At 42.9% G+C, this 576,716-nt stretch overlaps 2 protein-coding genes and 1 non-coding gene across 3 annotated transcripts; all 3 read right to left on the bottom strand.

Annotated features, from left to right (window-relative positions):
- Window positions 1-131,847: 131,847 nt before the first annotated feature.
- LOC126232606 (trithorax group protein osa-like) lies at window positions 131,848-445,805 on the bottom strand (the record flags this gene model as incomplete). The annotated part of the gene is made up of 19 exons (XM_049942808.1): window positions 131,848-132,500; window positions 162,359-162,525; window positions 241,586-241,877; window positions 241,953-242,067; window positions 255,953-256,015; window positions 267,196-267,390; window positions 303,912-304,131; window positions 307,169-307,182; window positions 325,502-325,741; window positions 326,623-326,630; window positions 335,257-335,403; window positions 344,960-345,181; window positions 350,632-351,335; window positions 384,851-385,030; window positions 385,567-385,607; window positions 385,869-385,941; window positions 436,051-436,396; window positions 440,774-441,238; window positions 445,596-445,805. Coding segments are annotated over 19 exons (3,999 nt in total), but the record flags the coding sequence as incomplete, so codon positions are not given.
- Trnaa-cgc (transfer RNA alanine (anticodon CGC)) lies at window positions 400,855-400,927 on the bottom strand. Its single transcript has one exon. It is a non-coding gene; the product is annotated as a tRNA-Ala (tRNA).
- A 49,777-nt stretch (window positions 445,806-495,582) lies between the features above and the next one.
- On the bottom strand, window positions 495,583-557,915 carry LOC126232590 (uncharacterized). Its single transcript, XM_049942807.1, has 4 exons — window positions 557,714-557,915; window positions 544,324-544,520; window positions 528,379-528,663; window positions 495,583-495,681 (listed from the first exon to the last, which is right to left on the bottom strand). Exons 1-4 carry the CDS (start codon window positions 557,913-557,915, stop codon window positions 495,583-495,585), a joined length of 783 nt encoding a protein of 260 aa, XP_049798764.1.
- Between the last annotated feature and the right edge of the window lie 18,801 nt (window positions 557,916-576,716).

The raw sequence follows: 576,716 nt of genomic DNA, 5'->3' as shown, positions 1-576,716 counted from the left end.
ATATCAAATGATAAAACAAACTCTCACGAATAAAACGTAAAACTAAAGCTGCTGTTGAGGCATTGTCGCCCAACACCGAAGGTAGGGTGCTGGGAAAGTTAGAAGTCCGCTGCAGAGAGGCTGAAAGTGGGCAGTCCAGCAAGAGGTAGACGACTGTCATTTGTGAGCAACCAGTGACACCGAGGTCGGTCGTCACGACGGAGGAGGTAACCATGCGTTAGCCGCGTATGGCCAATGTGGATCCGGCAGAGGACAACTGATCCCTGCGAGAGGACCGCATGGAAGACTTCCACACATTTGTAGTCTCCTTAATGACACGCAGTTTGTTATTTGTACTGTTATGCCATTCCGTCTCCCAAAGCCGAAAAACCCTGCCACGTAAGATAGAACGCAGGTCAGTTTCGGAGATACCCATCTCCAGAAGCGGTTTCCGCATAGCCTGTTTGGCCAGCCTGTCGGCAAGTTTGTTGCCTAGGATTCCAACATGTCCTGGGGTCCACACAAACACCACCCAATGACGGGACCGTTCTAGGGCAAAGATGGACTCCTGAATGGACACTACCAAAGGATGGCGAGGGTAGCACTGGTCGATAACTTGTAGGCTGCTCAAGGAGTCGGTACACAGGAGCGGATGTGCTCATGAGCACAAGATATGGCCGCCAGCTCTGCAGTGAAAACACTGCAGCCATATGGCAAGGAGTGCCGTTCAATATGTCCTCAATGAACATACGCAAAGCTTACGTGACAATCAGCCGTCAAGCCGTCGGTGTAAACCACTTCATGGCCCCAGTACATGTCGAGAATCGAGAGGAAGTGATAGCCGAACCGCCGCAGGGTTAACGGAGACCTTAGGGCCATGCGAAAGGTCCAGAAGAATCTGCGGCCTAGGTGTACACCATGGAGGTTTTTTTTGTTTTGGTTTTAGGGCGCAAAACTGCTATGGTCATTAGCGCCCGGTCCGTGACTTAGGAAACAGTAAAAAAAATTGAAAACCAGCAGCAATGGGAACGAAAGTCATAAAATTGGAGAAACTAAAAGCAGAAGGAAGGCTTAAAAATCTACTACAGAAAGGGGTTGGTTGTCCCCAGAAAAAGCTTCAAATCACTGACGTCATTTCACTGGCACTAATAAACTTGAGAACGCGGTCGGCTGAGCGCGTGTCATCTGCTAAAATCGACGATAGATCAGGCGATAGCTGGAGACGGGAGCGTAACGGATTAAAATAGGGGCACTCAATTAAAAGGTGTCTTACCGTCCACAGCTGAGAGCAGTGGGGACAGAGTGGGGGAGGATCGTCGCTTAAAAGATGTCGATGGCTAAAAAGACAGTGCCCTATCCGGAGTCTAGTTAAAATTACCTCCTCCCGACGACGCGTTCGGGAGGAAGAGGTCCAAGCACAAGGAAGAGCTGTCACGTCCCGCAATTTATTATGGGGAAGTGTCGACCAATGCGTGTCCCATAAATAAACAACACGACGACATAAAACGCTCCGTAGATCGGCGAAGGGAATCGATTGAATAGCTGGCCGAAGAAGAGAGACTGCAGCCTTGGCTGCAATATCGGCCGCCTCATTTCCACAGATACCAACGTGTCCCGGGAGCCAGAGAAACGCCACCGAGACGCCCCCCAGGTGTAGCAAGCGCAGACAGTCCTGAATCCGGTGGACCAGAGGGTGCACAGGATAAAGAGCTTGGATACTGAGGAGAGAGCTGAGAGAATCTGAGCAGATAACGTACTGTATCCGCTGATGGCGGCGGATGTAGTGGACAGCCTGGAGAACAGCGTAAAGCTCCGCAGTATAAACCGAACACTGGTCGGGAAGCCGAAAGTGATTTGGGGTGTCGCCAACAATATAGGCACTCCCTACACCTAACGATGTTTTCGAGCCGTCGGTGTAAATAAATGTGGCGTCCGTCATTTGTGCACATAGAGCAGCAAATGCCAGACGATAAACAAGTGAAGGGGTACAACCCTTGGGAAATCGACAAAGGTCACGGAGCAGGCAGATCCTGGGACGGAGCCAAGGCGGTGCTGTACCCCAAGTTGTCAAGAAGGTTTTAGGAAAGCGGAAGGAAAGAGAATGGAGCAGTTGACGGAAGCGGACTCCCGGTGGTAGTAGGGAGGAGGGGCGGCCTGCATACCCTACATCAAAGGAGGCGTCGAAAAAAAGGTCATGGGCTGGATTAGCAGGCATGGAAGACAAATGGCTAGCATAACGACTCAGAAGGACTGCTCGCCGATTGGACAGCGGAGGTTCAGCAGTCTCAGCATAAAGGCTTTCCACAGGGCTGGTGTAAAAAGCTCCAGACACTAAACGTAATCCACGGTGGTGGATATAGTCGAGGCGCCGAAGAACAGACGGCCGAGCAGAGGAGTAGACTATGCTTCCATAGTCCAATTTCGAGCGCACTAAGGCGCGATAGAGGCGGAGAAGGACCACTCGGTCCGCTCCCCAGGAGGTACCATTCAGGACACGTATGGTGTTTAGGGATCGCAGACAGCGAGCCGAAAGATAGGAAACGTGGGAGGACCAGCACAGTTTTCTGTCAAACGTAAGACCCAAGAATTTAGCGACGTCTGAAAACGGAAGGTTGACAGGACCTAGATGTAAGGAGAGCGGAAGAAACTCCTTATGTCGCCAAAAATTAACACAAACGGTCTTACTGGGAGAAAAACGGAAGCCGGTTTCGATGCTCCAAGAGTGGAGGCGATCGAGACATCCTTGAAGACGGCGTTCGAGAAGGCTGGTCCGTTGAGAGCTGTAGTAGATCGCAAAATCGTCCACAAAGAGGGAGCCCGAGACGTCAGGAAGGAGACAATCCATAATTGGATTTATAGCGATGGCAAACAGTACAACACTCAGCACGGAGCCCTGGGGTATCCCGTTTTCTTGAGAGAAAGTACGGGAGAGAGTAGTGTTCACCCGCACCCTAAATGTTCGCTCTGCCATAAATTCGCGAAGAAAAAGGGGCAGCCGGCCTCGAAAGCCCCAAGAGAACAGTGTGCGGAGGATGCCTGTCCTCCAACAGGTATCGTATGCTCTCTCCAGATCAAAAAATATTGCTACCGTTTGGCGTTTCCGGAGAAAATTGTTCATGATATAAGTGGAGAGAGCAACAAGATGGTCAACTGCAGAGCGATGCTTTCGGAATCCGCATTGGGCAGGTGTTAAAAGACTGCGTGATTCCAGCCACCAAGCTAAACGGTAATTCACCATACGCTCCAAAATCTTAGACACTACTCGTGAGAGAAATGGGGCGATAGCTAGAGGGGAGATGTTTGTCCTTTCCAGGTTTCGGAATGGGAACGACGATAGCTTCCCGCCATCGTCTGGGAAAGGTACTGTCGGTCCAAATTAGATTATAAAGGCGAAGGAGGTAACGCAGACTATGGGTTGATAAATGCAGCAACATTTGGACATGGATACCATCCGATCCAGGGGCGGAGGAGCGAGAAGAAGAGAGGGCATGTTGGAGTTCCCGCATGGAGAAAACAGTATTGTAGCTTTCGCGATTTTGAGAGGAGAAAGCAAGAGGTCGCACTTCCGCTGCACGTTTCTTCGGGAGAAACGCTGGCGGGTAATGTGAAGAGCTCGAAATCTCAGCAAAGTGCTGACCCAATGAGTTAGAAATTGCGACGGGGTCCACTAAGGTACCATGCGCGACAGTGAGCCCAGAGACCGGGGAGAAACTAGGCGCGCCTGAGAACCGTCGAAGCCGACTCCAAACTTCCGAGGAGGGAGTGAAGGTGTTAAAGGAGCTAATAAAGAATTGCCAGCTTGCCTTCTTGCTATCGCGGATGACGCGACGGCATCGCGCACGGAGTTGCTTATAGCGGATACAGTTTGCCAAAGTAGGATGGTGACGGAAAATGCGAAGAGCACGTCGCCGCTCACGGATTGCGTCACGGCATGCCTCGGTCCACCAAGGAACTGGGGGGCGCCGGGGCAATTCGTAGGTGCGTGGTATTGAACGTTCCGCAGCTGTAAGAATAACGTCGGTAAAATGTGTGACCTCATCGTCGACGCTGGGAAAGCGACGGTCATCGAATGTCGCTAGAGACGAAAAAAGTGTCCAATCGGCTTGGGCAAACTTCCAGCGTCGCGGGCGCATATATGGCAGTTGAGGCTGCAGCCTAAGGACACATGGAAAGTGGTCACTCGAGTGTGTATCATCAAGGGCGAACCATTCGAAGCGCCGAGCAAGAGGAACAGTACCGATCGCAAGGTCCAAATGAGATAAATTTGTCGTGGAGGCAGACAAAAACGTGGGGACCCCAGTGTTGAGGCAAACTAGATCCGCTTGGTGGAAGACGTCTAGCAATAGGGAGCCACGTGGACAAGGATGTGGAGATCCCCAAAGCGGGTGGTGGGCATTGAAGTCCCCAACCAGCAAATAGGGGGGTGGAAGCTGACCAAGAAGATGAAGGAGATCAGCTCGTGCCATCGGTGTGGATAATGGAATGTATACAGTACAAAGAGAGAACGTGTATCCAGAAAGGGAAAGACGGACGGCGACAGCTTGGAAGGAACTGTCTAAGGGGATTGGATGATAATGGAGAGTATCATGGAGAAGAATCATGAGTCCTCCATGGGCTGGAGTGCCTTCCACAGAGGGGAGGTCATATCGGACGGACTGAAAATGAGGGAGAACAAAGCGGTCATTAGGACGCAGCTTTGTTTCCTGAAGACAGAAGATGACCGGCGAGTAGGATCGTAAGAGGATCGACAATTCATCCCGATTGGCTCGAATGCCGCGGATATTCCAGTGGATAATGGACAGAGGGTGAACAGAAAATGGAGGAATGCGACCAATGGTCGCTGTCAACTCAACGACTGCTCTGAGCTTGCGACCGACAGCATGGAATGGCATTCAGCCGAAGGCAGAAGATCCTGATCCATAGGTTGTTCTGGAGCAGCTCCTGCCACCAGCGATCGGCCGGTTGATCGGCCGCCAGCAGTGCGCCTCGGCGACACAGAAGACGGCCGAGGGCGATTTCCGCCAGGTGGTGCTGTAGATGGGACACGCTTTGGCGGAGAAGGAGAGGAACTGGGTTTCTTTGTAGCCTTCTTGGAAGTATGTTTAGATGAAGAAGGAACCGATGGTTGGGAAGTTGCGGTACGTGAAAACTCTTCACGAGTATGCTCTTGTTTCGAAGTCTTGGTGTCTGACTTTTGGGCTCGAGATTTAGCAGAACCCGACGAAGGGTGAGCCAGAGAGTGGGCAGGCGAAAGTGGTGAGGTTGAACGGACGATCTTTGCGCTGGCCGATCTGACGACCGTGGCACTAAAGGTGAGGTCGCAAGTCTGCGTGGCCGCCTCCTTGGTTGGCCGAGGAGAAGCAAGGACAGTGCTGTAGTTTCCTTTCTGAGGCACGGTGGGCTGTCGACTGGCGAATAATTTTCGAGCAGCAAAGGTCGACACCTTTTCCTTCACCCTAATTTCCTGGATGAGTTTTTCGTCCTTAAAAACGGGACAATCTCGAGAGGAAGCGGCGTGGTCACCCATACAGTTGATGCAGCGAGGGGATGGAGGTGGACAAGCACCCTCATGGGCATCCCTGCCACATGTAACACATTTGGCCGGATTGGAACAGGACTGGCTGGTGTGATTGAACCGCTGGCACCAATAGCAACGCGTAGGGTTTGGGACGTAAGGGCGAACGGAAATTCTCATAGCCGGCTTTGATTTTCGATGGTAGTTGAACTTTGTCAAATGTCAAGAAGACAGTGTGGGTTGGAATGATGTTCGTGTCAACCCTTTTCATAACCCTATGAACAGCCGTTACGCCCTGGTCAGACAGGTAGTGCTGAATTTCTTCGTCAGACAGTCCATCGAGGGAGCGCGTATAAACGACTCCACGCGAGGAATTTAAGGTACGGTGCGGTTCCACCCGGACAGGGAAGGTGTGTAGTAGCGACGTACGCAGCAATTTTTGTGCCTGGAGGGCACTGACCGTTTCTAACAACAGGGTGCCATTCCGTAATCTGGAACAAGACTTTACAGGACCTGCAATTGCGTCGACACCTTTCTGAATAATGAAAGGGTTGACCGTGGAGAAGTCGTGACCTTCGTCAGACCGAGAAACAACAAGGAACTGTGGCAACGATGGAAGAACTGTCTGTGGCTGAGACTCAGTGAACTTACGCTTGTGAGCAGACATAGTGGAAGGTGAGGAAACCATTGCGGAAGAATCCCCCATGATTACCGGCGTCTCCGATGGCGCGCTCCTCCCTTGTGGGGGCCCTTTCTGAGGGCACTCCCGCCTTAGGTGTTCACACCTCAGGTCACACCTCCCGACAAACTGACGGAGGGACCAATCGGCAATTTCGGAAGGTATCAGCTCGGGTAATCACCCCTCCCTGGGCCTGGCCGTTACCAGGGGGTACCTACGTGTCCTACCTGTCTACCCGGGGCGGGGAATTACGCGTTACCCCGTCACCGGCTACGCATGGAAGTGCGTGGGTCGGCCTTCAGACACGCACAGGGAGGAAAATAGAGAAAGGGAAAGGAAAGAAGAGGGGTCTCAAACGCCGCAGCGGAGAAAAGGGCAAAGAGAAGAGGGAAGGAAAAGAGAAGGACAGAGGAAGGACGAAGACTTGCAAGTGTAGAAAGCAAGGAATTGTAAGTTTCGAGCGTCCTTCTCCGGACGTAGGCACAAACCATACTCCCAGAGGGGGAGAAAGGGATGGAAAGAGCCAGAGGTGAGGGGGGGAGGGGCGAAGATGGGGGAGAGGGAAGGATGCGGAAAAGGAAGGTATGCAGCCCGGAAAGGAAGGAGGGCCACATTAGCTCGGGGTCCTGTGCTCGCTACGCACGTATCCACAAAAGAGTTGTGGACCCCTTGGGGTGCACTATGGAGGTGTACGTGAATGGACGTCTAGGAGAGGTGGTAATGGGAAAGATTCCAGTCCAGACAGAAGGGACCGAACGCGAACTGCAATCGCAAGCCCTGACCTGGGCCGCCGATGCGGGAGATGAACCGCCGTGGTTGGGAAAAGGAGATTGTAATTCGCGTGCGCAGAAGAACTACTAACGTGTGCAACGTAACTGGCGAGCAGTTTTGCACGCCGACACCAGAATACTGGTCACTGGACTCGTTCTAAAAGCTCCTGTCGCTAGGCGAATGCCACAGTGTTCACTGGGTACACTAAGTCAATTGGGCGTCGGAAACCAGTCCTAACAATCGATATGTCTCTATTATGGGGAGTAGATCGTCATTAAGGTAAACTTCTGGTTCTGGATCAACGGTACAACGCCGACAGATGTGCATAGCACACGACTTTGCGTGTGAAAACTGGAAGCTGTGGGCTAGAGCCCATTACTGCGCCTTGTGGATGGCTCCCTGTAGGCACCACTCAGAACACCAGTACTGGAGGAGAAATACGAAATGAAGTATTCTGCCGACAGAGAATGGAGACGGACGGCCCGACAGCTGCTGCTGGACCATTAATGGCCACTAAAAATAGGGAGACACTCAATACAGAGTCCTGTGGGACCCCATTCTCCTGGATATTGGGGGGAGAGGGAACTATGGGAAGCACCAACTTGGACACAAAAAGTACGGAGCAATAAGAAATTTTGGATAAAAATCGGGAGTGGGCCACAGAGACCCCACTCATATAATGTGTCAAGGATTTATGTCGCCATGTCGTGCTGTAAGCTTTTTGTAAATAAAAAGACGGCACTCAGGTATTGGCGTCTGGAAAAGGCTGTTTGGATGGCAGACTCGAGGGAAACTAGATTATCAGTGGTAGAGCGACCCTGGCGAAAACCGCCTTGAAATGGATCCAGTAGGCCACGTGACTCCAGGACCCAACACAACCGTCGAATTATGTTCTAACAGCTTACAAAGAACACTGGTGAGGCTGGTTGGCCTTTAGCTATCCACATCAAGCGGGTATTTTCCGGGTTTGAGCACTGAAATGATGGTGCTGTTTCGCCATTGCGATGAAAAGTCGCCATCCCTCCAGATCTGGTTGTAGATGACGAGGTGATGTCGCTTGTAGTCGGACGATAGATGTTTGATCATCTGACTGTGGATCTGATCTGGCCCAGGAACTGTTTCAGGGCAATGTGTAAGGACGCTGTGGAGCTCCCACTCAATAAACGGAGAATTATCGGGTTCACTGTGACGTTCAGTGAACAAGAGAGCTTTCCTTTCCATCTGTCGTTTGAGGGTGCGTAATGCTGGGGGATGATTCTCTGACACAGAAGCTCGAGCACAGTTCTCAGCAAAGTCCTTGGCAAATGAGTTTGCGTCGGTAGCTAACACGCCATTCATGTTAGTGCCAGTGACAACTGTTGGGGGTCTGGTACCCAAAAAGATTTCTGATCTTCGTCCAGACTTGCGAAGGTGACGTATGGCACCCAATGGTCGAGACGTACCTCTGCCAACATTCCTGTTTCCGTCTTTTTGTAAGCTGGCGAACGCTGGCACGGAGCCTTTTAAAAGCTATTAGGTGCTCCAGGGAAGGGTGCCGCTTATATCACTGTATAGCTCGCCTAAGATTTTTAATGCCCTCAGCGATTTCCGGCGACCACCAAGGTATTCACTATCGCCGGGGCACCCTAAAGAAGGAGGGATGGTTTTTTTCCGCCGCAGAAACGATCGTTCTAGTGACCTGCTCAACTACCACATCACGGTACCATGTGAGGAAGATTCAACGGAGAGGTGAAAGCTTTCCAGTCTGCCTTGTTTAGAGCCCATCTTATTAGACGTCTGGGGGAATGGCGCTTGGAGAGTGAGAAGAAGATTGAAATGTGATCTCTCCCACCCAAGTCGTCGTGGGCACTCCAGCAGACAGATGGAAGAAATCATGAGCTGCAGAGGGATAAACCAATGGCTGAGTAAGTGCCATGACCCACACTGAAATGTGTGGGGGCCCCAGTATTTAAGAGGCAGAGGTGGAGGTGAGACAGGAAAGTTTTGACAACTCTACCTCAGCCAGTAAGCATGGTGCCACCCCACAAGTAGTTATGGATGTTAAAACCTCCCAAAAGGAGGAAAGGTTAGGGAGTTGTTGAATCACTGAAGCCAATACGTTCAGGGGTACTGCACCATCTGTAGGAAGATATATGTTGCAGACCATCCTTATCCTGACAGCCACAGCTTCAAGAGGGGTGTGAAGAGGCACAGATTCACTACATACTGAGTTCAGGACAGATGCATACTCCACCTGACACTATTATAGTCGCTACAGTTCTTGTAATATTCCTTATAGACATGGAGGGCAGGGGTCCGCATTGCTGGGAATCCGGTTTCCTGGAGGACAATGCAGAAAACAGGTGTAAAGCTTAACAGTTACCATAACTCAGGCAGGAAGTGGAAAAAAACTGCAGCAGTTACACTGGAAGATGACGTTATCGTGAGGGTGGGAAGGCATGAAGCACGTGAGGAGGCAGGTTATGCCTAAGGTCATCTGCTGCCACTGGTTGAGTATTTGTATCCATTCTTATAGTGGGTGAGGCATCAGTGAGATTCAGGTCCTCAGAGGATACTAAGATCTCTGATTCATTCTCTGGTGCAGAATTGGTAGGGAGTGGTGCTGTTCGGGCATCAGGGAGTCCATTTTCTTAGCAGACATCTTTGTTTGCTTGCCCTCTCGCTTCTCTTTAGGGGTTTGCTGGGAGGACTTCTCCGAAGTAGCCTCAGGCACGGAGGAAGACCGTGAAGATCTTCATCCAGCATATTTGGGCTTCTTTAGCCACTGGCGAGTGTCTGCTGTGGCGTTAGTGGAGATCTTGGGAGAGTATTTCCCAAGGGACCCCTTCCGCATGAGAGGAGCTGGAGGAGGCCATTGCTTCTCCAGCTGGGGGGAGGGGATCAATGTCCCCTGCATTTGGGGAGGCCTTGCTCTCGAAGTAGGTACTCTGGGAGCGATGGAAAGTGGTTTTCCCCTACCATCAAGGGGGCAGATGTATTCTGGAGGCTCAGAGGGCCCACTGTTCGTAGCACAGAATGTGGTATGACTGGTACTTGTGACAGCAATTGTAATGTAGCTGCAGCATATGTGGAAGTCAACCAATTGGGGTTTAATCGTTCAGATTTACGTTTAGCTTCTTGGTAAGTCAACTGGTCTAGTGTCTTGTACTCCACGATTTTCCGCTCCTTTTGGAGTGCTGTGGAGTCTGGCAAGCAGAGAGTGGTGCTCTCCACCGTTGATACAATTGAGAGGAGGCGCACATGGAGTATCTGGATGCCGTCGGCAGTCTCGACCTCTGCTGGAAGTGTAGCAGGAAGACATGAGCCCAAATTTCCAGCACTTAAATCAGCACGTAGGGGAAGGGACGTATGGTTTAATGTTACAGCAGTGAACCATCACCTTAACCTTTTAAGGCAATGGATCACCCTCAAAGGCTAAGATGAAGCCACTGGTAGCAATCCTGTTGTCCTTGGGCCCCTGTAAAAGCACCAGATGAAATGAACAGCCGGCCATTCTAGATTGGCGCGAAGCTCGTCGTCACATGGCAAGAAGAGGTCGCGATGGAAAATAATCCCCTGGACCAAACTGCTAAGATTAGATTAGTTTTTCGTTCCATAGATCCGTGCTGAGGAGACCCTCGTGAATGTGGAACATGTCAATTTATTCATTTTTTTAAGCTGAAATAACAATACTAATAGTATGAATATATACAATACATCATTTGTTTCTATTAAAAAATTCGTCAATGGAGTAGAAGGAGTTGGCCACTAGTAAGTCTTTCAGGCTCCTTTTAAACTGATCTTTATTTGTAACTAAATTTTTTATGTTTACTGGCAAATTATTGAAGATGTGTGTTCCTGAGTAGTGGACACCTTTTTGAACTAAAGTAAGTGCTTTTAAGTGCTTTTAAGTCTTTGTGAAGATCATTTTTGTTCCTGGTATTGTATGTATGAACTGAGCTGTTTGTTGGAAAAAGATTATTTAGGACAAATTTCATTAATGAGTAAATATACTGAGAGGCAGTAGTTAGTATACCCAGTTCTTTGAAGAAGTTTATACAGGACGTCCGTGAATTTACTCCACAAATAATACGTATTACACGCTTTTGGACTCTGAAAACTTTTGTTTGACTTGAAGAGTTACCCGAACATATTATACCATATGACATTATGGAATGAAAGTAGGCAAATTATGCAAGCTTTTTCATTTTTATGTCGCCTATGTCTGCTAACACTCGAATTGCAAATACAGATTTGTTAAGGCGTTTCTGCAGTTCTGTGGTGTGCTCTTCCCAACTGAATTTATTACCAAGTTGTAATCCCAGGAATTTAAGACTGTCAACCTCTTCTATCTGCTCTTCTTCGTATTTTATGCATATGCTGGGTGGAAACCTCTTACAGGTTCTGAATTGCGTATAGTGAGTCTTTTCGAAGTTTAATGCCAGTGAGTTGGCTTTAAACCATTTATTAATATCCATGAAAATATCATTAGCAGATCTTTCTAGAACTATACTTGACATACTATTTATTGCAATACTTGTGTCATCTGCAAACAAAACGAACTCTGCTTCTGGCAGTGTAACTAATGAGAGATCATTAATGTACACAAGAAAAAGCAATGGCCCTAAGATGGATCCTTGTGGGACACCACATGTAATTTCTTCCCATTCTGATGACTGATGACTTAATTCATTAGTCCCTTGCACTGACACCCTTTGTTTCCTGTTAGTGAGGTATGACTTGAACCATTTTGCAGCACTGGCCATGACACCATAGAATTCTAATTTACTTAAAAGGGTGTTGTGGTTCACACAGCCAAATGCCTTTGACAAATCACAGAAAATACCTGCTGCTTGTAATTTGTTATTTAATGAATTAAGTACATTTTCACTGTAGGTGTAAATAGCCTTCTCGGTATCAGAACCCTTCAGAAATCCAAACTGTGTTCTTGATAATATGTTATTTGTGGTCAGATGGTTGAGCAACTGCCTGTACATTACTTTTTCTAAAATTTTTTGAGAATGCTGGCAAAAGTGAAATCGGTCTGTAGTTTGATGGTATCTCATTATCCCCTTTCTTGAATAGAGGCTTAACATCTGCATATTTTAGCCAGTCAGGAAATGTCCCAGTTATAATTGACTGGTTACACAAGTAACTTAGAATTGTACTAAACTCACAAGAACATGCCTTAATTAACTTTGTTCATATTTCATCGTACCCACTAGAATGCTTTGTTTTAAGGATTTTATTATGGAAGTTATTTCTTTTGGTGAAGTGAGTGATGTATTCATGTACTTGAAGCTATCTGTGAAGGCTAGTTTCAGATATTCAAGGGCATTATTTACTAATCCTGAAAGTCCCATTCTATCAGTAACGGATATAAGGTACTTGTTAAATAGATTTGCCACACTATGCCCATCAGTTACTAATGTGTCATCTACCCTTAGTGCTATTTGCTCCTGTTCCTTTCTGGTTCTACCAGTCTGCTCTTTCACTATATCCCATATTGTTTTTATTTTGTTCCCTGACATTGCTATTTTCTTCTCGTAGTGCATTTGTTTAGACATCTGAATTACTTTTTTTATTGTTTTACAGTATTCCTTGTATTTAGCTAAATCATCAGCATTGGAGCTATTCTTGGTAGACAGATACATTTTCCTTTTTGTCTTACAGGAAATCTTTATTCCTTGTGTAATCCATGGTTTTATTATAGACTTCTGTTTAATTTGAGTAACTTTTAGAGGAAAACAGTTTTCAAACATGGTACTGACATTGTTCATGAATGTGTTATATTTTTCATTCATGTCATGAGCACTATAAACATCTTTCCAGTTCATATCTTTGAGCAGTTTTCTAAAAAACTCAATTTTTGGTTGATTGACTACTCTCCTGTACTCAGATTTAGCAGTCTTGATAATATGCTTAGAATTTACATCTAAAGCAAGGAGCTGCATGTCATGATCTGATAGTCCATTTATAACAGGTTTTATGATATGGTTTTGTTCCTTTGATTTGTCTATAAAAATGTTATCAATGGCTGTCCTTGAGGATTTAGTGATCCTAGTTGGAAAGTTTACAGTGTGAGTTAGATTGAAAGACAACATTACTAGCTGCAGTGAATGTTTACTGGAAGATTGCATTAGAAAATCCGTATTAAAGTCACCAGCAATCAAAATTTCTTTGTTTCTTCCTGTTAAATAACCCGAAAGAGCTTCTAGATGATCTAAGAATAGATTATAATTTCCTGCAGGTGCTCGGTAAATAGTTATTATATATGATCTGTTATGGAACTCTTCTTCTGTTGCACATGCTTCTAGATGCTGCTCTAAACAGAATTTATTAATATCAATGTTCTTGAATTTATGGCAGTTTGATAAATGTGGCAACTCCTCCATCCATATCTACTCTGCAGAAGTCGGAAGCTAGCTTAAATCCTGAAATGTCTAACATATCAGTGGTCACTTGATGTTCAGAGAGGCAGATTATGTCAATTTGGTTAGATGAACACATTTCATCGATACAAATGAGTAGTTCAACTTTATTTCTAGGTCATGGAATGTTCTGGTGTAATAAAGATAACTGATACTGCATACTAATGGGATTTTAACTGCTTTGGCGAAGATGAACTGGCAGTTTCTGATTACTTTCTGTTAAACACTGTTGAAATGGAGGCTGTATGATAAAATCTGACTCCTGTTCATCTGTTTTCTCAAACTGAGTGTGTCTGCCAATCTCTCTTAAAACTTTCTTTCCCCCTTCCCTATCCTAAAAAAGGCATCCCTCTGACACCTGTGACCACTGGTATTTTACCACTTGTGCCAGTGTCCCCCCTTAAGTTTTCTGCAATCAACCCAGACAGTTTTCCCTTCCCTTTCCCATTAAGGTGAAGGCCATGCCTAGTGTAGTCCCACCTATCGATAGCATTCACAGGAATCAAACTAATATGGGACCCTCTATCTGTCCTAAGCAGCCACTCCAACTCCAAGCTCACCCTCCCTACGGAAGAGTTCAAATGAGGCCCATCATGGCGTCTCAACACAGACACAAATCCCACACTCGTATGTTTCGTTGCTGATGCTATCTTCACCAGGTCACTCTCTATGGAATATTCAGAGTCTCTGTCAATGCTATTTCCCGGACCACCCACTATAACCATGGCATCCTCCTCTGTGAAATCCTTGCATAAAGCACCTACATCCTCTGTTACCTGACCCAGATCTGCACTAGGCTTGAAAAAGTTTGTGACCTGGTATTCTGGACCTGGATTTTCCTGCAGTAGTTGGCCAACACCTCTACCATGGGAACTACCTAACAACAGAACTTTCTTTCTCTTTACAAATTTCCCTACCTTTCTCAAGTACTTGAAAGCTTGTTGTGCCCTTTCTACAGCTTCAGCTACATGAGGCTCATCCGATTCTGACCGAGGCAACAGGTCAAATCTATTTTCAAGATTTATGACAAAGCTGTCTGATATTCTCCTTTGCCTGTTCCCTCTATTACCTGTTGCCACTTCCCACCTCTGCTCACCCTTCTCCCTCTTTAACCTGTCCAGATCCTCCCTTGCCTTGTCTAGGTCAGCTTGAAGAGCTGCAATTTTCCCTTCCTGTTCCAGTATTTTCCTATCTCTACTGCAGATCCTACAATACCACTGGTGAGCCTCATTTATGTCCCCATTTCCCACGCCACTACATTCGCCCCAATGAAAGAAACTACAGCACCCATCACACCATACCCCGGAACTAACGATCCTACGGCATGCCACACACTTCTCACTCATGGTAAAAACAGAAATCGTATTAGCTGATTTAAGTAGTGACTAAAACGTAAACAAAGGATCCTAGAAACTATTCAGGCAAATATGAATAAATTGAAAGAGTACTGAATGAAAAAACTGGTGATTACATATAACTCACTGTTTACTTACGATTCGCGCGCGTGAAATTAGGCCTAGGATTCGTGCTACAGGTGCGAGAAGAAAAATACGCTTCTTACCCCGTGTAATATTATTTTATACTTCACTAACACTTCCACTAATTCAACAACACATATTTATAACACCTGTACACGTTTAAAAATAGCTTAATAACAACGCTTTTTATAATTATTTAGTGCAGCAAATACTCTAAGAGTCCGCGTCGGCGCAGTGTTCTTCATCGGTCCCTAAACTTACACTCTACTTAATCTTACACGAAGGATAACATACACACCTATGCCCTAGGGGGGACTCTAACCCCTGTCGGGGGAAGGTGCGCAAACCGTGAGAAGATGCCTCAGCTACCCCGTGCGGCTGAGGCTTTTAATGGGAGTGACGGAAACAGGAATATCACCGAGCCTGTCACAAGCGAGTAACGCCCGGGAATGGGCTGGGGATGCTGTCTGAATCAAGACTGCACCGCTTATGTTGGACAGCGCTGTCGCTTCCCCAAACTTATCCTCATGATGTTAAAAAAATTGAGGCTTCATAGGTAGGTAAAAAGGAGTCCCCATCCATTCAGCTACAGAATAAATATCGAGGTGAATATGGCTCTTCTTTCTACGTCCCTCCCATGGTGTAGCGAGGTAGGGAAAGGATTTAGGGTCATATCTGTCAGCATTGTTTTTTTTTTTTTTTTTGTGGTTTTCGGGCGCACAACTTCAATGGTCATTAGCGCCCTGACTACTCTAAGAATGCACCGCGAGGCACAAGTTGACAACAACAACTAAAAGGGAAAACACAATAAAAGACAGACTGACAGGCATAGGATTAAAAAACATCAAATGTCCTTAGCGAGGTTTGTCAAATTGATAAAACAAAGAACACGAGCAGCTGCTCGTGGGTCATCCGCTAAAATGGCATCTAAAGTAGTAGGCAGGTTAAGATCGAGGCGCAGTGTTTTAAGATCGGGACAGGACATTAAAATGTGACGAACCGTCAGCAAGTGCCCACATGGGCAGAACGGCGCCGGCGCAGCCGTCAGCAGATGGCGATGGCTGAACCGGCAGTGTCCAATTCTTAACCTTGCTAAAACGACCTCCTCCCGCCGAGAAGGGCGTGAGGAGGACGTCCAATCCACGGGAAGAGGTTTTAAGGCCCGAAGCTTGTTGTCGGTAAGTGCAGCCCAATCGGCATGCCACAGCGAGACAACGCGCCGACAAATGACCCTGCTAAAATCGGACGAAGGGACACAACAAGAAGCTGTCCGAGGCTGGAGGACCGCAGCCTTGGCCGCGGCATCTGCAGCTTCGTTCCCAGGGATACCGACATGGCCAGGAACCCACATAAAGCTAACCGGCGTACCGACGTCCACCAGCTGCTGAAGAGAGCGTTGGATCCGGTGTACGAAAGGGTGAACCGGGTACGGATCACTGAGGCTCTGGATGGCGCTCAGGGAATCTGAGCAGATGACATAAGCAGAATGTCGGTGGCGGCAGATGTACAGAACAGCCTGGTAGAGGGCAAAGAGCTCAGCTGTGAAGACCGAACAATGGCCATGGAGCCGGTATTGGAAACTTTGTGCCCCGACAATAAAGGAACACCCGACCCCGTCATTGGTCTTAGAGCCATCTGTATAAATGAAAGTCATGTTGTTGAACTTCGAATGAAGTTCCAAAAAACGGGAGTGGTAGACCGAACCGGGGGTGACCTCTTTTGGGAGCGAGCTGAGGTCGAGGTGAACGCGGACCTGAGCCTGGAGCCAAGGTGGCGTGCGGCTCTCGCCCACTCGAAAGGTTGCAGGGAGTGAAAAATGAAGGTGTTGAAGGAGGCGACGAAAGCGAACTCCAGGGGGTAGCAAGGCAGAGACATACAACCCGTATTGAAGGTCAAGAGAGGCGTCAAAAAAGGAACGATAAGAAGGATGGTCGGGCATTGACAGTAGCCGACAGGCATACCGACAAAGCAGTATATCGCGCCGGTAGGTGAGTGGCAATTCGCCAGCGTCAGCATGAAGACTCTCTACGGGACTGGTATAAAATGCTCCGATCGCAAGTCGTAAACCCCGATGGTGTATGGAGTTGAGGCGGCGTAAGATGGATGGCCGTGCAGAGGAGTATACGAAGCTCCCATAATCCAGCTTGGAGCGGACGATCGACCGATATAGACGAAGTAGGACGGTTCGATCCGCTCCCCACGACATACCACTGAGAACACGGAGGACATTTAAAGAACGGGTACAACGGGCGGCCAAATATGACACATGTGGAGACCAGCTAAGTTTCCTGTCAAAGGTAAGGCCTAAAAATTTGATTGTCTCCACGAGTGGGAGAGCAACGGGACCGAGTCGTAAAGACGGTGGGAGAAACTCTTTGTAGCGCCAGAAGTTAATACAGACCGTCTTCTCGGCAGAAAAACGGAAGCCATTGGCGACACTCCAGGAGTAAAGACGGTCAAGAGAACGCTGAAGACAGCGCTCCAAGACACGTGGACACTGCGCGCTGCAATAGATGGTAAAATCGTCCACGAAAAGGGAGCCTGATACATCAGCTGGGAGGCAATCCATTATTGGATTGATCGCGATGGCGAAGAGAGCGACGCTCAAAACTGAGCCCTGTGGCACCCCATTCTCCTGGCGAAAGGTGTCGGACAGGACAGAACCCACACGTACCCGAAACTGTCGATCCATTAAAAAGGAACGAATAAAAAGAGGGAGGCGACCGCGAAAGCCCCACGTATGCATGGTGCGGAGAATGCCCGCCCTCCAACAGGTGTCGTAAGCCTTCTCCAAATCAAAGAACACAGCCGCGGTCGGGCGCTTCCGCAAGAAGTTATTCATAATGAAGGTCGACAAGGTAACCAGATGGTCGACAGCAGAGCGGCGCCTTCGAAATCCACATTGTACATTGGTAAGTAGGCGTCGAGACTCGAGCAGCCAAACCAATCGAGAGTTAACCATTCGCTCCATCACTTTACAGACACAGCTGGTAAGCGAGATAGGTCGATAACTGGAAGGCAAGTGCTTGTCCTTCCCCGGCTTAGGAATCGGGACAACAATAGACTCGCGCCAGCATGCGGGAACATGTCCCTCAATCCAGATGCGATTGTATGTACGAAGAAGAAAACCTTTACCCGCAGGAGAAAGGTTCTTCAGCATCTGAATATGAATAGAATCAGGCCCTGGAGCGGAGGACCGTGATCGGCCAAGTGCGGTTTCGAGTTCCCGCATGGTGAATGGGGCATTATAACTTTCACAATTCGAGGAGCGGAAGTCACGTGGCCTAGCCTCCTCGGCCTGTTTGCGGGGGAGGAAGGCAGGGTGGTAATGAGCGGAGCTCGAAACCTCGGCGAAAAAGCGGCCGAAGGCATTGGAGACAGCCTCAGGGGCCACAAGGACGTCATTCGCGACCTTCAAGCCAGAAATTGGGGAGTGGACCCTAGTGCCAGATAGCCGGCGCAGGCTACCCCAGACAACAGAAGAAGGAGTAGAACTGTTGAAGGTGCTGGTGAAAGCAGCCCAGCTGGCTTTCTTGCTTTCTTTAATAATACGACGACACTGAGCACGTAATCGTTTATAATTAATACAATTCGCCACTGTAGGGTGGCGTTGAAAGGTGCGTAAAGCACGTCGACGAGCACGTATAGCGTCCCTACATGCTGCGGTCCACCAGGGGACCGGTACGCGACGTGGAGAAGAAGTAGGGTGAGGGATGGAATATTCAGCAGCAGTGAGAATGACTTCCGTGAGGTGTGCGACCTGACTATCGCAGCTTGGGAATGTTTGATCCTGAAAGGTCGCCCTGGAAGAGAAGAGCCCCCAGTCTGCCTTGGAGATGGTCCAACGAGAGGAGCACGGAGAGGGAGTATGCTGCAGGAGATGGATAATAGACGGGAAGTGGTCGCTCGAATATGTATCAGCAAGGGCATACCACTCAAACCGGCGTGCAAGTTGGGGAGTACATATAGAGAGGTCTAAATGGGAATAGGTATGAGATGTGTCCGAAAGAAAAGTAGGGGCGCCAGTATTGAGGCAGACAAGATTGAGCTGGTTGAAAAGGTCTGCTAACAAGGAGCCCCTTGGGCAGGATGCTGGAGAGCCCCAAAGAAGATGGTGGGCATTGAAGTCTCCAGTTAACAAAAATGGTGCAGGTAGCTGAGCAACAAGTTGCGTCATGTCTGCCCTGGTAACGGCAGATGACGATGGAGCGTAAACGGTACAAAAGGAAAACGTAAAAGTGGGGAGAGTAATGCGGATGGCAACTGCCTGCAGGCCGGTGTGCAACGTGATGGGATCGTAGTAAATATCATCCCGGACCAGCAACATAACCCCTCCATGAGCTGGGATACCTACCACAGGGGGTAGGTCAAAACGCACAGAGGTGTAGTGTGCCAAGGCAATTTGATCGCATGGGCGTAGCTTCGTTTCCTGGAGGGCTACGACGAGCGGACGATGCGAGCGGAGCAGCAACTTCAAGTCCTCTCGGTTGGAGCGAACGCTGCGAATATTCCAGTTAATAAGTGCCATCGGAAGAAAAGGAAGATGAGAGAAGGGGTCACCTCGAAGGCCGCTGAGGGCCTGGCTTCGAGCGAGCACTGCCGCCGCTATCAGTAGGCGGACAGTCATCGTCCATTGGTTCTATAGGTTCATCGGCCATCTTGGGAAGATGGCCGGGAGGGGGAGCTTCCTCCGCCGGTGAACGGCCAGATGTTCGGCTACCAGCGGTGCGGCCAGGCGAAAGGGATGACGGCCTGGGGCGGCAACCGCTGGGTGGCGCAGGAGAAGAAATGCGCCGTGGCGGAGAAGGAGAACTGTGCTTCCTATTAGCCTTCTTGGATGGTCGTTTGGTGGAAGTACCAGACGAAGGCTGGGAGGTCGAGGTACGTAGGAAGTCTGCACGGGACGGTTCCTTCTTGAAGGCCCGTGCATCTGACTTCTGGGTCTTCGTCTTAGCAGAAGCTGATGAAGGGGCTGGTGTCTGTGGGGTGATGGGACGAAGAGGAGACGTCGACCGCGCGATCTTAGCACTGGCCGAACGGACGACCGTGGTGCTGAAGGTCAGATCGCATGTCTGGGTTGCTACCTCCCGGGTAGTCCGAGGAGAGGCGAGGACAGTGCTGTATTTCCCCGCTGGGAGCAGCGTGGGCTTCCTACTAGCCAATAGCTTGCGAGCAGCCGAGGTGGACACTTTCTCTTTGACTCGAATTTCCTGGATACAGCGTTCTTCCTTATAGACAGGACAGTCGCGGGAGGATGCGGCATGGTCACCCTGACAGTTCACACAACGAGGAGACGGAGGTGGACAGTCACCCTCATGGGCATCCCTGCCACAAGTGACACATTTAGCCGCATTGGAACAAGACTGTCGAGTGTGATTGAAACGCTGACACTGGTAGCAGCGCGTAGGTGTCGGGACATAGGGGCGAACAGAAATAACCTCGTAGCCCGCCTTGATGCGCGATGGCAGCTTAACACTATCGAAGGTTAAGAAAAGTGTCCGGGTCGGTACAAGGTCATTGTTGACCTTTTTCATGACCCGATGGACAGCCGTCACGCCCTGCTCAGCGAGGAAAGATTGAAGCTCCTCGTCAGTCAATCCGTCGAGAGAGCTACTATAGACTACACCACGAGACGAATTCAAAGTGCGGTGGGCCTCCACCCGGACAGGGAACGTGTACAAGAGTGTGGCCCGAAGCAGTTTTTGTGCCTGAAAGGCACTCTCAGTTTCTAGTAATAAGGTACCGTTACGCAACCTGGTACAAGATTTGACAGATCCGGCTATGGCATCTACGCCCTTCTGGATAACGAAAGGGTTGACAGAGGAAAAATCCTTTCCGTCCTCAGATCGAGAAACTACGAGGAACTGTGGGGCAGGCGGTAGTATTTTTGTCACTGTTGGCTGGTCACGTTTCCGTTTGTGGGTCGAAGTCGAAAGCGATGGAGTAGAATCCATTGCGGAGGAATCCCCCATGATTGCCAGCGTCTCCGATGGCGCGCTCCTTCCTTGTGGGGACCCTCTCAGAGGGCACTCCCGCCTTAGGTGAATGTTTACACCTCAGGTCACACCTCCCGAGAAACAGACGGAGGGACCAATCGGCATGGTCAGAAGGTATCAGCTCAGGCAATCACCCCTCCCCGGGCCTGGCCTTTACCAGGGGGTACGCGCGTGCCTTACATGTCTACCCAGGGCGGGGACTTACGCGTTACCCCGTCACCGGCTACGCGTGCGAACGCGTGGGTCGGCCTTCAGACACGCACAGGGAGGAAGGAAGAAGAGGAAAAAGAAGAGAGAGGGAGAAAGAGGACAGACTGTCTCAAACGCCGAGGCGGAGACCAGAGAAGGCAAGGAGAAGAAGGCAATGAGAAAGCAAGGAGAAGGAGGCAAGGAGAAGGCAAGGAGAAGAAGGCAATGAGAAGGCAAGGAGAAAAAGGCAATGAGAAGGCAAGGAGAAAAAGGCAATGAGAAGGCAAGGAGAAAAAGGCAATGAGAAGGCAAGGAGGAGTCAAGGGAAAGAGTAAGGAAGACAGTGAAGTGGAGAAGAGCAAAGAAGGGAACCAACAAAAGGAAGGAAGAAACGAGAAGTGAAAAACCAAAAAGACCACGATTATAGGTCGTGAAACCGTCCGTCTCCGGACGCAGGCGCTAACTACCCCCGTGAGGGGGATGGACTCCTTTTAGTCGCCTCTTACGACAGGCAGGAATACCTCGGGCCAATTCTAATCCCCGGACCCGCAGGGGGGCTGTCAGCATTGTGCTCGATCTCGCCGTTCTTAGAGACGCTGGCGCCGTACGGTCACCAGCAAGAGATGATTTAGTCCGCTTCATTGCGTGTCATCCACCCTGATGCCACCCATTCCGATCAGGGGCTCTCCCTATGGGCGCCACCTGCCATGATGGTCGTTGCCGGGAGTCCTGATGCCCCAGGAAGACAGGCATCCACTCCTTGGCGTATGTGGGGAGTTTACAGCTCAGGCATCAGCAGTGCGATCCCTGTATTGTCAGGGGACTACCACCAAATATGTACATGACAGCCCCACCACAACGAACTGGCTACCATGCTGGATATTGGGCGCAGAGAAATCCAATAATGTCAGGGGGGCGAAAGAGGACAGGGGACAACGCAAGATGATGACATACCCCAGAAAGTGTCCTCACCCAAATAGTTGAATTGCAGGTGGAGATGCAAAGCCATGACAAGAGGTTCAGGAGATCTGACCTAAGGGCACTACGGGTAACTCGTGCACCACGTAAGACGTCCTTCCCCATATGGCCCGCACTTCTGTAGAATTTGGAAAGTGACAGGTCAAACCATAAAATGGGACTTGAACTTAAAGGGCCGAAAAGTGAGACTTTTTAGTTGGCTCTTACGACAGGCAGGGGGGGTAAGAAACTGGTATAAGCACGCGTATTCAAACACAGAGGTATGTAAACAGAATACGGCGCAGTGGTCGGCAATGTTTATATAAGGCAAACGTTGTTTGCGCAGCTGTCAGAACGGTTGCTGCTGCTGCTACAATGACAGGTCATCAAGACTCAAGATTTAAGTGAATTTCAACGTGGTGTTATAGTCGGTGCACGAGCGATGGGATACAGCATTTCCGAGATAGCGTGAAGTGGGAATTTCCCGTACGACCACCTCACGAGTGTGTATCAGGAATCCGGTAAAATATCAGCTCTCCAACATTGCTGTGGCCGGAAAGACATCCTGCAACAACGTGGCCAACGACCACGGAAGATAATCTTCAAGGTGACAGAAGTGCGCCCATTCCGCAAATTGCTGCAGATTTCAGTGCTGGGCCATCAACAAGTGTCCACGTGTGAACCACTTAACGAAAAAACATGGATATGGGCTTTCGGAGCCGATGGCCCTCTCGTGTACACTTGATTGCACGACACAAGGTTTTATGCCTCACCTGGGCCTTTCAACACCGACATTGTACTGTTTATGACGAAAACATGTTTCCTGGTCGGACGTGTCTCTCTCCAAATTGTATCATGCGGGTGAACATGTTCGGATATGGAGACAACTTCATGACCCCTTGAACCCTCCATGCCAGCAAAGGACTGTTCAGGCTGGTGGACGCTCTGTAATGGTGTAGGGTGTGTGCAGTTTAAGTAATGTGTCTAGATATGACTGACGGGCGACACATACGGAAGCATCCATTCTTGTCCATTTTGCATTCCGACGGACTTTGAAGATTCCATCAGGACTATGCGACACCCCAGAATTTCTACAGAGTGGCTCCAGGAACACACTTTCTGAGTTTAAACACTTCCGATGGCCACCAACTCCCCAGACATGAACATTATTGAGCATATCTGGTGTGTCTTGCAACGTGCTGTTCGGAAGATATTTCCACCACCTCGTACTCTTACGGAGTAATGGAGAGCCCTGCAGGATTCATGGTGCCAGTTCCCTCCAGCACTAATTCAGACATTAGTCGAGTCCATGCCAAGTCGTGTTACGGCACTTCTGCGTGCTCGCGGGGGCTCTACACGATATTAGGCAGGTGTATCAGCTGCTTTAGCATTTCAGTGTATTTAGTTCGGTTAGTGTGCGTGAGAGAGAGACAGAGAGAGATTGTAGCAATTAGTTTTGCCAAGAATATCTTCTTGTATTGAAACTGCTTTAACAATAACTTCGTTATATTAAATGTTGTCAATTCTCTGTAACATAAGACATCTGTGTAATCCAAGTTACGTGTTTACGGTGCGACCGTCAGTTGTCACACGATAGCTGCCTATGGAGCTGAAAACCATTAATCATAAAAATTATGGCAGATATTCAAGGAAGATTATTATTATTATTATTATTGTTGTTATTATTGTTATTATTATTATTTTTTCTTTACTTTCTCAGACGTTAAGTCTGGTTGAGAATGGAAAGTGACGCGGACCTTGATCAAGCGTCACTTCCTATTAACTGTACGGTATGTGTTATATTGCATTTAGGAACTTTCGGGTAATTGAACATGTATCAATAATTACGGATTTCTGTAGTTGTATGTATATGTTTGGATGTAGCTGCATTGCATTGATGTACTGGTGGATATTGTGTGGTATGACTCCTGTAGTTGATAGTATAATTGGTATGATGTCAACTTTATCCTGATGCCACATGTCTTTGACTTCCTCAGCCAGTTGGATGTATTTTTCAATTTTTTCTCCTGTTTTCTTTTGTATATTTGTTGTATTGGGTATGGATATTTCGATTAGTTGTGTTAATTTCTTCTTTTTATTGGTGAGTATGATGTCAGGTTTGTTATGTGGCGTTGTTTTATCTGTTATAATGGTTCTGTTCCAGTATAATTTGTATTCATCATTCTCCAGTACATTTTGTGGTGCATACTTGTATGTAGGAACTTGTTGTTTTAAAAGTTTATGTTGTAAGGCAAGCTGTTGATGTATTATTTTTGCGACATTGTCATGTCTTCTGGGGTATTCTGTATTTGCTAGTATTGTACATCCGCTTGTGATGTGATCTACTGTTTCTATTTGTTGTTTACAAAGTCTGCATTTATCTGTTGTGGTATTGGGATCTTTAATAATATGCTTGCTGTAATACCTGGTGTTTATTGTTTGATCCTGTATTGCAATCATGAATCCTTCTGTCTCACTGTATATATTGCCTTTTCTTAGCCATGTGTTGGATGCGTCTTGATCGATGTGTGGCTGTGTTAGATGATACGGGTGCTTGCCATGAAGTGTTTTCTTTTTCCAATTTACTTTCTTCGTATCTGTTGATGTTATGTGGTCTAAAGGGTTGTAGAGGTGGTTATGAAATTGTAGTGGTGTAGCCGATGTATTTATATGAGTGATTGCTTTGTGTATTTTGCTAGTTTCTGCTCGTTCTATAAAGAATTTTCTTAAATTGTCTACCTGTCCATAATGTAGGTTTTTTATATCGATAAATCCCCTTCCTCCTTCCTTTCTGCTTAATGTGAATCTTTCTGTTGCTGAATGTATGTGATGTATTCTATATTTATGGCATTGTGATCGTGTAAGTGTATTGAGTGCTTCTAGGTCTGTGTTACTCCATTTCACTACTCCAAATGAGTAGGTCAATATTGGTATGGCATAAGTATTTATAGCTTTGGTCTTGTTTCTTGCTGTCAATTCTGTTTTCAGTATTTTTGTTAGTCTTTGTCTATATTTTTCTTTTAGTTCTTCTTTAATATTTGTATTATTTATTCCTATTTTTTGTCTGTATCCTAGATATTTATAGGCATCCGTTTTTTCCATCGCTTCTATGCAGTCGCTGTGGTTATCCAATATGTAATCTTCTTGTTTAGTGTGTTTTCCCTTGACTATGCTATTTTTCTTACATTTGTCTGTTCCAAAAGCCATACTTATATCATTGCTGAATACTTCTGTTATCTTTAGTAATTGGTTGAGTTGTTGATTTGTTGCTGCCAGTAGTTTTAGATCATCCATGTATAGCAAATGTGTGATTTTGTGTGGGTATGTTCCAGTAATATTGTATCCATAATTTGTATTATTTAGCATGTTGGATAGTGGGTTCAGAGCAAGGCAGAACCAGAAAGTACTTAATGAGTCTCCTTGGTATATTCCACGCTTAATCTGTATTGGCTGTGATGTGATATTGTTATTATTATATTTTATAAGCGTGAGCTAGGAAGACGTTTATTTAAGTAAAGATTTTGATTGTCTGCAGAAAGAAACAGAACATTGTTTTCCAGTGATTAAAGTTTTATGCTGATGTTCCATTTCAGTATGGAATTAGTTATATTTTCTTTATTCTATGATCAGTATTTATTATTACAATAATCTCATCATAAAGGAAGTCAAACAGCAGGTATTTTACACAAAAAGCAAAGTTCTACTTGAGAACAATGTAAGTCAACTCTGTGATAAAATTTCGAGAAAACTGGCGAAAATCCATACTTTACTGCTACTTATATTTCGATGCAGAGTCTCTTGAGCATTTTCAAACGTAAACTGGCTAATGTACACAGAGCTGCTCTAAGCCGGCGTCGTCGTACGTGCGGCTTGCTCGTACGGGCGTTACTTGAGCACAGGTGAGGTCTGTGGACTGTTCCAGGCGCCCTGATTGCTGTAGGCTCGCCACTTCATTATCTTATCGTGGAAAGTATGATGTATCATTCGCTCTCTGCGTCTCAAAAGACTGTTACCAAAGAGCGTCGTCAGTTTAATCCTTAAAAAAAAAAAAAAAAAAAAAAAAAAAAAAAACAGTACGTAACTGTACATTTGCTACCAAAGTTGGATGGCCGTCATAAATGTGTAAATTTTTGTTAGGGGTCAGTCCCATCCACAGTAGCTACTGGTATGTCAACAATGCCTGAACGGTAGGATCTGAATACCGTCGCCGGCGTATGTCCAGCATTAACTGGATAGGAATAATGAGTCCGTCTCGCCTCCCGTATGCCAAACAGGCATGCTTTTCTCAGGATCCGTACTGTAGAGGAACGTCATAACAAGTGGGCGGCACTAAGATTCTAATTTCGATGTATCATCTTCACGACTTTGCTTCATCTAGGCATTGGAGCAACAGCTTCAAATAGTGAGCAGTTGTGAGGCATTACTTAGGATGTGCGATTTCCAGTTCTCAGAAATAACTTTGCAGCAGTAACCACACGACATGGTGCAACAGTAAGTTGTCCGCAAGCACTGAGTGCCCCTATGTTACGAATCAAGAGGGACTTCGTACGAAGGCGCAATGGAAATGTGACACGCGCCAGGCAGGTTATCACCCGGACTCGCCTTCAGACGATTCGGCCGCGTCACACATTCGTAGTTGAAGGAATTGCCTTCAGGTACTCGTCGTTTCTCGTGTCGCTGGTGCCTGTAAAATACATCGCATTCATGTAGTCTTAGACACTGTACACAGGACGTCAGACAAGGAGTCAAATTCCTAAACACTATACCGTAACTGGATATTTTTGGTGCCGAAAGTTTGGCTTTCTAGTGGCAGGAACAGACATGCAGCAACTTCTGATGCAGTAACCGCACCTTAAATATTACCTGCGAGATACAAGTAGTGCTACAGAGGAAAGGAAGCTTTTATAATATCTATATCAATAAGCATGATTAAGGCGATACAAATGAACGAAGGAAGCTTGAGAGAAACGTAATTACATTGTTTCCAAGGTGTGGGTGTTTTTTGGCACGACTCAGATCTGTAATAATCACTTTTGACTTAAGGTATCAAGCAACAGCTTTTTTTGGTAGTTCTGCTCTATTAATTGTAGGCTCTTCCGATCTGTAATCACAAGCCATTAATAATAACTGCTGCAGCATATTCGGATCCACTGTCAAGCGATCTTGTCAATCAAATTTACAGTTCAGGAAGCCTTAGTATGACAAACAAGTTGGCTAATAACCTATCTGTTTTACAGGGAAGATGGCTTAAGGCTGAGTAACACGTGATTAAGCATTATGTCTTTGAAAGGTAAAGATATAAATATAGATTTTAAGAGATATAGAAACAGAGTTCAGTCTTAGACGTTCTACCGATGTTGAGGTCATTGGAAACAGCTTGTGCTTTAAAGAATGGGAAGGGAACCTGCCATGTACTTTGCGTGGTGGCACTACTGGCTTTCATCACACTTCCACGAAAAGAGACTCCTATCCATTCGCTAATAAACAAACCATCTTGCTTGCTACTGAGAACGTTGATATTTTTCCAGTCGTGACAAGCGATGATATTTAAGGAGCGCACGGAACATCAGACCAGCTTTATGACTCACTTGAAGAGTATCTGTCGAACAGTATACAGAGCGTCATTCGTAAGAGAAAGATATCTTCAGACGTAAAAGTAACTTCTAGCGTACTCCAAAGGAATGCTATAGGGCCATTACTTTTCGCGACATATAAGAGCGATATAGTGAATAACGAAGTTCCATGTGACTTTTCGGTAAAGATGGCGTTGTATAAAGAAGTAGCAACGCTAGAAAATTTTAGGAATCTGTAGGAAGATCTACAGCGGGACGGCGCTTGGTGCAGGGGTCCACCAATTTAAACAAATACATGCGGCACATAAGCAGACAAAGGCGCGTTATTGTAGTATCACACGACTGCAGAACAATCACTGGGGCCAGTTGCACCTCTAAATTATGTATTGTGTGTATACGAAGCGATTTTAAGTGGAAAGATCACAAAATTCATCGCAGGTAAGGCATACGCCAGACAGATCCGTTGAGTACGTCTCCATGCACGAAGGACGTAATATACAAAATTCTTGTTGGAGAAATACTAGAATATTGCTCGCCAGTGTGGGATTCATACCAGTTAGGATTGACAGAAGAAACAGGTAAGACCCAAATAAACATAGCGCTTTTCTTCATAGGCTCATTTAGTAAGAGTGAAAGCATCATGGAAATGCTCATCCAACTCAAGTTGCAGGCACTACAAGAGAGGCGTTGTGGTTGCTGATAAAACCCAGAGAGTGGACGTTCCTGCAAGAGTTAAATGAATTATTGCTTCTTCCTAAGTGTACCTCGTGGAAAGACCATAAAGGCCAAATGATAGAGATTAGAGTTTACACGGATGATTAATAACACGCTTTACTCCTGGGGAACATTCGAGATTGGAATTGGAATAGGGGGTGGTGGGAATGACAATGGTACACAGCGTACCCTCCGACACACAATAACGTGGATTGCGGAGTATATTTGTAAATGCACGAAACTTCGTAAAATATAACACAGGAAGCATATGTGACGAGTTAGTGACGCAAGGTAAGTTGAACTCGGGTGACACTGCAACCTGCTGCTGGTTATAACTCACGAGTCTTGGAGTGTCGGCAACATGCTACTGCTGCTCTGTACTGGACAATGTGCCTACGTAGAGGTAAGACCATGATCTGTCTGCAGCAACAGCTCCAGTTCATATACAACTTTTGTGGTCCTGTCCTCAGTTGCGCGTAATACTACGGTATATTGATAATTTTCACTTATGTACCGTCTGACAGCAACTGAATAAAACAATTTTAGTGCCATACGCGTTTCGCCTTTATTTTCTGCAAGGAAAAAATAGCAAATTATCGCTCATAGGAAGAAGAACAACACCAAAAATGCAACAGGAGCGTAATATGTAAGAAACTGTCTACGCAACCTGCCACTGATGATGCCTTGCAGAAAATAAAGGCGAAACGCGTATGGCACTAAAATTGTGTTTTATTCAGTTGCTGTCAGACGGTACATAAGTGAAAATTATCAATATACCAGTTCATATAGTTCTCTGCAAACACTCTAGATTTATTTAAAAAAAATGGCGATCTAATATTACCAATTTCCCCATTTTCACAGTACGACAAAGATAACTCATCTCTGCCCAACAAAATTTTAGTTATGTCACGGGCTGGTTGTGTCCGCCGTACGGTAATTCTGCGACTGTCTTCATTAGTCACCTACGGATCCAAGAAGCAATGAACTGTGGACTTTGAGTCGAGAAGCCTCGTGAGCAGTGACTCGTACATCCTGAAATTCGATGTCATGACGCAAAGCTCTTATTACAGTTATATCACGAAATGGGCGATGTGCACCGGAATGATGTGTGGTCCCAGGAGGTGGAATGCTTGCAGCTAAGAATAAGATCGGTTCTAGTAACGTACTATTCCTGAGGAGAATTTCCGAAAAATGGTTCAAATGGCTCTAAGCACTATGGGACTTAACACCCAAGGTCATCAGTCCACTAGAACTTAGAACTAGTTAAACCTAACTAACCTAAGGACATCACACACATCCATGCCCGAGGCAGGATTCGAGCCTGTGACCGTAGCAGGAGCGCGGTTCCAGACTGAAGCGGCCGGCGAGAATTTCCGACCACGATGCTATTGTAACGAATAATGTTAAGTAAAGGTGTAGGGAACAGTTCGTAGAGAGAACTACCACACTACCATTAGAATGACGGGGATAGGAAACGCAAAAGCATATAACGAATGCGAAAGGTCGTTTTTGGCAGATCAGATAGTAGTACCACCCTACGAAAGAAACCTATATTTAGCACTAATTATAGATAATGTGCAATGCGATGCATCCATCGTGCAGCCGCGATCTTAGGAAATAAAAATATGCTTACTTCCCGAAGAAGTGGCAGGGGTGAGCTTCAGGAAATCTGGACCAGGTATCTCAGAACGGTACTGACAAGAAGTGAGGCTCAAATTGACGTCCACTAAATTGATATCTAGAACAGTAGGCGAACTTTCAGAAAACTTAGGATACTGTGCAGCGCGACGTGCTCCTACCTGGAGGCGGCGAGAGTCGCCTCCGTCAGGTGCAGCAGGCACCGCTCGTACCGCCGCCGGCGCTGCAGCCGCAGCTGAAGCACGCGGTGGCCCTGGATGACGGTCGCCCACGTGGGACACGCTCTGTTCGCTGCCAACAGGGACGTGCTGTCCAGTTTCCTTAACAGAGTAAACACATGTTCCTGGAATAAATTACAGTCGCATGGAAAGCTTAGCTGACACGAACAGGAAGAAACAGATCACCTTGTACACCAGGCTATTTTACCTAAAGGACATATTTAGATGAAATTTGGAATGGAGATAGCTTATACACTGAATTAACACTTTCGTTACCTTATACGCACCTACCTATCAGACGAAAGAGGTGATAAAGGGTAGCACACCACGCGCGAATACCTATACATTATGCATTCATTGTTTTAGAATAAAAGCTCTCAGTGAATTGCAACCAACTTTGCACATAATATCAAACCTTTATGTAACATTCTCTCGCTGTCAACCTCCGCAAATGATGAAAGGAAAAAAGTTTAACGCTTCTTACATTATCTCTGTTCATTCAGTAAAACCGCTTCATAAAGCATTACATTTTAATGTATTACTGCTTTACTATTAACTGTATTAGTGACACATTTTACAGACAGTGTTCACATATACTGAACGTACCGGCAAAATTTCATCACTGTACGGCTCATGGTTCAAGAGGTATGACGTCAAATATCTGGGAGAGTGAAAACTGCCGCATCATGCATTACACTGTACTATACTACTTCTTTATTACGTGTGTTCACAGTACAATTCACAGGTAGCAGCCACATTGCCCATTGGACGTACCTGCAAAATAGTATCATTGTACAATACATAGTTCAGGGGATACGACTTCATAAACATGAAGTGGCGTGGAAATGAAACTGCAAGGTGATATTCGCTAAAGATACAGGAGAAATGTGTGTACAAATACGTGTGGACATGTGAAATATATGTGACACACGTATACACAGGAATCCATGGCTAAAAAGCTCATCCTAAGTCCAAGGATAGGTTTCACCATAATTTGACACATTAGTTATAATCTGGAAAGAAATACTATGGGGCTAAGAACAAGCAAACTCCTATTGGACTGGGAAACATAACATGGAGAGAGAAGACGAGTGTAGAAAGTAGAAAGTGGAAACAAAGTAGAGATGAGCAGGGCGCGCCACGAGGGCCAGGGGGGAGGGGGGGGGGGCAGCCGGACGGAGAGCGCGGCACGAAGGCGAGGCGCAGCCGGAAGTGATGACCAAGTATCCCACTACAAATACGCAAGCCTCCTACAAACAACCCCACTAATGTCTGATGACGGGAACAATGGGAAGCTGGCCGAGGCAGGAGGACTGCAGCCTTGGCTGCAGCATCAGCAGCCTCATTCCCAGGCACTCCTACATGGCCGGGAACAAACAGAAAGCTGACACGAGAGCCATCAGCAGCAGAAGAAGAATGGAGGTTGTTTTTTTTTTTTTTTTTTTGGTGGGGTTTAAGGGCGGTCAACTACTGAGGTCATTAGCGTCCAGTCACAGTTGTTAGAGTACATGGAATTTAGTAAAACTCAAGGGGTGGCGGGGACACCAGAAAGTCCTGACAAAGATGCAGATAAAAGATGTAAAAAAGCTAGATGTCTTTGGACAAGCCAGTCAAAGTTATAAAACGCAGAACACGAGCAGCTGCTCGAGCGTCATCAGCTAAAATATCCGGTAAAGTAGATGGCAGGGACAGGACAACACGAGATTGACTAAAACGGGGACACGACAATAAAACATGGCGCACTGTTAATGCTTGACCACAAGGGCACTGCGGGGCTGGGTCACCGGAGAGCAGGTAGCGGTGGCTAGACCGGCATTGCCCAATCCGCCACCTGGTCAGAAGGACCTCTTCTCGCCGAGATGGTCGGGAGGAGGTTGTTCAAGCAGTTGGGAACGGTTTTACTGCCCGGTTTTACTGCCCGGAGCTTGTTTCCTTGGAGGGATGACCAAGCATCCCACCACAATGACACAAGCCTCTTACAAACAACCCCACGAACGTCAGATGATGTGACACAATGGGAGGCTGGCCGAGGCAGGAGGACTGCAGCCTTGGTTGCAGCATCTGCAGCCTCATTCCCAGGCTCTCCTACATGTCCGGGAACCCACAGAAAGCTGACAGGATAACCGTTATCAGCGAAAGAATGGAGGGACTGCTGGATCTGTTGCACCAAGGGATGGACTGGATAGGGAGCTCCAAGGCTCTGAAGCGCACTGAGTGAATCAGAGCAGAGTACATACGATGAATAGCGGTGGCGGCGGGCATACTGAACGGCCTGATGGAGAGCAAAAAGCTCGGCCGTAAAGCTGGAACACTGGTCGAGGAGCCGGTATTTAAAGATGCCGGCCCCGACGACAAATGCACAGCCGACACCATCGTCAGTTTCGGAGCCATCAGTGTAAATAAAGGTGTGACTGGCAAGTCGCGCACGAAGTTCGACAAACCGTGAGCAATACACTGCAGCCGGAGTACCCTCCTTCGGGAGCGAGCTGACGTCGAGATAAATATGAACCGGAGCCTGGAGCCACGGTGGTGTCGGGCTCTCACCCTCTCTGAAGGTGGTAGGTAGGGCAAAATCCAATTGTCGAAGCAGACGACGAAAGCGGACTCCAGGGGGCAGCAGGGCAGACACATACAACCCATACTGACGGTCGAGAGAATCGGCGAAGAAGCACTGATAAGAGGGGTGGTCTGGCATTGACAACAGCCGGCAGGCATACCGACAAAGCAGTACGTCGCGCCGGTAGGTCAATGGTAATTCGGCGGCTTCAGCATAAAGACTCTCGACGAGACTAGTGTAGAATGCTCCGGTCGCAAGACGTAACCCCCAATAGTGGATGGAGTTGAGACGGCGTAAGAGGGATGGCCGAGCAGACGAGTAGACGAGGCTCCCATAATCCTGCTTGATCGGACTATGGACCGATACAAGCGAAGCAGGACAGTGCGATCCGCTCCCCAAGATGAACCACTAAGAACTCTGAGGACATTAAGGGAACGTGTACAACGGGCAGCCAAATAAGAGACGTGCGGAGACCAATGTTTCCTGTCCAGTGTGAGCCCTAGAAACTTAGTTGTTTCCACGAATGGGAGAACAACGGGACCGAGATGTAAGGATGGCCGAAGGAACGCTTTATATCGCCAAACGTTGATGCAAACCGTCTTCTCTTCAGAGAACCGGAAGCCATTTGGCACACTCCATGAGTATAAGCTGTCTAGACAACGCTGAAGACAGCGCTCCAGGAGGCATATTCTCTGGGCACTGCAGTAGATCGCGAAGTCATCGACAAAAAGAGAGCCTGAGACATTAGGTGGAATGCAATCCATAATTGGATTGATCGCTATGGCAAAAAGGGCTACGCTCAAGACGGAGCCCTGAGGCACTCCGTTCTCCTGGAGGAAGACGTCGGACAATACGGAACCCACACGTACCCTAAACTTTCGATCTGTTAAAAAGGAATCAATAAAAAGGGGCAGGCGACCGCGTAGACTCCACCTGTGCATAGTGCGGAGGATACCTCCTCTCCAACAGGTATCATAAGCCTTCTCCAAATCGAAGAACACGGCTACTGTTTGGCGCTTTCGCAAAAAGTTGTTCAGGATGAATGTCGACAAGGTCACAAGGTGGTCAACAGCGGAGCGGCGGCGACGAAAGCCGCATTGAACATTGGTAAGTAGCCGTCGAGATTCAAGAATCCAAACTAACCGAGCGTTAGCCATGCGCTCCATCACCTTACAGACACAGCTTGTAAGAGAAATGGGGCGGTAACTAGAAGGAAGGTGTCTATCCTTCCCGGGTTTGGGTACAGGAACAACGTCGGCGTCACGCCAACGCATGGGGACTTGACCTTCGGTCAAGACGCGATTGAAGGTACGAAGAAGGAAGCTTTTGCCCGCCGGAGAAAGGTGGGCCAGCATATGAACGTGAATGGCATCTGGCCCCAGAGCAGAGGACCAGGACAGTGCAAGTGCACATTCGAGTTCCCGCATAGTAAAGGGGGCATTATAATTTTCCAGATTCAGCGAGTGGAAGGAAGGTCGCCGAGCCTCTTCTGCCTCTTTCCTGGGAAGGAAGGCAGGGTGGTAATGGACGGAGCTTGAAACCTCCGCGAAAAAGCGGCCGAAGGCGTTGGAGACATCCACAGGATCAACAAGGACCTCATTACCTGAAGTCAGGCCAGGTACCGAGGAGTGGCCCTTAATGCCCGACAGCCGGCGCAGGCCACCCCAGACGACAGAAGAGAGAGTAAAACTGTTAAAGGAGCTGGTGTAAGAGGCCCAACAAGCTTTTTTGCTGTCTTTGATGACTCTACGGCATTGCGCTCGGAGTCGTTTGTATCCAATACAATTCGCCAACGTAGGATGGCGGCGAAAGGTGCGTAAAGCACGTCGTCGAGCACGGATAGCGTCTCTACAAGCCTCATTCCACCAGGGGACGGAAACGCAACGTGAAGAAGAGGTAGTACGAGAAATGGAACGTTCGGCAGCATTGATGATAACAGCCGTGAGGTATTCGACCTGACTGTCACAACTGCGAAAATCGTGGTCCGGAAAGGTCGCCAGGGAGGAGTAAAGTCCCCAGTCAGCTTTCGGTATGTTCCAGCTCGAAGGACGTGGGGATGGGGTGTGGTGCAGGAGACGAACGACACAGGGGAAGTGGTCGCTCGAATAGGTGTCAGAAAGGACATACCACTCGAACCGACGGGCAAGAGTGGTAGAACAGATCGAGAGGTCCAAGTGGGAGTAGGTATGAGTAGAGTCCGAGAGGAAAGTCGGGGCGCCAGTATTGAGGCAGACAAGATTGAGATGGTTGAAGACATCCGCCAAGAGGGAGCCTCTCTGACAGGATGCAGGAGAGCCCCAAAGGGGATGATGGGCATTGAAGTCGCCAAACAATAAAAACGGCGAAGGAAGCAGAACAATCAAGTGCATCATGTCAGCCCGACTAACTGCGGATGACGATGGAGTGTAGACGGTACAAACGGAAAAAGTAAAGGCAGAAAGATTAATACGGACAGCTATTGCTTGGAGTGGGGTGGTCAATGGGATGGGATGGTAATAGACATCGTCCCGAAGGAGCAACATGACCCCACCATTGGCTGGAATACCGTCCACAGAGGGGGAGGGAGGTCAGACTGCTCTGAGGTATAGTGGGGAAAAGCAATACGGTCCGTTGGGCGCAACTTGATTTCCTGGAGACCAAGGACGAGCGGACAGTGCAGGCGGAGGAGCAGTTTTAATTCCTCCTGTTTAGATCGAATACCTCTTATGTTCCAATGTAACAAAGCCATCGCTAGTCAGAAAAAAGGGGGAATGAAACGGGTGAAGAGCTGCTCACCTCGACGGGCCAGGTTTCGAGGGAACAACGCTACAACCGGCGGGAGGCGGATCCTGTTCCATCGAGTCGTCACCAGCTGCGGCCGCTTTCCCGGGGTGCGTAGGAGCGGCAGCATCATTCGCCGACGAGAGGCCAGCTGAGCGCCTGGCAGCAGAGCGTCCCGGCCAAACTGAGGACGGCCGGGAGCAGCGACTCACGGATGGAGCATCAGACGAAACGCGCCGGGGTGGAGAGGGGGATAAAGACGCCTTCTGGGAAGTCCGATGAGGCACGGGGATGGTGGGCTGGACCCGAAGAAGGTCCTCACGCGTGGGGTCCGTTTTGGAACGCCAGACCTCAGAAGCCGGGGTCTGGAACGTTTCCCCAATGGACGCCTGAGAAGAGGATCGCTTCTCAGGCGGCGGAGGGGGAGGAGGAGGAATGGTGGCCCCTGGGGCAGAGGGGGCAGGGGCCGCGAGGGAGGAGGATTGGGAAGGGAGGGATTTGGGAGGCGGAGGCATAGATCCCAGATGGGGTGAGGAGGTGGAGGGAGACAGGATAGGGGTGAGGATACTGTGGAAGGAGTGGACACTACTGAGGGAAACGAAGTTGTCAACGTCGGGATGGAGGCGGTCATACTTCTTCCTGGCCTCAGAATAAGAGAGGCGATCCAAAGTTTTTAATTCTTGAATCTTCTTCTCCATCTGATACGCGGGGCAGTCTAAAGATCTAGGCGAGTGGATGCCAGGACAATTGACGCACTGAGGTGGTGAGGTGCATGTATGTTCCTCACGAAGAGGAAGTCCACAATCGCCACAAAGGGGCTCAGCCTCACACCGTGACGACATGTGCCCAAAGCGCAAACACCGAAAGCAGCGCATAGGAGGCGGGACGTAAGGTCGCACGTCGCACCGGTAGCACATCACCTTTACCTTCTCTGGGAGAACGTCCCCCTCGAAGGCGAGGATAAAGGCCCCGGTGTCGATGCGACGGTCTTTGGGGCCGCGCTGGACGAAATGCACGCCTCGGCGCTCCAGGTTCGCCCTGAGCTCCTCATCAGATTGCAGCAGGAGGTCCCGATGAAAAATAACCCCCTGCGTCCTATTCAGTGCCAGATGCAGGACAATGGACACTGGGATGTCCCCTAGTCGGTCGCACGCCTGGAGCGCCGCCGACTAAGTGGCGGAGGTGGTCTTCATAAGAACGGACCCCGAACGCATTTTACTGAGAGCCTCGATTTCCCTGAAGATGTCCTTGATGTGCTGGACAAAGAACATGGGCTTGGAGGTGGCGAATGTGCCGCCATCGGTCGGAGAACAGACTAAATAGCGGGGGAAGTACTTCGCCCCAAGCCGGTGGGCCTGTCGTTCCTCCCAGGGAGTGGCCAAGGGGGAAAGGGCAGGAGAACCTGAACCAGAGACAGTACCTTTCTTTTCAAAAGACTCGGCCGCAGAGTGACCCGATACATGCTGACGTTTCATCTGCGAAACGTCCGCCCCGATACCACCCACTCCGACCAAGGGGCTCTCCCCACAGGCGCCACCCAGCCTCAGCAAGGGCCACCTGGCAGGATGACCGTTGCTGGGAGTCCTGATGCCCCAAGGAGATGGGCATCTACTCCTTGGCCGACGTGGGGAGGGTACAGCTCAGGTATCGGCAGTCTGATCACTGTGTTGTCAGGGGGCTACAACCTAGAGGGTACATGACGACCCCACCACAACGGGCTGGCTACCGTGCTGGATTTCGGTGCCATGGAAAGTCGATCATGATCGTAGGTGCAGATGGGGACGCACTATGGGCGTAACTTGTGCAACCCATCAGGTGTTTAGGCCCAATTTGAGGAATAGTGGGTGTGGTTACAACGCCGTTACAATGCTGAGTGCCAAGGTCTTCGTGCACTAAGGACCAGTGAGACACCACGTAAGGCATCCTTCCCCAAAAGGCTCGTACTTCTGTAGAATTTTGAAAAATGGAGGTCAAACCCGAAGGGGGACCATCACATGGAAGGCCGAAACGGTTGAAACTCCTTTTAGTCGCCTCTTACAACAGGCAGGAATACCTTGGCCCTATTCTTACCCCGGAACCTCAGGGGGAGGGAGGGGGCGGGAAGCCGGGCAGGGTGCAGGGGAGGGGCCGGGGAGCCGGGCAGGGTGCAGGGGAGGGGCCGGGGAGCCGGGCAGGGTGCAGGGGAGGGGCCGGGGAGCCGGGCAGGGTGCAGGGGATGGAGGAGGAGCTGGATGTGTGTGCGGGTAAAGAAGTTGGGCAGAGATATTGGGTTGGTTGTTTGGTTTGTGGGATTAAAGGGACCAGACTGCAACGGTCATCAGTCCCTTGTTCCAAAACTTAAAACTCTCACACAGAGTAAAAAACGGATAATAGAGACAACAGACAACACAGGACAAGAAAAACTCTGACAAAGAACAGACATAACAAATTAAAATCACACGGAGTGCGGCGGTGGTTGGCTGACCATAGAATGAAAAAGGAAAAGCCGACCACCGAGAACACATTAATAACTCAGTAGGCCAAAGGCCAGAATCAACACAAAACAATAAAATAAAACATTAACACTCATTAAATGATAAAATCCCTCTGCCCGAATAAAACTTAGAACTAAGCCAACCGTAGCAGGGTCATCAGTTAAAAGGGCCTGAGCACAGCTAAAAGTGGACAAGTGAATAAAATGTGCACCACCATCAAAACCGCCCCGCAGCGACAGAGGCGGGTCCTCACGACGCAATAAATAACTGTGTGTCAGTCGGGTGTGGCCAATGCGGAGCCGACAAAGAACTGAATCTCTGCGAGTGGCTCGGATGGATGACTGCCACACACGCGTCGTCACCTTGAGAGAACGGTGTTTGTGTGGCATGGGCAGATTGTGCCATTCAGTGTCCCAAAGCAAAAGAACTTCGCGGCATAAGACTGCCCGCAAATCAGGCTCAGGGAGGCCAATGTCCAGGATGGGTTCACTGGTGGCCTGTTTGGCCAGGCAGTCAACATGTTCATTGCCCGGTATACTGACATGACCGGGGGTCCACACAAAGACCACAGAGCGGCCGCTACGTGCAAGAGTATGCAGGGACTCATGGATAGCCATCACCAGACGAGAACGGGGGAAACACTGGTCGAGAGCTCGTAAACCGCTCAGGGAATCGCTACAGATGACGAAGGACTTATGTGAGTAGGAGCGGATATACTCTAGGGCACGAAAGATTGCGACCAGCTCAGCAGTAAAAACGCCGTAGCCAGCTGGCAATGAATGTTGTTCATAGTGGTCCCCTAGAGTCAGAGCATAACCGACATGACCAGCAACCATTGAGCCGTCAGCGTAAACAACGCCAGGGCCCTGATACGTGGCCAGGATGAAATAAACGCGGCGTCGGAAGGCCTCCGGAGGGACTGAGTCCTTTGGGCCCTGTGCCAATGCGAGCCGTAGGCAAGGGCGAGGCACACACCACGGGGGTGTACGCAGAGGTGCCCAGAAAGGAGGTGGAACAGGGAAAAACCCAAGCCCGGAGAGAAGCTCTTTGACGTGTATGGCGATCAGACAACCTGACCGGGGCCGACGTTCTGGCAGATGGACGACTGACTGCGGGAACAGGACACGATAATTTGGATGCCCGGGCAAGCTAAAAACATGGGCAGCATAAGCAGCCAGAAATTGTTGGCGTCGTAACCACAGTGGAGGGACACCTGCCTCCAAATGTATGCTGTCCACAGGGCTGGTCCGGAAGGTACCAGTGGCAAGGCGTATCCCACTGTGGAGGATTGGGTCCAGCATCCGCAACGCAGATGGGGATGCTGAGCCATAAGCCAGGCTCCCATAATCCAGACGCGACTATATTAACGCTTGGTAGAGCCGTAACAGGGTAGATCGGTCGGCGCCCCAGCAGGTGTGGCTCAAGCATCGCAGAGCATTTAGATGCCGCCAACACGCCTGTTTAAGCTGCCGAATATGAGGCAGCCAAGTCAACCGGGCATCAAAACTACACCCAAAAACCTGTGGGTCTCCACCACAGCAAGAAGTTCGTTGTCAAGAGAAAGCCGCGGCTCAGGATGGACCGTTCGGCACCGGCAGAAATGCATAACGCGGGTCTTGGCAGCCGAAAACTGAAAACCATGCACTACAGCCCAAGACTGCACCTTGCGGATTGCGCCCTGCAGCTGACGTTCAGCAGCTGCAATGCCAATAGAGCTGTAGTAAAGGCAGAAGTCGTCAGCATACAGGGAAGCTCAGACAGAATTTCCCACCGCTGCAGCGAGCCTGTTTATTGCGATTAAAAACAGGCAGACACCGAGGACAGATCCCTGTGGCACACCGTTCTCCTGAACGCGGGAGGAACTATGGGAGGTCGCGACTTGCACGCGGAAGGTACGATACGACAGAAAATTTCGGATAAAGATCGGCAGAGGGCCCCGATGACCCCATCCATGAAGTGTAGAAAGGATGTGATGACGGCATGTCTTATCGTACGCCTTCTGCATGTCGAAAAAGACAGCGACCAGGTGCTGACGGCGGGCAAAGGCAGTACAGATGGCCGACTCCAGACTCACCAGATTGTCGGTGGCGGAGCGGCCTCTACGGAACCCACCGTGAGACTGAGCCAGAAGGCCCCGAGACTCCAGTACCCAATTCAAGCGCTGGCTCACCATCCGTTCGAGAAGTTTGCAAAGAACGTTGATGAGGCTAATGGGGCGGTAGCTGTCCATCTCCAAAGGGCTCTTGCCCGGTTTCAAAACGGGGATGACAATGCTTTCCCGCCATTGCGACGGAAACTCACCCCCGACCCAGAGACGGTTGTAAAGGTCGAGGAGGCGTCGCTTGCAGTCCACTGAAAGGTGTTTCAGCATCTGACAATGAATGCTGATCTGGCCCAGGAGTGGTATCAGGGCAAGCGGCAAGGGCGCTGTGAAATTCCCACTCACTGAATGGAACATTGTAGGATTCCGGATGGTGGGTTCGAAAAGAAAGGCTCCGACGTTCCATCCGCTCTTTAATGGAGCGGAAGGCCAGTGGGTAATTGGAAGAAGCGGAACTAAGAGCAAAATGCTCTGCCAAGCTGTTGGCAATTTCGTTGGAGTCTGTACAAACTGCTCCATTCAATGAGAGCGCAGGGACGCTGACAGGGGTCCGATAGCAATAGAGGCGTCGGATCTTGGCCCAGACCTGCGATGAAGAGACATGGAGGCCAATGGTGGACACATACCGCTCCCAGCACCCCTGCTTGCTTTGGCGGATAAGGCGGCGGGCCCGCGCACGCAGCCGTTTGAAGGTGATGAGGTGTTCAATGCAGGGATGTCGCTTGTGACGCTGTAGCGCCCGCCAGCGATCTTTAATCGCTGCAGCGATCTCAGGCGACCACCAAGGCACAGTCCGCCGCCGAGGGGACCCAGAGGAACGGGGAATGGCAGATTCGGCGGCAGTAACGATGCCGGTGGTGACCGATTGAACCACCGCATCAATGTCATCATTAGAGAGAGGCTCAATAGCGGCAGTGGAGTAGAACAAGTCCCAGTCAGCCTTATTCATAGCCCATCTGCTAGGGCGCCCAGAAGAGTGCCGCTGTGGTAGTGACAGAAAGATCGGAAAGTGGTCACTACCACACAGGTCGTCATGCACACTCCATTGGACAGACGGTAAGAGGCTAGGGCTACAGATTGAAAGGTCAATGGCGGAGTATGTGCCATGCGCCACACTGAAGTGTGTGAAGGCACCATCATTTAAAATCGAGAGATCGAGCTGCGACAATAAATGCTCAACGGTGGCGCCTCGACCTGTCGCCACTGACCCACCCCACAGAGGGTTATGGGCGTTGAAGTCGCCCAGTAACAAGAAAGGTGGCGGCAACTGGGCTATCAGAGCAGCCAGGACATGCTACGCGACAGCACCATCCAGTCGAAGGTAAAGACTGCAGACGGTAACAGCCTGTGGCGTCCACACCCGAACAGCGACAGCCTCTAAAGCTGTTTGTAGAGGTACAGACTCGCTTTGAAGAGAGTTAAGGACATATATGCAGACGCCACCAGACACCCTTTCATAAGCTGCCCGGTTCTTATAATAACCCCGATAGCCACGGAGGGCGGGGGTTCGCATTGCTGGAAACGAAGTTTCCTGAATAGCAATGCATAAGAAAGGGTGAAGGCTGATAAGTTGTTGGAGCTCGGCTAGATGGTGGAAGAAACCGCTGCAGTTCCACTGGAGGATGGTATTGTCCATGTCGGAGAGAGGCGTGACGGGACTTTGAAGGCAGATTACGCCGCTGGGTCACCTGCTGCCTCCAATTGAGCACCGGTGCTAGCGCTATTCATGGCGTCTGAGGGACCGGCGAGATCGAGGTCCTCAGCGGACGTCAGAATCTCCACCACGTCCTCAGATGCAGAGCTGGAACGTTGTGGAGGGGTGGCTGCCACCTTGAGTTCCTTGGGCTTAGAGCTCTTTTTCTTGGATTTCTCACGCTGCTCCTTGGGTTTAACTGGCTGGGAGGGCTTCACCGACTCAGTCTCTAGGACTGAGGATGATCGTGAAGCCCTACGACTAGCGGGTGATTGTGGGCACTTACGCAACTGTCGGTAGTCACCCTTCCCGCTGGTGGAAACCTGGGAAGGGAGGGACCCAAGGGACCCCTTGCGAGCGTGAGAAGCCGAAGAAGTTGGACACTTCTCTGGCTTAGAAGCAGGGACGGACGTCCCCGATGGGTGGGATGGTGTTTCTCCTGAGGTAGGTGGCGCAGGAGCAACCCGGTGGGTAGAGCCCCCTACTGGCAAGGGGGCAGGAGGAGTTGTACTACTCGTCGATCCGGCCAGAAGTGGTGAAACTGATGGGGCTAGCACAGGTGTTGTAGCAGCAGCGTAGGAAGATGTCATTCTCGCAGGATGTAATCGGTCATATTTCCTTTTGGCCTCAGTATAGGTCAGTCGGCCCAGGGTCTTATATTCCATGATTTTGCGTTCTTTCTGGAAGATTCTGCAGTCTGGCGAGCAGGGTAATGGTGCTCTCCGCAGTTGACACAGATGGGAGGCGGGGCACATGGAGTATCGGGATGAGATGGGCGTCCGCAATCTCGACAGGTGAGGCTGGAAGTGCAGTGGGAAGACATATGGCCGAACTTCGAGCACTTTAAGCACCGCATCGGGGGAGGGATATAGGGCTTGACGTCACATCGGTAGACGATCACCTTGACCTTTTCCGGTAACGTATCACCCTTGAAGGCCAAGATGAAGGCACCAGTAGCAATCTGATTTTCCTTTGGACCCCGATGAACGCGCCGGACGAAATGTACACCTCAGCGCTCTAAGTTGGCGCGCAGCTCGTCATCAGACTGCAAAAGAAGGTACTTATGGTAAATAACTCCCTGGACCATATTCAAACTCTTATGGTGTGTGATCGTAACAGCAACATCCCCCAACTTGTCACAAGCAAGTAACCGTCGTGACTGGGCAGAGGATGCCGTTTGTATCAGGACCAATCCAGAGCGCATTTTGGACAAGCCCTCCACCTCCCCAAACTTGTCCTCTAAATGCTCGACGAAGAACTGAGGCTTCGTGGAGAGAAAAGACTCCCCATCAGCTCTCGTACAAACTAAGAATCGGGGCGAATAACTGCTACTGCCATCCTGAGACTTACGTTCCTCCCACGATGTGGCCAGGGAGGGGAACGTTTTCGGATCGTACTTCTGAGCGTTAAATTAAGCCCGAGAACGCTTAGCGACTGCTGGTGGCTGGCCACCAGCGAGAGACGATGTACCACGCTTCATTGCGGGTCATCCGCCCTGATACCACCTACTCCGACCAAGGGCCCTCCCCATGGGCGCCACCCAGCCACAGCAAAGGCCACCTGGCAGGATGGCCATTGCCGGGAGTCCCAATGCCCCAGGGAGATGGGCATCTACTCCTTGGCATACGTGGGGAGTTAACGGCGCAGACATCAGTAGAGCGATCCCTGTGTTGTAGGGGGCTACAACCAACAGGGTACATGGCAGCCCCACCACAATGGACTGGCTACCGTGCTGGATGTTAGGTAACATGTGGTCCATGGTCGCCGTCAGTGCAGAAAGAGGCACTGCACAGTGCAAGGTGTAATCTGCACACAGGAACGTAGTCATGCCCAAGAGATGGAGGGCGGGCAGGACTGCAATTCAACGGCGAATAAGCTGGCGAAAGGTCTGATCGCAAGAGGGACACAATGCACCAAGTAAGGCGCCCTTCCCCAATCGGCTCGCTCTTCGGAAAATTTTGAGAGATGGAGGTCAAACCCAACAGGGGACCATCACATAACGCCGAAACGTGTGAGACTCCTTGTAGTCGCCTCATACGACAGGCAGGAATACCGTGGGCCTATTCTAACCCCTGAACCCGCAGGGGGTAGAGATATTGGGTGATGGATGTGCTCAGTGTGGAGGGCGTTGTGCAAAGGGGGATGGGGGAGCTGAATTTGACTGACAGAAGTGTGGAACAAATACTTATCTGGGCCATTCGTTTAGAAATCAGTCTTTAACTACAGGTCACTTCACAGGGCAGTCCTAGTTGCTACATGATGAGCTCACAGTCAAAATATTAGCCACTTGCTTGAGAGAGCACAGTGGTTGTTATAGAGCAGTGTAGGCAGCCGTGTGAACCTCTAATGGCGTTGTAAGTCATACATTAAATGTGTGCATGTGCCAGTCGGTTGTATTGCATTGTTCCCGTGGAGATGGGTATCTTAGATGTAGATAGAAGGTTAAGTTGTGTATTTCCTAATATTTATGGGAAATTCTGTGAAATGACTATGTATTACAGTGTTAAGTATGTTATCAACTAAAATAATAACTGTAAGAGTTTCTGTTAAGGTACTCTCCAGAGGAGTAAGACTTGCCCAACAAAGTTCTTGTCTTGAACTCCACCAAACCATCTATATGGCATTCATTCTGCTCTGGTAGATAGTTCAATGCCTCTGTGTTCATATACAGGGCAGGCAAAATGAAATTGGTCATCAAAATATTTATTACACTGATAAATTCCATCAACATGGATCAACAACACACACCCCTTGACAACCATGGCACAAGTGCATGAGGTGTTCACTAGGGAGAGGAGAAGAGAGAACAGTCAGCAGAGGCAATGCAACTCCTGGCCACCTTGATCACGTGAGGTCCCCCTTCCCACCTCCCACCCTCAGCCACATTCCCCCTCCAAATCCTCCACCTGCTCCTGTCTCACCCTCCCCCCTCAGTCCCTTCCCCCACTCTCCCCCTACCCCTTCCTCTTACCCTCTGTCCCTGCCCTCCCCCCTCCCCCTCTCCACTGCTCCCCTTTCCCCACCTAACCTCCCACCACCCCTGAAAGGGGTGAGGGTGCTGACCAATAACCTGGTTTAAGTCTGCACTGTTGACAGCAAGTAACAGAGGGATGTAGATGTTGAGAGAGAACAAAATCTTCTCTCACTTATTTTCTAGTCCACATCTACTCTACACTGTATACACCATTTTCGATGAGATGACAGGAAGTTATAAGCATCAGCAGACATTGACAGAATCAAGTACGTTGTTCATGTATGCTGGATCTTTTTGGTAGATCTCCTTCGAATAATATTTTCTGGCGTTCTGAACAACAGGTACTTTGGTTATTTAATAGTAAATCTTGCAGTGGACATTTGGGGCTTTGACGCAACATGCAGCTATTAGGGAGGGGAACATCATGAAGCACTTACTGGGGACAGAACGCTTATCCCATCTCTCACATGCTTTTAAGCGAACACGCAAAAAACTGCCTACCTGGATCTACCTGTTAGGAGTTTCTGGCAATGGCATGGACAGGGACACAGGAGAGAATTAGGTCACACAGCCAAGGCATTTCGACAGTGTTGTTAACGCAAATTGTGTAAAGAGATGGCGTCCATAAAACTCCTCAAGCTTCCATGTTCACTTTGTACCGAGTGCTATCGAGAGATCCAGCTGGTGGTATCGTCTATTTGCCTACAGAGCTGTTTTTGGGAAGTCTCAGGGCTTTGGAACACTTAGGATGGAAAGCCAAATTTATAGTGGCTCTAAACAGGTCAATTTTGGGACACAGAAGCACTTCTCTTGGTTTGGCCGGCGCCCCCAGTCGGACATGCTATAACGTTCGGCCCACCCAGATAACGACCTCATTGATGTGTTGTTCACTTTAGGCCTAAACTGAAGCCCCAATTATGCTGCCTGAAGTGACATGGAAAAAAATAGTTTCGGAGTCAGGTATTGGCTGCTGCTCCAGCAGAGAAAAGGATGTTATTAACTTTGATTAAGATTGGCTGGAGGGCAGAGCAGACGAGCGAGATGCCACGCATGGCACTCCTGGAGTCTTGTGATTCGTGCTTGTATGGGCGGTTGTGTGGGTGCACTTTTCGAATTTACCAAGATTTGAAGGAAAGGGAGGAGCAGAGAAACATTGCTTCTGATTCAGACTCTGGTATGGAGAGAAGATTCTTGTCTTTACTCTTGTTATGAGTGGGCTGCACTTTGAACATTTGTCCTGAGCGTGACTTCACACTGGCACTTGTCTTTACTGGAGAGCCTGTGGTGAAGTCTTAGCTGTACCAATAGTCATCTCTGACAACTCGCTGTGCTGAGGACAATCTTACTTGTATCAGGTCTCCCACCTCATCGTTTGATCTTCTTGTGGCACTGCCATATAAGTGAGTCAAATTGGTCCATGATATGACCAGTGAACGGGAGTGTCACATATTGGAATCTGGCGAGATTTCAGGGCTCCATTGGAGAGTAATTGCGATGCATCTAACCGATTACCAGCCTGCGACTTTGAATATTTCGTGTTCACAATAACGAATTACAGGTGCCGCACATCACTATTCTGCAGGCCCTTGCATCATGACAGTCACCTGAGACAGCGCTACGCATCGAGAATGGAATATAGTGCTGCTGCTCCAGCTTGTTAGGACAAATAGAACAGTCTCACCACTTATTCTCACCTCCACCAACGTAATATAACGTCTGTTTAGAATAAATCCACCAAAGACTATTCAGTGCTAGATAATTTCAGATTGCGTTATACATGTACCGAGTCAGTAAATATATTAAACAGATAATCTTAGTCTTTGCCAACCAAACGCCATTCAGTGGAGTGCTAATTATTTGTTGCTTCTATTTGTGTTATCAACATATGATTTGTCATCTCTCTTAGATTGAGTTATTCGTCCTATTTATGATTTTGCCATTTTTCCAATAAAAAGACTAATCCTGTGTTGATATATTAATCACCCACCAATAATTGACTTTAATAGTGACATGACCACCATTTATTTAAATTATTTCAGCATTCAAGCACTATTTAAGATTCTAATAAGAGTGATAGCCTCCAATGCAGGCTAGCAACAACAACCAATGTCGAAGGGCAGAATCAATTTAGCAGACAGTCAGGCAGACAAATGTAATGCTTACAAGTTAAAGTGACTGCTGTCCAGATGTAAACTTACAGTCGCCTGTAGCCTTTCAAATCAAACTGCAAGACCAGTGTAGGCTTGCAACGTTACAAAGAGAAAAGGTGAAAAAAGGGGGGGAAATGCAGACGGCAACAGCTTGCAGCCAGATGTTCAGTGAGATGATTTGGCTATGGACGTAATCCTGGATGAGCACAAGACTCCCCCATGAGATGGAATACCATCCTCAGAGGGAATGGGGTGGGCCAAGGTCAAAGTGGACCGACGATATCAACGTGGTTGTGCGGGCGCAATTTTGTTTCCTGGAGGCAGGAAACAAGTGAGTGCTGTGATTCCAAGAGCGGCTTTAATTCCTCGTCGTTGGATGCAATGCAACGAACGTTCCATTGGAGAAGAGTCTTAACAGGGAATGGGAAGGGGGGAACAAATGAGGGGTACTTACCATGGTAGATGCCGAGTGCCAGCCTTTGCTGTCTCACTGCTACAGAGCACAGACGCTGGAGGATTCTGTTCATGAAATCTATAGACACATCGCCACTCTTCCTGGGACGGCTTGTGGATTTCAGGGCAGATAAATGGTAGGTGTTGCGCACCAAGGAAATAGAGGTCAGTGGGATGAGTATCATGCAGCGACACAGTTAAAGAGGATCTACAAGTCTAGGAAAGAGAAGATCACTTGCCTTTATTTGGTTTATTAGAGCCTTTACAGACGAAGAGTCATAGGTTTGTTGGCTGGTGGCATGTAAAAAGTTTTTGTGGGATTATTCCCTGTGTCCTACTTGGCCTGTCAGCTGCGACGCTGGTGATTGATTCTGCTACCAGAGGGGGCGGAGCGAAGATTTGGTGGTATGTTGTACCGCTGCAGGAGGAGGAGGAGACGAGAATCCCACCGCGATACTGGGCACTTTCGCAACTACAGTATTGAAATGGAGGACGCAAGTCTGTGTGGCCTCCCCTTCATTGAGCGAGGCATAGCAAGAACTGTACTATATGTACCTGACGGTAGATTACAGGGCTTTCGTGAGTGTGGTTATAATGTTGACATTGGTAGCAACACATCGGATTTGGAATGTACACTCAAACCGTCATGATTTTACGGTCTGCCTCAATCTTTGATGTAAGCACTACTCGATCAAATGTGAGAAAAGGAGTGAATGTAGGCACAAAGTTTGCATCAACCTTTTTCATTACCTGATGGACTGCAATGGTATCCTGACCAGAGAGAAGTTTGGATTTCTCCCGCAGTCAGTCCATCAAGCAGCCGAGTATAAATAACACCATGTGAAGAATTCAGCTTACGACAGGCGTAAGCATTAGCAGGATAGCCATTAAGGAACAAAGCAGTAAGCAGTTGTAGAGCTTGAATATCACAGTTGGTCTCCAGTAGTGATGGGCTAAACTGCGATTTTCCGACATCAGTGATTTCTGTGAATGCTACTTTTCAGTATCTGTTATCCCTCCGCTTCTGCTACTTCTGCGACTTACTACTGTATGAAAAAGTTACATCTGTCAACACGGAAAATTGCATCGCAACAAACCTGTCATTGGCAAGTATGTTTTACGTTTTTTCTTCCGTTGGCTTTAATTTTGTATTAAAGAAACAACTGTGAAAATATTAATAGTGTAATTAATATGTAAGTAGCCGTACAGTACCGTAATAGTTCGTCTTTAGAAAATGAATTCTAACATATTGTTATGTTCACAGGTACCTGAACTACATTTCAGTCACTCAGTAAAGTGATAACTCAAAATATCATTGTCAACAGATCTGAAGAAATTGCCACTGCGTCTTTAGACCGTTTTCGTCAGACGAGAGGTTAGTTTCTAAGCGTTTCGATGGACTTAATTACTTCAGTGAGATCGTTCTTGCAAATGTGATATTCATTATAGCAAATATTAGCAATCTACTCTGTCAATTATATTTCTAGTAATTAATGACAGCAAAAATTGTTTAATAATCCTTGTGTTTTTGCAGACACAGTTCTGACTCTGATTACTGGTTGCTGTACGTATCTATCCACATCAAGGCTGTTGGGAGAGACTCGTGAAGATTCAAGACAGCTCTTAGAGGATTTGCAGTTTAAAAGTGAAACAATTGTGAAATAAGTGTGTGAATGATTAAGCTGTGTTTTATTGAAGTTGTGCGATTTTAAAGGAATAATAAATGTCAAATACAGTGAGTGAATAATAAAAATCTCATTTTCCACATGTTAAGCCGTCCTATACCCATAATTTTCCGCCACTTATTGGTAAACACTTGTTGGAGAGCGACATGCCGCCCCCCCCCCCCCGCCCCCTTTCTCCCCAATCTTGGTGTGACACTGACCTGTAACATATCCCGAAGTCTACAATATGCATTTTGAGGCTGTTGACATGAAAGCGAGAAGTACAGATCTTCCAGTTAAATCAGGAATAGCTTAAGTGCATTACTTGAAAGTAACACAGGAAAAGCTTACTTATGTAGGTGTCGGCAAAAAGTTCTTGTGTGTGAAGTTGCCATGTAGAACACCAGGTGTAAAACTTTTCTCCCGAGTCTTGAACTGTGTCGGAACAAAAGTGAGGCATTCATATGACTGTTTTCATTTCTCTACACTTATACAGATGTCCGAGTTCTGCTGTGTTAACATTGCAAAGTCCTGTAGGCATGTGGAGTATTAACCAAAACTGTCATATTGGAAGCAGAATCAAACACATTTGTTACGTTACTTGATATTTTCAGGAGAAAATGGCAATGTTGCTTCTTATTAATATAATACATTCAGAGTCACAGCAGTATTTGACCAACCATAACTGATGCTGAATGTGCATGTCGTCATATAATATGAAAGGCTTATTTCAATAGTGGTACAAGTCCATTACCTCCACTTTTCTGTCTATAATGCTTCTAAAATTAGTGATCCAAACAAACATAAATAAAGGTTCATCTCTAGCAAGAAGCCATATGCTTGAATATTTCTGGTATCTCAACTGCAGATTTTTCAGCGCTCATTTAACTTTACGACTCTATATCTCAAAATTAACAAAAATGGACTTGTACCACTATTGAAATAAGCCCTTCATATGCACACACAGCACATCGATCTCGTGAGGCACAAGGCTCTCATAACGAAGTACGTACGTCGGTCAACAGATGACACTAGGAAAAGTATGTTAACTGCGCTTTTTAGTTGCTACTTGCGACTCTTAGTTGCGACTTGTCACGGAAATCGCAGAAAGCAGTGCTAAATTCGACCAATAGATGGCTCACGTCTTTGAATGTGAAATACTACTTGCGACTGCTAACTGTGACTGAAATCGCAGTTAGATTCTGTAAAGTTGCTACTGTGATATCTGTGACTTCTCAGTCACTGCGATTTCTAACAGATACGCGATTTCCTGCCCACCACTAGTCTCCAGAAGCGAAGTCCCATTACACAAGCATGATCAGCATTTCATTGGGCCTGCAATTACATCAACACATTTCTGAATAATAAACAGATTAGCAAGGACTCACCTCCTTTGGCACATGAGACTGAAGAGAACCGAGGAGCAACTGGAAGACTAAATCTTTAGTCTCATTTTTTGCGTTTACTATACACACAGATGGTGATTGGCTCATTGTGAAAAAAAAGCATGATCGACAGCATCTCAGATGGCGTGCTCCTTCCAACTTGGAACCCCTTCATAAGGGGCTCACCTGCCTTAGGTGATTGTTCACACCTCCCAAACTCCTGACAGAGGGACCAGTTGGCAATTGGGATGGTAACAGCGCAGGCAATCACCCCTCCCTGGGCCAGCCTGTACCAGGGGGTACGTGCAAACCCTACTTGTCGACCCAGGGCTGGGAATTACGCGTTAGCCAGTCACCTGTTACTTGTCAAACACGTGGGCCGGTCTTCAGGAGTGTACAGGGAGGAACAGAAACCTCAACACTGAAGGGGATAAGATGGAGAATGAAGAAAGAAAGAAAAAACAGATTGACTGTTCTGACGTCAGGCTATCTAAACTTCAGAACGGATTCCCAAAACTTTCCAAGGACAAAAGCAGGAAGATAGACATGCAGCACAGAAAGGGAAGAGATGCTGCAAAGGCTGGGGCCCAATGGATAGCCAAATATGAACTCACCAGAGCTGTCAGCCTACTGGGAGGGGGGGGGGGGGGGGGGGTCTTGGAGCATGGAGCAAGACGGAATAAATAGAATGGCAGAGGGAAGTATTATCGCCACCTCCCCTTATTTTCACAAAGTGGGAATGCATTGAGTTTATTCAGTATTTCATCTGGAAATTGTAATAGTAAATCGTTGCTACAAAGAAAACCAAAAGGCATGATAAGGATTTAATTACAAGAGAGCGGAATGCTAATCAAAAAAATGGTTCAAATGGCTCTGAGCACTATGGGACTTAACATCTGTGGTCATCAGTCACCTAGAACTTAGAACTACTTAAACCTAACTAACCTAAGGATATCACACACATCCATGCCCGAGGCAGGATTCGAACCTGCGACCGTAGCAGTCACGCGGTTCCGGACTGAAGCGCCTAGAGCCGCTCGGTCACAGTGGCCGGCGAATGCTAATCAGTTATACAAACTGTGTCATAGCAGGCTCGACATTCTGTCTTCCTGCTACGTTACACAATGGACTGATACAATTTGACACAACCTAAGTTCTATTGGTCAGAAAAGCTGCTAGATTTTTTGCCAAACCCAAAAACCTGAACTTCGTAAGTAAGAATCTGAAAGCAAACTACCTACATTACTTATACGGACTCATAGCACCACAAACAGGACGGACCGCAGCAGAGCAAATACTTCAGCACATACAGCAATATTATGAGAAACAACTGTCTCAACTTGTAATCGTGTATTAAAAATACGATGAGAACCAGTCTACATCTACCGTAAATAAAGACCTGTACACCCTCTCAAAATTGCTGATCATCAGATTCCAATTTACTAGTTTACCAATAGAAGTAAGAACTACTTATAAGGAGCATTTCTGAAGCATGTACAGTGTGGAATCGGTATGTCAGTCATTTTAAATCGCCAGGAGCACTGAGGCAATAATCCAGCTGACAACAGGTTTAAGATACCTATTTGGTAAAACACCATGTCGTTCTGGGTAAAGAAGTCCGCAACTGCCTGCTGCACATCCTTATCAGACAGGAATCGTTGACTGTTCAAGACTTGTTTTGCGTGATCGAAGGCGTAATAATTACAAGGGCGAATGCTCGAGGGTCTTATACGTGAGTTGGTGTCACTTCTGCGTTTCGACATTTGCGATATGGCGACGTGTGTAATCATGTAGCATAGGCACCCGTTGTCGGAACTTTGAGCACCATTCCACAATGGTATTTTTGACAGCCATGCTACCCCATGCACATTAGTCATTCATGTCTACCGGTGTTCGTTCTTCGGTAACCAAGAAAATAGAAGCAGTTTGGTTCCGTCAGGACGTACAAGTATATGGTAATAACGTAGACACAGTTAACGTTCCCTCATTTACTGCACACACGTCGGAAAGACGGGAATGTCACACGGATCTCTTGTCTACATGTCGGTGCTTGAGGCGCGCTACACTTTTTAATCGCCCCTTATAGCAGAGTTGGAATAATGCATGACTTTTGAACGACACAGTGTCTAGTCTACATCGTGGTCATGCGCAGCTTCTTCACCAAGTTCGGAAGCTGCTAACTGCTTTGGCAGCACGAATGACAATGTGCTTTGGGTACACGAGTCCGGTGGCCTCATGGCGTCGCTAGGAACAGACACTGTAGCCTCTGCTACACGTTGTGCCAAGGTCAGCGCACAGTGGTCGGACATCAGCTGCTGGAGCACCAGCCCACGCCAGTTACCCAGGATATCAATACATGGGCTGTGATACTTTAAGAGCAATAAATGTTTGGCGTTTCAGTGTAGTTTCACAAATGCCCATGGGCGTCAGATGGGTATCTACTCTCAGATACTAGTCACCCACGCCTGAGATTGGCAGTCTAAGCAGTAGGACGGTCTCCTGACCTCGTCCTTTCCTCAGCTACTAGGCTACGTAACGTTCGGCCCAAGGGAGATACAGAATGGACGTGGGTCAGCCGGCCGAGACCAGCTCCCACTCTGGTATTAACGACGCACTGAACCTTATAATTTTACCCTCCTATACATCACTACTAAAGTTATTACTCTCTTCATTATTTTCAAAAGGTTCAAGAAGAGTAATATATACAAAAGAAAAACTTTTTACTTATCTTCATTTTATTTTTGTTGTTGTTGCTCCAATTATTGTGTCTAGGGGAACATTCTCGCGGCTGTAATTTTTGTAACGTTGTGGATTCCTGAAGTCTAAATAACCGATTAAGAATTATCTGTTGCTTTGATTTTCTTTTATTTTGTCCCATTTTCCTAAATCGCATCGACATTACAATTTTCACTTCTGTCACATCACAAATTACATTATTGGTAACAGTCAAATGCACGTCTGATTCCATCAGAGGCATCTCCACTACTTCTAACATTCTGCGGTATTCACGATATTCGAAAGAGTTTACAAAGCAAAAGAGTTTACAAACTTTGACAAAAAAAATAATGTTCACCAAGATATATCATTATTTTATAAATGAATCCAGAAATAAATTTAATAATTCGCGTTAGATTTTGCACTTAATAATATGAATTTTAAGCAACAAAATTCGTAATTTCAAATATTTCTAAAAGAAGTGTGATTTTAACCGTTAGCACATATCAGATTGTAACAAATTAATTTCTTGTTATACATTTGAGTCTGAAATATAATACATTGTATACAAAATTATGTGACATTCTTTTAGTTAAATAACTGAGATAATGTTCACCTATACAAGAATCTAGAGTAATCCTGGTATCGGCTACTTCTATTTAAAAAAAGGTAATGTTAGGGGAGGGTATCCTGTTACAACCTTGAATCCTATCTACGACATGTTGCTGCACTTCCTTTGACAAGTATAAAATTACTTATTGTTGTTATACCAATTTCTGTGCAAAATATCGTCGACATATCGAGTGAATACCATTCATTAAAGACAACAGTGTGAATATCGTTCATGAAACGTAAAATGTGAGGAAGACAGTCAAACATCAACGTAGTTAAAATTTACTAGATAAAAAATTAGATTGCTGCTTAGGTTCGTGAAGCTTTTGTTTCAGCGCTAATTGTTAAGAACATTTTTCATTTGAGGTTGTAGCATTGTTCAAGTTTCTATTGAATTTGGTATATTTCAAGTTTGTGAGTGGTGTTTAAGCGTCGGAAAAACTAGTACCAAGTGGGAAGTCTAACAGTTGCTACAGAGTGTTCTATTTAATAAAGGGTTGAATACAACACAGGCAACTCTAAAGATTTATGGTGCTTAAGGGATGAGATTAGGTAGTGGATATGAACTCCTTCACAATCCCAGTGAAGGATACTCCTATTTCAGGGATTTAGCGACGCTGTCTATGCGAGCTCTTTGTTTGCCCTACCTCGTTATCCAGGATGAACCATGACCTTACCCTGATCCTAACCGCTTCTACACAGTCCTTTATATTTCAATTGATATTTCCAACCGACAGGGTAAGGTAACGAGAAACCACCCGAGTATTTTGTCCCAAGAAAACCCATCATGGATTTGTCTGCTGTTAAGTTGTCTTGAGATTTAAACAGTAACCCGGTCGGATCTCCAGAGGTTGGTTCGTTTGTTTGTTTGTTTAAAAAAGGGTGAGGGACCAAACTGCTAGGTCACCGCTCCCTGCTTCCGAAGAAAACAGGTATACAAGTGTGAGAACAAAACAAGCGAGGTATACAACACAAAATGGCGAACAAAGAAAAATCACAAGAACGACAAAAGGAGAACAAACACTAAGACAAGAAAACCACAAAGAGACGCAAGAAACAGGTAGAAGGAATTAAACAAGAGAGCAGACGTCCATGGCTGGTTGATCATGGGAATAAATAGGATAAGCCAGCCACTTGCGACACATTAATACCTCCAGTCTAAAAGCACTGGTGTGGAGGCCACAGAGACAAAGGACAAGCGCTAATACTTATATGGAATTATAAAACCCACTCTCACAGAGAAAACGCAAAACCAAATCAGCTGATGTGGCGTTGTCTACTAAAATGGATGGCAACAACTCCGATAACTGAGGATTGTCTCGCAGGACAGACAAAGCAGGACAACACAATAGAATGTGGGCCACTGTTAATAGGGCGCCACGCTGACACTGAAAGAGGGGGGGGGGGGGTCTTCACGGAGCAGAAGATAGCCGTGAGTCACCCAAGTATGGCCAGCAGAGAACCACAGACTCTCAGCGAGAGGCCCACATAGAGGACTTCCACACATTCATAGTCTCCTTAATGGCACAAAGTTTGTTGTGCATACAGAGACTATGTCATTCCGTCTCCAAAAGCCGAAAAACCTTGTGGCAGAAGACAGAACGCAGGTCACTTTCAAAGACTCCCATATCCAGAAACTGTTTCTGCACAGGCAGTTTGGCCAGCCTGTCAGCAAGTTCGTTGCCTGGGATTCCAACATGTCCTAGGGTCCACATAAACACCACGGAACGACTGGACCGTTCCAGGGCATAAATGGACTCCTGAAGGTCACTACCAAAGGATAGCGAGGGTAGTAGCACTGGTCGACAGCTTACAAGCTGCTCAGGGAGTCAGTACAGAGAAGAAACGACTCGCCAGATCATGAACGGATGTACTGAACAGCAGAAGATATGGCCACCAGCTCTGCAGTGTACACTGCAGCCATAAGGCAAGGAATGCTGTTGATTATGGCCTCTGTGAACGTAGGCGAAACCAACATGACCATCAGCCTTCGAGCCGTCCATGTAAACCATTTCAGAGCCTCAGAACATGTCAAGAATCGAGACAAAGTGACACCGGAGAGCAGCGGGATTAACGGAGTCCTTAGGTCCAAACGAAGCTTCAGCCTAGATTTACACCATGGAGGTGTACGTGAGTGGGCATCAAGTAGAGGTGGTAAAGGGAAGGACTCAAGTTTAGACAGAAGGGATCGGATGCAAACTGAAATCGTAAACCCTCACCTGGGCTGCCGATGCGGGAGATGAACTGCTGTGGTTGGAAAAACGAAATGTAATTCGGATGCTCAGGAGAACTACGAATATGTGCAGCGTAACAGGCGAGCAGTTGTGCATGCCTAACCTTCAATGGAGGGACTCTGGCCTCCATCAGAACGCTGGACACTGAACTCTTCCTAAAGGTTCCTATTGCCAGTCTAACTCCACAGTGTTGCAAAAAATGGTTCAAATGGCTCTGAGCACTATGGGACTCAACATCTTAGGTCATAAGTCCCCTAGAACTTAGAACTACTTTAACCTAACTAACCTAAGGACATCACACACACCCATGCCCGAGGCAGGATTCGAACCTGCGACCGTAGCATTCCCGCGGTTCCGGACTGCAGCGCCAGAACCGCACGGCCACCGCGGCCGGCCCACAGTGTTGCATTGTGTCTAGTAAACACATTACTGCCGGCGTCGCTGAACCATAAATCAGACTCCCATAGTCAAGGTGGGATTGAACAAGGGCTCTGTAGAGCTGCAGCAGTTTAGAACGATCTGCAGCTCAGGTAGTGTTGCTCAGGCAGCGTAGGGCATTGACGTGCTCCCAGCAATTGCACTTAAGCTGATGAAGGTGAGGAAGCCAAGTCAATCAGGAGGCGAAAACTAGTCCTAAGAATCTGTATGTCTCCACCACATTGAGTGGATCGTCATTAAGGTAAAGTTCTGGTTCCAGAAGAATGGTACGACACTGACAGATTAGCATGACAAACAATTTTGCGGGTGGAAACTGGAAGTCATGTGCTAGAGCCCATGATTGCAACTTGTAGATGGCTCCCTGTAAGTGCCACTCAGCAACACCAGTACTGGAGGAGCAGTATGAAATGCAGAAGTCGTCTGCATACAGAGGTGATACGGACAGCCCGACAGCTGCTACTAGACCGGTAATGGCTATTCAAAATAGAGACACTTAATAAAGAGCCTTTCCAGCCCCATTCTCCTGGATGTGGAGGCAACTATGGGAGGCACCAACTTGGACATGGAAAGAACGGAGCGAGAGGAAGGTTTGGATAAAAAATGGGAGCGGGCCTCGTAGACCCTACCTGTATAATATGGCAAGGATATGATGTCGCCAGGTGGTGTCATATGCTTTGCGTGGATCAAAAAAAGACGACAAAATGTGCTGGCGTCTGGAAAGGCTGTTCGGATGGCAGACTTGAGGGACACAAGATTATCAGTGGCAGAGCGCCCCTGGAGGAAGCTGCCCTGACATGGAGCTGGTAGGCCACATGACTCCAGGACCCAACCCAACCGCAGATACCATACATTCCATCAGCTTACAAAGAATGTTGGTGAGGCTGATGGGCCGATAGTTAGCCACATCAAGCTGGTTTTTACTGGGTTTGAGCACCGGTACGATGGTGCTCTCCCCCCATTGCGATGCAAAGACGCCATCGCACCAGATCCGGTTGAAGATGACGAGGAGATGGCGCTTATAATCAGATGAGATATGTTTAATCATCTGACTGTGGGTCCGATCCGGCCAAGGAGCTGTGTTGGGGCAATGTGCAATTGAGCAGAGGAGCTCCCACTCCATAAATGGGGCGTTATAGGGTTCACTGTGGCTTGTAGTGAATGAGAGGGCTTTCCTTTCCATGCGCAGTTTGAGGGTGCAAAAGGCTGGGGGATATTTCTTCGATGCAGAGGTTCGAGCATGGTGCTCAGCAAAGTTCTCGGCAATCGCGTTTGCGTCGGTACATAGCACGCCATTGATGGTAACCATTGATGGTAACGCCAGGGATACCTGTTGGGGGTCTGGTAACCAAAAACACGTCTGATTTCGTCCAGACTTGGGAAGGTGACGTATAGCACCCAATGGTCAACACGTATCTCTCCCAACACTTCTGTTTCCGTCGTTTCATAAGCTGGTGCACAAGAGCACAGAGAAACTTAAAGGCTATCAGATGCTTTATAGAAGACTGGAGAGCACGCCAACGCTCTGTAATTGCCTCAGCTACTTTCGGTGACCACCAAGGGACTGTCTTTCGTCGGGGGCGCCCTAAAGAGCGAGGGATCGTATTTTCTGCCACAGAAACGATTGTAGTAGTCACCTGCTCAACCATTACATCGATGTTACCATGTGGCAGAGAGTCAACAGTGACTTCAGAGGTGACAGTTTCCCAGTCCACCTTCTTTAAAGCCCATCTGGGCCGGTGTCCATGGGCATGACAGAAGATGGGGAAGTGGTCACTACCCCACAGGTCATGTGCTCTCCAGTGGATATATGGGAGAAGTCCTCAGCTGCAAATTGATGAATCAATGGCCGAGTATCTATCTCGAGCCACACAGAATTGCGTGGGGGTCGCAGTATTTAAGATGCAGAGGTCGAACTGAGTAAAATTTCGACATCTCTGCCTTGGCCAGTAAGCATTGTGCCACCCCACAAAGGGTTATGGGCGTTAAAATCCCCCAAAAGTAGGAAAGGTTTAGGGAGTTAATTAATCAGAGCAGCTAAGACATTCAGGGGTACTGCACCATCTGGAGGAAGATATAAATTGCGGACAGTTATTTCCTGCATCGTCCCTATCCTGACAGCCACAGTTTCAAGAGGGGTGTGAAGAGTCACAGATTCACTACATACTGAGTCCAGGACATATGCGTAAACTCCACCTGGCACGCAATTATAGTCTCTACGGTTCTTGTAATGTCCACTATAACTATGGAGGCCAGGGGTCCGCATTGCTGGGAACCATGTTTCCTGGCGGGCAATGCAGTAAGCAGGTGTAAAGCTTAACAGTTGCTGTAGCTCAGCCAGGCAATTTCACAGGAGGATGACGTGATCGTGTGGCTGGGAAGGTATGAACGATCAAGGAGGCAGTTTATGCCTCAAGCTCACCTGCTGCCACCGACTTAGTTCCTGAGCAGTCTATAGGCATTGTGTCAGTGGGTCCAGCGAGATCTAGGTCCTCAGCAGATGTCTGAGTCTCCCCCTCATTCTCAGATGCAGAGCTTGTAGGTAGTGGTGGTGAGGGTGCCACTGCAAGTTCCTTGTTCTTGGGGGTATTCTTTTTAGATTTCTCACATTGTTCCTTGGGTTTCCCTGGCTGGGAGGACTTCACTGAATCAGTCTCCAGGACTGAGAATGAGCATGAAGTCCTACGACCAGCTGCTTTAGGGCACTTTAACCACTGGTGGTTGTCATCTTTCCCATTAGTAGAAACGTGGGAGGGGAAGGACCCAACAGACCCCTTCCTAATGAGAGTGGCCTAAGAAGACTTATGCTTCTCTGGCTGAGAAGTGAGGACTTACGTCCCTGATGGTTGGGGTGGCAGTGCTCCTGAGGTAGGGGGTTCGGGAGCAACAGGGAGGGAAGTGCCCTCCACCATCAAGGCAGCTGGTGTAGTATTATGGCTCTGAGAACCGACTAGAATTGGCAGAATGGATGGGGCTAAACTGTTCTCGTAGAGGCGGCGTAAGAAGTTGCCATAGGTACAGGATGTAGGTGTTCAAATTTCCTCTTAGTCTTAGTGTAAGTCAGTCAATCCAGGGTATTTTATTCCACTATTTTCCGTTCCTTCTGGAGAACACTGCAGTCCACTGTTGACATGGATGGAAGGTGGCGCATATGAAGTATTGGGATGTGATAGACGTCCACAGTCGTGACACATGACACTGGTAGTACAGAGGGACGACATATGCCTGAACTTCCAGCACTTTAATCACCACATCAGGGGAGGGAAGTATGGCTTAACTTCACACCGGTATACCATCACCTTGATCTTCTTGGGTAATGTATCAGCATCGATAGTCAAGATGAAGGCACTGGCGGCTACCTGATTATCCTTTGGACCCCTGTGGACGTGCTGGACAAAATGAACACCTCGTCTCTCTAAGTTGGCGAGCATTTCGTAATCAGACTGCAAAAGAAGATCCCTGTGAAATATAATACCCTGGACTATATTTAAGCTCTTATGGGGTGTGATGTAAACACAAACGTCCCCCAGCTGGTCACAGGTGACTAGTGCCCGTTACTGGGCAGAGGATGCTGTTTTTATCAAGACTGACACAGAGCGCATTTTGGACAATCGCTCTACCTCTCCAAACTTGTCCTGGAAATGCTCCACTAAAAACTTTTTTTTTGTTTGTTTTGGTTTTAGGGCGCAAAACTTCTATGGTCATTAGCGCCCCGTCCGTGACTTAGGAAACAGTATAAAACCGAAATTGAAAACCAGCAGCAATGGGAACGAAAGTCATAAAACTGGAGAAACTAAAAGCAGAAGGAAGGCTTAAAAATCCACTACAGAAAGGGGTTGGTTGTCCCCAAAAAACGCTTCAAATGACTGACGTCATTTCACTGGCACTAATAAACTTGAGAACGCGGTCGGCTGAGAGCGTGTCATCTGCTAAAATCGACGATGGATCAGGCGTCAGCTGTAGACGGGAGCGTAACGGATTAAAATAGGGGCACTCAATTAAAAGGTGTCTTACCGTCCACAGCTGAGAGCAGTGGGGACAGAGTGGGGGAGGATCGCCGCTTAAAAGATGTCTATGGCTAAAAAGACAGTGCCCTATCCGGAGTCTAGTTAAAATTACCTCCTCCCGACGACGCGTTAGGGAGGAAGAGGTCCAAGCACAAGGAAGAGCTTTTATGTCCCGCAATTTATTATGGGTAAGTGTCGACCAATGCGTGTGCCATAAATGAACAACACGTCGACATAGAACGCTCCGTAGATCGGCGAAGGGAATCGATTGAATAGCTGGCCGAGGAAGAGAGACTGCAGCCTTAGCTGCAATATCGGCCGCCTCATTTCCACAGATACCAACGTGTCCCGGGAGCCAGAGGAACGCCACCGAGACGCCCCCCAGGTGGAGCAAGCGCAGACAGTCCTGAATCCGGTGGACCAGAGGGTGCACAGGATAAAGAGCTTGGAGACTGAGGAGAGAGCTGAGAGAATCTGAGCAGATAACGTACTGTATCCGCTGATGGCGGCGGATGTAGTGGACAGCCTGGAGAACAGCGTAAAGCTCCGCAGTATAAACCGAACACTGGTCGGGAAGCCGAAAGTGATTTGGGGTGTCGCCAACAATATAGGCACTCCCTACACCTAACGATGTTTTCGAGCCGTCGGTGTAAATAAATGTGGCGTCCGTCATTTGTGCACATAGAGCAGCAAATGCCAGACGATAAACAAGTGAAGGGGTACCATCCTAGGGAAATCGACAAAAGTCACGGAGCAGGCAGATCCTGGGACGGAGCCAAGGCGGTGCTGTACCCCAAGTTATCAAAGGTTTTAGGAAAGCGGAAGGAAAGAGAATGGAGCAGTTGACGGAAGCGGACTCCCGGTGGTAGTAGGGAGGAGGGGGCGGCCTGCATATCCTACATCAAAGGAGGCGTCGAAAAAAAGGTCATGGGCTGGATTAGCAGGCATGGAAGACAGATGGCTAGCATAACGACTGAGAAGGACTGCTCGCCGATTGGACAGCGGAGGTTCAGCAGTCTCAGCATAAAGGCTTTCCACAGGGCTGGTGTAAAAAGCTCCAGACACTAAACGTAATCCACGGTGGTGGATAGAGTCAAGACGCCGAAGAATAGACGGCCGAGCAGAGGAGTAGACTATGCTTCCATAGTCCAATTTCAAGCGCACTAAGGCGCGATAGAGGCGGAGAAGGACCACTCTGTCCGCTCCCCAGGAGGTACCATTCAGGACACGGAGGGTGTTAAGGGATCGCAGACAGCGAGCCGAAAGATAGGAAACGTGGGAGGACCAGCACAGTTTTCTGTCAAACATAAGACCCAAGAATTTAGCGACGTCTGAAAATGGAAGGTTGACAGGTCCTAGATGTAAGGAGGGTGGAAGAAACACCTTGCGTCGCCAAAAATTAACACAAACGGTCTTACTGGGAGAAAAACGGAAGCCGGTTTCGATGCTCCAAGAGTGGAGGCGATCGAGACATCCTTGAAGACGTCGTTCAAGAAGGCTTGTCCGTTGAGAGCTGTAGTAGATCGCAAAATCGTCCACAAAGAGGGAGCCCGAGACATCAGGAAGGAGACAATCCATAATTGGATTTATGGCGATGGCAAACAGTACAACACTCAGCACGGAGCCCTGGGGTACCCCGTTTTCTTGGGAGAAAGTACGGGAGAGAGTAGTGTTCACCCGCACCCTAAATGTGCGCTCTGCCATAAATTCGCGAAGAAAAAGGGGCAGCCGACCTCGAAAGCCCCAAGAGAACAGTGTGCGGAGGATGCCTGTCCTCCAACAGGTATCGTATGCTCTCTCCAGATCAAAAAATATGGCTACCGTTTGGCGCTTCCGGAGAAAATTGTTCATGATATAAGTGGAGAGAGCAACAAGATGGTCAACTGCAGAACGTTGCTTTCGGAATCCGCATTGGGCACGTGTTAAAAGACTGCTGGATTCCAGCCACCAAGCTAAACGGTAATTCACCATACGCTCCAAAACCTTACAGACACTACTCGTGAGAGAAATGGGGCGATAGCTAGATGGGAGATGTTTGTCCTTTCCAGTTTTCGGAACGGGAACGACGATAGCTTCCCGCCACCATCTGGGAAAAGTACTGTCGGTCCAAATTCGATTATAAAGGCGAAGGAGGTAACGCAGATTATGGGTTGATAAGTGCAGCAACATTTGGACATGGATACCATCCGGTCCTGGGGCAGAGGAGCGAGAAGAAGAGAGGGCATGTTGGAGTTCCCGCATGAAGAAAACAGTATTGTAGCTTTCGTGATTTTGAGAGGAGAAAGCAAGATGTCGCACTTCCGCTGCACGTTTCTTCGGGAGAAACGCTGGCGGGTAATTTGAAGAGCTCGAAATCTCAGCAAAGTGCTGACCAAATGAGTTAGAAATCGCGACGGGGTCCACTAAGGTATCATGCGCGACAGTGAGCCCAGAGACAGGGGAGAAACTAGGCGCGCCTGAGAACCGTCGAAGCCGACTCCAAACTTCCGAGGAGGGAGTGGAGGTGTTAAATGAGCTAATAAAGAATTTCCAGCTTGCCTTCTTGCTATCGCGGATGACGCGACGGCATCGCGCACGGAGCTGCTTATAGCGGATACAGTTGGCCAAAGTAGGATGGTGACGGAAAATGCGAAGAGCACGTCGCCGCTCACGTATTGCGTCACGGCATGCCTCGTTCCACCAAGGAACTGGGGGGCGCCGGGGCAATTCGGAGGTGCGTGGTATTGAACGTTCCGCAGCTGTAAGAATAACGTCGGTAATATGTGTGACCTCATCGTCGACGCCGGGAAAGCGACGGTCATCGAATGTCGCTAGAGAAGAAAAAAGTGTCCAATCGGCTTGGGCAAACTTCCAGCGTCGCGGTCGCATATATGGCAGTTGAGGCTGCAGTCTAAGGACACATGGAAAGTGGTCACTCGAGTGTGTATCATCAAGGGCGAACCATTCGAAGCGCCGAGCTAGCGGAACAGTACCAACCGCAAGGTCCAAATGAGATAAATTTGTCGTGGAGGCAGACAAAAATGTGGGGACCCCAGTGTTGAGGCAAACTAGATCCGCTTGGTGGAAGACTTCTAGCAATAGGGAGCCACGTGGACAAGGATGTGGAGATCCCCAAAGCGGGTGGTGGGCATTGAAGTCCCCAACCAGCAAATAGGGGGGTGGAAGCTGACCAAGAAGATGAAAGAGATCAGCTCGTGCCATTGGTGTGGACGATGGAATGTATACAGTACAAAGAGAGAACGTGTATCCAGAAAGGGAAAGACGGACGGCGACAACTTGGAAGGAACTGTTTAAGGGGATTGGGTGATAATGGAGAGTATCATGGAGAAGAATCATGTCCTGCATGGGCTGGAGTGCCTTCAACAGAGGGGAGGTCATATCGGACGGACTGAAAATGAGGGAGAACAAAGCGGTCATGGGGACGCAGCTTTGTTTCCTGAAGACAGAAGATGACCGGCGAGTAGGATCGTAAGAGGATCGACAATTCATCCCGATTGGCTCGAATGCAGCGGATATTCCAGTGGATAATGGACATAGGGTGAACATAAATTGGAGGAATGTGACCAAGGGTGCTGTCAACTCAACGACTGCTCAGAGCTTGCGACCGACAGCATGGAATGGCATTCAGCCAAAGGCAGAAGATCCTGATCCATAGGTTGGTCAGGAGCAGCTCCTGCCACCAGCGATCGGCCGGTTGATCGGCCACCAGCAGTGCGCCTCGGCGACACAGAAGACGGCCGAGGGTGATTACCGCCAGGTGGTGCTGTAGATGGGACACGCCTTGGCGGAGAAGGAGAGGAACTGGGTTTCTTTGTAGCCTTCTTGGAAGTATGATGTTTAGATGAAGGAGGAACCGATGGTTGTGAAGTTGCCGTACGTAAAAACTCTTCACGAGTATGCTCTTTTTTCGAAGACTTGGTGTCTGACTTTTGTGCTCGAGATTTAGCAGAACCCGACGAAGGGTGAGCCAGAGAGTGGGCAGGCGAAAGTGGTGAGGTTGAACGGGCGATCTTTGCGCTGGCCGATCTGACGACCGTGGCACTAAAGGTGAGGTCGCAAGTCTGCGTGGCCACCTCCTTTGTTGGCCGAGGAGAAGCAAGGACAGTGCTGTATTTTCCTGTCTGAGGCACGGTGGGCTGTCGACTGGCGAATAATTTTCGAGCAGCAAATGTCGACACCTTTTCCTTCACTCTTATTTCCTGGATGAGCTTTTCGTCCTTAAAAACGGGGCAATCTCGAGAGGAAGCAGCGCGGGCACCCATACAGTTGATGCAGCGAGGGGATGGAGGTGGACAAGCACCCTCATGGGCATCCTTGCCACACGTAACACATTTGGCCGGATTGGAACAGGACTGGCTGGTGTGATTGAACCGCTGACATCGATAGCAACGCGTAGGGTTTGGGACGTAAGGGCGAACGGAAATTATCTCATAGCCTGCTTTGATTTTCGATGGGATTTGAACTTTGTCAAATGTCAAGAAGACAGTGCGGGTTGGAATGATGTTCGTGTCAACCCTTTTCATAACCCTATGAACACCTGTTACGCCCTGGTCAGACAGGTAGTGCTGAATTTCTTCGTCAGACAATCCATCGAGGGAGCGTGTATAAACGACTCCACGCGAGGAATTTAAGGTACGGTGCGGTTCCACCCGGACAGGGAAGGTGTGGAGCAGAGAAGTACGCAGCAATTTTTGTGCCTGGAGGGCACTGTTTGTTTCTATCAACGGGGTGCCATTCCGTAATCTGGAACAAGACTTTACAGGACCTGCAATTGCGTCGACACCTTTCTGAATAATGAAAGGGTTGACCGTGGAGAAGTCGTGACCTTCGTCAGACCGAGAAACAACAAGGAACTGTGGCAACGATGGAAGAACTGTCTGTGGCCGAGACTCAGTGAACTTACGTTTGTGAGCAGACATAGTGGAAGGTGAGGAAACCATTGCGGAAGAATCCCCCATGATTACCATCGTCTCCGATGGCGCGCTCCTCCCTTGTGGGGGCCCTCACTGAGGGCACTCCCACTTTAGGTGATTGTTCACACCTCAGGTCACACCTCCCGACAAACGGACGGAGGGACCAATCGGCACTTTCGGAAGGTATCAGCTCGGGTAATCACCCCTCCCTGGGCCTGGCCGTTACCAGGGGGTACGTACGTGTCCTACCTGTCTACCCGGGGCGGGGAATTACGCGTTACACCGTCACCGGCTACGCATGGAAGTGCGTGGGTCGGCCTTCAGACACGCACAGGGAGGAAAAAAGAGAAAGGGAAAGGAAAGAAGAGGGGTCTCAAACGCCGCAGCGGAGAAAAGGGCAAAGAGAAGAGGGAAGGAAAAGAAGGACAGAGGAAGGACGAAGACTTGCAAGTGTAGAAAGCAAGGAATTTGGAGCAGTTTCGAGCGTCCATCTCCGGACGTAGGCACAAACCATACTCCCAGAGGGGGAGAAAGGGAAGTAAAGAGCCAGAGGTGAGGGGGGGGGGGGCGAAGATGTGGGACGGGGGAGGATGCGGAAAGGGAAGGTATGCAGCCCAGAAGGGAAGGAGGGCCACATTAGCTCGGGGTCCCGTGCTCGCTACGCACGTGTCCACAAAAGAGTTGTGGACCCCCTGGGGGGCACAAAAAAACTGATGCTTCGTCGACATGAAGAATGCCCATCAGGTCTTGTCCATACAAGGTACTGGGGTGAATAAGATTTGCTGTCTTTAGCCAGGCGTTCCTCCCATGGTGTGGCCAGAGAAGGGAACGATTTAGGCTCATACTTATTTGCATTGTAGTTAGACCTCGACCACTTAGAGAGTGCTGACATTGGGCGAGAAGCAAGAGATGATGTAGCACACTTCAGCGAGTGTCATCCTCCCTGATGCCACCCACTCCAACCAGGGGCTCTCCCCATTGGCGCCACCCAGCCTCAGCGAAGGCCACTTAGCAGGATGGCCATTGCTGGGTGTCCGTATGCCCCAGGGTGACTGGCATCTACTCCTTGGCAAACGTGGGGAGTTAACAGGGCAGGCGTCAGCAGAGCAATCTCTGTGTAGTCATGGGGGCTACAACCAACAGGGTGCATGGCAGCCCACCACAATGGACTGGCTACCACGATGGCTATCAGGTGCAACAACGTCCATGGTCATCGTCGGCGCAGAAAACGACACTCATAGTGGATGGAGGAAAACGCTCCTAGGAAGGTGTCTTCACCCAAGAGATGGAGATAGAGCCGAACTGCAAAGCAACGATTATTAAGAATGCAGAAGGTCTTAGTGTGCACGATGGTCATGATGCACCATGTATGCCACCCTTCCCTAGTTGGCTTGCTCTTCGGAAAGATTTGGTAAAATGGAGGTCAAACCTCACAGGGGACCATCACAAAGGCCGAAACGTGTGAGATTCCTTTTAGTCGCCTCTTACAGGCGTGAGTACCTCGGACCTATTCTGACTCCCAGACCCAGATTTACAGAGGGAGGGGGGGGGGGGAGAAGGAAAGGGAAGGTACGGGACAATGACAAAGATGCAAGCAAAGCTATGAACATCCAAAGGACTACACACAAGAGTGTGACAGTGTAGGAGGATTATGCCGAATTGGAAAATTACAGATTTTTTTGGCGGGGGGGGGGGGGGTGCTACCAGAGAACTAAAATCAGGATATTGGGATTACTGGGCACTTCAAAACATCTTACGGCAATACAGTATATATTTCCAATAGAACAGGTAACTTCGTCAATGAGGTTGCCTTGATAGTACACAAGAGACAGAATGATTGAATATAAGTGTGTCAGCGACTGCATAATACTAGTGAAATTCAATACTAGACCTTGCAAGTTTAATGTGATACAGACATATGTACCAACTTCAACAGCTGATGGTGAAGAGTTAAGAAACTTATGAGTCTCTTTCCAGCTGCCCATAGCAATACCTGAAAATGAAGTTACTGTAGAGCAAGAAGATTTTAATGCTAAGCTAGGGAAGTGGGACTCTTGATTGGATGTCTTTGTTTAGACAAAAGAAATGATAGGTCAGTAAAATAAGTTTGTTATTACCATCACCTGCTTTCACCGCCATCCACAAAGACATTACACCTGGACCTCAGCAGTTGGAAAATTCCATATGCAGGCAGATTATTCTTTGATTGAGTTGGTGCCAACTATGCTTCTTACCATCAGCTTTTAGAGCTTGAACTAAGAATGAAACTGTAACTGAAGCGACTTTAGGGACCGAGTGTAAGAAACAATTTCGATCGATCAGTCACATAATATGACCTCTGCAGAGAAATTGAATTTTCTGAAGGAGATATTAGTTAAAACAGCCAAGAAAGTAATCAAAGATAGCCAAGAAAGCAATCAAAGATAGCCAAGAAAGTAATCAAAGATAGCCAAGAAAGTAATCAAAGATAGCCAAGAAAGTAATCAAAGATAGCCAAGAAAGTAATCAAAGATAGCCAAGAAAGTAATCAAAGATAGCCAAGAAAGTAATCAAAGATAGCCAAGAAAGTAATCAAAGATAGCCAAGAAAGTAATCAAAGATAGCCAAGAAAGTAATCAAAGATAGCCAAGAAAGTAATCAAAGATAGCCAAGAAAGTAATCAAAGATAGCCAAGAAAGTAAAGAATGAGAGTTTTACACATCGCAATGAGAAGATGAATATGACACCTAACAATTTGGTGGTTATGAGCAAATTTGCCTGTCAGTATGTAATGCAAAAAGGGATGACAATCAATGGTAGTTAACACACCGTTCCTATATAATGCATGTCTGAGTGGAAGGTGGTACAAGCAGTGCGAGTCGTTTTAGTTTGAAATCCAGAGGGACCAGGGCTGAAGCGAAGGCACGCAGTGCAGGTTACCATGGAAACCACTTTAAGGGATGGCAGGAGGAAAGTCAGCGACCCAAACCAGGTGATTCAGGTGGGAGAAACGCGTGTAGTGGCACATCTGCAGAGGCACAGAGAAAAAGCTTTAAAAAACTGCGTTTCGAAATTCCAAAGGGAAACGAACAAAACCAGTGATGTATTCCAATCACGTGTCCACCAAACACAACACACATGAAGGTCTATGTACTTTAGACGTCTAGAATGGGAACAAAACGTCTGATTGGCGGAAACGCGCTAGGAAGGAGAAAAATACTAAAGTTTCAATGCAGTTTAATGGAAGTGACATTGCAATCGGTAGAGTGTGTTTCCACAAAATAAGAGGAATACTTCTATTGGCTGTAAAAGGCCGTGATGTGAAGAATGAATGAACCCAATGATGGGGAGGCAGTTCGACCATGAGCAAGACAAGACAGAAATTTTCGTGGACTCTTCTCTGAACTGGCGTAAAGTGCAGAACGGAGCGCTTAACACTCTGTATGACGCAGAGAAGAAATTTATTTGAACACTGCGTTCACAGCGGCTGAAATCCAGCTAGAAATTGGCCGTAGCAAAGTCTAGCTCGAACTGTGGAGAAACGAACGAGCCAATAAGTTAACTGTTCTTGCGAGAACTGAGAGGGCGCTATAATATGCATGCTGCTCCACCCACGCGTGTGTGTATCGCCACCTACAAAGACGGGCCAAGTACATGTTTTCTCGCATAACGAAAAACATACGGAAAGTTTCCGCTGGAAAGTTCAGCAAAAGATTTAATAGTTTTATGGGAATTTCAGCGGAAGAGAATGGCCTAGCAGACGGCAGCTCATCGCAGCTTAAGGTAAATACCACGTCCAGAGGCGTAAACTTTGTTGGTTCACCAGCTTGCGTCCACTGTAAACTCGAGCGGCCTTCGGTAATATTTCGCTCAATTTGTCACATTACTAACCATCCATCATAGACTTGACTGTCATCCTAAATAGTACCAAACTTTGATCCGGAATCTGACGATTTTCGTAGAACTGACCAACATCATAATGTATGTGTAGGAACACTTTTGTAAAGAAACTTTTAATTAAACTCTAATATTGTTGTGTTTAGGATTAATATTATTTCTGAGTGTTAATATTTAATACTGTTGTGTATAGGATTGTTTCACTTTTTGATTTTGGCGAGATGCGTTATCATGACAACTGTCATGTTGTCAAATTGAAAACTGTGTAAAAGCGTGTATTTTTCTGCTAAAAATTTCAACATTAAACATCTCATTCACCTTACACAGTTGTTCTCAATCCTTGAGTAAGTAACCACGTTACACATGTTCAATGAAATAAAGAAACTACGAATATCCTTCATACCGAGAACATTGGTTATAAAAGACGAAGATGGGAAACCTCTAACCAACATAGGACTAGCTGCTGAGCGGTGGAGACTATACTGTAACAAGTTGATTAAAATGGAAATCTTGGTCGTTTAAACATTCCAGCAGAGAAGGAACCTAAGATCGTAAAACAAGAAGTCCGAAAACTATAGTTAAATTGAAAAATATGAAAGTACATGGATCTGATCTTATTACTGCTGAAATGATCAAATCTCTGGTGACTTCGGTTTCAATATAATTCACGAAATATGTAACAGTATATGGAATAACAGAACATGGATAGGGGACTGGAACATGGCGGCAATGATTGCGTTTCACAAGAAAGGAAGCTACAGAACCATTTCATTAATTTCAAATTCCAGCAAAATTCTTCTAAACGTCATCAATAAACTGCTGAGAACCTACCACCAGAGCAAGCTGGCTTTGTGCCTAATAAAGGAACACGAGAGCAGATGCTTAGTGTCAGACAGCTAACTGAAAAATATAGGGAATTCAGTAACCCATTAGCTCTTTGCTGCTTGGATTATGGTAAGTATTTCGATCATGTTCGATGAAAAGAACTGTGGAATGTACGAGCGGATATGAGCAGGAGCTCATCTTATCGCCCTTATCAGAAATCTCTACTCTGATAGTAAGGAATAGACTAGATAAAACTGTTTCAAGTCCTTTTTAACCATGTAAAGGAATTATATTTTGCGCATTTCTATCGCCGGCTGTATTTAAAATGTGTGGAGAATATATTATGACAAAAAGTCTTCATGACTCGACTGGTGAAATCCGAATTGGAGGACGAAGAATCAGTAATTAAGATTTGTTGATGACCTCCCACTGTGCGCAGAATCCCTAGTGGAAATGAAGAAACTACTGGATACAGCTAGAGAGAAAGCTAGAAACTTGCATTGTAAACAAGAGAAAGACCAAGATCATGATCATGATCATGATAACTGACTGAGGTCAGTCACTGCCAGCTATTGATGTACTATCAAAATATGAAGAAAATCTTAAATGGAAAACTGGGAAGTCCCTCAACAGACTAAGAAGTATGGTGGGTAGAAAAATGTATACGTTATCACGACTAAACCATACATATATACATACATACATACATATATATAATTTGAAGAATGATACGCAACTTAAGGAAAAATATGTACTCTTTGAAAAAGCTTTCACTTTTTAACTATATTTTATTTGTGTAAATGCTTTTTTGGTTGATATATTCTACATAACCGCAATTGATTAACCGCAATCATCACAATGCTAATTCAATTCTCTGCGTGTTTAATCCATACTTCCATACTAATATCAGTATTATCAATTGCGAAAAGTTATTCCGTTACGTTTTCACGACTACCTCTGAACCGATTCCAATGATATGTGGTATGGAGATAGTTTGAACCCTGATGTAGGAATCTGTATATCTTTGAGTATTATTAACATTTTGAAACATGGTATACATGAGGGGCATGCAGACGACACTGGCGCGATGGATGGGGACTCAGTGTGTCCATAGATTATTCCGTGACAGTACAAATTCAATGTTATTGTATGCGTGATTTATGATACTAATTTCCTATACTATCTGGCATAGATGGAGAGTTTTGCTGGAGATGCAACAGATTCAATAGTAAAATCGGATGGTAAGCCCGGGAACAGTATTGGAAACTATGGGAAAGAACCAGAGCTCCAACCCCTAATAGAAAGCACTGAAGCTGAAATGGTTATAGGTATAGAAAGCTGGCTATAGCCGGAAATAAGTTCAGCCGAAATTCTTTCAAACGATCCAACAGTTTTCAGGAAGGATAGATTAAATACAGTTGGTGGTGGAGTATTTATTGCTGTCAGAAGTGTTTGCCTTGTAGTGAAATTGAAGTAGATAGTTCCTGCGAAATATGGGTAGCGGTTATACTCGACAATCGGACTAAACTAGTAATTGGATCGTTTTACCGACCGCCCATCTCAGAAGATATAGTTGCTGAACAGTCCAAAACAAAACTTGAGTCATTTAAAATAAGTACCCCACTCACACGTTTGTAGTCGGTGGTGACTTCAATCTACCCTCGATATGCTGGAAAAATTGTACGTTCAAAGCCGGCGGCAGGCATAAAACGTCATCCGATATTGTACAGAATGCTTCCTCAGAAAATTATTTTGAACAATTAGTTCATGAGCCGACTCGAAGCGCCAATGGTTGCGAAAGCAACAAACAATCCTGGAAAAATAGTGAGTGTTGTGACGAATACAGGGATTAGCAATCACAAGGCAGTTGCTGCTAGGCTGAATATCATAACACTTATAACCATCAAACACAAACGCAAAGTGTATCCATTTAAAAAAGCCGATAAAAATGCTCTTAATGCCTTTCGAAGAGAGAGTCTTCACTCCTTCCGATCTGACCAACTGAGCGTAGAAAAGATGTGGAATGATTTCAAAGAGAGAGTATCGATGGTAATTGAGATGTATACCACATAAATTAAGTGATGGTACTGATTCCCCAAGGTACAAAGAACGGTGTTGCAGAATCGGCGAAGAAAAAAAACATGCCAAATTTAAAAGAACGCAAAATCCCCAAGATTGGCAGAGTTTTGCAGAAGTTCGAAATATAGCGCGTACTTCAATGCGAGATGCTTTTAATAATTTCCACAACGAAATTCTGTCTCTACATCTGGCAAAAAACAGAGATTCTGGTCATACATAAAGCACACCAGTAGCAAGACAATACCTTCAATGCACGATAACAACGGTGAAGTTACTGATGACAGTGCCACTAAAGCAGAGTTATTAAACACGATTTTCCGAAACTCTTTCACCAAAGAAGGCAAAGTAAATATTCCTGAATTCCAATCAAGGACAACTATCAAGATGAGAAACATAGAAGTAGATATCTTCGGTGCAGCACAGCAGCTTAAATAACTTAATAAAGGCAAGGTCTCCAGTCCAGATTGTATACCAGTCAGGTTCATTTCAGGGTATGCTGATACAATAGCTCCATATTTAGCAATTATACACAATATCTCGCTCACAGAACGATCCTTACCTAAAGACTGGAAAATTACTCAAGTCACACTAATACCCGAAAAGGGAAGTAGGAGTAATCCGCTGAATTACAGGCCTGTATCACTAACGCCGATTTTCAGTAGGGTTTTGGAACATGTACTGTATTCGAACATTATAAAGTACCTCGAAGAAAACTATTTATTGACACACAGTCAGCACGGATTCAGAAAATATCGTTCTTGAGAAACACAACTAGCTCTTTATACTCATGAAGTAATGACTTCTATCGACTGGGGACGTCAAATTGATTCCATATTTTTAGATTTCCAGAAGGCTTTCGACACCGTTCCTGACAAGAGTCTTCTAACAAAACTGCGTGCGTATGAAATATCGTCTCAGTTGTGCGACTGGATTGGTGATTTCCTGCCAGAAAGGTTACAGTTCGTAGTAATGGACGGAAAGTCATCGAGTAAAACAGTAGTAATATCCGGCGTTCCTCAAGGAAGTGTTATAGGCCCTCTACTGTTCCTGATCTCTTTAAGCGACATAGGAGACAATCTGAGTAGCCGCCTTAGATTGTTTGCAGATGACGCTGTCATTTACCGTCTTGTAAAGTCATAAAATGACCAAAACGAATTGCAAAATGATTTAGATAAGATATCTGTACTGTGCGAAAGTGGTAATTGATTCGGAATGAAGAAAAGTGTGAAGTTATTGACATGAGTACTAAAAGAAATAGGCTAAATTTCGATTACGCGGTAAGTCACACAAATCTGAAAGCAGCAAATTCAACTAAATAATAGGGATTACAATCACAAATAACCTAAATTGGAACGATCATATAGATAATGTTGTGGGTAGAGCAAACCAAAGACTGCGATTCATTGGCAGAACACTTAGAAGATACAACAGCTCTACTAAAGAGACTGCCTACACCACGCTTGTCCGTCCTATTCTGGAATATCGCTGTGCGGTGTGGGGCTGACGGATGACATCGAAAAAGTACAAAGAAGGCCAGCTCGTTTTGTATTATCGCGAAATAGGAGAGAGTGCCACAGACATGATACTTCAATTGGAGTGGCAATCATTAAAACAAAGGCGTTTTTCGTTGCGACGGGCTCCTCTCATGAAATTTCTATCACCAGTTTTCTCCTCCGATTGCGGAAACATTCCGTTGGCATTCATCTACATCACGATAAAATAAGAAAAACCAGAAATTAGAGCTCGCACAGAAAAATTTAAGTGCTCGTTTTTCCTTCGCGCCGTTCGAGAAGAGAACGGTAGAGAGACAGCTTGAATGTGGTTCATTGAACCCTCTGCCAGGAACTTTATTATGAATAGCGTCGCGTAGATGTAGATGTACTATAAGCCTCGCAAACTTAAGTATGATTTAGCTGTGAAATTTAATCAAGCAAACCTCAGAGCAATCTCATGTCTGCCAGAACTTTGATGCAGAACGTCAAGCGGTCTTTAGAGCTACGGAGACATTAGAACAGTCACAAACACATCGCATTTTGGGCGCTGAGCGTCACACGTCTCTTACAGCTTCCAAGACGCTTGAAGACTCACAACGAAATCATTTAAAGGCTGTACCATAGACAGAGTATTGTATCTTTACATGTGGAACGAAGGACGCTTTTAGGAAGAGTATTTGATTACCATTCATTAACTATGTTAATCACAAATTAGTCATTATCACTGGGGGAAGGATCAGAAATGTAGGCACCGTAATGCATTGATATGGAAGGGAGAAATGGTTGGTATGCGTTGATCTGGTAGCAAATTCTTGCACCCAGTGCTATGTGAACCAGAGTAACCCCTAAAATATGTACTTCAACATGAATGTAACGCATCGAGGCATTTTTTAAAAATATAATTACAAAATATAATGCTTACTTTCAGATTCAAGGTACAGCAAAATAATGGAAGCACATTCACTATGTTTCTACAAACCGGCACTGCATACTCTTACATTTTTTATGCATTCGCTTCTACACCAACATATATCGACGTCTCGCGAGATTACTTCTAGTTTACTCGCTCACGGTTACTCATCATAGCAAAACTACTGGAATGCGAGCGAAGCAGCGTGTAACAGCTAGTCTGTTTCTATAGTGTAACTACTGTCATATGGTTCTAATTGCCTCACAGTGTATGTCGTTTGTATGAATTTTTTATATTTAGTATGTTTTTCTTTTTGTCTATTTTGTAAGCAACACTTTTGACACGAATAAATAAATGGAGATCAGTTCATCTACCTGGACTCAGTTGTTCAGAGAAAGGGTGGTTCGTGGTAGGGATGCAGTTGACAGTGATTTGGAAAGACCGAGCCTTAACCAGGCACTCTAAACAGAGTGCTGAAATCTCTAGTGTTTCCAGTTTTCCTTTATGGCGCTGAAACCTGGACAATAACTGAGGGCGATCGCAAAAGAATGGTTTTTGAAATGTGGACATAAGGAAAGTTGCTGAGAATACCACGGATGTACGAACGGATGAACAAATCAATTCTTCAAGAACTCTGGATGGAGAAGAGGTTATCCAGTATTTGTTTCCAGTGAATCCTGCAGTTCCTTGGTTGTGTAATTCGAAGACAGCTCGACGATAAGTTGGAAAAATGATCATCTAAGGCACAGGTGAATGGAAAATATTGTAGGGAAGACCACCGAGGCGAAGGATGGAGCAGATGAGAGAAAAAACACCAAACGTGGGACCAGCTACTCAGATGCAGAAGACCGGGAAACATTGAGAGAGGTACTATTAGTAAGATCGTGTGATGGGTCACTAATTTTCAACTACGAATGAGGGACTGTTGATGAAGGGATGGATACCATCGTACTAATCACGTCAGAAAAAGAGTTATTGTGTCAAGGAGTTTTGACGTAAATGATTCGTTGCATTGAGAAAGACCAATCGGCTATGATGAAGAAAGTTTAAATGAATTAATCCACGACGGTCCAAGTCAGTGTACGGATAGTTGCCAACTTCGGTGAACTGTGACTATTTAACCTTTTTACGAAATGTCATGTTCTAAGATAGAAAACCAAAACGTGTGGCTAATTCACCAGTTTCGATCGAAAGTAATCAGCTACTTAATTTAGCATTCGCAGCCAATATAGTTACTGATGAAATGTAGCACCATTTTGCGTTATCTTCAGAAAAAGAAATTACTGAGTGAGGTGTAGCAAAAAGTTTCTTCGATCACAGACCATTGGGCTGCAAAGATTAATTTACCAATCCAGCGGCACAAAGAGTGGTATGTACTGGGAGCTGATTTTCAGATGGTGTGCCCGCCGCATGTTTTGCCGGTAACTGCAGTCTAAGAAAAATGGATGGCTAGTTGGTTGGTTGATTCGGGGGAGGGGACCAAACAGCGAGGTCATCGGTCCCATCGGATTAGACAAGGACTGGGAAGTAAGTCGGCCGTGCCCTTTCAAAGGAACCTTCTCGGCATTTGCCTGAAGCGATTTAGGAAAATCACGGAAAACCTAAATCAGGACGGCCGGACGCGGGTTTGAAACGTCGTCGTCCTGAGTACGAGTCCAGTGTCCTAACCACTGCGCCACCTCGCTCGGTAAAGAAAAATGACCAAGAAGATTGTGTGAATAGCACCCAAGCGTTGGACGTAATGCCTCGGGGAAAATGTAATTATAAGATCTTTAAGATCATCTGTCGTACAAGACTTCCCCATGACGTCCAACGCTGCGGTGCTATTCCTATTTCCGAGAGCCCTGGCAATGGTGATAATTTAGGGGAAAATAAGCTGAAGTGCCGGCCGCGGTGGTCTCGCGGTTCTAGGCGCGCTGTCCGGAACCGTGCGACTGCTACGGTCGCAGGTTCGAATCCTGCCTCGGGCATGGATGTTTGTGATGTCCTTAGGTTAGTTAGGTTTAAGTAGTTCTAAGTTCTAGGGGACTAATGACCACAGCAGTTGAGTCCCATAGTGCTCAGAGCCATTTGGAATAGTTTCTCTTATCTAACGCTGTTGTCAGCGCAGCGTCCCTGTTTAAACTGCCATGACCGTAACAAATTAGTCAAACAAATATATTACAGAAGCTCTCCGAGGAGAAGTTGTTAAACGTGTGCCACTGCAACAGCTCATGAATTTCAACATATGCTTCCGTGGTATAGTTAACTTCTAGCTCGATACTAGGATTGTGGTTGACTCGTGTTGGACATATCCTAAAAGTTTACTTTTGCCACGCGGCCAGAAGACCCCAGAACTTGCATCGTGTCTCAGTTACTTATGCGGCCGCAGTTCTAAATCTAATCGGGCAGTACTTCCAATTTATACCAGAGCAATACCTCCAAAAACCTTGATCGACAGTCTCTTAAGACCTAAAGAGCTGTTTTCGATGCGCTAGATTGTAAGCTGATTTCCACTATCGAAGTCCATGGAAATAGACGTTAATATGTTTCATTGTCAGAAATATCAGGATAACGTTTAATAGAAAAGTCAATGTGCCATGTTTTCAATGCAGTAAGACGTCACTGAATGTAAGTCTAGAAAGTGTCTTTCTAAAACGTTGCCGGGCCGTCCCAAGCTGCCTTTCGTCTGTCATTCAACGTGCCCATTCCTCACACATGAAATCGACTGAATAATCCCGCTGTTTTTACAAATATTCGATGCATGTTTTTCGTTCATTTCCACATGATCGCGGTGTTGACATCCTAGTTAAGGCCCCTACACTTGCACTGATTTGTCGACCGACCGATCAATTTCGAAGCAGCCCACACACGTTCCGACCGACTGCACTCAGCGGTTACAGCGCCGTCGGTTTTGCTTATCTTAAGTTCACTGTGTTCCTGTTGCGCTATATCCCGCATTGTTTTATATGGAAGCAAAAACAAGGAGGAGGAGGAGGAGGAGATTAGTGTTTAACGTCCCGTCGACAACGAGGTCATTAGAGACGGAGCGCAAGCTCGGGTGAGGGAAGGATGGGGAAAGAAATCGGCCGTGCCCTTTCAAAGGAACCATCCCGGCATTTGCCTGAAGCGATTTAGGGAAATCACGGAAAACCTAAATCAGGATGGCCGGAGACGGGATTGAACCATCATCCTCCCGAATGCGAGTCCAGTGTGCTAATCACTGCGCCACCTCGCTCGGTCAAAAACAAGGGTTTATCTTGGCTGCTCTCGAGATGCGAAAGTCAAACAAAGGCGAGAGGAAGCTGTTGATAAGGAAGTGGTTAATGCAAGAAAAGAAATTGACCCACGTTCATGTACTTTAGCAGCTGCGAGCCGACAATGTTCGTCGTTATGTAAGAATGAATGAATCATGCATGCGTTTCGGAGTTGCTGCACATTATCAAACCATTCTTAACAAAAAAATACTGCATTCATGAGAGACTGTAAGCTGCGAGGTGAGAGACTGTTGCATTACGATTTTCAGTCACTGACAAGTTAAGAGGGTCTCCGATTCAGTGTTTTTGTATCCCCAGAGTTATTAACTAAAATGATTCCTGAAACCTGCAACGTGATTTATAACTGACTGAGGAAATACGTCATGAAAAGCAAAATAAACATAAAAGGCGTTCATGTCAGCAACAGATACATAAGAAATGAAGCATTTGGCATCTGTTAAGAACTGTCGCACACTTTTCTCATTATGGCAGAGGACTTACACAGCAATGAAGTAAGTATAGTACATGAATTAACGTCCATTGAGTGTCGATAATTCGGTTTTTACATTACATTCTCGACAAGTATCGGAAATAAAACAAATATAGAAATACGAAACGTCGACGGACTTTTAATCTCTCTCTGTGCCACACGAAACCATTACAGATTCATTAAAAAATAAAAAATTCCTCGTTTCTTGCATCTACTCCTCGAACGGCGTGTCCCATAAACAGCTGCAGTGTTTAAAATTTCTGAAGAGTCAGTGAGTACAGACAAACTTTTGTCGGATGGTTTGCACCTCAGCGCTAGAGACAACACAATTTGTTTGGTGGAGTGGGGTGGAGAGCGTGTCGGCTGTCGGGTGGTACGAACCGAGCGACATCCCGACAAAGCAGGTTCAACGGTGGTGCGTATGTAGGGGCGTTAACAGGGAAGTCGTTACCTCTTGAGCTGAACGACATCTAGAAGAGACAGTCTTAGCAACATTCAGCACAAGACACCGAGCACCTCAGAAGACTATGTTTAGAACATCTGACATGTATCACCACTTGACATGACGGCAGCTCAAGTCTACTATAGCGTACACAGAAACTGGTTCCTAATCTCTTCGACAAGAGCTGTGAGAATGATGCGCTTATACCCCATAGCATTCCGGGAGCCTCAAAGTACTGAAGCAGTACGATGTGTATTTCAGGAGAGCAAAGCGCTCACCGGTTTGTCTGCACTATTGTATAACAGTTTCAGATTATCATAAACTTCTTTCCGTTAATTCTAATATCTAATCTCGGTATAATTTCGGAGTGAGCTGTATCGCTTTCGAAATAACTTCATCACCTGAGTAATTCTATAGAGCTTCTCCGCATAACTGAATGAAGAACTTCCGGTAAAGAGATATTTTAACTAATAGCTTGGGGGCCAGTATGAAACTGGGAAAAAAATTTCACACACAAGGGAAGAACTCTACATGAATTAAATTCATTAAAAGACGTCTAAATCAAGAGACAGGCGCGTTAGTTTCTTTGGCCATTTAGTGAGAATGGATAGTAGAATCAGACAAATTTTCAGTTTGTTTAGCGAGTAAAAATTCGGTTCTAGATATGAAAACCGGCATGGTACAACTAGGTACACTAGAAGACAAACAACGGAACTACTTTAAGAAATCTGTAAAGTTTACGTGGTAAGAAATCTGTGTCGCAGAATTGGAGAGAAGTAGGGAAGAGTTATAAGTTATTGGAAATCAAAACAACAAAGTGGAGAAAAGATAGAAATGAACTCATTTGGTTATTTTACATGGCCGCTAGAAGGCCAAAACTCAAAACAACCGATTTACAGTGTCAGTATCTCTTCCTGTTATTTGAGATGCCTTATCTTTTAATAAACGTATAATTTGTCCTCGCCCTACTGTTGTTCAGTCTGTATTTTGAAGACACCCCTGCTCCTAATTTTTACAGGGAAACGGTGACTAATGTACGTACATGAGTGCTTTTAAGAACGAGTTTGTCTCGTGAAGACGTGCACCAAGATATACAAATGAACACGTTGATACAGAACAAAATTTTCAGCTAATAATGTTTATTAGAGCTGCGTGCAGTACTATCTTACCAACCTAAGTATCATAACGGCAACCTCAACGGGCAACCTGTCGAGCATTTGGCCAGGGCGGACGACGCTCAACTGCTGGTACCTTGCCGTTCCACACAACAACACCAACTGGCTCGCAGCTTCAACTTTGTGTATGCAAAGAGCTCAGAACGGGTTGCATTAACTCGCGAGTCTGCATAGTATCATAAACAGAGTAACGGCAGTTATTATCTGTGGATCTTCTTCCCCATTTATAGCTTCACGTATATGTCATATGCTTCGATCCTCAACCAGGCGTTGCACTTCCGACGTGGAGCTTCAACTTAATGAGGTTGTTAGTCCCAGTTACGATCTGGTTCCTAAAGTGTGACTATAACACCGCGACAGTTCTATCTTGCTGTTGGCTGCACTGAAACGGAGGACGGCCTCACTCATATTTTATACGTCATCCATCATAAGAATGAACATGATGTAAACAAACACAAACGCGATGAGCGGTCAGCAGCCGTAACTCCGCACGCTGGTGTTAAGCCTACGCTCTTAGAAGCAGATCCAACTTGCGTATTAAATATCTTATTACTATGTTACTAAATGAAAGTTAAAACGTTCTGATGTATTAACAGTCATCAACGTTTTTCTTAATCATACTATAACTACGTAATTTTTATTTCAAAAATCGAGTACAGTCACAGTCTTCGTAAACGCTGCTTGTGCTCTGATTGTCTCGCTGTTCATACGTGCCGCAAGAATGGATGACACTTCTTCCTGTTTCAAAAGGAAACACGAGCGCGGAACACCGCTAATAGCAACAAAAAAATGTTGTTAATATTTTTCACAAGATTACAGAAAGAAACCAGCTTTGACGTTTTCCAAGGAGTGCTATATAATAGAAATAACGCATGGAGCGCAAATAAAATTCGTGGCGTAAACGGTAGCGTCATAGATTGTTTATTGCAGGCGGCGGTTCGAGACTCTTTTTATTTTATACCTTTTTGTTCGGTTTGAATACCTAAATCATTTAAATACGAAATTCACCAAATACAAGGTGAGTGGGGGAAAAGGTACTCGATTTGATGTGATTCTGAACAAAAAGCTTCATATGACGTATGCCCTATACCGAATGGTTTCCGAGATAGAACACATTTAATATCGCTTTTGTACGTTTTTCTTAAATAATTCTAAAACAGCGCCCTCCAGCGAAAACGTTTCGCAGTACAAAATTAAAGTACATTAAATTTCATACAAAGAAGGCCCTGTTCATTTTTTTTCTCTAGAACTAATGGTTTATGCGAAGAGAGGGAGAGAATGTTGAAAAACTCGCTCGACGCGCATGCGCTGTAGCTTACGTAGTTTTTGTAAGCCAATCTGAGAGTTCCGCTGGCGTGGGTGGCCGAGCGGTTCTAGGCGCTACAGACTGCAACCGCGCTACCGCTACAGTCGCAGGTTCGAATCCAGCCTCGGGCATGGATGTGTGTGATGTCCTTAGGTTAGTTAGGTTTAAGTAGTTCTAAGTTCTAGGGGACTTATAACCTCAGAAGTTGAGTCCCATAGTGCTCAGAGCCATTTGAACCATTTTTAGATAGTTTCCCGACTTGATAGACCACAAGCGTCCCGCATCAAACTGTTCGTCTCAATTTGCTACCTCAATATGCTACTGCATACTGTTTTCGTTTATGTATACATACATCGAAAAAAGTTTTGCATCACCTCGATTCTGAGAGTTCTGGAACCTGTACAGAAAACTGGAATACAGGTCAACATAAACATCATTTCCGTCCATTTTATTGCTAATGAAAATCACACATTGCATGTTGTACCGCCATACAACGAGACCTTCAGAGGTGGTGGTCCAGATTGCTGTACACACCAGTACCTCTAATACCCAGTAGCACGTCCTCTTGCATTGATGGATGCCTGTACTAGTCGTGGCATACTATCCACAACTTCATGAAGGCACCGTTGGTCTACATTGTCCCACTCCTCAACGGAGACTCAGCGTAGATTCCTCAGAATGGCTGGTGGGTCACATAATCCATGAACAGCCGTTTTCAGTCTATCCCAGGAATGTTCGATAGGGTTCATGTCTGGAGAACATGGTGGCCACTCTAGTCGAGCGATGTTATCCTGAAAGTAGTCATCCACAAGAGGTGCACAATTGGGGTGCGAAATGTCGTACATGAAGACGAATGCCTCGCCAATATGCTGCCGATATGGTTGCACTATCGGACGGAGGATGGCATTCACATATCGTACAGCCGTTACGGCGCCTTCCATGGCCACCAGCAGCGTACGTCGGCCCCACATAATGCCACTCCAAAACAGCAGGGAACTTCCACCTTGCTGCACTCGCTGGACAGTGTCTCTAAGGCGTTCAGCCTGACAGAGTTGCCTTCAAACACGTCTCCGACGATTGTCTGGTTGTAGGCATATGTGACACTCATCGGTGAAGAGAGCGTGATACAAATCCTGGGCGGTTCTTTCGGCATGTCGTTGGGCCCATCTTTACCACGCTGCATGGTGTCGTGGTTGCAAAGATGGACCTCGCCATGGACGTCGGGAGTGAAGTTGCGCATCATGCAGCCTATTGCGCACAGTTCGAGTCGTAACACGACGTCCAGTGGCTGCACGAAAGGCATTAATCAACATGGTGGCGTTGCTGTCAGGTTTCCTCGGAGCCATAATCTGTAGGTAGCGGTCATCCACTGAAGTAGTAGCCCTTGTGTAGCGTGTCAACCATCAACTTGGGCACCCATATGTATGATAAATATTTCATACTACTATTGTACCTACACTCCCACTCTCATACACTATTTGCAAATAAATACTGATCCATTCTCAAGCACTCAAATGAATAGTGTGAGAACTGAAAGGCCTCGATCCTGTCTTCACAGATGAACTGTTCGTCCTCACGGCGTTACAGGCCGACTTTCAGCTCCAATGCTGGATGTACCACATGGTCTCCTGATCAGAAGACTACTTGGTGCATTATATCTGGAGGTCGGGTTGCAGCACCACCAGTGTCATCGAACAGACACTCCTTATAATCTTTGATCATAAGATCCATTGATGTGACACGATGCACACCCTTATCCTGCCCTTAGGAGCATGCATCCTAGATGTCGTCCTAACAAATTTAATAATGAATGACCATTTCGCCTCATATTTCATAATGCAAATAACTTGTTGTTTGAGATATTGTACCATAAGGATTACCAGCCACATTTTCTGTCATATTGAATGTTTTGGGATACTACCTAATTGCTTCATATAATTTGCAGTCTTTTACACTGTAGATGAAACTATCTGCATCCGTATAAAGTAACTTTGGATCAGCAAGGTTTGGCTTCACAAACTCATAGTGACAAAAGTACTTGTCGAATTTGGAGATGCACACCATACACGTACCAACATAGACATGCTTTCTGAACTAGAGCAAAATCGAACATTCGCTGCATGCTCATATTCCACATCTGTTATGGCACTGCCTTTGATATGACTGGTAAATGCAGCTATGCTGGGCACTGTGGTTCCAATGCGTCTCTTCTTCAGATCTGGGTATTCATAAAGAAAGGCTCTCATCTTCATCACAAGCTGAACTATAATATGAATTTCTGGTGATATGCATATTCCTTCACATTGTCTCATCAAGTTTCTGAAGAGATGCATGCATCAAACAAACAGCTGTGGATCTAGGAAGTGGAGCATTATACTTAGTGTGATACATTTGGAAAATGAGATGTAATTTTCAACAGCGTCATGTGTGACTCTGACCTTATCCCTTTCCAAATCGAAATCACCCAAGCATTCAACAAGAAAATGAGCATTATACCCGCTCAAATTATGGAAGAAGGTGGGTCACGTGTCATGGCACTTCATATTTCAATTTGCATACCATGTTTGCTGTGCCATGTAACGTCCCCATTAGATGACAGTGGTTTCTATGTTGAGCTTCCACTTTTCTATCCAATAGCAGAACACAAATATGACAGTCAGCTTCCTGCCTGTATAGGCACCATTCTGCAATGATTTGTTCATGGTATCTTTTAGCTATGAAACAGATCCATATGCCACTTGGCTTCATAGAGCTCAGAGATCAACCATCGCACAGGATTATCCCTGATGTATAAATAAAAATGATAGAGGTTAGAATGAGATGAGCATACAACTTGATATGCCACAGCATATGGTATCTGCCATTCAATGAAGTTACTGTGAGAGATATGCCACAGTAGCTAGGAGGCACTAGAAATCCGCATATGTGACCAAGGAACAGTGATCCCGGTGGAGAGGAAGATCTGAACTCTAAGAACTTGTTTGCTTCTATAGCCATTCCTACATGTACTACTTCCTGGCAAGAGTAATAAATTATATGTCTAGCTGAATGCTCCCTCTTAGGATAATAGTTGAGGTATCTAAGACAAAAATACGCCTTATGTTCTTTTTTTTTTCCTCGATTGGGTGGAAAGTAGACAGGACATGTCTTTTATCTGGAGGTAATATTGTTTTCCGCATTGGGGTGCTGCCCAGCTGCTTTGGAGAAATTGAGAAGTCCGCCTATTTTATGGTTTACATCTTTCTTTTTGTTCTGCACAATGTGTTCTTTATCCTCTTCTGGCCTGCTATCATCTACTACCAGATCATAAACGTGAACTGAATACCAGAATGAGAACTGAATAATCCAGATTCTGACTTTCACTTTGGTATGTCCTGGAAATGAAATGAGCGTATGGCAAAGTTGGCCTTGAGGCCCCATCCGGGGAAGTTCGGCCGCTAAGCGCGTCTTATTTCAGTCGACGCCGCATTGGGTGACTTGCGCGCCGGTGATGAGAATGAAATGAAGACGAGAACAGCACAACACCCAGTCCCCGGTCGGAGAACATCTCCAACCCGGCCGGGAATCGAACCCAAGCCCACTTGCATGGGAGGCGAGCACGTTACCTCCTAACTAAGCAGGCGGACTGTCCTGGAGTTTAATGGGAAATGAGTTGCCGTTGAACAACTGTAAGTTATGCACATTTGGGGTAATTTGAATCCCAAACCACAGCGACCATCGAAAGCAAAATTCATCCCCCTCAACATTAATTTATGCCTCTTTATCGCCAAAATCTTTTGGAACAGGAATGAAACTGCCTCCTCATAGATGTTTAGGTACACACTGAGGAAGCGCACAAAGCTGAGTACTTTACGAGACACCCTCTCCTCTATTTCGAAAAAATGGCCCAGCATGACACCCAACATAAAAGTTCTGAACCAATCTACGATTGATTCACCCCATGTTATCACAACATTATCCCCCCAAAGCAGACAATGGTCTCTTCTTCACCACCATTACTGCCATTCTGGAGAAGGAGGAGGGGGGGGGTTCATATGCACATCAATAACTCTTCTGCACTTAATTGCAGGATACTGCGGATTGTTGATGATTCTGGGAAGTACAGATGGAAAAATTATCTTAGATTCGTAACTGGAGTAGCACTAGAATCAGATTTATTAATCCCTGCTGCACCACCACAGCCTCTCACTTTATGAAGTTTCATATGAGCTGTTATCAAAGCTGACTGTTCTGTTGCTGTCAGGCCTGAGAAACAGTGCACTTTCACACCAAAACGCCACTTATTTATGGCCAAAAACCAGTACATCTAGATTCTGTGCTGTATTTGACTAATAGGAAGCATGTTTAGTTCTTATCCATCACGTGGTTATTGGCAGGTCAAAGAATACTATACAAATTTTAGTAAAGCGCTGTAGCAGGGGGCTAGCAGCGTGGATGCCATCCAGGTCATATATAGATGGTAGACATTAATCAGACTCCGGTAGCCATCACAGGACGAAGAGCGTCCGCAAAAACAATAATAATGTGCGCTGCTCAGTATTGGGAGAGACAGCACATGTCTATATCAATCAAACAACATACACTCCTGGAAATGGAAAAAAGAACACATTGACACCGGTGTGTCAGACCCACTATACTTGCTCCGGACACTGCGAGAGGGCTGTACAAGCAATGATCACACGCATGGCACAGCGGACACACCAGGAACCGCGGTGTTGGCCGTCGAATGGCGCTAGCTGCGCAGCATTTGTGCACCGCCGCCGTCAGTGTCAGCCAGTTTGCCGTGGCATACGGAGCTCCATCGCAGTCTTTAACACTGGTAGCATGCCGCGACAGCGTGGACGTGAACCGTATGTGCAGTTGACGGACTTTGAGCGAGGGCGTATAGTGGGCATGCGGGAGGCCGGGTGGACGTACCGCCGAATTGCTCAACACGTGGGGCGTGAGGTCTCCACAGTACATCGATGTTGTCGCCAGTGGTCGGCGGAAGGTGCACGTGCCCGTCGACCTGGGACCGGACCGCAGCGCCGCACGGATGCACGCCAAGACCGTAGGATCCTACGCAGTGCCGTAGGGGACCGCACCGCCACTTCCCAGCAAATTAGGGACACTGTTGCTCCTGGGGTATCGGCGAGGACCATTCGCAACCGTCTCCATGAAGCTGGGCTACGGTCCCGCACACCGTTAGGCCGTCTTCCGCTCACGCCCAACATCGTGCAGCCCGCCTCCAGTGGTGTCGCGACAGGCGTGAATGGAAGGACGAATGGAGACGTGTCGTCTTCAGCGATGAGAGTCGCTTCTGCCTTGGTGCCAATGATGGTCGTATGCGTGTTTGGCGCCGTGCAGGTGAGCGCCACAATCAGGAATGCATACGACCGAGGCACACAGGGCCAACACCCGGCATCATGGTGTGGGGAGCGATCTCCTACACTGGCCGTACACCACTGGTGATCGTCGAGGGGACACTGAATAGTGCACGGTACATCCAAACCGTCATCGAACCCATCGTTCTACCATTCCTAGACCGGCAAGGGAACTTGCTGTTCCAACAGGACAATGCACGTCCGCATGTATCCCGTGCCACCCAACGTGCTCTAGAAGGTGTAAGTCAACTACCCTGGCCAGCAAGATCTCCGGATCTGTCCCCCATTGAGCATGTTTGGGACTGGATGAAGCGTCGTCTCACGCGGTCTGCACGTCCAGCACGAACGCTGGTCCAACTGAGGCGCCAGGTGGAAATGGCATGGCAAGCCGTTCCACAGGACTACATCCAGCATCTCTACGATCGTCTCCATGGGAGAATAGCAGCCTGCATTGCTGCGAAAGGTGGATATACACTGTACTAGTGCCGACATTGTGCATGCTCTGTTGCCTGTGTCTATGTGCCTGTGGTTCTGTCAGTGTGATCATGTGATGTATCTGACCCCAGGAATGTGTCAATAAAGTTTCCCCTTCCTGGGACAATGAATTCACGGTGTTCTTATTTCAATTTCCAGGAGTGTATAAAGGTTTGGGTATGACTGTGAGTCATGTTTGGGTAGCTAAATGGAAGGTGACCACTTGCGATAAGCAGGAAATCTGGGTTTGAGTTCTGGTCCGGCACAAATTTTCGTTGTTGTCATTCCATTATACAGCTGATGGTAGTCCATTCCACAACTGCGAATGCATTTAATGTGTTTTAGTATGAAAATCATAACTCCTTAATGTTGGCCAGTTTTTTCCCAAGGTTGTGTTATGATCACTATGTACTCATATTAAGAATAGACCTATTTAGATATTATCTGTCTCCATATACAACATCAGTGTCTCTGTTGTCTTATCTTAACAAAAAAAATCTACATCTTATGGACTTCTATGTAATTATACAGTATTATTTGCTAACTCCACAATAAAATTTCTAGTACAACATAAATTATCCTGTATTCTCATTTCACATCAGGATTGCTGTAAAACAGTATCACAGCATAATATTGCTTTACATACACAGCTATGAGGTGATAATCATCTCCAAGCACTTGATTCATTAGAACATGCATTTATTGCTGGCCTATGATTTAGTCATACTTTTTTTATATATTTCCTGTAAATGGTTTCCAGCGCTTCCAAACAAATGTTTTTTTTTCTATTATGACTACTGCTGTTGCAGTATGGCCTATATGTAGAGGAAATGACAGATTTGCCTGTAGAACATTCCATCTTTCATTGTCAGAGCACATATATAAGGTATCTTTCTTCTCCTGTACCTATCAAGTGGTTACATTAAAAGTCCTACCACAAATCTTGATTACTCCTTTGTATAATACTTATTTTTTCTAAGTGTTTATGTGGTATCATCCTTCTGTATATCTAGTGCTTGTACCACAGATTTCGATTACTGCCTCTATCCGTTTTCCTACTACATATCCATTTTCCCATATATTTACAATGTTTACCATTTTTTCCAATTTTATGTCCATATTCTGTGTGCAAATGTACAGGAATATTTATGCTCTTATTGCGTATCCTACAAAGTTTCTTTAGCCTTACACAGTGATTTGGATCCCTCTACCAAGCCAGAGAGGATGTCTGCAAGATCGCATTTTCCTCTTCTTCGAAATGACAACCCAGAAAAAAATACATCTGTCAACATTTCTTGCTCTCTTAAATACAGCTTTATGCCTACAAATTCTTGCAAAATATCCCTCTATGACTACCTAACACTGAAGATGTCTCTCTCATATATTAATAACACAGTATATAGTCTGACCATTGCTGTCAAAGCTACATATAAATAAAGCTACAAGATGTGGGTAACAGGCAGCAGTAATGTTCAGAATTCTGAACAGCTGCAAGCTAATATACACTGATCAGCCAGCACATTATGACCACCGACCTACTATCGATACAAACTCATCCAGCTGGCAAGGAATGATTGCTAGTCAGCTAGTCAGATACACACTTGGTGCATGTGGTTTCAGTGAGAATGCTGTCCATGTGTAGAATGGGGAAGGCACGCAATCTATCTACATTTGATATAGGGCAGATTGTGATGGGCAAGAGGCTTGGCATGAGCATTTCAGAAACTTTCGGACTTGTCAGGTGTTCAGGGAATGCTGTGGTGAGTGTCTTCAACACGTGGTGGAACCAAGGTTAAACCACATCCAGATGTCATTGAGTTGGGTAGCCACCATTCATCAGAGATGTCAGACATCGTAGGCTGGACAGACTGGTAAAACAGGACAGGCAGCAAACTCTGGCTGAACTAAAATCAAACTTTAATGCTGGGCAGAGAATGGGTGAGTCTGAACACACAGTGAAACCAAACATTTCTCAAGGCTCGCCTCTGCAGCGAACAACCCATGTATGTGCCAATGCTAACCACAACATCGGCAACTGCAACTGAAATGGGCACATGGCCATCAGCAGTGGATGTTGGCACAGTGGCAGAGTGTTGCATGGTCTTCTTTATCATGCCGATGGGAGGGCATGAATCCATCATCTTTCAGGAGAGCAGCTCATTGACACCTGTACTGCAGGTTGGAGACAAGTTGGCGAAGGCTCCATTACACTCTGGGGAACATTCACATGGGCATCGATAGGTCCAACGGAGCTCGTGCCAGCTACCATGATGGCCGAGACATATTGTACACTGGTTTCAGACCACATTCACTCCTTCATGACGATCACGTTTCCCAATGATAGTGGCATTTTAAATAAGATAATGCACCACATCACAAGGCCAGGAGTGTATTGGAGTGGTTTGAGGAATACAGTCGCGAGTTCCAAATGATCTGCTGGCCCCCCAACTCGCCATATCTGAACCCTATTGAACACATCTGGGATGTGACAGAACATGCTGCCAGAACTCATCGTTCCCCTTTTGTAAATTAGGTGAAATGCGTGCAGATGAGGTGCCAACCCTTCCAGTGACCTACAAAGTCCTCATTGTATGAGGTGATGCGTCGTCACTGTTATCTGGGCCAGAGGTGGACATACCAGCTATTAGGTAGGTGGTCAAAATGTTCAGGCCAATCAGTGTATACACTAAAGCTGCTGGATGTATGTGTGACACACATGGAAATAATGATAATGCTCAGGGCACTGACTTTACACTATTATAAATGCACATATCCCACTAATACTACTTTTGTGTGTGCATATTGTCCATTTCTCACAGGAATCCCCACACCATACAATCCTCTCCCCCACCTCCTCCCCCCCCCCCCACCCTCCACGCCAACATATTGCTGGTGGACCCACATCCAGTTGCTACCCCTGAAATAACAATACACTACGTCGAATGTAACAGATGTGGATCCACCTCTGGACGTTAGCCCAGACCTAACACGGGTAAATTACTTCCATATACCTGGGGTATGTGTGTTTACAAAAGAATGAAGTCAGTTCCTTGAACATTATTATTATTATTGTTATTATTATTATTTCCATGCATTATTCATGTGTTACATACATGCATCTGGATCTTTAGCGTATATATCAGCTTTGGACCCTACAGTTGATCAGTATTCTGAACATTAATTACGTGTGTTACTCACATCTTGTAGCCATGATAGCCGTAGGTGTGCTGTATCCTGTGTCATTAACATATGAGAAAGTATGAATGGCTGTCATCATTCTTACTTGGTCAAAGAGCGATATTTTCTAAGACTCTTTAGACATAACGCTGCATTTACGATAATTAAAATCAGCACACCACCATCACAGCATTCAGCAGTTAGTTTTCCAACGCGTGTGCGGCAAGGTTGAAGGACATCGATTGATAACGGTTTTATAGACAGCGCTCGCAAGGGTTACATTCCCCAGTGTCAGTTAACGATGTTGATGAAACATGGTGGGTGTGTAGAGGGAGCCCGCATCTCGTGGCCCGCAGCTCGTGGTCGTGCGGTAGCGTTCTCGCTTCCCACGCCCGGGTTCCCGGGTTCGATTCCCGGCGGGGTCAGGGATTTTCTCTGCCTCGTGATGGCTGGGTGTTGTGTGCTGTCCTTAGGTTAGTTAGGTTTAAGTAGTTCTAAGTTCTAGGGGACTTATGACCACAGCAGTTGAGTCCCATAGTGCTCAGAGCCATTTGAACCATTTTTTTGTGTAGAGGGATCAAAATAAAAAAATACCAATATATATGTTTTTTGTGCCCAGTTTCACTTTTAACGGGTAAAACACACCCTGAAACGTAATTTGGCATGCTAGGTTTAGAGTGAAAAGCTTCGAAGCGATGTAATACAAAAAAATGTGTTTCATATAAAAGTTGAAATGTATGTAACCGTTTGAAAGCTGTGTAATCAACTTCTGAAAAAAACTGAAACTTTGCAACTTACCCCACCGCATTAATGGATTTTGCAAAATGGGAACTTTTGTAATGACATACAATAAAGAACCTTTCACGCCACATACATTCATGTATGACGTGGACTGGGCTGTTTCTTATGTCAGAGGACCTCGGGAAAACAAACAGGGCTTCAGACTCAAAGAGCGCAGATAGACCACAGGAAGAAATAAAATCTAGAAACCATCGATAAAACAGTCTTAAATTGTCGTAACTGTGTTGGGAAAGTGACAGAGCTCGAAGCCCTCATAGAAAGCACTAATGCCCAAATGGTTATAGGAACTGGAAAAGCTGGCTAAAGCCGGAAATAAGTTCAACCGAAATTTTTTCAAAGGAGCTAACGCTGTTCATAAAGGATAGGCTAAATATAGTCCTCGGTAGCATGTTTGTTGCTATTTGAAGTAGTTTATCTTGTAGCGAAGCCGAAGTAGATAGTTACCGCGAGTTAGTATGGGTAGAGGTCATTCTTGGCAGCCAGAATAAAATAATAATTGGATCCTTTTACAAACCTCCCAACTCAGATGATACAGTGGCTGAAAAGTTCAAAGCAAACTTGTGTCTCATTTCAAACACTTACGCGACTCATACAATTATAATTGGTGGTGTCTTCGATATTTTGGCTACAATACATGTTAATTACGGAGGTACGCATAAAACATCATTCGAAATTGTGTTAAACGCATCCTCTGAAAATTATTTCGAGAAATTAGCTCACGAGCCCACTCGAATAGTAAACGGCTGTGAAAACACACTTGACCTCTTATCAACAATTAATCCTGATTTAGTAAAGAGCATCTAAACGGATACAGGAATTAGTGAACACAGGGTTGTTGTAGAGAGACTGAATACCGTAATTTCCAAATCCATCATTCAAAAAAGGAGATAAAAATTGGTTTAACGCTTTCCTGAGAGAGAATTTCCACTCTTTCCAAATTAACAGTGTAAGTATAGACAAGATGTGTCTTGAATTCAGAGAAATAGTATCGGCAGCAAGTGAGATATTTATACCAAATAAATTAACAACTGACGGAGCTGATCCCTCCATGGTACACAAAACAGGCTAGAACACTGTTGCAGAAACAACGAAAAAAGCGAACGCAAAACCCCCAAGGCTGATATTTTACAGAAACTCGAATTTTAGCGCGGATTTCGATGCGACGTGCTTATAATAGCTTCCTTAACGAGACTTTGTCTCAAAACCTGGCAGAAAACCCAAAGAGATTCTGGTCGTATGTAAAGTATGCTAGCGGCAAGACAGTCATTGCCTTCTCTGCGCGATAGCAATGGAAATACTATCGATGACAGTGCTGTTAAAGCAGAGATACTAAACACAGCCTCCCGAAATTCTTTTCTGAAAGAGGACGAAGTAAATATTCCAGAACTCGAATCGAGAATAGCTGCCAACATAAGTAACTCCAAAGTAGATACCCTCGGAGCAGTGAAGCAACTTAAATCACTTAATAAAAGCAAGTCTTCTGGTCCAGACTGTATACCAAGTAGGTTCCTTTCAGAGTATGTTGATGCAACAGCTCCATACTTAACATCGTATGCAACAGCTCGCACGACGAAAGATCTATACCCAGAGACTAGAAAGTTGCACAGCTCACAGCAACATTCAAGAAAGGCAATAGGAGTAACCCACTAAAATACAGGACCATACCATTAACGTCGATACGCAGCAGGATTTTGGAACATACATTGTGTTTTAACATAATGAGTCACCTCGAAGAGAACGGTCTATTGACATAGTCAACACATATTTAGAAAACATCGTTTGTGAAACACCAGTAGCTCTTTATTCATACGAAGTGATGAGTACTATCGACAAAGTATTTCAAATTGATTCAGTTGATTCCGTGTTTCTCTATTTCCAGAAGGCTTTTGACAACGTACCTCACAAGCGGCTTATGATCAAATTGTATGCTTATGGAATATCGTAATAGTTATGCTACGGGATTCGTGGTTTCCTGTCAGAGATCACAGTTCGTAGTAACTGACGAAAAGTCATCGAATAAAACAGAAGTGGTTTCTAGCGTTCCCCAAGGTAATATTATAGGCCCTCTGTTGTTCGTTATCTATATAAACGATTTAGGAGACAATCTAAGCAGCAGTCTTGGGTTGTTTGCAGATCACGCTGTCGTTAATGTCTAGTAAAGTCATCAGAAGACCAAAACCAATTACAAAATTGGAGCTATCTGTATGGAGTGAAACTTGGCAATTGATCCTAAATAACGAAGCGTGAGGTCACACACGTGAATGCTAAAAGGAATCCGTAAAACTTTAGTTACATCGTAAGTAAATCAAATCCAGAGGCCATAAATTCATGCAAATACCTAGGAATTACAGTCACAAACAGTTTAAAATGGAAAGAACACATAGAAAATGTTGCGCGGAAGGTGAACCAAAGACCGCGTTTTATTGGAAGAATACTTAGAAGATGCAACAGGTCTACTAAAGAGACTGCTTATACTGCGCTTGTACGTCCTCTTTTGCAGTACTGCTGGCGCTGTGGGATCCTTACCAGGTAGGATTAAAGGAGTACATCGAGAAAGTGCAAAGAAGGGCACCACGTTTTCTAATATTGAGAAATAGGGGAGAGAGTGTCATAAACATGATACAGCATTTGGGGTGGACATCATTAAAACAAAGGCGTTTCTCGTTGCGACGGTATTTTCTCACGAAATGTCCATCACCAGCTTTCTCCTCCAAACGCGAAAATATTTTATTGACACCGACCTACATAGGCAGAAACGATCGTCATGATAAAATAAGGGAAATCAGAGCTCACACAGGAAGATATAGGTGTTTGATTTTTTTTTCGCACGCTCTTCGAGAGTGGGATAACACAGAATTATTGTAAATGTGGCTCGATGAACCTCCTGCCAGGAACTAAAGTGTTATTTGCAAGAGTAGCCATGTAGATGTAGGTCTGTAATAAAGCTGATTTCTGCTATTTTACTTATGGAAATAAATTGTACGCAATGTGCTGTCAGAGTACGTGCCACGTAGCATATTAAAATATCCTGACGTTCGTTGTTATTCTAATTATTCGTTATACTTATTTGGTTTATGTTTTAAACTGTTGTATTATGGTATAAATTAATTTTTATCGTTTTTTTATTTACCATTTCACATACCTGTATTTTGTTAGTTGAAAATAATAAGTAACCCATTATTACGATACAAATTCGTTCCAGAATGATAATAAGTAACGGAATGATTGCGACCTAATGTTTTTTTTCTTTTTTTATACACCAAGAACACAAAATGAACGAATTTTCTTTCTCCCACAAAGGAAAGACGTCTCTCAAATATCGTTTGACTTTTTCAGACGTCGGATTACCAGATTTCAAAGCCGTCACAAGAACATATGGGGCTTCTTAAAGAGATTCTCGAATTATCGGTCCAAAGTCTCCATTAGTTTCATTTAAGATTATGAAAAAATTTGGAAATTTGTGGTAAGGTCTCATGGGAGCAAACTGCTGATTTCATCGGTGCCTGAGCTTACACACTACTTAATCTAACTTAAACTAACTTTCGCTAAGGACGACACACACACACACACACACACACCCATACCCGAAGGAGGACTCGAACCTCCGACGGGGAGAGCTGCGCGGACCGTGTCAAGACGCCTTGGATCGCGCGGGTAAGAGTATGAAAAGGGGAGTAAGGAATTTGCCAGCTGCAGAGACTGATAGCTGAATTCTGTAAGTGAAGTTCTCTTCGGGGTGCATCTCCGTAGGCTCTCAAAGAGAAGATCTCACAAACAAAGAGTATACGTACCGTCAGCAAAATGCTGGTCTCCTGGGACGGTGCGATGGAGAACGTGCTGCTCAGCGTGTTATCCGCCAAGAACAGTTGTTGCGACAAGTTCATGACACAATAACGGCGATTTCAGAACTTATTTCGGACATTCATTGCTTTTTCTGAAGACTATTATTTGAAGATTATAGAAGGACTGCAACACACGGTAACACTCTCCGTTACTATCTCCAGGACCGACCCTGTCTGGCACCGCTTCTCACTATCTGCAGCCCAGAGATGCTGCGGTTTGTGGCGTACAGTCTACCGAGGTTCGCCAGCTAGCAGCTCATTGGGTACAAGGATGCACCGCTAATTGACATATTCGCAGTCGAGCAGCCGACACGAGCGGACCGCTGCTCTCCACGTATGGAGTAACTGCCACTCAGCGGAGTGGTCGCAAATAAGGTAAGGGGTAACTGCTGTTCGTGAACATCTACTGACGCTCTCAAGCGCTCAGTGGATAAGAGTTGACGACTCGTAACTTCCGCAACTGTTGTTGCAAACTTCTCTGGCACGTATTTCCCACCCTTTGTTATGGACTTCAAAGGCAGTTCCAGGGACCCGTTCACGTCGGTCATTCCCGAGTGATACAGCCCTTCTTTCGTCCTCTCGCGCTTCCTTCAAGCGCCGCGCGTTGCAGATCTGCGCTGACAGGTCATAGGGACTTCCCGCTTATGTAGGGCACATATTAAACCTTCATTCGTCTCTGAAAATAGGAAAAGATGTCGGATCCCTCCCTACCTAATAAAATTCCTTGCGCTGGGGAGATGTTGGATGTCCCCAGACGATTCCACCCAATTACCCGCAGCATGGCTGCAGCACGAGCAGCAGAAATGCCAGCTGATCCCGCCAGCCTCTCCGTCCCACTTGCCCGCCTTGCAGTTGCCTTGAGGGATCGACAGATCGACGACCAACAGGAGCTGATTGAGCTGTGTGTAGAGAGTGACGTTTCACAACACGCACCATGCACACAAGCACCGGCTGCAGATACCCTAGAAGTGCCCTTTCTATCACCTCTGGCGGCTCAGACACCAAAAGAGCCGGTGCCAGAGCCGACAGAGAACACACACGAAATGGAAGGTGGACCATGGCAACAGGCTGGTCCATGCCATGACCACCGCAAAGAAGACACACAGACAAATGGGCCCACAAGCTCACGAGGCAATTGCCGAGTGCTGTTGCGAACTATATCAACCTCTAGTAGGAACACCAACAATACAGCAAACAACCCTGCTACTACATGGCAACCAAATACACACGCAGCTACGCAGAACCCAAATATGTCCTTTGCTGGCTTCCTACCATCACTGTACACAACTACAGAGACCTTAGTCTCCAAAACAAAGAATTTACCAAAACATACAACCGCCACAACTCACTGGGAACCACCCTGCACTGAACGTGGATAACAAGACAGGAAAAGACACAACAAGACATGATCAAGGGGGTAGTTGCTCGAACCCCAACCGAAACAGTAGACAACGAACTCACTGTATGAGGCTGGGAATGCATTTGTGTAAATTCACACGTGAGGTCAGCACCGTTAGACATTCACACAGTTACATGGTAGAGCTGGACGACATGGTCAAACCACAGGAGCTGCTGAAGATGAAGTTGTTTCTTCATATTGTCGTAAATGTAGAGATCTAAAACACGCTGCACACGCCTGCCTCCCCCCCCCCCCCCCAACAATGCAACAACTGCCAGTGTTTTTCGCATGCGGGTATTCGATGCAATCTCACTCCCCGTTGCCACAAATGTGCTGGTGGTCGCACAACACAACAGTGCAAACAAGCCCACGCAGCACCACGCAAGTGAGCCAACTGTGGTGCGGCCCATCCAACCACCTAAAGGGAGTGCATTACCTACAAGGAAGCTCTGAGGTGCAAAATAGCAAAAACCACCAAACCTATCGCCGTCACAGCTCCGAAACTCCCCTTCCCTGCGCCCAGTAAGGAATAAAATATCCTTTGCTGGAGTGGTAGCTGGTATCCCTAGCAAAGTGGGCCTGCAGAGGAACCTCAAATCTGTGTTTCCACACAGCGAACTCACCAAGCAACAGACACACAAACAAGTTAAACAAGACCCAATACCACACCCACATCAGTTACACCACAGGACACAAACAAGAACATGAACATACTCCTGGACACCATGGATGCAGCCCACCGCAAGACACAAAAAATGCATATTCACAGGGACAATCACAGCCACAGAGAAGGTAGAGGAGAAGAAACAACCGGAACAAAGGGAACACGCCTACACCACAACAAGAACACAGACAACAGGACACCAATTACAAATACGGTACTCAGACACCAATCCAATGACCCACGGTACACACCCATTCATCACAGAGACCTCACAGGTGCCTAAAACAACTATACAAGCAGCTGACTCACAAGCCAGAGCAAATCCGACACCAAAACAAGCACCAACGGCCGCCAACACCACCGATAACCGGCAGGATAACTCTCCCAACATCAACACAATATTCTGAAGAATAATGGAGACATTATTCCCTGGACTCATGATCACCAAAATAGTTTTGAAGATTATGTGATCTGTTTCACAACTCTTCACACAGTTCATGTAGGGCTCACGCAACTAGACTAACGTACAAACTATTATTGCACCACTGTACACACCAGTTCATGGATAACTCACCAAACCAACCCCTTAATGCAAACGTCAACACAAACTCACAGATCCTGTTTTGGAATACCAATGGAATCTTATCCAAAGTTTGCATCCATGGAGCGTAAGAGCATCCGAATCGTTCTTGTGAATGAAACATTGCTTACGCCTCGCAAACAGCTAAAAATCCCAGGCTACTGCATCTACCATTCCAACCTAACTGACGGCAGGAAAGGGGCGGCACAACTATCATCATGCAGAAAAACATAGAACACACGAACATCGAGCTCCCTGCACCTTAGGGACTTGAGGCTAAGGCCATCGGGGTCAAGTTCAAGGGAGCTAACATCTCACAACACAACGGCTACTCCTTGTAGTTGAACATCTAACATGGTAGAAACATAAACAAAGCCACAGGGGCTGTGTTCCTGGGCATAGAAAGAGCTTTTGACTGTCTCTGGCAGAATGGCCTCGTTCGCAAACTAAGCAATGCTACTTTCCCCGACGGGCTCGTACGCCTCATACACTCATATCTCATGAACATATGTTTCAACATTGACATGCAGGGCAAATAATCGACACAAGATGGTATTCAAGCTGGCGTAGCCCACGAGAGCATACTGGGGTACATCTTGTTCAATCTCTACATTAATGATCTCCCGCCAACACAAAACACGATGTTAGCCATCAATGCGGATGATACAGCCATCCTTGCACAAGACTGGAAACTGTCAAACATAAATCCACGATTACAGACAGCACGTAAAAGTGCTGAGCCTTGGCTGAAATGATGGTACATAAAAGTAAAAGTCGACAAGAGTGAAGCAGGTCTGTCTACACACAGACTGAAGCTACTGCACAAACAACAACGCTGTAGACATGCCCAATTCATTTCTGAAAGAAACTCGGTTACCTCGGTGTCTGGCTGGACTAGAAACGTACATGGGGGGACCACATAGAATACGTTTGCCAACAGAGCGCAAGCGAGGCTCAAACAACTATACCCAATGCTCAAGAGGAAAAGCTCATTAAATAATATGGTATTGAGGTCCGTATACATGGCACTGATCATACCTCTGATGACATACGCAGCTCCCGTATGGGGATATGCAGCTCCTACACACCTGCAGGTCATACAGAACACATTAGCAACGTTCCATCCTACACTCCCATTGTGGATCTTCACAATGAATACCGCCAACACTACCCTACATCGTTGGACGCTAATAGACGATGAACCCAACTGTTACAGGTATGCTGATGCTGGCAGAGAAGTCAGTGCCAGTACCCAGCTGCAGCCACCGACTAGCCACGTCTCACAACATCAAAACTATCCGCCTGCGTGATACCCACCATTGGCTTACCTAACCTTCGGATGATCTGTCGCAAACAGCAAGCAATCCGCCACTGCTCTTACTACCTGACATGACTATGACAGAGGTTCTTTTCCCTTGGATCTTGCCTTGGCACGTTTTTTCCTCTGTCCTTCAAACCGTGACCCTTCGTTCAACTTTCACTGTCTCTAGGTGAGATCATAACCAGATGTACGCAAACATCGTAGTAGCCACACGCTGCGAAGACCTCACTTAGTCAAAACTAACCACTATGCCAAGATGGAAGTGGACCTATTTTGTTGGCCATCATGCCAGTGTGGGCGTGGAGTGGCTCCATCCTTAAAAAAAAAAATGCTAATGACCCATGCCCTCTTCGATCAGTGCCTTCTCCAGCCCCATGTTAAAGCACACCTAACAGCCACATTAAGATGAGTCCGACACTAGGCTTCACAATGCTGGTGATCTGCTACTCACTGCCCAACACTTCCTACAACTGCTGGCCCACTACCTAGCAGCAGAGCCTCCTTTCTGTTAGACTTTGCAACTGACTTAGGCCTCCTAACTGCTGAGGACTGCTGCATGTTTCCTACACCTACAGCTACAAGAGGCCCCTCTCCACTCAACTCTGATAGTTGCTCAAATCTATTGCATATACGCAAAGTATAACGATCTGAATACCTCCTCCTCCTAGCTGCCTTCTTGCCAACTGCCAGTTCCCATTTCCCACGACGCTTCAGCCTTCTCAACCTATCTAGTTCCTCCTTTGCGTATTGAAACTGCACCTGAATGGCACAGATCTTACGCTCCTGCTCCTCTATCAACTTATTTCTACTACAGATTCCACATTCCCAGGAGAGGATCTCGCTAGAATGCCCACTAGCTTCCCCACTGCATTCCCTCCAATGAAAATACTTTGAACAAATCGCACACCGGAGCCCACTACTCACATACCTACGACAGAGCCCCCACTTCTCACTCATGGCAAAATTTTACAGTTACTGAAAAAAACCTAAATGTCTATGTTACTTATGTTCAATTACGCCAGTAGACCTATTTATAGAACTAACAATAGCGGTCTCGAAATTCTCTCTCTACTAAGAAAGCAACTACTTTCATTAATACTACTAAACCACAACAGATACCAATACCAACAAAACTTTACAAAATTTATTAGCTACAACCATAAATTCAAGCAGCCACGGGAACACTCAACGAAGTTAAAACAGTGAATGAAAATTTTACTGAAATCAGTAGATTGGGTTTCACTAGGCATGGCCTGCACCTTAATGGGTATAGGAAGGCTAGCTGGCAAAGCTTATAGGTGACAGTGTAGTGGGTGGTGGTGGGATCACTCATGGAAAATTTCCTATAGTAGCTGGAGTTAGAGCTGCACCTTATTTAGACTGAAGTCAGGTGATAGGTATACCTGCTTAAAGGAAATCCCTTTGACTAAGGAATCCCCTTCAGAGGGCGTCATGTTTCCAAGTAGAGAAGGAATTAGCATATTTCACCAAAATATAAGAGGTATTAGATATAAAGTTCGTGAACTGCTTATAGATGTTGTCTCTGAAATGATTGGTATATTGGAGCACCACTTAAATAATTTGACAATTCCGAGACTGCCTTTACCAAGATATAGATTAGCTGGCTGTTTTTCAAGGAGTTCCTTGCGGAGTGGGGGAGTGGCCATGTAAGTAAAAAGCAGTATTCCATTTGCGTCCATAGTTGCATGATGGCACTGCACTGAGCAGATATTTGAATGCTGTGCAGGGGCAGCTGAATTTGGTGAAACTAAACTTCTAATTTATGTTGTTTATAGGTCCCCTAACTCTGACTTCAGAGCATTTCTGATCAAGCTAGAGAGGATTTTTGATTCACTTTATAGGAAGTGCCAGAAATTAGTTATATGTAGTGACTTCAATACTAATTTTGTGTACGATTGTGCAAGAGAAAGGATGTTGGTACATCTCCTAAATTCATATGAACTGTGTTTTCTTTCCAACTACGGTGCAGGGGCACAGTAATACAGCCACAGATAATATTTTTATTCATTCTTCGTTACTAGATGGGCATTCTGTCAGTAGAAGGGTGAATGGCCTTTCAGACCATTATGCACAAATTTTAGCACTAAAATATTTTAGTACTCAAACAAATGTCACATATAACTACAAACAATGTAGTAAAGTTAATCCAATGGCAATAGAGAGTTTTTTAAATCCTGTCAAGGAACAAGAGTAGAAGGATGTTTATTGTGCTGATAACATAGATGACAAATATAATGCTTTCCTTAACACACTTATCATCGTCTTTGAAAGTTGTTTTCCTTTAGAATGTTCTAAACAGGGTACTAGCAGTACAAGGCAGCCTGGGTGGCTGACTAGTGAAATAAGGATGTCATGTAGAACAAAACGGGAATTATATCAAAATGTTAGAAGTAGTCACAATCAAGCTACAGTAGCCCATTGCAAACAGTACTGTAAGGTGCTTAAAATGTTGTTAGGTGGTACTCAAATGGAATAGCTAATTCACAGGATAAAATTAAAACCATATGGTCAGTTGTGAAGGAAGAGTCTGGTCAGCAGCACAAGGTAGAAGATATGAAGTCAGTTCATATTAAAAATATTTCTGTTACTAATAAATCAGATATATGTACAGTATTTAACAGCCAATTCCGAGCATTTCTGATGAATTAAATAAAAATTTAGTTTCTACAGGCAATCATATAACTGTTTCAAATACCTTTCTGAGATTGATGTCTGAAATACTTCTCTGTGATACAGACAATGGGAGGACGAGTCAATAATTAAATCACTGAAGACTAAGGATTCTCATGGTTATGATGGAGTGCCTAGCAGGATATTAAAGTACTGTGCTGCACATGTTAGCCCTGTATTTAGCCATATTTGTAATTTTTCCTTTAGGAATGGTCAGTTTCCTGAACGATTTAAGTAATCAGTAGTAAAGCCGCATTATAAAGAGGGAGAAAGGGATCATTTAGACAATTTAGACCTATTTCTATGCCATCATTGTTTGCTAAAGTTATTGAAAAGGCTGTGTATGTAAGGATAACTGATCTTTTTATATCACACAGTTTGCAATCAAATGTACAGTTCGGCTTTAGAAGTCGTTTAACAACTAAAAATGCTATATTCTATTCTCTGTGAGGTACTGGAAGGATTAGACAAAAGGTTTCGAAAGCTAGGCATATTTTTTGATTTACTAAGGCATTTGATTGTGTTGATCACAAAATATTGCTCCAGAAGTAGGACCATTATGGAATATGGGGAGTAGGTCACAATTTGTTCACCTCTTACTTTAGCAGCTGACAATGTTGAGAATGGCTGTGATGTGGTGTCTGAGTTGGGTATGGTTAAATGCTGGGTGCCCCAGGGATCTGTGTGTTGGCGCCACTCCTGTTCCTTATTTATTTAATTGATGTGCCCTCTAGTTTTACGGGTAACTCTAAAATATTTCTGTTTGCTGATGACACTAGCTTGGTAGTAAAGGATGTTATGTGCTACATTGGCTCGGTTTCAAATAGTGCAGCTCATGACAAAAGTTCATGGCTTGTAGAAAATAAACTAGCGCTAAATCACAGTAAAAAACAGTTTTTACAGCTTCTAACACACAATTCAACAAAACTCGACGTTTTAATTTCACAGAATGGGCATATGATTAGTGAAATTGAACATTTCAAATTTCTAGGTGTTCAGATAGATAGCAAACTGTTGTGGAAAGCCCACATTCAGGATCACGTTCAAAGACTTAAAGGTGTAACAATTCTGATACTAAATGTAACTGGGTTTTCTCTTTTGATGCTAGTCAGTTGTCAGGATGAGCATTACTGCAATGGTCATTTAATGCTAAAGCATTATGTCAGGGTGAAAATACTAAATTAATTAATTTTTCTCTCTTAACAACATGTGGGCAGGGTGGGTTCTTCCTTGGCTCGGGTATGAGGTAGAATGAAACAGCATTTTTACATAAGGTAACTTTTATTGAAGATTTGTACAACTGTTTCGTTACTCGATGTCCTGGCTCTGAGAGCGGCAGCTGTGTCGTTTGCGAAGCCTTCTGCTGCGGCAGCGGCGGCGTCTGATTACGCGTGGCAGTGTGTATCTCATGTCGCCATCTCGCCCAGCTGACAGCTGACTGGAGACGCGCAGCGCGAGGTGGCCCGTTTAATTATTGCGAGCGAAGTCGTGCATCGGATGGTGATACCTTGGATGTGGCGTCCCAGTGTTTCTCTTCTCTAAGCGGCCGCGTGTGTTGTGCGTCGGCCAGTGGGGCGGCGCGGCGGGGGAAGGCCAGTGTGGCGGACTCGAACAACGGACTCCCGCTTGCCAGTCTTCGGCTGTCAAGTCTTCATCCCAGCTCACAGGTGACTGCTGATGTGAGGCTGTCTCCTTCCCGTCCTCACGAGTCACCCGGGTACGTAAAAATCAGACTTCAAATACCTTTTAACTTCTGTCTTCTGGCGCCGAGGCTGCTGCTTGCTATTCCATTACAGCGGCGGACTTGGTGCGTCTGTGCATGATGTAGTCTCTTCTTCAATGACGGTCTTCAGCACTGAAACTGTCTGAAAACTACTGCTACTCTTCTCTTCTTCCTTCGTCTCTCTCCATCGGGCCCACTGCGTCTCGCGTATTTATTCACTTCAGTCCACTGGAGGTGAACGACTTCACGGTCATTGCCTCGTCTGTCACGTTGAAAAGCTTCTCGAAGAATCTTCTTAACGTCGGTCATTGGCTCTTGGAATGTAGGCGAGGGCCTTGGATCACATGTGACAACTGAGAAACACGTGAGCTGGTCATTGCCTCTTCTGTCACGTTGAAAAGCTTCTCGAAGAACCTTCTTAGCGTCGGTCATTGGCTCTTGAAATGTGGCGAGGGCCTTTGCTCACATGTGACAACTGAGAAACACGTGAGCCGGTCGGGCGATGCTCTGACGGCTGAATCGACAGCGTCCGCTTATGTGGAACTTGCTGACTTCATGGTCATTGTCTCTTCTGCTCTGCTGTTCTGCCTGCTGTTTGCCAGTGTGTAATTCTTCTAAACTAAACTAAGTTTTTCATTTATATTCTAATTTCTACTTCACTTTGATTTCACTAATTTATTTACTTAAGTACCACTCAACAAAGGATGCAATTTTTACCATTCGAACGATATCTGAAGTAAGTGAAGGCTCGACACGAAAATTAGTCTACTTTGCTTATTTTCATTCGCTTATGTCGTATGGTATTATATTTTGGGATAACTCTTCCCATTCTAAAAAGATATTTTTGGCTCAGAAATGGGCGGTTTGTGCAATAAGCGGTGTAAGTTCGCGAAACTCTTGTCGACCACTGTTCACTAGTCTGGATATTTTGACATTGGCCTCTCAATATACATACTTTTTATGTAATTTCTTATTAACAGTATCAGCTTATTTCCAAGAATAAGCAGCTTTCACTAAGTTAATACTTGCCAGAAATCAAACCTGCATTTGTATCGGACTTCTTTAACCCTTATGCAGAAAGGTGTGCAGTATACTCTTGCATTCGTTTTTAATAACCTACCACAAGAATTAAAAAATCTTAGCAGTAATCCACGCACTTTCAAATCGAAACTGAAGCGTTTCCTTATGAGTCACTCCTTCTATTCTTTCGAGGAGTTCCTTGAAAAATTAAGCTGATTTTTATGTTGTATTGTTGATTGTGTTTACTTAATCTTATGGCTTGATTTTTTTGGGGGGTTCATAAACATTTTATTTTTATCTGTTACTACTTTTACGTTGCAATTTGATGTACTGACACCTTCCACGACCTTGGAGATTTGCTCCTCAATTTGGTCCTACGGAACTTGACGTGTAAATAAAATAAATAAATATAGACCACGTCACCAGTCTGCTGTAAACTGCGCATGCTGGTGTCTTCTCATGTCACCTCCTGTTACATAAGCCAGTGCCGACAGCTCTGCAGCAGTCTCCTCTGTTGCTTGCTACTACTACAGAACAGCACATCATCTAGTATTGTTCCCAGCTGGGCACACGTGACAAAGGCCATACCGTTTTATGTCACTTTTAACTTGATCATAGCTGCTCCAGATTCTGACTACTGCTTTTCAGCTATGTAATTTTACGAGTTGGCAACATTTCATTCTGATGAAGACATCCCTAGTAGGTGTTGAACCTAGGTCATTGTACCTACTGTTTATGTGCAACCAGTTAGCTGTTTAATCTTATGGTGAGACATACTGTATTATTTTGCCCGCTCTACATGCACACCAAGTTTCATCAAGATCGTTCATTCACACTTGGGTACGTTCCCTTGTCAGTCTGAAACAAGTAATGTGTGCTCAGCTGCTAATGGACTCTCTGTCATGACGCATAATTAATGGAAATAACAATACAGCACCATAGACCCCTGAGGAAGGTGCATACATAGCACTGGCGCGTATTAATGGGAACAGGATACAATGTTTTAAGAGGAAGTTAAAAGGGGTGGTATGGAATGATGTATACATAGAACGAGATGCTATAGTCAAATTCAGTTTATCCAATTGTAAATTTGAGTCGATATTTGAAAGTTGCTTATCTAAAAAAACATCCAGAAGTTCCATTAGAAAACAAATAAGCCATGGATAACTAGGGTAATGGAAATCACATCTAAGAAGACTATATAAAGGCGGAATGTGTCAAGAGCAAACATCGCTTGCATAGTACAAAAAATACTGTATTATTTTAAGGAGACTCATTAAAATGTACAGAAGTATGCATGTCTGATAGAAATAAATATTGTGGATATCAAGATTAAAACTATGTGTAATTTTTTCAAGTGGGAGATAGGGCAGCCATCAGTGTACAAGGTATCATAATAATTACACTAAATGATAGTGTTGTGACTGATAATTACAAGTTGTAAGTACTTCTAACAATCACTTTCTAAATGTAGTAAAAAAATAGAATTAAGTGGCTCAGTTGAACAAGCAACAGAATACATTAAAAATATGATCGCATAAAACTTTAAGCATCTAGAAGTACCACCAGTATCATCACTGAAATTAATAGAATTCTAAAAATTCTAAAATAAAAAAGTTCATTTGGTGTTAAAGGGATTTCAAAGGGAAGTCGGAAGAGTTGTTCCAACTTAATAAGCAATATATGTAAGGCATCACTGGCACAGGGCATTTTTCCAGACAGGTTAAAATATACAATTGTTAGAACTCTTCATAAGAAATGTGACAAGCTTAAATGGTTCAGAGGAAGAAGCAACAGAATATATTACAAAAGATAATTCTACAAAACTCTAAGCAAGTAGAAGTAGCACCAACATCATCACTGAAATTAACAGAATTCTAAAAATTCTAAAATATGAAAGGTCATGTGGTGTTCATGGAATTTCAAAGAGAAATCTTAAAAGTTGTTCCAATTTAATAATTAATGTTATCCTTAGTGATAAATGCAAAGGCTTCACTGGCACACAAAATTTTTGCAGACAGATTAAAATATGCAGTTGTTAAACCTCTTCGTAAGAAATGTGACAAGACTCATAAGACATAAGAAATGTACTCAAGAGGAGTCTCACACTTAAGTTCAACAAATTTACTTAGTGTATCTCAGTTTGGACTCAAGAACGTTGCCTGACTGAAAATGACATTTATAAATGCACTCCTCAATTAGTAAAACCCAGAAATAATAAAATATCGCCAGTTGGTATTTTTTGTGATCTTTCGGATGCGTTTTATTGTGTAGATCATGTTACTCTCTTAAAAAAACTCAAATCTTATGCAACTGAAGGCTTTATGCATAGCTAGTGAACCAACTTAACAAACAGAATCCAAAAGGTGTGCTGAATAATTAAAACAATTTCGGAAGACTAGGAAATTTTAGTGATTGGGAAGCAATCCTACAGGGTTGAATTTTGGGTTCACTTCTATTGCTTATATATCTTACCTATTTTCTCTCAGTAATATCATATAGAATAATTTTCTGGGGTAACTCATCACTTAGAAAGCATGTTGTTATTGTTGTGGTCTTCAGTCCTGAGACTGGTTTGATGCAGCTCTCCATGCTACTCTATCCTGTGCAAGCTTCTTCATCTCCCAGTACCTACTGCAATCTACATCCTTCTGAATCTGCTTAGTGTATTCATCTCTTGGTCTCCCTCTACGATTTTTACCCTCCACGCTGCCCTACAATACTAAATTGGTGATCCCTTGATGCCTCAGAACATGTCCTACCAATCGATCCCTTCTTCTGGTCAAGTTGTGCCACAAACTTCCCTTCTCCCCAATCCTATTCAATACTTCCTCATTAGTTATGTAATCTACCCATCTAATCTTCAGTATTCTTCTGTAGCACCACATTTCGAAAGCTTCTATTCTGTTCTTGTCTAAACTATTTATCGTTCATGTTTCACTTTCATACATGGCTACACTCCATACAAATACTTTCAGAAATGACTTCCTGACACTTAAATCTATACTCGATGTTAACAAATTTCTCTTCTTCAGAAACGCTTTCCTTGCCATTGCCAGTCTCCATTTTATATCCTCTCTACTTCGACCATTATTAGTTATTTTGCTCCCCAAATAGCAAAACTCCTTTACTACTTTAAGTGTCTCATTTCCTAATCTAATTCCCTCAGCATCACTCGACTTAATTCGACCACATTCCATTATCCTCGTTTTGCTTTTGTTGATGTCTCCTGATAACGACATCCTCTTGAGTAGTCCCCGTCCGGAGATCCGAATGGGGGACTATTTTACCTCCGGAATATTTTACCCAAGAGGACGCCATCATCATTTAATCATACAGTAAAGCTGCATGCCCTCGGAAAAAATTACGGCCGTAGTTTCCCCTTGCTTTCAGCCGTTCGCAGTACCAGCACAGCAAGGCCGTTTTGGTTATTGTTACAAGGCCAGATCAGTCAATCATCCAGACTGTTGCCTTTGCAACTACTGAAATGGCTGCTGCCCCTCTTCAGGAACCACACGTTTGTCTGGTCTCTCAACAGATACCCCTCCGTTGTGGTTGCACCTACGGTACGGCTATCTGTATCGCTGAGGCACGCAAGCCTTCCCACCAACGGCAAGGTCCATGGTTCATGGGGGGAGGGAGAAAGCATGTGTTGACAGCATAAAAGTGAGCAGGAAGGATAATTTGTAGTATTCATCTGCAAACATCATAAAGCTATCTCTCTGAGGAGCTATGCGTTTTAACTGCACTGTCACAATACGTAGATTCACTAATGAAATTTGTCATAAAGAATCCATCACAATTTCAGGAGAATAGGAGTTACATATGCAGCAACAAAATCTTTGATAATTTTTCCAACGCCACAAAATGTCTCACAGATAGCAAAGCAAATCTTAAATCTAATTCAAAAACATTTCTCGTCGGCGACTCTTTCTATTCCATTGACGTATTTCTGCCTAAAAACTAGTATGAAGTAAAAAAAATAATGCAGCTGCATGAGCAGGACTGTTCATTAACGTTAACATTAATCATGTATACTTACCTTGCAGACTGACTCGTTCTACATAATTTTGATAAATGAATCATTCAGATGATCTGTGGAACATGTAACAAGCAATAATTTTTACACAATTACATGCACTGCTTATGTGATTTTTTTTCTTTCACGGTCACTCAATAATAAAGCAATTTGTGAAATGGATTAGATCTCCACACAAAATTGGATAAAATATTAGATAATAGTATGACAAATGATAATGAAGTGATGAGACCCCTGTGACGGTCTTCACACGCCAATGATTTTATACATAAGAACTATAATTTATTACCTTGTGTATATGCTCTGGGACAACTGGGAGATCCGGGAAAAAACAGGAATTTTTTCATCCGGGAAAAAACCAGGAATTTTTTCATCCGGGAAAAGTCCGAGAAAACCCGAGAATTTTTTAGAATTCCGGGCATTTTTCATTGTTTCAGTTTTCAGTTAAATTTTTGTAAGTTTGACTTGTAATAACTGATACTCTAACAAAGAATTTTGCTTTAGCCCATTACTGCTGAATAATACTGCAACAATGAAACATAAACGAGAGAATAACACCAAAATAAAACTTTAGCTGCAAGGAAAATGGGCCTTTACAACAATAAAACACAGTGCACACTGAAGTCTGTCGACACCAAAATCTGTCAAACGCGTTAGGATGAAGAATGTGCAGTACTTCGAAACAACAAACCAGCATTCGATTAGCGTGACGTCACAGTTGTTTACATTTCTAACAGGTTCCAGGGAAATATTGCGAATGGTAGTTTGAGAAGCGTTACTTTCTTACGTTTGATAATGTGGGATGAATTTCTTAAATCAAGGAGCGTTTGACTCTCATTCAAAACTTAACACTTTGAGAACCAGCCATTTAAAATAATTTCTTGCCTAAAGACTAGCCATTTATACCATTATTTAAAATTTTGCTCTCACGTTTAGGTTTGATAAGTCTTAAAGGGTAACAAACGGAAAAAAATGACCAAGCTTCAAGCTTAGTTTTCAAATTTATTTCTGTTATTTCATAGATTAAAAGTACAATGATGATGGCAAAAAGTATAATTATCTCCAAAAAATGTGTGTAATGAATTATTGAGCAATGTCACACATAATTGGCTTTTCTGTGTAAAAGTTGAAGTGTTTTGGCACACAGAAAGGTATGTTGTAATAAGAGCAATACCAGTTTGCTTCTTTTCTACTTGTTCTGCCAGTGAACTGTCTCGTCTTCTCCAAACAACTCTAATGTCTCTACTGCTTCTTTCTAAATAATCCTGTAAACGGACAACATAAGGCAGGGCAGTCAAGTGACCGGTAGCGGAACGTCCGTACCTCGCTCTTGTATGAAATTAGTCCAGTTTTAGAACGATAGGTGGCTCGCATAAGACGAAAACATGTGTCAAGTGCAACTACCATGTTCACCACTCTAAAATTTGCATTCAGTCAGGAAAAGTATGTCTTTTGGCTCTTTCATTCCTCAATTCTTCTGGTTTTATTATTATTATTCTTATTTAAATACAAAAACTTGCAGTTTAATCTTTCTTAAAAGATATTCAATTACCTTCTTTCATTTTAGAATAATGAAAAGATTTTTTCCATAAAACATTTTGTCCATTTCTATAATCTTTCCTTTTGGATATTTGTGTTTCTAAATTTTGGTTCTGGTCTTTCTTTATTCTAATACATGATTAATTTCTTAAATTTGGTTTATTTTCCACTCACTTTTGAATCAATAAAGTTACTGTTCGAAATGTATATTTAAACGCCTTTGGGAGTTAGCAGGTTAATATAACTCTTTCATATTAATTTGTTTTAAAACATTTTAATTATTACTGGACAATAAAAAAAATAATTTGGGAGATAGTACTATAGTTTGAGAACAGATACTATAATTTAGGAATGGACTTTGAGCTTTCTATAAGAGCATTGATTCTTTCTGTAATATATTCTCGCTCTGTCGGGGTGTTTTGAATGGTCCCATCCAGTTTCGCCTTCTTCTCTTTAAGCTGTCTGATTTCTGAGTCAAAATCTGCCTTTTAGTCAGATCATCCTTCTTCCTGAACTCCTCATGTTTTCGCGTTTTGACATCTTCAGCATACCGATCTCGTGAGTTTCTTGCGGAGTGTATGAGGGACCTTTGTTATAGACACTCCTTGAACTCTGCCATGTGTCCTGGTTCTGTCTTACACCGTTCTTCTGCTCATTACAGTTTCTTCCCTCATATTCTTGAAGAGGCAATCTTTGTTGACCGAGAATTCTCGCAAATGCTAGCCCGTGCGACAAAGCAAGCGGTATTTCTATTGTCTTCTGCAGCTCGTGGCACGTTGCATTCTGGTTCTTGAGACATTTCATCCAGAACTCATCCAATCGTTCCTCCTTTTCGTTTAATGTCTCGAATTTTGTCTTGCTGACCCTCTTTACAACAGAAGCATATTGCGCTTCTGCTTTATCAGTACATCCACCGTCCATCCAAATGCTCTTTACCAAAATCTGTAGAAAGGAGTGAAAACATTTGGGACCAGCCTCCCTGAACGCAATGGAAGGATCAAAGCAGCTAACAGTTTTTGTTAACCTGAAGTGTGGGAAAGATTTCTCCATTGACTTTGACATGAACTTGGTCATTCCTCTTCTGCATTCATTCTGGAACTTAGCGATTTCAAGAGTTATAAGAGACTTGTACTTCCTAAACTCATTCTTGACGGTGAACCGAATCTTAACGTGGTTCACACCCAAAAGATTGGATAATTTATCCAAATTAACTGACGGCGAGATCGTCGTTCGCTGGACAAATCGTGTCATCGTTGTCTCCATTGTCTCTATCAAAGAAGAATGAAGGGACGGTGCTAGCGGCCAATCGGATTGGAAATCCTTTACAAAAGGCGTCAAGTCTCCAGAACGAGTCTTGAAAAAGGCGATTTTCGGACCGAGTAGCTTGTCATTTAGGTGACCTTCTACTACCTTGTAGCTAACTAGCACGTTTTGGTTTGTTTTTGTCTTCCAGTTTTGCAACAAATATTCGCTGAAACGGAAGCATTACTAGAGCTCGGTCAGCAGCTTCCACATTCTCCAGCCATCGGATAGCGCAAAACTTTAGGGGTAAGTGAGGAAAATCGTGGAGAGAGGAAGGGGGAGGGAGGAGTGAGTGAATGGCAGCGACCACATCCAGCATACAAGGGCTAGTTGATGAAAGTACTCACATATCCTTATAGTGTTAAATGTGATAGAGAGAGAGAGAGAGAGAGAGAGAGAGAGAGAGGAGGAGAAGAAGAAGCCTCATGGCGACGAGTGAGCTAGGGTGGAATGGTGGCGAAGGGATATGCAGCTTGGTACAGATCAGGCCAACAACATGCTGAATGGACCACTCACGATTGGCATCGCGTTCTCTTCACCAATGAGTGTCGCATATGCCTTCAACCAGACAATTGTCGGAGACATGTTTGGAGGCAACCCAGTCAGGCTGAACGCCTTAGACACTGTCCAGCGAGTGCAGCAAGGTGGAGATTCCCTGCTGTTTTGGGGTGGCATTTTGTGGGGCCGACGTATGCTGCCGGTGGCCATGGAGGGCCTCCAACCAATAGTGCAACCACAATGGCAGCATATTGACAAGGCATTCATCTTCATGGATGACAAATTCGTGCCCCATCATGCTTGTCTTGTGAATGACTTCCTTCAGGTTAATGACATGCTACTGAGTATTAGAGGTACCAGTGTGTACAGAAATCTGGACCACCACCTCTGAAGGTCTCGCTGTATGGTGGTACAACATGCAATGTGTGGTTTTCATGAGCAATAAAAATGGTGGAAACAATGTTTATTGTGGTCATTATTCCAATTTTCTGTACAGGTACCAAAACTCTCGGAACCGAGGTGATGCAAAACTTTTTTGATGTGGGTATATATAGCATGACATATTATTTGTCTCTGAGATAATGATGTGCTGAGAATTATGTAAAAAATGAAAGATAAAAGAGTGAACACTAGATGAAATGTTATAAAACAAAAAGTAATGAAGATACCAAATGATATTTGTAGTGATAGGAAGGAGGTGGGTGTCACAGGCCAAGGCAGGAGGACTCTTTTCCTGAACTAAAATGGTTAAAAAGTAAGATGAGTCCAAAAAAGAGTTCCTTGGCTGTGTATCTGTAGTGTAAATGCAACTTGTCCTTTTGATAGGCATTGCTTTTTATTGAGTCAGGAGAAAAAATTGGACAGTGGGTGGAGACAGTGCACTTAGTGCCACAAATGTTGCTCTTAAAAGTTATATAAAATTAAATGTAATTGTTGAACATTACTTATACAATGTTGTTGTTGTTGTTGTTGTCTTCAGTCCTGAGACTGGTTTGATGCAGCTCTCCATGCTACTCTATCCTGTGCAAGCTTCTACATCTCCCAGTACCTACTGCAGCCTACATCCTTCTGAATCTGCTTAGTGTATTCATCTCTTGGTCTCCCTCTACGATTTTTACCCTCCACGCTGCCATCCAATACTAAATTGGTGATCCCTTGATGCCTCAGAATATGCCCTACCAACCGATCCCTTCTTCTAGTCAAGTTGTGTCACAAACTCCTCTTCTCCCCAATTCTATTCAATACCTCCTCATTAGTTATGTGATCTACCCACCTAATCTTTAGCATTCTTCTGTAGCACCACATTTTGTAACCTTCTATTCTCTTCTTGTCTAAACTATTTATTGTCCATGTTTCACTTCCATACATGGCTACACTCCATACAAATACTTTCAGAAACGACTTCCTGACACTTAAATCAATACGCGATGTTAACAAATATCTCTTCTTCAGAAACGCTTTCGTTGACATTGCCAGTCTACATTTTATATCCTCTCCACTTCAACCATCATCAGTTATTTTTCTCCCCAATTAGCAAAACTCCTTTACTACTTTAAGTGTCTCATTTCCTAATCTAATTCCCTCAGCATCACCCGACTTAATTCGACTACATTCCATTATCCTCGTTTTGCTTTTGTTAATGTTCATCTTATACCCTCCTTTCAAGACACTGTCCATTCCGTTCAACTGCTCTTCCAAGTCCTTTGCTGTCTCTGACAGAATTACAATGTCATCGGCGAACCTCAAAGTTTTTATTTCTTCTCCATGGATTTTAATACCTACTCCAAACTTTTCTTTTGTTTCCTTTACTGCTTGCTCAATATACAGATTGAATAGCATCGGGGAGAGGCTACAACTCTGTCTCACTCCCTTCCCAACCACTGCTTCCCTTTCATGTCCCTCGACCCTTATATCTACCATCTGCTTTCTGTACAAATTGTAAATAGCCTTTCGCTCCCTGTATTTTACGCCTGCCACCTTCAGAACTTGTAATAGAGTATTCCAGTCAACATTGTCAAAAGCTTTCTCTAAGTCTACAAATGCTAGAAACGTAGGTTTGCCTTTCCTTAATCTAGCTTCTAAGATAAGTCGTAGGGTCAGTATTGCCTCACGTGTTCCAACATTTCTACGGAATCCAAACTGATCTTCACCGAGGTCAGCTTCTACCAGTTTTTCCATTTGTCTGTAAAGAATTCGCGTTAGTATTTTGCAGCTGTGACTTTTAAACTGATAGTTCGGTAATTTTCACATCTGTCAACACCTGCTTTCTTTGGGATTGGAATTATTATATTCTTCTTGAAGTCTGAGGGAATTTCGGCTGTCTCATACATCTTGCTCACCAGATGATAGAGTTTTGTCAGGACTGGCTCTCCTAAGGCTGTCAGTAGTTCTAATGGAATGTTGTCTACTCCCGGGGCCTTGTTTCGACTTATATAATGTTGTCTACTCCCGGGGCCTTGTTTAGACTTATACAATATAATAAGAATATGTGGTCCTGCTTTGAGCAAACATATTTATACATATATTTATATATACTAGATAATTTTAGCAAAAAGAGATAAACTGCAGGAAAAAGGGTAAGGAGCAATGAAAGCCATATAGACATATGGTCAGAAATATGTGTCAAAGGAGGTACAATCACTTGAAGGTGAAACTGATATCTTTGACAGCATAGGTTTAAATGACTGAAATCACACACTAGCTAGGCCAAATGATCTGTCTGTGCTAGTGTTTTAGTGGTATGTTGCCAGCAAACCATAAGCATCTTTTCAGGCTGAATGTGTGAGTGAGGATTATTGGCATCTGACTTGTGGGACCTGTCATTCTACCACAGTGCACACAAGTGAGGCATATCTGCACTTCCTGCAGGTGACCTTACTTCCCCTGATGGAGACATACCTTTGGTGGTACAAAGAGTAAATGTGGCTACTACTTAAAGGTGCTCCGTCTGTCATCTGCAATCTTGACAATATCTACCCCAAGCTCAAATTAAGCCTGAACAGCTGCTAGTGGCAGTTTGGCACATGCCTTTCTACTAACACATTAATACAGAAAGAACATTCCACCTTACCTGGTGTATTCTCATGTGTGTTTTAAATCATCACAATCTACACTGTCAAGTGGGTGTACCTCCATTGGAATGCATTTCTTACCATATGTCCATATGATGTTTTTCACTCATTGACCTCTCAGGGACCATTTCGTGCAGTTTGTCTCACCTTGTAAAAGAAGCTTCAAAAGCTAATGATCTCATTTGTGTGGCTTGGTACTATCTATCATTCATCTGCAGGTGAATGGTTGTCTGTTCTTATAGTTTTGTCAGTCTGTTTTAGGATATGCAACTTTCGTTCTGCTTCAGTCCTTCTCGCTTTCTCCGCTCCACCCCCCCCCCCCCCCCTCCACCCACTCTCTCTCTGTCAGTTGCTTGCTCTCTTCACCCATCCACGATTTCTAAGTTATGAAGTCAGCCGGTTACAAACGGCTTTGCCTCCCAGTTACTTTACAGCTGAGGTAATGGAAATGAGCGTTTGGCGTAAATGGCCGAGAGGCCCCTTCCGAGGCAGGTCCAGCCGCCTTGATGCAGGTCTTATTACATTCGACGCCACATTGGGCGACGTGCGCGCCGGATGGGGATGAAATGATGATGGAGACTACACAACACTCAGTCCCTGAGCGGAGCGGAGAAAATCACCGACCCAGCCGGGAATCAAATCCGGGCCGAGCGGTTCTAGGCGCTACAGTCTGGAATCGCGCGACCGCTACGGTCGTAGGTTTGAATCCTGCCTCGGGCATGGATGTGTGTGATGTCCTTGGGTTAGTTAGGTTTAATTAGTTCTAGGTTCTAGGGGACTGATGACCTTAGAAGTTAAGTCCCATAGTGCTCAGAGCCAAACCCGGGCCCGCAGGACGGTAATCCGTCACGCTGACCACTTTTTTTTTTCGTTGTTGATCGTTGTGTTTGGTCGTTGCGGACTCACATGATATCCGTTAAAGTTTTTTGTTGATCCTTTCACTCAGTTTTTTTATTACAGAGGCCAACCGGCTCTCTGACCGAACACGCTGAGTACCGTGCCGGCAAGCCACTTAGCTATCGGGGCGGACACAGCTGAGGTGCCGTACTGCATGTAAAATTTAAGAAGTGCTTTAGGACCTGTTAGGCCTCTTGTTGCACATAATCACGAAATAAAAGTTAAATGAATTGTGTTATTGCAAAGATAGACCATAAAAACAAACCGAAATGTGCTAGCTACATAGTAGGCAAAGATGATCCCAAAACAAGCTACTCGGTCCGAAAATCGAGTTTTTCAAGACTCTTGCTAGAGACTTTTCGTCTTTCATTGTTGACCAATTTACATATTGTTATTGTTTTCTACTTCCCCATGCCAGCTAGTATTTTTCTCTAAATGCTATCTCGAAGATTTTTTTTTTGTTACTTTACATATACCAAGTTATATCTTTTGGTAATGGCTGAATAAACGGAAATTGTTTCATTGGTATTTAAATCGAGTTAACAGCGGATGTATAATTATGGCGTTTCACGGTATTGGGATTTTGAGCGGACATGTAACGATGTTGGTTGCTGAAAGCGATGACTCGTCTTTCGTGTGACCGATTGCTGGCTCGCTCGCCTCGCCTCACCACCACAGCTCGCCGCTGTCACTGTTCCCCCTTCATCCAGTCACTGGATCGCTTAGTAGTGAACAGCCGAAGCCGTGGTGACTGCTCCTATTCTGTCGCATCCTTCATTGCCACTCCTGTCCCAGAGAGGCAGAATGCTGAATGCTCATCCCCAGATTTTGCGGTGAGAGCTCGCAGCCTTACGTCAGTTGGTGTTCAAATATTGTACAGTATATTCGGAGTTTTGAATAAAAACAATGCAAAAGTTGTAGAATCGCTATTCGATTCGAGAAAACATGACACAAAGTATATCTAAGAATAAACTTTACTTCGTAATTTTTTCTCCTAAATCGTTGCAGCCATAATCACGAATTAAAATTAAATAAATGGTATTATTGGAAAACGGCTTATTGAAATGTTATATGTTTCATACTTCCGGGCACTTTAGAAACCGAACTCCAGCAAAAAGCAACGTGTTTTGGAAAGATCTTTGATGCGCATCAGCATTTGAACTGTATGTTTGCGTAATACGACAGTAGAAATGTGAATCACACCGAATACAGTAGTTTAGATTCCCAAGAACGCTTAGGTTCCTGACGAACCACACCGTTGGAGAAGACGCTCAATATTATATCTAAAGGTTTAGCTTTTCGTGTAGCTATACAGTACTTATATTAATTTAAACTGTCAATTTTTCCCCTTTGGTGTGTTTGCATTACGTAACATTGATATTGCTGTTGGCTGACTGCATAGCGTCTTGTAATTTGAATATCTGCCGTCATTGGCTTGCAATATCACGTGACATGAGCTATGACTGGCTAACAAAAGCGCATCGCAATCTCCGTTTCCGTTGGTTTGAGCTCGAGAAGTTGCCGTGCTCTAATTGGACGAATTTGTCTGTAAACTTTCGCAATACGAAAATCAGTAGTGTTCAAAGATCTTTCCAATAAGCGTTCTTTTTTGCTGGATTTCGTTTCCTAAAGTGCTGGGAAGTCCTACGCTGTTTAATTGACTGATAGGTTTTACAGCTCCAAGGGAAAGTATACTGTCGCTTAACACGGAATAAAATGTATTTTCAGCCAGTTTGTAGTGTAATTTCACCCGGGGTAAAGTGTGTTTTTAACAGGGAAATCCGGGCAAAATCCAGGAATTTTTTTTTCTCGTCCGTCTATACACCCTCTATTATTATTATTATTATTATTATTATTATAGTCATGGATGTGTGCAGATCAGACTTGCACCAACAACACAAAGACTGGATATGTCGACTATGCATGCAACACACAAGGTACCGTTGATGCTGCCTTCACCCCTGCAGCATCTGTCCGCATTGCATTCACCACACACGGGGACTTTCTGACACTGGCCTGGGCTGTATCAAAACTGGCCATCACCACAACATCACTGTGAACCTAACACCCGTCCCCCAGCCTGTCCTGTTAAAGAGCACCAGATAAATTGCATGTTGCAGTGGATTACTCTCTGGTTGCTGGCCTTTTGGGATATGGACCTCACAAACCAACTCAGATGACTCTAATAAGGACTACCAAGACACTGCCACTTTCACTAACATGTGCCTACTCATTTTGGAAATTATCAGTGGCAGTTCTATATTGTGATCTCATTGTTTACCCATAAAGGGCAGTGGCTGCTTCCTCAGTTTGAAAAAGTCGAACATTGCCCTGTCCACTGGGCCCTCTTAACACTAAATCTGAGGGTGCAATGGGGAGTTTCCCTTGTAAGGAACACATATTTGTGAATGAATTGAAGTTATTTGATATGTTTATCAACTTCCGTTGTCTTGAAAATGAAACTTTGTGTTAGTTGCTAGTAGCTTCTATTTAAAAATGTTTTTACCTTGCAACTGTTTTTTAATCATACTTCTTCTTAATTTGATTTCATGTTCTGGTACTGATTATTGGTATGCAGTACAGCAGAGTAATAATGTAAAACATAAGCTATTAAGTACAGTATTGTCAAGATTTTCTCAAGTGCAACTCTTTTTAAATTTGAACAGATATTTGTTTCTGGGTATTTGACCATGTTCTAGCTTGGAACAGTTTCCCACATTTGGAAAAAACTTACTTTTCCAGAGAAATGTTTGTAATTTCGGATGAAGACTGCACCACACATAAAGTGAATGCCATCATTTCAAACTGAAATGAAAAGGTATATTAGACTTCTATTACAAGGCTGGTTAGATGTGAAAGTCAGAAAAGTGTTCCAAGATACAACATTCTCCTCCATCAAATTGTCAACAACAAGAAACAAAGTCCATGAATTTTCTATCCTGTCTATTCATACCAATTATCAATTCTTCATACTGCATTATTCTTTGCTTGTATTTATTTTCTCTAGCATGCTTGGAGTGTTGCTACACCTCTGGCATTGGTTTATATGGTTTACCTTTCAGTTTCAACACAGACTATGTCTTTTGGCTATTTTTGTATCCATCACATTTCATCATCAAACAGAGTAGCCACATCCAATTATGATGTGTATCATTTTTGCATTCATGCTTCTGTATTTGATTTTGTTTATTTATTTATCTGGTTAAAAATAGAGCCATATTACCATATCTTAAATCTCCCCACCATTCTTCATATTTTGTCATTAAATTTATCTTGACATTTAACAAGATGTCTTGCTTTAGTATGAATTCTAACAATTAAAAAAAGTTATTACAGAAATAGCAAAGACTAAAGCTAAAAATCACAGTATATATTTGTTTGTGAGGAGTTGAATAATAAAGTTAATTTACAGGTAGGCAGATTTAGGATGCGAGCCATGGCAGTAACGCATGTTAAAAAGGATAGATAGGGAGACAAAGAGAAACATGTTTGGTAGAACACAAGTAATGAAGAAAGGAGAAAAAATTTATGTGACTAAGCAAAGAACAAAAAGGGAAAAACTGGAAGAAGTGAGTACTTGCTTCATTATTTGACAGAGAGAATTAGCTTTATGTTAATTTTCAAGGGAAAAATTATCAGCATGACCAAATGAACTGCTCCCGCTTTCTCTTGAATGCAAGAAGGTGTTGAATTATACGTAGGGTGTAGGGTAGCTTGTTGCAGGGGAGAAAACAGTGATGATGGGGGGAGGAGGAGGATGAGGAGCAGGAGCAGCAGCAGCATTCATAGTTAATTGTAATCATCTAAAGATTTTACTGTTCATGTCTTGTTGAAATATACTGAATTAGTAGCAGTTCAGTGAAATGAGTGGCTGTACAAGTTTCCATCTCATATTGAGTGACAATATGTTTGAGAATTTATGGAGGACACAGAGACAAGCAAAAACCTTCTTGAAGAAGGCAATAGTATTTTCTTTTGATGCAAGATGCTCATCTAAATTACACACGGGATTCAGAACTAAGTAACATTTGATGAGACACTAAACTTACTTGGGATTTGTTATAATAGGTTAACTGTCTTGGGATTTCTTTATGTTTATATCCTGTGTACTACAATGAGATGGAGTTGATGCCTGAGCTGGTGGAGCACCTCATCAAAAGACAGACTGTTCATAGAGATATGTGCCAAGTGTGGACGAGCACTGTCCTGTTGAAAAATGGCACTGCAATAGGGCTGCATAAGAGGTGACACTTGAGGATACAGAGTGTCTTTGGGCCATTAGAGGTCCCTGAATCATACTATCCATCACCAGAAACCATATCTGATGGCTCTCCACACAATGAGACCAGGAGTAACATCACTGTACATCTCCAAAACATTGGAAAAATGGAATCTCTCCCTGGTTGTCACCATAGTCACCAATGGTGGTCATCCGGCAGAGCGCAGAACTGTGACTCATCACTGATCACAATGAAATGCCATTCATCAACAGTCACGACCACCAAGTCACCACTCCAAACACAGCCATCTGTGTTGCAGTATTAATGACAGCCTACTTATGGAACGGTAATTCTGTAGTTCAGCTGCTGGTAGTCTCTGACTAATGGTGCAGGATGACAAAATGGTTCAAATGGCTCTGAGCACTATGGGACTCAACTGCTGAGGTCATTAGTCCCCTAGAACTTAGAACTAGTTAAACCTAACTAACCTAAGGACATCACAAACATCCATGCCCGAGGCAGGATTCGAACCTGCGACCGTAGCGGTCTTGCGGTTCCAGGCTGCAGCGCCTTTAACCGCACGGCCACTTCGGCCGGCTGCAGGATGACACAAAATGTTTTAAGGAGTCCATTATGCAGATGGCAGGTGCAGATGTGAAGTGGTTACAATATGCTTGGTGCACAATACAGCGATCCTTCCTTGTGTGGTCGGATGTGCTTGATCAGAACTTGAGAACAATCACCCCACGTGTTACCATGAAGTCCAACATCAGGCCACTGGCACGTCCCAATCTCCACAAATTTGGATAAAGCAAGATCTAACCAGCAATCCAGATGAAAATCCACAATGAGGCCCTCTTTGAAGCATGTCAGGTGCTGATAATACACAGTACTTCACAGTGACACACACACACACACACACATCAAAAAATGTTTTGCATCATCCCAGTTGCCAGAACTCCTGAAGACAGATGTTGACTGTGGATATCAAAGACACAGTCCATTTGACTGTTCAGACATGTCACGAAACCCACCCAAAGATGTAACCAACCATGCATGAGCAGCTCCTATTAGGCGGAGGGGGTCTGACAGCCAGTCAGTTCCAGTCATTCCCCCAGGAAGGAGGTACACAGCTCGTGTTGTCTGTAGTTCAACCATGCCTAGATGGTCAATACCGGGGTTCGATTGCATCTGCATTATTACTTTGTGCCAGGAAGGGCTCTCTACAAGGGAAGTGTCCAGGCGTCTCAGAGTGAACCAAAGCAATGTTGTTCGGACATGGTGGAGATATAGATAGACAGGAACTGTTGATGACATGCCTTGCTCAGGCTGCCCAAGGGCTACTACTGCAGTGGATGAACTGCTAGCTATGGATTATGGCTCAGAGGAGCTCATGTTGAATAATGTTTTTCATGCAGCCACAGGACATTGTGTTATGGCTCAGACTGTGCACAATAGGCTGCATGATGAGCAACTTCACTGCCAACATCCATGGCGAGGTCCATCTTTGCAACCATGACACCGTGCAGCATGGTACAGATCGGGCCAACAACATGCTGAATGGACCACTCACGATTGGCATCGCGTTCTCTTCACCAATGAGTGTCGCATATGCCTTCAACCAGACAATTGTCGGAGACATGTTTGGAGGCAACCCAGTCAGGCTGAACGCCTTAGACACTGTCCAGCGAGTGCAGCAAGGTGGAGATTCCCTGCTGTTTTGGGGTGGCATTTTGTGGGGCCGACGTACGCTGCCGGTGGCCATGGAAGGCCTCCAACCAATAGTGCAACCACAATGGCAGCATATTGACAAGGCATTCATCTTCATGGATGACAAATTCGTGCCCCATCATGCTTGTCTTGTGAATGACTTCCTTCAGGATAATGACATGCTACTGAGTATTAGAGGTACTAGTGTGTACAGAAATCTGGACCACCACCTCTGAAGGTCTCACTGTATGGTGGTACAACATGCAATGTGTGGTTTTCATGAGCAATAAAAATGGTGGAAACAATGTTTATTGTGGTCATTATTCCAATTTTCTGTACAGGTACCAAAACTCTCGGAACCGAGGTGATGCAAAACTTTTTTGATGTGGGTATATATAGCATGACATATTATTTGTCTCTGAGATAATGATGTGCTGAGAATTATGTAAAAAATGAAAGATAAAAGAGTGAACACTAGATGAAATGTTATAAAACAAAAAGTAATGAAGATACCAAATGATATTTGTAGTGATAGGAAGGAGGTGGGTGTCACAGGCCAAGGCAGGAGGACTCTTTTCCTGAACTAAAATGGTTAAAAAGTAAGATGAGTCCAAAAAAGAGTTCCTTGGCTGTGTATCTGTAGTGTAAATGCAACTTGTCCTTTTGATAGGCATTGCTTTTTATTGAGTCAGGAGAAAAAATTGGACAGTGGGTGGAGACAGTGCACTTAGTGCCACAAATGTTGCTCTTAAAAGTTATATAAAATTAAATGTAATTGTTGAACATTACTTATACAATGTTGTTGTTGTTGTTGTTGTCTTCAGTCCTGAGACTGGTTTGATGCAGCTCTCCATGCTACTCTATCCTGTGCAAGCTTCTACATCTCCCAGTACCTACTGCAGCCTACATCCTTCTGAATCTGCTTAGTGTATTCATCTCTTGGTCTCCCTCTACGATTTTTACCCTCCACGCTGCCATCCAATACTAAATTGGTGATCCCTTGATGCCTCAGAATATGCCCTACCAACCGATCCCTTCTTCTAGTCAAGTTGTGTCACAAACTCCTCTTCTCCCCAATTCTATTCAATACCTCCTCATTAGTTATGTGATCTACCCACCTAATCTTTAGCATTCTTCTGTAGCACCACATTTTGTAACCTTCTATTCTCTTCTTGTCTAAACTATTTATTGTCCATGTTTCACTTCCATACATGGCTACACTCCATACAAATACTTTCAGAAATGACTTCCTGACACTTAAATCAATACGCGATGTTAACAAATTTCTCTTCTTCAGAAACGCTTTCCTTGCCATTGCCAGTCTACATTTTATATCCTCTCTAGTTCAACCATAATCAGTTATTTTGCTCCCCAATTAGCAAAACTCCTTTACTACTTTAAGTGTCTCATTTCCTAATCTAATTCCCTCAGCATCACCTGACTTAATTCGACTACATTCCATTATACTCGTTTTGCTTTTGTTAATGTTCATCTTATACCCTCCTTTCAAGACACTGTCCATTCCGTTCAACTGCTCTTCCAAGTCCTTTGCTGTCTCTGACAGAATTACAATGTCATCGGCGAACCTCAAAGTTTTTATTTCTTCTCTATGGATTTTAATGCCTACTCCAAACTTTTCTTTTGTTTCCTTTACTGCTTGCTCAATATACAGATTGAATAGCATCAGGGAGAGGCTACAACTCTGTCTCACTCCCTTCCCAACCACTGCTTCCCTTTCATGTCCCTCGACTCTTATATCTACCATCTGCTTTCTGTACAAATTGTAAATAGCCTTTCGCTCCCTGTATTTTACGCCTGCCACCTTCAGAATTTGTAATAGAGTATTCCAGTCAACATTGTCAAAAGCTTTCTCTAAGTCTACAAATGCTAGAAATGTAGGTTTGCCTTTCCTTAATCTTTCTTCTAAGATAAGTCGTAGGGTCAGTATTGCCTCACGTGTTCCAACATTTCTATGGAATCCAAACTGATCTTCCCCGAGGTCAGCTTCTACCAGTTTTTCCATTCATCTGTAAAGAATTCGCGTTAGTATTTTGCAGCTGTGACTTATTAAACTGATAGTTCGGTAATTTTCACGTCTTTCAACACGTGCTTTCTTTGGGATTGGAATTATTATATTCTTCTTGAAGTCTGAGGGAATTTCGGCTGTCTCATACATCTTGCTCACCAGATGGTAGAGTTTTGTCAGGACTGGCTCTCCTCAGGCTGTCAGTAGTTCTAATGGAATGTTGTCTACTCCCGGGGCCTTGTTTCGACTTATACAATGTTGTCTACTCCCGGGGCCTTGTTTCGACTTATACGATGTAATAAGAATATGTGGTCCTGCTTTGATCAAACATATTTATACATATATTTATATATACTAGATAATTTTAGTAAAAAGAGATAAACTGCAGGAAACCATCACCGAAAGGGTAAGGAGCAACGAAAGCCATATAGACATATGGTCAGAAATATGTGTCAAAGGAGGTACAATCACTTGAAGGTGAAACTGATATCTTTGACAGCATAGGTTTAAATGACTGAAATCACACACTTGCTAGGCCAAATGATCTGTCTGTGCTAGTGTTTTAGTGGTATGTTGCCAGCAAACCATAAGCATCTTTTCAGGCTGAATGTGTGAGTGAGGATTATTGGCATCTGACTTGTGGGACCAGTCATTCTACCACAGTGCACACAAGTGAGGCGTATCTGCACTTCCTGCGGGTGACCTTACTTCCCCTGATGGAGACATACCTTTGAAGAGTAAATGTGGCTACTACTTAAAGGTGCTCCGTCTGTCATCTGCAATCTTGACAATATCTACCCCAAGCTCACATTAAGCCTGAACGGCTGCTAGTGGCAGTTTGGCACATGCCTTTCTACTAAAACATTAATATTGAAAGAACATTCCACCTTACCTGGTGTATTCTCATGTGTGTTTTAAATCATCAAAATCTACACTGTCAAGTGGGTGTACCTCCCTTGGAATGTATTTCTTGCCATATGTCCATATGATCTTTTTCACTCATTGACCTCTCAGGGACCATTTCGTGCAGTTTGTCTCACCTTGTAAAAGAAGCTTCAAAAGCTAATGATCTCATTTGTGTGGCTTGGTACTATCTATCATTCATCTGCAGGTGAATGGTTGTCTGTTCTTATAGTTTTGTCAGTCTGTTTTAGGATATGCAATAGGTAATATTACAAATATAATGTCTTCATTACTATCTTGACAGTCACAGGAAAAAAAGGAAGGCAGCAATTAACTCTTTTGGAGACCATACTAGTGAAATATATTGGTCAAAACAGTTAAAAGATTAAATGAAGCATCGCAAATTATATAAAATTAAGCTTTTAATTCATTCATGGTATCATACATGGGAGGGTATACTTCCAGATACAGTGTAATGCATTGTCCCTTGATACAGTTTCATGTTCGCAATGAATGTTTAGAACTACTTGACACCTGCATGGTATGGATTCAGTGAGATTATGAATTTTCACACTGGGACTCGAACCCAGGACCTTTTCCATTCACAACCAAGTTCTCTACGAACTGCGCTACCCAAGCATGACTCACGACCTGTCCTCACAGTTTAATTCCAGCTGTTCAACATCATCTGCTTTACAAACTTCACAGGACTTCTCCTGCATAACTTGCTGGACTAGCACTTCTGGAAGAAAGGGTACTGTGGAGACTTGGCTTAGTCACAGCTGGAGGATTGTTTCCAGAATGAAGTTTGACTCTGCAATAGAGTGGGCACTGATATGAAATTTACTGGCAGATTAAAATTGTGTGCCAGATCAGGACCCGAAACCAAGACTTTGGCCTTTTCTGAGCAAGTGCTTTACCAACTCAGCTACCCAAGTATGACTCAAAAGCCACCTTCACAACTTTACCTCACCACCTACCTTCACAAATGGCAATGGTGCTGGGTGAGTGCTGGTTTGGCACACAGTTTTAATCTATCAGTTAGTATCACTGTGAACAGTCCACTGTAGAGTGAAAATTCACTCTGGAAACAATCCCCACAGCTGTGCCTCTGCAGTCTCCTCTGTAGGTTTTGCAAAACAATGATTGTTTGAAACCCAGCTTGCTCTGTTCATCCACAAGACCCAGAAAGCAGTAGTTGCAAGTAAGGTCTTCAATACCGTTCCACATTGGGTCTGAATGAACAAATTATGACTATATCGAATATCAGATTAACTGAGAGATTGGACTGAAGAATTTATAGCAAAAAGAACACAGCATGTTATTTGGAATGGAGAGACGTATTCTGACATAAAAGTAACTTAAGGCATGCCATAACAGTATGTCATTTTCTGAGGCTTTTTGTGGATCATGCTGTCATATACGGGGAAGTTGTGACTTTAGAAAGCTGTAGTGAAATGTATGAAACCTGCACAGCATTTACACTTCATGCGAGGATTAGCAATAGACTCTCAAATAAACAAATGTAACTCATTGTGAATACATAGACAGAAAGGTCCTTTATTGTATGATTACACAATAGCAGAACAATCACTGGAAGCAGTTACTCCCCTAAAATATCCAGGCACATGTGTACAGAGCAATTTGAAATGCAGTGAACATATAAAATTAAGGCAGATTCACAAGGAAGAATTCTCAGAACATGTAGCCTATGAACAAAGGAAGTAGCTCAAAAACACTTGTTTGACCAGTACTTCAATACTGCTCATCAGTATCAGACCCTAACCAAATAAAACTGACAGAAGAAATAGAAAAGATTCAAAGAAGAGCAGTGCATTTTGTTACAGGTTCATTTACAAACCAAGAAAGTTTCACAGACATGGTCAATCTATTCCAGTGGCAGAAGCTGCAAAAGACGCATGCTCTGAGGGCATGCGTTCCTACAAGAGTCAACAAAGATGATGTGACTACACTCGCACACACACACATATCCATCCACACATATACAGACGCAAGCAGACATTTTTTTTTTCCTTCTTCATCCTAGATACATTTCACAAAAGGACCGTGAAGATAAAATAAGAGAGATTCAAGCCCACCTGGAGGCGTACTGACAATTGTTTTCCTGTGAACTATTCATGAAAGGAATAGAAAGGGGAAGGACTGATTGTGGTACACAAAGTACTGCAGATGTAGATTATCCTTTCTTCCAAGAGTGCTAGCTCCATAAGCTATGCAGGAAAGTTCTGTGAAGTTTGGAATGTATGAGACGAGATACTGGCAGAAGTAAAGTTGTGATTATGGATCATAAGCTACACTCAGGTGGTAGATTACTTGCTCACAAAAAGATCCTAGTTTTGAGTCCTGGTCTGTCACACAGTTTTAATCTGCCAGGAAGTTTCACATCAGTGCATGCTCTGCTGCAGAGTGAAAATTCATTCTGGAAGCAGTCCCCCAGACTGTGGCTCCAAGTCTCTGCAATATCCTTTCTTCCAGGAGTGCTAGTCTGGCATGATATGCAGGAGCACTTCTGTAAACTTTTAAAAGAAGGGGATGAGATACTGATGGAAGTAAAGCTGTGAGGACAGGTTATGAGTTCTGCTTGGGTAGCTCAGTTTGTAGAGCGTTTGTTTGTGAATGACAAAGGTCCTGGGTCTGAGTCTCTTTGTGGCACACATTTTTAATCTGCCAGGAAGTTTAAGGTATAAGAGATTCTTGCTTACTTGCATAATATTTTGCAAATGAATTCCAAACTTACTGGGTAAGATTATACCCACCACGGCATTCAAACGATACCTCCTTATCTTGGTAACAAGTCAACCATCAGATGTAGCCATTGTCATGCTTACAGAAAGAAAATACTCTGAAACTAGAGTGGCATATGGCAGAATAAAAGGGCAGCAGACTTCATCCTTGTAGAATTCTTGGATGTCTGCTTGGGTTACATCAAAAGTTCTCCACAATATTTCAGAAACAAGTTTACTTGTTCATAAGCTCAAAGAAACAAGGATGAGATTTGTTATCTGATATTTTACCAGCTTATTTCGAACATGTAGAATTCTTGCCTGCTGGCTGGGTCATGCCACAAGTTCTTCACAATACTTCAGCATACAAACTTGTTGCTGAATATTGTGGAGAACTTATGACATGACCCAGGCAACACCCAAGAATTCAATAAATTATAAATACGTGGGGAAACGTCAGATAGCAGATCTCATCCTTGTTTCTTTGAGCTCATGAAGGATCATTTGATGTAATGTAGAGGAATTGTTTGTCCACCAATGCTGATCTCTGAACACCATGTGTCTTCCATCACTTGGCGTTTTTGCACAAAAATGCAGTAGTGTTTTATGTTTCACACTTTCTTCAGATGCAAGAGTATCACTTGTCAAGCTTCGCATTAATTTACCACTTAACAATGAACAAAATGTGTTACTGTTCAGTATGTCCACATTTAACCTTTGGCCACGAACTTTATGCAATGTGGAGCTGGGATACACATGTAGACCTACACTATGTGATCAAAAGTATCTGGACACCCCCAAAAACATACATTTTTAGTATCAGGTGCATTGTGCTGCCACCTACTACAAGGTACTCCATATCAGTGACCTCAGCAGTCATTAGACACCGTGAGAGAGCAGAATGGGGTGCTCCGTGGAACTCAGGAACTTTGAACATGGTCAGGTGATTGGGTGTCACCTGTCATACATCTGTATACAAGATTTCCATACTCCTAAACATCCTTAGGTGCACTGTTTCCAATTTGATAGTGAAGTGGAAACATGAAGGGACATGTACAGCACAAAAGCGTACAGGCTGACTTCGTGTAATAGGCAGACATCTATCCAGACCATCACACAGGAATTCCAAACTGCATCAGGACCCACTGCAAGTACTATGACAATTAGGTGAGAGGTGAGAAAACTTGAATTTCATGGTCGAGTGGCTGCTCAGAAGCCACACATCATGCTTGTAAATGCCAACGGATGCCTTGCTTGGTGAAGGGAGTGTAAACATTGGATGATTGAACATTGGAAAAACATTGAGTGCTGTTGAATCACGGTACATAATGTGGTGATCCGATGGCAGGGTGTGGGTATGGCGAATATCCGGTGAACATCATCTGCCAGTGTGTGTAGTGCCAACAGTAAAATTCGGAGGTGGTGGTATTATGGTGTGGTCATGTTTTTCGTGGAGGGGGCTTGCACCCCTTGTTTTGTGTGGCACTATCACAGCACAGGCCTACATTGATGTTTCAAGTACCTTCTTGCTTCCTCCTGTTGAAGAGCAATTTGGGGATGGTGACTGCATCTTTCCACACTATCAAGCACCTGTTCATAATGCACGGCCTGTGGCGGAGTGGTTACCTGACAATAACATCCCAGTAATGGACTGGCCTGCACAGAGTCCTGACTTGAATCCTAAAGAACGCCTTTGGGATGTTGTGGAAAGCCTACTTTGTGCCAGGCCTCACCAACCACCGTTGATACCTCTCCTCAGTGCAGCACTCCATGAAGAATGGGCTGCCATTCCCCAAGAAACCTTCCAGCACCTGACTGAACGTGTATGCCTGCGAGAGTGGAAGCTGTCTTCAAGGCTAAGGGTGGGCCAACACCATAGTGAATTCCAGCATTACGGATGGAGGGCACCACAAACTGGTAAGTTATTTTCAGCCAGGGGTCCAGATATTTTTGATCACATAGTATAACTATGGGCAAAAGTGACACCTTCCGCAAGGACATTAATGGATAGTTTGAATTCAGCCTATTCCTGTGTGTAAGACTTTCTATAGCCAAACTGCATTCTGTGTTTGATCCTGACAGGACATGAGCAAGTGGTTAGATTGAGTAGTCATCCATTGGTAACCCTAACCTCATTCTCCTAAACATCTCCTGCCATCTGAAAGAAAGCTTACAACTGTTTACTTACTCACTGTGTGACTCAGCAGTATCCATTCTACAAATAGATCACCATGCCCTTGAACCCATTGAGTGATGTTGCTGTCAAAATGCATCACATCTACTAATATCAAAATGAGCACTAACCCTAAATTTTTGGAGTTCCATTATTTCAGCTAGACCCTACTTACCTTTCTCTTGAAATTGATGTGTTTAGATGAGTTGAACAACATTTTCCAGTTCTTATAACAATACTGAAATTTCATACTTAAAAATGCACCAGACATAACATTACCTCCAGTGTTTATAAGGACATCTGAAAGATTCTATAATTATTTTAAGCAGTGCATGTGCTAAAATTAAAAAAAAAATCAAATTGCATGCATCTTCCTACCATTTTTACTCTATCAACTACTGTCTTCAGACAAAAAAGCTAGTGAACTTAAACTATTTTTCATGACTTTTTATTACCTTTGATTTAACATCATTAACACATATATACTATACACTGATGATAGTTAATGAATTCTATATTACACCTGGAGACAGACTAATTTGTTATGTGCTGCAGCTATGGCATTTGCAGTTGCTCCAGTGGTTAATGAGCCGTGTTTATGTATAAGGGTCTGAGATAACAGTGTACATCATAACAGTAATATATTTTGACAATACATAATACATATGAAGTGATACTAAAATATGAATATGTATATAAAACTATCATCACATCATGACATTTCAGAAGCAGCTGCAAATGCTTGTACAACACCTGTTGGAGAACCTAATGAAGGTCAACTGAATTAAATATTTCTCTTTGTGAGTGTCTTGATTTTAGTTTTTAGAGGCTACAAAGCAGTATATCAACATTTTTTCATAGCATTACAAAAATACAAAATAAAATGACCAGAAAATATGCATTGACTTGTGCTGTTACCTAAACATCCATCATCTTTTATACAAGCTGCAATATAAACATGCAGAAAGATGATTGTTTTATTGATACTCTCTTGGTATCCTATGTACATGTTATTTCCCAGTGGTTAAAACCTTGTCTCTAACTTCTAATAACTTTTGAGCTTTCAGCACATGGCAAAAGGCCATACTGATTGTTCTTTACCTAAAATTCGTAAACTGCACAGGTTCAGTTTTAATCCAGTGATTGACATCATGAGTAGCAATTGTTTCTTAAAAAACATCTAGACAATTTATTTTTATTTTGTTTACATGAACAAAAAATAAATTTAATATCATTTTTTGTTAAAGCATTAAAATTATATTCTTGGTAAGTACTGTATTAGATTTAAAATGCTTAATGAATTGTCAAACTCCTTGGAAAATTCACAGTTCATAGGATGCAGGCATTTGACACAAGAAGTTTTTTATCCTGGAGTACCTATCTGTCCAGTTTAAAATAAACAGCATTATGGACAATGCATTACACAGGAAGGTAACATAAATGCAAATAATTATATGTGTAATTTCAGCTCAGAGCACAGCTTTGTCTGATTTAATTTTTGTTTTACAAATTTCATAAGTTAACCAATCCTAGTATAGACAAATAACAAGCAGAATAATTTACAGAACACTGAGATATTGCCTAATACAGTATTTACTTTGTAATCACATTACATGCATTGCACACTCTTATGTAGTTCCAAATTTCCTTGTCATTCTCATGTTCAGTTACACTTTAGAAAAATTTGGTGTGTTTTTCAGATTTCAAAAAATAAATACACGCTAAGTACATATAAATGAAAATGGAAAGTATTTCTTTCACAGAAGATTACATATAAGGCTTTTATAACATTTAATAGGGATAAATATTTGTAGCTGCCATTATGTTGGCATAAACAGCAACTTTTGCTTAAATAGCATTAACAAAAATCAATAATACAACAACAAACAAAAACACATCAGTCTAACAAGCTATCTGTTGAGGCATAAACAAACAGTATTCTTTATTCTTCACTTAAGACAATTGCAAAAAATGTATCAGATGTCATTCATGACTGCAACACCATCATCTAGCACCATGATGTCATATCCAGTTATAGGAGAGGACAAATATACCTCATAGAAAATATCATTACTGTAGTGTCAATATATTGCCCTGTATTTCCATTGAAACTTTTTGCTTATGGTAATAAAGTATTGACTGTTGTAGTCTTACACAAGAAATCATAAAACTTGAAGGGATGTGCACAAAAATAGTCTTGTACAATGATCATGTAATACTCGTAAATAACACTTTTCTTTTTTTGCTCTAACAAACAGAATATTTATTCTAAATAGGATACACAACAATGTGTTATTTATTTTCAATGGAGTAGAATGTCACTCTAGTGAATTCACATCCAAGGACAATCAACAAAATCAACTGTCACACATGAATGGCAAATTCATCTACATTGGACACAGTTTTTGGAAACATGAGTAAACCACTCACAAATGTGAAATAATTTAATTTTCAATTAAATCCATTGCTGCATATACCACATATGTCTTCATTGTAGCATTTAAGAGTGGTGTTAATACAGACATCTCCCAAAGAAAACGATCTATTACAACACTGACCTATAGCATTGAGGATTACAATACTTACAAGTCTGTATAAACTATTAATCACAACACAGTTGAATTCGTTGATATTTTATGCCTACAATCAATTGCACAGATGCACTTGCAGGTCGGGGATCACAGGTTCAGACACAAGTAGTCACACCAGCATAGATGCACAAAATTAGCTGATAATCATTAAAAAAGGTAGCATGGGTAACAACCCAAGTATCTGGTGTCAAAGACACTACTGTTGAGTCAAATACATACTAAGATCACTGCATACTAATTCATTCACAGCACTATTTCACGATAATGCCAACTGACTCACACATTATCCGTAAATGGTAGGATCAATAATTAATTTTCTCAGCATCAACCTGCAGATCATATTAATTTGTTTGTTAAATTCAGATGGGTGTAGGCAGTACAGTAAAGTCTTGTAGAGCAGATTTCACAGTTTCATACAATGGTCGATTACCTTCGGCATCACAGTAACCATCGGAAGTACATAGGGTCTGAAGCTTACTGAGGTAGCTGTCAAAATTATCATGAACCAACTTTTCTCCAGGAGCAGGTCCAATTCCTGGTTGTCCACTACCTCCACCAGGTAATCTCACATGCTCCAGTAAAGTAATAACATTATTTCGAAGGTTTTCGTAGTATTCATTTAGATTGTTGTTGCGTTGGCTAATCATCTGGTTCTCCTGAAATGATAAATATTTGTTACAGTTAAGGTGGTGAGAGAGGGCTAAAGAAAACCAATGGTCACTGGTGATTCATTGTCTGAACTCATTAAAAATAAACTAATAAAACAGTACAGTAATGTCACTAGGACTTGTGAACAACATGCCATATATGTGCATAAATGTAAAGATAAAATGATCATAAGATGGAAATACTCCAGTCATGAGATTAAAAGCTGAGAGCTTCTAAAAGCTGTATTTTCTGACTTATGTAGATGATAATTCGGTGGTAACTTTGTAACATTGTTTACTCTTATTTCACTTAAACAAGTGCTCATTTGTAACCATTATGAGTAGGGAAACATGAAAATAATTTAACACAATGTACTTAAAAACAAATGCAGGTCAATGGAGAAGCAGACTTTAGGTCATTAAAGATTAAATAAGACTGAACACCAGAATATGGTATCTTACACTCCCAAAATTACTAATGCATGTATGCCCATTAAATGCAAATGGATTGTGTTAGTTTTTACTGTCTCATAAGTAGCAGGATAATCTGAAATACCACAGACTTTAGCATTGGACAAAGAGTTGCAAATGAATTAGCAGTTATCTTATTACAGAAACTGTAATAAAGTACATGTGCCATGTGTTAATGAAACAAAAAACTAAACTGACTTAATTAAATTAAAGTTTGAAACAATGATCTGAGTTTATAGAGGGATGATGATGTCCACATAATTAACTTTATGAATTCCATTCTTTTAGCCTCTGTTGTTGTTGTTGTTGTTGTTGTGGTCTTCAGTCCAGAGACTGGTTTGATGCAGCTCTCCATGCTACTCTATCCTGTGAAAGCTTCTTCATCTCCCAGCACCTACTGCAACCTACATCCTTCTCAATCTGCTTAGTGTATTCATCTCTTGGTCTCCCTCTATGATTTTTACCTTCCACGCTGCCCTACAATACTAAATTGGTGATCCCTTGATGCCTCAGAACATGTCCTACCAACCGATCCCTTCTTATAGTCAAGTTGTGCCACAAATTTCTCTTCTCCCCAGTTTTATTCAGTACCGCCTCATTACTTATGTGATCTATCCATCTGATCTTCAGCATTCTTCTGTAGCACCACAATGGAGGGGTATCTGTTGAGAGGCCAGACAAACATGTGGTTCCTGAAGATGGGCAGCAGACTTTTCAGTAGTTGTAGGGGCAACAGTCTGGGTAACTGACTGATCTGGCCTTGTAACATCAACCATAATGACCTTGCTGTGCCGGTACTGTGAATGGCTGAAAGCATGGGGAAACTACAGCCATATTTTTTCCCGAGGGTGTGCAGCTCTACTGTATGGTTAAATGATGTTGGTGTCCTCTTGGGTAAAATATTCCAGAGGTAAAATAGTCCCCCATTTGGATCTCCTGGCAGGGACTACTTAGGATGGTGTTGGTATCTGGAGAATAAAACTGGCGTTGTACAGATTGGGCCATGAAATGTCAGATCTCTTAATTGGGCAGGTAGGTCAGAAAACTTAAAAATGGAAATGGATAGCTTAAAGTTAGATAAAGTGGGATTTAGTGAAGTTTATTGGGAGAAGGAACAGTTTCTGGTCAGATGAATACAGGTTTATAAATACAAAAGCAAATATGGGTAACGCAGGGGTAGGTTTAATAATGAATAAGAAAATAAGAATACAGATAATCTAATATGAACAGCATTTGAATGCATTATTGTAGCCAAGATAGACACAAAGCCCACACCCACAGTAGTACAAGTTTATTTGCCAACTAGCTCCACAGATGAGGAGGATATTGAGAAAATGTGTGTTTTGTGAAAAGAAATTATTCAGATAGTTAAGGGAGATGAAAATTTAATACTCATGGGGGACTCAAATTCAATAGTAGGAAAAGCAAGAGAAGGAAAAGAAGTAGGTGAATACAAACTGTGGGAAAGGAATGAAAGAGGATGCTGCCTGGTAGAATTTTGCACAGAGTGTAATTTAATCATAGCTAACACGTGGTGTAAGAATAATGAAAGAAGGCTGTATAAAGAACCATAAAAGAAGGTTGTATATGTGGAAGGGACCTGGAGACACTGGAGGATTTCAGTTTGGTTATGTATTGGTAACACAGAGATTTTGAAACCATGTTTTAAATTGTAAGACATTTCCAAGGGCACAATTATGAACTGCTGATTAAAACTGAAGAAACTGCAAAAAGGCAGGAATTTAAGGAGACAGGACCTTGATAAACTAAAAGAACCAGGGCTTGTAGAGAGTTTCAGAGAGATCATTAGTGAACATTTGGTAAGAACAGGGGAAAGGAATACAATAGAAGAAGAATGGGTAGCTTTGGGAGATGAAGTAGTGAAGGCAGCAGAGGATCAAATAGGTCAAAAGACAAGGGCTAGTAGAAATCCTTGGGTAACATAAGAAATAATGAATTTAATCAATGAAAGGAGAAAATATAAAAATGCAGTAACTGAAAAAGGTTAATGGGAATACAAACATCTATGCAATGAGATCAACAAGAAGTGCAAAATGGCTAAACAGGAATGGCTAGAGGACAAATGTAAGAATCTAGGAGCATATATGCTGCTTACAGGAAAATTAAAAATACCTTTGGAGAAAAGAGAACCATCCTTATGAATATCACAAGCTCAGATGGAAAACCAGTCTTAAGCAAAGAAGGGAAAGCAGAAAGGTGGAGCAAATATGTGGAGCGTCTATACAAGGGATATTTAATTGACAGCAATATTATGGATATGGGAGAGGATGTAGATGATGGTGAGAAGGGAGATATGATACTGTGTGAAGAATTTGACAAAGCACTGAAAGACTTAAGATGAAACAAGGCCCCGGGAATAGACCACATTGAGTTAGAGCTACTGACAGCCTTCGGAGAGCCAGCCGTGACAAAACTCTTCCATGTAGGAGACAGGCAAAATACTCTCAGGTTCAAGAAGAAAGCAGGTGCTGACAGGTGTGAAAATTACCGAATATCAGTTTAATAAGTCATGGTTTCAAAATGCTAACATGAATTCTTTATAGAAGAATGGAGAAACTGGTAGAAATCAACATCAAGGAAGATCAGTTTGGATTCCAGAGACATGTAGGAACATGTGAGGCAATACTGACACTATGATTTATCTTAGGAGGTAGGTTAAGGAAAGGCAAATCTATGTATATATCATTTGTAGACTTAGAGAAAGCTTTTGACTGGAATACTCTCTCTAAAATTCTGAGGGTAGCAGGAATAAAATACTAGGAGTGAAGGGCTATTTACAGCTTGTACAGAAACCAGATGGCAGTTATTAGGTTCAAGGAGTGTGAAAGAAAAGCAGTGGTTGAGAAGGGAGTGAGACAGAGTTGTAGCCCATTCCTGATGTTATTCAATCTGTATATTGAGCAAACAGTAAAGGAGACAAAAGAAAAATTTGAAGTAGGAATTAAAGTTCTGGGAGAAGAAATAAAAACTTTGAGGTTTGCAGATGATATTGTAATTTTGTCAGAGACAACAAAATACTTGGAAGGGCAGTTGAAGGGAATGGACAGGGCCTTGAAAGGAGGATACAAGATGAACATCAACAAAAGCAAACTGCGGATAATGAAACACAGTGTAATTAAATCAGGTGATGCTGTGGGAATTAGATTAGGAAATGAGACACTTAAAGTAGTAGATGAGTTTTGCTATTTGGGCAGCAAAATAACTGATGATGGCCGAAGTATGGAGGATGTGAAATGTAGACTGGCAATGGCAAGAAGTGTTTCTGAAGAAGAGAAATTTGTTAATATCGAGTATAGTTTTACGTGTCAGGAAGTGGTTTCTGAAACTATTTATATGGAGTGCAGCCATGAATGGAAGTGAAACATGGATAATAAACAGTTTAAACAAGAAGAGAATAGAAGCTTTTGAAACGCTACAGAAGACTGCTGAAGATTAGATCGATAGATCATGCAACTAATGAGGAAGCAGTGAACAGAATTGTGGAGAAGAGAAATTTGTGTTACAACCTGACTAAAAGAAGGGGTCAGTTGGTAGGACACATTCTGAGGCATCAAGGGATCACCAATTTAGTACTGTGAGGAAGTGCGGAGATGGGGAGGGGGGGGGGGGTAAAAATCACAGAGGGACCAAGAGATGAATACAGTAAGCAGATTCAGAAGGATGTAGCTTGCAGTAATTACTTGGAAATGAAGAGGCTTGCACAGGACAGCGTAGCATCGAGAGCTGCGTCAAACCCTTTGGAGTGAAGACCACAGCAGCAACATCACTAGAAACTGTTACATCTAGGTATCTGTATGAGTTGTCTAATTCCAGCTGCGACTCATTGATATAATAGTCATAGGGTACAATTTTTTCATTTTGTGAAGTGCACAATTTTACATTTTTGAACATTTGAAGCAAGTTACCAATCTTTACACCACTTTGAAATCTTATCAAGATTTGACTGAATATTTATGCAACTTCTTTCACACAGTACTTCATTATAGACAACTGAATCATCTGCAAAAAGTTTGAGGTTAATATTAATATTGTGTGCAAGGTCATTAATATACAACATTAACAGCAAGGGTCCCAACACACTTCCCTGGGGCACACCTGAAGTTAGTTCTACATTTGACAATGACTCTCTGTCCAAGATAAAATACTGTGTACTCCCTACCAAAAAGTCCTCAATCCACTCACAAATTTCACTTGATGCCCCCCATGATTGTACCTTTGACGATAAGCATTGGTGTGGTACTGAGTCAAAGGCTTTCCAGAAATCACGAAATAATGCATCTACCTGACTGCCTTCATCCAAAGTTTCAGTATGCCATGTGAGAAAAGTACGAGTTGGGTTTCACATGACTGATGTTTTTGCAGTCCATTCTTGTTAACAAGGAGAAGGTCATTCTGTTTGAGATACCTCATTATGTTTGAGCTCAGAATATGTGTCAAGATTCTACAACATATCACTGTCAAGGATACTGGACGGTAGTTTTGTGGATCACTTCTACTAGCCTCCTTGTACATGACTGTGACCTATGCTTTTTTCCAAAAACTGGGCACTGTTTTTTGTTCGATGGATATACATTAGATCATAGTACGAAGAGGGGCTAACTTAGCCACATATTCAGTAGAGAATCTGTTAGGGATTCCATTGGGCCATGGAGCTTCGTTCAGTTTTAATGATTTCAGCCGTTTGTTAATGTCACTGACACTAATACTTATTGCACTCATTTTTTCAGTGGTTCAAGGATTAAATTATGGCAGTTCTCCTTTGTGGAGGAACATTTGAAATTGGAGTTAAGCATTTCAGCTTTTGATTTGCTACCCTCAGTTTCAGTTCCTGCCTAATCGCTAGGGACTGGACACTAACTTTGTTGCCACTAACAGCCTTTACATACAACCAGAATTTCTTTGGGTTTTGCAAAGATCATTTGACAATATTCTGCTACAGCAGTCACTGAAGACTTGAAGCATCACTCGCTTGACAGTAAAATGCATTTCATTCAGCTTCTCTCTATCTGTAGCCCTATGCTTTGTTTTCACATATTATCAGTAATCTCTGTTTCTTTAGTACTTTCTTTACAGAGACTGTGTACCATGGAGGGTCTCTTCCACTATGAACTGTTCTACTGGGTACATATCTGTTGACTGTATGGTCATTTATTCTTTTAAACTTGAGGCTTAGTTCCTCTACATGCTCCTACCTGTGCTGAAAGTTTCAAGTTCCTCACTGAGATATGACACTACTGATTTTTTAGCTAGTTGACTGAACTTATATATCTTTCTGCTTGGTTTAGTTGCCCTTGTACTTTAGTAATCATTGTTGCTGCAACTACAGCATGGTCATTTATATCCCTCAAAGGGGTCAGGTCTATTTTTTGCCATTAGATCCAATATTTTCCATCATGACTGGGAGTTCCAAACTAACTGTTCTGGCCAGTTTACAGAGAAGGCATTTAGTAATGTTTCATAGGATATCTTATCATGCCCACCACTAATAAAATGGTAATTTTCCCGATGGATTGTTGGATGATTACAGTCTCCACCAATGATTATGGTATAACTGGGAAACTTATGTACAAGTGAACTGAGATCTCTCTAAGGGCTACGTCAGGAGAAGAGTGACAAAATGAACCAATTATTATTTTACGCCCACCGCTATAAAAAAAAAGTTCAATTCTTTTATCTTGGCGGCTCGCGCATGCCCGCCTAGACGCGGGAGATTGCTGCGTTGCCAGTTGCACACGACGCACGCGCCAAGAGAAGCAGCGCCATAGTATACCATAGTTCGCAAGCTTACGTTTAGGGGGGAGCGCGCTGTTCATGAAGTAAAGCCACCACGGCCGCATTAACCCTTTCGCTGCTACAAAGACGTGCTCCCTGCATTCCGCGCTGTGGGCGATTTTGTCACTGCACTGCTCGCCTGTGCAGACACATTGTGTTCCGACTGCTTTGACACTCTTTATCATTCGATTCCACAAAAACTATTTGGCTCAAAAATTAGATTTTTACCTATCTTCTTCACTGATACCTTCCCCCCATAAATGACTTAATTTTGTTTCGATGTTCAACGCAGTTATTATGCAGCATTAAATATAGTAAACCATTGCACGAAATTTTGAAGAGTTTGCAGAGGTAAAGTCCATAGAGTATACTTTCCGGATGGTCGATTTTAGTTGCCACAATGTTGAGAATGAAATGTGGACAAGATACTTATATATTTCATTTAATTTAAGTACCACATAAGTGTCGTATGTAATATTCAGAAATATTCCACCTTTTGCGACTGTAACAAAAGTTTTACTTACACTGGGCACGTTTGGCTTTATTTTAAAGCACTTCAATCAATCAAAAGGAAGTAGACAAAATACATTAAACAAAACTGTGGACTTACAAAAACATTAGGACTTGAATATACCGTCTGTCAGTGAAGTGCTCAGAGCTATGTCAAATATAATTTTTTGTGTGGCACACACAAACAGCTTTTATTTACTAAAACACTGATAAGCCAACACAAACGTTGAATATTGTGCTACCGCAGCACAAAACTACGAAAGGTGACTTGGCAATGGAGGACACAAAATACAGTCCTCTTATGATGCTTCAAAAGAGAGAAACGCGTCTGGTCTAAATAAGTCGCTTATTACAGTTGCAGAAGAGGGATATATTTCAATACCATTGGTAAAACTGCGACTGTGCAACAAAAACAAGAAATAGAACATGAATACCATTGTGTATGTGGCATACCTTTCACCAATGGAAGTGCTTTAAAATAAAGCCAAACGCGCCCTGTGTAAATAAAACTTTTATTACAGTCGCGAAAGATGGAATATTTCTCAATATTACATACGACACCTACGTGGTACTTAAATTAAATGAGATATTGTTATACAGTAAATATTATATGAAATTAAGGTATCTTGTCCACATTTCATTCTCAACATTGTGGCAACTAAAATCGACCATACGGAAAGTATACGCGGACTTTTACCTCTGCAAACTCTTCAAAATTTCGTGCAATGGTTTACTACATTTAATGCTGCACATCAAAACAAAATTAAGTCATTTATGGGGCGAAGGTATCAGTCAAGAAGACGTGTAAAAATCAAATTTTTTGGCCAAATAGTTTCTGTGAAATCGAATGATAAGTGTGTCAAAGCAGTGGGAACACCATGTGTCCGCACAGGCGAGAAGTGCAGTGATGACAAAATCGCACTGCAGCAGCGAAAAAGTTAATGAAGAGGCAAAGCACTAGAAATTTCATTCAAACGAATAAAATTCGTGAAGTAAGACACTCCAATATTGTTTTTAAATAAAGAAAATATAAAGCACTGCACAGGGTTTGAACTCATAACCTTTCGCATAGAAGCCCACCACCTTTACCGTTACGCTATCGCAAGTCGTCTGACTACAGAGCCCCATGAAGACTCTAACACGGTACGCAACTAGTTATAAACACTGTTGGTATGACTATGAATTACTCACGCTTCGTCGAAGTACAATAGGAAATAAACAATTACCACTGTTCTTTATTGCGAAAAAGCAGTTCGTGAGACTGAAACAAACACCTTTCCTTGCTATCGCCTGAATTAGGAGTCTTATTGCTTGTTTGGTTTAATTAATTAATAGAATATGAAGCAATTGGTATAAAGAATGCTTTTTCCAAACTTTCTATAAAAGAAAGTCTGCTATCAAGACATTGCTTTTGTTCTATTACTTTATTTATGACTGAACGTTTCTAAAACTGAAGACAATCATCCGTGCTCTGCACTGCAGTCGAGATCTGGCAACGTCGTTCTCTGTTCATTGGCTGACTGTGTTTTGTGACGTCAGATGCGCAGAACGAACCTAAACTCGGCCGCCAAGATATATGACGCGCACTTTAGTACTGAGTCATGCCCAAGCAATCTCACACATAGCTTCAATTTCTGTTCAGTAGATATGAGTTTCTTGTCTGCTGCAACAAGTACACCACATCCATTTCCCATTTGCCTACACACACTTAAATTTTTCCAGAAAAACTCATCACTATCAATTTCAGGTTTCAACCAGCTTTCTATACCTAGCATTATGTGAGCTTTACTTTGTTGTGAATGCTTTGGCAGATAACCTTTAGGATTTTAATACTCCCACATGTAGGAGGCATTTCTTTGGATCATGCACTGATACTTCTGGGTTTCCTACAGCTATCATTATCTGCCTTGGATGGAGAGTCACCTAATTAAAAAAAAAAAAAAAAAACATTGTGTACATCCCAACCACTGTCAGCTATCTGAGTAGCAGCCACTAATGTGTAGTGCACACCTGATAAACTTAGGGGGACCTTACAGTTCTCAACCCAATGGCGCAAGTCCAGAAAGTCACAGTCTAGCTTGCCAAAGATCCTTCAAAGTCATCCACTCTACTCAGAACCAAAGTACCATGATCAGTTCTTGGGACAATGCTGCAAAATGTGAGCTTTGTTGAACCACTCATTCACAAACTGTCCTAAACACAAAAACTCATGAGCTGGATCTACGACTTTGATGTTAATTTGTAGAGTTTCCTTTTTGATCTGTTTATCGCGCATTATCTTAGTCTTGTTGTAATTAATTTTCAGCCCTACTTTTAGACTTCCTCTATTAACTACTTCCAGTAATTGTTGAAACTTATGTACAGAAGAGGCACACAGATAGGAAAATGTCATGAAGAAAACGAAAGTGGTTCAGAAATGACCCATTAACAAATATTCCTTCTTTGTTTTCAAAGTTTAAGGATCTGAAAATTATTTCTAGATAAGCTGAGAGTAGCTTTTGTAGCGTGGAATCTACTTGTCTGTCTCCTATTTCAGTTCTGAATTTCTCACCATCCTGTTGAAGTATAACTGAAACTTTAGCATTGACCTATATGATCTGCAGAGTAATAACAGGTAGGATCAATGATGTGTTCCTTAGGGACTGTTAGTACAAATTTTGAAGGAAATCAGTCAAACAAGGGGCCGTTAGTACAAATTGTGAAGCAAATCAGTCAAACAGTTTCTAAAAATCTATTAAACCTAGGCAAAGTGTTAATTCATAGTCATTGCTTCATTCTACAATTTCTCACATCTGCTTGTTGATCAATCGCAGTAAGTGCTAAAGGAGGGCAAAAATGTTTGATAGCAGATAAATAGTTGGAATTTCAGACAGCAATATATTTTTTCAACCTGTATATAACATTTTTCACTTTATGGATACCAGAATCTATATCTACACTTTGCAAACCACTGTGAAGTGCATGGCTGAGGCTACATTCCATAGGAATGAGAAAAACCGATCATTTAAAACCAACATTGGTATTTTAGTTCTGAATAACCAATATTTTTGGTTGCTGATTGGTCTTAGTTGTAACAGTTCTTTATTTTTTACTAAAACCAGGTAAAAAATTGGTATACCGTTTTGTCATAGTAATTGTGCTCAACTTTTTTGTTTTTAAATAAAATGCTTTCAGGAAACAGTAATGTTTATTCATAAAATTTTCATTGCTTTAAAATTATAGAAAACAGGAAGAGCAAACAGAGCTATTTTAATAACAACACTATCATTTGGAACTGAGCAACAAACATTTGAGATGAGAATTGGTACAGCATTACTGAGACAGTAATGTACTTGTTGTCCTCCTTTGCAAGAAGCAGTGAGCCTTTCATTATTTGGGAGCGGAGTAGAAGGTGCATGCCAGGCTTGTTATTTGTAGCTCAAAAATATATGTATCATATATATGTATTTGTTGACAACATCCATACAATCTATATTGTCTATGGATGGACAGAAAAAATAAATAAATAAAAAATAAATTTATCACTGTTGGGAAGTTGTATGGCTTCTGCATGACAGGTAGCATCTTTGAATGATGTTTCTGATGAAAGGAATTGACTTACAGATCAACAATTATGATACATGTATTTATGAACATATTGGACAATAAATATTTTTTACTGACATTAATATATTTTCAATAAATCTTGGTTAAATAGGTAGGCAATAAATATTGTCCAAAAGATTTATTTATTTATTCATTCATCCAAATTTTTTTTCCAGATTGTGGGACACAGAACAAACACAACACAGTAAAAATACACTATTATTTTAGTAGATATTTAAATTTTAGTTTCATTCATAAAAGAGCTTGCACTACTTGCAGTAGTGGAACTGTCTTGTTTCAAGTCTCTTGTATCTCTAATGTTATAAAAATTCTGCTGCTGAGTATAAGCAATGATCTAATAACAACACCCTTACGGTTTACGAAAGAGTGTGAATGATGATATGATTTTTACCTTATGTGGAAGACTATTGTAAATTTGTATACCACTGTTTATTGTGGAAGTTTTGTAGGCTGATGTCCTTACTGACTGAACCTGAAGGTTTTTCTTTCGTCTTGTTTCATGCTCCTGGATATTAAAATTTTCAAAACTTCCTGGCAGATTAAAACTGTGTTCCCGACCGAGACTCAAACTCGGGACCTCTGACTTTCACGGGCAAGTGCTCTACCGACTGAGCTACCCAAGTACAACTCATGCCCCATCCTCACAGCTTTACTTCCGCCAGTACCTCGTCTCCTACCTCCCAAACTTTACAGAAGCTCTCCTTCGAACCATGCAGTACTGAAAGAAAGGATATTGCGGAGACATGGCTTAGCCACAGCCTAAGGGATGTTTCCAGAATGAGATTTTCAGTGGAGTGTGCACTGCCCCTGAAAAGCAAAGGTCCCGAGTTCGAGTCTCAGTCTGGCACACAGTTTTAATCTGCCAGGAAGTATCATACCAGCGCACGCTCCACTGCAGAGCGAAAATCTCATTCTGGATTAAAATTTTCATATGTTTTTTACATTCTTTTTAACATACATACAGATTTCTAGTATGTACATACAAGGAAGTGGGAGGATTGATGACTTTTGTAAGAGGGTTTGCAAGAATCTGTTTGTCAAGCATGTTGCATTGCCCTTGCAGTTCTTTTCTGGGTTACGAAAATGAGTGAACTAGGTGGTGTATTACACCAGAATATAGTTTTGTACAGTAGGATGCTACAGAATTGAGCAAAGCAGGCAATTTGGACAGAGTTAAAACATGCTTTAACACAGAGTAACTGTAGATTATAACATATTTTATTTAGTGTTCCATTCATTTTGTTTATATGTGTATGCCATTTGAAGTTATTTTGAAGCCATATGCTTAAAAACTTTGTTTCCAGAGGTGATCAAAGTTTGCTGGAGTTCATTGTCACACTGATGTTTCTCTTCAAATTATCTACGTAGCTGTGCAGTAGTTTTATTTACAGTGGTTTGTAATTAGTTTTTTGTATTTACTGTAATAAGGATGCGTATGTCATCTACAAAAAAAGTATTTGTTTGTGACACAATTTTTAGGTCTTAATTGTTTATATAGAGGACAAAGAGGATTGGCCCAAGAATGAATCCCAGAGGGACTCCTTTTTTTTTTAAGTGTCTGAGACCCCCCAAGAACCATGGGCCTTGCTTTTGGTGGGGAGGCTTGCGTGCCTCAGCGATACAGCTTTTGGAGCTTTGCCTCCTATTACTTGTGTTTTCAGAGGCAATGCATTTTCAAAGTAATCACTGAAGATACTAGAAAATTTCCCAAACTTTTTGTTGGTGTCACCTATTTGGAAAGCTTCCTCCCACCTTTCTCCTGATAATAGTGAACTGAATGTTGTTGTATTATGTGTGCTGAAACTTCTTGCTGCTGCTACAGTTCTTTTGTAGTTCTGTGTGGGCAGCAAGTAGCTCTGGAGGGTGACAACTTGAGTTTCAGAGAAGGAAAGAAGCTACTCACCATATAGGTGAGTTGCAGATAGGCACAACAAAAAGATTCTCACAATTATAGATTTCGGCCATTAAGGTCTTTGTCAACAATATAGGCACACACACACGACTGCAGTCTCAGGAAACTGAAACCACACTGCGAGGAGCAGCACCAGTGCATGATGGGAGTGACGACGGGGTGGGGGTAAGGAGGAAGCTGGGGCGGGGAGGGGGAGGGATAGTGCGGTGCGGGTGGCAGACAGTGAAGTGATGCAGTTAAGACGGGGAGGGGGGTGGGCAGGGGGGAGGTGGGGAGTAGGGAGGCAGCAAGTAGCAGAAAAGGATATAAATAAAAAGAAATAAAAAGACTGGGTGTGGTGGTGAAATAACAGCTGTGTAATGCTGGAATGAGAACAAGGAGAAAGCTGGACAGGCGAGGACAGTGACTAATGAAGGTTGAGGCCAGGAGGGTTACGGGAACATAGGGTGTATTGCAGGGAACAAGGGGAATGCTTCTCTGTGGCCAGACAGTGGGACTTTGGGAGGTGGTGGGAGACTGGAAAGATAAGGTATGGGAGATTTGTTTTTGTACAAGGTTGGGAGGATAATTATGGTCAGTGATTGCTTCAGTGAGACCATTGGTATGTTCCAAGATGGACTGCTCATCACTGCAGGTGTGACGACCATGGGTGATTGGGGTGTATGGAAAGGACTTCTTGGTAGGGAATGGCTGGCAGCTCTCAAAGTGGAGGTATTGCTGGTGGTTAGTAGGTTTGATATGGATGGAGGACTGATGTAACCATCTTTGAGGTGGAGGTCAATATCTAGGTAGATGGCTAGTTGTGTTGAGTAGGACCAGGTGAAGCAAATGGGGGAGAAGTTGTTGAGGTTCTGGAGGAATGTGGATAGGGTGTCCTCACCTTCAATCCAGATAGCAAAGATGTCATCAGTGAATCTCAACCAAGTGAGGGGTTTAGGATTATGGGTGTTTAGGAAGGATTCCCCTTGATCGCCCGTGAACAGGTTGGTATAAGATGGTGCCATGCGGGTACCCATAGCTGTTCCCTGGATTTGTTTGTAGGTAATGCCTCGTCCATCCTTACACAACCCTTCTCCCAAACCCTTACCTCATGGCTCATACCCCTGTAATAGACCTAGGCGCAAGACCTGTCCCGTACATCCTCCTACCACTACCTACTCCAGTCCAGTCACTAACATCACCTATCCCATAAAAGGCACAGCTAGCTATGGAACCAGTCATGTGATTTACAAGCTAAGCTGCAACCACTGTGCTGCATTCTATGTAGACATGACAACCAACAAGCTGTCTGTCTGCATGAATGTCCACTGACAAACTGTGGCCAAGAAACAAGTGGCCACCCTGTTGCTGAACACACTGCCAAACATGATATCCTTCATTTCAATGACTGCTTCACAGCCTGTGTCATATGGATCCTTCCCACCAACACCAGCTGTTCTGAACGGAGCAGGTAAGAACTTTCCCTGCAATACATCCTATGTTCCCGTAACCCTCCTGGCCTCAACCTTCGTTAGTCACTGTCCTCACCCATCCAGCCACCTACCTGTTCCTATTCCAGCACTACACAGCCATCATTTCACCACCACACCCACTCTTTTTATTTCTTTTTGTTTCTCTCCTTTTCTGCTCCCCCTCTCCTCCCTTCCCACCTCTCCCCTGTCCTCCATCTAAACTGCAGCACTTTACTGTGTGCCACCCCCACCATACTATCCCTTCCCCTCCCCACCCCAGCCTCCTCCTTACCCCCACCCAGTCAACACTCCCATCATGCATTGGTGCTGCTGCTCGCTGTGTGGTTTCAATTGCCTGAGACTGCAGTCGTATGTGTGAGTTGCATTTGTGTGTGTGTGTGTGTGTGTGTGTGTGTGTGTGTGTGTGTGTGTGTGTCTGTCTGTCTGTCTGTCTATTGTTACTATCTAAATTGTTCATTTGAATTTTTTGAAAGTGAATGGTTAGTTTTGTCACAAAAAAGTCAATTGCATTTAAATTTTAGTTAAAAAGTAAATAAATACATTTGACTCCAAAATGGGGTCTTCATTTGAAATACTTAAAGAAAACGAATGATACAAATTTTACAAAAAACTTATTACTTGTCTGCCATTCCTATGAAATAATAAAAGAGAAAGGAAATCAGAGCAACAGTAATAAACTAAAAACTTAAAAATTCATTCATGGCCTATAATACAAAGAGAAAGTAGCTGATCTTCTGCCTGTGTCTACACAGTACACCTACACCTGTTTGTAGCCCTTGGAAACTGAGAACTTACATGTCATTTATGATCCTTCAGCACTGGCACATTGTAACACACAAATAATGGTATGATCCTCAATTACAACAAAATTTTTGAGCCAAATTCCAAAAAATCTGGATCAGTAGGAGAATACTTTTTTTTTTTTTTCAGTATTCAGTACTTCATTACGTTTTGAGAAAAGCAGTAAACAGTACATGAACTAAGTTTTCTTTTATTTATCTATTTTATTTGATATTTTTAAGTGTATAATGCAAAAGTCTTGGAGTCTTAGCAGTTTTCAATCTTTGAATGACGTCTACATTTATTACTGAAAATAAAAGCAACAAAAAACTGAAAATGGGATATTTCAGAAACCAGTCATTTTGATTGGTTTTAATGGTCAGGTTAAAATGGAGATGAACAAAACTGATATAACTGAAAACTGGTTCTTTCAGCAATAACTGCCATCCCTAACATCCTGTTGTACCAATTGTAAGGGTTTTTTCCCCATTCCATTCACATGAGAAGTGTGGGGAAAATGATTGTTAAATCCCTCTGTATGTACTGTAACTAATCTAACCTTCTCTTAATATCCCTGTCAGAACAATATGTTATGGGTTGCAGTATATTCCTAGAGTCATCATTTAAAGCTGGTTCTTGAAACTTTGTTAGTAGACTTTCTCAGAAAAGTTTATGTCTAGCTTCAAGTTTGTGTCAGTTCAGTTCCTTAAACATCTCTGCGACACTCTCCCATGGGTCAAAAAACCTCTAACCATTTGTGCTTTCCTTCTCTGTATATGTTCAATGTTCCCTGTTAGTCTTATTTTCAATGGGTCTCATGCACTTGAGCAATATTTTAGGATGGTTTGCACAAATGATTTGTAAGCAATCTCCTTGGTTGTCTGATTGCATTTCCCTGATGTTCTACCAGTAAACCAAAGTCTACTACTTGCTTTATCCATGACTGTGCCTTGTGATCATTCTGTTTCACATCCCTACAAAGTGTTACACCCAGGTATTCATGCGAGTTTACCAATTCCAACTGTGACTTTTTGATATTTTAGTCATAGGATTGTACATTTTTTTCATATTGTGGAGTGCACACTTCTACATTTCTGAACATTGAAAGCAAGACTTCACACAACTTTAAGATCTTATGAAGATCTGACTCAGTACTTGTGCAGCTTCTTTCAGACTGTACTTCATTGCAAATAACTGCATCATCTGCGAAAAGTGGAAGTTTACTATCAAAATTGTCTGAAAGGTCATTAATGTACAACATCAGCAGCAAGGGATCCAACACACTTCCCTGGAGTACACCTGAAGTTACGTCTATATCTGTCAATGGCTCTCCATCCAAGATAACTTGCTGTGTCCTCCCTACTGAAAAATCCTCAATTCCTGTATTCAGCAAAAATAGGTTTCTATCGGGGAACAGATGATTTTTTTTGTTTTAAATTAAAACACAAAATAAATAATGTTTACAGTGGACACACAAATATTTTACAAAATACAAATCAGTGCTGAATGAAAGTTCCACAATGAGCTCATACTGAACTTGACCTTTACAATCAATAGCCAGTTACTGAGAACAAAGAAATAAATTGAAAAGTTGCATAACTGAGAACAAAAATCTGGAAAGATCTAGGACGAAACAGAACTTCCACAACATGATTGATATACGGGACAGTGATTCACAGTTAAGTTATTAAAGACCGCTCCTACATGAATAAGATTAAAGACAGAAATGAAAACACACATAATTAAAAAAGAATATCAAACAGCAGGGCTGAAATAAGTCAATAAAACACACACACACACACACACACACACACACACACACACACACACACACACACACACGTATATAAGAATGCTTCATGAGGATAGGTCAGGTGGCTGGCCAGGGCCTTGATGAAGAAACTATCCTGGCATTTGCCTGAAATGATTTACAGAAACCACAAGAAACCTAAATCAGGATAGCTGGACAGAGGTAGTCCATTCTCCCAGTAAAAGGAAGAAAAGGAAAAGAGAGAAATGAAAGAGAATAAGTGGGCACATGTTTGGAAATAAACTCAACAGCAAGGAAAAACTTTACAGATTGGAACATTATAAAGATATAGGACATGGAGAGAATTATGTGAAGAGAAATTGGATTTATGTTCTGTCCTTTAGTTTCAGAGTCTCTTGATACTTTACTCTCAGTAATTTATGTCTCTTCAATTACATACTGTTTCAGATTTCCCATATTTCTCACCGTTAATCTAAAAATGAAACCTTCACTCTTGACATTTAAAATGCAAGCGTATTTGTCACCTTTGGAGTGCCTAAGATTGCAGAAAGTGTGGCATTTTTTGCCATTCAGTGTAATTTTTGTATGGTAAAATTACAGATTGTGGTATTTGACACCGACATCAGTTGAGAGTAAAAGATCACAAATCATCCAAAATACAGGGTGTTTGAGAAAAATCTCCCTAGTTTTAACAAGTCCTAGAATCTGTACAAAGTGACACACTATTCCAGTTTGTGGTTTTTGATTCATCAACTCTCCAAGTTTGGCTCCCTTGCATTTGGCAGGTCTGCTTGATCTTGAGACAGCACCAGTGCTATCTTCTTCTTTTGTTCCCTCAGTTCAGTCGAGGCTGTGCAGTGCAGTGCAGAGCAACTCAGCAACAACGTGTGCTCCACAACAGAAAGCACAGTCTGTTTTTGGCTTGAGAAAACTGAGTCAGTTATAACAGTGCAACGTAATTTTAGATGTCAGTATGGTGGTGAACCACCTACAGCAAAAAATATCCATCTTTGGCTGAAGTTTTTCAAGGAAAACGGTAGTGCTTTAAAATGGGGATGTTTACTGTGAGGTGTTGATAGAGTATGTCTTTCCCCAAATGGACGATATTGAGGCAGGAAAGGGGCTTGTGGTTTTCCAACAAGATGGCACTCCACCTCATTACAGTAACCATGTGCGTGCGGTCTTGACACTTGCTTTCCAGGAAGGTGGATGGGCAGGGCTGACCCAATACCTTGGCCACCACGAAGCCCAGATTTAACCCCACTGGACTTTTTCTTTTGGGGCCACATAAAAAGTGTTGTGTACAGTGAAAAGATCAGAGACATCAGTCATTTACATCAATCATCACAACAGTTGGGATGGTTATACCTGAAATGTTGGTGAATTAGTGGCGAGGAGTAGAATATCGTCTCGACATGCGCAGGGCAACAAATGGATCCATCATTGAAGTCTACTAACATTAAACAAAACTTGAAGGAATTCTCTTTCATGATATATACTAATTGATGTAATTTCTCATTAATTTCCCCATGAAAATTATACTTAAAACTAGGGAATTTTGAAAACTTATAGAGCGCTCTCTCTCTCTCTTTCTCTCTCTCTCTCTCTCTCTCTCTCTCTCTCTCTCTCTCTCTCTCTCTCCCCCCCCCCTCCCCGCCCTTTTCTCTTTCCTTCTTGAGATCGCAACATGGACAAGTATCTTGAAGTCTTCAAGCATACAGGTGAAGAAAGAACATTTAAGTTATAATCTTCTGTCAACATTAAGCAAGTTACAAATAAGGAATTATGTCAGCCAAAAATGAGAAAGGAAGTTGATCACGTCCTTGTACAACTATCTTTTCCCACATTCAACTTATGCTCATTAGGAAAACTATAGAAAACTTAAATAATGATGATCAGTTTAGAGTCTGAAGCAAGCTCTTTCTGAAGAATGAGCCAAATGCCTTAAACAACTGCATGAGCCTACTCTGTGGGTGTGTACAGCTTGAAATGTGTATGAGAACAGTTAGAGAGAATGAGTTGTCAAGTATAATGGCCTAACAGTGAGAAAGGACAAGTACTATCTGAGGAAGGAAATTTTAAAAATCACAATTTTCATGACAGGAAGATCAAAAAATTATATAAAAGAGGAATTACTAATAGATGATGAAAAAGTCTACTACAGTTTTCAGATATCATGAAGTCTTGTACAAAAGTTGTTTCTCTGACAGGCTCTTTGCATTATTTCCTATCTTATCTGCAGCTTCTGTTACTTAGCATATTAGTTAATGCTTTTTATATAATATATTGCAAAGCACAAAATAAAGTTTGGTATTTTCCTATATGGTTCAAATATTATGGTTGTCAATATTTATGTGTCATTAATAATTTGAATCAATGTGAATGTTTGTTTTAGGTTTGTTATTAGGAGAAAGTGTAGCACTGACAGGTTGGAAATTTCTGGCAGCTTTGTAGTAAAAAGTTAAGAAGAAAAATCTGAGTTCAGAATAAAGCGTTACTGTGATATGAAGCAGGGGAACTGCTTGAAGCATAAACAGAAAAGTACCCAGGGGCTTCACGATGCAGGCCTTGCAGGTTCTCCCAGCGATCGACCTCCAGACAGGCTGCAGTCAGACGTCTACTCGCCAGCACCTGATGTGTCTGCCACCCCTGTGACATATGCATGGTTTCATTCTCTGTTCTGCAATCATGATCCATTTATTTTTGGCTTGAAGCTCGAACATTTAGTTTTCTAGAAGCCCAAATATATCTTCAAGATGTAAAATCATGTATAATGGAGATAGTGGAAACATCAAAAACAACCCAAACTGAAAAATAGTATTTATTCAGGAACATACACAATCACCGACTTAATGACATATGTTCAATTTCTTTTCATGATAAGAAGCTACAAGACAAACCTGGAATCAAAACTAGAAGTTGAAAACATGAGTGAATCCTAAGGGAAAGTCAAAATGGTTGTGACTTCTCAAAAGGCAAAGAGTTTTAAGGAAAGTGGCAGGAAAACGACTGACAAACGTCACAGAGAATATTGGCACTTCTGCATATTATTGTTTTATGCTGTTGTCACAGAATGATCAGTGTACTGAATGAATAAAATATATAATTTTAAAAATCTCACAAAAAAACAGCTATAGAGAGTTCAAAGAAGTTTTCACAATTGTGGACAACCATGTATTCATTCTCAAACACTCATTTGTTCCTCTCTCATTACAGTGGGTCACTTCTGAAGTGAATCATTTAGTCCGCTATGGTCAAATACTCCATGTAAAACTCAATATGAGCTACAGTCAACTTCACAAATGATGAACAGCTGTCTTATAATTTCTGTTTTCTCTATGATTGGAATGTTTATTACCATACCATAACTACGATTGATACTATGGTTGAATAAAATCTGCCTTCAGTCATAAAATATTTATTATTGCATCATGTGTTTCAAATGTAGTAGATATTTTCAGGTTCCTTTCCAGTTCTTTCATTACTTTTTGTCATTCCTGTACTGCAAATATTTACAGTGCACTTTTGTGTATTTTCTCTCACACAAAATCTACAATTAAAACATATACCAGTAGTTGTTTTGATTGTTGTCCTTTTTGATTAGTGATGGCACTTTAAGGAAATATCTGTAATATACTTTATTCCAATATTAGCCATTAACAAAAAAGAAAACAAAATCCTAAATCCATTAATAGTAAGTGGTGTGCAACTAAAACTGCATTGAAGGGTCACTGTAAATGTTTGCAATTCCTATTCATTCTTTCTTCCTTATTGCACTTATTGCTTCTAGGGAATATACTCCTTTATTTTGGAATGAAGAGATCTTGGTCCACTACCTATTTCATGTTTCTTTCTATAAGCATTATTATTCTAGTTACAAACATACAATCATGAGAGATCAGGCTAATAATTCACAGATTACCAACTCATGTTTTCTTTGGTAGTGCTGTTATATGCATTTACTGGGAATCATATGGTAGGCTGCATTTTCTGTTTCATAACCTTTAAACAACAAATTAAGTAATGTTTTCGTTCCTGTACCACCTATTGGTTTTAATAATTGCATTGATACTGTATCGCAGGAACCTTATATCAATTTTTTACTGATGGCATTAATGAGGATGAATATGTTTCTGTAAAATATGCTGGGCTGTTAAGATACCTTAAGATAATTGTTTACTCATAATATAAACTGTCATATGTCATAAACTCTTCATCTCAGAGGCGAGAAATGGGAAAAAAGAGAAACCTTACCAATGGAGAGTCCCCAACACTCCAATGAACCTTAAAAGACTTGAAGGTGCAAATTGATATACACAAAACATATTTTAAAACCTCCTGTATGCCTGTGTTAAGAGATTATACAGAAAGAGTAATTTCAATAAAAAGAGAGAGAGCACTGAGTTAGAGTGGGCAGTTCTGTATAATATGATACCACCTCTTCCTCTTCCTCTTGCAACCATCATGCAAGTCACTGTTCATGTCCCTGTAACAAATCCAGTAACTATATATTATAGTTATATTCCCACCCATGAACCACAGACCTTGCCATCAGTGGGATGGCTTGCGTGCCTCAGCAGTACAGATTGCCATATCATAAGTGCATCCACAATGGAAGGGTTTCTGTTGAGAGGCCAGACAAATATGTGGTTCCTGAAGAGAGGGAGTAGCATTTTCAGTAGCTACAGAGGCAACAGTCTGCATGACTGACTGACCTGGCCTTGTAACATCAACCAAAATGGCCTTGCTGTGCTGGTATTATGAACAGCTGAAAGCGAGGGGAAACTATAGTTAAAATTCCTCCTGAGGACATGCAGCTCTAGTGTATGGTTAAATTATGATGGCATCCTCTTGGGCAAAATGTTCTGGAGGTAAAATAGTTCCCCATTTGGATCTCTGGGTGGGGACTACTCAGAAGAAATTCATTATTGGGAGAAAAAAACTGTCATTCTGTGGATAAGAGCATGGAATTTAGATGCCTTAATCAGACAGATAGGTTAGGTTACAAATTTTGAAAGGAGAAATGAATAGGCTGAAGGTAGATATAGTGGGAATTATTGAAGTTTGGTGCAGGAGGAACAGGTATTCTGGTCAGATGCATACAGGGTTATAAATACAAAGTCAAATATGGATAATTCAGAAATAGGTTTAACAATGAATAAGAAAATAGAAATGCAGGTAAACTACCATGGACAGTATAGTTAATGCATTATTATAGTCAAGGTAGACACAAAGCCCACAACTCCCACACTAGTACAAGTTTATATGCCAACTAGCTCTGCAGATGATGAAGAGGTTGAAGAAATGTATGATGAGTTAAAAATTTATTTATATAGTTAAAGGAGATGAAAATTTAATTGTGATGAGGGAATGGAATTTAATAATAGGAAAAGGAAGAAAAGAAAAAAATAGTAGGTGAATATGGACTGGGGGAAAGGAATGACAGAGGAAGATGTCTGGTAGCTGCACAGAACATAATTTAATCATCACTAACACTTGGTTCCAGAATCACAAAGGAAGGCTTATATATGGAAGAGACCCGGAGACAATGGAAGGTTTCATATTAATTATACAATGGTGATGTGCAGATTTAGAAACCAGATTTTAAATTGTAAGGCATTTCCAAGGGCAAATGTGGACTCTGACTACAATTTACTGGTTATGAACAGTAGATTAAAACAAGAAACTGCAAAAAGATATGAAATTAAGGCGGTGGGACCTGGATAAGTTGAAAGAATCAGAGGTTGTTAAGGGTTTCAGAGGGATCATCAAGCAATGCGTGACTAGAACAAGTGAAATGAATACAGTAGAAGACAAATAGGTAGCTTTAAGAGATGAAGCAGTGAAGGCAACAGAGGATCAAATCAGTATAGAGACAAGGCCCAGTAAAAATCCTCAGATAATACAAGAGATACTGAATTTAACTGATGAAAGGAGAAATTTTAAAAATGCAGCAAATGAAGCAGATCAAAGGGAATACAAACGTTTAAAAAATTAGAGTGACAGGAAGTGCAAAATGGCTAAGCAGGAATTGCTAGAGGACAAATGTAAGGATTTAGAAGTATGTTTCGCTAGGGGAAAGACAGATATCAAACTCAGGAAAATTAAAGATACTTTTGGAGAAAAGAGAACTATCTGTATGAATATCAAGAGCTCAGATGGAAAACCAGTCTTAAGCAAAGAAGGGAAAGCTGGAAGGTGGGAGTACGTAGAGGGTCTGTACAATAGAGAACTTCAAGGCAATATTATAGAAAGGGAAGTGGATGTAGACAAAAATGGGATGGGAAATATGATACTGCAAGAATAACCAGACAGATCTCTGAAACATCTAAGTCGAAACAAGGCCCCGAGAGTAGATAATATTCTGTCAGAATTACTGATAGCCTTGAGAGAGCCAGCCATGACAAAACTCTTCCATCTGCCGTGCAAGATGTATGAGACAGGCAAAATACCCTCAGACTTCAAGAAAAACATAGTAATTCTAATTCCAGCAGTTGCTGCCAGATGTGAATATTACCAGACTATCAGTTTAATAAGTCATGGTTGCAAAATGCTAACACAAATTCTTTATAGAAGAATGGAAAAACTGCTAGAAGTCAACCTCAGGGAAAATCAGTTTGGATTCCAGAGAAATTTAGGAATGTGTGAGGCAATACTGACCCTATGACTTATCTTGAGAGATAAGTTAAGAAAAGGCAAGCCTTGGTTTAAAGCATTTGTAGAATTAGAGAAAGCTTTTGACAGTGTTGACTGGAGTACTCCCTCTGAAATTCTGAGGGTAGAAGGGGTAAAATACAGGGAGTGAAGGGTTATTTACAACTTCTAAAGAAACCAGATGGCAGTAGTCAGAGTCAAGGGGCATGAAAGGGAAGCAGTGGTTGAGAAAGGAGTGAGACAGGGTTGTAGTCAGTCCCTGGTGTTATTCAATCTGTACATTGAACAAGCAGTAAAGGAAACAAAAGAAAAATGTGGATTAAGAATTAAAGTCCTAGGAGAAGAAATAGAAACTTTGAGGTTTGCCAATGGCATTGTACTTCTGTCGGACACAACAAAAAACTTGGAAGAACAGTTGAATAGAATAGGCAGTGTCTTGAAAGGAGGATATAAGATGAACATCAACAAAAGCAAAACAAGTGTAACGGAATGTAGTTGAATTAAATCAGCTGATGCTAAGGGAATTAGATTAGGAAAAGAGACTCTTAAAGTAGTAAAAAGGTTTTACTATTAGTGCAGCAAAATAACCGATGATGGCTGAAGTAAAGAGATGTAAAATGTAGACTGACAATGGCAAGCAAAGCATTTCTAAAGAAGAGATATTTGTTAACATCAAATATAGATTTAAGTATTAGGAACTCTTTTCTGAAGATGCTTGTCTGGAGTGTTGCCACATTTAGAAATGAAACATGGACAATAGACAGTTTAGACAAAAAGAGAACAGAAGATTTTGAAATGTGGTGCTACAGAAGAATGTTGAAGATTAGATGGGCCGATCATGTAACTAATGAGGAGGTACTGAATAGAATTGAGGAGACAAGAAACTTGGGGCACAACTTGACAAAAAGAAAAGGATCAGCTGACAGGACACATTTTGATACAGCAATGGATCACCAATTTAGTATTGGAGGGCAGCGTGGAGGGTAAAAATCGTAGGGGGAGACCAAGAGATGAATACACTAAGCATATTCAGAAGGATGTAGGTTGCAGTAGGTACTGGGAGATGAAGAATCTTGCACAGGATAGGGTAGCATGGAGAGCTGCATCAAACCAGTCTCAGGACTGAAGACCACAACAACAAATGTTCACTGCACAGATCTCTTGTTCATTTTTTTCTTTCTGGCAACATTAACACAAATAATATGCTATAGATAGAAACAGGATCATTTTGTGTAAATGACACAGCAAAGAATAAAGTGAAATTTGTAATTGATGGTAACATAATGCAAAATCATTTGTTTGTAGAAGTGTCAGGAAAGTTGGCATTTTTTCCTGTTCCTGTGTAAAAAAAAAAAAAAAAAAAAAATGTATATCAGGGGCTAGCAGTTTGTTAATATCGGTACCTGGTAGTTATAAAAGGCTGTAATTGGACTTTAACTTATTTTTCTCAATGCTGAGAATTCTGCGTGTGTAATCTGAAAATGAGAGTTGATTTCCCATGTAAAGAACTGTGCTCCAGATACAGTGCCAAAAAGATACCCTGTTTTCAATTATCTCCATTCCAGTAACAGTTTGTCATCAACATGAAATATTCCTACAATTCTGCATAATTTACCATACAAAAATTATGTGTTTTGATCCCTTTACCAAGGTGCATCAATTAAACTATGTATTTTTGTACCACAAAAGCATATGTATGAATTACCAAATATGGCACCTTAGTTGTGAAAAAATGTAAATGAACATGGTATCTGATCATCTACATCTTAAACTAGGCCCTGGTCCATGTAACGCATCACACTGTCATCACAAATATTATTTACAAAATACTATAAATAATATTGATTAAATATTATATGAATATGTGGTGTCTGTTCTTTCAGACATGTCCAAAAGAACAGACACCATGCATTCATGTAACTGATTCATGTTGATGGCCAATGAATCCACCACCTTCAGTGTGGGAATTGCAAAGTAGCAAACAAGGTGGACATGGACAAGGTCTGTGGATACCTGGTCCTTGGTGGGAATGTGGATCGGTTGGGAGGCATGTCAAGATAGTCTGCACAACTGTGACAAACAGTGTGTCCAAATGGTGCAGTGGTTAATGCAACTGACTAGCAAGTGGGAAGGTTCAGATCCCAGTCAGGTACACATTTTCACCTATTGTTGCTGATTCTGCATAAAGCCCTGATGCAGCTAACATCAATAGCTCGTTATCTTCCTCTCACCCTCTCTACCTACAATGTACATAAAGATTATACATTGACAACCACCAGAAAAACATTTGCACGACATTATGTGTTGTGTGGACAGATTGGCTGAAACAGGCAAAACAAGCAGGTGCCATGTCGATTATGTGTCTATGAAGCTTAATTGCCATATTTGGTGATTTTAGTACTTATAATTTCATTCTACAAAAATGTAGAGTTGAAGTGATGCATTGCATTAACGAACTCCACAAATCGCTTCATTTTTGGAACAATTTATTGTGTAAAAATATTGACAAATCAGTGTCACCAGATACAACCACTATCTATATTTCAAGTTAAAAGTGTAGACTGCTTCATTATTGTGGGCAAATGAATTTTTGGTGATTAAACCAGAAAGATATTGAGAAATGTGATAGGCCAGATTCTTTAGGCAGAGATGAAGGAAACACTGAAACACAATGTCTTTCACCTTCAAATTAGGCTTACAACTATGATTACCAGAGATCCATGTATTAAGCCTGTGTACACAGCATTAGATTATTCCCATGATAGTATAATAACAAACTTTATTAATGCTGACATGGCAAAGAGTCTGTTTTGAGTACCAAGAATGGTAAGCCTCAGTTGCATATATTCTACATGGACACCAATCCCTTCATGATTTAGTGGAAAAGCAACTTTCCATGCCAGCAAGATATGATAACATTGTTAAATGCCTTGTGTTGTGCTGAAGATAGTTTGTCTTCCTTGTTCTAACTGAGACTCCTGGCAGCTGTTTTCACACTACGAGATGTGTTGATGGATCAGTGGTCTAACATCTCAGATGATAACTCTGAAGTAATGACAATGGTTTCTGTTAAAAAGCTTTCACTAATAACACAGTTCATTTTTTCTGTCACAACATATGACTCGAAATGATTACCTATTGTTCCAACTGACTTTTTTCTTGTTAAGATAAAATATTAGAAATACTTTTCCAATCTGCAGTACCATTAGTAGCAATCACAGCCTTACCTGCGAACAATTTACATGATGCACAAAAAACAGCAGCTGTGCTACAGGAGTATACTAGAAAATCATGCAAAGTTGATTCACCATTTAAAAGTTTACAGTAAAATATATTTTTCTTCAAATATCTGGTTTTATGAAATAGAAAAATGACCGTTACAATTTTGATTAATGCCACATTGTACGAGGGGCATTTCAAAAGTCCATGCACAGTCCAAGAGATGGCACCACTGGTGAATATTGAGGTCATTTTTAGTTAGTAGCATCTTTGGAAAGAATTCACACCAAGTTTCAGCCATATTGGTCTATTTCTTTGTGTTTGGCATTCGTGTGAATCAAGGAAGACGAGTGATTGTCAAAAAATGGACAAAAAAGAATTTCGTGTGGTGATTAAACATTACTTTATGAAAGGCAAAACGCCTCAGGAGACTAAAGAGAAGCTTGATAAACATTACGGTGACTCTGTACCTTCAATTAGAACAGTTTATAAGTGGTTTCAAAATTTTCGTAGTGGCCATATGGGCACAAGTTATGCTGAATATTTTGGACGCCCTGTGGAGGTTACGACTCCATAAAACATGATAAAATCCATGATATGGTGATGGGTGACAGAAGAGTTAAGGTACGTGGGATTGCTAGTGCTGTCTTCATCTCAAATGAATGGGTACATAATATTTTGCATTAACATTTTGACATGAGAAAGCTATCCACAAGATGGGTTCCACGATTGCTCATGTTTGACCAAAAATGGAATCGTGTGAAGTGTTGCAAGGATGGTTTACAGCTGTTCAGGAAGAATCTGCAGGACTTTAAGTGTTGTTTCGTCACTGTGGATGAAACATGGTTACATTACTGTATTCCTGAGACCAAACAACCATCTAAACAATGGGTTACTAAGGGAGAATTTGCACCAAAAAAGGCGAAGACCATTCCTTCCGCTGGAAAGGTTGTAGCAACTGTCTTTTGGGATTCACAAGGGATAACCCTCATTGACTGACTAGAAAAAAATAAAACTATTACTGGTGCATATTATTAATTGTTATTGGAACGTTTGAAAACCGAGCTGCAAGAAAAATGCCCACGATTGGATCGCAAAAAAGTCCTTTTCCATCACGACAATGCTCCAGCACATACCTCAGCAGTTGTGGTCGCAAAATTAATGGAAATAGGATTCCAACTCATTTCACATCCCTCCCTATTCTCTAGACTTGGCTCCCTCATACTACTATTTGTTCTCCAATTTGAAGAAATGACTGGCAGGACAAAGATTTTATTCAAACGAGGAGGTGATCGCAGCAACTAATTATATTTCGCAGGCTTGGACAGTTCCTATTATTCGGAAGGGATCAAAAAATTAGAACAGCATTGGACGAAGTGTATAAGTCTAAAAGGAGAGTAAGTCGAAAAATAAAAAAGGTTTACCCCAAACATGTAAGTAGTTTTTATTTTTGCACAGACTTTACAAACGCCCCTCGATTGAGAACATTGATTGTTGATTCATTGACACACCATTCTGCAGGATCATCACTAATGAGGTTATTTCTTTTTTGTAATGTCTGACTCGACACTTAGTCTTTTGTGAAACTCGAACTCAGAAACAATTTGCTTTTCTTCGTTTTTAACTTTTGTTTCATTTGTATTTACTTGTTTTACAACAGCTGCAGTGCCAGAAATATCATCCGTACTACTGGTACTTGAACTCATAGTCGAACCAGTAACATTTTTTGCAAAAAATTTATCTACTCTGCAAAGCGTTTTTAGAACATTGCCCTCTCGTTCTCTCCTTTCCTTAGATAATTTCCAAAATGCCACCACACTTAATTTTACACATTTCCTTTTTCCACTGTTATTCATGTTAAAGCACTTACAAAATTGTCAACCAACAGTCAAAACAAAAGAAAAAAAGTTGTAAAAGGAAAGAAAGAAAGGAAGACATTATCCAGTTCCAATCGTACTGCACTGCACATGAGCAGAAAGTTTTTTACTTTAAACATGGCACATGAGCACAAAGATTTTTCCTTTAAACACGGAGCAATGAAATGACCAATTCGGATTACTCGACGCAACTCTGCTATGATAGAACAAAATACAAAATAATTTAATTTCATTGTTGCCTGTTTCTCTGTTGTCAGTAAACAGTAGAAGCACACCTGCCGGCTCGAATTCGTCTCGTAAAGAAAACGGGACAGTCCCTTTTTTGGCTTCTGTTTCCTGCGTCGCTGAAATTTTAGCTGGGACGCAAATATGTTCTGAATATTCTAAATATGTTCTGAATATTCTTGACCCTGTCTTTCTAATTGAAAAAGCAAATAATTTTTGAAATTTCTTGCATTGAAGTGTGCTGGATCAGCTCTTATCCCACTTATTCTTATAACATTTTAGCGGTTTCTGTAGGCAGAGAAGACAGACTAAAAAAGTTTAGTCTTGTTGGCAGATGATGTGGTGTGTTGTTATTTGCGTGAACACTACTGTTATGTCTACATGCAAATGCACCTTTTATTCCAACATAAAATAAAAATAACCTTTCCTCAAAGAAAAAAAGCTTAGTTAAGAAGTTTAATACAAAATTTGCAATGGCACATACTATTCAATTGCACAGAGTGGGAACTTTGATATCGTGCAGGTTGCAGCAGAATAAATGCAATGAACAGAAAGTTGGTTTCTTCTTCTTTTTTCGCCAAAAAAGTAACTAAGTAAACAAATAAATAAAATTTTTAAACTGTTGTGAAGTGTATTGCACACATTATTAGATATTCTGCTTGTGTTCTTTTTGTATAATCATGTGTTTAAAGATGTAAAACATTCCCAGAATTGACATGTTTTTTAAACGGGTATCATTAAATCAAAGCTCAGATACTGAAGACCACAGAGCTTTCACATTAATTACAGTAACGAAGGGTTCACTTGATACTTCCCCATAATTTCTACAAGAAATTTATGTGGAGGTGGGTTTTACATACTGAGGCCCACACATGTTACAGTACTTGCTGATTAGTTTATAACAGCTTTTCAGGGGTCCCGGTACTTTCACGGGGAAATTATGGTAGGGTTATGTAGAAGCCGGCAACATTCTCAGAACAATAAAGTTTCAAACATTGTATTGTACATTGCTGTTCTGACAGCTTACTTCAAAATATTTTGAACAGTCATGAAGGTGATACCTGACAGAAACCCAATGATAAATTTCCATTCATCGTCAAGTAAACCATGTATATTTCCAAGCTTGTATTGTCTGATTTTCTTCTTAAGGCTTATTTAAACTAGCAAGTTGTTTAACAATATTAAAAATTTTTGTCGTTTGTAAGTGCAGTTGTTTAAAAACGTAAAAGGTTAAAACGAGTAAAGTGCAAAAAATGCTGCCCCCCTTAAAATGCCACTCCTAGGCCTGTGCCTAGTGGGACTGTATGTAAATCCACCACTGGTTATAACAGTGAACAAATAAAGAAGTAACTTTATCATAGTCTAAGGGTTGTTTCGAGACTCAGTCTTTCACTCTGCAGTGGAACATGGACTTTCATGATACCACCCGACATATCAAAACTGTGTGCCAGATCTAGACTTCGACTGTGACCTGTTCCAAGGAAAGACTTACCAACTGTGCTACGTAGGCATGACTACAAGCTTTCTTCAGATTGTGGAACCAGTTTGTTGTAACTTTGTGAGAACTTATGACTAACCTTTTCTCCATGACGAAGGTGTGCTTCCATGGCTGTTATATCAGTGCGTAGACGGAGCATCTGTGACTCAACACGAGCATTTTCACGCTGCAATTCTGTGATCTCTGCTTCTAATGTCACCAGGTCTTCACTGCCAGAACCCACTGCATTGACAGGGCCTTCTATACCTGTGTTAAGAGAGAGCTATTAGAGTCGCATCAATCACAAATAACAAGTTTTTCAAAGTAGCATGTTTAATAAAAGAACAAGTCAATAGCATACCCACGATCTGAGCTAAGGGGGTGTTAGCAGTTGTACATGGGTAAGGAGAAAGCTCATATCAGTTTCAAGAAAAGGCACAGGCATGGAGGAAACAAAGAACAATTTCTTAAAAAATAATATTCAAAAGTACTAGAAAAATGTGTTTGTCAATCACTAAACAAAATAAGGCGATCACTCTGTAATATGTTCTTACACGCTGTTATTTAGTCAACTGAGAGATTATAGTTCATATGAGATTTGTTGATAATATTTTGTTGTCAGTCAACTAACATTTAGATGAGTGAAAATACAGGGTGTCCATAGCTGTAAAAAGAGAACAACTGGTCAGAATGATGCCAAATTTGAATAGCATATTGTTGACACAAGGGGAAAAATTATGGAATAAAAAAAATTTAATCAAAATTTGACCAATAAATGGAGGTTTAAGTATCAGAATATGCACACCAAAAGATGTGCAGCACACAGTTGTTCCTCAGTTTGCATCCGAGATGCCCAATATGTCAGTGTCCATGAAGGATCATGCATCTACATCTATACTCTGCAAACCACCACGAGGTGCATGGTAGAGGGAACTTCATGTCACATTGTACCAGTTATTAGAGTTTCCTCCTGTTCTATTCATATACAACATGTGAGAAGAATAACTGTTTGAATACCTTGATGTGTGCAATAATTATTCTAATCTTATCCTCAAGATCCTTGAGTGAGTGAAATAGAGGATTGTAGTATATTCCTAGAGTTATCATTTAAAGCCGGTTCTTGAAACTTTGTAAATAAACTTTCTCAGTATAGTTTCTCTTCGTGAGTCTGCCAGTTCAATTTCTCCAGCATCTCTGTGACACCCTCTCATGGATTAAACAAACCTATAACCATTCATGCTGTCCTTTGCTGTATACATTCAATATCCCCTCTTAGTCCTATTTGATACGGGTCCCACACACTTGAGCGATATTCTAGGAAGGGACAAACGAGTGATTTGTAAGCAATCTCCTGATTCTACCAATAAACGCTTTACCCATGACTGAGGGTATGTGATCATTTCACTTCATATTCCTACAAAATGCTAGACCCAGGTATTTGTATGAGTTGGCCGATTCCAACAGTGCATTGCTGGTAAAGGTCTTTTCCCAGAATGGTGACTGTGCACTACTAACCCTGCACAAGTTTGACACTCAAGGGTTTGAAAAAAAAGTATTGGTCTGATGTCTAGTAGAGGTCTGGAGAAAATCACAAAATTGTAAGAGGCAGGTTCTGCTAAAGTGCAGTGTGGCAGAGGGAGGAAAGTAGGCGATCCAACATCTGTCAAAGATGTGGTTGCAGCATTGCACGGGGCTTGAGCAGTGATGCAAAAACATGCAGTGCATGGGAAATTACCTGAACATTGAGCATTCTTACTAGCATGGTGCATAAAATTCTATGAAACATCCTGCATTGCTATCCATACAAAATCACCCGTATTCAGAAGTCGCTTCCTGCTGACCTGCCACCAAGACAAATGTTCACTCTGGAATTTCTTGCTCACATGGAAGTGAGCAATGAACAGCCAAGGAACATTCTGTGGAAGGACATGTCAATACACAGAATTGTAGAATATGGCAACGGAATATCCACATGCACATCAACTGGCACCACCTCATTCTGCAAAGGTGACTGTGTGGTGCTGATTGACAGCATTGTTATTGTAGGACTGTATTTTTTTTTAAGAGACAATTCCTGTGGGTCCCATTACCTGTACCATCACTGGTAAATGCTGTGAGAATCTTTTGCACACCAATGTCATTCCAACCCTTCAACAGCATGGAAATGTGGGAAGGATAATTTTTATGCAAGATGGCACTCCTCCACACACTGCACAGCCAGTGAAGCATCTACTGCAGAGGCATTTTGAAAATGCTAGAATTATCAGCCATAATTTCCCTACAGCCTGGTTGTCCAGATCACCTGACCTTAATTAGAGAATGATGTAACTTTGATTTTTGTGTAGTTATTGGCATCTGTGTTTGTCTCTGAGTACGCCCATAATGAGTTGTGTTACCATCAACATAGTAAGTTAAAAGTGTTGCAGGAAATAGAGGAAAAGCTGACATTTTCCCTTTCTGATGGATCCTACTGTACAGAGCAATCTTTGAATATGATAATATTAACACCTTTATAAATATAGAATGCAATTCAAAGTAAGTAAAACTAAAAGATGGTCATTAAAAGGTCTGCACATAGCAATATATTTATTGAGAAAAGAGTAAATTCATAAAATAACTGGCTTATTGAGAAATAAACCAACCAATGATCCATACAGGTGGTGACTGCTTCCAGGAAGGGGAGGTATACTGGCCCCAGGCTGAATATACTCAGTGGATTAATAATGAGGTTTGGTGTGTCAACCAGTCTGGGTGTGGTTTTCAGGAGGTTTCCCATATTCCACTATATAAATACTGGGCTGGTTCCCATGTTCCACCTCAGACACATGTTAAGCAAACTCTCTCTCACACTGGCACACAGACAGTGTACACTGCTTCTGTCCTGGTTGGTGAATAGGAGACTGATAACCTTACTTGTTTTGTCTCCTTAAACACTTACTAAGTATCAGCATCAAACAATGATTCAAGAGGGTGCAGAGCTATTTTTACAACAATAAAACTAAATTCCATGAGTCCATCACACATAGATAATGTTGAATGCACAAAAATTTCAGTTTCAACAACATTTCTGCTACTTTTTACAAAAATGCTTGTTGCTCTTCTTGAAATAAATGTGTTATTTATTACAAACATATGTTTGAAAACATGCCATGCAGTTACAACATAGTGAGGATTGAGCACCTGTTATGAACATTTTTAGTGCACAATCTTTAATTGTATTGTAATCCCACATGTGAGATTATTAAAATCCTAGTGGTTAACTGCCAAAGCATTCGCAACAAAGAGCCATAGTTTGAAGTGCTCCTGAAAAGCAGTGAAGCTCACATAATACCGGGTACAGAAAACTGGTTGAAACTGAAATTGGTAGCAGTGAGATTTCTGGGAAAATTCAAGCGCATATTGTAAGGATAGGCTAATGGGAAATGGAGGTGGTATATTAGTCGCAGTAGACAAGAAACTCAAATCCACTCAGAAAGAAATTGAAGCTCAAACAAAATGAGGTATCTCAAACAGAATGACCTCCTCCATGCCAAACAGCATCATATACTCCAGAAACATCAATCATTTGAAACCCAACTCATACTTTTATCACATGACATACTGAAAGCTTTGGATCAAGGCAGTCAGATAGATACAGTATTTCTTGATTTCTGAATAGTATTTGACACAGTATCACACCAACTCTTACTGTCAAAAGTACTATCATATGTGATATCAAGTGAAATTTGGGACTATATTGAGAGCTTTTTGGTAGGGAGTAAACAGCATGTTATCTTGGATGGAGAGTCATAATCAAATGTAGAAACAATTTTGCATGTGCCCCAGGGAAGTGTGTTGGTACCCTTGCTGTTGATGGTGTATATTAATGACCTTGCAGACAATTTTAATAGAAGCCATACATGTTTTGCAGATGACACTGTCAGAAAGAATCTGCATAAATATTCAGTCAGATCTTGATAATATTTCAAAGTGGTGCAAACACTGGCAACTTGCTTTAAATGTTCATAAATGCAAAACTGCATTTCACAAAAAAAAGTAGTATTCTATGACTATAATATCAATGAGTCACATTTCAAATTGGCCAACTCATACAAATACCTGGACATTACTCATTGTAGTGATATGAAATAGAATGATAATATAGGTTTAGTTTTGGGTAAAGCAGGTAATAGACTTCATTTTATTGGTAGAATAATGGGGAAGTGAAATCACTCTAGAAATGAGATTGCTTACAACTCATTCATAGAACCAGTTCTAGAATACTGCTCAAGTGTGTGGGACCCATACCAAATAGGACTAACAAGGAATATTGAACATATACACAGAAATGCAGCAGAACGTGGGAAGAATGACCGCTTAAATACTTCTGTGCATGTTGTAATTACTCTAAGCTTGTCTTCACCATCACTACAGGAGCAATAGAAAGGAAGCAATAATATTTGCCTAGATTCCTCACTTAATGCTGGTATGTAGGCTTTTGTGGGATAACTGGCATCTATATTCAAGAATCTGAGTGACTTGTATCAGAATTTTGTAAGCAGGCTCTCCTGTAGAGTGAAAGTATTTGCTTAGTATCCTAATAATGAACAGAAGGCTGCCAGCTGCTTTACCTTTGACTGAGCCTATGTCATAATTCCATTTCATGTTCCAAGAAACAGCTATATCCAAGAATTTGCGAGTTGGTCAAATCCACCTGAGACTCGCTTATGTAGTAGTCATATGTTACTACGTTTTTTGCATTTTGTAAAGAGTACTATTTTGCATTTCTGGATATTTAAAGCAGTTTGTCAAACTTTACACCATTTTTTACTTGTCCAAATACTCAATATACCTTTAAAATGAACATCTGCTTTTCTGTTATTTTACTTGGCTCAATTTGTCCTTTTTCCTTTTTTTCCTCAAGCTACACCTCAACCTATGAAATATGTCAATACAGTCTTAATTTTTAAACACGCTGCACCGAACTATTGGGAAAATGTTTGGACTATTTCTATTGAATGTGCTATCAGTGAATTATAATTGCAACACATACTTTTTTCATAACCTATTTTTTAATCACTTTGGTGTTGAATAGTTGTAGTACTTTATGAATTCATTAACACCTCTAGTAAAGTATAAATACAATACTGGTATCAGTAGGGAGAAGTATTTTCTGCAGAATAACTGTTCAAAACATACCACTTAACATAGCACAAATCAGGCTAAATAAATATAAGCTGAAAGCAGAGCCTAGGTTTCTAGTGAATAGCTTCAGGTTATTATGATAACAGTTTACTATGATTTCCTCAAACTGCAGACTGAATGAAATGAAAACAATACACATAGGCCTATACACTATGAAAAAGAGTGTTATGAGCAGTAAATGGTGTGATATGAGTGACCAAAATATGTCACAGAAACTGCAGGCCACTTGAAAATGTGCTATAAATGTACTGCAGAAACTTAGGTATTAAATATTTCCAAAAATATATTTGTCTATACAATCTAGGATATCACTCCCCTAGAAATCGCAAAGTTGGAATTGAAGAGAGGGTATGTATTTTGTGCAACTTTTCCGTTAATATTCATGATGAGTCTTTTGTCAAGCACAATTGCAGATTCATGGGAATAAAAGTGCATGCACAAAAATTGTCCACACGTTGTCTCACTGTGCAAGGATTGCTATGGAACCCCCTTTCTTGTTGAAGGTTTTTCCTGTGTTGATTGCGATGAAAAGCTGACAAAAGGTGACACATGACTGTAAGTAAAAAAGTATCTACATAACAGAGGTCCTTACAAGAAATATAGAGAGATAACAATATTTTGTGTGCATATTTCACATCAGTGTAAGAATTTAGATTTTCTGCTTGGCTAACTGCTGTGATAATGCTCACAATAGCATTTTGGTATCTGGGAACTGGTGACTTATATACCAGGTTGAGCTATTTCTTTTGCATTTCAAAACAAAGTATTTCAGTCATTATTCCAGATATTGTGAAATATTCATGAAAAATCCTTAGACACTATGTGAAGGATCATTTACATTTTATTTTATAAAACTGTTGTTTACGAAACTTCAATCAGAAAAGATTGCATGTAGATTAATATCCTCGAACTCAAGAATTTCGGGAATATCATAACACCAAAATCAAGTAGAATGGAGACTGTGTTTTACAGTTTTGTATTTTTGGCAACATCAATGTCCTTCATAGTAGTTTGTTGAGGAGCTACAAATAGGCCATCATTTCTTTTGTTCAGATGCCAAGCTACTTGGTTGTTGTGCTGTGAAGTCACCACAGTATTAATATTCATCTACAGTTTTCATATAGCTACATTTTTCATAAATTTGAACCAATGGTACAATGGAAGAGCAGTCAATGAAAAAGATGAGCCAATCGCTCCAGCCAAAGCTTGCATGAGAGTCACTGTTTTTACAGGAATAATAATGTACAGAAACTTCTTGTTGAGAATTTGAATTATTTGGGATAAAGGAGGTCTCTCACCAAAATGCAGAAGCACTGTGTCATGGGTAACGACACAAACAGAATGTACAGAGCATTGTTAGCTTTTGAAATGAACTTCCTTTTTTGAGCTTGTAGGGAAAACATGCGAACAAACACACAAACTCTCACTCACTCACATGAACATGCCTGTATCCCTACATTGTGCTCAGTCAACTGAGCACAATGTAGAGGCACAGGCATATGCATTTGAGTGAGAGTGTGTATGTTTGTGCATGTTTTCCCTACAAGCTTGAAAAAGGAAATGCACTCCACTAGCTAGCAAAGCTCCGTGCCTTCTGTTTGTGTACCAATCAATGATGCAGTGCTTCTGCTTTTCCTGCTTTATTCCTAACTAATTTTTACAGAAATATAATTCTGTGACAGTGTAAATGGTAAGGATAACATCACAGCTGATGCCCTCTCAAGAATGTCAGCAGGAGGAGTGAGGCGGGAGAAAAACCATCCTCTCTCTCTCTATAAAAACAGGGAAGAGTCCTGGTGATGACACCTTAAATGATATCAGATTCCAAGAGTTTAACGTACTTTGGGGTCACGCAATCAGTGCTGTCATACTCTCTCATTTGCCACTGATGCCACTATTGATGCAGCATGCCTCATCTCTTGCCCTGTATATTTACAGGACAAACTACTGTTGGGCAACAGCTTGGACCCCAGAAAGTGAAGTTGGAGGGAATCAAGCTCGTCTCTCTCCCCAATTCACAAGAAAAAACCACAATCCCCAGGCAAGATATTACTAGTAATTTCATGCAGCTGCATTCAAGGTAGCTGAAGAAAATACAGTTATTTGATGGCTTACTTATGCTACACAACAATGTGTAAAAGCTGTTGAGGACAATGCAGCACTAACTTGAATTGAGGTGATTTGAAAGAAGATTTGGAGGACGGTTTCTGTAAAAACTTATGTACCACAGCTTATTTGTTTATTGAATGTTGTGGTATTTTAGTTGTGTACATGTTGTACATCTGATGATTATAAATGCATTAAAGAGAGAGCAGATCCTGATTACTTCTACAATAATTCTTAATACCCATTACAATTTATTTTGATTTAAATATAAACATCAGGATGCGTAACATTCAACAAAAAACTGTGTAGCAGTATTGTTCTGAATCAATAAATGTCAGATTTAAAAGGAGTTTCTCTCTCTCTCTTTTGTTTTGTTTTACCTGTAGATTTTAGTAAGTTACTACTTTAATATTTGTGTGTTACATATATGTTTATGCGTGAATGAAAACGCAAATTGTTATGTGAAAACAGAAGAATGATTTAACCAAACTGAAATCGAACTTGGAAATTATGCCAAACTCATAGCTAATGAATTTTTCAGATAGAGTATATTGAAAACTGTTATCTTGCTTAAATCATGCAGATAACATTCTTTGGGCAGAACTTCTGTATAAATATTTTTGTCATAATGCATGTCATCGAAAAGGGAGACACTTTTCGTTGAAGGTGAAAAAAGGTAAAAAAAAGTTAATGGTAAGGGAGGGAGGTGCTCACTAGCTAAGTGAAGCAACTTCTCTATTTCGTACTATTGCATCCCATATGAGTTTTTCCCTGAGTTCCAAAACTTTATAAATTATTTCCCTAATTTGCCTGGGGTAAATATAATACACAACGAAATGCACATTGGCCCCATCTGCCTGCCGTCTGCTGAACAGTGGAAGACATTTGCAACAAATCCGGACAGCAATGCGCGTTTCCGCACGGCCTCAATTTCGAGAAATTTTCATATCCGCATGCGTATTCGCTGTTGGCTATGTACGTGAATCGCAAGCCGAACAGAAAAAAAGGCAATCGTGTGGCTTGTGGATACAGTGTCGTTTTGTTTTGTCGCACCTCTTGCAATCAAGGATGTTAGAGCGGAGGTAATTTGTTTTTTTTTTTTTTTTTTTTTTTATTTCCATGGTTCTGATCGTGTCTGCAATCCAGCAAAGAATATCCATGGCCCATCTAATTCAAAATCGAATGGCTACATATCACAGCCACTTCAATGTGAAAACTGCAGCACATTACGATACACGATATCTTATGTCAATAACTTTTATTAGCAGCAGTTACTGACATTCCGGATATTGGAAAGTGATGACTAAATCGTATCGTGATGTTACGAAAGACATTGACAATTTGTACAGGTGTACGTGAATATGAAATTGATATTTCGAAAAAATTATTGTTCTATAAAAAGGAATAAATAAAATAGTCGTTTCACAGCAGTACCGTAAGTACATTTTTTTTTTAAAAATATGGCCATTCAAATAATTAATCTCTCTACATATATTGCGAGGTTCAGAAGAAAGAAGAAAGTATAGGTCGTAATTTTACAGTGCAGTGCAATATTTGTACTCGGGTCAAAGTCTTTGATCAGTTCGTCCGTTCTACTTAAAATTATTAAACGACTCCCAGTACTTCTTGAATTCATGACGGATATGATTTCTTTTATCGAAATGTAATTTCACTTTTACTCTGAATGCAAACTGTCATTTTTCTTGACCAAAAACTAGTGTATCTCTTTCACATATACCTACTACGGTATAATAGTATAGATGTGATAATATAACGAAAGCACTGGCGGTAGTAGGGTTTATATAGTGTGTACCCATATAGTTACGGCCTACAGTTAATTTTGCACTTAATGAAGGACACGTTGAACAAATGTAATTCTTTCCTTATGCTGTTACATTTACTAATGGGATGATAGAAAATTAACTGTTTGAAGCTCTCTGTTACACAATTACAGTACTCATTTAATAAGCTCTTTTATTTCATTTTCTGTGCCTTGGGATCTTGTCACACAATACTGGGTGCGATAATAGTTAAAACAGAAATGAGTAGTTAATGGGGAACTGGGAAGATATGGCCCATGCAATGGAACCACTACAGTACTCATCTAGATTGATATAGGGAAACCCAAATCACAATATCTGGACCACATTATAAACGCGAATCTTCCTTATAAAAGCAATAGTGACATTTTTTAACTTGAGTAAAAATTTCATTTTAACAAAAAATGGTTCAATGGCTCTAAGCACTATGGGACTTAACATCTGAAGTCATCAGTCCCTTAGACTTAGAACTACTCAAACCTAACTAACCTAAGGACATCACACACATCCATGCCTGAGGCAGGATTCGAACCTGCGACCGGAGCAGCAGTGCGGTTCCGGACTGAAGCGCCTAGAACCGCTCGATTACAGTGGCCGGCTTCATTTTAACAGACTGTACTATTTCTGCAGAGAGTAGAAGTAGTTTATGAAAATAACAGCCTTCGACTTGGCTTTGAAAACACTGCAGCACAAAGAATAACTTTCATGAAAACATAAGACTCGTTTTAAATAAGAAAGATGAGCTCATATTGCTGCAGGAAATTGAAAAGATTAAAAGATTTTTATTTATTTTATTTGATGTGCTATGCAGTGCTTTTTTGAATTTTAGATAATTTTCTTTTACCATTAACTAGCTGCAGGCCGCTCATCAGTTTCAGATGTTACATCATTATCTAGAAAGCATCCAGTTGCACACTATAGTCAATATGCTGGCAGAAATAATGGACATCTAGTTACTAGTATTGCACAGTTTATAAACTATAAAATTTATTATGTTTTTTTGTCAATCAAATGGAAATTTGAGAAAGCCACTGGTTATATGTAATAGCCGCACATATAGCCAATTTAAACCACCACTATAATTCTCCAACCACTGTGAATATTGTGAACATACAAAGTAATTTTGAAGTGCTTCCCATAATTATCACTATGACTAGATTAGCCCTAATCGTAATTTATTGTTAGTGTACTTACAAGGGAACCTCCCCATCGCACCCCCCTCAGATTTAGTTACAAGTTGGCACAGTGGATAGGCCTTGATAAACTGAACACAGATCAATTGAGAAAACAGGAAGAAGTTGTGTGGAACTGTGAAAAAATAAGCAAAATATACAAACTGAGTAGTCCATGGGTCACATAGACAGCATCATGGAGAGTGGGAGTTCAGGAGCGCCGTTGTCCCATGGTAGCGTGAGCAGCTGCAGAACGAGAGGTCCTTGGTTCAAGTCTACCCTCGAGTGAAAATTTTACTTTCTTTATTTTTGCATAGTTATTATCTGTCCGTTCGTTCATTAACGTCTCTGTTCACTGTAATAAGTTTAGTGTCTGTGTTTTGCGACCGCATCGCAAAACCATGCGATTAGTAGACGAAAGGACGTGCCTCTCCAATGGGAACCGAAAACATTTGCTCGCAAGGTCATAGGTCAACCGATTCCTCCACAGGAAAACACATCTGATATATTCTATACAACACTGGTGACTGCATGTGTGTCACATGACAGGAATATGTTGTCGACCCACCTAACTTGTACACTTGGTGAATGGGTAAAAAGATTCTTCTACCCTGCCCGATTTAGGTTTCCTTGTGGATGTGATAATCACTCCCAAAAAAGTGATGAAAACATGAGTTTGTCACATAAACTGAAAATAAAAAATTAATCTTTTCACTCGATGGAAGATATGAACCAAGGACCTTTCGTTCCGCAGCTGCTCACGAGACCACGGCGCTCCTACGTTCTCAGTGTCCTTGATGTTGCCTATCTTCCCATGAACTACTCAGTTCGTATATTTTGCTTATTTTTTCACAATTCCACACAACTTCTTCCTGTTTTCTCAATTGATCTGTGTTCAGTTTTTCAAGGCCTATCCACTGTGACAACTTATAACTAAATCTGAGGGGGGTGTGATGGGGAGGTTCCCTTGTTAGCATTGCAGGGTAGAGTGTATGGGGATTTGTTGTTAATCTTGCAGGAAATATATTCATTGGGAGGGAGAATACAGTGAGGAGAATGACAGGTGGTGACCTGGACAAGGTAGCTTCCTGACTCATAGCACCACTGTTCACTTTGTGAGCTTTTCATGCACCATGATTGGCCACATGATAATGGAACTGTGAGGACGATTACTGTCAGGTAGAGATGGCAATGATGGCAGCTGACTTTATGCTCTGATACCAGTCGGGACTATCAATAAATCAGGTTTCACTAGGCATGGCATATACCTAAACAGTACTGGGAAGGGAAGATTGCTAGAGCTGTTTCATGAAAGTATAGGGAGTAGATCGTAGGTCACACATGGTCAAGTATCTGTTGCCATGAATAGGAATAGTAGGTCTTGTTTTGGATAAATCCAGACAATAGGTTTCCATACCTAAATGTATCCCCAGCAGTCTAAAAAAATTTGAAATAATCAGTTATAAGATAGATACTCACACACCAAATGACACACATACTACATTTCATAAAGAAAAAGAAACTGCTGGAAAAACTAATATGGGGCATTTCACAGAATTAACAATCCTTCATCAAAACATGCAATCAATAAAAAATAAAATACAGCAATTTGAATTTGCACTCCAGTCTTTGACCTGCATAGTATTTTGTGTAATTGAGCACTGATGTAGAAATCCAGCACTGTGTGAAATGACTTGCACTATAACTATGGGACTACTCCAAAAGTTAAAGGGTCATGTATTTGTATAAGAAAAGTAACACAGTGTAAATCAAGACATGACATTTGTACAGAAATTAAAGACAAACACTTTGAAATACCAGCTGTTGAATTAACAGGGCTTCACATCACCAAGAAATTAATCTTTTTGTGTGTGTAGGTGAATCACCCAGTGGTTCTGTGAACACTTTGTTCAATTAACTTTAAGGAGTTTTAGATAAAGTCTCAAGTACAAAAGTCAACATAATTTTGTGTGGAGACATAAACATGAAACTAGTAGCAGGTTCATAAATATCTTTCAGAGTTTTGGTATGCCCATGTTGGTCAGTAATGCAACATTGGTTAGTACCGTAACTGCACCAGTAATTGACTTCGTGATCACAAATGTGGACATAGAAAACTATGGTGTAGCTGGAGAAGATCTTTGATTATTAGACCATCTCTTTGAAGTAATAATAGTAAAATTGAGTGAACTACAAGCCTACAGAATACATATTTCAGAAATCGAAATAAAATATTTTTAAAGAGAACTAGCAGACCAAATTTGGGATGAAGTATATAGAGAAACCAATTCTCTATTTTATCAACCTCATTTTAATTGAACTTTGACGAGAGGTTTCCAAAAGTACCTACATCAGTATTGATGTCTCACAAAAACAAGTAGATAACAACAGGTATTAAGAATTCCTCCCAAACCCTTCAGTACCACATTTCTGTGAAAAAAGAGTCCTTATGAACCAGATTTCCGAAATTTCTGTCACAGGCGGAAAGATATTTATAGGAAGGCAGTGACTGCTTCCAAAAAAAGGAATTTGATGACAAAATAATATACATCACAGTGAATAAAAGTAAAGCAGTGTGGGAAGTCATTACAAAGGAAACAATGAGGGACAAACAAAGGCATTAGAATGTATTGATAAGGGAAAGGAAGAAAGTAACAAATGATCCACACAACGTAGCAAACTGTGTGAATGAGTATTTTTTAAGTGTTGCAGAGACATTACAACAAAATTTCCAAAAAGCAATAGATGATGTATAAATAATTATACACTGATTACAATAATATTATTACCAACCTCAAAGCATGAAGTCAGTGAAGCTGTACAAAAGCTAAAAAATAAGAAGTCAATAGGTTCAGATGAAGTACCAATGTGTGTGCTGAAACAATATGCACAGAAAAGACTGGCTGCCTTAAAAAATGTAATATACACTACCACTCATTAATTTTAATACACCCAATAAATGACATCTAGTTCTCTGTAGATAAGGTCTAATACCATGGGTACAGTTGGTGAAGCAAAGGAATAGTACAATAGTTGTACACATTTCATAATTTTTGCTTGTGGTCATCAAGATACAATAGTATCCAACAAACAATGTCACGTACAAAAATGTTATGCACCTATTTGATATGTTTGTTTACCTATTTACCAATAGACATCGCATTTGGTGCACCTGTGTTGTTCCCTGAATTTGGTGCACCTGCATTGTTCCCTATAGTGATGTGATGTCCGCAGTGAACGGCAAGCATTGCTCCAATACACAACATGTAGTTCCTGCACGTCACTTTCTTTATGGCACTGAAGTGCGCACATCACCAGTATGGCTCCACGAGTGGAGATGTCCATAGAAAAACGTGCTGCAATTGTAGCACTTAGCCAAGCAGGTTTATCTATTTGCCAAATTGTGAAACAGTGTAGTGTGTCTATAGGGACAGTGCAATACACCTACCATCGCCAGAAGACAACACATAGCAATATGAACATACCATGACCAGGATGACCTTATAAAACAACTAAAAGTGATGATAAACATATCAGAATTACCAGTAAGAGAAATAGATTCAAAACAGTGCCCCAAATTTGTGCAGAATTGGTAGAAATTAACACAACAACAATATCTGATGCAGCAGTAAAAAGGAGACTGACTGAAGCTGGCTTGAAAGGATGTGTCACAGCAAGAAATCCCCTACTAAAGCCCATAAATAAACAGAAGAGAATTTAATGGGCTAGGAAACATCGTAACTGGACATCGGAAGAGTGGACAAAGGTGTTATTCACCAATGAATCAAAGTTCAGGATTTTTGGAACCAGAAGGCGAATATTTGTTCGATTTGTAGAGGGAAGTGTAGCCCAGCAGTGTGTTCTACCTACAGTTAAAGACGATGGAGGTTCTATTATGGTTTGGGGATAGAGTTGGCGACATTGTGAAAATAGAGGGATGTATGGATCAGAAGCAGTACCACTGCATACTTCAGTATCATGCAATACAAAGTGGATTGTGCTTAATAGGGAAAGGGTTCACCTCACAACAGGATAATGACTCAAAACATGGGTCGGCATACTGTACAAACTACATTGCATCAAAGGAAAAACAGAAAGTACTGAATGATATGGTATGGCCGTCCCAAAGCCTCATTTGTAATCCCATTGAAATGGTCTGGGATGAAGTGGACAGACATATCAGGGAAGTTAATATATCCAGCAAGGAACATCTTTGGAATATTGTTAAGGATGTATCAAATCATATAGATTCACAATACCTACAAAAACTGACTGACCACATGCCTCGAGTTTGTGAGGCAGTCATTAAATCCAAAGGAGGATACTTTGATAAAAGTAAAATGTAATGATTGTAATTGTATTATAGAAGTGGAAGTTAATATAGTTATATTTCATGAGAAATAATGTTTGATTTGTGTTGTAAATCTGAAATTTATTTAAATAATATTCGTACATGGTCTCAGATCTTAGCTATAAAAATCTGTCCTGTGGAACAAATGCACAAAATGTGAACACAGTTTTCAAACTGCAGAAAATAATAACCAATAACACTAGTCAAGTTCATCATTGAGATCTGATCAAAACACTGGGGATTTTAACTACACCATGTGTGCACCAATCAGCCATACATGTCAAAAATAACATTGATAATTGCTGCACAAACAGCTATGTCCATGACCATGGAATAAGAGCTTGACTGAGCTTACATTTACCAAGAAAGAAACTCAAAACATGTTCTACCAAAGAATAAAACTCTACAATAAATGTGCGAAGAAGAGTAAAGAGATCACTAAAAAAACTTCTTTAAAAAGGCAGTTAAAAAGTCCCTGTGAATCAGTACATTCTACACATTGAAGGATTTTTCAGATAACATAGAAGGGGGGGGGGAGGTTGGAAAATATGTAACACATATAAATAACAATAGTGATAGGAGAACATACATATAAAAAAGTTTTATATAGGCAAGCATTCAGAGCCATTATCTCTTTCTTCTGGAAGAAGGGTTGAAGGGGAAGGAAGAGGGCTGAAGAAAAAGGACTGGAGAGGTTTAGGAAATACAGTTGAGTTCGGAAAGGTTACCCAGAACCCTGGGTCACGGGAGACTTACCGAACAGGATGAGAAGGAAAGACTGATTGACTGATTGTTAGAGAATGTCCGGTGCAGCTCCCAACAATTTATACATGTGCTCTCTTGCCGCCACTTGGTGAGCAGAATTTTTATCTATCAAAGCACATTATATTGTCAAATAGTGGTAATAAAATACATACCATTTCACATAATACTTTCACATTATGTTTTTTTTCTGGAAAACATTACTGCAAAATCTATTCAGTGTATAAATACTGATACCTTATCCTCTGTCTGAGCTCAGCATCTTATTCTTGTTATATGGGGATGTTGACTCAGTTTTTCAGGCTAGGGAATGGGAAGTTGCAGTACACAAAATGGTATCAGGCATTGTCGCTTTGGTCCTGAGATCAGCTGATAGTGTGTTTAGTGTTTTATTATGGATACAGTGTGTGTATAGTGTGTGTAGCATGTGCAGTGACTGGGAGTGAGAAATGAATATACAGTGTACCATACCACTATTGTTTTAATTTATTAAATAACTTCTTTGTAAAACAATATTTTGCATGAGGGGTAAACTAAATGAGGTAGAACTGTTTTAAACAGACTGGTCTTGTATTCAGCAGGGTGGAGGCTCTAATCTACATCTGGCCATCCTGATTTACGTTTTCTGTAGTTTCTCTAAACTACTTTGGGAGATGCAGAGATGGTTCCTACTATAAGACCAACTAACTGTCCAATCTTTCTTAAGCTAGACCTTTAAGTATATAATAACTGTGTACATGAATTCAGTTATTTTTGTTGTTCTTAAATTTTAATACCAAAACATGTCCAATATCATTGAAAAAGTGATCTATGGATAAATAAAACTATACTCCAGTTAAAATTACTTTGTGACTGACATTTCAGCGAGCTGTATGATAGGAGCCAGCTGCCATCCAATTGTAGTTTTCTCTCATGTGCAATGTGCTAGCTGTGTTGCATGTTTTGTAAGTAAATGCAGTGCACTGTGAAGCGTGATTGCCTGGAAAGTGTAACATTGCTCCCTGCCACCGAATTATGTCGACTACAAAGTAATTTTAATTGGAGTATACTGCTGCTGCTACCACCACCACCACCACCACCACCACCACCACCACCACCACCACCACCACGACTATGACTACCACTACCATCCACCGCTCATACTAATACTACTACTACTACTACTACTACTACTACTACTACTAGAAACAACCTTCAGTGGCTGCTTTGGCCGTTTAGATCCACGTCTATATCCATACTATAAAAACAATTGTGAAGTGCATGGAGCACAGTACTTCCTGTTTTTCCAATCATTAGGGCTCCTTCCCATTTCAATTGTGTATGGACCACAGGAAGTACAATGGCTTAAACAACCCTGTGCATGCTGCAATAATAACCAAATCTTGTCTTCATCATCCCCATGTGAGGGACACTTAGGGAGTTGTTGTACATTCCTACATTCATCACTTAAATTTGGTTCTTGGAACTTTTAAGTAAGCTTTCAAGGGACAGTTTTGCAATTTTAACACTTTCTGTGGCCGCTGACACTAGTATCTATTTCACTCATCTTTTCAGTGGCATGAAAATGAAAATTGGACAATAGTTGTGAAGTTTCCTTTGTAAAGGAGCTTTTCAAAATAGAATAAAGCATTTGTTCTTTTGGGTCTTAATTTCAATTGCTGTCTTGCCCAAAAAATGTTTGGTCACATTACTTTGATGCCACTGACAGCCGCTCCACAGGGCCAGAATTTCTCTGAGTTATGTGAAAGATCTTTTGACGATATTCTGCTACAGTAGTTGAAGGATTCACACATTGCCACATTGAGAGCCAAACATTTCATTCTGTTGTGGCGTAACAAGCTAGTCACGCCACACTGAGGAGGAAGCCGAAAGGCACGCGTACACACACGCCGACTGGCGTCAAGTCTGGAACAGGATAAGTTATGACTGCTATAAAGAAAATACGTAGCTTTGGAATATACTTAACTTTTAATGCTTCCTTTGGTACATCTCTCTTGACTATACAAATGAGACTGATACAATTGGCGCCTTGCTAAGTCGTAGCCATTAACTTAGCTGAAGGCTATTCTGTCTCTCGGCAAATGAGAGCAAAGGCTTCGTCAGTATAGTCGCTAGCAACATCGTCGTACAACTGGGCGAGTTCTCGTACGTCTCTCGAGACCTGCCGTGTGGTGGCGCTCGGTCTGCAATCACACAGTGGCGACACGCAGGTTCGACATGTACTAATGGACCGCGGCCGATTTAAGCTACCACCTAGCAAGTGTGGTGTCTGGCAGTGACACCACACATTCAGTACCTCTTTTTCATAGCCCTATACTTTCTTTTACACCAATTATGCAGTACTCTCTGAATCTGCAGAAATTTCTTGACGGTAACTGTATACCATGGAGACTCCCTCAGATCATAATCTATCAATGTATACAGAAAATTGGCAGCAAAAGTGGTCACAGGTTTGTTTGACCCATGGCAAAGTGTCACAGAGATGCTGAAGAAACTGAACTGGTAGACACCCGAAGACAGATGTAAAGCATACTTACAATTTTCAAGAATCAGTTTTAATTGCTAACTCTAAGAATATGCTACAACCTCATATGTATCACTCCTGTAGGGACTGCGAGAACAAGATTAGGTTAATTACAGCACACACATATGCATTTCAACAACCATTCTTCCCACACTCCACAGCTGAATGGAATGGGAAGGAGCCCTAAATAATTGGTACAACAGAAAGTACCTTTTTCTATGCATTTCATAGCCTGTAATCTGCATAGACGCCTACCAGGACACTTGTACTTGAGACTGCATATAGTAGGATTCTATGTGAATTTTGGGCACTGATAGTACTCACGTGCTGGTTTTACTTTAATAAAATTGTCTGCAAATCTTTGCTCTTGTGTGGGCCCGGAGATGGGAAAGAAAATACTTGATGATAAATGTGTTAATCTGTAAGATTAATGCTGATAAATGTAGTGTTGCTCCTTTCGGTATTGTGACAGAAGGGATATCATTGGACGTGCAAAATCAATGATTCCAAAAGTATTGTTTCCTACAAACATGTCACTTTTTGTATCTGCCTAGATCCCTAACACTTTACGGTCAGCATTAAAGAACTGCAGAGATATATGCCAATTACAACACAGTAATTCTTCCATAATGAGTGTAAAGCAGCTTGGTTTTTTAGGATTAAAAGCAGAGTGAGAACTAGTGCAAATTTCTGTTGTTTAATTGTATCTATGTGTCATCCATCACTCTTGCAGGTGAGTAGCTGCCTGTCCTCAATTTTTGTTTTGTCTATCGTATGTCTGTTACTTTTTCAAAGCAGAGACACAAAGACAAATGAAGGGGTTAAGATCTAGCTTGTTACTACAATAGCAACTGGAAAGTGCAAAAGTTACGTAAGCTTGATTGTAAAAAATATAAGATTTTGAAAGTCCCATGATAGTTTTTACAAAATGTTACTGATGATTAAATTATCTGTGAATGTTATACAAGGATGAAGAAAAACCAAACAGAAAACGAAACACACATAGTTGTGAAAGTGATGGAAACATCAGAATGAGTGCAGCATTCAGTTATCTTTAGCTTGCTGTAATTTATAACAAATTGCACACATATAGTTCATGAATCACTCCCATATCTTTACTAGATCTCTACTCTAAAACTGGCCATAGATGCTCAATAACATATAGTTCAGGCAATTGGGAAGGGTAGAGAAATGTATTTGCACATTTGTCATGCAATGATAAGAAGTGATTTGAGGCATTGTTATCTTGGGAAGTGTCATTCTTGTTCCCTGAAAAACTTAAAACAACAGTAGAACAATGATACCACAGTTGGATGTGGCCCACATCATAAGATTTGCACCTTCATCTTTAAGAATATGGTCTCTGCAGCTTGAAGTTTAATCTTCCGGGAGTGTCTGTCTTTTATAAACTGATCTAGCACTTAAAAAATCATCATTGGTCCATGCTGCATGTTTCCACATATTGCTTCGCCCTTTTTATTTCTTTGTGATGATCAAAGTCTCAGAGACAGCTATCAAAAGTTTTATGAAGTAGGTCATAATATAATTACTAAGGACATGGACAATAACTGAGGCTTCACATTCATTGTAGCTTGCCTATAGAACACCAGAGATCAATGGCAGTCTAATGCAAAATCATTTTCCTGTGATAGCAGCATAAATTCATCCTGCTCCATATTATGGCTTTGAATATTGGAATTGATTTATTTATTTATTTATTGGTCTTTTATTAATTGGTTCCAAAGAATGTGAGATGCTCACACACATAGAATGAGAAAGTGTAGAATAATAACCACTAGCAGTCACAATAGAAGGTGATTCTATTTAATGCATGACCATGTTTTGAGCTTGTGCCGATCTTCACGTGGTTTACATTCAGTTACGTGTTTCAAAGTTCAATGTTGGAGGTCACTGTTTAAATAAAGAAACAAATAATGAGATGATGACTAAATAGACCCATCTGAAACAACTGGAAGTTGCTAAGTGATATGCATTATAAAGTATTACAGTACCTACACACAGCTTGAGTATGCATGTCATTTCCACATTACATTCATCACAAGTTTTACAAAAATATCTCTGTCTGTTACACATTAACTGTATTAATATTATACACTCCGTTATCAGGCCAAGAGTGGCCTACCAGGACCATCCGACCGCCGTGTCATCCTCAGTGGAGGATGTGGATAGGAGGGGTGTGGGGTCAGCACACCGCTCTCCTGGTCATTATGATGGTATTCTTGTCCAAAGCCGCTACTATTTGGTTGAGTAGCTCCTCAATTGGCATCATGAGGCTGAGTGCATGCTGAAAAATGGCAACAGCGTATGGCGGCCTGGATGGTCACCCATCCAAGTGCCAACTACGCCCGACAGCCCTTAACTTCGGTGAATGCACGGGAACCGGTGTAGCCACTGCGGCAAGGCCATTGCCCTTAATATTATAAATCATGGTAAATATTGATACTTCCATGACATGCCTTTGTTACAGCAGATGTTAATAACTTCAGAAGCACTTTCATTCAGAACATATAATATGTTTATGTGATGAGTAATATATGGTTAATGTGTAAAAAATCGAGGTATTTTTGTAAAAAATATGATGAATGTAATGTGGAAATTCTATAGAAGTAAGTGTGACAATGATTTGATGCTGATTGGATACAGAAAAGGACAGATGCTCTCATTAAATGATTCATTGGTTGGAGTTTGGTCAGCTGCACAGCTGTAGGGCATTAAGCTATTACCACTGGCCAAAGCACAATGTGTTCTAACCTTGCAATCTCGACTTAATTCACAGCTAATGGGAAAGTGTGGGTCTACTGAGAAATGCACCTTTAAGCTCCTCTATCTCCCTGCAGGATGCTGTTATCCACAGTGGCATAGGCATTGCCCATAGGGCCTCATGTGAGGCGACTGTCGTGCATTTTTATTTAAACAGTGATCTCCAATGATGAGCACTGAAACATGTAATTGAATGTAAATCACCTGAAGACAGGCACAACTCAAATTGGTCATACATTAAATAAAATCACCTTCTATTGTGACTGGTAGTTGTTATTATTCTACTCTCTATAAAGAAACAGCCACAGCATTCAGCTGCATCCATTACAGATAAAATTCACTAAATGGGACAGTGTTTTTCAGTCACTGTAGGAGATGAGCTTATCTGGAGGCATCCCTTTTGTTGATCACCATGAAAACAAAATACATATGTTACCAGCTTCCAAATGAAACAGGAAGTAATTAATGGAAAAAAAGTTCTCCATTAACATTCAGTATGCTGCACAATGTTATGTTTCTGTTTTTTCAACTGCATAACACTAAATACCAGCCACTGGTGTTCGTCAAAACAACTGACAGTCACCGAGCGGGGTGGCGCAGTGGTTAGACACTGGACTCGCATTCGGAAGGACGACGGTTCAATCCCGCGTCCGGCCATCCTGATTTAGGTTTTCCGTGATTTCCCTAAATCACTCCAGGCAAATGCCGGGATGGTTCCTCTGAAAGGGCACGGCCGCCTTCCTTCCCAATCCTTCCCTAATCCGATGAGACCGATGACCACGCTGTCTGGTCTCCTTCCCCAAACCAACCAACCAACCAACCAACTGACAGTCCTCTCTGATCCTTCTGTATGCCATTCCTATGATTAACTGTTGCTACAGTTTGAAAACAACTGAAGAATTCATATTTAATAATTTGTGGTTTCCCAAAAGCATTTGATCAATACCTCACTAATGATTGTTAAAGAAACTATGACCATATAGGATAACAAACAAAATTTGTTGCCAGATTGAGGATTTCTTGGTAAGTGGGGAGCGACAGTCATCAGCAGATGCAGAAGTAACTTAAGATGCACACCAAGACAGTGCATTGAGACCCTTATTTGTGTGTGTGTGTGTGTGTGTGTGTAAAAAAATTGTATATTAGTGAGCTGGAAGATAATAATAACAGCAAACTCAGAATTTTTGTAGATAATACAACTGTTTATAATGATATACATACTGTACTATCTGAAAATATGCACAAGTATCAATACAGATCCTGATAAGATTTCAAAGTGGTACAATGACTGGCAACTTGCTTTAAATGTCCAGAAATGTAAAATTGTGCACTTCACAAAATGCAAAAATGTAGTGGGCTGTGACTACAATATCAGCGAGTCACAACTGGTATCTGTCAACTAATACAAATAAATGGGTTTAACAACTTGTGGGGGTTATGAAATGGGATAATCATATATGTTCAATTGTTGGCAAATTATAACTTTAATATGTGGTAGCAATGGAGGTACCTTTTGCCATTCACTGCATGGTGGTTTACAGAGTAGAGATGTAGATGTAACTGCTTGGCCTACTTTGTCCAAGTCAGACCTAACCAGTTGTCAAACCCTCTTGCATAACAATTAACACCATCAAGCAATATCAATAACTTCAGAGTTGATATGTCTTTTCCCACTACCACAGCACCAGCTCTCAGGAACAGACAATTTTTAATCAAATCCTAAAGAAGGGTTAAATATGTTCAGTAAATAAGAGGCATTATGGAGTTTGAGGCCTCATATATACGCAAAATGCACGCAAAATAAATGTTGCGAAAGACTACAGAGGATACATTGAAAGATATTCAACAGTAATCTGAAAAAGATGAGCTGGATATTACGTTGCACTGGGATCAAGGTTATGATAAAGCCATATCAATGTCAGGTGTACATGGAATAGTACAACAAAAAATTTGAGAAGTCAATCAAAAAGCTCTGCTCAGTCCCTGAGCTAATCATCCCATAAATCTTTATCGAATTCATGCATTCTCATGTGTTCCTTCTAGTGTCATCTGTTTTGGAAAGTTAGAAAAGCTGTACTTATTCAGTCTCGTCTTCTTCATACAGATGGGAATTATTTGCAGAAAAATCAAGAAAAAATTTGAAATGACTGTCTGATAGATGCTGGAATGCTCATTACACTTCAGTTAAAGCCATAAAAAAAAAAAAAAAAAAAACATGGAAACAACTGTGAGCACTTTGCAAGATATACTGGATTCATCAGAGGTGAACCTACATACAAGTTCTGCAAAAAGCTTGCTCATCCCAGCTATATGTGATTTTACATTTTTGGCCTATATAAGCTTTTGGCACACTGTACTGGAGAAAGTAAATTTAGTCCAACCATATCTACAGACTCCAAAAATTATTTGGTAAAGGACTCACCAAATTAAAAACCTGAATGAATGACAGAATGAGCTATTGGCACTAAAAATGCAGTGATATAAAGATTCACTTTGACCAATGAGGAAGAAGGTCGGTAAATAAAACAAAACCAGGTGAACTAGTTCATGATGCTGGATTACCAATTCAAGAAGAAGTTCGTCAATCAGTGCTTGAATGCAAAGACTAGTTCACACACCAATTGTCACAATGATGCACTGACTTGAAAGAAATTACTAAAATTCTCCAGATTGTTGAAACAAAATTTATTTTTGCGCTCCTGATGACACTCTAGCTGTAGCACTGGAGTGTCTGGTAGAAGTTCATGATGCATTTTGTAAGGAGTACATATTGAAAGAAATAAGAGTATTGTATGCATCTGTGTGCAGCTTATGCAAGTGCACATGATGATGCTAGAGGGACAGCTCAAGAAATCCACAAGTTCATAATTAAATGGGACTGCACTCATTCATTATGCTGTACATCACTTAGAATCCAATACTTCTTGACCATTTGTGTCTGAGTGACATCAAACAAGAGAATTATTTTTAAACTGAAACTAATAAACAATTATCTTCACTCTACTGTGAATCAAAACAATTTGCCAATCTATCCTTTTTACCAACTGAAAGAAAATTTTGAATGATATAGATTTCTACAATGTTATTGAGAATTTCAATACAATAAAAGCACGAAAATGTGTGCTGTAATTATATCAATAACAATTACTATCTGATTCTAAGGTTACGAAACTGATGTACTCATAACTGTACAAGCTTTGTTTCAAGACATATAAAATGAAAGATAATTTTCTTATTCTATTCTTTATTATTTCTTTGCACTCTTATCAGGTGGTTGCTGTGCTCAATGTTGATTTGTATTCTAAGTTTCTCACTTTTATGTTTAAGTATGTACACTTCTGAAAAAAATGCAGTACCATCAAGGACAAATTCATTTTATTGGCAAGTTGGATGACAGGTAGCTCATCATTGTAAGAGTTTTTGATAACAAATTCAGGCTAAATGAAACACGCATATATGAGGGCTGTTCAGAAAGTAAGGTGCGATAGGTTGTGAAATGGTTACCACAGTGCAAATCAAAAATATTTTATTTGCAACAGTTTGCTGCACATTCTAGCTACCTCTCTACATAGTTACTGCACCAACTTAGACATTTTTTTAAGCATTGCACCAATTTTCCAGTGCTCATGCCATAAAGGGCAGCTGCCTGTGTTTCCTGCCACTTCTCTACGCTGGTCTGAAGTTCGCTGTCTGTGCCAAAATGTTGCCTACATAGCCAGTGGTTCACGTGAGCTGAGATGATCATCAGAGGGAGCCAAGTTTGGGATGTATGATGGGTGACCAAACACGCAGAGTGTCCTCAATGCCCTGAATTTTGCGGCCAAGATTTGTCATGAAGAAGGACTGTGTGAGAGGTACATATGTATGGTTGCATGAAATCAGGTGAAACCTTTCAGAGGGGACCTATACTTGGTGGAAGACACTATTGTTCTATGCATCTTCACAAGCTCACAGTGCCTCAAAACTGAAAATAGTGACGTCATGCGATCAAGAGGCATCTGGAGACACTTCCCAACACATCTGCATAAAGCTTCATTGGATTTTCACTTTGTTTCCATTTCACAACCTATCAGACTTTACTTTCCAAATAGCCCTCATAGCAGAAAAGGATTCCCAGAAAGTCTCATCAAGAAATGGTGTACCCTGTTCCCCCTTCCCCCCCCCCCCCCTCCCCACCTCCAGCAGCATCAATCACAGGCATGCATTCTGGCATGCAAATGATCATAAAGATGAAACTTCCTGGCAGATTAAAACTGTGTGCCCGACCGAGACTCGAACTCGGGACCTTTGCCTTTCGCGGGCAAGTGCTCTACCATCTGAGCAACCGAAGCACGACTCACACCCGGTCTCACAGCTTTACTTCTGCCAGTATCTCGTCTCCTACCTTCCAAACTTTACAGAAGCTCTCCTGCGAACCTTGCAGAACTAGCACTCCTGAAAGAAAGGATATAGCGGAGACATGGCTTAGCCACAGCCTGGGGGATGTTTCCAGAATGAGATTTTCACTCTGCAGCGGAGTGTGCGCTGATATGAAACTTCCTGGCAGATTAAAACTGTGTGCCCGACCAAGACTCGAACTCGGGACCTTTGCCTTTCGCGGGCAAGTTCTCTACCATCTGAGCTACCGAAACACGACTCATGCCCTGTCTCACAGCTTTACTTCTGCCAGTATCTCGTCTCCTACCTTCCTGGCAGAAGTAAAGCTGTGAGACTGGGCGTGAGTCGTGCTTCGGTAGCTCAGATGGTAGAGCACTTGCCCGCGAAAGGCAAAGGTCCCGAGTTCGAGTCTTGGTCGGGCACACAGTTTTAATCTGCCAGGAAGTTTCATATCAGCGCACACTCCGCTGCAGAGTGAAAATCTCATTCTGGAAACATCCCCCAGGCTGTGGCTAAGCCATGTCTCCACTATATCCTTTCTTTCAGGAGTGCTAGTTCTGCAAGGTTCGCAGGAGAGCTTCTGTAAAGTTTGGAAGGTAGGAGACGAGATACTGGCAGAAGTAAAGCTGTGAGACCGGGCGTGAGTCATGCTTCGGTAGCTCAGATGGTAGAGCACTTGCCCGCGAAAGGCAAAGGTCCCGAGTTCGAGTCTCGGTCGGGCACACAGTTTTAATCTGCCAGGAAGTTTCATATCAGCGCACACTCCGCTGCAGAGTGAAAATCTCATTCTGGAATCATCCCCCAGGCTGTGGCTAAGCCATGTCTCCGCTATATCCTTTCTTTCAGGAGTGCTAGTTCTGCAAGGTTCGCAGGAGAGCTTCTGTAAAGTTTGGAAGGTAGGAGACGAGATACTGGCAGAAGTAAAGCTGTGAGACCGGGTGTGAGTCATGCTTCGGTAGCTCAGATGGTAGAGCACTTGCCCGCGAAAGGCAAAGGTCCCGAGTTCGAGTCTCGGTTGGGCACACAGTTTTAATCTGCCAGGAAGTTTCATATCAGCACACACTCCGCTGCAGAGTGAAAATCTCGTTCTGGATCATAAAGATGCCAAATGGCATCCTGCAATAGACTGTCGCAAGCATCTTGCGCTTTTTGTTGCAATTTGGCAATGGTTCTTGCAGGCTCTGGAGACCAAATACTGTATGTTCTCAGTTCATCATGCGCCATATGAGTTAAGTTGGCAAGAGAACTGATGATTTTGCTTTTCAGGGCAGCTGCTGTACATCATGAAGAGTGCGCTTTATAGCAGCAGCCAAATGTGCATTGTCCTGCTGAAAAAGCACATCACCTTCCTGTCGAAGATCTGGCAGGAGTACAGGAATAACAGGCCATGCCATGTAACCAGCATTGGTTATTTTACCCTGCAGAAACACCAAATGTGAGTGTGAGTTTTAACTGATAGCCTCCCAAACTATGAAGCCAGAGATGGGACTTGGTGTGCCCTGAGAGAATAAGCAGCTCACTAATACTATGCCCTACATGTGTATGCCCATCACTCGCGTACAGACAGAATCTACTCTCATCAAAGAAGGAAACACAGTGCCTTTCCACCCTCCAGCCAACTATTTTATGACACTAGAGTAGCCATGCTTGGTGGTATTGTGGTGTCAATAGTAGCCTGGCCAGAGGCAAACATGGCCTTCATCCTTCTGCAAGCAAACGGTTCCCATTGGTCTCTGGTGACACAGAAGGTGCACCATATACCTGGATTTCATCCCTGGATGATGTACAATCTGCCAATGATGCTCTCACAATGCGTCTTGACATGTGTCTGCTCTACGCAGACATTGAGAACCTGGTCTGCATTGTGAGTGAGTTCCTCAGATCACTGCCAAAAGCAACCAAACAGTGCTGACACACTGTGCCCAACACTTGCTGCAATCCATTGATATGTCCATCCAGCTCCATGCAAGGCCACAAATCAACCTCGATCAAATGGCTGATGATGACGATTGGTTTGTTGGCTGCTCAACTGCGTGGTTATCAGTGCCCGGACAAATTCCAAATCTTTACTCAGTCCATTCTCGCCACTTTCATGAATGGTGATGAGGATGAAATGATGAGGACAACACAAACACCCTGTCCCCAGGTGGAGGAAATCCCCAACCTGGCCAGGAATCGAACCCGGGACCCTGTGATTCAGAGGCAGCAACGCTAGCAACTAGACCACAACCTGCTGACTATCAAATGGCTGAAATGTTTCAACATCAAGAGTATGTACTCATTGGTGGAATGTGGTTGTACCTTACAATGAATGTTGCTGACACTGTTCACCTCTAAACTCAGTATATTTACTGCCTGCAGAAGAAAAACACAGTATGCACAGACAAGCATCCTGAACACCATTTGATTGCCAATGATCGTGACAAATGAATCACTAACATTTCAACTCTTCAGTGTGCATGTTCCCTGGTACAAATGAACACAGTAATTGGGGGTTTACATTTTTTCTGGCAGTATATGTTAGAATTACTACAGTGCAGAATACACATATTATAAATCCTTGATCTTTTTGTCAGCTGTTACATCTGTGTTATTCATATTTTACAAAATATAAATACAAATGGCATTGTTTCTGAGCAGACTGGAGGCCTCATTTAGTTTTGCCACCCCAGGCCTCCAATGGTCTACCACTGTAACTGAGCATACATGGGTTTATATATCTAACCATAATTTGAAGAAGGCAAATGAAGGAAGCCGGTTGGGGGGGGGGGGGGGTGGGGGGGAGGTGGGAGAAAAAGATGTGTAGTATTATTTAAAAAAAGCTAAGACAATTTGGGAGATCAGCAGGTGTGAAGTGGATAACTTTGTTAGGGAAATATGAGCAAAATAAGGGAATGGCACCAACCTGCCTATAGACGTCTGATACATGGTGCACAGAAATATGTAGTAGAAAATAGTTATCAATAGCTTTTGAGCTTTTGCTCTTTTTCTAATAAGAGCCGCATAGACACTGTAACGTACATGATCAGGTTAGTGGTGAGATGTCACGAGTATGTATGTTTAGGTTTCTGTGTGGTTATGTGTGTGAATGTGTGTACTCTTAATACAAAAAAAAGCAAGAGCTCAAAAGCTAGTGTTAACTGTTACATTTTTCTGTATGCCATATACCAGTCCTCTACAGGTAAGTGGTTGCCTTTCTCTTATTTTACATATTTTTTTCCATCCAGGACTTTACAGTTTTGTAAGGGAAAAGATATTCAACATCCTGTTGAGAGTAGATATGGTACAGATGATATTAAATTCAATTCAGTGGCTTCTAAATCCAATAAATTTCTGTTAACATTGGATAAAAACATGCAGACAGTAAAAGGACAATCAAAAGTAGATCTTTAGACTTACTCACAAGGGAACCTCCCCATCGCACCCCCCTCAGATTTAGTTAGAAGTTGGCGCACTGGATAGGCCTTGAAAAACTGAACACAGATCAATCGAGAAAACAGGAAGAAGTTGTGTGGAACTATGAAAAAAATAAGCAAAATATACAAACTGAGTAGTCCATGACAACATATGCAACATAAAGGGCCACCTGTGCTCAGGAGCACTGTGGTCCCGTGGTTAGCGTGAGCAGCTGCGGAGCGAAAGGTCCTTGGTTCAAGTCTTCCTTCGAGTGAAAAGTTTAATTTTTTATTTTCAGACAATTATTATCTGACAAACTCTTATGTTTTCATCACTTTTTGGGAGTGATTATCGCATCCACAAGAAAACCTAAATCAGCCAAGGTAGAAGAATCTTTTTACCCATTCGCCAAGTGTACAAGTTAGGTGGGTCGGCAACATATTCCTGTTATGTGACGTATAGAATATATCAGACGTGTTTACCTGTGGAGGAATCGGTTGACCTATGACCTTGCGATCAAATGTTTTTGGTTCCCATTGGAGAGGCACGTCCTTTCGTCTACTAATCGCACGGTTTTGCGGTGCAGTCGCAAAACACAGACACTAAACTTATTACAGTGAACAGAGACGTCAATGAACGAACGGACAGATCATAACTTTGCAAAAATAAAGAAAGTAAATTTTTCACTCGATGGAAGACTTGAATCAAGGACCTCTCGTTCCGCAGCTGCTCACGCTAACCACGGGACCACGGCGCTCCTGAGCTTTCACTATCCTTGATGTTGCCTATCTTGCGCATGGACTTCTCAGTTTGTATATTTTGATTTTTTTTTTTGTAGTTCCACACAACTTCTTCCTGTTTTCTCGATTGATCTGTGTTCAGTTTTTCAAGGCCTATCCACTGTGCCAACTTATAACTAAATCTGAGGGGGGTGCGATGGGGAGGTTCGCTTGTCAGACAGGCCTCACCACCAGACATCAGTGTTGCCAAATATCTGTTAGACAAGTTATAATTGGTCCATGCTCAACTGTGCGCAATAGCAATATGTTCCAGAAAGCTACACATGAAAATGTGATTTTTCAGGGGCTCAGATCTCTGATTCTATTGATCACAGAGATAAGGGGTCAAGTGTTTTTGATAGTTACCTGTCGAAAGTACACATATCTTAAAGTACATGGTCAAAATGTAAACATTGCACACTCCCTCCAGTCCCAGCAAATTGAACAAATTGGTTCATTCTTTTGCATTAGATGTGATTTAGGGAGACCTTATGGAGCTTATAAATAAAGCAAGGCAGTCCCTGAAGAAACCCCAAAAACAATTAGTTTTGGGCACAAAAAGTACCAATTGTGGGGAAGGCCACATCTATATTTTCTATTTATGGCAGATTGTTAGAAATTTTACCGTATTTTCATAGGAAGTGAACTTTCAAAATTTTTGTGATATAGTTATGTTACCAAGATACAGAGGTTCAAAAGTACCATACTTATGAAGAAAACTGCAAAAACAGGTTTTTAGTCCTTTTTGCATCATGGGCCCCATAATAACTAACCATGGCACGTGGCTCAGATTTTAACTGTATATTCCTTAGATGTTTATCTAGAAATGCTATTTCACCATTTTTGAAGATCTACATCCATTATCAAGACATATCCAAAAACCATTTTTTTTAGTACCAAAAGTACCAATTCTGAAGATGGCCACGTCTATAATTTGTATTCATGGCAAATCATCAAATGTTTTACCATATGTTCTTAAGAATAGAGTCTCATGGAACCTTGAAAAATTATTTTTTATAATTATCTGTTATTGAGATCCAAAGTTTCAAAGTTACTGTACATATTGCAAATAAAATATGTTCATAACATTAAGTCTGAGATGTAAATGTAGTATTAACAGACTTAGTGAACACATGGCAAGGGTTCTAGGCTCCTCATAAAGGTTCTAAGATCACCAAACTATGTTTTTAGTCATCATGTTTTTTTATGAATAAAACGTAATGCTCTGTATAATGGGCAATTCATGCATTGTCAGATATGCTCGAAGTGTACTGCAGTGACAAAAAATGGGCTAAAAAGGATCTTAAAATTCCTGAAAAGGACTTAAAATGATTGCCAAAAAGACTGCAAATTTAGTAAAACATTTCTAATAACATTTTTACCCTTTAAAGATACAAATCATAAGCCAGGTGTTTTCGATGAATTGTGATTGATGAGCAAAAGATCCAGAAAAATGTGAAGCAAACAAATTTGTGTTTTTTAACTGTGGTCAAAGTCAGCTGACATAAAAGTTTCTTGAGTATGCTACTTCATCACAATGTAAAAAAAAACTATACTGGAGAAACCAAAATTTCAGTCAGTGTTACAAATGTCTTCTTCTAGGTCTATCAGTTGATTCAGTACCATACCCAGAAAACTATCATGTCAGTTTCGTGTTTTCCTTGTATTACACAAACTTATTTGTTGTTTATATGTGTCAAAGTATATAAATGTCTCTAAGTATATAAATAAACCATCAACACTTTAATGACTTATACAATTCATTTTATATAAGCAGCACACCCTGCTATATCATGGAAAAGAAGGGAACCAGCAGAAAAATGCTCCTGTCAGGGTGCAACAAAGGTGACAATGTTCCTCTTTAAAAGAGTCTGACAGGAATGTGGGGAACTGGCTGAGTCAGTTCTTATTCCCCCTTTCTCGCCAAAAATTTTGGTACTCGAACATATTCACTCTTTTATGTGCTGAACGAGAGTAGCAGAGAGACAGTAACAGTGTAAGAGAGAGGAGAAGAGCTAGTGGGAGAAAATGAGAAAGGAGACAGTGATGCTGGACATAAAAACCAGCAATGAGAGAGAGAGAGAGAGAGAGAGAGAGAGAGAGAGAGAGAGAGAGAGAGAGAGAGAGGACAATAGTAGTGGGAGTCAAAAGAGAGAGGAGACATTGGGAATCAAAAATGCAGATGAGTGGCAGTGATACATAGGCTTGGGAGATCTGGATCGTTCCAGGCAGGCGAACTTTAACATATAGGTGCGGGGGGGGGGGGGGGGGGGGTTTGGATCAAAATTTTTAAATGCATGGGTACAGGAAAAAAAATAAGTTGGACTGCCATAATTTATGAGCTGCTGAGGTACGGTGGAAACAATGGCAGTGGGAAAGAAAGAGAAAAGGAGACAGTGTACATGAGAGAGGAGACATTGGCAGTGGTATGTACTGTAAATCAATGGAAGAAAAAGGATACAGTGGGAGAGAGATACAACGTATGCAGGCAGTGCCAGTGAGAGAGAGATGCCTAGTATGAAGGTTTAACTTCAGAGAGAAATTGTGTAAAAGAATTTAGAATTATCTGTGTTAAAAGAGTGTGAACATTATGTTGTTATTATATATATGTATATTATTTTTGGTGAGGAAGGTGGAATGAGGATTGAGGTAGTTGGTTCCTCACGTCCCTGTCAGAGTCTGTTAAAGGGGAAGGTATTCATCTTTCCTGTGCTCTCACAGGAGCATTGCTCCTCTGGTAATCATAGGATCATGAAAAGCTGTAACCCTTTCAGCTATGATGATGTTTTGACCAAAGTCTTATACTGAGCTGGTAGTGCCCTTTCAAGGAAGAGTGAAGTATGCTGTGAACCACTCATATATAAAATTGGAGACAAGCAAGTGCCTTCTAATTATAGACCAGTGTCCCTACTTCCTGTATTCTCAGACACGTGTGAGAAGGTACCTTACAATAGAATACAGAACCTGCTTTTTGAGAAAAATCTTTTAACAACAGCTCAGTTTGGCTGCTTAAATGATTCTCTACTGAGAAGGAAATATATGACCTCAAAAAATTATTCTAGTAAAATTATGCAATAAATATTACTCTGTTGGCATTATTTAACAATGGAAAGCCCAGGCTCGACTAACAACATGGAAATGATTAATTGGTACTCCCTACATAGAGCAGGCGTTATGTTGCAGACATGCATAATGAAAATGAATGCTAGAAATATTTCAGCTATAGAACAAAGTCCTTCAACAGATGTAGAAAAAACACACATTCCCACAACAACGACAACAACAACAACAACAACAACAACAACTACTACTACTACTACTACTACTACTACTATTAGTACTACTACTACTACTTCTACTATTAGTACTACAACTTTCTCTCTCTCTCTCTCTCTCTCTCTCTCTCTCTCTCTCACACGCACACGCATGCACACGTCCACTGTCTCTGACTACTAAGGCCCAAATGTGATTGTGCCTGATGTGAGCAGCAATCGGGCTGGGGAAGGTGGGGGGGGGGGAGGGGGGAGGAGGAAGAAGGTTGGTAGGAAGTTGAGCAATAGGAGGATAGAGATGTGGGAAGATGCTAGTGCTGACTATGGGAATGTGCAGGGACCTCGTGGGAACAGGGTAGATCTGCTAGGTGTAGCATTGGGAGGCTGTGCTGGGGGAGGGGAAAGGGGGAGGGGAGAAGAGAGAGGAGAGAAGTACAGAGGGGAAAAGACCAATAGGTATGTTGATGGGATAGGAGGTGTGTTTAGTGCTGGAGTGGAGCAGGGAATGGGATAGACAGGTGGAGAACAGAGACTATACTCTGTTCATCATAAGAATAAATCTGATGATGTAAACAAGCACAAACACAATGATTTGTCAGAAGCAGTAGCACACGTATGCTGGTGTTGTTACACTCTTGGAAGTAGGTCCAACTTATGTATTAGATACTTATTACTCCATAGTGATACACGATTGTGGAATATGGTTAAAAAGTGCCGACAATAGGATATTCTAAATGTTTTTCATAAATTTATAGAAAAAATCAACTTTGAATTTTTCCAAGGGATTGTATTTGACACTGTTTAGGTTGAATATGTATTGGATATGTAATGTAGTAGTATGATGATCTAGTGCATTTCATGGGCCGCTAGTTCAAGTCTCACTTTGGTCATCCTTTTCATCATTGAATTTGAAATGCCTACATCTTGTAATTGTAAAATACATTAACTTTTTCATGAATAATGCATGAATTCTTGTTTCTAATTATATATTGTATGCAAAGTTCCTGTTTTCATTTTGAACATAAATTCTTAGTTATGAATATGCTGTGAAAAATAGTTAATAAAGATAGCTTAAATTAAGAAAACATAACAGTTTAATTTTTTAATACAAAAATGAAAAACCACGTGCTGTTTATTTGGACTGTGTCTATTGTTTTATACCACAGTCATATCTCACAAGAATGAGAGTGATAAGTGTCATAGAAACATGAAAAACAATCAGTTTCACAGCATCAAGCACACCATACAAATGATGCATTTTTTACATTTGTCATCATACCATTACAATATGTATCCAACAGAAATCAACTGGAGCCAAGTAAAGGAATTTGTCACGAGAAATTACAAGATTGTTAAGTAGCCCGATGTAGTGGAACTAATGCATGCAGCTTTTTCATAATTCCCTGCCAAACGCTGGTGAGATATAGAATGGCATATCATAAAAGAACAGGAGAAAATGTGGCACCCGGGTGGCTTCGTGGATTCTGTTGTTCATTGACTTGTTATCAACATATCAGATGACAGTTCCAGAACTGAAATGTGTTTCTCGGATTCATAATAGGAAGGAGCTAAGAGATTACCAGATGACTGACTGTAATTAATAGCTACAGTGGCTTCATTATTCAACAATATGGTGAAATCTCTGCTGTATGCTTTTTCCTCACACATAGCTTGCTCAGAAAAAACACCCTTTGTTTAAGGTAGGAATTTTCGTCACTCTTGTTTATAATTAGAATACTATGTTAGGTGAGAACGAGAGCATTTTTTGCTTTCCGTGTGGTCACCTAAGAAACTTTGGTACTGCTAGAATTTTGCCGAATATTATTTCATTCTCTTTAAAAATTAAATGACATTCAATGCTGTATTGTTTCTCTACAACTGCTCACATCATTGTGGGTTGGCTAGACCAGATGGCTGGCCTGTGCAGTCCAAGTTAAACATGCTGATAAAGCTGTTGTCCTGCATTATCGCTCAGTATATGTGTGTGTAATGGAGCATAAAACATATCTTTGTGATTGTACTTGACTGCACTTGGACACAGCTTAGCTTTAACTCTGTGTAAATCCAAATCCAATAACATTACATGGTGTAATGTTTACATCAGGTTTGTTCTTATGATGAACAGAGTATAGTGAATGTTGAGGCCAGGGAGCTTATGGAAATGGAGGATGTGATATAGTGAGAATTCCCAACTGCACAATTCAGAAAATTTGGTATTGGTTACACAAATGCAGATGGCACATGCTGTGAAATAGTCATTAAAGTGAAGCACTTCGTGCTGGGCAGCATGTTTAGCAGCTTGGTGGTCCAGCTGTCTATTGGCCACAACTTGTTGGCAGCTGTTCTTGTGGACAACATTTCTTAGTTATCATGCCTATGTAGAATGTGGCACAGTGGCTGCAGCTAAGTTTGTAGATCATAAGGAGATGCCATTGACCGGACTAGAGTAGGTGGTAGTAGGAAGATGTCTGGGACAGTCTTTTATCTGGGTTTATTACCAGGATATGAGTCATGAGGCAATGGGTTTGGGGAAGGGGTGGAATAATGACAGGTAAGGATATTGTGTAGGTTGGGTGGTCAGTGTAATACCACTGTGGGAAGTTTGGAAGGAGATTGGGGACGATATTTCTGATTTCAGGACTGGATGAAGGATAGTCAAAATCATAGCAGAGAATGCGATTCAATTGATCCAGTCCTGTGTGGTAATCAGTCATGAGATGAGTGGACTGCAGGTATATGGTGGATGGTAGGTGACTGGTGAGATAAGGCATAGGAGAGCTATTTCTGCACAAGGTTGGGAGGATAGTTTTGCTATATGAAGGCCTCAGTGAGACCCTTGGCATATCTGGTGAGGAAGTGCTCATCACTATGAAGTAATGATCATGGATGGTTAGGTTGTATGGAAGGGACTTCTTGGAATGGAATGGGTGACAGTTGTCAAACTGGTGGCATTGTTAGTTGTTGGTAGGTATGACATGGATGGAGGAACTGATGTAGCCATCTTTCAGGTGGGATTGACATCAAAGAGGGTGCTTTACTGGGCTGAGGAGGATGAGATGAAGTGAACAGGGGAAATGGTGTCAAGGTTTTGGAGGAATTTTGGGTTGGGTGTCCTCAGCTGTAATCCAGATAATGAAGATATAATTGAATCTGAACCAAGTGAGGGATTTGGGATTTTAAGTGGCTAAGGAGGATTCCTCTAGATGGCTCATGAATAGGTTATCATAGCATGGTGCCATGTGGGTGCTGATTGCTGAACCACAGATTTGTTTGTAGATGATTCCTTCAAAGGGAAGTAATTATGGGTGAAGATATTGTAGTGGACTGACAAGGCAGCCAGTCCACAGTGAAGTAGCTGAAAGGGCACACATACACACACGCCGACTGGCGCGAAGTCTGGAACAGGATACGTGATGAATGTGATAAAGAAAAGAACGTAGCTACTAGAACACTTAACTTTTATATTGTCCTTTGGTATACAGCATTCTGGATGATACAAGTGAGACTCTATCTTGAGGTACATGCAACGTTACAAATGGTTAATGGTGCCTTGCTAGGTCGTAGCCATTAACTTAGCTGAAGGCTATTCTAACTGTCTCTCGGCAAATAGAAAGGCTTCGTCAGTGTAGTCGCTAGCAACGTCGTCGTACAACTGGGGCGAGTGCTAGTCAGTCTCTCGAGACCTGCCTTGTGGTGGCGCTCGGTCTGCGATCCTGACAGTGGCGACACGCGGGTCCGACATGTACTAATGGACCGCGGCCGATTTAAGCTACCACCTAGCAAGTGTGGTGTCTGGCGGTGACACCACAGATATAGTCGGTCATGGTGACTGGGAAGGAGGTTGTAGGTATGGAGCCAGTCGACCATTGGAAGAAGTTGTACTCAAAAGCAGCAAGGCCCAAGGCTGTTGTGCATATTAGTGTAGAGGGAGGTGGTACTGAAAGCTACTGTTACCTTTGAATAAGACCACAGTCAGAGTGGGGAAACATTACTTAAGGTGTCCCCCAAATTTGATGCTTGGCCTACACAAATAATTTTCTTGGGATAATGGAGATATTTCAAAAAGTGTTGTTTACTGATGACACTAGTATACTGATAAAAGAACCCCAAACGCATCCATTCCAGACATAGCCAGAAGAATAATGGAACAGGCCTACATTTGGTTGACAGCAAATGTCAGCCCTTTAGCTTACACATACAATTTACAATAGCAAGTAAATCAAAATTGTTCTAGGATGAATTTTCACTCTGCAAAAGAGTGTACACTGCTTTAAAACTTCCTGGCAGATTAAAACTGTGTGCTAGACTTGGATTCAAACTTGAGACTTTTGCCTCTTGCAGGCAACATCTTTACAGACCAAGCTACCAAAACATGATTTTGACCTGCCTTACAACATTAAGCTGTACAAAAGCCTTGAAGGCAGGTTGTGAGTCATGTTCGGATAGGTAGTCAGTAAAGAATTTGTTTGGGTAAGGTGAAGCAACCAGTATGGGTCCTGGTTCAGCACACACTTTTAGTCTGCTAAGAAGTTTCAAAACAAAATTACTTGCAGTTACCAGAAATATGAATCAGTGGGTATTCACTGAATGAAGCCCCATGTTTGAAGCTTGTAGCGGTCCAGATTAATAAGAAGTTGGGGTGCCGGTAACACAAGGGTACTTTAAACAAAAAGCTTAGTCGTGCCTGCTTCAAAATTAGAAATCTCTCTCACTGTGCTCACATGCAGATGGGATTACTAATATACACTGCATACTATGGCATAACTTTTGGGGTAATTCAGTTAAGATGAAAAAATATTTATTTCATGGAAGTGTGCAATAAAATTGACAGCTGAACATCTTGTAGAAGCCCCTTCAGGAATGTAGGGACTCTTTACATTTATGTGCTAATAGATATACTCCCTAAGAGTGTTTGTGCTGAACAACAAATGTGACTTTAAGATGAATGTTGCCGTTCAGAATCTAATATTAGAAGTAAAAATAATTTCCATATGAACTATGCATCCCTGCCCAGGGTTCAGAACGGAGTTTTATATTCTGGTGCAAAAGTGTATTTGGTTACTGACAGACATAAGACAGGAAACTATAAATCAGCAGATACACAAAATCAAGTAAATAATGTCCCACTGACCATTGTTTCTACAGCTTATTAGAATATTTAGACTCAAGGATGAAAATTTTACAAAATTCTAATGTTTGTATTAAACGGATCTTGAGTTTGTCAGTCATTTGATGGCTGACAGAAGTCTGTGTAATGTCCCATAACTTCTTTATTAGAAGTATTAGATAAAAACAGCAGCTGAGTAGTAGAAGAGGAGGAGGAACACAGTGATTTTTAAAGTAGCTGGTTTATTCCTAATATACATAAAAACATGTATTGTAACCTAGAAGTAATTCTAATGATTATCAGCATACCACACATACAAGTATGAAATATGGATTTTTTGTCTAAAAAGTATATTAAATTCAGAAGAATGATAAATAGTGTTTTGTTCAAACTATGCTCCATTATTTTTACACATTTTCCCCATATTTCAGGAAATTTGTAAATACCACCCCAGTAAAAATCTTTCCTTTTTGCTGTGAACCATCATCAAGCCATTATTTCACATCTTTGTACATACCAAAGCACTTTTTGCTCTTAGAATTATCAAAATAAATCCACTTTTCTTCCCCTATAACTATACGATGCAAAAACGACGTCCTTTTGTACCCAGCAAGCAAAATGTCACACGTGTTTTTGTACTTTTCCGTTTGCCTGTCGCTCAACTCATGTGGTACCCATCTTTTTGAAACTTTTCCATCTCTTTTAGCCAATTGGAAACAGCTTGTTGACTAATGTCCAATTGCCTGGTGAGTTGTTTATGTGTTTGCGAATCATCTATGTTCATCAATGCTTCCTATTCCAAGTCTTCATACTTTTTGGCAGTTTTTCACATTCCTTGTCTGCAACATAGCAGTCACCATTTTTGAAACCCCAAAATCATTGTTCACGTGTATCTTGCAATGGAGCATGTTCACCGTAAGCTTCTCGAAGTAACCAGTATGGTTCAGCAGCAGTTTTCTTCAAATGAAAACAAAAAAATTAATGCTGTTTACGAACGATCTTTGTTCGGTATTAATTTCAACATATTGAACACAACAACATACCGGTAACACTATGGGCACACCTTTCCAATTTATCATTCACACGTGTCTGACACTTGTTGATGACACAACAAACTGGTGCAGTGTCAAATCTTTATAGCACAAACTGCGTTGGAGTGACACTGTTGTTGTGTTGTTGTTGTGGTCTTCAGTCCTGAGACTGGCTTGATGCAGCTCTCCACGCTACTCTATCCTGTGCAAGCTTCTTCATCTCCCAGTACTTAATGCAACCTACATCCTTCTGAATCTGCTTAGTGTATTCATCTCTTGGTCTTCCTCTACTACTTTTACCCTCCACGCTGCCCTCCAATGCTAAATTTGTGATCACTTGATGCCTCAAAGCATGTCTTAACAACCGGTCCCTTCTTCTTGTCAAGTTGTGCCACAAACTCCTCTTCTCCCCAATTCTATTCAATACCTCCTCATTAGTTATGTGATCTACCCATCTAATCTTCAGCATTCTTCTGTAGCACCACATTTCGAAAGCTTCTATTCTCGTCTTGTCCAAACCATTTATCGTCCATGTTTCACTTCCATATATGGCTACACTCCATACAAATACTTTCAGAAACGACTTCCTGACACTTACATCTATACACGATGTTAACAAATTTCTCTTCTTCAGAAACGCTTTCATTGACATTGCCAGTCTACGTTTTATATCCTCTCTGCTTTGACCATCATCACTTATTTTGCTCCTCAAATAGCAAAACTCCTTTATTACTTTAAGTGTCTCATTTCCTAATCTAATTCCCTCAGTATCACCTGACTTAATTCGACTACATTCCATTATCCTCGTTTTGCTTTTGTTGATGTTCATCTTATATCCTCCTTTCAAGAGACTGTCCATTCCGTTCAACTGCTCTTCCAAGTCCTTTGCTGTCTCTGACAGAATTACAATGTCATTGGCGAACCTCAAAGTTTTTATTTCTTCTCCATGGATTTTAATACCTACTCCGAATTTTTCTTTTGTTTCCTTCACTGCTTGCTCAATATACAGATTGAATAACATCGGGGAGAGGCTACAACCCTGTCTCACTCCCTTCCCAACCACTGCTTCCCTTTCATGTCCCTCGACTTTTCTTTTGTTTCCTTCACTGCTTGCTCAATATACAGATTGAATAACATCGGAGAGAGGCTACAACCCTGTCTCACTCCCTTCCCAACCACTGCTTCCCTTTCATGTCCCTCGACTCTTATAACTGCCATCTGCTTTCTGTACAAATTGTAAATAGCCTTTCGCTCTCTGTATTTTACCCCTGCCAACTTCAGAATTTGAAAGAGGGTATTCCAGTCAACATTGTCAAAAGCTTTCTCTAAGTCTACAAATGCTAGAAACGTAGGTTTGTCTTTCCTTAATCAATTTTCTAAGATAAGTCGTAGGGTCAGTATTGCCTCACGTGTTCCAACATTTCTACGGAATCCAAACTGATCTTCCCCGAGGTCGGCTTCTACCAGTTTTTCCATTCGTCTGTAAAGAATTCACATTAGTATTTTGTAGCTGTGACTTATTAAACTGATAGTTTGGTAATTTTCACATCTGTCAACACCTGCTTTCTTTGGGATTGGAATTATTATATTCTTCTTGAAGTCTGAGGGTATTTCGCCTGTTTCATACATCTTGCTCACCAGATGGTAGAGTTTTGTCAGGACTGGCTCTCCCAAGGCTGTCAGTAGTTCCAATGGAATGTTGTCTACTCCCGGGGCCTTGTTTCGACTCAGTTCTTTCATTGCTCTGTCAAACTCTTCACGCAGTATCGTATCTCACATTTCATCTTCATCTACATCCTCTTCCATTTCCATAATATTGCCCTCAAGTACTTCGCCCTTGTATAGACCCTCTATATACTCCTTCCACCTTTCTGCTTTCCCTTCTTTGATTAGAACTGGGTTTCCATCTGAGCTCTTGATATTCATACAAGTGGTTCTCTTTTCTCCAAAGGTCTCTTTAATTTTCCTGTAGGCAATATCTATCTTACCCCTAATGAGATAAGCCTCTACATCCTTACATTTGTCCTCTAGCCATCCCTGCTTAGCCATTTTGCACTTCTTGTGACATCTGTTATCTGAAATCCACATTTCATGCTTGTACATTTGGTAAGTGGATTAGCCCCAGTCATAATATGTTGTTAGTATATGTTACAGAAGTAAACTGTAGTGGCTGCTTCAGCTTGTTAATGTACCACAAGATTCATTCTACATCCCTGAAGTCTCTCCTTCATGGCTGCATTTACAGAACAAGGTGTGTGAATGAATGATCATTCATTCAATCTTCTATGGCCCTGCAGAGGAGAGAAGCTTTCTCCAGGCAGCACCCATCACATTTGTTAAGAGTCCATAGAATTAGATGTGGTAACAATAGAACATATTTTTACATCATGTCTCTTCTTTCTCTTAAACTCTGACTGGAATTTGAGCATAGTATTGGGAGTAACACTTCCAGAGCATAGCTTGAAAGTGGCCTGTACTAAGCTAACAGTTACTATGGATAACAATAAGTTTTTCAGTATCTTATCCTAGCAACCACAATACCTGGCTATTTTTACTAGTAACTGTGAGAAAAAAATTAAGTTAAACAAAGCTGTGATCATACAAAATGCATCATTTTCAGATGTTAATAAGTTCTAAATGTAAACACAGCAGCATTTGGATCATTTATCTAAGGAACTCACTGCAAAATTACACATTTTTTCTTGGTTGTGTGTGTGTCTATATATGATTGTACCTCTATGAAAAGAACTAGAACAGAAAACTCCTTTATCTCCAACTGTAATTATGTTGCAGTAAATTACTGACAGGATATACTAATATTAATATTGTGGTGAAACTGTACTGCAACACCTGCTATTTAAAGAATAAATTTAGATAAATGTTGCATAAAGCCTACTGGTAGTCAAGTGACAGTATTAAAGCATCCCAGCCAATCAGATTTTACTATGAAAGAAAATGTAAAATGTCAGAGTATTGTAATGTTGACTCAAATTCACTATTCAGAGATAGTTTACAGGATGAAATGGGGAAGAAGTTTTTATCAAGAATGAACAGTAAAAGAGAAATTTAATTAGTTCTTAAAATATTCCTACAGTATTTTGAAAGAAGTTTTCATTTAAAAGAAGTCGCTAGTATTTACAGGGGAAGCCAAGAATATCTGGTGCTAGGAAACAAGAGGTTTTTTTCATACAAAGCAATAGCTCTAATCATAGGTAGTATTCCAAAATTCCTTAGTATCATCAAAAAGGCAAAACCCTGTGCTGTGCACAAAAAATTCCAAGAACAAGACATGGAAAAGAGCATTATTAGACATAGAACTAATAAATGCTGAAAAACAAATTATTCTGAACTTCCAGATGACAGTACTTTTGAGATAGATATGATATGAAATTTACATTATTGGCTACTAAATGCAGTGAATTCTCCTTAACAGTATCTGAAAAGTAGGAATGAAAAATAGTCCATGTAATAAACTTACTTAGACTGGTAATGCATACTCATCTTCAGGTGTCAGTTATGATAATTAATCTGGTAGGGAGATCGCAAAAATCATTGGATCAAACCTTTGTAATCAGCCAGTGAGTCAAGGTGTAGTCCCCAAAAGCCAGATGTATGAAGTAGTAACACCAGTATACAAAAGTAGTGGTGAACAAATGACCAGCAATAATAGACTGCTCTCACTGCTTCTCATGTTCTCAAAAATTTTTGAGAGAGTGGCTTACAGCAGAATACCAAACCATTTCGTCTACATCGACATCTACATCATACTCCACAAGCCACCTAATGGTGTGTGGCAGAGGGTACTTTCAGTACCACTATCTGATCCCTCCAACCCTGTTCCAGTCGCGAATAGTGCATGGAAAGAATGATTGTCGGTAAGCCTCTGTATTGGCTCTAATTTCTCCCATTTTCTCCTCGTGGTCAATACACAAGATGAATGTGGGGGGAAATAATATGTTGTCTGACTCCTCCTGAAAAGTGGTGTCCCGAAATTTCAATAGTAAATCTCTCTGGGATGCACAATGCCTCTCTTGTAGTGTCTGCCAGTGGAGTTTGCTTAGCTTCTCCGTAATGCTCTCTCGCCAGATAAATGATCCCATGATAAAATGCGTTGCTCTTTGTTGGATCTTCTCTATCTCCTATACAGACAATAGTTGAACAATACTCAAGAATTGGGCAAACAAGTGCCTTATAACCCACTTCTTTCATGGATGAGTTACATTTCTTTAAGATTCTTCCGATGAATCTGAGTCTGGTATCTGTTTTTCCCACTATCTGTTTAATATGGTCATTCCACTTAAGGTTGCTCTAGACAGTTACGCCTAGATATTTTAAGGCAGATGCTGTCTCCAGCTGTTTGTCATCAATAGTGTAGCTGTACAATAGTGGATTTCATTTCCTATGTATGCGCAATATGTTACATTTATTTATGTTCAGGGTTAACTGCCAGAGTCTGCACCATTCATCAATTCTCTGCAGGTCATTCTGCAAATTCTTACTATCTTCTGGTGTTTTGCTTTTGTACAGACAACTGCATCATCTATGAATAGTCTTAAAGAGCATACGACACTTTCTACTAGATCATTTATGTATATTATAAACAGCTACGGTCCTATCACACTTCCCTGTGATACTCCGGATATTGCCTTCACATCTGTCAATTTAGTTCCATTAAGAATGACAGTTGAGTTCTGTCTGCAAGAAAGTCTTGAATCCAGTCGCAAGCCTGCTCTGATACTCCGTAAGCTCGTATTTTATTCTTTAAAGGGCAGTGTGGGATGGTGTCAAATGCCTTACTGAAAGCAAGGAACACGGCATTGTCCACTGTGCTGGGGATCTCATGGAGGAACAGAGTGAGTTGAATTTTGCAGGATCTCTGTTTGTGGAATCCATGTTGATTTTTATAGAGGAGACGTTAATTTTCCAAGAATGTCATAATTATTTAGCATAAAACATATAATTGTACAACAGATTGACGTCAATGGTATAGTCTGTAACTGTGTGGATCTGTCTTACGACCTGTCTTAAAAATTGGAATTACCTGTCCTTTTTTCCACTTGTTAGGTACCTTTCATTGCTCAAGCGATCTACGATAAAATATTGCTAGAAGGGGAGCAAGTTCTTTCACATAATCTTTATAGAATCTTATAGGTATCTCATCTGGTCCTGATGCCTTTACACTACTGAGCAACTGTAGCTGCTTTTCAGTTCCGTGATCAATTATCTCAATATCTGCCATTTCGATGTTCATACGACGATAGAAAGGAAGGACAGTGTTACGATCTTCCACGGTGAAAGAACTTCAGAAGACTGAATTCAGTATTTCAGACTTCTCTCTTTTATCTTCCGTTTTGGTGCTGGTGTGGTCGCTGAGAAAATGAATAGATGACTTTGACCCACTTACTGATTTTACATATGACCAAAATCTCTTAGGGTTTTTACTCAGGTCAGTTCACAATGTCGTACGTGCAAAATTATTGCTGTCCTTATGCTACGTTCAGCTTTTGTTTGTCAGCTAGGTTTTTACTTCTCTTGAATCTGAGATGAAGTGCTCTTTGTTCACGCAGAGCTTTTCTGACACAGCTATTAAACCATGGTGGGTCTTTCCCAGTCCTTAATACCTTTCTCGGAACATACTTGTCTAGGGAATATTGAAAAATGCCTTTGAATTTTTTCCATTTGTTCTCCACATCTTCATCATCATCACTGAATATTTGATGCTGATTGCTGAAATATTCTGAAATTTGTATCCTGTCACCCTTGCCAAGCAAATATATCTTCTTGTCTTTCTTAACATTCCTTGTATGACCCGTCATCATAGATGCTGTTCTCTGATTCTTTCTGTTGCTTTTCCTCGCTGTGTTGGCACCACCTGATGAGTTCCTTACTTGTTGTGACTTTCTTTACCAGAAGCTTGTGATACATATCTTCTGTGATTTCTTTAATCAAATTTGAGATCTTCCCAGCTTCAATCATATTTGGACACACAATGTGGCACAAGGTCAAAACATTGTGTATGTAAGACTGTGTCGTTTCACCATGATGTTGGGCCTGTTCTAGAAACATTCTTCTGCTTAGTGGGCTTGCTGTTGATTGGTGACAAGTGTTCTTCAGTTCAGCATAGAATTCATCCCAGGTATTGATCTTTTCATTGTTATTCTCAAAGCTCCATTTGCCAAACATATCACGTCCTACCATTGACTCTATCTGGCAAATCGTTTCAGCCAACTCATTGGGTACTGACCAGTGTTTTCAGAAAACACCGATGGATGCTTGATGTGCAGCTGACTTACTGCTGTTTTACAAACCATTGGTCTCGTGAGCATACAGGCCTTAGGAACAATGTCCTACTTGTGTTATGGATCATGTCTGAGTAGGCAATGGCTTTTACATTGCCAGCTTGGAGCCTTGGTGACATACTGGGTGGTTAAAATTAAAATGAAGCTACTCTTTGATGTCCTGTAATTCTTATATGGGAGTGGAACTTGGTAGATGTGCTAATGCATTAATGCATAACCGATTTATGTTGGAAAAAAATTGGTTGCAATTTCAGCTATCAGGTGCATACTTGGCACTGTACATAGTTTGTATCATGCTATGACATCCACACTGTCATTTGACAATCCATAACATGAGTGAACAGCATGGTAATCAAGAGCAGAGACTGTGTGCAGTTAGTGAAGTAGTTTTATTTGAATGGCAGCAACTACTGTGCCCATTGAGAGAGTATCACCAACTGAAAGGTCTGAGGAGACGCCTGATGTTGTTAAATGGTTTAAATAAGATGATAATGAAATTCTAAAACATGGGTGTGCTTGATATGGCACCTAGAAGAGGATGGTTTCCTATCTCAGTGGAAGTTATTGGCAGGGTTGCATTTGCTATAACTGACCATGTAGCACATGCCACAGGTAGTGCTAATGCTCATGCAGTGTCATAAGAATTGTCTATCCTATGGTTAACAGTATGGAAAGTTTTTCTGTCTATTTTGCACTGTACACATACAAGATTCAGCCAGTGCAGCAGCTGGAACCTCATGATCTGCAGCAATGATCTGAATTCACTCTTCGGTTTCTGGCTCAGATCAAAGTTGATGACATGTGGCTGGGCAACAGTCTTGGAGTGACAAGGCACATTTTATACTTGAGGTTACAGTGAGTACACAGAACTGCTGAATTTGGGGTAGTGTTAAATTGCATGTTGTACACGAACAGCTACTGCAGTCGCCATATGTGATTGTGTAGTGTCACACACCACATCATTACAAGTTTTTAGATTGTTACTGAGCGCCCTGCATAATGCCCCACCTGGCCATACTTCTATGAAAAGCTTGCATTCTAATAGGGTTTAAATGCCATAACCTCATATACCACATGCTCATGTTATTTAAGAGTGATATAAACTTGGCTTTAATTAAATAATCATGTGGTTGGCCCAAAGTGGTACCCAAAATACCCACTGCCTAACACTGTAATAGTCTAGATGGAGATGTAGAATGTTTGTTGCAATAAGATTTATCAGCAGAGTTTATAAAGGCAGTTTATGGCTTAAGGCCATTGAATTACACACATTTAACATCAGGAATTTTATGCTGCATCTGAATCTCATCACAAGTTTATACAGCAACATTGTGATTTTGATGACCATATCATATAGAAATTTACACACATAAAGTTCAAGCTTTAAGAACAGAAGTAGACAAATGAAGGGCAATCAGAATAAGTACACAAACAATATATAACTGGCTTATTGAAAAAAAAAGTGCTTTTGACTTTTCAAGTAAGGCAGCTGTTGTACAAGGAGACGAGGAAATGAAGAAGACAGTAGAGAAGAAATCCAGTGGAATAACAGATAGCACTATAGAGCAAAGTCAGTGCAAGAAATTTTTGGATTGGGAAAGACAACCATAAGTACAAACTATACATTAAATACTATGGTACTTATCAATAAGTAAATATAAATTTAAAGATTTGAGCAAAACGAAGAAAAACTGTGTACCAAAAACAGAAGAATTATGTGTAGGGAAAACCCCAGTGATACTAGAATTTGTAAAGAAAATAATCTGTAGCAGACAGTCTGATCTTCCATGTATTCCCTTATTAACATTCTGTTACCAAGAGTCATTATGTAGAAAACTTACTACTGAAAGTTTGGTAATGCATGACAGTCATGTAGACGTGGCCACATGGTAATATGACCATCTATAACACCAATCATTGCAAGACAGCTCCCTATTTCTCCATGATACTACCATATGAATCAGCACATAGGATACTTTCATCAAGCAGGCATATATCACATATTTCTATTAAAATACGACAGATACTAGAACAGATCTCACAGGTTTCTCATCCAATATTTGATCCTGCTCAGTTAATAGTGTTGCTCAAGAAATTAAATCCAAGGCACTCGTGAGACTCAATCATAATTATTGCTCTTCTGGAACTATACTTTTTGTAATAATACGGTGACCATAAAAATATAGAAACAGATCCGTTTTTTACATTACAAAGGTTCTTGATAATGTAATATGTTTTATGTGAGAACTGTGAAATTTTTTCATATGAACTCTCTCTGGATACCTGAAAATCTACTGTATTTTTATTTGTACAATTAGTACAACTAGTACAGAGCCTTTTGTAACTGTCTTTCTTCTTCAAAAGAACATATAAAGGATTTGCCCATTCAGAGTATAGCTTCACTGCTATTCACCAGTAGTTATCTTCTTACTTTGCTGGTTTTCTTTGTGGCTGTTGAAAGCTCTTATGGCTGGTTGCATGTTTTCTGTCATCTATAAAGATGTTACACGTACCAGCTAAATTACATGTGTTTCAGTTCACTTTATTTCCTACAATGCCACTCCAGATTTACCGTCTCTTTTGTACATTGCAGAAAATTATGGCATTAATGGCTCACTGTGTAAACTCATTTTACTTTGTATAGATGCATATGTCTTCCCAGAGAACAACTTGATCTTTTCTGCACATCTTATCGTTATTGGAATAGTTATGCAAAAATGTTCACATATTGTTAATAAAATTTTCAGGGAAAGCTGAGAGAATAGTATTTTGTTCACTCAAGAAAAAGATATCAAATGATGGAAGTAGTAGCTCTGTGATTTAAACAACTTGGACAGTGGAAGTATAACACATGTTAGCCCTGCAGGTTGGGCCATGCATTGTTGATATACAGACTGGTTAACTTCTTGTTTTCTTTAGTGCAAAATGCAGTTTTCATTATTCAGTGAAATTAAACAATGTCACAATACTCGTTGTGATGAAAGAATGCTTATACAAAAACATTCGAGAGATTCTGAGCTGTGCCACTTGTTTAAATTTGCTCATGATTTATATATTTGTGAATAGTGTAAAGTTTTTGTTTACTGGTGCCTGAATACAAAACCAAAAAAAAGGAACAACTACAATAAAACTCTTGGTACATAGAGCATAGCAACAAGCAGAAAAATACAGGAAGGCATAGAAAGTCATGCAGAAAGTATGCAGCTTCCTTACCTTCAAAAGTAAACAGTCTCTCCAAAGCTCAAAGTCAGGAAAGGAGCTGATGAAGACCAAGAAATGATATAAAAATTTAGCCAAAGAGCATATTATGTTGTAGAGGAATTGGATACTGAATGAATAATGTAAGAAAAATTGGCACTCAGCTTTTGTAATTAAAATGAACAAAATTTTAGAACATCTAAAGGAATACACTATCTACTGGATAGGTAATTCACATTCTAATAGCCAGCTAGTCATTTACATGCATTACTTTTTCAAATTAGGCGTTATTCTGGAGAAATGGTATGTTAGTCCAGTTTTAATAGGAAAAACGTAACATTAATGTCGCTGCATTAAACTTCAGTTTATGTTGCAGAGTATGAAAATGTCCTGCATTTACAGTTTAGAGAAAAGTCATTTATGTTTGTATGTTTTGTTTTAAGCTACATGATTTACCTTCACTCACGATGCATGCAATTTCAGAGACTGCATGTCCATAAAGTTCATAAGTCCACATACAGAGGCCACCTGGGTTGGCCCCGTGGGCTGCTCTGGTGAGCCGCCAAAGAAGCAGTATTATTTAAGTGACAGCAAACAAGTGCTCGGTGTATTCTGTAACCTGTATTACTGTTGTCCAGTCCACATGTTCAGTGCTGCACACAACCTCAACTCCATTGTATCTTACATGTTGGTCTATAAAGTATTATGTTCCTTAAATCATGTTTGTTCTTGCTACAAACATGATTATGGAATGCAGTACTTTATAGAGCAACATGTAAGATGCAATGAGGTACAGGTTGTGTGTGGACCACTGAACACATGGACTAGACAAAAGTAATACAGCCAACAGAATAGGCTATAGCAAACTTGGCGATGAGTGAGGGTTACATTTTCGCCGCGTGTTAGGGTCAGGGCTAAGTCACCTGACAAACATTTCAATGGAAGAACTACTCTAGCATACCATTGGCCATCAGCAAGCTTTTGCGGAATAACAGCAGGCTCTCACCAATGCTCTCAATCAAGTGGCAACTATGTGTTCACAGCAGGTTAGTCTCCAGTTCTTGAAACCATCTCCTTTTCTGTCATATAATGAATCCACTGAAGATTGGGACTCCCATGAGACACAGTTATACCAAAATTTCCAGGTTTTTTGTGTGAGTGATGCAAACCTGTGTAGAGCTTTCTATCTTTCCTGGCTTTTGCTGCACGCTTATCAGTTGTTGTTCCAGCTTGCCCCTTTGCAAGAACCAATCAGCTCATCATTTGATGAAATGTGCAAGTTTCTCTCAACCTATTGCTACGACAGAATGTATGTGACTGTGACACGTGTAGAATTTTACAGTTGTCTGAAACATCCAAACCAATATTACAAAGCCTGGGCTGCAGAATTAAGTGGGTTGATCTATGATTGTAAATTTGTTACTAATATCCACCACGAATCCTGCACTGATCACATGATGTGTGATGTTACTATTTATCTGGTCTCAGATAGGGAAGTCTGCAAAAAAGCACTTCAGTGTGAGAATCTGACGCTTATGGATATACTCAATACAGCACAGTCCTTTGAAGTGTCAAGGCCTTTAGGCTATCAGATTGCTGCATGGTGGAGGTAACAAAAATTGCTCTGCCAACCCCTGTTAGGCATGCTGCAAGTATTCAGGATGACGGGGAAGCCATTGTAAATAGTACAACCTTCATCTCAACATCAGATGGGGCAGCATTGGTTACGACCATAGCAGCAACAGGCTGCTTCATAACAGCAGCTGTGTGTCCCTCTTCCATCTTGCCCATACTGCTTTGTCCAACACAAGCATGCTTTGTGCTCTAAGCGTTGTGCTGTTTGCAACAAGTGTCAAAAGAAAGGCCACTTTGCAACGGTGTATAACTCATCTTCAAATGTGGTGGACATAGTAGGATTGATGGCCATAAACTGTATCTCTGCAATGACTGTCTCCCCAAACAAATTGTGTATTGACTTTAGTGTGTTTAATAAACTGTTAAGAATGCAGGTGGACACAAGAGCTGCAGTGACTTTAGTAAACGCACAAACATACATTGTCTTTGGCTCCACTTCCACAGGTTTCACGGAAGTTGGTTAGCTATTAAACGGCAGATTCTGGTCCTAGATCAGTTCTCCACTCCCATCTCTTACAAATCTGTTGTTCACCTTCTTTGTTGTGCATCATTCCCATACCACAGACCTGTTCAGGTTAGGTGTGTTTAACGCTTTTGATTTCTCCATTGCTGCTGGGGTAAATTTAGTGTCAGGTCAAGCTCTGTATCAGCAGCTGGAGTCCTTCTGCTCTGAGTTCCATCTCTTTTTCCACTGTACTCAGTTGTGATACTGGTTTTCTGGCCCACATTACCATTGAAGAGTCCATCCTGCTGTCATTTTTTTCGGGAATGGCAGGTGCCTGTCATGTTGTGTGACTCTGTCAAGGCCGAATTAAACCATGTGACATCAATCAATATCATTTGGCCTGTTTCTTCCAGTGAATGGATTACACCCCTGGTCATTATTAAGAAGCCAATGGGTAAGCTTTGCCTCTGTGACCACTTCAGTGTCACGATTAGTGCACAGTCCCTGATAGACACACACCCTTTGCCTTGCCCCGACAAGTTGCTCACAAAATTGTCAGGTGGCCACTCCTTTTCCAAGATTTATTTGTTGGAAGTGCACCTCCAGCTCCACTTGGATGAGGTCACTATGCCCATTTTCACTGTCAATACACCTTTTGACCCATGCCAATATCAACATTTGCTTTTTGGCATCGCTAGTGTGCCCGCAATTTTTCATCATATTTTAGAACAGCTGACAGCCTCTGTGCCTGGCTGCATCAATTACTTGGATAATATCATTGTTTTGGGTTCTTCCACTGAAGACCATCTTTCTTAATCTCTGATTGATGATTTTTATTTTGCAGTCTGCAGGTCTCAAGTGCAGTCTTGCTAAATCTCAATTTTTTTTTTCTGCCAGCAATTGAGTACCTAGGTTTTGAGGTTGCTCACACAGGGCTCAAGCTGTTGCATCACCATGTTGACACGATTGCGGCTTTGCCATGGTCAACCTCCGTTAAGGAACTGGCAGGCATTTCTAAGTAAAGTTGTGTACAATCATGAGTTTTTACCTGATGCACCCATTGGTGCTCAGCGTATGCAAGTGCTTTTGTGTAAAAATCTTCCTTGTTTTCTGCCCCCATCTTGTGACTGAGCATTCACTTTGCTTAAATCTAAGCTTCGATCTGTCTGACCACTTTTCAGCTGAGTCAGCATCTCGTGTTGGCTACAGATGCCTCTCAGCATGGTCTTAGTGCCATGTTGATCCACAGATATGTGGACAGGTATGAATGACTCATTGCTTATGCTTCTAAGACTTTAACTCACACTCAGTAGCAGTGTTCTCAGATTGAACAGGGGGCTTTAGCGATTGTTTTCACATTTAAGAGATTTCACATCTTCTTGTATGGTTCTAAGTTCCATTCCATCAATTGCAGCGGTGGGATCTTTTCCTCTCCTGTTATCATTATCAGATCCATTTCTGCCCAATGGTGCCACATGCCAATGTGCCACACTCACCTTCTGATAAAGCTGAACCCGGCATTCAATCAGAATGACTTGCTTTGTTTGTATTTAGACATTGAGAACCAGAACACTCAACTATGTGGTAATAAGAACAGCACCAGAAAATGATGTAACAGATGTTGGCCATCTTGTGAATAGGAATGTGGGCAATAAATTGAATAACATTGTGACTAAATTATTTTTCTTAATAATTAAATGGGCCAATGGCCTTGCCGCTGTGGTAACACTGGTTCCCGACAGATCACTGAAGTTAAGTCCTGTTGGGCTGGGCTAGCACTTGGATAGGTGACCGTCCGGTCTGCCGAGTGCTGTTGGCAAGTGGGATGCACTCAGCCCTTGTGAGGCAAACTGAGGAGCTACTTGATTGAGAAGTGGTGGCTCTGGTCTCATAAACTGACATACGGCCGAGAGAGCGGTGTGCTCACCATATGCCCCTCCATATCTGCATCCAGTGATACCTGTGGGCTGAGGATGACATGGCAGCTGGTCAGTACCATTAGGGCTTCCAAGGCCTGTTTGGGTGGAGTTTTAGCTTTAAAAATGAATTCAAGCCATGCCAATAATGAGGAGAAATACACATAAGAATATAAGATTTATTGATTCTAATTTTACTCAGCTTTCTAGGATGTAAAAAGCAGGTTCCCACAAACATTTCTGCCAATATATGTAAAGACTGAAGCTGCAGTGAATTTCTCCACTTCAGTAGTAACCACTGCTAAAATGTTGTTAGCAGCCAAAAAACTTTGTACCAGGACTCAGCCTAATTCTTCGGATGGATATTACTTTAAAAAGGGATGAAATGCACATAAATGTTAATGACATCTTCTCTCTTATGAGATGGTGAACTGCCCCTAAATGTAGAGGATTCAGCAGTGATCAGTGGGACAGAGTTGTAGAAGGCAGTGGAAACTACACAAAATTTATAGCAAATTTATCAACAAATAATGTTATGATAACCTTTTCCTTTGCGAAAAGTTGCTATGGTAGTGGTCTTTGCGTATCTCACTATACAGACTGTTCACGATGATATTGTCAGGAGAAGACTGAAAAATGTCAGTTTCCCTGGAACATGTGTGTCTGCAGAAATTTTTCCATGGGGGGTGGGGAGATAAGTTATACAGCAGGTACTAAAGTCATAATATTGTCTCACTGCAATCACCCACACGTAATGCCACAATTGGCTAAATGAGAGGTTTAGTGGAATCAGGAAATAATCACTTCTAGAAGCATCTGAGAATTCTGTAGTGAAGAAAAAGACTGTTCTTCAGATTGCAGGATGGGGTGGAGTAAGAGGGGGGAGGAAGTGGGCAAGTGCCCCCTATGTCACTCTCTTTTGGAAACCTATTCTATGGAATGGAATATTAATATTAAGTTAGATGTTGGAGAGAGACCGCAAGAGAGAACTGTACAAGTACACTGCAGTTAGATTCCACACACAATAATAATGAATGAAATGAAATACAGATGGCGAAAAGTAGGCAGTAGAAGGGGGGAGGGAGAAGGGAAGGAATTCTTGACATTCAACTATATGGTAATAACAACATCACCAGAAAATTATGTAATTGATGTTGGCCTTCTTATGAATAGAAATGTGGGTGATAATTGAATAACATTGTGACTAAATTATTTTTCTTAAAAATTATTTTTCTTAAAAATGAAATGAAGGCAATGCCAATAACAAAGAGAAATACATGTAAGAAAACTGAGAAATCAATCAGATGTATGAGCAAGGAAAAGTCTGGTAGAGTTAACTGAACTAAAATAATAGAGGAAAGAGGGGAAGTAATGCTGGACAACTAGCCTTTTTCTGCAGCCTTGCCTGCAAGTGTGAGTGGCACGTATATTGAACACATCTCTTCCTCCCTCTTTCTTCCCTCTGCCTGTCCATCTTATCCTCCTACCTCTATCTGTCTATCTCCTCCTCTCCACTCCCTCCCTTTCCTCATCTCCTCCTCCCCATCTCTTTGTCCATTTCCTCCTCTTGCTGTCTCTGACCATATCTTCCTCCCCCCTTGCTTGTCCCCAGACATGCTTATCAGCACATGTAGCCCCTGCAGTATACGTCAGTAAACTGCAGTACACCTCAGTAAAGCAGGCTAATACTATTCCCACAACATGCCAATCATGCAGGGCAGCTACACATCAGGGACTTGACAATCATTTATCTGCCCCTGACGTACAGGCCACCATGAAAAGTAGGTCGATAAAGCTGGCCAGTACTACTCCAAGATGCCTATCATGCAGGGTAGCCTACATGCTATGACCAAGAAAATCGTTTCTTGTCCCTGACATGTAAGCCGCCCTATAAAGCAGATTGATTTGGCAAAATAACACTGTTCCCACACAACATGCTTGTCATGCAGGGCAGATTATACACAACAGGCTAGAAAATAACATGTTTTTGTCTGTGTGTCTGCTCCTACTATAGCAGTGCTAGTATCTGTGATTGAACCCCACAGTGCTGATATTCATTGTTCTGCTGTTTCTGTACCAAATGTGGTTGAAACTGATCCAGGGGTTTTGGAGGATATCCCAGATATACTCATGTACTTTATAACATAAAAAATGTAGGATGGGAGTAAGACATAGGAGGGGAAAAAAGGCTTCTAGTGGATTGTGGTACTTATCAACTGGCCGTTATAAACACCTTGTTGCAAAATCACAATAGAGGAAACAAAAAACACACTAATTGTATGGATAAATTGTACATTGAAATTCAAAAGACTGATGAACATGCAATAAAAAAGGAGCGAGATACTGTCAAATTGAAAAAGAATTAGACAAAGAGAAAACTGTGTGAGGTTGTGATCTCAGAGTTAAAAAAAAATGATGAGGGTAGTTGCGTGTAAGTGTAATTGAACACTTACAAGGAAGGAAATAATTATGGTTGACAGGAATAAAGGAAGGGAAGACTGATTAGAGTTTTAACTTTCCACCAATAATGAGCTCAATATACACCGAGCAGAAGCTCATATTAGACAAGGATGTGGATAAAAATAATTTGTATCCTGTCCAACGGAATTATCCTGAAATTTACATTACAAGATGTGGAAAACCTAAATCAGGGTATGCACTCTGCAGATAAAAGTACAAAACCAAAGCACAAAAATGATAAAAATGTAAAATATCAGTTTAAATAATTCACAAATTATATCAGTAAATAGTATAAATAAGCAAAATCAAGAACAACTTTAAGAGACATGTAAAGAAATTGATATTCATTGTGAAACTTTTGACACTGAAAGGCTAAATGTAAGTTTGTGGCTTTGAAAACTTAAGTACACATAACAGAAAATTTTTGTTAAGTTCAAACGAAAGTGTGAGTACATAACAGGTACCCATCAAAAGTCTACATGACAGAGATGAATTGTCTTCCATGGTGACAGAAGAGCTAAGAAGATTGAAGGGGATAGGTGAGGTGATTCAGTAATTTTCTTTGGACTTCTGAAAAGGTGAAAGTACATCAGAAGGAATTCTCAGCTTGTACTTAGTGATGCAAGAAAAAGTCAGGTTACTTTTATACATTAGTGTCTAAAAGACAACCATAGGCAGTTTAGGTGGAATAAGGTGTTCAAAACCCTTAAAGCTTGAGAATAAATACAGAGAGAGGCAGTTAACCTAACATATGTATTAAAATGTAATAAAAAATGTAAATGTCATGTGACTAGGGCCTCCCATCGGGTAGACCATTTGCCAGGTGCAAGTCTTTCGATTTGACGCCACTTCGGAAACTTGCACCTCAATGGAGATGAAATGATGATGATTAGGAAAACACAACACCCAGCCCCTGAGTGGAGAAAATCTCTGACCCAGCTGGGAATTGAACCCGGGCACTTAGGATTGACATGCTGTCACGCTCACCACTCAGCTACCGGGGGGCGGACATTAAAATGAAATGATATATTGAGAAGCAAAGTTGCTACTCACCATATAGGCACGACAAAAAGACTTTCACAATTGAAGCTTTTGCCCATAGGCCTTTGTCAACAACACACACACACACACACACACACACACACACACACACACACACTCACTCACACTCGCGACTGCAGTCTCAGGCAACTGAAACCACACTGCGAGCAGCAGCAGTACTCTGTGTGTGTGTGTGTGTGTGTGTGTTGTTGACAAAGGGCTATGGGCAAAAGCTTCAATTGTGAAAGTCACACATGCTGAGTCGCAGATGGGCACAACAAAAACTTTCACAATTAAAACTTTCGGCCATTGGCCTTCATCTACAATTGAGACACACACACACACACAAACTCACACCCGCGACTGCAGTCTCAAGCAACTGAAACCACACTGCGAGCAGCAGCAGTACTCTGTGTGTGTGTGTGTGTGTGTGTGTGTGTGTGTGTGTGTGTGTGTGTGTCAATTGTAGATGAAGGCCAATGGCCGAAAGTTTTAATTGTGAAAGTTTTAGTTGTGCCCATCTGCGACTCAGCATCTTCACTATATGCACTATATGGTGAGTAGCAACTTTCCTTCTTATAATATTGTTACATTCTGTCCGGGATTTTCCATTGTTTGATTAAAATGAAATGAGGTTAACAAAACTGGAAGACTAACAAAACAAATTTTTGATAAGAAAGGTACAAGATAGACTTATGGTTTGATATAAATGTTATTTGACTTGTGCTGTAGGAGTAGTGAAGGATGTGAAAGTTAATTTCACAACTGGAGTACCACTGCAATATAGCTGGAGTAGGAGTGCAAAGATTTTCTTGTAGTGGAGGAATGTTGCTACTGTTGAAGTGAATGAACAAGCTAAATAAATTTTTGACCATTTAATTGTATGAAAGTGAAATGTGGTCAGGGGAAAATTGAAGAATAAACCTGATGATTTAAAGGAAGGAATATCTGACTAATTGGAAATGTCTGTCCAAATTCAAAACACATTTTGTGAAGACTTGCGTGAATTCCTTATGTCATTCCAATACATCAGTATAACCAATACAACATACTGCCATATATTACTTTCTACTCAGTTCAGTAGACAATTCTGGTATGAATCCCATATTATTTCAACACTTAGCCTGTTGTAGCACTGTTTATGTAGTGAAAAATTTACATAAAATCTGTTTCCAGAACGAACACTTTTGATATTTTTCCAATTTAATTTTTTCTGTATTTAATACATTATTTTTTAATTGTATTTAATCTTCTTCTTTTTTCAAGCATAAGGCTCATGCCTATTAGGTCTTTTTATTCAGTGCCTGTATTGTCTGTGATTAGTTAATATTTCAGCTCTCTACCTCTTTCTTGGTCTACCAAATGATGTTTTCCCTGCTCGTTGATTTAGTCTTATTTAATGCCTTGTGCTTATGTGTTGGCATTGACGTATAATGACCCTACTTACTCCATGTTTGTTCTGGTCTGTTATGATTTAGTATATTACAGTTTTTGAAACTAATGAAGATTTCTGAAAATAAATCACCACGAAATTGCAATAATACATATATCTTGTTTTTATTTCACCCTTAGTTTAATAAAGAACCAACCCTTCTTACTTTTAAATTTTTATTTGTTTGTAAGGGATTTCATTTACTACAGATGAAATGGATTGTTTTTAATGGTGTTGGATCCAAACATAATCTTGATTTTTTTTTTTTTCTACTGAACCATCTGTTTTATTTTTTGGAGCATGTATGTCATAAGTAGGTTCCTTTGTTTCTTTGGTAAGCTATGGCTCAGTACTCAATACTCATGGCTTCACTTTCCATAATCAGGACATAAATTTCATGTGGTATGATAGATTGTGTTACCATTATAATCAGCCATTTTTCATCAACCATTGGATATATATTCCAATTTTCAGCTTCAAACATCCACACATGAATCATCTTTCTGTTACTGTTCTGTACCCATCTCCCATTATACATAATCTGTAGAACACGTGCGACTTGTAATTAAAGGCTCTGAGATGGAACCACCCCGAAATATATGTTAAAAAATTTCTCAGTAACATATTACAGAATTTAAATTATCAGAACGCATTTCGCATATTTCTCACGTGGATTTAATTAATGGTGGTCAATGTTTTTGGAACTGTTGATACGTGATATCAAGTGATATTTTCTGAACAGGTAGTAGCTGTGCCTTGAAATGCTGCTTAGCTCTATGTAGCAGAGGTTTGGGGCATGTGGCTTCCTCTGAGTACAATTCTTAATGGGTGTCCTGAATGTTCTGGTATTTCAGCCTAAGGGTGTCCTACAAACCTGCACACAGTTTTCACATTCCAATGCTTGCATCAAAAGGGAATGAACAGAGTTGCAGGAACTTCATTATCAAATCCCTGTCTGTGTATACCTCTATTGCCCTGTCTGTGTATACCTCTATTAAGCTTAATTGTGTCATTAATCAACATTTAGGATTATTGTTTTCATAGTGTTTTAGATTTTTTTTCTTTCTGCCATTGGTTATTTTATACACCATTGGACTAAGTTTCCAAATGTCCCACTAGTGTGCTAGAGTATGGTAACATAGATATTGCCACCCAGTGAAAGCTTCATGAATGATTAGAGGAAAAAGGGCGCAAAATATGTCCCTGCTTGCTGACTGTGGGTAACATGTGTTATTAGTAAGTTTCTTTTTGTGAGTGTATTACTCATAGGTTTAGTGAGTTTTATGTTCTTGTGAATAACAGCAGCATACAATGAGTTTGAAAATAACGCAATATGAGTTCAGTGTGCAATTTATCAGATAAAATTTCAGAACACATGGTTAGGATGAAAGTAAAAGAACTTGATGCACCTAGACCAATCTAAACATGAATCAAGAGCAATAACTGTGTAAATCCTGGCAAGGGTATACATGCAGTTTTGACAGAGCAATGTACAATCCACTTGAGTGATTGTGTATGCTTTGTCAACTAATACACAGGTATAAGTGTGACAAATGCAGTGTGTAAATTACCACGTAGTTTGTTTGGCTTGCTCATGTCAACCAATCACAGCACAGGATCCGAGACATCATTGAAACATCACTGTGTCATCATACGAACTCATAAATGCAGCAATCTGAGCACACAAAACACTAAACATTTGAAGTTTAGAAATGAAAATACAAAAACATTAAGCTTGCAGTGAAGCTAACATACACCACATTAAAAAACTCTCCAAAATGTCTTTTAGTACAATTTGTTGTGGTAAACTGTTGGGAATGTGACATTGTGGGATAAATAAGCTAAATATAGATTTTATCTTGCAGTTAGCTTTTAATGTTATCTAATAGTTGATTATGAAATGAGAAGAAGATACATTATGTAAACATTTGGCTAGAATGTGATATTGCCCCACCCCTCCTGAAATCTTGGTTGTGGTGACAGACTGATCTGCAGCATAGCCCGAGGTCTAGATTAGTATCGCAGCCTTCCCCAGTAAGGAAACCATGAGCCACACTTGCTGTAGAATAAATTTAAAATAATAGGTCATAGTCATGAAGACCTTAGCTGAAAATGCCATCACTTCATTTGGCTTTATACATATGCATAGGTCAACTGAATTTTAGATCCATAATGGTCAGTACAACATTCTGAATTCCAGAAATTTTCCTCACTTCGCCATTCATTTTCCTGCATTTTATTGTTTCTAACATTCTGTCTTCCAGTGCCCATTGGTGATCTCAAGTTTTAGACAGTATACTTATTTCAGGTCAATTTCTCACTTTCAAAGGTTAGAGCTGGCAATACACATGGTGTGTATTCTTAATAATTCTGACAACTAAGAAATTTAATGTTGATTCCTATTCTGGCTCTCCTGATTTATATTTTCAACTAACAGAAGCACACAAATTTATCAGCAATTTCAATTGTGTTATTACCAATATTTATTGTCTTCCTATCAGCAAACTGAATAGCCTGTAAATATTTTTGATTATATCATAGCAATTTTTCTATTGCTTGTTACTATTCTTTATCATAGATGTGTTTAATATTGGTTTAATAATGTAGTGAAACTTCAGAAATTTTGCCTAAATAATTATCATCTCTTGTGACTTGAGAACTGGAATTATATTGTAGATTTTATATTTGGATTGTATCTTCTTACTCCATCATTAATAGACATCCTGGTGCATTCTTCAGAACTGAAACTGGGCAAGGCTTGACCTTAGTGCTGCAAAACAAATTCTGTGCCTTGAGGTTTCAGAGCCAAGTTTCCCCAACCTTCAAACAAAGAGGAGAAAGAAAAGAAAGGAAAACATAAAATAAATAGAGAGAAATTAGATGAAATGTTTAGTGCAATTAACAAGAACACAAATTAAAATTGGAGATAAGATAGTGTGAGTACTGAAAATGGTATTGAGCTTGAAATTAATATCAGTGGATAGGCAGTTCTAAAAGTAAAAGAAAAGAAAAAAAACTGAGGAAGGAAAAATACAGAAGAAGGAGGCATTTGAAGTAGTGAACTTAGGTGTGGTCAAATGAGGAGTAGGCACATCACTGATATATTAAAAAAGGGAACATAAACCAGTGTGTGAAAGCTGTAGTAAATGGATGTTGACGGTTAAGAAAAAGTCCAAGACTAGATCAAAAGAGTGATACAAAGGAAGCTCTGTCAGTGTAAACTATAATAACTATGTGGCTGAGGCAAGTGTGCCTAGAAAGAGATCTGCTGTAGAAAACATCAAAATGTTGATATTTTTAAATCAGGTGAGGTGTACAGAGGATTTGAATAGTGATAGATAATGAAATTTTTGTTTACTGAGGATATTGTGAATATGAAATGGGATATGAAATACTTCATGCATATGAGTGAATAGGTAACAAGAGTACGGAATCCAAAATGAACCAAGATAGGTAGTGTCACATTTACTCGTTTTAGGTTGAAACCTTTAACTACGGCACTTAACATTTCATTTATTTCATACTGCACAGACACAAATTTATAGAAACAACACAGTTACAATTCTTGACTCTCCAAAGACTCTTCAGCAGAAGTGCTGCCAACATTGTTTGATATTTAATAAAACATGGACATATATAACTGCAACAGTTTCCCATATTTAATTAATAGAAAAAGGAAGAAATGAGAAACATGTCAACATGAAGGACCTATTTTATGATATAGAAGTAAGTCTTGGTTTTTCCAGGGGCTTCGTCAACATATCCGCTAACTGATCCTCAGTTGAAATATGCTGAATGCCTAACCAACCTTCCAATACCTTTTCTCAGATGAATAAATACTTTGTCTTCACATATTTTGTGCAGTGATGGAACTAGGATTTTGTCAACTTACACTGTTGCCTGGTTGTCAGCCTCAAGGATTGGAACTTCCATCAGCTTTGTCACACCTCTGAAAAGTCTACATAGATAAATTATCTCCTATTGCAGCTACCAGCTTAGCTTCTGTTGTAGATGTGGCAGTCATTTGCCTGTCATTGGCTGAGCCAAGAGATAGCTCCACTTGCATGTGTGGTAACCACGTCAGACTTCAACCATCCAAAGTCTACCACTGCTTAAGTTTGGACAATAGAGTATGCCTATGTCGCATGTACCTGGTACATACTGGAGTATTCGCTTTGGTCTTACTACATTTTCTGTGATGTCGAGTCAAGAGTTTGAGACAGGAAGCTTACACTGTAAATGAGGTCAGGTCTTCTTCAAGCATCTGCTACATCAGTGCTCCAACTGCTAATTGATAGGTAAAGTTGCATTTCTCTGTATTCTTACTTTCTGCCTGTAATGTATTTGGTTCCTTTATAATGGGTGTTGAGATAGGTTTGCACTCTTGAAAACTGAAATGTTCCAGAGTCTTACTTGCATAGGCGTGCTGGCATATCACCATCATCAAAGCATTTTATCTCAAGTCTGAGGAAATACAATGCTGGTTTCACAGTGATCTTGAATACAGCCTTCAATTCATCAACAACTTTGCTGGTATCTTGTTGATCACTCACCATAGCTAGCCCATCATTTACATAAAGAACGACTAACAGTTTTTTGTCACATTCTTATCTGATATGTACTTGTCTTGAAATCTGCTGACAAAATAAATGCTCCAGAATGTTTACTCCAACATCTTGGAGCCTGCTTAAGTCCATACAAACTTTGCCCTAATTGCAAATTTTCTCTCTGCCATCACTGTACCCTTCTGGCTGTTGCATATGTATTACTTCTTCTGTTTCTCCATACAAGAATGCCGTGGAGACATTAAACTGTGTGAGATGCATCTTCTCAACTGAAGCAACATGTGACATCAAAGGACATTAAAGAAATTGTGGTCAGCTTAGCTACCGGACTGAAGGTTTCACTATGGTCTACACCATAGCGTTGATTAGACCCTTTGGCAACAAGTCTTGTTTTATATTTCTCAATACTCCTAATACAATTAGTCTTGACGTAAAAAACCCACTTACAAGGTGTAGCTCGTGCTCCTTTTGGTAGATTAGTCAATTCCCAAGTCTGATTTTCTTGTAGTGACTTCATTTCATTTTCATTGCTTGCATCTAGTGAAAAATTTGTGTATTATTTATGGCTTCTTCATAAGATTTTGGCACTTCATTTGTCTCATTAATCATTTCTTCGGTTAGCATTAAAAAGTTATTTAGCCATTTAAGTTTCATTAATGTTGAGCATTTTCACAGCTGTTGATGATGCTGGATAGTGTGTTCCTCTTCTTTTGTATCAGCACTGTTGGAGTTTGCCTCACCTTCTTCTTGAGCTGCATATGTTCACTGATTACTTTGCTCAGTGCGTTCTTGCAGGCCTTTCGTGGAAGATTACATCTTTGCTAAGAATGACTTTATTTTCTTCTCTCAACCAAATTCTGTAATGTTCATCTCCCTCATACCCCATGAGATAACCTTTGACAGCTTTTTTATCCATTTCCTATCTTTCTTTAACTGGTATGTGGATATAGCATGTAGAGCCTATTATACACAGATGTTTTATTCTAAGCTTCTTATCTAACCACAACTCAAAATGCCTGATTTTGTCCACAGATGATTTTGCAATTTGATTTAGAATGTACAGTGATGCTCCAACCAGTTCTGTCCATATGTGTGGTCGGAAATTAACTTCTTCATCTGAGTACTTTAAGTTTCTTGCAATTTCAACTATAGTTCGCCTCTCATGCTCACTTCCACCATTTTTCTGTGGTGTGTTGGGTGATGTCAGCCTCTGAGTAACACCTTCTGCATGCAGTATGTCCTTAACTTCCTTACTGTCGAATTCTCCACCATTGTCGCTTAGCAGCATTTTGAGTGTATGACCCAATATCTTTGAATGTTGAAGAACATATTTCAAAGCATCCTCAACTTCAGAGTTTCGCCTTATGATATAGCAATACTGAAATTTTGTATAGATGTCTTTGAACAGAACAATATCTCTTCTTCAGGAAAGATTAATTAAAAGATCCACAGGCATCAGCTGACATCAGTTCACCTGGGTTGGTTGTCTTTTCTTTCTGAGAAAATGGCGAGCGATGTGCTTTGTCACAAATGTGTAGCTCACAAAATGCCTTTTCCTGGGAAACACATATTTCTAATTCCCTTTCTAATGTTCTGTCGACATGGTGTTTATCCTCATGTCTCCATCTTTTATGGTACACTGCAATAATGAAGTCTTTTCAGTGGCATTTACTACAGTAATTTCTTTGTGCAAAGTTGGCTAATGTCTGCCTTGTACAATGTTATAAAGAGCTCCCAGGTTTCACACAACACTACTTTGTCATCAATTTTAAGTCAACACTCTGTTGTTGATGGCATAAATTCACTGTTAATATCCTGGTCCTGAGCAGCTAATACTGAAAGCAAGTTTCTAGATAGCTGTGGAACATACCACACATCCAAAAGCATCATATCCTGCCCATCAGTCAGAGATGATGACCGAATATTGCCTTTTCCCATTGCCATTAGTCTCTCTTTTCCTCTGCCTTTACACCACATGGACTGTGCCGTTTCTGAAAGTCAAACCATTAGTCACATGGCTTGTAACTCCTTTGTACACCCACCAGAACGCTAAATATACCTCTTCACGGACAAAAATCAGCTGCATGATATTCCTGGTTTGTGATGTAATTTTTATTTGGTTTCTGATCAGAAACCCACTTTCTGCAGTGCTTCATCTAAGGACCCCTTTGTTTATAATAATTTCAAATGTCACTTTTCCTTGAATCATTCTTAAGGAACTTGCCTTTGCCACCTGGTTTTTGTTTACTTACATTTACCATTAATGCTTACTTTGGCATTTTGTCACTGTTTGGATTCTTCATTAAATTCCTTTTGAGCATACAAAACTGCACTTTTAGTTCATCAAATATTCTTTTTTGTGTCCATTGTCAACAACCACTGTAAGCTACTCCTCCATCATTCCACTCTCAAACAGCATATGGAGGGGGGGGGAAAAAAAAAGTTTAAATTTTTCCATGGGAGTTCGGATTTCTCTTATGTTATTATAATGGGCAGTTCATCCCACATAGGTGGGTGCCAACAAAATGTTTACACTTATGGTCACTTCTGAGGAGAAAGCTGGTGAGTGAAATTCCATGAGAAGGTCTTGCCATACTGAAAAATGCCTTTGTTTTAATGACTGCCAACCCAATTTGTATCATATCCATGGCACTCTCCCCTGTTTCATGATAACACAAAACTAGCTACACTTCTTTGAACTTTTTAGATGTCCACCATCAGTCCTATCTGATGCGGGTCCCACACTGCATAGCAGCATTCCAGAAGAAGGTGGACAAGCTTACTGTAATCAATATCTTTAGTGTATGTGTTACATTTTTTAAGTGTTCAGCCAATAAATCAGACTTCGGTTTGCTTTCAAAATAACAGTATCTATATCATCATCTAAGTTTATTTGTATTGAGTATTTAATTGAGCTTACAGCCTTTAGCTTTGTGTGATTTATCGCGTAACTGAAATTTAGCAGATTATTTTTAGTGCGTATGCGGATGACTTCACACTTTTCATGGTTCAGAGTCAATTGCCACTATTTGCACCATACAGATGTCTTGTCTAAATCATTTTGCAATTCGGTTTGAACATCTGATGATGATGACATTATATGATGGTAAATGACAGCAACATCTGCAAACAATCTAAGAGGGCTGTTCAGATTGTGCCCTAAATCGTTAATGTAGGTTATGAACAACAGTGGTCATATAATACTTCCTTGGGGAATGAAAGATATTACTTTTGTTTCATTTAATGACTTTCCATCAATTATTACAAACTGTGACCTTTCTGATAGGAAATCATGCACCTAGTCACACAGCTGAGATGACACTCCATAGGCACACAATTTAATTAAATGTCAAATGTGAGGAACAGTCTCAAAAACCTTTTGGAAATCTAAGAATATGGAATCAATTTGACATACCCTGTTGGTAGAACTCATTACTTCATAAAAATAAAGAGCTAGTTGGGTCCCATGAGAATGATATTTTCTGTATTGGTATTGGCTATTTGTCAATAAATTGTTTTCTTTGAGATGATTCATAATGTTCGAGCACAGTATATGTTCAAAAATCCTACTGCAAATCCATTTTAGTGATATGGATCTGTAAAGCAGTGGATTACTCCTATTTCCTTTTTTGGGTATTGGTGTGACTTAGGAAACTTTCCAGTCTCTGGGTACAGATCTTTCTACAACTGAGTGGTTGTACATGACTGCTAAGTATGGAGCTATTGTATCAGCATGCTCTGAAAGGAACCTGACTGATATACACTCTGGATCGGATGCCTTGCCTTTGTTAAGTGTATTAAGCTGCTTCACTACACCAGGGATATCTACTTCTAAGTTACTCATGTTGCCAATTGTTCTTGATTCAAATTCTGGAATATTTACTTTGTCTTCTTTTGTGAAGTAATGTCATAAAACTGTGTTTAATAACTCTGCTTTAATGGTGCTGTCATCAATAACATCACCATTATTATTGTGTAATGAAAGCGTTGACTGTGTCTTCCTTTTAGATGCGACCAGATTATCTTAGGGTTTTCTACCAGATTTTGAGACAGTTTCGTGGTGGAAACTATTAAAAGCATCTCGCATTGAAGTTTGTGACAATTTTTGAGCTTCTGTAAAACTTCACCCTTCTTAGGGATTTTGCATTCTTTTAAATTTGGCATGTTTGTTTCTTGTTTCTGCAGTAGTGTTCTGACTTGTTTTGTCTACCATGGGGGATCAGTACAATCTCTTATTAATTTATTTGGTTATATCTTTCAACTGCTGTCAATACTGTTTCTTTGAATTGAAGCCACATCTATTCTACACTTACATAGTCAGATTAGAAGGAATGGGGACTATCTGTGAGGAAGGTGTCAAGCAAATTTTTATTTGTCCTTCTTTTTTTTAATAGATGTATTTTGCATTTATTTGATTTGTTTTGATATTACTGTATTCAGTCTAGCTACAACCACCTTATGGTCACTAATCCCTGTATCCATTATGATGCTTCTTATTTGGTTGGGATTATTTGTTGCTAAGAGATCAAATATGTTTTTGCAGCTTTTTAAAATAATTTTCTGAGAAAGCATTGAGTGTGAATTCTGATGCTGTTTTATCTGTCTATGGGATTAGTTCAGTTTAAAACATGCTGTATTAAACATTTATTTTTATTTAAAGAATTATTTCTCATTTCTGATAAGACATATAAAAAGAGGAAACATGAAAGGTACTATTATCTTCCAGTTCACTTAGTACGTACTGACTGGCAGTCCACAATAATATGCCCCTTGAAATTTTTAGTAAAAATAAATCATAGAATATGTTCACAGCATCCCAACATCATGTTTTGCATCCTTGCAATGCAAATTTGGATTTTTCCCTCTATACTCAATGCAACTGCATCTCCCCTCCCCCCTCCCTCCCTCCTTCCCCCTCCAACCACCTCCTTCCTACTTTTCCAACATTGATAGTTGTAAAAGTGATCTGAATCATCAAAAACTGGTTGATAAATGCTTTGATCTCATTCATACTGCTATATCTCTCTGCAGGTATCAGCTTTAATTGCTACTTCCCATTTGTATTACTCACAGTGTTTTAACAGCCTTCTGCATTTTCATTTTATGTCCCATGTCATATCTTCTAGACTTGACTCCTTGAAACATACTCAACTTTTCACCTCCAACATTTCTGGCTCCCATGTTCCAAATTTATCCTCTGTTCCTCTCCATTTAATATTTCAAGGCATACCAGTATCCCTTTGTTGCCTCTCCTTAGAAGAAGATATATCTTCATGAACTGCTGGTCCTATCTTGTGCAGTACTGCATAACTGTTGCCACCGCTGCACTTCATGCTTTCAGTATATGCGTTGACATACACAGAAATTTATCCAGGGGCAGGGACTAGATTCTAAAATTGCCATTTTATATACACATAAGTTGGTCAGCTTGGAGATGTGTTACAACACAAGAAATAAATTTTATTGGTAACACAAAAAGTTTATTATATCTCAGAAGGGTATGAGAATTCTGTGGCAAATAAAATCTCTCTACTCAAAATCCGAGCCCACCTCTTGTGAAAGGCTGTGAGTGTATGTGTACATTTTGATTAGAGTAATGAAATTGCCAATTTTCATATTTGAATCTTCTTGTTGAAGTATGATTTTCATACATTAGTATGCTTTCCAGTTTCTTCTTTGTTCCATTTGTTCCATTTTTATATACATCTTATGTGATATGGCAGCCATTCTTTGTTGTATTTGATACCATGTTGCAGTTCATACTATCTACCATTTCTTTACCAATTGCCTTTAGCTGCATAATTTTGTTGTTAATATCATTATTATATTGGAAAAGCAAGACAAAATATGTATATGGTGATGTATCACTGCTCATCAAATAGTCAAGAAGTAGTTGTGGAAGAGGATGTAGGTGGCTACAGTTAACAGGGAGGAGGGTATGGATTATGTGTAAGCATTACGCAAGGTAATGTCTGATGGAGGCAGTGCCCTGAGCAGTGTGGATATTGGCATAGGTGGAGATGGCATAGAGAGTGACAAGAACATAACGTTGTTAAGAGACAGGAATTGTTGAAAGCCAATGTAGAAAATAGCTACTGTCTCTTTTCCTTCTGTTGGCAACCCAGTCAACTGTCCTGCTTCCGTATCAACCTCTGATGGCACCTATTACCTTTTTTCTCCTTTCTAAGTTGCTCATTACAACATTTCACTGTTTATTTGTCCTAATCTGGATCTTTCAGCTTACCTCTGTATTCTCCATTTTATACTCAACATTACCGTTAGCAGTCCCCTAACATGTTGTGTGAACACCTGTTTGCTCTGTCCCAGCTTGATCCCATCTAGCCCTCATGTTGAATATTCCTCTCCCCACTCCATGACCCCATCACCCACCCTAACTGTGACATTTTCAGTCCAGTCCTGCGTTTAGTTCTGAAGTTCTGACTATTGATCTTTCATTAAATACATGTAACATAACAATCATATTATATAACTATTACATTTTAAAGAACCTAATGTTTCTTCTCAGAATCCTCACAACTCCTCATGAGTCGCTATCTATGAATTTCTGTGGATTATAGATTCATGATAAACTTCTCATTTTTGTGGTTACTTGTTTTCTTTCTTTGCTACTATCCAGATGAATGAGTGCACACCAGTTTCACTCCTTACTTTGAACAGTGAAGCTAAGTGTAAGAATAAAAGGCACTATGCTAAGTTAAGTTTTTGTAAAACAGATTAGCTTTGTCTTTTGACTTTTAACAATGGCAACATATGGTCATCATATGTTCAGCAGTAGTTGAAAATGCATATGGATAATTTCCTGCAGTGTAAAAAATGCATTTACCATTCCTCAGATATTCTTTTTGTGTCTGTACATTTTACAGGGTGTTTCAAAAATGACTATACAACTTTAAAAATTCATTTAAATTTATTGAAAGAAGGTATAAAGCTGAGTTTAGTGGGAAACACATCAAGTTTTTTTACCTTAAACTAAAGATGTTCTATGTGGCTTCTGTTGCTTACCCTGCAAACGTCCTATTGGAAGTCAGTTTATTCCCAAACTTGCTGTAGCATTGCAGGTGTAACTTGCCTAGTAGTGGCGTAAATTCTTGCTCTAAGTTCAGATAAAGAAGCCAGCCAATTTGTACAGGAGGTACAAACACTTTATCCTTGATGAATCCCATTAAAAAAAAAAAAAAGCGTTGTCAGGTCTTTGGTACATGGAGCCATGCAATTAGTGCATCATGGGCAGTCCATTGACCTAGAAAGCGGTCACTCAGAAAATCTTGGATGTCAGCCAGGTAGTGGGGTGGTGCACCATCTTGCCTGAAGTAAACATTTTGTTCTTGGTCATCCTCATCGATCTGTGGTATCAAAAATAGTTGTAAAATATCGAGGTATATTATCCCGTTGATGTTCTCTCATGGAAAAAAAGGGGCCAAAAAACTTTGTTCTTGCTCAATTTACAAAAAACGTTCAGTTTTGATCTATCGTGAACATGTTGCAATGTTTAATGTGGATTTTCACTGCCCCAAATCGTACAATTATGTGTGTTAACCTTGCCACTTAAGTGAAAAGTTGACTCATCAAAAAAGGTAATTTTGTCCAAGAAATGTTCATTCTAAGTTGTAAAGTCCTTTCTGAAACACCCTGTATTTTGTTACCAGTTTATGTTGCATTTGTCACAGACAAAAAGAAACATACTTCTGTTACTCTGAGCAATTTGTTTTCCATTGACACTTTAGTTGTTGTTTCTATTACAACCATTTGGAATCTATTTATTATTACTATTTTTGTGTTAGCAGAAGAGGCAACACCGTGTTGCGAGTGGAGGCCGAAATGCAAAATTTTAGCTCAAGCAGGCTGGCGTGAGGAGGGAAGAACTATTCTGACGTGAGGTCTGGAACATGACAAGGAATGAGAATTCAGAAAGCGGACGTAATTATTTTGATACTTAACTTTAATCCATTAATGATGAACGTCACTCTTGATGTTACATGAGTCACAATATTATCTGTTCAGAATACATTCTTGAAGTAATTGTAGTAACTGAATATGGCGCCTTGCTAGGTCGTAGCAAATGACGTAGCTGAAGGCTGTCCTAACTGTCGTCTCTGCAAATGAGAGCGTAAGTAGACAGTGAACCAGCACTAGCCAAGTCAGCTGTACAACTGGGGCGAGTGCTAGGGAGTCTCTCTAGATTAGACCTGCCGTGTGGCGGCACTCGGTCTGCAATCACTGATAGTGGCGACACGCGGCTCCGACGTATTCTAACGGACCGCGGCCGATTTAAAGGCTACCCTCTAGCAAGTGTGGTGTCTGCTGGTGACACCACAACTATTGTATACTTATTATAATCTCATAGTGCCTGTATACTGTGCACTATAAAACTGTGCCATTGTAATAAGAGCTGCAACATTTGCATACATGAATCTGGGGGAAAGATATTGAGGGAGATGAGATACTATGAAGATTTGAAGACCTTCAAATGAAGAGGCTTATGTAGACAAACACATATAGACATTTGTTGTTATGTATTAAATTCTATTCTGTTTCTTAGGAAGAAAACATTCTATAGATTACTACTGAGAGGAGGGTCAGTCTCAGATTGAGCAAACAGAGGGAAGAAATCAATAATGGCAAGGAAAATTCCCAGCATTTACCATAATCAATTTAGAGAAATCAAAGAAAACCTTAATTTGGATGTCCAGATAGATTTGAACTTCATTCCTTCAGAATATGATTCAGTTTGATGACTGCTACACCATTGAACCTGGTTTCAATCTTAGAATTTACCATTGAAAGGAAAATTAAGCATGTGGTGTAACTTGGATTTTTTTTCTATCTATTGACTGCTTTCTTACACTAGATTATAGTTGTGGAGAGGGTATGTGTAAAATGATGATTTGAAGCATTAAGTCTTGGTATCACAGACATATATGAAATATATGTGAAAAATATCATTAACTACAAATAATTCCCAGGGCATGTTGTGTACATTTGAAGTGTCAGCAGACTCCATGTATTCTACACTAATTTTTATACAGTCTTCCTTGACAAATATAAACTACTCCTTACTAGGTATTATAACATAAATGCACCGGATTCAAGCACTGTGTAAAGAACTATTAAATAACATTAATGAAATTAAAATATTTTCAATGCATAATTGCACTAGAGATGAGAACTAACCATGCTATCTGCTTCTAATACCTAAAAATTATGCTGTAACTTAAAATAATCAAATAATCTTTAAGAATTATTAGATGTCTGACTATGTTCAAAGCCACCAAGCAAAATAATAAATTGAAAGACTTCTACAGTATATAATAAAAATTGCTTCTGGATTATCATTTAAGATGGTGATCCAAAAGAACAAAATGTAATATGTCATTTACAAACTGTTTGTCTACTGAACATGCATAAGAAAAAACAAGAATTTACAAGGCACCAAAAACTTACTTTAAATTAGAACCTGCAATTATGTAATATAGAATAGCAGTATACAAAAATTATGAAGCTCAGTGTTGGTGTATGACCACTAATGCTCTTGCAGGATTTTGTGATAGTGCTTTACTTTATTCTGTCAACAAGTCACACAAAATGTTAAGTTTTTTTGTTGCTTTTAAAGGAATGAAATAGCAACTACCTTGTACCCTTTCAGCTAATTTGTAACTCATTTCTGGACTGTTCTCCAGGTCATGCTCTGAATTGAGGTATCAGACTTTTTTGGGAAAGCCATTTAGGTCCATCTCACAGTGTGATGTAAATCTCTTGAGTGCCATTTCTGCTCTCCTACCTTCTGGAATTCTGCAAACCTTCAAGAACTAGCATCCAGACACATGGTACTGATAAGAGTAGTTTAGCCACAGATGGTGTTGATTTTGGAGGGAGGTTTTCCACTGTGCTGAACAGTAAAATTGAAATAATTATTATGAGAGGATTATTGTTTAGAAACAACTTCAACCAAGCTTACAAGATTTTACTACCAGTGTTCTGTTGTCTGATCTATATGAGTACACCTAATGGAACACAAGGAAAGATAAGTGAAAAATAGCTGGCATTTGTAGCTTGGCATAAGTACACAAAACATAATTTGGTGGATCAGATTGTTGTAATGAACAGAGATGTAGGTTTTGGTCATGTTCTGATTTGTATTGTTATGAAACTGAACCTCACCGTATGCTCTAGTAAGGTATGAAAGATTTCAAATTTAATTGAGTCTAAAAAATGATACTGGTGTTCAGTTTTACAATTATGAAACTGAAAAACTCAAAATATAGGGCTTTGTGAAATATTTAGAGTAGAAGGCACTATGAATTGTACAAAGATATTTAATGTAATAATACCATAGTCCTTAAGTTAGTGGAAACACATTTGTTCTTCAGTTATGCAGAATTCTGAAAGTAAAGTCAGCATGCTGTCCATTGCTGATGACACATTTATTAAAGTTTTTAAAAGTTGGGGTCCTTATTATGTCATACTTTATGTGATGGCATTATATTGTAACAGGCAATAGTGTGTTACATACTATACATTGTTTAATGTGAACAAACTATATATTCCTTGCTTTCTTTTCAGTAATTATGTATTTATAATTCAAGATCAATTTCCCTATTTATCTTAACTGTGTCAAACAAGTGAAGAACACTGTCTCAAGTTGTTAAAATCATGTGGCTGTTGATTAATTTTGCAAATCATTGAATAACATTCATACAGGTACCTTTGCACCGTACATGCTTAATTTTTTTAAGTGACAAAATGTAACAATTTTTATGACACTCACTTCCAATATTAAACGATGCTGCATTAGAAGTGTGCTGCCTTCCACATGTTGGATTGTTAAAATACTGAATATCTGTATAAAAATGAAATAAGTTAATGAAAGGAAAGCAGAAGTAAAGCAGACATTACATAAAGTTTATTTGACAATCAACAAAGAACCTCATAAGTCTTCAAATTACTTTTATTTATTTTAGATCTTTTAAATATATCCTAAAGTTTGAGAAAGTGGTTGTTAACAGTATCTTAAACTTTTGTATTTGTAAAGATGAAATATTAATAACATTAACAACACTAGAATGAAATTTTCACTCTGCAGTGGAGTGTGCGCTGATATGAAACTTCCTGGCAGATTAAAACTGTGTGCCAGACCGAGACTTGAACTAGGGACCTTTGCCTTTCGTGGGCAAGTAGTGGAGCACTTGCCTGCGAAAGGCAAAGGTCCGGAGTTCAAGTCTCGGTCTGGCACACAGTTTTAATCTGCCAGGAAGTTTCATTAACAACACTAAATAATTGAGCCTTCTGAATGAAACTAGTGTGTGGTTGCCTCTGAATTTCAATGAAAAATCAGATCTGTACAAGTACTTAAAGCAATAAATACTAACAAAAGTAGTGTTTTTGCTATTATATTCCTGGAAGGGATTGTGGATAAAACTTGAGGCTGTAGTTTGTTGTTAAAAATATGTAAATATTTTCAAACAGCTTAGGTTAACAGAGTGGTTAATGTCACTCGCTGAGAGCAGACTAAAGCACAGTTCAGCTTTTTTAATTAACATAAGTAATTTCCAGTGAGAAAGTTTGTAAAACCTTATTTGTTCAAACTACTTAAAAATGTGAGAATTTAACCCTACAGAAATAGTTAGCAGTACAAGTGTGAAACATTTTACATCTATTGAAAACACTATTAACATTACAGCCACCTGAGCATTATTTCAGAAATCTGTTTATTATGGCACTCAAACTGGAATTTGTATTCAAAACCTAACTAATACTGTTTAGTCTATAAAAATATTTGATTTTCTACAGCATTCTTGTGTCTAGTAGTATGAGTTGTTTCTTGAAATTTTGACCAGTGTGACACATACTATGGAGTACCAGTACTAGTGGTACTCTGAGGTTTTCTCTCTTTGAATGTATTGTATACAGTAAGAGATTTTGAGTTTCCAAGACCATGCCTCAATCTCAGACTACAATTAGGAAAGGCCAATGTGTCATTAAAATAACCGTATAGTTCCTGTACAACAAATAGAGGCAACCACTTTGTCCTTCACATACATTTCATGTTCCGGTAATGAGAATTCGACTCCTATTTGTGGTACTATTTTTTAAGCACAACAACTTGCTGAATTTTGTATCTGATGAACTGGAAATCTCCTTTTGTGATTCTTGAAGTTTTTCCAGTGTATTTGTGTTCCAGAAAGTTTGGAGACTACAGCCGGATGACGTCGATACCCTGCTACAATATTTCAGCTGACAACGATTCAGCCGTTTCCAGGTGAACGTCTTACACTGGAGATTACCCTTTTTTTGTGGAGGTTTTAATACAGTGTCGCTGGTGGTTGATGGTCTCGCTGTCTTGGTGGATTGTAAAACTGCTCCATTTTACAATGCTGTCATTCCAAAGACATCACTGGAGTGCATGTTGAAGGTGTAGTGGTAGGGCTTGAAGTCCCATACCTATCCTCTTGACGGTGGAAGTTCAGGTTGCAGGCAAGAGATAACATAACTACTAACTACATTAGGAATCAACATTGATGTTTTACGATGATCGACACCCATTGAGTGCTCAAGTCAATGCTAATGCTTCACGAGTGGCCGTAACAGGGCTGTCGTTAGCCATGGTCGGAACCTGAGTCCTCAAGTATGGTGCCGTAGCTGTCGAGACTCTGACGAAGTAAATTAACAGGGAAAATACAAAAAGCAACAACGCGTGACCACCTCTCGGACGTGAATTTCGACGAGTTTCCCCTTATACTCTAAGCACTGAAAACAGTGGAACAGAAGCTGCAAACAATTGGTTCCTTTCCGCAATCTAGATGACAGAAGATTGTCCCACAGATTAACATGTGAACTCGAGAAGAGGGTAAAAGAATGAAAGCGAGTGTCGTGGGAGGATTGGATGGCAGACTTTCTGCCATGGACAAAAGACTAGTGGCAGATAGTTAACAATATCAGACAGAGGCGACCTCAGAAAAGGACGATTCGTGGCCTGGACGGGCTCCTTTATGACGCGCTCAGCCAGGTAGGCCTATAAGCTGAAACATACCAAAACGGAATGTCAACGCTCCCAACTCTGGTGGACGACAACCATCTACACCATATTGAAACCGACATCAAGATCGAATGGGAAGCAAAACACAATACTCTGACACAGTTAGTCCCCCAACTTATCACTCCATCAAAAATACCAAGTACAGCTCACCAGACAAAGACCGCATAAGCAACGTGGACCTCAAGAACTAACCACGAAAGCCAGTAGTGTTACTCAGAATGATTATCAACAGTTGCTTGATGCTGGGATACTTCCCTGAGCCCTGTAGAGTGTTCATAGTAGCACCCAAACCCAAGCCAGGAAAAGACCTTTCCCAACCAGAAAATCATAGACTGACAAGCTGGATAATCAAGAGGTAGGCGAATTCAGGATGACATCCCTAACGATGTCATAAGACCCGAGCAGTTAGAGTTTCAAGAGAACTTACTGACACAATTGCAGTTACTACGAATCACCGAAATGGTACAGGACAATTTCAATTTTAAAAAATCAACCATCGGAATATTTGTGGACTATGATAAGGTACGGCGTTAGAACTCAACAGTCAACTTACGCCACAATAGACCACTACATCAAGATCATCAACAGCTTCCGAGAAGAAAGTAGCCTCTAAGTTCGTATAGACGACCAAGACTCAGCAGCAAGGCCGGTCGCCGTGGGAATCGCCAAAGGCTGAGTCTTATCGCCTCTGTTTATCAATGTTTATATAAACGGCGTTCCAACAGTGCCGCTAGTCTCCATCAGCTTATTTGCTGACGACACAATATTCATGCTAACTGGAAAGTAGCTCTACCGAATCATAGAAAGAATGCAGAGACAACAAGATGTCATGGAACAGTGGGCGCATGAAAATAAAATCAAAGTTAATGAGACCAAGAGGAAGGCACTCATTCTCACTAGGAGGAAGCCTGTTGTCAACAACACACTCCGTTACGCAGACCAACCAATTCCCTTGGTCGCCCACGGTAAAATACTTTGGAGTCCATCTCGACAGAAAACTCCTCTATACAACGCACGTACGAGAGAAGACAGCGGGACGAAGGATAATGGGCACCCGAATCCCATCCCTGAAGAGCAAAAACTTAAACTCATTCACGAAGCTCTAACTTAACCATGCTATGGTCGAACCCCTTCTTCTCTACACGGTTCAACGTCGCGAGGGAACAACATGTGAGTCAGGCTATAAGAATCTACAAGTGCACCATAATCAATGATTACGTTGAATCACAGAGGCTCACTGGTGAATGAGAAACTGTGAAGTTCACCATGAATCCCGAGAAGGTACAAGTCAAGGTTACAAGCACACTCGCCAAACTAGACACCCTTCGAGTGATAGTACAATAAACTGAATTGCCAGGCACTGCTGAGCCCGCACCAAGGCTCAGATACCAAGGTCAATAGTGTTAGAACCTCGGTAACCCTAACTTACCACGACTTAGGTTAATTACTAACCCCACATAGCCGTCCAACAGGAGGAAACGGACCAGATGACAGCAGGTTCAAGGAATATTTGAGCGCCCAAACCCTAGCTGAGTGACGCAATAAATAGCATGTGAAAACCTTTTACCATACCATTCCTTACAGAAGTACAAATCGTCACAGACGATCAGCCTTCGGACAACATCGTGCACAAAAAAAGAGTAATCTCCAGTATAAAATACTCACCTTAAGATGGTTGGATGGTTGTCAGCCGAAATCGTGGCAGATGTTGACGTCATCCGACTGCAATCCCGAAACTTCATGGAATGGAATAGTATGAATTTCCTTGCAGGAGATCTCGTGGCAAAAGAATATAGTGCAACAGGCAGGCGTGGGGGGCCGAAATATGTCAGCTGAGAATATTTAAATGAATTGATTTTGAACGAGTTCGCGAAAAAAAATTGACATGTAACGTGTATAGAGGATGATTCCATGATGATGTTACAAATGTTCTGGGAAGATGGAGAAGGGTAAATGTATCAATTTGAGGAAAGGAATTGTGGTCCGGAAATGATCGAGTCGAAAGTTATAAGCGAAAATCGTTCTGGTACATCTGGTTGTGGAATGCATGTACCAGTATTGTCACTACGAATGTAAGAAACTTTCATAGGTGGTAGTATGGATCAAAGCAAGAAATATGTCTGGTAAACATGGGCTCTAAAATGCAGACTTTTAATAGCTATGAGCCAAAGGCTTTACTTTAGTGGTAACACAGGTTCCTATGAGATCATCAACGTTAAGCACTGTTGGGCTTGGCTAACACTTAGAAAGCCGGCCGCGGTGGCCGAGTGATTCTAGGCGCTTCAGTCTGGGACCGCTCGACTGCTACGGTCGAAGGTTCGAATCCTTCCTCGGGCATGGATGTGTGTGATGTCGTTCGGTTAGTTAGGTTTAAGTAGTTCTAAGTTATAGGGGACTGATGACCTCAGATGTTAAGTCCCATAGTGCCCAGAGCCATTTGAACCATTTTTAACACTTAGATGGGTCAAAGCCCAGGTCTGCCGAGCGCTGTTGGCAGACGGGGTCCTCTCAGACCTTGTGAGGCCAATTGAGGAGTTACTTGACTGAGAAGTAGCGGCTCTGGTCACGAAAAATGACAACAGCCGGGAGTGGTGTTCTGTCTGAACACATGCCCCTCCATATCCGCATCCAGTGACACCTGTCTGTAGAGGATGACACGGTGGTCGATGGTACCGTTCGTCCTTACGAGTCCTGTTTGGGTGGCGAGTTAACGGCTATGTTCATCTTCGCTACTGTGAAAGACCTCTCTTCTGCTGAAAAAACGCTCACAGCTCTTAAGCTACGCATTTTAGGGCCCATACTTACTGGGAATGTTTTTCTTGTTTTGGCCCTTACTGCCACCTCTGAAAGTTAACCTAACCTACACTCTTAGCAACACCCACATTGTTACATTTATTTCCCTGTCTGAGGTACCAGAAAGATTTTCATTTATAATTTTGAGTCTGTCGTTTCCAGACCAGAGTCCCGTACCTGAGAGTGATACATTTACCCTTCTCCATAGTCCTTGAAAGTCTGTAACATTATCACAGAATCACTCGTACATATTATTTTATAGAGGAGCTCCTTTCTTGGTGTGCTTTGATTCTAAGGGTTTAATATGATATGTTCAGTACATTTACTGAAACCATCAGTAGACAGTTCTATTGTCGACGAACGGTAATTTGATGTCTCATGTTTAGATTCAAATCTTGTCGTTTCAATGCACAACTAAATTTGGTAGGATTGGCGTTATCCAACCAGTCTGCTGTAGACAGGTACGATGTTAAGAACAACTCTGCTCACAGCTGGTAAGCCGAGATCTTCCTATCGTGCCTTTCAACAGCTGCGATTGCGCGGAATATTAAATAGCTATGGACCGATTTGTTGACGCGAAAACGAATACGAAATTGCAGTGCCTGTGTTGTGACGTCTCCCCTGTACGGGAAAAAATGAATGGGCTGTACGAGTATTGGTACGACACATGGACGACGGTATATGGAAGTTTGCGTGTGACCTTGGATCGGATAGCCGAAGCACTTAAGGCGACCGCTTACTTAAAGCGGAAAATCCGGGTTCGAGTCCCAGTCCGGCACAAATTTTCATTATCGTCATTCCATTATATAGCTGCAGGTTGTCCCATATTCACAACGGCGAATACATTTCGCTTTGTGTTGATGCATCATACACGAGATGACAGCATGTCAAACTGTGACACGGTAGATACTGATGTGATCGATATTTAGGGAGTCATCTACCGGCGCAACTGAAGCGCTATCGCACAATCCAAGAAACAGTTTCATTTAGGAAATCTGAGTATCTACTACCCACGCGACAACACATAGTGCCACAGAGAGACGGGCGGAATATGCATTCGAGTGGATTAAACAAACGGCATTTTTATCTTTACATCAATGTCTTTCGTTTATATAGGCTTTCCTGAATCTCACTGTATCGCACTTTGGATTTTTGTTCCTACTCTTGTATTGTTTTGAAACTTTATATGGAGAATACCACACGTGGCTAAATCTGTCAACATTTTTAAATTAAAATTTTTACTTCCCTTTAACAATATAAAATACATTCTTATTCTAAGGGCTATTATACTGTTTTATATAGCATTTTATATTTTTAATAATTACAGCTCTGCATTCATGACAGCTCTAAATGCGTGTGAATTCCTAAGGGACCAAACTGCTGAGGTCATCGGTCCCCAGACTTACACACTACTTAAACTAACTTACGCTATGAACAACACACACACACACACACCCATGTTCGAGAGAGGACTCTAAACTCCGGCGTAAGGGCCGCGCAATCCGTGACGTGGCGCCTCAAACCGCGCGGCCACTCCGGCCATGACAGATCTAATATCGATGCCAGTAAAAACAGTGACCCCACAATTGTATTATCGTTGTAGAATCAGCATAAAGTAATGGGTTTGGAACGTTCTGTTACCTGGATTTTACATTTTTAAAGATGGTGAAATTTAAAATGAGTGTCAGCTACCAGAACCAAAATGAAGGTACAAATCTACTGATGCAAAATAAATATACTGTCGTCTCTGAGGGGAAAGATTGAAGTGTGGGGGACGAAATGTAGGAAAATGATGCAACAGTAGGAATGTGCAGACGGCAGTCCCACCTGCAGGCGCCTTGGAGTACAGCTCCTCGGTGAACTTGTGTGCCTTCTTGACGAGCGCCGGTGGTCCTGCAACGGCGGCTGCGGCAACTGCAGCAGCAGCTGCTGCAGCGGCCGCAGTCCCCGGGGCTGGAACGGGGGGTGGCGGGTGATGGGTGCCCGTTCCGGGGGCGGCAACAGTCAGGGGGCAGCTGGACAGCGTGGCTCGATGGTGCGCGAGGAAGGAGGAACCGTCGGTGTGACCGGGACCGTCGTAGGCGGGGGCCGGGCAAGAAGACGAACCACTGCCCTCGAACTTGACAGCCGCGGCGGCAGCGGCGGCTGCGGCAGCAGCGGCAGCTGCCGCGGCTGCTGCCGCCTTGTGTTGGTCTGCCGCCGCCGCCCCGCCGCCTCCGCCGCAGACGCCGGCCACCGCTGCAGACGACGAGGACGAAGACTCGAGCACGCGCAGCTTGTTGCGGTTGGCGATGGGGCAGCCCGACGCGCTGCAACAGACGGCCGGCCGGTGTCCCTCAAGAGAGCTTCCTCGGCGCGGCGGCTCTCCTCAGCACCACGGCACGGGCTGCTGGGCGAGCCAGTCCCCGGCGGCGGCGGCCCCTGCAGCGGCGCCTACCCCACAGCTGCCGTCCGCCGCGCCCGGCCCTGTCGGGGGGCCCGTCGGGCAGCACAGTGCAGTCAGAGGGGTAGGCGCGGCGCAGGCGCCGCTGCCGGGACCGGAGCCGCCGGAGAGCTTCGCCGCCGAGCTGCGGCTGCCCAGCAGCTTGTTGCTTTTCGCGATCGGACAGCCCGACATCCTGCAACGGACGACCGGCCGGCCGGCGTCCCTCCTCAACACCAACATCCCCACCTCCCTCCCCCTCCCATTCATTCTCTCACATTTTCTCACTCCTCTTTCCTCTCTCTCTCTCTCTTTCTCCCTGTCTCTCTTCTGGGACGCCCGGCCTCTCATATGGCGTCAGCAGGCGCGCTTCAGCACGCCGAAATCGAGCGCAAGTGTTTCTTTCTTACTTGTCACCCGTATGTCATTGACACCAGCTTCTCGTTATTGTTGCTTTCAGCTGCTCAGCAATTTGCTGATCCTGTCAATTAGCAAAACGGGTAACTTTGGTTCAGTTGCTTTTCTATTGTGACACCTTTTCGGTGTACCGTTTATAGGAATGTTTTTTCTCAGATCTGCCTGCTGTCGAGTGGACGAAGATATGATGCCACTGAAACAGACAGAATCCACGTTTTCTGATTAGGCAATTTAAGATGCACTATGGAGCTGCTGTAAAGTTTTCGGCTAGAAGTCCAGTGTCGCATAACAATGCTGATTTCCAGCCACTGAAGATCTTTGAGTTACTGTACAGTTTACAGAACTGATCGTGAAAGATAGCTTTAATAGTAAAATAACACAGAGAACCATTTGTTAAACTCTAGTGCGAGGGTTGCCACCCTGTTTTATCGCCCCAATTCATGCATCAAGAATCACTTGCGCTCGCTTCTACAAAGTAATAACAAGAGTTAACTTGTAAAAAAATGGTATTTGATTACAAATTTAATTACTATGAAACCAAATGGTTTAGAAGTAGCAGTTTTCATTTACAATATTGCCCATGCCATAGCTCATACTCTGTTACCACATGTAGTATCTTCAATAGCACACACTTAGCTTACTGCTTATGTGCTTCGTCATTAGCAACGTTATCTTAATGGTTACATACGCCAGGTTTCAGGAAGTCCCGGTTCATTATTTCATTCTCTTAGTAACTACTTTCTTGCATCATAAGCAGTAAAACCGTATTTCTCAAATTCTCAGTTGTGCAAATTCGATCTTAGGAAACTTAGTTGGACACTTGATGTCTGACTTTAAGGTCACGAACAATCTGAATGTGTCTTGTTGCTGTCGCTCCTTAGAGATTTCCTTCTTCAGGTAAAATGACAGATACCAAATTTTTAACAAATGTTTTTGACAACTGAGGTATTTTTTACATGTGTATTTCATGTTCAAATGTTATCGTAAATCGGGTTTATTGTTTTCAGTCGCAGTTACATGTTGCGTGTTTTGTTTAATTTAGTTACGGGTTTTTCTGTGTTCGGTATCGAGAGTTCGTTATGTTGGTTAAGTCATGCAGAGAATTTAGCACAACATGGGGAATTTGTTACACTGGAAGACTCTCACAAGCATGGTAGGTCTTAAGAAGAAGAATTGTGAAATAATATAGGACATTTGGATCTTTAGGCGAGTATTTGTTACGAATATCAATAAGTAGAGAAAAAATCTGGATCGAGAACTCGAACATGGAATATAATAACGACGAATCGACAAAGTGAACTATTAACTGTAATAAGAGAAATGAAGAGGTATAGCACGCATTGGAAAGGAGAATTTGAACATGAAAACTATAAAGTAATATTCAAGGAGGAGAGAAAAAACAAATTGTGTTGGATTAATATATTTGATTGAGAACATAACGAAAGTTACACTGTTGGATGAAGTGTAATAGCAATGAAGATGCTGGTCGTCCCTGTGGATATTTTGATCATTCAAGGTTACATGCAAAAATATAATACAGAGGAAGAGAAAAAAATGAAACACATGAGCAAATACCTGAAATCTGAAGAAAGTGGTAAGGGTCGAGTAAAGATTATAATGATACGAGACTAATGGGTAGTAGGGAAAGGTAAATAGAATAATGTAATTGAAGAATATGGATTTGGGAAAAGAAGCAACAGGAGTGAAAAGCCAGAAGGCTTCTGTGATTGCTTTGATCTCTGCATTCCAAAGACTTGTTTTAACAACCACTATCGAAGACTACATGCATGGATACCTCCTGTGACAGTTCTGTATTCGTGTTACATTTTACTAAAACCAGTAACAGATTCAAAAACAGTTTCAAAATGACGAAAAACGTCCCTTGAGCAGAGGCTGGTACAGATCATAACTTGCTGGCGGCAGACATTTAACAAAGCTGAAGCATATTAAAAAAAAAAAAAAAAACAACTCGTAAGTGGTTAAATTTAACACTGAAGGATTTAAGACTTGATCTCAAACTGTTGAAGAGGAACTGAAAAGTTCAGCAGAAAGCTCCAATTTACCAGAAGAATGAAATATTATTAAAAATAAAATTCTGAAAACCTTAGAAGAAGAGGCTGGAGTAGAATATGAGGTAAAAAATGGGGAGGGATGGATTACGTTATGTTAGATAAAACGAATGAACGTAGAAAATGGAAGAATGAACGTGCTATAGAAGTGATAAGAAATATTGTAGAAAACTGAATAATGAGCTAGGAAGATTAAATGGTAAAGCTAGACAGGAAGATGATGAAAATTCAGTGTGATGAAGTTGAGAAGCTGTAAATATAAAGTAAATTAGAAGCAGTGTACATAACAGGTCCAGCCGGCCAGTGTGGCCGTTCGGTTCTAGGCGCGTCAGGCAGGAACCGCGCGACCGCTACGGTCGCAGGTTCGAATCCTGCCTCGGGCATGGATGTGTGTGATGTCCTTAGGTTAGTTAGGTTTAAGTAGTTCTAAGGTCTAGGGGACTGATGACCTCAGATGTTAAGTCCCATAGTGTTTAGAGCCACATAACAGGTCGGTATTTAACAAACAAAGATGCAAGAAAAGTCAGCAAACAGCATGCACAGAAGAGATCAAACAAGTGTGAAAGGAGTATGTATGACACACAAGCGGATCACACACGACTAAGATTAGATTAAGAACCGTAGTATGACAATGGACTGTGGACCGATATGAGATGTCAAGTGAAGAGAAACATTAAGGATCCTAGAAATAGGATAGCAGTGGCTGTGATAAAATAATTTCTAAACCCAAAATACCATGAGAAATACAGCAATATCCAGACGAAACTTATTAATAGGATGTATGATAATGAAGATCTAATTTAAACTATTCTAGTCCTTTAAGTAAACAAACACAACGACTACAGGACACTTAATTTCAAATATGTCAAATTACGAAAACCATGTCTCTTGTTCAGAAGTCCGCAGCTCGTGGTCGTGCGGTAGCGTTCTCGCTTCCCGCGCCCGGGTTCCCGGGTTCGATTCCCGGCGGGGTCAGGGATTTTCTCTGCCTCGTGATGACTGGGTGTTGTGTGCTGTCCTTATGTTAGTTAGGTTTAAGTAGTTCTAAGTTCTAGAGGACTGATGACCATAGATGTTAAGTCCCATAGTGCTCAGAGCCATTTGAACCATCTTGTTCAGAAGATTAGATAAAAATAGAGGAAACCATGGGAGAGGATCAGTTTGGATTCAGAAAAGGGGTGTTTAAGGCTGATAGAACTCAGAATGCTAGAAGTTAACATGAATACGTACAATTGTTTTGTTGACTGGTAAAAGGCGTTGAATAGAATAGAATGGAATGGAGCATACCTCTGAAGACCTTAAAGGATATTGGTGTAGACTAGAAAGTGAGAAGACTGATAAATGGACTCTACACAAGACAGAAAATGTAATAATGACTGGCAATGAGGAAACAATTGAGTGTTAGACAACGTTGTTTCTTGTCACCGGCGATTCTCAGTATTTATGCTAAGAAACTAAAAGACAAAATAGTAGAAGATCCAGACGGCACAATAGGAGGTCGAGAGAGGATAATGACAATTAAGTATGCAGACGACCAAGTTGTGTTGGATAAGTCTGATAAAGAACAATATATGACGAAGATAATCGTAAAAGTGGGAAAAGAGTATTAAATGAGAGTAAATACAGAAAAGACAAAAATTGATAAAAATCAACAAACAGGAAAATTTTATCAAAATATCATTGGAAGGAAAGACCTTGTAAGAAGTATTATCTTTTAGGTACTTAGGAATTTTGATGACAGAAAATTGAAGTTATTTAAGAAAAAAATAGAATATTTGTTAATAAAAGATTTTTTAACGAGTTAAAAGGTTAGTTAACAGCAAAGAGAATTCCCATAGAATTAAGAAAGAGATTCCCGAGTGTTTCGCAGAGAGCGTAGTATTGTATAGTAGCGAATGATGGACAACAAAAATGAAAGCGGAAACTGGTTGGATAGTTTCGAAATGTGGTCGCGGAGAAAAATTTTGAAAGTGAAGTAGACTGACAGAATGACGAATGAAGTACTTCCAAGGGTGTTATTAACTTATTTCAGGGGGTGTTGTATTTGTCTCTAAGACACTAATTGTTAATAGCATGGAAAACAATGACAGCAAGCTTTACCATACTTAGTTCAGCTAGTCTGTCTTCTTCTATAATAATTAAGAGTATTTAACTATGTCATTAGTGCCATTATATTTTAGATACTGTCTACAATATATTTCCAAGATAGCTGTGAAAAGCTACGCACATCGTGGAGTATGTTGTTGAAAGGTTATGGTAGTAAACATGCAAACATAAAGTGCAAATAAAGCAGCAGTCAGTTAACTCTTGCTTTGAACATTAATTTTATTTATCTCTATCGATGTGCTTGAAATGGTTTACTAAGGTTGTACATAAAACTACAATATTAAATGGAAGTATCTAAACTAATTACGTCTGTGCCACAAACGTAGTACGCTGGCAGTCACGCACTGAAGGCAATAATTACCGGAAAACTATCACGATGATCCACTTCATTCAAATTTCAGACCGCATAGTACTGACTTTTTCCCCTTAATGGTATGATTCTTCCTGGGGATAAACATTTTTTGTTTTAAAAAATGTCTTGCTGTCAAGTATAATATTCTCGCTGTTCTCTTCATGAAATACTATCCTCCTGACAGTAGGTAGGCTATAATCGTACATCTGAGACACTATTTATTCTCCATGTCTGAAAAAAATCGTTACTTTCCCAAAATATGCAACTCCTTTTTCCTAGACCTGTCCTATTCTGTACGGGGTCTAATATGTTAATTTGGATTTTGCAATGTTTTTGGTAGAGGGTTGCTGGATGTCCTTCCATTTGCCACCCTTTATCCACCTGAGATGTAATTTGTGTACCCCATCTGTGTGCGTCTTGTGTTAACATACGTGAAAATGTTAGAGCGCTTTTGAAGTGTTTGCGAAACGTGTAACTGAGGCGGGACATTGGTATAAGCCCGGTCTAAAACGTAGTTGGATGTGGAAAAATGCCTAAAAGCAATACATAGGCTGGCCGGCACACTGGCCCGGGTCGTTAATCCGCCCTGTGGCTCACATCTGGAGCCGGCACGCCTCCCCGTAACCAGGAAGCGGAATGCTAACGCGTGCGGCTATCTATGTGTTATTTCAAAAACGAAACAACTGTATTGCCTGTTGACTGCGTGGTAACTGTCATGTATATCCTTTCTTCCAAAAGTTGAATGAAGTAAACCTGAAGGCTTAACACTTTCGAAATACTAAGCTGATGTCGCCGTAAAGGATTGCTTGTCAGGAGCTAGCTAGAAGACGACTGTACTGAACTGGCGCGGATTTCATAATATTAGTTTTGCTCCCTATAAAGCTGGAGCAATCGTCATATTATCAGATTCATTACAGCGTATCATATCGAGTAGTACATGTTACCTCGGTTTACATTTTTTTAACTTACACAGGCCGATATTTTGTGTTATTTTTCCTTAAACTAAAGACACTAGTTCGACCTTTCCCCCCTAAGAGAGATGCTACTCCAAAAAATATTACCTAGATCGTTACCAAAGCTTTGCAAAATTGGTTTATGTGTCTACCAGCTAAGGCCATTGAAAGTCGACTGTTAAGACGGCGTCTGTACCGAGGCGAGAAAGGAAAAAGTTCCATGACTAATCTTCTGGCAAATGCAGTAATGTTTGTGTATTCTCGAATATTCGATATGCGTATAAACAGCAGCACACTCCATCCAGGAGGTCAGTTACTTTCTGCCAGTACGTTTGTGTTCATAACAGACGTGCATTCAGTAACAAGTTTTGTTCTTCATTGACGACCCTGCTTTCGAATCTGAACTTGAGCATGATTACGACGTCTCAGTATCTATTTGCATTCCATTTCTTTTCTCTTCTAGCTGAAGTTGGTCAAGGATAGAGGATGGAACAGGCCACAGTCATGCTAAATTAGTCACATTGTTCGAAACAGCAATTGTAATGTGCTTGAGAATCTCTTCGTTCGTAATTAATTTTCATGCTTTTATTTGAAAGAAGATGTACTGCAACGATAAATCGGTATACAATATTCCAGAAAAGATGCATGATATGAAAAGTGGGGGTCAGGTAAAAATTGGACGGTCATGCAACATTTATCGCAAAAGTGACGTGGAAATGCTCAGTTTCGACTCATCTGCATTGCAGTTTTCACCAAGTTCGCAAGTTCGATATCCGTATTGTACACTTCGCTGCTTGTAAGCAAGTATGCTAGTTTTATTTTGCTCTGTTTCATGTTTTTGACAGAAGAATATGCTGATTTAATGTGGGCTTAATTACGAAGCAGGTTGATGGGAACATAAGATGAAAACGTCCCATTAAATGAGGAAATGTCCAAGGTATCTTATAAAACCAAACGTACTATGTGGTTATAATTAAACTTTCCCTATTTAACACGTTACAACACGGAAACTAACTACCGTACGATTACCAAACTGGATAGCATAACTGTCAAGGACATGGGAAAGAGAAATAATGCAGAATCAGTACAAATGAAACACTTTTAATGTGCTGCTACGGTACGTCATACCATTACATACTGTTACCATTACTGCCACAAAAGGGTCTCAATATGGCGCCCATCAGTGTCCAGAAGAGTCCGAAAGCGCAGGATTGCATTATGTACAACACAGAACGAAGCATGTCCGTAGTTATCCTGACTAACTCTCTTGATATGCTGCACTTCAGATCAACACATGGGTGAATGTTCCACGTGCGAATGTTCCCCTATAGGAGGGTCATGTAAGTACACATACGTATCAAAGAATGGGGGTGAAAAAGACGTGCGTGAAAACTAGACTTTATTCATCCATTGTTTGAGAATGAGAGCACTTACTGACTTTTAACGAAGTTTACACAATTTCAAACCTTTACGAATCTTTTTTGCTCTGACAACCCCAACAAAATGATGAAAGAAAAAAAAAGTTTTTGTGTGCTACGTTTTCGCTGTTCATGCAGAAAACTGCCACATTAGGTATGGAGTTTTAATTTATTACTTCTATACTACCAATTGTATACACGCCACATTTTGCAGGCAATATTCACATATACCACTGAATGTAGCTGCAAAATTATATTCTTGTACAACACGGAGTTCAGGAGATATGACATCGTAAACACTGAGATGCCTGGAAAACTGCCGCATCGTGTTTAAATTTATTCCTGCTTTTTTACTACATCTATTCGTAACACACTTCTCAGACAATATTCACACATAAAACTGAATGCAGCTGCAAACTTATATCACGGTATGACACATATTTCAAAATATAAGCCGTCTTAAAGATTGAGCTGCGTGAAAACGAAACTGCGGGGCGAAATTCACTACAGATACAGGTGAAATATGTGTACAAATATGTGTGCGTGAACCAAATATATGTGAAAGATACGTGACATGTGCGTACTCTGCCAAATCTGTGGGTAGAAGGTTCCAGGTACCCCCCTGGATCAATTTTCATCCAAACTCTGTACACATATTACTTACTATTTATAAAGAAATACTGGTGTGGTGAGAACCATCAGCCTGCTATTTGGGTGGATGTGATAACTAGCTGATGGTGAGAGAAGGTGGGTAGGAGGAGTGGACAGAAAGAGGGTTAGGAGGAGATGGATACAGTTGAGGGGAGGAGGTGGACAGAGACAGAGGAAATATAGAGAGGAAGGGAAGAGCATGAGATGGACGGATAGAGAGGAGGAGGAGATGGACAGAGGGAGGGGAATGAGGAGACTGACAGAGAGAGGGGAAGGAGAAGGTGGTCAGAGGGAGGAGGGAAGAGGAGCTTGACTTAGAGGAGGGGGTGAGGAGGTGTACTTAGAGGGGGATGGAAATGTCGGACATAGAGAGGAGAAGGAGGAGGAGGAGCAAATGGACAGAAAGAGGGGGAGGAGTAGATGGACATGGAGTAGGGTAGAAGGAGATGGAGAAATATTGGTTAGGGAGAGGGGGGACTAGGTGATGGACAGAAGGGGAAGGAGGAGATGGATTAACAGAAGAATGAAGTAAATGCACCTAGGCAACGCTGGATGCTCAGCTAGTACTTATATATAAAAAAAAGGAAATTGGGGAGTAAGTTCTGCATTATTCAGTTATAATCAGTAATACAATTTGGAACACGCAACAGGCATTAAGATAGGTAGTGGTACTCAAGTGACGCGATATGGGTCTGATGAACCTTTAGTACTCTTTGTAAGTAAACGTATGTTAGATTATGGTTTAATGGACGCATTTTATGAAGATAAAGGTTATACGTTTATCAACTTGCGCACCGTTGTTGCCTTGGAATGGCGGCCAACGCTCTCACCGTTTCGCCCCCACTAACCATCGTCGGCAAGTCTTCCTAGTTTTAGAGCAGTCAGTGTTTACCTTGTATACCAACCGTCCCATGTACGAAGTACTGCCGTAACAAAACCCTACCTTGAGAAATAGGAAATATTCCTTGCGTAATAACTTTTAATTAAGATAAATTAAATTTACCCATGTTGAAAAATATACGAGTAATATAGGTTTTATACCGTCTTTTGTGACTATTATGAAGGCCTTATGTCGACCATTAGCCGTTCGCTTTACTTCAGAGCGTCCTCAGTGATTAGATTTTTTATTTCCTATCCATCACTGACCACTGAAAATGCTTCGAAATAAAGTGAAACGCGTATGGTCTAAATATGACTATATTACAGGTGCAAGAGTCATATATAACCTTAATTTCTTTTATAACAGCAACTGCGGTAAAACGAGGACTAAAAGCAATAAAGACACTCAAAAATATTTTCAATGATTTTAGCGGAACTTTTCAAATTTTACTTATCGAATTCAGACCATACATTTCATAATGTTCAATGCATTTTTTTGTAAAATTTGATATTTTTAACAGATGAATATTAATTATGTTTTCCCAATAGCTGCGATTTCCCAAATTTCACTATCAATAATGAGGCGTTTTATGAGGCAAGGAGGCCATAATCCGTGCTGAGAGTGCGTTTTCCGTGTGATTTGCCAACACTTCTTTTTTCTCGAGCTGTAATTTTAAAGCTTGGAAAAATAAAAGAGGCTTAACCGTTTTGTTAGGATACAATTGTCCAAGATGATCACTCAGTCTATGAGGCTTCATAGCTTCATTTGAAAATGTCTTTTCATAAATGAGGCGCAAGAGTAATTATCTATTTGCAGGCAAGGGAAGGAATTCATATTTAAAGAACTCATTTGAATATTGGCGGCAATTATTTTTCTCAGCTATTCAGAGAAAACTGGTTATGCCACTGACTACACACGACATATTTTCACTGTGCTGAACGGAATACAACCACTTCATACAAGCAGCTTCATTAGTCTCCATACTGACGCTCCGTTGCTGCTGGCCCATGCTGACTCGGTTCGTACATTTCTCTTGGAGCTTTTTGCATTCATCCGCACGTGTTGGCTCTTAGACGTTCACTACACCTGCCGATATCACTGCAGCTTTTGGAAGTTAAAATTTTTTTACAAAACAAATATGTATTTAACGTCATTTTGGTATTTCTACTTTGGTAAGTTGTTCTGATCTCATTTTTGAAGTGACTGACCATCTAAAAAAGCTCCAGTTATAATGCCCCAAGACGCCTCTTTTGCTTCTATCGCCCCTCGAGAAGTGAAAACGCCTCCAAGTGGACGACAACTTCCAAATTGAGAACCAATACTCTTAACGTAAGGCACCTCGACATAGGGATGATACTGCAATAACGTAAAGATATACTGTTGAATTTGTAGAGAGTCGGAATATTTAAAACAGTACGGTGAGATTCTGCGGGGATAATTTCGAGGCACAAGATTCGCAGGAGATGGTGCAAGCATTTTGCTAGCTATATCGTGTTATTTGTGTAAACATGCTTAAGACTGAAGAGAGACTAAAAGATGTATGAAGGCATAAAGCAGCACTTATTCCCATTGCCACTTTACAGATTAAATTTGAAAGGAGACAAAAATGTTAGTACGAAAAACTATTGGGGCACGTGTCTATCCCGTGGTTTCTGAATTACAGATTACACAGAAACGCAGCACCTACCCATGTATACGGAGATGGAAATTTTCTAGCACTATTTCGATCCGTTTCGCGATCTACATCTACATCCATACTCCGCAAGCCACCTGACGGTGTGTGGCGGAGGGTACCCTGAGTACCTCTATCGGTTCTCCCTTCTATTCCAGTTTCGTATTGTTCGTGGAAAGAAGGATTGTCGGTATGCATCTGTGTGGGCTCTAATCTCTCTGATTTTATCCTCATGGTCTCTTCGCGAGATATACGTAGGAGGGAGCAATATACTGCTTGACTCTTCAGTGAAGGTATGTTCTCGAAACTTTAACAAAAGCCCGTACCGAGCTACTGAGCGTCTTTCCTGCAGAGTCTTCCACTGGAGTTTATCTATCATCTCCGTAACGCTTTCGCGATTACTAAATGATCCTGTAACGAAGCGCGCTGCTCTCCGTTGGATCTTCTCTATCTCTTCTATCAACCCTATCTGGTACGGATCCCACACTGCCGAGCAGTATTCAAGCAGTGGGCGAACAAGCGTACTGTAACCTACTTCCTTTGTTTTCGGATTGCACTTCCTTAGGATTCTTCCAATGAATCTCAGTCTGGCATCTGCTTTACCGACGATCAACTTTATATGATCATTCCATTTTAAATCACTCCTAATGTGTACTCCCAGATAATTTATGGAATTAACTGCTTCCAGTTGCTGACCTGCTATTTTGTAGCTAAATGATAAGGGATCTATCTTTCTATGTATTCGCAGCACATTACACGTGTCTACATTGAGATTCAATTGCCATTCCCTGCACCATGCGTAAATTCGCTGCAGATCCTCCTGCATTTCAATACAATTTTCCATTGTTACAACCTCTCGATACACCACAGCATCATCTGCAAAAAGCCTCAGTGAACGTCGGATGTCATCCACAAGGTCATTTATGTATATTGTGAATAGCAACGGTCCTATGACACTCCCCTGCGGCACACCTGAAATCGCTCTTACTTCGGAAGACTTCTCTCCATTGAGAATGACATGCTGCGTTCTGTTATCTAGGAACTCCTCAATCCAATCACACAATTGGTCTAACAATCCATATGCTCTTACTTTGTTCATTAAACGACTGTGGGGAACTGTATCGAACGCCTTGCAGAAGTCAAGAAACACGGCATCTACCTATGAACCGGTGTCTATGGCCCTCTGAGTCTCGTGGACGAATAGCGCGAGCTGGGTTTCACACGACCGTCTTTTTCGAAACCCATGCTGATTCCTACATAGTAGATTTCTAGTCTCCATAAAAGTCATTATACTCGAACAAAATACGTGTTCCAAAATTCTACAACTGATTGACGTTAGAGGTATAGGTCTATAGTTCCGCACATCTGTTCGACGTCCCTTCTTGAAAAAGGGGATGACCTGTGCCCTTTTCCAATCCTTTGGAACGCTACGCTCTTCTAGAGACCTACGGTACACTGCTGCAAGAAGGGGGGCAAGTTCCTTCGCGTACTCTGTGTAAAATCGAACTGGTATCCCATCAGGTCCAGCGGCCTTTCCTCTTTTGAGCGATTTTAATTGTTTCTCTATCCCTCTGTCGTCTATTTCGATATCTACCATTTTGTCATCTGTGCGACAATCTAGAGAAGGAACTACAGTGCAGTCTTCCTCTGTGAAACAGCTTTGGAAAAAGACATTTAGTATTTCGGCCTTTAGTCTGTCATCCTCTGTTTCAGTACCATTTTGGTCACAGAATGTCTGGACATTTTGTTTTGATCCACCTACCGCTTTGACATAAGACCAAAATTTCTTAGCATTTTCTGCCAAGTCAGTACATAGAACTTTACTTTCGAATTCATTGAACGCCTCTCGCATAGCCCTCCTCACACTACATTTCGCTTCGCGTAATTTTTGTTTGTCTGCAAGGCTTTGGCTATGTTTATGTTTGATGTGAATTTCCCTTTGCTTCCGCAGCAGTTTTCTAACTCGGTTGTTGTACCACGGTGGCTCTTTTCCATCTCTTACGATCTTGCTTGGCACATACTCATCTAACGCATATTGTACGATGGTTCTGAACTTTGTCCACTGATCCTCAACACTATCTGTACTTGAGACAAAACTTTTGTTACTTAGATCAGTAAATTTTCATTTGAAGAGAATAGCCAAAAAGAAGTCAACATAAAACATTATTGCACAGTATGACTTTGGCTGATGTAGTGAATAGTGTTCATTGGTGTTTAGAGTATCGTTCACCTTTCTATCTGAATAATTTAGTTTTTTATTTCAGTGCGGAAATGACAGTGGCCGGATGGAGGTGGAATGGAAGAGAGCCCTTCAACAATTGGGACATTAGTGAAGCGCTAGTTCAGCACTGTCGAGTTTATTTTATACTCATGCGAACACCCTTACTTCATACACAATTCAGGTAAATTCCATTTTCTTAAATAAGCTACTGCCAAATAGTTTATTCTACTTTACTTGTTAATGAAGATGTCTGTTACCTTTTATTACTTAAAATTTGTTGGTGTTACCTATTATCCTGAACGTATGCAGTACGTTTTGCTTTAGCAGCGTTTTATAATAATAAGTGTCTATAATTACATCCACAAAAAGACAGAAAAATGGAAGCACAATTTGTGCAAGGACCTTAGATTTTCTGCTTTGCACTATACAGCATATTTGCATATCTACACTGGAAAGTATAGTACAGTGACAAATTTACCAGTACTTTCGGCAGTATTGCTTATTAAACACAACTTTAACTCGGTTTTGAAGAAAACGGTGTTACTCCATTATAACTTATTATGAAAGTGCTGTTCTGTGAATTGTGACTCCATTATAGCTTATTGTGAAAGTGCTATTCTGTGACTATCTGCCTTCACATAGTTTTGTATCACGCATCTGAAAAAAAAAGAGAAGTACTGTCCAAAATAAGTCTAGGCAAAGGGTTGGAAGCTACACTTAAAAGTGATATGTTTGTTTGACTATTGTATATGGTATATAAAGTAACTAGTAAATTCGAAACAGACTAGCCTGATATTACTCTCTGGAAATCCAAGAACCTAATGCTCTCTTACTGGACGTTATTCTTGTTGAAATGCGGCTGAGTAAGTCTGGAGCCGGATGGTAATGTTTATACCTCCTTTCTAATTAATTTTACTACCAAGTAAAGTGCCAGACGGCCTCTATGCAGACGGAATGGTTCCTCGGATTCGGCTGCTGTTGCTCCGCAGACTGCCAGCCTACCACGTAGCCGCTGCTCTTGCTGACCACTTACCTCCTGTGCGACAGGAACTTGCCGGTGGCGTGTCCGGAGCCGTCGCAGCCGGGGATGGGGCACCTGCGGCAACACACAAGCAGTCGCTTTGTAGCTAGCACAATGGCAGGCGCGCGCCTTTGTCCCTGTCGCCGGCCGCGCAACTCTTACATACGCACAGAACAGAACAGAGAGGAGAGAGGCTCAGTGCGATTGTCCAGCCGTGCGGCCGGCCGCAGATACAATGAACTTGAGTCCGCGCTGACGCAGGGACAACGGGCGCTGCGGGCGGTCGGCTGACAAGCGGGTCCAGCCTGATAAAGAGGCAGCGCCCCTCTCGGCCGCGCCCGCATCTACACGCATCTCGAGGAAATTGGCATCTCGCGCGTGCATGACGCCGTCCTTCCGACCCCTGCGATAGCAGCTCCAGGGGGAGCGAAAAGAAAGCAGCAGCACACTACCTGCCATACAACGAAAACTGACACTGAAAAACCAAAGAAGAGATTTTTTCCCTTTTTTGTATTTTTTTTTCCATTGCCTGAAACAGTTTCTCGTCATTCACCCAAAGTCGGACTGGTAATGGCCAGAAAGAACTACAGCTGCCATTAGAGGTAGAGACTCACCCATGCACAGCTTGGTTCAAATGGCTCTGAGCACTATGGGACTCAACTGCTGAGGTTATTAGTCCCCTAGAACTTAGAACTAGTTAAACCTAACTAACCTAAGGACATCACAAACATCCATGCCCGAGGCAGGATTCGAACCTGCGACCGTAGCGGTCTTGCGGTTCCAGACTGCAGCGTCTTTAACCGCACGGCCACTTCGGCCGCATGCACAGCTTCTACGTTAGAGGTGCGATAACTGTAACTCCTATATAACTAAAAATAAGCATACCTGTCCAATACAGGTATTTGATATCTGATTTATATTCCACGTGGCATCCTAAAAACAGATGTTTTCAATTGTTTTATAAAGGGGTCGTCTCCAGTAGGCTCTGACCTCTGTTAAAACTGGACACACAGCGGCACTCGATTAATACAAGGATCACTTGGCATATCGCTTACATGACCTCTCGTTCCTCTCTCTCTCTCTGTCTCTGTCTCTCTCTCTCTCTCTCTCTCTCTCTCTCTCTCTCTCTCTCACACACACACACACACACACACATACTCATATACAGGGTGTTACAAAAAGGTACAGTCAAACTTTCAGGAAACATTCCTCACACACAAATAAAGAAAATGTTATGTGGACATATGTCCGGAAACGCTTAATTTCCATGTTAGAGCTCATTTTAGTTTCGTCAGTATGTATTGTACTTCCTCGATTCACCGCCATGATTTCATACGGGATACTCTACCTGTGCTGCTAGAGCATGTGCCTTTACAAGTACGACACAACATGTGGTTCATGCACGATGGAGCTCCTGCACATTTCAGTCGAAGTGTTCGTATGCTTCTCAACAACAGATTCGGTGACCGATGGATTGGTAGAGGCGAACCAATTCCATGGCGTCCACGCTCTCCTGACCTCAACCCTCTTGATTTTCATTTATGGGGGCATTTGAAAGCTCTTGTCTACGCAACCTCGGTACCAAATGTAGAGACTCTTCGTGCTCGTATTGTGGACGGCTGTGATACAATACGCCATTCTCCATGGCTACATCAGCGCATCAGGGATTCCATGCGACGGAGGGTGGATACATGTATCCTCGCTAACGGAGGACATTTTGAACATTTCCTGTAACAAAGTGTTTGAAGTCACGCTGGTACGTTCTGTTGCTGTGTGTTTCCATTCCATGATTAATGTGATTTGAAGAGAAGTAATAAAATGAGTTCTAACACGGAAAGTAAGCGTTTCCGGACACATGTCCACATAACATATTTTCTTTCTTTGTGTGTGAGGAATGTTTCCTGAAAGTTTGGCCGCACCTTTTTGTAACACCTTGTGTAGTCAAACAAACTAGTAAACGGCAATGACACTGAAAAAAACCGTCGTGTCTTCTTATTGTTACGTAACAATCTCTTGTCGCCCACCAGAGAGCTGTAAGGTTTTAGACAAAAAAAGAAAAGGTTTTGAACTACACTTACACAGCAGAAATCGATAAATCTATTCCGATAGCACTGATTCAGCCGAGTTAGCAACTCCTCCCACATTATATTGTAGAATGATATTCCGTAACATCCAGGACTCGCATTCGGGAGGACGACGGTTCAATCCCGCGTCCGGCCATTCTGATTTAGGTTTTCCGTGATTTCCCTAAATCGCTCCAGGCAAATGCCGGGATGGTTCCTTTGAAAGGGCACGGCCGATTTCCTTCCCCATCCTTCCCTAATCCTATGAGACCGATGACCTCGCTGTCTTGTCTCCTTCCCCAAACAACACACAACACACTTAACATCCACCTCACCGCAGTATTGGAGATCGGTATGCTGGAGAGCTTTCGTGGAAATTTGGAAGGCAGGACACGAGATACTGCTGAAAGTAAATCTGTCAGGGTGCGTCGTGAGTCGTGCTTTGGTAGCTCAATCGTCAGAGAATTAGTCCGCGAAAGGCAATGGTCCAAGTTTCGAATCCCGGACCTGCACACACCTGCAGCAAGTCTTAGATTAGCGCACACTCCACTGCAGAGTGAAAGTTCATTCTAGAAAGTAACAGGTTCGTTTAACTACACTGTATTAATTATGAGAGTCTTATGCAGGTTCTTGAAAATAGATAATTAGAAACACGAACATTAATTTGGAAACAGAGCGAGACCACACGAGAACTCTTTCAATAGTCCCAATATAACCGACTGACCGAATACATTTTCATGAGTCGACGATTTTATGTCACCTACTGACTTTGCAAAAAAAAAAAAAAAAAAAAAATGGTTCAAATGGCTCTGAGCACTATGGGACTTAACAGCTGTGGTTATCAGTCCCCTAGAACTTAGAACTACTTAAACCTAACTAACCTAAGGACATCACACACATCCATGCCCGAGGCAGGATTCGAACCTGCGACCGTAGCAGTCGCGCGGTTCCGGACTGCGCGCCTAGAACCGCGAGACCATCGCGGCCGGCCCTACTGACTTTGCATTTACGAGATATTACGCCCTACGAGGAACACATTACAAAAAATTCAAAGCCGCAACGGTATCTCCGCCAGTGAAAGTACGATTAATCTGCTGTTCCCTTACAAAGTATTAGCACGATGAAAATTGTCTGTAAGTTTTCGGTCAATAACAGAAGTCAGTAACTGTGTCCCTTAGTAATTTATTTCCGATAAGTTTGTGATCTGCAGGCGACTGTATGGATTATTTAGCAATGACATTAAATAAATTCTTGAAGTGAAACATAAAAGACACACACACACACGCGCGCGCGCGCGAACCTGAGAAAATAATGAAACATCCAAAAGGGGAGACGGAAGCGAAATGAACCTTCACAGGTTGAAAGGGGGTGTGCTGTTATAGCCCTAATTTGAAAATCGAGACAAATTCACAAAGAACTTTACAGCATGAGCCCACTTTCCTCACTAACGTTGCATCCCCTATGGCCTGAATGAATGCACTGATTCGGTTGGTAAGGGTGTCATAAAACTGTTGGCGTCGTCTCCCGAGACCCACTCTCTCGCTCACAACTGTTGTAACTCGTTCTTAATATCCTGGATACTGGCATTGAGACAGTGTTTATGTCCGAGCAGGTCCCATACATGTTATTTCGGGGTCAGATCTGCGGATCTTGCTGGCCATGGAGGTACCTCCTCAAGACGTAGACAGTTCATAGACACACATGCAATGTGTGGACGAGCGAGCGTTGTCTTGTTGAAAAATAGCACCACGATGCTGTCACGTGAGAGGTAACACATGAAGACACAAGTTACCCGTGCGTGCCGTTGTGTGTCAGAGTTGCCTCTAACAGTACCAGACGTGATTTGAAGTCATACCCGATGACTTTCGAACACCATGACGTCCTGAAGAACACCGCTATGCTTCTACAAGCCAACGGAAGAATGGGACCTGTCTCCAGCTCGCCGCCATAATCGCCGACGATGGTCATATAGGGCAGTGCAGAACGGCGATTCATCGCTAAACACAGTGCCATGGCATTCATCAGCAGTTTACGCTTTCTGGTCATGGCCACACTCCAAATGCAGCCGTTTGAGTTTTGGTGATAACTGCAGCCAACAGATGGGACGATAATTCTCTGGCCTGGATGCTAGTCTTCTCTGACCAGTGGTGCAGGATTATACAGAATGTTGCAGGGCGTGCATTATTACTCTCGGATGTCGAGCGCTAATGTGAAGTGGTAATGATATCTTTGGTGTATGACACAGCGATCCTCCCTTGTGGTAATCAAACGTATTCTGCACCAACTTTGACGACGACATGCCCTCGCAGTCCTCCATCGTAACTGTGTAACATCTGTATGCCTCATAAATCTTGGTATTACTTGAACCCACCAGGCAGCCGAATGGAGAACCACGACGAGGCCCTTTTAAATTCTGCTAGGTGCTCCTAATACGGTCTCACACGAGTACACGGCATTTCCAGGTCCTCCACAGTGATCACTTAACATTTGAATCCGTTCACGCCTCTTACATACCCTACCAGGCCTCTTACCAACACTAAACACGAACAACACTATTGCACTCGGTGGCCTTTCCACCCGTCTCAGAGAATTGCATAATTTACATGCGCACCGATGGTGTGTACGTGTACGAACTTACATTAATATCTGTCTGTATCTTCTGGGTTCTGGTTGTTTCACTTTTTTGGTCAGACAATACGTATTTAAGCTCCTTCACAGATCAGTTATATCACCAGCATTCCTGAAATTACGTAAGTTTCACGACGCAGGCTAACAGTGAATATTGAAACACAGCGTATAAACATAAAAATGGTTCAAATGGCTCTGAGCACTATGGGACTTAACATCTATGGTCATCAGTCCCCTAGAACTTAGAACTACTTAAACCTAACTAACCTAAGGACAGCACACAACACCCAGTCATCACGAGGCAGAGAAAATCCCTGACCCCGCCGGGAATCGAACCCGGGAACCCGGGCGCGGGAAGCGAGAACGCTACCGCACGACCACGATCTGCGGACTATAAACATAAGGAGGCAAATCTTTAGAGCAATAAAATCAGTAAATGCAACTACTTAGAAATAATTTCGGTATTGGAGAAGCCATGTATCTGCAAGAAAAAGCATAACCTGTCGTAGCGGAGAAATTTTGGCCAACGTGATGCTTCGAGAAAAAATCTAAACCGTTCACGATACTATTCGTGTGTGTCTGCGGCTGAAAGATGAAATAAAACAATTCCGTACGCAAGATTCGGTTAGCGTTTAATACTATGGGCTGTTAGACTACAGACTCAGCTAAAAGAAAGTAAAATTGTTCACAACCCGAAGACTGGTTTGAAAACGATTGTTCTGAAGTGAGCGTGGTCGTGTTGTAGGTTGTATGTCCAAGCATTCTTCCGTCTTTCCAAGCTGACTTGCCTACAGGAAGACTTACAATTCAAATGGGCTCCGGACCACGATGCAATTTAGCTATGGATATTAAAAATACCCTGAATGTATGGATATTAAAAATACCCTGACACGAAATGTGTAAGAGTCAATTTCTTTCAAGACTTAGTGGTATTCTTCATCATACATTTGCTTATGCAGACTTGGAAGACTCGTTTAATTTAAATAGATATGTCGACGCAGTATTTACAGTGCTGATCACCTGCAAGGAGAGCGTTGTTCAATCAAACCAGAACAATAACTTTTGGAAGAAAATAATATTTGGTGGAGAGGCACATCTCGAAGCAGACGACACTTTAGCGAAACTTTTGTAGTTCAAACTCTTCCTGAGATACATAAGAGGAACTGCTACTCAAACGGTCTATTTTTAAAAAACTTCACTATCAGGGTGACAGTAACGAGCGTTTTTGATAGGGCTGAATTGAAATATACCACAGATGATTATTACATCCTCTCGTAGTTTGATAACAAAATCATTGCACTGAGAAAGCATGTGGAACCAAGACAATGACCCAATCTCTTACGTCGTCCATAACAGGAATGAGTTGTTGCGAGAGAAAGCTTCTGATCTCTTTTTCAAAGCAACGTTGACTGCAGGTACCAAAACAGCAAGATTTTCTAAAAACAAAAAAAGAATATGTCCAGCTTATAAACAGATATGTTACTGTGTAATGTATTTTTGTGATGTAATAAATATGTATGAGAGATATATATGACCTTTTGCACTAGACCCTTTATGTTTTTAAGTATTTCAGTTATGACAAACTTTTTTTAATGTGCTGATTTTTATCCACTTAACAACTTGGCGTGAGATTCAAAGTAAAATGAACACGTTTTACAACAAAAAGATTTATAAGACCTGAAGATACAGATTGTCTTAAATAGAAGAAATATTTCATGCGATCTTGGCCGTTGAATGCTTTTTAACAAGTAGAACAGATCGAGCCTTCAGTAGTCTCAAAATGAGAAAATTCAATCAGTAGCGATATTCAACATCACAAATCCAAAATAATCTGCGCTTTCAGCAATTCGATGCGTGATTGGAAAAAATACGCCATAGGTTTACCTGGAACTTTTAAAAAGAAAGAGCCAAAAAGGGAAAATAAGGACTGTATAATTTTATGTGACCATAATTTTTTTCTAGAGATATTTCTTTTTAATAACATGTAGCAAGATTTTCTTCAAATACTACTTAGTGAACCTCACCACCTGAGAGGTAATCTAGGTTTGTACTGATATATTACAATTTTTTTGGGTATTTCATCAGGAAGGTATGGTTACTGGACGCGAATGAAAGTCATGAAGTAAATGATCAAACAGTTTCCACTGTAAAATTGCATCAGATGTGTATGCAGCAATGTCCTGAGTCATATGGTCTTGAAGAGCACAAATTTGATGACCTCGTCGTTCCATGTCTTTCATTTTGAAAACCATATCGCATTTTCGAAAACCATTCTCAATAGACTTCCAGTCCATGCAATTCAACAAAAGCCCACTGTTTTGGTTGAGAAACACAATTCTCATTATTTCATTAATACCTTGTCTTTACTGAACTGAAGGCACTGCTATAGATAATTGTTTCGACTCGGTATGTGAAACTACATTGAGTAACACAATTAAAGGATCACTTTTCCGAAACCCCGAAATCGTTTCTCATCGTAACGTAGAAGTTTGAAATTTGACTCAAAGATGCCTACAACCTTCCTCTGTAATGGAGTAAAACTCTGGTGCTCTGCGATGTTACCCTCGGGCTCGGCTACGCTTCAAACAGCAAGGAGTCAACACACGTAAAAAAAAGCCCCAGCTCAGAAGTTCATTTTAGATGTCACATTGGCACCAAATTTCACCACAATACTGCCCACCGGCACCGTTGACGCCTCACACAGTGGGAAGGCGAATAACCTCCTCTTACCCACATTTCACCCCTTCTTTTGAAACTTCCGCGGTGAAGGCCAAAACCGCGACGTCCTGTATTGAACTCACGCGATTTTCTTACCAGTGGCCGAGGAAAACATTTCAGACACAGCGCCATCCAGAATCGACACGAAAAGATCTTATGGGGTGGCGAAAAGGGAGTCAATGAAACCACCCCGTCCCTTGATTCCCACGCATTTCGTGGCCGAAACCAGTGCGATGAGCGGCAGGACGACGTTCTTGACAATCTTTGACAGTGTTGACACCCGACGAACGTTTCAACCCTTCTGCGAGGGCATCGTGGGCCGGGAATCCCATTGAACGCGACCGCACCCTTTTGGTGTGCCGTGCGACCGCAGTTTTGTTCTGGTTTGCAGTGTGGAAGAACTAAGTGCCGTTCAAAACCATTCGACGCAATTTGAACGCGTTCCGAAGCAGAAAAAGGCACTTATGCTTTTTGAGCCCTCCTGTTTCGCGCCCTCCTGTACCGTGATCACAGATGGTTGCGACATTGACACTTGCGCCAATAAAATAGCAAAGGGTCCCCTCTAACAAATCGCAGTTAGACAAAATCCTCAGTGTCACCTGCCCATGTTTGTTGAGCACTTTAAAAATGTGCCTGTACATAGCAAAACCAGTAACGAGAGTCCTGGGCGCCTGCAAGCAAGTCACACCTTGACATCCCTCGGATCCTGCATGCTTACTAGTAGGCGTCTAGGATGTCACAATGGCACCAAAAGTCACCTAAAATCTGCTCATTGCCACCATGGAAGGTCAAAGAATCCTCTCTTACCCACATTTCAACCTTTCTTTTGATGTCTTCCTTGCCGCAATGGCAACACCAGTTCCCGTCAGACCACTAAAGTTAACCACTGTCAGACTGGGCTAGCAATTGGATGGGTGACCATGTGTTCTGCCGACCGCTGTTGGCAAGCGAAGTGCACTCAGCCCTTGTGAGGTAGACTGAGGAACTATTTGATTGAAAAGTAGCGGCTCCGGTCTCGTAAATTGACATACGGCTGGGAGAGCGGTGTGCTGACCACATGCCCCTTGTAACGTTCCCTGGCAGCACACACACTATTAATAAAATGAAATGACATTTGTACTATGTACGCTATGAAGCAATTCGTATGTACTGTAATTGTTTAGCAAAAAAATATTATTTAATTTTGTATAAAGGACATTCGTTATTATTGTAATATTTTCTGTAATAATATTCTCGATGTATTTATGATTGTAATATTTCTATACTCATAATGTAATTACGAAATATGTCAATATCTGCGATAAGAAAAATGTAAAATACAGCCACAGAGGGGAGTAATGTTGTAAGATTGCAAAGAGACATTAACGGTCGGCAGTGGTATAAATAGAAATACATAGTGTGCATTCCTTGTCGTCTTCCTCGAGAGCTGAGAGAGAGGGGAACCTGTGACGTAGCATTTTATGAATGAGTAGACTTCTTTTGTCTGAATCTATCTTTAGCCGCCATTAGAGGAGAAATTACAAACTAATGTAAGTTGAATTATTGTTGTGGTCTAAATACATTATAATTTATCAAAATTGTGTATTACTAATGTAAATTAGCTTGCCCATGTCATCTATAATATTTCTTTAAAGAATTTTTAGCATTTTAGCAATTACCGCTGGTGTTGCTGGGCTGTGCCGTGACCGAACGATTTGCAGCGGCGGCACATTTAAAAAATTGTTCCGCCAAGAAAAATTAACCAAACCTGTAAATCGGGAACAGATAAAATTAGCAGTGAATTACGAAAATATTTTTCTTTTACAGCATTCCTAAGACTGACGGAATTTATTGCTGGTTTCACATTTGTGCATTCATAGGCGGATAGTTAACGTTGAAGTTTAACAATCTGTTGGTTCTTTCAATTTCTAAAGCAAATAACTCAAACGTATAGTGAAGTGTATTTTATCAATGATAATTAAACGTTCAGGTCGGCTTGGCAATATTTAACCATTTTCTGCTAACAGAGACAGTCTTGTGTTCCATAGCTAACGCCGGGAAAGAATTCAGTAACTATTTAAAAAACCACTGCATTTAGAAAATATGTGCCAAGGCCGAAATACGTAAAAAATTTAATTTATACAATTTTCAACTAAATGTTCTTAATCAGTTAATATGAATTTATCAGCATGAGAGGGTTGACTAAGGTTCACGTAATTTTAAATGTGCTTAATTCTGTCTAAATGAATTTTTATTACCACACGTAAATAAGGGGTTCTACAACAAAGTTCGTACTGAAAGAGCAAATAATAAAAACAATTCAAAGTAACATTCCATCCCCCGTATATTTTCAAATAAATTCATTCATTTTATTTTATTTTTAATTTAATTTCATTAAACCCTCCATATCCACATCCAGTGACGCCTGTGGCTTGCGGATGACACGGCGGCCGGTCGGTGCCGTTGGGCCTTCATGGCCTGTTCAGGCAGAGTTTAGTTTAGTTTTGATGCCTTCGCGATGGAGGCCAGAACTGCGAAGGGCACCTGTGGTCAGGGAACCCCTTGATATTCCTCCGATCTTGCATGCCTACTAGGAGGTGCCTACGACTCCTCTCGGGTTTTCTCTGTGTCCAGTTACATTTTTAAAGTGCCCGACAGACGCTGGCGGGTAGCGCCGAGAGTGTTACCGAACTGGATCTTTTGCAGTTTTAGCAGGGCGGGAAACAGAGGGGGGGGGTTGTAAAAAATGGTTCAAATGGCTCTGATCACTATGGGACTTAGCTTCTGAGGTCATCAGTCCCATAGAACGTAGAACTATTTAAACCTAACTAACCTAAGGACATCACACACGTCCATGCCCGAGGCAGGATTCGAACCTGCGACCGTAGCCGTCGCGCGGTTCCAGACTGTAGCACATAGAACCGCTCGGCCACACCGGCCGGTGGGGTGTAAAAGCATAGACACCATTTGCTGCTTGGATTTGAACGGTCCCTAGTGGTTCTCCACTGTACACCAGAGGAAAAACTGCGTGTGGGCTGCATTCTGGAGGGACGCAAACACGTTCAGTGGGTTCGATGTATTTGCAAAGGGCTTCGAGTCTCGGTCCGGCACACAGTTTTAATCTGCCAGGAAGTTTCATTCTCAAGAATGTCGTCCTGTAGTCCATCGAACTGTGAGCTGTCGATTACGGATGCGAAATGTGTGGGAATCAACACCCCAAGGGAGGGGGTGGTTTCACTGACGCCCTTTAATGCCACCCCCTGAGGCTTTTACGTATCTATTCTGAGAGGCTGTGTGTCTAAAATGTTTTCCTCGGTCACACATAAGAAAACCGAATGGTTTCAACGCTGGACGTCGCGGTTGTGGCCTCCATCGCGGAGGCGCCAAAACAAAGGGTGACATGTGCGTGCGTCGACCTTCCCACTGTCTGACATATCCACGGTGGCGTTGGGCAGAATTTTGGCAAAATTTGGTGCCCATTTTACATCATACATGAACTTCTGAGCTCTGGCCTTTTTTCACGTGTGTAGACTCCTTGCTGTTTGAAGCGTCGCAGAGCCCGAGGATTACGTCGCAAGGCACCACGCTTTTGCTCCATTACAGAGAAAGGCTGTAGACAACTTTCAGCCAAATTTAGAACTTCTGGGTCACGATGGGAAACAATTACGAGGTTTCGAAAGAGTTTTTCTTTAATTGTGTTGCGCAGTATAATTGGAAATTGAATGGACTGAGAAGTCTTGAAGGTTACAAGGCAAACTTGGCTGTTTTTTTGTGATTCATGCGTTCGGCTATGCGAAGCATGTGTCAGTGTACCATATTCGGCCTGTAAGATGTTGTAGCGGGTGAAAGAAGTGCTCTGGTGCTCACCTGAGTGGTTCGGAGTCCTGACCGTCGCGCGGCTTGCTTTTGGGCTTGTTGGCGCGTGGGCAGCCCGACAGCGAACGGTGGGACGAGTAGTTACCGGTGGCATGACCTGAGCCGTCGCACCCCGGTGTCGGGCACTTCAGCTCCTGTGAGTGCGCCTGGATTTGTGACCGGTCGGCACGCGGGCAACCGGACAGGCTGTGGCAGAAAGCAGAATTACATCGTAAGTGAGCAGCACAGTGGTAACAGCAAGCAGCCAATGTCGCGAATCTTTTATACAGCTCGTACTACCAGCCTGGAACGGCCGCAGGATCATGTAGGTAGCTCAGGACATCAAACGTAGTGTATCATTTTGCACACAATTACATCTTCTTTTCTATGGTGGCTATAGCGCCACTAACTGCTCTGTTTTGCAAGTTTATGGAATGTATGTTTGATGATGACCATGTGTTCGATTTCTGAATAACAAGCTGAACGTGCTCGACCAGTCGAAAGGAGTAGTTATGATCAGTAGTTCCCATAACAGTTTTAGTTTAGTCTGCAGTGAATGTGTTTCGACATTTTCTTTCCGCTAATTCGTGTTTTAAGGGCAATCTTCGTTAACGGAGATGACCTCTTTATAAATATTCATTTCATTATTTATTTATAAAATATTCATTTGATTACCATGTCGGAAAACAAAACCCTTTAAAATACATGTTGATTTTAACAAAACAGATGATCGACTTGAGAAATAATTTATTCCATTAATAATCGCTGGTGAATTCTAGCTCTATGTACGTGGCCGTACTCCACGGTTCCTGCCGCACCTTTTCCGCTGGAGCGGAAACTAAACTTCACAACATTCTGATCTCAGATTTCACTCCATAAATTAAGTCGAACTAGATGCGTCTCCATTGCAATAATGAAAATAATGAGGCTAAATAATTTTTCGCAGGTATTCAAAGACGTAATACAGCAAACATGGTTGTAAATGATTCAGGATAGTAAGGGAGGGTGAAATAGCGATTGTTATCGGATAGTTTTAATCGTCAGGTCTTTCTTGCGTTGTTCCATTTCTAGCATAGAACTACACCTACATTTTGAAAATAAATTAGGAAATATGATTAACAACTACATTGACGTAAGAGTCTCAAAGCTGAAGTTCTTGTGCTTATGGGTAACGGGCGTTTGAAGAAGGAAGGAGCTGCAGTTCCTTTTGACATAGATTCGTAGTGTCTTCATATCAGTGGATATACTGTAACTCCAACAATCTTTCCCGGCGGCATTCATGCCTCAAGGACATAGAGAGCGCACGTTTCCAGAAGAATCAACCAATATATTGCTTCTTCCTACCTACATCTCGTCAAAATTAGAGAGATTCGATCCATTACTGAGGCTTACCAATAATCGTTCTTCCCGCGAACCATACGCCGATCGAACAGGAAAAGGAGGGAAGTGACAACTGTATGTAAAGTACCTTCTTCCACACATCATTAGGTGGCTCGCGGAGACTGACGTAGTGTAGATATAGTGAAGAAGTAGCGTGCGAACAACTAACAGATTTCGACCGACGTCACTACAATGATACGTGAGTGTCATTGCACAATTTGGGCTTCATAGTCACAGACAGTTGAAACTTATTTGCATTGTAATTTGGTCTTGGGTGAAACAGAATGGTTGCTAGAAGGGAGAAACGTTCGGCAGTGATACAAGAATGAACTAATGGCTGCTCGTTCGAAGCTTCACTATAGCACTCTCTGCTAGAAATATCTTGCTATTGTTTCTGCATCCTAACGTACCTTCTTAGTCTCTGTCCCTAACATTGCAATGTTACTATCTCTGATGTCACCAGCGGAAAAAAAACTGTATTCAGGATTAGCAATGTTATATCTTTCACGATTAATCAAAGTTATAGCGTCTATGATTGTCCATATCGAAAAACATGTACTACTGTGCTACTGTACATCGAAGTAATTCTGCTGTTCCACACGTTATCGTTCCAGGCTTCAAGTCCAGGAGTTGGTTTCCAACAAGACGACGCCAGCCTACTGATGGCCCTGAGATTCCATTTGTGCGTATGCTGTACTCACATACTTCAAGTAGACCCCCCCCCCCTAATACAGTGAATACTTGGCAATGGGCAGGAATAGACAGGATACCGTATTCATGATTTGGAATATGAACTGCACCTGCACTTCGCGACAGAAACATCTAATTTCGGTACTACGCGATTCAACCCTTTATGAACAGTACAATATTTGGGAATGTGTGGGCTGTTATTTATTACAATTCCGATGTCACTGACAAACAGCAGGTCGTGTTGCTTTAACACTCAGTGTCGCAATTGGTTTTCTGGCAGGGATGTGTACTTCACGAAGACTGCGCTTTCAGTTACCAAGGCGTCAATTAAATGAATGGCGGTGCCATATATGTGATATAGTGCAATATGAAAAGGAAACATTTTTATTATTGCGAACGCCTTTAGCGGATTTCAGTCGATTTATAAAATTTATAAGTTATTACAGAAATAATATTTCTGCTCAAAGAGAATGTCAACGAGTGAATGAATCCGTTCTAGTGGATATACAAATTGTGTACTTTAAGGCGTACAGATTTTAAATTTCATGAGTCTTATAAAGAGGTTGTTCAAAAGGTAGTAAAACTCTTAAAGATGACCATAGTTGTCATAATCCATTAGGTTTTTTTTATAATTTATGAAAAGTCATGACTTTCTATAGCGATTAAAAGTATATACGGGCAAAATGCAGTGACATCTGTGCATTCGAAATATAGGATTGTATCGAACAACCAGCACCATTTTTTTATGTTGCTGTTCGTAGGAACTGCATCGAAGATACGCGGACATGGGCTGCAATGTTTTCACATATGAAATATTACACAACAGGCAGTTTATGAATTATGGGCAACAACTAGGAACAATACAAATTGCAAGCAACAGGGTGTTGAACAAGAATCACTGAAGCAAGTACGTCGAAAGATTTTTACTAATTTTTTGCCTAGATAGTTATCGCATGCATGCTTTGAATAGGCCCTTTTTCTTAGCTCGCATAATGCCAAAACCAGAGTTCGATTACTGCTGTTCAGTGATAATTCGAGTTGAATAGCAGGTATACCAGAGGGATTCAAGAGTAAATGTGGCGAGGATACGAAAATACGTAACCGCCATTCTTGAGCGTTCGAAAGAAACATTTAACACGTAAGCTTCGATGATAATTCTGATTGTACCTTTTTCTTTTAAAAGTTCTTACGATTCAGTATCAAGTCTTTTAATGCGTTACGTCTAATTCTTCTTAACAATTTTGCGATAAAGCCACGGACAAAGATTGGAAGTGTTGTTTCCAGGAAGAAACACATATTGGATCGTTTGTCTATTTGTACAGATCTCTGACGTAAGGAACTTCTTCTAAAAGTCTTCGGGAAGTATAAAAACATATTAAAACTTTTCAGTTTCTTCGAAACGCGCTTTCAGAGGATTTTCCCCTTTCTACGCGTATTAGGAAGTATAGTTTGTAACGACATCTTATTGACCGTACTGGTTTTTCCGTTTTTTCATTCCCTTGGTAAGAAACAGTGAATTATAAAAAGTCCCTTAGTAAGAAATAGTGAATTATAAAAAAGTCGGTGAGTAATATTCTTTTGTTATTTGTACGAGTCTTTTTCCGTCTATTCTTGTCCATCCTGCTGTGCTTCTCCAAAAAGCACATTTCCGGTTTCCTTGGTCTTCTTTCTTTCTCTTTGGTTATAGCCTGTACCTCATTCCCATACACTAGCGTAGGAATAATCATTGTTATGTAAAATTGCACGTGGTCCCTGCTCTTCCTTTCTTTTTAAATCTTTAAATGTTGCCGTTAATGTAACTGAATCTTCGTATTACGTTTCCAGTGCACATTTCTGCTTGGAATTATATCCGTTGCTATTTCCGAATCTTATGCTCGCTTTTTATTACTGTCCCTCGCAGTTTTTTATTATAAACTTTATGGAATGCTCTCATATAACCTGTAAACAGAAGATGAGTTTTTCTTTGATATGCTAGAATGTTTCTCAATTATTTGGTTAACGGTAAAATGTAATCTATACATGATCTCGTTTGGTCTTCTAGTATGCTTTCTTTTATTTTCTGGGTTTTAATTCCGAGTATATCGTATACGCTGTGTTAAGCAAGGACATTTATGGTTTTCGAACTTTTCTCTTTTTCCTTGTTCTATGAAAGTTGGCAACAACAGATAATCTCTACTCTTTGGCACCTTTTCTTGAGTCCACGTTGTGTTAAATGAGATCCACATGTATGTCGTTATCTAGGCGAAGAATAGAACGTGTGGTAATGGCGTCTATTCATCTGCTCAAAATCAGTGATGGCTGGAGCAATTGACTGTCTGGAGGGGAGGTCGGTGGACAAGGGGAAGGGAAACGTTGTAATTTTCATATTTCAATTTTGGAAACTAGAAAGCTGTTGAGAATTTTGACTTATACCTTAGATTATTTGTGGGCTGGCTTTAAACACAACAACAGATTTGAGGTTGAACAGATTATGTAGACTCAAGGAAACTTGAATAGCCTGCTGTGTGAACCACTTTAGGGTTTTTGGATTCAGACATGTATTTCGACAAATGGAAATTCTATTCATTCTGGCGCTTATTTATAACGGATTCGAAAATGTGGTTAACATAAGTAATTACACATCTAACTAGTGGACAGCTTTCCTCCTAGCTCTGATGCAAGATTTAATCAACGAGAAAACACCATCGATCCATATGTTTGCATCAGGTAAATGTATGCCCTGCAAAAAGAAAAGTTGTTTCAAGTGTGGGTCTGAAACGTATTCCATCGTATGCAGTACAGTTTTTCACGATCAATGTAACGAAATGTGAGACTGTTTGGACTTCAGCCATGTAGCAAAACGTTTTGATGGATATTTTGTGGCCTCCATATTGTTGACTGTTAGTGTATTATAATTTCGCGCAGTAGTATGTGTTCAAATTACCATCGTGTGGAAATGCTTCGGAATGAGCTATGTTTGAATGGAAACTGTGCACGTCTTAAACAAATATCTTACTAACTTGTGGTACATAGTGAATTAATGTGTGACTGAAACAAATCTAAGGAGACCGCAGGCACTGTACACCTTGAGCAAAAAAACAAATGGATCGTTGGTGTAACGCTACTGCTACATTATTGTTCTGAACGTATGTCTATGATAGCGGTAAGACAATGAAAACAAACGTCATTATGTTGTATCACCCTTTGTCGTACCACGATTCATGAAAGTATTCATGGGAGAAACCATTGAAATCTGAGTGCAGAATGTTGTTATTTTGAAAAATCATTTATTTTTTCAAGCGTAGTTGAAAAGCTGCAGAGTAAATCATAAACTGAAAGGAGAATTCTATTCCGCATATGTTTGGGCCTTACTTTGCGATCCTCTTTAGTTAACGCCCAGGAACTGTAAATTATAAACAGCCGGGCGCTAACAGACGTACATGTGAAGTACAGCATGTTAGACTCCTTAACGATGGCATGACAACACTCTTCATTGACAAAAGACGCGCGCGCTAATCCTTCAGTGTTTCTTGTTCTTTCAGCCCTGACAATTTGCATAAAGCAAAATTTAAGCATGCCAAATGCTCATTCAATCAAGTATTTGTGAAACAATCATCTATAATTTACGATTCTACTGTTTGCTCTTGAGTGAAAAGAGAAGGTGAAGATCGATCAGGTCCGCAACAATGTATGTAGAGCCATTACACAGAGCAATTTACTCTGCGGAAATCCGACAAGCGTTAAGACTTGATGCAAGTAAACTGTCAACTCCACAACAACAACCTACAGAGAAAACACCAATTTCATACACTTACAAAACATACCACGTGCAATCAGCTATTTTTAAAGAAAAACAATAAGGATTACGACAAGAACGAAAGAGCAAAATACGATGCTGCTAACTGAAAAACACAGACGATAAAAATAAAGTCGAACAGACAGTCACATCACACACACATATTGTGTCGGAGACGCGGGGTGGGTGGGTGGAGCGGGGGCGCGCCGTGCAGTGTGCCCGGCGGCAGCTGCAGGGCGCAACGATTGCCAAGCAACACAACAGAACAGAGGGGGGGGGGGGGGGGGGGGAGCGGGACCTGACCCAGAGCCAAGGCGTGGCGAGGCGCGGGCAGGGCTGGCGGCAGGCGCCCACTACTGAACACAGGTGTCAAGGGGGGTTCCAAAAAGATACTGCTAAAAACAAAGAAGGCACAATACGATCAAATACGGTCAAAATTCGAAAAAAAAGGTGAACACATGGACCGACTAATGCTAGCCTGCCGCGGACCGGGAGCGGGCAGTGGGCGTGCGGGCCAGCCCGCGGCAGGCTACCACAATACCTGAAAGTCTGCGCTTGCCTTCTGTGGGTGGCGTAGTTGCCAGACACATGGCCCATGCCGTCGCAGCCCACCGTGGGACACTGGATCAGCTCCTTACCGTCCCTGCCTCTGTGCGCGGGCCGGGGGGCAGGGGGGCCGGGGGGGCCTGCGCCGGAGCTCGGCCGCACGCGCCACCCGCTGCGCAGCAAAACACGCCCGTCATACCGCGCCTAACGCCTATTGACGCCTCCTGTGAACTTAAACATCTTTACACAAATCAGCGTGCCAGCATGCTCCACACATTTTGCGCTTCTTTCGCTATGCCCGCAACTGTCAAGTTTCTGTCATCTCCGTATAGTCCACAAGTAAATTGAAGAGTGAGCAGCGCTCGTGTCAGAGGAAATTTCCTTTCCCGGAAGAACGCTACAAATGCTATACCTGTACGCTAATACTGCACTCTTCTTTTTTTAAAGCAGTGAGTTGATATGTGTGTGTGCATTTCTTGTGTTTCTTATAGCAGTTACTAGCGTAAGTACCGGGTGGTCAAAAAGTCAGTATAAATTTGAAAACTTAATAAACTACGGAATAATGTAGATACAGAGGTAAAAACTGACACACATGCTTGGAATGACATGGGGTTTTATTAGAACAAAAAAAAGTTCACAAAATGTCCAGCAAAACGTCAGTAACTGCTACCGTGACGGGTGAGAGGTACGTCGATATGTTACAGAATCGCATCATCCCCAGCCTGGCTGATAAACACCTGCTGGAGCGTACGATTTTTATGCAGGATGGCGCTCCACCCCATATTGCTAGACGCGTGAAAGATCTCTTGCGCGCGTCGTTTGGTGATGATCGTGTGCTCAGCCGCCACTTTCGTCATACTTGGCCTCCCAGGTCCCCAGACCTCAGTCCGTGCGATTATTGGCTTTGGGGTTACCTGAAGTCGCAAGTGTACCGTGATCGATCGACATCTCTAGGGATGCTGAAAGACGACATCCGACGCCAATGCCTCACCATAACTCCGGACATGCTTTACAGTGCTGTTCACATTATTCCTCGACTACAGCTATTGTTGAGGAATGATGGTGGACGTATTGAACATTTCCTGTAAAGAACATCATCTTTGCTTTGTCTTACTTTGTTATGCTAATTATTGCTATTCTGATCAGATGAAGCGCCATCTGTCAGATATTTGAACTTTTGTATTTTTTAGGTTCTAATAAAACCCCATGTCATTCCAAGCATGTCTGTCAATTTGTACCTCTCTATCTACATTATTAAGTGATTTATTCAGTTTTCAAATTTATACTGACTTTTTCATCATCCGGTAGTTAATTAAGGTTTTCGCCGATAGAATATGTTCCGATCTTGTAAAATCTTTGATGCTTACGCAACATAGGGCATTGTTTCGAAATTCGAGATAAAGCCCTCAAGATTTGTGAGTAACGATACCTCTACGCATTCCGTAACTAAATCTATATCTCGGTTACTATAAATCCTATTCTAACAAGGGAACCTCCCCATCGCACCCCCCTCAGATTTAGTTATACGCTGGCACAGTAGATAGGCCTTGAAAAACTGAACACATATCAATCGAGAAAACAGGAAGGAGTTGTGTGGAACTATGAAAAAAATAAGCAAAATACACAAACTGAGTAGTCGATGCGTAAGATTGGCAACATTAAGGAGAGTGTGAGCTCAGGAGCGCCGTGGTCCCGTGGTTAGCGTGAGCAACTGCGGAAGGAGAGGTCCTTGGTTCAACTCTTCCCTCGAGTGAAAAGTGTATTTTCGCAAAGTTATGATCTGTCCGTTCGTTCATTGACGTCTCTGTTCGCTGTAATAAGTTTAGTGTCTGTGTTCTGCGACCGCACCGCAAAACCGTGAGATTAATAGACAAAAGGACGTGCCTCTCCAATGGAAACCGAAAACATTTGATCGCAAGATCATTGGTCAACCGATTCCTCCACAGGAAAACACGTCTGATATATTCTATACGACAATGGTGACGGCATGTGCGTCACATGACAGGAATATGTTGTCGACACACCTAACTTCTACACTTGGCGAATGGTTAAAAAGATTCTTCTATATTGCCCGATTTGTAGACTGGCAATGGCAAGGAAATCGTTTCTGAAGAAGAGAAATTTGTTAACGTCGAGTATAGACTTAAGTGTCAGGAAGTCGTTTCTGAAAGTATTTGTATGGAGTGTAGCCATGTATGGAAGTGAAACATGGACGATAACTAGTTTGGACAAGAAGAGAATAGAAGCTTTCGAAATGTGGTGCTACAGAAGAATGCTGAAGATTAGATGGGTAGATCACATAACTAATGAGGAGGTGTTGAATAGGATTGGGGAGAAGAGAAGTTTGTGGCACAACTTGACTAGAAGAAGGGATCGGTTGGTAGGACATGTTTTGAGGCATCAAGGGATCACAAATTTAGCATTGGAGGGCAGCGTGGAGGGTAAAAATCGTAGAGGGAGACCAAGAGATGAATACACTAAGCAGATTCAGAAGGATGTAGGTTGCAGTAGGTACTGGGAGATGAAGAAGCTTGCACAGGATAGAGTAGCATGGAGAGTTGCATCAAACCAGTCTCAGGACTGAAGACCACAACAACAACAGGTTTTCTTGTGGATGTGATAATCACTCCCAAAAAAGTGATGAAAACATAAGAGTTTGTCACATAAACTGCAACAAATGAATGCAACAGTTTCACAGTCGCACAGTTTTCCTTGTGCTCTGTCAAAACATATGTTTTTAACGTTTTCAAATTTTTCCTTGTGTAGACCGTCAAATCCTGCATATGTCCAAACAAATCTGAACATGTCCTGGAATTTTGGAGAGCGAAGTTGATTATGTGTGAGTGCCTGAACTTTGATAATTGTCTGAAAATAAAAAATTAAACCTCTCACTCGGGGGAAAATTTGAACCAAGGACCTCTGGTTCCGCAGAGGCTCACGCTAACCATGGGACCACGGCGCTCCTAAGCTCACGTCCTCCTTGATGTTGCATATCTTGCGCATGGACTACTCAGTTTGTATATTTCGCTTATTTTTATTTTCATAGTTCCACACAACTTCTTCCTGTTTTCTCGATTGATCTGTGTTCAGTTTTTCAAGGTCTATCCACTGTGCCAACTTATAACTAAATCTGAGGGGGGTGCGATGGGGAGGTTCCTTTGTAAGATACAGAGCTGATACGTCATAAAGTGGTGCAATCTCTCTTAAAACACGTATGCTGATCTGGAGTTACACATGAAAAACTTCTACAATGAATCCCGTCGTATATCTCTGTGAGAACCGACTTTTTTATTTTTTTTTATTTTTTAAGCAACTGAAATTCTTTAGGAAGATTGGTGTATACATTGTTGGAATCCCTAACAAAATACATCCGTTTAGGAGGGCATAATTGAAGGTCACGCATTGCCACGGATAGGCATTGCGCTCTGTATGTGTGGTCGACTCATAAATAGTATTTTAATCTGTCACTCCTATGAGATTCGTTGCTATCTAATTTACTACATGATTTTGTTGTCTGATGGAAGGCAGTCTCATTCTGTAAGTGTAGTGTTGATGTAGTTAATGAAAATAATGGCTCCCTGGACGTCTCAGTGCACTGTGTTGCCATTACTATAAAAGCGCGCTGCGGAGGGTTGGTAAAACATTGGGAAACAGGTCGTAGGTGTTCCCTGAACGTAGCCAGGTAAAAGATGGAGACTTGCTTGCGCACTCTTCAATCTGCCGACGGCTGTACGCGTAGAATCACGCGAATTTGGCTGCTTTTCGAAAGACATCTTCGGGACAAACGCATCTCGGCTTTAAATAGTGAGAAGGGCCTCGTGGGAGAGAACAACGGATTATTAAGGAGGCAAGGCTGCGTGTCCAAAGTGACGTCAGGCGTAGTTTTAATTTATGGTGTTGAATGATTGAAAATTTGTTGTACAGTGGAACTAAAGGAATACGATAGTATACTATCAAACTATTAGTGGCGAGCGTCTGAAGTACGCCACATCCTTAAATTATTAAGGTGCAATACTAATAAGCGAAATGAAATGCGACGAACATATAAAATTAGCATTATAGAAGGCGAATAGAAGAACTCGATTTGTTGGAGGAGATCTGGGAAAGAGCAATGCATCCGTTAACCAAATCACACACAAAAAGTTACAGCGACCAGTTATAGAGTACTGTTTTAGCGTTTTCAATCATTATCAATGACAATAGACAGAGAACGAATTCAAAGACACGCTGCTAGGATCGTAACAGATCGGTATCACCCGTCAGAAGGTGTAACAGTGATACTCAAGGAATTTAATTTCTTTGGAAGAAAGCGACGATCTTGTCGCGAAATCCTGATGCATAAATATAAAGAAACGGCATTGGAAGAAGACTGTGCAACCATTTTGCTCCTTCCATCGTACATCTCGCGTATGGATCATGAGAATAAGAGAAGATAGATTATGGCGTGTACAGAGTCATGTAGATGGCTTTTTCCCTCTCTCAATACGCGACCGTAGAAGTACAGAAGAACGCTAATATTGGTACATATTATCCGTTGCCATCAAATACTGTACAATAACATGTGTATATATGCAGATCTATGAGTTCGCAAGGATGCTCTGTGTGTAATATCATACAACTAAGGCTTCCTGATTGATACGAACGTTTTGTCAGGAGCTAGGATAATCATGCGTGGACTTTCCTGACTTTTCCCTTGTGCTGGTGTACTTCAGATACCCTACAACAGTTTATTTTTTATTATTGTAAATTTAAAACACCTCGTCGACAGTGCGATCATTAACTACGCCTCATTGACAGAACAGGTACTGCCACTGCAAGGGTCCCTGATTTAGGGGAACGACAAAAGAAATGAAACTGGCTCTTAACTCAGCTGCCGCGAGGGATTAACCGAGCGATCTAGGGCGCTGCAGTCATGAACTGTGCGGCTGGTCCCGGCGGAGGTTCGAGTCCTCCTTCGGGCATGGGCGTGTGTGTTTGTCCTTAGGATGATTTTGGTTAAGTAGTGTGTAAGCTTAGGGACTGATGACATTAGCAGTTAAGTCCCATAAGAATTCACCGACATTTGAACATTTAACTCAGCTTCCGTTTACGCTTCCTTCCACGTACGGCAACCATACTGAATGACAACCAAGCTGGACACATCACTGAAGACAATTCTACTCCAGTCAATGAGATTCCAGGCCGAAGACGTGTACGGAGATGCCCTGGACAGCGGTGGGATACCAACCTGACTGTCGCCCGCCATACGGTCCGTCAGCCAGGACTGCCACTTCTTTTCACAGCAGGACTCCTTTGATTGTCATCCGCGGCACCATTACAACACGGCTGTACGTCCACGATATTCTACGCCTCGTTTTTTTTTTTTTTTTTTTGCCTTTCCTGGCAAGCCGTCCTGGGCTTATATTTCAGCAAGATAATGTCCGCCCACACACCGCGAGAGTCTTTACTGCTTGTCTTCGTGCTTGCCAAACCATACATCGGCCAGCAAAATCATCGGATCTCTCCCCAATTGAGAAAGTTTGGAGCATTATGGGCAGGGCACTCCAACCGGCTCGGGATTTTGCGGTTTAACGCGCCTATTGGACAAAATATGACACGGTATCCCCCAGGACGACATCCAACGACTCTCAGTCAAAGCAAGCCAAATAACTGCTTGCATAATGGCTAAAGGTGGACCATTGCGTGATTTACTTGCGCAATTTGTGAAGCTCTTTCTCTCGAATAAATTATAAAACTTTTCTGAAACTGTAACTTTTTTTTTATTTGTCGTAAGTTCTTGTGGGACCAATAAGCTGAGGTCATGGGTCCCTAATCTTACGCACTACTTAATTTAACTTTAACTTACACTAAGGGCAAGACACACACCCATACCCGAGAGAGTACTCGAACCACCGGGGAGGGGGGAAGGGGGGGGGGTGGCGTGACAAGGCGCCCTAGACCGCTGGGCTACCCCGCGCGGCAAACTGTAGTCATTTGTTTGTCTGTACATGTATATCACAGCTATCGATTTCCTCCCATTCGGACAATACCTTCGTGGTGCCTCATGTTTTGCTTTGGAGTGTACTACATTATCAAAATTGTAAATCGTCGTATAAATCGCAAGCTTTTGAATGTGATGATCTACACACAGTCTGAAACACTACTTAAGAAGTAAGGAGATATGCATCAAATATACGTAAAACTGGTATGATGTCGTTGACTTCTTAAAGATGTGTATAACTGTAATATGGTTACAGATTCGCTAATCCAACGGTGAATCGTAGGTGCCTGTTACTTGGGACTCTTGCAGTCATTAATTTCTGCTGCTGTCACAGCCTGTTTCAGTAACTACTTGATGATAAAACCACTAACCACAAAAAGAACAGCATTTGCTAAGCACCGTCAAGGTATTCCCAATTTCTTGGTACTATTATGGCTTTTAAAACTGTAAAAGAGGTGTCAGTTGCATTTCTGATTCCTCACACTTTTCACATAATACCAGTAACTAAGCACTTTGGCTCTGCATGAGTAGAAATTGCGTACTGTTCACTGTGGCGTGCCATCTTTATCGAAGCTAGAGCGGGGAGCGTATTTTATGTAAGTATTGGCTGTGAAATTCATGGTTGAAATCTCTATCCGTGGTTTTCTTACATAAGGTGAACGGCAGAATAGTTCTTCAGCGAGGTACGCCACAATCCAACTCTAGTCTGCAATATACCACCCCCCTTCCCCCTTCAGCGAGGCATACACACTAACCAGAACTGTAGGAGAAAAACTCGATTTTCATTGACAGCATGATCGCAGACTCAGCTGTTCCTAGTGAGAAGATCATTTGCGGAGAGGCTTGCTGTATTCAGGCGAGCGTCACTAACAAATTCGAGAACCGCCTAGCGAACAAGGATGATGGTCAGAGGAGATGCAGGCTCCGTGGCCGGCGGACAGATTGGAGAAATATTACGAAGCGCTGGAGTACCCTCGCGTCTTCTAGAGAGCCCTTGTCAGCCATATTGCGGCCGCCTGCGCTTATGATGCGTCCGTCCCTTCTCGATCAGCGACTCGCCGCTCGATATAACCAACTCCAGGGGGCGCCGCTACGGCCGCATACAATGCCAAGCGAGTGGGAAGCTCCAGCGGTCTGTTAAGCGATTGACGCAGGGAGAGAGCGGTTGCAGTTTCTCATGATGCATCCATAAACGCTACCAGTTCTCTGAAAAACGGCTTAACTCCAGAACACCGAATGCTAGTTTATGGTGTAAGCAGCAAAAGTAAAGGACCAGAGGATAATGAAAAGATTTACACGTTACTGCATTGCGTAGATCAACCAGCCAAAAAGGGGCCCTTTACAAGACTGAGTCTGACTATTCATTAATCAAGAAGCTATCATACAGTCTCGTGTCTATTAGGAAATTACGTGATTTGTTCTGTGTAATTTTTCGAAAAAGGAAATGAAAGTTTATTATTTGACGTCCCGTTGATGACGAGTTCATTAGGAACGGAGAACAATCTCTCACTGGACAAGAGCGAGGAAGGAAAGTTTTCTTCTGAAAGTAACCATAATTCAGGTCGTCCTAAGCGATTAAGAGAATCCATGGAAATCTTAATCAAGATAGTCGGACTGTTCCACCACTCTATATAGAAAATAAAAGGAGGTAAGTTGATCATTGTATCATACGAGTATTTAACTTGAACACCAGTGCAGAATAGTTCTACTAAAATGAGGGCGAAGCCGGGGAAGAAAACTGATTCATCTACTTCTTCTTCTTTGGCTGTTACCGCTTCTCTACGGGGTCAGCATTGTTATACTGGTTGAAGTTACGTTAGTGGTAGTTGGTGATTGAACGTTCTTTCTGCCGCCATGTGCTTCATCTGTCCATAAACTACTAGTTAGTGTGGAGCTACTTGGAGAAAATCATGGGTGGAGTGACTGGAGGAAGAACCGAAAAAATTTCGCTAGAATGGTGACTTATGATCTTATTTCGATCTTATGATCTTATTTCGATCTTATGATATGAATACTGATTTTTTGTAATACTCAGAAACAACAGTTAAGCTGCATAATGTACTATTTTGCTGAGCTATCAAGCAATATGGAAAGTGACGGTATCCTGCATTCATGGCATATGTGTACACAGTGTTGCGTAATTCAGTGCTTTTACACCCAGTGAAGCACCACTTGATAGCTGCTATGTGTACAGAAATATGTGCCTCCTGTTTGCGGACAAATCAAAACACTGGACCTAACTAAAGGGTAGGATATAGCGTTGGCAGCTTGGGGCAAACAGCCGGGAGAGATAGCAAACTGGTCGCTGTGGACGCCCTCGGACAACAAGAAACGCTGTGTTTAGACAATCAGCCTGGGTCAACAAAGCGACACCTCCTTCAGGCAGGCCCCAGCAATGGTCAGCGCTTCATCAAACCGTGGTACCTTGCTCTCTACCAGGCGAAATAGATCGCAAGTGACACATCATACTACTTTTTGAATGACTGAGCTGCGGAAAGTGTTCGCAGAAAGAAAAAAGCTGCTGCAGTTCTTCTTGATCACCGAAATCCAATTCTTATAGTAATTATTTTATAGTAATTATTCACTTCAGATTAAGACAAAAGCTTATTGATCGATGGACAAACGTAAGATCTACCACCATTACCATAGTTCTGCTCCTCTTACTTCTGTTCCTCATCCTTGTCATCATCGTCAGTCGTAGGTTTTCAGATTTGTTCCACCCAGCGTATCTGTGGCTGTACTACTTTGTTTTTCTAGTAGTCTGTAATTCAGTATTGTTGTTGTTGTGGTCTTCAGTCCTGAGACTGGTTTGATGCAGCTCTCCATGCTACTCTATCCTGCGCAAGCTTCTTCATCTCCCAGTACCTACTGCAACCTACATCCTTCTGAATCTGTTTAGTGTATTCATCTCTTGGTCTCCCTCTACGATTTTTACCCTCCACGCTGCCCTCCAATGCTAAATTTGTGATCCCTTGATGCCTCAAAACATGTCCTACCAACCGATCCCTTCTTCTAGTCAAGTTGTGCCACAAACTTCTCTTCTCCCCAATCCTATTCAGTACCTCCTCATTAGTTACGTGATCTACCCACCTTACCTTCAGCATTCTTCTGTAGCACCACATTTCGAAAGCTTCTATTCTCTTCTTGTCCAAACTAGTTATCGTCCATGTCTCACTTCCATACATGGCTACACTCCATACAAATACTTTCAGAAACGACTTTCTGACACTTGAATCTATACTCGATGTTAACAAATTTCTCTTCTTGAGAAACGCTTTCCTTGCCATTGCCAGTCTACATTTTATATCCTCTCTACTTCGACCATCATCGGTTATTTTACTCCCTAAATAGCAAAACTCCTTTACTACTTTAAGTGTCTCATTTCCTAACCTAATTCCCTCAGCATCACCCGACTTAATTTGACTACATTCCATTATCCTCGTTTTGCTTTTGTTGATGTTCATCTTATATCCTCCTTTCAAGACACTGTCCATTCCGTTCAACTGCTCTTCCAAGTCCTTTGCTGTCTCTGACAGAATTACAATGTCATCGGCGAACCTCAAAGTTTTTACTTCTTCTCCATGGATTTTAATACCTACTCCGAATTTTTCTTTTGTTTCCTTTACTGCTTGCTCAATATACAGATTGAATAACATCGGGGAGAGGCTACAACCCTGTCTCACACCTTTCCCAACCACTGCTTCCCTTTCATGCCCCTCCACTCTTATAACTGCCATCTGGTTTCTGTACAAATTGTAAATAGCCTTTCGCTCCCTGTATTTTACCCCTGCCACCTTCAGAATTTGAAAGAGAGTATTCCAGTTAACGTTGTCAAAAGCTTTCTCTAAGTCAACAAATGCTAGAAACGTAGGTTTGCCTTTTCTTAATCTAGCTTCTAAGATAAGTCGTAAGGTCAGTATTGCCTCACGTGTTCCAACATTTCTACGGAATCCAAACTGATCTTCCCCAAGGTCGGCTTCTACCAGTTTTTCCATTCGTCTGTAAAGAATTCGCGTTAGTATTTTGCAGCTGTGACTTATTAAACTGATAGTCCGGTAATTTTCACATCTGTCAACACCTGCTTTCTTTGGGATTGGAATTATTATATTCTTCTTGAAGTCTGAGGGTATTTCGCCTGTCTCATACATCGTGCTCACCAGATGGTAGAGTTTTGTCATGACTGGCTCTCCCGAGGCCATCAGTAGTTCTAATGGAATGTTGTCTACTCCCGGGGCCTTGTTTCGACTCAGGTCTTTCAGTGCTCTGTCAAACTCTTCACGCAGTATCTTATCTCCCATTTCGTCTTCATCTACATCCTCTTCCATTTCCATAATATTGTCCTCAAGTACATCGCCCTTGTATAAACCCTCTATATACTCCTTCCACCTTTCTGCCTTCCCTTCTTTGCTTAGAACTGGGTTGCCATCTGAGCTCTTGATATTCATACAAGTGGTTCTCTTTTCTCCAAAGGTCTCTTTAATTTTCCTGTAGGCAGTATCTATCTTACCCCTTGTGAGACAAGTCTCGACATCCTTACATTTGTCCTCTAGCCATCCCTGCTTAGCCATTTTGCACTTCCTGTCGATCTCATTTTTGAGACGCTTGTATTCCTTTTTGCCTGCTTCATTTACTGCATTTTTATATTTTCTCCTTTCATCAATTAAATTCAATATTTCTTCTGTTACCCAAGGATTTCTATTAGCCCTCGTCTTTTTACCTACTTGATCGTCTGCTGCCTTCACTACTTCATCCCTCAGAGCTACCCATTCTTCTTCTACTTTATTTCTTTCCCCCATTCCTGTCAATTGTTCCCTTATGCTCTCCCTGAAACTCTGTACAACCTGTGGTTCTTTCAGTTTATCCAGGTCCCATCTCCTTAAATTCCCACCTTTTTGCAGTTTCTTCAGTTTCAATCTGCAGTTCATAACCAATAGATTGTGGTCAGAATCCACATCTGCCCCAGGAAATGTCTTACAATTTAAAACCTGGTTCCTAAATCTCTGTCTTACCATTATATAATCTATCTGATACCTTTTAGTATCTCCAGGATTCTTCCAGGTATACAACCTTCTTTTATGATTCTTGAACCAAGTGTTAGCTATGATTAAGTTGTGCTCTGTGCAAAATTCTACAAGGCGGCTTCCTCTTTCATTCCTTCCCCCCAATCCATATTCACCTACTATGTTTCCTTCTCTCCCTTTTCCTACTGACGAATTCCAGTCACCCATGACTATTAAATTTTCGTCTCCCTTCACTACCTGAATAATTTCTTTTATCTCGTCATACATTTCATCAATTTCTTCATCATCTGCAGAGCTAGTTGGCATATAAACTTGAACTACTGTAGTAGGCATGGGCTTTGTGTCTATCTTGGCCACAATAATGCGTTCACTATGCTGTTTGTAGTAGCTAACCCGCACTCCTATTTTTTTATTCATTATTAAACCTACTCCTGCATTACCCCTATTTGATTTTGTATTTATAACCCTGTAATCACCTGACCAAAAGTCTTGTTCCTCCTGCCACCGAACTTCACTAATTCCCACTATATCTAATTTTAACCTATCCATTTCCCTTTTTAAATTTTCTAACCTACCTGCCCGATTAAGGGATCTGACATTCCACGCTCCGATCCGTAGAACACCAGTTTTCTTTCTCCTGATTACGACGTCCTCTTGAGTAGTCCCCGCCCGGAGATCCGAATGGGGGACTATTTTACCTCCGGAATATTTTACCCAAGAGGACGCCATCATCATTTAATCATACAGTAGAGCTGCATGTCCTCGGGAAAAATTACGGCTGTAGTTTCCCCTTGCTTTCAACCGTTCGCAGTACCAGCACAGCAAGGCCGTTTTGGTTAATGTTACAAGGCCAGATCAGTCAGTCATCCAGACTGTTGCCCCTGCAACTACTGAAAAGGCTGCTGCCCCTCTTCAGGAACCACGTTTGTCTGGCCTCTCAACAGATACCCCTCCGTTGTGGTTGCACCTACGGTACGGCCATCTGTATCACTGAGGCACGCAAGCCTCCCCACCAACGGCAAGGTCCATGGTTCATGGGGGGAAAATTCAGTATTATTGTTTAGTATATTATATACTTTGCTTTGTACTTTTCGTAATTCTTCAAATTTCAGTTTAGCTATTCAGTGTTGGTAAAACAGTGCTTTTATTAATTTTGTAAGTTCTCGAACCCTTTCGTAATTATCGAAATCTGTGATGATTTACAGAGTGTTTATAAATGAATATCGGCGATTTAACGTTTTGTAATATTTATTACATTAAACTTACAGTTATAAATGATACGTCAAATGAAAGAGCAACTCAAACAATTTTACCAAGAACCTTATAAATGTTCAATGTGAGCACCATTTGTCACACGGCACATATCAAGTCTATAGCCGAGTTCTTCCCAAACGTTGATAAGTGTGTCTTCATTGATTATAGCAACAGCTGCTTCAATCCGGTTTCTTAATTCAGGGAGGTCTGCTAGTAGCGGAGGCACGAACACACGGACCTTGATGAAGCCCCAAAGGAAAAAAATCGCACGACGTTAGGTCGGGTGACAAACCAGTTAAACTGCAGGAAAACTCACTATGACGTGATTCATATGATATAGTACTGCAAGGCACAGAAAAGTTGTTTTGGGAAGTGGGTGTGAGGAAAATTCAGTCTGTGATTAGCGCTATGGTGAGAGAAATAAGTGGAACTATCTATCGACATACATTATTGAATGTGGTAGTACCGTATGTGCCAACAGCCTTGCCGCAGTGGTAACACCGTTTCCCGTCAGATCACCGAAGTTAAGCGCTGTCGGGCAGGGCTACAACTTGGATGGGTGACCATCCGGTCTGCAGAGCGCTGTTGGCAAGCGGGGTGCACTCAGCGCTTGTGAGGCAAACTGAGGAGCTAATTGATTGAGAAGTAGCGGCTCGGGTCTCGGAAACTGACATACGGCCGGGAGAGCGGTGTGCTGACCACATGCCCCTTCATATCCGCATCCAGTGACGTCTGTGGGCTGAGGATGACACGGCGGCCAGTCGGTACCTTTAGACCTTCATGGAGTGTTCGGGAGGAGTTTAGTTTTGGTACCGTATGTGGCTGATGTCTGAGCATAACTTTAGGGGTGTCTTTTGTGGGAAACATATGAGTAACTTTGGTCGCAGAGACGAAGTTCTGAATGATGTACTACAACAGTGGCTAAAGATACCACTGGCTAGACGAAAAGGAATGCCGGACTTAAGAGATCAATGCAATCGGATCATTTACAGTTAAAAATGATTTTTTGGGGAAGATTTATTAAGAGGGGAAGAGCTACCTGTGAACTGGACTACCTGCCAAGCCCAAAATATGTTTAAGTGAGACAGAATGTGTTACGAGAATTAGTAAAAAAGAAAGAATTTTCCTGGTATTATATTAGTTTGTTCTGCATGTGTTTTGACTAGTGATGAGAATATGTGTAACTGTGTCCGTAGTTCGTTGCGGTGCCTTGGTACAGAGAGTGGGCACTGAACCTAAATACAGTAAATATACATAATTATCAGTTTAAATGGTTCAAATGGCTCTGAGCACTATGGGACTTAACATCGGAGGTCATCAGTCCCCTAGAACTTAGAACTACTTAAACCTAACTAACCTAAGGACATCACACACATCCATGCCCGAGGCAGGATTCGAAACTTCGACGTAGCGGTCGCGCGGTTCCAGACTGAAGCGCCTAGAACCGCTTGGCCACTTCGGCCGGCTCATAATTATCAGTAGACTGTTTCCCAGTCTGACAGCACCTGCTATGACGGGATGAATGACGTGGCATATTCTTTTCTGGTACCAACGTACACCGATGGAACTAATGACATAATGCTCTAAATGATTTTTGTGCAATAATAATAAGAGAAGTTAACAGCTTATGGCATGCCGAGGAGTTGCCAGTGGTGTGTGGTTCAGTAGGAGTTAGTGTAGTACTTACATTGTGTTTTGCGTAATATTGTATGGAACCTTTTAAGCTAATGTGCTGCTGAGTGTTCTCCAACAGCAGGGGGAATTTGGTAACATTACCCTGTAAGTTAGTGAGTAATCAGTTAAAGAATATTCAGGTCATACGTAAATGAAAGCCAATGGGCTGAAGTTTTGGGTTTAATACGCATTTGGCGAACGTTGTGGTTCCAACTGAGTAGATTTAAGAAAATCTATTGTACAACATTGTCAGTGTGGAAATGTATGCTGAGTCTTTTGCAAAGTTATCTGGGGCTAAGTTCCAGGGACTGGATCTGCCGGGGGAGGAAGCTATTGTATAGAGCCGCCACTATTTTTCGGTGCTAATAAGTGAAATAGTAGCATTGCTACAGCTGCCGCGAGCGATCCGTGGACGTCAGTGGACGCAGAGCGGATCAAAACACCACTGCATATAATACAGCAATACTGCTGTCTGGTTTCCACTTTGAGGGCCAGGGACCAGCGTTCGCAGTACTGCCGACGCTGCAGAACGGCGCGCCGCCCACGGCAGCGGCACCACACTTACCATACCTCCTGCCCGCCACCTTGTTTTGGTATCCGTGATTAGATGGAGTGCCTTGGCACAGCAAGTGGGCACTGAACCTATATAAATATCCATAATTATCAGTAGACGGTTTCGCAGTACGGCAGCACCTACTGTGACAGGACGTCGACGCCAGGCAACAGGGCAAGTTGGCACCACGAATCTTGGATTACATCACTTACGTGGCGTCTCCTGGTTCTAACTCCACTTCTGTGGGCTTGGTGGCTTCCAGCTAGTGGACTACCTCGGGTTCAGCTCAGCAGCAGCTGGACTTCTGCCTTCGAGGTCAATTATTCATGACGAGGACGGAGCACACACCCGTCCACGTGTACTCGTGCAGGCAAACTGATACTGCACGCCTCCGCTGGCAAGCTCGGACACCTCTGCTCGGGTCTCTCTTACGCTAGAAGAATCACGGGTGTCTTCCACGTCTGCAGGTGCACATTGACATGAATTGTGTAGTCGCTCCAAGACGGTGCACGAGCTGTCGCGGTGTCTCGCGTCACCAGTCCTGCTCCACTGCTGACGTCAAGGCGAACGCTGGCTACAGGTGCTGTAGATTGTTTTCTAACGAAATCTGTGAATGTTAATGCTGTTTTCTTGAACCACTAATGGTCAGCATTCTGACGTCAAACCATCACTTCAGTTCAACTCTGCCACTGTGGAGGTCATCCGCCCCAAGCCTTTACGCCGGCCGCTGTGGGCGAGCGGTTCTAGGCGCTTCAGTCCGGAACCGCGCTGCTGCTACGGTCGCAGGTTCGAATCCTGCCTCGGGCATGGATGTGTGTGATACCCTTAGGTTGGTTAGGTTTAAGTAGTTCTAAGTCTAGGGGGTCCGCCCCAATGGCTGAGTGGTCAGCACGGCGGTCTGTAACGACAAGGGGCCCGGGTTCGATTCCCGGCTGGGTCGGAGATTTTCTCCGCTCAGGGACTGGGTGTTGTTTTGTCCTCACTATCATTTCATCATCACCAGTGGAAGGCAACGGGAAACCACCACTGGAATCACTTCCCTAGGCGCTCATGCGGTGGACCTCTCTGACGAGGCTTCCCCCATGACATGTCCTGCCGTAAGGCAGAACACATGTATATAAAAAAAAAGTCTAGGGGACTGATGACTTCAGACGTTAAGTCCCATAGTGCTCAGAGCCATTTGAACCAAGCCAATACGCAATGTACCAGAAGTAAGCGACACCTCCTCGCATTTATTGAGTTCCTTTGGAGAGCCAGCTATAATAAAATTATTCTACCTGATATGCAAGATACGTGAGGCAGGCGAAATACCCTGAAACCTTAAGAAGTAAAAGATAATTCTAATTACAAAAGAGGCAGGTGCCTTCACTTATGTTATTGGACCCCCCCCCCCCCCCCCCCCAGTTACATAAATAATGGGTGCACCAGACTAATACCAATATTTTACAGAGAAGTGGAAAGACAGACAGAAACCAACCTTAGGAAGGTTTTAGTTCTGGGGGACATGTAGGAAAACTCAATTCAGTACTGACCTTACGAATTATAAGATAGATTAAAAACGGGAAACAAACGGGTCGGAAAAACTCTTCGAAATTCTGAACGCAGCAGGGATAAAATAAAGGCAACGACGGCATATCATTCCTGATCTCTATGTGACATTGTTCTCTAGGCTGTTGGCGAAGCTAGAGCCCGTTCCGCAATTCAGTGCAAGGGGGCTTCGTCTAGCCTGTGATGTGGTGTTCTTTCGGTAAACCTTGCAAATGGTTGTAATCATAACCTACTATGCTGGTCTAAGGCCTCGGAAACCTTTACACGATGGTAGATTTTCCAGCACCTGTGAGTTATAATCTTATGAGAAGTCTTGGCAGGAAGCAGCACTCTACAGAAGCATGTTTTAGCATTGTCAGGAAGTAACTAGTGAAAAAATCTGCAGTTTGTTCCTAAGACAACACACAGAGGTAAATGATACTTTGAGAGCACTCAAAGACATATGTTTCTTAAACAGTTTTTGTGCAGCTAGTTGGATCTCAAGAAATCGTGAAGTTGTCGCAGTCAAGCTGCGTGCGTGGTTTAGAGGTTTTAAAGCGTTTAACATTCCAAGACACCAGGAGTTGTGATCCTGTGTGATCAATAAAGTTACTTTTCCAGTACGTAAAGTCTACAAAAATTCGAAGGTAGATTCCCATGAGCAGAAGTAAAATTCTGTTTAGTCATTTTCCGCTTTTCTAGGTGAATAGTTCAATTTAGAGTGCTTGAGAAGGTTCCTAATAGTACAATGGAGAGCTAGTTGGGAAAGGAAAGGCATAGATTTGGCGAGGCTTATTGAAGCTAATAAAATACATTTGTTTACATGGAAATTTGAAATTTGGAGCTTTTTTATGTCGACATACTTACTTTGAACTATTATTCTGTTATGTGAAGTTACTAGAAAGCTGCTAGGTTGTTACTAGGAACTTCGAAGGCTTTATACTAATTATTAGAGGTTATCGTTTACCAGTCTTGTGGTCGGATTCGGAATCTTCCTGAATGCATTTGGCCAGGGCATGAATTACTTGTTTTGGAATAATGAGAAGTATAGTCCTGTCTCGCCGGTCAAAGCGAGACTGTCGACTCTTATTTAGATTGCTTTTAACAGTATACCATTGCAGAGAATAAATCTAGACCTAACGATAAACGTTTCCTAATAAATCTTCGGAGCACCACGTCGCAGTAGTTAAGAAGGGAAGAATGGAGTGTTATAGGGCTGTAGCCTATTCCCCATGTTATTCAATCTGTATATTGACCAAGCAATAAACGAAAATAAGAGAAATTTGGAAGATGAGTTAAAGTTTAGGGAGAAGAAACTGAAATTGTAAGGTTTACAAATATCACTGAAATTCTGTTCGATACAGCAAAGAACTTAGATCAGGTGAGCGAAACGGATATTGTCTTAAAGAGGCTGTAAGATGAACAGTGACAAAAGTAAAATTAGAGTAATGCAATGTACTAAGGGGCTTCAAAAATTAAGTTACATATTATTTTAGCAGGCGAAGTAACTTTTGCTGAATGCTGCACTACACTTCAAAGTAACACAGATATACGACACTATTTTTCCACTTGTCACCAAGTCTCTGTAAACAACGGTCGGAACGTTCTATCAATCTCTCAAATTCTCGGGGACAGAAATACGCTCCTTGGCCACGGAGCGACTCGAGAGCCGCTGTGTGAACGTCCTTGTCGTCGGAAAATCTGCGATTGCAGCGAATCAGTTCCTCGATTGTCTGAACATTGTCGACTGTGGACGATATCGATAGACTTCCACCCCGATCAGCATCACTCACGTCTGTGCAACTTGGTCAAATTGTTGACTCTATTTCACTGCAGCTGGATGGATGTTTTATCTGATCCATATACTACTATAATTTCACGCTATACCTCTGTACAGTTTAGATGTTTTGACAGCAAGAATCGTACTGTACCGCGTACTGCAACTCTGTAGTAAGTTTCCATTTGCTGTGCCATTTCACTCCCACATTGTAATGCACCTCTTATCCGTGCCGCAACAGACTGTCCCTGCAGGAAACCCAGAACTTGTACTCTCTTCTGATAATGCGCCACTTCGTTTTGTAATGGTCTTAGCGTGGGATGAATTGTGTAACTTACTTCATGACGTCCCCTCGTAGTAGAATGAAATCAGGGAATTTACGAAAGTAGAAGACGAGTTTTTACTTTTTTGTGAGGAAAGTAACTAAATATGGTGAAGTAAGAGAAGATATAAAATGTAGACTTGAAATAATAAGGACACTTTTTATGAAAAATTGAAGTATTTTAATATGAAGTCTTTTCTGAAAGTATTTACAGGGGAAGTATCATTGCTCGGCAGTAAAACGTGGACAACTGCCAAGAAAAGAGTAAAACTTTTAAGCTGTGGTGCTACAAAAGCGTGTTGAAGACTAGATGGATAGATTAGATAAATAATGAAGAGTTACTGAATCGAATCGGGGACAAAAGAAATTTATGGCAGAGCTTGAATAAGTGAAAGGAACAGTTTGTAGGGCACATTCCGGGAAGTCAAGGGACAGCGAGGTTATGGAGGGAAATATGTTAGATAAAAATTGTTGTGGGAGTCCAATGCTTGATTGAGGTAAACTTTCATCCGTTTGAGGATGAAAACTAAATTGTTTCTCAGAGATGAAGAGGCCTGCGCAGGATAGAGTAATACTGACAGCTGCATCAAACCATTTTTCGTGCTAAAGATCACAACATAACAGCATAACGTTACTTCAAAGGATCCGAACCATGGGAGCCACTTCCTTTGCTTTTGTAGTAGACTATTTAGAGCCATATATTTCTGTATAAAAATAAACATATATAATGATAGAATGAGATTTTCACTCTGCAGCGGAGTGTGCGCTGATATGAAACTTCCTGGCAGATTAAAACTGTGTGCCCGACCGAGACTCGAACTCGGGACCTTTGCCTTTCGCGGGCAAGTGCTCTACCATCTGAGCTACCGAAGCACGACTCACGCCCGGTACTCACAGCTCTACTTCTGCAAGGTTCGCAGGAGAACTTCTGTAAAGTTTGGAAGGTAGGAGACGAGATACTGGCAGAAGTAGAGCTGTGAGTACCGGGCGTGAGTCGTGCTTCGGTAGCTCAGATGGTAGAGCACTTCCCGCGAAAGGCAAAGGTCCCGAGTTCGAGTCTCGGTCGGGCACACAGTTTTAATCTGCCAGGAAGTTTCATATCAGCGCACACTCCGCTGCAGAGTGAAAATCTCATTCTGGAAACATCCCCCAGGCTGTGGCTAAGCCATGTCTCCGCTGTATCCTTTCTTTCAGGAGTGCTAGTTCTGCAAGGTTCGCAGGAGAACTTCTGTAAAGTTTGGAAGGTAGGAGACGAGATACTGGCAGAAGTAGAGCTGTGAGTACCGGGCGTGAGTCGTGCTTCGGTAGCTCAGATGGTAGAGCACTTCCCGCGAAAGGCAAAGGTCCCGAGTTCGAGTCTCGGTCGGGCACACAGTTTTAATCTGCCAGGAAGTTTCATATCAGCGCACACTCCGCTGCAGAGTGAAAATCTCATTCTGGAAACATCCCCCAGGCTGTGGCTAAGCCATGTCTCCGCTGTATCCTTTCTTTCAGGAGTGCTAGTTCTGCAAGGTTCGCAGGAGAACTTCTGTAAAGTTTGGAAGGTAGGAGACGAGATACTGGCAGAAGTAGAGCTGTGAGTACCGGGCGTGAGTCGTGCTTCGGTAGCTCAGATGGTAGAGCACTTGCCCGCGAAAGGCAAAGGTCCCGAGTTCGAGTCTCGGTCGGGCACACAGTTTTAATCTGCCAGGAAGTTTCATATATAATGATAGTTGGACTGTGTTTAACCTCTCTTCAGTAACTAAATTGTCTGGAATTGACAATAAAATCATAAAACAATTGTCATCATTCATATGTACATCACAAAGTGCTAGTTTCGTCCTGTAATTAAACAGAGAGATAGTACTGGTAATGTTTTACACCCTTACCTAAGATTCTGTAAGATAGAAAATGAACACCACACAGCTGTAGGAGACATTCTGTGCGCACTCAAACATAATTCTGTCTTTCAAAAAGTGCACCGAAGGCTGCAGCGTTTGCGCATGTCGTATGTTATTTTGTAAGTAAACAACCAGTATCTGGAGATGTACGTAATTCTTACTGAACCAATGTGTTATTTTTGTTCTGTAACCAAATTCTTAACCTTCGTCCGTGTAATCGACCAGATACCTACGTGTATCTGTCATATGACGAAAGAATATGTTTTTTAAAACGAATTTTCTCTTAACAATTAGTTAAAAATCTCTAAAAAATGTCTCGTGATTCAAAACATGCTACTCATCGTTCCCAACAATTCCACGCAGTACATGCTGTGTATGCTTTGCAATGCAGTTTCGTTTCAATGTAAACATTTCGTCTCTTTACCATGTTATTTTTGTTTTCAATTTACTTCAACATTTTTTAAAATTTGTGACCTAACTTGTAAGATGTAAACAGAACATTAACAGTACCTCATTTTTTGGCTTAGTTTTATGTTTATAACAACAATGAATCTAAAAAATGTGCATGTTAATTATTACATGGAGTTGAGAGTCAGTAGATGCCTTTGGGAAAAGCACGCTTCTTCGCCATTTTATTAAAAGTCTGCTGATCTGCTGACGGAGACTCATTGTCCAGAAAATCACACACATGGAAGAACTGCACCTTCATTCAATACATATGGATTAAATGTCTCATCCTTAAATCAGTCTTCATTTGTGGGTGAGATCTAATCATGCCTGAATGAATGTTAAGAAAACTACTGCACGTTAGAATTATTAACATTCTGCATCCTTATTCTTCATGTTTACATATTTATTTATCAACGTAGGCATCCTGGCGACGACCTCATTTCTCTCAACGAGAGACCAGTTTGTTCATACCGTCGTCACCATAGAATGATTTTGTTGTCGAAGCCACAACGTCGTTTCTGCTTGCTCAGCTTCATCACTATCCTCGAAGGTGTTCGTTAAGTTTTGGAAAGATATTACAATCGGATGGGGTCAAGTCAGCACTGTATGGAGGACGATCGATGAAAATGAACCCATGGCGTCGGATTGTTGCAGATGTCTTGTGTGTGGTATGGTACTGCCATGACGGAAGAGAATGTGCTCCATGTGTGGATGATGGCTCAAATGGCTCTGAGCGCTATGGGACTTAACATCTTAGGTCATCAGTCCCCTAGAACTTAGAACTAGTTAAACCTAACTAACCTAAGGACATCACACACATCCATGCCCGAGGCAGGATTCGAACCTGTGACCGCAGCAGTCGCGCGGTTCCGGACTGCGCGCCTAGAACCGCGAGACCACCGCGGCCGGCTGTGTGGATGAAGTCTTTGAATTCGAAACTCGTCCGTGCGGCTCCCTACGTCGGGAGTTTCGAGTCCTCCCTCGGGCATGGGTGTTTGTGTTGTCCATAGCGTAAGTTAGGTTAAGTTAGATTAAGTAGTGTGTAGCCTTAAGGACCGATGACCTCAGCAGTTTGGTCCCATAAGACCTTACCACAAAATTTCCAAATTTACAATTCGAAACAGGATTACAGCAAACCGTTTCTCACGCACCGAGACAGTTACGTTACATACTGCTATGATACGCACTAAAGTTTGGAGTCCTCTAGTGACAGAAGGCTGCAGATGTATTGACATGAAGAATGGAAATGAAGTCCCATGCTTCTTGACAGATCGTAGGGGAACGATGCGGGAGACCCGCACTGCTGTACTAGGTAAGGTCCTAATGGAGGTAGCTTCCTCCGACCGTAATGGGGATGAATGATGATGATGAAGACACAACAACATCCAGTCATCTCGAGGCAGGTGAAAATCCCTGACCACGCCGGGAATCGAACCCGTGACCCCGTGCTCGGGAAGCGAGAACGCTACCGCGGGACGACGAGCGGCGGGCGACATGAAGATAAAGATGTAAAATGTTAATAACGTTTGTTTTATTTAAAAAGCTCTTGGAGTATTCACATAAAAAATTCGGTGGCATTGCTTTTCAGCACACTGTCGTATTTATCACATGTTGTTATAATCGAGCGGTAATGGGTAGGATATGAAGTAATGTTGATATAGCTGCTATCGATATTAATCCTCACGATCGTTATAGAGTGCTACAAAAAGAAGTTTTAATCACAACTTTTTGGTTACGTAATCGGTTTGTCGCGATTTTGCTGTATTTTGTATTTATGTCTGACCATGTTGCAGAAGATCTGCCTCTTGATGCCTATTTTGCGGACAACCCAACAGCAACTTAACTGTCTGGGGTAATTTTTGTCCTCTTAAACCTACAAGTATCACGCAGATGCAATCTGTACGCTGGTTTTTCTCCTGAGAATTTACAGCGCCAGATTTATACGTTGGATGTAGCGCAGCCAGTGCGAAGACAGACTGGCGTCGATGTTTACTGTAGGACGGTGATCGAGAGGGGAGCGTCGACGGTACAATAGGCGCCGAACTTCATCCCCTGCGACGAGTTTGACTGGTTGTTAATCACGGGATGGATTGTGTGTGTCGCGGCTTTGCTCAGCGGATAAGACGCGTCCTCGCTGGCGAGCGAGGAGCGAACGGACGAAGTTGATAATTAAGAGCACTGCGTACGCGGGCGGGACAGGGACTGTACCGGCAGGGAATCTCTGCGGCTGTCGTGACTGAAGACCCGCAGTACGTGCCTGCAGCCGACGCTGGCGTCTTCCCTTACAGAGCCCCGACGTCCGATGCTGCTCTGCGCAGCCCCTCTTGTATCTGCGCGTCAAATTAGGAAAAGGTTGCTGGCATTTCGCTGGCACGAAGAGTAATTACTTTAATTAACAAAGTGGGCTTTCAGGCTGTGTGTATGTGCTAGTGCGGTGTGGCAGTGAGGCAAGAAGGCGAGGGCAGGGGACATGACTGGAGAGTTGCCGGCGAAGCTGCGGCAGGAGTGCGCCGCTACGTACAGGGAAGGCTCACGGCGGAAGGGTTGGAGGCATAGATTAGACGAGTTAACGGAATTGGAGCTAAACGGGCGGTGAGTGTCACAGACGGTCGAGAACATTTCACTCAACCGATTTCTACACTTTCTATTTCATACTATTTTCACTGACTGCTACTTTTTTCTCGTATCTACACTACTTGTCTAGTGCCCTTATGAAGCGGAATGAGCAGTATTGCAGAATATTGGTATCGATGTTTGGTACAGTTTTACAAACCACTGAAAAATTATTTCGTCTTACGAATATATAAAAAAAAGTTCAAATGTGTGTGAAATCTTATGGGACTTAACTGCTAAGGTCATCAGTCCCTAAGCTTACACACTACTTAACCTAAATTATCCTAAGGACAAACACCCACACCCATGCCCGAGGGAGGACTCGAACCTCCGCCGGGACCAGCCGCACAGTCCACGACTGCAGCGCCCCAGACCGCTCGGCTAATCCAGCGCGGCTACGAATATCCGATATAGATGGTAAATTTCAAAGCATTGGTTTTGGCTGTTGCTTGGGAAATGGTTATTTACTGTTATGACTAGCAGGTGACACGAAACATTGGTGAATAGGTTTTGTTGTTGTAAGAACTGGTGTATACCTTAACGAGCAGTGCACTAATTTGCGAGACGGAGCTGAACCAAAGTCGGATCGATTCCGCGCGGTGGATTTACGACCATTGGTCTAGCACATCAGCAAGTCAGGGTGTGGTTTCTGGCAGATACCAGCGCACACTCCGCTGTAGAGTGAAAATTTCATTCTAGAAACATCCCCCAGGCTGTGGCTAAGCCATGTCTCCGCAATATTCTTTCTTCCAGGAATGCTAGTTCTGTAAGGTTCGCAGGAGAGCTTCTGTGAAGTTTGGAAGGTAGGAGACGAGGTACTGGCGGAATTAAAGCTGTGAGGACGGGGCGTGAGTCGTGCTTGGGTAGCTGAGTTGGTAGAGCACTTGCCCGCGAAAGGCAAAGGTCCCGAGTTCGAGTCTCGGTCCGGCACACAGTTTTAATCTGCCAGAAAGTTTCAGAACTGTTCTACCTGTATTTGATAGGAGACGGCGTCTTCTCTGATAATCTTGTATCTTTCTGTTACCAATGACAAAATTACTTCCGCTCCTCTAATAAAAGATTTCACCGTGTCCTCTGGCAGTAAAGACGCCTGTTCATAATACGAATCTGAGTTCGACAGAACATTTCTGTGTACAACATATGATTTCCATAGTTCCTTTACACCTGAATAGGCATGGAGTACAATATATATTTATGCGCTAGAGAGATCCTGAATTTACGAAACTTGAAACTCGCTACGCTACCAAAAGGGATACTGATGAGCTGTATTTTTTAAAAAGTAGTTCTACATTTTCATAACATATTCATTTATCATAAGTCCTACTTTGTCTTTTGGGATGAGAAAACTTTAGTTAGCCATGGAAAAGTGTGTAAACTCTCATAGATTTTTAGGTGCCTGTAAGATGAGTAAGTCAGCCTGACTACAAAGAAAAAAAATTGTGCATTTTTAATCTGGATTGTTTTGAGATGGTTGGTGTGCTCTGCATTCATGCGGAACTGATTTTAATTCTTTTAGTGTTGCCAAATTCCCAGTATTCTGCTGCTAGAAATTCATCCACATTGCCATAAATATGGGAACAATCAAAAACTTTTTACATATCTTTTCCTCACTGTGTGTTCCAATCGCAATCGCTCAGTTATGTATGTGGATTATCTGTCCGATCTCATTTCAAGAAAAATAAATGTTCATGACTGTATTCCAACTTGTCATTAAATTGTTTACTGACAAAATCCCTAACTGTAAAATGCGTCAAGACAGATCCGAATTTTGCATGGAACCAAAATATTTTGTAGTTTTAAGAGAACTTCTAATCAGAGCTCCGTCTCTGGAGCACGGCAGATATAGCATAAATTATACCGGTGGCTTCGTGTTGTGAATGGACACTAGCGCTATATTGTTCAACATTTTATCATATACTGCACAAAATTACTTTGTACAATCTAGGTGTGTGGGACAGATAGTTCACACACTGGCTGAACATCGAAAATGAAGGTATGGTTCTTTTTTAGATGTAATAGAGACAGTTGGCTGCAGCCACGAATTTAATTTACTGCTGGTCAGGACCGTGTTTCTCTGCCATAGACGAGAACTGGAAAATGACGCCTTAACACCCATCGGGCTCCGAGATATCCTCACCCCTGCACCACCACCAATATCCAACAGTTGTCATCAATTCGTTTAAAATTGACTGAGGACAACAGATGTCCTCAGTTTCTTACTTTTTGTTCTCAAGTTTTCAAATTTCCCAAAATAATTGAAATAGGAAGAATGTGCTGAACATTATAAACTAGAACACAAATGAATATGCCAGGGAAACCAAAATTAACAGGTATTGCTTATATTATTTAACTGCAAGAAAGTGGAGTAATAAAAGTGTGGAACTATATTCTGGTGCGAGCGAATTTTCCTCGAATTTGGAAATTATGCTATACTGATGGAAGATATGCCGAAGCATCAAACAAGGTCATCTGAATAATCGTTTCTGTTTTAGCTGAAGTAGTTTTAGAAGGAGCAATAAATCTCATCTTTTTCAGCATCCAATTTCTTCAAAGTAAGTAAAGACTTATTAAGTAACTATTCTGCGTGATTTTAAAAATAACTCGGTGTTTTAATTTTTCGTGTTTTTCATTTTTCTCTTCATTTGCTCAGTTTCTTCGCTGTTTGATTTGAAATGATGTTTTTCCGTCCTTCGCCACCCCTACAGTTTTATCGCCCTCGGCGGCCGCCTAGTCTTGCCTAATAGTTTTTCAGATTTGTTGGCTATCATAAACTTCATATCATTGCAAGACAGTTCTCTCTGTGAAAATGCGTCCAAACTCTTCAATGAAACGTTTGCTGATGTATTTCTCGCCACCAAAACTTCACCACATCGATAACACCCATTTGTATTGTTTGGATAGTGTGGACTGACATGTGGCTCCTAGGGCAGAAACTAGGAGTTCACAGCCCATGAGCATCTTGAACATCTGTTTGGATAATAGATTTCACTTTAGAACAGTATTTTTATCACTGCCCTAGTTCTCACTTCCACGTGCTATGAACATTAATATTGAAAGTCGAATTTAGCACATAACTTGACAATAAAATCCTCGAAAAGCTCCCCCAGTTTCATTTGTGGGACTGTGGATATGTAGTAGGTAAATGCAAGACTATTGGTAGAGCCAGAGTCCAAATTTTACGCACATCCGCATTATTCGTTGCAGGTGTGAATTGGTCAGCGCTATACGCCTATACAAACAACGTATGAAGGCAGAAGAGACTGCACCTTTCTAGGTAATGAGGTCCCCACTCGAGCCTTCACAAGTCCACTGTAACAGTGGAGACTTGAAGCTTGCTGTTCGTCTGCATATCAGTTGTAGAGCACCATTGGCGAGCTAGAGCGCTATCCAATAAAATATTACGAGCGTATGTAATAAAGAATTTGTTGGTTCTGGGAGAGATATTGGCAAGTTAACCGTTATTTTGTAATACTTATAGAGAAGGCATTTTTTGGCAAGTATGCGTTTCTAGCGTGGATAAAGAAAGCGTTACTCAAAAGAAACAAAAATTGCTAACAATTAATTCTATAGCGACGAGTAAAAACATAAGCTGGCAAAACGGAAGTAACAACGTATGTAGATTACATTTTTACAGAGGATAGGGAAGACATGAGATTTTGAGATACTCATAATGTGAGACACTTTCATGCTACTTCGGTGTCAGCCGGAATGTCGCTCAATACTTTGGTCATGAGCATAAGCGATGACAATCAGTCAGAGTCGTATTGTTAAACAATTGACCCGGTCACGTCCACACGCAAGATACATTTGGCGCCCGCAGATGATGCTTTCTCACGGGCTCAGCATGGGAACGAAGAGTCACTTGACGTCAGTACATTAGCCAGACACCACTTGGCAATGAAATGCAGCAACATAGTCGGGTGAAAACTTCACCTGCGATGTTCTGTTTGTTCCAGTGTCATTAATAACTAACACCCAAGAACTACCCTTATGTTATCGTGAATAGAATGGGCATATTGTTGGTTTTTAAATATTAGCTTATGATAGAAACACCTTAATTGTTTTGAGTTAAACATCTCAAATCAGACAGTATATAAATTTGGAAAGGGTAACAACCATCAAATTTATTGAGGTGCAAAATGGATAAATCATGTGGAAATATAAGTAGTTACTTCAGTTACATTTCTGCAATTGATCCATTTAATGCTTTAATTTTACTAACTGCAAATGCTGCATTAAAATAAATTGCTTTAGTTATTCTATATGTTTCAATTCGTCACGCGTAAGTTTACTATTTGGATATAACAAATGTAAGTAATCTGATGGGATTACATTCTCGTGGAGACAAATGAGTCATAGCTTTACCTTCGGCAAGGATAGAAACTGAAACATTGAACTAAAATTTGTGCTGCAGGTAGGAATTGAACCCAGAGCTTTTGCTTACTAGACCGATGTGCTAACCACTTATTTTTAAAACTGATTTTGTTCGTCATTGGTTGTTGTATTTGTTCGGGGCGTACGTCCCCTGACGCTTGTTCAAGTTCATCGTTGATCCATTGACTCAGTTTTATTTTATTTATTTATTTATTTTTTATTACAGTGGGCAGCTATCCCTCTGATGGAACACGCTGAGCTACCGTGCCGACGAACCACTGCACTGCAATAGTACTGTGGGTACTATGCCAGCACAGATTACACTAGTCCAATGCCCTCTATAACACAAACTTCAGTTCACAGCTTCAGCCCATTTCAGCCTTCTAAAATCATCAGTATTGCAAAGGCTCTCCAACATTTGAACAGCACCCCAGCTTTGTACGTAATAGAGAATCCTGCCTATACCTTGGTCACAGGCGATCTATTCTGTTGGAATTACGTTTTCCTGTAGACATACGAGTCTCAAATTTATCTTCAATAAGGATAAAAGGTGAAGCAATGAATTATAATTTATGCCATGTCCAGGACTTGAACCCAGTCTCCTACTTACTATGGTGGTGATTAGATTTGATTTGCGGGGCGCTCAACTGCGCGGTTATCAGTGCTCGTACAAATCCCAATCTTTTCACAGTCCAGTCACGCCACTTTTCCAGAATGATCAAGATATGGCAAACACCCAGTCCCCGAGCGGAGAAAATCCACGAATCGGCCGGGAATCGAACCTGGGACTTCATGATCCAGAGTCATCCTGCTTACTAGTGAAACACGTATGTTGTGTGGCGGCGATGGCGAGGCATTGCAGAGTCTCTGACCAGAGAGCTATATGTCGTTCCTAGTCTGCGCTTAACCGCGCGAGAGTTCAGTTGCGAGTTAGAGTTCGAGAGTAGTAGCGCATGCGAGATGACGTAGTCTGTGGTAGTAGCACGCGAGAGATAGTCGCAGTTGTGTGTGAGGAGTCGGTGGGCGTCGACATGGCACACTGGTCAAGATTCGGGACAAGGTATATATTTTAAATAAGGTAATGAAGCAGCATTGCGCACATTTGATAATGTAATGTAAATTAACTGTAACTAATTTGTTGCCCGCATCTCGTGGTCGTGCGGTAGCGTTCTCGCTTCCCACGCCCGGGTTCCCGGGTTCGATTCCCGGCGGGGTCAGGGATTTTCTCTGCCTCGTGATGGCTGGGTGTTGTGTGCTGTCCTTGGGTTAGTTAGGTTTAAGTAGTTCTAAGTTCTAGGGGACTTATGACCACAGCAGTTGAGTTCCATAGTGCTCAGAGCCATTTGAACCATTTGAACTAATTTGTTCAAGAATCGCCCCAATAATAATTTGTTTTCAAACCAAGCATTTTCACAAAAGAAACATTTTATTGAAAGAAATATTTCCCTTGGTATTCCTTAAAGAAAAGTTTCCCTTAAATTCAAAACTTTTGCAGTGCATTTCCTTCGAGCTATGGGGAAAAATGAGAGCAGATGCAGTTTTACTGAGGTAGGAGTTTGAGTTTAATTATTGAACAGGGCCTAAAGATCGACATTTCGGTCTATTTACATTTTTTATTGTGACTGAGATTTCATTATCATTGAATTGACTTTCATTTTTGTGAGGAACTTATACTTGGGTCAGTTTGCTATTATTTTTCATTTAATTGTCATTGTCATTAAATATAATTACAGGGAGGCTACACTTAGCTCTATGTCTATTCACATTTAAAATATCTTCAGAAATTTTTTGTGGGGAGCTTACACTTGGCTCCATTTCTATTAAATAATGTCTTTCAAATTTCTCTGGGGAGGTTACACTAGGCAGTTGTGCTAACTATTGCACCACTGTAGCTCAGTGGCTAACACACCTGCACAAGCTACCTAAGTCCAATGTGTATTGAAGTTAGTGTTACGGAGCTTCAGCTTCTATCCTTGTCGAAAATGTAATTAGTGTAAATTGGCTGCTGAAGTTGAATATCAAAATGAAACCATCACCATAAGAATGGATTGTCTAAAACCGTCTACCTTGGGACGTAACAACAGCTAAGGCAGTTGAAAAGTTGTGTGAGAATTAATTGCTGTCTGGATACTGGAAATCTATCATTCCAAATCTATTTCTGCCCTACAGGAGCCATTTTTGAATACCAGTAGCTTCCAAAGTAGTTTCTACCGTTTAACTAAATGGCGGGGAAACAATTCTTTGCTTAGCAGAATAAAAATTTTATTTTAGTAAACCTTACTACTTGTAGACGCTGAACCATAAGGGTAACTTATTGGCTTTGCATTATTCTGTGTTTATAAAAAATTACGCAGTGAATAGTAAATTGAATAAGGATATGTTGTTAACATTTGATTTCTCCTTTCTTTGACGAATAATTCGTGAAATGATTGTTTGAAACTGTGCTAGATGGGAAGATAACGAATTATCACGAATTAGCCTTTAATAGTTATATCCCGAAGAGCTGATATGTATATTCCAGTGGATTTCATAATTTATACCTGAATATCGTCCTTTTATTCTGCGCTGAACGATGTATTGTAAGAGGCATGACACAAAACTACTAAAGCTTCAAAGGAATAAATTTGTTTTATAAATATTTTTTTTGGATAGGTCATTGAGAGTAATATACCTATTGCGCCTTTTCGAAGCTTACAGATCTAAAAGTGAAATTGCCTGCTGGTAGTATACGACTAAAATGAAGTGTCATGCAGCTTCTACGTGGATGTGGACGACTTTCGCTTTTAATTACTAAAAGCTTTTGTTATTTGCCGCTACGGACAGTTGATTTGAAATGATATAGCATGTACAGCAGAGGATATAATGAATTTTGGCTGGGCAGATTGTCGAGCGGATGCGCGCGGATGACTCACCCTTCCTCCTTGATAGGCTTGTCGAGGGGCGGCTGCGGCGGCTGCGGGGGCGGCATGGCGTAGCAGGGCGCAGCGGGCGAGTAGCCGGAGGAGACGGGCGCCGCGTAGCCGCCCCCCGGGTAGCCGCTGGCGCACGAGTACGAGTAGGCGGCGTAGCTGTTGGCCGCGGGCGGGTACTCCGCCTGCTGCATCGCGTAGCCTGGGTGGGGACTCGCGTACCCTGCGACATACCACCCGCCTTGCGGAAATCATCGCAAAGTGACAACACAGCGCCCACTCGAATGTGTTCGTAACGAAGGGAAGTTACTTCCGGCTTCGCTGCGAAATTTGTATCTTACATAGTAACAGATTATGTACAATTTGTTGCATACAGTAACTTAGAAAGTATTACTGACATATCACATTTTAAAGATTCCTGCCTTTGAGTGTACGGTTAAGTTTTACACAACTCACTAAATTTAAAATGAAATATATTGAGATAGCATAAAATAAATGAGATAAATAATCCGTTACCATACTTATAGATGGGGCACATCGATACCTTTTACTTTTTATGGCTTTTGTTTCACTTAGTGGCTTTGAAATTAACGTTCTGATGGTTGCGGAATTATGGACTTGCTTCGTCTCAGTCGGTTACCGAACGATTTGATCAAGACTTTCTAAAGTGACTCGTAAGTTTGTAGTCAGTTTGGTTTCTTTCATCTAACTTGGAACGGCATTTTCATACTACATAAAAAGAGGATAGAAATGGATTACCCTTGAGCATAATTAGTTTAGTTCAGTAACGCAGCTTAATTCCACGACTCTCTGCTCTTTTCTTTTTACATTAAATTCATCCGTTATTAATTTGCAAGTTAACACACCCAAAATACAATAATAGACATACAACCTGTCCAAGAATCGTTTCAGCTGGCGTGAAGTCCCGTACGCCCCACGATATTTACTTCTGCCCACTCCATAGGTCTGTCACTATGGAATTCGGATGTTTAACGCAGAAACAGTGAGCGATTTTGCGTTCTACGCTCCTCCCACATGTAAACTCGTTGGCTGACCGTGTCGATTCTAGATCAAGACTCACTAAAGAATCCACTCAGTGTGCACCCACCCACAGCACTGAATTCCTATCCCAGTGTCTACTATTCACTTGCTCAGGGTGTAGAACATCTTTGCGAAGACTACTGCGGATGATTCTAGCTGTTATTCTGTGAGTTTAGTTGAAGCATATTCAATTCTCGTTACAGTGAAGCTGCATTTTATCGCTTAGTCTGAGGTGCTATGAGCATAAGACTGTCAGGTCATACATTTTCCTGACACACGCAGCTATCACATGATTTCCTTCTTTGCATTTTTCTCTTTTCAACTTATCAGTAATACAGTGGGAATGAGTGCAAATATATGAATATATGTGAGGATACAGTAAATAAGAATTTAAGGTCTACTTTTTATTTGTAAAGGTATGAGCAAGGACTGTTGTGCGATGTAGCTACCAGAGACAGAAGTATATTCTTTGAATACTGCTATGAAACAGAGCGCAAGCCACGGATATAAAAATCAGCATCCGAAAGCAGCAAGGGATCAAAGGACAATTAATGTCGAAAGCGGACTTTTTAAACAAAAACAGAAAAAAATGACTTTTACACAGCAATGCAAGGCTAAAATTTTTTTATATACAAAGAAACAGGTAGATCTGTGTTGGGTATACAACGAAAGGGTCTTTCGATTGTAAATTAAGAATAACTGGTAATGCGCCAAAAGAAAAAAAAATATGTGTCCTATGTTCATTTATTTAATTACCAGTGAATCGTTTAAAAGCTATATTCCTAGTGAATAATAAAAGTTCAAATATGTGTGAATCACTATTTTAATACTGGTTCATTTAGTAATCAATTTGGCAAGCAAACTGAAATCTTTGATACAATTCCATTACTCATGGGAAACATTGCAATATTTCTTCACCGATGCATTTTGAACACGACAAATCAGATAAATAATTGTAAGTACTATCTGCTAATAGCCACGCACTATAAGTACTTATGGACTGTGATTGAATGTATAGAGTGACTAACTGCTGCTGTCGCCGTGATTCTTCAATACCGCCATTGCAAACAAGAACGGTGTTGACTAGAAGTTACACTTAACTGCGAAAGGTTGTTTTTAGAAATAAATTGAAGAGTGTCTCCAGGTGACCTGAATGCAGTTTTACCTTGGCGAGGATGAGTACGCCCATTAAATAACGATAAGAAGTATAGAGAATTTGTCACATTTATAGGAAGAGACGTGTAAAACAATGATCGCAATAATTTATCACGTTTACAAAAGCAAACATGATAAGATGATGGTCGCCAGTAGCTGTGCTGACTCGTGGACGATCTTGTCCCGATTTTGTTTGAATAGTTCACGTCGTGTTTGAGGGTATCACCAGTCTTTTAACTAAAAATGGTTCAAATGGCTCTGAGCACTATGGGACTTAACTTCTGAGGTCATCAGTCCCCTAGAACTTAGAACTACTTAAACCTAACTAACCTAAGGACATCACACACATCCATGCCCGAGGCAGGATTCGAACCTGCGACCGTAGCAGTTGCGCGGTTCCGGACTGAGCGCCTAGAAACGCTAGACCACCGCGGCCGGCAGTCTTTTAACTACTGTTTGACAAATTTAAACGGAACTTCTTATGCTTCGCTTTGACTAAGCAGCTTCCATCCTACTAATTGTTTTTATGTCAGAAACTTCAGTAAATCGTTTTCCTGAGACACTTAATCACCTTTACTAATACCAAACCAAACACTAGCGTCCGGTAAACATAGTTTACAAACTCTAAGCGTACCACCTGAAAAGATTGCAAACTGACAATCAGTGAGAAACCATCATACCTAAAGCAGAATTACCGATCAGATATGAATTTCGTGTATCTCACTTAATGCCAATTCTACTTGCAAGTGATACTAAAAGAGCTACTGACCATATTATTTCGCTCCAGTAAGTTGTAGAAAAAACATTATAAACAAGAGAGTAACAATCAGTGATGTCATGGGTCTCTTGGCTAATACGAAACTTCCTTCAAATGTTATAAGAGATGATTCATTCCTACATTTACTACAGTTTATAAACTTTCCTCTCGGTTTTTGCTTGTTCAAAGAAAGTGGAAAAAGCCCTTTTCCACGTCGTGATTTGCTCTCGCCACATCCAAACGGCAGACACCACCGTCTTGGATAGATTATAGCCATTGCGAAGGAGAACGGATTGCCTCCACCTACCGTAATCCGTGGGAGTAATTACTGCTGGAAGCACTTTCGAGGACAAAGGTCCGATGTGCGTGCTGCTCACAGCTTAATGCTGGCGATCGAGGACCCGCAGATCTCCTCTTTCATCAGTGACGGCCCTAAGGGCAACGATTTATGGTATGATCAATCTTAGAAATTAACGTTCTCACATAATGGTCCAGAAGAAGAGTTGAACACCAAAGGATGTTGTATCCAAAGCTTCCAAAGGTTACCTTGTTCGCAGTATCGCAGCGAGCATTTCACTGTTTTGTGATGCCGACTATTTTTCTTTCATTTAAAGATGAATGGCAATCTTAAGCTACGGAGTTATCCGATAGAATTATCAGCCATTTGGTCCAGGATGTAATCCAATCACATGCCGATTGTTGTTAGATGAAATTTTACTACAGGAAATACTCATTTTAATGGATACACTGATGTGATTACGATAAACATTTTCGCCCTATATAAAGCTATGCATTGATTAAATATAGAACTTAAATGTCAAAAAATTAAGATACACAGCCCAGCTGCGGAAAACGCAGACTACAATGTACGATCGACCACTAACGAGTGTAAATAAACTACAGAGAAATTCAATAATGTAAACCACGAAATTGTCCAGAATTTGTTGCGACTAGATAAGGCACAGCTCAGGAGAATTAGGTTAGAAAACGTTTTTTGTCTGATGGGCGAGTCTCATATTCCCGCCTGATCGTCCTTTTAAGTTCTCCGCTGTTTTCGTTAAGAGGGCACAGAGTACTTTTTAGGCTCTGTATTATGTGAAAATCAGACCTACTCCTTTCGTGCCCTATTTACGTTGTACAAGTTTTACAATTTTGTGATTTAGCATCAAATTTTCTAAAATGCTTCCTGAAATTCTGGTATCATTTAATCCCGTAATATGCGTGAGGAGGACATCAAGTTTTTACCAGATTTGTGTGACATGATAGCTGTGATACTGAATCCATTCAGTTCCGAACATTATGTATGTTCATCGTAAAAAATATTATTGTATATTATATTTTAATTTTTAGAATATTTTTCTAATTAAAATTTTATTTCTCTATATTTCATTTCAAACTGGAATAAAGTTGAGGTCTGCTAGGTTGGCACAATCAGTCGCAAGTTATAGAAAGAAATTACTGCAATATTTTATTAACTTATGGAGACATGTGAGGGTAAATTCTGAAAAATACCACTTGCGGGGAATTGCAGCTGAAGAGGTGTCATATTATGGTGTATCTCAAAACACTGCCTAAGCGTCGTGATAATTCTGCTGCGGTGTTCAGTTTCTAGCTTCCTCTTATCACTTTTTGCTTTTCTGGTGACTTGAAGAGCAAAACTTTTAACCTCTTGTCCCGCGGTCAGTCACAGACAAGCAATTGGACTTTTCTATTAAAGCCACATTTTATGTCCAAATTTTTCGACACTTCCAATATAGGTATCATTCCATCATTGAAACATATCACTGCACACAGGAGAATATTTACGTCCATAAACATGTGTCACACTTGGACAACAAACTTTCGTCGGGATGTAAACCCTAGTTTTACGAAAACAAAAATAAACAGGAACGAATATTATCATTTACAGATGCTGGAAACCAGCAGTGTTACCCATATAGGCAATAAATTCCAAGCAGAATCAATCGAAGTAAAAATTTTCTAGTTGCTTTGTCAAATACCAATGCTTTCTTATCACAGGAAAAAACGGGGCTTGGCAGCATACACAACCCCAACTATAAAATTTAGCATAAAGCCGTGTTTTCATTCTAAACCCAATAATGTATATCCAAGTGTAATCAGAAAAGACTATAGCATTTAATAAATTAATAAAAAGTCGATTTTTCCGTCATTCAAAAGTACCTCGTGTCCTTTTATCCCTCGACATTGTTGGGAAGCTTGCTTGAAAATTTGTGACTGACGATTGCTTGATTTTTAACCAGTCTGACCCTGTGTAATGATCTCGACACTGATGCGACACTAAACCTTAAACTGTCTTTTTTCTCTCCGGAGGGGATATTCGCCAGGGGTTTGAAACGGTTGATCATTTTCTTAAATAAGGTAAATGTTACAAAACCATTAGCTTGCTTGATGTGAAATTAAAAATTTTCCCGTAGCATAAGATCCTCTATAAAATTTCTCGGTAATGGGGAAGGTCATAGAAACAGATTGCAATGATAACTAAAAGAAACTAGCCAATAACAGACGACATACTGCGACAACGTATGGATAAGAAGTGACGGCAAGCTAGCACTTCTAATGGGTTTGGGAAGCGTGATGGGATGGCTCGATTCGTAAGCCAGTGTGTACGAAACGCATGTATCTGGGTTCGAATATCGATCGGACAAACAGTTTTAAATTGTCTAAAGTACTTGTCAATCTAAACGTAGTACAGAGCTACAGTTTGCTGTAGCGGTAGTTGTGTGGAAGAAACGTTCAATGAAATAGATTGTTGTAGTGATGTAACGATGAAGAATTATTACGGAAATAATGCTGGGCTTTGCATATAGGAAACAGATATATACCGGCAAATACACTGAAGCAACAGCAAACAGATATATACCGGAAAATACACAAAGCGTCAAAGAAACTAGTATAGGCGTGCGTATTCAAATACAGAGATATGTAAACAGGCAGAATACGGTGCTGCGGTTGGCAACGCCTACATAATACAACAAGTGTCTGGCGCAGTTGTTAGACCGGTTACTGCTGCTACAATGACAGGTTATCAAGATTTAAGTGAGTTTGAACGTGGTGTTATAGTCGGCGCTTGAGCGATGGGACACAGCATCTCTGACGTAGCGATGAAGTGGAAATTTTCTCGTATGACCATTTCACGAGTGTACCGTGAATGTCAGGAATCGCTTAAAACATTAAATCTTCGACATCGCTGCGGCCGGAAAAAGATCCTAAAAGAACGGAGAACGGGACCAACGACGATTGAAGAGAGTCGTTCAGCGTGACGGAAGTGCAACCCTTCCGCAAATTGCTTCAGATTTCAATGCTGGGCCGTCAACAAATGTCAGCATGCGAACCATTGAACGAAACATCATCAATATGTGCTTTCCGTTCCGAAGGTCCACACGTTTACCCTTGATAACAACACGACACAAAGCTTTACGCCTCACCTAGGCCTGTCAACACCGATATTGGACTTTAATGACTGGAAACATATTGCCTGGTCGGACGGACGTGTACTGTTATGGAGACAACTTCATGAATCCACAGACCCTGCATGTCAGTGGCGGACTGTTCAAGGGGGTGGAGACACAGTAATGATGTGGCGCGTGCAGTTGGAGTAATATGGGACCCGTGATACGTCTAGATACGACTCTGACAGGTGACACGCACGTAAACATTCTGTCTGATCGCCTCCATCCATTCATGTCCATTGTGCACTCAGATGGAATTGGGCAATTCCAGCAGGACAAATGCGACACCCCACACGCCCAGAATTGCTACAGAGGGGCTCAAGGAACACTGTTCTGAGTTTAAACACCTCCGATGGCCACCAAACTCCCCAGACATGAACATTATTGAGCATACCTGGGATGCCTTGCAACGTGCTGTTCATAAGAGATCTCCATCCCCTCCTACTCTTACGGTTTTATGGACAGCTCTGCAGGATTCATGGTGTCAGTTCCCTTCAGCACTAATTCAGACATAGTCGAGTCCATTCCACGTCGTGTTGCGCGACTTGTGCATGCTCGCGGGGCTCTACACGATATTAGGCAGGTGTACCAGTTTCTTTGACTCTTCAGTGTTTGAAACACTAAAAGAATAGAGAGATGACTAGTGTAAATTGTAGTCGGCCGATAACTGCGCACGACCTGAAGCACTTAACGGATAATCTATCTGGACAAATATTAGTCACCCACTTTAAAAGAGCTCATTGGTCGTTTTGGAGCGCTGTACGTGATGTAAAACTGGTAACAGGTGCTCATATGACCCATCATTATGAACGTCAATCATGGCAGTGAAGTGGTGTGAATGTGCTAGTCGATTGCATGGAATCAGCGCAATAAGAAATATTGACGTGCAGACGTGACAGATTGACAGAAAGCAGCAATCATGACTGGACGTACCAATGATCACACCGTGGAAAAGCTGTCCGATTTCTTAATGTATCTATGACAAATGCCTAATATATCTACAAGGAATGGTATACCACTCACAACTATGTAACACAGTGTAAGAAAGGCAGTTGTAAATACATCCTAACCACATGATGCAGGGATGAGTGTCTAGCTTTGTCAGGTACAGTCAGTTTGAAACCGAACAAGAATTGGTGCTAGCAGTGTACGAGGTCTATCTCAACCAGTTTACGAGAGAAAATTGCGAAGGAAACCGCATGTCATGCACATTCGGAGTCCGATACCTCACAGTAGATCATTGCTCATCACATGAATGCTGCACGTCTAAATGAAATGATGCAAGGGGTCGAATGCAACGACAGCCCAATGTAGCATATAACCCGTACTGTACGGAGGGTGTAGTTCAGTCATGTTGTGGGGATATTTTTCGTATTACGACTTGAGGCCACTCATGCTCTTTTCGGTAGACATGAGCCAGGATGTTTATTTTAACATTCTCGGTGGCCATGTGTTACCCTCTCTTCTACGTCTTCATGATGCTGTGCGTACTTCCGTCTTGCAAGATGGCAACAGCCGTGTTCACCGGGCTGCATGCATACGTTCTTGGTTTCAAGAACGCTGAGGCACGCTATCGCACATCGACTGGCCAGTTAAATTTAAATTACCCGAGCTTAATCCTTTAGAAAATCTTGGACTATTTGGGATAGCAGATAAAATGTAGCAGTGAAATTCCCCTTTATTTGGTAGCTCAGCAATGGATGCCTTCAGCAGGATACGGCATACTTGTAGGTTCTCTTCCTCGTCGAACCGAGGCCGCTAGGAAGGCGGTGTTGTATAATATTTGCTTGATGTCTCCTTGGGGTGACTAATTTTTGGTATGGTGTGCTTATCAAACATAAGAGCGACTCCAAGAAAAAAACGAACAGAACCGAAGAGATGAATGTTGCATTGTAGTGGTAACTGCAAAGTTCCTTAGAAAGTTCGTTAACTGACTTTCTCTGTGATATAATATATCTAGTAGGCCTTTACTAAGAAGAAATATCGCTGCGCCTGCCAGAGTGGCTGAGCGGTTCTAGGCGCTACAGTCTGGAACCGAGAGACCGCTACGGTCGCAGGTTCGAATCCTGCCTCGGGCATGGATGTGTGTGATGTCCTTAGGTTAGTTAGGTTTAAGTAGTTCTAAGTTATAGGGGACTGATGACCTCAGAAGTTAAGTCCCATAGTGCTCAGGGCCATTTGAACCATTTGAAATATCGCTGCAATACATGTTACATGTCATAAAATTAATCTTCTCGGGTGTGGCTTGCGTTCACTCACACGCTATAGCGAAACGTACTCCTTAGGCTTCTTACAATCACTATAACCCAAACATAATTCAAACTATACATTAAAGACGCTGTTGGTTGTCTAAGCTGACCGTTTTGGCTGCAGCTACCTTATCGTGGACTGAATAATAACAGTCTTGTAGGCAACAATATCGGTAACGTAATTAGAAGGATTATCCTTCTTCGTTCAATAATGACGCCCAGTTTTTTTCCTAGAAAAACATTTAACCAATATGCAAAATATTAGGAGACAAACTGATCGAGTTTTCGCTGAACGCATAGTCTTTTAGTGATGTACAGGCGCTACTAAATGCACTAGATCATTCTATTTCAATTATAAATTAATGTCACTGAACACTCCATGGATTAATTTGGTTTGAATGGAACTTCTAAACTATAATACAAAATTTTAGTTTTCAGTTTGAAAAACTGTGCAATAATATCGTTTTCTCGCCAGTATAGTGAAAAAATATAATGCGCCAAGTACGATTGCTGTAAGGATGGAGTGCATACACAGCTGGTCAGACTTCAAATAATAACGAGGAATGTCAGACATCTTCAGCATTCACAACGCGACATTCAATGATCGTTAGTACTTTCCTTCTCTTCATCCTGCGGAGATGAGCTAGAGTTCTACAGATGAGACGTAGAACCTAAGTGGCAAGATATAAGCAACTGAAAAGAGGAGCCGGCCGATGTGGCCGAGCGGTTCTAGGTGCTTCAGTCTGGAATTGCTCGACCGCTACGGTCGCAGGCTCGAATTCTGCCTCGGGCATGGATGTGTGTGATGACCTCATGTTAGTTAGGTTTAAGTAGTTCTAAGTTCTAGGGGACTGGTGACCACAGATGGTAAGTCCCATAGTGCTCAGAGCCATTTGAACCATTTGATAACCTCAGATGTTAAGTCCCATAATGCTCAGAGCCATTTTTTTGAAAAGAGGAAACTACATTCGGTCACGTGAATAATAAGTTTTTCTCTTTTAACGTATGAAAATACACATCACAGAAAAATGTTGAACTGAGAAGATGAGACAATATCCAAAAGCTTCCTATGTCTTTTCTACGACTGCGACAACATGCAGTGACAAGCCCGAAGAACTGACGATAACATCCACATCATACTACGGAAGTCAGCTAATTGTGTGTGGTGGAGGGTACTTTCGGTACCACTATCTGATCCCTCCAACCCTGTTCACTCGCGAATAGTCCGTGGGAAGAACGATTGTCGGTAAGCCTCTGTATTGTCTCTAATCTCCTCGTGCTCAATACGCGAGATGTCTGTGGGGGAAGTACGAGGTGCATTCAAGTTCTAAGGCCTCCGATTTCTTTTCTAATTAACTACTCACCCGAAATCGATGAAACTGGCGTTACTTCTCGACGTAATCGCCCTGCAGACGTACACATTTTTCACAACGCTGACGCCATGATTCCATGGCAGCGGCGAAGGCTTCTTTAGGAGTCTGTTTTCACCACTGGAAAATCGCTGAGGCAATAGCAGCACGGCTGGTGAATGTGCGGCCACGGAGAGTGTCTTTCATTGTTGGTAAAAGCCAAAAGTCACTAGGAGCCCGGTCCGGTGAGTAGGGAGCATGAGGAATCACTTCAAAGTTGTTATCACGAAGAAACTGTTGCGTAACGTTAGCTCGATGTGCGGGTGCGTTGTCTTGGTGAAACAGCACACGTGCAGCTCTTCCCAGACGTTTTTGTTGCAGTGCAGGAAGGAATTTGTTCTTCAAAACATTTTCGTAGGATGCACCTGTTACCGTAGTGCCCTTTGGAACGCAATGGGTAAGGATTACGCCCTCGCTGTCCCAGAACATGGACACCATCATTTTTTCAGCACTGGCGGTTACCCGAAATTTTTTTGGTGCCGGTGAATCTGTGTGCTTCCATTGAGCTGACTGGCGCTTTGTTTCTGGATTGAAAAATGGCATCCACGTCTCATCCATTGTCACAACCGACGAAAAGAAAGTCCCATTCAGGCTGTCGTTGCGCGTCAACATTGCTCGGCAACATGCCACACGGGCAGGCATGTGGTCGTCCGTCAGCATTCGTGGCACCCACCTGGATGACTCTTTTCGCATTTTCAGGTCATCATGCAGGATTGTGTGCACAGAACCCACAGAAATGCCAACTCTGGAGGCGATCTGTTCAACAGTCATTCGGCGATCCCCCAAAACAATTCTCTCCACTTTCTCGATCATGTCGTCAGACCGGCTTGTGCGAGCCCGAGGTTGTTTCAGTTTGTTGTCACACGATGTACTGCCTTCATTAAACTGTCGCACCCACGAACGCACTTTCGACACATCGATAACTCCATCACCACATGTCTCCTTCAACTGTCGATGAATTTCAATTGGTTTCACACCACGCAAATTCAGAGAACGAATGATTGCATGTTGTTCAAGTAAGGAAAACGTCGCCATTTTAAGTATTTAAAACAGTTCTAATTCTTGCCGCTGGCGGTAAAATTCCATCTGCCGTATGGTGCTGCCATCTCTGGGACGTATTGACAATGAACGCGGCCTCATTTTAAAACAATGCGCATGTTTCTATCTCTTTCCAGTCCGGAGAAACAAAATCGGAGGCCTTAGAACTTGAATGCACCTCGTAATATGTAGTCTGACTCCTCCTGAAAAGTACTGTCCCGAAAGTTCAATAGTAAATCTCTCTGTGGTGTACAACGCCTCTCTTATAACGTCTGCCAGTGGAGTTTCTTTACGCCTTATAAGCCACTTCTTTCGTGGATGACTTACATTTCCTCAAGATTCTTCCAATGAATCTGAGTTTGGTGTAGCGCGCGACCGCTACGGTCGCTGGTTCGAATCCTGCCTCCGGCATGGATGTGTGTGATGTTCTTAGGTTAGTTAGGTTTAAGTAGTTCTAAGTTCTAGGGGACTGATGACCTCAGATGTTAAGTCGCGTAGTGCTCAGAGCCATTTGAACCATTTTTTGAGTTTAGTGTCTGCTTTTCTCACTGTCTGTTTTATAGGGTCATTCCACTTAAGGTCGCTCTGGATAGTTACGCGTAGATATTTTACAGCAGACGCTGTCTCCAGCTGTTTGTCATTAATAGTGTAGCTGTACAATGTGTGCGCAATACGTTACATTTATTTACGTTAAGGTTCAACTGCCAGACTCTGCACCATTCATCAATTCTCTGCAGGTCGTTCTGCAAATTGTTACTATCTTCTGCCGTTGCTACTTTGGTATAAACAACTGTATCATCTGCGAACAGCCTTAAACAGCGTCCGGCGCTTTCAACAAACAAAGGGGACGGAGAATTAAGTGTGGCACCATGTGCAGAAATTAAAGAAGTGGTTTCTGTGCAGAAACGAGCACACATTTTAGAAGAAAAATAAGCAGATTAAGAAGAAAAATTAAATGGAAAAAAGGAAGAAGGGATGTGACTCTCATATGTGGCAATTACTATAGTGTTTCAGAAGATTTACATTAACAGCTTCGAAAAGCAATTTAATTCGTTAGTTGCGGTAGTTTTGCACTTAAATTTGTGCTCAGCACACTTAGTACCGACCCAAATTTTTCCTTTATTTTGCATCAATCCGGATCCACTCTCCATGTGAACTGTATGCTTACCAAGAAGAGGGCAATGAATAGGGCAGCCGAAGATGATGGTGGCGATCAGCGCGCGCACTTCCTGGCGCCGTGGCACGCTAACGAGAGCCGTCGCAGCCGACAAAGGCAGCGCGACAGGGCGGCAGCGCGGCCAGCGCGCGGTCCGCCGGCGCGCAGTAATTGCATTTTAACATTGAATATCGAACTGGCGGCCCGTGTTTCGGGCGCGTAATGAGTCCCGCAGGTGCCATCCAGATATTGATTAGGCTCTAAACAATGAGCGACCTTTTCAGCACCGGCGTGCCTCGACTGCATCGCCAGCCCCCGTTGTGTGTGCGTATGCATATATGTAGATCGGCTAATTTTTTGGCATTGGGCAAGGTTTTTTCCCCTGTATTTTTTTTTGTTTTATTACCCGGGTCGTTGAAAAGGGGGCAGCGAAATGAATATGTTGCTGCCCTGTGGGCATTGTCCGCGTTCTCTTTTTTGTCTGGCGTGCTCCTACACGGGCGGCGCCGCTGCCTGGCGGTACAGTCGTGCCACTATTCAACTGTCGCTCTGCTCTTCGCCGCGACTTGTACGAGCCAGGAAAAATTTTCTGCACCCCGTATTGTTCCATCAACAATAGAAGACCCCAACTATGCTTTACCGCTCTTTGTTTTCCGTAGCCACATTATATATCCGGCTTACCCGTGACATGTTTCGTAGCCTCTTTTACAAATAAAAAAAACTGCGTTTGTGCTGTAGGAATGGTTTTTTATCCATCTTGAGGATGTTAGCTCTTTTCTATCTTTCATTAAAATAAACATGATATAATTTCATATAAGATGTATAGGCACCGTATTCACCTTACAAATTTTTGATCATATGTTTTAAAGATATATTTATGTTTCATCTCCCGGTAATTTTGTCGCTTTCACGGTAAACTGCCTTTCTTTCTTCACGAAGAAGCTTCAAGTCGGTAGCTTTCGCTGTGTGATTTGAATAATACTCATGGTGCGTCATGTTGGTTTATGCAGTGGCTTTACCTCCCATCTTGAAATTTTGGAACAGTTTCGGTACCTTAGTCGGTGAAAACAGAACCCTTATAGCATCACTTCTGTCTGTCTGTCTGTCTCTCTGTCCGATAACACTCTTTCTCTGAGGAAGGGGTATCAAGTTGATATTTATGTTACATACTGAGGTCTATGGTCCCCTTGTGGCGTAAAAAATTAAAGCTTCTAAGTCAACACAACGAAAAGATACGGCCATTTATGTCACATATTTTGATAATCGTACACTCAATCATCAAAACCTATAGGGTACTTCCCATTGACCTACAATCATGAAATTTCGCAAAAAGCAAGCTTTCACAGTAGAAGTAACGGGAAAAATCCGAAAATCGTTAATTTGCAATTATATCACACAAAAATATTTTTTTTGCCATTTATTATCCGACGTCAAACATGAAATGGAAACAGTCAGTTGTTCTGCTTTCAAGCTGACTGGGTCGCAGTGGTAAAATCCAAACATCAGGTGAGGAATGACTTTACTGTTTATATGACGTGTTTCGGATTTATGCACCATCTGACATCGAGGAGCGATTCCTGCGCGATGGTAAGGCTTTTTGAAGTTGTACGCGGAACAAACATTCGCAGGTCTGGGAATATTGGTTTTACATACAACTTAAACCGCCTACCTTCGTGCAGCAATCGCTCCTGGCTATCTGATGATGGATAAATTCCGAAAGCGTCATATGAACAGTAAAGTCATCCCTTGTCTGATGTTCGACTTTTATCATTGCGATTCACTCAGCCTGAATGCAGAGTTACTATTTATTGTAATAATCGTCGTCCGGCTCCCGCCTGATTTTGCTGTACATGTATATTATTGAAATTAAAACATTCTAGAAAATCTTGGAATCCCTAGGACTGACATTTTGCCAGTAGAAGTGTCGATAACAGGCAAAAACGGTCGAGAGTTTCGATTCCCAGAATAGATGAACTGTCTATAAAGGCTGTTTCAAAAAGAACTTTACAAATTTAAAAATTCATATAAATTTATTGAAGGAAGATAGAGAGCTGGGTTGAGTGCTATTTTGTAGGTAAACACATCAAGTTTTTTCTTTTAACTTAAACTAAAGCTGTTGTATGTACTTCCGTTGGTTATCCTCCACACATCCCATCGGAAGTCAATTTCTTCCCAAACCCACTGTAGTGTTGCAGGTGTAACTTGCTCAGTGGCTGCGTAAATTCTTGCTCTGAGTTCAGGTAGAGAAGCCGGCACATGAGGTACAAACGCGATACCCTTGATGAATACCCATAAAAAGAATCGAGTGCTGTCAGGTGTGGGGAACGTGGAGGCCACGAACTGGCGCATCACGGCCAATCTCTTGATCTGCTAAGCGGTCACTGAGAAAATCCCGGTCAGTACGCCAGGTAGTGGGATGGTGCACCATGTTGTATGGAGTAAACATTTCGTTCTTGGTCATCCCCATCGATCTATGGTACCAGAAATTGTTGTAACATATCCAGGTATACTATCCCATTGATGTTTCTCTTACGGAAAATAAGGGCCCGTACACTTTGTTAATGCTCAATGCACAAAAAACGTTCCGTTTAGGGCTGTCACGAACATGTTGCAATATTTGTTGTGGATTTTCACTGCCCCAACTACTACAGTTACGTGCGTTAACTTTGGCCTTTAAATGAAAAGTCGACTTATCAGAAAAACGATGATTTTGTCCAAGAAATGTTCATCCTCATGTAATCGATTTAACATATCCGTACAGAAGTTCTAGCGAAAAATTTTGTCAGTGTCTTTTATTGCTTGTACGACCGTCAATCTGTACGGTTCCAAATGTAAATGGTTTGTCTACACACGTCATATAGTCGTATGTGGTAATTGCAGTTCGCGAGATGCGCGCCGGGTCGATTTCGTAGGGCTGTTGACAAAACGTTGTCTCACTCGCTAAGCGACGTCGTCAGAAGTGCTTGGACGACCTGATGTTTCCCCATGTCTTACCGAGCACCCTATTTCTACAAAACATTTATGCCTCTCATAAAGTGTAGGCTTACCAGGAGGATCTTTAGCGTACTTAATACGGAAGTTACGTTGAACTGTTGTCGCCGACTTCGATTCTTCAAACCAAAACACACAGCTAGGACGCTCGGGTCCAGTGAAGGCAGCTATCCTTAACGCAACTGCCGCTAGCGCTCCTTACGGTGCGATTCGACACTAGCGAACTAAGCGATACAAAACTTGATGTATTTCCCTACAAACTGACACTGCAGTCGCCCCTGTATGTACTATGAATTAATTTGTATGAATTTTCAAAGTTGTAAAGTCCTTTTTGAAACACCCTGTTTGCACGGAACCTTAAGTGCGCGAGTCCTACTCACACCTGGCCAACGTTGTTGTTGTTTTTTTAATCATGACGACCCTCAGCTGCATCTCAGTGTGTTGTTAAATACGGATGGACATCACATTTCGCGTGTCCCCACGGCGAGTCAAGAGAATTTTCTAGGGATGGGACGTAATATGTCGTACTTACGCGTTCGTAACCCGTAAGAGACACTACAAACTTCAGTACCTTGTGTAAAACTGCGACTAGAAACACTTTTACATGTTAAATATATATAATTATTTAAACTGCCCTGTAACATTTTTGTTATATTCAAACAACAGGTTAGGTAAAGTAAAGTTATAAAGTGTAGAAGATATTCGAACACTTACTAGGAAATCATACTTTTTTAAAATTTGGGTTATGAATTTTGTAAAAATCATTCTATCATTAGACAACAGATGAGAATACGATTAAAATTACCAAAGTAACAGCAAAAACCTGCCGCTGGAATCGTTATAGTCAGTAAATACACTTCCTGACAAAAAGAAAGTGAAGGACCCAGAAGGGCAAGAGGAAACGAAATGAACCTTCACAGTCTGAGAAAGTATGTGATATTACTGAGTGATTACAAATCAAGTCAAATTTACAAGGAGCTTGGCAGTATGAGCCTACTTGTCAATATGACGACCTGGGTGCATGCTCTGGTTTGGTTAGGAACGACGTCATGAAGCTCTTGTATACTCTCCTGAGGCAATTTGGCCCACATTTGATGTAAATTGTCTTTATTATCGTGGATACTGGCACTGGGATGGAATCGACGTCGGAGCTGGTCACACTCATGCTCTGTAGGGGACAGATCTGGGGATCGTGCTGGGCACAGGAGTACCTCAGCATAATGCAGGAAGATCATAGAGACAAATGACTTGTGTGGGTAAGCATTGTCCTGTTGAAAAATGGCATCACGATACTGCCTCATGAGAGTTAATACATGAGGATGTGACGTATCCTTGTGCCGTCAGAGTTCATTAAGTCACTACCAGCCGTGACCTTAAGTCATACATGACGGCTCCCCACACATGACGCCAGGAGTAAAACTGCTGTGCCTCTCAAAACCATTGGTAAAATGAGACCTCTCTCCATGTCGCCGCCGTACTCGCCGACGATGGGCATTCGGGATAATGCAGAAACACGATTTATCACTAAGATGCGACGTTGTTCATCAAGCATTCTTTGCTTCCCAGTCATGGCGCCACTCAAAACGCAGCCATTTTTGTCGCGGTATAAACGCATAGGACAAACTTCCTAGTCCACTTGCTGCCAGCCTTCGACCAATGGTATGGAACAACGCAAAATGTTGCAGGGATTCCGTTTTCGTTACCTGATGACGGATGCAGATGTTAAGAGGTTACAATGTGCTTGGAACATAACACGGCGTTTCTACCTTATGATACTCAGTCTCGGTCGATCGGAAACTTGACGACGATTATGCGTGCACGCACGTTCCCACGCAGTTCAACTTTATGCTTCACAAAGCAAAATATTACATAATCTGAGCAGCCGGCGAAGGGGCCCACAATGAGCCCACTTTCAAAGTCTGTCAGGTACTGATAACAGTGTTACATGAGTATGCAGAATCTCCGTGTCCTTCGCAGGGAACACTCAACATCTCTCGCTGTTGATGCCCTTATATACCATACCAGACCTAGTTACAACACTAAACACGAACAACGGAAACGCACTTTGTGACCGTTCTACTTGTCGCAGAGAATTGTAAATCTAATCATTTACGTACCTGCCGATGTTATGTGTGTGTGTACAACCCTGATAACTTCTTCCATCCGTGAAGGCGTCGACGCGTATAAGGCGTGCGAACGGGGACCTTTGGTATAGCCATCCATGCTGCATTCACCTGATTCCAAAGTTCATTTATGTCGGTTGGCGTTGATTCAGAGCGCCCCACCTGTCGTTCCACCATGTCCCACTCATTTTGGATTGGCGACAAGTCTGGCAATATGGCCGGCTAGGGTAAAAGGCACGTGTTCGAGCAGCAACATGTGACTGCATTGTCTAATGGCGTCTGGGGTGTCGGGTAGAAAGGGTTTGGCTGCGGGTTGCAGGGTGTCATTCACGTAGGCTACACTGATCGCAGGGTCCTGGACACACGCCAGCTGTGATCTGTGGTTGTACCCAATTGCACCCCTTGAGTTGGCGCCGTATGTTACGTGCGACTGCAATCACTGTGATGCTGCTCCCCCTGTCTGCGGCGAACCAGAATGGGGCCACCATTTTCAAACAGAAACCAGATTCGTCCGAAAACGCTATTTGATGCTATTCCTGTCCCAAATGACGTCGTTCCATACGCCATTGCCGTCTAGCATGTTTCTGCACATTCGCCAGAACCGAAGAGGACCTAGATCTCTCCTGCAATGCCATTTGGACGAGGTGTGGATCTTGGATCTTCTCAGAAGGGGGATGGGGTGTTTGGGCGACGCAGCCTGACCCCTCTCATCGTGTTCTATGGCCTTCCATGAACCATTCGGCACACACCCGTTGCGCTGCCGAAACTCTTCGTCACACATGAACAGGAATTTCCGGATGTACGTATCACGTTCTCTCATGGCAACAATCCAGCACTTTCAAACTCACTTATTTGATGGTACGGTTCGCGCATACGTCTGCGAGAAATACTGAACAGCTACTGAAGTAACGCTGATCCATTGCTTTACGTTTATAGCGACAAAGCTGCAGGGACGTTTTATCGGTAGGTGGAGTTGCGCCACGATATCGATTTTGACCTTGAACCCGTGGGCCAACATGGTTCATATGTTAATCATTTCTGCAGAACATACTAATGTACATGTCCTGTGAATATGAACGTCCTGTCTCTAGTCGTTCAACGGGTTTTGTTTCTTCTGACTGTGAGTGTAGTTTTTATCTAAGTATCTCATCTTCGTATCTGTCATGGACGCAGAAACAAATTTCCAGCGTGCCGTTGATTAAAAACAGATAACAGTCACGATGATATCGATGGTAGATGCAGTTATGTAAGATTTGTCAAATGGCTGTACAAGCGGTATGGCGAGATTTTCGACTCCGTCCTCCAGTCTTTACGCAATATAATATACGGCTTGTTTTCTAACGACGTAGCTATCAACGAGACATTACACACTTACAGAAAAACATTACACCTTTGGAATTGTCTGAATTCCGATGATGGAGGCAGGATTTCGCTTACTGATTATTCGATTATAGTATTAGAACTATACGGGTACTACATCTACTTCACCCACCGCCTATCGGAAGCAAACCTGCTGCGTCATATAACTCTGAATCTGTTTGTAATGCTCAGATTAGTATGAGTGGTTTTTTACGCATGATGTGATATGCCTGTACGTGCGTTGGCTAACACTGATGTAAGGGACTTTACTGCATACCGACAAAGATATTCAGTTTATAGTTTCGTGATGCTTTACTTCTGAATGTTATTTAGTATTTAAGTGTCTATTCGTTAGAAGTCATTACATAATTCACATCTTTCCTGGTTTTTTTAATTTTTTAATTTTTTTTTATCGCTACGCAAAATTTGTAAACACTTAGATGTCCTTCAAGACATACCAATTTATTGTGTGTGTGAATTCCTAAGGAACCAAACTGATGAGGTCACCGGTCCCTATTATTGCCCACATTATATATTGAAGTTATGTTTTGTGATATATTACTGATTTAAATACTAAATATTGAATTCATCTATTTGTACTATAAAGCCCGGCATGTTACCTTCTCCTTCAAATAATATTTAAAGCGAGGACAAATTCTCGTCGCATTAAGACATGCGTGAATTTCGCTATTTTGTATGCCTTTCTCCCTATTTATGTCGGTAGCAAAAAATATTTTCAGTCGTTTCAGCTTTTGATCGATATGATCAGGTGGGAATAACTAGCGTACTTAGCGACTGTTGTTACACAATCCTTTAGTTGAGGAACTGTCACTCATGTGCTAGTTATCCGTATAAATCTAGAGTACAGTTATTGTATTTTACAAAAAGACCACTGCCAGTATCAAATTTCGTCTCTTTTAAAAGTTGTACCCGATGAAACGCTGATCAATACGGTCGATTCCTGAGCATTGGCGTTCAGTATGACGATCTATATTACTCGCACGTAACAAATGAAGCAAAAAAAAAATGAAAGTCGAAGCCGGACAGCACCGGCAAAAGGCGGCAATAAACACGGCGATATGAAGCAGCTGTACTGTTCACTTGTCGCCGGCGCGCTCAAAGCGCAGTTTCCCACAGCGCGGCGACAGAGGCGCAAAAAACAGCAGACTGGGGCAGGAGAAGGGCGCGGGTGGGGGACGCGGCGGACACAGAAACGAAAATTGGCAATGTCGGCCGGCGCCAACATGCGCGCAAATAAACGGAATTGGTCCCTGGGCGAGGGGGGGCAGCCGGCGATACAGGCTGGCGCGCACGCCGCTTCCTTCCCCGTCATGTCCGACCCGCGCTAGCGGCACGCGGTAATCGACGAGACGGCTGACCCACTGCGCGGGGGCAGCGTTTCAAGCAGACCGTGCAGCGACAGAGCTGGGCGAGCTAACTCTTTCAAAGCGGTCACCAGCTGTAACTAGTCACCTTCCACGTAACGTTTACCGCAGGCAGGTTAAGTTTGAAATTCAGGTGCAGTCTGCTATGTTGGGTGTTTGTAAATATTTGTACCACTATGCGTTCTAAGTCTGTTAAGGGGGGTAGGACGTCAAACGGGCCGACTTGGAGCAGGAGAGGCACCACAGGCTCTGAGCACTATGGGACTCAACTGCTGAGGTCATTAGTCCCCTAGAACTTAGAACTAGTTAAACCTAACTAACCTAAGGACATCACAAACATCCATGCCCGAGGCAGGATTCGAACCTGCGACCGTAGCGGTCTTGCGGTTCCAGACTGCAGCGCCTTTAACCGCACGGCCACTTCGGCCGGCAGGCACCACAGGACATTTTAATTTCCACTGTCTATACTTTTACAAGTAGATTCATAAAACTTTGTCAGCATGACCAGGAAGAATTCAGGATCCACACTCGTAGCAGCGGAAGTACAAAAACATAACAAAATAATTTTTTTACATGTGAAATTTCATCATTTTTTTCACTTACTATTGGCTGCATTTGTTGCTATAGGTACACTTTTCTTCATAAGTAAGAGAGACTGTTCGATGAATTTTGCACAGCATAAAAACCATACTTACAGGTGTCTGAAACTCTAGAATCTATTTAATTTATGAAAAAATGAATGAGTTGTTACGTTTTAAACTTTATGTTTAGAAAATAATAAAATTTTGTAGTTAATTACCTCAATTTTTACCACAGTTTTTAATAGATTTGGAAAATTCTAGAGTTTCATACACCTGTAAGTATGGTTTGTATGCTGTGCAAAATTCATCAAAGAATCTCTCTCACTTGTGAAGAAAAATGTACCTATAGCAACAAATGCAGCCAACAGTAAGTGAAAAAATGATGGAATTTCGTATCTAAAAAAATTTATTTTGTTATGGTTTTGCACTTCCACTGCTATGAGTGTGAATCCTGAATCCTTCCTGGTCATGCTGACAAAGTTTTATGAATTTATTTGTAAAAGTATAGACAATAGAAAATAAAATGTCCTATGGTGCCTCTTCTGCTCCAAGTTGGCCCGTTTAACGTCCTACACCCCTTAATTCCTTTCGTGCGGTCATGATCACATCTGAAACCGTTTTACAAAAATCACCTAAGTACGAATGATAGCTCCGCCAGTATACTTCCCTTTTATACATCGTGTACGCATATATCTGTGTACGTGTATCCAGGTAACCCATGACTTTGTCACCTCAGTGTACTTTGAAGGTGAAGTCATAAAATGAAAATATGTCACGTGATTGAGCTCAAGTGCTACCAGTGCGTGTATGATCACGTCGATGTACAGGTAGGAGAATATTAAACGCAGCCCTTCCTTTACGTACTCACCGTTGGCGTGTTCGCGGTAGGAGTCGAGGTAGTGGGAGCCGCTGTCGGGCGTGGACTCGCGGCTGTAGGCGGCTGCGCCCGCGGGGAAAACGGGCCCGCGGCTGAAGTTGACGGGTTCGTTAGCCGTCGAGAAGTCCACCGGCTCCGTCTGCTCGTCGCGCGGGGGCGCTGCCGCTGCCGCAGCCGCTGCGGCCGCCGTCGCCGCCGCCGTCAGGTAGGCGCCGCCTGGGTACATGGGGCTCGGCGCGCCGCTGCAACACAAGCAGCCGTCGCTCTTGCTGCTGACGGAGTGTGCCCTCACCATAGGCTGCTGCTTTTCTATCAAGTACGTCGCATACCCTTTTCTGTTCGATGAGTAAGCGCTTTTTCATGACTGTCACTGATTCTCGTCTTTCTTCCCCAGCTTTTCTTTCACCGCGCACCAACACCTTTTCAAAAGAGACTCCCATTTAATTAATACATTGTATCTACTGGGAATTTAAAATATTATAAGTGAAATGAAGAAAAAGGTAAGTTGGTAGTAGACAATGACTGGACGCATCTCTAAACACATCACTTACAGCCCCAATTAACGCATTACACGTATAACCCATCCCTCATTTTAAGTACAGGATGACACACGGGAGAAGGACGGTTTTTAATGAAATAATACTCAGCCAATTTTAAAATTAATGCATGTTTATTTACACAAAATCAAAGCTCATTATTTGCTATTTTAGTTAAAGTTATTTGTGAAGACTATTGGTGTCAAGGTGATGTCCATCGTTTCGAATGCTGGACTCAAATCTCTTCTCAAAATCCTCCATCACACGGACTAAAATCTCTGCAGGGATGGCAGCAATTTCTTGAATGATTGCATTCTTCAACTCGTCCAAATTTCGTGGTTTGTGGTTATAGACACAGTTCTTAAGGTACCCCCACAAAAAAAAGTCACATACTGACAAGTCGGGAGACCTGGGAGGCCAAGGAACATTGCCAAAACGTGAGATAATCCGGCCATGAAACATGCGTCTACGAATTGTCATTGAAGTGTTTGCGGTGTGCGATGTTGCCCCATCCTGCTGGAACCAAACACGTTTTAAAGGGATTCGTCGTCTTCTTAGTTCTGGTTTCAAGAATGTTTCAAGCATACGAATGTAACTAGCCGAATTAACAGTAACTGTGGCCCCGTTCTCTTAAAAAAAATAGGGTCCAATAATGCCAACAGAGCCAAGAGCACACCAGACTGTTACTTTTTCTGAGTGTAGAGGACGCTGGTGGATAAGATGTGGATGCTTTGGAGTCCAGTAACGTAGGTTTTTCTTATTCTCGGTCCCGTTTAAATGAAAATGAGCTACATCGCTCATCGATAAAATTTCATTTTCATTCGATCCCAAAATCACTTGTATTCTGTAAGCGAAGTCTTCTCGTACAGCAAAATCAGTTTCCTTAAGTTGTTCGACAATGAACATTTTGTAGGGATGGAATTTTATTTCTTTATGCAAAATTCGTGTAACCGATTCACGATTGATTCGTAACTCACTAGCATGACGTCTAGCTGACAGTCCAGGGCTTCTGACTGCCGCTTGCCCTACCCTTTCAACATTTTCTGGTGTCGTTACTCTGCGTCTCGGGCCAGGATGCTTCTTATCCAGTATGTTTCCAGTTGATCTGAAGTTTTCCACCCATCTGAGGATTGTGTTACGGCTCGGAACAGCTCCATGTCGACCGACATTAAACCACGCACGAAACAATCGCTGCATAGCAATAATAGACTCACCACTTTTCACGAAACTGTCACAGACAAACACTCGAAATTGCAAATCCCACTGCCCCATAGTGACTGAATAAATGAAATGGCGTCTTGTGTGGATAAGAACTATCCCCACCACGACCACCTCCCACCACCGCGCCCTCAGTACTACGCAGTTCAAAACCGTCCGTCTCCCATGTGTCACCCCGTACTAAATTCTATTTTGTTTCGTAGATCATACATCGGTGTTAGATGGCGGCATCTCATTCTGTATGACACATCTTACTCAGTCGAGTGCTAGTTTGAGTCTTCTTTCAGACATATGAGGCTATGGATGACATCATTTAACAATAATACTTGGACCTGATTTGCACAGAAGAAGACTAAATTTTTGCTTCCTTGAAACGTTAGTGGTAAAATAAGAAGCTGAATGAACATTTTCTTTCGAAGTGTTAACTGCAATATTCCCATTGTAGAGCAACGAGACATTCCTTCACACTACCACATACTGAACTTCCAGTGTGCTGCCATCACACGTTTTGCTGCTCATGTCAACAATTAAATATCAAAGTTGATGTATTGACTGTGAAGAAATCGTGCGAGATTGCGTCATATGTTCAATTCTCGTTATAAAATCCTGATACTTAAGTTGAAGGCACTGAGCTGTAATGATAAACTGGGAACCTGACTTAACAACTACAGAAGGATGCTGATTACAATGACGACTACAACAGCAAGATGAAAAGTATTCAAGTACTACTGACAGACTGGACAAATATAAGACGTATTTGGCTTTTAACGACGTTACGAGAATAAAATGGAAGGGGTCGAATGTTTATCTATCGCTTGTACAGAACCACACCGAGTTATAAAAACTGAGAATGGAAGGGAAACACTAGTTGAGAAGTGGAATGAGACAGAGTTGGCGACTAACCTAGATATTACTCAGCTTGTACATAAAACAAGCTATGGAGGAAACCAATAAGAAATTTGGAAATGAAATTAAAATTCAGAAAGAAGGAATAAAAAATTTAAGGTTTGGCAATGATATCGTAATTCCGTCAGACACAGCAACGGGCTTGGAATACCAGTTAAACGAAAAGGATAGTGGAATTATGTTTATACGAGTAGATGAATTAAATGAGGCAATGATGAGGGAATTAGATTAGTAAATGAGGCACTAAAAGTGTTGGCTAAGTTGTGGTATTTGTATAGCAATATAAGTGACGATTGCAGAAGTAAAGAGGATAAAAATACAGACTCGCCAAAGCTAGAAAGATTTTTCTGAAAAAGATAAATTTGTTAACATCGAATATAAATATAAGGTTATGAAGTATCTGCTGGAGCAGCTGAATACAGAAGTGAGCATCTTACCGGTCAGCCATCACTCCAGGGTGAATGGCGGACAGTGGTGGGCTCGCGCGTGCCTGGTCGAAAGGCGAAGGTGGGATCTGGCCGCGTGGCAGCTGCCTTACCCCTTTCCAACAGGTACGGGGTGCTTCCTAGTGGTGATGACATCGTTTCCGAGCCACCACAGGATGCCTCGCCTGTTGGGCCAGTGGCCGATTCTCCGGCAAGGTCCCGACAGTCACAGAGGGCGGGCCTATTAGTTATAGGGAGCTCCAACGTTAGGCGGGTTATGGAGCCCCTCAGGAAAATAGCGGGTAGGTCGGGGAAGAATGCCAGTGTGCACTCGGTGTGCTTGCCGGGGGGTCTCGTCCGTAATGTGGAGGAGGCCCTTCCGGCAGCTATTGAACGCACTGGGTGTGACCGGCTGCAGATAGTAGCACATGTCGGAACGAATGACGCCTGCCGCTTGGGTTCTGAGGCCATCCTTGGTTCCTTCCGGCGGCTGGCTGATTTGGTGAAGACAACCAGCATCGCACGCGGAGTGCAAGCTGAGCTTAATATCTGCAGCATAGTGCCCAGAGTCGATCGCGGTCCTCTGGTTTGGAGCCGTGTGGAGGGTCTAAACCAGAGGCTCAGACGACTCTGCGACTATAATGGTTGCAAATTCATCGACCTCCGTTATTGGGTGGAGAACTGTAGGGCCCCCCTAGACAGGTCAGGCGTGCACTACACACCGGAAGCAGCTACTAGGGTAGCAGAGTACGTGTGGCGTGCACACGGGGGTTTTTTAGGTTAGAGGGACCCCCCCTTGGGCGAAACGATAAAATACCTGACGGCTTACCAGAGAGAACATTATCATCGTTGATAAAGAACGTCCGTCCTCAGAGACCAAAAACAGGAAAAGTTAACGTAATATTGGTAAACTGCAGGAGTATCCAGGGCAAGGTTCCTGAATTAGTATCTCTTATTGAAGGAAATAGTGCGCATATAGTATTAGGAACGGAAAGTTGGTTAAAACCGGAAGTGAACAGTAACGAAATCCTAGACACAGAATGGAATATATACCGCAAGGATAGGATAAACGCCAATGGTGGAGGAGTATTTATAGCAGTAAAGAATTCAATAATATCCAGTGAAGTTATTAGCGAATGCGAATGTGAAATAATCTGGGTAAAGTTAAGTATCAAAGGTGGGTCAGATATGATAGTCGGATGCTTCTATAGACCACCTGCATCAGCAACCGTAGTAGTTGAGCGCCTCAGAGAGAACCTGCAGAACGTCGTGAAGAAGTTTCGTGATCATACTATTGTAATAGGGGGAGACTTCAATCTACCAGGTATAGAATGGGATAGTCACACAATCAGAACTGGAGCCAGGGACAGAGACTCTTGTGACATTATCCTGACTGCCTTGTCCGAGAATTACTTCGAGCAGATAGTTAGAGAACCAACTCGTGAAGCTAACGTTTTAGACCTCATAGCAACAAATAGACCGGAACTTTTCGACTCCGTGAATGTAGAAGAGGGTATCAGTGATCATAAGTCAGTGGTTGCATCAATGACTACAAGTGTAATAAGAAACGCCAAGAAAGGAAGGAAAATATATTTGCTTAACAAGAGTGATAGGGCACAAATCGCAGAATATCTGAGTGACCACCATCAAACGTTCATTTCTGAGGAAGAGGATGTGGAACAAAAATGGAAAAAATTCAGAAACATCGTCCAGTACGCCTTAGATAAGTTCGTACCGACTAAGGTCCAAAGCGAGGGGAAAGATCCACCGTGGTATAACAATCATGTACGAAAGGTACTACGGAAACAAAGAAAGCTTCATCATAGGTTTAAGAGTAGTCGAATCATAGCTGATAAGGAAAAGCTGAACGAAGCGAAAAAGAGCGTAAAGAGAGCAATGAGAGAAGCATTCAACGAATTCGAACATAAAACATTAGCAAACAATCTAAACAAGAACCCTAAAAAGTTTTGGTCATATGTAAAATCGGTAAGCGGATCTAAATCCCCTATTCAGTCACTCGTTGACCACGATGGCACCGAAACAGAGGACGACCGAAGAAAGGCAGAAATACTGAATTCAGTGTTCCGAAACTGTTTCACTGCGGAAAATCGTAACACGGTCCCTGACTTCAGCCGTCGCACGGACGCCAAAATGGAAAATATTGAAATAAACGATATCGGAATTGAAAAACAACTGCTATCACTTAGTAGCGGAAAAGCATCCGGACCAGACGAGATACCCTTAAGATTCTACAGTGATTATGCTAAAGAACTTGCCCCCTTTCTATCAGCAATTTATCGTAGATCTCTGGAAGAACGTAAAGTACCTAGCGACTGGAAGAAAGCGCAGGTCGTTCCCATTTTCAAGAAGGGTCATAAATCAGATGCGAATAATTATAGGCCTATTTCGCTTACGTCAATCCGTTGTAGAATAATGGAACATGTTTTGTGTTCTCGTATTATGACGTTCTTAGATAATACAAATCTCCTTCATCATAACCAACATGGATTCCGCAAACAGAGATCATGTGAAACTCAGCTCGCCCTATTTGCCCAAGAAATTCACAGTGCCGTAGACACTGGCGAGCAGATTGATGCCGTATTCCTGGACTTCAGGAAGGCATTTGATGCGGTTCCGCACTTACGTTTAGTGAAAAAAATACGAGCTTACGGAATATCGGACCAGGTTTGTGATTGGATTCAGGATTTCCTAGAAGAAAGAACACAACATGTCATTCTTAACGGTTCAAAATCTGCAGATGTAGAGGTAATTTCGGGAGTACCGCAAGGAAGCGTGATAGGACCTTTATTGTTTACAATATACATAAATGACTTAGTTGACAACATCGGTAGCTCCGTGAGGCTATTTGCAGATGACACGGTTGTCTACAAGAAAGTAGCAACATCAGAAGACTCGTATGTACTCCAGGAAGACCTGCAGAGGATTAATGAATGGTGCGACAGCTGGCAGCTTTCCCTAAACGTAGATAAATGTAATATAATGCGCATACATAGGGGCAGAAATCCATTCCAGTACGATTATGCCATAGGTGGTAAATCATTGGAAGCGGTAACGACCGTAAAATACTTAGGAGTTACTATCCGGAGCGATCTGAAGTGGAATGATCACATAAAACAAATAGTGGGAAAAGCAGGCGCCAGGTTGAGATTCATAGGAAGAATTCTAAGAAAATGTGACTCATCGACGAAAGAAGTAGCTTACAAAACGCTTGTTCGTCCGATTCTTGAGTATTGCTCATCAGTATGGGACCCTTACCAGGTTGGATTAATAGAAGAGATAGACATGATCCAGCGAAAAGCAGCGCGATTCGTCATGGGGACATTTAGTCAGCGCGAGAGCGTTACGGAGATGCTGAACAAGCTCCAGTGGCGGACACTTCAAGAAAGGCGTTACGCAATACGGAGAGGTTTATTATCGAAATTACGAGAGAGCACATTCCGGGAAGAGATGGGCAACATATTACTACCGCCCACATATATCTCGCGTAATGATCACAACGAAAAGATCCGAGAAATTAGAGCAAATACGGAGACTTACAAGCAGTCGTTCTTCCCACGCACAATTCGTGAATGGAACAGGGAAGGGGGGATCAGATAGTGGTACAATAAGTACCCTCCGCCACACACCGTAAGGTGGCTCGCGGAGTATAGATGTAGATGTAGATGTAGATGAAACGCGGACGATAAACAGTACAGGCAAGAAGTGAATTCATGTCTTTAAAACGTGATGTTACAGAACTACGCAGGTTCAGTGGTTATGCAGAGAAGAAGAGACTTAGTCGTGATAAATAGCGTGGAGAGCTTCACTAAACCAGTCTTCTAATTGAGGGCTATAATACAATAGTACTCTTTTCAGGTCAGTGCACTTGTCTCACGTTTTCCAGTATGAAGATGCCAGGAAAGCTTTGCTTACAATTCTTGATATCTTTCTACGGTTGCAATAATCTGTTCGTTAGACTAAAAAGTTTTTCCAGCTATACATTTCTTTAAATGTGAGGAAAAATAGAATTCGGAAGAGCCAAGTCTCATGAGCAGAGCGGATTCTTAACAGTTCGCTATTCAAATGCTTCAGTGTTACCATAGTCAGAGAATTTCTGTGGTCAGCTGCAATGTCTTGATGATATATTTGTTTCGTTTGCAATAGAAATCTCTAATGGCTTTTTTATCCATTTAATACAAAAACCTTAAACATTGTTGCATCCTAGAAAACACCGGCCTTAACCTTTCCTGCTGCCTGTGCGTCCTTTTTTTGTTTCTTTTTTAATGGTATTCTACCCACTGCTATGACTGTTGATTGGTTTTTCGAGTCCAGTAGCTTACTCAAGTACAATAGAAAATTTAGTTTTACTCAACTTTCAACAAATTCGGCACTTACGTTGCACAAAGTTGCCCCATGATTAATTCTTTCCTTGATATAGTTACGGCATCTGCCATTTTATACACCTTTAGTCGCCGATCGTCCAATACTATATTATGCATTATCTCGATGTTGTTCCTTGATTAAAATCCAATGCTTTAATTCTGTAATAATCGTCATATAGCTGTTTGAATAATGTAAGTGTTCACCTTGCACCTCATGTCAGTTAATTCCGACTTTAAATTGCTTACTTGTGATTGTTCACCATCCATCTCAAGACAGTTATTTTGGACTTGAAATCGGTCACATTCTAACCGCTCCGTGTCTCAGCTTGCGGTGGTAGCTCGTACGCCTTCTGTAATGACATACGTTTTACGACGTAACAGATACTCATTTAACGCCTCGCTCTTGGTTCCGGGCCAAAAAAACAAAAGGAAGGAAGTGCGAGAGGAATTTACGGCGCCTGTGACAGAGAGAGTGTCTGGCAGTTGGGCGTGCCGCACTCGGCGCTGCGGCAATGCTAATGCGCCGCTGTAAACAAGGCCCATCTCGCGCGGAGGCAGCGCGGCCTGCCTCGTTACGGCCCGCAAAAACGGCGCCGGCGCCGAACCCACCAGCCTCTCTCCTCCTTCCCCGTCGACTCTCTCTGCTGAGTCGTCCTCGTGATGGGCGCCCGTCCGCACCACTATCATTGTTCAGATGAGGCGCTAGGAGTTTTATTTCCATTGTCTCGCATCCTTATACTTTTGTACTTCTTCGCTTTCCTCGAAGAACATACCACCAGCTGAGTTAGATACCTTTTCAGTGCTACGTTTTCTTTATTTTCTAGAGGTTGCTTGTGAAAGACGCCACGTCGGTAAAACAATATACTGTATTCGGTAAAACATAGCAATTGCGCCTCTGCCAGGCACATAAATGTGATTTGCAGAGTATCCATGTAGATGTAGATGTAGATCGACGTTAATTTTAGGTATTTTGTATTTTTCTAAATATCTTCAGACTTCCATCGGTTCCATAGTCAAGGAATATAATTTGAAGTGTAGTAGTAATTAGATATATAGACCGAAGTCATTGAGCATGGGAGAAATGTCAATAGCTGATATGTAGTATCAAGGCGCTGCCATAGTAACAGGTGTGACTGAACCAGAAATGGATTTATCTTATTAAGAAGAATGTATAAAAGGTAGCACAACAAGTTTATAATTGAATGACGTTATTTCGAGGTTCGTTTGACTCCACATTAGCTACAAAATCCAATCTAATACGCTGACGCACTGTTCTTCTTGCTTCTCAATGAATTCATTACATAAATAAAGGAGACACACATGTATCACTTGATGGAAGAACTTAATACAGCAAGCTTAAAACAGGACTGATATCCAATACAATAACACTAATATAATGCATCACAAAAATAACGAAAAGAAACTAGTACAAATTGACAACGAAGTCATGGAATCATTGCCGGAGCTTGTATGCATACGACAGTTGAAGACAATGACTGGATAGACAGGAAAATAAACCCTGGAGTAAAAATGGTGTAGAATGTTTTTGATATATAGAACAGGTTTGTCAACACTAAGCTTCCAAAGTGTTCGGGGGCCCAAACTAGATACTCGATCAGTAAAAAGGGCTACCAAATGCACTGATCAGAATGCGAAATGCGAGTTGTCAGAAGAAGCAACTCCGCGGAAACTGAAAAAATAACAAAAATAGTACTAGACAATTTATATAAATCATATGTTACCTTTTCTTGCGCGAAATGAAACATTTCCGAATGACAGCGATGAATTTGGAAACGATTCGTAAAAGTTATTAGCATAGATGGGATGGACATTTCAGAGAACTTCTGAACGATCGAAACTGCTGACGCTCCAAAGTAATGTCGGCTATTTCTCATTTTTCCGTAATGGAATTACTAAGTTTGTATTGAATTATTATCTTGCGGTTCCACTGAATAATTAGGTAATGGTATTTTCCAGTTCATTTGTGAAATATGTGGACGGTTGTTATAGCTTTGTTAGTACACTAAATTGATGCCTTTTTCTATTCTACTTTTTAAGCGTCTTTTGACATGGAAACGATTATACAACCAGTCGACTATTGTTATCACAGTATGTTTTGCTTGAGACATCAAGCGACACAACAGCGAACCATTGGGTAACAGGATAATATTTCTGATACAAGGCGGCACGTCACAGAGAACTTGATTAGAGAGATTTTTTACAGTAATAATCATTTGACTGAGACTACTGGAATGATCTCGTGAGAGACAGGTTCTGACCTCGCGGGCACCCTGCTGACGCTGAGGTCCAGAGTCTGTCCCTGCGGGCTGGGCACGTGCGGACTGGCGGAGAGGTGTGGACTGGTCGCCGCCTGCGGACTGGAGCCCCGCGGACCGGCGTAGTGCGGGCTCAGGCTGCTCGCGCCGTATGCCGGGCCCTGCAACAGAACAACTTCCTACTTCATGTTGCCGTTCGGAGGCTGTGTCAGTTCCCGCAGTGGTCAAACAGCATGTGACGGATCGGACGGCAAACTGTCTCGAACGGCCTGTGAAATAATATTCTATTGGTTACAAATCATTCATCTTAGCGTCCTGTGATGGTTTTGGGACCTCATGTAGGGGACACAAGGAAGCTTTCTATACATCACAATATCTGACCACGGAAATGGTAAAAGAACTCAACAGAAACAACCAGTGAGGGTGCATGATGGAAATAAAAATATGTGTAATTAATATATCTGTGGAAGTTCTTAGCAGTCATAATGCGTAGTAACTGTGGTGGGTGTTTTCCGAATGGGGAAAGCTGAGAAACAAGTCCGTGCTGCTTATGGGACAACACGCTAAAATGACGTCATCAGAGGCTTAATCTAGTTTTGGGATCGACGGCTTGTTGGAAATTTTAAAGTCATTTGTGTTTAGTGTATGTTAACGATTGGCATAATAAGAATCCGGATTCATGTGTAGTTCGTCTGTAAGCCGATTAGCGAGTAGTGCTTGTGGTGGGGAAAGTGGCCTTTTCTGCAAGAACGCGTAACCTGCTGTACAGGCACATTAAGAATCTCTTTCCCGTCTAACAGTGGAACGCAGATTCTGTTGATGTCGGTTTATTTCGTTAGTTATGTAGCTGATAAAGTCTGGCTTCCGTATAGTGTTTATAAATTTAGTGGAAAATAAGCACTCTCAGCCGTGCCTGAGCATTGCGTTGCCAGCGATTTAAAAGACGTGCCGCGGAAAGGCCGGAAGAACATTAGGAAACAGCCTTTAGGTCCTCTTCGTGACGTAGTTGATTAGAGAGAGTGGAGAATCGCTTGGTCGCTCTTCAGTTTACCCACAGTCAGTAGCATATAACACGAGGTAATGAGGGTTGGTTATAAGATCGTTGAATGGACAACACTGAAGCTCCTATGAACTGATGTCAGGTAGAGGTTTTGATTTTAGGTTCGTGTCATATTAACCCTTTAAGTTTTGAGAATGTTTGACAAGTAGACAGAGAGGAACACACTAAGAGCAACTGAGTGTTTCTACTAACGAGAACCTCTTCAAAATGAGTTAATACCAGTATATTCGATGCGTCCATCTCAAATGTCTTCGAAGGTATCACTTTCAGTAATGTTATGGATGAATGAGCTGTGGTGGAGTTAGTGTTCCCTCACAGATGAAGGGTTGTGGCTCTTTAAGATCCTTGAGATTATTAGGAGAGCTTGGAAGCCTTGAATGAAATTCTGATGTTTAACAGGGCAGATGATTCAGCTTAACCTTTTCTCGCATGATATCCTGCGAAACATGTATGATGGCGACAGGCAGATTCATATTTATAGATTTTCGGAGTGAGTTTACACGGTACCCCACTGTAGACTGTTAACGAAGGTAAGAGTATACGGAATAGGCTTATAGATATATGAATTGATCGAAGACTTCTTAAGTAATAGAACCCTACACATAGTCGTCAGGAATGTCCCAGGGAAACGTGACAGGCTCGCTCGTATTCTTTGTAAACATAAATAATCTCACGGACAAAGTGAGCACCTATCTGTGGCTGTTTGCTGATGATGCTGTGGTATACCGTAAGGTAGTGCCGCTGAGTGATTGTAAGAGGATATAATATGACTTGACAAAATTTCTGGTCGCTGCGATGAATGGCAACTTGCTCTAAATGTAGAAAAATCAAAGTTAATATTGATGAGTAGGATAAAACAGCGTGACGTTACTAGTGTACTACTTGACACAGTCTCGTCGATTAAATATCTGACGTAACGCAGCGGAAGCCGTGTGAAATGCAAGGAGCATGTGAGGATCGTGGTAGAGAAGGTGAAAAATGTACTTCGGTTTATTGGTTCATCTGCAAAGGAGAACGCGTATAGAACACTAGTGCGATCCATTCTTGGGTACTGCTCGACTGGTTGGGTTCCCCATCAGGTCGGATTAAAGCATAGCATCGAAGCAATTGAGAGGTGGGCTGCTAGGTTTGTTATAGGTCGGTTCGATCAACAAGCGAGTGTTACGGGACGCTTCATGAACTCAAGTGGGAAGGAAAGACGACATGGTTTCGTGCAACACTATTGAGAAAGTTTAGAGAAACGCTTGAAGCTTGCTGCAGAACGATACTACTGCCGCCAACGTACATTTCGCGTAAAGACCACGACGGTAGGATAAGAGTAGTAGGGCTCGTAAAGTAATTAGGGCTCGTACGGAGGCATATAGACAATCGTTTGTCTCCCACTCTATTTGCGAGTTGAACAGGAAAGGAAATGACTAGTTGTGGTGCAAGGTTCCCTACGCCATACATCTTATGGTGGCTTGCGGCTGGGCATTTTGATCACAATAGCCATACATCAACACGATATCGACCTTTTCCGCAATTGGTAAACGGTCCATTTTAACACGGATAATGTATCACGAAGCAAATACCGTCCGCACAGGCGGAATGTACGGCGGAGTGTACGTACACTTATGCTCATAAATTAAGGATAATTGCAGAATGTGGTGCCACACAACGTGGCACTACACAAAACTGGCGCTAATAGCGTAGGCACACAGGGAACACACACGACACAGATCTGTAAGTCCACGGTATTGGTGATAAGTTGAGAAAACCGTCCCGAAACACATATGCTACAAAACGCCACTGTTTCCTGCGCATGTTCCCCGACACCAATACGAGATATGATCACCATGCGGTTCTAGGCGCTACAGTCTGGAGCCGAGCGACCGCTACGGTCGCAGGTTCGAATCCTGCCTCGGGCATGGATGTGTGTGATGTCCTTAGGTTAGTTAGGTTTAATTAGTTCTAAGTTCTAGGCGACTGATGACCTCAGAAGTTAAGTCGCATAGTGCTCAGAGCCATTTGAACCATTTGATCACCATCCACACGTACACAGGCCGCACAACGGGTTGGCATACTCTGGTTCAGGTGATCGAGCAGCTGCTGGGGTATAGCCTCCCATTCTTACACAGTGCCTGTCGGAGCTACTGAAGTGTCGTAGAGGTTTGAAGACGTGCAGCGATACATCGACTGAGAGCATCCCAGACGTGCTCGATGGGGTTTACGTCTGGAAAACAGGCTGGCCAATCCCTTCGCCTGATATCTTCTGTTTCAAGGTACTCCTCCACGTTGGCAGTTTGTTGGGGCCGTGTGTTGTCAACCATCAGGAAGAAGGTTGGACCCATTGCACCCATGAAAAGGCGGACATACGGGTGCAAAATGAGGTCGCAATACACCTGACCTGTTACAGTTCCTCTGTCAAAGACATGCAGGGGTGTACGTGCACCAATCATAATCCCACCCCACACCATCAAACCATGACCTCCATACAGGTCCCTTTTCAAAGACATTAAGGGGTTGGTATCTAGTTCCTGTTTCACGCCAAATGAAAACCCGTCGAGAATCACTGTTCAGACTATACTTGGACTCGTCCGTGAACATAACCTGGGACCACTGTTCCAATGACCACGTAGTGTGTCCTTGGCACCAGGCTTTGTGGGTTCTCCTGCGACCAGGGGTCAGTGGAATGCACCTTGCAGGTCTCCGGGCGAGTAAACCATGTCTGTTCAGTCGTCTGTAGACTGTGTGTCTGCAGACAACTGTTCCCGAGCAAGGCTACCTGCAGTACTCCGTGAACGTCTGCGGGCACTGATGGTGAGATATCGGTCTTCTTGTAGTGTTGTAAACTGTGGACGTCCCGTACTGTAGCGCCTGGACACGTGTCATGTCTGCTGGAATCGTTGTCATAATCTTGAGATCACACTTCGTGGCACGCGGAGGGCCCGTGCTACGACCTGCTGTGTTTGACCAGCCTCCAGTCGCCCTAGTATTCTACCCCTCATAACGTCATCAATATGTGTTTTTTGAGCCATTCTCAACACACAGTCACCATTAGCACGTCTGAAAACGTCTGCACACTTACTCGCTGCACCGTACTCTGACATGCATCAACACACCTCTGCGTATGTGGACTGCTGCCAGCGCCACCGTGCGACGACCGCAGGTCAGATGCACCGCCTGGTCTCACCCCGAGGTGATTTAAACCCGCAAACCGCCCACCAGGGCGTTGTTTCACCATGTATCAACATTATCCTTAATTTATGAGCATGAGTATAGATGTACATGTAGAACTGGAAATATCTCGAAATGCGAATTATTTCTGAAGGAAATACTTTTAACCTTATCATCATGTGAAACATGGGGCACCATGTGATCTCGGAGAGCAGAAACGCTTTATGGATGAGTTATTCGTAAGCATTGCAAACATGAGTCTTTTCACGCAACATGTGGGAGTAGTGTGTTGAACTCACACAACTCATACTTTAAAGCACTTGGAGAAATGTGTACATATATTTACTGTGACGGCTAGTCCCATGGCAACATCTTCTTGTAAGTATTATGCTATTACTGGAAGAATTGCAGTATAAACATGTTTCCTTGTTGTGATATATTCCGCGTTACATTGCGTGCAGTGAGCAAATTTTTCATTTGTGTGTCTATATTGTTCGTAGTTGCTTTATGATTATTAAAGGTATTTTAATTCCTCTTATATCTGCAAAAATCGGAATTAAATTTCTTTCAATGATCAAAACCTATTATAATAACCTCCAATAATTCTTCGAAAACTATAGAAATAATAATTTGAGAAATAACAGCGGAAAGCGAACAATAGCTCGTTGTCTCGCTTAGAGATTTGATGCCACTGCCGAATTCATGCAAGTTTTTAATCTGATATAAAAAAAATTACTCGCCTGTCTTTTAGAGTCCAAGGTTTTAGTCGACAATGCTAGAATTTATAATTAAAAATGAGTGGCGAAATGATAGCTGACTGTGACACTGTTAGTTTACTACACTGACTAGCAAGTAACAGATGTAGCAATGAAACAGAAAATATCTTCACACGAGACCATTGATATTTATCGTCTTGTTGACAACTCATAATTAATGTTTTCTATGAAATGTCTCCGGATTATTTCAGTTAGTGACTTTAGCATTAGATATTAAATGTGTGAAAACTATTAAGAAAAGTGTAGCTGAGTCAGTTCTGCGAGAAATGACCGAAAGGCATAACACGAGCTGAAAGATGCATATAACGATAATTGGCAGAATATTTAGCACTTTAATTCGTGTTGTTGCTGTCAGAGATGATGACTACTGAAAGCCTAGCCTTGAAGTCTCCAAACTGTTAAATTCAAAAACAAAATTAAAATGTAATAGTGTCAAACAATTACAAAGTCATAGTAATTGCCTCCTGATGTATGGTGAAGATATTACAAATGGATTAATGTAACCAAGAGTGAATTTTAGATAGGTGCTGTATTGCCGCGAGTGTGTTTCTGTCGCCATGGCGAATGGAATGCTTGGGAGTGTGACATCTCTAGAATGAAGTCAGACGCTGTACTATGAGACGATCGAACGCGGATGGGTAAGACGCGCGATGTAAACGCATTTGATTGCGGAAATGTCGTGGGACGCGAATTGTGCAGCAGTACAACTCTGACGTATTGCAGGTCACCGTTTTAGGGATGCACGGAGAGTACCTTGATTCTTGGAAAACAGCCAATCTAGGGAAATGCTGAAACAGGTAAAGGAAAGATGAAATACTGTCGCGGATAGGTCCGTCATCGTCTCTCACTGGCGGACAATACAGAAACCAACAGTCTGATCGTTTATGATAATTTTTTCAACTATATTATCTCGCAGGAGATCTGTGCCTTCGCGGCATCGCACAACGTTTGTATCATAATGCTTTGAGAAACACTCCACGAACTCGACAATACCTGTATGTCATGCCCCCTCCCTTACTTAGCTGCCGGCCGCGGTGGTCTCGCGGTTCTAGGCGCGCAGTCCGGAACCGTGCGACTGCTACGGTCGCAGGTTCGAATCCTGCCTCGGGCATGGATGTGTGTGATGTCCTTAGGTTAGTTAGGTTTAAGTAGTTCTAAGTTCTAGGGGACTGATGACCACAGCAGTTGAGTCCCATAGTGCTCAGAGCCAACCTTACTTAGCTCACTTGACCTATATCCCAGTGTAGGACATCATCAAGTAATACTTGCGTGACTTAACTGAGCTACGACCAATCTTCGAAAGTTGTTGGCACTGAATGAACGGTCATCACTCAGCATGGCTCCTCAATGCTTTTATTGTCTCGTGGTGTTCGTGCGACGAATCGTCGCCGGCATTCTGGTGAAAAAGATTGCTAATTCAGAGTTAAGGATGTTTGTCAGAGTTAAGGAAAGAGCTTTTTATGTAATGTATGCTTTCCTAGGAAGCTACGGATTATTAATGTGACTGGTCAGGCACAATCCTCTTGCATGTCGGGTGCGAAAGCAACCATTTTCCTCGGCAACTACACACGCCACACTATGATTGAGAAGAACGGTTTAGCGGTCACTAGCACCTACTCTGATTCTTCACTGCCTCACGCACAGAGCGTGATTGGCTCTTACTCGGACTCAGTGTGCTCGACAAATGAACACTAACTGCCTTTATGGACGCAATTTGTGAAAGCACTGCTACTAGGGGAGATAAAGCAGCAGCCAGCTGCAAGTGGTCGATGGAGATGATTAACAACGGTTCTCCTCACCCATAAAAAGCAATACATCGCTTCGTTGACCAGTGAAAACGAAAGTGAGGGCCGACGAAGCGGGTCCTAAATGGTTCGTAGTGGCTGCTATTTGGAAAACAAGTGACGCGTTTCGATATGAAGCTTCTGTTCTTTCGAACAAGCCCGAAGCTATGGAAGTGGTTACTTAGAATAACAAGCCGACGTTGTTTCTTTCGAGTTGAAAACGTAAATAGCACTGGTAGTCACAAAAAAGCAATATGACATCAGTCACTTAGATTAAAAACCGAAATTTACATAGGAAGACATTAACTGTAAATATCGATTTAGTACATCATCTTCTGATAATACAGTAAAGTAACTCCATAGATTGCAATAGTAAGTCTGTTCCAGAATGTTTAGTGATTATGTCTTATTATTCTGTGTTCTTTGGTTCATAATTTACCAAGTGACCATTAAAAGCTTTTCACATTCAAAGAACTATTCTTTGTACTATTTTCCAGTATTGCTTTCTTAAATGTATCAGCAGGCAGAAGTCGGAGAAAGTGTGTGTGGCGAAGTAAATATAAGGCAAAGGCCGATGACAAAAGTCATAGTCAAGTGAAATACTATAATTCCGTTGGAACTTTGCTACCGAAGCAAGTTCTTCAAAGATTGTTCTACATCTTTTTAACAATAATACTATGATAGGATTCATCAAGACACTGAATAGTGCCTGGCTTTTTCCTCCATGCATTACTTACCATAACAGCCAGTTTTTGGCATTGCGGAGTTGTCCTGCGGTAGCTGCTGTTTTATCTGATTTATTAGAGAAACTTGCTGAGAGTTATTTTTTTTTTACTTATTCGCTCCAATTCATTTAAATCGACGGCTTATTTGAAACATCGTTGCGGAAATGTATTAAGTAATTATTTATTCAAATAAACTGTACATCTTTGTACGTTCCTATCTGTTTAACACACTGACTGCTGCATGCATAGTGAGGGATGTTTCTTCGCCAGGTGAGACCAGTCAACGGCGTCAGACCTGAGCCTTTGCTGTGGCCAACGGCGGCCTTGTGATATTGTAGTCAACGTATTAATAACAAAGCAAGTTGATGGATATTTGCTGCTTCTAATGTACAGTTGTTGGAAGACAACGACCAAAGATTTACAGGCATGAAATGGCGTTTGCCTTCTTCTTACGTTCTTGTACATCATTTGGTTCGGAAACTAGAATCTTTTCTCGGTCGTACTGACTTTTCATTATTTTGTCAGATGCACATGAAGTTCCGAACACACTTTTCAAATCATCTCTGAGTTCTACATATTTAATATTATAATTTTTGTTATAATCTCTTTTACACGTTTATCTTCGTGTTGTTTAATGACTGAATCTTGTATTCTAGGCATCGTTTCTAAACCGAAAAGTTCTTTGGCGTGACTTTCGAGGGTATGTGTGTGTGCTTGCTGTCTCCAGTGACTTTTATATAAACCAGATATCCGTCTGTAGGCTGTTGAATTCACTACCTCTCTTTCGTATTCACATCTTCGTTTTCATAGATAAGGATCGAAATCCTAAATTATTCATGAGCTGCTTACTTTTTCTAGGTTATATTTTGTCATGTGGCATTTTTATTCCTGCTGCTGACTATTATAACGATATGTTTACGTAATATGTATACATAAACATACAGTTATCAATGTCCCCGTTCGTAGTCGCTAATTATAACAATATGTTTACTTTTGTGCTGTAACATATAGCCATAATCAGCGGTGGAACTATATTTGCGAACGCCGACCGTGTGCGGCTGTTTCTTGTAGGATCGTCTGATCAGTCGGAAGTTGCATTGCAGAGGAGAGTGCCTATTCAAAATATAATTATTTTTGGATAGCTCAACATGAATTTCCTAAGGGACCTTAGTTTATCATGCATTTACCAGTAGAATATGGCGCGGAGAAAATATTTCGCCGCATGCAACTTCCGTCCGATTTCGACGAAAGAATTCGTGACTGTGAACTCTCTATTTGGCAGAAACATAAAGAAAATTAAATAACTTCATGAAGGAGTGAGACATAGATTCTATACTAAATAAATAGTCCATACACCATTTCCATTTAACTTTGAATTTATGACAATTAATAGATGAACTTACACTGCAATGAAGGATTTAACATGGATGCCGTTTTGACTGGCACTTCTCTTCTCCTAATGAAACTAATTCCTTTGACTTTTCGCATACACGTCGCACAGTAAATCTACTGGTATCCAGTATTGCACTTTTACTTTACACTAAAATAATATTATTTTAACAATAATAATAATACGGCGGCAAGACATGCGCGTCCGACACAAGTTACAAGAGACAAGAGAAAATTAGTAACTGAGTAACTGTTAATCGAGAATATCTCGTACATCAAAAGAATGTGTGAAAGTGTTCTTCTTCTGTCCGTTTTTCGCGCCGCGGTTTTCAAAGACAGTAACTCACTGCATATCTGACGGCGCTTCGACAATAAACACGTTACGTCACAGGACGTTCACCTTTTACATTCTCGCAATATTATTTGCTAACTGTAGCTGTTGCCGAGCGCCTGCTCGATTAGTGAATGATTTAAAATGATAAGGCAATCACATAATGTTACACTATTTAAATTATAATCTTGACCAGAAACATCGTGAAGTCTCGATTATTATACTGCTTAACTGTCTTATGACTTATATTAAACTGTTACTCCTGTAGTGATACAACATGTCAAGGATTACATGAAAGTGTTCTGTAACTGAATGAAATACACGCGTCCCGTGACAAGATCCCGTAACTTTGGTATCTTCAATTGACACACATATAAGCAGGTCTTAGATGTAGTTTAATTGCTCACCTGTAATTCAAGAATGGCTTATTCGTCGATCCCCTCTGGTGGACCGGAGTGCGAGCAGGGCAGTGACAGGGCAGAGCTGCTTGCCTTACCTGCGGGCTGGTGGAGGTGACGCTGGACGTGGACAGGTCCATGACGGAGCCGCCGGGTGAGGTGTTGCCCTTGAGCTGGCCTGCCGCTACGCACTTGACGGACAGGTTGATGGCCGAGGAGAAGCCGGGCGGCAGCGCCCCGCCGTTGGGATCGAAGTGGTACATGGGGCGCGGGTACAGCGGCTCTGTCACCGGTTCCGTCTTCAGCAGCGGCAGCTGCTCCTGCGGCTGCAGATTCGGCTGCTGCTGCTGTTGCTGCTGCGGCTGCTGCTATGGCACCCAACACACAACCATTGTTTTTCAGTTACAGAGGGGACAATTTGGATAAGCAGTCCCATAGTGGGAACAAACTAATGAAGCGCAAATTCAATCAGAGCTTCTAGCTCTTACTTTTGCAGTCCATCACGTACAGGAGACTGTTCTGGCATCGCTGTGTTAAATTTATTAACCTCTTTTTGCACAGTTTTATCGAACTTGGCGTATATTAGCATGATTGGCTTCTTTCAGCCAATTTGGCTGCGACACCTTATTTTGATTCGAGATAAGCGGATACCAGAACTGTTGAGTCACTCGTCCTGTATGGGTTAGTAAATGTAACACACAGGACGTTTTTCATGAAATGCAAAAGAGTCAAAATACAATTTGCATGATTGGAAATGGTTGCTAATGAACATGTTGGGCGCCATAGCGGATAGCTCAATGATGCAGTCGGCTCACGGAAACAAATCCAGTGACAGCGCCTCTTACTGAAGGCAACAAGCATCTGCTCAGGACCACGTAGCTTTGCTTTCACGTGCTCTGTATGCCACAGAGTATCTCAGGCGTTTCACAGCCATAAACACTGATCTTACCAGTTGTCCTCCGCTGTAGCAGATGTTTGTGCCTATATAATTGACAGAGCACTGAGTTAGTTTTCAACAAACCGGATATCCCGTTCTTCTTACGGCGATCCTGCAGGCAGCCTTGCACCGCCTCTGTCGCAGTGCTCTTCTCCGTCATCTGGAGGGGGGAGAGCTTCGTCCACACAAACATGCATTGACTTACTTCATGCTTGTTCCAGAAGTACTGAGAAGCCAGAGTACAATGAGTGATAGAGCTAACCAATTACACGTATATGCTATTAATTTTGAACTATTTATGTACAAGATGATGGCAGCAATGCATTGTACAGCGCTTATATAATTATATATCCCACGGAAGGACCAACTGCAATACGAGCCAGCGAGTGAGAAACTACTTTTACAATAACATTCACTGCAGACTGCATAACAACACAAAATACCATATTGAGAACACTATACATTCCAGCGGACAGTGTTCTGTCGTTTAATCCACGAACAAGCTGATGTGTTAGCTTCAATGAACTGAGAGTAGTCTGGTATCTTCCTAGAATTATTATTTGACGGAAATTTACTTGTTTCTGCTTCGACGAGACTGAAGTTACAGACATTCCTCTTAGGAAGAGAGGTCATCCTTTGTGAAAGATAAAATCTGATTTGAGATAGAAGCACTGATTGAAGTTAAATAATACTTTAATTAGTGTTTCCTCCATGTTTATAAAACGTTAGCATTCACAATCATCCGATATCGTATTCAGAAGAGTCGCTTGCTGGCTGCTCGGGGCGCTGCTACGACTGTGGGAAACAAAAACGAGACGCACTGTCGCGGCTGTTATGTTAGATTGTGCTTTCACTTTGCACTGCTACACATACGAGTACAGTGAAGATGTGCGGAATGACTCGGTTTCTATGCACTATTGGAGAGTGCAGACGATTGTCTTACAATGTAATTTATTTCGAACTACGTGCATTTCGAGGAAAATGTTTCGTCTCCACTGTCGACAGTATCGGAAAACACATCTTGATTTTAGTGTTTAGCAACGGCAGTTGATATTTGTTCCCTCGTAAGGCCTTTAGCTGCCTCTCTTTCGTGATATTAATGCCTTCGTATTCTTTTTATTTCGCTAATTCAGTTGTTAAAAGACTGATTACAGGTTAGTGTAGTTGACGGATATATCTACTAAACGACCTTTGGATTTCAGTAACTTGTATTTGTTATTTTTTTACTTTCTCAAGTTGACTACGAAAAGATTTGAAATATGCTAGCGACAATTTCTCAGTCGTGTTGTTACTGCTAGATCTGACTAATTTAACAAAAATTCCACCGCGATCCTTATCACTAAAACTCTTTACTGGCATAATGTACAGTTTTAAGTTTACTGGTCCGCTAGTAGACCATGTCCTAAATAATGGGCGGTGTATGTTATTCGTGGATGACTAATAAAACATAAATGAAAATTCTGTTATTTAAGAATAGCTTTAAATTAAACATATCGATTATGAAACATCATTCTAGCATGGAGAAATTTCCTGAAAGAGAAGGAAAATGACAGTTTAACGCACCGGAAGTCTCATGGTTGTTATAGATGCTTCACTAATTTGGAGAAGAAATGCGAAAGGAAGCGGCGATGGCCTGTTCAAGGAACGAGAACCACTAGATGATGATTCTAACACGTATACCGTTGAGTATAAGTCCACTGCGTTAATCCTTGCTCCACGAATCTCGGTGTTCCGCAAGTGACTTGAAAAAAATATAGATTTTTAACGTTTCCTCCACGACGAGAACACAAGCGAAGGTTTGGAATGTACTACACCAGCGTTCATTTTATTCGATTGGATGGCACCACCAGTAGATTCCAAATCCCCCGAGAACAGACGTACCAAGTTTACCAGGAATGCACGCCTGTATCTACAAACGATGACACAAAATTTCAGTATTTATAGGAAGTACATTTGTATCTAACAACAAAAAGTAGAAAAATAAGACGAAAAAAATCCCTTTAAGAAAGACACTCCTGTTAACTGCTCAGAATGCAACTTAACTACATCACTACATTTCTATGCAAAACTTAAAGACGAGATATATAAAGTAACATGAAAGATTAACAACTCCATGGACATGAATGAAATTGAAGTCTCCCAGTCGTGAACAGAAAGCTGGACGTCATATGGCATGAGGTCAGCGTGACTGTAGCACCAGATGTGGCCGACGCCGCAGCACGAGGCAGTTCAAGGAACTGGAAAAAGACAGTGTGTGTCAGTCAGCGAGGAGTCACGGAGCACTATGGTGGTGTCCTTCATTACAACATGGCCCGGAGACAACATATGGATGGCTTTACAGGGGGAGAATCATCGGGAAACTGGAGTGTCGGAGAGTTTGACATTGCTCACAATAATGTTTCACGTGCATGGGAAACGTTCCGATGCACAGGCATTGGTGCTCGAACGAGAGTATACGACCGCTACATGGTGTAGCAGGCAAGAAGGAACTCACGTTATACGTCAGGTGCAATTGCAACCACATTTAACAGGACTGCAAGGCTCGCTCCACGGTGGCACGGGGACTGTATGGGGGCGTCCTTTTCGGCAGACGACTAGTACGTTGTGTTCCGTAGCCATGCGAGTATCCGCGGCAACGTTTGCGATGGTGCCAAGAGTATAGGCACTGGAACAACGAGAAGTGGTATCGCGTGCTCTTCTTGGATGAGAGCAGATTCAGTTTGAGACGTGATTCTGAACGCACTCTCATTTGGCGAGAGATGGAAACATGTAATGCGCTCAGGAATCCGGGTGTTATGATGTAGAGAGGCATAATGTTGCATAGAGTGCAGGTTAATTTAACAAGATATCTATGGATACATCGCAAGAAGTTTGTCAGAGCATTCAATAAAGTGCTGAAAAGATAAAAATAATCTTCATCTATGCTACTTTGCTTTCGAATGTCTAGTGAAAGATGGTTCGGTTACATAAATAACAGTGGATTTCCTTGATTGTAAGATGTCATTCTATGTATCAGATGTGCGCTATCTGGTGTACCAGATGCAGTAAAATAAAGTTTTAACCAGCCTTCGAATGTCGGAATTTACACTACTGGCCATTAAAATTGCTACACCACGAAGATGACGTGCTACTGAAGCGAAATTTAACCGACAGGAAGAAGATGCTGTGATATGCAAATGATTAGCTTTTCAGAGCATTCACACAAGGTTGGCGCCGGTGGCGACACCTACAACGTGCTGACATGAGGAAAGTTTCCAACCGATTTCTCATACATAAACAGCAGTTGACCGGCGTTGCCTGGTGAAACGTTGTTGTGATGCCTCGTGTAAGGAGGAAAAATGCGTACCTCACGTTTCCGACTTTGATAAAGGTCGGATTGTAGCCTATCGCGATTGCGGTTTATCGTATCGCGACATTGCTGCTCGCGTTGGTCGAGATCCAATGACTGTCAGCAGAATATGGAATCGGTGGGTTCAGGAGGGTAATACGAAACGCCGTGCTGGATCACAACGGCTTCGTATCACTAGCAGTCGAGATGTCAGGCATCTTATCCGCATGGCTGTAACTGATCGTGCAGCCACGTCTCGATCCCTGAGTCAACAGATGGGGACGTTTGCAAGACAACAACCATCTGCACGAACAGTTCGACGACGTTTGCAGCAGCATGGACTATCAACTCGGAGACCGTGGCTGCGGTTACCCTTGACGCTGCATCACAGGCCGGAGCGCCTGCGATGGTGTACTCAACGACTAACCTGGGTGCACGAATGGCAAAACGTCATTTTTTCGGATGAATCCAGGCTCTGTCTACAGCATCATGATGGTCGCATCCGTGTTTGGCGACATCGCGGTGAACGGACATTGGAAGCGTGTATTCGTCATCGCTATACTGGCGTATCACCCGCGTGATGGTATGGGGTCCCATTCGTTACACGTCTCGGTCACTTCTTGTTCGCATTGACGGCACTTTGAACAGTGGACGTTACATTTCAGATGTGTTGCGACCCGTGGCTCTACCCTTCATTCTATCCCTGCGAAACCTTACATTTCAGCAGGATAATGCACGACCGCATGTTGCAGGGTCCTGTACGGGTCTTTCTGGATACAGAAAATGTTCGACTGCTGCCCTGGCCAGCTCATTCTCCAGATCTCTCACCTATTGAAAACGTCTGGTCAATGGTGGCCGAGCAACTGGCTCGTCACAATACGCCAGTCAGTACTCTTGATGAACTATTGTATCGTATTGAAGCTGCATGGCCAGCTGTACCTGTACACGCCATCCAAATTCTGTTTGACTCAATGTCCAGGCGTATCAAGGCCGTTATTTCGGCCAGAGGTGGTTGTTCTGGGTACTGATTTCTCAGGATGTATGCACCCAAATTGCGTGAAAATGTAATCACATGTCTGTTCTAGTATAATATATTTGTCCAATGAATACCCGTTTATCATCTGCATTTCTTCTTGGTGTAGCAATTTTAATGGCCAGTAGTGTATGTACTCTGTCAAAGACGCTTGGGTGGATTAGACGAGCGTGTTTTTAAGTGATGTGAGTCGACGCAGGAACAGAATCTTTCTGTTGTTTTAAAGAGACTGGCTTGCTTAGTTCTGCTTCAGCTGCTACAAAGCAGACGTTCCATTGTAGACAAGCACTTGCGAAATATCTCGTGCAAAGATATAAATAATTCATTCCCGAACTGCTGTCAGGTTCGATGTTGTTCTCCATATCAAATGATTTCACCCCCTCGGATTATCACGCTCTGAATGGCTCAAGAAGAAAGAAATGTAAGAAGCAAGTATCTCTAATTAGTATGAGGGTACTTGTGCGTGTTTTACCTGAGGATGCTGCTGGTAGTCATCCTGGTAGGTGGTGGGCGTGGCGTAGAGCTGCGGGTAGCGCTGCTGGTCGTAGCCGGCGGCTGCGGCGGCTGCAGCGGCTGCGGCGGCGGCCGCCGCTGCGGGATCGTAGGGGGAGCCCTGGCCGATGTACTGCGCCGGCACCGGACCCGGCCCGCCGCCCGGCCGCCCCGCGTACCGCCCGTACAGCTCCTCGGCGGACGCCACCGGAGGCGGCGGTGGAGGCAGCGGCTCGTAGCCGATGCCGTAGCCCATGGGCGGCGGGCCTGGCTGCTGCGGGGGCGGCGGCTCCATGCTCGACACTGACGACGAGTTGGAGTCGTGACTGAGGTAGGGCTCCGAGTTACTCCCAGCACCCGCCTCGACTTTCAGGGTCACCGAACAGCAACTGGCAGCCGATACTACTTCAGACTTTGGTATGAGGCGACCGCCAGCAGCGATGGCCGACTCAGGTGATTTGGGCTTCTTGTAGAATTGCTGCTGCTGCTGCGGCGGCGGCGGCGGCGGCTGCTGCTGCTGCTGCTGCTGCTGCTGTTGTTGTTGCTGCTGCTGTTGCTGGGTGTCACTGCTTCCGTAGCAAGATTTGTTTGGAGCCCCCTCTGTTTTCGGACCAGGGTTCCCAGTAACGCTGCCACCAGTCCCACAGTTGAAGCCGAATTCTGGTGGGCACGTGGTGCCGCCAACTGAAACCCCACACAACATCATCTGTTGTTCTTAAAATGTATTATCAGACTATTTCTGTACGTTACTGTTCCCTTGTAAGAAATTACTAATGCAGTCGACGTTTTACACCCACCTTTTCAAAGACTTTATCTTTTCTCTTAAGTAATTTCGCGTTTTTGTTAACAGTTTCACATCAGTATCGCAATTGTGTATGAAGAAGTGTGTTTATGGATAACCTAGTGCTACTATCAAATAAGGCAACGGCCTTGCCGCAGTGGATACACCGGTTCCCGTGAGATCACCGAAGTTAAGCGCTGTCGGGCGTGGTCGGCACTTGCATGGGTGACCATCCGGGGCAACATGCAGTGTTGCTATTTTTCGGGGTGCACTCAGCCTCGTGATGCCAACTGAGGAGCGGCTTCGGTCAAGAATACCATCTTACGACCGGGAGAGCGGTGTGCTGACCCCACGCCCCTCCTTTCTGCATCCTCCACCGAGGATGACACGGCGGTCGGATGGTCCCGGTAGGCCACTCGTGGCCTGAAGACGGAGTGCTTTTGTTTACCATCAAATAAACTCAACGCGCCCGTTAAGTCTTTTGAACGTGAAAAGACCGCATTAATTAGAGGCGTTTTTGCTATCAGGTATCGAGGCTGACACATCCATGAACTGCGTTTATTAACGAATAATTCAGTGATCAAGTCGTAAAAAAAAAGGAAACCACTGTGCTGTTATTTCCTGTCATTCGAAATAGTTCAGACTTAAGCAATCGACTAAACTGGATGTTCTGATAAACGCAACTGAACGGTCTGCTATATTGTCTAAATATAATCCTCTTGAGAAGATGGTGCTTCACCTGAACGCAATAAAGATACATATTTCAGTGTATTACTGGCTAGCATACACCAGCAGCACATGTAAAAGGTCTACTCTATTTCTATAGGCACAGATCCACACCTAGAAAGCTTTGAACTTTATGAGGTTCGCGAAGAAACTCGGAACTGGGCGCCGTGTCTTCTTGTTTTTAGTAACGAGCCAATTTTAGGTTTACTGTGAACACAGTTTATGAAAACTTTGGTTCATCAGGTGAAAACCTATACCCGGAGAAGGTAGACGATGGTTTCCTTAAGATTTTCGCTCAGCACGTGAAAACACAGGCCAGCGTTGTATTTACTTGTTGAAACTATATATTGCACATAACAGACGTTATGATTGACCTCTAGCTATGTAATGGTCGAAGAGAGACAGTAACATGGTAATATTTCATTAAGCTTTCTTGCTGCCTTTGCTTTTGGAGAAAATCCTACACCCTTAGCATGCAGATAAAGCTTGCGCGTCCCAGCGGATTATGGCGCTTGTTGGAGCCATTATTACGCCACGTACTAACTACACTGAAGCACAGTCCGTTTAGGAGCGTTTAGTTTTTCACGACTGACCAATCTAAGTAACAAAGAAACAACTGCATGTGCGCAGGGCACCATTCGGAAGCTATGTGACGCCATGCTTAACCATATCTCTTCTTTAATTGCAACAAAAGGGGTTCCTGCTTTGCACCGGACAGTCAATAATTTTATGACTGGAAGACAGTCCAGTTTTCCCTTCTTGTGTGGCGCGTTTACACCTGGCTGTTTAATAAGATCTGGGTTTCGGACGATGATATAACAATTCTCGCTTTTACCTGTGTTTTTTCCTTATTCTGTGTCGCTAATAAATGCTCTTCTTCCCCGTCTTAATTCTGGCTGTCGATTTAATACTTCCCACTCGTGTTTGCCCACTTACTGAAAATCACCAGAGAAATTTGTGGGTTTATTTTGTATCAGTGAGGTTTTGATTTAACGATTAAGATTAATCCAAAGAAAAATCCTTAAAATCGAACTCTTCTCTGTACTAACGTATGTATGAGAACGGCAGCGCCCACCTGACCTGGGAAAAAAAGAGATACAGTTGAGATGCAGGGTATCAAAAGCCTCGCGCTACGCTACCGGCAAATACAATGAAACTGCGTCGGAGACTGATAGACGTTTTCTTGTCCGCCGTTCTAGCTTGCTCTTCGCAGTCAACACCGGAAAATGTTATCAAATGCACATTCTCTTTCCAGTTATGGAGTAAATGCAGCTATAGAGCAAAAGAATTGGATAATAATGTATTCAAATAATTTCAGCATTATAGGCCTTCGTGAGTTCTAATGAAACAACCTTATCGAACCGTAAAGTACAGGGTGTCTCAAACTTTCTGAGTTGAACTGAAACAGGTGGTAGTGGGTTCTCAACCGATTATATATGATATGGAACCAAAGATCGGAGATGCGTATTTACTGTGTTTTGGACATCCACAGCGTACACCTTTTAACAACAACGTAGCTCTTAGTAATTGTTCAAGGCGACGACCACCAATCTCAATACACTTATTGCAACGGAGCATGCAGTTCAGCCGCGCTCAAGCGAAGATCCAGGATGACTGTTGTATAACGGAACAGGCAGCGGATGATAAACAGCGTACACTCCTGACCACCAAAGGACGTACTGTACGCAGTTTAGCTCATAGCACATGTGTGCATGCATCGCACCGGCGCATTAACCTGTACCGCACGCACGCCACTGTCCCTGGTGTAAGTTCTTCATTGCATAAGACAGCTTGTGATGTGTCCACGATGAAGGTTCAAAAATGGTTCAAATGGCTCTGAGCACTATGGGACTTAACAGCTCTGGTCATCAGTCCTCTAGAACTTAGAACTACTTAAACCTAACCAACCTAAGGACAACACACAACACCCAGTCATCACGAGGCAGAGAAAATCCCTGACCCCGCCGGGAATCGAACCCGGGAACCCGGGCGCGGGAAGCGAGAACGCTACCGCACGACCACGAGCTGCGGACCCACGATGAAGGGTGTTACGGTATACTGCGTAGTCAAATAGTCAGAGGTGGAACGTTAGTCACCACTAGAGTTGGCAGACATGAATTTAACGTAAGGTGCGGCAGGACATAGTGCCCGTAAAGCCGAACCATTGTACAGAGGACGTTTTCCCCAAACAAGCGTCATCTTAATTGGAAGAAGTTTATCCCCGTGGATACCAGTTTACGAGAGACGGGGTCGTTCACGCAACAGAGAGCCAGCCAAGGTTCCTGCTAAAGGTATGCCCGAATATCAGACTTTAAGGAGATGGATCGTGTGGCCATCCTCCCAGCAATAACCACACGTCAACTTAACAAGTATGACACCCTTATCATTAGGAACGTGTGCAAGCACCGGGACCAACTTATTTTGAGCCCCGCGTTCACTACTGTCAATGGATTACCCACCGCAGTGCTGTAGTACTGAACTTCGTATAGTTTGTATTGTTTACGGATGAGGCCTCATTCATCCTTGATATTGTTTTCAACAGCCGCTGCCGCAGCCGCAGCAGCCCCGTCTGAAGGTAGGACAGTCCCCACACTCGGTGGCCACCTGCAACGATTTTCTTTCAACGTACGGACGGGCATTGTCCAAATCACCTAATAGCATCTTATTTGCTGCTTCATCATTTAAGTGGCCGCCGTAACGTGGATTTCCTGAGGGATTTGCTGACACAGTTCTCGGATACTGTGCCCCTCGTTGTCCGCCGATGGATGTGGTTTCAACGGTGCGCCAGCCCACTTCGATGTTTATGTCCGAGAGCACCTGAACAACATATATCCTGTTCGTTGGATTGGAAGGGTAAGTACTACTGCCGGATCTCACACCTCTGGACTTTTTCCTCTCGGGTGACGTTGAGCTGCTGCTATATGAAACTAGTGTAGAAACGGATGAATACCTGCTTACTAGGGTTCACCTGCCTGTCTCCTGGTACAACAAACGCAAGAATCTTTGAGACTGCGATGAGACTTGGGGTCGTGACTTTGAACAGTTACTATGAGCTACGTTATTGTTATGCTCTGTACGCCGTGTATGTCCGTAACACAATAAATATGCGTTTCCGACCATTGGTTCTATACCACAATGTAGTTGGTTGTGGGCCCACTATCACCTGTTTGTTTGACCTAAAAGGTTTGAGACACTCTGTATAAGCCGGCCGAAGTGGCCGTGCGGTTCAAGGCGCTGCAGTCTGGAACCGCAAGACCGCTACGGTCGCAGGTTCGAATCCTGCCTCGGGCATGGGTGTTTGTGATGTCCTTAGGTTAGTTAGGTTTAACTAGTTCTAAGTTCTAGGGGACTAATGACCTCAGCAGTTGAGTCCCATAGTGCTCAGAGCCATTTTTTTGAACACTCTGTATAAGCTAAAAGTCGAGACTCTTCCTTTATTTCGGAGGAAATCTAAATGCCTTAACGCTGTTTATTAGGATGAGATATACGATACCACAAGAAGATGTAACGGATAACAGTTTTAAGGGCAACAATTAATGGCACTACATTAACAACTAAATGTTACTAATTATTATACACATACTGTGATAAAATAGCACAGTATTGTTTAGTACAACGAAGCTATCTATATAACAGACGCAACAAAACAAACATACACATGCCAGTTGAATTGCTGCACCTCTATAAGATTATAAGCCATTTGGATGAAATTGTTTTTGGTTCAAATGGCTCTGAGCACTATGCGACTTAACTTCTGAGGTCATCAGTCGCCTAGAACTTAGAACTAATTACACCTAACTAACCTAAGGACATCACACACATCCATGCCCGAGGCAGAATTCGAACCTGCGACCGTAGCGGTCGCTCGACTCCAGACTGTAGCGCCTAGAACCGCACGGCCGCTCCGGCCGGCTGAAATATCTTTTTATCTGATTGTCTCTTGTTATGTAACTGTGCAAAAATCATATCTTGACCATCATTTATTGTTTTTTCCCCTTCCTGCAATGTTGTAACGCCTTTCTCTCATTGTCACTTCTCGCCATGTGCACGTGTGTAGTTGTAGTTTCCGCGTAATTTTTCTGAGAACTTATAGATTTTTCAGTAAATATCTACTCACAGAAAAATGTAGAACAACGTTATAGAGGTAGAGTTGACGGGCCGGCCGGTGTGGCCGTGCGGTTCTAGGCGCTTCAGTCTGGAACCGCGTGACCGCTACGGTCGCAGGTTCGAATCCTGCCTCGGGCATGTATGTGTGTGATGTCTTTAGGTTAGTTAGGTTTAAGTAGTTCTAAGTTCTAGGGGACTGATGACCACAGATGTTAAGTCCCATAGTGCTCAGAGCCATTTGAACCATTTTTAGAGTTGACGAAAGTGGTCAGTGACGAATCATAATCATCGCCTAGAAATGACAACAGGAAAAAGGGTCTTCGCTGATTGTAGAGATGAAGAACATGGGCCGTATGTTTATGTTTTTACGTTTGATCCTGTTTTCCTTCTGTTGTCCTTGTGCAGTATTTGAGGGTCCCGTATTTTTCTTTCCGCCTATTATATTACTTGACCAATCCATTATATACGAGTATTTCGAATTATGTAAATTTTTTGAGATTGTGAAAACATGCTACGCTTTGTTTCCGTGAGCTCGTAGGTCTCTTCAAGAAAGTGACATGCTGTTTCTCAGGTATTGACGTGGGAGGTTATTTCTATACAGCAAAGGCAGGAGCAGACCCAACATCAATTCCTTTGTCCCTAATTAGGAAGTGGTTCAGCATGAAAACTACTCGGCCTGTCTAATATGACTCGCGGCCTCCTATTAGCGCGAATCATAAAAATCCACTGAGTGAAATTTTGTTACATTTTTAAATGAACACACCGACATTTGACTGTATTATTGTTTATTTAATTGCGACCCAGGTTTCGACTTTTTATGCCATTTTTAAGTGACTGAATGCAATATATATTAATAACATAAACTCAAACACTTGAAAATGGCATAAAAGGCCCAAAACCAGTGTCGTGATTAAATAAACAATAATACAATCAAATGGGGGTGTGTTCATTTAAAAATTATTGTATGACTGTTGTTCAGCAATATGAAAAACTATTTTATTGCATGTTGGGTGAAATGGTAGATGCTATTTTAGGCGCAAGATTCCTTCTGCCATTCAGAAGGTGATTAATCGAAATCCTGTATACAAAGATTTGCTCAGTCGCTTTTAGATAAATGAACTTTCCAAATCTTTTCAGAACGTCAGTAGTAAAACAGCCCAATAGATATTTCTATTTATGTAATTGTTCTTAAAAACGATCTAAAAATGGCATCCATAGTCTTTCAGGAGAGATGCCTTGCGAAAATAGTGCGTTAAATATACGACTAAGGACAGATGTTTAACAATTTTCTTAAAATATAATCAACACTATGAACATTTTTACTTTTGAGACAGTTTAATTATTTTATGATTGGTCAAGGAGAATTTGGTGCACCATGAAAGCGACTGAAGGCTTGTGGTCCTGATTATCGCATATACACTGCTGGCCACCGTAAATGCAACACCCTGAAGGAAGCACCCGATTCAAGTGAATTTTACACCATGGGTTTGCAGCGACGAGATATGCAACTGATTAGAATTTCAGCGCAGACGCACATCACGCGCGCCTGTGGCGCCACCTCATAGCGCCATTTAAGGCTTGGCGATTTCGACGAGTGTACGTTCGGCACTTGTGTTTACCTTGTGGTTGTTTCACAAGACGATCAGTTATGCCTCGTAGACAACAGCGAACATCTTTTGATCAAGTATCCGAGTTCGACAGAGGAAGGATAGTGGCTTACCGAGATTGTGGATTATCATACAGAGAAATCGCTAGTCGTGTTGGACGAAACCAAACAACTGTAATGCGGATATGTGACCGTTGGATGCAGGAAGGTACGACGGACCGACGTGGTCGATCGCATTCACCTCGGTGCACCACTGCACGTGCTGATAGGCAAATTGTGCGCATGGCAGTGACGGATCGCTCAGTGACATCCCGAACCATAGCACAGCACATCGCGTCTGTAACGCATCATCCAGTGTCTGCGCGTACCATTCGACGCCGTTTACAGCAGAGTGGTCTGTCCGCAAGACGTCCATTGCTTCGTCTACCATTGACGCAGAACCACAGACGTCTCCGTCGCCAATGGTGTGATGACAGACGGATGTGGACGGCAGAATGGAATGACGTTGTCTTTACTGACGAGGCACGCTTCTGTCTACAGCACCACGATGATCGGATTCGAGTGTGGAGACACCGTGGGGAGATGATGCTGGACAGCTGCATTATGCACCGCCACACTGGTCTTGCACCGGGTATTATGGTATGGGCCGGTATTGGATATTACTCTCGCACGCCTCTAGTACGCATTGCCGGTACTTTAAATAGCCGGCGCTGCATATCCGAGGTGCTGGAGCCAGTTGTCCTTCCTTACCTTCAGGGCTCGGCCACAGCCATATTTCAACAGGATAATGCGCGACCACACGTGGCACGCATTGTCCAAAGGTTCTTCGTCAATAACCAGATTGAATTGCTTCCCTGGCCGGCTCGCTCTCCGGATCTTTCGCCGATACAAAACATGTGGTCCATGGTTGCTCAACGAGCGACCCAAATTACATCCCCAGCTGCCACACCAGATGATCTTTGGCAACGTGTGGAAGCTGCTTGGGCTGCTGTACCCCAGGAACACATCCAACGTCTCTTTGAGTCAATGCCGAGACGTGTGGCAGCGGTGATCTCCAACAATGGCGGCTACTCTGGCTACTGATTCTGGCAGGAACCACGTGTCACAGACGTCTGTAAACGTAATCATTTGATACTTGGTCAACATGTTGTCTACAAAATAAATCTTGTTGTGCTACCTCTTGTCTTTCTTGGTGTTGCATTTACGGTGGCCAGCAGTGTATTTCAGTTCTTTCAAGTTGATTGTACCGAATTCCTGTTCTGTGTTTATGAAACTGTTGTTAAAAAAACTAGTTATTTGTGTCCTATCATTTTCTTTAATTATCATATGATGTAGTTTCTTTAATGATCCTAATTGTCCTTATGATTGTTCATGTAATTTTTTGTCGAAATCGATCTTTTTCATTATTCGACAACTTCTTAATAAAGATTTTCTACAACATGAAAGCACTTGCACGTATGTGGCTATTCTTACCATTTTATATAGTCATATATTCCTGATAGGTATTTTAATGACACTTGTGATCTAAGATTTTTTTATACATAAATTGTGTTTTATTTCTTAGTTTTCATTCCAAAACAGATATTAAGTGTGAAAATATGTTTGTTAACAATTCTGCTTAGTTTTAAGTTTACAGCGCATGTCTTACAATATTCATTCCTGCTAATTCCCTGCAGGTTCGTTTTAAAGCTGGCTTTTGAAATACATTAGTTCTTCTGTTTCCCTAATGTTTATTAAGACTCCTGTAACATGTTAATAATTGCAGCACCACAAATTTTTATTCGTTTTTGTGTGACATGAAACAGAGCATTGTGTCAAATTGTTCTAAAAGCTTCTGAAAATTTCCCACAAGGAATCTGTAAAGTTTAACAATTGTTGGTGTACTGTTGCACAGTGTAATTTGATTTTCGTGATTCCATTTGTTCATTTGTCTAGAAACAACTTTTGCCTTTAGTTTTAGGGTTTTCGTTGTGTTTCACATAGCCGGCCGGGGTGGCCGACCGGTTCTAGGCGCTACAGTCTGGAACCGCGCGACCACTACGGTCGCAGGTTCGAATGCTTCGGGCATGGATGTGTGTGAAGTCCTTAGGTTAGTTAGGTTTAAGTAGTTCTAAGTTATAGGGGACTGATGACCTTAGAAGTTAAGTCCCATAGTGCTCAGAGCCATTTGAACCATTTGTTTCACATACATGATCATTAACGTTTCTGCGGAGCACTCAGCGTGTTGCTCTGCCACGGTTACCAAAACAAATGACTGAAGTTGCCTATATTCTCGGACTCTTCTAACCAGTAGTAAACTAAATTTTGTATCGTATTGTCGGATTATGGAAAACTTAATTTCTCCTACACACTACAGCCTCAAATATTTTTAATCAATTACTGTACTGTACGGGCAATCACATAACTAATGAGGAGGTATTAAATAGGATTGGGGAGAAGAGGAGTTTGTGGCACAACTTGACTAGAAGAAGGGGTCGATTGGTAGGACATGTTCTGAGGCATCAAGGGATCACCAATTTAGCACGGAGGGCAGCGTGAAGGGTAAAAATCGTAGAGGGAGACCAAGAGATGAATACACCAAGCAGATTCAGAAGGATGTAGGTTGCAGTAGGTACTGGGAGATGAAGAAGCTTGCACAGGATAGAGTAGCATGGAGAGCTGCATCAAACCAGTCTCAGGTCTGAAGACCACAACAACAACAACAACAACAACGTGCAATGCGTGTGCACCCAGCACAGAAGAAGAAGGTCAATGGCCGGTTAGGCTTAACTGTATGAAGATGGTATTTGTTCTTTCGGACATGCTGTCACACTATCCCCTGTGCTGTCGGTGGCTCAGATGCATAGAGCGTCTGCCATGTAAGCAAGCCGGCCGAAGTGGCCGTGCGGTTAAAGGCGCTGCAGTCTGGAACCACAAGACCGCTACGGTCGCAGGTTCGAATCCTGCCTCGGGCATGGATGTTTGTGATGTCCTTAGGTTAGTTAGGTTTAACTAGTTCTAAGTTCTAGGGGACTAATGACCTCAGCAGTTGAGTCCCATAGTGCTCAGAGCCATTTTTGAACCATGTAAGCAAGAGATCCTGGGTTCGAGTCACGGTCGGGGCAGACATTTTCAACTGTCCTCGTTGAAGTATATCAACGGACATGTCCGAAAGAACAGATTTCATATATCAGTTACACTATGTCGGCGACTGCTGCGCAAACACCGTCTCCACTTATGCGTACATGGGGTGGCGGTGGGGTTAGTGAACTGCTGTAGCCTGTTGTCGGGTTGTGTACCACTGAGGGCAATTGCGGGGACGAAAACCTCTCCGTCGTTTCTAGGTCCCCAGTTCAATACATACGTACTTGTACGTACATACATACATGATATCTCGTCCTCGGTGAACTGCGTGATACTGCCAAATCTTATTAGAATTCGTCCAATGGTCAATGGGTTCCGATAATGGGAACGACTCGTTGATTGAAGACTCTAACCCAGAAGGTTGGTAGAAGACGGTGATTTTCAGTACGGAACATGTGAAGCTCCCTGCACTGAAAGCCAAGTGTCAGCGTCCGTGGATCCATGAATTTGTCACGTAATAATGTTGGATACTGTAACTTTTGTGCTCTGAAGGTAACCTTCACGCTCTGGTTTCCTTACAACTTGTGAGTTTTTTTCCTAAGACATCTGCTTCTAATTATGACGAACCACTGGGACATCATTGATATTTTTTCTATTGATTTTGAGACATCATCGATATGACCTGCTTGTTATTCCAAAACTTATTTAACTCTTGGCAGTCAAAATATACAAATTAATTTTTAATATGGCTTCATAATGCAGTATTTTATCTCTCGGACGCTGTATTTGACCCGTTCAAAAACGCCATTGACTTTTTTTTCCTTCGATGTTTGTGGTGGCTTACGTACCAGCCTTATTCACCCTCCGGTTTCAGCTTTGCATGCTGAAGTGGACTTTATTCTTCAATAAATAATTAATTTCCAGCTGATGTAGCAAGCACCGATCTTTGCCAGTCATCCACTCGAATCCTAGTCGTTTGAAGTATCGATCGTGGAGCAGCTGGCGTCCCGGATTGCACGACACCCTTCCCCGGCTGCTGCACGTCATCTGCTGGGGAAAGCTCGGAGTAGTACAGCCCAGGCCTTCCCCTCTCCCCCCCCCCGCTCCCCCCATCGCGTTCCCAGCACCCCAAACGCCCCTCCCCGGCACCCCAAACGCCCCTCCCCATCCGGCTGGCCGCTGTCTGCCCTAGAGAGGCTCGGTCAGGGGGAGACGGAAGACTGCGTTCCTCGGAAAGAACATCACTCCCTTTGCTGTCTTTCTGTCCTTATCTGTCAATGTAAATGGTTAGAATATGTGGTGAAGCTTGAGAGTGTTTCAACTAGGATGGCAAAACTAGATTTTGTTTTAATTTGTGCAAACAGATGTGTGGAAGATGATATTTTCAGCAGCCACCTTTATTTAGGCTTTTATTTAACGAATTGCCGGTTTCAGGACCATAGGATGCCATTATCAGATAGGAACCTACGTACGGGGTGTCTCCTCTATCTTGAACACACAAAATAAATTTTTGTCCAGAAGAAAAATAAAAAAAAAGTATCAGGCAAATGGTGTTTCTGCTAGGGGGACATTAATCAGCATAAGTGCCTTTCTTGTAACTTAGTTCATTTGGAAGATATTAATAGCAGTACGTCTTTCTTAAACAGCAACCTATATTTTCATTCGGTAATCTGCTTTCTCTCCTCAAGAGCTTTGGAAAACACAAAATTGACTTTGACTCTCTTATAACAGCCCACGATGCAGGTACCTGGGTTAACATAGCTCGTCCACTTTCTGCAGCTGACAGTAAACAAGTGGAAACACAAGGAAAATGTACAACTGTTATACAGTCTACCGTCTTCAATTGAAGATTTGTGAAAGTCTGCTAACGAAGAGCATATACAAATGCTACTCATGTATGGAGAATGTAAGATATCAGAATAATAACTGCAATAACGTTCTCTTATTTACCATGCGGGTAAATGTAGTGAAGTACTGTAGTACTTTTGAAGGATATGCAGCGTACAATAACGGTAGTCCTTAAATATAAAATGCAGTATCATTTAATTTCTTTTAATATGGTTCAAGGTAGTCGTAATGCTACTCAAGCAGATGAACTCTACAGAGAGCGATATCCAGTCAAGAACCCACCTTCTCGACCAATGTTTCCTCGTCTTATTGTGACACTTAAGGAAACGGGAAATTTCAAATCTAGTCAACGCAATTGCCGTACAAATTGCATGAACAAAGCCGCCAGAGTTATCTTTCTCGCTTCTGTTAAAGTGAATCCATACGTGAGCAAACGATAGCTTGAACAGCAGACTAGCATTCCTAAAATTGGTATACAATGAATTCTATCACGTCACCAGTTCCGGCCTCAATATGTGAACTTGCGTCAAGGACTATAACTATTACTCGTCTTTCACAATTGAATTTTTAACATCATTTTTAGATGAACGAGTTTTAGACAAATATCTATGTTAAAGAACAGCACCGTGGAACTACCAAAAGCTATTGTAATGAATATTTATTTCCAGACAACTGTATTGTGTCAAGCGACCTTCAACGAGTCACGGATTAACAGTGACTTGAAGATGATCGCTTGACTGGAAATAAATATTCATTACAAAATCTTTTGATGACGCTGCGATGTCGTCCTTTAAAAACATTTAAGTTATGCAGCGCTATTCACGGGAACATATATTTCTTTCGTACCTTTGTAGACTACTTATGATATCTACTAAACTTAGTTAAAATACGTTTGGGTTAAAGTTATAATAAAAATTCTGTTTCAGAGGAAGTTAAAAGCTATTACAGTAATGTGTACATGGTAAACAGGACCTCGAAGTAGCATCTGTGGAGGACTGGGTTCAAATATTAGCATTAAGATGCTCCCTTTGCCTATGCTAGTCTGCCGCTTACAACCTCCGTGATTCCTCTGTCATGAATTATTTTGCTTCCAATATAGGAGAATTCTTCCACTTCGTCTTCGTTTGACGCCTGGTTTGGAACTATAACCTTTTCTGCTCCTCCTTAATACTTTTGTTGACTATCAGTTCATTTTCTGTTCTCAGTCGATAGCTCTACAAATCCCGTAAGTCTTCCTCAATTTCACAGCGAGTAGCAGTGCCATCAGAGAATAGTGATTTCCCATCACTCTGTAATTTAATCCCATATGTTCTATGGCGAAAATCAGCGTTGTGCAGCAATCATCGAGGAAGGAACATATAAAAATTAAAACCATACTACAATATAGGAGAAATAAACTTCATGTTGAACTTTCTAAAGCAACATAGTCGATGACTCACCTGTATTACCGAATGAGCTAACACATTGCTTACCCCGGTAGACCAGGATTTCGCAAACTGCGATCCGCGAAACAGTAGCGTACCATGGGAAGTGAGTAAGTACTCCATGAAAAACTACTTATAACATGGCGTTTTTTTACATTTTGATGATATTAATCGTTTTTTAAAATTTTATTATGATTTCTGTGTTATTAATTGTGATTTAAAATTCAAATAATCACTGAATAAAAGAAGTTTTTCTAATTTTTGAAATTTTATTAACGTTCAAAATAAACTAGATGTTCTAATGAAGTACCATTCGATGGTTGCGGACTTCAAACCTATATTTGGGCATCCACATTTCGGTTTTCCGTGATATCCTTAAATTTTTTAAGGTGACTACTGAAATGGATCCTTCGAAAAGGACATGGGCGCTTTCATTCTTCATTCTTGTCTCATCGGACTTATGATATGACCTTACCGTTGATGGGACGATAAACGTAATGTTTCTTTCTTCACCTACAGTGCTATTTGTCCTGATCCGGCTACGTGTTAATGGTGTGACCGTGCCTTGTTCTAGGTCTCCATTTGGCCGGCTGATCGAATCGTGGAACATCTAGACTGTTGCAGAGTTCGTATGCGACAGTGACCCGACGTTGGACTGTATGGAAACATGGAGGCAGGCACACTCGTCGTTAATGTCCCTTCACATCTGCGCCTGCCTTTCGAGGACAAGTAATGGACTCCCTGCAGTGTAATGTTTCATCCCCGCCTTTGGTCGGAATGTAGTAACATCTAGATCCGAGAGTTAGCGTCCCATACGTAGGCAGCCGCAACAACACAAAAGGCTGCATTTGGAGTGTGGCCGTCACCGGGAAGCATGGATTGCTGATGAACGCCGTCGCATTGTGTTCAGCGATGAGTCGCGGATGTGCACGATTTTGGATGACCAACATCAGCGAGTTCTGCGGCGACCTGGATAGAAGTACCATTCTTCGTGTCATGATATGGGAAGCCATTGTGTATGACGTTAGGCAGAGACTGAGGGGACTCTTACGAACAGTACGTCACGGATATACTACGTCTTATGTGTTACCCCTCATTCGACATTATCATGGTGCCATTTTACAGCAGGACAATGATTGTGTCTCTATGAACTGCTTGTTTCATGTTGAGGTACTCCCGTGGCCAACAAGATCCCCAGATCTGTTCCCGATAGAGCATGTGTGGGACCAATTCGGACGTCGCCTCTCTCTCAGTGCCAATATCCAGGATATCAAGGACCAGTTACAACATTTGTGGACCAGCTTGCCTCAAAAGAGGATACAGTGTCTTAGTGACACGCTACCCAAACGAATCAATGTATGCAAGCAGGCCAGGGGCTGCAACATCACGCTGAAAGTGGACATGTATTGAGAAGTTCCTACTAAATTTGATGCTATTTTGTAATCACTGAAATAACATTACATACCCTCTCCATCTACGAAGTTTCACTCCTCTTCTCCTTCACCTTTTTTGTCAGGCAGTGTATTTATACTTAAGATCATAAAAATATTATAAACATAACATGGATCTCATTGCCATCCTTTTATGGCGTACATTCTACGTTAACTGTTGGCACCAGCAATCTGCAAGATGAGCCGGATTGGGCAAGGATAGATCAGTCAATTTAACTGTTGGGATCTCCTACAAGAAACGGTCTTGGGCGGCTTTTAATAGATTTTTCAAACGTATCTAAGCAAAACGTGGTGTACTGTAATCTGTTTTAGTGTTTAATTATCGCCTCAAGTATAGAATATTCAAATATCTGAGTACTCCATACGGAAAAATAGTGTAGTAGAAGGCGATAGAAAAATTTATAGGCCATACACGTTGGCATATTCCATAACCCGTCATGAATATACACTCCTGGAAATGGAAAAAAGAACACATTGACACCGGTGTGTCAGACCCACCATACTTGCTCTGGACACTGTGAGAGGGCTGTACAAGCAATGATCACACGCACGGCACAGCGGACACACCAGGAACCGCGGTGTTGGCTGTCGAATGGCGCTAGCTGCGCAGCATTTGTGCACCGCCGCCGTCAGTGTCAGCCAGTTTGCCGTGGCATACGGAGCTCCATCGCAGTCGTTAACACTGGTAGCATGCCGCGACAGCGTGGACGTGAACCATATGTGCAGTTGACGGACTTTGAGCGAGGGCGTATAGTGGGCATGCGGGAGGCCGGGTGGACGTACCGCCGAATTGCTCAACACGTGGGGCGTGAGGTCTCCACAGTACATCGATGTTGTCGCCAGTGGTCGGCGGAAGGTGCACGTGCCCGTCGACCTGGGACCGGACCGCAGCGATGCACGGATGCACGCCAAGACCGTAGGATCCTACACAGTGCCGTGGGGGACTGCACCGCCACTTCACAGCAAATTAGGGACACTGTTGCTCCTGGGGTATCGGCGAGGACCATTCGCAACCGTCTCCATGAAGCTGGGCTACGGTCCCGCACACTGTTAGGCCGTCTTCCGCTCACGCCCCAACATCGTGCAGCCCGCCTCCAGTGGTGTCGCGACAGGCGTGAATGGAGGGACGAATGGAGACGTGTCGTCTTCAGCGATGAGAGTCGCTTCTGCCTTGGTGCCAATGATGGTCGTATGCGTGTTTGGCGCCGTGCAGGTGAGCGCCACAATCAGGACTGCATACGACCGAGGCACACAGGGCCAACACCCGGCATCATGGTGTGGGGAGCGATCTCCTACACTGGCCGTACACCACTGGTGATCGTCGAGGGGACACTGAATAGTGCACGGTACATCCAAACCGTCATCGAACCCATCGTTCTACCATTCCTAGACCGGCAAGGGAACTTGCTGTTCCAACAGGACAATGCACGTCCGCATGTATCCCGTGCCACCCAACGTGCTCTAGAAGGTGTAAGTCAACTACCCTGGCCAGCAAGATCTCTGGATCTGTCCCCCATTGAGCATGTTTGGGACTGGATGAAGCGTCGTCTCACGCGGTCTGCACGTCCAGCACGAACGCTGGTCCAACTGAGGCGCCAGGTGGAAATGGCATGGCAAGCCGTTCCACAGGACTACATCCAGCATCTCTACGATCGTCTCCATGGGAGAATAGCAGCCTGCATTGCTGCGAAAGGTGGATATACACTGTACTAGTGCCGACATTGTGCATGCTCTGTTGCCTGTGTCTATGTGCCTGTGGTTCTGTCAGTGTGATCATGTGATGTATCTGACCCCAGGAATGTGTCAATAAAGTTTCCCCTTCCTGGGACAATGAATTCACGGTGTTCTTATTTCAATTTCCAGGAGTGTACAATATATGCAAGTGTTGCATTGTTGCAATTCTCCGAGTATAAACAGCCCGTCATGGATGCTCCTCTAGTGTTGAGAGTGGACAATGTGTGTTGTTCGATTATAATGATGCAAAGTTGAAATTTAAAACACGGTAATAGTATAAAAAATAAGTGCACAGATGTCCAATACTTCTACCAACATGTAGCCTGTAGTTCCTTTGTTTCTCATTTAAAAACTGTCAGTTGTAAATAACTCGACATTCAAAATGAAAAACATGTTTTCTATATTAAAAGTGTATATACTCCTTTTGATCCAACTGTTGCCACGTATTAAAGAAGAATACTAAAATAGCAAATGAATAAACTCGGAGAAATTACTGTTATTTCTCCTATTTTATGAAAAAATTTTTTGCTGGCTTATAATTTACATACAAGCGAGAAGGAAGTGCGCCAAAATGAATAGTTTTTACAAGGCAAAGACTGGAATTTTCAGAGTGGTGTTAGATAGCTTCATTGCTAATTAAAATTACTTTTTTGCTGTAAGGTGGTTTATCAAACGTGATTTGTATCTAGACACCCTAATTCGACAGCTTCTAAGGTAGGATAGCGAAGAAGCGCAGCTATTGCTTCTTTCATATGACCACAGAAGTTTTAGCGGTTTTTTAGCTTCCAGTGAATTAGTTGCAACTGTGCGTTTACACCAGTAGAAACGCCTTCGGTAGCCAAGAACTCGATATTACGCACTAGTTTTGTCATTGACGTTGTCAAGTAAACGTATACAGCAACCACAATGTAAGGGGAATGGCAAGTGAGCTCCAACTTTGGAGCTGATTTTTTTTATTTGGGAATATTAATAGCGTAGTGGTTCGAGATAATATCTGTAATTTTGAAAAAATAGTATTGCCTTCGAATTTCTGAGAGAGATAAAGAAGATGATGGTAGCTACTTATATCGATCTTCTACAGGACATTCGGAAATTTACATTACAGACTTTTAGGACTTGTAGAGGGGAATGAGTAGATAATATGTTGAATTGGAACTCATGAACGGATACCTACCGTTTCCGTGCTTCAACCATTGGAAAACATCTTGGTAACGCAAACACTTTTTCACGTAACTGATTAGGCGTGACCCAGTACATCACTTGTTTTACAGCTCCACTCGTTGATAGCTAAGAAACTGCTCGTGTACTCGTTGACGGGATCTCTCCACTGTGGAGCAGTACGGCCCTTTCCAATCCGGGTGTGCCGCGTCTCCTTGGATCGCCACAGTTACGGCTGCTGACGTTGGAGGTATCCTGTCTCGAAGCCGGTGCGTAATTGTGGTGAAAAGGGTATGCAATGGAGTCGGACGTTCTGGAGAACGATCTTGATAATGGCGAGGAGCAGCTCTTTCATTACCGTGAGCTTCGCCATTCACAAGGATCATACTGGTGTATTCTGCAAACGTGTACTCAACCATGTTGCTCTAACACTCACAGATGCGCGGATGAGACTCAGGCCAGAGAGGAAGAATAGACGTCAAATGACATTAGCCGATCCGACGTAACCCCCCCCCCCCCCCCTTACTATGACTACCCTGCTGCGTACCTAAAGAGAAAACATGTTTTCAAACGGCTGTAGCACGGAAACGGTACATTTCCGGACATGGGTTTCTGCTCAAAATAGTATGTGCTCACTCCCCTCTACAAGTCCTAGAAGTCAGTAACGGGTATTTCCTAACATAATACGTAGCCATCCTGAAGAATCTGTGGCTGCAGGACGGGCGAAACAAGAAAGATGACGTGTGTGCCTTATGTGGGACGAAAGTTGACAATATTGGACCTGAGATTCATATTACTGAGAATGGTTACGTTAAGGGGGGTGCCACACTTCTAGTGAGAGTACTTGGTGATGATTTGTGAAAATAAATACACAAGATATGTTTCTCGCTGTGATAACTGCGTTATCACGGATGTTGAAAAATAAAATTATTTCTTTGTATTTTAGTCATAGAATAAGGAGTTACTGTTTAAAGATGACAGTGCTTCGGGCGCATTTCAAAAAATCCTAATCTGATGGTGGAAGAAGGGTGGTTGTTTTGGTGTCAGTAAGGAAGTTGATAAAACGCATAATACTGCTTGAATGTAGGCATACAGTCATTTTGAAGCCATTCATACATACGATGGACATTCATAAGTTCCTTATTTTATCAGATCAATGGTTCAGCACAGTGGTCAAGATTTTCGTAAGTCCAAGTTGTTCAGCACCCACGTCAGAGCCCAGATATTGCGTCACGTAATTTTACATTGTCACCATAATTAATAACCCAGAAGGAAGAATTCTTGATGCCGAAAATATTCGGTAGGCTTGGGACCACGACTGTGTATACTTGTTAGAGGACACAACGAGTGTCAAATGTTGTATAGAATATAGTGCAGACTACTCTGAAAACGTAAGAATGTTAGACTAGCACGCCAAACTACAATTTCTCACTTTGCTTGCTGCAGCAGCATATTTTTGTGGTTTACTGGCAGATCTGTAGCAAAGAGTAAACTGGACATTCACTTGCTTGCTTGTTCCCCAACTACGCGACTATAAATACTCATGTTTGCACCCATTAGTTCTGTTCTCGATATCAATGAACCTACAACGGAAGATATTTTATTGTATGTGATAACATAATAAACGAAGCACATGGCATTAATTTTGCAAGTAAACGGTACAGCTTTTCCCGTGAGGTATGTACTTCTAGTCACTCCATATTTGCAAATACACTATCTAATCTTGTGTCTGTGCATTAAGAAAGTCTTCTCACGTTTTCCAGATATGGCGGAAAGCTAACCCCGTCTTGTTATCTGAACGTTCGGGCAATGAAACTATACAACACTGACAACAAGCCGTCGCTGATACGTGACGTGACCAGCACCGGCATATTAAGGATTTCATTAGCTTATAATACAGATTTTCGACGCAAAAAAACTAAGCTCTACTGCTTCTGGGAAGTTAAATTACGCTGCCGCATATTTGTCGCGCCGAAGCAAAAGAATTCTTATTTGATTAGACAGATCCTCGTAGCAATAAAATTTCTCATTTAATGGAGTTCAAACTGTTTGATGCACGCTAAGCGGAGAATTTATAGCCGAAGAAGGATTAGCTTCCGTCGACAGATTCGAACATTATATGCGAAAACTTTATTTGTTAGAGTTGTTTAACAGTTAAATGTGTACTAAATATTTTATTGGTCCCCGTACGATCGTACGGTTCTTTGATGCAGGCACTCTGCGTAATGCAGATTATTAAATGACGGGCCGGCGTTCCAGTGTATTATTCCTTGTAGCCCCGTAAAACTCTGCTATTTGTTTATGGCCGTTAGGGGAAGATTTAGGATCCATCCGTCCGGCAATAAAACGGCAAATGTTGTTCTTTCGGGCGGTGTTTGCGAGTGCTTAAATCGACAAAGGTATTATGTGAGTGGCCTAGGATACTGATGATGGCAGTAGAAGGGTACGGCGTGGGGTGTGGGAAGGATTTTCGTTTGCGCAGCAGCTGGGAACCGATAACTATTATTTACTACTATTATTAACTGCTATTTACACCGAATTTCTCATTAGTACAGGCGGATAGACCTGTTAAGAGTGAGTGTTCTACATGTATATTACGGTGAAAAGAAGATTTAAGGATATACGGTAACTTAAAATTTAACCACTCTCACCTTCGTGCAAAATATTCGGACTGTTATGTCCAATAATTTTTCCTTCATACCTTATTTCATAATAAAGCGATGGAAGACATGCATGACTGTCAGTGAAGATAAATGTTACTCTTAATTTTTGACTGGCTTCCGATGAATGGTTAAGACATACAGTATTGTAGGAAAATGCTTTGCTGTGGTATGTTTACAAAATTTTCAGGGTTGTAGGAAAAGTTTATAACAGTTCTGGTTGTATTATAAAACGAATGAAGTGGTGGAGTGATTGGCACACTCGACTCGCAACCGGATTATGCTAGTTAGATATACCGTGCGGCCACACAAATTTAAGTTTTCCGTGTTTCCTCTCAATCGCACAATGTAAAAATTAGGATGGTTCCTATGAAAAAGACACGGTCGGTTTCCTTCCCCAGTTCCCTAACAATGCAAACTTGTGCCCCGGCTCTAATGTCCATGTCGTCCACAGGCCGCTAAACCCTAGTATTTCTTCTTTCTTCCTTTAAACAGTAAATGAAATAGCACGTGAACTAGAGGTTCAGAACGTTACAGGTAAGCCAATTAAGTTACCCTACATTACTTGGCTGTATTGAAGCTCTAGTAGATTTAATCATTTTCTCAAGTAATAACTTACTTCGTATTTTAAAAAGTATGACGTAAGAACTTCATTTCTTTTCCGTTAAACCAATACGAAAGACCAGATACACCGTTATTAGTGACTGTAAATGAATTACCATCGACAAATATCTCGTATGTTCGATGTTGGTTTATTGCACGGGTGCCAAAGATGATTAGTTAGAGCTGTCAGCGGTGTACATCACATCCATGGAACGTTGGTTTATCTGACCTGGGTCAATACGTTTACTGTCGAACACAAGCATCTGAACAAATAGCATTTCGTTTTGGTTATTGCAATACATAATACTCAAGATATGGTCAGAAATGTATGTTCTACGCCTTTACACTTATTTTGTGTTCTTAACAATGCTGTTATAGATATAAATCGATGCATTGTTCTACTAAGCGACCACCACAGCATCGATACACCTTTCTAAAAACGTGCTACAAACGTCAGAACTTGGAAGGTTTGCATCAAGTTTAATATAAAACTGCAAGTCACTTTTCACCAAAATACAAAACTTAACCCACAGAGAGAACAACTAAGTAATACTGGTATTGGCAGTTGTGCGTACTTTAAGCATTAGGGCATTGGATACTTGGGTTTAATAAAAAATAAAAGTTGTTTGGATTGTTTGTAAACAAATGAAACTCGTTTAATTTTCTGCCACCATGTTAAAAGGTCAGGTGTGAACATGTATTTATTATGCGTAAGAGTAACTACGAGTCCGTGAAACGACTCGGTACCTGTTTTTAAAGGTCCACGTAGTTCAAGACCTGTAGATCTGGTGCGAAAAATCAGGCATTATCGTGAATATTTTTTACAACACAGTCGTTCCATGATCAGTAAGAAGTGCATCATGGCGCACAATGACCAGTTAGGTGGCAGAGATTAACTAGAATTGGGCCATAATCCAAAATCCATAAAACAACGGGGAACTACCCACATCTTCAGCAATAAATCTGCTTGATGTCCACGTTGGGCTGGAGAGTTGCCCTTCATTCATAAGAAACCCTACTAAGTGACTCCAACGTGTAGATAGACGGTTTTATAGAAGAAATCATGGGAGTCGTAGCTGTGATACCCAGAAGCGACAGCGGCGTCACTGGCGATGTGTTTGCAATAGGGCAAAACTCAAAATATTTTATGAGTGACACCGGCACATTGATTATTTGCCCGGTTTATGTCCGTAAGGTTCTGTGAGACGCGTGTAGAAAGGGAAATGTATCTCATAACAAAGCTAAGCGTCAGTTGTTAATCGATTTATACCCACCTTTACGTTTCACATGGTACAGTCTTTGCTGTTTAAGTACCTCATTAGAACGCAGTATACACCAGATAATGAAATGCACCGTTCATGTGTATGTACAGAAATTGTAAAATGTAAACTTTCGCAACCAGAAATGTCAAAATTAATGAAATGTTCCGGGTTATTATGCCTCCGCAGAATGGGACGAAACGTTCGGTTTTAAGGTGAAATCCGTTCGTGCACGACATAATAGCCCCGAACATTTTATTAATTGTATGTACAGAAAGTCCAAAAAAAATTACGTTTTGCTCATCACGCTGATGTATCAGTGTGTCGTGTAACTTTCGTTGTACATTCTTTTGTGTGTGAAACATTCGTATATCGTGTACTTGAAGATGAAGTAAAAACTTGACTTTTTTGTTGTTTAAGGGAAAATATTTTATCAACATCAGCTGTATATATTTGAATTTGTTTTTGACCGGTTTAGGTTATCTGTATGTTTCGCGACATTGTTAAATTATGGTTATTTGAGGCACTACACTGGATTATCGTAATATCTGACATGCTGATGTTTCTTCTATGAGAAGCATACATTTTTGATCCAATGGCCTTATAATTTTTCTTTCACTGATGATGTTTGAAATATATTTATTCTTGACCGATTTCTGTTATTTTGGCCATCATCACTGGAAGAAAAATTATAAACCTGTTGAATCAAAATGCATGTTTCTCATAGAAGACATATCAACATACCAGATATAACGATGACACAGTGTGGTATGTAAAATAACCAAAATTTAAAGGTGTGGTGAAACACACACATAACCTTAACCGCTCAAGAATAAATCTAAATATGTACAACTGACGGCAAAAACATGTTTTTTACAAATATCTTACACCTGTCTCCAGTTACTTACAAAACTTATTAATTTTTGTTGTTGTCTGGAAGACGAAATGTACAACCACTCACGGAACTATGCCAGACTGACAGTCCTTACGCGCTAAGCTCTAGTTCCTCTCTCCTTTCTCATAAGCTGTCGCTCGACGTGCTCCGATGGAAAGTAGGTCAAAGCGTACTCTTACTGGATGATTTTTATCGAAAAACTTACACAGTTACAACACCCGATAACTTGACTTTTTATAATGTTTTAGATTACATTAACTGTGATTTTTGTTGAGTAAATTTGGAATGATGTTGATTACGAAGTTATTAAAACTAATTTCTCAAAGCAACTTTACATAGTTCCTGAATGTGCAGGCAGTAGAAGAGACATATAATTCGTCTATACTCTTAATATATAACAGTATTACTGTAAAGGGAATCATAATTGTGGAATTCTTGGTTCAAATCCCGAAATGATAGCTATGTTGTAGTCTCTACACAGGCTTCCGTAAATCCAAGTGTTGCTGCTTCCACCAGACTAATGAAACAGGATGGTTGGTGCCCGATTTGTAATGATCTCTCTTTAGATCGAACTACAACACACACAAAGACACACACGCGCTCGCGCACGCACAGCAATTGAGAACACACACACAAATCGGAGAACAAAGAGGTGACTGAGAAAGATCCTTGGCTAGAAGTCAAAGCATGGTTTGCACACGATGGACAAGCATACGGTTGTCTTTGGCGGTTCGTGGGGGAGTAATTTTCTTAGGTGTTTATAAGTACTTTGTGTTTTCTGTAGTGGTCAGTTTTCTCTCCTTATTTAACAGTACACTAAGGATATAGGGGTGTTTACTGATTAGAATTATAATAGGATATGTAAATGGTTATTCAAGTTACATAATTTGATAAATATTTTCATACTGAAAGCCCCAGGGTTTGAAACCATTAGCATCCAAATTTAGTTGAAGATACTTCTCCGTGTGAGATACCATGTTTTCTTCCACCGGTCTAAAGAATATAGGACGGAAGCTCGTTGTTACATTTTTAGCTCTAGTGTTGCATAATGCAGTGTGACGCAGGTACAGCAGCAAGTTGAAAAATCATCATGTCGAATGGACGTTACCGCTGCCGTTCCGCTTCCAGAAATAAAATGAAATGATCGTTTGGCCTTATTAGCCGACAGAATGCGACTGAAACCGTCAACATTCTACGTTACGAAATCTTTCGGACTCTTACTGCTGAGTGTTTCGAAGATAGCAGCGCTTAATTAATAGCGCGAGGAATAGCTTGTTTTTTCTATCACAAGGTTTAGTATGCAGGAAAGGGTTTCCAGTTAGCTAATGTATTCTAATATCGAAACTGGTTAAATTTATTCTTAAGCATACCTGATTTTTCTGCGGAACTGTTCTGACACGTAACCAACAGTCTTATTCACTCTAAGGATACACTGCGGGTACTGACTACAGTTTCCGACAGGCCAGTCCGCGCTATGTAACTAATTTTCTGAGACATGTTGCAGTACTTCGTCATTTTCCAGTACAGTAAATCTAAATTTCGTGTGACTAGGGCCTCCCGTCGGGAAGATCGTTCGTCGGGTGCAAGTCTTTCGGTTTGACGTCACTTCGACGGGGATGAAATGATGATGATTAGGACAACACAACACCCAGAAAACCTCCGACCCAGCCGGGAATCGAACCTAGGCCCCTTAGGATTGACATTCTGTCGCGCTGACCACTCAGCCACCGGGGGCGGACTCCAGTACAGTGTGTACCCTTCATCTAACTGTGCGTGGCTCGTGAAGTTCATATGCAAATACAAGCAGGAACATGATGATGTTTATATAGAAATGTTTCTGTTATAAACTGAAGCAACAATGAGGTAAGTATTTTGTTGTCCAAAATGTTTTATAAACACCTGTAGTCGATTTTCCATCCATCTGAATCGAAATAAGGAAATATAGTCCCAGATGGTGAGAATGTCTCTTGTCAGAATTCACTCACATCTTCAAGAGGCATTTTCCAGCCTCACGCATTCTCATCCGAGTGACACATCGTGTACCATGACTCATTAACCCAGAAGACCGTCTCCTTCTTCATGGTGGAATTTGTGGGTATTTGCACCACTACAAGTGACATCTTTCCCATTCGTTCCTTAAAGTGGCTTCTGGACATCAGCCCCAGTAGAGTTTCTCATCTCTCTACTGATTGTTCTATTGCTAGTTTCTATGTCCGAGATACACCAGAAGATCTCTTCCGTACCGGGTAAAGTTCTTCATGGTGTGTGACCATGTCATTACTTAAAGAAAACCAACCAATGTTATGTGTACATTCCATCAGGATCACTATATAACATTGCAGATGTTGGGGACTATACTGCGTCTAAACTGAATGGACGTTTCATCATGTAGAGCGGAAGTGGACAACCTCCAGTGAATCATAGTTTGTTCTCAAGCGCCACGTGCTCGCTGTATTACCTGTTTTGTAGATACGAACAGGATCTTGTAAAAAAGCATGGTTTCCTACACGCAGGCAACACAGCTCGCCCTTTTCGCTATAAGCTGTCAGTCTGAAAGATATTTTTATTCAAGTTGTACTCGATACCTGTTCCTCCTCCTGTCACGTGAAAAGCGCTTTGTGGTAAATCATCGTACGTTGTCTGTGTGTTAGGAAACCTGAGAGGTTATCAGTTTCAGAAAATTATTAATTAGAACATAAGAATGAGAATCGTTGTATTATAGAATACAAAAAAATTGAGGAACGACAGTCGCTATTCAAGCCAATAAGAAAAGATAACTTTCTCTGCCATTCTAATGACAAAAGATTGTAGGTGCAAGATTAAATAACACCCCTGACATATTAATGTTCTGCTGCTGACATACTCTAATTTTAGCTGTGTTCAAAGTGATACCCTTAATGTAGAAGAGTCATGAGCTGGTTAAAAGGCGAAGCCTTCGTTGGCTTCCGCGGGATCGCACCGCAGATTAGCAAGTTTCCAGCAGATAGACGCGTCTGGTAATTAATTGCTACTTGAAACACATTTCTGCGGACGCAGGAGATAAAATTAATGCAGAAACAGCACAAATGTCAGTAAGCTGAGACGCTGCCTTTCTTTTTGTTTCCACATCATTAACGTTCTGAGCTGTTACGAAAAGGTGCTTCGTAATCGGCGTTACTTTTCGTAGTCACACTGATGTTCTTCTTCCTGATGTATTTGCTTGACAACGTTAAAATATCTATCGAATTGCACATAGCGCAAACCAATTTTAGACAAAGCGCTGCAATTGATGTGGCACCATTCTTGTATTATTGGATCTCATACATACTTAAAAAAAAAGGCAGCAGGCAAGCTACTGGCGATACTACATTTATCATTTTTCAGGAATTCTGTTGAGTTTGCGGTGTACGTTAATAAACATCATTATTCGTTTGATGACACTTGTGTGAGTTACAGTTATTTCAAAGCCTCTGCCTTCATAACAAAATGTGTGGATAATATTTCCCATATTCGTTTTTTTTTTTCGATTTTCTAAGCGAATTCTAGTTATAACCTTGTACAAAGATTTATCATTTTTTTATTTCACATGCTGTATTTATTACAAATACTGTTTTTGCGCATCATATTCATTGTCCTGGCAATCGCAACAATCAGCGTGCCATAAGCATAGGGGAATGAACAGGTCAAATTACTATGAAACGCCGGAACAATGGTGTCGCTTAGAATGAGGATTTCTAGTGTTACATCTTATTAGCTAGACGACAATCTTATTAAAAAGTAGTTCCGATTTGGTATAAGACTGCGTCTTTAATCGTAGACCATATTATTCCAGTTCTTTTTCAACTTTTACAAATAATCATAAAACTGTTTTATTTGTTCTTAAATTTTCGTTCATACCTGTATATTTAGAAAAACTGAATACAGTTAGAACGTTAACACAGTCGGATGTTTTCTTTTCGGTGGCAGGACTCTAGCAGTTTATATGTGGAGAATCGAGCATAATGGTGCAGTCCTTAGAGTCACTATGTCCCGTTAATTCATCTAGGTTGATTTCATGGTACAAACGAGTAAAGAAAAATTTAAAAAGTGCTGTTTCATACGCGTACCAGTTCTTCATTATTTACATTTCTACATTCTCACTCTGTTGATTGAGTAACTTGACCTTTTATTTGATGAGGTTTTCCTGTCTTTTTTTCATTAAATAACACAACTGTTCGCATCATGAATTGCTTAGCAGTAGTCTGCATTACCTCATTCCCGCTTAGCACATTGTTGTTGTTGTTGTTGTGGTCCTCAGTCCAGAGACTGGTTTGATGTAGCTCTCCTTGCTACTCTATCCTGTGCAAGCTTCTTCATCTCCCAGTACCTTCTGCAACCTACATACTTCTGAATCTGCTTAGTGGATTCATCACTTGGTCTCCCTCTACGAGTATTACCCTCCACGCTGCCCTCCAATACTAAACTGGTGATCCCTTGATGCCTCAGAACATGTCCTACCAACCGATCCCTTCTTCATGTTGTGCCACAAAATCCTCTTCTTTCCAATTCTATTCAACACCTCCTCATTAGTTACATGATCTACCTATCTAATCTTCAGCATTCTTCTGTAGCACCACATTTCGAAAGCTTCTATTCTCTTCTTGTCTAAACTAGTTATTGTGCATGTTCCACTTTCATACATGGCTACACTCCATAAAAATACTTTCAAAAACGACTTCCTGACACTTAAATCTATACTCGCTGTTAAGAAATTTCTCTTCTTCAGAAACGCATTCCTTGCCATTGCCAATCTACATTTTATATCCTCTCTACTTCGACCATCATCAGTTATTTTGGTTCCCAAATAGCAAAACTCATCTACTTCTTTAAGGGTCTCATTTACTAATCTAATTCCCTCAGCATCACCAGATTTTATTCGACTACGTTCCATTATCCTCGTTTTGCTTTTGTTGATGTTCATCTTATACTCTCCTTTGAAGACACTGTCCATTCCGTTCAAAGTGCTCTTCCAGGTCCTTTGCTGTCTCTGACAGAATTACAATGTCATCGTCGAACCTCAAAGTTTTTATTTCTTCTCCATGGATGTTAATTCCTACTCCGAATTTTTCTTTTGTTTCCTTTACTGCTTGCTCAGTATACAGATTGAATAACATCGGGGGTAGGCTACAACTCTGTCTTACTCCCTTGCCAAACCACTGTTTCCCTTTGATGCCCCTCGACTCTTATAACTGCCATCTGGTTCCTGTACGAATTGTAAATAGCCTTTCGCTCTCTGTATTTGACCCCTGCCACCTTCAGAATTTGAAAGAGAGTATTCCAGTCATCACTGTCAAAATTTTTCTCTAAGTCTACAAATACTAGAAACGTGTTTGCCTTTCCGTAATCTATCTTCTAAGATGTCGTAGGGTCAGTATTGCCTCACGTGTTCCAACATTTCTACGGAATCCAAACTGATCTTGCTCGATGTCAGCTTCTAATAGTTTTTCCATTCGTCTGTAAAGAATTCGCGTTAGTATTTTGCAGCCGTGACTTATTAAACTGATAGTTCGGTAATTTTCACATCTGTCAACACCTACTTTCTTTGTGATTGGAATTATTATATTATTCTTGAAGTCTGATGGTATTTCGGCTGTCTCATACATCTTGCTCACCAGATGGTAGAGTTTTGTCTGGGCTGGCTCTCCCAAAGCTGCCAGTAGTTCTAATGGAATGTTGTCTACTCCCGGGGCCTTGTTTCGACTTACTTCTTTCAGTGCTCTGTCAAACCCTTCACGCATATCATATCTCCCATTTCATTTTCATCTATGTCCTCTTCCATTTCCATAATATTGTCCTCAAGTACATCGCCCTTGCATAGACCCTCTATATACTCGTTCGACCTTTCTGCTTTCCTTTCTTTGCTTAGAACTGGTTTTCCATCTGAGCTCTTGATATTCATACAAGTGGTTCTCCTTTCTCCAAAGGCCTCTTTAATTTTCCTGTAGGCGGTATCTGTCTTACCCCTAGTGATATATGCCTCCACATCCTTACATTTGTGCTCTAGCCATCCATGCTTAGCCATTTTGCACTTCCTGTCGATCTCAATTTTGAGACGTTGGTATTCCTTTTTGCCTGTTTCATTTACTGCATTTTTATATTTTCTCCTTTCATCAGTTAAATTCAATATTTCTTCTGTTACCCAAGGATTTCCACTAGCCCTCTTCTTTTTACCTGCTTGACCCTTTTCTGCCTTCACTGTTTGGTCTCTAAGAGTTACCCATTCTTCTACTACTGTATTTCTTTCCCCGTTCTTGTCAATCATTCCCTAATGCTTTCTCTGAAACTCTCTACAACCTCTGGTTCTTCCAATTTATGCAGGTCCCATCTTCTTAAATTCCCACCTTTTTGCAGTTTCTTCAGTTTTAATCTACAGTTTATAACCAAATAGATTGTGATCAGAGTCTACGTATGCCCCTGGAAAGTCTTACAATTTAAAACCTGGTTCGTAAATCTCTGTCTTACCATTACATAATCTAACTGAAACCTTTCAGTGGCTCCAGGCCTATTCCACGTATATAAACTTTTTAATGATTCTTGAACCAAGTGTTATCTATGATTAAGTTATGCTCTGTGGTGAACACAACCAGGCGGCTTCCTCTTTCATTCCGTACCCCCATTTCATATTCGCCTCCAACTTCTCCTTGTCTTCCTTTTCCTACTGTCGAGTTCCAGTCACCCATGACTATTAAATTTGCGTCTCCCTTCACTATCTCAATAATTTCTTTTATCTCATCATACATTTCATCAATCTCTTCATCATCTGCGGAGCTAGTTGACATATAAACTTGTACTACTGTGGTAGGCGTGGGCTTCGTGTCTATCTTGGCTACAATAATGCGTTCACTATGCTGTTTGTAGTAGCTTACCCGCACTCCTATTTTTTAAATTCATTTTTCAGCCTGCTCCTGCATTACCCCTATTTGATTTTATATTTATAACCCTGTATCCACCTGACCAGAAGTCTTGTTCCTCCTTCCACCGAACTTCACTAATTCCCACTGTATCTAACTTTAACCTATCCATTTCCCTTTTTAAAATTTCTAACCTACCTGCCCGATTAAGGGATCTGACATTCCACACTCCGATCCGTAGAACGCCAGTTTTCTTTCTCCTGATAACGACGTCCTTCTGAGTAGTCCCCGCCCGGAGATCCGAATGGGGGACTATTTTACCTCAGGAATATTTTCCCCAAGAGGACGCCATCATCATTTAACCATACAGTAAAGCTGCATGCCCCCGGGAAAAATTACGACTGTAGTTTCCCATTGCTTTCAGCCGTTCGCAGTACAAGCACAGCAAGGCAGTTTTGGTTAATGTTACAAGGTCAGATCAGTCAATCGTCCAGACTGTTGCTCCTGCAACTACTGAAAAGGCTGCTGCCCCTCTTCAGGAACCACACGTTTGTCTGGCCTCTTAATAGATATCCCCCTGTTGTGGTTGCACCTACGGTACGGCTATCTGTATCGCTGAGGCACTCAAGCCTAGCAACCAACGGCAAGGTCCATGATTCATGGAGGGGCTTAGCACATTATATGTATATTAACTGTTCACATTCTGGCGTAAGGAGAGATAGTCGTTATGAACTTCATTGTTGTATTCGCTCTAGATTGATTTTATGGGACAGCATCATAATTCTACTTTGGGGATTCTGATATGATCTCCAGTCACATGTACTGACCTTGTCCCAGGTTTTCAGAAAAGAGCTTAATATAGTGCTAATTTTCTACGACTCTTTAGGTCACAGACCTCAACTGACAATTCGATCTATGAAGTTGGAGTCTACGACGTGCTGTATTTTTTATCTTTCTTAATTTTTGAAGGGGAACAGTTTAAGGAGGCACCTTATTAGCACGAAGCTATCGATTAAGTTAAATGTGGTTTGACGAGTCGTAAAGAAATTTGATGGACCCATAGTATAAAATCCATCCAAAAGTAATTTTACGCAGTTTCATCATGTCACAGCACAGTTGTTCTGACGATATTTGATGGAACTTAAATTATTAACAAGTAGCCACAGGATTTGAAAGCCAAAGACTGGTAGTACTACGTTGACATGCTGCTGTTAAAATAAGATTAATAATAATAATAATAATAATAATAATAATAGACTACAGGAAAAAAACAGTTGTATAGCTACATAATTAATAACACAAATGTAAAACGAATATGGATTAGGGCACAATTGGTCGCATCGGGGATGTTCAAGACTGAGCTTTATCTGCTCCCTACTGAGGCACAACGTAATGAAGGTTGACGTTTTCTTCGTTTTCTCCTTCCCAACACCGTTTCAGCAGTCTTTTTACGACAGCAGATGCAAATGAAATGTCGTATTGCGTAAGGTGGCGATTTCAGTTTCTGAACGAGGCATATAAATTAGCATAGAAGACCCTCAACGGAAGTTACTCAAAAAAAGAACGTAACTGTATGTCAGCTAGCGGCGAAGACAAGACAGCTCAGAGTGTCAGTACTTTGTCCATACGAACAAGCTCTCTCTATACAATACTAGGTACTAGTCGAGCTGAGAGGAGTAAGTTATCACGCATTGTGCTTTGTCTCTTCCTGTTTAAGTCTGGGAGAAGTACATTAACACCCAGATTAATTCTTCCTTTAGGAAAAGGGAGTTAATCTTAACTGAGTCACAAGTCTTGGAATAAAACCGTTCGCACTTTCAATTACGTCTTCACCGAAGAAGCAAAAATTGTAAGCTGAAAGCTAATGAAGTACAAACGGTAACAATAGACAATGAAGATGTGGAATTGAAAATGAGAAGGTGTATGTCTTCGATATTCATCCGTTTCCTTACTCCTCCATCCTCTCCTCATCGGCTGCTTCATCCGTTGATAGGCTTCTGATGACTGTGCTGTTCTTACCTTTACCTTCGCTAACATGTTACTAGCCTGAACTGATGTAGTGTTTCTTTCTCCTAAAGACCCCCTCACGGAATTTGCGTGTAGTAAATGATCTGATGCCGTTCCTATTTCAATTTTTAGAATTTTTGGTCAAATTTCAAGCGCTAGAATAATCTAGATATTCACTGCGCTGTACCTTCGTTCACTTGGCTACATCCGTATTCGGAACTACTGTCTATAAAATACCGATAAAGGTCTACTCTTTGAACTGAATGCTGATCGAAATAGAATTATAATCACGCAAATATCGCAGTATAATAATCAAATCTAGGTTTTCGCGTAAAAGGGTGTCAGTTTCTAATGTCGTTCAGTGTGTAACATTCTCGTTTATTTGTAAAGTTCCATCCTATACTCGAAGACGATTACTGTATCGTATCTAGTTCCGCAGGCAAAATGATTCTCTAGTTTTTACCGCAAAAAAAGAGCTGTCTGATACGGTTATGCCACGCGGGATTAGCTGAGCGGTTTAGGACGCTGCAGTCATGGACTGTGCGACTGGTCCCGGCGGAGGTTCGAGTCCTCCCTCGGGCATGGGTGTGTGTGTTTGTCCGTAGGATAATTTAGGTTAAGTAGTGTGTAAGCTTAGGGACTGATGACCTTAGCAGTTAAGTCCCATAAGATTTCACACACATTTGAACATTTTTTTGATACGGTTATATTCCACAAGAAGAGGTGTTGTTGCGCTTTCATTGCTAGGAGAAAAAGAAGAAATTGATGACACATTGTCTCTAAAAAGGTTGCAGGTCGTATATACCCCCAAGCCGTAACACTTGTTTGACAAAGTGCCGTGTCACATCAAAGACATACCTCTGGAGAGCGTTAGTTCTTTATTTAAGATCTCGTTAATGTATTTTGAGATCTTATTGCAGGGGAATGTAAACCCAACAAGAAATTAGTAACATTAGTAAATTCACTTTTATGCAGCACCAGAATTTGTTCACGCTTCCACCTCTAATTGGAGCAGCTATGGAGTCTAGTTCAGGGGTCTCCAAACTACGACCCGCGGGCCGAAACCGGCCCGCGAGGGCCTACAAACCGGCCCGCGTTAGCTGGCCGGACATCCCCGGTATCCGGCCCGCCAAATATTTGAGGTGGTACCTATACTGCCAACAATTGAGTTTCGAGGCCTATCGCGACCAGTACACCGCGACATTGTCGGAGCTCTATCTTTACAAAGCGGAAGGTCATGGTTAAACTTGTGGCTATCCACAAAGAACAGACAGACCGTTCTCCGTGCGATAGTGGAAAAAAAAGAACGGTTAACAGACTAGTTTGGCGAAAATATTTTAAGTAAAAAAATTCTTTGCATTTTATTCTACTCACGGGTCTGGTGCAAGTCTTTCAAATGGATGCCACTTCGGTGACTATATGTAGATGTAGATGTCATTATGGAAGATGCTTCTTAAACGAGGTTTCACTTTCTTTTGATTACCTTGTAAAATACGTCTTGCAGTAATAGTGTTGCTAACAACGATTTTGAGATTTCGTTAACTTTGCAGGACGCTTTCGTGTCGAATGTGCAGTGCCATACTTTTTTGTCGGTGAAATTCGTCAGAATAAAATACGCCAGAATTTCGGTCAGGTACGTCCACCAATAAAAATTATGTAATTAAATAAAAATCGTAGTTCGTTTCAGTACTTGCTATTCCCACATCCTTAGATTTTTGCGATTTCATCTTTCCTTTAGCCTTACATTACGGTGATGATGGAGTGCTAGGGTGCTTTAATCCCACTAGGTAGATCTTGGCCCTTATGACTTCGTGGAGGAGTCAATGTGGCCCGCGGACTAAAAAGTTTGGAGACCCCTGGTCTAGTTTGCACTAAGCTTTGAGCTATAGCATTATTTACGTGTTTATCGAGTCACGTGAGTTGCGGTCCCGTTTCACGCAGCGAACTCAAGACTTGCGACCGCCGTAGTCGACCCCCGATGCTACCAAAGGCGGGGCCGCAGACTCACCTGGGGGCAGGCGCTGGTGGAGCTGCTGCTGCTTGCGGCTGAGGCGCGCCGCCAGCCGGGAGGCGGCGGCCAGCGGGCAGCCCGACAGGCTGCGGTGGGTGTTCCGGTTGGAGCTAACATGGCCCCGCCCATTGCAACCGGGGGTGGGGCATTTCAGAATTGTCTCATGCATCGCCAGGACTATACAACAGAATCACAAGGAGGCCCGCTTGAGTATACAGTCGACCTTTATAACCGGCGAAAGAAAAGAGAAACAGAAAAAGAAGGGCGGGTAGAGAGTAAAACCATAAAGAAAATAACGACAGTAGCAGTCTATTGATTGCAGCAAACTTGGCGCTCGTAACGGCGCAAGTTTGAAAGTGAAAACTCGAAGGGAAAGTTCGAAAAACACATTTTATTTCCATATTAGTTGAATACGAGTCGTGCGCGTGGTGCGAGGGGGGAAGACATTACTCACAGATGTTTTATGGGTGAAAGGGGAGAAACGGGAGTACTTTCAAAACAATCACGTTTCTGTGTAACAACGTAAAGGTGTATATACTCAACCTGACCTTCAGATTCTATTGCATGCCCACACGAGAAGCAAAACAAAGTGGTTTCTGGCTAAGTCACTACTGAAAGCGAACGAATGAATAAAATATAAGCTAGCTCTCTACCCCGCAAAGAAAACCAAGGGAAGCGATAAACAAGCGATTACATAGGTAGAGGACACTTACTTTCAGGTGTCACCTTGTCTTTTCTTGGGCATCCGGATAAGCTGCATGTAAGAGAGAGTACGTCTTTACGTAAAAAGTGAACGACTGAATGTAAACTTTCTTTGTTTTCCACAAACTAATAGTTTTAACGTGAAAATATTAAGCAATGTATCTGGAGTAGAATCCCCTATTAAAAATACTGAAACAAAACCATTTTGCTCTCCACAGTCTCTGGCTGTTGGCATTTACATGTAATATAAGTTAACAAAAGAACAGTGAAATGTTTTTATAGTATGAATAAGGAGTGAAGCAGCCCTACTGACCTGCGATGGTGCGAGTAGAGTCCAGTGACGTGACCTTGCCCCGTGCAACCAGGCGTAGGACAGCGGCTACCCTCTGAAAATAAAAAAACACCATATCATCTAGCGCCTCCGCACTGATAATCCCAATTGGTACTGGCACAGAAATCATTGCAGGGATTTTCTTCGGTTTCCCTTTTCCTTTATTTCATATGACACTCAGTTACGTAGATTGTATCGGCTAACTTGAAAGACACTTCCGAGAAGTTTAGAGAGTACCACATTGCCGAGCAGTTAAATTTTGCTGTAGGAGACTGCAGTACCACTTAGGTAGAATTTATAGGAGAGGAATGTAAACTCAAACTATGCAAGTGCAGCTGTCCCGTTAGACTTCCGGTGTTGCGTATGAATCTATTTTTCCCAGTGAATTAACTTACGAAGAAAATTGGTGACGGCTTTTTGTCGTTCGTGAGGCCTTGTTGCTGTTAACATACAAATGTCAACGTGAATAGTCTACGTACAAGCGTGCTCGCAGATAGTCACTAATGTACGATTAATGTGGGTACTCTTACCGGAAAACAGAACACCATTACAGTTTTAAGAACTTTCAAAATTAAATTTCAATTCTGTATCGCCCATTTTCGTGCGGCACATAATTATTTCATAATATTACGGGAAGAACGCGTTATGCTCATTCATTATCAATAGCCAAAGTACATGTTTGATTCCTTGTTCGGTACTCCTTATTCCAGTCATTTGATCTTAGTGTTTGCCAACATTGTCGCAAATGCTATATAAAAAGCTGATATCTGTTAATCACAATATAACAAGTCTTTCATTGATTCGCCATCACTGATAGTACAATGGTTGGTACAACAAATTGAAATTTGATTGTTCATTTGGGAACAAAAAATGGTGCAAATGGCTCTGAGAACGATGCGACTTAACTTCTTAGGTCATCAGTGGCCGAGAACTTAGAACTAATTAAACCTAACTAGCCTAAGGACATCACACACATCCATGCCCGAGGCAGGATTCGAACCTGCGACCGTAGCGGTCGCTCGGCTCCAGACTGTAGCGCCCAGACCCGCACGGCCACTCTGGCCGGCCATTTGGGAACATTCAGGAAGCAAAAAACTAGAGAAACATTCCTTCACGGAACATCACCTACTAGTGAAATGTTTTCCGTCTGGAGTAGCAGAAAGCGCTACTTGAAACTGAACGAATACTGGCCGGCCGGGGTGGCCGAGCGGTTCTAGGTGCTACAGTCTGGAACTGTGCGATCACTACGGTCGCAGGTTCGAATCCTGTCTCGGGAATGGATGTGTGTGATGTCCTTAGTTTAGTTAGGTTTAAGTAGTTCTAAGTTCTATGGGACTGATGACCTCAAATGTTAAGTCCCATAGTGCTCAGAGCCATTTTTTTTTAACGAAGACTAGTAAATCAGTGATGATAACAGTGGTCGGACGATTGTGTTTAATTACCAGAATTTATTTTTTCGTGATATATGACAATTTTATGTTTCGATTTGACGAGATTTATATTAAAAATGCAGTTGCCAATTTGTTGTTGATGTGGTCTTCACTCGAAAAAACTGGTTTGATACAGCTCCCGCTCACCTTTTAATGTATCCTGTGCAAGTCTCTTCATCTCCACGCAACTACTGCGACCAACTTCCAGTTGAAATTGCTTACTGTATTTAAGCCTCGGTCTCCATCTACAATTTTTATCCCGCCCTTTCCTCTGTTACCAAATCAGCTACTCCCTGATGCCTAAGTATGTGTTTATCAACTTATTCCTTCTTTTACCCAAGTTGTACGACTGAACTATTTTCTTCCCCAGTTGAGTACCTTCTCACTAGCTACTCTGTGTACCAACGTAATCCTCAACATTCTTCTGTCTCACCACATTCGAAAGGCTTATATTCTCTTCTCCTATCTGATGTTTTTCGCCCTTCAAATTAAAAAAAAAAAAAAAAAAAAGAAGTTCAAATGTGTGTGAAATCTTATGGGACTTAACTGCCGGCCGGTGTGGCCGAGCGGTTCTAGGCGCTTCAGTCTGGAACAGCGCGACCGCTACGGTCGCAGGTTCGAATCCTGCCTCCGGCATGGATGTGTGTGATGTCTTTAGGTTAGTTAGGTTTAAGTAGTTCAAAGTTCTAGGGGACTGATGACCTCAGATGTTGAGTCCCATAGTGCTCAGAGCCATTTGAAACATTTTTGAACTTAACTGCTAAGGTCATCAGTCCCTAAGCTTACACACTACTTAACCTAAATTATCCTAAGGACAAACACACACACCCATGCCCAAGGGAAGACTCGAACCTCCGCCGGGAGCAGCCGCACAGTCCATGACTGCAGCGCCCTAGACCGCTCGGTTTTTCGCCCTGGTTTCACTTTCGTACAAGGCTACACTCCAGACAAACGCTTTCAGAAGAGCTTTGCGCTCTGTCACAGATATATGTGTTTGAAATAGCTCTCTGAAACTGTTGACGCAAGCTTCTTTGCATGTGCTGCTTTCCCGAAGCGGTTCTCCAGTAAAGGCTGCAAATGATCAACAGCTTGAAAGTTAACGTGAGCACCACAGATTCTTGTAGGGACAGTGCTACTGTAAGTGGTGTGCCGTTGCCTTACCAGCCTCGTGAACGGAATATTGATCCAGTTGTACGAAGAGTGATCGCCTTACCAGAATCTCGGTGAAGCTTTAGCATTTTCCGTAAATAGAAAGATTTGCAAGACGTAAACGCTCTATTAAAAGAGTGATAGAAAGTGTGGTGTCACCGCTAGACACCACACTTGCTAGGTGGTAACTTAAATCGGCCGCGGTCCTGTAATACATGTAGGACCCGCGTGTCGCCATTGTGTAATCGCAACCTAGCGCCACCACATGGCAGGTCACGAGACACGGACTAGACCTCGCCCCAGTTGTACGGACGACATAGCTTGCGACCAGACGTACCAAGTCTTCCTCTCATTTGCCGAGAGACAGATAGAATAGCCTTCAGCTTAGTCCATAGCTACTACCTAGCAAGGCGCCATTTGTATCAGTGCTTATAGCTTACTACTATTCAAGAGATGTATTCCAACAAGAGAATAAAAGTTAAGTAACATGTACGTACTTTTCTTCTTATTCATTAATAAGTCTCATGTTCCAGAACTTCAAGCCCGTCTGCGTTAGTTTAGCGTGCACCTAGCTACCTCATTGTGTCTATGCTGTATGACTAGACACAACATTATTTGGCGACGAGTAAAAGAGTTTGTATTAATTCGTTTGTGTCATGGCTTCGCCACAATCTCCAGATGTACTGTCCGAATTTTTTCGCTTGCAGAATCAGCAGACGCAGGCGTTATTGGAAGCCCTAGGACAACTCGTCCAGGGTCAACGTGCGCTGCAAAACGATGCGGCAGCTGCCGCTTCTTCGCTACCGCTGCCACAAAACGCTGTTGCACCTCCCTTTCGGCCATACGTGGCGGCCGACGAGACCTGGCAAGAGTGGTCTCGCCAGTTCAACTTTCATCTAGCAGCCTACAGAATTCAAGGTAATGAGCGGCAGCCGTTTTTGCTTTCTTGTGTCGGTGTGTCTACCTACCGTGTGATAGTGAAATTGTTTCCCCGACGCGACGTAGCAACTCTGTCCTACGAAGAAATTTTGTCTGCTTTAGATGCCTATTTCAAAGAAACAGTAAATGTAGTTGCAAAACGGTATACGTTCTTTCGTACAAGACGTACGGCCGGTCAGACTAATAGGGAGTGGGTTGCAACTTTGCAAGGACTTACTAGGGAGTGTGCATTTGAATGTGACTGTGGACTTCCTTATTCAGACACTATGGTGCGTGATGCAATAGCACAGAACGTTTCTGATGTTCGCATAAGGGAACAGATTTTGAAACTAGTTAATCCCTCCCTTCAACAAGTGATAGACATATTGGATAGGCAAGACACACTTGACTTTGCTCAGGAATCATTTGAAACTTCGCCAGCCGTGTGTCACATTAACCGGCCCGCCGGCCGCGCTGCCCGGGACGCTACACGGCCCTCGCGCCCGTCCGCACAGCAGCGGCAGCCTAGCTCGCAAACACGTGCGCCGCGTAAGCCAGCAACTGCAGTGAAATCATGCCCGCGGTGTGCAACTAGACATTCGCGTGAAAATTGCCCGTCACGCCAAGCTATTTGCTTTTACTGTCACAAGAAGGGACATGTTCAAAGTGTTTGCCAGAAAAAGCTTAGATCAGACAATCACAATAATTCCAGGCCCTTTGCTTCGCGCCGGAATCAAACCCAGGACAATCCGGCTCGTGGACCTTCACCCATGGACATTCATGTAGTTCATTCCCACCCGTCCAGTGACACTTTAGCTATCAGTGACTGTGTTCGTCCCACCACAAATGTGCGTCGACGTCACAGGAAATCCCGTAAAGTCGCAAGTGCTTCTGTACCTGTATCGGTTCAAATTGCACGTGACAGTCGCTCTTGTCGTCCGCAGGACAATAAACTTTTTGTAGACTTAGACTTTGAGGGCAAAGTGATCCCATTCCAGCTCGATACCGGAGCTGCAGTTTCATTGCTCAATCACGACACGTACAAACAGCTGGGCGCACCGCCATTGCGTGCCGCAAATGTTAAGTTACATAGTTACTCAGGACAACAGATCCATGTGTTAGGACAGTGCAGCCTTATTGCAACATACAAGGGACAAACAAAACTTGTGTCATTTTACGTTCTTCGTTCTTCTACTGCAGTGAACTTGTTTGGTTTAGATTTGTTTCAATTGTTTAATTTGTTTATAGTAAATCAGGTCCTATCAGTGAATCCGACTGTGCCTTCCGCCAGTGTTTCTAGTCTTTGTGAAGAATTTGCAGACATTTTTGCACCGGGCCTTGGTTGCGCTAAGAACTATGAAGCACATTTGGAATTGAAAGACAACGCGCAACCGAAATTTTTCAGAGCGCGCAATGTTCCCCACGCATTGCGTGATGAGGTCGCAAGAACATTGCACGATTTAGAATCTCAAGGTGTAATTGAACGTGTGCAGGCTTCTCTCTGGGCCTCACCCTTAGTAATTTTGCCAAAACCTTCCGGAAAACTGAGACTTTGTGTGGACTTCAAGGCCACTGTGAATCCACAACTTGTGACTGCTACTTTTCCTTTGCCCCGCCCGGAAGATCTTTTTGACAAACTGTGCCCGGGAAAATATTTTTCCAAATTGGACCTAGCAGAGGCGTACTTGCAAATACCTGTGGACGAAGAATCTCAGCGCGTCTTGGTGGTATACACGCATCTTGGCTTGTATCGCTTCAACAGACTGCCATTCGGGTGTGCATTCACACCTGCTTTCTTTTAGCATTAATTCCAAACAGGTTTGTGCGCAAGGCTTCTTCCATTTCAGCTCCGCTTCATCGCTTACGCCGTAAAGGTGTTCCGTTCGTCTGGACGACGGAATGCGAACGCGCCTTTCGCCAGTTGAAATCGGCGTTACTTTCAAATACTTGCCTTACGCCATTCGATCCCCGAAAACCCCTTTTGTTGATGGTAGATGCTTCGGAATTCGGGATCGGTGCTGTGCTTGCGCACAAGGATGGCTCGCATGATCGCCCTATTGCCTTTGCGTCCAAATTGCTCTCATCTGCGCAAAGAAATTATTCACAAATAGAGAAGGAAGCTTTAGCTCTCGTGTTTGGTGTTACCAAGTTCCATGACTTCTTGTATGGTCGTCAGTTTACCATCATCACAGACCACAAACCGTTGACATCGCTTTTTCATCCGAACAAGCCTGTACCTCCACGTACAGCGCAGAAATTCATTCGCTGGTCACTTTTTCTCTCGCAGTACCGCTACGATATCTTGTATCGGTCCACTGCTCAGCACGGAAACGCTGATGCGTTGTCCCGTTTGCCTGTTGCTGAGGATACAGCATTCGATTCTTCCGAACTTGCTTGCATGTTCATTGATTCGGAAGCCGATGACGTGGTCGCATCGTTTCCGATTGATTTTCGTCGTGTAGCTACAGCCACAGCTGCTGATCCTGTCCTTGCTACTGTTTTGCGTTTTGTTGCTACGCAATGGCCCTTGTCCAAGTCACGGATCGAAGATCCTTTGGTTCGCCGTTTTTTTGCTCACAAGGAAAGACTTTTTGTACGACGTGGTGTTTTGTTGTTGCGTTCCGATAATGATCAATCCCGAGTCGTAGTCCCACGTTCGTTACAGTCCTCTGTCTTAAAGCTTCTTCACCAAGGACATTGGGGTATAGTGCGCACGAAACAACTTGCTCGTCAGCACTGTACTTGGTTCGGAATCGATGCTGCGATTACGAATATGTGCTCCTCTTGCGTGGCGTGTGCCGAACAACAATCCGCACCGCCGCGGAAATTCTTTGCATGGCCGAAAGCCACTTCCCCTTGGCAACGCTTGCATATCGATTTTGCTGGTCCATTCTGGAATGCTCGATGGTTGGTTGTGGTCGATGCTTTCAGTAATTTTCCTTTTGTTGTCCGGATGTCTTCCACGACGTCTTCTGCCACAATCCAAGCCTTGTCTGCCATCTTTTGCATTGAAGGTCTTCCGCAGACTATTGTTTCCGACAATGGCCCACAATTCATGTCCGCAGAATTTCAGTCATTCTGCAACGCCAATGGTATTCACCATCTGACATCCGCGCCGTTTTCGCCTCAGTCCAACGGTGCCGCGGAACGATTGGTCCGGACTTTCAAGTCACAGATGTTGAAATTGAAAGAGTCGCATTCTCGGGAGGACGCATTATTGCTCTTTTTGTCTTCGTATCGCTCTCAGCCCCGCGATGGTCGCTCGCCGGCTGAGTTGCTCCATGGTCGTTCTCATCGCACCTTGATGTCTTTGCTGCATCCGCCACATCAGGTTCCTGTGCAGCGGCAGACTCCTGCTTTTGCTCCTGGCGACGTTGTCTATTATCGCAACTATCGCGGTTCACAGCGTTGGCTCGCAGGGCGCATTCTTCGCTGCCTCGGCCGCGCGATGTATTTGGTTTTGGGGGCCTCTGGTGAGGTGCGTCGGCATCTCAATCAGCTGCGCCTCTGTCGTCGCCTGGGTTCTGCCGCTGCCCGTCTGCTTTCAGCGACGGAGCCGTCAGGTCAGCGCCTTGGGGACCCATCTACTGGCTCGCCTCATCCCCAGGTGTTACCGACGCTGCCTTCCATTTTGCCTCATGGCGTCGCGCCGCCGCCGCAGCTGCCGCCGGCGCCGCACGCAGTGGACGCTTCGCTTCAACCGCCTGGCGCCTCCCTGGGTCGCGCGCCGCCGCTCGCTTCCCGTGACCAGCCGTCCTCCGCCATGGACCTCTTGCCCGCTCCGGACCAGATGTCGTCTTCGCGCGTCGGATTCCCCGACGCAATGGAGGTCGACCCTTCGGCCCCTCTTGTCTCATTACGTGCGCATACACCTCATGTTGACGTGCACCCTGGACTAGGTTTGCAGGCGTTTCCTAGCTCCCCTCGGACCGAATGGCCGGGTGCGGGTGGCACGGCCTCGCCTGTTGTTAGGCTCCCCACCTCATCGCATACGTCAACATGGGGTCCTCCCCACGGCGGGCGGAAGCCTTATCTCACGACCGTTCGCCGATTTGCGGGGGAGGAATGTGGTGTCACCGCTAGACACCACACTTGCTAGGTGGTAACTTAAATCGGCCGCGGTCCTGTAGTACATGTAGGACCCGCGTGTCGCCATTGTGTAATCGCAACCTAGCGCCACCACATGGCAGGTCACGAGACACGGACTAGACCTCGCCCCAGTTGTACGGACGACATAGCTTGCGACCAGACGTACCAAGTCTTCCTCTCATTTGCCGAGAGACAGATAGAATAGCCTTCAGCTTAGTCCATAGCTACTACCTAGCAAGGCGCCATTTGTATCAGTGCTTATAGCTTACTACTATTCAAGAGATGTATTCCAACAAGAGAATAAAAGTTAAGTAACATCTACGTACTTTTCTTCTTATTCCTTAATAAGTCTCATGTTCCAGAACTTCAAGCCCGTCTGCGTTAGTTTAGCGTGCACCTAGCTACCTCATTGTGTCTATGCTGTATGACTAGACACAACAGAAAGAGTGTGTAGAGAAGCTGTGAAGCTGGAAAACTATCGTCGTGCGTTTCAGTACAGGAAGCTTTGCCAAACTAAAAACTTGACAGACAGTCAGTGGAATGCGAGTTACCACGCCGTGTGGCTGAGAACGACTGAGACGGGTTGCGAATAGCACCAGTGGCGCAGTGGTTGCGGCGGAATGCTAATAGGGAGGCGGCCAATCAGTGCCGGGGTGCAGCGGCCTCTCATCTGCATGCTAAGCACTGGCCGAGGATAAACAGCGGCGGGCACACGCAAACTGGCTGCAGTCCGCCCGTCTCGCAGCCGCTGCACTGTGCCCAGGCTGCGCAGGCGGGACGAGCGAGCAAGTGGATCAAAGCTGCCGCCCAGGGGGACGTAATTCGAGGGATGCGACATCTTAGTTGCACACGTACAGCACTAAAATATGACCATTATGTAAACAACATTCATCAACTTCGGCCTCATTCTTGTGTTCGTATGTGTAATCATAGGTGTTTACAATCGCTGCAAGTGTTTATTCTTAGGCTAAGCCTTGGCCGTCGAATTTCACTGACTTTCAGAGTGGTGAAACTTCATGCATTAACAAAGACAGAAGGAGACATTAGAATCATAATTCACCTTGGTACTTTTATTAACGAGTTCATTGCAAATCACAATTTTTTTTTTTTACTTGACACATGACTAGTGCTGTAAGCTAAGCACGTACTGTAACAAGATATTGTATATCAGATATCTGACTTCGTGTGATGACGAACATAGAGAGCAATCATGTCTAAATTATAGCAATTAAAAATATTTGCTGTCTATACTAAACTCATTAATGAATATTATTTCACTAAGTGCTCATTGATTTAACTTACTTTTCTGTACTTATTTCTTCTCAGTTGCGTCATGTTAATAATGATAGCATAACAACAGGTAAAAACTAAACTGATTATTTATACTTTCTTCACCTAAATTTGAATGACATTTTGCCCTGTATTTTCTCTATTTTGAATAGATACACTGGTATGCTGGTTCACATACCAGAGAATTAACATTTGTACATCCAGTAATCCATGATATTTTAAATATTGTCCCAAGACCGTAGCATCGACCTAGTTTTCTCGAGGGGTACGTGTGTTACAGTACTCATCATTTGAGGATTGAAACTGCAGATATAGTCAACCATTTACATCTGCAGCGATTTGTATTAAATTAAATTATTTGTTATCTTCAGCTTTTGTAGTCCTGTCTTCCTCAGTTGCGTGTAATATTACGGTATATTGATAAGTTTTACTTATGGACCGTCTGACAGCAACTGAATAAAACACAGTGTACCCACACACGCAAACGCATACACCAACAGATCACAGATACTTCAATAATTACACTCAAAAGTTTGGCAATAACATTCGATCTTTGGCAAAAACATTTGACAGTCGGCAACAGAAACCAAAACATTGCATTGAAACAAGCGTTCAATTCATATTGCTGTGGAATGTGAGAAAAAACGGCAAATTGACATTCATAAAGAGAAGAACAACACCAAAAATGCAACAGGAGCGTAATGTGTAAGAAATTGTCTACGCAACCTGTAAGTACAGTTGAAATCATTACTACCTAATAGGAAATACCAACCTCCAGAACTGTTTATAACCTATAGGTACAGTGACAAAAATGTAAATTAAATAGCAAACATATGTACATATTCCAGGCCACTGATGATGACTTGCAGAAAATAAAGGTGAAACGTGTATGGCACTAAAATTGTGTTTTATTCAGTTCCTGTCAGACGGTCCATAAGTAAAAATTATCAATATACCGTAAATTATTTGCAAATTCACTTGACTGTCGCACGAAATGTTGTAAGACTGTAAGCGGTCTACTTTGGATGTCATTTATCCTTATGACCAGCGAAGATAGCATCACACCAATGCCATTTTTCCATTTAATAGCAAAATGGAACCGAAATAGCTGTGCATGAATGAATACGCGCTGCGATTATGGGGTGGATAGTGTTTGATCGACCCTGCAGGCTGGCCCATATGTACACGTCGCTGTCCAGTCTCTCCCTCCTGTCTTAAGAGCGGCTAGCTCGCCATCCAGTATCCCCTCGTTCCCACAGCGTTGTTAGCTGATATTGTCTCTCACCCCAGGCTGCCGTAGGCTCTCTATTTATTTGAAAAGCGTTCCTATTATTTAACATTAACAAAAGTAACCTTCAGCTTGAGAACTACTTTCTTTGGTGCTGTGGTACTCGTGTTTCTTTTGCTTATTTTACTAGGCATAAAACTTTTTTCATTCTGAATTGCATATTTTTTGTAATATGAATAAAGTTTAGAAAGACTTCTGAAATTCTGACTTGACTGGGGCCTGCAGAACATTGGTCTGAATTGATTCGGCGCAATTTAGTGAATATTCGATAACACTTGGAGAGTCTTACATTTAAAAAAATAAAAATAAATCGATGGGCAATAATAAACTGGTCAACAGCGTTATTACAGTAAAACATTTACCCGTCTTAACTTTTGACTAATTTATAGTTTTATCTTCTTTTTTGTCATGTGTATGTTATGGAATACAACATGTCAATTGAAATATTATTGCAAAACTAATGATTGGTTGATATTGAGTGTCAAGTGACTGAGCACCATTTTCGTTGATAATGTATTTTATATAGGCTTCAACTACACCTCTTAAACAAAATGCATTATCCTTATGAAAATCATTTTCCTTGCCTCTGTCCATTAGTTTGACTTACGTCGTCAGTGGAATTGGTAACGGGCACTTATCGTCAGTGGAAATAGTAATGGGCAGTTATCACCAGTGGAAATAGTAATGGGCAGCTAATGATAAGAACTGGAACGATGCAGAGACTAAACACGAAGCGTGAACTGGAGGTGAAATGATGGGTTGCACCCCCTCCTTCCACACCTCGGCCAGCCAATGACTCTGGTCCAGCGGCCTGCATTCAGCCTGGTGGGCCATACGACAAATGGAAACCAGAACTGTGGCCGCCACAACTCTTACGTGAAACGGACAACACAACAACATTTACAACCCCTCTTCGAAAAATAAATTACAAAATTCAGTCAATAGCTTTGGCTAATGCCATCTCTCTTCCTGAATTTATAACGTAAGAAATACTAGATGTTTTGTATAATGAAGTAGGTAGCTTATTTATTGACTTTCAGCGGACTAAGCTTGTGTACATCACTGTACATTTTTTGTTATTCAAACTGAAGATGACATTACAGGTAAACTGAAACGGAAAAGTGAATTTTTGTATATCATAATCCATTTGTAAGAATACCATGCCTTACTTACTGTTAAGGATTCCAAGTGCAAAGAGAGTGTATTTTACATTACGATTTCGTAACACATAGCTGATGATTTCCTTTCAGTGTAGCTTCTGTCTTAGCATTTTATCGTGTTGTTCTTTGGTATGGACTCGGGTTACCTTTTCCATTAATGTGTAAAGACATCTTTCCGCTCTACACGAAGTAAGCTCGAAACCAGAGAGAACCTCTTCCGATCCGAACTGATACACATCATTGGTTCCGACGTGAGCCGCCACCTGCAGTTGATTGCATTCTGTGCTCTTCATGGCATCCGGTCGGACTCTTTCCACGTCTGTAATTACTCCACCCGGTATGCACACGCAGTTGACGTTGGCTTTCTTCCCCTCCTTGGCAGCTATATCCCTAAGCGGATCCATAGTGATCCTAACATCGGAGCTCCCAACTATCAATAATCCCACCCTCTGAGATTCTCCGGATCCTCTGAAACAGGACAGGCGACAACATCTGGCTCAGTGACGGTTTCAGCCACAGACAGTTCCTGGAACCTGTTTGTCGGAAAAACCGGGGAGGCCTCACGTGCGGCCGTCTGGGGTGTCTTTCGCCGCCTGCTACGCCTTCCATTCGACCACAGGTGAGAGGGTCAACCTCAGTGCGAGCAGTAACTGGGCTGCCCACCGCTGAGGACCGATAGGCGGAGTCAGACATGCTGGACGTACGTTGGATCCTCACGACCGGTCCACAAGAGTGATGCCCATCCACTGCAGCTTCAAGCTGTGTAACCGAAGCCATCACAACCTCAAGCTGACAGTGAAGTGTCACCAACTCGGCTCGCATCCGCACTCAGCAATCACAGTCCCTATACATACCAAAGACCGTGGAAAATTACACTACACAGGCAAACAAGGAAAATTTACACTCTCTACGGAGCTCTACTGTCGACGTGCAGTAAAGCACAAGAAGTGTGTCCAATAAATTAGATTAATACGCAGAGATTAAAAAGCCGAACTACCAAAGCATTCAGATGAGACTAAATTATTTGCTCCTGATTAGGAACTTGTAACATGTCACAAAATCGGTTTACTTTCCGACGCAAACGAACATGCGGCAACCGTGCCTATTAAATATTAAATTATCACGTAGAAACTCAAGAAACTAAAGCACACAGATGAAACTGTACAATTCGCTCGTATTCTGGTCGTATGTAAATTATGCTAGCGGCCTTCTCTGCGCGATAGCAATGGAAATACCATCGAAGACTGTGCTGTGAAAGCAGAGGTACTAAACAGAGCCTTTCGTACTTAACAGAGCCTTTCGAAATTTCTTCACCGAAGAAGACGAAGTAAATATTCCAGAATTCGTATCAAAAACATCTGCCAGCGTGAATAACTTGGAAGTAGATATCCTAGGTGTAGTTAAGCAACTTAAATCAGCTGAATACCAATTAGGCTCCTTTAAGAGTATGCTGATGCAATAGCTCCAGTCTTGACAGTCATTTACAACCGCTCGCTCGACGAAAGCTCCGTACCCAAAGAGTGGAAAATTGCACAGGTCACACCAACATGAAAGAAAGGTAGCAGGAGTAATCCACCAGATTACAGGCTCATATCATTAACGTCGATATGCAGCAAGGTTTTGGAACACATATTGTGTGCGAATATTATGAATTACCTCGAAGATAACGGTCTATTGATACATAATCAACACGGATATAGAAAACATCGTTCTTGTGAAACACAACTAGTTCTCTACCCGCACGAGATGTTGAGTACTATTGTCAAGGGATTTCAGATTGATTTCCGTATTTATAGATTTCCAAAAGGCTTTTGACACTGTACCACATAAGCGGATTGTAGTGAAATTGCGTACGGGATATCGTCTCAGTTATGTGAATGGATTCGTGATTTACTTTCAGAGAGGTCACAGTTCGCAGGACTAGTAATTGACGTAAAGTCATCGAATAAAACAGAACTGATTTGCGGCGTTCGCCAAGATAGTGTTATAGGCCCTCTGCTGCTCCTTATCTACACTCCTGGAAATTGAAATAAGAACACCGTGAATTCATTGTCCCAGGAAGGGGAAACTTTATTGACACATTCCTGGGGTCAGATACATCACATGATCACACTGACAGAACCACAGGCACATAGACACAGGCAACAGAGCATGCACAATGTCGGCACTAGTACAGTGTATATCCACCTTTCGCAGCAATGCAGGCTGCTATTCTCCCATGGAGACGATCGTAGAGATGCTGGATGTAGTCCTGTGGAACGGCTTGCCATGCCATTTCCACCTGGCGCCTCAGTTGGACCAGCGTTCGTGCTGGACGTGCAGACCGCGTGAGACGACGCTTCATCCAGTCCCAAACATGCTCAATGGGGGACAGATCCGGAGATCTTGCTGGCCAGGGTAGTTGACTTACACCTTCTAGAGCACGTTGGGTGGCACGGGATACATGCGGACGTGCATTGTCCTGTTGGAACAGCAAGTTCCCTTGCCGGTCTAGGAATGGTAGAACGATGGGTTCGATGACGGTTTGGATGTACCGTGCACTATTCAGTGTCCCCTCGACGATCACCAGTGGTGTACGGCCAGTGTAGGAGATCGCTCCCCACACCATGATGCCGGGTGTTGGCCCTGTGTGCCTCGATCGTATGCAGTCCTGATTGTGGCGCTCGCCTGCACGGCGCCAAACACGCATACGACCATCATTGGCACCAAGGCAGAAGCGACTCTCATCGCTGAAGACGACACGTCTCCATTCGTCCCTCCATTCACGCCTGTCGCGACACCACTGGAGGCAGGCTGCACGATGTTGGGGCGTGAGCGGAAGACGGCCTAACGGTGTGCGGGACCGTAGCCCAGCTTCATGGAGACGGTTGCGAATGGTCCTCGCCGATACCCCAGGAGCAACAGTGTCCCTAATTTGCTGGGAAGTGGCGGTGCGGTCCCCTACGGCACTGCGTAGGATCCTACGGTCTTGGCGTGCATCCGTGCGTCGCTGCGGTCCGGTCCCAGGTCTACGGGCACGTGCACCTTCCGCCGACCACTGGCGACAACATCGATGTACTGTGGAGACCTCACGCCCCACGTGTTGAGCAATTCGGCGGTACGTCCACCCGGCCTCCCGCATGCCCACTATACGCCCTCGCTCAAAGTCCGTCAACTGCACATACGGTTCACGTCCACGCTGTCGCGGCATGCTACCAGTGTTAAAGACTGCGATGGAGCTCCGTATGCCACGGCAAACTGGCTGACACTGACGGCGGCGGTGCACAAATGCTGCGCAGCTAGCGCCATTCGACGGCCAACACCGCGGTTCCTGGTGTGTCCGCTGTGCCGTGCGTGTGATCATTGCTTGTACAGCCCTCTCGCAGTGTCCGGAGCAAGTATGGTGGGTCTGACACACCGGTGTCAATGTGTTCTTTTTTCCATTTCCAGGAGTGTATATAAATGACTTAGGAGACAATGATGGTGGTGGTGGTGGTGGTGGTGGTTAGTGTTTAACGTCCCGTCGACAACGAGGTCATTAGAGACGGAGCGCAAGCTCGGGTTAGGGAAGGAGTGGGAAGGAAATCGGCCGTGCCCTTTCAAAGGAACCATCCCGGCATTTGCCTGAAACGATTTAGGGAAATCACGGAAAACCTAAATCAGGATGGCCGGAGACGGGATTGAACCGTCGTCCTCCCGAATGCGAGTCCAGTGTGCTAACCACTGCGCCACCTCGCCCGGTAGGAGACAATGAGAGCAGCCGTCTTAGGTTGTTTGCAGATGATGCTGTCGTTTATCGTCTATTAAAGTCGTCAGAAGATCAAAACAAATTGCAAAATAATTTAGAAAAGATGTCTGTAAGATTCGAAAATTGGCAATTGACCGTGAATAATGAAAAGTGTAATGTCATCTACATGAGTGCTAAAAGAAATCCCTTAAACTTAGATTACACGATAAATTTGTCAAATATAAAGGCCGTAAATTAAAATAAATACGTAGAAATTACAATTAGGAACAATTTAAATTGAAAAAAAACATAGAAAATGTTGTGGGGAAGGGAAACCAAAGACTGCGTTTCATTGGCAGAAGACAGAGAAAATATAACAGGTCAACTAAAGAGAATGCCTACATTATGCTTATCCGGCCTCCTTTGGACTACTGCTGTACGGTCTGGGTCCCTTACCACATAGGATTAACAGAATACATCGAGTAAGTTCAAAGAAGAGCAACACGTTTTGCATTTTCGCGAAACGGGAGAGAGTGTGTCACAGATATGATACAGGATTTGGGGTGGTGACATTAAATCAGAGGCGTTTTTCGTTGCTGCGGAATCTTCTCACGAAATTTCGATCACACACTTTCTCCTCCAAAAGCGAAAATATTGTCTTGACGCCGACCTACTCTATCTGATCAAAAGTATCCGGACACCTGGCTGAAAATGACTTACAAGTTCGTTGCGCTTTCACCCTCGCAAGCATACGTTCAATCAGCTGCTGGAAGGTTTCTTGGGGAATGACAGCCCATTCTTCAAGGAGTGCTGCACTGAGGAGAGGTATCAATGTCGGTCGGTGAGGCCTAGCAAGAAGTCGGCGTTGCAAAACATCCCAAAGGTGTTCTATAGGATTCAGGTCAGGACTTGCTGCAGGCCAGTCCGTTGCAGGGATGTTATTGTCGTGTAACTACTCCCCCATAGGCCGTGCATTATGCACAGGTGCTCGATCATGTTGAAAGATGCAGTCGCCTTCCCCGAACTGCTCTTCAACAGTGGGAAGCAAGAAGGTGCTTAAAACATCAATGTAGGCCTGTGCTGTGATAGTTCCACGCAAAACAACAAGGGGTGCAAGCCCCCTCCATGTAAAACACGACCACAGCATAACACCACCGTCTCCGAATTTTACTGTTGGCACTATACACCATGGCAGATGGCGTTCACCGGGCATTCGCCATACCCACACCCTGCCATCGGATCGCCACATTGTGTACCGTGATTCGTCTTTCCACACAACATTTTTCCATTGTTCAATCGTCCAATGTTTAAGCTCCTTATACCAAGCGAGGCGTCGTTTGGCATTTAACGGCGTGATATGTCTTATGAGCAGCCGCTCGGTCATGAAATCCAAGTTTTGTCACCTCCCACCTAACTGTCATAGTACTTGCAGTGAATTCTGATGCAGTCTGGAATTCCTGTGTGGATGTCTGGATAGATGTCTGCATAGATGTCTGCCTATTACACATTACTAGCCTCTTCAACTGTCGGCGGTCTCTGTCAGTCAATAGACGAGGTCAGCCTGTAAGCTTTTGTGCTGTACGTGTCCCTTCATGTTTCCACGTCACTGTGACGTGGGAAACCGTGGACCTAGGGATGTTTACGAGTGTGGAAATCTCGTATACAGACATATGACACAAGTGACACCCAATCAGCTGACCACGTTCGAAGTCCGTGAGTTCCGCGGAGCGCCCCAGTCTGCTCTCTCAAGATGCCTAATGAGTACTGAGGTCGCTGATGCGAAGTACCTGGCAGCACGGTGCACCTAATATGAAAAACGTATGTTTTGGGGGGTGTCCGGATACTTTTGCTAACATAATGTATGTAGGGAGAAATGATCATCATGATAAAATAAGGAAAATCAGAGCTTGCACGGAAAGAAATAGGTGTTCGTTTTTTCCGCCCGCTGTTCGAGATTGGAATAATAGAGAATTATTGTGAAGGTGATTCGATGAATCCTCTGCCAGGCACTTAAATGTGATTTGCAGAATATGTATGTCGATGAGAAGGTTTTATTGCTTACATATTTATCCTTTCCCCTGGAAGTGCAGTGTCAGAACAGCGCTTGCCCGATGACTTCACTGCAACGGGAAAAGGTGAAGAAAGGTGGTGCAGTTGTAGAGAAGCGCTTTTGCTGTAGACTGTAGTGAGACAGCACGCCTGTTCCGAAACGCCAGCAGTGAGGCGCTACCAGCGAGGAGCCGGGACCGAGATTGGCCCGCAGCCGAAACAAAGGCGCTCGCTGCCGGCTAACGACGTCACGTATCGTAATCCAATTTGCGGCCTCGAGCCTCAGCCCTGGTGGTAATTATCCGCGGGCCCACGCCCCGATCTCCGGCCGCTCCCCAGCGCAGAGCCAGCGCCGTCTTCGCCACGGCACGTCCTTCTCTGAGTCACCGCCTTCTGCCTGCTGTCTTCCCTGAAGTAGAAAGCGACCGAGTGGCAGAACACGGTGCATTCTTAACTGGAGGGGAGGTTATTCACGATACCTCTCCTTCGCTCTGATTCGCTTTACATTTCAGCTCTTCCATTATACGCTATTAATTTTACAGAGATACATTTTTAACGGGGTATTAGTTAAATGATGACCACCTGTTATTAAACGACTAACCCGGTTCATGGCTCATGGTGCACGATCCCAATTGCGGGTTACGTATTTAACAGCTTCCAAAAACAACAAAAAATTGATTTTCAATTTTTCATACCTGTACAGACCAAATTAAAAATGTTCAAAGGCTGTCACAGTCTAATCATTGACAGGTGTAATCTTATGTTAAAGATTTAACGCAGTAAGACAAGTATTACAGTTAGAAATTGAATTGCTAATACCGTATGTCTTGAGGCAGCGTAACTCACGGTGAGCATGTGCCCGGACTATTCATCCAATATTTGAGAGTGAGAGCAGTTAGTGACTCGCAACAAACTTTACGTATAATTTTAGACCCTTAAGAAACTTTGCTCTGACACTCACCACAAAATGACAAAATGGAATAAGATTTTCGTTTACCACATTTTCGCTGCTCATGCACTAAAACTGTCGCATCACGCATGGCGTTTTAATTTATTACTTCTTTTCTACTAGCTCTGTTCGCAACGCATTTCGCAGACAGTATCAACACACACCATTGAATGTACCTGCAAATTTATGTAATTGTACGACACATAGGTCAGGAGATATGACATCATAAATGTCGAGAAGCATGAAAAACTCGATTCTTCTTAAAACAGACCGCAAATTTACGGAACTATATTCATCCAACGTTAGACAGTGACAGGACTTCCACTTCCACCATACTCTTAAACACAATTTCAAGTCTCTTCTAAACGTTTTCTCGCTTACAAGATTAACGTCAAGTATTTAACACACCAGCTTATTTGTGAAGCAGAAATTTGAAGCTGTTTTATGCTTGGAAGTTTGATTCTGTAAATAAGCGGCAGTTTACTGGTTTGCTTTATTTCGCGCTTCTTAGGTTTGAATGACTGTATGAGAATGAGGCCTGTTGCGAAATTTGTTTGTTGTTATTTCAAATAAAATAAATTTTGCGAATTTATAATCCATGCACGCATACAAACTTGCATTAGCAAACCTGCAACAATACATAAAGTGTCTTTAACTGTTATGCATTATTAATTGAATTCGTACAAAGATCTTCAGTCCGTCTCCTCAATTGCAATCACGTTTCGGCGATTGGACCCCACGACCACGCTATGATATTAACGCACGCCGTATGCCACTTGGCCATAGCTTCCTTTAGCGGGATGTTTGCTCTTCAGTTATATCTGCAACGATCCGAAAACTGTAATCCTTCGATTTTTAAAATAAAATTTCCTTACGTTCGATTGCTTACACTTGAAATGATAATTAAATAGACACCATAGCTGCAAACAGGCGTTGATGTACTTCATTGGGGACATGTTGAAAATGTGTGCCCCGACCGGGACTCGAACCCGGGTTCAAGTCCCGGTCGGAGCACACATTTTCAACATGTCCCCAATGAAGTACTTCAACGCCTGTTTGCAGCTAGGGTGTCTATTTATCATTTCATTTCTAGCAAAGCTGCATGGTCATCCACGGTATGTGTTCTTTCGGGAACAGATACTACCGTCATATATAGTTAAAATATGGCTTCCCGGCCATTGACCTTCTTGTGCGAACGCACACGCTATGCCCGAACTCGTACGGGACTTGGTAGATTAATCTGCCACGAGTAATGAGTATGATGGGCAAACATCTATTAGGCGCACTACGAATGTAGTGGTGTGGACATGTTGGGAATGTGGACCTCATGGGGAGCGTGCAAGGGATAAGTCCCTGCAGACGCACTATCCTCTGTGCCCGCGGTGGCTCAGATGGATAGAGCGTCTGCCATATAAGCAGGAGATCCCGGGTTCGAGTCCCGGTCAAGGCACACATTTTCAACATGTCCCCAATGAAGTACATCAACGCCTGTTTGCAGCTAGGGTATCTGATTCTCAATCATGACGCCCGGCAGCGATTTTTTCGAAAACGGAAGCGTAATGAGGTAAATTCTGTCAAACGAATTAATTTTGTCTGGTCCCCGTTTAGTAAGCCGACGCTCGTTGCAATCCATATCCGATGGACAGTACCTGATACAAGCATACCGTAACCACAGATGACCACAAATAAAACTAATACACTCCAGGCAAAAAAAAATTTAAAAAAATAATGCACTACCGAGGAGTTATGCAAATTGGTCACAAATTTAAATTCGCACAGTTATCGACGGGAAATGCGAAAGCTAAACGGCCGGTGGATAAATGTGTGACACCGTAGCGCAATTTCACCGCGCAGCTGGCAGGAATAATAACCAGGGGACAAGTCGATATCGGAGTATAAAGTCTTTGCCAGTTTCATTCCGTGTACTCAGCTGGACAGTAATTACGCCTCTCAGACTGGTCCGTGAGCAACATACGCAGATGTCAGTATTTGAGAGAGGACGAGTAGTTGAGCTCAAACAAGCCGGTTGGAATTATCAGCGGACCGATCGACATTTGCATAGGAGCGATGCGACTATCCGACGATGTTCGCAAGAATGAGTGAACCATGACCGAACACAGCGTCAAGAAGGTAGCGGGCGACCTAGAGAGACTACAGAACTTGAGGATCGAGCAATCGTCACAGAGACACTCAGAGCTCCGGCCCGGAATCATCTTCATCATCGATCCGACGTGCAACTGCTGTTTCAGTAACCACAGGGACCATTAATCGCATTGTGACCGGACCTTGCCGTAACATAGGAGGGTTGCCAAGAAAGTAATGCATTGAATTTTTTTCTTCAACTATTCTTTATTGAACATAATGAAAATTACACATACGAAAGAATGGTGTTTTATCTACAAACCCTATTTTTCCACGTAATCTCCATCCCGTTCTTTGGCCTTCCTTCAGCGCGAAACAATAGCGTGTCTGCCATGTCGGTACCAATCGTGGTCCTGGTGGTGAAGCCAGTGCTTCACTGTGTGAATCACCTCCTCATCGTCCTCAAAATGTCTTCCACGAATGGCATCCTTTAATGGTCCAAACAAGTGGAAGTCGGAGGGGAATAGGTCAGGGCTGTAGGGTGGATGGGGTAACACTGTCCAACACTGTTTTGCGATGTATTTAGCAGTCCTCAGACTTGTGTGGGGCCGAGCGTTATCGGATTGCAGCAATACATTTCCTGGGTTGCTGTGGCACGGAAGTCACCTGAAGCGCGTCTCGAGTTTTGTTAATGTGTTGACGTATGCTTCTGAATTAATGGTACCGCTTCTTGGCATAACATCAATGAGAATAACACCTTCACAGTCCCAGAACACGGTGATCATGACCTTAGCGGCGGAAGCAGTTGCTTTAAATTTTTTCTTGTGTGGCGAGTGGGAATGGCGCCATTCCATCGACTGCCGTTTTGTTTCGGGCTGAAAATGATGAACTAAGGTTTCATCACCTGTCACAATCCTGGACAAGAAGACCTACCTCTCAGATTCAAAACGTCTCAACAAATCAAGACAAATGTTTTTTTCTGTGCAATTTGTGATCCATCGTTAGTCACCGCGGGACCCATATTGCACACACTTTTAGTCAGCCGTTGTGGCCGAGTGGTTCTAGGCGCTTCAGTCCGGAACCGCGCTGCTGCTACGGTCGCAGGTTTGAATCCTATCTCGGACATGGATGTGTGTGCTATCCTTATGTTAGTTAGGTTTAAGTAGTTCTAAGTCTCAGATGTTAAGCCCATAGTGCTCAGAGCCATTTGCATACGCTTTTGAATATCCAAGAGTGCAGATAACTGCATTCACACTTCCTTTGCTGATTGACAGATGGAGCTCCAATTGCCGAGTCGTAATGCGTCTGTCCTCCCGAATGATAACATCAACTCGCTGTAACAGGTAAGGTGTGACAGCCGTGGATGGTCTCCCCGATAGCTGCAAATCGTGGAGCTCCGTCGAATCGCCTTCTGACGACCTCACCGTCCGTGCCCAGCGACTAACTGTACTTCTGTCGACAGCAGATGCTCCATACTCTTTGCAGAAGCGTTTGTGAATATCCCACACTGATTCTTTCTCTGCAGTGAGAAATTCAATGACAGCACTTTGCTTGTAACATACATCACCTACAGACGCCAGTTTGAAATTGCCCTGCAGCTACGTTATCTGTAGGAAGCGACGGAAACTTGGTACGCTCACTCAGGAGACTTAACATTTCGAATTCGTAACATTGTTTTCGGCTGAGAAAAAAGATGCGGTGCATTACTGTCTGGGTAACCCTCGTACCTCCTTAAACAGTGATTCTGTAAGAAAGTAGGATGCGAAATCAGATTTGTGAGAGAAGAGACGTGGGCAGCCAGCTGTCAGCTCCTTGTGCGGCGTATATACAGGCCCCCAGGTCGGCCGGGAGACGGTACATCTCCGCCCCTGGCGCCCGAGACCGGGGCGCTAATAAAACTTGGGCATTTAAAACTCTGCGCTCCCTCCCGACACTCATTAAAAATAATTGTCGGCGCGCTGCTGCTGCTGCTGCAGCGGCCACTGCCGCCGGCAGCGCTTCCGGCAGGAAGGCGGAAAGAGTGGCCGGCAGCGGCCGGATGGGCGGCGCGGGAAGGAAGCCCGCAGCGCGTGGGCGGCGCTTGCCTTGCCCGGGGCGCTGCGGCCGCTTTGGCCTGTCCGGCGTCTGCGCCCCCGCTGTCTGCGCTGCTGCCTGTCTCTCTGCCCCAGCCCAATGTGGTCACGTACGTCCCTCCTCACCTCTGCTCACATAGAGCAGAGTACACTCCATTGTCGCTATTGTTTTCTTTCTGAAGACTGGTTTGGTGCAGATCCAATAGCTATCCCGTGTCAGTCTCTTCGTTCCCAAAGAACTGCTGCGGACGACATCCACTTGAACTTGCTTGCCGGCCGGAGTGGCCGAGCGGTTCTAGGCGCTACAGTCCGGAACCGCGCGACCGCTACGCCCGCAGGTTCGAATCCTGCCTCGGGCATGGATGTGTGTGATGCCCTTAGGTTAGTTAGGTTTAAGTGGTTCTAGGTTCTAGGGGACTGATGACCTCAGAAGTTAAGTCCCATAGTGTTCAGAGCCATTTTTGAACTCGCTTGCTGTAGTCACTGTGGTGTCACCGCCAGACACCACACTTGCTAGGTGGTAGCTTTAAATCGGCCGCGGTCAATTAGTACATGTCGGACCCGCGTGTCGCCACTGGCAGTGATCGCAGACCGAGCGCCACCACACGGCAGGTCTCGAGAGACGTACGAGCACTCGCCCCAGTTGTACGACGACTTTGCTAGCGACTACACTGACGAAGCCTTTCTCTCATTTGCCGAGAGACAGTTAGAATAGCCTTCAGCTAAGTCCATGGCTACGACCTAGCAAGGCGCCATTTGTCACATTGCATGTATCTTAAGAGTCTCACTTGTATCGCCACAATCTCCAGATGTCTTATCAAGAACGATGTATACAAAGGATGGATTAAAGTTAAGTAGTCCAGAAGCTACGTACTTTTCTTTATAGCATTCATTACGTATCCTGTTTCAGACCTCACTCCATCCTTATTGAGTTAGCGCGTGCATCTTGGCCGCCTCTTTCAATTAGTGTACGTAGTGTTGGCAAGTCTGCCGACACTACAGTCACTCCTTGGTATTCCTCTCCGCACTCCCATACATTTCCTAGCATTGCTAAATTAACTATTCCTTGATATCTGCTGCGCGGGATTAGCCCAGCGTTCTAGGGCGCTGCAGTCCTGGACTGTGCGGCTGGTTCCGGCGAAGGTTCGAGTCCTCCCTCGGGCATGGATGTGTGTGTTTGTCCTTAGGATAATTTAGGTTAAGTAGTGTGTAAGCTCAGGGACTGATGACCTTAGCAGTTAAGTCCCATAAGATTTCACACACATTTGAACATTTTTTTGATATCTCCTATCACCCACATCCCTTCTTATAGAAGATTTGTGTGATCAATTTTTTCCTGTCCTATTGCATTCTCTCTCTTTTTTTGTTTTTGTTTTTACTTACCCGTTGAATATTAAACATTTTTCTGTACCAACACATTTAAAAACTTCTATTTTCTTCTTTTTTGTATTCCTACACTGTTTATTGTCCATGTTTCGGATCCATTTAAGACTACGCTGAGGACAAGTACTTTCAGATAGGACTTCCAAAATCTTAAATTCACAGCCTAAAACAATTACACGACCACCATTAACACCATACTTGTGTCACTGTGACGAGTGGGTCACCGTAGTAGGCCCAGCATCTTTTACAATTTTTAGGCAATGTAAACTATGCAATGTAAACTACACCCCTTTCCTAAAAAATTTAGTTCAGTTCTTGAAATTATCCAGAATTCTTATAGTACAGCTATGCGAGTGGGTGCAATGGTAAGACAATGGACTCGCATTGGAGTACAGCTGTTTAAATGCCCTTCCGGCCATCAGGATTTCGTTTTTATGTGGTTTATACAAGTCACTTAAACTGAATTCCGGAATTATGAATACCGGGTTGATTCCTCTGAAAACAGTATGACATATTGCTTTTCCCATCCAATCTCGTGCTCTTTTTCTAATAACCTCATTGTCGACTCTAATCTTTCTTTATGTAATACACCTTTGCTCTTGTTGTCGTCTAAATTACCCGCAGGTTTTTTTCATTGTGATCTTATTTTGTTGCAAATATACGGTACACTAGTATATAGTTTGCAACAGCTCTATCAAAGAGCTGTGTATGAAGCCGAAATATTTCTTTTGTTGCAGATGAGAGTTTTAGAACACTGGTACTACGTGATAATTCCAAAATCAACAAATATTTTCCTAAACGTAACGTTGTTGGTCTTAATGTTATTAAATGTCCGTATACAGTTGTAAAAACTGGCTTACGCGTTATTAGGCGAGGAAGAGCAATATTTGGTAATCAGCAATAATGTAAGCGTATTATACCTTTTTATTTTTGAGGCACCTGACATGGGAGTCATCCCAGTGCATCGGGCTTGTACGCATACGAAGCTGTAGAGATGTAGATTATGAGCAAATCTCGACTAATTTCGTAATTTAATTGTAGTAACTGGTAAGTCTGTCGAAATGCATGTGGAAATCTTGAAGCGAGATCAAGCCAAAACCAGTGTAAGATAAGTTAAGACGCTGTTATTACCTCTCCTGAAGCTATGGATGCATCCATCTGATAATATCTCAACGTCAGGACAGGTTGGTACCGTTTCATCTGTCGCGTTGTTTCCAATCTGAATGCTATTTACTGTATATTGCTTGTGCCATACTGACTTGAGCACACGGTCTTGATTAAGATCCGGAACTTTCTTCGATGCAAAAACATTTCTGTAAAGTTTGGAAGGTAGGAGACGAGGTACTGGCAGAAGTAAAGCTGTGAGGACGGGGCGTGAATCGTGCTTGGGTAGCTCAGTTGATAGCCGGCACGGTAGCTCAGCGTGTTCGGTCAGAGGGCTGCGTGCTCTCTGTAATAAAAAAACTGAGTCAAGGCATCAACGATCAACTTGAAAGGATGTCTTGTGACGTCCACCCAGACCAAACGCAACGAACTATATCGAACAAAATGAAAAAAAAAAGTTGGTAGAGCACTTGTCCGCGAAAGGCAAAGGTACCGAGTTCGAGTCTCGGTCCGGCACACAGTTTTAATCTCCCAGGAAGTTTCATATCAGCGCACACTGCGCTGCAGAGTGAAAATCTCATTCTGGCTTTCACATCTAATTCAGTTTCTTATTATGTCATACGTACATGTGAAACATGCTGTCATGGAAGCTGCACCACGTCTAATGCACGGCAGGAAGCCAGCGCATGCGCACGCGTCACCCGACGCGGCACAGCACGACCACCTGTAGAGGCGCGACGACACGCACAGGGAAAGAATTGTGCTCCGGCGAGGGGACGCGGCACGCACAAAGAAACACTCCGCGCGCCACGCGTGTCCCGGCTGCCAAGCGACCAGGCTTCTGCACCCTCGCAATTGGAAGCTCTATCTTCCGGCTTTCCACAGTTCCTCGCCTGCTACTCCAAATCCGTGTTCTTTATCCTACTTGCGTAGCATGAAAGAAATAGAGAGACCAGTAATATTACATACAGGCTCCCAGGCAGATGCCATTTTCTTTGACTTCCGGAAGGCGTTTGATACAGTTCCGCACTGTCGCCTCATGAAGAAAGTAAGAGCCTACGGAATATCAGACCAGCTGTGTGGCTGGATTGAAGAATTTTTACCGAACTGAACACAGCATGTTGTTCTCAATGGAGAGACCTCTACAGACGTTAAAGTAACCTCTGGCGTGCCACTAGGGAGTGTTATGGGACCATTGCTTTTCACAGTATACATAAATGACCTAGTAGATAGTGTCGGAAGTTCCATGCGGCTTTTCGCGGATGATGCTGTAGTATACAGAGAAGTTGCAGCATTAGAAAATTGCAGCGAAATGTAGCAAGATCTGCAGCGGATAGGCACTTGGTGCAAGCAGTGGCAACTGACCCTTAACACAGACAAATGTAATGTATTGCGAATACATAGAAAGAAGGATCCTTTATTGTATGATTATATGATAGCGGAACCAACACTGGTAGCAGTTACTTCGGTAAAATATCTGGAAGTATGCGTGCGGAACGATTTGAAGTGGAATGATCATATAAAATTAATTGTTGGTAAGGCAGGTGCCAGGTTGAGATTCATTGGGAGAGTCCTTAGACTCTTCAACAAAGGAGGTGGCTTACAAAACACTCGTTCGACCTATACTTGAGTATTGCTCATCAGTGTGGGATTCGTACCAGTTCCGGTTGACAGAGGAGACAGAGAAGATCCAAAGAAGAGCGGCGCGTTTCGTCACTGGGTTATTTGGTAACCGTGATAGCGTTACGGAGATGTTTAATAAACTCAAGTGGCAGACTCTGCAAGAGAGGCGCTCTGCATCGCGGTGTAGCTTGCTGTCCAGGTTTCGAGAGGGTGCATTTCTGGATGAGGTATCGAATATATTGCTTCCCCCTACTTATACCTCCCGAGGAGATCACGAATGTAAAATTAGAGATATTCGAGCGCGCACGGAGGCTTTCAGACAGTCGTTCTTCCCGCGAACCATACGCGACTGGAACAGGAAAGGCAGGTAATGACAGTGGCACGTAAGGTGCCCTCCGCCACACACCGTTGCGTGGCTTGCGGAGTATAAATGTAGATGTAAATGCAAACATTTTCACGACAGGCGTTAATACAGAAAATGGTTTTTCACTCTTTGATTACTTGCATTAGCAGCACCGCCAGGAAATTCCTTCCAGTTTCATACTATTTCATGGTCGCTTAAACATTTTCTAGAGTGTACTTCACTATAGTTGCTATACCACAGTGCGGAGTTCGTGGCGTAGGTAGTGACTGACGTGAACTCTTGAGCCACTGTGTTTCATCCACCTTTGCCACTCCTTGATTTACTAAAGAAAACATTTGTGTAGAACAGTGAACATTAACTGAGGTAGCATACGAAGGAACTATACTTTTTGGACTCATATCAGACTACTCCAACGTTGAACTGTTATATAAAACGTATGCGTTTCATTTGAGCTATAGTGAAAGCGAAAAATTATAGGGAATTACTGTACAACAGTCGGTGGAGTGGGATAACGTCAGCGTCTGTCCCAGGAGAAATGGTCAATATTCAGGGATGTGATGTCGGGGAAATGACTGGAACGATCATTCGAAACTAAAAAGTGTAGTAAGCGCGGGCACCGAAGTGCGTATTTTAAGAGCTATGAGCACTTGTTTAGTGCTAGAAGTGCACAGCAACTAATGAGAACCAGAGCTCATAGCTCTTAAGGTTTTATTTTAGAGTCCACGTTTACTAGTCTTTTTTGCTTCGAATGGTCGTTCCTGTCGTATCATTAAACATTTACTATTCCTCCTGGGACATTCTGTATAGGCTCCTAAGGCAAACCTTTCCGAGTAGTACAGTGCCCTGCATTTTTGTAACCTTCTTGTTTATTAAGTGCTAGGGAGGCAGACAGTGTGTAGAGAGTGAGTGAGTCCTTCGTAATTAATATATATAGCATACGTTCATCGTCACAGGCATTCGTGAAACTGGCATTTACTACTGTAGTAAAGATGTTCCGATGTTGTTTAATTTATTTATTTTTGTTAATACACTGCTGGCTATTAAAATTGCAATATTAGGGATGGATAGTAAACAACGAAATTTTACTTATTGTGCGTTAACAGTATAGTAGAAAGAATGCTTGTTTGAACTGTGATGATTTGGAGTACAGCTCTGAACTAAACCAAACTACATCCGAACAGGTATCGGAAGACGCAACGGTGCTGAGCGAACGCCGTGTCATCCGCACCCCACAGGCTTTAATGGATGCGAATATGCAGGGGCGTGAGGTGAGCACACCACTCTCTCGGTCGTTGTCAGTTTTCGTCACCGGAGCCGACATTTCTCAATCAAGTAACTCCTCAGTTGGTCTCACAATGGGTGAGTACACGATTTGGGATATACAGGGCGCAAATTTAGTACAGAGAGCTGCCACCTCTGACAGTAACAACGGCTCTAATCCGGCTGGGTATTAGTAGAAATGAGTTTGTGTGACAGGAGTGCGTCATTCTAGCTTGCTTCAGCTCTGTGCCAGAGTTCATCAGTCGTAGGGGCTGGCGAAAGGTCACGTGCCCGTCTCTTGTCAACCCACGACCAGGTGCTTTCATTGGGTGAGAGATCTGGAGTATTGTTGCCCAGGACAAGACTCGAATATCCAATCTATCGAGGCTGGCTAGGAGTGCACGGGCAACAAACGGTCTGGCGTTATCTTGTTGCAAGATAACTTCACGTAGAACGCGGAGTAAGAGAGATTAACACATCAAAAATGTAACACAGGCTGTCCAAATTACCCGTTACGCGATTCATACGTGACCGGACTGTGTACCCCATGGCATACATACTGTCGCGCCAAATGCTGGACCAACATGATGATGGCGAATGCAAGCTGGAAACGTTCGTTTTCCTTGAAGCGTGTACACTTGGATAAGTAGATCGTGAAACAGAACCCAGAAATAGAAGTTGTCTGAACAGACGACACTTTACCACTCCTGTGTCGTCTTGTGGTCAGCTGAACCACTGTCGGCGCGCATTTCTCTGCTGCTGCGTCAGAGAAAGGCGCAACCAACAATGGTTGCCCTGCTGACAGTCTATGGTTTTCCATATGACGCCACGCTGTACATATGGATACCTGTCTTACTGCAAACGAGACCATTTCCAGTCTCACGGTACGAGACCCTTTTACACAGTCCTGCACGGCCGAGAGAACAATATGTCTCTCGCCTCAGGCGCCAGTAGCAATATCATGGAATGACCGCGTTACGCCACGATTCTGCTGCTGTTGAATTCGACACATGCTGATTGACGTTTCTCCTTCTGAAATAAGGCATAATACCATCTTATCACAGACAATCATAATTCAAAGTCGATTTCTTTACGTTGTGTAATCTTTCTTTATATACAGAATGTAGGTGGCATTACTTCTACTTATTTCGTGCGGTCGCGCTGGAATGCTAATCACTTGCATATCCAGGGGCGTAGTACCTGTCATTGTACTGTATACCAATTTTCTGTTTGTGTCACTCCGTCTTCTTGATGATATTCGCAATTTTAATGGGCCCCAGAGTACTTCTCATTCTCCACCATTGTTGAGCTGGAAATTAGGAAGTCCGTGTCCGAGCTCAGAATGATTGGGAAGTGATTTCCAATTCCGGCATTTGCCTCACAACCAAAGGAAACGTCCCGAATATCTAGGTCGGAATCGATGCGGTGTTCAACCGCAGTGCTTTACTATACACGCCCTACCTCTAAACTGACATACCCACCCGCTTTTAGTGGAGCAAAATGTTTTACTTGGGCTTCGAAAACCGATGAAGCTTGATTTTTTTACGTATTCGAACTAATATCATTGAAGAAAGTGGCCATAACTGACAGAAAATTGAACGCTAAATCTTTGGCCTTTAAGTCTGCCACATCCTCACTTAGCCTGCGAGTCACGTGACTGCTTACTGCAATTAAGTACTTATTGAAAATTCGATGAACAGTAGTTGCCAGTAGAACCTGCAGAGGATGTTGGCTCTCGACATATTGAATTTTGAAATTAAGGACTCCTTCGCTGGACACCCTCTAGCAACTGACATTCGTGCATTCTTCTAAATACTCAGTAGACGCCATCTACTTACTACAGCGTAAAATGACGGAAACAAAGTATCTGTGGTTAGATTGTCCGACGTATATTTTATGTGATTAAAGCAACAGACAACTGCAGAAAGAATTTCACTTCAACCGCCAGTAAGTGCTGGAATTTCCGACAGTTGCTGTCTTATGATTTTACTCAAGTGTCAACAGGAAAACTCGCTAAGAAACTACACGCTGCCTGAATGTATTTCCTCTTCGGGGAGATCCTCAGAACGACCAAAGCGCCTCCTCTCTGGAACGAGCGATTTCACGGTGTGCCGTCGTCGAGGCTGTTTTCGGACTGGGAAACGCCGGCGCCGCTTGTAAACTTGTTCTCGCTCACTAACGTCCACGAGCTCTCTCAATTACAGCAGCGAGGCGCCTGCCCCCTTCCCTCGGTTCCTCCGTCGTTATTTTTTTTTTTTGCTTCGTCTTCTGGCAGGGAGTTTTCGAGAAGTCGTCGGCGATACTTACTCGGCAGTGCGCCTCGCTCTGCCAGCGGCCGGGCGATAAATATTTGAACGGCTAATTTATTTGTACAAGTGCGGCGCGCAGGGAGGCTTGCACGGCTACCAGATCGCCTTTTTCGCGTCTTTTTCCGCCTGCCTGTCTCCGCTCCGTCGCAGACGAGGCTCTTTGAGCAGCGGGTCGGAGTCACTTAACGAGACCTATCTACCACCAGCGTCCGCAGGCTGGCGTCTCGCTCGACTGACTGCCCCGCAATTAGTGGCCGTAAACACGCCGCTGCTATGCAGGGGACCGGGAAACAAAGCGGTGAGCCGCCCAAAGACTTTGTTCCGGTATCAGCCGGCCATCGTAGCTCCATAGTTTGGGTATTGAAACTCATGACTCTAGAAAAAGTTTCGTAGCTGCCTCTCTGTCAATTATTTCTCATAAAAAATAAAGAATAAGTATATTACAAAGAGAAACTGCGCGGTGGGGTTGAAAGTTTCCCTTATTGGTCACCTAGTTCTCATAACTGCTTGCGCTTAACGACGGTTGTGTGGCTGAAATTCTTTCATAATGTACGAGGGTTGTCCAGAAAGTAAGTCTCAATCGGTCGCAAAATGGAAACCACAGTGAAAACCAGAAACGTTTTATTTGAAACAGTTAGGTACACCTTCCAGCTGCTTCTCACCATAGTCGCCGCTCCAACTTCGAGTTTTGTCGTAGAGTTGTATCAACTTTCCGATATCCTAGTCATAGAAAGCAGCCGCCTGTGCTTTCGGTCAATTATCTGCATTGGTCTGCAGCTCGTTGTCTGCGGAAAAATGTTGTCTTCACAGCCAGCGGTTCTTGTGAGCAGAGACGAGACTCAGGGGAGCCAATTATGTACTGTGTTGTGGGTGATCAAATACTTCCCACTGGAAACGCTGCAGGAGCGTCTTCATTGCCCCTGCAGTGTGCGGCCGAGAATTGGCATGAAGAAGAAACTGCTCGACAGTTGTGTTATCTGGGCTGCATGAAACAGGCGATACCTCTGACCAGGCGCTCATACTTTCCGGGAGACGCTATTTCCTACATATCACTGTTCACTCAAAACTGAAAAGAGCGACGCGACACGATGGACGGGTATAACTAAAGACACTGCCCAACACATCTGTGCAAAGCTTTACCAGATTTTCCCAGTGGTTTCCATATGGGGCCGTTTGGTGCACTTTGCGTATCTTGAGGAAAAAAGCACACTCCCTAGTCTGAGTAGATCATTTTTCCTTTCTTTTGGGTACACAAACTCATTTGCTGATTTAATTACAATTTGTATTTTTCTTGTCGTGTATTAGTGAGCTGCACATATCAGAATACCTTAGTGCTTCATTCTACAGACAGTCTTCCTTTCATCTGATACCTCTCACAGTGCTAGTTAGAGACAGTAAAAGTGGTAGATGAGTTTTGCTATTTAGGCAGTAAAATAACTGATAACATGATGGTGCACCTATCCAGACATCGTTGCTTATTCTGAATTTTTAGCGAAAATCAATACTTTAACGATGCCTCAGCCTCTACATTTTCTGTTCCTAGAAATAAAAACCTTGAAGAAGCGTCGTTTTACAAGTATAGCTCTGCCAGCTACTAATAAAAGATGTGGCAAAGATATCAAGAAGTGTTTCGGGGATTAGAAAATGTGTTGGCACAAATGTATAATATCTAATGGGAACTACTTTGAGGGGAAAAGCACGTATCGTGTGGCTGATTAACGAAAATCAATGCTCTGTCTCTAAACGTATGGCACCTATGGTACCTTCCCGTAGATAGATACCAGTTACACGCGACTGGAACGTCTCATCCTGGAAGTTAAAACTCTGCAACTGAACTTTTTTCATCACTCATTTTGCTTAGCGCTGGTAGAAGACTTTGACAAATGTCATGTCATAATACAATTTGTTGAGGGCTAGCTAAAGGTATTTCGATTAAAATCGCTGTCGGACCAACCCAGGTTAGTTTTTTCGTACTTTCAATTGAGATAAATGCTAGGACACTACTTTAAAAAAATTTCTCGGGCCATTTCTTTTCCGATCTTATCCGTTTTGACCTTATACTACATTTCTAATCATTTATGGGATAAACATTCATATTCCGTCCTTGGGGTGTAGGAAGTTTCAGTTTTTCGTGAAAAATCTGTGTTATTGCTGATGCGGTGATGGAACAAGGATAAAGCTTTAGCCATGTGAACGTTGGTCGGAGGACCTATATGTATCCAGAATAAAATACTACTGTGAATGAAGTACCCTCTCCAGGCAGTCGAAAGTTAAGGTCCAGGCATACAAAGGAACACCAAGTTTATTTGAATCAAGAGAACAGGATTTTCCTTCTTGAAAATAAGTTTTAAAACAGTTATGAACAAAATAAGTTTATTTCATAACTGTTTTAAAACTTGTTTTCAAGAAGGAAAATCCTGTTCTGGTTTGAACACATCACTGTCCTTCAGGATAAAGGTAGGGTAATGGAGAAAACAAAGAGTTCTGAATTAAAGTTCTTGGCACACTTATTGCAAAACAAAGTCATGAAGGAACTAGTTACAGTCAAAGCTCACAGTGACAAATTTTCTATGCCCGGCGATCTGAGTTAAAGGACAAACAACGAAATAGTAGAAGTCTGCTGGTCCGTCACCACGCTGGGGGCACGTCTTCTTCTTCAGGACCACTCGGAGTGAACTGCTTTCTGAGGACCCGTGCGCCGGTTTAAGTACAGCCCTGAGCGTCAGGATACAGGCGGTCTTGCTTTCTGTCACGTGGCCGGCGTAGGGAAGAAGACCGTGGGCGCTTCGACAGCCGTCTAATGGCCGTGTGCATTTTGGCAGCCCTCGATTGTAGGCTGTAAGAAATCCGACTGCCCGCGTAACTTGGATGTAATTTGGGTTGCAAGCAGAGTAGGCGTAAGCCCACGTTACTGCAGTGAGCAAGACGGTGATATCTATTTCAGTAGTAAGTATTCTTTATGAGGTACATTTGAAATCTTGATGGTAAATATCAAAATTTCAAAAGTTGTTCATCATTTTGACTGCAAAATTTGAAGAGCGAACGTGTTCATTTTGATGAATGGTGAAAACTGTTATGAAGGGTCGCTTGTTACACAACCAGTACCTCCAAATGAGCGGCAATATTATGAAGTTCTTTTCCAGATATTTGTGAACAGGTTACTTAACCGAGAGTTTGGAAATAATCGTAGCAGTCTCGTCTTAAGGTAGGTTTCCATGTGGTCAACCGGAGATGTTACAGAGCTTCTGAAACCGAATGAAGATAGGTTATTCGAGATAAATGCAGGAGAAGATATGAAAGTTTCCATTAGCCATCTTCCTGTAGATTTCAGTGGTAGTACGCACAATCATTGATCGTGTTGTGCACCTGAATGATAAGTCACCGTTCACTTACGGGAACTATCTGCAAACAATAAGAGATTTAAGTGCAATGAAGACTGAGGATAGTGTCTGGAAAGCAGATCGTCTTGAAACTTACTGTTACGACCACTTGTAGTGAAAAATTACGCTGGTTTCTCTAGATACAGATGCCATACGTTAAGTCCTTAACTTGATGTATTATACAAGATCAAAAATGCTATCAGTATAACAGTGAAATGTTTTAAACGCCAACTGTGAAATGACGTTACGTAGTTGAACGTACACTACTCCGAAAGCGATTTAACAAAACCGTTATCGTGTGTTCAGCAATACCTGGACCGAGAAGCAAGATTATTGTTAAGAGCCTCAATTCGCAATTTTGGAGGCTATAAAATACCTAAGATTACTGAATTGCCGAAATGTCTACTGTGACCATATTAAACGTTCATGTTGGAAATTAAAATCTCCGAATATGGATAAGTCCAACAGTCTTAACTGGGACTACGATGAACTGTGCGCTTAATATGCCCGTCAGGCGGCACGCGCCCCTGCTTTGCAGAGCGTAATAAAGACTGCTTGCCGAAATTCAGGGACGCAGGGAGAGCGGCCATTATTCCATGCTGTCCGGCGGTAATTACTGCGCATTATGATTGGACGTCTCTGTCGCCAGCGCTTTGTTCCTTTGTCCGGCCATCCGTAATTACGCGCGCTGCGGCGGTCACGCGCCGCCGTTACCTGCTGCAGCGCACTCAAAGGCGCTCCGGACTGGACCGTCGCATCGCCGCAATTAACGGACCGCGGCGGGCCGAGGCGCGCTGCTCGTCCGCTGCTCACTAGGGATGCCAGGCAGCTCCTAGTTAGGGCGGCGCCTCCACTACCTCGCTCCTTGTGCTTCAGTGGCATCTGCTGTAGAATCTGCATCGACTTTGCTGCATGTTCCCGACTCAGGAGTATGGAAAAGTAGGGGAATGTGAAATATGCTGTCATACACCTGCCTACTGCCTTTGGAGTTGTGAAACTACGGTGATAGCTCAAGATTTATTCCAAGAGGTTATTATTTCTTTCGAACTATTTGTTTTTTCGTATGAGTTACAAAACTTTGGAGTTAGGAGAATAGCTAGAAATGGCGGAGAAAGCCCCCCCCCCGCCCCCTTTTCCTTGTGACGAAAGATGATGTGTGACATGTATATAGTAAATTATTCAGTGATCTAGTGGTTGGTCTTGGATAAGCAGTACAAGAATGCTGAAGCTAAGCCCATCGTGCAGCTAAAGCTTGAAGAGTCACATAAAGTTCAATTGTTTCTACACTACTGACCATTAAAATTGCTACACCAAGAAGAAATGCAGATGATAAACGGGTATTCATTGGACAAATATATTATACTAGAACAGACATGTGATTACATTTTCACGCAATTTGGGTGCATAGATCCTGAGAAATCAGTACCCAGATCAACCACCTCTGGCCGTAATAACGGCCTTGATACGCCTGGGTATTGAGTGAAACAGAGCTTGGATGGCGTGTACAGGTACAGGTACAGGTACCCATGCAGCTTCAACACGATACCACAGTTCCTCAAGAGTAGTGACTGGCGTATTGTGACGAGCCAGTTGCTCGGCCACCATTGACTAGACGTTTTCATTTGGTGAGAGATCTGGCCAGGGCAGCAGTCGAACATTTTCTGTATCCAGAAAGGCCCGTACAGGACCTACAACATGCGGTCGAGCATTATCCAGCTGAAATGTAGAGTTTCGCAGGGATCGAATGAAGGGTAGAGCCACGGGTCGTAACACATCTGAAATGTAACGTCCACTATTCAAAAAGCCGCCAATGCGAACAAGAGGTGACCAAGATGTGTAACCAATGGCACTCCATACCATCAAGCCGGGTGCTACGCCAGTATGGCGATGACGAATACACGATTCCAGTGTGCGTTCACCGCGATGTCGCCAAACTCGGATGCGACCATCATGATGCTGTAAACAGAACCTGGATTCATCCGAAAAAATGAAGTTCTGCCATTCGTGCACCCAGGTTCGTCGTTGAGAACACCATCGCAGGCGCTCCTGTCTGTGATGCAGCGTCAAGGGTAAAAAATGTGTGTGAAATCTTATGGGACTTAACTGCGATGGTCATCAGTCCCTAAGCTTACACAGTACTTAACCTAAATTATCCTAAGGACAAACACACACACTCATGCCCGAGGGAGGACTCGAACCTCCGCCGGGACCAGCCGCACAGTCCATGACTGCAGCGCCTTAGACCGCTCGGCTAATCCCATGCGGCGTCAAGGGTAACCGCAGCCATGGTCTCCGAGCTGATAGTCCATGCTGGTGCAAACGTCGTCGAACTGATCGTGCAGGTGGTTCTTGTCTTCAAAACGTCCTCATCTGTTGACTCAGGGATCGAGACTTGGCTGCGCGATCCGTTACTGCCATGCGGATAAGATGCCTGTCATCTCCACTGCTAGTGATACGAGGCCGTTGGGATCCAGCACGGCGTTCCGTGTTACCCTCCTGAACCCACCGATTCCATATTTTGTTAACACTCATTGGATCTCGATCTACGCCAGCAGCAATGTCGCGATACGATAAACCGCAATCGCGATAGGCTACAATCCGACCTTTATCAAAGTCGGAAACGTGATGGTACGCATTTTTCCTCCTTACACGAGGCATGACAACAACGTTTCACCAGGCAAGGCCGGTCAACTGCTGTTTGTGTATGAGAAATCGGTTGGAAACTTTCCTCACGTCAGCACATTGTAGGTGTCGCCACCGGCGCCAATCTTGTGTGAATACTCTGAAAAGCTAATCATTTGCATATCACAGCATCTTCTTCCTGTCTGTTAAATTTCGCTTCTGTAGCACATCATTGTAGTGGTGTAGCAATTTTAATGGCCAGTAGTGTATTTCGATTTCATTATTTCATACTGTCTGCCATTTGGATAAAAGTAAATGTTTTTATACCATTTTATGTCATTTTTATACTATTGTTAATGTGAAGATGATCGTACTTAATCCAAACTAGTAATAAAATAAAGTTTTTAAAAATTTTTTACATATAAATATGATACAAATTCTGTATTAACAGAAAGCTCGTTGAGAAGCTTTAAAGTATATGCTCAGTAAAACTTCAGGCATGCATTACTGATCTGGACACATTTATCTACCAGAACGGAAAACCTTGCTAACACTAGATGATACTGCAGTAACATTGTAACTCAGAAAATTTTTCTGAAGCTCGAAATTTTGTGCGGACTGCAGTGCGAGGTCCTTTTAATAGTTTCCACAACGAAACACTGTCTCGAAATCTGGCAGAAAATCCAAAGAGACGCTGGCCATATGTAAAGTACGCCAGCGGCAAGAAATAATCAATACCTTCACTGCGTGGTTACAATGGTAATGTTTTATGCAAGTCTGCAGGCTTTCGTGACCGTTGGTAGCCGTAAGAATTTTAACCAATACTACCACTTCTCCAGCACGAACTCGGGAAAACTCCCCTTTATAAGAGGACGCGACACTGGTCTCTGACAGTGTTCTAGCAGTAGTGGACACCGGAAGATCCTGAGGAAGATCCCAGCACAGGGATCGAAACGTCAGTTATTTTAGAGGAAATATGACGCGGCCTAATCACCCAGATGATTTTAATGTTACCGATGGCAGTGCCACTAAAGAGGAATTACTAAACATGGAAGTCCGAGATATGCAGACTGTATACTAACAAGGTTCGTTTCAGAGTATGCTGATACAATAGCCGTATACTTAGCATTGTGACCAACAACCTATTATCTATATAAACCCGTTTGTACCTATTTGGTACTGTATGTACGCAACTCATGTGGATAATACTGGATGTAGGTGAAAACAAACTCAGAAACCTAACATATTTACCAATGTTGTACTATTTCTTTGCTTACTCATCCGTAATCATGGTATTACACTCATCTACAGGGAATTAGATCTCAATTATTAGGTTTATTAGAATTAATGAGCAGCAGTGTTAATATCTTTACGTATGAGGACATCATTGGCTGACATTACTTGAGTCAACTTTTCTTGAAACAAAAGTAGATTCTGTTAAAAGTCGAACGAGTGTAGGCGTGGGATGCTGAAGAAACACAACCGTAAGAAGAATTTTGAAAAAAAACTGAGTTATTTATGGATTACAATGATGAGAACTTGCATCCAAGTTATGGAAACTGCGTTGAAAAAGAAAAAAAAATGAGATGTACACAATTCTTTCCTAGACTCACGTTTAACTCTGGTTGGTGATATTAAGTTTCAGATGGTATTACTCGATGTATCTCAGGTTGGTGTCGACTACCGGTGCGAATCATGTTGGGCTCGCGCTCTAGTGCTGAGGCCGGCAGCTCTTGGCCTCCCCTTCGGCTGCCATAGCGACCTCTGCCGACCCGACCCGACCTGCCCCGACCCTCTTAACGAGCGGCCGGTGTTCTCACCTGCAAACAGCCCGGCGCCTCGCCGCCCACGGGCTCCCTGCTTAATTGACTGCTGCTAGCTGGGGGCACTCACCTTGTTCCACCCTCTGTAAACGTTCCTCAGCCACCGGAGCAACAAAGCTAGCTCCTTACCTGATTAAACGGAACCTTCTGCTCAGAATAATATTTGTTTATTTTTTATTCCAAACACGCCCGTCAGAATGTCTCAAAATCTTCTATCCCTTGATATTCACTCAAATATATTTAAAACGGGAAAACTCATAAGATAGTGCATTCCTTGATGATGATTGCTTCTTACACTTCACTGAAAAAAATTTTTGCTTAAAAACAGAGTATCAGTTCGAGTTAACAATGATGTTTTTCTAGCTATATCTTTAAATACGTTTCATTCCCTTCCCCGGAGGGAAAGGCTGCTCAATAACCGACTGATTAAAGGGCCCTTTTTTAGATTTCATTATTACGGAAAGCAAACGAAGTTTTCACAGAGCTATAAATGTAAATTGTGGTGTTATCTTATTTTAAGAAGGCATCCATGAGTCAGGCAACAACATCTGTACGCCGCGATGTACTTGATGGACTTAAACGTTCACGCGACCGTTGCCTCTATAAGTTCTTGGAAAGTAAGAATAAGATCTTTCTTCTTGAAATTGTAATCTGAATCATCACTGTGTCACTTACAGGATTCATTACAGGAACTGTGCTGAATGATTCTTACGCTTCTATGGGTGTTTGAGAACTTAAATCGGTCTCCTTACAGTAAATCTAGAAGTCTAATAGCAAAGGGACAATAATTGGTAAGTGAAGAATAATACATGTGTAAATATGGAAAACGTTTTTAGTAACGCATGCGGTGATGGAACGGGGTGGCGGGGGGAGAAGGGGATGACCTGCTACGGAGATCTCAACAATTAATTAGTATTGCATGGTTCTTATGATTTTTGTTTTTTTAGGCTGGCCTCGGTAAACTAAAATCATACCTGTAAGGTCCTTCAATCGAGATGAAATGCGATTTCTTCTCATAATAACTGATATAAGTGTTTTACCACCAATGAAGGGGAAAGTCCTTATGATATTCAATTCGGGACCATTAAATAAGAATTTGTGTAACGGACGAATTATTTTATTGCTTAAGCCTTTCAGGCGGCTTTGATGAATTTTGTAAGATAAATGTGGCAAAGGTTTCCGTTTCGATATCGATCTTGATCTTTCATCTACTCCGGTTGCTGTCCTAAAGGGCCAGCTGTGCTCTCCCTGTGAGTCGCAATTCTGCTGATTTTTATTTCCTGCACTGCACAAGCCGGGGCGAACAATTTACTTTGATCAGCTTCGGGTGGCGCCTTTCAAAGAACAGGATTAACATCTTAGGGGTCCCTCGGCTGGCGCGCTCTTCTCGGCTGCCGGCGCTCTCTTTCCACAATACAAGTTGGCAGAAAAGGGTTGAAGCACTTTATTACGCCCCTCGGCGCGCGCAGGGCCCGTCCCGAGTAATTGATGTGAGAGGTTGGGGGCGGCACTGATCTGTGTCGCCCCTGACGGATCGCCCTCCCAGGGCCTCCGCCTCCGCCTCCACCTCCGCCGCTGCTGATACGGCCTTCCGCCACCGCACGTCCCGTCACCGCCGCCGGCCGCAGATAAGGCGCCAGCCCCTCAGCGCAGATAATGCTCCGCTAAAGACTTAACCCGCTAGAGCCCGAAGGCGTCCTGCCAACCATTTCTTTTTCCCTCTTCTTTTTCCTTCCTTCCTCCCCTGACGACGGGAAAAGCATTGGTATCCATTTCGTACCACTTATCCCACCCTTCCGACACCATTGTTAAGGTGGGAGGTACGCAAGACACCACGTGGAGGGAAGAAAAATCTCGCATTCCCTCTTAGTCTTACCTCACTTTTCAGAGAGACTTTTAAATACATACATATTTTTACTTCTTAGTGTAAGCGAGGAAGTATTAAACAATATAACGGAACATAAAGAAAAACTGACAGGTCACAACAGAGGTACTCAGACATGGCTAAGAAAAATCAATCGCCGGAAGCTGCCGATCAAGATGTTCCCATTGAAACCGTAGCGTCATCACAAACCCACCACTGTAGAGGTCGTCTACGGTAGGCCATTACACAACGAAGAAAACGTAGTAAATTTGTGGACTGATGATAGGAAAAATCTACAGGAAGAATAAGAAAGGGGCATTAATAGGATTTAGAAGAAAAAAATATGCAGCAACAGTGTAGTTTTCTCTGCCTCGTGATGACTGGGTGTTGTGTGATGCCCTTAGGTTAGTTAGGTTTAAGTAGTTCTAAGTTCTAGGGGACTGATGACCATAGATGTTAAGTCCCATAGTGCTCAGAGCCATTTGAACAGTGTAGCTTACTTCCGCGGTATTTTGATGTAAGCTGGATAATCAGTGTAATGTTACAAATAGTATATGGGATTCCACCTGGAATTAAATCAAACTGCTGAATATTGGGCCGCCACTGTACAAAATACTTCGTTTTGACTACGTGGACCATCGGAACTTGACTGTTTTGATTTGCAGTAAGAAATAGAAAAGACGATGTAAAACAGGACTGAAAAACATACCTATGCGTCATCGCTAAAACTCAAGCTGAGCGCAGTAAGAAAATGTTAGGTACCACGTTTACTTCTGAAATTTTATACCTGTCGTGTTTTCAAGCATCTAGTACATTAATTTCAGTCTGAGACAAGTATCCTGTCGTCTTGGGAAAGTATACTGATAGCCTCTGCATTGAAGTATGACTATTGTCTGCACATGTCTGCTGGTCATATCATTGAGCTAGTACATTATTCCACTACCACATCCTTCTAACATCACCTTCATGCGAAACTCAGTTTGCCCTTTTCTCACGTGATATCCTGCGAACTATGATCGAAGGGCAACAGGTGGATTCCATATTCTGAGGTTCCCGTAAAGAATTTGACACGGTGCCACACTGCCGACTGTTAATGAAGCTACAATCATATTGATTAGGTTTCCAGGTATGTGAATAGCTGGAAGACTTCTTAGTTAATAGAACCGCAACGAAGTGGCCAGGTTGTAGTGAGATGCTGATCCCCATCATTCACGGACAAACATCTGCTTTTCTGAAACTACTGCAGATACTGACTTACGTGCCGGAGGGAGCAGTGGAGAGGTGAACCTGCAGAGAAAGCTGCGCTTGGAATGGCGCTTACAAAGCGCATCTTACCCAGCGCATTGATTGCATTTATGCAAGGAGGTATTAGATTGTGCCCGGCCCAATCTCTGACGCTTGGCGCGACATTCGTTGATAGTTCGCCAATACTAGTCTTGATCTCTTTGTAGATAATTACAAGAAAGTTATATTTACTCACGTCCTATAGCTCGATAAGGACTAACGTTCCTGCTGTGCACTACAACTGCACTCCTCAAAGTGTATTAATATTTTTTAGTCACTGTAATCTTGAAGATTTTTGAGTTATGCTCCTAAATAGTTAGCTAAAATCGAATTATTTGTCTTGCAATGGTATAGTTTGACTGAATTCTGTGAACATTGTCCCCTACCGTCACACCCAGTAATAACTGTAATTTGGTTTTACTGCGATTTGTAGTAGGAATTTATTATAATAGAAGATGACTTATTTACTATGGTGTGTATTTCGACTGACAAATTATTTCTCTTAAGTTACGACTATTACCTCCTTTAAGTCTTATTGACTGTACATCATTACCTTTTCCTATAATTTTACTTTTCTCATAAGTTGTGCGATATTTTTCGTTATGTTACTAGCTGGTAAATTTTGGAAAAGTACTTCAGATGTTTGTAGTTCACAGGTCTTATTATTTATAAAACCATTCACCATCATTGTTTGTTCCTGGTCGATGCAGGTACAAATTCTATCACTCGTAATGGCCCATGATATAAATCAAGTTTGACACACTGGTCCCAATTTGATTGTAATGAAGAAACAAGGACATCAGAGTGTACTTCATATTTGCTACGTATCTGAATTTGTAAATGATGAGGGTAAAAGAGGATAACTGCATTTCAAATGCAATTATTTCTGCTCGTGGTGTCGTACTACGCGTAAGAATCAAATGGAACATGAGCTACCGTGTTTTCTCAAGCTCATTCTTTACAAAATAAGGAAAACATACATAACGGATATTAAGCAATTAGATTATCAGGTAAGTGAGATGAGCGAATTAAATGTCTGTGGAAGATTACTGCAAAGAAGTAAATACCAACATCTTTGCGATGGAGAACAACTGAAAGGATTACACGATACTGTGTTATTCCACATTAGGATGCGGTCTGCCTTCGGACATGCATGCACTTCCGAATGAACAGGCACTGCGGCGACTGCAGCCCTTATGAAACACATGAAATATATTCGCAGTTGCAAATTTAGACAAACATTGTTACACGCGTGACAGGGATGAACATCGACTGATGTGTGGATCTTCTGCAGAGGTGTGGCAGGTGATTCAGAAAATACTTGCCTTTATTTTACGTACGTTCCCCGCCTTCCCATTGCACCGAAGACGCATCTATTCACAGATGAGACTTATTTTTGATGTACGAAGACCAACGCGGTCAGCTAGATAAAAGGCTATGTATCTGTTATTTGTTGCACGAAAGAAAGAAGAGTATTATTGATGTTTGAACATTCCTACAAGATCGCTTTACCTTCCTCATTCACAATCCGCGATATCGTCAATACTGTGCTAACGTTTTGGGCAGTGCCTTCTTCGACCGACCCCCCCTTCTCCCATTTATGTATTGTTTGTTACTGATGCTAATTGCTTATCATTATTTTTCGCCTGGAGGGCGTCATATTTGACCTAATTTGTTTTTTATTTTGGTAATGATAAAAAAGTGGTAAGGCGATCTCTCGCAATAAGCGGGAAATCGGGGTTCGAGTCCCGGCCCGGCCCAAATTTTCATTGTTGACATTCCATTATAGCTGAAGTTTTATCATATTCGCAACTGCGAATAGATTTCATTTGTATCGTGAAAGGATTGGCGCGAAACGATGCTAACCCTCAATTCAAAAAGATTAATTTGGGCGCATTATCAGTTCGCACCACGTCGTGTTCAGTGGTATTTCCTTATATATTGCTAGAAAGATATATCTAATACATAATTTCTTTTGTCTAAGTGCATTTAAATTATTTTCTTTGAATTTGACCGAACATATAATATGAAATATCTCAAAATACGGTCTTGTGGGTTAGCACTTCCTTCCTCCGACGCCTTCAGACTCAGTTGTCATTTGATTTCTTCATTCACGTTCCTACTATCACTCGAGGATCATCACAACATATCGGGCGATCTGTTCATTTCTAAAGTCAAACTGTTCTTCTAAGGCTACAATTTTTACTTGATCTCAGTATCAAATTTGACAGAATTTTCGAGGTATGTGATAAAATGCTAAGATTTGTATACGATCTCATTTTGTCATTGACACTTATTTTTAATGTGTGAATGAAAGTACAATTATGAACTTTTTAAAACCTAGTTTGTACGCCACACCTTTAACTCCCCTTCCCACTGCTAGAAACAGACCTACAGACACTCTTGTTAATACAAGACGTGTTTCTGAACCGAATTTCATGAACAGCTACTTTAAACTTGTTCATAAAAGGCAACCTCTTGTGTTGTCTTTTCTGTCTGTATCAGTCTTCAGTTACTTTATCCACTGGTGTATCTTTATCCTCATATTTTGTCCATGAAAGCACTTTTTCAAAATACTCTTTCCATTCATTCATACTGAAAAACTATCTATTTACATTTCTGCATGGTGATGTGACGTGTGTATGTGGCCAATGAAATCACAGTTACCAACATTACATCTACAATTCCCAAAGACTTAATACGGTGAAATTACGAAGTTGCCTATTCTGTTTCGCGAAGTACAGAACTGTCACGATGATGCATTCAGAAACTATGGAAAATACGGACTGCGGTTGCTGGGAAAAGGTTTCAAGTGGTAGTTATGAGATTAACGACTTGTTGTACTGCGCGATCTCTTTGCTTCAAGTAAGGTAGACTATAACGGCGTCAGTGATGACGGAGAAGAACGGGGGAAGGGTAGATTGTGAAATCCTCAGACCAAAGGACTACTTCACACTTTCACTTTAAACTTCTTTAAAAACCAGAAAACGAAACATGAATGGGAAATATGCATCTTGGGCATTTCTATGATCGACTACACACGCGCCAAGGTCTTCTTTCCTTGGATTTCACTCTTGTTCTTCACTGTAACATTTTGTCAAATATCATATCTGCGCCTGTCGAGATGAGAGTTCAGTGTAATAATTATTTGGGTTGTGGCTGAGGCAGGGATTTTTTTCCATTTTGGGTCTGGCCCGCTAGACGGTTGCAAAGTGCAGTCACGATTTTGTCGACGTTGGACTGTTGATGACTGGAAACATGTTGCCTGGTCGGACGAATCGCGTTTCAAATTGTATCGATCGGATGGACGTGCACGGGTCTTGAGACATCCTCATGAATCTATGGACCCTACATGTCAGCTGGCGACTGTTCAAGCTGGTGGAGGCTCTGTATCGGTGTGGGACGTGGCCTGACTGGAGTTTCAGTGAGCCCCCCGTGTTAGTAATTTACAATTGGTCACTACCCTGGAGCTGGTGGTTTGGTTTTCTCCATTCTACGTAGAGTGTGCTGTGGGGTTTAGAGACTTTCCGTTGACTTCAAATATTCCTCGAGTACAATTATTTTCATAGAAGGATAGGCAACCATCGTTAATCGTGGCGGTGTCGAGAGGAAATCTAGATCTGCTCATAAACATTTCCCTATAAATTTGTGTTGCCATACATCGCACGATTTGTATCACGAGCCTCATGGCGCTAAGAGTGCAGTGATTTCGGCTGCTGTCGTGAGTGAAACACTGTGCGGCACTACATTTATGGCGAGTAGAAGGAACGTTCCAGTGTTACGGCTGGCTACTGTACGACAGGGACATGATGTAAGTACGAGGGTCGTCCATTAAATAATGCCTCATCATTTTTTCTCAGAAGATTTTTATTCTTAAGAGTTGAAATTTGTTGACAAAATCAGTCAACATTTTTGTTACATCTGTTATTTTTCCACATAGCCTCCGTCACGTTCTAAGACTTAACAAAAGCATCGTGTAAGAGCGAGTATTTCCTGTTGGTAAAATTTATCATCCCATGCTCGAAGGCATGTTTTCGTTGCATGAGATACACTCATATCGTCTTAAAAGTGTGTCCACGTAGTGAATCCTTAACTGGCCTAGACAGATGGCTTCAGAGGGAGCCAGCTCTGGGTTACAGGGTGCATGAGGCAATGATTTCAAACTCAGATTGGCAATGTGTTATCGGCTTCTGAGACTTGTTTGTGGCCGTGTAAAGTCTTGTTGGACCAAGATTTCTTTTGGGTTCTTGTCAGACCGCACACGTCAGAAACGGTTCTTGAGTTTAATAGAGTTTCACATGTGCCCCTGAATTAATTGATAAACTGTTATGGCAACAGATTACCCAGGTTTCGTTCCTGTAACGATCCATGACAGAAAATCGTGCCGATTGGCCTCAAACTGCTCCAGTAAATGAGACAAAATGGCTTTCCTTTGAATCTTGTAGACTGTTGTGAGCATTCGTGGAAACCATCTTGAACGCACATTTGAAGATCCAGTTGTCTCAATCATTACACATTTCTAATGTTGAGCTATAGCTGTTCAGCCAATTGACGAGATGTGATGCACTGATCTGCACGAAATAAAGTATCCACGCCATTCACCATGTCGAAAGCAATGTGTAGGACAGGACGTCTCGAAAGTGGTTGATCACGGAACTCAGTTTCTGCACTTCTTGACGATTTTACTCTTTTTTCCCATGCCCCAGCAGTACTCCTGTCAACTGCGTAATTTCAGTACACTCCACATAAGCGTTTGAATATGTTTACCACTGTTACTTTTTACGTAAGGAAGTATACAATTGTAGCACGTAGCTTGTAATGAGTGCCTCGTCGAAGTTTCACATGTATCCAGAAGAAACATCAGATTTGACGTACCTAAAAGGATGTTTCCGTATTCATATTAAAGACTGTAAAAAATAAGGGAAGCTATTTATTGAACGACCCTCAAATACATATATAATGCATGACAAAAAAAGGAGCATCTAGAGGTGGAGAAGGAAACAAAATGAAACTTCATGGATTGAGAGGGTATGTGATATTACTGCAGTAGCAATAAAATCGGGTCAAATTGACAAACAACCTAGTAGTAGAAGCCCACGTACCATTATCATGTTTCATCTTTTATGGCCTGGATTTATGCACTGATTTGGTTGGGAAGTGTTATGAAGCAGTTGTATCCTCTCCTGAGCCAAGCCGATCAACAACTGTTGTAACAGGTCCTTGATAATCCAGATCCTGGGAATGGGACGGATTTGATATCAGAGCTGGCCCAACGTATGTTCTATTGGAGACATATCTGGGATCTAGTTGGCCAGTGAAGTACCTCAAAATCACGTAGACGTTTCATTGACACGTGTTCCGTATATGGAAGAATATTGTCCTGTTAAAAAAAAAAAGAGAGGTAACACGAGAGGACACGAGAGGACGCAGCATATACGGGACGTACTGACCATTGTGATGTCAGAGTTCCCTCAGTCACTAGCAGTCTTGGCATAACGTCCGATCAATGGTGCGAAAGAAGACTATTGCAATGAGTAGATTACTTGTTGTCGTATAGGAGCAGATGTGAAGGGATTACGACGTGCTTGGTGCGCAATACGCCACTCCTCTCATGTGGTGGTGAGACGTAGTCTATCGGGACCTTGACGACGAGTATGCCTGACTTCAGGTTCCCATACAAATCTGCATCTGTTCGCTTTCACACCCAAATTCTCCACAAATATAGATGTTCCAGGACTGACCAGCTGGTGCAACGCAAACGTATAGTGGACAAAATTGACCCAGAAGCAAATGAAAATAGTTCAAATCCTCCAGTTGGACCAAGGTTTTCGTGAGTTTTCCTCTAACCATCAGGCGAATGCTGGAACAGATAATTCCATCTCCACTTGTGATTTCCTCTGTTCCACTCCCACCCTGTTGAGAGTTTTTGACTCAAAAGTCTTAAGACTTGTTTGATGCGGCCTGCCACGAATTCCACTCATGTGCCAACCTCCTCATCTCGGAGTAGTACTCCCATCCTGCTTCCTCAATTACTTGCTGGATATATCCCAATCTTTGTCTTCCTCTACAGTTTTTACCCTCTACAATTTTTATCTTCCGCAGCTCCCTGTTGTACCATGGAAATTATTCCCTGGTGTCTTAAATAATGTCCTACCAATCTGGCCCTGTCCTACCAACTTGTCGCTTCTTCTTGTCATTGTTTTTCATATTTTCCTTTCTCCGCGAATTTTGTGGAGAACCTTCTCATTCTTTACCTTATTAGTCCACCTAATTTTCAACATTCTTCAGAACCACCACATCTCAAATGCTTCGATCCTCTTCTTTTCCGGTTATCCCACAGTCCATGTTTCACTGCCATACAGGGCCGTGTTCCAAACGTACATTCTCAGAAATTTCTTCCTCAAGTTAAGGCCCATCTTTGATACCAGTTGACTTCTCTTAGCCAGGAATGCCCTTTTTGCCAGTGCTGTTCTGCTTTTTATGTCCTCCTTGCTCCGTCTGTCGTGAATACTTTTGCTGCTTAGGTAGCAGAATTCCTTAAATTTATCTACTTCATGATCACCAGTCCTCATGTTTAGTTTCTCGCAATTCTCATGTCTGCTACTTATTACTCTCAGTCCATATTTTGCACTCATTAGACTTTTCATCCAGCACATTCTGCAATTCTTCTTCACTTTCATTGACGATAGAAATCTTATCGGCCAATCTTATATTGATCGCTTTTCACCTTTAGTTTTGATTCCAATCTTGAACCTTACTCTTATTTCTGTCATTGCTTTTTCTATGTATAGATTGAACAGCAGGGCAAAAGACTATATCCCTGTCTGACGCCCTTCTTAATCTGAGCACTTCGTTGTTGGTCTCCCATTCTTAGTGTGCTTACTTGGTAGATGTTGTATATTAACCGTTTCTCCTGGTACATTACTCCTATTTTTCTCAGAATGTTGGGTATCTTGTCTAACGCTTTTTCCAGGTCAACAAATCGATGAGTACGTCTTGATTTTTAGTCTTGCTTCCATTATCAACCACAATGTCAGAATTGCCTCTCTGGTGCCTTTACCTTTTCTAAAGCCAAACTGATCGTTATCTAACACATCCTTAGTTCTCTTATCCATTCTTCTGTGAATTATTCTTTTTAGAAACTCTGATACGTCAGCTGTTAAACTGCTTATGCGGTAACTTACGCACTTGTCGGCTCTGGAAATTTTCGGAATTGTGTAGATGAAGTTTTTCCGAAAGTCAGATGGTATATCGCGAGACCCATACTTTCTACGCACCAATCTTTTCAAAGAAACCAACCCGGCATTAGCCTGGAGCGATAAGGGAAATCACGGAAAACCTACATCTGGATGTCCGGACGTGGGTTTGAACCGTCGTCGTGTAATTTCAGATTCTAATATTGGATCTCCTATCTCTTCTGTACCGTCTCTTGTTTCTTCTTCTATCGCGTCATCAGATAATACCTTCCCCTCTTATAGGCCTCCGGTGTATTGTTTTCACCTATCCGCTCTCTTCTCTGTATTTATCAGTGAAATTCCCATTGCCTTTAGTTTCACCGAAAGTTGTTTTCTTATATGGTGAGTCAGTCATTCTGATCATCATTTCTTTTCCGATGTCTTCACAGTTTTCATGCAGCCATTTCGCCTTAGCTTCCCTGTACTTCCTATTTATTTCATTCCTAAGTGAATTGTGTTCCTGTATTCCTTCGAAGATTTTTGCACTTTCTTCATTCACCGATCAACTGAAGTATTTCTTCTGTTGCCCGTAGTTTCTTTGCATCTGCGTTCTTTGTACCGACGATTTTCTGTGATTGTCCTTTTTAGAGATGTCCGTTCCTCTTCGACCAAACTGCCTACTGAGCTATTCCTTATCGTAGTGTCTATAGCCTCAGAGAACTTCAAGAACAAGTACCTCTTCATTCCTCAGTACTTGCGAATCCCACTTTTTTGCGCATTGATTCTTCCTGACTAGTCTCTTAAACTTCAGCCTACTTTTCATCACTACTAGATTATGGTCTGAGCCTATATCTCCTCCTGGGAACGCTTTACAATCCAGTAACTAATTTCGAAATATCCGCCTGACGATGATGTAAGCTGACTGAAATCCTCCCGTATCTCCCGTGCTTTTCCAAGTATACCTCCTTTTCTTGTGACTTCTGAACAGAGTATTCGCTATAACTAGCTGAACTTTATTGCAGAGCTCAATTAGTCTTGCTCCTCTCTTATTCCTACTACGAAACCCATTTTCTTCTGTAACTTCTTTTCTGTTCCTTTTCCTACAACCGTATTCGAATCCCCATGATTATTAGATTTTCATCTCCCTTTACGTACTGAATTACGCGTTCAATAACGTCATATACTTTCTCTATCTCTTCATCTTCGGCTTGCGACATCGGTATGTATATCTGAGCTATCGTTCTCGGTGTTGGTTTGCTGTCGATTCTAATGAGACGAAGCCTTTCTCTGAATTGTTAGCAGTAACTCACTCTCTGTCGTAACTTCCTATTCGTATCGAATCCTACTCCAGTTATGCAATTTTCTGCTGCTGTTGGTATTGCTCTGTACTCACCAGATCAGAATTTGACTTCACTGACTGCCACTATGTCTAGATTGAGCCTTAGACTTTCCCTTTTCAGATTTTCTACCTTTGCTACCACGTTCAAAATTTGACATCGTACGTCCCGTCTCGTAGAATGTTATCCTTACGCTGGTTATTCAATCTTTTTCCACGTTCACCACCTCCTTGTCAGTCCCCTCCAGAAGATCTGAGTGGAGGACTTGTCCGGAATCTGTCGCCCATGGAGGGAACATCATGACACTTTCAATTGCAGGCCACATATCGTGTGGCTACACATTATATGTCCCTGTTTGTTTGAAAAGAACGATGTCCTGGAACAGCCATCGTGTTCTCGGGGTTTGGGAATGAAAGGTGCAAAAACAAACAATAAGAAAAATAAAATGACCTACCTGTCCTGGCGGGCGGCGACGGCAGCGGCTTAGCTGGCTCTACGCTGACCACGACGTCTTGGCCGGCGCCCGCGGGCTGCAACACAGTGTACTGCTTGGCGTCATGGCAGGCTGCAGCCGTGCCGTTAACAGCCCCGGTGGCAGCGCCGCCCTTGAGCACGGTGTAATGGTGCGCTGCTTTGCTGGGCAGGCCACTGCCGGAGCCGGGCGCTTGCGAAACCGCCTTCAGGAGATCAGCGGCGCCCGGCTTGCTCGGCTTGGACTCGGGGCCCGCGCTCGCACCGGGGTAACCCACGAATGTGGCAGCTGCGGGGAACGGGCCCAGAGGGTCCAACGGTGGAGGCACCTGCCCAACATATTTGCCAATGCGCTGTTCTTTTATTCGTCTAGCAGCTGGTGACAGGATAACTGGACTATGGTAAGACATCGGGAATTATTTACGTAGTACTGGAACGAGATAAAGGGAACAAAAACTATAGAGGAAGGCAAGGATTGAAATACATCCAACAAATAATTTAGTATTTTGGATGTAAGTGGTACACTGAGATGAAACGCCTCGCACGGAAGAAAGGCCTTGGCCGGCCGTGTCGAATCAGTCGTAAAAGTGTAGACTAAAAAGAAAGAAAAAAAGGGGTGTACGTGTACTCTCCACCCCTTATTGCGGATGCTCTCGGCTGTTAATCACAAGATTAGGTTTCCGCGATGATGTAACACAAATAGAGGTAACGCTTGGGTACAAACCCATATGTATATAAGTTATTCAAAACAGATATCACAACTCACAATATTTCATCTTTCCAGTTGTTCCTGGCAGTTGGTTCCCTCTTGAAGTTTATAAGTCAAGTGACACGTTAGCCGTGTCCTTGTCGCTATGCGTCACATGGTATGAGAAAATTTTATATTGGTGATTTTTTCTGTTCAAGTAATTCGTTTTCATTTTTGCGTGTAATGAACATTCCAATAAAATCGACATACTTATGAAATTTTCATGATTTTTTTAATTTTTAAAAATATTATTGAGTATTGTTTTCCATTATCATGCTTTTATATGCTTGTGTTTTGAAGCGATCCATTAAAAGTCATTGGAAAGGTGCCATAAATAGTGCTTTCAGGAAACAATGAGAGGGCGTTAAGAGAATTCGCAGAAGAAGTAGTAAACGAGGGGTAGATCTAGTAAACTACACGTGCTCATTGTACAGCACTCCAAAACTTACGTGCTGATGGACAATTGCTCTTTTCTATAGACATTTAAATAGTGTATGGAGGTATTCAAATACATTTTTAAAAATTCAGCTATAATTATAATAATGTAAAAGACGAACATTTCTGAAACGTCTTGCCATTGAAAATGAACGCAGCCAGCCTCTATCACAAAAACATCTATTTTACTGGTAACCAGTTTTGGTCAGTTTTTGACCACCATGGTATGACAGTCTGAGGATGGTCAGAAACTGACCAAAACCGGTTATCACGATAGTAAATGTTTTTGCGGTTGAGAGTGTTATTGTACATTTTTTGAGTACTTCTGTCAAACCGCTGCTCTCCACGATAAATGTTCTCAAAAATTGTGTCTTGCCCTTGCTCTGATGGAAGACGAGTGTTACTTCAGACACTTTCCGAGGATAGTAGTGTCTCCTAACCAGGTAGAGAGCAGGCCCTGGAACCAGAAAACTTGAAGTGTGTCACGTATGTGTAACCCATAAAAACAAATCAACAAAAACTCTGTGTGTGTGTGTGTGTGTGTGTGTGTGTGTGTGTGTGTGTGTCTGTGCACTAGATACACTGTGTCAGGGGCACGAAATATATGCCGCGTGCAAGTGAGCAGCACTTGAGAACTTATTTATCTCAGATTATTCAAAAATGTATGTTTTCCTTCATAAAAATACCGTTAAAATTATTAAGGGTCTATATTTTGCATTATCACAATTCCTGAACGAAAAACAAAACAAAACAAAAATATTGAACGTACTAACTACGCTGTAGAATTCTCATTTAGTAATATCAGTCAAACAGACAATGTAACTGAACTAACGGTTGCAGATGTAAGTCTTCGGAAGAAAGGAAGGAGGATAGCAGGTTTTCAAGCCTCTTCGACGACGAGATCAGAGATGGAGCATAAGCTCGATAGGGCAAGAATAAAGTAGAAAATCGACCGTCTCCTTTACAAAAGTACCGACACGACCTCCTCGTCGAACTATGTTTGAAAACCACGTAAAATTTCAATATCGATAACTGGAGAAATTTTCAATTCCACTCCTACAGAAAGCGAGTCTATTTCCTTAACCACTTGCGAATATCGTTTGTTATGTAACCTGATGCATTGGTTGCGCATCTCAATGTTTTGCTGTTGATATTATTTTCTAATGTATTCATTAACATATTATTTCTTGCCAGAATACACCTTCTTCTTTTCTTTAGTGGCATGTAGATCCTCCACCTTTCTGGGCTGCCGTCATTCCCATCTCTTATGGTTTCGTCGTTTTTCAGTAACACTTTTGACATTCTGTGATTTAATTTCAGTTATCTGCTCATTCTTATCATATATAAATTCTTCTACCATTTTCTGCTACAGTCTATTTTTTCAATAAAAATGACGGCAATCACCATCTCTTTCGTGGTATGAACGATTTATTTTTACGTACCTAGTTTCGCTTTTAATCCAATCTTCAGACGGAAAAGTACTATGCAGAATAGTACTTTTGTCGTGAAGAGAATGTCTTTTATTTAAAATAGTGTAAAACACGGGCTTTAATTTATCTGAGAAAATGAATTCAGCTTCTTATGTACTACAGTTCTTAATTCAGGAAGCAAACGCGTATGTGTACACTGATGAATAAACATATATGAACAAAAAATGCTCTATTATAATATTTCTCCAACAAATTATATTTTTGTTAGCAGTGAATTATTAGACACAATAGACATGGAACACGCTTTTCTTCGTGGCGTTATACTCATAGCCAAATGCCATGTACCAAATACCATTTCAAGAGCTTCTAGAACTAGAATTGAGGCCTGTTCTAATGTAATGTGTAGGAGCCTTGGAATTAATGATAGAATTCTGCAGTGTTGTCCTGAAATACTTTCCAGTTGTCTTATTCCGACGAGGGGACAATGATCGAGGATGTTACGCCGTGGTCAACACGCTGGACTCTCACTCTGAAGCTTCGGGTTTAAAATCCCTGTCCTGCCATTCAAACTTCTGTGATTATCCTATGTAATTAACTTCAGTCCGGAATAGTTCCTTTGGAAAGGACACAGCAGATTTCCTTTTCAGTGCCTGTGCCCTGTCTCTCATGGTCTCATCGTCGACAGAGCGCTAAACCATTATCTTCAGGCTTTCTTTCCTGTTGTTATGACGAGTAAAATCTGCAGCTAGATGCTAGAAATGAATCAGAGGAGCTTTAAAGGGCTGACGGGAGACTTTAGATTTGATATCTCTTCGGGGATATTTATGTCAATATACTTGTTTATTTATTGGAGCAGTTCCCTGGTTGACCACAGGGTGCTGAGTGTACCTCGTTCTAGATATCTTCACTGTAGAAAATCTAGATGTGGTTACAGGGAATAGATCACGGGACGTTAAATGTTGGACCCTGTATCTGGGGAATAAAATGCGTTTTTGTTTGGGTTAATATTTTGTTTACTGCATAAAATATATGAAAACACAAAATCAGAGACAGGATGAAAGTCAGTGAAAGATTACTGCGTGCTCCACTCGAAGTGCGTTAAAGAAAATTTCTGAGCGGTGTAGAATGTACGTCCGACTGACGACTGGCGATCGACAGCGTTGTGCTCTCTGTGTACATACAAATTTCCTATTACGATGTATCTCTCCGAGGTAGTCGACGAGAGATGATTATGCGGAACGAAAAGTCAAAGGATCTCACAATGAAAGCCATTCATGCATTAAAACAGCAAAAATTAAATGCAGATTAAAATAAAGTTTTAGATTAATTACCGGAAAATAAGCTGACGACCGTCGTGGATAAATTATCAAAGAATTCCGCCGAATGTTTGAACCGTTGCGAAGAAGTGTCTCCACTTTGAAACAAAAGTTGCGCAGTGAAGGCATTGTCTCAACGTTTTAGCTGTACTAAATATGTGTTAGTGATGACAAAGTATAGTTCGGTTATAGGCTACAGAGGGCATCTCAGGAGGAATATTCCATATGGAGGTATATCATAGGAATGATCATTCGAAGCAAAAAAGTATAGTAAACATCGACTGTAAAATTCATTCCTTCGGTACTGTGCAACAAGTCTCTTCTACTGCAAGCTCTTTGCTTCCCATATTTTGAGAAATCGTAGGATTAAGCAAAACAAGAAAAAAATTACCTAATAAACATGGGCTGTAAAGTGCGTACCTTAAGAGCTATGAACATTTGTTCATCTTCACTACTGTGAATCACGTCTCTTCTACTGAACAAGCGCTCATAGCTGTTACTGTGTGCGTCTTAGAGTCCACGTTTACTAACTTTTTTGTTTAGGATGATTGTTCCTGTCTTACACCTGAGTATTGACCATTTCTCCACAGTCACCCTGCATAATTGATTTAAAAAATTACTTTCAATAAACGGTACTTATTAATGTAGCCCGCTGCTGTGTAACGTCCCATTGAACTGAATGCCAGATAAGTGGTTTTTAGACACTGATAGTCTCTTGGTTTGATTTTTAATGAGGAACATCATCGGAAACTCCAGTTACTGTAAAAGCACAAATACCTTTGTTGTGGTAGGAGTGCGAAATGCTGAAGTTGCCGCCGAGTTGCTGGGGCTGAAAGCGGACGTAACGGAGGCCGGGGACGCCGTCGGCTGATGCTGCCCATCCACCGCTTTGGGAACCGCCCGTTCCTTAACGTCGCCTTGCGCCGTTACGGTGCCGCTGGCCCCGGCGGTCGCTGACGGGTCTGACATGTCGATTTCCAGCTCGTTTGACGAATCATCGACCAGTTCGTTGAAGTCTGGCTCGTAGCGTGGCTGCGAGAACTTTGGACCTGTCGTGTCGCTACCGGCCGTCGCTGTGCCCACCTTGGACTGGGCGCTCGCACACTCGTTCTCGATCTTCAGCAGGTTCTCCAAATCTCCACCCCCGCTGGAGCCAGCGCCGTTGGCTTTCACTGAAGGAGTCAGGTGTGCAGGATCTTTGACGATCTCGCCCGTGGACGGCAGCAGGACTGGCTTTACGTCCTAAGGCAAAGCAAATTTCATGTAACTAGGCAAATCTCATGTTACGTCACTGAGATTTATTATAAATGGGGATGTAATAATGGCAAGAAACAGATCATAACATACCACAAGGTATACATAACAGCAAGCCCACAGTTCTTGCATGACAATTACATTAACCACATCAGTATTTTGAAACTTCTTGCAGTCGTCAACATAAGTATTCATCAATATGTCAGCAACAAATACATTATTGGGCAACACTTAAGGATGAAAGCTACTTTCGCATGATGTGCACTGTCAAGTAACACAAATCGATGAAACTTGAACCACACATAGAAAGAATTGCTACGGTGTTGTACAGAAGGCATCTGCACGAAACACGTATTGAGACCAATTGTAATGAAATTTTTATTCAAAGACAATAATTACACTGAAGTCATCACGATTTTGATGGTCCCCAGGACAATGTAAAAAACGGGACAAGTTTCTTATTAGGGTTTGTGATTACCACAGACGACAATGCATGCCCTGCAACGTGTTCTCATGCTGGGCACAACTTTGATAAGAAGTTGTTGTGGTAGAGCATTCCATTCCTCCACTAGCGCGGTTGACAAATGCTGGACGGTCGTTGGTGCATACGGACGTGCAGCAACAGATCTCTCCAGGGTACCACCATAAATCGCTGTGACTTCAGTGTAATTATTGTCTTTGATAAGAGAGTCATTTCTGTTTGCTTTATCGCGTGTTTCTTTCAGTTACCTCCTTTAGGGAGTGTTGCCATTGTACCACTTTTGTGATTTTACATATTATAGCTCAAATAGAAGTTACAAAATTATTTAAACAATGCTGTCCTCATCTACAGGATGCTGTTCTTGGTATCTGATTTAAAGAATGGAAATTCTGAGAAAAATAAACACACTACAGTTAACGAAATCTTCTTGGGCTTCCATCCGGGTAGCTGCGTCGAAAATTCGCAACGTCTCAATGAGTGTCATTCTTATCATCTTCTTCGCCAGAAGATGATGATAATGACACTGTCGCGAATTTTTGACTCAGCTACCCGGATGGAAGCCCGAGAAGATTCCATCAGCAGGAAAGCCTACATTCACACACTACAGTTAATTTTCCACGCATTGCAAATAGTACAAATTAGGAATCCGGTTTTCTAATAAGAACCAATGGATGTGAAAATTGTACCTCCCTAATAAACTACACTCCTGGAAATGGAAAAAGGAACACAATGAAACCGGTGTGTCAGACCCACCATACTTGCTCCGGACACTGCGAGAGGGCTGTACAAGCAATGATCACACGCACGGCACAGCGGACACACCAGGAACCGCGTTGTTGGGCGTCGAATGGCGCTAGCTGCGCAGCATTTGTGCCCCGCCGCCGTCAGTGTCAGCCAGTTTGCCGTGGCATACGGAGCTCCATCGCAGTCTTTAACACTGGTAGCATGCCGCGACAGCGTGGACGTGAACCGTATGTGCAGTTGACGGACTTTGAGCGAGGGCGTATAGTGGGCATGCGGGAGGCCGGGTGGACGTACCGCCGAATTGCTCAACACGTGGGGCGTGAGGTCTCCACAGTACATCGATGTTGTCGCCAGTGGTCGGCGGAAGGTGCACGTGCCCGTCGACCTGGGACCGGACCGCAGCGACGCACGGATGCACGCCAAGACCGTAGGATCCTACGCAGTGCCGTAGGGGACCGCACTGCCACTTCCCAGCAAATTAGGGACACTGTTGCTCCTGGGGTATCGGCGAGGACCATTCGCAACCGTCTCCATGAAGCTGGGCTACGGTCCCGCACACCGTTAGGCCGTCTTCCGCTCACGCCCCAACATCGTGCAGCCCGCCTCCAGTGGTGTCGCGACAGGCGTGAATGGAGGGACGAATGGAGACGTGTCGTCTTCAGCGATGAGAGTCGCTTCTGCCTTGGTGCCAATGATGGTCGTATGCGTGTTTGGCGCCGTGCAGGTGAGCGCCACAATCAGGACTGCATACGACCGAGGCACACAGGGCCAACACCCGGCATCATGGTGTGGGGAGCGATCTCCTACACTGGCCGTACACCACTGGTGATCGTCGAGGGGACACTGAATAGTGCACGTTACATCCAAACCGTCATCGAACCCATCGTTCTACCATTCCTAGACCGGCAAGGGAACTTGCTGTTCCAACAGGACAATGCACGTCCGCATGTATCCCGTGCCACCCAACGTGCTCTAGAAGGTGTAAGTCAACTACCCTGGCCAGCAAGATCTCCGGATCTGTCCCCCATTGAGCATGTTTGGGACTGGATGAAGCGTCGTCTCACGCGGTCTGCACGTCCAGCACGAACGCTGGTCCAACTGAGGCGCCAGGTGGAAATGGCATGGCAAGCCGTTCCACAGGACTACGTCCAGCATCTCTACGATCGTCTCCATGGGAGAATAGCAGCCTGCATTGCTGCGAAAGGTGGATATACACTGTACTAGTGCCGACATTGTGCATGCTCTGTTGCCTGTGTCTATGTGCCTGTGGTTCTGTCAGTGTGATCATGTGATGTATCTGACCCCAGGAATGTGTCAATAAAGTTTCCCCTTCCTGGGACAATGAATTCACGGTGTTCTTATTTCAATTTCCAGGAGTGTATATCCCTAGGTATAAATATATATACTAGTGTGGCTATAAGGAGCTGTTCCATATTTTAGTTATAACATCAGTATTTGCGGGCCTTTAGTATAACTTTTCCCTAGTTCGCCCATCCCTGTACGCTTAGCATGAGTCTACATTTTGCATTTCATGCATCTGTTTCTTCAATTCGATCTTCCTCACAAAATTCGGTGTAACATTCCTCTGTTTTACGAATGAGTTTCTGTGGTAGCTTCCCCGTTGAGTTTCCAAGTTCTAGATTTCATCTCCTTTGCTTGGTTAGCTGTTCCTTGCGTGGGCTACTCGTGAGCTCACAGGATCTTGGCTAGGCCTTGAAGTTTTGTTTAGAGCTTTCATTATTTCCCTCGGATTCGAAGATATTTCATGCATGGACGCACTCTCCCACATTTTACCCGCCAAGTCTTCCTCCCCATCCAAATTACGGGGCAATCCGTTCCGTTCAGCAATGACAAACGCAAGTTTTTCTTAAGTCAGACATGCTTAAACCGAACATCATCTCTTCAGGTGTAAGAATATGCTCCTTCAATTCGTTTTCAACTTCGTTGAAAAACACTGTACTGCAGCCAAAACTTTTTATTTCCTCGTTTGCGTTTTGTTTTATTTTCAGCGCGTCTCTTAATTGTTGGGTTAGGCACACTTTACATATACGCTATTAATTTAATCTGTGGTTCTCAGACAAACGGTTACCAGATTTCAACTTAGAACGCCTGATGCAGTTGGAAAAGATCGCAAATGTATCAGCTGTTGCGTTACGATTCAATTATTTATGAGTAAGCAAGTAACTCTAACTGTCTTTGGTACGACTTTGAAGTACACAATGAGTTGATAAAATGAGAAACGAATATTGAGAAGCGCAGAAACGACTTTTCTTCCTGGTGCCCCTAACAGTAATTATAGGACGTAATATTAGTTTCATTTCCACAAAGTGTTGCCGTTCAGCTGATATAAACTAAATTGATACCGCGGACATGGGAAAGGAATGAAACAGACACTTTCATTTTGCCACGCGAGTTTAGCAGAGCGGTGCCGGCATGGTAGCTCAGCGTGTTCGGTCAGAGTTAATAGATCAACAACGAACTTAAAAGGGTGTCTTACGGCGTCCGCCCCGGTCAGATGAAACGAACAAAATGAAATTTCTTTTTTTTAAAAAAAGCGGTCTAAGGCGGTGCAGTCATGGACTGTGCAGCTGGTCCTGGCGGATACTCGAGTCCTCCCTCGGTCATGGGTGTGTGTGTTTGTCCTTAGGATAATTTAGGTTAATTAGTGTGTAAGTTTAGGGACTGATGACCTTATCAGTTAAGTCCCATAAGATTTCACACACACTTTCATTCGCTTAACATCAGCGTGACGAGTCACATTTTTAAAGTAGGTGGACCTAAGAAAAATGGTTCAAATGGCTCTGAGCAGTATCTTAGGTCATCAGTTCCCTAGAACTTAACTACTTATACCTAACTAGCCCAAGGACATCACACACATCATTGCCCGAGGCAGGATTCGAACCTGCGATCGTAGTAGTCGCGCGGTTCCGGACTGAAGCGCCTAGGTGGACCTCTTCGGTCGGTCTGTGCGCTCAGTACATTTGTCTGCAGCTGATGAAAAAACCTTGAGCGGTTGTTTTTTTAATAGTTACATGTACGTCAGAGTTATCAAGTAATTACAGTTCGTACAAAATTGGGACACATTTTTGCTTGTAGAGACTGTAGTCGACAGAACGGTACCTGCTGCTGCGGTGAGTGCTGGGCAGCGATGTGCGGCTTGATGTCCTCAGTATTTTCCGGAGACGCCAGCTGGTGCTGCTCGACCTTCTTCTCCTCGAACAGGTTCTCGAAGGCGGGCGGCGGGTCTGCGGGAGGCCCGTAGAACGAGGCGCGCGGGCCGGGCCACGAGCCGGACAGCGACTTGAGCGCCGCCTCCGTCTCGCGCACCAGCGCCTCGCCCTCCGCCTCGTGCTCGCCGCCGCCGCCCCCGGCCGCCGTACCGCCGGCGCAGCCCCCGGGCGCCGCCTTGCGCTTCTTGGCGCCGCTGCCGCCGGCCGCCGGCCCGGAGCCCGCGCTCGCCGCCTCGGCGCCCGCCGGCTCGCGGCGGCGTCGCTTGCCGCCCCCAGCGCCAGCGCCGGCGCCGGCGCCGCCCTCCTGGCCCTCTTCACCGCCGCTCATCCTGCCGCCCCCCTCAGCGCGGAGTCTCTCTTACTTCTGCTGTTGCTGTTCTTGCGCTACGATCAATCGATGCTGCTACACCAGACGTGGAGGCAAGCTGAAACTGATAATAAAGTAGTCGCAGTGGATCGATTTTTTAAAAATGCCTAAATAAAATTAATAAGTGTGGAAGTGTTGCTCTACTATCAAAACCTGCTGTTTGTGAGATACAGCCATACTACAGAGGGGTCCAAAAAAAGGTATCCACTGTTTAAAAGTCCATAACTTGCAAACTAATTGACGGAGTTGTCTCATTTTTGGTGAAAGTGTAGCTTAAAGTCCAGCTTAAAGATATCACTGTAGGTGTTTGAAATGGTCACCATTAACACCCACACACGAACGATGCCGCCGAACTGCAGCACGAACTACTGACTGCTACGTGTTCAGTTGGATATTTGCACATGAATGTACGATGGATTCTCGAAGTTCATCCGATGTGCGTGGCTTTTGTCGATAAACGACGTCCTTTAGTGTTCCCCACCGGTAAAATTTCAGAGGAGTTAGCTCAGGGGAACGTGGAGGATATTCCACAGCACCTCTACGGCCTATCCATCTTCGTGGTAGATTTTCGTGGAGATACGCCCTAACACGATTTTGGTAGTTGGCTGGGGCACCACCTTGCTGAAATTAAACTCTTCCGTCTCCATAGAAGTCTCGGATGGCAGGTAAAATGGATGTCTGAAGCTTCTGAAGGTACACCTCACCGGTAACTGTGCCGTCAAAGAAGCATGGGCCAATCAAGCCCCGGTAAGACAACCCACACCACACGTTTACCCCTGGCCAATTCACAGCTTTGTCTACGTGGACGTTCAGATTTTCGGCGGTCCCGTAGATGCAATTGTGGCGATTTACTGTACCATTGAGTTTGAACTCTGCCTCATCAGACCACACAACATCTCTGCTAACTCTTCATCGCTGCGCACCATGTTAGTAAACCACTCGCAGTACTCCATTCGTTAAACGTGTCGGTCTCTCTGTTTGATACTCATTTCGCCATTTCCGTTGAACCTCATTAACGTTTTCGTACTTAAAATACCACTTCAAAACTAACTCCCTTTCATCGAATGTAAGCCTTGCGCCAGCCATGTTTACTCGAGTAACTAGGTGCAACTAAGAACAAAACACTGACTATCTGGCGACTGTCATCTCACAGAACAAAACAACGCAATACAACGCTTGTGTGGCGATTGCCGGAACTAAAAACTATTACTCTACCAAAGATGAGACAACTCCGTCAATTAGTTTGCCTGTTATGGACTTTTAGACAATGGATACATTTTTTTGGATCCCTCTGTATAGTGAGCTGATCTGATAAGACTTTTATTCTACTTTCATTCTTTACACTTACTCAACTAATTTCGTGATGGGACAACAGACTGAGTCATGTACGAACTGATAACAGATGTTTTGATTTGCTTCTCTCGTCCTGACTATAAGACAAAAAAGAAAAAAAGATGCAGCACGGATAAGTTATGAAAATTGGTCACAAATTAATATTCGTACAGGTATCGAGAAAATATGCAGACCTGAAAACTTCAGAGTCTGATGGTTGAATGTGTGGCGCTGCAGCGCAGTTTCACAGCGCAACTGGCAAGGATAGTGAACAGGGGACATGTCGCTACCAGGGCATAAAGTCTTCGCGAATTTCATTCCGTGCACTCCGTTGGACAGTAACTTTGCTTCGCTAACAGCCGCGTGAACAATATACGCAGATGTCAGCATTTGACAAAGGAAGTGTAGTCGGGCTCAAAGAAATCAGTTGTAATAATCTGTAAATCGCTCGACATTTGAATAGGAGCTATACCACTGTTCGACGATGTTGGCGTGAACTGGTGAACCATGACGGAACAAAGAGTCAACTGGCACTGAGCACTGAGACTTAACTTCTGAGGTCATCAGTCCCCAAACAAAGAGTCAAGAAGGAAGCTGTCGACATAGACGACAGAACGTGAGGGCTGAGCAATCGTCAGAGAGGCACTCAGCACCCCAGATCATAATCATCGATCCGATCCAGAGACCAAAAGGACCATTAATAGGCAGCTCACAGATACGGCGCTCAGCTGACGGCGCTCTTTGCGCCGACTGCCATTGACCTCTGTACACCAACAAGACCTTTTGCAGTGCTGTCGGGCACATTCGGCCTGGAATCTCATTGAATGGAGTGGAATTGTATTCAGTGATGAGTCCCGCTTCGAACTGAGCCCCAGTCGCCAGCGAAGACGTGTCTTGGACGCCTCGAACGTCGGCGGGATACCAACTTTTCTGTCGCCCACGATACATCCCGACAGCCAGGAGTGATGGTCTAGAGTGCCATTTCATTTCATAGGACGATCCATTTAGTTGTCATCCATACAGCATAGCCGTACATCAAGAATATTCTAGACTCCGTTTTGTTACCCTTCATGAAAGCCATCCTGGGCTTACATTTCATCAAGACAATGATCGCTCGCACACGGTTAGAGCTTCAACTGTCTTCGTGTTTGCCATGCTCCACCTGGACAATAAGGTCGCCTGATTTTTCCGCAGTTAAGAACATTTGGAGCAGAATGGACAGGGCCGTCAAGCAGCTCAGATTTTCACGGTCTAACGCGCCAATTGGACACAATTTGGCACGATATCACTCAGGATGACATACAACAAACTATCAATTAATGCCGATCCAAATAACTGCTTGAATAAGAACCAGAGGTGGAACAACGCTTTATTGACTTGCCCAATTTGTGAAGCTATTTCTCTTGAATAAATCATCCAATTTTTCTGAAATAGTAATTATTTGTTTTCCGATACGTGGACTCACATTTATCGATTTGCGTTCCATTTGGTTAATTCGTTAATGGTTCGTCGTTTTTTGTCTTAGAGTGTATTATTAAGTGTAGTAATAAATGAAAAGCACCAGTTTGCTTTTGTTCTACAATATTATTTTTATTGCTAACCGGTTTTCGGCTTACAAGGCCATCTTCAGACATCTTAGCAATAAAAATAATATTGTAGAACAAAAGCAAACTGGTGCTTTTCATTTATTATTATAATGTTGTTCTACCAAGAACCGACGGAAGATTCTGTTAATATATTAAGTGTAGCTTTAGAATCTAGGAATGAGCCGCTACGTACATCTCATATGTAAGCGCGAGGCCATCTGTCGTAACAATAAGACGCTTTCAGTTATAAGAAAAAAAAATCAGTAGTGTACGACATCGGCCTCTTGTGATGCAGGTTTTAATGAAAATGATGGTGTAATTTATCGAAATCTTATACCCATCTCTAACTCAGATGAACGTTGTAGTTATTTTAAAAAAGTCATATTTGCTCGGAGTAACAGTACCTTTTGGACTTTATTTAGTTTAGAACTAGCTCAGATGATTGCACTTCAGCTCGCAGTCAGACAGTCTCGAATAGTAGCGCATGCTATAGACGATTCAACATGTTTTATAATTTACGTGCTTTTCTTATATCTTCGTTTCTATCTTATCTTTCCGTATTTCCCATAAAATCGTTTCACTGCTTTTAATTAAGGTAAGTCTATCAAATGGTTCAAATGGTTCTAAGGACTATGGGACTTAACATCTGAGGTCATCAGTCCCCTAGACTTAGAACTACGTGATCCAAACTAACCTAAGGGCATCACAAACATCCATGTCCGAGGCAGGATTCGAACCTGCGACCGTAGCAGCCGCGTGGTTCCGGACTGAAGCGCCTAGAACCGCTCGGCCACCACGGCCGGCTGTAAGCCTATATTTGTGATCGTCGGCGTTTCTTGTCCACATATTACTACTAGTCTGCAGTACACTTTTTAAGCTGCTTCTTTCGCTTCCATTGACACTGTCTCGCAAAAATCTGCGGACAGGTCCGATAATTTGATTTTAATGTGCTCTTCTTTCTGTGTCTATTTCTGTAAGACGCTTCGACAAAACGATGGGCCGAACTTTTCCGTCGACAGTCACATACGCTTTAATTCTATAAAACATTACCGTTAGGAGCGGAGACAGTAAGTACACAAAAAATACGGCAGCATATCTGTAGATAATGAGAGACTGTGACGATGGCGATCTGCAGTTGTGGAGCGAGTGGGTCGTGAGCGAAAGCAGCGACACGTGTCGTGCGGCCCAGGGGACGGTCCCCGGTTCGCCTCCGGCCACTGCAGGAGCCGGCGGGTGTTCTAATAAGTATCGACCTGCCGGCAGGACTCTGGAGGGAGGGAGGGAGGGAGAGGCCGGGGAGCGGCAGAGGCGGAGAGGAGGGCCGAGACGGCGCTCACCGCACGCCGCGCCCCGCGCCCCGCGCCGGCCCTATGAAATTTAATCACGGGAATTAATCTGGACGTCTGTAGCCACCAGCTAATAACGCCAGGGAGGCCGTGCTGTACCGCGCGGCACGGTGCAGCGGCGGGAGATGTAAAGGAGACCGCAGCGCACCAGCCCTCGTGGACGGCGCGCCTCGCCTCGCCCGCTGATTCAATAACAAGTGTGTAATTTGGTCCCTGCCGGTGCCGGGGCCGGGGCCGGCTAAGAATTACAACGGGCAGCTGCAGCGCTGCGTTCCTGTCTCTTCTCCTTAACTAAGTCTTCGGCAGCCAAGGCTGCAGCTGCTAGAACCCTGCTTCGTACGTTGCTCCGTAAAATTCAGTCTTTCTAGTTTCAGAAAAGGAACGCACGGTCCTAGCAGTCAAAGTTGCATTGGGGTTCAGCTGCTTGAAGTGTGTGACATGGTTCATACGTGCTTGTGGAGGACAAGATAGGCTTCAAAGAATACGATTAAGTAGATGAACATTCGGGAGGACGACGGTTCAATCCCGCTTCCGGCCATCCTGATTTAGGTTTTCCGTGATTTCCCTAAATCGCTCCTGGCAAATGCCGGGATGGTTCCTTTGACAGGGCGCGGCCGACTTCCTTCCCTGTCCTTCCCTAATCCGATGAGACCGATGACCTCGGTGTCTGGTCTCCTTCCCCAAAAACAACCCAACAAGTAGATGAGCAAGTGCTGACCCTTGCATCTGGGATATGTCGTCTCTAGCAAAAATCTATTCGGGATAACATAAATTTACAATTTTATAAGACTTCGAGTGTGATTCCTGTGACAAGATGGCAACCAATGAAATGCTAAAAATTAAAATCATTATCTGCGCTCTCACGTAGCAGCTGGTCTGACAAGGGAGTTATCCCAAGTTGCGATCGCAATTGCAGTTAAGTTGTGGTATGTATAAATATGGTTGAGGTACTGATTACAAAAATGTATAAACTAAGTGCCATCGCGAGTAGCACTGAAAGCTACGAAAATGCGATATTCCGCTCACAGTTGACTATACCTCACATGATATAGTGACTTTAGTAACTGAATTCATCGTAGACAGTGTTCCTCTAGCTAATATAGTTATTTGCAGCGTATGGCCGACCGTAGTGGCCGAGCGGTTCTAGGCGCTTCAGTCTGGAACTGCGCGACCGCTACGGTCGCAGGTTCGAATCCTGCCTCGGGCATGAATGTGTGTGATTTCCTTAGGTTAGTTAGGTTTAAGTAGTTCTAAGTTCTAGGGGACTGATGACCTCAGCAGTTAAGTCCCATAGTGCTCAGAGCCATTTGAACCATTTTTGCGCCGTATGCCATAGTCGACACATGACGCGCCGTACCGAAAGTCAATTGACGAAGTATCCGATACGACTTTAGGGGGAACCAGATATACATTACGCCTGGTAGAAAGCGAACCAGTATAATAGCGACCTCCGTCTCTGTTGTATCAACGTCGGCAGTTAATCCGTCCGTTAGTGGTGTTACCCATTCCGTAGTGCGTCACGGTACTCATGCTGTCAGCGAAATCGTGCGGTAATGAATCCTGCAAATATAGTGGGCATGATTGTTAGCCATTACAAGCACAAAAGAAGATCCACAGTAATTATAATAAATGTGAGAAATGAAACTGCATTCATAGTCAATGTGACAACCAGTGGTAATAATAAATAACGAGAAAATACAATGGACTATATTGAACAATGTGAATACGCAGAAGAAGACTTGTCTGGTTGTGAAAAACTTATGAATGATCCAGAACCTGATAGTGACAAACAGTGATGGCAGCCAGTCGTATGATTATCTGCAAAGCCTACCGAAGAAGAGGGGTGTGTATCTTTTGAAAAGGCAAAGAATTGCATTCCATGATTCTAGGAAAACTAAAAATATGGTTCAAATGGCTCTGAGCACTATGGGACTTAACAACTGAGGTCATCAGTCCCCTAGAACTTAGAACTACTTAAACCTCACTAAACGAAGGACATCACACACATTCATGCCCGAGGCAGGATTCGAACCTGCGACCGTAACGGTCGCGCGGTTCCAGACTGGAGCGCCTAGAACCGCTCATCCACAACGGCAGGTGAAAACTAAAAGATTAAGCTTCGGTACAGTATGGTTCAACACATACATTATCTACGATATTTACGTCATGTGATACACAAAGGGGACGAAGACCAACGATCATAATTTCATGTGGTCGTCAGATTATGTAGCCGAAAATTCGGGTTCGTGAGAACTGTTCCAGGCACTAATTTTCGCGAGAGGGATATTCGTGGTTGTGGTTTGGGAAAGGCTCGAGAATATGACTGACAAGATTCACTGGATCTATCCATGGATGGGTTGCAAGGTTTAAGCGGAGACATCATCTTGGCTCAAGGGCAATAACAAAATATCTAACCACTAAAGCCTGGAAGACAGAGGGTGACGTAAATGGAAAATGTGACGAGTTTTTGAAGGAGGTAATGTCCTTAATGAACGTCACGGAACGTATAAAAACTTATAATACCGATCGGAATGGTATCTGGAAAGAACTTCACTCATCGTGAACTCTGCATTTCAAGGGAGAGAAGTCTTTAAGAAGCTGATGCAGTGTTCACGCTACAACACATTTGTACACTATCAAATCCGTTGCGTCGGCAAGTGTATACGTGTCTCCAGAGACACTGGTAATTTACCAGGAACGTAGAGGTCATTTTGAAGTGTGAATAGTGCAACACATGCTGAAACTACAAAATATGATTCAGGCTGCCTCGAAGTCCAGCCTAATGACGAAACAAATCCTGACGCAGGTTTTTCAAGACCCCTGCTTGCCATATACAGCGAAGGGGTTTCTTATTCTGGTTGAATTGCTCGGGATCTATCGTGACAGGACACATATCGATGCTATCCGACCGCAAAACACGATGTATGCAGTCAAGACCATCCCTCCTGGTAGCACACCTTATATTCAGACATTTAGCCACTTGACGTGGTATTGTTCCTACATTTCAAGGAGGAGCTTAAGTGGATTGAAGATCACAGTATCCTTAAAGATTATCGAGGGATTCAGTTTCGTTGTTGATGTGTATTCTAGACAACCATTTCTGTTCTCCAGTCTTCGCAGACTTTGTTCGGCACCCCTGGGGGGAGGGGGGGGGGGGTAGCTGGATATGACTGCTTCAGACCAGAGAGGTTTCAAACACCGCCCAAACGTAAGTTTGATGTTCAAACGCAGTGTGACTCGGAAGACTGCTTTATGCAGAGATTCATGAAGTGCTCCTACTGTGATAAGCAACTCCGTTTCCTGCACTTGATGCTCTGTGGTCATGTTCATCCTGGTAAACTTTTGCCAAGAGCTACCAACAACCCATTGTTTGAACTCAGTGAATGAACATGCGCATGGTTTTAAAGTGCAGTGTAACTGTCAATGGCAAATATTGTGCTTATATTTCTAATGAACATGTGAAACTTTTACATGCAAACCAAAACTTCGTAGGAATTTCGCTTCTATTGTGAGTTACAATACAGGGAAAGAATGCTATGATCTAGCATTTTTGTCCTACTTTAGTCGGAGTAACGTGGAGTGCAACTAGATCAAACTGCAGCTGATATTCGCCCCATCCAGGTTAAGAGATCCAACAACAATTGTACCCATTTGTGAACATATTGCTCGTTCTTATTTTATAGCGGCCTAATGACACATCAGCATAGATAATCAGTTAGGAGCGCTAATGCAGTTTTGGAATACATGACAAATGTTTACTACCGCTAACTTATTAGAAGTTGCTGCGTGGAAACTGATGCAGTGAAAGATTTTGTGAAACAAAACTTTCATGAGGAGTAATCACAGCTTTATGATCACTGCTCCTGCATCCATGGGTCAACAGTCTTACGCGTGAACGGCCTTACTCGTTTTAATGGATAATATGAACATTCCCACTTGAAATTTTAGCTAAATTTCGTAGGATCTGGGATTCTCTGAATGCCATCAATGCAGCCATTGTTGTAGGTATTTATTTTTACTCTTCTTAGAATGTGCGAAGACTATTTTATGTAAATCTCCGATATGCAGTAAATTTAAAAAAATGTGACCATGACAATGGATTATTGGGAAACATTACATACAAGTCTATTTCTTTATAATCACAATGGCAGTTGAGACAATTGCCGTTAAAAGTGCACCAGATTTGCTCTCACTACAGAAAAGTGGACTTCCTGTCCGGCAATCCACGCTATGACGATGCACTGCAATTTTTAATTTGGGGGAGCCATACTACAGCAGTCAGTACGGCTGCATATTGTAAGAGATTGCAAAGGCTCCGGAGATCCATTGAGAACAAAAGATGACACGTCTGTTGTTAGACGTCTTTCGGCTGCAAATACCAGACCGCAAGCTGCTGCATCAATTGAACAGTTTCCCTTATGAGTCAAATGAGAAATAACGGATTATGCTGCGAACGTTATGCACTTGGCTCCAAATCAACTTTATCTGAGGTGGCGAAGCGGTTTGAGCGAACATTTCACTTCAAAGAATGAACTGCAGAGCACCGTTTCGATATGGCTCGAGCGTCTCGTATTCACACTTATTTTAATTATGTACCCTGTCTGAAACTGGATAAAAAGCCCTCTTACCTCCATGTATTCCTTGAAGTCCACTTTCGTCTCTTATGAAATGTTCGTACTGTTCAGACTTTCTTGTTATCGTAATAGAAAGCCAGTTAACGCGTCGATATTGTGCTAGGCACATAAAGAATGTTATAAAAGTAACGACAATGGTCAAATGTAGTTAAATTACTTTGAACTGTATACACACCTTATTAAGACGATTTATCGCTGTAATTGATAATCGGATCTCCAGGATTCTTTGTGGAAAGTTTTGTTCCAACAGAGTTCTTCCAGTGATGATGAATGAAGAAATTGGCATATGATGCACTGATTTAAAGCTCTAAGGTGTTCCAGTCCCTTCATAGAAAAGGAATAGATTCTGCGTGTTTGTCAAATCACGTTTGGAGAGAGCAACGAGCGTGGAACAGGGCTACGTCATTCTGTGACTTGGTTTTCATGTTAGGGTATAATATCTGTATCAACTGATAATGTGATCATGTAACAATTCTTGGAGTTACTGTTTACTTGGAAAGTGAAAAGAGGCGCATCGGGTTACCATGGAGCTGCAAGCCACCACATTGTTGAATACTCTCCATGTTTAACGAAACTGTTTTCCTGATACCTACTCTCGGTAAGGAGGTTGTTCTAGGAGTTGATTTAGAGCTGTGATGACACCTTTATCGTGTCAACCTTGCTGATGATTGTGAGGATCCTCAACATTTTTCTGTTATCCTCTGGTAATTTACATTCATGATATTTTGGTTCAAAAATGGTTCAAATGGCTCTGAGCACTATGGGACTCAACTGCTGTGGTCATAAGTCCCCTAGAACTTAGAACTACTTAAACCTAACTAACCTAAGGACAGCACACAACACCCAGCCATCACGAGGCAGAGAAAATCCCTGACCCCGCCGGGAATCGAACCCGGGAACCCGGGCGTGGAAAGCGAGAACGCTACCGCACGACCACGAGATGCGGGCATATGATATTTTGCAACGAGGCTACATGCAGTATCACCAAGGGGTCAGTCGCTCTCAGTTGGACTAGGATGGTGCTACTCTTAATTCACTTGCTTCAAATAGTCGCATGTGAGTAGTCTCCATTCGTTGAAGGCTAGGGAGGTTTCATGTTTTGCCTTATCCACGTCTGGCCAGTTGTATCAGCGAATATGTGATACAATTAATAGCATACTGAAAATAGAATTTCTTCGTCACCGTAAAGCAGATGGCGTGCATGAAATGCTATGTATTCTGAAAAGTAGGCATTTTAATTTTTTTCTAGCCCACCATATCATAGTTTACATGAATTGTTACGAGTTACTATCGATGTAACAACACTGAGAGGGCATCCCGGAGTTGCTTAAATTCACCAAGTACTTTCTTTGTCTTTTTTTCAACTGCAATTTTTCTCCTTCGCTATACAGCAAGCTCATTAATTTTTTTAAGTAACCGTCACCTGAAGGACAGATAACGAATTAATGTTCAGTGGACTTTACTCTCACATGTTGTGGTTGTAGAGCTCACGCGCAGAGACGAGAGACGGTACAGTTAAAGCTCTCGTCCATACTCGTGTGACCGCTACGGTCGCAGGTTCGAATCCTGCCTCGGGCATGGATGTGTGTGATGTCCTTAGGTTAGTTAGGTTTAAGTAGTTCTAAGTTCTAGGGGACTGATGACCTCAGAAGTTAAGTCCCATAGTGCTCAGAGCCATTTGAACCATACTCGAGTGGGCCTCGAATAAGTAAATCCTTATTACCTGGCACCGCTGCTGTCCTGTGACCACAGAGATCGTTCAGAGTAAGTGAAGTAGCTGCAATATGACGTCCTGAAAATACTAATTTCTGAAACAGAGATGATGTGTTCTGTAACAGTTCCATTTCCACATGAGCCGATGTAGATATGCAGACGTTCTAAGCTAGTCGTAATCGACAATATTTTATCTATACGTGTTTTGGATTTACTGCTCTCTTGATGTTCTATTTCAGTTTCATTTTCGTGGATCTAAGAGTAAAGTGCTTTCCAGAGCCTCAGTTCTTTATTTAAATGTCACTTGTGTTAATAATTTTAAAACTGAATTAATTTGTCAACGGTTTATGTCCTTCCATCTTGACTCTACATATTGTAACTTAAGACTCGTTTTTAATTTTTAAGGCTGGGTCTTATTTAGTTTCAAAATATATGACAGCTGATTTCAAGCACTGGACTTTTATATGCCTGAAGAAAATAGTAATTACGACTGTCAAGGTGTGATTCGATTCTGTATGACAATCATCCTGATGCTCTGTGTCTATGGTGTGAAAGGAGAATAACAGTTTTGTTGTTGCTGCAGCGATTGTTTGAGAGATACCTGCATCGTGAACATAGCCATACTGAGGTGAACAGATTTTCAGACCGACAGAAATACTGAAGAATACATTATAATCCGTTCTGCTTCTAGACGAGTGAGTTTATGGTATGACGGACACCTTAACCCTGTTCTGCTGCAGTTATTATTGCCTAATGATAAAATATGGACCAAGTGTTTCCATATTCTGTTTGTATGTAATCACGAGTCCTCCCTAACAGCATCGTGTGTTATTTAGTGGGCAACACAGTTCACATACAATTTTCCGTTTTTAGTAAAGAAATGATTTACCAGAGATTTACCAATCGTGACTTTTCATCGAGAAATCCAGTAAGCAGTTTAAGTTATTACATCTTATATGCATCCGCCACATTTCAGACATAATGATGATGATGTTTGGTTTGTGGGGAGCTCAACTGTGCGGTCATCAGCGCTCGTATAAAGTCCCAATTTTTACACAGTCCAAGTTTTTTTACACAATCCAATCTAGCCACTGTCACGAATGATGATGATTAGGAGGAGGACGAAATGATGAGGACAACACAAAAACCCACTCCTATGGCAGAGAAAATCTCCAACAGGGCCGGGAATCGAACCTGGCTCTTTAGACATAATAATGAATACTTAAGTGAAATGCGGTCCTTTCTATTGTCTTGTTAAACATGTTGTATTAGCTATCTGGAATTAAACCTTTCAATTATATCGTTAAAGCAGATATACTACTTTTTAAAGGATTCATCTTAGAAAATAAAAAGACACAAATAACTGCTACACTGTATAATCACCTTAGCAGCAATTAGAGTAGTGGTTATGAAGAGGTACTGAAATGACCGTATCGTAGTATTTAAAGGTTTAAATAACTTTTGAGTTCCTGGACCGCTACCAAGTGTACGATCCAGGAATATATAGATTTATCCTACATTATGCTATTCACATCCACAGACCTCAGTGGCACACGTCAAAACTCCGAGAGTCAGTCCACGCCTTCCCCCACACCGGAGAACTCCGTTTTCGCAAACACCCCGAGGCCGTCACTTCTGCCAGAACAAACACATACAAGGAGAGGCGGCGCACTCTCATCGATCACATTTCTTCCGAATGGCGGGTTTCCCTCGTCACTCGGCCGGAAGTGCGAGGGCCAACGGCGGAAGGTGTCTACACGGTGCGTGAGTTCGTGCGTGCGTGCGAGTCACGCCGCGGAACACAGGGTGACGCGACGCGCCAGCTCTGCGGTGACAAATGTTCCGCGGCCCGTGGAGGGGCCACCGCGCTGACAGAAATGTTCCCTCTGCAGGCAGTGCTTACTTTTCCTGCGCTGCTGTAAGACGAATGGGGCGTTCAAGCCTGCGGGGTTATGTCATGTGAAATGGTCACATGACCAATCTGTGCGGATATCCAGTTCAAGTACTCTGTTCATAAATTATAGATGTCATACTTACCAATTCTTTACCTCTGGTAGTGTCTGTTAGTGTGAAAATGCCCAGCTGCAGCGTGGTTCGGAGTCCACGTTAAACTGTAGGTTCGCCTATAACCGGCTGCGTAATTAACTCCGCCAGAACAGGTCTCGAAAGACCTAATGGTACTGACCGACAGCCGTGTCTTCCTCAGTCTTTACGCGTCACTGGATGCGGATATGGACGAGCATGATGGGAGCACACCGCGCTAAGGGCCGTTGTCAGTTGTCGTGACCGGAGCCGCTACTTCTCAATCAAGTAGCTCCTCAATCGATTTCACAAAGGCTGAGTGTATCCCAGTTGCCAAGAGCACTCGTTAGACCCGACGGTCACTCCTCCAAGTGCTAGCCAAGCTCGGCAGCTGTTGACTTCGGGGATCTGACGGAAACCGGTGTTACCACTGCGGCAAGGTCGTTGACAATTGGCTGCGTAAATCAGCTGAAATGTTTGAGGATGGCAATGGCATACTACATCCAATAGGACCATTCCTGGATTAGCAAACCAACCTTCGGCCTGATGACAGTTTTATCATTTTATCCGTGTTCTCTCTAGATACTTCAGAGATTCCAGGACTATGTTATTACGGCCAGCCGGGGTGGCCGAGCGGTTCTAGGCGCTACAGTCTGGAACCGCGCGACCGCTACGGTCGCAGGTTCGAATCCTGCCTCGGGCATGGATGTGTGTGATGTCCTTAGGTTAGTTAGGTTTAAGTAGTTCTAAGTTCTAGGGGACTGATGACCTCAGCAGTTAAGTCCCATAGTGCTCAGAGCCATTTGAACCATTTGACTATGTTACGGAGATTTAACTAGTATACTCAACACGTTACTAGTTCTGTGACAAACTGATATGGGCAGTTCATGCAAGGTTCTGCAATCTACACGACGAGTAAGGATAAAAATTTCAATAAATTATGGTTTTATCTTGATTTCACTTTCAATATTAAAGGTGTACGCTATTCTAAGATTCTGTTTCGAAGTGATACAGACCTGAAATAGTAATGTGTGTGCCGGCCGGTGTGGCCGAGCGGTTCTAGGCGCTCCAGTCTGGAGCCACGCGATCGCTACGGTCGCAGGTTCGAATCCTGCCTCGGGCATGGATGTGTGTGATGTCCTTAGGTTAGTTAGGTTTAAGTAGTTCTAAGTTATAGGGGACTGATGACCTCAGATGTTAAGTCCCATAGTGGCCAGAGCCAGTTTTGAAGTAATGTGTGTGTAGTTCAAAAACAGAGAATACAGAAGGAAGGAACAGACCAGTGTATTCACATCAGTCATTCCGACAAGCTCAATAAATTCAACCAGATATTTTCTTTGGGTAAATAGTGGGTGCAATGCTCTAGTGTCGAAATAGTTCTCTATCAAAAGTATTTATGGAACTAGAAAGCACAACAAAGCCAGTGTCTTAATGTGAACTCTTGAAAAAGCACCAAGATCGACTCAAAGTAAAGGAGACACAAATTCATACACAGAGGATCGTGCTCCGGAGAAATATCAGGTCAGCCGCTATGATTCGTACCAGGCTGCAAGTGGAGTAGTTAAGCAGATGAGTTTTCTACTACTGTCGGTATTAGCCACCGACTGTCTTTGCACAAGGCTCCATAAAATTTCTACGTACATTTCGCGCAGATACTGCAGAAACCAGAGAGATGAAATGATGTTCATAAGTGCTCGGGCAGCAGTTGTTCTCGCACAGAAAGAGTATGATATGTCTTCCTTCATAGAGCTTGTTTATACTCTGTCAGCAAGGAGAGTGGAACTGTTACATTAGAAATACGTTTTCTGGTACGTAATGTAATGGAAGGTATATACCGGCTTGTATGTAGTCACGATTTCTTCATCCCGTCTTTCCTTTGTAACAACTTTCTACGAATATGAAATCTATTCTTTGTTAATTTTTTGTGCATCACGTTTTATTGATTGCTCATTTATTATAACTAAACACAAGTTAATTTTGACATTTCTGTAAAAACGTTGCTTTGTTTGTCATATAGACTACTTTCATAGAAATGTGAAAAATCATCCTGGGGATCCAGGATTCCAGTATCTTTTACATTACTGTAAGCGTTTCTCTGTTTTTGTATTCATGAGATAGACATCAATAGATTTTTTACTGAAGGTTTGTTTATTATGAATGCGTTGATTATTTCGATAGCGAGGGGCAATCTTAATTACGACTTTCTCTTCCCGTCGGCACAGATTAAAGTTATCGGAAAAGGGCAATTTTGCTTCCACAGTTGGAACTTCGGCCTGGCTGACGGGGTAGCTCTTTAATCTGTTTAATTCAGAAGACCAGGCAGGGGTGACCAGGCACTGCCTAATCTTCACTTGGCACCGAGTCCTTCTCTTCGTTAGAAATGAAACTGTCATAACCTGAGTTAAATTGGGATTTCTGAATAGCCGTCTTTGCATTTATGTTCAACTAAGGAGCCGTAGGATGCTATTATCAAATGAAGAATATGAGACTCGTAGAAAGAAATCATTGGACTTGCTCACTTACAATAGTACGGAAACACATGTTCTCATTTATTATTGTACACTAAACACTTTCCGGCGTGCAGTTATACTAATATACGGTTCACAAGTGAACCAAAGTCACTGCTTACGATTAAGCACAATAAAACGTCTCGCAGAGGAAAACAGAGAAGGACGGAGACCCAGTTAGAGCAATACTGCGGTGAAGTCATCAGGAAATATTAAGTTATTAGTAATTGTAATCCATAAATACTTATGGATTACAATTACCAATACTTAATTCTGAACGACCACTTAGATAATATTGTACATAAAGCAAACCAGAGCTTACGATTTCTTGGCAGAGCACTGAGATAATGCAACAGATTTACTGAAGAGACTGCCCACACTACGCTTGTACGTCGCCTTCTGGAGTACGGCTGTGCGGTGTGGGATCCACATCAGATAAGGTCGACGGAGGACATGAAAAAGTTCAAAGAAGGGCAGCTGTGGACTGGGGTGGCAATAATTAAAACAACGACGATTTTCGTTGCAGCAGGATCTTCTCCTGAAATGTCAATCATTGACTTTCTCCTCGGAGTGTCAAAATAGTTTGTTGGCGCCCACCGACATAGGGAGGAATGATCATCATCACAAAATAAGAGAAATCAGAGCTCGCACAGAAAGAGTTCATTTTCCACGATCTGTTCGAGTGTGGAACGGTAGAGAAATAGGTTGAAGATTGTTCGATGAACACTCTGCCAGACACTTAACTGTGAATTACAGAGTAATCATGTGGATGTAGATGCAAATGGTACAAATGGCTCTGAGATCTATGGGATTTAAGGTCTTAGGTGACTAGTCCTCTAGAACTTAGAACTACTTAAACCTAACTAACGTAAGGACATCACACACATCCATGCCCGAGGCAGGATTCGAACCTGCGACCGTAGCAGTCGCGCGGTTCCGGACTGAAGTGCCTAGAACCGCTCGACCACCACGGCCGGCTGATGTAGCTGCAGATGTAGATGTAGATGTAATAAAATGCCTGTCACGATCTAGACAGTTTTTTCACTGATTTTATATGTGATGAAATCTGCCGCCAACTAAAAGAAGTGTAGGGCGAAGCAGTAACGAACGATATAACAGGGGGAAAGAGATGTGAAATGTTTATCAGAAACAATTTGAAATGTCAAGTGAATAAGGAATTCGTGCAAGACGCCTTGCACGCCACTAAAAAAGGCTTCTGGGCGAGAAACGTTTTGGGGGAGATATCAAAGTGAAAAACGCAGTGAACAACTGGCTTTGTGGACCGCTGCAGACGAATGCGAAACGGGAATTCAAAAGCTCGTGGATAGATGTGACAAATCTCCAATAATGAAAGTGATTATGCACAGATATAAAATAGGCTGGACCATTACGTCAGATCAGGAAAAGTGGCCACACTACTCGTCGGGTCAAGGTGGTCACCCCAATAACAGTTAGTTGCTTCCAAGAAACACGCGTAATACAACAATTAAACTGACTTCTAAATCCTTTTATATACAACACTATCATCTGACAATCTGTCCCTTTGTGACAAATTCTAATTAATGAAGTTATATTACTTATAACTGGCTCTCTTCTGCTATATTTGATCTAATACAAAAGTACGATTGAAACCGGTCTGCTGGAACCGCTTGGTATTCTTTCAGATACTAGGGCGTGAAGATGCCTAAAAGAAGTTTCTGGAAATCAGAAAATCAAACATAGGATGCTGTTGCGACGGCACTGGCCACAGAGCGGTACAGAAAACTGGTCACTACATAAGCTTCCAGAAAAATGCATGTATTTACAGTATGTCATTATCCGTTTCATTTAAAAATGTTTGGTGTGACATCGTATGATACTGAAAATGTGTAACTATTAAGCTTCTGTCAGAGGCATGGTTTGGTGAAAACTGACTACGCCTTTAAGCGGCCACTTTACCCCCTCCTCTGTACCGCAACCGCCCTCTCTTCCTGTACGGCTCGAAATGTCGCCGTACATTGTCGATAACGGCTCTTAGCAAGAAAGTTCGACGACCACTGGTCTACATGGCATGTCCTAGAACTTGGCAGATCCTGTGTGCTACGGCAAGTAAGGCACGTGGTGGTCAGTGATCTAAGCACTCCAGAGGCACTCTGGTGCTGCCGTCAACTCTGGCCCCGTCGCCCAGGACGCCGTCTTCCGGTGGAAGCCGCCCTACTCGTCACGTCGATACATTGATTCCGCTTACAGAAATACGCGGCAGCCCTTCAGAGCGGCCAGTGGGCCCGTTTAATTAGTGATTCTTGACTCAATTATCGGACGGCCGGGGGCAGCGGAACGTCCTGCCAGCCTGCGGCCGTTCGGTGATGGAGGCTGCCTATCGACCCAGGGGCGCCGACGGCACCTCCGTGACGTTGTCGGGCCTGGCGTCTTGGGCCTAATTACTCGGCCGCCGCCAATTGCTATTGTTTCGCATGCAAATTCCGGTGCGCGCACATTTATGTAAATAGCTGCCCAGTTTGCTGAATCGGCGAGTTGCAGCCTCCTTCCCCTCCCGAACCTCAGCATCCTTCCAGTGCAATTCCCCCCTGCGTGTGCTGCAGTTAACGACCCTTCAGCAGCATCAGCCGCAGCTGACATCCGGATATTACTCCGCAAGTTCTTCTCTTACAGCCACATTCTATAGATTTTACAACAAAGAGTTACAGCCGTGTGGATACAGCGCGACGCGAGTACTTGAAACACAGTTTCCGCTATCGTACTTAAGATTTTATGCGGTCCTCCTGAATAACTTTAATCGAACATGAGGATGTTAGTCCTCTAATGAAACTCATTTCCACGACTGTGTTCCAAATGACCTGGATGTCCAAAACCCGAAAAACTTTTAAGTAGACCCTGTAACCTGAGAACACAATTCACGTGGTTATACGTACCAGGAAGCGCCAAGGTTATTTCCAGCAAGGCGAAGTGTCATAGCCTCAGGATGTTATTATACACTGAAGCCGGCCGAAGTGGCCGTGCGATTAAAGGCGCTGCAGTCTGGAACCGCAAGACCGCTACGGTCGCAGGTTCGAATCCTGCCTCGGGCATGGATGTTTGTGATGTCCTTAGGTTAGTTAGGTTTAACTAGTTCTAAGTTCTAGGGGACTAATGACCTCAGCAGTTGAGTCCCATAGTGCTCAGAGCCATTTTATTATACACTGAAGAGTCAAAGAAACTGCCTAATATCGTGTAGGGCTTCCGCTAGCACGCAGAAGTGCTGGAACATGACGTCCCATGGACTAGATTAATGTCTGAAGTAGTGCTGGAGGGAACTGACACCATCAGTCCGGCAGGGCTGTCCATAAATCCGTACGAGTACGAGGGGGTGGAGATCTCTTCTGAACAGCATGCTGCAAGGCATCCCACATATTCTCAATAATGTTCATGGCCGGTGAGTTTGGTGGCCAGGGCAAGTGTTTAAACTCAGAAGAGTGTTCCTGGAGCCACTCTGTAGCAATTCTGGTCGTGTAGAGTGTCGCATTGTCTTGCTGGAATTGTCCAAGTCCGTCGGAATGCACAATGGACATGAATGAATGCAGGTGAATCAGACAGGATGTTTACGTTCGTGTCATCTGTCAGAGTCGTATCTAAACGTATCAGAGGTCGCAAATCACTCCAACTGCACACGCCCCACACCATTACAGAGCCTCCACCAGCTTGAACAGTCCTCTGCTGACATGCAGGGTCCATGGATTCATGAGGTTGTCTCCATACCCGTACACGTCCCTCCGCTCGATACAATTTGAAACGAGACTTTGCCGACCAGACAACATGTTTACAGTTATCTGCTGTCCAATGTCGGTGTTGGCGGGCCCAGGCTAAGCGTAAAGCCTTGTGTCGTGCTGTCATCGAGGGCACAAAAATGGGCTACGGCTCCCAAAGCCCGCATCGATGATGTTTCGTTGAATAGTCCGCACGCTGATACTTGTTAGTGGTTCAGCATTGAAATCGGCAGCAATTTGCGGAAGCGTCGCACTTCTGTGTCGTTGAACGGTTCTCTTCAGTCGTCGTTGGGCCCGTTGTTTTAGGATCTTTTTCCGGCCGCAGCCAAGTCGCAGTTTTGATGTTTTACCGGTTTTCTGATATTCACGGTGCACTCGGCAAATGGTAGTGCGGGAAAATCTCCACTTCATCACTACCTCGGAGATGCTATGTCCCATCGCTCGTGCGCCGTCTTTAACACCACGTTAAAACTGACTTAAATCGTGATAACCTGCTATTATTGCAGCAGTAGCCGATCTAACGACTGCGCCAGACACTTGTCTTATACAGGCGTTGCTGATCGCAGCGTCGTATTCTGCCTGTTTACGTATCTCTGTATTTGAATACGCATGCCTACGCCAGTTTGTTTGGCGCTTTAATGTAGTGTATCTCGAAACTATACTACCGTCACAGTTTTGTTGCCATTGTACGTGTGCAAGGTTAGAACAGTCAACTCTAAGCAATACCTGTAGAAAGATGCGTACTGTTGAGATACATTAATGCATGTACTGCAGCTGCTCTTGTCATTAGTCATACGTCCCTCTCTTATTCATTAGGACAGAAGCTTAGTATTAGTCACTAAATGGTGACCCATTATAGCTCAAAGCGATGTTTGAGTGAGAAGAAAGCTTCGGAAGGCTATCATATAATAATACAAGAATAATAGGCAACTCGAATGTTAGTGCAACAAATAGGAAGTGTAACAGTTTTCCTACAGTATGGGAGGAAGGATTAAAGTGTAGTTTCTATTCAAGGGAAATGGTAACTACCTTACAGCGTATCGACTGTATCTAATGTACCTGAGAAGCACGTGTTGGAAACCGAGTGGTAATAGTGACTTTGGAGAACTTGGGACAACGATCCTCGTTGTTCGGCTCCGTATTATTTTTAGAGACATGAACCGACTATGAAAGCTTTGAAGTAGGCTACGCTATTTTTGTGATCAGAATGATTGAGTCACCATCTATGGGGAAACCAGAGCTTCAACCCTTGGGCTAAAAAATGGCTCAAATGGCTCTGAGCACTATGGGACTCAACATCTGAGGTCATCAGTCCCCTAGAACTTAGAACTGCTTAAACCTAACTAACCTAAGGACATCACACACATCCATGCCCGAAGCAGGATTCGAACCTGCGACGGTAGCGGTCGCGCGGTTCCAGACTGAAGCGCCTAGAACCGCTCGGCCACACCGGCCGGCCCCTCGGGCTAAATGGGCGGCAAAATTCTATAGAAATTTGTGCCATTGACTCCCGGTCGCGCAAGTAATATACCATGAAAATACTATAAGTAAAAACTGAAAACATACAGACGTGGCAGGTGAACGTTAAAGAGTACTAAAAGATTCAATTCTGCAGTCCTTGAAGCCTACCTATCCAACATATTCCGGCGATATAAATTACGGGCAACCAAGATAAACACGAAAAGTTTCTTCGCTGACCACTCACTCAGGAAACTGAGGGTGGCTCCAAATGTCTGACACGATCAATCTCCCATCTGTAGTCAGTTGACTTCTATGGATGGACTAATGTCAAAAGTCTGATATTCTTTGTCCATTCAAAACAGTGGAAATATTCGAAACGAATAAGGCATTCGACTACAGGGCGCACAGCAACCAAAATCAGTTTGATTAAGTTTCTGTCTAGTTAATCAACTGCTAAAACGTTAGCTCCTCCAGAGTCCAGCCGATTTTTTATGAGATTTAATTAAAACATGATACTCCACCAATGAGAATTTGGAATACAGCCAACTGCTGACGAAACGACATAGCTCAATATTTGTTAAGACGGTCTCCATCCATTTGTTGAGTCGATTCATAGTCGAAATGGTGTAATTCTTCTAGTTTAAGGAAAATGCTTGATGATACTGGATTCCTTTTGTAGACGTCTGTCCTGCCGTTGGATACTGAAAACTTTCAGACGGACGTGATACATTCGAAGAAAAGACGTAACAACTCTAAACAGTAACAACTGACTTGACGTTGACGACTGTTGTCGTCACAATACGTCTCGCACTGGAGACGTTCAACGGGACGGACCGGAGCATTAATTAGGAGCGCGTCCTCCATTTCACGAAAGTCAACCTCTGCACTGGAACTCCGTCCCAGACGTCCCGCCTCTAGCATAGTGACGTACTTTTTTTTATGTCCGTATCAGTATCCCCCCCCTCCCCCCCCTTGTTAAGGGCAATTTTCAGGCGAGTGTAGCCAGTCCCGTCAAGAGCGCTGTGAGGATCCAGAGGCAGCGGGGGCGCAGAAAGGGTGGAGTAACTCCTGGCGTGGGGCGGAGATGGAGTAGCGGGGTGAATGGAATTCGTTCGGGCCGGCTGGCTCCGGGGCTGGGGGAGGGGGCGAGGCTGAGGAACGCGCGTCGCGTGTGCCGCTGCAGCGCCTTTAATTGCCGCGACCGGATTTAGATTCGCTCCCCTCGACGGCCCAAAAGCACGATCTGGGCCGCGCCGCCTGATAACGATTAGACTTTTTCGACGACTCGCATTCGAACTCGCTCGGTAGGAAAAAATTAAGGAGTCTTATCACGGCAAGAACTGCGCTTAAGGCTAGCATTTCCCCCTGCGACCGTCTCGGACGATTCCGCTAGACTGCACGTAGCTCCCGTCTGTATGAAACTCGTAATGGTTTGTTGTTGCTCTGGAGCAGATACACAGTAAATATTAATTTTCAAGCGAATATTTCATTCACATGGCAATTTGGTCCGAACTGTATTGTTGTTAATGTTGTAGCAGTTTATTGAATGACTATTTAAGTTGTGTCCAAATCATTGCTTCGAACTAAGACAATGTCTCGCCCGAGCAGGAATTACCCGTTTCTATTACCCAGCTCTCCTGCATAATTAAGTAGCACTCTAAAGTGGAATATTTTTCATTTAGTTACGTTTATCATAACAGCTACAATATGGGGATGATATCTACATCTACATCTATACTCCGCAATCCACCATCCGGTGCGTGGCGGAAGGTACCTCGTACCACAACTAGCATCTTCTCTCCCTACTCCACTCTCAAACAGAACGAGGGAAAAATGACTGCCTATATGCCTCTGTACGAGCCCTAATCTCTCTTATCTTTGTGGTCTTTCCGCGAAATGTAAGTTGGCGGCACCAAAATTGTACTGCAGTCAGCCTCAAATGCTGGTTCTCTAAATTTCCTCAGTAGCGATTCACGAAAAGAACGCCTCCTTTCCTCTAGAACCTCCCACCCGAGTTCCTGAAGCATTTCCATAACACTCGCGTAATGATCAAACCTACCAGTAACAAATCTAGCAGCCCGCCTCTGAATTGCTTCTATGTCCTCCCTCAATCCGACCTGATAGGGATCTCAAACGCTCGAGCAGTACTCAAGAATAGGTCGTATTACTGTTTTATAAGCGGTCTCCTTTACAGATGAACCACATCTTCCCAAAATTCTACCAATGAATTGAAGACGATTATCCGCCTTCCCCACAACTGCCATTACATGTTTGTCCCACTTCATAGCGCTCTGCAACGTTACGCGCAAATATTTAATCGACGTGACTGTCTCAAGCATTACAGAATTCTTTTTCCTATTCATCTGCATTAATTTACATTTATCTATATTTAGAGTTAGCTGCCATTCTTTACACCAATGACAAATCCTGTCCAAGTCATCTTGTATCCTCCTACAATCACTCAACAACGACACCTTCCCGTACACCACAGCATCATCAACAAACAGCCGCACATTGCTATCCACCCTATCCAAAAGATCATTTATGTAGATAGAAAACAACAGCGGACCTACTACACTTCCCTGGGGCACTCCAGATGATACCCTCACCTCCGATGAACACTTACCATCGAGGACAACGTACTGGGTTCTATTACTTATGAAGTCTTCGACCCACTCACATACTTAGGAACCAATCCCATATGCTCGTACCTTAGTTAGGAGTCTGCAGTGGGTCACCGAGTCAAACGCTCTCCGGAAGTCAAGGAATATGGCATCCGTCTGATACCCTTCATCATACAGCTCTCAGCAGGCGAAGTACCATTACAGGTCAAAAATTTACTTGCAGTTATCGCTATCATTTGTCTCTGACATATCATTGACGCATTTCACAGGAAAGCATGCGGTCTTGGGCGTGGATGTGCGCGATGTGCTTAGCTTATTTAGGTTTAAGTAGTTCTAAGTTCTAGGGGACTGATGACCTCAGAAGTTAAGTCCCATAGCGCTCAGAGCCATTTGAACCATTTTGAACCGCCCCCCCGCCCCGCTCAACCACTTTCCTATTAGCCAAAGGGAATAGCACGCCGGTGTGGATGTACAGAGGAGTAGTTCACGGTATTCCCACGGAATGGAGTGCTGTAAACCGTGACGGACGTGCCGCCTTGACGTCAGCCTCCACTTTTCCTTATTCACTTCCACAAGCATTTCCACTGTCTCCTTATTTATACACATACACTCCTGGAAATTGAAATAAGAACACCGTGAATTCATTGTCCCAGGAAGGGGAAACTTTATTGACACATTCCTGGGGTCAGATACATCACATGATCACACTGACAGAACCACAGGCACATAGACACAGGCAACAGAGAGCATGCACAATGTCGGCACTAGTACAGTGTATATCCACCTTTCACAGCAATGCAGGCTGCTATTCTCCCATGGAGACGATCGTAGAGATGCTGGATGTAGTCCTGTGGAACGGCTTGCCATGCCATTTCCACCTGGCGCCTCAGTTGGACCAGCGTTCGTGCTGGACGTGCAGACCGCGTGAGACGACGCTTCATCCAGTCCCAAACATGCTCAATGGGGGACAGATCCGGAGATCTTGCTGGCCAGGGTAGTTGACTTACACCTTCTAGAGCACGTTGGGTGGCACGGGATACATGCGGACGTGCATTGTCCTGTTGGAACAGCAAGTTCCCTTGCCGGTCTAGGAATGGTAGAACGATGGGTTCGATGACGGTTTGGATGTACCGTGCACTATTCAGTGTCCCCTCGACGATCACCAGTGGTGTACGGCCAGTGTAGGAGATCGCTCCCCACACCATGATGCCGGGTGTTGGCCCTGTGTGCCTCGGTCGTATGCAGTCCTGATTGTGGCGCTCACCTGCACGGCGCCAAACACGCATACGACCATCATTGGCACCAAGGCAGAAGCGACTCTCATCGCTGAAGACGACACGTCTCCATTCGTCCCTCCATTCACGCCTGTCGCGACACCACTGGAGGCGGGCTGCACGATGTTGGGGCGTGAGCGGAAGACGGCCTAACGGTGTGCGGGACCGTAGCCCAGCTTCATGGAGACGGTTGCGAATGGTCCTCGCCGATACCCCAGGAGCAACAGTGTCCCTAATTTGCTGGGAAGTGGCGGTGCGGTCCCCTACGGCACTGCGTAGGATCCTACGGTCTTGGCGTGCATCCGTGCGTCGCTGCGGTCCGGTCCCAGGTCGACGGGCACGTGCACCTTCCGCCGACCACTGGCGACAACATCGATGTACTGTGGAGACCTCACGCCCCACGTGTTGAGCAATTCGGCGGTACGTCCACCCGGCATCCCGCATGCCCACTATACGCCCTCGCTCAAAGTCCGTCAACTGCACATACGGTTCACGTCCACGCTATCGCGGCATGCTACCAGTGTTAAAGACTGCGATGGAGCTCCGTATGCCACGGCAAACTGGCTGACACTGACGGCGGCGGTGCACAAATGCTGCGCAGCTAGCGCCATTCGACGGCCAACACCGCGGTTCCTGGTGTGTCCGCTGTGCCGTGCGTGTGATCATTGCTTGTACAGCCCTCTCGCAGTGTCCGGAGCAAGTATGGTGGGTCTGACACACCGGTGTCAATGTGTTCTTTTTTCCATTTCCAGGAGTGTATTTTCAGGAAGTTTCATACATTTAGTGGCAGTGGATCACAATTACAATAACAGTTATGGTACAGAAACTTCGTGACGCTAGGAGTCGTTGACGAGGCATTCGTTTAAATTGTACCTGATGTGTGTGGCGGTCTATATCAAACAGTCAGAACACTGTTGACCCAAAAAATCATGACATATATTTGTACAAATTTACTTGGTATGTCATGATGTATGCGTAACGCACACTAGCACTAATCGATTGAGCACTAATCAAACGAACTAACTTCTGAAATTAGTTTCATGAGAGAGAGAAGTCTGAGTGTTTCCTAGAACCATTGAAAAATGACAATGGGTGGAACGTTAATAATGACTAAAGCTAATTCCTTATACGGAAACTGATGAAACTAAGGAATTCTTTCCAGCGCATTGAAGAGTTTTCAGCACTTTCTCCGCAACAGTCCGAATATTTGCAATGCATTTCACAATGCAAGGGAAGCGCTGGATGCGTTATGTGCTGTTACCTATGAAGCTGCTTGCATATGCACACCACTGACACAACTGGGGCTACAGACACATGGTTGCAAATTTATTTGGACTGCAGTGCTGAAATTGGTAGTAATGGTAATATAATGAGCAACATCTTTCAGCAGCCACTTCACAGCATCATGAAGAATGAAAAGTATAAGCGATTGATTGGGATTTTCCTGTGTGTCACCTCTGGCTACACTTTATCGCAACATTAGTGCACGCGTCAGTGTTCTGGAATACATGATATTATTAAACTCTAGATTAAAATGATAGCATCTTGTCAGCTAACGCCCAAGCATCTAATCCTATTTTTCTGAAATTCAGTTCCACATAACGGGAGCTTTTAACGTTTCAGCCGTTGGCTTGAGGAACCATCAGTGTCATACCAGTAAGATAACTGTGCTAAAATTTTACTTGTTTGTTTCTGACAATACTATAGACGGCACACTATTGAGTGGCACATCGTCAGGCGTGTGTTGTTCGCTTGACCGCCGTAGCTTTGTTTGGACAGATGTATCACAGCGCTGCATGTGTAAGGAGCAATGTGGATATACAGGGTGTAACCAGTACGAGTGGAAATATTATTTACGACTGAGGACACTGTACTGAGCAACATTACATTAGTACTCATACTTACTTCATTTGCAGATTAATAATTATAGCTGTTAGGAGTAGTATGTTTTTAGGGTGGTTAGCATCTCCAAGTATAGTGCGCTCAAAATGCCGTGTCGCTAGACGTAGTCAGCTGGGCAAGCGTCGTGATAGTGGTGGGGGGGTCGCTCAGGGCTCTACGGGGGAACGTCGAGTGCCGGAGGGAAAGTGCCGTTCTGAACTGAAGCCTACACTCATATTTTTTGTAAATATTAAGTGGGGGTCCTCCAGGCCAACACTTGCGTGGTGACCATTAGAAAAGATCTTTTGTCACCTCTGCTTTTGTTAGTATCTAAAGGAATTCCGTCAAAAATCCAGCTATTTATTTTCGCTTGGGTTGTTAACCTTTTGAAACTTTCAGAGAAGCGTAATAAGTGCCGAATTTTGAGTAACACCTACACATTTCTTTGGTTGCCATGTCAAAATTTGACTCTTTTGCCTAAACGCAGCGGAGTTTACACTGTCTCACTTCATTAACATGTTGTGCAGACACAACTGCGAGAGAATTTTGAAATAGTTATTTATTAAGTTTATTGAATGAAGCGGGTTCCCGGGTTCGATTCCCGGCGGGGTCAAGGATTTTCTCTGCCTCGTGATGGCTGGGTGTTGTGTGCTGTCCTTAGGTTAGTTAGGTTTAAGTAGTTCTAAGTTCTAGGGGACTTATGACCACAGCAGTTGAGTCCCATAGTGCTCAGAGCCATTTGAACCATTTTTTTTATTGAATGAAGAACTGAGGAAAAGTAAAGTCAATAGCTTATGAAAAAGCACATCCTCTGTATAAAAAAAAAAAAAAAAAAAAACTGTAATGTCCCCACATGTGTTGTTCCAAAACCCTAGCATATCTCGTTTCGCCAGCTATCGATGGCTCTTAAAAACTGTAGTCTTTCATCATAAAAGTCTGTAGCTACTGAAATAACATGGTAGACAATGAGGTTTTATATAATAACGATATGGTAAAATACTCTCCTCTTTGTGAGCTATCATTTGCCAAAATCTGATTTTTATATCTGAAACCGCTTATGAAATAAGAGAAATGTTGTTCAAAATGGTTCAAATGGCTCTGAGCACTATGGGACTCAACTGCTGAGGTCATTAGTCCCCTAGAACTTAGAACTAGTTAAACCTAACTAACCTAAGGACATCACAAACATCCATGCCCGAGGCAGGATTCGAACCTGCGACCGTAGCGGTCTTGCGGTTCCAGACTGCAGCGCCTTTAACCGCGCGGCCACTTCGGCCGGCTAGAAATGTTGTGAATTTCACTCTGGCTTTATGGCTGGCGCGGCGCGATTGCAAATGAGTGAGCTACATCAGGTCAGTTTTCTCGAGATCGTTGAGAGATAGATACCTCTACTCAGTTCTGAAGAAAAATTCAATATGTTAGTTAAATTACGTACGCAAAAACGTATTATATAACATGCACCGAACGCAAAATCATGGAGACCTCTATTTTTCATTCCATACTCTTCCGAATTTCGGACAGTGTCTTACTATCGCGTAAATATCACAAGACCTATGACAATTAACGCAATGATAGGCACATCATCATGCACCTGACATGTAAAGTTGTCAGCAAAGCAAAAGTGATTCTTTTGTACCGAATAGTTTCTGTAAAATCATTTGGAAAGATTGCAGGGAGCGCGCCTCGATTCTGTCATCGCTGACTGGGCGAAAGATTGAAAACACTTACCGGCCTCCCCTTCTCAACAAACGAATGAACTCGCTCTGCGCTTTGGAAGAAAACCGGTCACTGCGCATCGGCCACCCTATCCTGTGCTAGCTATACAAGTACATGGGTCAAGAGTAAGCCATTAATGCTTATTGTCCCCCAGTCGGAATGTCGAGTGATGACTGGGTGTTGTGTGATGTCCTTAGGTTAGTTAGGTTTAAGTAGTTCTAGGTTCTAGGGGACTGATGACCATAGATGTTAAGTCCCATAGTGCTCAGAGCCATTTGAGCCAGAATGTCGAGTGTTGAAGTGGCGACACGTCGGCCCAATAGTTATCTATAGTGAGAGGCGTAGTCCTCTTAGTGACGGGTCCCGGCGGAGGTTCAAATGGTTCAAATGGCTCTGAGCACTATGCGACTTAACTTCTGAGGTCATCAGTCGCCTAGAACTTAGAGCTAATTAAATCTAACTAACCTAAGGACATCACACACATCCATGCCCGAGGCAGGATTCGAACCTGCGACCGTAGCGGTCGCTCGGTTCCAGACTGTAGCGCCTAGAACCGCACGGCCACTCCAGCCGGCGATCCCGGCGGAGGTTCGAGTCCTCCCTCGGGCATGGGTGTGTGTGTTTGTCCTTAGGATAATTTAGGTTAAGTAGTGTGTAAGCTTAGGGACTGATGACCTTAGCAGTTAAGTCCCACAAGATTTCACACACATTTGAACATTTTGAACCTCTTAGTGATGCCGTTACGACTGTGCAGAAAACATCAGGTCATAAAGTTTGCGAATTGTCTGTGGGAAGACTGTTCGATGCAGAGTAAAAACAACTTTCACATTGAGGTACCACATATAAAAATATCTGCATTTATGCCCATTACACCTTGCAGATGCAAACTCGGTCCGCAGTCGTCGCTAACAGGTTGGACATGCTTTCCCAGTGAGTCGGTCCAGCAGAGGAAAGTCCAGAGAAGCGAAATGTCTTCACACACGAAGCCACTGAAATATTTATCGTCCGGTGCGCGCTCTCCGATAGTGGGCGGACGCACTTTACCCGCGGGCCCTGCAGGGAGGGCCGGTTTATCTAATTTGGAGGGCACTCGGCCCCCGTAATTTGTAGCGGACTCCTCTGGCAGATAGCGCTGATCCCCGCCTTAAGTTAGTTGGCCGCCTTCCCACAGCTGCTAATAGACTGAGCTCTCTGCACACGCCGGCTCCTTCCGTCCTCTCGGGGATTCCCTTTATAAACTACACCGCGCTAATCTCTCGCTCTCTCTGCCTGCGCGCGGCGTGCGAGGTCGCAACATAATTACTTGTTTCTTATTGCTAAGCCGAGGTATTTGCGATGCGGGTTTTCTTAACCGTGTTCGGGCGGTCTTATTGATGCATCGGTAGGCGGTTTCTCCGGAGGGGCGCGACTGCGGTTTCGGCTGGCGTCTTGAGATAACGCCCGGCGGTGTAGAGAAGCAAGAGACGACAGCAGCGAAAAGGGAAGGGGCTAGCTAGAGCCGCGTCTTCGTGCACGACGGACAGACCGGTACTCAAAGACGGTGGCTCACATCCACCGTGTTCTCGTTGAACGCATAATCGTTGGTGTATGACCACAAACAGCGTCGTTCTAGTGAAAGCGAATCTCTTGATTGTAACATTAATCAATGTCATCGATGCTGTGCTTCCTGTCGGCCCTGAAGGCTTTCACTGGTTCTTTCATAATAAAAGGTGTTTCTTGAGTAGCACTAACTTACGCTGCAAGTGAAATCACCTCACTGTGGATTTTGCGCTCTGTCGCAAATTATCCGTTACTTGTCGAGTACTAGAAGCTTTCTTATGGAGAGATATTAAAGTAATCAAAATTTTTCTTCATCCAATAGAATGAACTTAAAAAAATGTTTCGTACGTTATAATACTGTTTTACTAGTTCCAGTATAAGGACGTTTGGAAATCTTTTGAAGCTTTGCAATAGTATAGCTAGTTCTTTTCTTGTGTTTGTTGCCGTGTGGAAGCTTCACTTATTATCGTAATAAGTTCTGCAATAGTTGGAATTTTGATTTATTGAACTGATAATTGATCAAATGGCAGAAGCCAAATCAGTGAATGAGTACTTTGAGGCTATATAGATCAAAACCCACAGGTAAACAACCACTTTTAATTATCAGTAAACCAGTTTCTACATATACATGATTACCTTCCAATTCACAATCAAACGCCACGCAGAGGGTTCATCAAAAATGTTTCAAATGGGACTTATCATCAGATTTATCATGGGACTTAAAACTACTTAAACCTAGGGACATCACACGCACCCATGCCCGAGGCAGGATTCTAACCTGCGAACGTAGCAGCAGCGCGGTTCCGGACTGAAGTGCCTACAACCGCTCGGCCACAGCGGCCGGCGAGGGTTCATCAAACCACCTTCAAACTGTTTGTCTACCGTTTCACTCGCAATCTGCACGCGGGAAAAACGAACACTTAAATTTTCCCGTGCGAGTTCTGATTTCTCTTATTTTATTGCGATAAGCATTTCTCCTCTTGTAGGTGGGGATCAACAAAATATTTTACCATTTAAAGGATTAAATTGGGTATTGAAATTTCATGAGAAGATACTGGTGCAACGAAAAACGCCTTTGTTTTAATGATTGCTACCCCAATTCGCATATCATGTACGTTTAGTGATTAACAATAGATTTAGAAAACCTATACGTATAACTGAGTCTGCTGCTATCTTAGCCGTTGTACCGTTAAATACACTGCACAACCCCATAACTGAGTACATTGGGACGTGTAAGTTTGAAATTTGGTTCAATGATGCCTACAGCATTCCTCTGTAATGAGGAAGCGAGGCGTCCTGCAACATCACCATTGGGCTCGATGACGCTCCAAACAGCAAGGTGTCGACACACGCGAAAACAGACCAGAGCTCAGAAGTTCATATGACGTGTAAGGTGGATTGATGATGTCGATTTGATACCAAATTTCACCAAATGAGATCACCATGCCGGCACGGTAGCTCAGCGTATTCGGTCAGAGGGTTAGCTGCCCTCTGTAATAAAAAAAACTGAGTGAATGGATCAAAAACGAACTTCAATGGGTGTCAGGTGACGTCCGCCACGAACATTTGAAACGAACAATAACGAGCAAAATGAGATTTAAAAAAATGGTGTAGCGTCTTTGATTCATAATCAAAAGGTCTTCGGTCCCGGGTTCGATCCCCGCCACTGCCTAAATTTTGATAAATAATCAGCATTGGCGGCCGAAGACTTCCGGCATAAGAAGTCAGCCCCATTCTGCCAACGGCCTTGTCAAAGAGGGCGGAGGAGCGGATAGAGGTTCAGGGCACTCTCTTGTCCTAGGGGGTGGGAAATTGCCCCTAAAGGCGGAAGAATCAGCAATGATCAACGACATGAGGATGCAGAAGGCAATGGAAACCACTGCATTAAAGACACGTAACGTGTATCCACAGGACATGTGGCCTGTAATTGAAGAGGTTTCATGATGATCTCTCCATTGGCAAAAGATTCGGGAATAGTCCCCCATTCGGATCTCTGGGAGGGGACTGCCAAGGGGGAGGTTACCATGAGAAAAAGATTGAATAACCAACGAAAGGATAACGTTCTAGGAGTAGGGGCGAGGAATTTCAGAAGCTTGAACGTGGTAGGGAAACTAGAAAATCTGAAAAGGGAAATGCAAAGGCTCAATCTAGATATAGTAGGGGTCAGTGAAGTGAAGTGGAAGGAAGACAAGGATTTCTGATCAGATGAGTATCGGGTAATATCAACAGCAGCAGAAAATGGTATAACAGGTGTAGGATTCGTTATGAATAGGAAGGTAGGGCAGAGGGTGTGTTACTGTGAAAGTTCAGTGACCGGGTTGTCCTAATCAGAATCGACAGCAGACCAACACCGACAACGATAGTTCAGGTATACATGCCGACGTCGCAAGCTGAAAAAAATGGTTCAAATGGCTGGAGCACTATGCGACTTAACTGCTGAGGTCATCAGTCGCCTAGAACTTAGAACTAATTAAACCTAACTAACCTAAGGACATCACACACATCCATGCCCGAGGCAGGATTCGAACCTGCGACCGAAGCGGTCACGCGGTTCCAGACTGAAGCGCCTTTAACCGCACGGCCACACCGGCCGGCTCGCAAGCTGAAGATGAACAGATAGAGAAAGTGTATGAGGATATTGAACGGGTAATGCAGTATGTAAAGGGGGACGAAAATCTAATAGTCATGGGCGACAGGAATGCAGTAGTAGGGGAAGGAGTAGAAGAAAAGGTTAAAGGAGAATATGGGCTTGGGTTAAGGAATGAAATAGGAGAAAGACTAATTGAGTTCTGTAACAAGTTTCAGCTAGTAATAGCGAATACCCTGTTCAAGAATCACAAGAGGAGGAGGTATACTTGGAAAAGGCCGGGAGATACGGGAAGATTTCAATTAGATTACATCATGGTCAGACAGAGATTCCGAAATCAGATACTGGGCTGTAAGGCGTACCCAGGAGCAGATATAGACACAGATCACAATATAGTAGTGATGAAGAGTAGGCTGAAGTTCAAGACATTAGTCAGGAAGAATCAATGCGCAAAGGAGTGGGATACGGAAGTACTAAGGAATGACGAGATACGTTTGAAGTTCTCTGACGCTATAGATACAGCAATAAGGAATAGCGCAGTAGGCAGTACAGTTGAAGAGGAATGGACATCTCTAATAAGGGCCATCACAGAAGTTGGGAAGGAAAACATAGGCACAAAGAAGGTAGCTGCGAAGAAACCATGGGTAACAGAAGAAATACTTCAGCTGATTAATGAAAGGAGGAAGTACAAACATGTTCCGGGAAAATCAGGAATACAGAAATACAAGTCGCTGAGGAATGAAATAAATAGGAAGTGCAGGGAAGCTAAGACGAAATGGCTGCAGGAAAAATGTGAAGACATCGAAAAAGATGTGATTGTCGGATGGACAGACTCAGCATACAGGAAAGTCAAAACAACCTATGGTGACATTAAAAGCAACGGTGGTAACATTAAGAGTGCAACGAGAATTCCACTGTTAAATGCAGAGGAGAGAGCAGATAGGTGGAAAGAATACATTGAAAGCCTCTATGAGGGTGAAGATTTGTCTGATGTGATAGAAGAAGAAACAGGAGTCGATTTAGAAGAGATAGGGGATCCAGTATTAGAATCGGAATTTAAAAGAGCTTTGGAGGACTTACGGTCAAATAAGGCAGAAGGGATAGATAACATTCCATCAGGATTTCTAAAATCATTGGGGGAAGTGGCAACAAAACGACTATTCACGTTGGTGTGTAGAATATATGAGTCTGGCGACATACCATCTGATTTTCGGAAAAGCATCATCCACACAATTCCGAAGGCGGCAAGAGCTGACAAGTGCGAGAATTATCGCACAATCAGCTTAGCAGCTCATGCGTCGAAGCTGCTTACAAGAATAATATACAGAAGAATGGAAAAGAAAATTGAGAATGCGCTAGGTGACGATCAGGTTGGCTTTAGGAAAAGTAAAGGGACGAGAGAGACAATTCTGACATAATGGAAGCAAGGCTAAAGAAAAATCAAGACACTTTCATAGGATTTGTCGACCTGGAAAAAGCGTTAGACAATATAAAATGGTGCAAGCTGTTCGAGATTCTGAAAAAAGTAGGGGTAAGCTATAGGGAGAGACGGGTCATATACAATATGTACAACAAACAAGAGGGAATAATAAGAGTGGACGACCAAGAACGAAGTGCTCGTATTAAGAAGGGTGTAAGCCTTTCGCTCCAACTCTTCAATCTGTACATCGAGGAAGCATAGACTGATGACAAAAAAAAAAAAAAAAAATGAGAAGGTCGTCACAGGTCCTCTTACTTACTCACATTTCACCCCCCCCCACCCCTTTTTCGTTTGACGTATCTGCGATGGAGGTCAGAACTGCGACACCCAACGTTGGAAACAGTCAGCTTTCTTACGGATGACCGAGAGAGAGATTTAGGACACACCGCCGCTTAGAATAGACACGAAAAGGCTTTGGAAGTAGCATAAAAGGCGTCACTGAAACCATCACTTTCCACCTTGATGACACTTTCTGAGGCCTTTCTGCGTCGAGTGTGACCGGCGTTGTGTCTGCAACCTCTTCCTCGGCCACCCATAAAAAAACGCGTGATTCCAGCACTGGGTGTCGCGGTTCTGACCTCCATCGTATATGCGTAAAAAGAAGGGGGGGGGGGGTGAAATGTGAGTACGAGGGCTGTGACCGTGTAACACGTCCACGGTAGCGTTGGGCAGAATTGTGGTGAAATTTGGTGCCAATGTGAAATCATTTAAGTACCTTACACGTCACCTGAACTTCTGAGCTCAGGCCTTCTTTGTCCGCAACTGTCGAGACCTGTTTGAAGCATCGTCGAATCAGAGGATGATGTCGCGGGGCGACACACCTTTGCATCGCTACAGAGGAAGATGGTTTTAGGCACTTTCGAGCCAATTTTCAAACTTGTGCACCGTGAAGACAGACAAACGGATTTTTATAAAGTGGTCCTTTAACTATATTGCGCAGTGTAATAATAGAGTTTCTTTAATACGAAACCATTTAATTATTCATAAACATGCCATTATCTTCACTTGTGGCATAAGGTTATTGACGGCACGTCCAGCTCTCTGAAGAAATGCTTGGAATATGTCTAAGGATAAATTACAATTTTGGACGTTATCATAGATTTTGGAAAATGAGTGCATGCTTTTTGATTGGTGAAAAATGCCCCGGAATAGAAGACATGAAAACATGTAAATAACCAAAATCTTTCACATTTTTTATGTTTCCTACATCACATTTTGCTGTTACCCAATGCTAGCAACATGCAATCCTAAATACCTGTGGACACGTTTTTGATTAACAAATACCATATTGACCTCGTTTAACGTGTTTTCAGCTCTTAAGAATGATGGAAATTATGTACATACTTATTACGTACCTCCGTATTTTACATGGACGTCAGCAGCCTACAGCTACTAATGTGGTTTACAGGATTTTCAACTTCATATGTTGAGAGGATCTTCTTCATATATTCAGAAGCGATAATCGCTGGAGATGTTCGCTGAAACAAATTCGTGGGGAGACTGTGAACCACTAACATTTCCATAGGATAAAGAGCCACCTATTATCGAGCGTCGGTGTCCTCTGTTGAAGGTGACAACAACGGTAAGTGAAAACTGTAATATCTACTTGATTACCAAATAATTGCTCGTTAAACAGCCCTAGATACCATGAAATCGCCGGCCACGGTGGCCGAGCGGTTCTAGGCGATTCAGTCCGGAACCGCGCGACTGCTACGGTCGCAGGTTCGAATCCTGCCTCGGGCATGGATGTGTGTGATGTCCTTAGGTTAGTTAGGTTTAAGTAGTTCTAAGTTCTAGGGGACTGATGACTTCAGATGTTAAGTCCCATAGTGCTCAGAGCCATTTGAACCATCTGTGCGGCCCTCCGCCACACGGGTGATCGGAAAGACTTATGCGACTTTATTGCGATGATGGCAGACATTTTGCCCAATGATTCATTGTATTTTTGTCCACTTCAAGGTCTCCGTAGACGTTCTGTAAGCGCCTGTGAATATTTGCGATGCTCTGGTTTACCGCCAAAAGAACCTCAGTGACGGCTTTATACACTCCTGGAAATGGAAAAAAGAACACATTGACACCGGTGTGTCAGACCCACCATACTTGCTCCGGACACTGCGAGAGGGCTGTACAAGCAATGATCACACGCACGGCACAGCGGACACACCAGGAACCGCGGTGTTGGCCGTCGAATGGCGCTAGCTGCGCAGCATTTGTGCACCGCCGCCGTCAGTGTCAGCCAGTTTGCCGTGGCATACGGAGCTCCATCGCAGTCTTTAACACTGGTAGCATGCCGCGACAGCGTGGACGTGAACCGTATGTGCAGTTGACGGACTTTGAGCGAGGGCGTATAGTGGGCATGCGGGAGGCCGGGTGGACGTACCGCCGAATTGCTCAACACGTGGGGCGTGAGGTCTCCACAGTACATCGATGTTGTCGCCAGTGGTCGGCGGAAGGTGCACGTGCCCGTCGACCTAGGACCGGACCGCAGCGACGCACGGATGCACGCCAAGACCGTAGGATCCTACGCAGTGCCGTAGGGGACCGCACCGCCACTTCCCAGCAAATTAGGGACACTGTTGCTCCTGGGGTATCGGCGAGGACCATTCGCAACCGTCTCCATGAAGCTGGGCTACGGTCCCGCACACCGTTAGGCCGTCTTCCGCTCACGCCCCAACATCGTGCAGCCCGCCTCCAGTGGTGTCGCGACAGGCGTGAATGGAGGGACGAATGGAGACGTGTCGTCTTCAGCGATGAGAGTCGCTTCTGCCTTGGTGCCAATGATGGTCGTATGCGTGTTTGGCGCCGTGCAGGTGAGCGCCACAATCAGGACTGCATACGACCGAGGCACACAGGGCCAACACCCGGCATCATGGTGTAGGGAACGATCTCCTACACTGGCCGTACACCACTGGTGATCGTCGGGGGGACACTGAATAGTGCACGGTACATCCAAACCGTCATCGAACCCATCGTTCTACCATTCCTAGACCGGCAAGGGAACTTGCTGTTCCAACAGGATAATGCACGTCCGCATGTATCCCGTGCCACCCAACGTGCTCTAGAAGGTGTAAGTCAACTACCCTGGCCAGCAAGATCTCCGGATCTGTCCCCCATTGAGCATGTTTGGGACTGGATGAAGCGTCGTCTCACGCGGTCTGCACGTCCAGCACGAACGCTGGTCCAACTGAGGCGCCAGGTGGAAATGGCATGGCAAGCCGTTCCACAGGACTACATCCAGCATCTCTACGATCGTCTCCATGGGAGAATAGCAGCCTGCATTGCTGCGAAAGGTGGATATACACTGTACTAGTGCCGACATTGTGCATGCTCTGTTGCCTGTGTCTATGTGCCTGTGGTTCTGTCAGTGTGATCATGTGATGTATCTGACCCCAGGAATGTGTCAATAAAGTTTCCCCTTCCTGGGACAATGAATTCACGGTGTTCTTATTTCAATTTCCAGGAGTGTACTTGGAATACACCTCCAATACAGACGCCAGTTTGAAGACTACTTCTGAAGCGGGAATATTCCACGATCTCCCACAGCAAATTTCACATTTTTTCTATCGAAACTGGCCGAGAAAAAATTTGTTGCATTGCCTATTGAACGCATCTCGTACATATCCCATCAACATACGGTGGGTCGGGAGGGAGGGGGAGAGGGGGGATGGGGTCGGCTGTTCAGTGGCGCTAAACTCCTCGCCTTGTTACCTGAAACATATAGACGATCAGTTCTGGTACGTATTTTTTTCTGCGCTTTTTCTGTCTTACGAGGGAACCTCCCCAACGCAACCCCCTCAGATTTAGTTATAAGTTGGCACAGTGGATAGGCCTTGAAAAACTGAACACAGATCACTCGAGAAAACAGGAAGAAGTTGTGTGGAACTATGAAAAAAATAAGCAAAATATACAAACTGTAGTCCATGCTCAAGATACGCAACATCAAGGAGAGTCTGAGCTTAGGAGCGCCGTGGTCCCGTGGTTAGCGTGAGCAGCTGCGGAATGAGAATTCCTTGGATCAAGTCTTCCCTCGCGTGAAAAGTTTAATTTCTTATTTTCAGACAATTATTTTGCGAAGCTGCACAGGTACACAGAGCAGTATTGTTTACGTGATCGTGTGTCAATTATTAAAGTTCAGGCACTCACACATAATCAACTTCGCTCTCCAAAATTCCAGGACATGTTCAGATTTGCTTGGACATATGCAGGATTTGACGGTCTACACATGGAAAAATTTGAAAACGTTAAAAACATATGTTTTGACAGAGCACAGGGAAAACTGTGCGACTGTGAAACTGTAGCAGTCATTTGTTGCAGTTTATGTGACAAACTCTTATGTTTTCATCACTTTTTTGGGAGTTATTATCACATCCACAAGAAAACCTAAATGGAGCAAGGTAGCAGAATCTTTTTACCCATTCGCCAAGTGTACAAGTTAGGTGGGTCGACAACATATTCCTGTCATGTGACGCACATGCCGTCACCAGTGTCGTATAGGATATATCATACGTGTTTTCCTGTGGAGGAATCGGTTGACCTATGACCTTGCGATCAAATGTTTTCGGTTCCCATTGGAGAGGCACGTCCTTTCGTCTACTAATCGCACGGTTTTGCGGTGCGGTCGCAAAACACAGACACTAAACTTATTACAGTGAACAGAGACGTCAATGAACGAACGGACAGATAATAACTATGCAAAAATAAATAAAGTAAAATTTTCACTCGAGGGAAGACTTGAACTAAGGACGTCTCGCTCCTCAGCTGCTGACGCTAACCACGGGACCACGGCGCTCCTTAACTCATATTATCCTTGATGTTGCATATCTTGCGCATGGACTATTCAGTTTGTATTTTTGCTTATTTTTTTCATAGTTCCACACAACTTCTTCCTGTTTTCTCGATTGATCTGTGTTCAGTTTTTCAAGGCCTATCCACTGTGCCAACTTATAACTAAATCTGAGGGGGGTGCGACGGGGAGGTTCCCTTGTTAGACAAAGGCGCTGATGGCATGTTATTGGCGAATATTGTGATATTTTTGTTTCATAAAGGAGAAATGACGACGAGCGTCATGTGTAGTTTCTTATTGCATCAACAACAGAGGGAAGATACAACCTTCCATTTACAGAAGACGTTCACCTCGAGTTCCCAGAGATGTGTACTAAGCGCTGCAGGTACATAATAGGTTGCCATTGTCGGTGCTGCAGCGCGCCTGTTTCGACCGACCGATTTATTGCCGCGACGTAGAAAAATAAGGCAACGAAGCCGCGAGTGCGCTAGCGGCGGAGTGTGGTGACATATTTGCAACCGTGAGGGGAGGCAGGTCTGCAGCGAGGGAGGCGATCGCCGAGATTTAGGCGCGCCGCGACGCACGCGATACACGGCACGGCACGCTACGCGGCCCACACCGCGCCGCGCAGTCTCGCGTGAGTCCGCGTCGCCTGTCCGCGGACGCCGCTGCCGCTGCCGCTCCAGCCGTCCCACGTAAAAGTTCCCTTCGTCGTCTGAGCAAAGCCGAAAGCGCTGTGCTTATTAAAGGCCTCTTTGCACGTACCAGCAGCCTCCTAACGAGGCGGTTTACTGCCGCAGTTTCGAAACACCACGTCGGTTCATTAAGGCAAGCGCAGATCTTGTCTTCGCGAATCTGCAGATATTGCCATTTTGAACACGACAGCCACGAATTTCTAGCTTTCCCCTCCTTTCAGGATGAGCAAAAACATAAAATAGTGGAGAAATTGAGATTGGTCTTAATTTATCAATTTCAGTCAATGCTCAAATGTAGAGAACTGTATGAATGCAGCGGTGTTGAACAGGCAGTCCACAATCTCCCACATGAAACAGCGGACGAAATACAGCGAGAAACACGCCGTATACTGACAAAGGCGAAGTTACCAGCATCCAAAATGACCAAGGCTGAGCGCAACGGCCTACGTAATGATGAAAGGATTGTGGTACTTCCTGCTGACAAGGGCAATGCCCCGTAATTATAGAGTTCAAGGACTATGATACGAAGATCTGTGCGCTACTGAACGAAGATACTTGTCGGAAGCTCCCACGTGACCCGACATCAAAAATAGTAAGAAAAACATCACAACTTCTTAAGCGACCTTCAGTGGAAGACAGTGTGAAGCTTCTCCTACAGGAGCCTAGACCACCTACTGCTTATGGTTCCCAAAGATACACAAGGACGTGACGCCATTTCGACTTATTGTGTCTACAATAAGTTGTCTAACATACAAGCTGGCGAAGTACCTGGCCAAGCTCCTCGCTCCACATGTGGGACACAGCTCAAATGGCTCTGAGCACTATGGGACTTAACATCTGAGGTCATCACAGTCCCCTAGAACTTAGAACTGCTTAAACCTAACTAACCTAAGGACATCACACACATCCATGCCCGAGGCAGGATTCGAACCTGCGACCGTAGCCGTCGCGCGGTTCCAGACTGAAGCGCCTAGAACCGCTCGGCCACACCGGCCGGCTGGGACACTGTCAACATCATATAAAAAAATCATCAGAATTTATCAGCAGAATCAACCGTCTACGCCTTAGTGAGGATGATATTATGGTCAGTTTTGATGTAGTGGCGCTGTTTACGAATGTGCGTATCAAAGACATTTTGGACCCAATTTCCCAGTATTTTGTAAGTGACGTGGTCGATCTATTTAGGCACACTCTTACCTCCAACTATTTCGTGTACAACGGCCAGTATTACGATCAGACAGACGGCGTAGCAATGGGTACCCCGTTGGCTCCAGTTATTGCAAACCTCTTCATGGAGAATTTTGAGGATGTTGCCATAGATACTGCGCCATTGAAGCCGAAGCTTTTCTTTCGAAACGTTGACGACACGTTCGTCATTTGGCCACACGGACGCGAGAAACTAGAAGAGTTTTTGGAACACCTCAATGGCATTAACAGTAATATCGAGTTCACCATGGAGGTGGAAAAAGATAATGCATTGCACTTTCTCGACGTCCTTGTCCACCGTAAACGAAATGGGTGCCTTGGCCACAGCGTCTACAGAAAACCCACCCACAGAGACCTGTACCCGCACGCCACCAGCCATCATCATCCAGCACAGAAGCGCACAATATTACAAACATTGGTGCATCGTGCAAGAGTAATATCAGACGACGATAACCAGCCCCATGAACGACCTACGCAAGGTTTTCAGGAATAACGGCTACAGCGCCCATCAAGTGAAAGAAATGATTTCTGGGAAATATCAGAATAAGACCACCGGCGAAGAGCGGGAAAAGAAACTTGCTTTGCTGCCCTTCTGTGGCTTTGTGTCGGACAAGATAAGCCGCCTGTTGAAAAGACACAAGATCAAATCAATCTTCAGGCCTCCAACGAAAATCCGTCAATTACGGAGACCAGTCAAAGACGCAGTAGATCTCAGAACACCTGGAGTCTACGAAAGTGGCCAGAAGTACATCGGACAAACAGTGCGCACTGTGGAACAACGCAGGAAAGAAATGGTTCAAAAATGGTTCAAATGGCTCTGAGCACTATGGGACGTAACATCTGAGGTCATCAGTTCCCTAGAACTTAGAACTACTTAAACCTAACTAACCTAAGGACATCACACACATCCATGCCCGGGGCAGGATTCGAACATGCGACCGTAGCAGTCGCGCGGTTCCGGACTGCAGCGCCTAGAACCGCGTGACCACCACGGTCGGCGCAGGAAAGAACATGAGAGGTATTATCCCCTACGCTATCCATAGAAATCTGCGTTAGCTGAGCATGCGTTTGGAAGGGGTCACCACATAAAATTTGACGATACCTCTGTCGTGGCTCGCACTAACAGCTTCTGGGAAAGTTTAATAAAGGAAGCTATTGAAATTACCGCAAACACCCTGAATAGAGACGCTGGCTTGTAGCTCAGCGCTGCGTGGGATCCAGCGATCGCGCGGTTGAAGTGGGCACATCGAACGCCGACTCAAAACATGCTCATATATGGCCATGTCACGGGCACCAGTGACGTCACGGCCGGCAGCTAGTTAGGGCGCACCAACAACCCACTGGCAGTCATACTACTTGACAATGGCCAAGGTGTGCTTTGCCGAAAGCTCGTGTAGTTTTAACCAATTGACGCGGTTGGAAACCCGAGAACATTTTATTCAATGTAGAGAACTGGTGAGGCAACTGTGTTTTTGCATTTCCTAACTCTTCTGAGGCCATTTACGAGTAGAAATTATGTTGTTCAGTAGTTAGTCTTTGTTGTCGTCGTGCTGGCGTACGACCAATGTTTTCTATTCATGAAACCACCAGGAAATCATTAAAATAGTACTTGTGACACCCTACGTTGATCAAGCATCTGTCTGTCCCTTGGTCTGTGCCTTGATCTGTTTCTGCAACTCCATACAAAGAAAGCGCAAGCACGACTGAGGCTACTACACTGCTTTTATTTATTTTTGAATCTCGTGGTTTCTCTAAGTGGTGTTCTCGTTTCGTCAGTAAACAGCATATTTCCGCATTGGGGATATCTCGACACTCTTTCGCAGTGGCTGCTCACTTTTTCTATTTCCGTTATCCGTGTTTTCCGATTACTTTTGAAATTTATGCGCTATACTGTGATCTGGAATGGAGTACCTTTATCCTGCAACACGAAATGAAAAGCTTATCGATTAACTGAACAATGAAATCGAGGTGCAAGCTGCCGAAGTCTTCTCAAATCCGAAGACTTGCACCACGTTGTGATCCTCTCGTCATTTCAACTGCCGAAATCGGGAAAAAGATTTTGTAAATTTACTTCACATCTGAAGGACAACGTCGTAGCTCACAGATTCTTGTTCTGTGTTAAAAAAAGATAACATGAGACGTAAAACGTATGTCGGCTTCTGTCTATAAATTTTACTACTTAAACGTAGCGCTATTTTTTTCATAAGGAAACGGACTGTGAGGCTAATAAAGCCATTCATGTCTGAAATACGAGACATTTAATATTTAGAAGTCCGCTGCATGTTCTATGAACGCTGTGAGAGAATTCTCCGGTAAGCGAAGCGACGGCGATCGATGCAGGGATTTGGTTGCTTGCGTGCAAAGGAGGCCATGAAAGCAGGTCTCAGCGAAGTAACCTCATTGGTATCAATCAAAGCTCTGTGAGCGTAAATCGATTAAGACTGCATCACACGGGAACAGTGGCTGTAGGTTGTTGCTGGCGTCGCTCTACATCCAAACTATGGGGAACAGCTGTCGACGGGCATTAACTCGAGCGGTTCTTATTTCTAAGATGTTTTCGGCTTGATTATTTGATGATCTTGCTTACTGTTTCTAGCAGAGTTGACAATTCCATTCTGCGCACCGTTTTTCTTAAAGTTGTGCAGGTGCTCAGACCAGTGGTCTTCTTTGTGCTTGCTGCCTGGGGTCAACACCAGTAGCAGATAATGCGAATCCACTGAGCGCTCCAAAACTGTTCCTTCGTTTGGAAAAAGAAACATTTGAGGAAAATAATTTATGATAATTTTTATAGATAATACACCGTATTAAAAAATGAACATGATATCTTTCCCATCTGCCTTTTGAATTTTTATAGAACTTGATTAAGAATTAATTTTTGAATGATCTTTCTGCTTTTAATGGCAATCGACCATTCATGCTTATAGATGCGTGATAGCTGCCAGGAAAAGTGGTACCTTTGAATTAGCAACTCCACATGTTTTCATCTGAGAGAGAAAAATTTGCACAATGCTTGATGCGATAACATATTATTTTGACTGACCTCGAAAAACACTGTTTCTGTGACACAAGTGTATCAGATCACAGCATGTAATGAAGTGACTTACGAATTTTGTACAGCACGTAATATGTTTTCCTGCGACAAAATTAGGCTTTCCTCAACAAAAACCCTGTCTCTCGTACTTCTTAAACCGTTTTCTGTGCCACACGTCTTTTTTTTGTTTCAGTAAGGGAAACAGACCATTTGATAAGGTTCAGAAACATATCTGCAACTTTAGACGAAAGCTTAGAATAATGCGACTAACCCTTTGAGATAAATGTATTCCGGCCAAGAACTGCGCACATGTGATTAGCGTTAAGTCACATTATTGGAAAAATGGTTCAAATAGCACCGAGTCATCAGTCCCCTAGACTTAGAACTACTTAAGCCTAACTAACCTAAGGACATCACACACATCCATGCACGAGGCGGGATTCGAACCTGTGAACGCAGCAGCAGCGCGGTTCCGGACTGAAGCGCCTAGAACCGCTCGGCCATATGGGCCGGCCACATTGTTGGAATTGTAGTTATGGCTATTATATTCATGCAGTATCACAACGAAACAGTTATTCATGTCTGCTATATTCGACGAGTAGACACAACCACCTTGTTCTCTGAGGTGTCAAAAGTCGTGGGATGCCTCCTAATATCGTGTCGGACCTCCTTTTGCCCAGCGTAGAGCAGTAATTCGGCATGGCGTGGACTCTACAAGTCTCTGTAAGTCCCCTGCAGAAATATGGAGCCATGCTGTCTCTATAGCCATCGATAATTGCGAACGTATTGCCGAAGCAGGATTTTGTGGACTCACTGATCTCTTGATTACGTCCCATAAATGTTCAATGGGATTCATGTCAGGCGATCTGGATGGCCAAATCATTCGCTCGATTTGTCCAGAACTTTCTTCAAACCAATTGCGACTGTGGCCCTGTGACTTGACATCGTTGTCTGAGAACATAAATTCCATGAATGGCTCCATATGGTCTCCAAGTAGCCGAACACAATGATCGGTACCGTAGTACCTAGTTATTATACGGTTTGTCCTAAACCCACTGAAGTAGCTTTCGAAATACCTAAACCTGCTCAGCGTGATTATGATTTACGAATTTAATAGAGAAATATCAGAATTGTATTAATGTTACAGCTATGTTATATCCAGAAAGAGTATTGCCTTTATTATTTCCTTGTGTTGAAAACAAAAATTCTCTCCATTAAAGTAACAACAATGCATATTAGAAAGGCAATATGCAGTAAAATGTATAATATATAGGAAACAGAAAGAAGTGCAAGCAGCAGTCGGTATTGCAGAATAATTTACATCAGTTACAAATTTAATATTACACTCTATCTGACTGTACCTATTAAAACTTTAGTTAGGAAAAATATCAAGCAGAACTTCGAAAGATAGCTTCATTAATGTACTATTACACGTTGAGTGTGGTTTATGTTGCCATTGATGACAGACTTGTGGGAACATGGCGTGCGTATATTGGCGATTCTGTATAATTTGAGAAATTAAAAAAAAAATGACCATGAGAAGGTAGGGTGGAGATTAGCTAGTGCAATGGAAGGAAATCGTACACCATTAAGTATGTAATATCCAACATTCAAACATTCACATTTACCTTAAATGTCAGACAACGAGTTACGAGAGTGATATTTTTATGAGTGTTCATCTTCAGTTCTGCTCTGAGAATTTCTGTGCGCCTTTCTGTGCTACTACAGAACAGGTTTTTCAAATGTATTTATTTAAATTTTTTTGCTTTCCGTTCATTTAAGTTGTCTTTAAAGTAGGCCTCCAGTGGTAGCTGACTGAATATTTATGTATTCCAAAGCATGAATTATATTTAGTAAATTTCCAGAAAGCTAAAACTGGACAAAATGTACTGAGGAATATCTTCTAGTCTTCGGAGCCATGGTTGTGTTGATGTCGATAACACGCTATATATATCGATTAAGGTTTAAATGATATTAATAGCTTCAAAGAATTTATTTCTGTCCGCTTCCTACATAATTTAACAATTATCTGTTAGATTTGATGTGTTGTTAAATGACTTCAGATTCATGAACCACAATCACAAAAACTACATTGGCTGTAATTAATGTTTTCATACTTTTTTTCTACGATGTATAATAATTTAACATCGGATCATTCTCCATGTCTTTCTGATATGCGCAACTGTTCATATGTGCATACTTTTTGCTCGTAGCAAGCCTGTCAGTTTATGAAGGTAGAAGTGACATTATCCAGAAAAATGAGAGAAGTACATCTAGAGCATGGTGAGGCATGTAAAATTTTTGTGGCAAAGAGATACAAGTGAAATCCAACTCTGTGCTGCTCCATGGTGAACTAAAAGAAAACTAGTTACAAGAGGCCACGAAACAGTTACTTTCATGTAGAGTTATACTGATTTTTCATGTTGTATATTATCTAAATAAACTTTTTATGATAGATGAGTAGAGGGGAGTGACCCAGGTGGTGAGAAATATTTTCAGTAACTTAATAACGCTTTAATTAATATTCTTTCATATTATGTTTCACTAGTGCAATTCACAAAGAGTGTGGTGTTCATCTAGCATTAATTAATATTTTGTTACAGCCCTAAATAGCAAGTTTATGTAAACTGAATTGATAACATTCAGTAAGCATAAATCACAATATTCTTAATACACAATATTCTGGACACAAAGCGATACAAGTGCGTACTGACTTTTATGAATTGTGATATGAAACTGATATTTTATATTCCAGCATGCGAACAGAAAATGCGACAAAGTGTTGTTATGTCTAATATACGCAAAAAATTTGAAATTCCGTTTTGAAATCTCAATACAACTCTGCAACATAGTGAACTTCAACTTCAGTTTTCTCAAAACTACAAGAAGTGTTCCTATACCCCTCTCTTTCCGACCCCCTCATATACTACCCGTACAGCTCTGATGCTTACACTCAACCCTTCAGTCACATTCTCTCAAAAAAGCAAGTGAATTAATAGTAAATGTATTATGATACATCACAATCACGTGAGGCTGTTTTTGACTAAATTTTCTTACAGAATTTCTTATCTTTTCTTCAGTTAACTTCTGAAATTTTCTGAAATACCAGATTTCTTCTTCTTTTGCTTTGGAAATGTATATAACTTTTCTTAAGTGCACTGTCTTGCTTTAGTTTTGTGGCAGAAGCCTAGAAACAGCATAAGAGTTAATCTTTCAGCCACTGAGGAGGCCCGTCCGCGCGTTACCTGCGCGGAGTTTCGTAGTGGGCGCCTGTGCGGTTGACGCTCTTACAGCCACGTACGAGGGACACTTTGGTTCAAATTGCAGACGTTGAACAGATGGAAAATTTTTGAGAACTAGTAATTAGGCATCGTCTCTGCTGTCTTCTGATTGGAAGAGACGCATAGTACCACGAAAGAATTCGTTCTGTTAAGTGGTCAGTTCGCCCCCTCCAGGTTTTTAGGTCTCTTTGCTTGCAGTCGAGGCAGATCGGTTTTTAGGCAGAAGTTACTGGTCACAGAAGAGGAGAGTCCTAGACGAGTTGCTGTGATGGTGAGTATGATTTCTCGCATCTCTGCGCACTTAAGCGGTTGTTTTGGATGAGAATTAGTTCAGAGGTATCTAGTAGAGAACTTTGTGTAACTTTAAAGTCTTGGGGGTTCTTGTGAATGATAATTTTGAAAATATGCAACTAAATTCTGATGGGGCAGAACTTACTCTTTACCCAGTCACAACCTACTTCCTGCATAGTGATTCTAATTACGTTCCATGTTTCCTCTCCGCTGCAACGCGCAAGCCAATTTTTTCGACTCAACATTTGCGAGAAAATGGCGACTGTTATAAGAAGCGATTAAAAAGTTACCATTTCAGCGCGTTGTTGCAGTGTATATTAAATGTGCCGCGACTGCGATGTGGGTGCACTCGTATAAGCACCGACGTGCAGTAACGAATTACGGTGGCATTTTACGCGTCTTTCCGACATGCGTGTCTTAAGTGCGGGAACGTGAACTATGGCGACGTTATTACCAATTACGTCCAAATAGGGCCAACGTGCTGTTGTTCTTTTCTTACCGAAGGTCAAACGCCGATAGACATCCATCGGAGGATGAAGAATGTGTATGGGGCAGGATGCCTGCCGAAAACCACAGTTGTGGAATGGTACGCCGTGTTTCGTGCTTGTCGCGATTCGATACAAGACGCTGATCTATATGGGAGGCCAACTTCATTTAAACCTGGTTCAAATGGTTCAAATGGCTCTGAGCACTATGGGACTTAACATCTATGGTCATCACTCCCCTAGAACTTAGAACTACTTAAACCTAACTAACCTAAGGACATCACACAACACCCAGTCATCACGAGGCAGAGAAAATCCCTGACCCCGCCGGGAATCGAACCCGGGAACTTTAAACCTGGTGTCTCTATTAGTGGGGAGCAATACTGCGCAACGCTGGAGAAATTACGGCGTGCAATTAAGGCGAAAAGTTCAGGTAAAATGCAACAAGGAGTGTTGCTGCTTCATGATAACGCACGTCCCCATGTTGCAATTGTGGTAACGCAGAAATTATGCAACTCAATTGGGAGAAGCTCGAGCACCCGCCCTATAGTGCTAATCTCTCCCTGTGCTATTGTCACGCCTTTGTTGCCTTAAAACATGCTTTGAAAGGTCGACGATTCGTGTCAGACGAGGATGTGCAGCGGGCAGTTTAAAGGAGTTCTCCATGCAGCATGACACGGTCGTTTACCAAACGTGTATCTTCAATCTGGCTCGTCGGTGGGATGATTACCTCAGTGCTCACGGCGATTATGCCTGATATGCATATCGCTTCTGGACTGTAAGACTCTCGAACGGAAACTTTTCGATCGCGTCTTGTAGCTTCGGTAATTCTGTGAATATCTGAGACTTTGCGCGTGAATGTAAGTGCGTCCAGGATGCATACCGTGACCCAGCCAATCATTTTTGAATAATAATGATTAATATTGTTTACTGTTAGGGAACCATAGTGTCTGTGTTTATATATGTGTTCCACATTAAACTCCGTTAAAAAGTACGCTCCAGTTTGTAAATAAAAGTCCTCTTAATTTGAGTGTAATTCGTTTTACTTTGACCCAGTGTGCTTACCCGGAACGCCATCCTTTCTCCTGTGATGAATGACCTCATGTATACTGTAAGGGAGATTTACTAGAAAAAATTTAGTGAAATTAAATCACTGATCGGTCAATCTGAAGTCCGGAAGTTTGATTTCCATTGCGCCCTTTTTCCCTGGGATAAGAGCTAGGGCTACACCAATTAACATTTCTGGGGCTTCAGACGACTTGGCACTCAGGGTAAGGTAGAGAATATTAAGCACTCTATTTCTTCAACAGGAACCTTGCTGCTATGGAAAGTGTCTTTTATAGGGCGAAAGATCATCCCACCGAAGAATTAACCACCAGTATTTAGGCGTTTTGAATAGTCAACGAACAGTTGGCGTATTTTAACACTAGAATTTAAATATGTTGATATGAAAGGGATGAAAACAGTTTTGCTTTTGGGTAGGCAATATCCACAAAAAGAAGTCCAACTGACGTCAAACCATGTCCTGCTATAGCGTTTCATCGCTGCAATCATTCAGTTTCTCCTTATGTGTGTCAAAGCTCGTCATTTTTGTATTCTATTACAAATCGACTAAATGTATAAATTGATTTAGATATAAGTGCATTATTCCACAAAACAGGGGGGAAAGAAAATAGAAAAAAGGAGCTATATGAAATCCATGTGTGATTTGAGGGGTAAATTTTCGGATTAAAATTCATACGGCGTCGTACCTGCGTCAGTTCAGCTACAGCCAGAAGTACAAAAATGGCGAGGTTCTGCCAGTGCTTCTGTTCTTATGCAGCTCGATGGAAACAGTCAATATTTGGGCATATGTTGCGTTAGTATTATATGCCCATATCGACACACACACCATTTATAGGACGTTCTACAACTTGCGACAATGGATCAAATTCACTGGGAATTATTAAGCCTGTCTGTGTGTGAGAGACATAGGCTTCTGGCTTCTTATCATTCTACACATAACTGACTGAAAGCGTGAGTGCTACTTGGGAGCGTTTTCTTTCCTCTTGGATTTTAGCTACACTTGATAATATCAGTCACAAAATCTAAAACTCTCCTTATGCACTGTCCCAGTTTCTTCTTGATGCGATTCTGAGTGTAAAATGAGACAACGGATGTATACATGCAGTCTAGAATCGAAGGGGGTGCCTCCAGTAAGTCTCCGTGCCCTTAATGTCTGGTGAAGTATACCAAGGGCAAGGCAGGTGCGTGCCAAGGAGGCGGGCGTCCGATAGACGGCGCTGGCCGGGGATCAATTAGAGGGGCTGGCGGCGGCGGCGGCGGCGGCGGGGGCGGTAGGACACGTAATGAGGGCGGCGACACGCGACGCCGCGGCCGTGCCTAGCGCCGCCTGTAATTACAGCCGTGCGCCGTGCCAGGCACCGCCGCCGCCGCCGCCGACGCCGACGCCTCGCGTCCGCGGTCGCGACTGCACGCCACGCCGGCCCGCGGCCCGCCGTGTCACCGAAACGCGACCCGCCCGCCAAGTGACGGCGCCGCTCTCGCTGGTCACTTGCGCTGCGGCGCGCCGGCGCGCTCTGCGGTCCTCGCAGCCGCCAGCATCGCTGCCCTGTGCCGCGATGCTAGTGGGGAAACCGGTACATTTCTAGTCTTTTTTTTCTGTCGAAGCTTCTTTCTGTGCGTTGGGAAGTAAACCTATGACATCGTTCAACGCAGAATCCTTGGAAGCGTGCCCAATGCATATTTCTTCCTGAGTTAGTATAAACGTACTTGGCAATCAATTTCGATGAAGTTCGGTGGTTTGCGTAATGATGTCAGTGCTGACAGACAAGCAACACTGCGTGAAATAACCGTTAAATCGATGTGGGTCGTACGGCAAACGTACCCGCTAGCGCTTTTTTATAAAGTCTCAGGGCATTTCGTCTATCTAATACATCTTGCTCACCAGATGGTAGAGTTTTGTCAGGGCTGGCTCTCCCAAGGCTATCAGTAGTTATAACGCAATGCTGTCTACCCCCGGGGCCTTGTTTCGACTTAGGTCTTTCGGTGCTCTGTCAAACTCTTCACGCAGTATCGTATCTCCCATTTCATCTCCGGAATATTTTACCCAAGAGGACGTCATCATCATTTAACCATACAGTAAAGCTGCATGCCCTCGTGAAAAATTACGGCTGTGGTTTCCCCTTGCTTTCAGCCGTTCGCAGTACCAGCACAGCAAGGTCGTTTTGGTTAGTGTTACAAGGCCAGATCAGTCAATCATCCAGACTGCTGCCCCTGCAACTACTGAAAAGGCTGCTGCCCCTGTTCAGGAACCACACGTTTGTCTGGCCTCTCTACAGATACCCCTCCGTTGTGGTTGCACGGTACGGCTATCTGTACCGTTGAGGCACGCAAGCCTCCCCACCAACGGCAAGGTCCATGGTTCATGGGGGGGGGGGGGGGGGGGGACAGGGCGGTGAAATTTGGCGCTGGATGGCTATGGCAGCAGACGACCGACGGGTATCGCTTTGGTAATAGCACAACGCTTGCAGCCCTTCAAAAATGGTTCAAATGGCTCTGAGCACTATCGGACTTAACATCTGTGGTCATCAGTCCCCTAGAACTTAGAACTACTTGAACCTAACTAACCTAAGAACATCACACACATCCATGCCCGAGGCAGGATTCGAACCTGCGAGGCCGGCCGGTGTGGCCGTGCGGTTCTAGGCGCTTCAGTCTGGAACCGCGTGACCGCTACGGTCGCAGGTTCGAATCCTGCCTCGGGCATGGATGTGTGTGATGTCATTAGGTTAGTTAGGTTTAAGTAGTTCTAAGGGGACTGATGACCACAGATGTTAAGTCCCATAGTTCTCAGAGCCATTTGAACCATTCGAACCTGCGACCGTAGCGGTCACGCGGTTCCAGACAGAAGCGCCTAGAACCGCACTGCCACATCGGCCGCCTGCAGCCCTTCTTCTGTGCATGTGACCCTAGACGACTGGAAATCTGTCTCCAGGCGAAATGAGTACCAATTTCAGTTGCTAAAAGCTGATGATAGGATTCGAGTGTGACGCGGACCCCGCGAAGCCAGGGACGCAAGTTGTCAACAAGGCACTGTGCAAGTTGATGGTCGCTCCATAGAGGTGTGGGGCTGGGTCCTCCGGTCCAATTGAACCGACCATTGACTGTAAATGGTTGTGTTCGGCTTCTTGGAGACTATTTGCAACCACTCCCGAACAACGACGGAATTTTTGTGGATAACAATGCGCAAAGTCAGCGTGACACAGTTGTTTGCGATTGGTTTGAAGAACATTCTGGACTTTCGAGCGAATGAATTGGCCTCCCAGGTCGCCCGACATGAATCCCATCGAATATTTATGGGACATAATTGAGAGATCAGTTCGTGCACAAAATTTTGCACCGGCAACACTTTCGCGATTTTGGACTGCCTGAGAGGCACTATGTCTCAGTATTCCTGCAGGGGCTTCCAACGACTTGTTGAGTTAAACCACGTCGAACTGCTGCACTAAGCCGGGCAGAAAGAGGTCCGACACGATATTACGAGGTATTCCCTGACTTTTGTCACCAGAGTGTATGTGTTGTGATACGCAACTACTCAGACGTCACAGCTTTAAAGTTTAGTCTTTGAAGAAAACAATCTCGAACGTCTATGTATTTGACAGGTAGCTATGTGATGTCTGATAGGTTTTATGTATGCGCTGTGTTTAATGCATAAACGGCAGAACTTTCATCCGAAGAACAGCGATGAACTGCAAGCGAAGCACGGTACGTTTGCAAGATGCTTTGAGTGAGTTCTTCATGTCTCTCGAGACCACGTTCTTCCCAGACGACACTTCCCACAGAAAAACAAGATATACATATTCCGAAAATAAAATAAAATTATTTATTTCTTCAATAGCAAATGACACCTTCTTTAATATGTTTCTTTTTAGTACAAGACGGCCGGCCGCAGTGACCGAGCGGTTCTAGGCGCTTCAGTGTGGAACGGTCGCAGGTTCGAATCCTGCCTCGGGCATGGATGTGTGTGATGTTCTTAGGTTAGTTAGGTTTAAGTAATACGAAGTTCTAGGGGACTGATGACCTCAGATGTTAAGTCCCATAGTGCTCAGAGCCATTTGAACCATTTCTACAAGACGGAGAGAGGGGAGGGGGAAGGAGGGAGGGGAGGCATTAGGGAAATGCACATGTGAATACTCGACCTTAGGTAACAGTCACACCTAAATGAATCTATTGTCAATTATGCCAGCTGAGCACTGCCACGAAGTGCTGAAAGCGTCGAATTTTACGTCGCGTATGGCTGGGTATGGCCCTGTGCTCGGATGTTGTCGTTATCATTCTAGCAACGGAAATAGAAACACCTTCTTAGTAGCGTAAGGCCCTTTTCGCTCTTATGGGTCCGCGCTGTATCGCTGAGGGTACGGGTTACCTGTGGGGTGCTGCAAGCTGACCAACTGAAGCACACAATCGGAACCTTGTCTATCGTTTGCCGGTGACGGACGATGATACATATGAAAGATCCCCTGCTTGTTCTCTTGTAAACATCTACCACTCAATAATACCTCCACCACCTGCTTATGTATGCTTTCCGACATACACATCCCTCCCTTAGCGGTGTTCCAACATATGCTGCCACTCACTATGCCTGGCGAGGTATTTCCATGCTTCGACTGTCCACTGGCGGTGTTCACATTTATACAATTCTTTGAAATCTACTAAAAATAAAATAAAGCTTTGAAGATACTTGCTTCAGAAAACGAGGTGAAATTCTAAGGGTATATATCAAGCAATAACCACACAGTTGTTGGACAAAACTAGTGTCTCCTTACGTGCGCGTATGCGGTGCTCATCAGGCCTGACTATGTGTGGAAAACGAATATACACGGAAATGATAGCGGTACTTTATGTTAGCACTAAAATTATTTCCAATAATGTGTGTTTATTTAAATTATCCGTAGGATATGGATAACTGTTAATTTTAGCTGAAACAAGTTTTTGGAGTTCCTTCGTAAGTCTGTGAAAACTAGACAGGAATAAGAGCACATGTTGAAAGAGGTCACTGATGCAGAAGGTGCGATGTTTCGACCATAGATCCAGACATTCGAAATTAGATGAAAAAATATTTGCGACGTATTTCAAAACTTTTTAACGTATTCCACTCAACGGGTCTATGGATAAAGAACGAAATTATTCCTTTTCATTAGCGAAGACTGTGTTTATATGTGAAAAATGATTTTACAGCTAGATACGCTGCATGTAAAATGGAACGTAGACCATTGTTTATACTCGTATGAATGCATGGTGTCTTTTCCTTTGGCCATGACACACGCCACTCGTTGGTATAATGAATTCACCTTGATGGGCAATGAATCCGCAAACTTCTGGGCGAATTCACATACAATTTCGACCTCTAACGGAAATCTCAAATTGGCGAGCATGGAGAACATAGACGGGGGCTGCAGACACTCGTAGGTAGCGCTAGGTGGGAATGTTGGCCGATCATTAGTTTCTTCCCTTCCCTTCCCTTTCTCTCCCCTCCAACTTCAGTTTACATAAACCATTGTTACCAGCTTCTCCTGTGCCTCTTTAACTTGGGTGAAAGCTTCTCTGGGGAATTCAAAAACGTTACACTGTCATTATAAGAATCTCTTCCAACAATTAAAACTATTGTTGCGGCAGTGCTACCTCGTTAATTCAACACTTAAAGTACTGTCATGACTCTAATTGGATATCTACACAAGATATTGCTAAATATCGAATGCAGACACAGCTTTTCAACAAGGGCTGTCGCATAGTTTTACTTGGGTGCTATACAAAAAGAGGCTATAGAAAAAGATCCTCACTTAATTTGTAAATTCTGCTGTACTCTTCATCACACTGTCCAGTTATCACATTCGTTCGTTAGTTTCCACCTATGGTTTTTTTTATAATAGCTTGATCTTTATCTACTGATAAATGATGTCTCATCGGAAGGCTATTCTGTGAAAGGAAATTGATATATTTTGAAAGCGAAAATACATTTAAAATTCAGAAGAGGTAATGCTGGCAAGGAACGCTCTGCTTACCCGCTCCAAACCGTTCAAGCCTACTGGAGACGGCTCTTCCTGCGGTGTCAGAATGTTTCCCGCCACCAAAGCCCCTTAATTGGCGGCTGGCATTCTGTAATCCCGGCTGCAGCGGGCGCAGACCTAGCGCTGACTCAGCCGATGGCAAATTAGGCGCCCACTGGCCTCTGTGGGCAACCGTCGACCCTCCAAGACTCCAGAACCGGTCGCATTACCCGACGCAAGCATGCACTGAAATTAACGCAGCTCTGCCGCGCCTCTGCTTCCTAGGCTAGTTAGCTCAAACATACTTTGCACGGAAACGGCGTGTGGCCTAAGTTGCTCTCAGAAGCAGATCTGTTTATCGGTCGGTCGCATCAAACGAGCGTTCTCAGCGGTTATAGTGACCGCCAGACCGGTGCTTTGCAGTTGATCTTCTACGGTGGTGTTAAATAACTTCATCACATTGGTGCTGTGTTCCGATTATTTTTCTGTCATTTAATTATTGTAAATTCATCATAATTATACCTGTGCAAGAAATCCAATGAGGAGTATTCATTTGTATCAAATGATTAGTCTGTATACTACATGAAGCTCTGGTAAAACTATGAACTAGAATGGTGGTAAAAGCAGGAATGAATTCCTGTGTATTCATCTGATTGAGATTTTTCGTTATTTACCGAAATGACTGCAACTAATACCGAAACAGTTACTTAACTGAGGCTCCCAGACATCGATCCATCGGCTGCAGCCCTCAGTAAGAAGCTAATGGGATCATTACTCTTGAGGCAATTAAAAATAACTAATAACACTTCATCATGGTACGTAATGTATTTCCATCTATAGTAAAATCTTTCAAGATGAAGCAGTTGCTAAGGTTAGACAAAGTGAAATGGCTTTGCTCCTGTAATCGTAAGTGTTAGTTTATGCAAGTTAGGAAAACAATAAAAAATATTTATGCGGATTGTTGGAGCAGAAGACAAATCATAGACTTCCTAGGTAAACACTTCCATTCTTTGTTTGAAACACTTTTAATAGAACTGCGAAATTTACATACAACAGTCAAATAACAATCAGCTACTTAGAAACGTTGTTGGTGTTCGCTATTGTCATCCTGCTACACAAATTTAGCTGGTCTTTTGTATTTGTTATTGCCTAATGTGTCGCATTTATGCTGATAGCCTGAAGATGCTCTTCTGTCTCTGTTTTCAGTATTATCTCTTGAGAAGCTAGTAATCATCAGAGACAGCTTTAGAGATTTCCTGCTTCGGTGTATTATTTTTGAGTTATATGGTTCATTTGATCTGGCAATAATAAGAACATCTTCATGTAAATGTGGTGTCACTGCAGATAAGTGGTTTCGGATACAAACGCTTCTGATACTAAATACAGTTTGAACAGTTTGAACGTAAACACGTTATCAATGGTGTGAATAATTTCCTGGCTGAAAACTAAGAGATTTGTATAGTGCACTTCGATGACGTTTACAGAGGTGATACAACACCTTTATAATTTTCGTCCCAAATTGATGAATTTACTGGCCACAAATAATGTGGCGTTTCACATAATAGATTTCGAAATATTGAGTATTCAGTTTCATGCTAACTGACGGTTCCTCATTTGCCCCATCTTCGTTCTCAGCCCTTCAACGTGCGTTCATACTTGTTCTACGATTTCAAGTGGGTTGGTTTCTATGGAGTGACATGACAAATACGTGACACTTCAGCACTGCGGTTGGACCAGAACTGCATGGTAGGAAACTAAGTCGTATTACAGGAGAGCGCTCTGGCTCAGATACTACTGAGCACGAATTTCTTATGTTCCACGGCTAAAGGAAACAGAGTGTTACGACACAGTGAAAGTTGCATTGCAGCAAATGTGTCAGGTGACTCTGAAAGTGTGATCTGTTATACCAAATCTGTGGATTCATTCCCACGTAGTTCGTTTTCACGCTGACCTCTAACGAAACATTCATGGGATGTCAACATTTTAAACAGACACCATACAGTCTTGAATTTAAAGTCGCTGCTAATTCAAAGTCTTTATTTCTTAGAAAACACTTGTATTTTTCATATGGTCTCGACGAAATGTTATTGCACGAGTTATGATGAACTATAGTGTGTTGAAGACGTTATTAAAACATCTAATGTCACTATTCCAGCAAGAGTGAACGACTATGACCAATATGTTTTAAGTAACTCCTATGGAAAGTGCCGATTGGGATTAAATTAAATAAGCTCTTTCATAGATGTCTCGAGAGTAAATTTTTTAATGTTACGGGCTGATGTTACATGTATATGATATTCTTCACACATGATTGCGACAAACGTAATAAAAACAGTCCAAGTAATAAAGAGCTGAAATAATTGTCACTGGTAGGATACCTGATTATTTTTTGTACACGAATATTAACATTACGAGAGATATTGATTAATGGCCCTTTTGTGTCCCGTTGCGTAATCTAAGTCAACCACTGGAAATGAATAATTGGCGTCTGTAAGAGAATGGCAAATTGAAAGTGGAAGGGTTCAAAAAATGGTTCAAATGGCTCTGAGCACTATGGGACTTAAGATCTGAGGTCATCAGTCCAATAGAACTTAGAACTACTTACACCTAACTAACCTAAGGACATCACGCACATCCATGCCCGAGGCAGGATTCGAACCTGCGACCGTAGCGGTCGCGCGGATCCAGACTGAAGCGCCTAGAACCGCTCGGCCACACCGGCCGGCAGTGGAAGGGTAACTTGAACTTAAGCGATCCGCTAAACAGGCCAAACCGGCAAGTAAACTTACACTCGAAAAGGAAAAGACGTGCACGGTTTGAAAATTGTAATATTTGTGAGCAGGGGCTGCAGTAATAATCACTGACGTTCAAAATCTTCAGATAGATGTTCAATTGTGTGTGAAATCTTATGGGACTTAAGTGCTAAGGTCATCAGTCCCTAAGCGTACACACTACTTAACCTAAATTATCCTTAGGACAAACACATACACCCATGCCCGAGGGAGGACCCGAACCTCCACCGGGACCAGCCGCACAGTCCATGACTGTAGCGCCTTAGACCTCTCGGCTAATCCTGCGCGGCTTCAGATAGAAGAAGAATGTTTTTAGTTTGAGAAATAGAAGAGACGTAGTGCACATATGCCAAGGGAAGTTACACACCGATTGAGTCAGACAGAGACAATCTACCACTTGAGTGCAGTGGTCACACTGGGCGAGAAACGTTTTTTCTACTGTAGCCGTGTAGTGGGGACCCCGTCCAGACGTTCGCCTCTGCGACGCTCGCTTGTAGAGGCCAGACCCCCCCGACGTCCGTTATATTAAAAGTGGCCGGTCCCGCGGCAGACCGACACGGAATTCCAATTTCGTGCAAGTGGTTATTAATGCATTATTTTTCCTCTTTTTTCTCTCTCTCTCTGTCTCTGCGGAGCTCCCTTGCTGTGAAGCCCGCCCCTGCGACAGCGGCAGCGGCCGGCCCCGGCGCGGCGGTCCGAAGCCCGCACAAGGAAAAGACTTTATGTGTGCGGGCGGAGCACGCCGGAAATATGCGGGATATTTTTCATTCTGAAGTTGGCAGATTGGAATTGCGAGGGGAGGTGGTGACCCGTGGCGGCCGTGTTTGCATAATTGCCTCGTTGTACTCTGTCAGGCGCAGAGGTGAGCGCGCGCCTCGGGCTGCGCAGCTCTGCGAGGCTCCGCTGTCGCCTGCAACTTGTGTACTTCTGGGAGAAAGCGGAATCCCCGAATAAAGGTTTACTCTCACCGTGGCGCCGTGTGGAAGCAATCTCTTGTGCCTTCAGGGCGGGTAGGCTGGGCACACTAAGGCGAAGAAACACGCGCTACGTTTACGGTCACTATTTATTCGCTACTTGTGGAGGTTCATTCAAAATATGCCCATTTAATATGAATTCAAATTTTTTTGGGAGACTGTGCCAATCTTCTTTAATTTCACAATCTAATTATGTGTTGCTTAACCATTCATCTTTTTCATTTTTGAACTTTGTACGTCGTCATTACATATGACTTACGTTTGTAGAAGAAAACTGAAAACACATATTCGTTAGCATTGCACCATGTTTAGTTGTATAGGTGCTTATGTGAACTTGTGCTATAGCAGCACAAAATCTTATATGTGGTTCCACTCCTTGCTGCTTGGCTGCTAGCTCACATTCTCTCGTTGCTGCAAGTAGTGTGCAGGTACAACTACATCACTGATGCGTTAAAAACAAATTGACAGTGTCACAAAAAGAATGAACGACAGTCGCAATGATTTGCTGATATTGTACTTCGTATATTGAAATATTAACTCCCATCATGAGGTAGCTCTGAACTTCATTTGGTTTACAGCTCCTGCATTAGCGAATGTCTTAGTGATGTCGTTGTGCTTATGGAGGGTGAACTTTTGGTCATTGTTAGGTAAACACAGACAGGTACATAATTCCAACATTCATAGCATGATTTGTTGGTTTTGTTATATTAACCAACTTGGGCAATTAATTTATGTTACTTACATTTGTTAATTACAAATAATTCAGTCAGTCTTGAAAACTGCAGTCAGACAGACTAATTAAACTAATACACTTCAGTGTGGCGTTCGTAATAAAAATAAATATATAAATAAAAATCAAAGTATTGTGTGTTCGAGCTGCAGAAATGGTATCAAGGAATATTATAAGTACTTTTATACTTACAAAATTTTCTATTTTGAACCACAGATAAATGGATGCTAGTTGTATGTTCACAATTAATATCTTACTCGAAAGTGCAGAAATGAAAAAGCAAATAATTCCTAATGTCCACGATAGCAAAATAATGGTAGATCCATTTCATTAGTAGTAATGGCAGAGCTAGTTTTCTTAGTGTTATTTGTTAATTGACATAAAAAGAACATTGATATGGACATTTTGCTCTATTGCATTACTGAATTCCTGCCTAGGTATCGACCAATCCATTGGTGAGGTCGGGCGAACCATGGGTTGGGCACTGCGTGAGTGAACAGCTAGCACCTGCAGGCAATGAATGGCTGCTATGTGCAGTGCTGCCAACAGGTCACTTTTGTCACCTGTAGTCACTTTTTTCTTTCCGTCACTTTAGTTACGTTTTATTTTTAGAAATCACTTTTAGCCACTTTTTCTGCATGCTGAGATTATTTGCATAGTATGCTAGCAGAGCAAGAGAAAGAAAGTGTGTGTGTGTGTGTGTTTGTGTGTGTGTGTGTGTGTGAGAGAGAGAGAGAGAGAGAGAGAGAGAGAGAGAGAGAGAAAGAGAGAGAGAGAGAGAGAGAGAAATACAGAGAGAGAGAGAGAGTAAAAGAAACTGATTTGCAAGAAAAGTGGTGGTGCAAATTTGAATTCGGTCAAGGAATCTACAGCATTTCCGTGTCTTCGTCTATGTAAAGAACATCAGCAGAAAGTGTCAGCAATATTTTAAGCAATACAAAAGCCTTACTGCCGGATGTTGATTGTGATGAGCTAGTGAATGAATGGAAGCTTCTCCAGTTGGGAACCAGCGTAAGGTCAAGTCAACACATACTCCAATTGACAGTTATTGGAACCAGTTCGTCATAAGAAATATATGTCAGGAGAACAAATGGTTCAAAAGGCTCTGAGCACTATGGACTTAACATCTGAGGTCATCAGTCCCCTAGAACTTAGAACTACTTAAACCTAACTAACCTAAGGACATCACACACATCCATGCCCGAGGCAGGATTCGAACCTGCGACAGTAGCGATCGCGCGGTTCCAGACCTAAGCGCCTAGAACCGCTCGGCCACAAAGGCCGGCACAGGAGAACAAATATATCATCAGACAAATAAAGTGGTGAAAGCAGCTCTATCTCTGTCTCACGGAAACGCTTAGTTTTTAAGGTTTCTTTTTTCTCCGTTTTTTTTTCTTTGCTTCATCAAGAACATATCTTACAGAGGACCAGACATCACTCTCAGTGTAATTATGACAGTAAAAGATACAATGAAATTATATGACAACATAGCGAAAAAAGTACTTAAGACAAATTCGCTGGTTTCTTTGGTACAGTGTGCATAGAAAAGAAACATCAAAACTACCTATAAGAAGAACGATGTGACGAAGGGAAAATCCTAAACGTGAAGAAGAGAAAGGAGCAGCTCAGGAAGAAGAAAGTCAACAAAACTTGCAGCGGAGAAGGAGAGTTCATCATGTGAAGAAGTAAAACAAAACAGCCATCATCCGAACAGGTGTTGAAGGCCCAAAGGTACCGACCGGCGCCGTGTCATTCTAAGCCCTTAGTCGTCACCGGATGCGTGTATGGAGGGGCATGCGGTCAGTACACCTCTGTCCTGGCTGTTGTCAGTTTTCGTGACCGGTGTCACTATACCTCAACTGACCTCACAAGGGCTGAGTGAAACCCGCTTGCCAGCAACACTCGGTGGACCCAGACGGTGACCCCTCTAAGTATTGCCAAGCCCGACAATAAAAACTTATGGCAGCTAATAAGCTGACCTCTGAAGCTAATGAAAGACTTTCAAGAAGAAAGACTCCCCCCAGGCCATGTTAACAGGCGCTCTTCACTCCCACAAATAAGTTTAGAATAAGAAATAAGGTGCAGATACTCTCCAGTCTACAGCTGATAGAAGAAAAAATGCTTTAGTCACATTATTTTTATCGAAAAATCAAAGAATTACAAATGTTAATTACTCCAATGTAATTTTCTATGCAACTGGAGTATCATTTTTATCTTACTTTACGTTCAATAAATGATTTACGATATAAAATGTTTATTAATAATGGTAGAAAGGTTGTAATCTGTACATAGCTTACGTAATTATCAGAAAAAAGTAGCCACACCACATCCAATCTCGTGCATTTATTATCAGTATACGTGCAGTATTCCCCTTACGCAGTAAGAAACAGGTAAAATAAGTTCGAACAAACTTTATTTGATTGACATTAGAATAAATGTTAAACAATTGATTTCTTCTTATGCTAAACGATTCATTATGATCTAAACCAGGCTTTTTGGCAGGATAAATTTTTCCTTTAAATCAGTTGTGTTATTTTTGAAATGCATATCGTCACGTCTTAAGTCAAGCTAGTGACCTATTTGCTACATTTTATAACTTTTATCACCTTTTCCACATCCAAAAACTATTGGCAGCCGTGCTATGTGTGTGACTACTGCCGATCTGGACTTGCTCAAACTTCTATCAGTAACGACTCTGACTTGCAGTTATTACTTACACTTATGACCAAAAGGTATGAGCGAATCAATCATAGAAGTCAGAGTAGCTCAGGTCAGGGGTCGCACCAGCATGTTCCACAATAAGGATATATATGGATGCCTCTGTTTTCTTCCCGTAATCTGCAGAATTCACCCTGGAGGGGTCTTTCTTTTGATTGGCCAGCTCAAGGTTTTGTGCTTACGGTAGAATTATTTATTGAGGTATCTCTCACACTCAACACACTCGCAAAACCGTGTCCCGTATGGGCGTTGTGTTTATACTCTCTGGACAGAGATCTAGATTATCCATTGTGCACTACTGTCCACGTGCAGGTAGTGAAAACAGCATCTTACTTCCCGCAACTTACTCTCGGCCTCTGCTAGTTTCCCTTATTTTCGTAACGCTTATTTCAATTTTTTTATTTTGAAGGTATGATACAGACTCTTAGGAACATTTTCTAAGCTATTAATCTACACTCAGCAGACCATACCCGTTCTATGGCGAGATAAAGTTACTACTATTACACGTCCATAGTTTGTGTGATAACGAAAATTTCACATTAGTCGGCTACTTCTAGCAACAGCAGCGCTGCCCATCATGTTGGAACCAGGACTATTGATACTTTACATATATCAGAGATCCGAAAATTTCGACGTAGCGGCCTATAAAAACATCGGCTGCACATTCTAAATATACTGCCAGTTTTAGAGCTGCATATTCAAGTACTGATTTATTATTATCGACCAGCATTTGACCTCACACATCTCCACCCACAGCAAAGGCGAATATTGTCATTTAGATTTTTGTTCATCATTTTCAGCAACAGTATTTGAAGAATGCCGATGTGAAGGTATAGCACATTAGTTGCGTTAAAAATTGTTTTTTACCGCTACTGGTATGCTATTTCTTCACATCGAAAATCCTGTTATTCAATTCACACTGCCGCCCACCAATGCAGTCGGACGTCTTCTTTGTGCCACCTATACTTGCTTCACACATTCAAAGAGAAAGACTGGACGTGATGAAAGCTAAAAAGGAGTCCTTCACACAATGAAAGTAAAATTATGTTCTACTACAATTTCAAAAGAACAACTTCAAATATTTATCGAATATTGCGAAAAAAATAATATAAAATAAAAATATTGCCATTGCCATTTCGGTATCGATATATTGGTCAGAAACATGTAGCCCGTTCGTATCGATATCTGTTTGGAATAATATCGATATATGGAGAGTTTATCAACAGTCCTATTGGTACAGTGGGCTAACCGTCGCAGAATTAACCACCTTGACATACACGTTGCAAGAAGATTAAAGGGCCGCCTTTTTAAAGCCTGTCATTTGCCTCCGTTGGACCCAGAAGTTCGAAGTTTGGCTCTAAGCTGGCTATAACCTTTCTAATGGTGCGAAGTCGTGGCTCCTTGCTACGTCACTCTCGGGATCAGGGACGCTTGAAACATCAAGATATTTGTACATACGTACATACAAAAAAATGTTTACAAGTTCGTGGATTAATGTCACATTGGCACTACATTTCACCACAATTCTGCTCAACTCCACCGTGGACATGCCACACCATGGAAAGGTCGTCATACTTCCAATGACCCACATATCACACCTGCTCTTGACGCTTCTGCGGCGGAGAACGCCAAGTTGAAATCCCGCCATTTTTTTATGTGTGGTCGAGGAAAACATTGAGGACACACCGTTGATCTGAATAAACACCAAAAGATCCCAGAAGGTGTCACAAAGGATGTGATAAAGTCAGCCCTTCCCTTGAAGCGTTCAGTTTGACACATTTTGCCATGGAAAACGTCAGCTTGCCGTGCAGTGTGCAACAAGGCGACGTTCATGACAACCTATGACACTAATGGCGTCTTCCCCTCCTCCCCCCCTTCCAAAGATGTAACTATTCTCTGAGGGGATACCACGCTGAAATAGGAACTTAACGCTTTCTCGAGTGTGGAATGATTAGTGATCGTTCCAAACCATTCGATAAAATTTTAACTTGCTCTGAAGCAGAAAAGCTCGTCCATGAAATCCAAGTTTTCTCACTTCCCGTCTAACTGTCACAGTACTTGCAGTGCATCCTGATGCAGTTTTGATTTCCTGTGTGATTGGATAGAGGTCTGCCTATTACACATTACGACCCTCTTCAACTGGCGGCGGTCTCTGTCAGTCAACAGATGAAGTCGGCCAGTACGCTTTTGTGCTGTACATGCCCTTCACATCTACACTTCGCTATAACATCGGAAACAGTGGACATAGGGATGTTTAGGAGTGGGGAAATCTCGCGTACAGACGTGTGTCACAACTGACACCCAATCATCTGACAACGTTCGAAGTCCGTGAGTTCCGCGGAGCGCCCCATTCTGCTCTCTGACGATGTCTAATGGCTACTGAGGCCGCTGGTATGGAGTGCCTGGCAGGAGGTGGCGCCGGCCGGAGTGGCCGTGCGGTTCTAGGCGCTACATTCTGGAACCGCGAGACCGCTACGGTCGCAGGTTCGAATCCTGCCTCGGGCATGGATGTGTGTGTTGTCCTTAGGTTAGTCAGGTTTAAGTAGTTCTAAGTTCTAGGGGACTGATGACTTCAGCAGTTGATTCCCATAGTGATCAGAGCCATTTGAACCATTTCGTAGGTGGCAGCAGAATGCACCTAATATGAAAAATGTCTGTTTTTTGGGGGTGTCCGGATACTTTTGATCGCATAGTGTATTTACGTAGTTACGATAAGCCCTTTAAACTTCGAGTTACTTAATAAATGTCGCAGTTCCACCCCTCAGACCTGCTGATAACTACTTCTTTTCTACAAGCTGTAGTGGACTGTTAAGGCAGCCAGTCCACAGTGAAGTAGCCGAAAGGGCACGCGTCAACTCACGCCGTCTGGCGTTAAGTCTGGAACAGGATTCGTAATGAATGTGATAAAGAAAAGAACGTAGCTACTAGAACACTTAACTTTTATATTGTTCTTTGGTATACAGCATTCTGGATGATACAAGTGAGACTCTATCTTGAGGTACATGCAACGTTACAAATGGTTAATGGCGCCTTGCTAGGTCGTAGCCATTAACTTAGCTGAAGGCTATTCTAACTGTCTCTCGGCAAATGAGAGAAAGGCTTCGTCAGTGTAGTCGCTAGCAACGTCGTCGTACAACTGGGCGAGTGCTAGTACGTCTCTCGAGACCTGCCTTGCGGTGGCGCTCGGTCTGCGATCCTGACAGTGGCGACACGCGGGTCCGACATGTACTAATGGACCGCGGCCGATTTAAGCTACCACCCAGCAAGTGTGGTGTCTGGCGGTGACACCACACAAGCGCCTTCAGTCAACTGCAATGTGCACACCTGCATGTTACATTACATTTAAATACGGGAAACACAATCAGGCAGTGCTATTCCTTGAAGGAGACTGTTAACTGGCATAGTGCTTTTTAGTGCTCGGAGTGTTTATATACAAGAAGGCCATCCGCATCTGTTATTTTGTAAAATATTCAGCCGTTATATATTAGTAGCATACTGCACACAACTGTAGTTTCAAGCAGCGAGTGGCCGGCTGCTGGTGGCCGAGCGGTTCTAGGCGCTACAGTCTGGAACCGCGCGACCCCTACGGTCGCAGGTTCGAATCCTGCCTCGGGCATGGGGGCATGGATGTGTGATGTCCTTAGGTTAGTTATGTTTAAGTAGTTCTAAGTTCTATGGGACTGATGACCTCAGACGTTAAGTCCATAGTGCTCAGTGCCATTTGAACCATTTGAACCAAGCAGCGAGTGTTAGATATTGTTTTTAAATATCACATGGTGTAATAATTTCCTGTTGCCATTAATAACATACTAAGCATGTTGTTATATTCCTACATATTGTCAGCCTTCATTTTATACGTTCACTAAGATTGATATTTACCTTATGGAATTGAATCCTAACTGTTAATGTAAAAACACAACGTATTAAGCGAGTGACGTTCCTACATATAAAAGTACCTTCTAGTACTCCAGTTGCATTAAAACTGAAATGTATTGTTCCCCTTAAAGGTCACTGTCAAACAAGAGCAGCACGATTATAAAAGGCGAGGATTAGTTTCTTTCACATAGACGCAAATGGATAAATATAAATCGCTACTTGTTTGCACTTCATTGCTGTGAGCACTAATTTTGTTGTAATACCCATGATACTCTATTGCGTGTAAAGCATAGAACGTTAAGTTTATACCAAGTATGATCACAGTTGCGTATGTCGTATGTATAATCATAAGGCTATCGTAGTGTAAATTTCGGAACTTCTGGACCTGTAAACAGAAATCAACTGTTTTGTTGCCGCTATGTAGAATGCCTTCACATCAAATGTTGCAACCAGATTGTGTATGTAGAACGAATATTAACACTGTTTGGTACATTTTATTGTTTGACAGTGAAACGAATTTTACTAGCTGAAAACGTATACCGTATTACTAAAAATATTGCTGCAAAGTGACACGTCTGAAAATCGCCTAGATGCGACGTGATTTGCAGTTATAGAATCACAGTTCGAGTGTTATGTTACGATCACACAATACATCTTTCTTACTGCATTTAGTGTCATTGCAGGCATTCAGTGGTTCAGCTGGTTTGCGATTTAAACTGCTATTTACTGAAAAACGCCCTCAATTCGGAAACTGGGATAAGAATGGCGGAAACTGGTATATCTTGCGATAACACTGTTTTTGTTGCCTTATTGTCAGCACAGAAAGCGACAGCAAAAGTAGCCTACAGTTACTAAACGACAAGCAGGGGCGCAGGGCGTTCTTCTGAGAGGTTCCTCGGCAGCGTGTATGCACAGGGACGGCTGTCGGCGCCGCTGCTCCGCTGAAACGCCCGGCTAATTTTGCCCACTGGCGGCGTGTTTCCTTTCTAATCCGCGCCCCACGCCGCCGCATCGATCCCAGCCTGGGCCCCGGGACACAAATTAAAACTTTAATTCACGTCTGAGATGACGCTGCGGGGCTGCGTCAAGCCCACCTGCGCCGCCTGCCGTCGCCGCCACGGCCGCCCCACGCCGCGCCAAACCGCCCGGAGATGGCCCGATCGCGCTCTCCCACTCATCTGGAGTGTTTCCAAAAATTTACCTCTACCTCGTGCGTCCCCCCTCCCCCCTTCCACTCCCACCTCCGCCAATTACAAATCTCCGCTCCCTTATTATTGCTCTACAGGGGAAATGATATATTTCCGCTCAGGCGTAGGTATTTCCGACGCTTTCTGTTACAAGGGAGGGCGAAATAAGGCATACCGCAAACCTGCAGCACTTTGCTTGGCAAACAACAAGCCACTTCGTTTAATTGTTCGTACTCCTCGCCCATTAGAATATTTTCTCTTCAGAAGTAGAAGTTTGCTCCGTTCCTGCAATTATTGTTGTGAACGGTCCTCACGTTGATCACCCGCACTTAGGAACACCATTTTCAAAAAATGGCTCTGAGCACTATGGAACTTAACATCTGTGGTCATCAGTCTCCTAGAACTTAGAACTACTTAAACCTAACTAACCTAAGGACATCACACACATCCATGCCCGAGGCAGGATTCAAACCTGCGACCGTAACAGTCGCGCGATTCCACAAAAAAAATGGTTCAAATGGCTCTGAGCACTATGGGACTCAACATCTTAGGTCATAAGTCCCCAAGAACTTAGAACTACTTAAACCTAACTAACCTAAGGACATCACACACACCCATGCCCAAGGCAGGATTCGAACCTGCGACCGTAACAGTCGCGCGATTCCACACTGAAGCGCCTAGAACCGCTCGGTCACACTGACCGGCGTTGCTGAACTCAGCATCAACTTTCCTGCGATTGCTGATATCAATATCAGGTCTTTTCCTGGAATCGCTGTCGCCAACATCCAATGCTGAGGCAATAACATTATTCTGAGAACTCGCCTCCCCATCATGCCTGCGGCCACTGGCGTTATGCATTTTGTGAAAACACAGGGTGGCGAATGGCACGCATTCTCAGCCCTCAACCTTCAAGCAATTTTAATTTTATAGTTCAGTTGCGTGAGTGCTGTCATTTCTTGTCTGCATGTACGTCCTGTATGAACCACCGACAGCAGTAGCGATCAGTTGGGAAGAAGAAGCCTATCAGTAAGTATTTGTCAAATATTTTTGCTACAACGGTATGATTATTTTTTATACACGTGTCACAGCACTTCAACATGGCACTTAATTTACACTACTTCCATGTATGTGTATTTTAAAGAGGGTCTGATCTTTTTTTGTTGTTGTTGTTATAGATGAGGACACGCGGAAGCTGTTGTCCGAAACACAGCAGTAGCAACAGTTGCTGTCCACAGGATGTCTTCCCGACCTGGTGTCGTTCGACTGTGTTGTAGTAGATCCATAGCGGCGGCTACTGCAGCCTGAGACTCAGCTAAGTGCTAGCAGAATAGTGCTATTCGCCAATAAGTGCTATTTTGACTGAAAATGGATATAAGTGTGTGAACGTAGGCCTAGCATCGCACAGTGACTTTGATGTTGTTATTGAGGCAGAATGTGTTGGTGACAGAGTGCAGTATTCATGGTACGAACTGGACTGTCTGTGTAGTATGATATGTATAAAACAATTATTTGGACAAAACTGTATAACTGAATGATTATGTGTAAAAAAAAAAAAAATTTTACAAAAATTGTTCTTATTTGCCTCCACAATACAATAATTTTCACATGCTTAGATGCTTGTTATAACAAACTATTTTTTTACTGTAGTTGATGTTCCCAACGAGATTTTAGTCATATTTATGTTCAGGTTTCTATGCAGTTCATTACTGGCTATTGCAGACGACATCCTACAGCTGAGCGAATATCCTGGACTTTGCTGCACAATGAATGGGCAAGAGTATTTACATTTCTAATAGAGACTGAATTACATTTTTCCCCGTCCAGCATATGCTTCTACCTGACAAAGGCATTGGTTTACACAAAAAAGTACCTAGTCAATAATTTTCGCTACTGGAGAAATAGAGTAATATATCCATAAGCCCGGTTAATGTGTTATGTATAAGAAAAAAAAGCTAAAATTATTGACTAGCTACTTTTTTGTGTAAGTCATGCCAATGTCGCTATGCAGGTGGTACGTTAAAGCAGCAGGACAAACACATTTTTCCTCAAAATACCATAATGACTTTTTAGCTCTTGTTAGCAAAGAAATCCGCTGGGAAGTTAGCGCTTTTCCCAGCCGCAGTAACTGTAAATAGCCATACGTTACACTACTGACAGAAAAATGTTGGAATTGAGACCGTTTAATGGATTTAGGGACGTACGATGGCGGCGTAACAACCTTATTTGCAGAGTTTAAAACCGATGGAATAATAATTTTCACGGTAATTTGGAAGGTCTCCTCTGTAGCTCAAAAACTGTTTCAAATGACTCTGAGCACTATGGGAATTAACTTCTGAGGTCATCAGTCCCCTAGAACTTAGAACTAATTAAACCTAACTAACATAAGGACATCACACACATCCATGCCCGAGGCAGGATTGGCACCTGCGACGTAGCGGTCGCGCGGTTCCAGACTGTAGCGCCTAGAAACGCTCGGCCACTCCGGCCGGCTCCTGTGTAACCTGTTGTCTTATTCTAGTGGGGAACCTCTCTGCATTCAGTAAAATGCCAATCTGAGTGAGGTGTTTTCCAGTTTTGCTACTGGAGTAACAAAGCCGTAAGCATTTCTCGTGGATGGTTAATGTGTTATGTATGCGAAAAAGCTAGAAGTACTGAGTACGTACTTTTGCGTGTAAACCAGTTCGTATGAAACTACGCAAGTCTTTTCTTAAAGCTCCGGGAGAAATATATTTTTCCACACTACAGTCAAGCAATGTTATTTCGTATGTCCTAGGAAAACAAAGAACCAGTGTGTAAATAAACTACATTAAATGTCAGGTGCGATGTGTTTGGCGTTGATGCTGAAGAGCGACCGGACCGTATACCGCATATTTGATCATTTCGAGACGTCTTGCAAAAGAAAATAAGTACGAAAGCAGTTGGTCTGCATATGAGTCGGCGTTCTTCTTTTTGGCACTGCTGTTAGCTGTATGCTTACGTACAATTTGAGGAATTTGATCGCGGCAAAGCGTTCGCATGTGGATTCGCGTAGCAATTTTGCGCAGCGAAGTGGCCCTGTTTAGCCGCAGCCGTCCTTCTGCTGTGCACACCTTGCACGCCCGATCAAGTCTGTCAGTGCAGATCGCGGCGGTTAGAAAAAGATGCTCACATATTAAACGTGGTAGCAGGCTGCTTTGGATATTCTTGTAGCTTTTGAGTGTATTCACAAATCTTTGACTTCAGTAGTGGAATTATTTCATATGTTATAAATATATACGCAAATGGATTCCATCTTTACCTAACTTACCGGGCTTCGATATTTGCTACGTTACCGATTTAACAAAGATTGTGTGACATGTTTTACTTGAGGTGATACTGTAGCAAGACCTATATGTCGGAATGATTCTTACAGTTCCTTGCTTTGGTAACACAGTACTGCAACTTGTAGTTCATTGTATATATTTTTTATAATGAATCACTTACGATTGTAACACTGGACTGCTTTATGCCTTTTTTAATTCATGTTGGGAAGCTCGATATGGTTCTTCACTGTCTTTCCGGGGGGGGGGGGGGGGGGGGTGTTATTGGAACCTACAATTAAAAATTTATTATCAATTATCGGGAGAGAGCTAAAGACGACGAAGATAACATTCGGAAGGAAAGCTCTATATCAGATTAGAAAACGTTAACACCTACGGCGAAAGATGCAAGAACCAGGTACCCGACATTTGTTCCCTTTCTTTTTTGTCAGCCAACTTACTTGCTATGTAGTAGATCGATACAATATGTATGTAAAAAATGTAATCCTACGTTGCTATATTACAATTCGATAGACATTCGTGGGTACTTTTTATGTGATAATGCCACAAAACCACCTATTTGATTCAGCGTATCCTTATGACACGAGTAGAAACCAATTTGATTCGTATTAACTCACACTGTCGTAGACGAGGCGTTATCAGAGCTACTGCTGCTCTAAATACGCTTCGGGAATATGAAAGGAGGATTAACAGTAACTTTATACTCACATTTCTAAGGAATCCTTATAGTAGCAACACAGTATATACACTAGGAGTTTACAATTGGATGTGCGTCTGGTTTAGACATTTACACGTTGGCTAGCACCTGCAGCGTTCTTTATCTAAGTGGTTTCCTGTGTTGGAATGATACATGTTCTTAACACCGTAGAGACCTCGTCTGCGTTGGATAGCGTAATATCACATTCATTGGCGTACTCTGCAACGTTTGTGGCGTTTACGAAACGCTCCATGTTGTAGCAATATCATTGGAAACCCGATTCCGTAATTGATACAAATTCTTCTAGCTAATGAGTATTTTAGCGTAGGGCCCGCCTCTTTCGCTTCATCACGTCACTCATACATTGCGTGCTATAATGAATGTCGCTGATAATCCGTATCTCCAGCGCCACTATAAAAAAATCTGATGGGATGGGGTTAGTTACGCGCTGATATTTATTACATACGATTAGTTTAATTTGCATATTGGCTGCTGTATCTGAGCTGTACGGAGGAGGGTCAAGCGAATTTTTTTGCAGGAATGTGTGGGCTCAAAATACTACGTGCTTTGTTGTACTTCCGCCAGTAATTTGAAACAGTAGAGTACCTTTCCTGTCCCAAGAGATAGGGAGCATATGCTTCTTCGACGTAAATGTCTGACCAAGTTTCACTCCACAGAGTGCTGATTTTTTTTTTTTTTCGTGATGTTAACACACTGAATGCACGTCTATGGCAGTGCATGTGGTGCACATGTTAGCTCACTGAACTCGTTTTCGAAAGGATGATGCTTCAAATCCGTGTCTGTAACAGAGTTCTTTAGACAGACGAATGCTTTCCATGCATCTGAAGGCCTGTGATAAACCACGAAAGGCGGTACAGACAGTGTGTAAACTGTTGAATAGACATTCGAAGTTTAAAGTAAGTTTGCGTGTTTACTGAGGAATTTACTCACCGGACAAAATTGCATGATGGAGTGTATAATACCGTCTACTGCTTCGTTCGATGGTGTAATGTGTGCTCTTTTTGTCTCCAGAAGAGAAAAGGAGCAGTATTTGCAGCAGCAACTCTTCAAACCTTATTCTGTGTCTCTTTTTTCGAGATATTTCATAATATTCGAATATGGTAAATGATACAAATTCTTACTGCAAATTTGAGTCAATGATACTTTCATGTGTGGTGAACAACTCCGCAGTCTTTAGCTACAGATCCTCCGTTGAGCAAGTGGCTGTGTATGATTGTTAAATATGAACGAATTTCACCAGCGTACCCTGAAAGAATCCTAAGTGGCACGCGAAGTGGGCAGGAAAACTTGACGCAACCGCTGTTAATCAGTTTGCTGTTTGCGTGGTATAGGTAAAAATAAAACTGGCTAATAACCGTAAGTTTAATGAGACATTCTGTACACTATTAAAAGCGATTATAGTCTTTTGTTGGAAGTAATGTGGAGAGTAATTTCACTGTTTCATGGTACTGACGTTACGTGGACGTTGTACAGATGAAGCCTCACTCAATTCATTTAATTCATTGTTAATTCCATAACTTTACCAGCTCTTGTCGAAGCTATTTTTGTTTTCATTTTAAGTCAGATTGCTGTTCACAATATATAATTTTCTAACTTGTTTGATGCATATTGTGAGCACGTGATTTCATCTTCTATATTGTCCAACAGAGGACTTGCAGTAAATAACTTTCTCGTGCCGTGTACCTAAGAGTCATTTAACTATTCTCTACTCCATAGGTTTAGAGCTATCTGTTTGAGATCCCATCCAATATAAAGCCTCGGTGTTTTCAAGCATGGTGGTAGTGGGGCAGAGGGATTCCCAATCGGAGATAAATGGGAGCGAATTATCAATTACCTTACTTGCCTTGCAACCAAAGGAAATCTCCCAGAAAGCTAGGTCGGAATTATGGAAGAGGACACACACACACACACACACACACACACACACACACACACACACACACACACACACATTTGTGTGTGTGTGTGTGTGTGTGTGTGTGTGTGTGTGTGTGTGTGTGTACTGTGTGATCCAGATGGACTAAATGGAATAATGGGGTCCGTTAACCATCATTTAACCCTGTCATCTCCCTTTAATAACTGCAAGTTTTTAAGATGTGCGTTAAAATCATAAAGTTTCTGATAGGAGAAAAGAAATGTGGAATAGAACTAAAGCACAATTATTTACTAGCGCCTTCTGGCGATGAAAGATGAATTATGAGGCATAGCTCATACTACTTGAATTTGAACGGTTACTCGGTGAAATATTAAAAGATGAATGAATAGGCTTCGGCGAAGCTCATCGGGGAACACAAGTCTAAGTGAGTTGATATCAGTGTCATTTTAGAAGGTGACGACCCCTCTTCGCATCAGACATTACCTCGTGGTCGAGAGTTACGGCGACCGTACCTCTGGTGGGGAGGTGCGGCGGGAGGCTGTTGAGGCACGGCGCGGGTCATAAAGCGCTGTTTAAATCGTTTAGAGAGCTTTTAGCGGGATTGCGCATTCTGCCTCGCCGAGTGGAAAACAATTAGCGGCAGATATTCGAGCCGGCGAGTGAGTGAGGCAGCGAGCGCCATCGATCTTCGACGTCCTGTCGGTGGAGGTGCTGCTGCGTAGCGCCTCTCGGGTCTGCCGCCTAGAAGCGGGCTACCCAACAGCCACTGCACTGCGCCATTAGACTGTGAGCCCTAACGGGCGTTGTTGCAAGCATCTGCGACGACCACCAACACTATAACACCACCTAAAAAAAGAAATATCGCGAAAATGCCGTTGTTGTGCATCATCACGCTTCCCCGCGTATCCACATTAGATGCAGAATGTCATCAAACATCTAGAGCAAGAGCACTCCTTGAAGTATACAGGGTGTCTATAAATTGGTGTCCATAATTTAGGGATGTGTTCCCGACACCAAAACATTACAAAAAGTCCATATGAACATGGGTCAGAAAATCTTTCGTTAGCGAGTTACGGAAGGCATTCCCTGTAGTGACTCCTGATTATGCAGCGCGCCTCAGAAACGCGTGTCTGGTTACATTCTCAAATACAGCTGGTCTTGGCGTTTCTTTTAGTTTATCAGCATCAACGAATGTGTGGAATCATTTACCACCATCTTATCGGTCCCTATTGCTTCCCACAACGCGTTACTGGACCTACGGTTTCTCAAAGGTTAGGTGCTTCATTTATTTAGTAGTGCACCTCCAGTCGTCATGCAACGGATGTAGTTTATACACGATTGTGCTCCTCGTCACTTTCTCTAAAAGTTCACCCGCTATCTCGATAACAAGTTTCCAAATTGAAGGATTGATCAAGGGCAAGAATGGCCTACCTGATCGCAAGATTTGAATCCAGTAGATATTTACCCTTGGGGACATTAAAAATACTAACCTCGATGGTCTGAAGGAGTGAAACCAAAATGGGTTTGACTAAATGCGGTACGCTTCAGGAATTTCCAGCAGTCTGTAAAAAAGCATGGTACGCAGACTCTGAGATTGCATCGAAGCATCAGCAAGTTTTGTAAATGTACGTTGTCAAATGTATCACACGTAATATTAACTGCACACCCACGTACCTCCCCAAGGAAGGATTTTCGGCCCATCGACTACTTTTGTAGAACGCATTCCTAAATTTATGGAAACCAATTTATGAACACGTGACGTATCGCTAGATTACTCGGAACTTTATTCTATCGAAATTTATTGTTGTACAGACACCATGGGACGATAGTGCCATAGGGCTCAATCGGAGTGGTTATCTTCTCTGAATGTAAGGAAGTATCTCAAATAATTCATTATTCTGCATTAGTCTAACATCAAATTGACTTTTTGCTGTACATTAGCTATGAGCAGCGTACGCATACCTTTTCAGGTGGCGATGTGCTCTAACTTCAAGATTCCGTAAGTGACGCGTGAAGATGAAAGTTACATAGAGAATCAAACACGTAAGTCAGAATTTTTGTAAAGCGATATCTAACAAAAATTAGGAATCACATGCATTAATCTGAAACAATTTCTGCATTTCAAGGTTCAAGGTATAGGCCTACTATTTTAACAGTCCCAACAGATAATCAAATAACGATGTATAAGAGATTCACTGCTGAGAATTCTCAGAAATAAACGTACTCTTCTTAAAACTCCAGTCGTGATTTTACTACCATGGTGCAAACATGTACGCTTCGCGTACAGAAAATGCCCTTCGCTTCTTATTGCTAGTGACACAAACATTTATTTGACCACTACACCGGGCAGGGTAGGAACAGAAGCAGGGAAGCTGCCCATTTTCCTCCCAATTGCATAAGCCAACACAGAATTCGACTAAGTCAGTCTTGACTTTATTGACATTACTTGCTTCCAAATGACATCCTTCTGCGGAGAGAGCAGTTGACAGCTCCTGAACACAATGTCAAACACCGCCCCAGTTTTGGCTGCCGAAATTCTTGATATCAGAAGCCAATACTATCTCCCGACTATTCGAAAACAAGGTATTATTTGCGTAAACTTCGTGCCCTTTTGACATCGCCCGCATCTCGTGGTCGTGCGGTAGCGTTCTCGCTTCCCACGCCCGGGTTCCCGGGTTCGATTCCCGGCGGGGTCAGGGATTTTCTCTGCCTCGTGATGGCTGGGTGTTGTGTGCTGTCCTTAGGTTAGTTAGGTTTAAGTAGTTCTAAGTTCTAGGGGACTTATGACCACAGCAGTTGAGTCCCATAGTGCTCAGAGCCATTTGAACCATTTGACATCACACAAAGTTAAAAATCACATGATTTAGATAGAGGAACGAGGAGAGTAGTCATCAAAAACACCTCGTAATTCTGTCACGACGCATTGGTTCCTACGATGTCTTCTATTAAATAAGTGTTTTCGTTAGTTGTTAGTACACTAAAATAAAAAGTTACAGTATAATGTTCACATACAGTAGAATGGTTACGCGCATTCAAGTGCGCAGTTCGAGCGGCCGCGGTTTGTCGCCGGTAAAATCCCCGAAAAATCCTTGATGGCGGCAGCTGAAAAATGCAGGAAGGCTTTGGCTTAAAATTAATATGCAGAATGGTGGTGGCAGAAAAACAAGAAATTGCAAGATGGTGTATCTTGGCCACTTGTGCTGGTAGCCAAGAAGGCGACATGTGCACAAGTATCCGAACGATCTGAATTTTACGTCATGTTCAAAAGAATCTGAACGATCTGTATTATTTATCAAAAATACGTAACCCTCGCCTGAACTGCGTAAACTGGTGCTAGGTTTTGCGCTACGTTCAAAAGTATCCAAACAATTTGAATAAATTCATCCAAAATACAGCTCACACATACACACACACACACACACACACACACACACACACACACACACATTCTTTCACTCATAAACGATTGTTCTTAAACATCACTAAGAAATGTTTACGTGAAATACTATACTGCCTCATCAGTAAATTTTATTTCTCTCTGTTTTATACTCCATTAAAAAAAATATTTGTGTCGAATACTTTTCTGCTTCAACAGTAAATTTCATTTCCTTCCGTTTTATAATTCACGAAAAAATTGATATTATCAAATACTGCATTACTTCCTTTGTATACTTAATTCCTTTTTTTCATCTTTTACGCTTTACTCTTTCAATATTTCAGATGTTTGGGGTGCAAGGGCAGATATAGTGATCATTAGTGATTTTCATAACTTAATGTACCCACTTCAGTGTATTAGTTGTTTATTCTCTGTGTTGGTCTGCTGTTCAGGGCAAAATAAACATTAATGGTTTGCTCTTGCCAGGTGTACTTGGAGGAACATATCAACCTAAAAGCCATAGTACTCGTAACAGGTATAGTTAATAAAAAGGAAATTTGCGGCTAGGTCTTATGGGACCAAACTGCTGAGGTCATCGGTCCCTAAGCTTACGCACTACTTAATCTAACTTAAACTAACTAACGCTAAGGACAACACACACACCCCCGTGCCCGGGGGAGGACTCGAAGCCGCGCAGACCGAGAGAAGACGCCCTGACCGTGCGACTACCCCGCGCGGCTATAGTTATTAGACTGTAAACGAAGTAAATACTGGTTGAATGTTGTTCAGTGCACTGTCCTCAGTCACTAATAAAAATATCTACGCTTACGACGCAGCACTCCATATACAGGGTGAGTCACGTAACATTACCGCTGGATATATTTCGTAAACCACATCAAATACTGACGAATCGATTCCACAGACCGAACGTGAGGAGAGGGGCTAGTGTAATTGGTTAATACAAACCATAAAAAAAATGCATGGAAGTATGTTTTTTAACACAAACCTACGTTTTTTTTAAAATGGAACCCCGTTAGTTTTGTTAGCACATCTGAACATATAAACAAATACGTAATCAGTGCCGTTTGTTGCATTGTAAAATGTTAATTACATCCGGAGATATTGTAACCTAAAGTTGACACTTGAGTACCACTCCTCCGCTGTTCGATCGTGTGTATCGGAGAGCACCGAATTACGTAGGGATCCAAAGGGAACGGTGATGGAACTTAGGTACAGAAGAGACTGGAACAGCACATTACGTCCACATGCTAACACCTTTTCATTGGTCTTTATCATTGACGCACATGTACATTACCATGAGGGGTGAGGTACCCGTTCGACGGGCGTTTCATAGGACGTGGAGGACGCATAAATTGGCCAGCCCGTTCTCCTGATCTTAAACCTCTGGACTTCTTTTTGTGGGGTACGTTAAAGGAGAATGTGTACCGTGATGTGCCTACAACCCCAGAGGATATGAAACAACGTATTGTGGCAGCCTGCGGCGACATTACACCAGATGTACTGCGGCGTGTACGACATTCATTACGTCAGAGATTGCAGTTGTGTGCAGCAAATGATGGACACTATATTGAACATCTATTGGCCTGACATGTCGTGACACACTCTATTCCACTCCGTAATTGAAAACGGAAACCACGTGTGTACGTGTACCTCACCCCTCATGGTGATGTACATGTGCGTCAGTGAAAAAGACCAATAAAAAGGTGTTAGCGTGTGGACGTAATGTGCTGTTCCAGTCTCTTCTGTACCTAAGGTCCATCACCGTTCCCTTTGGATCCCTACGTAATTCGGTGCTCTCCGATACACACGATCGAACAGCGGAGGAGTGGTGCTCAAGCGTCAACTTTAGGTTACAATATCTCCGGATGTAATTAAAATTTTACAATGCAACAAACGGCACAAATTACGTATTTGTTTATATGTTCAGATGTGCTAGCAAAACTAACGGGGTTCCATTAAAAAAAACGTAGGTTTGTGTTAAAAAACATACTTCCGTGCATTTTTGTATGGTTTGTATTAACCAATTACACTAGCCCCTCTCCTCACGTTCGGTCTGTGGAATCGATTCGTCAGTATTTGATGTGGTTTAAGAAATATATCCAGCGGTAACGTTAGGTGACTCACCCTGTATATACAGGGTCTCTCTCCGAATGTTGGTCAGGACAGTTTTCTTTAGTGTTTCATCAGATATTTGAAAATTTGTTTTTTCATCGTGTAGCCGGAGTCATTCATGTGTTTAAGGTTATTTACTATTACAAAAAGAATGATTTTTGAAACGGTGTTGTACGTGCCCATTCCATAGAGCGGTCCCAGATTGGTCTAGTCCGATATTCGTTTTATACACTGAAGCTCCAAAGAAACTGGTATAGGCATGTGTATTCAAATACAGAGATATAAAAACAGGCAAAATACGGCGCTGCGGTCGCCAACGCCTATTTAAGACAACTGTTGGTGCAGTTGTTAGATCGGTTACTGCTGCTACAATGGCAGGTTATCAAGATTTAAGTAAGTTTGAACGTGGTGTTATAGTCGGCGCACGAGCGATGAGACACTGCATGTCCGAGGTAGCGATGAAGTAGGGATTTTCCCGTACGACCATTTCACGAGTGTACCGTGAAATCAGAAATCCAGTAAAACATCACATCCTGGACACGGCTGCGGCCGGGTCACCCCGTATACTGTGGGTTTCGTAATTTCTATTACAGGCTTATAGGTATTGTAGAGGATGCATGGTAGGAAGACATGTCGACAAATGTACCGTTTGGGTATAAAATAAATTCGAAGGTCGGATCACTTTCAAATGTCCCTCTTCACAGTACTCACACAAAGGAGAGGGTGCTGTTATTGTAAGATTTGCCACTGTCACTCCATCAGCAAATTTGATTCCACGGTGATGGCACACCCACACGTTTTGCCCTTGGCATTGGGGAACGTCTCAAGCAAGCGTACAGCAAAAGATGAACAGGTCGAGGTGGACCAACTGCTTGGCCACCATGGTTGCTATATGTAACCTCTATCGAATTTTTCTTGTGTGACCAAATGAAAATTCTTGAGCATGAGACTCCTGTACAGTCGGAAGGTGATCTCACTGCACGAATTCTGGCGGCAGCAGAAGTTATTCAGGACACACCAGGGTTTGTGGACCATGTGTTTGAAATCATGCGTTGCAGATACATCTTATGAAATGAACAGCAGGGTCAAGATGAGGAGCAGCTCCTGTAGAGCACAATGGTCAGAGCTCATTGTCCTCAGTGTGTGCGTACCATGAAGCCAGAGATTTGAAAGTGATATGATCTTCAAATTTATTTTGTATACAAGTAGTACATTTCCGTAGATGGGTTCCTTAACAAAACTTTACCGACTAAGTCCTCTCTGTAGTGGGAGTTGTGAACTACCTGTAGAAACATTTAGACACCATTAATTCGTTAATTATTTACAACTCTTGCGAGTTGCCACTTTCTATTACCTTCAAACATCCAAACAGATGATTCCCTCTGAGGACGAAAACAGAAACAGAAAATACTTCTTCCGGGCAGTCTTTACACGTGTAGTTAATTGTTTAATAAATAGAAAATGTGTAATAGGAATGGCAGAGAGAGGATAACCAGTCAATATATAGGCTGTTCAACATGTACTGATATGCGCATACACACATACGCAAACACACACACACACACACACACACACACACAATATACACGCTAAAAACTGTTCACTATATCATACGTATAATTAATATTTATTCTTGTCTGATGTGATTTTTTACCTGTTTTTTAAGCAGACTTGAGGACACAATTACGTGGTGAGAAACCTTTCAACCATTCATCCATTTTTAATGATGTCTGTATTCCGCTGAATTTGTTATTTTGTGTCCCTCTCCATTTGCTGAGACGCGCCGCTCAACTCCAAAGTCCATTTTGCATTAAAGGGAAAACTGTCGAGGTTCCCTTAGTAAAAAATTCGTTGCCGTGAGCATCGGGTTGGTAATAAACTGACAGTCTTTCATGCGTCTTTGAGATAAAAAAAACGGAATAGCCGCGGGGAAAAGTTCCGAGGGTCAGTCCCTCGAGAGTAGCCGAGCGGGCAGCTTCCTCAAGGGCCGAGGACTTTAGCTCACTAGCCGGCGATAACCCCACTACAACGGCTGCAGCCCTTTTCTTTGACAGCGCGGGTAATTTATTTACGAGCGAGCGGCGGGCGTGGGGGTCACGGTCGTACGGCTATCTGCGCGCTCTCGTCGGCCGGGGACCCTCCTTATTAAATACCGCCTCGTCGGGCCAGGTGGCGCTATCTCGCTCTGCCCACGGCTTTACCGCCACACAGCGCAGTGCCGGCTGATATCTGAGCCGTACTAAATCTTCCGTTATCGCGCTCCGCCGACAAATGAGCGCTGTTTTTACAATACACGGCTAGCCTTTGCTTGTTTTCTGTTATGCCAGGCAGCAGGGAGCGTGAAGCAGTTGGTACCTCTCCCTTATGGTCGTGTTTCCGTGGCAGAAGGTGTCGCTGCGAAAGGGCAGTGGAGATAGGGAGTGGTGGAGAGCTGGGGGTGGGGGGTGGGGTCAGGGGGAGAGGGAGCACACTGAATAAGTCCTTCTCTACTTGGAGTGGAGATTGTGCTGCTCCTTTGTCCAGCGTAAAGCCGCTGAATATTTGCAGACACCCCTTTGTTGGCAATAACTTTTAACTTCTTTGGACGGAATTGCAGCAAACGTTATGTATAAAATTTCTGTTTATGTAGTATATAGCATGAACTTGCTTATTCTTTAGTCAGCAGTATTATAGCCTACCTATATCTGGTTTTCATAGGTTTGTGTGGGTTTGTAGGTACACATAGTGATCATCTATACATTTAATCTGTATAGCACTATTTTACGTTGTAACTTAACTCATAAAAATGTACATTTTCTGATAATAATATGGAAGGGTTTGTTCTGTCATAAGTCTGAATTCGTTACTTGTCCTGTTGTTTAGGTCAGCTCATCCGTGAAGAGGACGTGCAAACAGCTAAGCAAAATATGTAGTGCAGTATATTATGAATATTATCGTGTTAAAAGATCACGCCACAACTCAAATCGATGAGCAAAGTGAGGGAAGTAAATTTTACTCCTATTTGAAAGCTATTTATCTTATTCTGCACTATCTGTTAGTATATCATATCATCACCCGCGACAATATGATTTACTTAAAAGTGAAATACATACTTGTTTCTCAAATTCAATGGACAGCCTGTAGAAAGGTTAGTGTTGAACGTGTCGAGGAGGACGAGATTCATGTTTCACGTTCCGTCCACAACGAGGCCGTTAGAGACAGTGCTCGGATTACGGAAGGAAATCGGCCGTTCTCTTTCACAGTAACCATCCCGGCATTTGCCTGAAGCGATTTAGGGAAATCACGAAAAACTCAAATCTGGATGCCGGACGTGCGGTTTGAACCGTCGTCTTCCGGAATGCGAGTCCACTGTGCTAACCACTGCTCTATCTCGCTCGGTTTGAACATGTCGTCGACACTGAAGTAATTACAGACAGTACAGTAATTGTTTTAGAGAAGGATGGGGTGGGGAAGAGACCATATCACGTTTGAGTAACCAACCAATCATTCGCTTGAAATGCTTATAGATATGAAAGGAAACTTTCATCAAGACACCGGACCGAAACTTTAACTTCGTTTCTCTCATACTCTGTCACAAGTAATTCCAAAGGAATCTCCTGATCCTTCATCATTTCCAAGGCTAAAAAATTTTGTGCCCTGTTTGAAAAGGGGGAGGGAGAGGAGTATGATCTGGGTTTAACGTCTCTCAAAATTTTGTGCCCTGTTTGAAAAGGGGGAGGGAGAGGAGTATGATCTGGGTTTAACGTCTCATCGACGAGGTCGCTACAGACGAAGCAAGAGCTGGAATCCGTGTGGGATGGGGAAAGAAATCTGCTGTGCCCGTATAAAGGAACCGTCCTGACACTGGCCTTAAGCAATTCGAGGAAATCAGGAAAAACCCAAATCTGGATGACCGGACGGTGATTTGAAACGTCGTACTTCTGACGACGAGGGCAATGTCTCGCTACCGCGCCACATTGTTCAGTCCTCCTGGAATAATCTGCAGTTAAATGATATTGCTGATCAGATTCGAAGGAATATAGATCCAATAAGTCGTTTTTAATTGTAATTTACTAGCTTTTTTAGTTTCAGATACAACAGCGATTTACAGTAAGGTCACTTCCGGCATCTACGACTGCTGTTTTATAGGAAATTTAAAAGTTAGTTTCCCCAGTTTACTTCTGTTGCCATTAGGCAGTCTGGGGCTGCAGCCTCGCTCTTCCGAGCGTTATTTTCTCTGTGCTACAAGCAGAAAAATCACTTCACGTAGAAGGTCACGTTACTTGGCACCCCGTCTCCTCTTCGAGACACGCGACTGCTTGTCCGTTCCGCTTCGAAGCTAAAGCCACGGGAGGCGCGTTATTTGTTTTCTGCCCCATTACGTGCGACGGCGGCGGCGGCGGACCCGCAAAGTTATCAGCGCCGGACGACAGGCGCCGTCCAGCCCCCGCTCCCGCCCCCGCCTCCACCCCCAGCGGCGATATTAAATTTTCACGGTGTTTTACTCCGCAGCGAGCCCGTGTTTGCTCTGTGTCTCTGGGCGCTCTGCTCACACACATCGCCCGTGCGCGCCCCATCTGCCGGTGGTAATTCTCGGCTGATCCATTATAGCGGTACGCGGGCCACCGCCACTGCCGCCGCCGCAGCCGCCGCCGCCGCGCATTTGACTGTCAATGAGAGTCAACACGCGGGGCAGGGAAACCGCAACTTCTGCCGCTGTGGAGACGCCAGCCTCGGGCCCGCCCAGGCGATCTTTCACGTTCGGTTTCGCGCAACAGTACGCGCATTTGAATGTCAATGAGGCACACACCATGTGCTAAGCAGCTGCCAGTATCCGAGAAACCGGAGCTGTTTTTACAGTGAGAAGGAGCGCTAATGCTGTTGCCCCGGCCCTTGCTCCCTGTCTGAATTCCCACAGATTCCGAATTCATTATGTAGAGGGAAAGCATGCAGGAAGAAGTCATCGTTGTTATTACCTAGGGCCCCGGAATGGTGATGGGTGTGCACGGTGCGACCCCTTCACGGAGTCCAGCTTTAGATAGAAAGAATCACTGTGACTCAATTTGTCTGCATTGTTATTACCTATTTGGAACCCATGCTCTTATTCAAGGCCATCACCCAAATCAAAATTAATATATCGGTACCTTAACGCTTCAGATGGTTTTCGCTTGATTAACCAAGCATCAGTTGATTAACAGGAAAAATTTGATTTCCTTGGTATTGGCAGGCCTTGAAATGCATGCAAGAGGGTATTATTGGAGGGATATTCATAGATCCAAGCATTCAGCGGAAGCTGGGTTTATATATCCGAAATGCTTGAATGAAATAATTCTTGAGATATCTTAAGCTCCAGATATGAAATATGACTGAGGAAATATCTCATACTTACCCTTGAATTCAATTATGATGATGCTTACCTTTTTTTTCGTCAGTGTCCGTTAGACATATCGAAATACTGAAGTAGGGTCGCACTTAGTTCCTCGGCGAAATATGTGGTTTAAATGGCTCTGAGCACTACGGGAATGAACATCTGTGGTCATGAGTCCCCTAGAACTTAGAACTACTTAAACCTAACTAACGTAAGAACATCATACACATCCATGCCCGAGGCAGGATTGGAACCTGCGACCGTAGCGGTCACGCGGTTCCAGACTGAAGCGCCTAGAACCGCTCCGTCACACCGGCCGGCCGAAATATGTGAATTAAGTATTTGCCTTATGTTGGTGACTATGATGAGTGATGATGCAGTGTAGTATTTTGCTATTGTTGGTTGAAGTATTTATAGAAATGAACTGAAGGAAGACGCTCGCTTATGTTACCGGTTCATAGGCCTACTTTTCTCAGTAATACTAAGACGTGGCGCCGAGTTTAACATTTCCACTGACGAATCCAACCCGTAGCAATCTGGCACTCCGATCGTTGTGACCGAGCGGTTCTAGGCGCTTCAGTCAGGAACCACGCTGCTGCTACGGTCCGAATTCTGCCTCGGGCATGGCTGTGTGTGATGTCCTTAGGTTAGTTAGGTTTAAGTAGTTCTAAGTCTAGGGGACTGATGACCTCAGATGCTAAGTCCCATAGTGCTTAGAGCCATTTGAATTTGAACAATCTAGCGGACACAGACAATACGCCACTATATTTCCTCCTTGATCAAATACTTCTCATTAATATTTTTTCGATTATCAGTATTAGAAACCTGTTTGGTGCCACAGCTCTATCGGACGTTTGACCATGATTGCGGAAGCAGGTTGACTGATCACAATAAAAAAAATATTCCGACGAATGGAGCGCAGAATATCAACAATGGAACTGTGAGATAAAGTAATAGTTCTTCAGTAAGTCTCCACACCTATAACTCGCGTAACGTGATTGTGACCACAAGATGATGAAAGGTAAAAAAGTAATCTGTAAACTAAGTGAGATTCAAGCAACCGAAAATGAATAGCATAGAAATCACATAAATTTGTCATATGTGTACAAATGAAAAATTGTCCTGTGAACGGCTTTATTTTACACATTCTGCAATGATTAGTTATCATTTGTAATTAGATACCTGGGTGGTGCGATAAATACACTATCAGATCAAAAGTAATGCGGTCACCTATCAGTACACATTAATATGGGGTGTGTCGACTATTCGCCTATATGACAGCTTGAACTCTGCTGGGAACACTTTCAGTGAGATCTCTGAAAGTCTGTGGAGGAATGGTAGCCCATTCTTCCTCATGTGCCGAAACCACAAAATGTAGTGATGTTGGACGCCGGAGTCTGGAGTGAGGACGACGTTCTAACTCATCCGAAAGGTATTCCATAGGGTTCAGGTCTGGAACCTGGACAGGCCTGTCCATTTCTGGACTGTTACTGTCTACAGACCATCGATTCACGCTTGCTACCTTATGACAGAGTGTACTGTCATGCTGATACAAACGATCATCGTCTGCGAACTCTTACTCGACTTTACACGGTACACAGTGGTGTAATATGTGTTCATATCCTTCCGCGTTTACCGTTTTCTTAAGCACAGTGAGCGGGCTATATTCTACCCACGAACAACTTCCCCACAGCGTAACACTACCTCAACTGTCCTTCACTCTTGGCACTACACATGATGGCAGGCAACGTTCGCCAGCCGTTATGGCCGAGCTGTTCTAGGCGCTCCAGTCCGGAACCGCGCTGCTGCTACTGTCGCAGGTTCGAATCCTGCCTCGGGCATGGATGTGTGCGATGTCCTTAGGTTGGTAAGGTTTAAGTAGTTCTAAGTCTAGGTGACTGATGGCCTCAGATGTTAACTCCCATAGCGCTCAGAGCCATTTGAACCAGGTAACGTTCTCCAGGCATTCCTCAAACCCAAGTCCTACCATTCGATTGGGGCAGGGTACAGCGTGATTCATTTTCCCTAATCACATCATTCTCTTTAACTCCCTACGCACAGTCATTGTGCTAGCTGGACTTCTGGTAGCACTCTCGAATCCACGAGTGATTACTTCCGCTGCTTTCTTGCTATTTTTTATAAGTACTCTCTGCTATGATAAATGCCCGGTCTTGGTATATGTGTGATTATTCCTTCGCGTTTCCACTTCGTATTCACATCACCAACAGCTGACTTTGTCAGATTTATAAGGGCTGAAATGTCTCTGATGGTTTTGCTACTCGGGTATAATGCAATGACTAGTCCACATTCCAAGTTACTGAGCTCTCCTTAGTGACCCCTTCTGCTGTTACTGTTTCTCTGTTGACAATATGATACTTCCCGCGTCCATTCATACTGACGGCTTCGGTCAATTCCGCACTGCACAGTGGGTGCCCGAGTACTTTAATCTCTCGCTTTTATCTCGTGAATTAAGGTAGCCTAATCGCTGCATACGGTGGGCTAAATCAATATCATTAAAGTATTAATATGAAGGAGAAAATACCGTTACAGGAACAGCAAAAATTGGGATTATTCGCAGGAATAAGCTGATACTCACCTTAACGCTCGTAGCAGCTAGCTTCGGAGGGCCAGAATCTCTTCCGTCTGCAACAGACAGGCACAGAAAATCATTAACTGCCATATGAATGTAAACGGAAGATAATATTATCCGCTACAGCGGTCATTCACACAAATTACAGCAGTAGTTACAGGTAATAAATTCAGCGCATTTTCCTACTTAAAGGCTACTTTATGTCTTTAATTGAGCGTTTCAAATAAAGGGAAGTCACGTTAGTACCCTCTCTGGCATACAGCATAGGTACTGTTACTGGATTAAGTAACGGCGTACATTATGTTGTGCTATTCACTTGTCCTTACTTCTGCAGCGTGTTCCGAAACTATTCGTTCAGATTCATACAGGAGGTAGAGAAGATCAAAACAAATATATCTCGTTATGGTGAACAGGGTCTCTAACGGTAATTTCTGCTGCTTTTTACAGAAGGTAGTTTAATTACGGTAGTGGCATGCACAGTAACTGCTCGAATGCACGACTAGCGACCACTGGCCCGTATGCAGGCAGTACATCGTCGGACCATTGACTGTCGTGTCCGTTCGAAGACTCATGGCATGTCCGCAATGGTGCCAACAACGACGGCAGTCCTAGGGACGAGATTTTCTTCTGTTTCAACGACGATTTCATACACCAGCTGCTTCATATACGACCAGAGGAAGAAACCCAGACACGTGAGGTCAGTTGATCTGGGTGTCCAAACCACAGGACCCCGGTCAAACAAACTGTTAGCAACCTAAAAGATCAGTGTGGACGACGGTGTGTGGGAGAAAACAACAAAGCTGTCTTTGGTTTCTTGTTAGGCAAAAATCGTTGCCATTCCGCGATGTCGGTCTCCACTGTGGTGCGGAGCAGCGTCTGATATCGGTGCAGGTTACGCTCTTCAGCAGTGTTTGTTCCTGAGTGGCGGAAGCCGATAAAAAATTGAAGGCGCTATCCGAGTGCTCCATTACCGGTGCGGCCTCCCAGCAAAGAGCAAGTCCGCCGGACTTTGTCCCTGGGGGACCGCAAGCGCAGCCCGCCGTCCCATGGTACCGCAGGAGCAAACGCCCGCGGGAAGACCTCGAGAAGGCGCGATGAGCGTGGTAAAGCTCGGCGAAAGCGACTTTATTGGGAACTGAGAAACCTCTGTGCACTGGTGTTCAGAACATGTATAGCTCCTCGAGTAACAGTATTAGCTCCATGAAAGCAAGCGACAGGCAGTTCCTTAGTGGTACCTTTCTACTTCACTCCTTTTTTTATAGAGGAGAATAATTTCACCTCCATTTCGAAGCGACATTGTCGTTAACTCCAGTTAATCTGCTCACTATTAACTTGCCGCACAGGGACCTGACAATGCAGAAAGGGAACTCGTTGCCAAACGATGTACAGCTAGCAGACGATGACCCAGCTATTTGCAAAAAGAAATTTCCTCCCTTTCAACGCAAGACCACGCATTAAAATGAAAGGCAAATACATAGCGAAAGGTTCTGTGTATAGAAGCTGCTGCAGGGTACATCATGTATGCAATACACTAGCGATCGCCGAAGCCAATAGTGGGTGACTTTACAGCTATTCCATTGTTATCTATACTATTAGAAATGTATTAACTTTGATTTCACAATTTTGTTCTTCCTGCGAAATAACATAACTTAATAGTTTATCCAGAGATGTGCAACGTACTAACTTGTTCGTGAAATTGTCTCTAGTTTCTGGAGAAAAACCATTTGCTGCCGAAAGACGACTAACTTCTCAACACAAAGGCTAAGTAACAGCGGTTTTGAGATTTACGATTTTCCGACGACTGTCATAGGTAATTCCCTTGTGTGTAGAAGCTGCTACAGCGTAACACATTTCTTTCATCACATGTTCACCTCGGATTTTATTAAATCCGAGAGCTGCCGAATATATTAGCAATCTGACTTGGGTAAAATACTATTTCTGCTGATTGTCTGGAGCGTAATTCTTACTTTTAGTTATTTTCTTTCTATACTGAAAATAGTTTACATTATTCATTGGCATACTATTTCGTATGTGACCAAAACATTGTGTTCCTATAAACTTTCTGGTTATGTGAAAATATACATCTGAGAAAAGTTTAACGTCGCGTAAATGGTACTCCTTGATTCCGTCGCTGCGATGGTTGGGTAGGAGCTCATTACAGTGCACGATCGAACCTCAGTTAGGTCAAGAATACAAACTTTCGTGCCGGTTCGTTTACGCAACACGTAAGAATGATGTGATAAGTATTATTTTCTATCTGCCATACCTCTTTTACTAACGAATATATTACGTACTTATTTTTCTGTGATTGATAATCTGAAAATCATTAACAGACATCGATGTACAGAAATAAATAAAGGAATATTTTGCTAGTGTATTTCTTCTACTGCGACTACAAATGGATGGCATTCAATACCATGACAGAGTGGCATACTATTTTTCTATTTTTGTGTATGTATGTTGTCTTCCCCAGACCACATGTGAAGCACAGTCGTAAGACGAAAAAAAAAATATGAAACAAAAATTTATGGTTGTGACCTCCTTGCGAAATGGTTGGCAGAGCATTTCTTTTTTACGTTTTGACGTATGGCAGTCGAACAGATAAAAATGCAGACACTACATACAAGTATGGGTTCAGCTGTAAAGGAACACAATTCTCATTCGTAAGAGAACACTGGTGATAGCGCCGCTTGTAATCTCATCAGAACAGGTGTCACATATTTTCCTAACTTAATGATTAGAACAACAAAGAGGAAGTTTGGGAGTAAGCACAGACTATTCCTTCTTATAGAGACAGCTTGTTGCCCACGAATTAAATCTCACCCTCTTTCCGCATGAGGAAGGTTCACCCTTGGAAGGAAAAAGAAAAGGAGCTGGCCTTCCCCTGCGAGATTCCGCTCACGGATGGAGCAAAAAGTGCCCTCCCTTGCTTTCGCAGCAGAATAATTCTTCGTTACCCAGCAGCACGCTTTATTTCGCCGTCGTATACACACCTCTGATTCCCTCGCCTCTTTTGTTTTCAAAACCTTGTAGAGAAGACGGTGGTTTAAAATTTTGATGTCTTTTTAACTTTCACCGTACGAGAAGGCTTCTGTTAAGCTGCACTTTAGATACGTGTCAGATTCTTAGAATCTGTATTCGTAGTGCGATTAAACGAACACATGTGTGCAGAAAACCCACTGCGAATTACACTGTTTCTGAAAAACAGCACTCCTTTCCTCGGGACGTATGTATTACATCACGAAACGGTATCCAAAAAGTCACTAAACGCCAAACGTAGGTTGTAAATATAAAGATAAATAGTGTGACGTAGTAAACCAACATTTCTTGCAGTTCTGCTTTCTGTATCCCGGAGTCACTCGTCGAAGAACCCTTGAGACGAGCAGACATTGCATTGTGTTGCCACTGCCGACACATAAATCGCCTATTTATGGGGCAAGGGGGCAGAGTTCTTCCATTCGAGAGGAGATTGATGCGACTGTCCAGTGGAGTGTGGAGAATGTGTGCTTCATATATCCCTCTGCAGAATCGTTGGCCAGTGAGACGGATGTTCTCTGCTTTCCTCGTTTTTGAACGATTTCTAACACATTATGCCCTTGAGGGTGCTGCTGATTTTTACGATATTAACTTTTTTATTTATTTGTTCCTACCGATTTACCCAACTTAAGCTTCAGTGGAAACTTCCGATAAATATATTGATATTGGTTCTTTCGTAGCAGAAGATTCTTGGATTCGTAGGTGATTATCCTTATATACATCTGTCAACGTATAATTAAACGCTGTCTACGGTGTTAATATCAAAATCATCTCACACTGCAAAAGTCCTGTGCGACCTGTTTCTTTAGACCAGTGACAATCAAACTGGTCCCTGCTGCCCACTTGTGGGCTTTCTAGTTTCCACGATGGGCGGTAGGCGGTAAGGGTTTAAAAAAAAAATTCATTAGGTTTAAAAAAATTGACCTAAATTATTTGGTATTTAATTATTACTATGTGCTTCAACTTATTGTAACTACACTAAAAAAATTTTATACAGCTACTTTTCTGCTTTATAAATCACCATTACTGTGGAATCCGAGGGAAATTAGAAAGTTTTACTGCTAACAGAGTTACAAAAATGTGCGATACGTAATAAAGGTTGACTACCCCTGGTTTAGATGACGTAACTTTTCTTTCAAGCAATTTTGTAAATAAGTACCTCCTAATTGAAACGTGTTTTCACGCTGCCTGTTCTGTACAACCTGCAAGCTATCACAGCAGACATTATTGTGAATCATTACTCTATAGACAAAAGTGTGTTCAATTACTTAGATTTTGTGAAACATTTAGATAATTCGGCAGAGGCGATGTGTGCTCAAGAATGTTTGGAGAGCTCGCTAACAACAAACGGTGCATGTACGCTAAGGCTGTGATTTCACACCGACTTATGTACGTAGATTGAGGTACAAAAGAAATAATAACGTATTTAAAATATTTATATGTCTGCCCTATCTGCCCTTTTGAGTATTCTTACAGCATTTGAAATGCATAGGGATATTGACAAGAGCAAGTACGTACTACAGGAAAGTTGATGCTACTATTGTTAGATCTAATTTAGACTACACCAGAACTTAGAGGAAGCTATGACCTACTTGCATTCTTGTTTAACTGTGTGCTATAATAAAGAAAGAAGGAAGATGAGATTTTAAGTTCGCATCTTTAGATGAACATCGAGGAATGAAGAAAATATTAGGATAATCTAACTTCAAAAGTGAAGTAAATTTGGATAGAAGAGAGAAACGATCTCAAAATGGATTACCTAATGTCTGCGACAATTTACAGATTCTGGCAGACATTGAAGTACGATAAAAAAAAGCATATAGAAATATTAAAAATGTAAAAGTAGGATTGCCTATTATTTCTGAAAGTCTCTTTATGAATAAGAATTATAATGTAGGATTATAACTAACTACGAAGTATGGAAGAAGTGGAATAAGAGATAAACTGAAAGATCTAAGAATCATCCGAACTAAGGAAAGGCGAAAAAAAAGTCATCAGAACAAGGTTACGAGTTACAGACAGCATTCCACGTTACAAAAGTTGGTACGTAAAACAAATTTCTCTCGTAGTTTTAGGATCAATAAAAAAGAAATGACGAAAGCATGAATAGAAAAAGGGAGATATTACGAATCAGAACAACGCCGAATCAATTTATGAAACAGAAACTGTTACTGACGGAATTTAATGAAGGCAAATATTTCCTGGTACAGCGAATCAACTAATCTCGGCAAACTAAGTAAAGAATGAACAAATTTTGCAGAAATGAAGGTAATCCTTATTTTGGTCATAAAACTGGAATATCAGCGACTGTACGTAATATAAATAAAAAGTATCAGCCCAAACGGAATTGATTTTAATTTTACTGGTGGTTACCGGACTCGGTTATGTGCCAACCATCTTCAAACCAATCTCAAGTACACACGAAGACCCAGTTACTCCGCTGTGTTCTTGTCAAGTGGCAAGCGTCACCGACAGCTCATAACCCATTTGGCTCCTGAAACACATGACGATTCGGATGAAACTGCTGTACATACAAGACCTTAATCTCAGACTGAAGTATAGGTACAAAACTTAGAAATAAAAAAGTGGTCGACTCTGCAAAAATGTTTTGTTAACATGTACATGTTTTTGTGATCGTGTAATCAAACGACTGCTGCGCGTCTTCAGTAATTTCAAGCTGACTAAAGCCAACAGTTCCTGTTTCGCTGAAGTACAACATACACATTTTCAAGCGCAGTTAATCGGTTGCGTTGCCATGCAAATGATTCGGCCAGCCTTTCTTCTGAGAAATTAAAACATTTGATACATTATGTAAAACCGAAGTATGAAAATTTACAGTTAAATTCGGAGGGATATTCTGATTTAATTGTTTAATTTGCGACTGCTCTGTGTGCGAAGTCGTCGTCGAAATAGTGGTGGCCGGCCGGAGTGGCCACGCGGTTCTAGGCGCTACAGTCCGGAACCGCGCGACCGCTACGGTTGCAGGTTCGAATCCTGCCTCGGGCATGGATGTGTGTGATGTCCTCAGGTCAGTTACGTTTAAGTAGTTCTAAGTTCTAGGGGACTGATGACCTCAGAAGTTAAGTCCCATAGTGCTCAGAGCCATTTGAACCATTTTTGAATTACTGGTTGACAATAAACTCACAATTAATAAAATATTCCCGGCTACTATGCCGTGAGCGAAGGGATTTCACTTTGAAACCTGACGTTTCGTACCCATCTACGGAGGATATTATCAAGGCGGATCGTAGCTTTGGTGAGCGTCTGATTCACACCCTGGTCTGCTACCGACTACAGCAAAATTCCGTTTCCGCGAGTTTCCACACAATGGCGTGACGTCACATGAATTTTAATAGGCTATGGGATGGTAGCAAGAGCGGACGACGGCAGTCGACAACGACCAGTTGCGCTCGCGGATTTCAAACATGTGACGTCATGCCACTGGGCGGAAGCTCGCGGAAACAGAATTTTGCTGTAGTCGGTAGTTATCCAGGAGGTGAATCGCACATTCGACAAAGCTACGATCCCCCTTGAAAATGTCCTCTGCAGATGGAGACGAAACGTCAGGTTTCAAAGTGAAATCGCTTCGACCACGGCATAATAGCCCGGAATATTTTATTAACTGTTACAATTCCGGCCGTGAAAGTTTATATTTTACAATCAGACAATTATCTACCTAAACGTGATGTGTTTTTTGGAGCGTCGTTATACTTACGAACGGTCTTTTTTCGGATTGTTTATTATACTAGAAACATCATGATGGTTTTTTTGAGAAATAATTGTTACTTAGTGATATGACAACTAAATGAGAATGTTACCTGGATCCTACTTTTTTTATTAACGAAGCAAGTTGTCACATTTATAACGTCAACAATGGCTGCTGCTTTGTGCCTGATTATTGCTGATGGGGCAAGAGAGAACAAGGGTCACCTGCCACTCACGAGACTTCTGTCTTGGTAGTGCGGCTGTGCGCTCTTTATCGACTCCGGGGAATCCCCGGTCACGGCCTGGGATGCACCATTAAATTTTATTGTGCGTCTCGGCGCACCAGTAAATCAGACGGCGCCCAGGCCGGCGTACATCTCTGGACTTGGGGACGGGGCGCTGTCGACGGGGTCGTGACGTTTTCCCAAGCAGTCTGCCCCTCGACCTTAGATCCTGCCTTAGAAGCCGTGGAGTAGGAACCCAGAGCGTGGTAGGCGCACAGTCCAACACGTTCAGAGATGCGCTATCACTCGAAACTGTTTCCTTGATTATATTTTGACGCGTGTAAAGAATGACATGGGCTGGAAAAGATTTTTATTGCAGATACATCAATTTTTCATTTGTTATTGTAGACAGTACAGTAATCGCGAATGATGCGACTGCGATAGTATTTCTATTCGTCTAAATGTATAATGGCTGTTAGTGACAAATTCCAGATATGTGACCCATGGAAGATACTCTCATCCGATTCTATGTTACTTATACACTACTGCCCATTAAAATTGCTACAACAAGAAGAAATGCAGATGATATACGGGTATTCATTGGACAAATACATTATACCCGAACTGACATGTGATTACATTTTCACGCAATTTAGGTGCATAGATCCTGAGAAATCAGTACCCAGAAAAACCACCTCTGGCCGTAATAAAGGCCTTCATACGCCTGGGCATTGAGTCAAACAGAGCTTGGATGGCGTGTACAGGTACAGCTGCCCGTGCAGGTTCAACACGATACCACAGTTCATCAAGATTAGTGACTGGCGTATTGTGAAGAGCCAGTTGCTCGGCCACCATTGACCAGACGTTTTCAATTGGTGAGAGATCTGGAGAATGTGCTGGCCAGGGCATCAGTCAAACATTTTCTGTATCCAGAAAGGCCCGTACAGGACCTGCAACATGGGGCCGTGCATTATCCTGCTGAAATGTAGGGTTTCGCAGGGATCGAATGAAGGGTAGAGGCACGGATCGTAACACATCTAAAATGTAACGTCCACTGATCAAAGTGCCGTAAATGCGAACAAGAGGTGACCGAGACGTGTAACCAATGGCACCCCATACCATTACGCCGGGTGACACGCCAGTATGGCGATGACGAATACACGCTTCCAATGTGCGTTCACCGCGATGTCGCCAAACACGGATGCTACCTTCACGATGCTGTAAACAGAACCTGGATTCATCCGAAAAAATGACGTTTTTCCATTTGTGCAGCCAGGTTCGTCGTTGAATACACCATCGCAGGCGCTCCTGTCTGTGATGCAGCGTCAAGGGTAATCGCAGCCATGGTCTCCGAGCTGATAGTCCATGATACTGCAAACGTCGTCGAACTGTTCGTGCAGATGGTTGTTGTCTTGTTAACGTCCGCACTGTTGACTCAGGGATCGAGACGTGGCTGCACGATCCGTTACAGCAATGCGGAAAAGATGCCTGTCATCCCGACTGCTAGTGATATGAGGCCGTTGTGATCCAGCACGGCGTGCCGTATTACCCTCCTGAACCCACCGATTCCATATTCTGCTAACAGTCATTGGATCTCGACCAACGCGAGCAGCAATGTCGCGATACGATAAACCGCAATCGCGATAGTCTACAATCCGACCTTTATCAAAGTCGGAAAGGTGTGCATTTCTACTCCTTACACGAGGCATCACAACAACGTTTCCCCTGACAACGCCGGTCAACTGCTGTTTGTGTATGAGAAATCGGTTCCAAACTTTCCTCATGTCAGCACGTTGTAGGTGTCGCCACCGGCGCCAACCTTGTGTGAATGCTCTGAATAGCTAATCGTTTGCATATCACAGCGTCTTCTTCCTGTCGGTTAAATTTGGCGTCTTTAGCACGTCTTCTTCGTGGTGTAACAATTTTAATGGCCAGTAGTGTACGAGCGTCACATGGTAAAAAGCTTACACGCTTGTATTTGACATCATGCATGCTTGGAAGTATATAGTTATATTACCAGTTAATGACGTTTATCTGACGATTTACCTAAAATTAAAGGTGCATGAAATCGTGTTGTCCCTGCAGATGTTTGTACTGATAAAAGAAAAAATAAGACACCCCCATCACCTTTTCTACATTTTGCACAGGTGTACAGATATCATATTTTAGTATCAAGTGTTGAAATGGAATTAACTCAATCTCCTAATCTCGGTCAGTGGATGATTATTTCTGACTCATTGTAATTATTCAGTCTTACGTTATGTTGTGTACTGTATTGGTAGTGATGATAAACTTTGTCGTTGTGAATTTTTGTTCGCAGGATAGGAGACAAAAAATTGTTCCATTGTATATGACGAACAGATATGAGTTCAGAAAAAGTAATAGTAAATAGAGTTTTTCTGGTGTGGCTGCAATTATGAGGCGTAGAGGTCGTTTGACTTTGTACTTTTTTTGACAGGTTAGTGGTTATTGTACTTAACTGTAAAAACTCACGATGTAACCTGCCATGACAACATTCATAGAGCAAAATACTTTCTAGGGGTACGACTACAGGTTAGTGCATTTAAGAGTGCGCTGCAGTGAACTCCATTCATACAAAAGTGGAAATGATTATCATCAGATTCACGCATCGTGCGACAGGAATGTAAATGCGTTGGAATGTTGATACGGTGCATTACTCGCAGAGACGGCAAGGTCGCTCGCTATCGTTTCCAGCCACTGCCTGACCCGACGCCCGTCCTGTGTTCGCTGCTGCCCACATGCGAGTGGCCTGGCCGCCTGTCCCCGACCGCCAGATGCCGGGTTCGCCGAGGCCCTGGAAACAGCGTACCGGCGACCGCCTTTGTGGCTAAGTGGAGCGTGCTGGCGCTCCGTATCAGGCAGCAGGCGCTCGCTGCCGCCGCCTCTCCTTCCTTACGCAATGCTCCCGACCTTCCAGGACGGCAGTTTCTAAACACTGCCCCCGGAACAGGCAGTCGCCTTACAGCCTACTCTCAATCTGCTATACATAGTAGACAATAGGAATTTATTGGTGTGGACTCGTTAACTTTCTACAGCTTTGGAAGTCATTCGAAGAAACAAAATCTTATCTGGAATGAGATATTCACTCTACGGCGGAGTGTGCGCTGATATGAAACTTCCTGGCAGATTAAAACTGTGTGCCGGAGCGAGACTATAACTCGGGACCTTTGCCTTTCGCGGCCAAGTGCTCTACCATCTGAGCTACCCAAGCACGACTCACGCCCCGTCCTCACAGCTTTCCTTATGCCAGTATCTCATCCCCCACCTTCCAAATTTTACAGAAGCTCTCCTGCGAACCTTGCAGAACTAGCACTCCTGAAAGAAAGGATATTGCGGAGACATGGCTCAGCCACAGGATGTTTGGAAGGTAGGGGACGAGATACAGGCAGAAGTAAAGCTGTGAGGACGAGGCGTGAGTCGTGCTTGGGTAGCTCAGATGGTAGAGCACTTGCCCGCTAAAGGCAAAGGTCCCGAGTTCGAATCTCGGCCCGGCACACAGTTTTAATCTGCCAGGAAGATTCATATCAGCGCACACTCCGCTGCAGAGTGAAAATCTCATTCTGGAAATATTCCCCTAGGCTGTAGCTAAGCCATGTCTCCGCAACAACCTTTCTTGCAGAAGTGCTAGTTCTGCAAGGTTCACAGGAGAGCTTCTGTGAAGTTTGGAAGGTAGGAGACGAGATACCGGCAGCAGTAAAGCTGTGAGGACGGGGCGTGAGTCGTGCTTGGGTAGCTCAGATGGTAGAGCACTTGCCCGCGAAAGGCAAAGGTCCCGAGTTCGAGACTCGGTCCGGCACACAGTTTTAATCTGTCTTCCCGTGCTTGATTAACGTGACAACGTTCATTTCCTTCTGCCATTTGTGTCATAGCGTATCTCAGAGGGGACAACAGATCATACAGTAACATAACATTGTTGTACATGGTATATCGGAAACGTCAACTCTCTCTCCACCGGTGTCCTACACACACATTTTTCCTTTTAACCCCAACGTCAAGCCGACATACGACATTTTTCGCTTGGTTCACGCGGTTCTGAGTATCGGATAGCGCAAATTTCTTAGGTTGCAAGCTCAAATCTATGCAAATAATCACGTCCTTTTTGCGTGCCAGAGGCTATTTTGTGGAGTAGAGCTTGGAGGATACTGAAAATGAAAGAAACTTTACTGATAACTGAGCAAGAAGATCTCACCCCATCTTAGAGTATTCAGCCAACAATGAAGCTGTTATTCTATAATTTCAAACCTTTATTGCCGACGATGTTATTCGTGGCATTGTGATAGGAGGCGAAATGCTGGTGATCCCGCTAGCAAACGACGTTAAATCGGGGGACAATTTGTTTAGACACCTTCACCGACTTCTCCAAACATCCAGTAATCCTATTCCACATTCAAAATAATTTTCAGCTGAAGATAACAGTATTGGCAAAGAAAGTGAGTCGAAACAGTTAAGCAAGGGCAACACCATACATACGGATTTAAATTGATCAAACATGAGACATTTCTCCATAAGACTTGAGCGTTTATTAATGATACTCTCAAGGATCCTCAAAACTAGCGTTAAATGGTAGCATACTTTCTCATGCAAAAAACGAGGTTTGTGACGTTCATTAAAATTTTGTAAAGGTGTCGGGATGTTTGAGAGATATGTTCCATGTAGGATAAAGGCATATTGAAAGCCTCGTAAATTATTCACAGCTTTGATAGCCGCAGAATGTTTTGAATGATTGCAGACTCAGATGTGTTGACGCTTGTACTACCATATAACGATTTTTTTGTATGTATTCTTTCTAGATGGTAGTACGTCTCCGCACTGGCTCTTTCACGAGTTTTCAGGATTTTAGGAAAGAAAACTAATTACTAGCGGCTCGTCACAGATTTATTACCAGTTTCGTGTTCAGGTGAAAGATATATTTGGCGAACGATACTGAAAGAAAAGACTGAATAACGTTAATGAAAATATACATACCGCCACTTGTAGCAATATGAGACACATATTTGCTTGCGGATTTGCCATACTCGCTACTGTTTTGTCAGTTTACATTCCATAAATTTTTAGATCTTGTTAAGATCACTTCGCGTACAAGTTAGAAACCCCTCGCTTGTTTGAGCGCTTAAGACAGTACGAAAAAAGAAATTTAATACAGAGCATGAGAAGAAACGCAGACGTAATGTAAGGCGTTGACTGTTAGCTTTGCCGTCTGTGGCAGAATATTAATCTATAGCGGCGCCAGGAAGTCTGCGATAATGAGAAATTTCTTGAGCAGAGCATCGAATTTCTGTGGAGGCGGAGAGAGGCGGGGGAGCCTTGGCGGGCTGCCAGCGGCGATAAGCCGTGCGGCGGTCGTGGGGCTGGCGAGCCGGCCCGGGACGTGACAGGCGCTAACGAGAGCGCGCTGTCCCGCGGCCGCCAGAAGAATCCTAATTAAGAGCGCCGCCCGGCCGACCGCAGGGGCGGTCGATGCTCGCAGCCGGCGCCGCTGCCAAGAGGAGGCAGGTGGGCGGCGCCCGCCTAGCGCGGCCGCCGAGCCGCACCTCTGCGACGTGCCAATGACGTCGACGCCTGTGGCCGGCTGACTGCCACCTGCCGAAGTGTGACGGACAGCTCTGTGTATAGAGGAAAGGTGCCTATTATGCGTTAGTTCCCTAGTATGAGACACCCCAACTGTGCTCATGTTAGGGGCTGCACTCTGGTGGAGAGTTTCTTAAACACGTCTATTGCGTGCCAGACGACGACACAGCGAGTAGGACGCCATAGTTGAGCCGGACACAGTACGTAGAGATTGATACAAAATTTCTTGTGTTTGCAGTTTTCGCGACATCGGTGTTAAGACAATATTTCAGCTTAAAAGTGAGTGGATATTACTGCACTCTTTTAATGTTGTTATTTGTGACGGTATTACCTATAATTATTGACAGTTAGATTCATTTTCTAACGAACGTTGTTAGCAAGTGCGTGATTCTTTGTGTAAGATGGCGAAATTCCTAATATGCGATAGTATGGGGATCCAAATACGCGACAGTGTCGCATATTACGACACCTATCGCATATTCGGGGAAATTTCGGGGAATTCGTTCTCTCACTATTTGTTATATGTAATTTAAAGAAATGGCACCGAGGTTTCCTCAAGAGACACCCAATTTTATCAATGAGAACTTCTGAGGGTCTTGCAGCAGCAAGAGTGAAAGCTTTCACTCCACAAAATGTAGGGAGATTTTTTGATATTTACGAATCTGTGCTGTCTAAAGTCAACCATAACCCGCCTCGCGTCTTGAATGTTGACGAAACTGGGGTGACGTCTGTGCAGCACAAACACAGCAAGGTTATTGCTATGAAAGCGAAGAGACAAGTTGCTGCCTTGACTTCAGCAGAAAGGGGAAATCTCATCACAGTTGTAATATGTTTGAACGCAGCTGACACTTACGTTCCACCACTAATCGTCTTCCCAAGGAAGAATATGAAGCAGGAATTGACGGACTGTGCACCTGCAGGATCAATATCAGCTTGTCATCCAAGTGGATCGATACAAACTCACATTTTCACTCAGTGGTTTGATCATTTTGGGAGTGATGTATATCTATCTTCAAATGACTCTGTCTTTTGATTCTTGATGGGCACTATTCCCACACAAAGCATCTCGATGTGTTAAATAAAGCACGTGGAAACAATGTTCATATTGTATGTTTGCCACCCACTCCACGCATAAAATTCAGCCACTTGACGTCGGATTTATGGGGCTTTCGAAAGCCTACTATGCCCAAGAGATAGAAACGTGGTTGGCAAGTAACCCAGGTCGAGTTATCTCCCCATTATTAATAGCCAGGTTATTTGGGGCAGCTTACAACCGAGCAGCAACAATGGAAGCATCTGTGAATGCCTTCAGAAATACAGGTCTCATCCCATGAAACAGAAGCGTCTTTAGGGAACATGAATATTCAGTTCATTGCCATGCTGACGCTCTTCAAGAAAGAGATGCCAAAAACGAAAATGAAACTACTGATGGTGATGGTCAAGCTATCAGCCCGGCAGACATCGAGCTCGTGCTCTGCTGCGTTACTAACTTCAACTCCTTATGTAAAGCAATTGCAAGAATCTAAACAGAAGAAATCAGAGGCTGAAGCTAAGAAAGCAGTCAGACAGTTATTTGGGGAGAAGAGTGGAAAATCCTCAAATCGTAGACCTAAAACAGAAGAATCGCCTAGTGACTCGGCATCCGATGTCCATCTTGATGACAGTGGGGATTCAGACAGCAGTGATGACGATGATGGAGAGTGTCTGTTCTGTACTGGGCGCTTTTCTGAAGACAAACACGGGGAGAAATGGGCGCAGTGCACGAAATGTTATCGCTGGGCTCATGAACATTGCGGTGTCGCAGAAGACAATTTTGTTTGCCCCGGATGTCGTAAATATAATCCTAAGTAGTGTAAAAATGAGTGAAGGATAACAGAAATGAATGCAACATGTAAAAACTGTATATTCATATGTCATTATTCTGTAATAAAATTCGTGATGACTGGGTGTTGTGTGATGTCCTTAGGTTATTTAGGTTTAAGTAGTTCTAAGTTCTAGGGGACTGATGACCATAGATGTTGTCCCATAGTGCTCAGAGCCATTTAAACCATTTTTTGCAATAAAATAATTAAAGCAAAATATTATTACTGTCTCATATTAGGAAACCTTGATCTCATTTCTATGAAATGCCTTGTTTGTGAAGATTTAATAACTACTCTGAAAGATTGTTTATTATTACAAATACGATAATTGTATGATAAAAGTAAATAATGCAAGATATAATTACCACCATAAAAAATAGAATTGCACCTAGTTTTAGGTCTTTCAAATGGGTTTACAAAAGTGTGTCCCATATTATGCACCTTTCCTCCACAGTCCGTCTACGCCCTTACAACTCCCTCTCGGCGGACGCTATCGACTAATATCTTGAGTCCTCTCTAATGAGCTCACACCGATCCAGTTACAGTACATTTTATCCAGGGTCTGAACAAGAACTTTTTCAACATTCATTTAGAGACAACCCTCTCCGATGACTGGTCTGTATAGTCGTTGGTTACTGCAATAGCACTCGCGTCGATCGAGAGGCGATCCAATGGGGATTCGATCTGAATGTATTGAAACAAAAGACCAAACATTAGAGACCCCTAAATCGCACGCACTAGAAAACATTTTTAGGGATGCACCTCTCACTCTGGAAAAGAATGTACATAAAATTCGAAAAAATTGTTGCAAAATAACAATCGGGTGAATAATTATTTCATCCACGCTACTGACTCAAGCTGTAGAACCCTGCATGGTGAAATTATTTGTTCGTTTATTTATTCGAACAGGGACCATTTATTAATTATGTTGGACATCGCCATAATACCCTGAAACGCCACAGAAACTGGCGTAGGCATGCGTGTTCAAATACAGAGATACGTAAACAGGCAGAATACGGCGCTGTGGTCCGCAATGCCTATGTAAGACAACAACTGTCTGGCGCAGTTGTCAGATCGTTTACTGCTGCTACAATGGCAGGTTACCAAGATTTGAGTTTGAACGTGGTGTTATAGTTGGTGCACGAGCGATGGGACAAAGCATCTCCGAGGTAGCGATGAAATGGCGATTTTTCCGTTCGACCATTTCATGAGTGTACCGCGAATATCATGAATCAGGTAAATATACTAGAAGGTGGTGGTGGTGGTTGTTGGGATGTTTAAGGGGGACTAAACAGCTAAGGTCATCAGTCCCCCATACTAGAAGGAATTGATTTAAGTTTCTAACGTATTCTAAGCCTGAAGGCAATCCTAGAAAATGGTCTCACTGGTAGTGAGGTCTCCTGATCAGGGTAGAAAGAAATATAGGCTTGTACACAAATTACCTGATCACAACAATTATCCAGAATGAGATTTTCGCTCTGCAGCGGAGTGTGCGCTGATATGAAACTTCCTGGCAGATTAAAACTGTGTTTGGAAGGTAGGAGACGAGATACTGGCAGAAGTAAAGCTGTGAGGACCGGGCCTGAGTCGTGCTTCGGTAGCTCAGATGGTAGAGCACTTGCCCGCGAAAGGCAAAGGTCCCGAGTTCGAGTCTCGGTCGGGCACACAGTTTTAATCTGCCAGGAAGTTTCACAACAATTATATTTATCTGGCGATACAAATATTGGCAAGTCAACTTTAGTGGAGAAGGTTTTGTCCAAAAAGCAGCACGTATATTTGCCGTTTTGTTCCGAATTCGGATTTGCTGGGTACGAATTCTGACATCACTGCGGCTGGAAAAATATCCTGCAAGAACGGAGCCAACGACGACTGCAGAGAACTGCTCAACGTGACAGAAGTGCAACCCTGCCGCAAATTGTTGCACATTTAAATTCGGCCGTGCCCTTTGAAAGGAACCATCCCGGCATTTGCCTGGAGCGAATTAGGGAAATCACGGAAAACCTAAATCAGGATGGCCGGACGCGGGATTAAACCGTCGTCCTCCCGAATGCGACAACAACAAGTGTCGGCGTGCGAACCACTCAACGAAACATTATCTATGTGGGCTTTCGCAGCCGAAAGTCCACTCATGTATCCTTGATGACCGCACGACACAGAGCTTTACGCTTCGCCTGGGCCCGTCAACACCGACAATGGACTGTGATGACTGGAAAGATATTGGTCGGACGAGTTTTGTTTCAAATTGTATCGAGCGGATGGACGTGTACGGGTATGGAGACAACCTCATGAATCCATGGACCGTGCATGTCAGCAGGGGACTGTTCAAGCTGATGGAGCTCTATAATGGTGTGCGGCGTGTGCAGTTGGAGTGATATGGGATCCCTGATACGTCTAGATACGACCCTGACAGGTGACACACACGTAAGCATCCTGTCTGATCGCCTGCATCCATTCGTGTCAATTATGGATTCCGACTGACTTGGACAATTCCAGCAGGACAACACGACACCTAACACGTCCATAATTGCTACAGAGTGGCCGAGTTTAAACGCCTCCAATGGCCACCAGACTCCCCACACGAGAACATTATTGAGCATATCTGGCATGCCTTGCAACGTGCTGTGCAGAAAAGATCTCCATACCATCGTACCTTTACGGATTTATGGACAGCCCTGCAGGATTCGTGGTGTCCGTTCCCTCCAGCACTACTTCAGACATGAGTCGTGTCCATGCCACGTCATGATACGGCACTTCTCGGTGCTCGCGGGGTCCTACACTGTATTAGTCAGGTGTATCAGTTTCTTTGACTCTTCAGCGTACAAATAAATAGCTCCAATAGATATGTACAGAATAGTGTATAGTTTTACAAGGATAGGATAGGTGGTCCGCCGTGGCCTTTCTGAAGGAAGCATCCCGACGTTTGCCAGAAATGATTTTAGGAAAACCATCAAAAACTTTAATCAGGATGGCCAGACAGGACAAACTCCGCTTGTAGAATATCAGATGAGTGTCTTAACAACTGCTTGGCATCATTCCTTTCTTTTGGACAATGTTCACTGATTCATACACAATTTCCACTGATAAATTCTAATACAAAAATAGTATTCCACTGTTTGTTTCCATCCCTCTACATTATCACACCACACACTACGGAAACCCTCTGTTGACTGCAGGAACGTGAACATGCTGCTACGCCCATTGCACACTCTTCAGTCTGTCCGAAAAAAATGACTTCCTATCATACACATGTCTTTGTTCTTCGCTTAGTCCGTTTGAAATGTATTGCGAGAGCTGTACTTCGAAGCTGGAATCGAACCCTATTCTTTTTATATCGTAAGTAGTTTCCATACAGTTCTCTGGAGAGAATTTAAGTTGGTTCGTACCGCATTTGTATCAATACGCCAAGTTATGTATGCGAGTCCCAGTATGGCACTTAGAATTTCCTTATATATTGACGAATGCGAACTTAAACACTGTACTTTCGGAAAAATAAACGACGCTCGTAGTGTGTCTGTACACAGTGAAACTACATGGCGTGGACAACACTGAGCAAAAACTAGAAGAAGCTCTGTTCATTACTTGTTGCCTTTAATAAGCCCCTCTCTCTCCAAGTTCTGGTCGAAGGTAACATATTATTGCAGTCGGATATCTTTTTGGAAGCTTCTCTCTGTAGAGTTATTGTTATTCCCTTGATGTGATTATGCTTTCCATGCAATATGAAGCTGTATTTATCAAAGTTATATCATCTTTTAACCGAGCGAGGTGGCGCAGTTGAGGCGTAGCGCCGTATAACGATCCTGCCTTGGAGGCGGTTAAGTGGGAGATGTGTCTCAGAGCTGGATAGTGACAGATGGTGATGCGAGACTGGACGCGCACGTAGTTGATGTATCAGCCGTTAGAGGACAATATTGGATAGGGGGACTGTGATTTTAGTTTCGATTGTGCCCAGTAGAGTGCACTAAAGTAATAGCATGTTTTTCATAAACTGTTCCAGTATTTTCATAAATTGTTATTATGTCTTTTTGTGTATCTAAAATGTTATAAATGTGTTTTAGCAGTATGAATGATGCGTGAGTATAGTTTAAGGTTAATATGAAGATAATTGTTTAACGATTTATGTAGTAGGATTTAGTGTAGGAACATTTCGAAGAGCGACGGTCGCAGGTTCGAATCCTGCCTCGGGCATGGATGTTTGTGATGTCCTTAGGTTAGTTAGGTTTAACTAGTTCTAAGTTCTAGGGGACTAATGACCTCAGCAGTTGAGTCCCATAGTGCTCAGAGCCATTTGAACCATTTCGAAGAAGTATGGATATGGACAAAGGGGATATTTATAGAATAGATTTGTAAAGTAAGTTTATGGTAAAGGGAAAGTTAATTCAGGTATAAATAACAATAGTAAATAACTTTATGCATAAGCAAACTTCAGCATATTAGATAATTACGAAGGTAAAAAGTGCAGTCGTTAGGTTTACTATTTTGCGATTAGTTATTGATGCGCGGATTGACGCTGGAGAGTGTTGTTTTGCTATTGGCTGATGAGTAAACTGACCAATGGTAAAGCAATATTCTTCTCGCGCCTTTTTCTGCTGGGAGAGAAGACTTAGTATTCTAGAGAAGAGTCGGAGCCTAGCCATGAAACAGTTCGAACGTGTGTCGTAGTAGTTCCGATGGAAATGATAAGTTGCCGGATCTAGCAGTGTTTCATACATCAAAAGTGTGGTAAAGTGACGGCATAATTATTCCGATGGGTGTGTAGAAAGTTCGAAATTTTTAAGAGAATTTTGTGACGAGAAAAGACATATATTCTGCGTGGCGTATTGAGCAGGTCGGTGGCTAAAAACTGTGACTGCATTTGGTACCGACAGACGTAATATTTGGCGAGCATTATCAATAAAAAACAATCAGTATTTTTGTAGCTATTACGTTTTCGAGAAATGCAACACCATAAACTTGCTAACGCGAGTGAAAGGGATTGTGAGTGACTGTGTTAAGACTAGCACGGGCTTGGCAGTGATACTTGTTCACCTACGTTTCAGAATATATTAATTGAGGACAAAATTTCCAAACTTTCATTTGTGTGACAATTTTCTCCTGAAACGTAGATTAGTGACTTAAATTGCAGCCTGGTTTACTTGGAAGTACGGTAGGTTTCTCTCGGCTTTCCTCCTGATGATCTGCTGAGACAATGTTCACAGGTAGGTGCAGGTCCGTCGTAAAGGGACGGAAAGAACCGCGCCGCCGCACAGTGGCTAGCACAATGGACTCGCATTCGGGAGAACGACGGTTCAATCCTGCGTCCGGCCATCCTGATTTAGGTTTTCCGTGATTTCCCTAAATCTCTCCAGGCAAATGCTGGGATGGTTCTTTCAAAACTCTACAGCCAAGCAGTATACAGAGCAGTGGAGATAACCTGTGTGCAAATGTATAGGCATATCGAAATGTTCGCAACTTTTACAGTCCATAGTATCTCATTGTGTTTGATTTCTTGAAAGGTAACTTGCCATCTGTAAGTAATGTGAGGAAAGAGAGGAATACGTCTGACTGATGTTTGGTGCGAGATTTCTCAGAGTGAGAGTTTTACGATCAGCTTGCTTGCTTAAAATCCCATCTGCTAATTGAAACAAGAGGCGACCGTCCCCCGCGCCATTAAATTAGTTATCTTAACGCAGAATGATGGGGAAGTTTGTGTGTCCCAACGCGAGTTAAATTTTAATCCCGGCGATGGCGCTGGTGGACGCGGCGGGCAAACAACGGGAGCGCTGATTGGCTCTCAGGCACACAAGGAGGAGGGTGTGGGGAGAATGCAGACTCTGCCGGGCGGCCTGGAAGGTGGAGGTGGAGGGGGCGGCGCGGACCGTCTTACACCTTAAGACACTGTGTGCAGCGCGACCGCAACGACCGCCGGGAAAAGAAGGGAAAGAAGTAAGACGCACAGCGGCCCCTTTCTTATTCCCAGTTCCTCCGCCTCCACAAGCACCTCCTCCTGCCGCGCGATTCAGTAACTCCATTTTATTCTGGGCCCGCTCAGCCCTCATCTACATATGTTCTCGTCAGCTGTGCTTTGTTTCTCAAAGAGCTTATTACGGATGCAAAATTTCCCATTCATATTCAAAATTTTATATCCGAGTTTTAGCACTAATTTATTCAGCCAGGCATCGATCGGAGCATGGGGAAGCGTCTGCGGCAGTGCAATTAGCCCAGCGTCTCGGGAACAACACGCCGGCGGTGGAGGGCGACTCCTCGGCGAGGGGGGGCCGCCCAGCACATTCCCGTCGACGCCTCTGGTGCCCGCCGCGCTTTACTGTGTTTCGCCGCTCCGCTCCCCGCGCAATGACACACTTCCTCACTCAGCAGGCTACGACGTCGCGTGGCGCGCTGACCTTGTAAGGCTTTCGTATACTTTTGAACACCGCGCCACGTTATAGTTTACGCATCGAGGAAACCCTCGAAGATTCCATTAATAGCAGGACTGGTTGTCAGCAGAGATATGAAATGACCTGACGGGTGAAACTGGTTCACTAAATACCTCTTATGGTTGTGGTATTTCGTTAGCAACCATAATTTTCCCGGAAGGGAGCCGTTTAATGTGCACTTTAAACACTGGTAACAGTTACTTCTGTAAAATATCTGGGAGTATGCGTGCGGAACGATTTGAAGCGGAATGCTCATACAAAATTAATTGTTGGTAAGTCGGTTACCAGGCTGAGATTCATTGGGAGAGTCCTTAGAAAATGTAGTCCATCAACAAAGGAAGTGGCTTACAAAACACTCGTTCGACCTATAATTGAGTATTGCTCATCAGTGTGGGATCCGTACCAGATCGGGTTGACAGAGGAGGTAAAGAAGATCCAAAGAAGAGCGGCGCGTTTCGTCACAGGGTTATTTGGTAAGCGTGATAGCGTTACGGAGATGTTTAGCAAACTCAAGTGGCAGACTCTGCAAGAGAGGCGCTCTGCATCGCGGTGTAGCTTGCTGTCCAGCTTTCGAGAGGGTGCGTTTCTGGATAAGGTTTCGAATATATTGCTTCCCCCTACTTATACCTCCCGAGGAGGTCACGAATGTAAAATTAGAGAGATTCGAGCGCGCACGAGGGCTTTCCGGCAGTCGTTCTTCCCGCGAACCATACGCGACTGGAACAGGAAAGGGAGGTAATGTCGGTGGCACGTAAAGTGCCCTCGGCCACACACTGTTTGGTGGCTTGCGGAGTATAGATGTAGATGTAGATGTAGATTTCTTTCGGTAGTACTCTCACTTCAGGTAACTAGACTCACCAGGTGACATAACAGATGCACAACACGAGTTTGTGCCTCATGCACTTGAACTGGGCCGGCCGCGGTGGTCTAGCGGTTCTAGGCGCGCAGTCCGGAACCGCGCGACTGCTACGGTCGCAGGTTCGAATCCTGCCTCGGGCATGGGTGTGTGTGATGTCCTTAGGTTAGTTAGGTTTAAGTAGTTCTAAGTTCTAGGGGACTGATGACCACAGTAGTTAAGTCCCATAGTGCTCAGAGCCATTTGAACCACTTGAACTGGAAGTAAGATAAACATGTATCGAGGTTCTTTTACGGAATTCTTTGCAACACTTACAACGTTCTGATGCAGCGGCAGATGTTCAATATATTAACTCTAGCCACTTATTAGAATGTTGAAAAGATTACATATGCAGACATCGGCAAGTTTTTGTGGTCGGAAAATAAATTGTGCTACTATATGGACTCATAAATAAAAATTGTGAACCGGTTATTACATTTTGTATTTGTTAAACACTTTATGACGTCATGACACCGTCATCGGCGGGACACTGAACCATAATCTTCATTCCCACATTCTCATCATAGCTTTCTTCATCATTTGGAAAACATGCTATATGAATACGTCATCGCCTATATTTATGTTAGTATAACGAACGATAAGACAGTTATTTTATCTCATTTGCACCACAGTGGGGTAAATGTTATAAATACGGTACATTAGTAGCTGGCAGTTTGATTGATTTCACTTAGAATTCTCAACAATGAGTCTTTCCCGAATACGGTAGGTTGTTCACGTGTCCAACAAAACAGACATTTGCAAAGTTGTTTGTTCCGGTTAAACTTAACAGGTTATGTGTAGGCTTCAAGAACTAAATGTGTAAGATGTCTACAACACTGAAATAATTCGTAAACACTGCCGAGAAAAACTTGAATGCTGGCATATACACATAATTATTGCATGCTCTTTAAGTTCAGCAACTTGTCGATGGTGAGATCGTAACAGAGCTCAGTTCCTGGGCGCGGTGGTGCTCTCTGGAGCTGCACTCGGTATTGCGAGAACCGTGGAATTCAACTGGGAAATCCGCTCTACACTTCATCAGAACGTTTGTATATCAGCTCCGGCCAATGACGTAATGGTTATCTAAAAAGAGAAAGGAAAGTAAAGCTGTCATCAATTCGCAGACTGGTCTGAATACCACAATACCTTACTAGACATAGTGCTACTGGAAGCCAACAGCTCGTGGTCTCGCGGTCGCGTTCTCGCTTCCAAAGCACGAGGTCCCGGGTTCGATTCTCGGCGGGGTCAGGGATTTTCGCCTGCTTCGAGATGACTGGGTCTTTGTGTTGTCCTCCTCATTTCATCATAATTCATGAAAGTGGCGAATTTGGACTGTGCAAAGGTTGGGACTTTGTACGGGCGCTGATAACCGCGCAGTTGAGCGCCGCACAAACTAAACATCATCATCCAACTGGATGTAGTACGCCATTTCTTTCCTCCGACCTTCGAATTGACTTACGCAGTCACTTGTAGGAAGTCGTACAGTTTAAGGTAGATTCCTAACCACGGTGCGCTCAGCACATTTTCCATTAATAAATTATTGCCACATCTGAAAGAGGTGATGACTGACAGTAAAATCCTCGGACTGGCTAGGATCGAATCCTATGTCTCGAGATTTGTTAGGTGGAAGAACGCCACCTACTCATAAATGAATTACTTATGGCATGAAAATGTGCCCTCACGTCTGTCAAAACTGAGGAGGTTCTACGTGGGGATGCTACGCTGTGTACGAGCAGTCAATTTCGAATCAATTGAAAACACGAATGAACGAGAAAATAGACACTGCAAGTATATACTCTCCGGGAGCATCGTAAAAACCGAGTACTTGTTTCTTATGTCCCATTTCAGCGTGTTCTTCTTTAGAATTGCGTTTGCAACCTGGTTGGTAACAGGAGAAACAGAAGATTTATATCGTGGAGCTGACTATTTTGGTGACGACTTCAGAATTGCTTCTTAAAAGCTCTCCGTTATATACAGGATGAATATTAACAAAACTGAGAAACTGCAGATACGGATCCTGACTGGAAATCGAGAAAGAAGGATCTTATGAACATGTATTGGGAATTCATTGCTGCCGCCATAGATGACAGTACCTCAGACCACGTTCCGCGTGTTTCTTGTGTACTGCAGGCTGTGTAACTGACGCAGCGTACTGTAAGTAGCCAGTTCTGGTAAAGGTTGCTTTGTCGGTAAAGAGGACTGATGACAGAAATCCTGCAGTTGTGATGGTCTGGTGCAAAAACAATCGCAAAATGCTTTCCGTAGAGGGAAATCCGCTGCTGATAATCCTTGCACTCGTTGTTGATAGGAATAGTGTCCGTTGTCATGCAGAGAGCACATAATTGTACTTCGACTTACACCATGTTGACGGGCCACTTGCCTGGAGTTTATACTAGGGTTCGTCTCAATATCCAGTAGAACCCGGTCTTCCATATGTCGTATACTCACAGTCCGCTGCCCAAACGACTCATGATCACACAAACGCCCAAAAAGGGCTTGCAATGTTGGGTGATGTGGTTGGTGACATTGAGCTTACTTGTTTTGGAATAGCCGCGCTGCCTCTCGACCATTTCCATCCACTTCGCCGTACATAAACACCATCTCAGCTTGTTACCAACCTTAATATGGGACTGTTCTGCTGCTTACAGTATGCTACGTCACTCACACAGCCTGCAACAGGAAAGGAACGCACGGCACGTGGTTACAGGAACTGTCATTCGTCAGCGCCGCCTGCCGTGGCAGTGAAGGATTTCCGGGCAGATGTTCATAGGACCTTTCTTTCTCCGTTTCCAGTCAGGAAACAGTCCCTATTGTTTGTCGGCTTTGTTAATGTTAACACTGCGTATTACGTACCTGTTGAAGATGTAGTGTGTGTTAACATTCAGAAGAAAATGGCGTGTTCTGTATCGATTTAATTTCGATACAAATGAAGCGTCACTTTTTTTCTTGTTTTTATGCCAATGTTGTGTTCTACATTTCTCGTTTCACAGATGTTAATGTCTTAAAGTTTTTATAATCTTCAACAGCCACCCTTGCTATATGAACACGCTAAGAAGGCATTGCACGTGGTGACTGACTGGAATAACAATCGATAAAAATCGAATGTTGAAACAAGTCACTATCTACGTTAACAGCGGACAACGCTGTGTTTAGTGTTTGTAGATACATGAAAGCAATAGCCATATGAGGACTTAAAGGACGCTGAAAAGCTGTATGTAATTCATTTTGAAATGATTTTATTTATTGATATGTTAGACCAATTAAACATTGAGTTGTCTCGTGGCTGAAATTGATAACAACTGCAAATATTTATATTATTTTGACGATTAAATCACACTAACCATATATTTACACACCTTGTTCCTTGGAAAACGCTCAAGAGATTTCGATATTAGAAGCAGTCACTTGCCTTAATGATGGGGCAGTTAGCAGATGTAATGCTTCAGAGTTGTTCGGACCAATTCCTGGCCTCAATATGAGACAAGAACCGACGGCAACTGATTCCTTGAGAGTGGCCGAAGGCGAAAAATGGGCCCTTGAGGCATACAAAGAGGCCACAATAGCAATGAGGAGCAATAAAAGGAAGAGAGAGGATGAGGAACACACAAACCAAGAATGTTATGCAACTGGAGGGCTTTAAGAACAACAACCATATATTTACACACCTTGTTCCTCGGAAAACGCTCAAGAGATTTCGATAAGAGATTTCTTAAAATGAGCGGATAGGACATCGCTCACACATCTGTCTGCGTCTAGTAACATTCGAACGACCGGGCAGGCTTCCAATGAAACTACCTCAAACCGATTTGTAAACAGTTCGCTTATCGTAATTAATTATTTTTTATTTCCGCTGGCTGACGTTAGGCCTAGAAGATACATATAAATAACAAATGGCGTTACTAACGTTATTAGAAATTGTGTACGTTATTTTAAGCAGACATCCACTTGCTTATAATGTACACGGTGCTGTTCAACGTAGTTGTTCGCTTGAGGAAACCCCCCCCCCCCCCCCCGTGCAGACACGAGACGGTTTACCGAGCGTGGAGACGCTACATGGGCAGGACGGCGACTCTGTGGACGCAGCTCTGGCGGGAGAGCGTGTGGAGGCGCGCCGCGCGCCACAGCGGAGCCGCGGGGAGTTCGCCCCCGCCGCCTCCGCTGCCGCCGCCGCCGCCGCCGCCGCCACCGCCGTTGCCACCGCCGCGCGGCAGGCTAAGCTTCTGCGGTAATGTCGCATATTGATTATCAATTTACCGCGGCGGCGCGCTCATACGAGAAGCCGCAAGACGCAGCCAGCCGGCAGCGGCGGCGGCGGCTCTGCGTGCAGCCCATCCCCGCAGCCGCAGAGGCCGCAGCCGCCTCCTCCACAGCTGCCGGCGGAGGCAGTCGCCGAGCCGAGCACGCGCTCACCCGTTGCTTCACTCCATCTGAGGCACCTTCTTGTGTCCTCGAGTTCACTGCGTGCTGGAGGATCTCCCTTACTACGTCCTGCATCCGACACGTATGACACGGGACGATGCAGTTTAAAACCATTATGTTATTGGCTCTAAACCACTATGCAGAAACCCATTACAGGGCTAACAAGGTAGGAATAAACAAGTGAATGAAACATCAGACGCAGTTTTGGTGAAAAGAACTACGTGGCAGAAGAGAATAAATTGATGTCTGGTCGCATGACGGTAAAGCGTATCGTAAGGCTTATGTCATATCACGTCACCCAGTCCATAAGTGTAGTTGGAGGCGATCGTCTACTCAGATAACACTGTTTGACAATCCTTTTCAAATACGAACTGCAATAATCCTACTGCCTGTATTACTCATTGTGTGCAGGGGAAATCTAAGAGAAATTATAGCCCACACAAAGGCATGTAAATAGTAGTTTTCTTCTATATGAGTACAGTTACTGAACGAAAGAGGGAACAGCCAGTAACTGCGAGAAGCTCCCGTAGCACCGTGTTTGTTCCAAGCACACGTACAAATGTAGACTTTTACTTGAAGAATGCACTTTTGCCTGAAGTAGCTTGATTCTTGAATCTTGTACGCGGCACCTCGCTCAGCAGCAGAAGTTACACTGTACAATATCTTGTCTGTATGTTTAGCAGATTTCTCCTCTGCTACTTCTCGTAACTTTCTGTTTACCTGGTCTCCTTCTTTACGACAAATACGACTTTTTCACCATGAATTTCTTACAGTCAGTTGGTGAAATAGCGTCGAAATCACAATCGTTGTCATCTCTTCTCACAAACTTAGTCTTCTTCTCAACGCCATTTTCCTTCCTTGTCTGTCAGTCAGACGAAGTAAAAGGAAGCTCCCTTTCATACTCTGTTTGAACAATTAATATCCTTTCCTTTTTTCTGAGTTCTCATTTTCCTTGAAACTTGAAGTTTTTAAAAAATAATGTGGATTAACCTTTTTTCTCCATATGGTAAAATGGCGTTAATCTAGTCCCTTGTCATTTGTCACGCCGTTTCTCGTTAATTATAAGATTGGAATTCTTTACGTTGTCTGCTTCGGTTTTTTAAATCCAAACTGCTTACCATCCATTACCTCTTCAGTACTTTCTTCTACACCCTCTTGTATTATTCTGCCCATCAATACAGAGCTTCCTTATATCAAACTGAAATCGATGGCGACCTATCGATCGTTTGTCTATAAATGATGTGGTAGCGTGGTTATAGTGCTGCTCCATAAATCGTCATAGAACCTGAATATCTCATTTCATACTATTTCTGTTCTCACAACTAAGCAACTTTGTATGCCAACTAGCTTTACTGGTATTTGGATCGCTCGAAAATCTTTCGGTTAGCGATTACGTGATTTTATTACAGTTCTTCCCAGATCAATTTTTTTTCTCCTCCTCTTCTTATATTACACCACCATTCAATTTAGTTCCATTTTTACGGTCTTCCAATGCTGTATCACGCTGTAAACAGCTGGTTCAATCAATATCCAACGTATTTTAAATTTTCTCTTTAACAACGTAACAAGAAAGAGATCAACTTGAAACTAATTTTTGCTCCTAACGCCCTCCAGTACAACACTTACAAGATTTTTGCGTCACAAGATGCATTCCATACATAGTGCTTCCTTTACCTGCTCTCTGTCGTTTTCAACACATACACTATTTCATTAAAACTATCCCGACACCTGGCTGAAAATGACTTACAAGTTCGTGGCGCCCTCCATCGGTAATGCCGGAATTCAATATGGTCTTGGCCCACCCATAGTCTTGATGACAGCTTCCACTTTCGCAGGCATACGTTCAATCAGGTGTTGGAAGGTTTCTTGGTGAATGGCAACGCATTCTTCACGGAGTCCTGCACTGAGTAGAGGTATCGATGTCGGTCGGTGTGGCCTGGCACGAAATCGGCGTTCCAAAACATCCCAAAGGCGTTCAATAGGATTGCGGTCAGGATTCTATGCAGGCCAGTCCGTTACTGCTATGTTATTGTCGTGTAACCACTCCGCCACAGGCCGTGCGTTATGCACAGGTGCAACCGCTATCCCCGAATTGTTCTTCAATAGTGTGAAGCAAGAAGGGGCTTAAAACATCAGTGTAGGCCTGTGCTGTGCTAGTGCAACGAAAAACAAGGGGTGCAAGCCCACTCTATGAAAAACGCGACCACACCATTACACCAACGCCTCCGAATTTTACTGTTGGCACTTCACACACTGGCAGAGGACGTTCACCGGCCATTCGCCATACCCATACCCTGCCATCGGATCACCACATTGTGTACTCTGATTTGTCACTCCACACCACGTTTATCCACTGTTCAATCGCCCAACGTTTGCGCTCCTTATACCAAGCGAGGCGTCGTTTGGCATTTACCGGCGTGTTGAGTGGCTTATGAGCAACCGCTCGACCATGAAATCCAAGTTTTCTCATCTCCCGCATGTCATAATACTTGCAGTAGATCCTGATGCAGTTTGGAATTCCTGTGTGATGGTCTGGATAGATGTCTGCCTATTATACATTACGACCCTCTTCAACTGTCGGCGGTCTCTGTCAGTCAACAGACGAGGTCAGCATGTACACCTTTGTGCGGTACGTGTCCCTTCACGTTTTCACTTGGCTTTCATATCGGAAACAGTGGAACTAGGGACGTTTAGGAGTGTGGAAATCTCGCATACAGACGTGTGACACAAATGACACCCAATCACCTGACCACGTTCCAAGTCCTTGAGTTCCGCGGAGAGCCCAGTTCTGCTCTCTCATAATATCTAATGACTACTGAGGTCGGTGATGCGGAGAACTTGGCAGTAGGTGGCAGCAGAATGCACCTAATATGAAAAAGTATGTTTTTTTGGGTGTCCGGAAACTTTTGATCACGTAGTGTACGTCCATACTTTTTGTCAATGAGTGCGTTTCCCTAGTCCACATTTACATTATGTGGACTATAAAGCGTTTTAGATAAATGATATACTGCAACTAAATATATGTGGATTGCGAGACGTTCTAAAATAATAGACAGTGGTAATTCGGCGTAACACATGCATTCAGATTGAGGCATTGACTGCAAGACAAATAATTGTTTGCTGTTACGATAGGAAAGGTCTATCATTCACCCCAGAGCTGTTGGGATTTGTGTGTGGCTGTGTACCGGAATTAGCGTCTGTGCGCGGTAGCCTGCCGGTTCCGCCGTTCAGGGCGTAATTCCCGGTGGAGTGGCAGCAGTTAGTCGCTCCAGCCCAGACATTGTGTTTTCATCACATTTCGCGCTCCGCGGGATAGAATGAACGCGTCAAAGTGCGGCCTCTTCCCCACTCCGAGTGTCTCGCGTTGGGCCTTGCCGCCAACTAGCACGCTCCTCTCCCCTTCTTCCCGCTCCTCCTCCATCTCCTCCTTCTCCTCCTCCCCATTTTCACCGCCCTCCCCTTCTGAAACACACACACACTCACACACACACACACAGCACTCACATATAGGACGCTGGCAGACACTCGTGCTCGGCATTCTCCTTGACTGTAGCTAATCAAGAATAACAAAGTGCTGCTCGTTTTCTCTGAGAAAGGCTGAAGGAAAACTTTCCTTCCAGCCATCATTCTTTTTGTAGCCGAGGAAAACGAATACAGTACTTCCTTCAGGCGTGATGTGTCCGATGTGTCTAGCGGTACAGTATGTGTGTCTTTTCAAGAGAGTGTAAGAGAAGATAATTGGTTCTGTCATGTGTGAAACGCTGTTGGTGACACTTTTAAAATCTCTGTATAAGAAAAAAATACAAGAAAGCATGGTTCATCTTAGTTTCGACAACCACACTTTTTTCCATCCGCATCCATTACTGTGTAAGAGAAGATGTATACAACAGAAATAGCTGATTATTGTATAAGTAAAGGACGGTGGCTCTTCATGAAATGTCGCAAAAGGAAGGAGCTGTTTGGAACTCATATCAGTCTGCTACTTCCATAACATAATCATAATATTACAAAAATATGTCAAATTTTATTCTTTAATTTAAGATGGAATGAGAACTCGCAAAAGTGCAAGCAACTTCTAACAATCGACTTTACAGAAGTATACGTCGTGGGAAACGGTACACGTAAGAACTCTCACTTTCACTCGGGCGAATATTCTGCTTACAGTTTCTGTACATTTAACATTTCCATGACATAGCTCAATGAGAAAACTGGTTCATTTACTCTTTTTACCAGTTATACGAAAGGTGTTTCCAATTTTTACATCTGTCGATCTATTGCCCCACTACTGTTGTTGTTTCCTTTACATTCAGCATTGAAATGTCGTGTGGCTAAGGCCTCCCGTCGGGTAGACCGTTCGCCTGTTGCAGGTCTTTCGATTTGACGCCACTTCGGCGACCTGCGCGTCGATGGGGATGAAATGATGATGATAAGGACAACACAACACCCAGTCCCTGAGCTGAGAAAATCTCCGACCCAGCCGGGAATCGAATCCGGGACCTTAGAATTGACATTCCGTCACGCTGACCACTCAGCTAACGGGGCCGGACTACATTCAGCATTGCGGAATAGACATGTTGTTGTTCTTAGCAGTTAGGAGATTCTACACCTTTGATAGGATTCCAGGAATTACGTTTATGCAGATAATACAGATGAACAAGGATATGAAACTATATACACTAGCCTCCAAAATTAAAGCAGTGAACCGCTGTTTCCGCGTCCTGGGTCTAATTCACCGTCCAGTCATACAAACTGTCACCAGATGTCCGTACAATCGTGTTGTGTACGGAAAATGACATTCCGGTCAACGGACAACCACAGTTACCGACGGTGCAGTATAGCACAAAGAAGACGCGTACCAGACCCTCTACTGTGGAGGGCCACAAGATGAATGGAAGCAGGACAGTGGCAAACATGACGAGGCCCGATGGCTTAATGTGAAACGTTCTGTTGTTTCTCGGATGTGGTAGCAATTTATAGAGACCGATACAGTACCCCAAAAATCATCGTAGGGTCGACCATGTGCGATATCAGGAAGAGAGGGCCGTTATTTGGATATAAGGGCGCGACAATACCGCCTTAGTACCACACGGCACCTGGCAGCTGACCTCGCAGCATCCACTGGGAGTGTTGTATCGAGACAAACGGTGTACAGAAGGCTTCGCCAGAGTGGTCTTTATTGTTGGAGATTGTTGGAGACGTGCTGTATGAGTATCTCTGATGCGTCTTCACAGAAGGGAATCTCTAATGTGGAGTCGTCAACATGCCATCTAGGCGGTCGAACGGTGGGCCAATTTTCGTTTCACTGATTAGTCTGATTGGGTCTGGTGAATGATTCTCGACGCATTCTGAACCCAAACATTAAGGAAAGAGACCGATATCGAGGAGGATGCGTAATCTTGTGGTCAAGGATTATGTTGACCAAATGAACACGTCCTCATTAAACCGTATGGGTGAATCGGCAAGGTTCAACTGGTGTCGGGTATATTGACGAGATCTTGGGACCTCATGTGCTGTTGCTGCGAGTAGGTGCGGGCCTGGACTTCTTACTGATGGACGATAATGATCGACCTTATAGAGCAAGGGCAACTGATGTTTGGAAGATATTGCACGCATGGCGTGGCCTGCTTGGTCTCTCGGTTTGAATCCCATAGAGCATGTCTGGGGTGCACTAGGGAGACAGGCTGCATTATGCAGTTGAAGAGGGTCGTAATGTGTAATAGGCAGACATCTATGCAGACCATCATACAGGAATTCCAAAATGCATCGGGATTCACTGCAATTACTATGAGAATTAGGCGGGACGTGAGAAAACCTGGATTTCATGCTCGAGCGGCTGCTCATAAGTCACACATCATGCCGATAAATGCCAAACGACGCCTCACTTGGTGTAAAGAGCGTAACCATTGGACGACTGAACAGTGGAAAAACGTGGCGTGGTGATCCGGTGGCAGGGTGTGGCTGTGGCGAATTCCCGGTGAACGTCATCTGCCAGCGTGTGTAGTGTCAGTAGTAAAATTCGGAGTCGGTGGTGTTATGGGTGGTAGTGATTTTCATTGAGGGGGCTTGCACCCCTTGTTGTTTTACGTGGCCATATCAGAGAACAGGCCTTCATTGATGTTTTAGGCACCTTCTTGCTTCCCACTGTTGAAGAGCAATTCGAGGATGGCAATTGCAACTTTCAACCCGATCGAGCACCTGTTCGTAATGCACGGCCTGTGGCGGAGTGATTACACGTCAGTAACATCCTTGTAATAGACTAGCCTGCACAGAGTCCTGACCTGAATCCTACAGAACATCTTTTGGATGTTTTGGAACGCCGACTTCGTGCCAAGCCACACCGACCGACATCGATACCTCTCCTCAGTGCAGCACTCCGTGAAGAATGGGCTGCCATTCCCCAAGAAACCTTCCAGAGCCTGATTGAAGATACGCCTGCGAGAGTGGAAGCTGTCAACAAGGCGAAGCGTTGGCCAACGCCATATTGAATTCCAGCATTGCTGATGGAGGGTACCACGAACTTGTAAGTCATTTTCAGGCAGGTGTCCGGATACTTTTGATCACATAGTGTATGAAGAGAAGAAAGAACTATTTGCAATATACCTCCATAGAGATTTAGTTTATCTTATTATTAGTATCCCTATGGCAACTATGCGATGTGAGGAAGGCAACTGTTGCATAGGTCACCCTGAATATTGATTGTCTACATTTACTCGAAGGAATCGTCGGCGGAGAATCTCTGCTGTCCGCGCAGATAACTTCTACAGTTTATATTGAAGATAAAAATAACTATTACTTGTATTTTGCAACTGCCGGTTGGGGTTTTTATTACATTTGATTCAGCATTGGCATTAAGAGCTGGTTGCTTTTAATTTTCGATTTATATGTTTTTATAATGACCGCTCTGCCAACGATACGTTTAATTTCAAATGTATTGTTCTCTTGTTATTGTATCCTTTTACTTACTATAAATATCGTAGATTATATATCACTCTCGCTAACTCATCCCAAATATTTTAAACATTCCAAACGTCTTTTCCAGTTGACTGCGTGGATGAGTTCCCGTAAACCCAAAAATATTGTAAAAATGTAGACTTCTGCCTTCACTTCTTTATACTTGCATGTTTATTATGTTGAAGATCTTTGTAAGAAGCGCTAATCTTGTCTAAAGCATAAATGATTTTCGTGCGTTATCATTTGTCATTACTTTTTGCATAATATTTCATTCAAAAATTCAGAATGGTTCAAATGGCTCTGAGCACTATGGGACTTAACTTCTGAGGTCATCAGTCCCCTAGAACTTAGAACTACTTAAACCTAACTAACCTAAGGACATCACACACACCCATGCCCGAGGCCGGATTCCAAACTGCGACCGTAGCGGTCGCACGGTTCCAGAATGTGGCGCCTAGAACCGATCGGCCACTCTGACCGGCGGTTCGTAGGAAACACTCTAAATAATAGTAAGGGAATGTCTGCTAGTTTGGAGAAGCTAATACCGGCACCAAAACTCATCGACGAAACACAAGACGTAAGGGTAGTTCCAGAGTAGATGATGATGTTCTATTATGAGTCCTCACAGCCCTACCAACGTAGATCCTTTCCGGAAAAAAAGAAATACGGTCGGTGTCGACTGTAAAACGAGTAAGGAAACAATTCTAGAAGAGCAATGGAGCTGAAAGTTAATTGATTGGCACTTAGGATGGGTGCGGAAGACGGATCGCAGGGAAGTTAGATGGTCCGAGACGTCACTAATTCCGGTAAAAACACGCACAGGGAGAGGGGCAGCTGGGAGCCAGCGCAGGCCTCGTAAATCGCGGAGGCAGGTAGAGGTGACCGTGGGCGGTGTGTTTTTGTCGCGGCCCCGGCCGCTGGGGACGGCCGAGTAAATCGCCAAGTTTGTGTCCATAACGTAGGATTAGCAGCCCCGCCGGCGCCTCGCGTCCCTACGGCCGCTCCCTCCGCAGAACTCGCCCTGCAGCCGGATTCCACGCACTCCAACCGAATCCATGCCCACGCGTGCCCAGAGGATCGTATGTTACATTCACATCAGTTTTACTGACTGAAATGGAGATTTTGTAAACTTCTCCTTTGCGAATAGTCGACTACCCGTTTCCACAATATCTTCTTCACAAAAACTGTGCATGCTATTCTTCTTTCAGCTTTCCGCTGTGGCCGATCGGTTCTAGGCGCTTCAGTCCGGAACATCGCTGCTGCTACGGTCGCAGGTTCGCATCCTACCTCGGGCAGGGATGTGTGTGATGTCCTTAGGTTGGATTGGTTTAAGTAGTTCTAATTCTAGTGGACTGATGACCTCAGATGTTAAGTCCCATAGTGCTTAGAGCCATTTCTTCTCCATTTCGGTACAGTGTCTTCAAGTACAGAATTTATGTGTTTCCTGCATTCTGCTAGATGCTTTGTTCAATCGTGCATCCGCGACAGATTTGACCGGAGCCTCATACCCACAGATCGACAAGACCAATCTCGAATGGTATGGAGACAAATGGGTAGGTGCGATGTCTTGTCAGTTTTCTGGTGTCAGATCGCAGCACCAGTGATTATGCAGAGAACCCTGCAATCGGTGTATCTAGTACAAGAAATGAGACAGATGCGATGAGTGGTAATGTGAAAATCGAGTACAAATTCTTGTATTGTCACCCGTTTCTTATTTGACGTTTCATAATTCGCCAACAGGAATTACGTTGAGGTCGTTCGTGTTTCTTTTATATGAATCACCAATGTGGCATTTGTTTATCTGACCACAAAAAGAAACAACGTATAACGTCTATCTTACTTCAAGCTTCCCCAAGAATACTCGTTAGAAACCATTGCAGTGAAAATAAGTAACATTTTACTAAAATATTAAATATCTTCCATAAAAAAAGATTTTCTATATCGCTTACGTGCCCTTTCGTTCATTTATTCGACTGATGGTCAGAGGTATATTTTACTATAAGACACAACTGGCCTGAACCATTTTTTTTTCGTCTTAGACTGCCCATGGTGTGGTACAAGCCGTAATACATCACGTCATTTGGGCGGCTGTCGTGTCAGGTGCCTTAAAAGCAAAAGTCTCATATAAGCAACAGGTGAACGCGTGTAAAATCCAGAGCCGTGATAATAATGTTAATAATCGTGACCTTAGATGGGAGAAGTCTCCACCCGATGACACCTTACAGGCTGTTCGCCTCTAATAACACCAACGATTTTATCGAGGCTAATTGCTGCTTGCATCATACATAAGTCACGGCAACAAAACACTTGTCTGTTACTTCATGTCCTCACTTGTATCGAACAAATGTAAAAATATATAAAACGAAATAAATTTGATACGCGTAATTATGAGGCTGAACGTCGAACTATCTGAACATATGTAGATCTGCCGGCAGGTAAAGCGCAAGTAGATTCTCGACGCAATCACAATGAAGGTTTTGGTATATTTATTAGCAGTTTCTCCTCACTTAAGTACCTTCCTGGTTTCCCATTCACGATTTCTGATTTCGTAGCAAATCCAATACCTTAATATCATCATCACTCATTTGGGATAAACTGCATTGCGGTACTCAGAGGTACAAATGCGTCTGCTCTCGAATCTGTGCACCTTGTATTACATTTTCGTGTGAATCTTTCCGTATCTCTTCGAATCCGGCAGAAAACTTCCTTGTCTCGTCTGCCATGCACAAACCTGGATACATGTTCTGTTTATGTCCATTACATTTACGTTAAAGTCGTTACTAAATCTTCGACTTTAGTTTATACCCCTATCTATTAATGCGTTTGCTGCACCGTAGCGATTCCCAACATGCGTCTCTCCACTGCTCACTGGACAGCCATCGGTTGTTGAATACATTTCACTTTAAAACTCCAGTCTTAGTGTCACAACTCGAAACTGGTAATACACAAAGACTGTATATTTTGTTTTCAGACGCGTCGATAGTTTAGTTTTGTAAACTCTAATTCTGTTAAAAAGTATTACCAAAAGTACTCCAAGCTGTTTACTCTTCTGTGTATATCTATTGCCCTCCCTCCAATCGTTATCCTCATCTTCCCTGAATATACAAATTCATCGACTGATTGCCTGACTTCATTGTCAATATAAACAGCTTTCTCGTCGACATGGACGTTCTACATTATTTTAGTATTATAAGAACAGATTTCGAGGACTATTCTGAAACTTTTTCTGTTAAGTTCTTCCATTTATTGTTGATATGTATTTGCACTAGGAACAAACACTAGAATGATACAATAAATAAATAAATAAATAAATAAATAAAAAATAAGCGAAAGTGGCTCTGTTAAGCGGTATTCTTTCTGCCACTTTGGGGAACTGAAAACTTCCTATACGTTTATGAGAATAGGTCTGGTTATGTGGTACCTTACTCTAACTGACTCGTCTTTCAAATTTTCGTGAGCACTTGATAAAGTCTATAGCTGTTGCGTTATCGTATACTCTTTGAGATTCCAACATACGCCGAATCAACGACATGATTATCAGGGGCTGTTAGCAGCGTCAATAGTCTATATTTCAGTCGTGCTTTCTACGAGAGAGATGCCTGATGGCGTGATTGCGAGCTGCAACTAAATGGCTTCAAATGGCTCTGAGCACTATGGAACTTAACATCTGAGGTCATCAGTCCCCTGGACAGATCTACTTAAACATAACTAACCTAAGGACATCACATACATCCATACCCGAGGCAGGAGTCGGACCTCAGCCCGTAGCAGTAGCGCGGTTCCGGACTGAAGTGCCTGGAACCGCTCGGCCACAGCGGCCGGCGAGCTGCAACTATTTGTTGTAGAGGTGTGTAGTGAAAGCCAAAGCATATTATTAGTTGTAGCTGTGCCACAAGTGAAATCTCATAGGACCTGCATGAAGCTGATCCTCAGGGCACACCAGAATTACCTGCTGCGAAACATCCCGGCTAGTGGGGCTGCGAGCGATAGCGAACAATAGGCGGCAGATAGGTATGCGCCAGACCGCAGCGTGGCGCACATGTGCCGGCGTTTGCGGGTCGGCGATATTTTAGCCCTCTTTAATTAAACCGCACGCGACATCGCAGGCGCAGGCCGGGCCGGGCGTGCGACCGCGCACCTGCCGCGCCGTATGCAGCAGCGCTGTGTCACCAGCCGCCGCTCCGCAGTACGCCAGGTCAATATGAGGCGGTCCGCTGCCCGCAGTACGGCGCTGCTTTGCGGGACATACGAGCAGGCGGCGCGGCCCATGGCTCACTTGCCCTCCGCTGTCGCCTTAGTTACTGTCTTTCACCACAGTGGCAGCGCAGTGGCAGATGTTGTCTGCGTGTCGCTACGATTTACAAGAACGATAACATCAGCAAGTCAGCTTTACAAGTACACATTCATTCACAAACAGATGCTTTTAAAATTCTAATATTCCAGCCGGAGGCCGGCAGGAGTGGCCGAGCGGTTCTAGGCGCTTCAGTCTGGAACCGCGCTATCGCTACGGTCGCAGTTTCGAATCCTGCCTCGGGAATGGATGTGTGTGATGTCCTTAGGTTAGTTAGGTTTAAGTAGTGCTAAGTTCTAGGGGACTGATGACCTCAGATGTTAAGTCCAATAGTGCTCAGAGCCATTTCGACCATTTTGAACCATTCCAGCCGGAAAACTTGTATTTATCAGTTCATAACAATTTTCTTTGCTTAGGATTCAAATATATTCGTACGGATTTTGACAAGATGTGTAATTTCTTAAGTCACATGAAAAACGATATTTCTCGATATATTACCTGCACAGGGATAGAGAGACATTTAAATTCGAAAGACGGGGATTCCGAATCACCGAAAATGCCCTCAACAATCCGAGATAAACTTTTCAGATCGCTAAAAAAAAGTTCAGAATGGAACACCGTTGAATTGCTTTAGTGGCAATAGACTTGACAATAGAACAGAACTGCATGAAAATCTAACATATCGAGACTAAATTATGTGTATCGAATACATCGAAAAGGAAAGAGTACACATTAACTATGAACTGATAGTACCCATTAGGACAGTCGATTACGACGACTAATGAACGGTAAAAGCTGTATTTTGTATCCCGCCTGGAAGGCGGTGAGTGGATCTGCTCCTGTAAACTGAAATGGTGGCCGAATGAAGGAAGTGAGTAGGAGCAGGAAAAGGTAATGGTTCAAATGGCTCTGAGCACTATGCGACTTAACTTCTGAGGTCATCAGTCGCCTAGAACTTAGAACTAATTAAACCCAACTAACCTAAGGACATCACACACATCCATGCCCGAGGCAGAATTCGAAACTGCGATCGCAGCGGGAAAAGGTAATACACGTCGGTACTGCAAGAAAGTATAAGTTGTTTACTAGTGCATGAATATGTACAAGGCATACATAACTTTGTACGTAAGTGCGAAGCCGTAGACCCGACGTAAGTAGAGCCAAGTATATGAAGCGAAGCTGAAGCGAAGTGTCCCGGCCGTCTGCTCTTGATCAAATGGGTTGAATCTGGAGCGGAGCTTGTAGAGCTCTTCCGCTCCGGTTAGAGTGCGCTGTTGTCGGTGTCTGTCGTACTGCCAACTTTAGAACTTGTATTTACGCCGTGGCATCGTAGCTATCGATACCACACTATAAACAAAGGGGTGCAAAAGGACTAGAATGCTTTTTTAAAAAAATGAAATAGATGTTTTAAAACAAAAATGTCGATATGTATTAGCAGGAAACGATCTATAAACAGTCTGGAAACGAAAACCTTATTGTAGCTATAATGAAAACGACACTGAGGTCGACAGAATACGTAGCCAGGCGAATAAGTGGCAGGCAGACCAACGAGGTGTTTTAACGAATTTCACGAAATATCAAATCACGGAGGTGGTTAAATGGAAGATGCTTAGGTGACATTAAAAGTACGAAAGTGAGTCAAATGAAAACCTTAAATTTGTAATAACAAATCGAAATTTCGCACCGTTATCCTGTAAGTTGGTAAGCGTGCTACAAACGGCGTGCAGTATGGGCTGTAGGTGGCAGCATAGTGCAGATACACACATACCATCGCAGTATCGGTATAAAGATGGCCGCCCCACTTGCGGCTTGCACCAGGGAAGAACAGCGTTCTGTTATTCGGTTTGCGCGTTGTGAAGGTGTGAACCCTATTGAAATTCATCGACGAATGAAGGTTCAGTATGGTGATGCATGTTTGTCACAGCAGCAAGTGTACGAATGGAGTAGGAAGTTCGCAAGTGGTGTGAGTTCAGTGGAAGATGTGGTGTGGCCGCGCGCTTCTAGCCGCTTCAGTCTGGAACCGCGCGACCGCTACGGTCGCAGGTTCGAATCCTGCCTCGGGGATGGATGTGAGTGATGATCTTAGGTTAGTTAGGTTTAAGTAGTTCTAAGTTCTAGGGGACTTATGACCTCAGATGTTAAGTCCCATAGTGGCCAGAGCCATTTGAACCATTTTGAGCCAGTGGAAGATGCTCCTCGTGCAGGTCAGGCACACCGAGTTGTGACTCGACAGAACATTGCAGCAGTTGGAGCCATAGTGAAGGAAGCCGCCGAGTGACACTAAATGACATTGCAGCATGTTTACAGATTAGTCATGAGTGAGCACACCACGTTACGCATGATGTGCTCCAGTTTCACAAAGTATCTGCAAGATGAGTGCCACGGCAGCTGACTCCTGAAATGAGAGGACGAGGTGTTGATGCTTGTGAAGAACTTCTTCGGCGCTTTGAACGAGAAGGTGATGGATTCCTTGCAAGAATCGTTACTGGGGACGAAACCTGGGTTCACTTCCACCAACCGGAAACGAAGAGAGCGAGCTAGGAATGGCGCCATTCCTCATCACCAAAACCAAAGAAGTTTCGAACAGCACAACTGATTTCCATATGTTTCGACCGCTCAAAGAGGCAATGGGAGGAAAGAAGGTCCTTTCTGATGAAGAGGTACGCCACGCGGTGCATGAGTGGTTGCGCAGACTACAAAAAGTATTTTTTCTAAAGGAGTTTATGCACTTTGTAAGCGCTGGAGAACTTGCATTGAGCGTGGGGGAGATTATGTTGAAAAGTGATACAGCTTTGTACCACTTCTGCACAATAAATAATATTTTAAAAAATATTTAAGGTTTTCATTTGACCCACCCTCGTATGTTATAACATGATAGTAGTGCGTAGAGAACTCTGTAGGAGACCTTCAGCACCGTTTATTATCCTCAATCACCCCCTTAGAAGGAGTCCCTACGCTCGTTTTGCACAGCCCATCGCTAAACCTTTTCTAAAGTCTTTACCTAGAGGCATGCTCGAATCACTCTTTCTAATTTTCGAGTAGGACCTTTCTACGTCCAGAATATGATTATTGGTTCAAATGGCTCTGAGTACTATGGAACTTAACTTCTGAGGTCATCAGTCCTCTAGAACTTAGAACTACTTAAACCTAGCTAACCTAAGGACATCACACACATCCATGCCCGAGGCAGGATTCGAACCTGCGACCTTAGCGGTCGCGCGGTTCCAGACTGAAGCGCCTAGAACCGCTCGGCCACTCCGGCCGGCTATGATTATTGGAAAAAGCTTTCAAAAGATCGCAGAGCACGGGAAATTGTTACAAAGTTCTTCGGCTTTATACGTGAGGCTTCCGTATGGTCGCACCTGGGAGAATGTCTTGTGACGAATAATGCTCGGACTGCAGTTAAGCGTTGTTTTATTTAGAGAGGCGGGGAAGTGTGAGTGGGGCGGGTAATGCGGCCAGGCCCCGGGGCGGCGATGAAAAGCTCGCGGATCGGGAGTGTGCCGGCGCAGCTGCCGCTTCCCAGACGGCATTAGGCCTAAGTGCAGCCTCGCGTGCCTGCCTCCTAATGTCGCCGCCGGCCACCGGCGACACCCGGCCGCCTCCTGCCAGACACCTGCGGGCCGCCCCGAGACGTCGCCGCGACGACAGCGCCTGTCCTACCAACTCTCTGCGTCGTCTTTGAGAGAAAAACATAGTCCTGACCACCATACCACGTAGGTGTCACTGTTAACGTGGATTCATTACACACCAGCTTAAGACACAATGTAAGCCGCTTGCTGGTTTTCATATATACGGGGTCGCTGCATTCAAAAGTGGACATATACGCCGTTGGTTGAGGAGTTTGAGTTTCCCAGGTTCGTAGTTGTACAGTTGGTTACTACAGTGTAACTGTGGATTTAGAAACAATGCCTGTGTTCACACTTGATGCTTCTTCCAATCTTGACAGTCAACGTGCTATGCGATTACACCGATGCAGCTTATTCTCTTCGCAGGGGTTATAAAATTATCTTAAAAATTTTCTAAATAATTTTCATCTCATTCCATTCACTGTTTAACTCTTTGGAGACTCTTACCAATCTTTCCAATAATAGTCTGACAATTGCAGTCCATTAACCCGCCAGGGTAGCCGAGAGCGCTAAAGCGTTGCTTCCTGGACTCGGGTAGACGCGCCGGTCCCGGATCGTATCCGCCCGATGTGACGGCTAGCCTGGATGTAGTTTTTAGGCGGTTTTCCACATCCCGCTAGTTGAATACCGGGCTGGTCGCCATGTTCCGCCTCTGTTACACGGCTCGCAGACATCTGCACACTTTCACACTATTCCATGGATTACACTCGATGCAGGCAGTTGGGGTACACTAGTTCCGTCCAGGGGGATATGGAGTGGCGGCAGGAAGGGCATCTGGCCACCCCTTAACCATTAACATGCCAAATCCGATTAACGATGGCTGTCACTGCGGGACAAGGCTCAAGCGATAGATAGAAATAGAAATTGCAGTCCATTACTCGTCCTTATAGCAGTCTTCATCTAAGAGAGCATGTTCAAAAGCAAAGCCTCCGAATTTTTGTTATGAAGACTCTTCAAGGTTTTTAAATAAAACAGTAATTAACATTCTACACCTTTAGCCCTCGTTTCTACATACTTCCAGCCCTCTGCTGCTAGAGGGCCCCGAATTATTGCGTGTAACGCGGCGCTGTGTGACGCAACTATGTCGGTGCGTGAGAAACACCGTGCTGTAATCGAATTTCTGATTCCAAGATTTGGTCCACAAATGGAGCACCGTCTCCTTCAGCACGACTATTCCATACCACACACGAGCGTTGCATCATCTGCAACAACCCGACGCTATGGGTTCACTGTCATCGGTCATCCTCCCTACAGAACCGACGTGGACCGAACCGATTTTCATCAGTTTCCAAAACTTAAATCACAACTTCGAGGACCTCACTTTGACAAAGATGAAGCGGTGCAAGCATGGCATCAAAAAACTGGTCTCTCGTGGGTTGAAATGTGTTTCTCGTCAGTGATGTCTATGTTGAGAAAGAAATATGTAGACATGAAGAATAGAGATGTAAAACGTTAATAATTTTTCTTTTATTTAAAAAGCTCGAAGAGTTTTCACATTAAAAAGTCAGAGGCATTACTTTTCAGCACATCCTCTTTTCAACCATTTCTCACTTATGAAAAAGTTCTCTGTGTCAACATTATAGCTACATAGAGGTTTAGAATGTTGGAAGTTACCTTAATTGAATAATATGTATAAATTTTTGACCGACATGTTGGAACGTTATCGCCACGAAATAATTATCAGCCGTTTTTCTGGGATGGATAATTTTAAAGCTCTCTACGAATTGTATTGTTGTGCATGCCATGCCTTTGAACACTCCACGTATGGTGGGCAAAACAGTATCACATTCTGAACGATCGTGATTTCCGAACGGCGACCCATTCATACGCGTCTTTAAACAGCTCTTTCTTATTTTGCGACTTGATTTTAATTGACTTTGTCCTTACAGCAAAATCTGCAACCTGGATTTTTTTCTTAAATTTTCTTTGCATTGCGTTACACTGTGTGTAATCTGCTCATGTAGTCCTCACTTTAATTTTGTAATACCGACTGATCAGAGCTACGGGCGAATGAAACCGTAATATTTCCTTTCTCTGGATGTAAGACACAGAAGACTATTACTCCGTTTGTTTCTCTATAACGGAATCACGTTAATACTTCGAAATTCTTCGACCATTGGAGAATGTTGTTCAAACCGCTCTCAGCCCATGAGAAAAACCGAAACTTTCTGTGATATCCCTTACCCTTATAATTACCATATCGACAGTTATGCAGAACCGATGAAAGTGCTCTTGGCTATAACGCGTAGGTGAAATTTTGTAGGCATCAACTAATGTATACGTTTGGTATCCAGTTGTCAGGGGGAAAATTTCGGCTGCTGATGTTTTCAGACGTTAAACAGGGTTTTTTTTTTGCTTAGAATTCAATTTTAGCGAATAATTGTAAGCAAGGGTAAAAAAATCTCAAATGCTAAGTCGTGTAATATTATGAAAGATGGATAGTACGTAGTTAGCTTATCAAACTTTGCGATATTTTCATTCAGATGATGACATCTGGTAGGGAAGTAGGGTTTCGGATGGAATATAAAACTTCTATGAATGAAAGTGTTGTCAGTATTTTTTTAAAAAAAGCAGAAAAAACACGGATCTTCTCGTTAAACAGTTCGTCGTAATGAAATCGAAAATTAAGAAAAAGGGGAGTCCGGGCTGACTTAAGATACTGAGAACGATAACTTCATATTAAAATTAAAACGGAGCAGCATTATGTTAAGATTGTGAGTACACTTAAGCTTTATAATTATGTGAAATGAGCTAGGTACTGTTATTTAACGGAGAGTTTTCTACCAATCTATCACAGTTACAGTATATATATTTGGCGACTAGTTTCGAAGCGACTGGTTTATTCTCAGGCCACACCCACTGAGGCTGCAATGCAAGAGCATGATCTAAATGAAAACCATCTTAAGATGGCAGTACATGCATCACGCAGTGATGGTAGATAAATTAGTATATGCTCGCTATACAAGTAAGAATCAAACTGAAGACGTTTCCTCCACTTTTAAATCAACACGTTCTTATTCGTGTAAACCGTGTCCTTCAAAATCTCATTTTACAAACATAAATGAAGAGAACATCACAACTTAACAGAAAATTGCACTAGGACTTGTAAAAATCGCGATGCAAAGATACAGTAGCCGTAATACATCAGAACTCGGATTATGTATAAAGTAGTGTATTAGCAATAAGTTACAACGCAAAAGCATGTCTTTACGAAGTCAGACGTTGCAATATGAATATGTGGAATGAAATATAACAGGGCACAGCGATAGTTCGTCTGGCACGGCGCATGCTATCACGACAGTTCACGTTCGTGGAATAAATCGATAGAATACTACAATGACCGTGATGCTATTCCACGTACCGTAACAAACCATTCAATTTCTTCTAGGGCTTGGCTCTACGATGAAGCTCTGTAGTGGATGTGAACATGTCTGCGTCGATGGCTGGATGCCGTCAGCTACATTCTGTAGTTGTGGAACACGTTTCCAGTATACAAAAACTGCTCAAACTGCAATGAACAAGAGTACATCGTCATTGGCACGTTGAGTGACAAAATGTAAACCACATAATTGTGTCTTGGATGTTGTGCGGTGTCATCAGACTGACGGCCTGATTTGTTAAGCAGCAGAACGGCAAGAGACGTGAGCGATGCTATGGGAAATATTAGGTGAAACATTCACTATGAGCTGGTCCGTGTTAAGGACAATCTGAACAGCACCCACAGCATCAAAGCAGAGAGCCTGCCTCT

Source organism: Schistocerca nitens, chromosome 1 (assembly GCF_023898315.1).
Source record: "Schistocerca nitens isolate TAMUIC-IGC-003100 chromosome 1, iqSchNite1.1, whole genome shotgun sequence".
In the NCBI taxonomy this organism is placed as follows: domain Eukaryota; kingdom Metazoa; phylum Arthropoda; class Insecta; order Orthoptera; family Acrididae; genus Schistocerca; species Schistocerca nitens.
This window is presented reverse-complemented; position numbering and strand designations above follow the sequence as displayed.

Excerpts from the sequence above, each read along its gene's own strand:
- LOC126232590 (XM_049942807.1), bottom strand. The coding sequence starts at position 557,915 with ATGCGACATTACCGCAGAAGCTTAGCCTGCCGCGCGGCGGTGGCAACG. Across the intron at positions 544,521-557,713 it reads ATGTAGCGTCTCCACGCTCG|GTGGCAGTCAGCCGGCCACA; the intron begins GTAAACCGTCTC and ends ACACTTCGGCAG. Across the intron at positions 528,664-544,323 it reads CCGCGGGACAGCGCGCTCTC|TCAAATGCGCGGCGGCGGCG; the intron begins GTTAGCGCCTGT and ends TCTCATTGACAG.